This window comes from Pan paniscus, chromosome 9 (genome assembly GCF_029289425.2).
Source record: "Pan paniscus chromosome 9, NHGRI_mPanPan1-v2.0_pri, whole genome shotgun sequence".
Lineage (NCBI taxonomy): Eukaryota > Metazoa > Chordata > Mammalia > Primates > Hominidae > Pan > Pan paniscus.
The window spans coordinates 129544873-130053584 of record NC_073258.2 but is presented as its reverse complement, the minus strand read 5'-3'; the positions used below and the strand labels follow the sequence as shown (position 1 = coordinate 130053584).

At 40.2% G+C, this 508712-nt stretch overlaps 3 protein-coding genes, 2 long non-coding RNA genes and 2 other non-coding genes across 25 annotated transcripts; 5 read left to right on the top strand and 2 right to left on the bottom strand.

The window, feature by feature from the left end:
* The first annotated feature begins 86969 nt into the window (after positions 1–86969).
* On the top strand, positions 86970–404790 carry ARHGAP32 (Rho GTPase activating protein 32). 14 transcript variants are annotated; one of them, XM_063608303.1, is made up of 25 exons: positions 86970–87373; positions 99149–99273; positions 129205–129330; positions 202085–202193; positions 241583–241674; positions 242548–242589; positions 242947–243031; positions 274842–274928; positions 301624–301761; positions 303554–303646; positions 304464–304586; positions 306120–306197; positions 329055–329136; positions 371310–371459; positions 381643–381745; positions 383100–383244; positions 383683–383765; positions 387805–387912; positions 388180–388325; positions 388993–389188; positions 390826–390971; positions 393089–393160; positions 394732–395610; positions 396302–397347; positions 398717–404790. In XM_063608303.1, the coding sequence occupies exons 4-25, from the start codon at positions 202089–202091 to the stop codon at positions 400967–400969; spliced, it is 6252 nt and encodes a 2083-aa protein (XP_063464373.1). In that variant the 5' UTR covers positions 86970–87373; positions 99149–99273; positions 129205–129330; positions 202085–202088; the 3' UTR covers positions 400970–404790. The 14 variants fall into 14 exon arrangements, with proteins under 14 accessions (XP_063464373.1, XP_054951063.1, XP_054951062.1 ...); XM_055095088.2 differs by lacking the exon at positions 99149–99273; XM_055095087.2 differs by lacking the exon at positions 129205–129330.
* LOC112441228 (U6 spliceosomal RNA) lies at positions 163338–163442 on the bottom strand. Its single transcript, XR_003029175.1, has one exon. It is a non-coding gene; the product is annotated as a U6 spliceosomal RNA (small nuclear RNA).
* On the top strand, positions 376434–376537 carry LOC112441232 (U6 spliceosomal RNA). The gene has a single exon (XR_003029177.1). It is a non-coding gene; the product is annotated as a U6 spliceosomal RNA (small nuclear RNA).
* Positions 404791–426907: 22117 nt separating the features above from the next.
* On the top strand, positions 426908–435061 carry TP53AIP1 (tumor protein p53 regulated apoptosis inducing protein 1). Of its 2 annotated transcripts, XM_057299296.1 has the most exons (4): positions 426908–426985; positions 431898–432114; positions 433142–433253; positions 434747–435061. In XM_057299296.1, the coding sequence occupies exons 2-4, from the start codon at positions 431974–431976 to the stop codon at positions 434752–434754; spliced, it is 261 nt and encodes an 86-aa protein (XP_057155279.1). In that variant the 5' UTR covers positions 426908–426985; positions 431898–431973; the 3' UTR covers positions 434755–435061. The 2 variants fall into 2 exon arrangements, with proteins under 2 accessions (XP_057155279.1, XP_034789934.1); XM_034934043.3 differs by lacking the exons at positions 426908–426985; positions 434747–435061 and adding an exon at positions 434079–434451 and having other exon boundaries at positions 431196–432114.
* Positions 435062–441628: 6567 nt separating this feature from the next.
* LOC117975157 (uncharacterized) lies at positions 441629–445808 on the top strand. Its single transcript, XR_004665366.3, has 3 exons — positions 441629–441727; positions 444293–444366; positions 445264–445808. It is a non-coding gene; the product is annotated as an uncharacterized LOC117975157 (long non-coding RNA).
* Positions 445809–446407: 599 nt separating this feature from the next.
* KCNJ5 (potassium inwardly rectifying channel subfamily J member 5) lies at positions 446408–479617 on the bottom strand. 3 transcript variants are annotated; one of them, XM_055095083.2, is made up of 5 exons: positions 479334–479617; positions 478139–478296; positions 460145–460283; positions 457663–458609; positions 446408–453202 (listed from the first exon to the last, which is right to left on the bottom strand). In XM_055095083.2, the coding sequence occupies exons 4-5, from the start codon at positions 458597–458599 to the stop codon at positions 452880–452882; spliced, it is 1260 nt and encodes a 419-aa protein (XP_054951058.1). In that variant the 5' UTR covers positions 458600–458609; positions 460145–460283; positions 478139–478296; positions 479334–479617; the 3' UTR covers positions 446408–452879. The 3 variants fall into 3 exon arrangements, with proteins under 3 accessions (XP_054951058.1, XP_054951060.1, XP_034789928.1); XM_055095085.2 differs by having other exon boundaries at positions 479159–479611; XM_034934037.4 differs by lacking the exons at positions 460145–460283; positions 479334–479617 and having other exon boundaries at positions 478139–478527.
* KCNJ5-AS1 (KCNJ5 antisense RNA 1) lies at positions 463843–486107 on the top strand. Of its 3 annotated transcripts, none has more exons than XR_010113409.1 (3): positions 463843–463925; positions 465222–465402; positions 481359–486107. It is a non-coding gene; the product is annotated as a KCNJ5 antisense RNA 1 (long non-coding RNA). The 3 variants fall into 3 exon arrangements; XR_008620300.2 differs by lacking the exons at positions 463843–463925; positions 481359–486107 and adding exons at positions 466321–466465; positions 467124–473797 and having other exon boundaries at positions 464977–465402; XR_008620301.2 differs by lacking the exon at positions 463843–463925 and having other exon boundaries at positions 464977–465402.
* Positions 486108–508712: the final 22605 nt, after the last annotated feature.

Here is a 508712-nt window from a genome sequence, read left to right as displayed (position 1 = left end):
CGTGTTTTAATAGGTGAAGAAGTAAAAATTCCAATTCACCTCCTTGGATTTTCCATCTTTTCTATTTCGCGCTACAGAGGCAAGAAATCTCAGAAGGGGTCTGCGGGCACAAGTCCCCTGTGCAGTGGAGAGGGAGAGATGCCCGATCTTGGAGTCTGCAGCCTTGCGCTCTCTTTTACTCCCTAAGCTGAGCCTCAGTTTTTTCATTTGTAAATGGTGACCACAAAACCTACTTCACAAGGATGGGCTTTCATAATCCATGCCTTATACAAGTTTGGTCCCTTTCACTGGAATGCCCTTTACATCCTATCCCCTCCTTCTCTGCCCCAAAACCTAGAGACTTATCTCAAATGTCACCTCCTTTGTGAAGTGTCTCCCTACTCCCCAAGGCTGCCGATTCCTACTTCTGTGGTGGCATATCCTATACTGTATTGTCTTTTGCATGTTTATTTCACTCACTGGACAATGACCAGGTGGGCCTACGCCCTATGTTATATTATTCATTTGTATCACCAATACCCATAAAGCACACAGTGGGTTCTCAGTAAATGAGTCATGAATAAATGAATGAATGGGAAAATAATACGTTAGATGGGACATCAAATCTTAACTAGTTGTACTCAGTTTGTCTTTCTCTTTAAATGAGCCTCTCTCATTTCGGGTTTTTAGCAATGGCATCTAGCCCAATTCCCTTTTTGCCCCCCATCTCCCTTTTCTTTTTCCCACTCACTCTTTCCTGCTTTCAGACTGTAAAGGGCTTCTGTGGGAGGAAGCACACCCCAGCTGTCAATCATGAAGTGGGGCTTTGGTCAGAATAGTGAGGGGTTTTGTTTCCAACATTAATGAAGTGGCTGGAACAGCAAACATCTGCCAACGGGACTCAAACCTTTTCCAGCTGCTGGAGACCTACAGACACTTCCCAGCCTCCTGTGACTGTACCCAGGCAGTGTCTGCTCCTGCACCCTGGGGTGGAGGAGTGGGGACTTACCACACACGGAGGAACAGGCGGGTATGCCCTGAGCCACACATAGGCAGACATGGAAAGGATAAAAATTCACACCCTCCATGGAGCTTCAGGGGAAGCTCCAAACCCCCAGCCCCTCACACTCACACCCCCATTCTAGCACCTGATTCCTAGGGACACAGCCCAACCAGAGAGAAGGGGACAGGGACATCTTTGCCAAGTTAGGACTGGAAACTCTAGATTTGGTTGCTTTGCTTTCTGTCAACTGGAAACCAAAGAATTTCCTCTTTAACATTTCAACTCACGCAAGGCATCTCCACTCGGTTAGAACTCACGAAGTTTAATAAAACAAAATGGTTTTTAAAAATCCTAGGGTGACACTTAAGTAGCTTCTAGGATCTAACTGTAGATGATCTTGGCTTGACTTTTAATTTAACTCTCCTTTTGTAATTTTGGGCTATGTGTCGATAGATATAGATATTCAGAAGCAGCCAGGACATGTCTTATAAGTGCACTAATTCCCTCCCCAACCATCTTTTCTCCAAAGAGTAGAGAGGAGGTAAAATACTTCTTAAAGTCTAGTAAAGTGTACTTAACAACTTGTATTTCAGTCGCTACGTTTTGAAATAGTTTCAGACAAGTAAAAGCAAAATAGGGAAAGCCTTGTAAGTTAATATTCCCCTGGGCCCCAGGGCCATGCCAAAACTGCTGTCTGTGGAGCTCAGCACAGCAGCCTCAAATAACAACTTAAAGGAGGTGTACATGGAGGCCAGCTTGTTTTTAATGATGATATTAATTTACAAAAACTGCTTCATACACTATAAACCATCTTTTTAAGAGAAAGCACAAATGCGATTCACTTGACAAATGGGCTTGGAAAGGACTGAGTAGATCTTTCTTTCTTTCTTTTGTTTTTAGACCCAGTCTCACTCTGTCACCCAGGCTGGAGTGCAGTGGCACAATCTCGGCTCACTGCAACCTCCGTCTCCCGGGTTCAAGTGATTCTCCTCCCTCAGCCTCCTGAGTAGCTGGGATTACAGGTGGGCACCACCGTGCCTGGCTAATTTTTGTATTTTTAGTAGAGATGGGGTTTCACCATGTTGGACAGGCTGGTCTCGAACTCCTGACCTAGTGATCGGCCCACCTCGGCCTCCCAAAGTGCTGGGATTACAGACGTGAGCCACTGCGCCCGGCGAAGAAAGGAATGAATAGATCTTTCTATCCTTTCTCAAAACATCTTTCTGGAGAAAAAGTCTAAATTGAGAGAGAGAGAAAAAAAGGCAATGGCTGTTTCTACAGAGCACCAAACGTCTGCACAAAGAACAAAAATGCAATAAATCATTCAGATGTTTCCAAATTATTAGAAGCTTGGTATACAGATTAAAATTTGCTGAGTATCTCCCTTTTAAATTTGTGCTATCCTGACATCAAACAGCCATATTTCTGCTAGTACTCCATGTCTTTATACTATTCCAACAGTTATGGCCAGGAAAATAAAAGTTAATCTCTCCTAAGTTTCTCATGATATTGTGAAAATAAATATGAATGTTTGGGGCATCATTGGTTTTGACTTTTTTTTTCCACCTGATATCCTTTCACTAATGAGAAAGCTGCCACAAGAAAGAAACAGCACTTTTATAAAAACACAATGGAACAGCGTCCTGGCTGCCTGGGGTAACAGGAAAGAACTTTTGAGTCAGGCAAACCTGGGTTCTATTCCTACCACATTCCCTTGGTAACTTCCCTGACCTCTAGTCCTCAACCATGTCATGTGGATAATGACAGCCAACTCAGGGTTTGCTGGAGGATTTCACGGGAGATTGTGTACAGGACACTAACTTATGAAATGCCAGTCTCCTCACCACCTTTACTTTTTCAATAAAATAAGCAATTTGCTATCAGAAACCATGACGAAATAAAACTGCATTTTAAAAAGTACCAAAACCAGCTTCTGCTGATACATAAGTGTGTGAGGTTGGGTTTTGTTCCACGTTCAAAATGCAGGATCAACCAAGAAATAGTGAGAGGGGCAGGAGTAGGAGGGTAGGACTATGGTTAACTGAAGGAAATGGCCCTGGCCGTGAGAGTCCCTAAGTGCTATTTAACATCTGGCCCCACAGCCACAGACTCAGCACATTTGCAGGTGTCAATTAGTCTAACCAGCACTTCACAGGGGACTGGGTCATTTGTAGTTCTGATGTTTTCTGTCTGCCAAAAAATGCCGTGATCCTGCACCCACTGGGTGACAGCACATTAAATCATCTCATAAAGCATTTTCATTCTGTCCTTGGCCTCAAGCAGTCCTTGGTTAGGTTTTGTTTCTCTGTAGCCTTCCCTCACCCGGCAAGACAGGATTTCAAAGTGAACAAGTGGTCAGTCAGTCACTAGCATTGACTGTTATCAAGGACAAGAAGGCTCCCATGTCAGGCAGCACAGAGAAAGACTTGCAGAGCCAGTCTGCCTTCTGAACACATGAAGGAAAAACAACACTCAAAGAGAGCTTTGGATGATTAATGAAATCTGCTGGCATAATTGTTACTATGCTGATACAAAACAATATTTACAAAGAACACTGGGTGCAATATGCCAATCAGAGAATGTAATGGTCTCTGCACTCCAAGTCCTTAAGAAGGAGGAAGTTTGTACAAACTCCTGGACACAGGTGCTAATCATCTACTTAGGTCGAAGTGTAGACACGTGTGTATATGAGTGTGTGTGTGTCTCTCTCTGTATGCCTGCACATATACGCCCTGTGCATACTTCATAACTTTTCTTTCTTCTTCTTCTTTTTTTTTTTTTTAAAAAAAAAAGAATGAAGAGAGGGCAAAAGGAAGTGATAAAAAGGGAAAAGAGAGACACTTGAAAATTGTGTTTATTAAACAAATTCAAGAGGAATCCTCAGTCTCATAGGGGGAAAAAAAGAAAAGAGAGCTGAGGGAGCCGTCCAGCCTGAGGTTTCACATTTGTAGTATCTTTCTGTCTTGTGCTCAGCCATGGTTAGCAGGCTTTCATGTGTGCAAAGAAAAGTAGACTGTTTCCCTTTCTAAGAAATATTCCACAACTTGAAATATTTCTTACAATTGTAGGCTTTTAAGAGAAAATTGATCTCTGTGAGCTATTTATAAAGAATGTTTTTATATCAGCAGAAATTATAATAACACAGCAAATATGCTAGAAGCAAAACAGAGAAACAAAAAATGATATGGAAAATTCTGGTATTGAATATTCTTAGGCAAAACACTCAAAAACTTAAGAAAATGCAAAATGTCATCAATAAATGATAATCTGAGTCAAGTGAATATTTGCTCAAGTTTTTCCATTTGGGGATTTTTATGTAGATAAATATTTTACCTCACTTTGAGCAGACAGCCACGAGGACAGTTTTTATAGATCTCTAATGCTGTGGCATTTCCTTCATTACTTTCCGAAGTTGCTAGGATGCTTGGATCTAAAGGGGCTATAAATTACTAAAGTAAATGAATGATATGGTGCCAATTTCTCTGCGTTTCAATTACGCAAGCAGCCTACCTTTTAAAATTGAATTTGAAGTCATCACAGAAGAGAATCCCCAATTCTATTGCCAGTCCACATTCTGATACGTTTACTTAAGTCAATTATCGAGTTGCTTAGATTATGTCTACAGAAGCTGCCAAAACATCTGGTCATTTCAATCAGTTCAATAAAAGATTCTGCCAAGTCAGGGGGGAAAATTAGTCAAATTACTCATTTGTATAGGCAGAACAATGGGTTGTTTTCTCCGGGTAGACTGTACATGGATATAGCTCAAAAGGTTTTGGTTTTCTCTTCTGAAACCAGAGTACAGTTTATAGTTCCTGAAGGAGGTTGTGATATTTATCAGTGTTTGGGAGGTGTTCTGACAGATCTATAGTCCAAAATGCAATGGATATGAAAAGGACTTAATCACGTCTCTGAGACAATTCTGTACTCATTTGAATCCTATGTTCTCAAGGTTGGGACCAAGTCAGAATTAAGCCAGTGGGTTTTTGCTAAATTTTGAAAAATAAAAGTACTAGTACTAGAAATCACAGAATAGTGCCTTTTCGCCTAAAACCCACCGGCATTCCTGTGGATGTATGTCCTCACTTTAACAAAATCTGACACATGATTTGAATTACCAAATACATATAAATATATGGTGTTTCACTGGAACTTCCGCTGCATAAAATGCTGCTCTATAAAATCAAATTAATGCGGTCCTATTATTTCTTCAGTCTCTTCTATGGTGCCTTTGATGGATATTTGAAATTTCAAATGATTATCTTTACTGACCACATAGTGACAGCCCCAAAGAGAAATAAATGCTCAGAGACGGGGAGGAAGAGATTTAGGAGCCCGGCCCAGGCTCCTGTTCCTATTACCCTGTTTTTCCTTTCGCATTTACATACTCACTCAATGTTTCAGATCAGAGGATTTTTAATGAAACATTCTAAATAATGATTTAGTTCAGAAATCTGTATTAGAATACAAGCTCTCACTTGACTAACATATTGGAAGAAGAAAACAGTTTCATTATTCATTTGGAGCAACATTAAGTACAAATAACCTACCCATGTCTAATTTTATGCGACTTTGTTCTCTGTACATAGATTTGAAGTTTTTTTGAAACCTGAGATAATTAGGAACAATTATTGTCATAACTGAATAATATAAACTTTGTATTATGTCTGAGGTGACTCACCCTCCTACTAAATATTCCAGAGTACATGATCTGTTAGGCTGAGGTCTGTGTGTAACTTGTTAAATGTCTATAGCTTAATTGTTAAGAGTTGCTTGTTAATGAATTAGCAACAAAGTCTTTCTGTTTCCTTTAAGAGAGAAAATAGCTCTTTGTTTCAAGAACAAAGAAATTTTAAAAACTCAGTTTTCTAGGTAGGAGGAAGGTAATTTTTCTAAAAGAGAAAAAGGTTTATTTAGAATCTCGGTAGGAGTAGACTCTTGCTTTATGAAAAAAAAAAAGCCAGAAATTTTACTATAGCTCAACTGAACTGAAGAGTAAGATCTGGGGTCCAGTAAAGAATAATATTCAAGTAGCCAAAAGAGGATTTTAGTTTTGACACAGACAGATTAGAAGTCGGTAGGATCAAGACTTTTTGGAGAATGAGCAGAAGGACCCTGCACTAAGAATGGGATAAAACCAAGGTGGTCAAATGGGGGTTCACAGGGGTAGATCTTCGTTAACTTCTTGTGGACAGAAATAGAATTTGTTTTTCCTTTGTAAGAACTAATGATGCAGAGTTTATGCTTTTATTTATGCAGTATAATTTTGGAAAAGTAAGTTTGACTTCCATGAAGATGATGGCTTGGAGAACAGAAATGGAGCAGGGCATGAAGAGAAGAAAGGGTATGACATTGCACAAAATATGCAGATTCTGGGGTTCCAAAGAACCTCAAAATTATTAACACAAATGAAAAAAAGTGCCCAGTCTTGAATTCAGCTTTGGAATATACACACCCCACATACTTGTAGGTTAACAAGTAGTTTACTGTCCTGATGACAAACTAAGAAGTCATTTACAAGGTAATATTTTGGAGTGCAAAGACCCACATAAAAGAGACTGAATTAGTCACAAGCTGTTTGTGGGAATGTAAATTGGTATGATATTTCTGGAGGGCAGTTTGGCATTGTATCTCAAACACAAAATCGATCCAGCAGTCCCAACCTAGGAATTGAAACCAAAGCTGTGGTTCTCAAATATGATTGTACACATAATTTCCTAGGAGTGCTTGCTTAAAAACTGCCCATTCCTAGATTTCCTCCCTCCAGAAATGTGTAGGTGTGAGAGTTGACATTTTAAAACCAGCAGTCCTATTGATTTAGCTGCTGTTGAACAAACAGGTTGCCAAAGAGATAAAAATGATAAAAGTGGGACAGGCTGTAAGAAGAAAAAAATGTTAGTTGTAAGAATTCTTAAAATTTAAGGAAATTAGGAAATCTGTCATTTTACCTCTCTGAGCCTCAGTTTCCTTGTCTTTGAGATAAAAGTACATACCCAATAGTGTTATTGTAACACTAAAGATATATATAAATGGTTTAGACAATGACTGACACGTAAAGATCAATATATGTTAACTATTATTACTGCAATGCTGAGTGAAAAAGTCATTGAAATAATAGAATGTGCAATACAATTCAAGCTTCAAAACATTGTTTATATACACATGTATATAGGTGCATATAGAGATGTCTAAAAGCATGTTCAAATACTAACAGTGATAATTTATTTTAAAAATGTATTATTATTATTATTAGAGATAGGTGTCTTGCTATGTTGACCAGGCTGGTCTTGAACTCCTGGCCTCAAGCAATTCTCCTGTCTTGGCCTCTCAAAATGCTGGAATTACAGGTGTGAGCCACTGCACTCAGCCCAGTGATAATTTATTCTATGTAGTTTTGAATATTGTTTACATAGTTTTACAATTGACATTTATCTTTTTTCCTACAAATTATATTTAAGTTCAAAAATATTATAATATTTTACATTCAAAAATAAAAAGTGAACTTCAATATCTTACATTTGCATAACATTTCCCATTTACAGAAAATTTTCAAATGCAGTACTTCATGTGAACTTCATACAGCCCTATGTATGAAAAAAGACAAATCTTACTATTCCTATTTTACGAAAGAGGAAACTGAGGAAAAGTGGTTTACTTGAGGTTACCCCACACAGCCACATCTACACTTGCAGAGCCAAGTCTCAAACCCGAGTTTTTTGAGTCCAAGTTTCCCATACCCTCTATGGGACAATGTTTTTTCACTGATCTCAGTTATATTTTTCAAAAGAAATGAAATTCCAGTTTTATGAGTTTCTATTTTTCGCTTATCCACCCCCTCATAAAAAATGCTAAGCATTTGATAAAACTGAGGTAAACTGAATATTAAGAGGGCTGACATAAAAACATATTCAAGTCAGGAAATATCACAGCTAGGTCTGGTAGGAAAACTTAACCATCTCATGTGTCATGAGCTTTGGTTACTAGGTAATCCTCTAAATATAGACAGTCCCAATCACTTGTTAAAAATTAACAGCAATTTCACGAGCAGGGAAAGTGAGTTGATAATTATGTGGAACGTGGACTGTCCATTGGATTGCTCTGAGTTCTCGAAAGTTTTTCACCTCCTAGCAATCAAGCCCCGGCGTCTCACGGAGCCTTCCCAGCCAAGCCGCTTTGGCTCTGGACCACGTCTGCAATCAGAAAGGATCCTAAGGTACCCGCCACTTCTCAGGGTTGCAGCGTGGCCGCTACTGCCCTCTACCGGACAGCAGGGACGCATGGCGTGTGTGCTGTGGAATCCGGTCTCCCTCTATCGGCACGAAGCAGGTACATTATCAAAGACAGGCTCTCCAGAGGGGCTGCGTCGGCGCCAGTGACTGTCCCAGAACATTGTCTTGGGAAGGCCACCTGGGGGGGTCCCTGACCTCAGCACTGTCAGAAGTGTCACCTGTTGCTATTCTTCCCTAAAACAGATCAAGGGACTCTCTAGACTGGACAGGGAAGCCTCTTTGCCCGTCCTACACTCTAGGGTTAGTTCTGATCATTCTCACCATCAAGGACTTGAATTCTCCACCGAAAATCATTGTACATGACTTAGCTCTACTTCTGATTAATAAGGGTATTGAACAAGGAGGATTTGAAAGCAGCACATAATACCGGTAGAAACTCTGTAGCATACAACTCTAAGATCTAGGACTGTGCCCTGATGTCACCATTGAAGAGCAAAGGCAGCTCCAGTATAAACAAGCTTTGTGGACCTCAACCGTGAGTAAAAGCTCCGCTTCTCTGAGTTGGTCTCAGGAATCTAATTAGTTTATGGTGGTAGATCTTGAATATGATCAACACTATGTTCATATATTACATTTACATTAACTCCAGTATACATTTGCCTGCTCTAGATCATGCTTAAATATTTCTGGCTTTTATGGATTAGGTGCACTTACAGTTCCCTGAATTTATAGATGACACCTGGTCTCTTTTAACTTAGGATGTAAACCTTCTTGAGTAAAGGGAGTGGAGGGTCTGGCTGAAAAAGGAAAATGTAAAAGGTAAAATCTTAATAAGAGGGTGAATATAAAAGAAGAGAAATATAAATAATTCATTTTTTCCTGCCATTGATTTTTCTGTCCTGACTCTATGAATTATAAATACAAAGTCATTTGTAGTGACTTTGCTATTTTCCTATAAAAATATATTTCCTTATTTCCCCCCTGCCTGCAATAGAACACACAGAGCCAGTCAGTCTTGCCAGGTATGGAAAACAAGTTTATACATAACTAGAAACCATTCTTCCCCCTAAAAAATCAAAACAAAACTCCACTTCATGGGACAGGCTGAAACTACCACAAAACTATGGGGAATGATTAAGAAGTTGGCTGAGGTGCTTTCTAATGACTGCTTAGTCAATCAGATAGCTGAGTTTGGGAACAGGATGTTGTTATATTTCTGGATATTTAAATACCACCTTCTTGAATGGCAACATTTTGTTCTTTGTATTACATTGCATTGTTTTCCTTGTAGCAACGTGTTGTAAATCTGTAGTGGAGATAAGTGTATACAAATTGAATATAGAGATAATTCATCTAGCATGTATTTATTGAGGATCTACTTTGTCCCAGGAACTGTGTTGGTCCAAGAAATGTGGTGGTGAACAGCACACACTCCCTTTCCTCGCAGTAACAGACCTGTAGTGGAGATAGATGAGTCAACAGGTGCCTACACCCATAGTTAGGAACTGGGAGATTTAAGAGCACGAAGGAGGGGCACTTAGCCCAGTCTGAAAAGAAATAAGGGAAGGATTTCAGAAAGAAGTGTTATATAAGGTGAGATCTGAAGGAAGAATATGAGTTAGGAAGGGGTAGAGAAATTCGAGGCAGACAAGAAAAACATCCAAAGCATAGAGGCAAGTGAAAGTGTCTCATGAAGTACCTGCAGTACTTGAGTGTGGCTGAAGTGCAGGTTTGAAGAGGAAAGTGTCCTGAGAAAATGAGAAAGAAGGGCCAGATCATAAAGCATCTTTTATGCTATGTTACTGATTTATATTTTATTCTGAAAACAATAAGAAGCGCTAAATGATTTATGGTAGGAAGGTGACATAATCAGATGTGCTTCTGAAAGTCCGGGCCACAATGTTATAGAGTGTGGATTCAAGGAGAGCAAAATAGAGAGGAGGGAAACCGGTTAAGAAGTTACTGTAGGCCAGGCATGATGGCTCACACCTGTAATCCCAGCACTTTGGGAGGCCAAGGTAGGTGGATCACCTGAGGTCAGGAGTTCACGACCAGACTGGCCAACATGGTGAAACCCTGTCTTTACTAAAAATACAAAAATTAGCTGTGCATGGTGGCAGGTGCCTGTAATCCCAGCTATTTGGGAGGCTGAGGCAGGAGAATCGCATGAACCCGGGAAGCAGAGGTTGCAGTGAGCTGAGAGCATGCCGTTGCACTCCAGCCTGGGCAACAAGAGCGAAACTCCATCTCAAAAAAAAAAAAAAAAAAAAAAAGTTACTGTATTTCTATGTTAATCCAAGGGAGAGGTAATTGACTTCTGAAGCCAAAGGATGAAGAAAAAGGAGAGACTGAAATGATTTCAAGGAAATAGAATCCATGAAACCCAATAATTATTTTGAGGTAAGAAAATAAAGAAGTCTAAGTCAAGAATGACCCTATTTAATATCCAGAACATAAAAGCTCCTACAACTTAATTTAAAAAATGACTCAATTAAAAAACTGGGCAAATGACTTGAATAGAAATTTCTCCAAAGAATATATATATAAATGGCCATAAGCACATGAAGAGATGCTTAACATTATTAGTTATTAGGGGAATGCAAATCAAAGCCACGATGAGACATCACTTCACCCCTACTAGGATAGCTATAATTAAAGGAGACAGAAAATAGCAAGTGTTGGCATGGATGTGGAGAAATTGGAACCCTTGTACATTGCTAGCAGAAAAGTAAAATGGTACAGATGCTGTGGGAAACAGCTTGGCACCTCCTTAATAAGCATAGACTTAGCATATTACCCAGCAATTCAACTCCTAGGTATATGCCCCAAATAATTCAAAAACAGAAACAAACATATTTTCAGGCAAATGCTTATTGCAGCATTACTTACAATAGCTTAAAGTAGAAACAATCCAAGTGTTTACCAACAGAATATTAGATAAATAAGAGGTAGTATATACATACAATGGAATAATATTTAGCCATAAAAGCAATAAAGTTCTGATACATGCTACAACATTAATGAATCTGGTAAACACTATGCTAAGTGAAATAAGACAGACACAGAAGGACAAGTGTTATATGATTAAACTTATACATAATGCCTGGAATAGGTAAATTCATAGACACAGAAAATAGAATTGTGCTTACCAGGAGCCAGAGAGAGGGAAAAGTGGCAAGTTATTGTTTAATGGTTATAGAATTTTTGTTTAAGGTGATCAAAAGTTTTGGAAGTAGATAGTAGTGATGGTTGTACAACATTGTGAATGTAGTTAATAGCATTAAATTATACCCTTTAAAACTGCATAAATGGCACATTTTATACTGCATATATTTTACCACAATTTTAAGAATCAGTAACATAATAGACCAGAAAAATCTCACATTGAATTTTACACCTTCAATGGGTGAATAATGGTATTGTATGTAAATTATCAATAAAGTCATTAAATTATCAATGATTAACAAAGTCATTAGAAAACAAACAAATAGCAACAACAAAAAGGAATAGAGCTCACATTTCTGACTTGGCAAATAAGTCGATGGGGCTACTATTCACTAATATAAGGTGAGAAAATAAGCAGTTTGAGGAGGAAGTAGTAAGGTCATTTTGGGTGTGTTAAATTTGAGATGTCCATCAGACATACAAATGGAGATGCACAGTGTACAGCTGAGTATGTGTGTCTGAAATTTGGAAGAGAAATCTAAATTAGAGGTACAATTCAGAGGCCATCAGTATGTATATAGTAATCAAAGCCCTGAGAGTAAATGGAATTATTTGGGGAGTATGAAAATGAGAAGATACAAGAACCAAGGAGAGAATCTCAAGCTTTATTAATATTTAAGGGGTGGGCAGGCAGAGACATCCACAAAGAAGTCTGAGGGGTAATATAGGAAGCAAAGCAATTTAAAGAAAAAAACACGTTGTGGGGAAAAGGGGCATTTTTTCCATATCTTTTACCACTGTAAATAATAATTTCCTTTATATTTAATGAAAGAAAACTAACTGCAGAAAAGGCTTAAATAAGAAGAAAAATCTTTCTTACCTCTTTTTGTCCTCATACCTAAAGTCCAAGTTGTTTCAAATTAGAAAGCGTGGATTATAAACCTTCAGAAAAACTTTGCAATGTGTACCAAACAAACCTAATCAGTTTGCTTATTCAGAGAGAGACAGACAGAGAATCAGTGGGAGAAAAAAGCAGGCATGTCACTACTGGTTGCAACGTAAAGAAAAAGAAGAAAAAAGTGTCCTTTAATCTAAAAATCTTTTCCTTTTCTGCTCCTTGATGCTTGAAACTCCTAGAACAGAGAGTAAAGTATTTTAAAGTTAGAAATAAGGTCTTACAACCAAATACTCAAATCAGGAGACATATGACATGAAGAAATGCTTACCAAGAATGGATGAAAGACATGACACCACAGATTCAAGAAGTTCAGTGAACTCAAAGGAAGATAAATACAAAGAACCACAGCTAAGCATGTCGTTGTAACATCCTAAATACTAAAGATAAAGAGAAATGTTTAAAAACAGTCAAATAAAAAAGACACATTACTTTCAAAGGAACCATTATAAAAGAGAAGGCTAAAACTTGCAAATAATAAGAGACAAGCGTAACTTTTCAATAAAAACCATGAAAGGCAAAAGACAATGGAATGACAACTTTAAAATGCTGGGAGAAGATAAATATCAACCTAAGATCTATCCTACAAAAATATTCTTGAGACTTTTCAGTATCTGCTTTGGGCCGTTTCCAGCAATATGGATGACCCTGGAGGACATTATGCTAAGGGAAATAAGCCAGGCACAGAAAGACAAATCATCTCACTTACATGTGGAATTGAAAAAAAGTTGAACTTGTAAAAGTAGAAAGTAGAATGATGGTTACCTGGAGTTGGGGGAGGTGGGGAGTGGGTGGTAGAGAAGTTGGTTAAAGGGTAAAAATTTTCATTAGACGGGAGGAATAAATTTTTTAGACCTATTGCACACCGTGGTGACTATAATAATGTAACGTATATTTCTAAATTGCTAAGAGAGTAGATCTTGAAAGTTTGTGCCACACACAAAAAATATGAGAGGTGGTGGATATGTGAATTAGTTGGTTTAGTCATTCCATAATGTACACATACATCAAAATGTCACATTGTACCCCCATAAATACACACAATTATTATTGTCAATTAAAAATAAAATAAAAACTTAAAAATTAATTTTGGGCCAGGCACAGTGGCTCATGCCTGTAATCTCAGCACTTTGGGAGGCTGAGGCAGGTGGATCACGAGGTCAGGAGATCAAGACCATCCTGGCCAACATGGTGAAACCCCGTCTCTACTAAAAAATACAAAAAATTAGCTGGGAGTGGTGATGCGCACCTGTAGTCCCAGCTACTCTGGAGGCTGAGGCAGGAGACTCACTTGAACCCAGGAGGCGGAGGTTGCAGTGAGCCGAGATTGTGCCACTGCACTCCAGCCTGGGTGACAGAGTGAGACTCCATATCAAAAAATAATAATAATAATTTAAAAATGTTCTTTTAAGGAACATAAGGAAGAAAGGGGAAAATGGAATTAAAAATCATAAGATTCTAGTATTGATTGGGAAAAATATGTGACAGAAACTATCTGTGCCCTGTCAAGCACAAAATAATTACTCTGTGGTCTTTTAGAGAAAAATGTAGTCAATCCCTATTCTGTATAATAAATTAGGTCAAGATACTTAGATTTTAGTTGTGTTTTTCAAATCTTCTATATCATTACCACTTTTTCTGTCTTCTTATTCTGCCACTAAGAGAAGTCAATCAAAATATTTAAATCTAATTGTAAAACTCAATAATAGAAAGATGAATAACCCTATTTTCTAAATGGACAGATTTGAGTAAAACTTTTTTCCAAGAGAATATGCAAATGGCTAATAAGCACATAGAAACATGTTCAACATTGTTAGTCATTAAGAAAATGTAAGCTAAAATAGCAATGAGGTTACCACTTCATACCCACTATCATGGCTATAATATTAAAAGAAAAAAAGACACAGAAAATAGCAAGTGTCAGAGAGGATGTGAAGAAATTGGAACTCCATACATTGCTAGTGGGAATGTAACATGGCATAGCCACTGTGGAGAACAGCCTAGTAATTCCTCAAAAAGTTAAACCTAAGAGTTAGCAGAGTTACCATATGATCCAGCAATTCCACTGTTATGTATATACCCAGCCCCCAAAATTAAAAATCCGTGGGGATACAAGTCTTATTTATAGCAGCATCATTCTATTTTTTTTTTTTTTTTTTTTGAGATGGAGTCTCACTCTGTTGCCCATGCTGGAGTGCAGTGGCATGATCTCAGCTCATTGCAACCTCCACCTCCCGGGTTCACGCCATTCTCCTGCCTCAGCCTCCCGAGTAGCTAGGCACGCGCCACCACATCCAGCTAATTTTTGTATTTTTAGTAGAGACAGGGTTTCACCATGTTGGTCAGGATGGTCTCAATCTCTTGACCTCGTGATCCTCCTGCCTTGGCCTCCCAAAGTGCAGAGATTACAGGCGTGAGCCACCAGGCCCGGCCAGCATCATTCTTAATAGGAAAAAATTTGAAATACCCCAAATGTTTGTCAACCAAAGAATGGATATGTAAACGGCATTACGTTCATACAATGGAGCACTACACTACAAAGATAAATAATTAACAACAGTTGGGTAAAACAACATGTATGAATTCCACAGACAAAGTTCTGAGTGACAGAAGCTGAACACAATTGATTGACAAAGTATAATTCCATTTCTATTATTTTTAAGAAGAGGTGGCCGAGTGCAGTGGCTCATGCCTGTAATCCCAGCATTTTGGGAGGCCGAGGCAGGTGGATTACCTAAGGTCAGGAGTTCGAGACCAGCCTGGCCAACATGGTGAAACCCCATCTCTACTAAAATTACAAAAAATTAGCTGGGCATGGTGGTGGACGCCTGTAATCCCAGCTACTCAGGAGACTGAGGTCGGAGAATCTCTTAAACCTGGGAGGCAGAAGTTGCTGTGAGCCAAGATCGCGCCATTGCATTCCAGCCTGGGTAACAAGAGTGAAACTCTGTCTCAAAAAAAAAAAAAAAAAAGAAAGAAAGAAAAGAAAAGAAAAAGAAAGAAGAGGCTAAACCAATCTACAGTGAAATAAGGTAAAGAGTGTTTATCTTTGGCAGATGGTATTGCCCAGGCAGTGGATAAAGCAGCCTTCTGAGATGCTGGAAATGTTTAATACCCTGACTTGGATGGAAATTAAATGAATTTATACTTTTATAAAAATTCAAGGAGCTATATGCCTGAGATTTTTGCACTTTGTGTGTCTTATAATTTAGTTTTTTTTAAAAAAAGTTTTTAAATGTCCTTACAAGTTAATGATTGGCTTTTTAAAGCAAATTACAGAATGTGCAAAATATCTTAAAAAGGAGAGCCAACTTCAATTTTGTCTGCTTCTGACCTTGCTGATAATCTCTGTGTTAGGTTCTCAATTTAGAGAAGTATAAAAACAGCATGGGGAAAAATAAAAGAACCAAATGACTCATATTATATAAATTCAAGAATACTTACTAGATGACACAAAAAAAGTAAAATATTCCTTGGCAGGTGTGGTAGACAGACTTCTCAGATGTCCCCAAGCTTCCTGCACCCTGGTATACACACTCTGTAGTATACCTGGCACTGCACTTATGATGGGCTATTACTCCTGTGATTATATGGCAAATACGATTTTGCAGGTATAATTAAATTCCCAATCAGTTGACCTTAAAATAAGGAGATAACCCGGGTAGTCCTGGCCAAATCACATGAGACTTTAAATTGGGGCCTGGGGTCAGAGACAGAGATTTGAAACATGAGAAAAATTTAATGCATTTTGCTGGCTTCAAGATAGAGAGGGCCATGTGGCAAGAAATGCAGGCAGCCTCTATAGGCTGAGAGTAGCCCCTGTCTGACAATCAGTAAGCAAACTGAGACCTCAGTCCTACAGCTGCAAGGAACTCAGTTCTGGCAACTAGAATTGAGCTTGCAAGCAAATTCTTCACTAGAGCCTCCAGACAATAACTTAGTTGCCACCTTGACTGCAGCTCTGTGATACCTACAAAATGCATTTTGTAGAAACATTGTTACCTCGTTGTCTAGTATCTGCCCATTTACTTGGGGGGAGGGCGGTAATAGCTACCACCTGTTGAGCACCTTTATTGTACTTGGTGTTTTACATATATAATCTTTAAACCTACGACCATCTTGCCGCATTAGCTTTCTTTTGATGTGTAGAAAATTGATACAAACTTAACTGCCTAAAACAGCATCCGCATATTAACTTATAGTTCCATAGGAGTACCGACTTCTGACCTACAGAACTGTAAACTAATACACGGATGCTTTTTGGGGCAGTTTAGTTTGTGGCAATTTGCTACACATCAAAACAAAATGAATACGGCAAGATGGTCATAGGTTTGGAGATTATATAGGTAAAACACCAAGTACAATCAAGGTGCTCAAAGAGTGGTAGCTATTCCCACCACGTAAACTGACAGTTACAAGACAATGAGATAACAACGTTTCTACAAAATGCATTAAGTGAAGGGAATCCTATGTCCTTCTGGGGAATTCATGAAAAGTTCCCCTGAGAAAGTAGAGTTGGTGTTGAGATGGATGAACAAGTGAAGGTTTGTCAGTTACCTCAGCCTGCTTTGGCACTAAGACTCAGAGAAGGAGAAGTTCCATATGCATAGAGCATCGAATGAAAAGTGTTGCTAAGGAACAGAAAGTAGGAGATAAATATAGTCAGGTTTTCAGGGTCCAGATAGTCCCTGCTTCAATCCTTCCTGTAGAATAATATCCAGACTCCTTAGGCACTACATGATGTGGTTTGTGCTTTCATCTCCCACCTCACATTCTTCCACTGTATTTTTCAGGTACTATTGTAGGTTGCATTATTAGCTGCCGTTATTCACCACTCCTCGTATTCATGCCACATTTGTCATGTCATTTTTCAGTACTGTTCCACTCAGCAATGTAATTTGGCCAATCAAATGAAGCAGAAGTCATGCCGTGACTATTCTATGTCTGTCTGGACTCAAGAGGCCTGTCCCATTTCTACTTGTACCTTTCACCTCTGATATCGCCGTGAGAAAAATATGGCTAAGCCACTGTTCCCAGAAGGAGAAGAAGGGGCACGCAGAGAAGAACCAAGTCACTCCACCAAGTTCAGCCAAAATTGGTCAACCCTCAGCCAACCAGCCAGCCTCTATGCATAAATGATTCTTGTTTTAAGCTACTAAGTTTTGAGAAGCTAAGTGTGGAAATAGCTGATGCTAAAAGAATTGTGGAAATCCAAGCCACCTGCTCATATAATTTATTTGTGGTGGCCACAAATTCTTTGCTGTTTCTCCTATCAAGAAGTGGAATTTATTTCCTTTTTCCCACGAGTTTGTGTTGGCCTCTTAACTCACCTTGACCAGTAGAATGCTGCAGAAATGACGCTGTCACAGCTCTAGGCCAAGCACTTAAGATAACTGGCAGGTCCACTTTTTCTCTCTTGGAAGCCAGCCACCATGTAGAAGTCCAGCTGCCTTCAGAGACCACTATGTTGGGAGGAGACCCAGACCAGCGATGTGGCGAGAGAGGGGCCATGTGGTAGAGCACCAGGCATGTGAATGGAACCCTTCTGGACTACCCAGCCTAACCAAGGTAGTAACCTCGCGACATAGAGGCACAACAAGGAGCAGATGAACCTCCCGGCCGAGCCTGCCTGAATTCCAGACCCACAGAATCTTGAGGAAAAAGAAGTCATTACTATTTTAAACTACTAATTTCTGGGACAGTTTGTCACACAGCAATAGAAAATGAAAACACTTGTGCCTTCTGGACCTGTTCAGGTTTGGCCTCATAGATCCTATTTCCCTCCTACAGTGGCATGCTATTCTGCAGGTCCAGTGTTATAATTTAGTCAAGCAGTTAAGAATTAGTTCAAGGTGGGTCGTTCAGGTTGTATAATCACTTCATGTCTCGTAGTCAGACATTCAGTCTCTGCCAGGGCCCAGTAGCAAGTCAAGTGCTGGTTTCAAATGGAGGAAATATTGCCCAAAGGAGAGGGCATGGTCTTTTCCTGTGGACTCCTATTAGAACTCACCGGATGATGCTTAACATAATTTTAGGTCTGCTGGATTTTATAATGAAATTGGTGGGGCAGTTTGAAACAGTGCCTGGACCTCCACCAAGACATTTCTTGTGCTGGGTCCCAGTCAAGATTGGCAACTGTGTGGATAACCCAGGGCTCCAGTCAGAGCAGCATAGCCCAGTGTCATATGCGACACTCCAGAATCCAAAGAGGCCCACAGACTGTGTGCCTTTTTCTTGTGGTGAGTAGTGCAAGGTGCAGCAACTTATGTCTTACCTAAAAAGATATCCCAAAAAGCCCCAGACCATTAGACTCCTAGTACTTTCACTGAGGCAGTGAGGAATTTTGAGCTCTCACTCTCTGACATGCATGTGTCTTACTAAGGCACTCAGCATGCTGGCTAATTCCTTTTTCCAGATGCAACTTAAAAAATGTCATCAATGTCAAGGGTCAGCCTGATGTTGTGTGGGATAATAAGATGATCAAGTTTTTCCAGATTATTTTATGCCACAGAGCAGAAGACTTGACATGGCTCTAAGACGGTCAAAGTAATGCTGTTATTCCCACCATGAGAAGGCAAATTGCTTCTAATTATCTTTTTTGAAAAGAGAGGAAAGGGGAAATGTGTACAGTCAGTAGTTGCCTGCCAGGAGCCAAAGATTATGTTGATTTGCCCCAGCAAAGATGCCAGATCCAGAAACACAGCCATGATTGACATCACTACCTGATTAAGTTTGCCTTAACCTGTAATCATTCTCAACTACTCCTCTGACTCTTGCATGAACTAAACAGGAAAGCTTGAAATGGATATGGAAATCTGGAAAATATTACATGTAGTGACAGCATTGTTTTTTATTCTTTCTGTGTCTCTACATAAAAACAGAAAGAGGCTAGGCATGGTGGCTCACGTCTGTAATCCAAGCACTTAGGGAGGCTGAGGTGGGCAGATCATGAGGTCAAGAGATTGAGACCATCCTGATTAACATGGTGAAACCCTGTCTCTACTAAAAATACAAAAATTAGCCAGGCGTGGTGGCTAATGCCTGTAATCCCAGCTACTCAGGAGGCTGAGGCAGGAGAATCTCTTGAACCCGGGAGGCAGAGGTTGCAATGAGCCGCAATTGTGCCTCTGCACTCCAGCCTGGGCAACAGAGCGAGACTCTGTCTTAAAAAACAAAAATAAAAACAAACAAACAAAAAAACACTGAAAGAGAACTAATAGAAAAGCCAAAAACCCATAGGCAGCATTTGCAGGGAAACTAAGTGACAAGGTATCCCCATGAACTACAAAATGCAATTGACGAGGGCAACCCAACAGCACAAGGGCGCATGGTATGGGCACATGTGTGAGAGAATGCAGATGGAAGCAATATGGTATTTGACAAGTCGAGAACAGGTGAACTCCAAAATAGCAACTGGTATTCCCCAGAAAGCGTGGTGAGCTAACTTGAGCACAGCAGCTGAAACTGAGCGGTTCTTCCTAACCCGGTGGTAGGTGAGCAAGAAGCCCAAGGTAAAAACCAAAACGTCTGCAGCAACCTAGCATCTGTCACTCAAAACTGGCTCTCCAAGACCCCCTCCCAGAACTGGGCCCACACTGAGGAGAAAGTCCTAAGAGTAAAATCCACACTCCACAGGACAGGGATAATACAGACAAAGGGAGAAAAGTCCCAGATAAAGTGGAGGGAAAGAAAGAGAGAAAGAAAATGTTCAAAAGCAAGCCACCATATATTCGAACACTACTGTGAAGTTAGAACAGGCACTCTGAACTATGCCTCCTTCCAAAATTTCAGGAAAACTAATTTCACATAAAAATTAGCAACAGAGAAAGCATCAAGTTCAAATCCTTGGAAATTCCGACGAAGAAAAAAAGAATAAGGAGCAGAAGAAAACCTCCCACAGACAATAAAACATGCTACATCTTATCCACAAAAGAGGTCAAAACTTGCAAACTTCTATTTCAGAAGATGTTAAAAGACATTTTTAAGACAATACAAACTTCCCTCCTTCTTAAATAATTGAGTCTGAGAACCATTCATCAGGCCCAAGCAAAGGAGATTGAGCAGAGAGGTTATTTGGCAGGAACTGGGAACAGAGTGAGGAAGGTGGTCGAGTCACACCAGTGAGGTCCAAAGATTGGTAACAGAGGGCAATTGAGCAAATAACCTCAGTGAGAACCAGGCTTCTGATTATCAGAGAAAGAAGTTATAAATGTGCAATGAGGGAAAGCTAGAAGGAATACTCTGTTGTTGAACTGGAATTGGAGGTACTGGTGTGAACTTCTGGTTTTCCATATATAGAGAATAGGAAAACACAGGTGTGTGTGTGTGTGTGTATTGATATAATTCCTATCTCTGTCCACTAGGACTGCGTGAGAGCAGCAACACCCAAATTTGCAATGAGCGCACATAGCACACCCAGACATTGGGTTCCAAATGCCATTCTCCACTAAAAGGAGAAGGGGCTAAGTCTAGGACGGTGGCAGAAAAAGTACAGGATGAGCCTGGAACATCCTATTGCGATCAAAAGTAACAGAATTAAAAGAATAATGGGACACATCAAAAGGGCGCAGAAACCAGCACAAAGGGGCTTCCACTGGACAAATTTGAGGCAAATTGAGAATCAAAATAAATAACGATAGTAACAAATAATACATCCCATTGCATAATACAGAGATAACTGAGCCAACACAATACATTATAATGTATATAAATATATACATTAATAAATAAGGAGAAGAGAAAGCCCTTCCTGTGGTAAATGCTAAGTAGTAAATGTAGAAGGAATGACGGAATAAGAAAATCACTGTTTGGGAATCATCATGGTAATAATTAATTCAGATAAGAAGCACCAATACATCCTAAACTGATGGATTAACATTGAACGAGGAAAGGGACATTTACATAGATTCAAAATATCTCATCACAAAATAATTATTAAGTACAGAGGGGAAAAGTATAACTTTGCAGTGGAGAAACTTGGTAGATATCACTTCAATCAAGGGGTCAAAGTAACACCACCAGAGGTGGAGCAAGTCAATACCAAGTGCTACCTGATGGAATGCAGAGAGAAGAGTGCAGCATCACTATTGTGATGTTCCTAACACTTACTTCCAAGAACACAGGGAGGATCGCTCTCATGAGCCCTGCTTGAAGACCCTGCAAGAAAACAAATTTCAGGCAACGATGATGACCAGAGACATTGATAGAAGCACTGGTGGTCGACATTAAACATATGCTTACTTGCAGAGTGAAGGCTAAATGAAGATTGAATGGAAGAGGATAGTATGTAATGGTTATATGCTATATTAGTCAGAGTCTTCCAGAGAAACAGAACCCGTAAGATAGATACAGAGAGATAAATAGATCTAAATCTACATCTAGATCTAGATAAGAGGGGTTTTAATTGTGAGAGTTGACCCACTTGATTATGGAAGGTGAAAACTCCCATGATATATTTTCCACAAACTAGAGAACCAGGAAAGCCAGTGGTGTAATTTAAACTAAGTTTGAAGATGGGAGAACCAGAGTAGCCAGTGGTCTGACTCTCAGTCCGAGGCCAAAGGCCTGAGAATCTGGGGCTGTAATGTCCAAGGGCAGAGGAAGGTAGATGGTGAATGGCCCGGCTCCAGAAAAGACAGCAAATGTGTCCTTCCTCTGCCTTTTGTTCCATCCCAGACATCAAGCGGATTGGATGATAGTCACCCACATTGTTGAGGGCAGAGCTTCTCACTCAGTGCGCTAATTCAAATGAGAATCACTTCCAGCGCATCCTCACAGACACACCCAGAAATGGTGTTTTACCAGCTATCTGGGTATTCCATAATCTGGTCAAGTTGGCACCTAACACTAACCATCACATATGGGTGAAAATATAGTACAGCTATATGAGGACATTTTCAACTCGTTTTCAGTAATTAAATATGTGGTGATCATTTTAGTGTTGTTATTCCATGACTGTAAAGTATATAATGTGGACTAAAGCTTACTTAGCCCTATTAGAGAAGTCTAGAAACAGTCACCTAACCAGTAGCAATGAGCATTAGACTTCAATTTAAAACACCATGTCCCACTAAGAGAAACTAGGGCTTCTTGGAGAAATTGCTGAATTTCAGATCTAGGGAAGGAAATGTACAAGAGGAGCCTAAAACAGCTTGTCTTTCTACATAGCAAGGAAGCTATCAAGTACTGCTAGGATCCTGCAAAGAAAGAATCAGGAATCAAACTGAAGAAGCTTTTATCGGCGAAAGAAGGTACATTCAGAGCTTCAAAAAGGAAAATACATAATTGCAAGTGTCTGGAATTCCTCAACTATGTTCAAACCTATAAGTTCAAAGTGATATTTTAGAAAACTAAAAGGTTACCTTTGGAGCATGTTAAAGAACAAATTCATTATCCTGAAAACTGGTAAATAAAAGAAAAGAATCAAAAATTTGCTCTGCCTTTCATATATCAACTGTGTCACTGGGTAACAGATAGTAGACGAGGGGAACTGTCTCCTTACAAAAGAAGTCTAATAAGTAAAAAAAAAAACGATAGAGTATCACCATTGGGTGGGCACAGTGCCTCACACCTGTAATCCCAGCAATTTGGGAGGCCAAGGTGGGAGGGTTGCTTGAGCTCAGGAGTTCAATACCAGCCTGGGCAACATGGTGAAACCCCATCTCTACAAAAATTAGCCAGGCATGATGGTGCGCATCTGTAGTCCCAGCTACTGGGGAGGCTAAGGCAGGAGGAGCGCTTGAGCCCACGAGGCTGGAAGCTGCAGTGAGCCGAGATCCCACCACTTCACTCTGGCCTGAGCAATAGAGCAAGACCCCATCTCAAAAAATAAGATAGAACTTAAAAAAAGAATATCATCATTTAGCCACACCCAGTGAATTAATAGATCTGATCTTTGAGCATCAACAACTGCTAACATTATAAAATGGGATACTACCAGACCCTATGGACTTCATCATGAAGACCACAACACTTCCTGTACCCTTGCCGAAGGGATCAAACCTGAATGAGATCAAGCTCTGTATCCAGCTGTAAATGTTTAGGAAAACAGAGGAATATTTTGAACTGTGCCTGAGTATTCAGCCAACAAAATCTAGATTGAGAGAAACTCTATAGGAATCTATGGGTCAGGGAACCCATGTGAGGACTCTGCCACTTACTAAGTATGTCTGCTCCCTACGCTATACATACAATCATGCATGACTTAACTATGGGGACATGTTCTGAGAAATGTGTCATCACATAATTTCACTGTTGTGTGATCATCATTGTGTGTACTTACACCAGCTGAATGAAGTAGCCTACTACACATCTGTGCTATGTGGTAGAGCCATACAGGCTACAAACCTATACTGCATGTTACTGTACTGAACACTGTAAGAAATTGTAACACAATGGTAAGTATTTGTGTATCTAAACTTACCTAAACATAGAAAAGGTATGGTTAAAAAAAAGGGTATAAAATATTTTAATGGTACATCTGTATAGGGCAGCTTCACTATAATCTTATTGGACTATAGTCATATATATAGTCTGCTGTTGATCAGCATCATTATGCAGAAATGACTGCACTTGGACTGGGAAAATAACCACAGAACGGGACTGCAATCCCAATGGACTCACAGTGAGACAGACTAGGGCAAGACACCGTCATTTATCTGTCCTGAATAAGTTCCCCTTCAGACCAGTGGACCATAGCAGCATTTCAAATCTCAGTATTAGCATCAGTTCAGAGACAATATCTAACAGCCCCTGGATCTTCCTTCCCCCAATTCACAGTTGCTCTGGCAAATGGCTGACGATCCTACTGGAAAACACTTAAATTCATAGTATACAACTGTGGAAGGTTACATAGTGCTTTCTCAAAAATACGTGGCCAAATTCCCAGTCAAAGGGTTCTGGTGGTTGGGAAGTGGTTTAGGCCTGGAAACCAAGAAAGAAGCAATGAATGCCCACTACAGCAACTCAAGTTAGATTTATGCCCAACAGACCCAGGGTTTTTTCATTTATGCTTGCAGTACCTTAGTGGGCTGTCCATCTATTTCATTTTACATGTCTCATGATTAGTTAGCTATCACTATACATCTTTTTGAGACTGGATGCTCTGATTACTATTCTGATTGTGTAGCTTTTGGGGTAAAGGTGTCCATGTAGTCTGATGTTTATGCATTTCCACTGGCCTCTCCCACTTTGAGACCCTCATTGTTCACATTGAGATCAGGAAATCTAATTACATTGCAGCATCTCCCCACATCATCTACAGTCTACAGAGGACAACTGGTCATTACAGAGATTCTTAAGGATGGCAGTAACCCACACCATTGTATTTCTTTTTTAACAGCCTTTTTTAACAACCATACAATGCACCCAATAAAGTGTAAATTAAATGTTTCTGAACATATTAGAGTTGTGCAACCATCATCCCAATGAATTTTAGAACATTTCCCTCATCACCACAACCAACCCCTAAAAAACCCATAGCCATTAGCAATCACTCCCTGTTTCCCACTAACCCCAGACAGAGGCAAACATTAATATACTTTCTGTTTCTATAGATTTGCCTATTCTAGACATTGCATGTAAATGAAATCACCTGATGAGATTTCATAATATGATTCAAAAGATCAGTCACAGTATGATCTTTTGTGACTGGTTTATTTTACTTTGCATAATGTTTTCTAGATTCATCCATGTTGTAGAATGTATCAGCACTTCACTCCTTTTTTATGGCCAAATAATATTCCATTATGGATATACCTACCACATTTTGTTAATCCATTCATTACTTGATGGACATTAGGCTCTCTTCACTTTTTTGCAATTATTAATAATGCTTCTATGAGCATTAGTATACAAGTTTTGGTGTCGACCAAATATATGTGGACATATATTTTCATTTCTCTTGGGCATATAGGAGTGCTGAGTAATATGGTACCTCTATGTTTAACATTTTGATGATCTGCCAAACTATTTTCCCGAGAAGTTGCACCATTTTACATACCATAAGCAACATATGAGGGTTCCAATTTTTCCACTCTCTTACCAATACTTGCTATTATCGGTCTTTTTTTTTTTATCATAGTCATCCTAGTGAGTATGAAGTGGTATCTCATTGTGGTTTTGCTTTGTATTTCCCTGATGACTAATGAAGTTGGGCATCTTCTCATATGCATATTGGCCAGTTGTATATCTTTGGAGATGTGTCTATTCAAATCCTTTGCTCATTTTAAAATTTTGTTATTTTTTCATTATTGAATTATAAGAGTTTTTTGTTTGTTTGTTTTGAGACGGAGTTTCGCTCTGTCACCCAAGCTGGAGTGCAGTGGCATGATCTAGGCTCACTGCAACCTCCACCTCCCCAGTTCAAGCGATTATTCTGCCTCAGCCTCCCAAGTAGCTGGGACTACAGGTGTGCGCCACCACGCCTGGCTAATTTTTGTATTTTTAGTAAAGACGGGGTTTCACCATTTTGGTCAGGCTGGCCTGGTCTTGAACTCCTGACCTCATGATCTGCCTGTCTCAGCCTCCCAAAGTGTTGGGATTACAGTGTGAGCCACCACGCCCAGCCAAGAGTTTCAAATATATATTCTGGATACAAGTTTCTTATCAGATACATGTTTTGCAAATATTTTCTCCCATTCTTTGACTTGTCTTTTCACTTTATTGAGTGTCCTTTGAAGTATAAAAAAGTTTTAATTTTTGTGAAGTCCTAGTTTATCCACTTCTCTCTTTTGCTACATGTGCCTTTGGCATTGCAGCTAAGAAGGCATTGCCTAACCCAAGTTCACAAAGATTTAGTTACAAGTTTTATAGCTTCAGTTCTTACATTTTTTATATCGTGTAAGGAAGGAGTCTAATTTCATTCATTTTTTTTTTTTTACCAGTTATCTACATCCCGTTGCTCTAGTATCATTTGTTGAAGACTATCTTTTTTTTTCTTTGAGACAGGGTTTGCTCTATCACCCAGGCTGGAGTGCCATGGCGCAATTGTGGCTCACTGCAGCCATGACCTCCTGGGTCCAAGTGATCCTTCTTCCTCAGCCTCTGATGTAGCTGGGACCACAGGTGTGCACCACCACACCCAGCTGATTTTTTATTTTTTATTTTTATTTTTGTAGAAACAGGATCTCACTGTGTTGCCCAGACTAGTCTCAGAGTCCTGGGCTCAAGCAATCATTTTACCTCAACCTCGTAAAGTGCTGGGATTACAGCTATAAGCCACTGTGCCTGGCTTGAAGACTATTCTTTCCACATTGTATTGTCTTGCTGCCCTTTTAAATAGTCAGTTGGCCACAAATGTGAGGGTTGTTTTCAAGACTTTCAATTCTATTCCATTGACCTATATGTCTACCCTTATGAATATCCCACTGTTTTGATTTCTGTAGCTTTGTAGTAAGTTTTGAAATTAGGAAGTGTAAATTCTTCAACTTTGGTCTTATTTTTTCTGTATTTTTGGGGTGGGGGTGCTGTTTTGGTTCCTTTGCATTTTCGTATAAATTTTAAGATAGGCTTGTCAATTGCTGCCAAGATACCAGCTGGGATTTTGATAAGGATTGTACTGAACCTGTAAATCAATTTCAGGAATGTTGCCATTTTAACATTAGGACTTCCAATTTATGAACATGCAATGTCTTTCCATTCATTTAAATTTTCTTTATTTTTCTTTTCTTTCTTTCTTTTTTTTTTTTTTTTTTTTGAGACGGAGTCTGACTTCATCACCCAGACTGGAGTGCAGTGGCGTAATCTCAGCTCACTGCAGCCTCTGCCTCCTGGGTTGAAGCGATTCTAATGCATCAGCCTCCTGAGTAGTTGGAATTATAGGTGCATACCACCATACCTGGCTAATAACATTTTCTTTCCTGTATTTCAGCAATGTTTTATAGCCCTCAGAGTACATGTCTTATATTTCTTTTACTTTTTTTTTTTTTTTTCGAGACAGAGTATCACTCTGTCACCCAAGCTGTAGTGCAGTGACACAATTGGGGCTTACTGCAGCCTCCACCTCCCAAGCTCAAGGGATCCTCCTGCCTCGGCCTTCTGAGTAGGAGTCCCCATGCCTGGGACTACAGGCATGCATCACCATGCCCAGCTAATTTTTAAAATTTTTTTTGTAGAAGTGGGATCTCGCCATGTTACCCATCTGGTCTCAAACTCCTGAACTCAAGTGATCCTCCTGCCTCAGCCTCCCGAAGTGCTTACAAGCATGAACCACCACACCTAGTGTTGCAGAATTTTGCTCCTTAGTTCAGCTAAAACCGGGTTTTTGTCACACGACCAGGAAAGATTAGGAATGCAGACACATTGAAGAGTGAGGGGAGTGGAATTTATTGGGCAGAAAGGAAAAAAGGGAAAAAACCTCTCAGCAGAGTGAAAGGAGATCCTGCCAGCGGGCTCCCATCTCACAGATTGAATACCAGGCTGCCACGTAGGAACTGAAGAGGCCAGGCTCCTCCCCTCTGTGAATTTCCCACGGCTCGTCCCCGTTCTCCCAGTACACAGGCCGGTTAGAGATTCTCCAGGGATGCCCCCCTTTATCTTCCTACTACAACTATCACTAGCCTTGTATTTCTTTTGTTACCAGTGCAATTCTTAATGCTTTAGTGAAGACAGTGGCCTTTTGGATTTCCAAGGACACACGATTAGTGCATGGACAAGCAGGTTGTTCAAACATTCTATCTAAGCTTTCATATGCTTTCCTTTACAACACTCTTAGTAAAGAGTGGTTTTATCAAAATCACAACAATGGACTCATATAGGAATTGTTGGAAATACATATCTCAGGTACTGCTCAGATCTGCTGAATCAAAAACCCCAGCTCACTCGTGCATAATTAGCAGTTGAGGTACATTTCTATGCAGTCACCTAGGGAAGCTACAGCATTTGAACCTCATTGACCATAGGCTGCCTCTGCTTCAGTTAGCCAGACTAGCAAACTGCCAATGCCTCTTTCAAGTGCCTAAAACAACATATTAAATATCAAATATTGAGCAAATAAATGCATATTAACAATTTTGCCTGTTCAAACTTTATATTTCATAATCCTTGGTTTTCTTCTCTTAGTATCCACTCCTGTGCCTGCTCCCCAGATTCATGACAATGTCAAGAGCCAAGATCGCGCCATTGCACTCCAACCTGGGCAACAAGAGCAAAACTCCGTCCCAAAACAAAACAAATCCCTGAATGATAGTATTCAGAGATCTTCTGGATTAGTAAATGCATCCATGTGCTGCCGGGTGGGTGGCACACTCCAACTCCATGGGGACAGGAGCCCCTATGCTCAGGACCCTTCTGGACCTCGCTCTATGTACCTCTTTATCTGGCTGTTCATTTGTATCCTTTAAAATATCCTTTATAATAAGCCAGTTATAGTAAGTAAATGTTTTCCTGAGTTCTATGAGCCATTCTAGCAAATAATCATACCTGAGGAGGGGATTGTGGGAACTCCTGATTTATAGCCAGTTGATCAGAAATACAGTCAGTCCTTTGTATCCTCTGGTTTTGCATTCCTGGAAACAATCAACCAAGGTTTAAGAAATCAGTCTTACCCCTTAAGTTTGCAAAAAGAAAAAAAAAAGAAAAAAGAAAAGAAAACAGAAACAACAATAAAAATAACAATACAACAATTTTAAAAACACAAATAAAAATACAGTACAGCAGCTATTTACACAGCATTTCCTTGTATCAGGTATTTTAAGTAATTTATTTATTTATTTATTTATTTATTTATTTGGGATAGTCTCGCTCTGTCACCCAGGCTGGAGTGCAGTGGCATGTTCTTGGCTCACTGCAACCTCTGCCTCCCAGCTTCAAGCGATTCTCCTGACTCAGCCTCCTGAGTAGCTGGAACTACAGGCATGCACTACCATGCCTGGCTAATTTTTGTATTTTTGTGGGAACGGGGTTTCCCCATGTTGGCCAGGCTGGTCTCGAACTCCTGACCTCAAGTGATCCATCTGCCTCAGCCTCCCAAAGTGCTGAGATTACAGGCATGAGCCACCGCACTCGGCTGGTATTACAAGTAATTTAAAGATGACTTAATGTATGTGGGAGGATGTGCATAGGTTATTTGCAAATACTACATCATTTCATATAAGAGACAAACGTCCAGTGGATTTGGGTATCCATAGGAGGTCCTGGAACCAATCACCTGTGGAGAATGATTATACAGAAGGCCCAGGCTTTGATTGGTATCTGAAGTAGTATCTATAAGTACTCAGTCTTGTAGACCTGAGTACTTAACCTGTGGAGTCTGTACTAATTCCAGGAAGCTGGCTGCAGGATTGAATTGTAAGTTACCTAGTTGGTGTCAGTAGAGAACTGGAGAACCTCTTGGTGTGGAAAATCCACAGAATTGATGTCAGAAATGTTGTGCGAGAGTTGAGTGGAAACAATTTTTCCTTTTAGTAATTATGGGTTTATAAGAGAGTTTAAATGCATAGTTTTTTCTACTTTCTTCTATTAACTGATTTAAAAATTAATTGGATAAAATTATATATATATATATATATATATATAATGTATTGTTGGGCCTACAACATATAAAATCTATTGGTTGGTGCAAAAGTAATTGTGGTTTTTGCCATTGCCTTTAATAGCAAAAACCATAATTACTTCTGCACCAACCTAACCTGTGTAATATATCTGTCAACTACAGCACAAAGGTGATGGAGGAAGCAAAACTGTATGAGACTAAGAAAATGACCACAGATGGTAAAGTAATAATTATAACAATGTATTGCTACATTTATAACATTAATAGATAGAATAAGCATATCAATAATAACACAAAAAAGAGGGAATGGACAGATCTATAGCAGTCACATTTCTATATATCACTGGAATTCTATATGTCACTGCATAAGTTAAGATGTATATGCTAAACCCTAGAGCAACCACTAAAAAATATAGTAGTTCCCCCTTATCCACAGGGCATATATTTTTTGTTTTTTGTTTGTTTGTTTTGTTTTTTGAGACTAGCTCTGTTGTTCAGGCTGGAGTGCAGTGGTGCGATCTCGGCTCACTGCAACCTCTGCCTCCCAGGTTCAAGCAATTCTCCTTCCTCAGCCTCCCAAGTAGCTGGGACTACAGGCGCCCACCACCATGTCCAGCTAATTTTTTGTATTTTTAGTAGAGATGGGGTTTCACCATATTGGCCAGGCTGGTCTCGAACTCCTGACCTGTGATCTGCCCGCCTTGGCCTCCCAAAGTGCTGGGATTACAGGCGTGAGCCACCACGCCCAGCCACAGGGCATATGGTCCAAGACCCCCAGTGAATACCTGACACTACAATACTACTGAACCCTATATACACTAAGTTTTTTCCTATACACGAATGGGCTGATAGCATATACGATGTGGATACACTGGAAAAAGGGATGATTCACATTCCAGGCAGGACAGAGCAGGATGGTATGAGTTTTCACCATGCTACTCAGAACCACACACAATTTAAAACTTATGAATTGTTTATTTCTAGAATTTTCCATTTAATATTTTCAGACCATTGTTGACTGCAGGTAACTGAAACCATGGAAAGTGAAATTGCAGATAAAGGAGAACTACTATATCCTAAAATGAAGTGAAAATATTACTAAATAAATCATTAGGGAATACATTAGAAAATATTCACTTAATGTAAAAAGAGAAAGAACAAAGTAAGTAAGAATAAAGGGGAAAGAAGGCATGACATATATAGAAAACAAAAGTAAATGGCAAATATAAATCCAAATATATTAATCATAACATTAAATATGAATAGATTAAGTAATCCAATCAAAAGATAGAGATTTTCACCAACAAACATATGAAAAGAAGCTCATCATCATAGGTCATTAGAGAAATGCAAACCAAAACCAAAATGAGATACCATATCACGCCAGTTAGAATGGTGATCATTAAAATGCCAGGAAATAACAGATGCTGGAGAGGATGTGGAGAAATAGAAACGCTTTTACACTGTTGGTGGGAGTGTAAATTAGTTCAACCACTGTGGAAGACAGTGTGGTGATTTCTCAAGGATCTAGAACCAGAAATACCATTTGATCCAACAATCCCATTATACACCATGGAATACTATGCAGCCATAAAAAAGGATGAATTCATGTCCTTTGCAGGCACATGGATGAAGCTGGAAACCATCATCCTCAGCAAACTAACGCAGGAACAGAAAACCAAACACTGCATGTTCTCACTCATAAATAGGAGCTGAACAATGAGAACACATGGACACAGGGAATGGAACATCACACACCAGGGCCTGTCCAGGGGTGGGGTCAGGGGAGGGAGAGCATTAGGACAATACCTAATGCATGCAGGGCTTAAAACCTAGATGACAGGTTGATAGGTGCAGCGAACCACTGTGGCATATATATACCTATGTAAAAACCTGCATGTTCTGCACATGTACCCCAGAACGTAAAGTAAAATTAAAATAAATAAATAAATACAAATCAAGAAAAAGATAGAGATTTTCAGACTGGATAGATGAATATGATTCAACTATATGCTGTCTACAGGAGCCATGCCTTAATTCCAAAGAGATGAAGAGATTAAAAGTAAAAGAATAGAAAAAAGATATATCATGCAAACAACAACCATAAGAAAGCTGAAATGCCTATACTAGGCCCCGTCTCAAAAAAAAAAAAAAAAAAAAAAAAGCCCACCTCTCCACTGTGGCATTGGGGATTAAGTTTCCACACATGAACTTTGGGGGACACATTCAAACCATAACACCTTGGCTTTGGCAAAAGATTCTTAGCTATGAGACTATGAGCATGGGCAATAAAATAAAATGAACTTCATCAAAATTAAAAGCTTTTACCGAAAGAATGAAAGAAAATATTTGCAAATAATGTAAAGAACTTGTATCCAGAATATATAAAGAACTCTTACCACTCAATAATAAAAAGATAATTAGATTAAAAAGTAGGCGAAGGTTCTAAATAGACATTTCTTCAAAGAAGTTACAGAAATGAGAGGTAGCCACATGAAAAGATGCTCAACATCATTAGTCATTTGGGAATTAAAGCCACAGTGAGATGCCACTTTGCACCACTAAGATGACAGCCCTGCTGACAAGGCCCCCACTGTGGGAAGTGCCTCTGAGAGTTCAAAGAGGGTCTCATAAGTACTCACAAATAAGTCCACTTTAACTGAGTACTTTAAGGCTCTTCATAGAACTAGGCAGGCAATAAATTCAAGTGACAGGCATCCTGTACATTATTTGTCCCATTAGGAGGGTGAGTAGGGCTTTCTTATAGGGTGAAGCCTGTTGCTGTTTTCTTTTCTTTTCTTGTCTTTTTTTTTTTTTTTTGAGATGGGATCTCACTCTGTCACCCAGGCTGGAGTGCAGGGGCACAATCTCGGCTCACTGCAACCTCCCCCTCCTGGGTTCAAGTGATTCTGGTGCCTCAGCCTCCCGAGTAGCTGGGACTACATGAGTGTACCACCACTCCTGGCTAATTTTTGTATTTTTAGTATAGATGGGATTTAACAATATTAGTCAGGCTGGTCTCAAACTCCTGGCCTCAAGTGATCCACCCACCTTGGCCTCCCAAAATGCTGGGATTACAGGCGTGAGACACTACACCTGGCCTGTTTTCTTCTTCCTTAGGATAATTTCTCTCCCAGGAAACTCCTTCTAACTCCCTTCATGCTATCCCTGGAGGAATGAATCTCTGACAGGCTTTACAACCATTTACCAGATATTCCCAGCACCTCTGAACCCCAGGACTGGCCATAGCTCCTGTTCCCTTCCAGGAGTTTCCTAAGCTCCAACACAATTACTTTCTGTCTTTCCTGATGTGTTCAATCAAACATATTTCAACTCTACTTAGAGACAAACTAAAACTCCTCCCACTCCATGGTCCCACATTACTGTTTGTTGTTTGTTTGTTTGTTTGTTTGTTTGTTTGTTGAGATGGAGTCTTGCTCTGTTGTCCAGGCTGGAGTTCAGTGGCAGGATCGTGGCTCTCTGCAGCCTTGACCTCCTGGGCGCAAGAGATCCTCCCACCTCAACCTCCCGTGTAGCTGGGATGACAGGCCCATGCCACCATACCTGGCTAAATATATATATATATTTATATATATCTCTACAAATATAAATGGGGTTTTTGCCAAATTGCCCACACTGGCCTTGAACTTCTGGACTCAAGCGATCTGCCTGCCTCAGCCTCCCAAGTAGCTGGGACTACAGGCCCACGCCACCACACCCAGCTAAATATTCAGACATATATATATAAAATATATATTTATATTTATATATAAAATTATATATATATGGAGAGAGAGACAGGGTTTCACTAAGTTGCCCAGGCTGGTCTTGAGCTCCTGAACCCAAGCAATCTGCCTGCCTCAGCCTCCCAAACTGCTGGGATTACAGGCATGAGCCACCATGCCTGGCCAGCAGCAGCTTTTATATGCATGATTATCTAATTTTATTCCTGCCTTTCCCAAGATGGCGTTACAATTTTTGTGGGTCCTGGAGAATTTTGCCTTCATGGACTTCTTCCTCCATAAAAATATTAAATGTTATAATTTAAAAATACTAAAATTGTGTTAAAAATTTGCATTGGCATAAAGATATTCATTTTTCTTGCACCTAAAATTTCATGTTTTCTTATATTTTAAAAGAAATTAAAACATCTTCATGGGCTTCTAAAAATATTGTGGGCTTCAGGTACTGGGCCTTCTGTAATCATGAATTAAGTGGGCCCTGGTCTTTCTGTCTTCGTAACCCTAGTTCCCAGTCTGAGTACAATCAATATTCAATAAATTTTTGTTGAAGGAGGTTAATATTCTAGTCCAGCACACTCGAAAAGTTGTTTGAGAATCAAATGGGAGAGGAGTTTCAGAAGCAATGTATAAACTGTGAGGTCTATGCAAATAAAAGAAATTTGGGGCAGGGAAAGAGATGTTAATTTGTGGAACAGAATTCAAGATTTCATCCAGAAGAGGAAGCACACCAGGCTGTGAGTATCGCTGATAGGGAAAGCAGCAGAACACCGAAGCAAATGTTTGCCTCCTTCAGTATTTTGCCAAGGCCTGGGCCTGCATGGTGCTCGCCCCTGGATTTGGACAGCTGTCAGGAAAATCAGCAGGAACCGGGAACAAACATATGTTGAGACACAGGCAACATCAGACTGTGAAAGCTGATCCGCCCGCCCAGCTCCACCAGATGGCAGTATGTCAACGGGGAGTCTGACGGAGCGTCTCCAATGGCACCAATTAGATGACCTTGTGCTCATGCCAGAGCTGGAGAGCTGCTTGTTAAGATAATTGCTGATAATTTTTCTTCTCATGATCGAATGAGGATTTTTTTTTAATTAACAGCAAAGGATACAAAATTGAGTATGTTATTGTACTCCTTGTCCACAATGAGGCTACAGCCAAGATAGAGAGTTAAGACGTGCAAAAAAAAAAAAAAAAAAGAAAACCCAAAAAAACAAATAAACAAACAAAAAAGTAATGGATATTGATAATAGGTATTGATAGTCATTGTACACAAATTAATTCATCATCATCATCATCATCAATTACAAAATGCTACTGATGTTGAGTTTTCATTCAGCCGACCTTGGTGCATTTCTTCAAGTCTTGTAAATGGAAGTTAATTCATTGGGGGATGTAAATTGTGCGGACATGGTCTGTGATAATACTCATTCCAAGAGTCACCCAGGGCTGGAAAAGTGCTTCCGTGTCAGAGGCCACACCCTGCAGCCAAGCACAAGGTCCAGCCTTCCCTCAGCAGCTGAGGACTTGCAGACAATGCGTGCTTGCGTTCCAGCCACATCTTACTCACCCTGGAGGCTGCCAAGTAGCTGTGAGAGCATGGGCCTTTCCATTAGGACACCTGTATTAGTTTCCTCAGGCTGCCATAACAACCTACCACAGATGGGGTGACAAACAACAGAACTTTATTTTCTCACAATTCTGGAGGCTGGAAGCCCGAGATCAAGGTGCCAGCAAGATTGGTTTCTTCTGAGACCTCTCTGTGTAGCATAGAGAGAGCCTCCATTCTGTGTCTTCGTGTGGTCCTCCTTCTGTGCTTGTCTGTAACCAATCTCCTCTTCCTATAATGACATCAGTCAGGGAAGATTGGGGTCCACCGTAATGACCTTATTTTAACTTAATTATTTTTATAAAACCCTATTTCCAAATACAGTCACATTCTGAGATACTGGGGCTCGGGAGTTCAAACCAAATTTCCGAGGGACATAACTCAGTCCATAGGAGCACCCAAATTCTTGTCTTGGTTCCCCCACTTACTAGGTGGGTGAAATACTAACGTTAGGCAAGTCATTCACTGGGCCTCAGGCTTATTGGCTATAAAAACAAGGCTGTTGGATTATGTCATCTCTGTGGTCTAAAAATCTGTGATCATTACAATCAATACAAGGCTGAATTTTGCAAGACCAAGAGCAGGATGATTTCCAAGCCAGCCACAAAGGACAATTGTCTCCTTGCATGGATGTCAGCATGTATATGCACATACATGTTTCTATACACTCTTTAATCTGTAAAAACAGCTTTCATCGACTTACGAAGACCACCTTCCACACATGCCCATGCACTTAGTGCTTAAGGGCAATATCAGAACAAAGCATCATAAAAATGTATTTTCTCCAAGCAAGTTGGTCATTTTTCTTTTATTCCATCTTTGAAAGAAAACTGCAAGCAGAGAGTCTACTCCATTCTCTTTTTTGAGTCCTTGTCTATGTGGCTATTCTCTGCATGGATTTTCCACTTCTGCACTCACCCCTGCCCTATTTCCGCAGGACAAGCAGCTATACCAAGGCTCAACTCAAATGTCACCACCTCCATAAAACCTTCCCAACATTCCAGAAAGAGCTGTCTGCTCTTTTCACTACCTCCATAGCATATGGTATACTTTTCTATAATGATAAATAGAGCCAGACGGCAATGCTACCCAACCAGGCCTATGCAATTATTCTTCCTAAGTCTAATTTATTCACTTAGCAGGACTCCAGCAGCCACCATACTAAGCTTCACTGTTTAGGCTGACACGATGTAACCAACCCGGACCTGGCCTCAGTAAGGAAGAGCCTTCAGTGATCACTCAGGGCTGCATGCTTTCTTGTCAGAGGCTAGCAGCGTATTATTTCTGAACATGCCAAGGAGATTAAAGGTAGGACAATATTCCCAAAGGCCCCTTCTGCCGAGAACACCGATGAGTAATGGGACCAGCACTACATTCGCTACCAGTCATCCAAGGAACAAAATGAAAAACACAGGGGTCTTATTCTACCCTCTTCCTGCTCTCTCCTCTCCCGCTGTGTACAGCAGATAGAGGTACCAAGAGAATAGCCAGAGACATAAAGCACACCCAGATACAAACCAGGCTACTCAATACTCATCTTGGCTTTTTCTCTTGAGAGTCCTCCTCACCAGTCCTCCCTACCAGTGGCTCACACCTGTAATCCCAGCACTTTGGGAGGCCAAGGTGAGTGGATGACTTGAGATCAGGAGTTCAAGACCAGCCTGGCCAATATGGTGAAACCCCATCTCTACGAAAAATACAAAAATTAGCTGGGCATGGTGGCTCACCCCTGTAGCCCAGCTACTTGAGGGGCTGAGGCAGGAGAACCTGGGAGGTGGAGGTTGCAATGAGCCGAGATCACACCACTGTACTCTAGCCTGGACTACAGAGTGAGACTCTGTCTCAAAAAAAAGGAAAAGAAAAAGAAATAGGCCCTACCTCTGGGCTCCTTGTGGCCTTCACATTTCTCACAGAAGAGGCAGAGCCATGATTCAGCCAAGGTGTGTACCTCTGTGAAAATTAGAGAAGGCCACACTGGAGCTCTGGAGGAGAGATGGAGGACTGTCTTCTAGCGTGGAAGACAAATTACCTGAACTTAAACACCAGAAGTCCAAGAACTAGGAGTAGAACATTCTCTAAGGGATTAACACTTGGCTAGCAACTAACTGTGTGACTGCAAGCAAAGCAAATCAGCAGCTTCTCTGGCTCTTTCATCTGCATAAAATAAGGGTTGAACTCCATGATCTGCAAGATATCTCCTCCAGCCATGGCAGCCTGATTCTACTAATCCATCCCAGGCAGGTTTTTCTGAAGAGAAATTTTCAAGAGAAAGGAGAGGGAAAGAGTGTTAGGGAATTACAGCCCAACAGCTTTCTCTTGATGAAAAGGGACCATCTAAATTCACAGCAAATTTTCCTACCAGCTGACTTGGAAAAGAAACATAGATGTGAAAACACATATTTATTTATATTTCAGCTTTTTGCTAGTGAAAATTCTTGTCTGTTTCAATTAAATTGAAAACTGAATTTGCTTAACTAGTGAATTTGCTTAATAGGCTGACCTGAGAGAATAAAAGATTAACGGATATCTCTAGATATATCACTTTTATTCTGAATTTAATCATACATTTTGCATAAGTGCAAATGTAAAACATTTTGAGATGAAATTCATAGAACAGAAGCATATTAAAATAAAATTAAAATGGAATCATTTTTCTTTGACAGCTAAATTCAGAAACTTGAGTCTTAGATTTAGTTCAGAAGCTGCCATTTCAAATAATTTTTAAGCATTGGACTATGGAAAGTCGAGGTAAAATTGTGAGTTAGAAAGGTTAACCTCCCACCCTTCACCTTTCCTGGCACCCATGCCATTTCTCTCAGCAACCTCCCTCTAAACCCCCCTCCAAGCATTCATGCCTCATTTTGCTCTTCATCTATGAGGGTTCCGCTCTTTTTCCCCATTTGTTCACCTATTGTCATTCCCAACCTAGCTTTGCTTTCCTCAAAACATCCAGTACCCAGCGATTTCTTCATCTACTTTCATCAAAAGTAGGCTGCCCTGTCCTCCATTTCTGGATGGCTATGTTCCTGAGAATCGGTGGTCAGCTGTGGTGGCCTCCTGGGAACCTAAGTGCCCTTACAGGACACCAGGAGAGGCAGAAAGCACACAGCAAAGAGGGGATATGTCCTGGGCAGGCCATCCTGAAGCATGCAGGGCAACTCCTGGAGCTCACCTTAAAAGGCTTACGCTATGGTATGGCTCTGTGTCCCCACCCAAATCTCATCTCAAATTGTAATCCCCACATGTGGAGGCAGGGGCCTGTAATCCCCAGGTGTTGAGGGAGGGAGGTGATTGGATCATGGAGGCCGTTTCCCCCATGCTGTTTTCGTGACAGTGAGTTCTCACAAGAGCTGATGGTTTTATAGGTGTCTGGCATTTCCCCTGCTTGCACTTCTCCCTCCTGCCACCATATGAAGAAGGTCCTTGCTTCCCCTTTGCCTTCCGCCATGGTTGTAAGTTTCCTGAGGCTTCCCCAGAATGCGGAACTATAAGCCAATTAAGCCTCTTTCCTTTATAAATTATCCAGTCTCAGGCAGTTCTTTATAGCAGTGTGAAAATGGACTAATACAGCTTAGTAATAATAGGAGTCATTTCAGGAGAGTGCTCTGACATGGGCTCATTAGCACGAAGAAATGTTTAAAGAGAGCCATCAAGAAAACTTTGGGGTGGGATTGGGGAATGGGGAATGGGAAGAAGGTGACCAAAGTCTATCAGCTTCCAGTTGGATAGGAGGAATAGGTTTTCCAGATCTATTGCACAGCAAAGTGGCCAAAGTTAATAATAAATGTATTGTATTTTTCAAAATTACTAAAATAATAGATTTAAAATGTTCTCACTACAGAAAGATGAGAAGTATGTGAGGTGATGGCCATGTTAATTAGCTTGATACAAACTTTCCATAATGTACACAATATCAAACTATCACATTTTGCCCCAAAATACATAACATGATCATTTGTCAAGTACAATTTAAACTTAAATTAGAAATTATCAACTACGAGAAAAGTCAAGGAATTAGAAATGTTTAACATGGAAAATAAGAGACTTAGGAAAACAAGTATCACATGGGAAGACATAGCTGATTTTGTTGTTTTGACCCTAGAGGGTAAAGTAGGGAGAATATTTAAAAGTTACAGAAAGGCAGATTTCAACTCTCCATAACAGGGGTCACCAACCCCTGGGTCAGACTGGTACTGGTCAGTGGCCTGTTAGGACCTGGGCCACATAGCAGGAGGTGAGTGGCGAGCAAGCAAAGCTTCATCTGTATTTACAGCCACTCTCCATTGCTTGTGTTATCTCCTGAGTTCCACCTCCTGTCAGATCAGTGGTGGCATTAGATTCTCATAGGACAGCGAATCCTATCATGAACCGCACATGCAAGGGATCTAGGTTGCATGTTCCTTATGAGAATCTAACGCCTGATGATCTGTCATTGTCCCCCATCATCCCCACATGGGACCATCTAGTTGCTGGAAAACAAGTTCAGGGCTCCCACTGATTCTACACTATGGTGGGTATGTAATAGTAGTAGAAATAAAGTGCTCAATAAATGTAATGGGCTTGAATCCTCCTGAAACCATCCCCCACCACCCCCTGGTCTGTGGAAAAATTGTCTTCCATGAAACTGGTCCCTGGTGCCAAAAAGGTTAGAACCACTGCTCTATAAGAAAAGTCTCCCAAAATGTTAAAAGTGTCTATTAATGGAATCGGCTAGTCAATGGAATAGGTGGATCAAAAGCCTGCCCTTAGCTGGACACGGTGGCTCACGCCTGTAATCTCAGCACTTTGGGAGGCTGAGGCAGGCGGATCACGAGGTCAAGAGATCGAGACCATCCTGGCTAACACGGTGAAACCCCGTCTCTACTAAAAATACAAAAAATTAGCCATGCGTGGTGGCAGGCGCCTGTAGTCCCAGCTACTCAGGAGGCTGAGGCAGGAGAATGGTGTGAACCTGGGAGGCGGAGCTTGCAGTGAGCCGAGATCGCGCCACTGCAATCCAGCCTGGGCGACAGAGCGAGACTCTGTCTCAAAAAACAAAAAACAAAAAAACAAAAAACAAAAACAAAAACAAACAAACAAAAAAAAACCCCTGCCCTTTGCTAAAGATGATCAAGTAAAGGCTAACTAGTTACCTGGAGGAATTATTTTTGAAGAGGAAAATAATCCAATCATTATTGAACACTTTCTATGGTCAAACAGGGGGCTAGGCCCTGGAGACATAAAGCTGAACAGGTTGCAGTCTTAGACAGGAAAAAGATATCAACAGTTTACAAGAGTATGAATAACTTATATGTCACTGGCCTCACCAGCCTATAACAACAAAATAAAACTAAACTTACCTTTTATATACTAAAATTATTATAGCACAAACTCCTACCCGCTCTGCCCCCTCAACCCCCACCTAAATTCTAGAAATTAGCCTCCTATAAAGGATCTGCAATTATTTATCTGTCTCCTGGGGTAGAGCCTTCTTATCTGACCAACAAGGGAAAGAAGGAGCATAAGGACAGAAGGCAATGACAATCATGACAGAGCAAGCTGTAGAATTATAATCACGGCTGGGGGTAAGCCTGTTTTGGAATTTGGCGCAGGGTTGGAGGGAGGCTACTTCATGGGTGAGGTCGATCAGGAGAATTTGAGGGTGGCAAAACACGTTCAGAATTTAGGGGCTGAATGCATCGTTTTAGCCTGGAACTGGGCATGGTACCTGAATATGAACCCTAAAGGACTTGATTTCCCCTAGAGAAGCGGGCCAAGAATGTTGGCATCGTGTAGGAGAAGCGTGGAAGTGAGAAAGGCACCTGTGCCTGTTAAGCTATGTATTAGACTGTTTTCAAGTCAAGAAGAGTGATTGATCTCTCTCCATAACCCCAAGTCCCTCCCTCTTTTTTTTTTTTTTTTTTTTTTTGAGACAAAGTCTCGCTCTGTTGCCCAGGCTAGAATGCAGTGGCATGATCTTGGCTCACTGCAACCTCTGCCTCCCAGGTTCAAGTGAGTCTCCTGCCTCAGCCTCCTGAGTAGCTGGAATTACAGGCGCCTGCCACCACGCCCAGCTAATTTTGTATTTTTAGTAGACATGGGGTTTCACCACGTTAGCCAGGCTGGTCTTGAACTCCCGACCTCAGGTGATCTGCCCACCTCAGCCTCCCAAAGTGCTGGGATTACAGGCATGAGCCACTGCACCCGGCCCCTGCCTCTTTTGTCTACTTGTTAGCAGCTAAATGAGCAGAAATGCACTAGTGACTCCATTCTGCTAAGGAAGGTTATGGGAGGAGATGAAGAGAACAGGCCTCATTGGAACGTACAAGACTAGTGAGGGCCAAACGCTGACAGCAGAAGAACTTGCCAGAGACCTCATCTGAAAGGCTGCTGCCATTTGAGGTTGCTTGGGCTCAGTTACGGGGGCAAGAGAACTGATTTTCAGAGGAAGCCTCTGGAGGCTTTTCTTTATGCATGAGCCCCAGAGCGTGGGTCCAGCCTGTGCTATCCATTCCAAGTTCATGACACTCCCTGGTGAACGGCATGTCATTACCTCTGGCCCTGTCTGCAACGTTCTTGCTGGTGTTTACTCACAGTCACGACTCAAACATGATCCTAAAAGGTCAGCGTCGACAGTGCGAGTGAATTTCCCTGCCAGTCCCAGCCCTGTCCCCAGGGCCAGGATCTGATCCAGGACAGATGGGATTCCTTCAGCAGAAGTGTCCCCGAGGCTCAGCTAGTGATCCTGAGGGGGATTTTATTTTACTGTTTGCAGCACAAACAGGATGCCACATACTTCAAGCACAACCGAATAACAAACCTCACGGAAATGCCAAGAAGTCCTTGCGGGGGGAAAACAGCCTTGATTCTGGAGAAAAGGAAAAATTGTAATAATGTTATTAGCCCAAAGAAACCGCTTAGAGAAGTCAGATGATTTTCTAACCCAGAGAGATGAAAGTAAAACACCGTGAACTAGACTGAATGCCAGAAGGAGCTCCCTTGCAATAGTCAATATTGCAACACGACTCTCCAGATGGCTCTCTCTGGGGCAAGCGGACTCTGTCGGAGAAGGAAGTGGGTAGGAGGGAGAGGGAGAGAGGCCACATTCACACCAGGCAAGGAAAGGGAAATGAGCATTTAATTTTAAACTATCCTCATGGGCTCCCCACTGCTCGAGCCCACCAGAGAACAGAGAGAAGGAAAATAGTCGCATTGTGCACTGTGTATGTGTGTGTTCTTCTCTCTCCAGCTCTGTTTATACAATTCGCACATGTTACTTCAGGGCAGTGTATTCCAGAGGGGGTCCTACCGATCGCTGCTTCTTCGAGATGTTAAACTGTGTTATCAACAGTGGAGGGGGGCAGACATGTCCTGTGATCAAACTATTCCGAAACACTGCATTTATCAAATATTTACATGTTTTTCTACTGTAGCGCTTCCAGGCTCTTTTAGCCTTCTTCTGTACAGTGTGACTTTCCAAAAAGGGAAATATGTGGTATTTCCCAAATTTATTGGTTTTATTTTTTTTTTATTTAATAGAGATGAGATCTCACTATGTTGTCCAGGCTGGCCTGGAACTCCTGGGGCTCAAGCAATCCTCCTGCATAGGCTGGGGCCACAGGCCCTCACTGGGCTCAAGCAGTCCTCCTGCATAGGCTGGGACCACAGGCCCTCGCAACCACAACTGGCTTAGACGTTTCCCAAATTTAGGTGAAAGGATACTTCTCTCATGAACTGTTTTCTGGACTTAGTGTTCCAGCAAATCTACCTTTTATGGAACCTGTCATTCGGCCTTAAGATCATTCTCATATTTGTCTTTTCCTTCTAATGTCGCCCTCGCTACCCTAGTCCCAGCAGCTGCCTCCTGCCTGGCTGGCCAGCTCAGGATCTTCAACCTGAATTCTATTCTGTATGCTACTGACATATTACCCAGTCGCTCTCCTCTCTCTGCCTTTGAGATGCCACAAAATCTGCACTCATATATCTCTGCTCTTGTCCCAAAATAAGAATGACCACTTCTTGAGTACTAGCTATTTTAAGCACTTTACTTGTATTACCTCGTTCAGTGTTTTCCACAACCTCATGCAGTAAGTGCATTCCTTTAAAATTATACAAATAAGAAAACAGAGATATAGAGATAGATGTTCAGTAGCTTGCCCAAGGTTACATGGCTAATCAGCGGCACAGCCATGGTATGCACCTGGGCGTTCTGGCCGGAGAACTAAGACTCACTTGTAGCTCCCACCTGCGTGCCTCTGCAGATCAGCCCCTGCAATCCACCTGCCTCATCTCTACTTTCCAGGCCTTGCTGATGAAGCATCCCCAGCCTGGAACGCCATCTCTCTGGTGCCTCATTCTACTGCAAATGCAGGGTTAGCCCGGGCAAGGCTGGAAGGCTTAGCAAGTCCTGTTGAGGAGTTTGGACTCTGTCCTGAGGACAACTGGGAGCCTTTAGCAGATTTAGGAAGATGTGTGGCAGGATTAGATTAGAAAGAGTGCAGAATAGATTGGTTTAAATTTGACAATATCAGAGAAGGGTAAAGGATAATAATGAAGGCTAACACAAATAGACCTAAATGAATAAGTTTAATTCTCACAAAAACCTATGAGAGGCCAGGCATTGTGCTCACGCCTGTAATCCCAGTGCTTTGGGAGGCCCAGGTGGGAGGATTACTTGAGGTCAGGGGTTTGAGTTTGAGACCAGCCTGGGCAACATGGTGAGACCCCATCTCTACAAAAAAAAAAAAAAAAAAAAAAAGCTCTATAAGGTTTATACACTGCTCTTGTCATCCCCATTTTCCAAATGAGGAAACTAAGCAGCAGAGAGGTTAAGAGCTCATCCAAAGTTAACCTGTCTAGAAAGCAATCTGAGCTGAAGCCATTTGCTTCTAAGGTGATCCTCTCTTAATATTTCTAAAGTGAGCATTACTGCTTCTCCTGAGTGTTTTTTCACTATTCTCTAAACTTTCATCTGTGCTCGGAATATTCCAAAATTGTTTTAAAATGGTCTGGGAGGGGACAGATTAGATGCAGGGAAGGTGTGAGGCGGCTGTTGCAGGGGAGCCCTCATGGTGTCCTGAATGTGGGCAGAGGCCGGGAGGACACAGACAAGTGGACAGATTTGAGAAGGGTCCAGAAGGAGACCCCGCAGGGACTGGTGCTGAATAAGGTGTGAGGAGTAAGGAAGAAAGACAACCCCAAAACCAGTCCAGTGTTCAGTTTGGAAAACTGGGTGCTACTCCAGGCTTCCATTGCTTTATGTGGGATTAGCACAGCAGCCGTCTGCATGGGCCACCTGGCTCCCAGTACTTCAACCTAAACTCCATTCTGCAGACTACCAATAGCCTTCTCTTTACCAGAAGGGCAGAAACTGTCATGGGAGCTGTTTAAGGAGAAGTTACTTGCTTAAAGCAAATGAAGAGTCAACTAGGAATATTTACAAAACATCTCATTATTATTATTTTTTAAACAGAAACCTAATTACCAGGAGGCATAAGTTATATGTCAGGCACAGAGCTAGGAATCAGACATAATACATAAAGTACATCAAAATATATTGATCAAAAAAATCTCTTCCACTGATAGCCTGGAAGATCAGTGAGAGACAATGTTGCCTACTTATGATTAGAAAGGGAAAGGAGTCCTCTCTGCCCCCAAATATCCCCCTGTGGATATTTGCAATCCATCATTAGAGATTCCATAGAACCTCCAAATAAGAGATCTTGGAACTGACATATTCAAACATTCTAGTATTTCTTTCGAGAAAACTGGGCTGTGAGAGGTTAAGTGATTTGTCCAGCATTACCCAGGTTGCGGCTGGTGCCCGCTCTAGGGTCCCCGAATTCCCCCGATATTCTTTCAAATCTTCTTTGATAATTGAAATATGGGAGGGAAGGCAAGGCAATACTTTGGCATCCCTAAGGCCTTGGAGTGACAGTCCTACGACCTCCTAAGAGGCTTTCCTCTGTTACCAAAAAGAATTGCACAGGAAGCTTTGCTGAAGAGGCCACTGACATTTTACTGTAAGAATTTCTTTCTTCACTGCAGGCAGCTAGGATAGTGCTTCCTGGTTTCTCTCCAGGTTGCAAAGAGACATTGTCCTCAGGGACACTTTCGGTGCCTCTCCTCACCCATTTAAACATCCGGGGGCCAGCTACTGCCTTTGCCCAGAGCAGATGGGCCCCAAGTTACTGAGTCACAAAACTTTAGCCAGAGCAATCTCTATCTAGTCCAGCTCCCTGCCTTGAGATCAGATTTTATTATCCCAAATTTTGCACATAAGGGCCTGAATCCCAGAGAGTTTAACCGACTTGCCCAAGGTCGTAGAGCTAGTAATTAGAACAGTCACTTAAGGCTATTACCTACTTAGAATCCTAGTGGCTGAAAGTGATCTGAGAAATACAGTGACCATATTTTCAGAACCCAAAACTAGGACATTTAGCCTGACAAACCCAAGTACATTTACAGGGACAGTGAACAGATTATTTGAATTGGTCCTCTCCCAGAAAAGGGGATTTATGGCTGTGAATGTTAGCGATCATCCAGTCCAATCCCCTCATTTCATAGTTGAGGCAACTGAAGCCCAAGGAGACTGAGTGACTTGCCGGAGGTCGTAGGCAGAAATGTTTTCTGTTTTCCCAACTCTGAAGGTTGAGCCAACAGGGCGTGGGTGGGATAGGACAAAAAGGGGCCATTGATCCAGGGCGCCTTCCCTCACACGGACTGACCTAACCCCACAGTGCCTGCTTTAATCCCGTATGGGTGCGGCTGTCCCCTAAACACCAGAGAAATAACATATGAAACCAGATAAAGCTCAGGGTCTTCAGCTCTTGCAGGCCTGGGCAGCTAAGGAAAAGGAATTTGGAGACCTAAAGTACTTTTTCTTCAGAAGCATAGCACTCTGTGGTAAGTAGCTGTAGTTTTCTAAGGTTTTCTTTTTTTCCCCCAGAAATAGGATGCTAAAATGACAAGATATAAGCTAATTACCCCCCTGGCATTCTAAATTCTAGTGTAAATCAAGGCAAAATGTCAAACAGGCAGGTATTTTAAAAGGATCTGCATAAGCCCTGTAATGAGCTCGGCACCATAAATGTTTATTATTAAGCCTTCAATTTGCTTCTGACCCCTACCTTCATGCACCGTTTGACCTCATTTTATATTTAGTAAGAGGAAAGAAGGCAGCATAAAGAATCAGCTCAAGGGCTCAGGGCAAGTCCATTTCCAGCCAGTGCCTTTGGCCTTGAAGCCCCCAATCTCTGCATCAATACTCCTTCCCAATATTAAAAAGTGCTCTTCATGGTGTCCTTTTAACACTGCGGCTATCCAAATTAGGACTCGAAGGAGCAGGTGGAATCCTTCCAACTGCCAGCCTAACCTCTCCTCTATGCCAATGCAGAACTACTCTGCTGATAGAGAAATTGCTTCCCGGAAAACCAATTTCCTCCTTATTGTCCTGCAGGCTGCTGTGAGACACCCTGCTGGGTGGGGTGGGCTCCTGGCCTGTTTATTCCACCAAGAGAGTGAAATTGCAAAGAACATGTTGCTGGGGCCGAGATTTAGAAGACATGTTTGAATGGGAGTTGTGTTCCCGAGCTCCCGGTTTAGACATTTTTTTCCTGATGCATATTTTCCATTGATCTAATTGCTTTGCATCCACCGAGGGATGAGAGCTAGCGTTCTCAAAGCCTCGCTGCCCACGATACACCCACTATTATTAAGGTCCAACAATTATTTCATTCATTGCTTCGTTCATTCATTTCCTCTAAATTTGTTTCTAAAGAACTGTAACCTGCCATTCAAGCTCACTATTCCACTGGCAAAGAGTCCAGATAGGCAGTGAATGGCCAGCCTCTACAAAGTGCTCCCAACATGCTGTCCAAATTGGAGCACTTTTCTATGCCCCCCTCCACCCAACCTTCAATCCTGCCTTGGAGAAGAGCAAGTGACAGTGAACTTGAGAAGAGCTAATAGAAACCTGATCTCCCTGATAGCATCTTCTTTAATTATTTAAAGAAAGGGACAGCCTGTTTAAAAACACTTCCTGTTCCAGTTCTTTTGTTAAAACTCTCTTAGAGTCAGTGACAGGTTTTAGAGCTGAGAGTAGGAAGGGCTGGCATTGTTGAGAGAGTATGCAGAAAAGATGCTTTTAGATAGAAAAAGAAGGACGATGCAAAACACCCTTTGATTGAAGAAAGTTATGCACACGTTTTCTTTTCCAACCAAAAATATCAGAAAAGACAGCTTACATATTAAAGAGTCGATTTCAGAAGGCCAAGAGAAGGGTCAAGTTTAACTTGCTCTTACCTGTGAATACAGCAGAATGAGCACAGGATTTCAAGTCAGATCTGAGAACCACTCAGTAGTTGTGTGACCTAGGACAAGCTATTTAACTGGCCTAGCCTTCCGTTTCCTCATCTGTAAGACAGACATAATCACAGCTACCCTATCAAGGTAATTTGAGGATGAAATAGGGGTTGCGGGAGGCATGCAAGAGCTTAGCAAAGACCTAGTACTTAGTGAATACACAACACCTGTGATCTTAAAACAACTAGGGCACCGAATGAACTGAGACGAAAGAAAGGCAATAGGAGTAACTACCCGGACTGCTCCAACATGGTTTCTGGTGGATTTATTTCCCTGCTGGACTTTATTCCCTGGAATATACATTTCAATTCCTCACACACATTTAATGAATAGGTACTTAATTAGGATTAGACACTGCACTCATTGGAACCACTGGGTCTTTTTGTTTTGTTTGCTCTTTTGTTTTTTTGAGACGGGGTCTCACTCTGCTGCCTAGGCTGGAGCACAGTGGCTAATCACAGGTGTGATCATGGTGCACTGGGCTCAAGGGATCCTGCTGCCTCAGCCTCCTGAGTAGCTGGGATTACAGGTGTGTACCACCATGCCCAGCTCTCTGGGTCTTTCAATCAGAGATCACAAAAGAAAGTTTAGATGGAAGCTGGACACTAGGAGAGAGACACAAAAGGTGTAGGTAGAGCTATGGTGTCTGCTCGGACTCTTTCTTAGTAAACGTGGGGCCTTTGGGAATCAGTTTCTGTTCCTTTTTTGGAAGAGGAATTATGGAGCAGAGAGAATAGAGAGCCAATAGAAACGGATCTGTCTTAGTTCATTTATGCTACTATAACAAAATACCTGAGACTGGGTAGTTTACAAACAACAGAAACTTATTTCTCACAGTATGGAAGGCTGGGTGGTGAAAGATCAAGGTGCCAGCAGGCCCAGTGTCTTGGTCTCTGCTGGTCTTCATACGGTGGGAAGGCAGAAGGGCAAAAAGGGCTAGTTCCCTCCAGCCCTTTAATAAGGAATGAATCCAGTCCATGAGGTCAGAGCTGCCATGGCCTAATCACCTCCTCAAGGCCCCACCTCTCAATACTGTTGCATTAGGGATTGAGTTTTCACGTGAATTTTGGAGGGAACACAAACTTTCAAACCATAGCAGGGTCGGAAATGAGAAATCGGTAATAGGAAGATAAACAAGGAGAAGGGAGAAACAGAAGTATGCTACTCAGCCTAACCACCAGCTTCCTCCTGTGAGTATCCACCCTTGTCTGTTTCCCGGCCCTAGCGTATGCATTGGACTAATCTCAGCAATATTTACAAAGCACTTACCTGGGCAAGGCAACGTCTAGGTATTGTGGAAAAGAACAGGATGATTCATTTTCTTTAGTAACACTTGTACAGAGCCCACTGTGTGCTGAGCACCTTTCTAAGGACCTTATAAATATTAACCAGGTTCATATTCAAAACAACTCAGTGAGATGGGTATTTTATTACCCCTAATTTACCAACGAGGAAACTGAAGTATGTAATAGCTACTTTTTAGTAAGTATCTAAAATGTGGGCAGGGCTTCAGTGTTTTTTTTTTGTTTTTTTTTTTTTTTCTGAGACAGGGTCTCGCTCTGTCACCCAGGCTGGAGTGCAGTGGCGTGATCTCGGCTCACTGCAAGCTCCACCTCCCGGGTTCACGCCCTTCTCCTGCTTCAGCCTCCCGAGTAGCTGGGACTACAGGTGCCTGTCACACACCTGGCTAACTTTTTTTGTATTTTTAGTAGAGACGGGGTTTCGCCGTGTTAGCCAGGATGGTCTCGATCTCCTGACCTCATGATCTGCCCGTCTCAGCCTCCCAAAGTGCTGGGATTACAGGCGTGAGCCACTGTGCCCAGCCTCAATGTTTCTTCAATGTAGTCCTCAGAGCCCTATAAAATAAGGTTAGTATTGCTTGTATTTTACAGAGGAAGAAACTGAAGCTCGTTAAGCTTAGGTGACTTGTTAACAGCCATGCAGGCACTAAGCAGTGGAACTCCACTGCATCACACCAACTGCTGGATCTCCAAGTCACAGTCACTATCTTCAGGAAGCTGAGATGAGACATGGGATAACCACGCCTTATAGACAGATGCAAATGCGCAGCAAGAAGTTCCTAAGTCCTATCCTTCCTCCCCACTCCCATCGCCACAAGCGTCTGGGATTGAAGCTCCCCGTCTTGCTGTGGGTGGAACGGAATAATCAGACTTACAGAAAAACTGAAGTGAGACCCCCACCCTCCAAACATGGCCTCAGGCCTGGAGGTTTAAAGACAGACTCAGGTTTTATTCTGTTACTGCCACCTTCTTAACCCCTGCCCTCAGCTGCTCATGCCCCAGCCTTTCTCTGCCCTTACTCTTCCTTTATCTCCAAGTCTACGTGATTGAAAAATAATCATCCCTGGAAAGGGAAGGAAGGGGTCTCAATGAGACAAGAGAGGGAGGAGGTGAAGGGTGGCTGAGTAAGTGGGGAGGTGGAGGCCCCAGGGGGGAGCTCAGAGGCCTCATTCCCCCGGAAGCCCACCCTAGGCAGAGGGGCCATGGCTCAGGCTGTGCAGGGCAAACAGCAGCGTGGCTTCCAGAACCTGTGCTGGGGATTTGCACTGGCAGGTGCCTTCTCCAGGGTCAGGAAATTCTGCAGCTCCAGGGCAAAGGGGATGGAAGCTGGGAAGAGCCTCTGAGTTGAATGCTGGTCCGACCTCTCCCCACTCTCTTCCCCTCTACACAGGAGCCAGAAGCCCAGTGTTGTGGCCCAAATTGCTTTGAAGTCCTGCCCTTTGTCCTCTTCTTCCTGAACAGATCCGTCTTCCTGGGGCACGACATGCATTCCTCACACCATCCTTTTTGAAGGGGATGAGGTAAACCTGGCTGAGCCGGTTAGTGCTGGGGTGGAGCCCAGCGGCGGCCCTGATCCGGAGCCTCTGTTACCTGGGGCAGCAGAAGCAAATGAGAGGACAGCTGTAAATCATGTCTGGCCTGCTGATGACATTCTCCTCTCTCAGCTAAAGGACTGAGGATGGTCCAGCCCCTTGAGTGACTCTGGGCAGGGCTGCGAGAGGGAGCCCCCTAGCCAGTGCTTGGGGAGGAGGAATTCAGATCCTGGGAAAAACAGCAAGCAGCAGCAGGTGTGGAGTAAGCAGGGAGTGACCCGTCTGGGACAACTGCCTAGAATAAACACTATTGTCTGCCACAGGCTTTTCTCTGCCAGCCTGGGCCTGCTGAGCTGACCATGTTTGAAGGGCCAGTCGTGGGCTAAGCTAGGCAAGCTGAGATCAGTCCTGCAGGAACCTGAGGTCATCACAGGATGTGAAGACAGAGGGCAGGAGCTTGTGGGACCAGGAATGAGCGAGGAGATGGAAAGGAAGTCTCAAGGGAGTGAAGACCCAGGAGGAAGGCTGGAACAAGGCTGGGCGACATTCGTTCTTACCAAAGGCTAACTTCCTGGTGTCATCTTGGATGGTCCAGTTTAAAAGAACAAGACCTGACCAGAAACTGCAGAGCCTCTCTCCAGACATCGGGGCTGGCTTCAGTCACACCCACTGTCTTCCACTGTCTTCTTAGCCCCTGGGATGCACACGTTCATGCAGCCACCCCTGCTCCGTCTGTCCCTGTGACCCTCTGATTTTCACCCACCTCCTGGTGCTGTTCTTCTCTATCACAGGAAACTTGCATCCTTCTATTATTATCTTCACTGTTCAGAAACCCAACAAAGATTTAACCACATGAAAATCCACGTTATACCCTCATTCTACCCAAAGTGATGTAATTCACCTGGTCCTTCGGAGATGGGGGGGGACTTACAACCTCATTCTCTCGTCTACCTTTAGACACTGAGCTTTAGGAAACTGTTACCTGGAGGAAAGGCCCATTGTAGAGGGTACCGTGGTGACCCAAAAACAGACCTGGAGGAAACATGCCATCCGGAGCAGGCTAGGACCCACTGATGGGTGTCCTGGGAAAATGGCCCGGCTCCACTCCCCACCCTGGGACCTCTGTGAGGTATTTTAATTCAGGAATGATTAGCACAGATCTCTAGCGAAGCTCTTTCTTGACCACAGCCAGAGTTAGGTAAGAATGCAGCCACAGGGAAGAAGGGAGCAGCAGGCAGAGTCTCTGGCAGCCACCAAATTGAAGTTCTTACTTCTTCTCCTCCAATCACCTCTCGTGGAACCTAGGCCATCTATTTTCATTTGGGAACAAAGAAAGAAAAAGAAAGGAGGGGGAGGGAGAGGGGAAGGGGGAAAGGGGAAGGGGAAGGGAAACGAAGGGGAGAGGGTGGGGGAGGGGGAAGGGGAAGAGGAAGGGGAAAGAGGGGGAGGGGAAGGGAAGGAAGGCAGGGAGGGGAGGGGAAGGGGAGGGAAAGGACCGGAAGGAAATTGGGGAAGAATAAAAAGGCGCAAGACAGTGGTCATGGAGTGCCCCCTAATTATAACGTGTCCACATTTTCTCAAGTTGCCGCTTTCATCTGAGAGTTAGACAGTTATAGATGAATGAGGAACAGGGACTAAATACGGCCAAGAAAAAGGAAGTGGAAGGGAGAATCATGGCTGAAGCAGTGGGGGTACATTTCCTTTTACTTGTTTCCCAGGCAAAGGCCAATTGGTACAAGTCTCCCTGATTGCCTTTTGTTCATGTATTAGGAAATGTGTTATTACTTGCTCTGCTCTCCTAGTGTTTCAGGTTTTTATTTGTATTTCTTCACATAATGTGAATAACACGTAGGCAAGAGAGCCTGAATGCATGTTTGTGACTTCCTGGAAGGCAAGGGCCCACCTGCCCAGCCTAATACATTGCACACAAGAAATTAATAAACATTTCCAACTTGAAGACTTTTCATTGCTCCCTGAGCTCCTGTAATTTGGTTCCACAGTAGCCTCTGTTATGACATTCCTTGGCTGCTGCTCAAAATCGCCATTGCTGTGTGTAATTGGAAGGCCAGTGACAGAAGGAGTAATAGTTTCCTCATTAAGCCTTGTGGTGTCTCCTCACCTACCGAGGCAGGGTACTTCCAGCACAGGGGTGGCTCCTCTGTTGTTCAGGAACAAGCAACCTCAGAGTTGTTGACAGAAGTTCCAACAGCAGCAGCCTCCTAAAGGCCCCGCGTGCTCATTATTGTACTAAAGTATTGCACTAAAAGGGGAAAACTAAATATGGTGTCTGGTGCCCAAAAAGGCTCTTGGAAAAGTTTTTGCTGCCAGAAATGGGTCTTTCCTTGAGGACAGACTCAGCCAATCAGAGTTTTTTCTGATGATGTAATGCTTTGCAAACAAATTGTATTGATGGGAAAGCTCTTAGGTGTTGTGAGGTGTAGAGTTTCCACTGTAGCTCAGGAAAAATTGTCTGTGGCTTCATTTCAGTTTCGACTGAATTCCATCGTGCTTCTATTTCCAACCAAGCTGAACTTGTGTTTGGCACTTGTTAAAAAATTGGGAATCAAGAAACTTTCTTTTCCTCTGATGTCGAAAGCTGCTGATTCCTTGTCTAAGATGTGTCCATTTAAAAAACAACAAAAAACCAAAGCTAGCTGCTGATTAATCAACGTCTGCTATGTGCCGTTGTCATCATCTCACAGCTGTAGTTATCGTCAGCAGAGGCCCTAGGAAGCTGACCAGCAGAGCATCAGTATGCAACAGCGGGTAGGAAATGATGCCCCGACAGGTTAGGCTGTAGAAAAAAAGAATCTTTGGGGTGGAAAAGAAGTTAGAGCGCAGGCTACACATGCCTGTGTTTCCATCTGATGAATTCGCATGCACGCGCTTGCCATAAGTCCGCTATGCACAGCCATGCAGCACTAAATATAGCTCAGAGCTTATTTCCCTCCTTCAGAATGTGTCGTTCCCAGCTCTAGAGCTTTTCCTCCCCCAGACAGAGCCCCTGCTGTCTGCCAGTCTGGGCTGGAATTAGCACACCGCCGCTGCGTAACTGGGTGTCTCTGCTGCTGGAGGCTGATTCGGGTGCAGGCAGCTATACCTGCAGTTGTGTTCCTTGGTTACCTGCGTCCAGGAGCCTAGGCCACCCACCCTTCACCACATATGCAAAGGATGTCATCGCCTGACTCACTGTCTCTGTTATTTCAGACAGCAGGCTGTTCCTGTCCCCATCACCCCTCCGCCACACCACAGCCTTTCTCTCTGGATCATCCGCCACACCCTCTCCTCATCCCGGAAACCTCAGGCCGGCTCCACCTTGCTTCAAATCCTCCCGTCTCTCCAGTCGATTCCTTTTTCTCAGCTTTTATCTTTGCCACTCTTCCCAAATATGGGACACTTAAGTATGGCTGACTCAAACTGTGTCAGTGACTCACAAATATGTTTCTGTATTTCATTCTATGTACCACCTATATTTCTTCCACCCGCCCCCCACCGCAGCCTAGAAGAAAGAGCGCTGGGCTTGAATCCAAATGCAATGTCCTGGGAATCCAAATTGGGATAGTAAAACTTCTACTGCAGGGATTTTGTAAGATAAAATAAGATCATATATACCTGGCACATAGTAGGAGCTTCATAAAGATTGGTTGAATCTGCCCTGGCATATAAACTCTTTAGACATTCTCCTTCCCTTATGTACATACTTTTCCATTTCCCCAGCACCCAGTCCCTCTGAGAATAGGGACATGTATCAGTGCCAATTGACATACTTTAATTTTTAGTGTACCTTTTTGGATCAGGAATCCTTAGCAAATGGGTAATTTTAGGCATCAACAAATTACAATGACAATGAAATAACCTCATAGGTTGGGAGGGGAAGTGGGAGCTACTTTCAGTGAGATATTCAAGGCCGACACAGGCAAAACTGCACGGGGCACACTGCGATGCCATTACTTGTCACTATAAAGAAACTTTCTTCACCTATTTCCTCTTACTCCTCTGGTCTGTTCTTACTTTCAGCTGACATTCAGCTAATTAATTCCTACAGGGGTGTTAACGGATAAGGCAGTTCTGATAGGGTGTCAGCCGATAATGGCCCTAAGGGCCCAGCCTGACTTGTTTTGCCAGGCCTCCTATCACATCTGAAAAGCAGCCTCCAAAAGATGGAAACCCTTTGCAGGCCCACAGGAAATGTTTTCCTTGGGATCAGAAAGGATCAGAAAGGAATGGGAGTCAGGCAGTGCTGTTCACCGCTAAGGCCAGTGATGGTGTGGCTTGAAGGCAGAGAGGGGTTTCTTGGGCTGGAAAGGTAGGCAAGACCTCGGCTCCTAACCCCCCCACCTTTCCCATCCTCACCTCACTAGCATCTTTTTTTTTTTTTTTTTTTTTTTTTTTTTTGAGACAGAGTTTCACTCTTGTTGCCCAGGCTGGAGTGCAGTGGCGGGATATCGGCTCACTGCAACCTCCACCTCCTGGGTTCAAGTGATTCTCCTGTCTCAGCCTCCTGAGTAGCTGGGATTACAGGCGCCCGCCACTATGCCTGGCTACTTTTTGGTATTTTTTAGTAGAGACAGGGTTTCACCATGCTGGCCAGGCTGGTCTCAAACTCCTGACCCCAGGTGATCTGCCTGCCATGGCCTCCCAAAGTGCTGGTGTGTCCAGAATTTATTCATTCCAGTGGGTTCTTGGTCTCGCTGACTTCAAGAATGAGGCTGCGGACCCTCACGGTGAGTGTTACAGTTCTTAAAGATGGTGTGTCCAGAGTTTGTTCCTTCTGATGTTCAGATGTGTCCGGAGTTTCTTCCTTCTAGTGGGTTCGTGGTCTCGCTGAATTCAGGAGTGAAGCCACAGACTTTTGCAGTGAGTGTTACAGCTCTTAAAGGTGGCACGTCCGGAGTTGTTTGCTCCTCCTGGTGGGTTCCTGGTCTCGCCGACTTAAGGAGTGAAGCTACAGACCTTCGCAGTGCATGTTACAGCTCATAAAGGTAGTGCGGAGGAAAGAGTGAGCAGCAGCAAGATTTATTCTGAAGAGCAAAAGAACAAAGTTTCCACAGGCTTGAAGGGGACCCCAGCACATTGCCGCTGCTGGCTCGCTTATTTGGCCCCACCCACATCTTGCTGATTGGTCCATTGTACAGAGTGCTAATTGGTCCATTTTACAGAGTGCTGATTAGTCCATTTTACAGAGTGCTGATTGGTGCATTTTCAATCCTTTAGCGAGACACAGAGCGCTGATTGGTGCATTTTTACAGTGCTGATTGGTGCATTTACTATCCTTTAGCCAGACACAGAGCACTGATTGGTGTGTTTTTACGGAGTGCTGATTGGTGCATTTACAATCCTGTAGCTAGACACAGAGCGCTGATTGGTACATTTTTACAGAGTGCTGATTGGTGCATTTACAATCCTTTAGCTAGACAGAAAAGTTCTCCAAGTCCCCACCTGACCCAGAAGTCCAGCTGGCTTCACCTCTCACTGGGATTACAGGCGTGAGCCACCGCACCTGGCCGGCATATCTTAATCTGCTGCCAGGGGGCCAAACGACAGGGACACAGGTGATGGGCTATTCACAGCATCCCAACGACCTCAGTTCTCAGCAGCTTCTGGAAGGGAAACTTTTCGAACTCTGGCCCTTCCAGACAACCCCCATCTTCCACCTTCCTCCTTGAGTATTAGACAAGGGCACCTTTTGTGAAAGACACACTGGTCTTGCTGTGCACAGCTCTCATTTTGCTGGCTGGGTACTTTGCATAATCCTGAGAGTGAGCAACCCCTAAATCTTACACCCTAGACACCTCGTTTGTCTCACCCCAATCCCAGCTCTGCAAAGTTGCTAGATGGGGAGATATATACATGCAATCTCATTTTTCATTGCTTCGGGATATTTAAGGCACATTCCTAATCACTTTATTTGAGCGGCAGTGAAGCCATATTAGAATTTGGAATCTTTGACTCCTATTCTAGAGTTTTCCCTCCATACTAATGCTCCCAGAAGCACTGAAACCCAGCATCCATACACAAGCGATGCATTTAGCTACAACGGTAAAAAGTTCACACTTTTTTCTAAAAGTTCTCTGTGTTTTGAAACATATTTCAAGGAGGCAAAACATGGGGTTTTGAGTTTTTACCCAAGGGCCCCAATACCTTGGTGATATAGTTTGGATGTTTGTTCTCTCCAATATCATGTTGAAATGTGATCCCCACTGTTGGAGGCGGGGCCTGGTGGGAGGTGTTTGGATCATGGAGGCAGATCCTCATGAATGGCTTGGGGACATCCTCCTGGTAATGAGTTACTTCTTGCTCTATGAGTACACGTGAGTTCTGGTTGTTTAAAAGAGCCTGGAAGGCCGAGGTGGGCAGATCACAAGGTCAGGAGATTGAGACCATGGTGAAACCTCTACTAAAAACACAAAAAATTAGCCGGGCATGGTAGCGGATGCCTGTAGTCCCAGCTACTTGGGAGGCTGAGGCAGGAGAATGGTGTGAACCCAGGAGGCAGAGCTTGCAGTGAGCCAAGATCGCACCACTGCACTCCAGCCTGGGCAACAGAGCGAGACTCCGTCTCAAAAAAAAAAAAAAAAAAAAAAAAGAGCCTGGAACTTCCTCCCTCTCTCTCTTGGTCTCCCTTTTGCCATGTGACACACAGGCTCCCCTTCACCTTCCAACATAATTGGAAGCTTCCTGAGGCCTCACCAGAAGCAGATGGTGACATGATACTTTGTGTACAGCCTGCAGAACCATGAACCAAATAAGCCTCTTTTCTTTATAAATTACTCTCTCTCAGGTATTCAGTGGAATAGCTGATATTTATAGCAATGGAAACTGACTAACACACTTGGCTAATCTAGGTGTTTCCCCCATCCTATTTCTCTGCGTCACTAACTAACGTTACCTGTGCACCTGAACACTGCTTTTCCCAGTAGAAAAGGGCAGGTGGGCGAGCCGTGTACCTGTTTATGAGGCTGTCTTAGGAAAGCCTTTCTCAAATGATGTGCAAGTTCTGTTAGCAGTTCCGCATCCAGCCTCACCAAACCTGCTTTGCTTCAGGCACTGATGCCTTCAATCCATAGGCTCAACACTACATTCTCAAGCTAGTGCAGACCAAGTTAGGCAAGAGAAAAATTGTAGGTCTTTCTGTCCTAGTCTTGGCGTTCACTTTCTCAGAGGTGAGGCCCCAGGCAACCACATATCCCCAAGGCTACAGTCTCCTTCCCTTCTTCCTACGTGCTTAAAATGACTATTTTCCTCGTTTTCATACCAGTTCTACTTCTGGAGCGGCACCTGTTGTGAAGCCCTGTCCTTTAGTGGGGCCCCAATCACAGTATCTCTTGCTAGATCCTTCTTTTGAGGGGCTGGACTTTGCTCTCGCCACCCCCAGCCCCCTTGCTGGGATCCTGATTCATCCATTCCTATCATCTGGAATACCTGCTGCCTCCCTGATGTCAACCATCTTCAGCATGTCTCCACTGCCTGTCCCCAGTTTATGTCTGGATTTATGCCCAGTTCAGCCTGGGATTTTCCATGCAGCGCTGCTCCCTAGTTTAGACTGTGGGCTCTTTCTGTGGGCCATGGTACTGCTGGGGTGCTTTCTGTTGGCTGTCTTACCCCATGATCATTTAAATCAAACTGACTACACGTCACAGCCTGCTGTTTCTTGAGAAAAAAATTGCTCGAATCCCACTTCCATCCACACCCTACATTCTTGGCTATCTATTCTGACTGTAATTCCTGCCTTTGGCACTGCCCAAATCTGGCAGTCTTCCTTTCTCCGTCCTCTTTGGACCTTGGCTCTCCTCCCCACTTTCTGGCTGGTTCACCGTTCTTCCTGGTATTCTCACTGTCTCAGGGGAGGGGTCTGTATCATGCTTCCTGGCCCCTCAGAAATCCTCATTTCTTCTTCTGGTCAGCCCTTGTCATGTCTCAGTCCTCGGTCTTCCATCTTCTAACTCCCACTGTGGTTTGCAACCTACTTTTGTGCATTAACAGGAGCATGATGCATGGGTAGGTTGCTTAACTTAAAGAGTCAGGAGGGAGAAGAGGGCAACTTTTAGTTTTGGCCTCATCTCAGCCCAATTTCCTCCTCCTTCCTCACAGACAAGTGCATTTTTGACTATTTAAAAACCTGTAGCGGCCAGGATCAGTGGCTCATGCCTGTAATTGCAGCACTTTGGGAGACTGAGGCAGGTGGATCACCTGCGGTTAGGAGTTCAAGACCAGCCTGGCCAACATGGTGAAACCCCGTCTCTACTAAAAATACAAAATTAGCCTTGCATGGTGGTGCAATTACACCTGTAATCCCAGCTACTTGGGAGGCTGAGACAGGAGAATCACTTGAACCTGGGAGGCCAAGGTTGCAGTGAGCCGAGATCGCGCCATTGCACTCCAGCCTGGGCAAAAAGAGTGAAACGCCATCTTAGAATAAATAAATAAAAACCTGTAGCAAATATGCAACCATATATTCAGTTATATGCATATTTAAAAAAATGAACCCTAAACCCAACTATTTGCTTATCCTCCCATAAATTTAATTTTTGGTTGAGAAAACATAATCACTGAAGGTGTATGTGGCAGAGACTGCGCAGTCGAATCCTGTACACGTCCTCCAATGTCCCAGCAGGCTCCCTTGCAGTTAGGTGATGTAAACTATGACTGTAAGTATCTTCTTCATCCCTCTCTCCCGCTGCAATGACCTTGATAGCTACAAGTGGAGATGGATCTTTGAGCTATCAGATGGAAGGCTGTCTCTGCAGACCCACACTGGATTCTACATAAATAAGAAGTATAAGTGTAACTTCGTTGTGCTAAGTCACTGAGCTTTTCGGATTTGTTTGTTATTGCAGCATAGCTTAACATTGCTCTGATTAATGCCATATACAAACCTTAAACATGTGCGAGGTTTTATTTCTTCATCTGCCCGCACCCAAGAATTGCTTTCCTAAAAACTTAAAATGTATATAAATTATATGTGTTTATTATGGAAAATTATGAAATACAAATAAACAGAAAAGAAGAAAGTAAAAATCATCTATAATCCTCTTGGTCAGAGTTATCTACTGTTAACATTTTCATGTCTACACATCATGTTTTTTCTATGTATATAGAAATATAAATTTATGTATATATGCACATAAACTTATATGTGTGTTTACATATTATTGTAGAACCTACTTTTTTTGAGAGAGGAAGAGAGCGTCTCTCTCTGTCACCCAGGCTGGAGTGTAATAGAGTGAGCACAGCTCACTGCAGCTTCGACTGTCTGGTCTCAAGCAATCCTCCCGCCTCAGCCTCTTGAGTAGCTGAGATAGCTGAGACTACAGGCATGCACCACCATACCCGGCCAATTTTTGTATTTTTTGTAGAGATGGGGTCTTGCCATGTTGCCAAGGCAACTTCTGGGCTCAAGCTGTCCGCCTGCCTCGGCCTCCCAGAGTGCTGGGATTACAGGCGTGAGCCACTGCGCCTGGCCGCAACCTACTTTTTTATTTGACAAAATATTCTGTTAATTTTCTCAAAGCAATAAATACTATTCTAGAACTCAATTTTTAAAATTTTTTTTCTGAGACAGAGTCTTGCTCTGTCGGCCAGGCTAGAGTGCAGTGGTGCGATTTCACTGTAACCTCCCCTTCCCGGGTTCAAGCAATTCTCCTGCCTCAGCCTCCTGAGTAGGTAGGATTACAGGCTTATGCCACACATGCCAGGCTAATTTTTGTATTTTTAGTAGAGACAGGGTTTCACCATGTTGGCCGGGCTGGTCTAGAACTCCTGACATCATGATTCACCCGCCTCAGCCTCCCAACATGCTGGGATTACAGGTGTGAGCCACCGCGCCCAGCCTAGAACACAATTGTTAATCATTGCATAGCACCGCATTATGACAGCACCATGATTTATATACTGTTAGACAGTCTACTATTTTCTTCTACTGAAATTGCTGCAGTAACATTTCTACTTCTTTTCTACATATTTTATCACTTACTTCCTCTCCTACTCACAGACTAACTCTTAATCATCGACATTCATAGAATGCAAATGAGGTAATCCAAAAATAATAAAAATGTTCATGAAATTCACAATGTGATCATTTGGATGGGGAAGGAAGAGGCAAAGTTTTTGCAGTGCATTCATCCTCATAATCATAATGATGATTATCAAATTTTGGGTTTCATTCTGTGTAGTAATAACTGACTTGGCGGTTGCAAAGGAGATGGTACGGTAGGTAACAATAGGGAGCTGCTTTAATTAGCATTCCATGAGGCTGCAAGAAACAAAAACAACGATGAACTCAAACTTATAGTAGCTTAAACAAAGACAGAAGCTTATTTCACTCTCAGATAAAAGTCTGGAGATAGACATCCCCATATCGCACTCCCTGGGGTATCAGAGACTCAAGCTTCTCCTACTTATTCCCTGTGGATTTTTTCCATTCCCAAGGTCACTGAGCAAGACCTGAAATGATTGCTCTAACTTAAACCATCACATCTATATTCCACCCAGAGGACAGGATGTAAAGAAAGACGAAGAGAATGTCTCTTCTAAAACGCGTTTTTTTGGAGGTTGAACATACCAAGTCTAGTTAGACACTTGGCCATATGTGGGTCCAAGGGAGGCTGGGAAATGTTCTTTATTCTGAGTGTCCCTGTGCCCAGATAAAAATTGGGGATGCTGGGCCAGGCGTGGTGGCTCACGCCTGTGATGCCAGAACTTTGGGAGACCGAGGCGGGTGGATCACTTGAGATCAGGAGTTTGAGACCAGCCTGACCAAGATGGTGAAAGCCCTTCTCTACTAAAAATACAAAATGAGCTGGGCATGGTGGTACACGCTTGTAATCCCAGCTACTCGGGAGGCTGAAGCAGGAGAATTGCTTGAACCCAGGAGGTGGAGGTTGCAGTGAGCCAAGATTGCATTATTGCACTCCAGCCTGGGTGACAGAGTGAGACTCCATCTCAAAAAAAAAAAAAAAAAAAAAAAAAAAAAAAAAAAAAAAAAAAATTGGGGATGCTCTTGCAATAGGAGAAGGGAAGAACGGATATTGGGTGACAACCAGATATCGCTGACATAAGAAGCACCAGGTGATTTATAATGCCCACAAGTAAATAATTCAATCCAGCTTCTGATGGAGGAGGATCCAACAAAAGGAAAATATCTATTACATCAACAATAAAATGTAATCATATTTTCACAATGAACAGATGGACTAAAAAAAATACACATTCGGTACTTTAATTCCTGCTGGATTTCTGAAATCAGCCAGCTCCTTCTGAATGAACATGTGCTAAAGAGAAGGACAACTGGTAACCTCTTGAGCATCTTAATTAGCACTGGATTTCATCAGAATGGTGCTGTGTAATACATCAGAAGCTGAGCACAGCAGATTCCAGGCACACCTAGGTCTAACTGCCAAGTCCCTCAAATAAAGCAAGTGAGAAGAGCAGGCCATATACGTAGGGGGAGAAAGCTAGTCACCTTCACACTTCCAAGCTTTTGCTCTCATGGCTTCAGCTCCCTAGAATCCGTTGTCTCTTCTCTATGTGAAGAAGTGCTGCTCTTCCTTCTCATTATTTATTTATTTATTTATTTATTTATTTATTTATTTGAGATGGAGTCTCGCTCTGTCACACAGGCTGGAGTGCAGTGGTACCGTCTCGGCTCACTGCAACCTCCGCCTCCCGAGTTCATGCCATTCTCCTACCTCAGCCTCCCAAGTAGCTGGGACTACAGGCGCCCGCCACCACACCCGGCTAATTTTTTGTATTTTTAGTGGAGACGGGGTTTTACTGTGTTAGCCAGGATGGTCTTGATCTCCTGACCTCGTGATCGGCCCGCCTTGGCCTCCCAAAGTGCTGGGATTACAGGCGTGAGCCACTGCGCCCGGCCTCTTCCTTCTCTTTCTTGAAGAAACTAGTCAAATATTTCTTGGGATGCCTGTTCTTTGACCCTTTAGTTTTGTGTGTCATTCATTCATTCATTCATTCATCAAATACTGATAGAATCTACCATGTACCGGGCAATGTACTAGGCATTGTGGGGTGGAGTGGGGAGACTCAAGGACAAACTAGTTAAGACTGTGGCCTCAGGCTGCATATAACACTAATTCAATTAGATTTGTTTAGTCAGATAGCCCAGCACACTGGGGCAAGGGCTAGTAGCCCCGATACGCTGTGCTCTCTGACTAAACAAAGAATAGATAGCTCCAAGAGGGCAGAAACCTGGTATTTTAATTAGCACATATTTACAGAGCTCTCACTATGTGCCAAGCACCTTTCTGCTCTATGTGCTTAGAGAATATTATTCTTCTAAATCTTACGACAATCCGTGAGTGTGTACCCATCATCACCCTATTTTGCAGATGGTGAAACTGAAGCATAGACAGGTTAAGTAATTTGCCTAAGGACATGCAGCTAGTAAGCAGTGAATGTAAAACTGAATACAAGGAGACTGGCCCTAGCGTGCATGCCTAACTCATATTCTTCACTTCTTTACTATTCACACTATTCTGCATTTCCAGTATTGAATAGGATGCCTGGGATCTCGTAGTTATTCAGTAAACGTATGTTGAATGGAAGTGAGCTGGCTGCTCAACACTGGCCAAGTTATCCTCTCTGAGCCATAATTCCTACAAAGATAAAAAGAAGTTAGACTGGAAGACCTCTATGATCCCTTGAAATTCTCAACTATGGAATTGTAATTTTTTTCCTTATTCACAGCCTAAATAATCTTTTAGCTGAGGTCTGGAAGAGATCTTGTGGGATCATATGTGGAATTCTGGATTTTAGCCAGACTTCCTCCATAGTAACTAGGCGAGAATTCTTTTAGTTTATCAAATCCTTTAAGATGTCCCACCTTTTTGAAGCTAAGTAGTAGGTGATTCACAGATTTTATGAATAATGATGATAGACAAGATATCCCAAAAGTTTCTTCATAAGGTGGAAAGGTAAACTGCTTTCCTCCTGCATATGCACCAGTTTGGTAGCAAAGAGTATTTTGGTAACACCTTGTTTCAATTTTAGTAAGATTGTATCCTTAGCCACCAAGAGGTATCTAAGAGTGGACACTGTAATATTTCTCAGGCCAATATTCTTTGTAAGTGTGGCTACTAACAATGCATCACCTCCAATAAACTGCTCTAAATTACTCTTTCAGGTTATGCTATTGCATGACATTGTTTCCCAAAGACCTAAGCATGCAGTGCCAGGCGTTTGAGCAAAGGGCCAGAAAATCCCCATGATCTGACCAAATGCCAGTTTAGGTCATTATACTTTGGCCAGTTCTCTCCTCCCTACGGTGTCAGTTGGCTACTTTAGCCTTCACCACCCAGCGCATGCTGCTTGGTAATCACTGAGTTGGCTGGACTGTCTTCTCTGGTGAGTACTGTTCAGAAAGGGGCATTGAGTTGGGCTAACACTGACTGTAGGGAAGAATATTGGTGGTTATAAGCTTCTCTAAGCTGAAATCAACAGAGGTATTATTTTCTCCGTAGGGCTGAAGTCAACAGGGAGCAGGACTGTATACTCTTGCATTTGAGGATTTAACCTACTGCGTATGTTTTTGACTATTTGCTTGACTTTGAAAGTCCCTGATGTAATGATTTATCACTTTGCTGAGGCAGGGATTGAACACAAACACTGTGTGAGTGGCAGGAAGTTCACAGTGAGTCACCTCACCAGCTAGGGAGCCTAGTCAACCACCTCGCATCTGGGTATGTCTCCACTTGGGTATCTAATATATGATTTCCTTTAATTTTCTTGACAGCCTTGTAAGAGTCTTATTATTATCCCCATTTTATGCATGAGAGAATTACATGTTCTAGTGCTGCTCACACATTTAAAAATATTTGGAGATCTAAGAATGTTTTTCCCTTAAAGGTTTATTTTGTGGGAGGAGGGCTGGAGGCAAACTTAGGTAGAGAGACATGAATTCATAGCACACGCATCATAATCAATGTATGGGGGGTTCCTCTCTTGACTGACAGATTGATTTCTTCCTTCATCCCCAATCTCCACTCTCATTCTCTTCCCTTATGAATTCTTGCAAATGATCCATATAAATACAGAATTCAATATGTATGTGTTTTTAATTTACATAAATGACATTGTGTTTACATCTCATTCTCTTTCTTGCTTCTGAAACTCAAAACTATGATGTTAATGCCCATCCAGGTCACTAAATGTGTATCTAGTTCAATGCTTTGAATTGCAGAGTATTATTCCATAGTATGCATGCCTGATATTTTATTTAAATGTTTCCCTTGCTGTGGACACCAGGATAATTTCATATACATATATATGATTATTACTCTATGTAATATATGTTGTATATCTCCTATCTATATATGTGAGATTGATGTCATAGCACATATGTACATTCACTTCATTAAGTACTGCCAGATGGCTTTCCAAGTGGTTGTACCTGTTTACACTCCCACCAACAATCCATGTCACATTCTTGATATTATTCACCAAAGTTTTATTTGAGCTGATTTACTGATTTTCTTAAGTCTTTGTATAGTGGAACAATTAACTGGAAATCTTAATGAAAGAAAGGTAGGAAGGAGTTAGGTGAGCTGTGACTTTCCTGGCCCCCTGCTCAATAATTTCCCTCTCCCATTCTCCTCTCCTGTCCTGTGTTCCTTATTCCTTTCAAATTGTTCCAGAACCTGCTACAGGAAATTACTCTGAACTTTCTCCCTGAACCACTTCCTTCCTTTTCAACAGAGTTCTTTTTTCCTTCCCTCCCTCCCTCCTTCCTTCCTTCCTTCCTTTTCTTTTTTTTTTTTTTTAACAGAGCCTTGCTCTGTCACCCAGGTTGGAGTGCAGTGGCACTATCTCAGCTCACTGAGACCTCCACCTCCTGGGTTCAAGCAATTCTCCTGCCTCAACCTCCCGAGTAGCTGGGACTACAGGCATGCACCGCCATGCCCAGCTAATTTTTTTATTTTTAGTAGAGATGGGGGTTTCGCCATGTTGGCCAGGTGGGTCTCAAGCCCCTGACCTCAAGTGATCCGCCTCCCAAAGTTCTGGGGTTAGAGTCATAAGCCAATGCACCTGGCCTCATCAGAGTTTTCTACGCACCTCAATAGAATTTTCTCCAACTCCTTTCTAAGTATCCAAATTCCTCCTATTTTGTGAGGTACAACTTAAGAACCAGTTCCTCCATGAATCCCTCTTTAATTACTCTAGCCTGCACTTGTCTCTCCTATTTTTGACTACATATATCACATTTGGGGGTTTTATTTTTATTCAGTTTAACTCTATTATGTTCCATGTTGTTTCCAAAAAGAGAAATTGGGCAAATAAGATGTATAGTGTTTGGTTAGCCTCATTCTTCCAGGAGGTCACTAGTTTTGGACCACAGCCTACATCTGACTTACACTCCCCAAGTTCTTGTGGGAAAATCAGATACATGCACCAGGTAGTCTTACCTACCACCTTGAGTCAATCTTCTATAGGATTATAGAAAGATTTCACCAATAGTAGAAATATATAACAAGCATTACATCTGCAAAATACATAACCAGGCAGTCTTACAAACTCTCTCTCTCTCACTGGTTATATATATCTTTATTGACTTTGAGTTTGTGGAGGTAAAAATATGAGGTGGATCCCAGGAGCATCTGTGGCACTCTCTGCAGAGCTGTAGCCTGTTCCCAGAAGGTGCTGTCCTCATTGACCTTCCAACAACCACCTGCTCATTACCTGAACAACAAGGTTCCTAGAAGACACTGATCTTTTTTCGTCTCTTTCCCATAATTGAGCCACCAAAATTAAATGAATTCAGGGAAATACTCTTACCCACCACTGTTAAACTATACTATTTTGCATTCTCTGTTTTCCACATAAAAACCCTACATTGCAAAGGAAATGACTAATTGCTTTACCAAAATTTACTTTCTTCTTTCTTACAGTCAGAACTTTGACGTTATCCAGGATGGCATGGGTCTAGCCATAAAACCACCTTTCCCAGTCTGTTTGGCAGATGGAAGTCTATGTGACAGTTGTTGCCATTAAAATAAAAGCCACAGATATGGTGTAAGACTTTCTAGAATGCTATTTTTCTTTTGCTTTTTCTTTCTGAGACAGGATCTCACTCTGTCACCCAGGCTGGAGTGCATGATCATGGCTCACTGTAGCCTGGAATTCCTGGCCTCAAACGATCCTCCCACTCAGCCTCCCAAGTAGCTGGAATACAGGCATGTACACCATGCCTGGCTAATTTTTTTTGTTTGTTTTTTAGTAGAGATGAAGTCTCACTATGTTGTCCAGCCTGGTCAAGAATGTTCTCTAAAGGGAAACAACTCAGTTGGCACCCACCGATGCCCTTATCCTTTCTTTTTCTTTCTGCTTAGAATGTGGTCATGATGGCTGAGGATAGAGGTGGAACAGGTGCCATGCTGCTATCACAAGATGGAGACCACATACTCTAAGAATGCTGAACAGAAAAATAAAAGGAATCTGAGTCCCTGATGACATAATAGAGCTACCATAACCACCATGGATATCGTCTAGGTGCTTTGTAATATAAAGAGAGTAAACCCTCTAATTGGTTCAACCACTGTGTTTGCATGTTATTTACTGCATGCAGTCAAACTCAAATCCCGATTGTTATTTGTTTGCTTTTGACAAACCTGGACTCCCAAAGAATCTTGCAGTGGTTCAAAGGCAGCCTGATAGGGAAACCATCTGTTCATCCTTAAGGAGAGCCCAGTAGTTCTGCAGGTCAGACCTGTGGTGCTCATTTATCAAGCTTGTGATCTCTGCTTCTCTTCCATCTTACCAACTTTCTATGGCTGATATGGGATATCACCCATGGTTAGAGGTTTGTAACAGACTTTCTTTCTTACTAGTGGAGACTTCCTTTAATGAGAAAGACATCAAGTGCCACATGCTTACTTTCCTAGTTTCCTTTATGGTGAGGGTATAGACATGTGACTTAATCTGGTCCAAAGAGACCATAACGGAAGGCAACTGGGATACGTGGAAACAAATGTCCTTTCTTCTTCACTGGAAATGATGCCTAGAAATGCTGAGTCATCTATGGTCAGTGGCATGGACAGGATGGCAAGACATCAATGGGAAGCACTTGGATGCCTGGCAGACCTCCCTGTCACATCCCCAGCCCCAGATGCCAACTGCCTTTGAACATCTGCCTATTGTTTACACCACTTCTAAGGATATTCTGTTCTTGGCACTTAAAAGAACTCCAATGATACAGGGGTGTCAGAACAGGGCTGGTCACCCGCTTCAGTATTTTTTTTTTTTTTTGAGATGGAGTTCCGCTCTTGTTGACCAGGATGGAGTGCAGTGGGGAGTGCAGTGGCGCGATCTTGGCTCACTGCAACCTCCACCTCCCGGGTTCAAGCAATTCTCCTGCCTCAGCATCCCGAGTAGCTGAGATTACAGGCATGAGCCACCACACTGGGCTAATTTTTTTGTATTTTTATTAGAGACAGGGTTTCACCATGTTGGCCAGGCTGGTCTTGAACTCCTGCCCTCAGGTGATCCACCCTCCTCAGCCTCCCAAAGTGCTGGGATTACAGGCGTGACCCACCACACCTGGCCCCGCTTCAGCATTTCTAGGTCTCTTTCTTTAAAGTAAGCTCCTCAATGCCTTAGCAAGCTAGACCTCTGGGTACCTGCTTGGCTGGTCATTCAAACATACCCAGACAGGTCTGAATCTGCAAGAAGTATAGGGTAGACGTCATGCTAGGACTCCTCCTTTGCATGCTTAATGTAACCCCCATTTAGTATTGCCCATTTTCATACAATGACCACTGTGTGGCATGCTGTTATTTTTTAAAATAGTAAAACAATTTTTATGCTTGATGAAAAATATTTATAAGGAAAACTAATTGTTAAAAGAAACCAATAGTTTATTTTAAAAATCCACAAACATGAATTAAAATATGTGGAGTCAAACATAGCCCTAAACTTTTATCACCTAACTAAAATATTTGAAAATAATTTTGGGGTTTTTTAGGAACAATCCATAGCACTCAAAGAGGATACCAGAGGATACATATTTTATTTGCTACAAATAAGTATTGTATTACCATGGCCACACTATAATATTTCTTCAGATGAGATATTTACTCCTAGTCAATCTGGTGATATTAATTTGCTTTCTAAATCAGGTAGGGACTGCAGGACAGATAGGCTGAATATTTAATATTTCTGTTCAAAACTTCAAGATACATGTACCTTTCAAGTTGCTCTTCAGCCTCTTTCCTGCCACAGCAGGAGTGCTGCTTAGATGGTCAATTCTAAATGGAAGAACTCCAGCCCTCTCTAACTCACACAAAACACTTGGTTGAAAAGAGAACCTGGCCGGGCATAGTGGCTCACGCCTGTAATCCCAGCTACTCAGGAGGCTGAGGCACAAGAATCACTTGAACCCAGGAGGCGGAGGTTGCAGTGAACCGAGATCGCGCCACCGCACTCCAGCCTGGGCAGAAGAGCAAGACTGACTCACAAAAAAAAAAAAAAAAAAGTGAAAATTTCAGCCAATCATCTGAATGGTGTCAGCCTCATAGCAAAACATTGGAATAATTATTTTCTTTTACTTTTCACAGAGATTTGGGCAAGGTAGAGATACAGTTTTTGTTTTTGTTTTTTTTCCTGAAGAAGATACCAAATGACCAAGAGGAAATCTCTGATTTGAAATTACTAGAGAAAATTAGCCAATACCTCTGTGTATTATAGCTACACATTGTTATCAAGAATGTTAAGACCCCTGAATGATGAAGTGGTATACCACGAAGAAAGACTGCTAAATAGCAATGTGAGGATTCTCTTTTAGAAGAGACTAATTTGGTAAGGAAATAGTTAGACTTGGATTCTGGGTCAATCAGAAACCAACCCTGGTCCAAATAAGAATGAGGTAAATTCTTTGTGTAGCTATCACTAGAGAGCTTTGACCCCTATTCAGACTGCATTTTGATTTTTATTCTATTTGCAAGAACCCTAGGGAGGGGGAGAGTCACTGGCATCCCTAACGTAGCTCCCAACAGGGACACTGCCCATATTAAACAAGTGCAGGAGGGTTGGGAGGAAAAAGAGCTTTTGAGAACATCATGTGCCTTCCTTAGCGGTGCTCAGGGCATCGGTGGACACGTGACTGGAGAACAGTACTCACAGAACCAGGGCAGAAAGGAATCTGAAAAGGCAAATCATCCTAATTTGCACAAATGAGAGCAGGGTTTTCTCATTATTGGCAGATTCTGGGTGAAATCTCAGATCTCCTGATTCTTTCAGTTCAGTTTTCTTCCAGGATATCATCTGGTCAAAAGCTATTGAGAAAGTGAAGAGGAAAAAAAGAAAAAGATGTTGCAACTTTGTGTATCATGATGGGTATGAGTTTGCTCCTAGAAGCAAGGGAAAATAGGTATTTGCTACGGGTCTCTAAACTGAAGAAAAGACTTCACCAAAAATGCCAAAATATTCCTCAAAATAACAGTCTAATTTGGATGAGAAGGACTGCTACAAACATGATGACTGTAAGAAATGTCCCTCACTCCTCCCCACCTCCAGCGCTCTGGCCAATGATAAAGACAAAGAACTGGGTTAAACGGGAGCCAAAGCATAAGCATTATTAGGGCCTCAGTGGGCTTTCCTTGTGTCTGTGCCGCATGAGGTCAGTGGATGCCATGAAATGGACTCAGGGTCCAGTCTTACTTCTCCCAACTCCAAAGGAGAGCGTGAGGTGGGGATGCCAGCCATACTCTAGACCACTCTGCCTAGGAGCCAGTGACCTTTGAGGAAGCACTCGCATACCTCACCAGATTGAAAGGGCCAGCCAGGACCCTGTGCAGAGGGCCCTGTACAGAGAGGTGATGCTGGAGCATTATGCAGGGGTGGCTTCCCTGACTTTTTCATTCAGCTATCCTGTTCTGGTCTCCTAGCTAGAGAAAGGGGAACTCCCATGGAACCCCTATCTCTGAGAATCTCAGAGTGAAACCATAAATGAGAAGGAAGGACTAATTCCAAAGGAGCATAGGTCCAAAGAAACAGAATCCCTCCGGCTGACACTGGGAGGGCTGCCAGAGAATATTCCCCAGCACCTAGATTTTGGGAGCAGCCTAGAGCAGCCCCAAGGTCACTGGATGGTCAAGATAAAGTCAAAGAGGGGAGATTTCACAGATGGGTCCACCAGGCATCAGGAGGCCTGTGCTGATGAGAGAGGGGAAAGTGTGAGAAATTAGGAAAAAATGTTAGCGTCAGCACACAACTCTACGAATCAGACAACTCCTACCGGTAAGATAGCTTATGAATGTGGAAAATGTGACAGGTATTTCAGTCGAATGGCAGACTTCCACTGACATCAGAGAGGTCACGGTGATGAAAAGTTTTGAATGCAAAGAATGTGGATGACTTCAGATGCAGCACATTACTTGTTTGGCATCAGATAATGCACACTAGAAATAAACCATTTAAATGTAAAGAATGCGGGAAAGGTTTAAATTCAGATGCAGCCTTGATTCAGCATCAGAGAATCCACACTGGAGAATCGCCCTCTGAATGCAAGGAGGGTGGCAAGGCCTTTGGCAATAGCTCAGTCTTCCTTTAGCACCAGAGGTTCCACACTGGGGAGAAACTCTGTGAGTGTAACAAACGTTGGAAAACTTCTAGTTGTAGCTCAAGCTTCCTTGTCCATCAGCAATGCACACTTGGAAGAAACCCTATGAATGTAAAGAGTGTGGGAATCTATTAAGCACGGCCTTGACTCAGCATCAGTGAATTCACACTGGAGAGAAACCCTTTGCATGTAAGGGTTGCAAGAAGGCATTCGATCAGAAAATAACCCTGATTCAGCACGAGGGAGTTCACACTGGTGAGAAACCTTATGAGTGTAGAAGGTGTGGGAGCCCGTCAGCTGGTGTGGAAACTTCGTTATGCATCAGAAGCCACACACTCAAAAGGCACCCATTTAAGCATAGGGCTAGCCACCATCAGGCTCACTACACCCCTCTTTGTTTCTCCCTGTTGCATGATTTTTAAGTCCCCACTATCTCTCCTGGGCTGTGTTGATTCTTAACCATATGCCTCTGTCCCCACAGCTCTGCATATCTGGAATGCCCACTTCTCCACCTGTCCAGTCATATATTTAATTCAGACTCTTGGCTTCCATCATGAAATGTTCCTCAAATTCTCTGAGCCCTTGCCTCCCCAACATGAACTCTCTTCACAGTTAGAAAAGAAATAAAAAACAAACTCCAGAACTTTCAAACATAAGAGGAATGTAAGTTTCCAGATTCAAGAATACACCGAATGCCCAGCAAGATGGATTGGGGGGAACCTACATTAAAGAACACCACTGTGATTTATGAAAACACCAAGCTTAAAGAAGAAATCCTAAAAAGTTTCTAGAGAAAGGAAACAAAAGATCAGAAATGAGCATGGCTTTAGATTTCTCAACAGCAACCTTGAGAATTAGGTGACAGTGGTGTATGCCTTCAAAGTTCTAAGGAAAATGATTTCCACCCAGAATTCTATGCCTTCAAGGGTAAGTATAGAATAAAGGCATTTCAGACGCATTAGTTAGGCTCATGCATCCTTTCTCAGAGAGCAACACTAAGTAAGGGATAAACCGGGAAATAAAAAGACAGATATGTGGACACCCTATTTCAGTCTGTATATCAGAAGTCTCCTAAGTGCAAAAACAGAGGGGTTCTGTCCATGTGGAGCTGTATGCATCTTGGAGGACACCCTTAATAGGGTGAAACTTTCAGAGATCTACCCGGGGCACGGTGTCCACCCACCCTTCTTACTCTGTGCTACTCAATCGCAGTCTGTGCCTTTGTAAAATTCAGGGTGTACATATCCTTTGAATTAGAGGCAAGGCCCTATTTGTCTTAATTTTTTTTTTTTTTTTTTTTTTTGAGACACGGTGTCACTCTGTTGCCCAGGCTGGAGTGCAGTGGTGCAATCATAGCTCACTGCAGCCTCCATCTCCCAGGCTCAAGAGATCCTCTCACCTCAGCCTCTCGAGCAGCTGGGACCACAGGCACATGCCACCATGCCCCGCTAATTTTTGTATTTCTTTGTGGAGATGGGGTTTCACCATGTTGCCAAGGCTGGTCTCAAACTCCTGGATTCAAGCGACCCACCTGCTTCAGTCCCCCAAAGTGCTGCTGGGATTACAGGCATGAGCCACCAGGCCCAGCCTGTCTTAAATTTATCTCACTGCTCTTCCAAGTGACCTCAAGGCAGGAAACATTTTCTTGCAACTTCATCTAGTTATTTTTTATGAACAGGGAAGAACCTGCCATTATTTTCTGTTACCTGCGGAAATGAGGGTAGATGTGAATGTACTCTTTTGCACATCTGCCACTTTTGCAGGCAGCTTGATTTTGCCCATTGCAGGAAGCAGAGGGTAGTGGTTAGTATAATAATAATAATACACAGCAAGGATGACTTTGGTTTGAACCCAGGTGCGTGACCTTGCTTAAGTTATAGCAACTCTGTGTTCTAATTTCCTTATCTGTAAAGTGGGGATGACAATTAATCTACCTCATAGGTTTGTGTTGAGTATTTAATGTATTGATGCACGTAGAAGTGCTTTGAACAGAGGCTATATGTAATAAACCAAAGTGTTACCTATTAGGGCTTTAGTGATAGCTAGATTGGAAATGGTGGGACTGGGTGTAGAGGAAGGGGTAGAGAGGAGAGCCAGCTTTCTTGATGGCAGCAGTTCTAAGTAACAGAGAGAGAGGGAGAGAATGAGAGCGTGCCATGCACGGGCAAATATCCATTGCCCAAGTTTCAAAGCAGGGATGGCTGCTGAAAACGGATGCCAGACTTTCAATAATTTCGAGAAGGTAAGACTGTCATCCTCCTCCTTTTATTACCAGCCTTGTTTTAATAAGTAAAGCAAATTGTTCTTCCTTTGTGTTTGCTGTTGTTTTTCAAAAATTACCTAGTGACTCTCAAGTTGATTTTTTTCAATGAAATTTAGAATTTTTAGAAAAATTCAAATTCTAGAAATAAGACAAGCGCAAGCAGCACATCCTTTTAATGTCATATGGGAACAAAGGCCACCTTAGGATTGTAGGGAAATGTACTTAGTTCATTCTTTACTATTGATTAAAGGTCCCAGACTAATTACCTGCTAGGGGAAGTGCTTGCTAAATTGTAGGGAAGTTACCTGCTAAGTTGCAGATTTCTGTCCGGTAGAGATGCAGATAATTTCTGTCATTTGAAACAGATCACCTCAAAGAGTTATGGTCTATTGGGCAATAACCAGTTTGTTTGTTTTTTTAAATCAAATTTGGCAATCTTATCCTAACATTTCTTTGTTAGATTGCTTATAAGAAATGAATTGTTCAAACACTCTCAGAATCAGTCTTAATACCTTACTGGTTTCCTCATTAATTAATGAGTTGAATAAAACCTTTGACATGAGCTTAATATTTGCTGGGTAGTCAGGATGTTACCTTTCTTAAAATTATCTGTTAATAGATTATGTTTTTCCTAAAAATATCTTACTGGGATTTTGATTGGAATTCATTCCATTTATAGCTTCACTGGGGAGAACTGACATCTTTACAATACTGACATTAACTATTCAGCACCTTGTCTGTTTTTCCCTCTCCTCAGAGTTCTATAGTTTCCTTCATTTAAATGATACACATTCTTGGGTAACTTATCTTTTGGTTGTTGTTAATAGGAGTTGTTTCAGTTTTTATTTTCCAACTGGTTATTTTTTGGAATATAAGAAAGTTTTTTGGTGTGTATAACCTACCTTCTTACTGTATTGTTAGGTTATTTTTAATAGATTTTTTAAAGCATTTCCATATTTGATAATAATGTTATAATCAAATAATGATAATTTTGCTGCTCCTTCACCAATATTTGTAGCTCCTTTATCTTCTCATGAAGCACCTTCAGAACGGTGTTGAGTAATGGAATGGTGGGCGTTGTTGCTTAACATTATCAGGCTTATTGTGAGGTAAAATGTTTAAAAGGCACTGGAGGAAAAGCATATTTTTAGCAACTTAGACACAAGAGAAAGGTATCTTTACCAGCTCCATCTCTATTTTCACCTAGTTCCTTTCTCCTGCCAATATCTCCAGCCTTGAGTCCCCTATGTATTGGAGACAGGAAGGAAGTTTCATTAGTTATTATTGTATTAATCATCTCCATATGTAGCAACCGTAATGTGCTCTGAATTTACCCGGCATCTCAAAAAAAAATGCTGCTTTGATTGAGAGATAAAAGGAGGTGATTTTTAATGTTGGAAGTGAACTTAAGGGAAGTGAGTTGGAATAGGATATACAATTCCTGCAGGACAGGGCACCCTGTCCAGGTGAAGAGAAGGGGCCAAACAGCATTCCTGTTCCTGCCAAATGGCCCTGGTCACTGCTTTGGCCTTGCCAAGGGCAGGGCCCCCACTACAGACTATGTGGAGCTGCGAGCTGAATACAGAGCACTCTTCTGTGCCTCTCGCCTGTGGAGCAGGCTTGTCTGTCCCAGATCACACTTGAATAGATGAAAAGAATCCGTTTTTCCCTTGGCCCGAGGCCTGCAGTGGAGGCCACAAAGGCGCTTACAGACAAACTGGAGTGGAAGTGCAGCAAAGAAAGGCTAGAGAAGACTTAGGAAAGTTTAAGAAGACATCAACAAGAACATGTCTAGCTAATGTAGATAATGAGTTATTCAAATGGCCCCTTTGCTCTCATTTGGAGAAATGAACATTGCAAAGAAACTAATTACGGCCAGCTCCTGTAGTTTTACCGGAATCCTATCTCTCAACATCTTTAAGAAAATCTAGGTAGAAAGAAAGTTATTCGCCCTAAAGGTGGGACCCTGGGAGATGGGAAAACACATCTTGAGCAAGACCAATTTCTCTCCCTCAAGCTTGATACAGGAATTCAAGAGTTTAACCAAAGGAAGAGAAATGCCGGGTTAATGCATGATAATGACACCCAGTTGGGAAACCTAGTAGTGATTTTTATCAAAGGGCTTTGTTTGGTGGGTAATTGTGAGAACTGGTCCCTTTGTTTAAAAGTCGTTTTGGGGGATAGCTGGAAAGACAAGTCCTTCCTCTCGTTCTACTCTGGTTAGAGCCAGTGAAATGGGACTGTCACATCTGAGAAATGATCTCTCCTCATGTTCCTGTCCTGAGTGCTTTTTAAAGTACAGTCCTAAGATGTTTCGGAGACATCTGTCTGTAGTCCTAACCCAGCGTTCAACAAGGAGTAGGATCCACAGGACCTAAGCTCCCAAGGAAGCCTGATTTTTCTAGGTACCAAATGAGTTAACTTTTGGAAACACGTATTTTGAGAAAAAAAACAAGTAGACTATCAGGACTACCATAGAGTATCAGGTCTATGATTTTAATGGTGAAAGCTCTTCTACATTTTTTCCTACAATTTTATTTCTGCCCTTGTTTCCTAGCTGGCTGTTTCTGGCCTTTGGTGGAGGATGGTGTTTTGGAATGTCTGGCTTAGGGCACCTATGTCGACACCACTAGGGATGCGTGTTAAAGTGCAGACCCCTGGGCTCCACACCGGAACTACTAAATCAGAATATCTGAGAAAGAGGAGCAACGTGTGTGCCTAATTCTTTCAAGTTTGAGGAGAACTGGGGTTCTGAAGGCACAAAGACCTGAGTTTAAAACACAGTGTTACTGGTTACTGCATAATGTTAGGCAAATTATTTAGCCCTTGTCTTCAGTTCTCTGGGCTGCAAAGCAGGGATAATTCTATCTACTTGAAATTGTTGCAAATATTGTCATATTTATAATTAACATGAACCTTTAGCAGGAGCAGAAAATGTTTGATACACATTATTGATTATATTTGCTATCTTACATCAAATATTTACTCTGCTTCATCCCTAGCTGTTAACATTGATGCTATTCTCCAAGCCTAGCTGCCAGAGACTCCCGAGTGGCTGCAAATCAGCGTGGTTTACATCTTACCCATCCTTCCTTAGCGCTAGGTAATGAGTCTTCCCATACACTCTGCCTTATAAGCAAAGAAGAGCCAGTCGATGTGTCCCAGGGTTGCCCAGGACCCACAATAGGGACAGGCTTCCCCATTGCTCTTGACCCCACAGTTTCCTGCCTTGGTTTTCTTGTCTCTGCCCACTGGCTCTGTTTCTATCCGCAGCTATGCTCAATTTTTCGGTCCCTTCAGGCTCCTTTTGCTGGCCTATGGCCCTTGCTGCTTTTTAAAGTGCAGGCTGTAGTTATTTTCTTCTTACTCCCAATTCTCCCATCCAAGTACTAACCAGGCCTGACCCTGCTAGCGAGATCAGATGAGATCGGGTGCGTTCAGGGTGGTATGGCTGTAACATATTCACAATTCTCTATTAAAGACTCTCCCTTGTTCATACCCTTTCCTGTGGAACTCCCAGTGGTGCAACAAGGTCCTGCATGTCAGAGGAAGGGGATCCAGATAACCCACACTCAAATTCCCGATGAACACATTCAGAATGGCAGACATATTCAGAACGGCAGAAACATTCAGAATGGCAGAAAACAACTGGACTATTTGCTTAGAAATACTGGTCTTCTGGAGTTAGAGACTTTCGTCCTTACTCCATTTTATGAAAGTCTTCATGTTTGCTCAAGTCTACTCTTTTGTCTTTCAAGGCTGAAAAGTGCGTCTGCGACAGCCTTTTCTGGAAGGAATGTGTGTTCAGTGGGTTGTGTGGGAACAGTTCAAACAGCATTGTGAGCATGACAGCTTCCAAGTCAAGGAGTTGGTTATTAATTGCTCAAAGCTTGAAATGCCAAATATATGTGAGTGGGTGGTTATGATTTCTCATTCTCTGTCTCTCTCTTGCTCTCGTTTTTCATACGTAAGTTTCAGCAGTTGGACACTCTCCCCAAGAGAGCAGCGTAGAAAAGAAACATCCGTGGCACAGTTGTCCCTCCTTAATGGTTGAGTGCACAAAAGTTACATATAAAAAAGGTAGCATGAAGTAATAATGCTCCCACAGACTCTCAAAACACCAACTGTAAGCTACTTCATTCTTATGCCATTGTAAGGGAAGGAGTTGGGCAATATTATCATCTCCGGTATTCAGGTGTGAGATTGGAGGAATGGAAGCATTCAATCATTTCCCCAAGGTCGCTCTGTGAGTCTCTGGTGGAAACTGAACTTCAGTAACAGTGCAATTAGCACTTCATAAGCACCTGGTAGACCTTGACACTGCTGATCCTGGGTCCCTGGAGATGTACAGCTATTCTCCAGATAAATACTCTCTCTCTCTCTCTCTGTCCCTCTCTCTCTCTCTCTGTGTGTGTCTCTCTCTCGCTGTCTCTCTCTTCTTCTCTTTGTCACACACACATACACACACACACACACACGTACATACCTATGGTTGCATAGAAACAGGAACCTTCACTCTTCCTGGGCTCTGCTTTTCACAGGGTAACCAGGTATGTTATACTGTGATAACACACCTCACAGACATGTGTGTTGGGTTAAAGAAAATCCTGGATTTGTAGATAAAAAGAACTGTACCATCTCTGTGGGGATTACAGTACCAGTCCTGAATTCTGGGATATGACTGATCACAGTTATATTGCTTAGAAGTGAAATGAAAAATTGAGGTCTGAATAAGTTTAATTCAATGACCATGCAGTAATAAAGATAGGCTACAAGGTAAATAGATTTATATTTACAGAAAACCATACAAATATAAAGTATCTGGGAGTAAAAATTAATGAATATGTGGACCAGGTCCTGAGGGAATATGCTAAGAACTGAACCTATTTCCTATAATAAACTGAATTTAGGCAATAATTAGTACCAGCCAGCATTAATTGTGTTTCCAACTGCTCAAGGAGTTTAGTCAATTATAAAATTGTAACACTTCTACCAGAACATGCGTGAACTTGGGGACTTTTCTGGTTTCATCAGCCAAGGCCCAGGGCCAAGACCTCAGCATAAAACCAGTCTTTGCGACTCTCCTCGGGACTTCCCAAGGAAAAAGGGGAAATCAGTGTCAGATAGTGTTTTAAGAAACAGCTCTCCTGGGACTCACTTTTTAACTAAACAAAATCCTTAAGGCAAAGGACTGAGGCACTAGGCATGGAATTCTAAGTATCAGCCGGTGGGTGTGGGAAGAATTCTGACTCTCAGAAGTCTGTGTTGTGCACACACCTTTAGTGATAAGATTGCTCCACCAGCCATTACAAGTTAGAGAAAAAAAAAAAAAAAATCATGACACTAGAAATGTCCAACAACAGGGGACTAAAAAAATATGGCATAGACATATGATTATATACAAATAATGTAGAAATATTTATTGGCAAGAAAAGTTTAAAAAGCATTCAGGGGAAAAAAGCAGATTGCATGCATTATTTTCAGTATGATCTTGTTTCTGTTAAAATTTTTTATATATATCCATGTACATGAAGACATGTAGAAGATATGTACCAAAATATTAATAATGATTACCTCTGAATTGTAGTTATGAATTTTTCCATTTTACTGCCATTTCTAATTTTTTTAAACCAGGGGCTTGTGTTGTTTTCTCTCTTTTTAAATCTTTTTGTTTTTCTCAAATATAGAACGCTATACAGGCTACTCTGAATAAAAATGGTATTTTAATTTAACATAAACACAAAAGGCTATCCTCCCTTTTATCTCCTAAAGTAAGGAGAGATTCATGAGCTGCTTAGTAGTTCATCAATCATTCATGTGTCCTATGTTCCAGGTGTAGAGTATGGGAATCTAGGCTAAACAAAGCTGCGCTGCATCCTGTGTTCCTCCATAGAGAAGACTGAGGAAATTTCCACAGCACCAGGATACCAGGCAGAGTTTCCAATGGCAGTGGGCTACTGCCATTCATTTTATTTCTCCCACCCTGGACACATGTAGAATATCAAGGTAGTCTTTGAGGTAGGACAGTTCTTGTGATCTCTTAGGTCATCTCATTGGGTTCCTGCTGTTGCTGGCCATGGGGCCATCCCTGACACTTTAAAATTAGTTACTGACACAGATTCCTAAAAGCATAGTCTGAGATATAAAAGTTATTTCTGAGAAACAAAGTTGCTTCATTCTGAAGACTACGGTTAGAGGTTGTGCACCAGCAGACAAGAGTTTATGTAACAGTTTGTCTTTGTTCCTCGAGCCATGTGTGACCTTTCTGCTCCTTCCTGCTGACACCATCCCCGACCGAAAAAGACAATCTGCTCAGCTTAATGTCCTTCCTTCCCTCTGGAGCCTTCGTGGAGTGTAGTCACAGCAGCTGCATGACTTGCACATAATGTAAATACTTTATTTACTTTTGTATTTAATTTATGCATCTGTCCAATGTTTGCACAGCTGTTTGATGTCTGTATACTCGGAGATTAGCTTTTGTGGGTTTTGTCGATCTTAAACCCGAAGCATAGAGAAATGGAAGGGTCTCATTATTTGCTTTTCTTTGCCCAGCCTCCAGCATGGTACCATACAGATGAGAACTTAATGAAGAAGGATGCTTCTGAGTAAGATTTAGTCATCTCCTTGAAGATACTTTTCTCCTTTGGAAAAGGAAGAATCAAACTTTCCTGAACTTCTCAGGGAGAACATGGTGGTTGACTTTGTTTCTTCTGTCAAAGGACATCATTATAGTACCAAAGTGACATCGAGGAGGTTTTAACTCTCCCAAAAAGTTGCACCAGAGGATTTGGGGAGGTGTAGGATGTGACAGCCAGCCCAGAAGCAGGGCTAGTAATTATAAAATGGGTGACGATGGAAAAATTGCTCTCTTCTTCAGGGTTACTTGCCCATCAAAGAACAGCAAGGACTGGGCATGTGAAATGCCAATGGTTTGGCTAATCAACATGCCACAGCTTAGCTGGAGTCACTGTACTTGAATGTGGTTTTGTTTTTAATGCTGTGTTCTTGTGGGCATGGAAAGAGTTACAGCCAACTGCCCCAGGTATGGTAACTAGAGGCGGTGTTGGAAATGTAAATGTAAGGACCCTTTGTCTTCTCCCCTCCAGTAGTAAAGGGGACGAAAGAGAGTGGAGAAGGATTGCACTCTTCTGGTGGACTTTCTCCTGTGATGCATAGAAATGCACGGATAACGTTAAAAATATTTTAAATTGTATTTATTTATATATTTTAGAGATGGGGTCTTGCTATGTTGCCCAGGCTGGTCTCAAACTCCTGACCTCAAGTGATCCTCTTGCCTTGGCTTCTGTGGTACCTACCTGTAATCCAAGCTATGATCGCTTGAACCCAGGTGTTTGAGATGAGACTGGGCAACACAGTGAGACCCCCATCTCTAAAAAAGTATTGTCTTGTTTTGTGTGACCTGGCCATCAACACATATTTACCAAAAAGAGATATCTCTCTTTTATTATCATAAAGCATAGACTGAATTTTAGATAGGTTTTGAATCTCTCTGTGCCTGAATTTCTCTCAAAATTAATAGTGCCTCATATTTGATAAAGCACTAAGTTTTCTTTTGAAAGGTGCACAGAAAACTCTGCATTGCCTAAATTATAATTTTCTCAACTGTTTGACCCAACCTATCACTGTTGTAGTATTCTTTAACAGAGCATTCTGTTACCATGAGTAAGGGAGTTGCTGCTTTTTTTTTTTTTAAATCAATCAAGAACTACAGATAAGTACTTTTAAAATCAGACCATGACTGAGGAATGCAGGAGTCAACAAGTCAGTTTGAGTCTGTTATCAGCTCTGCCTGAGACTGGCCTTTTATATCACTCTGAGGAGTAATGCTGTTTGTTTTCAGAATGAAATGCATAAGAGAAAAAATTAAGTAGGGAACAGGAATATTTGGATAGGGTAGTTTTATTATTTTGTCTGACATATTATGTCCCCTAGCCCTCAGTATATCCAGGGATCATCTATGCTTAAAGTTAAATACAAGATAACTTCCCAAGCCAAGTACAAGTGATTTTAAAAAATAATAAAATGCCTTATAGGATTATCTACTACAGTTCTTAAGTTGCCCAGGAAACATCACATCACTGCATGCAGTGTCAGAAACATCGGTAAATCCTCCGCCAACAAGTATTTTGAATATAGCAGAAAAACACAGATGTTTTAGACCTTCTGAGATGCATTAAGTTCTGGAAACTGGAAGCCATAAAAGACAAAATCGTGGGAGGGGAATTGCTGGGAGCACCCTGGGAAAGCAGCCACCCTGGAGTTGAGTGACCTCTCTTTGATCTCTAGCTTTCCCAAGTCACTTTCCCATGCATTTCCTCAACACTGGTTTCAGTTCTTTAGATCTAATAAAAGCCTTTGGGGTTGGGAGCATCACTGAGTAGAGTGCTGATTCAGGCCAGGCTTGGAGGGAGGAGTGGAGCATTCAATGTGTTTACAGTAAAGTGTGTGTGTGTGTGTGTGTGTGTGTGTGCGCTTATGAGTAATAGCAACTTCTCACCACTGTCACAGCCACCAATGGGAGATTTAGCTTCCTCCAAGTCACCTCAATTAAACATACGCTCTAAATAAAGCAGCATGCTTGCTGGAGACAGAGCTTCAAAAAGTCCCCTAGATCTCTTTCTCCTTCCAAACATTTTGCTGCCCTGAAGCATGTCATATATAGAAATGTTATAGTTGCCTCTTTGTTCATTCATTCTTTCAAGGATCTCCACATTATATTGTTGGATAAGAAGTAGAATTAATACTTTACACAAATGCTTGCATTTCCGTGCTATTCCTTTCACTTCCTGATCATAGTGCACTCTGACTATAAAATGGATTACGTGTTGTTGCTCCTAATGCTTCAGTATATAGAGCCTCCCATGGTAGGTGATATACTTGGGTGACTCTACAGGTTGCTTCGCGACTTCCAAAAGTTTTTTCTGATAATTTTGGAAGTGCTGTGTGATTTAGAAATGCTGATTTACTTCAGTCTTTAGATACATTGAAAAAATATATTATTTCCTCCTCATTTTCAAAATACTACACAAAGAAGTTTGGAAAGTAATAATAATCACTGTTCACTTGCAAAATTCCTTTCTTCTAAAACATTTTTATAATAATTAAGTCATTCTATCTTTATGATACCCAACTAAAGAGGACAGCGGGCAAGCCCATTTTACAGATGGGAAAACAGATGTTAATTGCCTTGTCCAAGATTACATAGTGAGATAAGATAAAAAATGAAAGGGAAACTTGTCCTGCTAAAATTTATGTTCTTTCTCACCATGGTGATTATTTCAGTTTGGATTGAGAAGCCAATTCATATAATCTGGCTTTTTCTGTGCCTTTAACTTCTACTTATTAAAACCTAATTGCAAGGTTAGACTGTGATTTTGTCCTACGGGCACTAAATTCCTCATGTAATATGTACCTTTCTCTGCTGAATCTTGATATTTTCTTAGATTTTCAGTATAGTTTGTCTTGATTTGACTTGCAGTGCTCTGCAAATGATATAATTTTATTGTGGAATATATGAGGCTGGAGGGCTGGGGAGACGTCAGAGCTGAAAGTACAGGAAATTTAAATTACGTAATGTTACACTTTGCAATTGTTTCCACTTGTAATAAGTATAAAGATAGATCCATAGCAATAAACAACAGCAGGTAAGAAGTGTGTATAGAGACTTTGCACCATGATAGTACCATTTATGTATTCATTTGGCATAAACATATTCATTTGTGAATAAACAAAGTCCAGGCCCTCATGGTGCTTACATTTTAGGAACAGAGTCCAATAATAAATATTGATTACACAACATAATCATGTAGTGATAAGTGCTATGAGAAAAAAAAGAAGCAGAGTAAGGGGACAGAGAAGGCAGAACTATTTTATATAGTAGTAGGAAGGTGAATTTAAAAGCCAGGAAGGTGGAGTCTTCCTGGCAGGTCTGAGAAACCTCAGGAGGGAGGTGGGTGTGGCTGAGGCAGAGTGAATGGCAAAAGGTAAAAAACTGAACTGGTGAGTCAGGGCTGAAGGGACTTGAAAGGCTGGGAAAGGACTTTGGATTTTATTGCAGTGTGATTAGAAGCACAGGGCCCTGGAGTGTTTTGGGCAAGAACAAGGACATTATCTTACCAATGCTTTACAATAAATTCTCTGGTGGCTGTGTAGAGGCTAGACCATGGAGGTGAAAAAGTGGAAGCAGGGTGATGGTTCGTCTGTCCCAGTCACCCAGGAGAAAGATCATGGGGAGGGCAGACATAGGTGTTCGTGGTTAAGAGAGAAGGATGAGATTGGCTTCCGTATCATTTGAAGGTAGACCTGGAAGTGTTTGCTGCGAAAATGAACGTGGTGATTGAAAGGAAGAGATATTTTTTGTCCTGTGATGAGGCAGACTTGGAGGAATCAGTTTTGGGTTTTGTTTACAATATGGAAATCAAAAGTTCTGTTTGAGACACATTAAGTGGGAGATATCCAAATGGAGATGCCTGGAGGCAGCAGGATATAAGAGGGTGGAGTGCTGGGGAGGGGCCAGGGTTAAAAGTAGAGGCTACTTAAAGCCTTGCTGGAGGATGCTGCCTAGGGTGGCAGTGTAGAAAGAGAACAGGAGGGGCCCACGGTCAGAGCCCTGGGGCAGGCAGCAGATAGAATCACAGAGGAGGCCAAGGACCCCATTCAAAAGTGGACATGTCAATAGGTGGAGTTGGTGTTAAGGTTTAAAGACTGAAAAAAAAAATTTCATAGGAGAATAACACAAAGTTCTGAATTACTATGATAGAGGTTCATGATGAAAATGTGTTAGGGAAAGGAGAGAAGACGGAAAGTTTATCATTTCAATGAATGCATCAGGGATTAATAACATCTCACTGAACAGTAGTACTGGTGTTCCTTAAAATGTTGCCCATGGTAGTGGGCATGGATTCCACGTTTACAGGGGCTGTTTCACGAGCGTCAATATTAGCAAGGAGTATGCTACAGACAGACAACACATCTTTTTTTGCCATCTCTTTTTAATAGGGACACAATATGCAGCTGGCGCTTTGGCCAGGAAAGAATAAATAAGCAAGACAATGTCAATTGTCGCTTTGGGAAAATTCTCTGTTAAAATTCTCTATGAAACCTGGCCTACTTTCAGCAACTTTTCTCGATGCAGCTGTTGAGCATTCTCAATCTGGGGATGCAAATAAGCTTCTTCTCTCTCCCTTGCTCAATTCCCAGGCCGTCTTTCAAACTCAAGGTTAGGTACGTATTGCAGTCCTCTGTGTGGCTGCCCTCGTCACTGGCCCTACTTGTCTGCACCGTGATGCTGCTTCAGCGTCTAGAGGGGACTGCAATGCAACAGATCTGAGATGCCAGGAGTGAACCCAGATGCTACCTCCTGGCAGAGAGCAGTGCCAAGACTGAGAAAGGAGGCCAGCCTGAGGTCTCCAATAGCTTCGGCAAGAGGGGGAATTTGTTTTTTCCCTCCCCTCCTACCCCTCACCTTGTACATATTGAATCAAACCATACATAAGCTACACATTCAGTTATTTAACATTGGACAGACTTTTTCTTGTATAAGGAATGTTGCAATTTTTTGTGATTTATGTATTTAATCATTAAGGGTGTTATTAGGACAGAGGTAGTTGATTACAAACATCTGAAATGCCAAGGGCAGATGGCTGCAGAGTTACCCAGCAATCACAACTTCCAGTTCATATGCAGGTTTGGCAATAATAACTAGGACACAGGACATTTGGACAGTGTGGCCCAAGGAGAGGGAGTGCTGGCTCAGAATGAGGTTAAGGAGCATCACCCTTCAACTTGCTCAAACACCTCTATCTTTGGAAAACACACATGGCATCCCTTTGTTCTCTTCTATAAACTAGATATACTACATATAAGGAGAGAAAGTTACCAACATGTTTACAGGCTCTAAAGTAAAATATCTGTGTCATCCAATGTATGCATAATCCTAGCTCTTTTATATATTATGTACCTCCACCACTTAACCATAAACCATTTAACATCCATTCAGCTGCTGTGGCTGACTTTCAGGGTGCGGTGGTGAAACTGTGGGATGTGAAGGATTTCTGAAAAGAATGCATATTGTCATTGAGTAGCCAAGAGACTGGGGCCTTGGGCAAAACTTGCTTCTCATAGTGACTTGGTTTTCTGTCCCACACGACTTCCTCTTGCTATCACAGGATGTTTGTGTTTAATGCTCAACAAACCCCTAGAACAACAAAAGCTACCTAATCCATACCTGTCCCTCTCTGGCAGAGATGGCTCTCTGTGGCCCAAAGATGAACCCCAGGGAATTGCTGCAGTTTGGTGAAAGAAGAGTTTTAAACTATGGCCTTATTATGCTGAGGTCGAAGGTCTCTAGTTTTTGTTCTTTACCTTGCTGTTTCTGTAGCACTTACGAGGTATCCATGAAGACCCTTATGAATCTCAGGTGCACCTGACTATTTCCAGCAGAGGGCTGCCATGCATTTATTTCAAGTTGGCTTCTTTCAAATTTTCCCATCCTAGTTTGTGCTTCTAGGCAAATCTTCTCATTCCATCCCTTCCCTAGTACTTGTTCTTTAAAGCAACTTTGATTACACTGAAGCTGGAAGAGTGGGATTATTGTGCATGTTCACTCCCTAATTTCTCTCCAGGATGTGGTGAAATCCTGCTTCACGTATGCCCTTGACATTCTGCTAATCGCGGTCAAGGCCACGTTTTATATTCAATGACTCCCACTGAAATGACTAAATGCTGAGTGGACCCAAATTACTGCAGTGACATTAGATGATGCAGTATTTGGCATCGGTAGACTTGAGAATAAGAGTGAATTCTGTAGGTTAATCGCCCCCAACATTTATTTAGATACCAAACTGAGTCAGAAGTGAAAGGTACACGCTTGGAAGAAAAAAATGAAAATAGAACGCGGTAGAATGTCAAGATATCTTTCCTGTATTCTGTGACACAGATGGTCGTTGCAGGTGGAAGTGCTGCACCGCCTTTGGGGGCTGAACAAAAGGTACAGGGGAAGCACCAAGGGCAGTGCCATCCACAGGCAGGGGGTTCCCAGGGAGCTCCTTCCCTTGTCTCCAAAACCTCTTTTCAGTCTAGCCACGCACCTTCAGGTTGGCCACTCTTTCACCCTTTCTTGTCCTTTCTCTCCCCTGCCATGCCACTTTCAATTTTCTGGTCCATAACTCTGAATGAAGAAGCCAACTGAAGGAACTTTTAGGCCCCCGGATTCCAAATAATAACCGGGGCGCGTCCATTCTAGACCCAAATGTGCAAGGGATGGAGAGGCGAGGATCTTCCTGACTCGAGGCAACGCCCCCTCTCCTCCGCGGCGCGGTGACAGTGTTCTGGGGTCAGCTGGGAGTAGAGAGGAGCCACTGCCGTAGTCTCGGAGGATGCCTCTTCCCGGTGCTACTGCTGCTGCGGCGGCGGCGGCCGGTGTTTTATTTTTGCACCGCAGCACAATGCAGGGGCCGAGGCAACAGCCTACGTCGGGACCTCTCAGGCAGCGTCTCTACCCACTTCGCGTTCCCTGTCCCCCAGCCCGCCAGGGGCACCCGCCGAACGCCCCTCGCCGCCCCACCGCAGCGCACGTGCGCTCCCGGGACAACAGCAGGCGAGGCTTCGGCGCGCCCCCGCCCCCTCGGCCGCGCGCGCGCGCTCCGCCCGCCGCCCGCCCTCCTCGCGCGTGCTCGTGCCCGCGGCCGCGGCGGCGCGCCTCTTCTCCCCGCTGCGGGCGTCGCGGGTGCAGGAGGAGGCGGAGCGGAGGAGGCGGAGGCCGGGCGGGCGGCGGGCTCCGGCGGGGGCACGCGCCGGCCAGCTGGGCGGGGGCGCTGCGGGGGCGGCCCGAAGGCGTCAGGGTGAGGGGCTCTGGAGCCCGAGGACCCGCGTCCCCGGGGGCCGACTCCGCCGCGGGAGGGCGAGCGCGGTGCGTGCCGGAGGTGGGGACTTGGAGGCCGCGGCCCGGCGCCCCCGCCCCCGAGCCTGACGGGGCGCGAGGCGGGATGAGGCGCTGGCGCGGGGGACGCCCGGCCGAGCCCCCGCGGCTGCCCTCGGCGGCCAGGAGCTAGGCTCGGCAGCGCGGGCGGCGCTCGGCGGCGGCGGGCGGAGGGCGTCGGGCCCGGCCCGCGGAGGGCAGACACGGAGCGGCCAGCGGGGCGCAGGGACGCCACGGCGGCGCGGCGGGGCCGCGGGGCTCGGTAAGGCGGGCGCGCGGGAGGGCCGGGGGCGCCGGTGACGTGGGCAGGCCCCGCGGGGAAGGCTGCGGGGGGCCTCTCTTTCCTTCTTAAAATATTCTGTTTAGAGTGAGGGTTCCGGATCGCATGCTCCCGGAGGAGGGTCTCGGTTGTCCCCCCGCCGCCGGCCCCATCTCCCCGGCCTCCCGGGGCGGACGGCGCTGCGGGCCCACCGCCTCCCGCGCCCGCTCCCCGCGCTCCCCGCGGCCTCCGCGAGCCGGGCGTTCGGACGGCGTTCTGGCCTGCCGCAGCGCTCTCCGCCCCGGGCCCAAGGCGGGCGGCAGCCGCGACTCCCGGGAGCGGCCGAGTGGGGGCTCCAGGGACACCGGCGCTCCCGGAGGAGCCGCGGGAGCGTTTCCCTCCGCTGCCCGCGGGCGACATCGCGGGTCCCGCCCCCAGGTGTGCGTGGGCCCCGCGGGGCCAGAGGTCTCTGCTCCCTCAGGCTCCCGTGGAGTTCCCTCCTCGTCTTTCCGATTGACTGAAGTTGCCGCTGCATGTTGGACGACGGTGGTGAATTAGTGCCTTTTTTCCCCCTCACTTCCTCGCCACCCCTGTACCTTGGTTTCCCGTTTTGTTGACTTTATCAAATATTTATGTTAAAGATTTTCTTAAGCAGTACACAAGAAACGGGTAGGGAGAGAAAATCAGACTTGGTTTCTTAGCTTTAGTCTACCTTGGACCTTTTGTAGCTTCACCTTCTGTTTGTGAAACTTGAAGATGGAAGGAAGGAGGAGACCCAAGCAGAATGCTTGGGATGCAGTTTAATAGTCATCTTTTAGGAAATAGAATTTGGATAATTATAATTTTGATCTGAATGCAGAGTTACAATCTGTCTTTAAAATGCTTGGGGCACTGCGTGATGCTACATGGCTAGCTGGCAGCTGGGCCATAGCATTGTTGTCAGCATCTCTTTTATTTTCTATTCTTTCAGAGTTTTATTTGGCACAGATTTAGACCTTTTAAGTCAGTCTGAATGGGAATAACTTTTCTGATACATTGGTTGCTTTTGTAAACATTGTCTATGTTTGTATTTCTATTGGAAGAAGAAAAAGCAAATGGTGCTGGAGTGCTGTGGCTCTTAAGAGTCTCCACAGTTTGCTAGTTTGAATCAGTGACTGGATTGGTTGTAATATTTTTGAGTATTTATGGTTTTGACTCAATATATCCTTCCTTATTGGATACATTGAAGTCTAACTGAGAATCGATATTTGTTCCTTGGACTTGAGTGTGAAGGAAAGAGAAGCTTTAATTACTACTACAACATGACCTCAAAGTTTTTCAAGTACTCGTTGCTGTGTTTTCTTTTTAATGGGGCTGTTTGTGAAGATGAGGCATTAGGATGTTGTGATTTCCATTTTCAGGAATGTCTGGAGTCTGAGTCATTCTTGGAATTGGATATATGGTGATGCTTCATAGAGCAGGTGTCTCTATGGAAATGTCAGGTTGGAATTGTGTTTAAGCCAGTTATCTTCGTACCGTGGTCCCTATAGGAGTCCGTGTATAAAGCAGCACTTTGGACAGAGACTTGTCTGGACACAGCTAGGGTGGAAGCCCAGTTTACTGTATGATCGTTCACACTGAGGTGGGTGACAGGGTGAAGTAGTGGGGGAGAAAAACATAAGTGGGACAGAGAGGAAATGTTAGTTGGAAGAACCTTCTCCAGTTATGTAACTATTTTGTTTTCTAGGGAGAGACTAAGAACCAGCAAGACAGGCTCAACTGTCCTTAGAGCCTTTGATGTTGGTTTGAATTCCAGTAGTTATGTTCCTTCTGTGTTCATTTCCCAACCTCCGTATCATTTTCCAGTCACCAAAAGCTTTTCTGAAGTTGGCCTGCGACACTAATGGCAATACATTCATCTCTACTTTCTCTCTCTTTCGGTGCTATATAAACGATGTTTTTATTGTTGCTTGTTCTCTCTCGACTTATTCAAGTGTTTTCCTTCCCAAGCTGACCTGAGTATATTATCTGCACACTGTATGTTGATCGTAGACGCATGTAATAAATGTTAAGGACTAGGCATCTGTTTTCTTCATAAGGCTGTGGTAGCAGAAGAATGAAACAAAAAGGAACTTAACATAGTTGAACTTTTAAAGAGTAAGACTAATATTCTTGAGAATTTTTCGGATTTAACCCATGATTGTGAAGTCCAATGTCCATGGAAGTAGTCAGGAGGCAGCAAGGACTTGAAGTTAGGTTGTGGTTGCAGTTCTGCCCCATAGTAGCTGTGTGACAACGTACCTTCCTTGGACAAGTTATTTACATTTCTGAGCTTGTTTGCATTTTATGAAATAGAGATCAGAAGGCTTGCATTGTCTTTCTTACAGAGTTGTGAAGGATCAGATGATAGAAAGGATATGAAAATGCTCTGCAGAACTGTTTTTAAATATGTAAAGTATTGTCATTACGTATAAACTTAGTTACTAACCTATGTTACCTGGCAAATTGGCCTAGCAAACTCTTTTAAATGTTGTAACAGAAATTTAAAAAACATGCATATAAAGGCTGGGCAGGGTGGCTTACACCTCTAATCAAATGCTTTGGCAGGCAGAGGTGGGAGGATCCCTTGAGGCCAGGAGTTTGAGTCTGGGCAGCATAGAGAGGCCCAGTCTTTACAGAAAATCAAATAAAAACCATTAACTGAGTGTAGTGGCACACACCTGTAGTCCTGGCTACTCGGGAGGTTGAGATGGAAGGATCACTTGAGCCCAGGAATTAGGGGTTACAGTGAGCTATCATTGTGCCACTGCCTTCGAGCCTGGTCAACAGAGTGAGACCCTGTCTCAAAACAACAACAACAACAACAACAAAAACAGATAAGGAATGAGAACGTGTTAGATTTCTTCTAGTTCCAAAATTCTGTGCTCTGTCTTATTTAGAAAATCCACCGGTAGTACTTGCAATTTTGAACTCTCTGGAATTTTCAATTATTTGGAGACAGATCAAATTTATTGAGACTGTGAGCTACTGCTGCTGCTGCTTTTTAAAATTTAATAGAGTCAGGGTCATGCTATGTTGCACAGGCTGGCCTCCAAATTCTGGGCTGAAGCGATCTTCCTGCGTTGCCCTCCTGAGCAGCTGGGACTACTGGCCTGTGCCAAGGCTGGACAAGACTTTGAACTTCTTTAAAGTATCAGTTCACAATACCAAAGGAGGTTACAAGTTAATGATTTGTAAGAACTGTTTAGTAAAAAATATTTTATATTTGTCTGCATTATTTAGGGAAGGGATGGGCAAACTCTAGCCTGCAGGCCGTATCTGGCCCATGGCTAAGCATGATTTTTATATTTTTAAATGGTAGAAAACAATCCAAAGAAGGATAAAATTTCATGTCATGAGAATGATATAAAACGCAAATGTCAGTGTCCTTCAGTAAAGTTTTATAGGAACACAGTCGTTCATTCTTGGGTCTGTGGCTACTTTGGCAGTGCAGCAGAGTGGAGTACTTTCGTAGCTCGGCCTGCAGAGCCTCAAGTATTTATTATTGGTTCTTTAAAAGAAAAGTTTTCCAACCCCCGATTTAGGACTTAACTTTTTTTTTTTACTTTGATTAGCATATGTGCTATTTCCTATCATAGCCATTATAAGGTTAAGAATCCTGGAAAGGGACTAATTTTTGTTTTGGAGCCAGATAGACTTGAGTTCACATACCAGCTATGATATTTATAAACATTGATCCTGGACAAACTAATTAATGTCATGGGACCTCAGAGATTTCCTTTGTGACCAGGGAATATCAGTAGTATCTACCTTGGAAGGTTGTAGTGAGGATTAAATGAAATGGTACGTATTAAGGCTTAACACAATCTCTGACATACAGTAAGCACTCAGTAAGTGATAGATGATGATGATTAGAAACTCTAACCTGAAAGTATGTCTAAAATATTGTATATTACCATCACCTCCAGATTGTAGAGTTATTTTCCTGAGTGTTATGCTGTTTGCTATAGAATTTTCTCCTTTGCTGAAACTTAGTTTAGTTAACAGCTGATAAGTGGAATAACTTGAGAAATTTCCTGTATGCTGTAGTGTATTTTTATTAATCACTTGTTGACTTCAGATCATTAAGAATGGGTGGAAAGATACTTCTGTTTTTTATAGATCCTGATTCTTGATAATTTCCCGATAATGTTCTTAAGTTTATAAATTGGATTTAAATACCACTTCTATTTTGGTACTGGTACTGGCTTTTTTTTTTTTTTAGAAAGATGAATGAGAAAAGTCGGTTTTGATTAGGCCAGGGTTGGATAATTTTCCCCATATGTATATATACTCTAAAGTCTTCCTTATGATTTGCATAAACATCTTTATGGCATGCTTCTCAGAGTTGAAATAATAAAAGCTAATTTTTTTTTTCTAAGTAGATCTAGTTTACTATCCAGAGACTTTTATATTACGCTGCTTTTTGAAGTATTTGATTTAAATTATCTTACAGTTGAGAAATTTGGTGTGCCTCTCAACTTCAAATGCTGGTTTATTAACATTAATCTCAAACTAAGAGTGAGCAAATAAAAAAGGCCATTGTTCTGAGTTAAACAAAATAGAATTGGGGTCATTGTGGCTCTTGCAGTTCTACAAACTGTACAGTTTCTTGGCCTTAGCTGATGCTTCAGTGAAGTGAGATGATCCAGAGGAGACAGGGGAGGGCACTAATGTTCCCACACTGTCCTTGGTGGAACAGTGAGATGGAGGCAGAAGGGCTCTTCCACAAAACCAGGGAACAGCACCTGGAAAGCTACAGGGTTCTGATTATAGCACCTCAAAAAAAGTAGACCTAAAGAAGATGAGATGTGACAGAGTTTTCTCTTGAGGTTAAAAAACAAACCAAACCAGACGTTTCCTATCTGGAGAGATGAAGCTTGAGCAGGAATATTCCCCAAGGTAGTAAAGTGTAAGGATTTTATAAAATAGATATTTTCAGTTTTACTGGACAAGGGAGGGCTAGTCTTGTATTTAAAGGAGATTGTTTTAGGACAAGTAAGAGGAAGTGAGAAATGGGTGTTTGGTTTAATTTCTCATGAGAAAAACATGAATCTGAATGTTCAGAATAGAAGTAAAATTCTGGCTTTCAGAAACACAGTTTTTTTTTTTTTTTTGCTTCCGGCTATGTATCTATTTACTATTTTATTTTATATCCTGGATTATAATATACATAATATTGGAGGCTGTGGAGATGGAAAGCATTGAGAGGAAAAGCATGTGTGAACCATTCATTATGGAAATGTTATGTTCAATTTGTCTCTGTTTGAAAAGATAAGCATCATACTCTAGGAGAGAATCTTCTAGAAAATTCTATCAGTTTGCCCTAAAAATAGTAAAATCCTTATCTGGATTTCAACCTTGTGATGTGAGGAAAGCCATTTGACTCCACTGCTTTTATTCCCTGTGTGTAGCATGGAAACAGTAATTCCTGTTCCTCCTTTCATTGGAGAAATATAGGTGGTTGAAGGACTCTTAAGATGAGTAGCATTTTCAGTAGCTGTGCAGAATATATCATGTGAAGTTCAGTAATTACCCAGGATATCAAACACAGACCAAAAAAGTGAAGCAACTTTTAACAGGAAAATGAGTTTTGAACGTGGAGTCAAGAGGACCTGGATGTTTGTCTTGGCTCTGTTGTAAACAGCTTGTGACTTTGGACAAGTAATTTCTGTCTCCAAAGGTCCAGTTTCCATTGACCTACCTAAGGAGAATCTGACAGACCTTCCTGCTTGTTTTATATTCAGTGGCCCTCCAGATTAAGTAGGAATAGCAATCCTGACACAGTAGGATAAGGGAAACCACATCTCTTTGTATCTGTGAACTGACAAGTATCCACTGAGTACATCTGTGTATCTCCTGCCATGCTTCAGGCAGTGGAAGATAGATCGGTAAGAAGGTGTCATTGAGTCTTTGCCCTCAGGAGGTGTTCATTTCATGGGAAGACAAACTATTTTATGAAAAGGAATATTATAAGTAAGCAAGGAGATAGTGGAATGATCCGGCAGTTTGAGGACTTGTGATGTACTATTGGAGAGGATACTTTGTAGCCTTGTGACCTTGAACATGTAAAATGGGCTTTGTAGACTCCCTCCAACTCTGAAATTTGGTCATTCTGTCTTTGACGGAGAAGCAGCAGCTCTGAATCAACCTGTTGGTAGACAACCCAAGTAAGAACTGCTCAATTAAAGCCAGATTTTTACACACATTCTGCGTAATTGATTTAGTAGATGGAAGGAAAGGTTTACTTTAATTTACTAGAAATGCAATCAAGGGATAACCCTTCTTCTGAAAAATAAAGCGCGCGAGAAGTGACAAGAGACCAAAGTGAGCTTGTTCCTGAGGCAGTACATTTGTGCCTGGATCTCATTTCTTCTTGCCTACAGGTCTTCTATTCCAGCAGTTTTCTTTCCTAAGATATCATTCTCTCTTTACTGAATCCTCTTTCAGTTAGCATCCATGCCTTTTGTTACTTGCAGCAGTGATAGCTAGTTGTCTACCCAACGCCATTCTCTGTGGCTTCCTTTTAGTATATAGGATCCTCAGGGTTTATCTGGGCACATGTTGGCCCAGCTAGAAACTACATTTCCTAGCTTCTCTTTTATAGTTGGATGTGGACTAAATTCTGGCTAAATGGATGTGAACATAAGTGGTATGTGTGATTTCTGGGTTGTAGCCTTAGAAAGGAAGCTAATCGTTTTCTATTTTCTCTTTATCCCCTTTTGCAGATGAGAGTGTAGGATGTTAATGCACTGATGGGGCATATTATTCAACCTGCAAAGGTGAGGGCAATACCTTAGCGGGGGATGGATGAATAAGATGGATTTTTAGATGATCTTGTGGAGCAGAACTGCCTCCTAGCCTTGTACTTCTCATTTATCTTTGGGTGGTTAGGTGAGAGAGGAATAAAGTTTTATCTCTTGAGCTACTGATGCCTTAAATGAATAAATCACGCCTTTTAAACCACCTTTACCTTGGGATCCCCTTCATTTACATTTATTATCCTTTTTTTGTTTCCTTTTGCAGCAGAAATTTCAAGAGTTGTTTATTTTTGCTGTGCCTTCTTCTTCACCAGTGATTCTTTAGCCTGATCATTTGAGCTCATCAAATGAATTACTCTTCCTGCCAGTGACTTCTTCCTCTACCTCCCCCAAGTCTTTACCATTTCAGTAAGTGGCATCATCAGCCACCACTTGTGCAGGCCAGAACCCCTGGAGTCATCCTTATCCTTGATTTCTTTTTTTAATTGCATTCCAATGAAATTGTTTTTAATCAAGACTGCAGTGACCTGGATCTTGCCAAAGCTAGTGGTCAGTTCAATGTTTGTATCTTATTTGACCTGTCTCACCAGCATTTCACAGTGGCCAACTTTACTAGTTTTGACCTCTTAGTTGTTCATTCTCATTTTCTGTATGCTTTTGCCAGTTTATCTCTACTTTCCCACTCCTTGAAAATTTGGAATGTCCCTCAGATGATTTCATCCAATTTTTGGTTTCAAATACCATTTATATGCCGATGAGGCTCAAATTCTTATTTCTAGTACTGACTTTTTTCCCCCTTGAGCTCTAGACTCTTGTAACTCCATGCCTCTGCTTGGATGTCTAATGGATACCTCAAAGGCAGCATGAACAAAGGAGGGCTATGAATTACTCTTCCTGTCGGTGACTTCTTCCTCTACCTCCCCCAAGTCTTTACCATCTCAGTAAGTGGCATCATCAGCCACCACTTGTGCAGGCCAGAACCCCGGATTCTTCCTCCTCCTTGATTTCTTTTTTTCCTCCTCATCTCATGTTAAGTCTGGTCACCTCCACCTTTATAATATAAACCGAACCTGACTACATCTCACTTCTTTCACTGGCAAAAACCTAGGCTAGGCTAGTAGGCTTTGTCGTCTGGCAAACTGCCAGCAGACTTCCCTGCTTCTACTCCTGTCCCTGTCCTTCCCCTCATTCTTTCCATACACAGGAGCCAAAATAATGTTAAACGTTAATCAGATCGTATCATTCTGCTTACTGGCTTTCCAATACACTTAATGCTAAAACAAAAACTTAACATTTTACCGTGGAAATAAACCCTTCATTTTGGTCGCTTATGAGGCTCCATATCAGTGGTTCTTAACCAGGGAAGATTTTCCCCTCAGGTGATGTCTGGAGACATTCTTGGTTGTCACAAATTGGGGTAGGTTGCCACTGGCATCTAGTGGGTAGAGGCCAAAGTGGCTGCTAAACATCCAACATCCAGTAATGCACAGGACAACTCCCAGCAGCAAAAAATTATGTGGTCCAAAATGTTTGTAATGTGTGATATGGCTCCTGGCTGCTTCTCTGCTCTCATCTTCTGCTCTCTCTTCTTTTCTTCTTTGTTCACTGAGCTACAGTCTCAGTGATGTTCCTTTTTTTTTTTTTAAGTAGACTATTTTTACGTTCACAGCAAAACCGAGCTAAAGGTGCAGAGGTTTCCTGTATACCCCTTGTCTTTACACATATGCAGCTTCCCCCATTATCAGCATCCCACATCAGAGTCGCATATTTGTTACAGTTGATGAGCCTACATTGAAACATCATTATCACCCAAAGTCCATGGGTTACATTAGGATTCACTCATTTTTCCCACTTGTTCTGAGAGGAAAAAAAAAAAAAGACTGACTCTTGGTGTTGTACCTTCTATGGATTTGGACAAATTAATAATGACATGTATCCACATCATAGAATCTTATAGAGTAGTTTGACTCTGCTGAAAATCATCTGTGATTTGGCTATTCATCCCTCCCTCTCCCCAGCCCCTGTCAACCACCAGCCTTTTTACTGTTTCCATACTTTTGCCTTTTCCAGAATGTCATATAGTTAGAATCATAGAGTATGTAGCCTCTTCAGACTAGCTTCTTTCACTTAGGATAAACATTTAGGTTTCTTCCCTGTCTTTTTGTGGCTTGATTGTTCATTTCTTTTTTATTGCTGAGTAATATTCCATTGTCTGGATATACTACAGTTTATTCATTCACCTGCTGAAGGACATCCTAGTTGCTTCTAAGTTTTGGCAGCTGTGGATAAAGTTGCTACAAGCATCTGTGTGTGGTTTTTTTTTTAATAAGTAAGTTTTCATCTTGTATAAATACCTAAGCATGCGATTGTGGGATCATATGTTAAGAATAAGTTTAGTTTTGCAAGAAACTGCAACACTGTCTTCCCAAGTGGCTGTGCCATTTTACAACCTCACCAATAGTGAATGAGAGTTCCTGTTGTCCCACATCCTTGTCCACATTTGGTGTTGTCAGTGTTTTAAATTTTGGCGATACTTACGGGTGTGTGGTATATGACATTGTTTCTTCCCTTTGAATAAAAGCACGTTCTGTCTTAGAGATTTGTGTTTGCTGTTCCTTTTACTTAAAATGACTTACTTTTAATTTTTTTTAGAGACAGGGTTTTACTCTATCACCCAGGATGGAGTGATCATAGCTCGTTGTAACCTCGAACTCCTGGGCTCAGGTGATCCTCCTACGTCAGCCTTCCAAGGAGCTAAGACTATAGGTGCGTGCCACTGTGCCGGGCTAATTTTTGTAATTTTTGTAGAGACGAAGTCTCTCTATGTTGTCCAGGCTGGTGTCAAACTCCTGGGTTCAAAGGATCCACCTGCCTCAGCCTCTCAAAGTGTTGGGATTATAGGCGTGAGTTATGGCGCCTGGCCATGTACTTCTTTTAAGTCTTGACATGGCTGCCTTCATCCTCTCCCAGAGAGACCATGATGATTACCTGTATATGTAGCACCCCCACCTCTTTCTTTTATATCATCCCATTTTGTCTCCTTCATATTCATTAATTATTTGCTTATTTGTTTAATTAATTAATTAATTTATTTTTCGAGAGAGGGCCTCATTTTGTCACCCAGGCTGGAGTGCAGTGGTGTGATCTCAGCTCACTGAAGCCTCGACTTACTGGGCTCAAGCAGTCCTCCCACCTTAGCCCCCAAGTAGCTGGAATTACAGGTGTGCACCACCACGCCTGGCTAATTTTTGTATTTTTAAATAGAGATGGGGTTTCACCGTGTTGCCCAGGCTGGTCTCGAACTCCTGGACTCAAGTGATTCAACTGCATTGGCCTTCCAAAGCTCTGGGATTATAGGCGTGAGCCACTGTGCCCGGCCATGTGTTTAATTTATAACCCCCCTCTCTCTGAGCTACTCAAGGAGTGAGGGCTTTGTCTAGGCTCCTGCTGTATCTCTAGCATTCCTACTTAATAAACATTTGTTGATGATAGAGAGGTGCTAGAGTCACTTTTAGAAATGGAGCAGGGTTTTCAACAATAATGAGAAGTCACAGGATCCAGCTGGTAGCAGTAGAGAAAGTTGTGATTTGCTGGAGGGTGAAAAATCCATTGAGACAAGGCTGCTTTGGTCTTCTATTTAGTAACTAATTTTGAAGAATGGAGGAATTCACCTTTTTTTTTTTTTTTTGGTGAGGAGGCAAATAACGAAAGAGCAAGATGACAGGAACTTTTAAAGAAAGAAAGGTTACTTCGGGGTGTAACTTTGGTTTTGCCTGTGTCTCATACCACTAGTCTCTGCTTATAGAGCTATATCTTCATATTGCCGCTATATAGGCCCCCAGGGAATATGCCATCTGCCTTTCTCTAATATCAGAATTCCTTCTACATTATCCTTGGGAGGTACTTACCCTCTGCTTCTTTATTTTTACTGTCTGAAAACTCAGTTATTCACATGACCAATTAACTTTTTAAAAAGAGTTCTTATTGTTAGGAAATGTATCTCATTCTATGAAATTGGAAGACTACTCCATGCATTTCTGACTCCACACAGATCTGCTTTATTTTTCACATGATAGCTCTTTAGCTGTCTGTGAAAAATGGCTGGTTCTTTTATCTTCCCACCAGTCTTTTCTCTTTCTAGGCTCAATGGATTCATTTTCTTCAACTATTCCTCATAGGACAATGTTTTTAGATTATTTTTCAGGCCCATCCCTAACATTTTTGGGACTTGGGGTAAGGATACAAATTGCAGATCTGCTATGGTTTGGATATTTGGCCCCTCCACACCTAACGTTGAAATTTGATCCTCAACACTGAAGTTGGGGCCTAATAGGAGGTTTTTGGGTCATGAGAGTGGAGCTTTCCTGTCTACATTAATGCCTTCCGTGGGTGGGGGGTGAGTGAGCGAGCTGTCCCTCCGTTAGTTCCCCACAGAGAGCTGGTTGTGGAAAAGAGCCTGGTACCTCCCTCCACTTGCTTCCTCTCTCACCATGTGATCTCTGCACATGCGGGCTCCCCTTTGCCTTCTGCCATGAGTAGAAGCAGCCTGAAGCTTTCACCAGATGCCTAACCTTCCAGCCGGCAGAATTGTGCACCAAATAAACCTTCTTTATAAATTACCCAATTTCAGGTGTTCCTTTATGGCAGTAAGTACTAAACGGCCTAAGACGAGGTTCATATGTCTATGCAAGTTATGAATCAACTTAACTGATAAATAGAAAATGTTCCATTGCTGATTTTATCAAATAAAACTCCATAGTAACCTAGATCAGAGTCAAACAGAGAATTCAGATTCCTCTGAGTTTGTTTTTTTTGTTTTGTTTTTGAGACGGGGTCTTGAAACATATGTCTATACAAGTTATCAATCAAGTTAACTGATAAATAGAAAATGTTCCATTTGCTGACTTTATCAAATAAAACTTCATAATAACCTAGATCAGAGTCAAACAGAGAATTCAGATTCCTCTGAGTTTGTTTTTTTGTTTTGTTTTTGAGACAGAGTCTTGCTTTGTTGCCCAGGCTGGAGCGGAGTGCAGTGGCATGATCTTGGCTTACTGAAACCTCCGCCTCCCAGGTTCAAGTGATTTTCCTGCCTCAACCTCCTGAGTAGCTGAGGGACCACAGGTATGTGCCATCACGCCCTGTTAATTTTTACATTTTTATTAGAGAGACGGGGTTTCACCATGTTGGCCAGGCTGGTCTCGAACTCCTGATCTCAAGTCATCTATCCTCCTTGGCCTCCCAACTGAGTTTGTTTTTAGAACAAGCTGAGGTGCAGAGAGTCAGCCTCTGACCTGAGGTCTTCTTCTCTTCCCCAGGCTCCTTGAACTATGAAGTTTGTATGTGCATGTCTGTGGAACTCCAGCCTGTACACCCTTCAAAGAGCAGCTCTTTGACCATTCTTTGGCCTAGGGTTGTAAATACTATTGGTTGGGTCATCTGTCCTTAGGAGAACTGACTCAGGGAAGAGGCCTGAGCAGACCCTGGAAGAGGTGGGAAATTTTGGGGTCCCAGTCAAGATGAGGGCTGGGGCACGTAGGCTGCAGATGGGCACATCCTTTAGGCCCTTAGCACAGCTGGCCCCATGGTCAGGGGTATGGTTAGAGGAAGGCCAGTGCAAGGCCCTCTAAAGCTTGAGGCCTAGGATGGGTGCCATTGTTTAGGTCTGAGCAGTACTGTTCTATGCAAGTAAAACTCTGGTTTTGGTCCTATTGCTAGAGTTGGTTATTGTGGAAAATGGTACAATCTCTCTTATGGTGCCTCAAATTAGATGTGATGTTTTAGTTAGAGCTTCCTAACCAGTGTGCCAGCAGTTCTCTGAATGTGTTACAGATGGGCCAGAAATACTGATTCCCTTAGTTCCCAGGATTATCAGGGGTAGAGTGGCAAGAGCTTCTAGGCTGATCACTTTTCCAGCAGGATGACCTATTTACCCCAGGGTGCCTGTACCAGTGCTATTATGCTACCAGTATCAGGTGCTTTATGGGCAGGTTTAGGAGCATATATATATATATTTTAATGAACATCATCACTTGGTCCACCTGAAAGTGTAAGAGGTGTCACAGTAGGTTTTGTGCCCTTCTTATTAGTAGGGAAATAGATCCAGGTTAAGTCACTTATCTAGTGACATTTTCTTACTCAAGTAGGCCAGTTGAAACTAGAACTCCGTTTTTATGACCTATTTTGGTATTTCTCTCTACTAACCCAAATTGTGTTCCGTGTACCTTTTTTTGGGATAACTTGTCACTCTTATTCATCTAGGGCTTGTAGGAAATTACATTTTTTAGAGCTTTTCTCTCCCAAATTTTGTTACATTGTTTTCCTTTTATTGTTATTTTTTAATCTAAATATTCAATTTTATGTTTAATCCCTACTAAACAGAATTATTTTTATGAGATTCAACCAATTGATGCAGCATCTTGAAACTGGATTTTATGTGTTACTCATTTTTTATAGCTCTCTTCTTTAGATTAGTATTGTATTTAGTTACTACAGTGTTTGTGTGAAATGTGTGAAATGGTCACCTCAAACTCATTTATATAAGGTTAGATTACATAAGGCAGGAAAGTGTGCAGTACATTTTAGAAATATTCCTGTTGTAAAACAGTTAAAGTTCTGGTGCTTACATGTAAATTCACTTGTTTTTTATCTAATGCCTACTTTGTACTGATCTTAAGGAGTGTTATTTTATTGAAACCTCCCAGTAACTCTAGTAGTATTACTATCATAGAAGGGAACTGGGCCTCAGAAATTGTGGTCACTTGATCAGGTTTACTCAACTATGTAGGGGATCGATTCATACTTTAAATCCAGGTCTTTTTGCCCTTCAAGTGCCTGTGTTTTCCTCGGTACTACTTTGTAAATAATGTGAAGTGATTTCTGAATACTTAACTCGGGTTGGGAAGGGGATGTTTTCCACATTTATATTCTTAACATTTAGAGTAACAAATTCTCTGCTATTACTCCTGCACAGGACAACCTCTCTCTCTTCTCTCCCAACAGAGAATTACCATCTGGTCAAGAATGTCAGTAGCGCCAAGGTTGAGAAACCCTGCTGTAAGAGTTCTGAGTAGTCAAGGTTTTACTTTGAGTGCGTTTGTGTTTGCAGTTTCAGCTCTTTACCGTGATGATAGGTACTAGAATGCATGAGAGACGTGAACTACTTGTGCCTCCATAGTTTATATTCTTAATTTGTCCACTTCCCTCCCAGTTTGGAAACAGGTTGACAGTGAGGGTAGAGCAAGATGTTTATCCATTTGTATTCTGTGTTGTTTCTAGAGAATCAGGGATTTTATGTTAGAGACTTTCTGAATGGTGAAGGTTAGGCTTTTTAGGTTTTCATGCAGATTTTTATGATAATTTTCAATAGGAAAAGGTTGTGAGACATGGGCAGTTAAGCTGGCTTTCATGTACTGGCTTGCTAACCCACCTACTCTTATGAAGAGTTGTGTTGATTGATTAGAGCACAGATTTGAAGGAATGGTTGCTCAGTATTCTCATTCAGGTTCTTTGTGTTTTCACCTGTTTTTGAGTTCCAAGGCATGATCAGAACCTCATTATAGCAGTTTTCCCAATTTCTTTTCAGTACCTTCCCAGACCTGATTTTATGTCCCTTTGATCTAGATTACCGTGCCCACCTCCTTAAACTTGTTTCAGTGTGTCATTCTAAACTATCAAGAACCATCAAAAGTTCTCTGTCTCCTATGGTTCTATTCAACTCTCTTGCTTGAGCTTCAAGGAGAGCCTTTTTAGAATCCTTCTTAACTCAGGATTCTGTTTCACCAAATGATAAACATCTGTCCTATTAATATTACCAACAGCTACTGTTATTGCTAACTGTTTAATTGTTATGGACATGCTAACGAACTCTTCTAAGCCCCTTACATGTATTATCTGATTTAATCATCACAAGTGCCCCCATGAGGTAGTTACTTATAGTGATATTTTTATTGCAGTAAAATATACATAAAATAAAATTCGCTGTCTTAGCCATTTTTTAGGTGTACAGTTTAGTAGTGTGAATATATTCACATTATTGTGCAATAGATCTCCAGAATGTTTTCGTCTTGCAAAACTAAAACTCTATGACTGTGAAACAACTTGCCATTTTCCCCTTCTCCCAGGCGCAGTAACCACATTCTACTTTCTGTTTCCATGATTTTGGCTACTTTAGATACCCCATATACATGGGATTATACTGTACAATATTTGTCTTTATGTGACTGGCTTATTTCACTTAGCATAATGTCCTCAAGGTTCATCTATGTTGTAGCATGCGGAAGGATTTCCTTCTTTTTTAAGGGTGAATACTATTCCATTGTGTGTCCGTACCACATATTGCTTATCCATTAATTGTCAGTGGACGCTTGAGTTGCTTCCACCTCTTGACTATTTTGAATAGTGCTGCTATGAACATGAGTATGCAAATACCTCTTTGAGTTCCTGTTTTCAGTTTTTTGGAGTATACATCCAGAAGTGGAATTGCTGGATCACATGGTAATTATATTTTTAAACTTTCTGAGAAACAGCCATACCCTTTTTCCATTACAGCTGTACCATTTTATATTCTCATCAAGAGTGCTCAAAGGTTCCAGTTTCTTCACATACTTGGCCACACTTGTTTTCTTTCTCCTTTCCTCTTTCCTCTTTCTTTTTCTTTCTTTTCTTCCTCCTCCTCTTCTTCCTTCTTTCTCCTCCCCCTCCCTCTCCCCCCCCGCTCCCTGTTTTCCTCCTCCTTCTCCTCCTCTTCTTCCTTCTCCTCCTCCTCCTTTTTTTTTGCCAGTAGCCATTTTAATGGGTAAGGTGATATCTTATCATGGTTTAGTTTGCCTTTCCCTAATGATAGTGATGGTGAGCATTTTTTCATATGCTTGTTGGCCACTTGTATGTCATCATTGAAGAAATGTGTGTTCAAGGCCTTTGCTCATTTTAAAATAGTTTTTTTTGTTGTTGAGTTGTAGGAGTTCTTTACATATTTTAGATATCAATCCTTTTAACAGGTATAAAATTTCAAATATTTTCTCCCATTCTGTGGATTGCCTTTTCATTCTGTTGATAGTGTCCTTTGATATACAAACATTTTGATATTAATGTTGTCTAGTTTATTTTTCCTCTTATTGCCTGTGCTTTTGGTGTCATGTCCAAAAAATTATTGCCAAATCCAGTGTTATGACATTTCCCTCCTATGTTTTCTTCTAAGACTTCCATAGCTCTTATGTTTAGATCGTTGATCCACTTTGAGTTAATTTTTGTATATGGTATAAGGTAAGACTCTAATTTCATTTTTTGTGTGTGAATATCCAGGTTTCTCAGAACCATTTGTTGAAGACTCTCCTTTCCCAGTTAAATGGTCTTCACACTCCTGTAGAAAATCATTTGACTATATATACTAGTACTCATACTAATTTTATAGAGGAGGTGATTGACATTGAGGTGTAACTGATAGACAATATTAACATATTTTTAAAAAGAATTTGTTAACCTTGAAGTAATTTATATTTGGTACAGTAAAATAAAGTGAAGGTTTTTAGGGTTGTGAGGTTTTTTTTTGGTGTGTTGCAGTCTTCTCCCAGGATTTTTGTAGTTCTGCCAGGCCTTATAAAACAACTTTGAAATGGTTTTAAAATAGTAGTTTTGGGCTGGGCCTGGTGGCTTGTGTCTGTAATCCCAGCACTTTGGGAGGCCAAGGCAGGCAGATCACTGGAGGTCAGGAGTTTGAGACCAGCTTGGCCGACATCTGAAACCCCCTGGTGAAACCCTGTCTACTAAAAAAAATACAAAAATTAGCCGGGTATGGTGGCATATGCCTGTAATCCCAGCGACTAGGGAGGCTGAGACATAAGAATCGCTTGAACCCAGAAGGTGGAGGCTGCGGTGAGCCAAGATTGCGCCACTGCACTATAGTCTGAGCGACAGACAAGGACTCCATCTCAAAAAAAAAAAAAATAGCTTTTGCTATATTTAAAGCTGTTTATTTGTAAGGTGGGTTAAATGAATATATCAACATTAATTCAGTAGATATTTACTACCTATTAGAAGTGGTTTTGTAGGGAATAAAAATTAGGGGCTTCCTTTATGCCATTTATATTGTTAGGAATTAAAAAAACATGAGAGACAGAATGATTTGAAGATAATACAAACTTTTTTTTTGGAGCATGAGGAAAAATTAAAAGTTTGCAAGATCTATTTTAATTCTATTTTATTAGTCTGGCATGCCAGGTTTATTCTTTCATAAGTAAATATTGTTCATGAACATTTTGTCAGGTTTCCGTATTTTCTCTTAATTTGTGTGTTTTAAAAGGCAGACATTATTTCCCTGTGTATATAAAACTCCACCTTCATGTGTCATTTGGTACCATTTAGTTATGGTAATCGCTAAACATAAACATCTCTAAGTTTAGCTGTAAAAATCATCAGAACTTGAAGATTTTTTTCTTGTTACAGCAACAAAGGGATTTCTATATACTATTGCATTTTATTGCCAAATAAGATTCTAATATGTTTTGGTTGCCTTTTTTAACAGTTGCACCATTAATATGGGGATCATTTACTGAGATGTTTAAGTCAAAATTACCTTTGATTAACAGAACAAATTGCCTTTTCAGCTGTTTGCTCCCAATAAGAAGCAGTTTTCATCCATTTATTTACTTAAGAGTATTTCCTGAAAACTCTGGTGAATTTCTCAGCACCAAGTTGTTTAACATAGAAGAGAGGTGGAAACAAAAAATGCTTGGTTTTTACTGGCTTTCTTTTAGCATTTCTGTCTAGTTGAAATGGGGGCCAGGCTTGCACACATAGACAACTGAATTAATGTAACCGGACCTATTCCATCTAGGCTGACCTCTTGAAAGATAGGAGGGGAAGTCTAAAACAGGAGAAAAGTTTTAGAAATCCTTTGGATTAGGCTTACCCAGATTAGTGGTGTGTAAAATATTATGATATTCTTAGTGTTTCAGGATTATGGATTTTAGTAAAAGCAGAAAAAAATAAATTCTTGTTTAAATGAATCTATAATGGCACCAGTGGTTTGGAAACATTTCTGAGTTACTTGATTTTATGCGAAAAAATCTGGAATAACTTTTCCTTTTTTCCTTTAGACCATTTTTCTTTTATTTAACCTAATCCGAGCCACTTTATACCAATAACAATATTTCTGAATTCCTGTGATCTTTTATTTCCTTTTTGCTGCTTTCAGCTGTGTTTCTCTCCACTCTAAGCTCATTAAAGTTAAAAAAAAAAAAGATTGGACCCATTTTTTTTTCTGAGGAGTGTGGCGTTTAGCACCCTGTGGTGGCTCAGGATATTTTAAGTAGTATTTTCAGCTTTCTAGAAGTGTTTGCCTTATTTAGAAATAGTTATGGAAAGTTTTCTGTTTGGAGGAAACTGTTTCTTATCTTTGTTCTGGCAAAGTTCTTTGATCCTTTCAGCATCATGATTCAGTTGGTTTGTGTTCATGTAGGAGTTTGCAGCCTAGCTGCTAAAAAAGTTATGTCAGAGATGCTTATGTAACCCTTTTTAGATTAATTATTGGCTAATATTTTTGGGAGTAATTATTTTTTGATTGCTCAGCTGTAACATATTTTATTGTGCTAAGATTTTGGAGGTTGCTTTTAGCGCATGAAAGTAGTAGGAATTTATTTTTAAAATGGATGCTTTAAGGTAGACAGCTTAAACAGTTAAATGTTTGATTTTTATGTTTAAAGAATTATTAAAGTATATAAATAAACACAATATTATATTTTACATGATCATACTAAGGTGTTTCGCAGTTACAGAATGAGGAGCTTATTTTTTAAGACTTTTATCTATTTGAAAATAAATGTCACAACTGAGATTTCTTATTTAAATATATTTATTATCACATTTTAAGAAAGAAGTTTTAGTTTATAACTCTGTGTGAAAGCCCGTAATAAATTTATTCACTTTTTATCTTTCATGATTTAAGTAGAGACAGGGTGAGAAAAACCCTGAAGAAAGTCAACAAAAGCTTTCAAAACAATGTTATCAGAGGTATGATAATTATGATAAGAAATCATAAGACCATTGCCGCCAGTGATGTTATTTGTGTTTGACTAGAATTATCAGTTTTTTATGCCCAGGTAAACAAATTATTTTATTTCACAAAGGAGATTTAATAATTTATGGTTGAAGTGTAAATGAAATACTGTGGCTCTTCAGTTGTGTAATGCTCATGCCGGTCTCAGATGTAAAAGTTCAATCAGTGAGTTGTTGCAGCCCATTTCATTGAAGGAATGGAGACAAAAGTTTGTTTGTAACTACCATGGAACTGAGCACAAAGATGCCAGTGACCTTTGAACTTCTGTGGCTGTGCATCTGAACAAGGGATTGTTTGAGAATGGGAAAAGCTGCCAGTAGACTTGGGATATGCTTTCTCCTTGTTTTCTACAGAATTGTTGAATGACCCTACTCCAGAAAAACAAAAAAACAAAAAACAAAACAAACAAAAAGCTTAATTGGAAGAAATTCTTACTGGTCTCAGAAGAATCTCATGTCTGCATAGCAAAATCTAATTAGATATTCATATCCCAAAGTGATAGTCATTAAAAATACTGTCTCCACTTACAAAAATGGCAATGTTAATTACTGCCATTTTATGCATTGACAAGGCTGGTAGGTGCTTGTGGTTTCTTCCTCTGCAGTTCTTATTATGTTCTTATTAAAAGCTATCTTCCAGTTCTATGGTTGGAAAATCCTTCTATATCTGGGTCACACTAATTCCTTAGCTTTTTTTTTTTTTTTTTTTTTTACATTGCTTAAATGTTAGGCATTATTCTGAGAGTGAAACCTGTATTTGTCAAATGAATGAGTGAAGTAATAAATGTACAGGAAAAGTATTTTTTTGTGTGTGTGTGAGAGAGGAATAATGGCATTTGCAGTACTCTTTTTTTTTCTTCCAAAGTGCTTAACAAAAAACTAGTAACATCTCTCAGTATGAAAATACCATAAATACACTATCTCTTTTGCAGCCATTGTATATAGTTCTCTTATTTGCCCTAGCCAGTGTTCAAACTGGGCCCAAACACGACTATTTTTCAATTTTGTTGTCTTTAGAAACAGCTGAGTATTCAATACTAATCTTTCCATTTTGGAGAAAAAGCTGGTTCTAGTTTATATTGTTGCATATCCTGTCTTACACATGATTAATAAATTATGAAGATGTTTATATTTGAAGTTAATGTACCAATTTGCCATTACATAGTGCATGTGTTTTTAAGTGGTTCCTTTTTCCCATCAGTAATGCATTTGTGCATATTATTTCATATACTTTTAGGTAGTTCTCTTTATGACTAGTGGCTAGCACCATAATTTAGCTCATAGGTTATGATAGAGTGCAGAAATCTGTCATCATATTGCTTAACTGGAGTCACTGGGATTGAGTTTATGATTTCATTAGCTGTATTGTCTTGGTACCTGATAGGGGTAAGATGGGAAAAATTAGTACAGTAGTTATAATAAGAAAAGTGGTTGACTATTAACTTTCCTGAATGTGTTGAAGTATGTGTTAAAATACTGATTTATCAAAAATTTAAAATAAAATCTTAACTGGTTGATAGTTGGAGAATTTGTTCATCATAGTCCTGTGAAAAATTATTTAGGAAGTTTAGCTTTGAGTCTCGATTTATCAGCTACTCTTAAGAAATACAATAATTTACTGGCAGAAGTTCTTTAAGCTCTTTTTATGCATCTGTCTTAAATGCCTAAGACAACTAGGGCCTCCAGGAGTGGGTTATCTGGGAGGCTAGTTCCTTAGTGGAGGCAGAGATTTGGGGTGAAGGGGACTGTGACTGTGAAGGAGAAAGTTTGGCTGTAGGGAAAATGGTGGATAGAGTGGGAGCTCGGAGCTGGAAGAAGTTAAAAAGAGGGACGTGGCAGGCACATACTGCTGCAGATAGCAGGCTGCCTTTCAGATCCCAGTCTAAAGGAAACAAGAGAAGGAATCAGAACACCGGGGTCTGCAGCCATCAGATCGCCTTACCTGATGGAGGAGACAATCTTTAAATGGCTCACAGATTTAGAAAGTTAAACTCAACCACCTGGGGTTGATCAATGTATCTTTTACTCAGTTTTAGTTTTGGTTTATTTTGATTAAATTCTCTCCTCCGATGGTTGAATTTGGTTTAGATTTTAATATGATAGTTGTTTAAGAGAGAAAAAACAAACCATAGCACAGCACAGAACATATATTTGACAAAGTGCTATAAAATTGCCATATAACATTAGTGAATTGAATATTCCCTTTAAAAAAATCTTAACACGAAATGTATTACATGACTATTTTAGACAAAAATAAGACTTTTTTGAACTGTTCATTTTATTGACATGTTTTATGAAGGGAAAAGATAAAGAAGACTGAAGAATATGGAAAATATTAGGCAAATAATAGCATTTTTCACACCTATTATTCTGAGAGTAAAAGTATATATCATCAGATAAATGCCACATTACTTGATTTTATGAAATGGCCAATGTTAAGTTAATTTGGATGAATAGCAAATAATGCTTTGGGTCAGAAGGGGTAGACTGAGATTTCATTGTTCATTCTGAAAAAAATTTGTCAGGAAGTAAGTACTCTGTTTAGGATTTAAGAAGTTCTGTTTTCTTTTTTTTGGTTAATTATTAACTTACTGCTTCTAAGAACTGAGTATTTAGAAAACTTATTCAATGTTTTCTGTAATTTTAAAAATTAATGAATTATTTATTTTTAAGCAACAAAGTTTTGTTATGTTGCCCAGTCTGGACTTGAACTCCTGAGCTCAAGTGATCCTTCTGCTTTAGCCTTTTGAATAGCTGGGGTTATAGGCATGCATCATCATGCCTGGCTGTAATTGTTTTTTTAAATACTAAAATTGAGATCTGAAATGAAAACAGTCTTGACATTGCTCTATAGCTACTAACTGAAGAAATGGTGACTGTGCCCTGCCTTTTATAGTACCTGAACTTTTCTACATTTTCCTCCTGTGGTAAATAATATGAAAGATGCTTTAGAAAAATAGTTCCCAGACTTGTACCACAGAGAATTGCTTCTAGTGCCATAAGTCACAAACTTGTAAGTTGCTAGACTTAAAAAATATTTCAATATTGGTAAACATTATCAAGTGCACACCATGGTATAGCAGATTTTCCTACTTGTCTGAGGTTCATTTCTTCCCTTTTCCTTTCTAATAGAATTTAAATTTTGTTAGAAGCAAAACACAAAGCTTTTTATGCCTAGCTTAAAAACTATCGATGTCTTAGCTTCCCTTCCTACTGAGGTAGCCATGTGATCTAGTCCTGGTCAGTGAGATGTATGCAGAAATTTCTAGACGAAGCTTTTGGGAAAGCCCTTTTAGCCATTTCTCTTTCCTCCTGCCTAGAAATTAGACATGATGACAAGCTGTAGCAGTATTCTAGAGACTTTTAGGGAAAGGCTAAGAGATTCGCGGAAGTCTTAGCCCTTGTGTTCTTGAACTGCCAAACCAATGTCAGCAAGCGCTTCTCTCTGAACTTCCATTTCGTGAGGAAAATAAAGCCCTATCTTGTTTAAGCCCCTATAGTTTGGACTTCTTTTTACATGCATCTAAACATTATCCCTAACTGATATGATAATTTACATGCCCGTTATGATATTCTTTCAGGAGATTTGGATTCTTCTTACAGTTTAACAAGGGATGTTATCTGACTTCAAATCCAGAAGTCTCCGAGATTTTTGGAATTATTTATTTTAGACTTGATTGGACCAGCTGGATATCCAATTGGATGGATGTTAGTTACTTCTGGAGGGTTTCTTGCCTTTCAAAAATAGCCTGTAGCATTTCTCACTGTCATTTCATCCTCTCTCAGTTTAAGTCCCTGGCTTCATCTTGCTACATAATCTATATTGAAACCATAGAGCTCCCTCTGATTGGAGAGAATGTCCATGTAGTTATAGCACAATTAGGGTCATTTGGATTGGTCAAGGACAGGAATTTGACTGCTGACCTTATCTCCCTCCATACCAGAATTAATTGCGGTATTTTTTTTCCTTTTTAAAAATTTTAAACTTTTTCATGTATCATACACGTGTTGAGTAAGTGCATAGAACATACATATTCAACTCTATGACTTCTCACAGCTTGAACATATATGTGACTAGCATCTGATCAAGAAGTGAAGCTTGATTGTCCTTGTGGGTTGTCAGCATGCAGGCTTCTAACAGCATGGATTTGTTTTTGCCTGTCTTATTTTATATGCTGGAATTGCGCAGAACATATTCTTTTGTCTCTGGTGTCTTTTGCTCAGCATTGTCTATAAAATTTATCCATATTATTATATGTAATTATATACATTCTCATTGCTGTATAGCATTCCATTATGTGAATACATCTCAACTTATCTACTGTTGGTGGGCATTTGGATTGTTTTCAGTTTTGACTTATGAATATTACTCCTGAGAACATCCTACAACATATCTTTTGGTAAACATATGTAAGCATTCTGTTGAATGTATACTTTGGAGTAGAATCCGTGGATCATAGGGTATCAGTAACAAATGAGAGTTTAAACTCCTCTGCATTCTCATCAGCACTTGATGTCATTGTTTTTAACGTAGTCCTTCTGGTGGGTGTATCTTTTGTGAAGTGCCTGTTTATGCCTTTTGCCCATTTTTCTGTTGGGTCATTTGTCTTGTTTGTGAGAGTCTTTTTTATATTCTGGCTACTAGTTTTTTGTCAGATACTTGTATTGTGAGTATCTTTTCCTGCTGTCTGGGTTACATCTTTGTTTCTTTAAGTGTCTTTTGAGGCCTAGGTCTTAATATAGTCCAGTGTATCATGTTTTTCTTTATGGTTAGTGCTTTTTGGATACAGTTAAAAAAGATTTTTGCCTACTCTAATGTCTGAGAGATGATCTGTTTTATTTTCTTCTGTAAAAGCTTTATCGTTTTATCTTTTGTGTTTAGATCTGCATTTTTTCTGTAACGCTTTTTGTGTAGGTTGTGAGTTGGGGGTCGCAGTACCTTATTTTCACATGAGATTTAGTAGAGTCAGCACCATTTATTAAAAAGATGATCCTTTTCAATTGCATTGCAGTGTCAGCTTTGTTGTAAATCAGGTAAACCACATATGTGTGGGTCGTTACTCGACTTTGTTTATTCTCTTATGTTATTTTTCCTACCCTTCAGCAAATACTGTGCTGTTCCAATTATTATAACTTTATGACACGTTTGGTTACCTGTTAGTTTTAATGTATCCAGCTTTATTCTTCCTTAAGATGGCCTTAGCTAACACAGGATTGTCAGCTGGTTAGGTGGAGTTAATATTTATTTTGTATGCCTTCTAACTTTGACCATACACCATCCCTCAACCAGCTGACTGAAATACTGGCATTAATCCAGTTAGCCATCAAGAGAACCTAGCTAGACTTCTAGCCTCTTAATGGATTTTCAGATTTATTGAGTGAACAGAAAATAATTTATTGGTGTACACACAATACATCACATTTAAAATCATTGCTCATTTTTAGCGTAAATCACTGCAGTGTTCAGTAGTAAAATATCTAGTTCAAATGTGTGCATTTCAGTGTGCTGATACTTAATTTTCTCATTTGTAAGTAACCAGTTGTTTCCTTTATCATTATGACCAGCTCCGTAGATGCCATGTTTGGAAATTAGTTTGCTTAAAAAGGTGAAACAGGAATAGTGAAATAAAAATAAGACTGAATCTATTTGGAAGAATTAATTATCTGTGTGTGACATTTAAAGGCAATGATCTTTGTTAGTACCAACTAGATATTGACAGTTGAAAGAAGTTTGTTCTCAGTGCCCTGCCTTCTTTCCCCTTCCATTTCACATTGCTTCTGTTGGAGGAAATGCTAAGGTTTTAATGTAAAATAGTTAGTATTTATCTTCAAAAGTGACCATTTTAAAATCATGTTTACTTATTTTCTTTGTGGGGTGGAGAATGGGAAGGAGGAAGGGAAGCAGTGAGCCTTTGGGATGCAGTGACTGTATTCCAGATTCCCATATGACATGTCATCAAATATGATACATTCTTTAAAATTGAGACTATCTTAGGAAATTGAAAATATATGATCACTATACTAACTTTGGGGAACCTTTTTTCTACTTTTAAAAATAGGTTACCAATGATCACAGATCAATGTGCACATGGGCTGTATGAATATTTTCCCCCCCTTTCAATTAATAAATGGTGAGTTACAAGGGTGTAGGGGTCATGCTTGTCAAATATTTGAACTGAATGTGAGTTAGGCATCTAAAGCTATAATCACACTTATTTACTTCTAATTACAAATAAAGATGCACCATTTCATTTATAATGTAATTTTAATGGAATTAAACTTGAACAGTTAACACCACATAATTATATCCTATTTCAGTTAGAATAACTAACCAACCCAACTTTTCTATGATATCGGTCACAGTCTGTCTATATAACTGTATTATGGGCAGAAATTTTCCTCTGTTAGTGGATCAGGTACATATTGTGACCCAGTGATCTCAGTGACAGCATTTGTTGAACAGACCTTTATGGAGTGCATATTAATTTTCAAACACTTTGTAAGCACTAGAATATAAAGATAATTAAAATAGATATGATTCCTGTTACCATAGAACTTTCCAACCGGAGTTGGATACCTCAGGTTTATAAACATATTGTACTTGTACTACTTGAATTTGCATACTAATAACAATAAGTAATTTTTGATTGCCCTATGAGGATTCAGGCTTTCTATTCCAATTAAGTATAAGGTTCTTAGTACAATGTGTTAGTATCAGATTTTCACATATTGTGGGCTACTTTTCCTCAACATGTAATTTAGTTAATAGTGTATAAACTGGTTAGATTTAGCCTTTTGCACTCCATGCAAAGCGTATTCTTTCTGAAAATATTGTGGCTCTGTTTATGAGTGCTTGTGGAAACAAGAGCATCTAAAATAAACATGTGTTACATGTTCTTTATGTATTATGTTTCCTATCTATCACTCTTTTTGCTAGGATTGAAAAATAGTGAGAGTGTGTACCTACCTAGCCATACATTATGACCATATTTGGTAACACAAAATATGTCCTTATTCACAGATGTAATTTGTCTACTTAAATATCACTAAGTGCCTGTTTAAGAAGCAAAGCAACATAGTGAATAGAGTAGGGAAGAGACTCTTAATGGATCTTTATCTGGCAGTTCTTTCCCCCAAAACATATCTCAGCTTATTTTATCTGTATAGTTATACTTTTATACCTTTTAAACCACTCAAATTTGTCTGCCTCTCTCCATCTCCAGTGCTGCTACCCTAGTTGTGAAAGATATTCTCTCTCCAGTTGTTGCTGCAGCCTCCTTATTGTTCTGTTTGGCCAAAACCTAACTGATTCCAGTTCATTCTTCCTCTATTTTCAAGCCAGAATAATTACTAAGATGCATATGCAAGATTCAGGGAGCTTCTCTAGGTGGGGATTCCCTAGTGAGTTTAATGTTTAGTCCAGAAAGGAGCTAGCCCATGCTGAGTAGAGGGATTAGCGTTTACAAAGGCTTTCATGTTGTAAACCACAGCAGCAAGCTCCATTGGAACAAGGAGGTAGCCTCCCCGAGACTGTGGTTCTTTTACGGTTAATAGTCATTTACCTCTTTGCATGCTGGCATCAGTCATAGTACTTTATGGCAGTATATTCTTGCTTTAATGCAAATTCATGTAACAAAATTGTATGCAAATCCAGATACACTTGAACCTTGCTTCTCCTACTCAGTTGAATTTGGAAGACCTCTTCTGCTGCCCTTTATATCTAATCGCTTGCTTCTATTGATGCTTTACTGGACTGTTTTACTCTTTTGTGTGTGTTTAGTTAAGAAGAAGAGCTAATTCTTAATGGTGATCAATATTTTGCCCGGTTCAGTAAATATCTTTAATGAGTTGGAATCCGCTCTCAAGGACCGAAGTTGCCAGATAAACTGTTAAGTGAAAACAGTGTATTATTAGCATACCCATTGTCCTGAAAACAGTACAGTTAGCACAAGTACCATCTATTAATTAGCTAACCGTTCTTTCCTCTTACCCAGTTTTCGAGAGTAGGAGTTTGTTGTGTTCTTCTATTGCTAATCAAAATTAGACATGACTACAGTTGAGAGTAAAGCTGTAAAATTGGAAATAAACCAATTAGTGTAAGTGATGGTAAAGGTGTTAAAGATGATACAAGTATACTGTAGATGTAAAGTTAAAGTTAATTTAGAATTGGTCTAAAACTATAAATTGATATTACTACTTTTAATAATTGATATTTAAATTATATTTGAATTATTGTAATTATAATAGTTGATGTTATTATTTACTTTTTCTGTAGTGTGACAATACAAGGCTGAAGCACATAATCATACTGGCTTATTTGTGGTAATGGTACTTTTTTTTTTTTTTTTTTTTTTGAGATGAAGTCTAGCTCTGTCACCAGGCTGGAGTGCAGTGGCACAATCTCAGCTCACTGCAACCTCCGCCTCCTGGGTTCAAACAGTTCTCCTGCATCAGCCTCCCCGAGTAGCTGGGATTACAGGCACACCTCGCCACACCGAGCTGATTTTTTTTTTTTTTTTTTAATAGAGTCGGGGTTTCACCGTGTTGGCCTGGATGGTCTCAATCTCCTGATCTGGTGATCCCCCCACCTCGGCCTCCCAAAGTGCTGGGATTATAGGTGTGAGCCACCGCGCTGGGCTGGTACTTTGTTGTTTTTAACCTTCAGTATTTTCTGCTTTATTTCTTCGATAAATGTGGTTATAAATATATGTAATTCATATATTGTTGATGTGTTTCAGTATGATCATTAGACAGATTTCTGTCAAATATGTCATGTTAAAATTTAGTTGCACTTAAACATTGAGCTTGAGCAACTTAGATGTCATTTTCTGTTTTCCTAAATACATTTTCATATATTTATATAGACTGCTTATTTTTAGAAGTCTACTGTTTTCTACCATATGTTTTTTATAGTCAGAGGCACAATTTCTACTTAGTGAGGCTGTTCTAAGGTTCTGTGATGTAGGGTGATGGAAATGACTCATTTAGTTAGAATCGTATTTCATAGCCTAGGTTTTTGGAGCACGTCGTATTTCATTGAAAGAGGGACGAGATGCTTGAGAAAAAGGAGAGTCTGTAAACTAGATAAAAGTAATGGCATTTTTGCCAACTTCATTACCTCATCATCAGCACCTTTGGAGTTACTTAGTGGTGCCTCATCAAGATAGGATCTGTTTACTTTCTTGTCTCTTATTTTAGAATTCTCTTAACCAGTATCTGAGAAATTGCAACTTGCTGATTTAAATTCTTAGATATTTTCTTGATTTAAGCCAAATTTGAGGTTGGATTTTAGCATGCAGTGTAACTTTTTAGTATTTGTTACTTGGATAAATAACTATTTAAAAGGCAAAAATAGTAGAATTCATACACTGCTTATGGGTGTGCTGAATGGTGTGATTTCTATGAAGATTAAGTGAGGTATGACATATGTAAGCTAGTTAATTTTCTTCCTTCTTGCTTTTCTTTTTAATGTCATAATAGTTAAAACTCTTTCAATTGAATGAAAAATACCATGGAGCTATTAACAGAAATACAAATGTGTTAAAAAATGAGACTGTTGAAAAGCTTATGATAGTTTCAGAAATAATTCTGCTACAGGATAGAAAGTGAGAATTTTCATTAGAGCCAAACAAAGAGGTATAAGATATCACTTTGGATGGTAGGAGGAGGCTGGAATGAAGCCTCAGTGTTCTGTAGGAACCAGTTGTTAGTCAGCAATAGCATGGTTTTCAAAGTATGGTTTATTAAAAATTTCCCACAAATTCAACCTGATTAATTTTTTAAAAGTTGTGTTGTAGATAAATTGCTGTCCTTATTCATCATGGCTATCAATATTAAGAAATAATAGTATTCAGGGTTCCAGGATAATAAGTTTTGCGGTAGTAATTCAATATGTAAAATGAGTTATCATTTCACAGGTTATAGTTCAGTGGCATAAGATAATTAGGGAAAATAGACACCAACAAAATCTTCACAGCAGTTAGTGATTACATTCCTCTTAACACATGTTTATCAGAAGTATAACAGAAAATACAGAAATTTGCGTTTTCCCTGTTTTTCAGGGGGGTGTCACTGACAGAGGCTTGCTCTGTTGCCCAGGCTGGAGTGCGGTGGTGTGATCATAGCTCATTGCAGCCTCAACCTCTTGTGCTCAAGCAGTCCTCCCACTTCACCCTCCTGAGTAGCTGGGACCACAGGCATGTACTACCACACCCAGCTAATTAATTTTTTTTTTTTTTGTAGAAATGAGATCTCCCTATGTTGCCCAGGTTGGTTCTAGAACTCCTGGGCTCAAGTGATCCTCCCGCCTCAGCCTCCTAAAGTGCTGAGATTACAGGTGTGAGCCACCACGCCCTGCCTCACAGTCTTAAACGGGAACATTAATTGACATCAAACAACCAGTTAAGTGGCAAAGTTGGAGTCTAATTCTGGATTTACTGGATTTCAGAGTACCAGCATTGCTGTTTCTAGTATTGCTGCCTCTAGATGTTTTCATAAAAAAAACCCAAAACTTTTTTAAAGGACTAAATTAAGGTGTGGTGGATATCAAATGTTTCTGTTATTCCATTTGTTTCCTTATTTAGTCATTTCTTGAGTGAATAAACTTGATCTAGTTTATGGCTTTCTTCTTCTTATAGTCTCACTCTTGAATTGCAGCCCTTCAAGAATGCCACATGTTGGAAAACAGTTTGGGATAGATTTTCATGTGGTAGAAAATGAGTCTACTTTGGGAAACCGCTTTAATTGTGTAACAGTGAGTCAGCAGCAGTGTCTTAGATTGTAGTCTGCAGTTGAGACCTGGCATTAGCATCTGTCTTTGTAAGTATCTACTGGTACTAAAAAAATCTCAGTATTAATACCAGTGCAGAGTACTTTTTATAGATATGCGAAATCCTTTCGAATTGATACTTCTGAGTTGATTTGCACTCTGGTGTATGTATGTATGTATGTGTGTATATATATATATGTATATATGAGTATTACTTTTTTTAATATATACTGTATGTATATAAAGAGTATTACCGTTTTTTTAGTGAAACCCAATCCTCTTCACCTTATAGACTGCAAAGTTTTTTTTTGGTGTGTCTCAGTAGTGTCTTTATATTTTTAACTTGCCATGTAGTTGCTTTACTCATTGGTTATCTAGGATATTTTGTGCTGTTTTTAATGAATTCTAGAAAGATTCTCTTTTAAATGTATCCTCTGTCTTATGGAAACCTGTTAATTTTTTTATCTAATTCATTACCATTTGCACCATTTGTTATAAGAGCTAATTCGAGTGGCATTGTGTTATCTTTTTCTTTTGGTTTGCTAAGTGACCACGTTTAGAGGAAATGGACTCCAAGCTCCATGAGGACAGAGACCATGCCTGCTTTATTCACTATATACTATGTTTTGCACAGTACCTGGGACACAATAGGCACACAGTAAAGCTGAGTACACAAGGTTATGGCTAAATGCAAATACAGCAGAAAAAAACACATGGTCGTAGTTAACTCTAGCTTGAGTCATCAGCAGTACTGATGGGGAAGCACGTGTACAGGAAAAGGATGAGAGGAGGATTCAATCAGGTTTTTGGAAGTGTATGAGAAACTAATAATAGTGATAACATTTTTAAAGACTTATATTCCAGGCACTGTGTTATGACCTTTATGTGTACTATTTATCTGTAGACAGCACAGAAAACAATACCACAACAAAAGAATAATCAAAAGGTTGGAAAATGTCCTAGTTAGCTTAAGTAAAAGGAGGCTGGGGTGATTTAGGCACAGAGCACTACTTATAAAGATGTTTTGTTCAGGAGTTGTTGAGGTGTTGGTGAAGCATAGAATGATTTTCACTTAGATTTTGATTAAGAGTAAATTTTTAAAATTTAATTTTTAAATTTTAAATCGAAATAACGGGAGCCAAGACATAAATAAAAACACTGCATCGCATCGCAAGGAAGTCATTCTTGATGTAGAATGCTTTGAGTTGGATATTAGGGAATGTTAAGCTTAAGAACTTCTAGAAGGAAACAAATCTTTCCTAGATGGTTAGATAGGCTGGATCAGATAAGCTTTCACTTTCCTTTTTTTTTTTTTTTTTTGAGACAGCCAAGTAGCTGGGACTACAGGTGCCTGCCACCACGCCTGGCTAATTTTTGTATTTTCAGTAGAGATGGGGTTTCACCGTGTTAGCCAGGATGGTCTCCATCTCCTGACCTCGTGATCCGCCCGCCTCGGCCTCCCAAAGTGCTGGGATTACAGGCGTGAGCCACCACGCCCGGCCCTCACTTTCCTTTTAATCAGATGCTATGATTTGGTCAGATTGTATATAAATAATTCAGGGGAAAGATGTTTGGGTTTTTAAATTTTCTTTTTGTTGCATAAATTTAGAGTTTATTTAATTTGAAGGTAGAATAAATGAGTAAAAGAAAAATTTCCATTGACTGAATTTCATTTTATGACCCATAGAGGGATCAGCCCATTGCATGCCTCTCCCTGTAATACTTGGAGAATTCTAAGTTATTTGTAGTTAATGCTTTGAAAACATATATTTTATTCCTGTTTTGCTATTACAAGAGTTTTTTTTATCCTGAAAGCATTTCTACTAGAATGCAAAGGTTGTGCTTATAAATTCTGCAGTGTTTTAATGTTTTAAAAATGCGCTTCAAAAGATGGATGGAAAATTGCTGTATCATACCTTTCATATGATGTAAAAGAAAGTCTTTTTTTCCTTTAATATAAACTGGAAGATGAAATAAACATATTTTTAAGATAAATTTCTTTGAAGGCAGATTAATATAATTTGGTACATTTTTGTTTTGGAGGAAGTATTGTCAGAATAGTTGTATATTTCTCCTCCTTTGATGTATGTTGTTTGTGAGGTGTCTTTAAAATCCTTAAAAAAGTAGTTACTGGTTACTTTGAAGTCATGAAACAGGAAGTATGAATACATGAGAAGACAGACATATGAATGAACTTAATCAGTTTAAGATCTTATCACTGCTGGCAACTTGCCTCATATCCAGCTTTGAATGATGAACAAAACTGGGTCTGCACATCATTTATACTTTTAGCATGTAAACAGACTTGATCTTTAACCAAGAGTTGTTTATATGGGGGCGTAATAATTTTCTACTCCTGAGAATTGTGGAATAAGCATTTTATTGTTTTTAATCATTTAATATACATTATTAACAATTTACTAGATGCAAAGGATGGCTGGGCCTGCGGCCAGATGATGAATGAGACTTGCTACTATGTCAGTGTATTTACTATAGAGCGTGGAAGGTAGACCTAGTGAGGAAAAAAGAGGGTACTCTGTGGGAAATGCTGCCTTTAAGCTGAAATGAATGTGAAAGTGAAATCAGCTACCATCAGGTTCCAAACTGAAACACTGATATTATGATACTTCTCTTGAAAGACCTATTTTAACAGCATGGTTCATGGTAGAGACACGTTTGAGAGGAGGAAAACAGGCAGAGGATAGGCCCTTTTAAAATCCCACCCCCATGTTATAATTGGTCACCCTGCAAAATTAGTTTGAAATGCCTACAGAGATAGAGGGTCAAATAGAAATTGCTAAAATGGATCAAACCAAAGATTTAATCTCAGCATTCAATTGCCACTAGTGACCTATAGTCAAAAATAGTCTATTGCTATGGGAGAGCATGATTTCCATCTCTGATTGTCGCGTAAAGGTTAAGTATTGCCCTGGTTCTTTGACTAGTGATTTACAGCTTTGTGTCAATTTTTTCCAGAACCTTTTTGGTTCATTTTATTGGATTTCGAGGTATTGGCTTTCATAATTTTATTTCATGCTTTGGGAAATAAAATTTATCTTTTTCTTACTTATTCATTATCAAAACTTTTTACTAATTTATATTTTTGAATTTGATGACCCAAAGTCTATGGACTATTCATGCTTTTATAGATTGTGTTATCCCAGCTATTACCTTTTCTAACTGAGTCCCTTATTTGATGATACTTTGGTTGAAATTTTTGACCTTTCGTTAGTTCTGCCACATTTGGGTACGTTTCTCTGTATGAAATAGAATACTTTTTCTTGGAATCTGTGTTACAACTGACATGAGGGGGACCCCTCTTTAAATGAGTTTCTGATCTTTGAACCAATTTCCCCAAGCTCAAGATGACTCTGATGCTTAAAAAATTCTCATTCCCCTTGAAGGCAGGGATTGTATTTTATTGATTTATTCCCAGAGACTAGTATAGTTTTCTGATGCCAATGAGCTATAAATAAATGTTTAATGAATAGCTAATCTGTTGAATAATATCCATTGAATAAATGAACGAATCAAATATTACCAAAGGTTTAGTGAATATCTTTGTAGGTTAAGTGATTTCCTTTTATCTGAGAAAATACTGTGAAATAACTTCCAATAAATTATTTAGGCATAGTAGCTCTTAAGATATTGTTTATAACACTAGACACTGGTCGTAACCTTAAAGGCACTATTATTTAACATAATGAATTATGCATGTCATTCTTTGGCTACTTGAACCAGGAGAATGGGAAAATAATGGTGATATACTAAGCTGATAGGAGGCAATAAAATTGTTACCTTCATACATTATTATTATTATTATTTTTTATCTGTTGATAATTCTGTTGTGATCTTTATTTATTTATTTATTTTTATTATACTTTAAGTTTTAGGGTACATGTGCACATTGTGCAGGTTAGTTACATATGTATACATGTGCCATGCTGGTGCGCTGCACCCACTAACTCGTCATCTAGCATTAGATATATCTCCCAATGCTATCCCTCCCCCCTCCCCCCACCCCACAACAGTCCCCAGAGTGTGATAGTCCCCTTCCTGTGTCCATGTGATCTCATTGTTCAATTCCCACCTATGAGTGAGAATATGCGGTGTTTGGTTTTTTGTTCTTGAGATAGTTTACTGAGAATGATGATTTCCAATTTCATCCATGTCCCTACAAAGGACATGAACTCATCATTTTTTATGGCTGCATACTATTCCATGGTGTATATGTGCCACATTTTCTTAATCCAGTCTATCATTGTTGGACATTTGGGTTGGTTCCAAGTCTTTGCTATCATGAATAATGCCGCAATAAACATACATGTGCATGTGTCTTTATAGCAGCATGATTTATAATCCTTTGGGTATATACCCAGTAATGGGATGGCTGGGTCAAATGGTATTTCCAGTTCTAGATCCCTGAGGAATCGCCACACTGACTTCCACAATGGTTGAACTAGTTTACAGTCCCACCAACAGTGTAAAAGTGTTCCTGTTTTTCCACATCCTCTCCAGCACCTGTTGTTTCCTGACTTTTTAATGATTGCCATTCTAACTGGTGTGAGATGGTATCTCATTGTGGTTTTGATTTGCATTTCTCTGATGGCCAGTGATGGTGAGCATTTTTTCATGTGTTTTTTGGCTGCATAAATGTCTTCTTTTGAGAAGTGTCTGTTCATGTCCTTCGCCCACTTTTTGATGGGGTTGTTTGTTTTTTTCTTGTAAATTTGTTTGAGTTCATTGTAGATTCTGGATATTAGCCCTTTGTCAGATGAGTAGGTTGTGAAAATTTTCTCCCATTTTGTAGGTTGCCTGTTCACTGTGATGGTAGTTTCTTTTGCTGTGCAGAAGCTCTTTAGTTTAATTAGATCCCATTTGTCAATTTTGTCTTTTGTTGCCATTGCTTTTGGTGTTTTAGACATGAAGTTCTTGCCCATGCCTGTGTCCTGAATGGTAATGCCTAGGTTTTCTTCTACCTTCATACATTATTGATAGCTTTATAAAATGGTTAATCCTTTTAGAAAATGTTTAAAAAATAAATGTGAAAGACCATCACAACATCCATACTATTTGACTGAATGTTATAATTTTTAGAGTCTAAAGAAATAGTGCAAAATATGGAACTAACCATATATGCAGATACATTATTTGCAGAATTATTTATACAATTGAGGAATAGTGTTAAATGCTGACAAAGTTAATTATCTCTCTGACTCAGTTTTCTTTCTTTTTTCTGAGACAGGGTTCTCACTCTGACTCAGTTTTCTTATCTGCAAAATGGAAATAATAGTACCATCCTCATGGAGTTGTTATGAAGAATAAATGAAATAATGTTATAGTGCTTTGAATAGTATCTGGTATTTATAAAGAACTCAAATTTGCCACTGCAACTGCTGTTGTATTTTATTATTGATGCACAGGTCTCTTATTTCCTGTTGTGCCAGGCATTATATTAGGTATAATAGGAGATAGATAAATAAGTAAAAATTCTGTACTTGTTCACAAGGAACTTAAAATACATTTGGTAGTAAATGCAACATATTGAGAAATAATTTTAATTCCAGATCACAATATGGTGACACAAGAAAGTGTCACAATGCTACGAGAGCTCTAATACAGGAAAGTGCGGGTTACTTTGGGCTTGTGGGGGTGGAGAAGATGACATTTTCGCTGGGCTTTGAATGGTAGAATTCTGAGAGGTAAAATTCTGAGAATGGCATTTTACGGGGCACATGAGCAAAGACAGAGATGGGAAAACAAAGCAGGTATCTAGTGGATTAGAATTGTGGGATGTAACTTGGAGGAGAGAGAAAGAGTCCTCATATTGGAATGGTTGAATGCCAAGCTGAGGAATTTTTATTTTATTCATGTGACATTGGTAAATGAAGGTTCTTGTGACTTGATGAGAACTATGTTTTAGGAAGATGGAATATCTGCAAAATGGTTTGGTGGAGGTAGGAGAGATAGGAGCTGGGAAGACTATTTTTTTCCACTTATTATTCAGAAACATTTTTTGCTTACCTGTTCTTTGCCATGTTTTATGCTTTGTATTGAGGATAGTACTGTATCATATTTACTTATTTATGATTGTTAGTAATATTTCAGGACATAGATTATGAAAAGGAAACTAATGTGTTTCTGGGAATGAGAGGTAGACTAGATGTCAAATTACAGAAGTTGGATGACAGGTTTCTAAACCTTATATATGGAGTAAGGGAGAGGTGGAAGTTAAAACTAGCTCTTGGGTTTTAAACCTGAGGGACTTGGGGATTTGTTGCATTAGTCTTAATGCACATTGGAAAATAATGAGGATGAACTAGTATATGTGGACAGATGATGGTTTATTTTTGACTGACTTTGAATTGCCAGTGAAACATTCATTTGGTGCTATGTAGGGGGTAATTGGCAACGTGGAAGTGAAAGTTGAGGGAGTTGGGTGGCTAGAGAGTTGAAGAATATGGATTTGTACTTAAGTTGCATGCGTAGAGGTGGTAGATGAAGCCATTGAAGTGGATGAAGTTGTCATGGGAAAATGTGCAGGTAGGTGTGTGTGTGCAGTTAGTAGAGGTGGTTTGGGAGCTGAACGTTGTTTATTTTAAAAGAACCACTTTATTACAATTACATATGCTCGTTATTTAAAAAATCTTTTGGTACAGAGGTGTATCCAAAAAAAAAATCTTACTACCTAGAAATAACTGTCATTAATAACCAGAAAGATCATTCTGGATTTCTTTTTTCTTTATCTTTTTTTTTTTTTTTTTGAGGTGGAGTCTCACTGTGTCACCCAGGCTGGAGTGCAGTGGTGTGATCTCGGCTCACTGCAAGCTCCACCTCCCGGGTTCACGCCATTCTCCTGCCTCAGCCTCCCAAGTAGCTGGGGCTACAGGCTCCTGCCACCACGCCCGGCTAATTTTTTGTATTTTTAGTAGAGACAGGGTTTCACTGTGTTAGCCAGGATGGTCTCGATCTCCTGACCTTGTGATCTGCCTGCATTGGCCTCCCAAAGTGCTGGGATTACAGGAGTGAGCCACTGCGCCTGGCCTAGGTTTCTTTTTATGTATATTTGTAGGTAGTAATTTTAGAAATGTGTTATGTATTGAACAGTATATTTTATTGCATACCATAAGTGAGTGTAACAGCTCAAATCCCTCAGTTGTTTGAGGTTATGACATTTGTGTTGAGTTCCTAAAACACTAGCCCTCTGAACAGGGCTAGGAGGAGGTATCACTTGTGGGCTTGAGTAAGTATGTTCAAGTACTTGGCCTTGAGAGTGGTGACTCCTAAAATTTTGCCCCATAGGTGGTTTGCTTTTCTCACCCTAACCAAGGTCCTGCCTGTAAAACAATTATAATAATAAACATTCCTTTAGAATAAGTTTGTGTTATCATCAACTAAGTTGCAAACATAATTTTAAAAAGCAATACTCCCATGAGACTTTCAAAGAAAAGCAACAGTCTCCTGACCCTATCCAAGCTTGCCTCCCATTTCTACTCTATAGAAACAATGTTTTTCAGCTCTTTCAGCTTCCTCCCTACCAGGATTTACCACCCTATTTGTAAATACTATGTTTTTATTGGTCATTCTTGATTTATTATATTTACACATTGTCTAAATTTATTTGAACATTACTGAATACTTTTTAAAATTTTTGTCTTTTTCTGGAGAGGCAGCATCTTGGATTTAGTATGTCATTGGGATTTTTATTACTGAATGATCCAGTCAAAATTATTGTTTTGTGACTTCGAAGGGCTTCTCTGTGAGAACTTGTTACATAGACTTTATTTTTACTAAATCCAGTAGAGTATCTACTTATCTGTTTCTGGTTTCTTGTTTTTCTGCATGGGGTCTTGCCCTGTTGCCCAGGCTGGAGTGCAGTGGTGTCATCACGTCTCACTGCAGCCTTGACCTTCTGGGCTCAAGTGACTCTCCCACCTCAATCTCTGAGTAGCTGAGACTACAGATGTGCGCCAACACACCCGGCTAATTTTTACAAAATTATTTGTAGAGATGTGGGCTTGCTCTGTTGCCCAGGCTGGTTTTGACTTCTTGGGCTCGAGTGGTTCTCCCACCTCGGCCTCCCAAAGCGCTGGATTATAGGCATGAGCTCTTGCATCTGGACTACTTGTCTGTTTTTATAGTATCAAAATTGGCTATTATAACACTTGATGCAAATTTTATTTTTTCTTACCTTTCCAAATAAAAGGAAATTTAATGAGGTTTTAATGAAGTGTAAGTTACCATGTATCTATGTCCTTTAATTAAAATATTTTTTGTTTTAAAATTTTAACTTCATTTATTGAATGTAAGCTGTGTGTCAGGTACTGACATATACATTTTGTACATGTGAGCTCATTTATTCCTTATATCTCATAGGTACCAAGATCCCCATTTTATGAGTGAAAAAATGAAGTGTTAAAGAAATTAAATAACTTGCTCAAAGCTGCAGTGATGGTAAATAGTGGAGCAAGAACTCAAATTCAGGAATGTCTCATTCCTAAGTCCATATTCTTAACCACAGAGTTAAACTGTGCATTGTCCTCTCTTTTGGATTCCCAGATTTCTCCAGGAACCTTTCTTTCTATTTCCTCTGTTGAAATGTTACTTTTAAACTTAGTCTTTAAAATTTACATAAAATTAGCTTTTGCAGACTCAAAATTTTTTTCAAACCATATTAAAGATAGAAAAGCTTTATGCAGTGGTTTCTTATGATATAATGACAAAAAATATAAAAGAAAATATTAATCTCACTCTCAAGCATTTAGGGCTTGTGAGAAGGAAGAGGAAAAACGGATATAATCAGATTACTTACTTTTTGCTTAGTTCACAAATACTTAATACTTGTTTAAGGTCTTGTGTTGTGTATCTAAAGGAATTCAGAGACAAGACAGCTTTGGCCCGCAAGAATAATTCAACTAAAAGTAAGTATACCACAAGGCAATATAAATATCTTGTGAGAAGGGTAAACTAGGTACTGTGTGAATTTATTGAAGACCTAGGGAAAGCTTGTAGAAAAGGAAATTACTTGAGATGGGCCTACTGAAGGCTGGATAAGCACAATTAGGGAAGGGTCATTCCAGTAAGAATTTCCAGAGGCAGAAAACTACTGGGAGTGTGTTTGTGGAACAGCAAGTAGTTCAGTTTGACCAGATTTTTTTTTTTCCCCAAGGTCATATAGCTAGTAAGTGCTAGAAATGGAATTGGAATCCGAGGCAGTCTGACTCCAAAGTCTGCAGTAATAGCTATCTTGCTAAACTGCTATAACTTTACCAAGAAATTTATATGTCTAGTCACCCTTGGCTGTGGGGGTATATTGTATGATGAGGTTGGCAGGAGAATCACTTGAACCCAGGAGGCGGAGGTTGCAGTGAGCCGAGATCACGCCACTGCACTCTAGCGTGGGCAGCAGAGTGAGACTCCGTCTCAGAAAAAAAAAAATGAAAAAGTGTAGGGGAAATTATTTAATTTGTCACTGTGCATAGTAACTGTGCAGTTGCTGTGTAGGAAATGAAGATTACAAACAACAGTTCCTGCCTTAGAATTTATAGTCTGAGAGATAGGAGAAGAAATTTGGGATCTGCTGGTGCAAAAAGTCTGTTTTTTAAGTAATTGTGTGTGTGTATGTGTTGTAAGTTTTGGGAAAAAATTTAACTGAGAGTGGCATTTGAGTTGGATTTTAGAGAGTTGGCTGTTTCCACAGATTGAGGATGGAGGGGGAAGGCTTTGGATTAACGTGAGAGTAGACACAGGTGGAATAGTGTAGAGCATATTTGGAAAGTGGCCAGTAATCTATATTAGCAGTAATGTGGGAAGTGAGGGGGATTAATTAGAGATGATGCTAAACCTAATATGCTAAGGAATTTAGACTCTCTTTTATGGGTGTCGAAAGTGCTTCTAGGTATTGTATTTTAGCAGAATTGGTATCATCCAATTTATATTTTAGGAGGGTTATTCTAGGTGAACTAACTAAAAGGTGGTTAGTGTAATGCTAGTTTGGAAAATGAGCTTCTAGAGGCCTCACTTCTGGGACAGCTCCTGGCTCTGTCATTCTGGGTAATTTTGGTCATCTGACCAATCCTAAAATTACTCATCTGCAAAATGTGGGTAATGCTAGCACCCTCCTTACAGCGCTGCTGTGATGCATAAATGAGATTATGCTGCAGAATGCTTACTGCATATTCTAACAGAGTAAGTGCTCACACAAAAAAAGTTAGGTATAAAATAATGTTCTGGAAAAGGGCAAAGACTAGAAGTAGAAAGACTATATAGGAAATAGGAAAGTCTGTATTTAATAAGCTGTATAATATGCGAGGGCTTAGAAAAATTATTATTGTGGCCTGGCTTAGTGGTTCACACTTGTAATCCCAGCACTTTGGTAGGTTGAGGTGGGAGGATTGCTTGAGCCCAGGGGTTTGAGACCAGTCTGGGCAACATAGTGAAACATCATCTGTATAAATAATACTCTATAAATAATAAACAAAATTAGACGGGCATGGTGGTATGTGCCTGTAGTCCCAGCTATTGGGGAGGCTGAGGTGGGAGGATCACTTGAGCCTGGGAGGTCAAGGCTGCAGTGAGCCGAGATTGCACCACTGCACTCCAGCCTGGGCAACAGAGTGAGACCCTGTTTCATTGTGAAAATAACACTTTATTGCACATCAGAAGTCTTAATTATGTTTGGTTAGAGGTGTGTGTGTGTGTGTGTGTGTGTGTGTATGTGTATGTTTAAAATAAGTTCTATGATAATGCAATTGGTTGGTTTATTTTTTTGAGACTGCGTCTTAGCATCTTAACCAGGCTGCCCTGGAACTCCTGGGATCAAGCAGTCCTTCCACCTGAGCCTTGTAAGTAGCTGGGACTACAGGTGCGTGCCACCACACCCAATTTGCAGTTGATTATTTTAAATCCCATCAGTGTATGTATTACTCATGCATGTAAGAATAATCTTAAGTGTATGAGAGCACCTGTTACTGACATTTATAGATGTGTGGTGGTAGTGGAGGCTGAAATGACTAGTAAATCCAGTAGTGCATGAAATCCCTGATTGTAAATGGCCATTGGAAGATTTTTCACTTACATGTCCTCACTGTGCAACATTTTTCTCTGACTGGGTCATGAGAAGTGTGAAGAGAGGGGAGAAGAAAGGGCACAGAAAGGCATAAGCACCATTTATGTGGGTTAATGGTTAGGAATTATTCCTGGGAGGGTATAAGAGTTAGAAGGAAAAATCTTTTAATATGAAGGTGCTCTGTGTCCTCAAAGTTTGCAAGGACTATAAACAAATTCCATGATATTTGGTCTCTAGGATGGCAGATTCAGGATTAATTAATTTCACTCAAGCTTAGAAGAGAAATTAGGGTTAGTCAGAACTATAATTGAGAAGATTGAATTTTTCCTTGAGTCATCAAAAACCGCTGGCACTGTGGTGACTTTACTTTTTCTCTGCCCCATACCTACTACCTCACCAAACTCCCTTGTCACTACCATCAAAATGCATCTTCAGTTGGGCCACTTCTCACTACTTCTATTGCTACCACCCTAGTCTAAATCACTCTCACTTCTTTGGATCAATGCAGTAGCCTTAAACTGGTCTCTTGGTGTGATTTTTGTCCTACTTGGTCTAGTCTTTATAGAGCAGCCAGATTATCCTTCTCAGTGTAAGGAAAGTCATGTTCCTCTTTTGCAAAAAGGCTCTCAGTAGCTCCTCATTTCAGGGGTTCTTTGCATAGCTTGGAAAGCCCTGCCTGGTTTGGCCCTATTTCTGGAGCCTTTTCTCCTATCACTTTGTTGCCCTCACCGTACTGTTGCACCACACCGGACACAAGTGTGCTCTTGCCCCGAGGCCTTTGCACCTGTGCACCCATCTGCCTAGATCCATGTAATGCACTCAGTTCATTTAGGCCTCTGTTCATGTCCCCACCTCACAGAGGAAGGAGTTCTCTGAAAGCCTTATCTAAAGCAGCAGTCCTGAGCATTCTTCATTCCTTTAACATGCTAAAGCACTTATCACTACCCAATAAATAATCCTTTAAAAACATTTGTAATCCCCACTAGAATGTAAACTCCCTGGGAGCAAAGATTTTGTTTTCTGAAGTTTTCTCATCAGCTAGGATGTAACAAATGACCAGTAAATATTTGTTTAACTGATGAATGAGTTATAAACAAAGGGAGATTTGTATTTCTTTAAATGTGAGATTTACTATTCACATCAACATTTATTTTGATCTGTGTAGGCAAAATGAAAATAAGAAATATTAAGAACAAAAAAAGAAGACTACAGACAAGTATCCCCGATGAACATTGATGCCAAAATCCTCAACAAAATACTAGTGAACTGAGTCCAACAGCATATCAAAAAGGTAATCTACCATGATCAAGTGGGTTTCATACCAGGGAATGCAGGGATGGTTTAACATACTTAAGCCAATAAATGTGGTACACCACATAAGCAGAATGAAAAATGGAAATCACATGATCATCTCAATAGATGCAAGAAAAGGATTTGACAAAGTCCAGCATCCCTTTATGATGAAAACCCTCAGCAAAATTGGCATAGAAGGGACATACCTTAAGGTAATAAAAGCCATCTACCACAGATCCACAGCCAACATTATACTGAATGGGGAAATGTTGAAAGCATTCCCTCTGAGAACTGGAACAAGACAGGGATGCCTACTTTCACCACTTCTATTCAGTATAGTACTGGAAGTCCTAGCCAGAGCAATCAGAGAAAGAAAGAAAGCGCATCCAAATCGGTAAAGAGGAAGTCAGACTGTCCCTGTTTGCTGATGATATGTGATTGTATACCTAGAAAACCCTAAAGACTTATCCAAAAAGCTCCTAAAATTGGTAAATGAATTCAGCAGAGTTTCAGGATGCAAAGACATCATGACTGAGAACCCAAAAGCGAATGCAACAAAAAAGGTTTTGCACAGCAAAAGAAATAATCAGCAGAGTAAACAGACAACCTACAGAATGGGAGACTGTCTTCACAATCTGTACATCAGACAAAGGACTAATATTCAGAATCTACAAAGAAACCAAACAAATCAGCAAGAACAAACCAAACAATCCCACAAAAAAGTGGGCTAAGGACATGGATAGACAGTTCTCAAAAGAAGATATACAAATGTCTAACAAGCATATGGAAAAATGCTCATCATCACTGATTATCAGAGAAATGCAAAACAAAACCACTGTGCAATACCACCTCACTCCTGCAAGAATGGCCATAATCAAAAATAAAAAAATAATAGATGTTGACGTGGATGCAGTGAAAAGGGAACAGTTTTACACTGTTATTGGGAATGGAAACTCAACCACTATGGAAAACAGTGTGGAGATTCCTTAAAGAACTCAAAGTAGATCTACTGTTTGATCCAGCAATCCCACTACTAGATATCTACCCGGAGGAAAAGAAGTCATTATTCGAAAAAGATACTTGCACATGCATGTTTATAGCAGCACAATTCGCATTGCAAAAATATGGAACCGGCCCAAATGCCCATCAGCCAATGAGTGGATAAAGAAAATGTGTGTGAGTGTGTGTGTGTGTGTGTGTGTGTGTGTGTGTGTGTATGTATGTTTATGAATGACATAATGGCATTTGCAGCAACCTGGATGGAATTGGAGACTATTATTCTTTGTGGAGTAACTCAGGAATGGAAAACTAAATAGCCTATATTCTCACTTATGAGTGGGAACTAAGCTATGAGGATGTAAAGGCATAAGAATGATATAATGGACTTTGAGGGACTTTCAGGACTCGGGGAGTAGTGGGGAAGGGGGAGAGATAAAAGACTACACATCGGGTACAGTGTACATTGCTTGGGTGGTGGGTGCACCAGAGTCTCAGAAATCACCACTGAAGAATTTATTCATGTAACTAAGCGCCACCTGTTTTCTCTTATATGAAGACCAAGCTCAGTAATGCTGTGTTTTTATGGACCTATAATTGTGTCCATGCTGCCCTGTCATTTTACCAGTTCTTGTATTCGAGCAGATAATACCAAAAATGGTGCAAACTTACTTTTGCTACAGATGATGACAATTTTAGACTAGGTTACACATATTTACACATACAGTACCTAAGGGTAGGAGCTCAGGCAAGAGTGTAGGGAGGAGCACAGTAAATGTGAGATGAAATTCTAGAGCAGGTAAAGTCAACGTGGGGTGAAATTCTAGACCAGGTAGAGCTCGTGGCAGGTGCTGTGTTAGGTAGCTAGTTGAATTGGTAGGGAAATGTTTCAGAAGGTAAGATAACAGGTGACCACAAACTTGGTAGCTTACAGAAGTTTATTTAAGTTCCGAAGGGCTAAAGTCCGAAATCAAGATGTCAGCAGGGCCACACTCCCTTCACGTGGCCTTCTCTTTTGTATTTGTGCCTCTTCTGTCTCTTACAAGGATAATTATCATTGTTTAGAGCCCACCTGAAATGCAAGATGAGTTCATCTCAAGATCCTTAACTTAAATTTGTAAAGTTGTTTTCTAAATAGTGCAGTCTTTACAGGGTCCAGGTATTAGGATGTGGATATATATTTTTTGGGGGCCACTGGTCAAAACCTGTGAAGTCCTACTTAAAAGCCTGGTAAACTAAGGGAATGGTGAAATAGGGATTGAAATAGAAGAACAACTACCTGTGTTTTTTTGTTTGTTTTTTCTGTTGCTAGGTTTTTGTTGCTAAAAACCTAGTTGTCCTGACAGAGACGCCCCTTTAAATAAATAGTTCCTGTGCTGAGTATCCCCACCCTACTCTGGAGGGGTGGTTTTGTTTCTCTAAAAATTGCCAGATTCATTCAGGTGGCAGATTAAAAATAAGTAAATGATTTTCTTTTTGAGTAAGTAGTAGGGAGATCTTTGGGAAAAATAACCTAGAAAACAGTATTTGTATTTTTGCCATTCTTCTTGCAGATATATAGATTATATTGATATATTTTAACTTTGTCAATGTTTTCAACATACACAGAAAAGTACAAGATAATAGGTCTTAGCACTCACGTGCTTGTCACCTAAACTTAATAAAATTTTACATTTTTCATATTTCCTTAGGATATATATTTTAAGGAAAAATATATAGTAGACTATTTTACATATATATTTTTATAGTTTCAAAATATTTGGCACAATGCTTAGACTACATTTTTGAGAGTTAGTCATTTTTTATAGTATATACATTATTGGTGTTGTCAGGAGGACTTCTTTCAGATCAATATTTAACTGTGGGTATTTTGAAATGTAATAGTTTACAGTTCTGAAATAGCATGAAGTTCTTAAAAGGAAATCTTATTAAAAACTTTAATGTTAGATAGTTTGTCAGTAATCTCTTCCTTGAATTATTGCAATAGCCTTTGTTTTTTTGTTTTAAAAAAATTTTGAGATATTTAAAAACAAACAGGAAAGTACGGCAAGGAACATGAACCAACATACTTGCTCCATTAATTCCTTTTGCTTTACCATCTTGCTTCAGGTTTTTTTTAAATGAAATATTATACAATTGAACCCCTGATATTATTTTCCTTTCTTTTTACCTAGAAGTAACAGTTATCCTGAATTTGTTGAGACCTCTATTATGTCTATCCGTAAAAAATATATAGCATTATATGATAAATATTAAAACTGTATATTGCATAATATTAGACTGTATATTGTATATTATCATGTAGTATTAAAACTTTATATATAGTATATTAAAACCTTATATAAAAAGTATATCACTCTGCAGGCTTTTTTTCTCATTTATTCCATGTAATACATGGATACAGTTCATTTTAACTATTACATATATTTTCATTGTATGAATACACTGCAGTTACTTTTTCCATTATCCCCAAAACATTTAGATTGTTGCAGGTTTTTTTTTTAATATTATAGACCATGCCACATTGATCAGTCTTGTACACGTTCAGTTGTGCATGGGTGCATGACTTCTCTAAGGCATCCGAAAAGTGAGTTGCTGGGTTGAAAGGTGTGTGCCATTTCAGCATTGGTAGAGTTAGACAGAGCCCTTTCTTAAAGAGGTTTTATTATTTTGTATTCACACCAATTGTGTATTAGAATTTTTGTCATTTTGTATCTCCTGCTGTGAGTTGGTTAGGTCAAAAATCTTTTTATTATGGAAATTCTCAAACATATACAAAAGTAAATGTAGAATATAATAAACTCCTATGTACCCCCCACCTAGTTTCAGAAGTCTTTAATATGTGACCAATTTTGTTTTATCCAAAGCCACTCCCACCACCCATGATTATTTCAAAGCCAATCCCTGACATCATATCATCTGTTGCTATTTCAGTGCACATCTCTAAAAGATCAGGATTCTTTTTTTAAAGTAATGGTTACTTTTTTTTAGCATTACTTGTTTTCATTGGAGTATAATATTATACTCCAATAAAAATAGCATTATACTCCAGTAAAAATAAATACTTTATTGGAATATGATGAAATTCATGTCTTAAGTGTACAGTGTGAGAAGTTTTGACAAATATTTATGTTTAAGTAATCCATACCCCAGTCAAGTTAGAGAACAATTCCATCTGCAACTGGAAGAGATCTATGCAGGCCTGACCCTTGTGGAAGAGAGAGGGAAGTAAAAGAGAAGTTTTCTCGGGCTGGTAGCGGAAAGAGAAGTCAGAGAGATTGGAGGCATGAGAAGGACTGGTCATGCACTGCTGTCTCCAAGATAGGAAGGGGACATGTGATGCCAGTGTCCAAGCAGAGAGTGGCCCTGGTCTGACAGCCAGCAAGGGACCTCCATCCTACAACTGCAAGGAAGTGAATTTAGCCAACAACCCGCATGAACTTGGAAGCAAATTTTTCCCCCCAGCCTTCAGATGAGAGTGAATCTTGGCTGACACCTTTTTTTTTATGGCCTTGTAAGATCTCTAGTTAATATCATTAACATCATTACTGATCTCCTCAAGCTATCAAGTTCCTAGTATCAAATACAAATTCTCCAAAATCTGACTTTTACTTGAAAGTTCAAATTTTATCATTTTCAACAATAATGCCAGTTGTTTTCCTTGAAATGACTGGCTGACTTCATTTTTTAAGGAAATATCATTTGAGTAACCCTAATTTGTCTACCATTCTTTCAAATAGAAATAATATGCCATGAAAAGTGGGGCTAGATGAACTCATCTTCTAGTTCTGTCACTCAGGTGCTTTTCTTGGAGACAGCCCTCTGTTGTATTAAGTGTAAAGTGCTTTATGCCTGTTTCCTATTTCATCACCCAGAATATCTGTCTAACTGATAACGTAGATAATCTGTAGCTACACTAATGTCACCCGTGAGTGTGGTTCTCAAACTCTGTGGGACCAAGATTAATACAAAGGATGTTTATTAGGATAATACTGGTATCAACACCTGTGGGAAGGAAGAAATGGGAACAGAGAAGTGAGTAGAGGGAGAAGTTGAGTGTGATGCAGTCTCTTTGTTTTTTTGAGTCTGTCTCACTTTGTCACCCAGGCTGGAATGCAGTGGTGCAATCATGACTTCACTGCAGCCTTAACCTCCTGGGCTCAGGTGATCCTCCCACCTCAGCCTCCTTAGAAGTTGGGACTACAGGTGTGTACCATCAGGCCTGGCTAATTTTTGTATTTTTTGTGGAGATGGGGCTTCTCAATGTTGCCCAGGCTGGTCTTGAACTCCTGGGCTCAAGTGATTCGCCTGCCTCTGCCTCCCAAAGTGCTAGGATTACTGGCATGAGAGGCAGTCTTAAGAAAGGCCTTAGCTGACTCTAGGGAATTCTGAATTGGGATGACCCTTCAAAGTTGTCTTCAGTTGGGATGACTGACAAACCTTTATACAGTATCCCATTAGGTGTACTACTTTTATAGTTGGCCTCTGATTTTTTTAAGTGGTTGTGTAATGTTTTGTCCACAGTTGACAGTTTTTGTAAGATGTTGGAGAGCTAGAATCCATTGAAGAACTAGAATTTGTTGGAGAAATACAAGCTACTCCACTGTTACTGGAACCAGGACTTCCCTAGGTTTTTTAAAAATTTAAAGTTGTATATAATTTGTTTGCCGGTCACACATCATACTTACATTTGAGAATGTTGAAGATATTCCAAGCATTTTGCATTTTCTTTGGAAATACACTAACTTCCTTGTTAGTGTATTTAACAAAAAAGTGCGTCTGTACTGAGATTTCGTCTGTAATCAGAAAACAAAATTATTAGCCACATGTTTAACAGCTGTCAAAAATAGGGCAGGATGTCTCAATAGAAAACCGTAACAATAACAAACAGTAAATATTTGCACAAGAAACACAAAGTATGTGCTATGTAAAAATGAAAAATTACTTTTTAAATTTAAATTTTCTACTTTTTGAGATGGCGTCTTACTCTGTTGCCCAGGCTGGAGTGCACTGGTGTGGTCTGGGCTCACTGCAGCCTCTGCTATCCAGGTTCAAGCGATTCTCCTGCTCAGCCTCCCGAGTAGCTGGGATTACAGGCACCCACCACCATGGCCGGCTACTTTTTGTATTTTTAGTGGAGATGGGGTTTCTCCATGTTGGCCAGGCTGGTCTCGAACTCCTGACCTCAAGTGATCCGCCCACCTTGGCCTCCCAAAGTGATGAGATGACAGGTGTGAGCCACTGTGCCTGGCCAAAATGATTACTTTATGGTATTGGATAATATATTAAATTTTGGGCTCTTTATGGATTTTTATATTTCACAAGTTAACCAGTTATTGATTTGATGTATGATGTTTGATGTGATTCCTGTTGAAATAATTTAGCTCAAAGATATTTTATTTTAAAAAGTTTTACTCTCAGGCACATACTTATTGTGAAATATTACACATGAGAAATAATATTTTAAAAATATATTCTAGTTTAATTTGATGTCACTAATATAGCTTGGAGAAGACACAAATGCCTATACTAGTTTGCTTTTTCCATATTTAACAAAAATATTGTGAGATATTTTATAACCAAATTTTAAAAAAGTAAATAGAACAGTAAATATGTTACGGAATATAATTGCATCATTGTATGTTTCTGCTTGTATTCTCACTGTAAACTCAAATGAGAGAGATTAGGGAGAGGAAAGACAAATGCTTCCTGACTTTTATCCACTTCCAAAAACAACTACTTTTTTCAATAATATCTGAAACATTTCCTCAAAGACATGGATGGTGGATTTGGGAAACAAGTAATTTCTTTTAAAGTAGATTTTATTAAATAATTTGGATTGGCCAAGCAGTATAATGTTAAACTTTAGGTTTGTTTTCTCAACCTGTATGTTACAGTAATTATTTCTTTTACAAGAGTGCCACCCAATGTCCCAATTCTTCAGTAGCATATAACTTCGTTTTTCATTTAGCAGCTTAAAAATATATTAAGGCTGCGCACAATGGTTCGTGCTTGTAATCAGCACTTTGGGAGGCCGAGACAGGCAGATCGCTTGTGCCCAGGAGTTTGAGACCAGCCTGGGCAACATGGCAAAACCTTGTCTCTATAAAAATTACAAAAATTAGCTAGGTGTGGTGGCATGCCTGTGGTCCCAGCTACTAGGGAGGCTGAGGTGGGCAGATCACTTGAGTCGGAGAAGGTTGAAGCTGCAGTGAGGGGATCACGCCACTCTACTGCAGCTTGGGTGAGTGAGACCCTGCCTTCCACCCCCAAAAAAATTGTTGCTTGGAATTGGGCCATATTAATGTTATACATATATATCTCTTAATATTCAGACTGTTCTACCAAAAGTGATGCAAGTGAAAATCCTTAAGTAATTGGATTTTTAAAAACATCGATTCATTTTAAGGGATTCAGATATATCGTGGTTTTCCTGTGGCCCCTAGCCTAGTCGATAGCCTCTCCGCTACACTACCTTTTGTGTTCTTAGAGCTCTATAGACTTTTCAGCCTTAAATTTGCAGTTAAGGCAGCATTGGGATTGCATAGTAGTGGTGATAGTGGTGGTATAGACTTATCATAACATAGTGTAAAAACGATATGAATTAGCTCTTTGATAATTGGTAGCATTTGATAATTGAGCAAGTAGTAAAAAGTTTAATTAGGGGAAAAAGTTTTTTCAAAGGTTCACTAATTAATAGAAACATAACTTCCAGAAAATTATTTAAATAATATAATTTGTATATATTTTTTCAAATATTTCAAATATTTACATGTGACCTCTGCCTTAATTATAAATAAATTGCATCTGTTTATACAAATTCCCTTTGGTTTTCTGTCAGTACACACTTTATAAGTATGTGAGGTTAGTAAGTTAATGAAGACTAATGTTTTGCAATAATGCCCAAGTTAATCCAAAAGAATAGTATAATTAAAAGCCTATATTTGACAAAAGCAAGTTCAATTAAGATAATTGTATTCTTTAAAATACAGAGTTTAGATTTTTGTAAATCCAGAAACTTGTCCAGGTGGTACAGCATTCTGTAAAAAACATAAGGCTTAAATTTTGACTTTTTTCCCCTTGTTCTTCGTCCTAGGGTAAATGATGTAATAACTCACAACCTTATGTGAATTGGGCATAGCCAAATGTACCTTCGTAGGTGGTTGTGACTATTTAATAAAATTACATGTATTATTTAATGGAGTTTATTGCCAATTTTGTTATCTTTTTTTACATTTAATTTAACTTTTAAGTTCTGGGATACATGTGCAGGACATGCAGGTTTGTTATGTAGGTAAATGTATGCCATGGTGGTATCCTGCACCTGTCAACCCATCACCTAGGTATTAAGCCCTGCATGCATTAGCTACTTATCTTGATGCTCTCCCTTCCCCCACTTCCCCAACAAGCCCCAGTGTGTGATGTTTCTCTCCGTGTGTCCATGTGTTGTCATCATTCAGCTCCCACTTAATAATGAGAACATGTGGTATTTGATTTTCTGTTTCTGTGTTGGTTTGCTGAGGATAATGGCCTCCAGCTCCATCTATGTCCCTGCAAAGGACATGATCTCTTTCCTTTTTATGGCTACATAGTATTCCAATTTTGTTATCTTTTAAATGGGTTAAAAATAGTCAATTTTGTTGTCTTTTAAAAGGAAGAATCAATTTTGTTACCTTTTAAAAGGACTAACTTTTGGTTTTGTTGATTTTACTCTTATTTTTTTCTGTTCTCCATTTCTTTCTGCTCTGATACCTTTACTGTTTTTACCTGCTTGCTTTGAATTTAGTTTGTTCTTTTACCAGTTTTTAAATTTTAGGTTATTGATGTGAAATCTTTCTACTTTTTAAAATACACGCATTTACAGCTATAAATTTCCTCTAAGTATGGCTTTCATGACATCTCATTAGTTTTGGTGGTTGTGTTTTTGTTTTCATTTGTCTCAAAGTATTTTCCTATTTCCCATCTGAATTCTTTTTTGACCTATTATTTAGGAGTGAGTTTAATTTCCACTTACTTGTGTATCTCTCAGATCTCGTTATTAATTTCTAATTTTGTTCCATTGTTTTTAGAGAGCGTAGTTTGTGTGATTTCAGTCCTTTTAAATGTATCAAGATTGGTTTTATGACCTACCACATGTTCTATCCTAAAATGTTCCATGTGCACTTGAGAAGAATGTATATATTATTGTTGTTGGGTAAAATACCCTGTAGGTGTCTGTTAGGTCAGGTTGATTTACAGTGCTGTTCAGGTCTCTATTCCTTGTTGACCATTTAATTATTTTATCCAATACTGAAAGTGGGATAGACGTCTCTATTAATGTTGCATTGTCTATTTGTCCTCTGAAGTCTGTCAGTTTTGTTTCATGTATTTTGGGTGTCTGTTGATGGATGTCTGCTACAAATTTACCTCTCTCATTCTAAAATATCCCTTGTCTCTAGTAACAGTTTTTTTCTTAAAGTCTTATTTTGTTAGATGTTAGTGTAGCCATTTTCATCTCTCCTTTTGGTATTGTTTTCATGAAATACCTTTTCCATCCTTTCACTTTCAACTTATTCATGTCTTTATATTTAAAGTGTGTTTCTTGTAGAAAGCATATAGTTGGATCATGTTTAGTTCAGTTTTTTTTGTTTTTTTTTTTTGTTTTTAAAACTGTCAATGTAATGTTTAATTGGAATATTTAGTCTTTGTACATTTAGTGTGGTTACTGATAAGATAGGATTTATTTCTCCCGTTTTGCCATTTGTTTTCTATGTCTTATGTAATTTTTTCCCATTTTTCCTCCGTTATGGCATTCTTTTTTGTTAAATATTTTCCAGTGCATAATTTTAATTTCCTTATCTTGTATTTTAGTATATTTTTTGAGTTACTTTGTTAGTGGTTGCCCTGGGGATTATAATTAACAATTGAAAATTTAATTTATAACAGTCTAGTTTGAATTAATACCCACTTAATTTCAATAGTATATAAAAACTTTGTTCCCATATAGTGCCTTCCCTTCCCCGTCCTTTGTACTGTTATTTCATACAAATTATTCTTTATACATCGTGTGCCCTTTAACCAAATTTATGATTTGCTCTGTGCAACTGTCTTTTAAATTAGGTAGAAGAAGAAAATAAAAATAAAATATAAGCAAAAATACATTTATACTGTCATTCATACTTACCTATGTAGTTAGCTTTACCTGTGCTTTTTATTTCTTCATCTGCATTTGAGTTAATCTAGTGTTCTTTTATTTCAATCTGAAGGACTCCCTTTATTATTTCTTGTGGGGCAGATTTTCTAACTACAAATTCTCTTAGTCTCTGTTTATCTGAGAATGTCTTAATTTCATCATATTTGGTGGATATAGTGTGTTGTGTGTCTCTTGTAGAAACATATACTTGGATCATGTTTTTTTCTTTTTTAACCATTCTGTCAATGGAATGTTTAATTGGAATATTTATCCATGTACATTTAACATAATGACTGATAAGATAGGATTTACTTCTTCCATTTTGCTGTTAGTTTTTTATGTGTCTTGTTAATTTCTTTTTTCCCTTTTTTGTACTGGAAAATATTTAACAAAAGAATGCCATAATGGAGGGAAAAAAGGGGGGGAAATGACATTGTTTCACAAGTCTTGACTGACAGTCATTTTTCTTTCAGCACTTTGAATACGTAATTCTACTGCCTTCTGGCCTCCATGATTTCTGATCAGAAACCAGCTGTTAATCTTATGGAGGATCCCTTGTATGTGATGTGTCACTTTTTTCTTGCTGCTTTGTCTTTGGATAGTTTGATTATGATATGTAGGTGTGGATCTTTTTGAGTTTATCCTACTTGGAGTTTGTTTTGGATATACAGATTTTAATGCTTTTCATCAAAGTTGTAAAGGTTTTGGCCATGATTTCTTTAAATAGTCCTTCTGTTCCTTTCTCTCCTCCCCTCTCAGTGTATGTATGCAAGTTTGCTTGATGGTGTCCTACAGTTCTCTAGGCATTGTTCCTTTATCTTCATTTTGTTTTCTTTCTTTCTGTTTTTGGATTAGATAATCTCAATTGACCTATCTTCATATTTGAAGAATTAGATAATCTAAATTGACCTATCTTCATATTTGAAGAATTTTTCTTCTGTTTTCTCAGATTTGCTGTTGAGCCTTTCTAGTGAATTTTTCATTTCAGTAATTGTACTTTTCAATCCTGAATTTCTGTTTGGTTCTTATAGCTTTTTAAAAATATTCTCTATTTGGTGAAGCATCATTCTCATACTTTCTTTGCACAGTTTCCTTTAGTTCTTTGAATGTATTTAAGATAATTGATTTAAAATATTTGTCTAATACAGCCAACATCTGGGTTTCCTTAAGGTCAGTTTCTATTGATTGTTTTTCCCTCTATGTATAGGCCATACTATTTTATTTCTTGGCATGTCTTGTAATTTTGTTGTTGTTGAAGACTGGACATTTTATATAATATAGTGGGGTGGCAACTTTGAAAATCATATTTGGCCCCAGGATCCTTATTGTTGCTGTTTTTTGTTTTTTATTTGTTAGGTGACTTTTCTGTAATAATTCTGTAAAGTTTGTATTCTCTGTGCATGGCCACAGAAGTCTGTTCAAATGGCTTTGTGGTCAGCTAGTGATTGTACAGATTTCCTTAAACTCCTGGGACCAGTCATTTTCCCAGTTTTTGCTGAGAGGCTCTTTGTGTGTGTTGGTACACTCCTTTAACAGTCATCCAGACATTTGATAACTTTGCTTAGCCATCACTTCCTTCTTGCACAGAGCCTCATGAGTCGGTCTTCTCAGGACTTCTTTGAGCATGTACACAGTTCTGAGCATACACACAGCCCTGTACATGTGAATAGACTTTGAGATTTTCAGGAATATGTCTAAACTTTTCAAAGTCTCCATGGGCATCTTACTTCTCAGTTTTTTCTTTTAAGCTTTTTCATTAGTGTATTTATCTTTGTCCTACTGCTTTCTACCATTTCAGGCAGCCATAACATTAAATAATTGCCTCAGAATACTTTTTTTCTTTGCAAAACAGGCTCTCACCCTTCACTCAGATTGGAGTGCAGTGGCATGATCATAGCTCACTGCAGCCTTAAACTCTTTGAAGGTATCCTCCTGTGTCAGCCTCTCAAGTAGCTGGGACTACAGGTATGCACCATCATACCTGGCTAATATTTAATTTTTTATAGAGATAGAGTCTTGCTATGTTGTCCAGGCTGGTCTCAAACCCCTGACCTTAAATGATTCTCCTGGTTCATCCTCCTAGAGTGTTGGGATAACAGGCATGAGCCACCCCACCTGGCCCTCTAAATATTTTAGACAAATGCTTGTGGGGAAGAGATTTTTTTTTTTTGCTCTAGCCAAGCTGTGAGTCAGGTCAAATAAAGACAGTCCAAGTAGCGTGTTTGAGGATGTCACCCGATAGGTTGATATAATGACAGTTCTCTGGGAATGAGGCTTTGAAGGCACTTAAAATCCGTTGGTGGCTGCCAGGCTCCTGGCTTTCAGTGGTATTATGTGTTGCTGGTTTTCATGGTGACTGTGGAGCTGCAGATCAGAGGGAAGGAATAGGGTAAGTTGAAATACCACTTAATTTGCTGTTCTTACGGAGATTCAGCTGTTTTTCTTGAAAAAATGTTCCATGGATTGCTGCAAGCTTTTAGTTAATTTCCAGAATTTTGAAAAAGTTAAGGGGAGAATTTTCAGAGGTACTCACTCTACTGTTTTCACTGATGTAATTCTTATGGCTGTTACTTAAACCTCAATAAATGTAGGTTCCTTTCCTTCACTGTCATTGGTTTGAACTACCAAGATTTTAACACGTGACCATTCTGTTTTAGATATTTTACAATCTGGATTTAGATCCTACAGCCTTCTGAAATTTGAATCTCTTGCCATATATTCCAGCCCAATTCTGAGAATTCTGCAACCATGACAGAGTGGATGGTGTAGTGCATAGGACATTGGTGCTGACATCTGTTGTCTTTACTACTTTCCTGTCTGAATGCAAAACCTCAGTTAATGGACAACAGTGCACTTAGATCAGCTGTTTCTTGGTTTTTATTTCATTATTTCATCATCACCTTGGAGCCTATCAGCTCTTCACTTATACTCAAGAAGAAAGCCAACAAGTGAATTGAGTTGGTATCTTTTTATTTCTACCCTGACGTTTCTGGTACTGCTTCTTCATATGTACTTCAAGTAGTCCCAAAATGTGATTTAAGTATCTTATCTGGGCAGATGTCTAGTGGATTCTTTCTTTGGCTGAAACTTTGTTTGTGGTGAGTATCATAGACATTATTCATCTTAATTGCTTAATGTTCTTTGGGAAATCCTGGCATGTAGAAATCTCTTTGGCTCTCTCTGACAGGAGTATTGAATTTACTTTTTGTTTTGTTGTGGATCAGCTGTCTTTTACTTCTTTAGCTGTTTTTAAAAAATGAATATTTGGTATTTAAATTGATATCTAAACCAGATCTTTATTTTAGATTTTTAAAAGGTTAGTGAAAACATCTGTATTCATAAAAGTGAGCAAACATCTTTTCCACATTTTCCCCCTATACTATGCCAAGATTATATCTTGAAAATACACTAACTTTCTGTTTTCCCACTACCATTCCTGCCATCACCCAGCCTTCTGCCACCCCTCCCTAGAGTCTATTTCACTGCTTATTATATCCATCCTGTGCTGCAGCACTCAGTCATGAATTGTCAGGACAAAAGGAAAATGTAAGAAACAAATAAAAATCACTCTTCAATTCCACTGGTACCACAGCTAAGCTTTATGTAGTTGGCTAATGATAAATTTTGAACTGTTTAAACATTCCAAGCAAGCTAGAGGTACAGAGTAGCTAAAATTCAGTCTACTTATATTTGTTCAGTAAGGAAGCCACTAGCCATATGTGGTTATTGAGCCCTTGGGATGTTGCTATTCTGAATTAAAATGTGTACTGTAAGTGGAAAATTCAAGCTGTGTTCAAAGACTTAGTATGAAGAAAGAATGTAAAATCTCATTAATTTTAGGATATTGATTACACATTGAACTGATAATGATTTGGATGTATTGAGTTAGACAAAATATATTACAAAAATTAAGTTTACCTTTTAAAAAAGTTTTATTAAAGTAGCTACTAAGAAATTTAAAACAATATATACCACTTGCATTATTTCTATAGTATGACACAGCACCGCACTAGATCCTTGCTAGTCAAGGGGATACTGCAATATCCTTTTTCTACCCCCAGAATAGAGCATCTCCCGACTCCAGCCATACTCAGTCAGAATCTGCATTTTAGTAAGATCCCCATGTGATATCTTTTTACATTAAAAGTTTGCAAACAAGAAGTATTGCACTATTAGATTGCTGCAGGATGAACAGATTTACAGGAAAAATTTTGCATAGAATCAGTTACCAGAGAGGTTGCACTTAAAGAGTACTAAAAAGTAGGTTGTGAATGAGAACAGTGACAACATGTTTTCCCAGGTGTATTTCTGTTTAAACTCTTGGAAACGAGGGTAACTATCTTTCTCTTCTCCCTTTTGCTATATCAGTTTATTCCCTGGATATAACCTTTCTGGACCATGCAGAAATTTATTTTCTGTGAATTATTTTTACACTTAATTAGGGTGTAATTCTACTTAAAATTTGAGAAAACTTCCTGTGTCTTGTAGTGTAGCAGGGCATAGCTTTTGGCAATTAAAACATCAAGGTTGAAGTTCTCCGGCTTTTTTACTTAGTAGCGTTGTGTCCTTGGGAAAGTTGCTTAACCTGTCTGAACCTATTGCTTAACCTGTCTGAACTTGGACACTGAAGAAAAAACACTAATTTACCAGCTTTCATATACTTGCTGGTAAAACTGGACCAAGTAAATTATCACTTGGTCTCTTTGAGGGTTCTGTAACTCTTAGGTTCACTTGTCACGTTTCTTCTTGATGAGGGAATATGCTTTAAAGTAGCAAAAGAGACCAGTACTGCTTAAAATATTTGATCAATGCTGAAGGTAAATGAATGCTTCAGATGCTGCTGTTTCTTCCTCCTGTTGCTCAGTAAACTCCAATAGTAGCTATAGTTGTCAATATTTCAGAAGTAATTGGTCCCACAGTGCCAATCGGCAGGATTCTTTGGGTCCTCCATATTCACAATGTCCCTGAGTAAAGAGGGCCAGTGACTCAGTGAGGTCTTGGAAGGAAAGAGAAGATTCGAGTGTCCACAAGTAACATACTGTGGGTACGTCTAGAAGGAGCAGAAAGAAAGAAGAGGTTTGGAGCATAGGGTCCCATTGCCCACTATTTAAAAAAATTTTTTTTAGAGGCAAGATCTTGTTCTGTCATCCAGACTAGGGTGTAGGGGTGTGATCATAGCCCACAGCAGCCTGGACCTCCTGCCGTTGCCCACTATTGGCCTCAGCTTTAGGTTGAGGCTTTCCTCCGGGAAGCCTGTTGGTCCTCTACTGCTTGTACTCTTCCTCATTTCTTCAGTATTCACCATTGCAGGATGAGTGCAGAGAGCCCTGGAGTTTCTGGGGCGCAGCTCAGGACTGGGATTGGTTCCACTCATCTCTGCTGCCTGTGAATTTTTACCATAAACACACACACACACACACACACACACAGAGTAATGACAATTACAAAGCTTGTTTCGATTGTAATGGGGTTTTAGGAGGGAGCAAAATTAAAATGCATATTTCAGCCCACCCTTTTCCTTTAGAAGTCTAGTTCATTGTCTGATTTCTTTTAAATTTGTTCTTATTCATTAATAAATAGAAGTTTGTGATGTTTAATTGACATTAAAAATTCTATTCAATTAAAATGGATATGGTGGTTATCTTATTATTGTCTTTGCTAGAAACTTTGCCTCCTTAAAATAAGACTTCATGGCTTTGCATAGATTTTATTTTTGCGGGCAGTATCATTTTCCAGTTTTCTTTATATCATACTGGGAAAATTATGTGTCTGAAAATATCGGTGTCCTCAGCTTCCAGACATTATTTCTTTCATTTTTTTCTGTAGACTTTTTTTTTCCTAGTTAGAATATATAGCATCTTCTGAGCTGTATTTGAAACATCGCTTCACATTAGAATCACCAAGGGAGCTTTTAATAAATAATGATGCCCTCTCTTTATCCCTAGAGAATCTGATGTAGTTGGTGAGATTCAGGTTTTGGTATGTTTTAAAGGCTCCTTAGGGAATTGTAATGTGTAGTTAGACTTCAGAACTGTTGTGCCATTGAATTGAGTTTAACCTGTAAAATAGTTGTAAAAATGAATAAAATATAACTTGGAGCAAATATGTTACCATTACAGAGTCTACACAAAAACGGTTACTAGGCTTTAATGTAAGAGAATCACCTACGAGTTCTTAAACAGTGCGGCTTTCTGAGTCTTAACTAGTTTACTAGTTCTAGAGTGGAGCCTAGAAACCTGCATTTTTAATTGCTTTGCAGGTCACTGTGATGCAGATGGTTCACAATCCACTGCATCAAACCAAACTGGATTCTAATCAGAGGGTATGTGTTTATTGAGGAATCTGTATCTTCTCATGTTGAGAAAACTTGACCATGGCAAGTAAAAATTTATGTATTCTCCTGTACTTGGGGAATATGTACTCAACTTAGTTTTTGGACAGTTTTTGAGTGACCTTTTGTTTTCTGTTGTACTGATGCATTAAAGCTAAAATATATATATTTTTCCATTCCCCCTTGCTTCCAAAGTTTATTCACGGATTTTCATTGTTAGTATCAGTCACACTTAGAAAAATTCTTAGTTCTGTGCCATATACAGACCCTTCCTTTTGACTTAAAATTTAACTGTGTTGATTTATCTTTTTTTCCTCCCACATTCTCTGTGCTCCTGGACACTCCAAATGGTGAGTAAACATACTGAAGGGATTTAAGCTACATTATCTCAGTTAATGATATTCTGGTTTAAAAAAAGTTGATCCATTCTGGAGAATGTTTCAGATATAGGGAAAACATATTCATTGTTAAGTGATCTGGTCTGTCTGATCTAGTTTTCTAAAGTAATTTATGCAAGTGCTATAGTTTCAGGAACCTCATTTGCCCAAAATAGAATTTCTTCTCACTTTTTGTCCGTGAGCTTTAGGGTAGAGAAATGTGTTTGAAAACTGTATGGCCAGGTGTTATTTTTTCATGTCAAGATGGTTATGGATTATTCTGCTTGAAGCCTGGCAGACTAATTATATGGGATTGAGAATGAACATTGTTTGTGTGTGTGTATGTGTGTAGTTAATGTGAATATTAATAACCTCCAGATGTTAAGTTATTTTTGTTTGTAAGTAGGAGCATGTCTCTACTTTTTTCACTCTGGAAGACAATTGTGTGGCAGAAAAAGTGCTCTTGTGAAAGCGTCAGGCAAGAAGTCTTAAGTGCTTATCTTTATGCATAGTATGCTAATGTTACTGAAATTATAAAAAATGAGAAAAGTTTGAAAATTACTGTAGAAATATTTCTGGGCCAGAAGAATAGAGACTATGACCAGCTAGTCTGAGAGATTGCCAGACAGTGTGATTTTTGCTGGTTTGCAAGACTTTAATTCTCTACTCTTGTGTGCTGCTTATGTGAAGCATAAATTGCATGACAGATCTCAGAAACAGCCAAAACATTGGTTTAAACTTTCTTGTTTATCATTTGTGAGGATAGGAATACTAGAAAAGTTACCAAAAAGGTGTCTCAGCTTGAACTCAGTAAAACAGAACGGAAGGAAAAGATATGCTTTGTAAATTCATGACCATTTTTATCATTGATAATTACAACTATCTCAATAGCATGGATAAAGAATGAGAAAATGATTTTTGTATATATAGTCCTAGGTACTTGCAACTGAAATTTGTATTTATTTCCTGATAGGAAAAAAGCACACCTTTCAAAATAAAGGTATTTCTATTTGAAATAATGCCCCAAATGGGAGAAGAATTCTAAAAAGTCAGCGATCAGGTTCTCAAGAGCATAATCTGAGGTTGAAATCTAATTGAATGCAGCACCTCATCCCAATGTGGCCCAATGGCTGGTTGATGTAGGGTGGCTGTCTCTCTTGCCCTTTCTCAATTCTGAAGGGCCATGCTGACTTTAGTGCTCCCTGAAGGGTTGGCCGTGGCTCTCATTGGGTCTGCAGTGAAGTTCATCTGTTCAGCTTCTTTCTTTGCTCAATTCCTGTTTCTTCTCCTCCTTACAACAGATGTTCTTCTCATCCGCACTCCCTCATTAACATTCTACTTCACAAATGTGTCAGAGTCTGCTTCCTGGAGAATCTAACCTGCAGTATCCACCTTGCGTTACTATAAGGTTTTACTTTTTCATTGGCTAGGCATTGTCATCCTGAATAGTTTTGTTGTTGTTGTTGTTTTTTACATTCAGCACTGGGTGGAAGTTCTCCAGTGTGTCAGACACTTTCATTTGGAAAATATTTTACTCAGGCTCCTTTCCCCCGTTCTGTCTTCCTTTGGTATGTATTATTCTGTCCGTTTTCTGTCTCATCTCTCCTGCCTCCTTTTATAGTTCTCACATTGCCATTTATATTAATATCAATTTATATCTGAGGAGATCAGGGAAGGGTTCTTAAAGGAGATGACACTTGAGCTAATTTAGGACAAGGAGGATTTTGTGTAGGGGGCTTTGTGTGTGTGTGTGTGAGATTAGCTGCAGTGGGAGATGGAATGCATTGAAGGTGTAGGGAACCATCTCTCTAAAGAACTTGAAACAGCTTGATAAACGTGGAGAGTTATAAACAGTTCCTATGACTGACAGAAGAAACAATGTTAAGTGTAGAAGGACCAGGGCATGTTTATCATTTGAGGAAGTTTGCACTTCATTAGCAGTGGGCTACTATCGATAAGTTTGTCTTATGTTCTCAGGATCAGCTTTATAATAAATAGATATTATTTAACGTATTTAATATTTCACAGTATATTTAAAGTCATGAAATGATATTTAAAAGGTTTTGAATTTGCATAAAGCTAATGACTTAAGTGTCAACAGATTTTAAAAGTAGATATCACAGTTGGTTTTGATGTTTTACCTGAGTCTGCACAGTAACAAGAGCAGCTTACAAGCAGTTTACTGTGTAGTTGGTACTGTGTTAAGTCCATTGTGTACATTGTCACGCTTAATTCTCCCAGTGTCCTTCTCAGTTTGTTCCTATTAGTCCAATTTTGCAGGTAAGAAAATTGAGCCCTATGTTAAGTAGCCTGCCCAGGGTCCCACAGTAATCACCACGTTTGGGATTTGAACTTAGGTTTAAACTCACTACCAAGCTAGTGCTTTTAACCATTTTGCAAAGCTGACTTCAGTGATGTGTATATGTCTATTTCTTTGACTGGTGTATTTATTTCAAAAATTAGAATAATCCTTGAGTATTTCAAAACTTGTTTTCTTAGTCATTTCTTAAATAAAAATCTTCAGAAATCAGAAATGGAGAATAGACAGTACTGAGCTTTTTACTTTGAGTATATTTTTCTAGAGGAGGTATAAAGACATCTCAGGCAGTTCTGTGATTCATGATATATAAATTACAGAGTATATATATACATGGTTATAAAAGTTAGCTCTAGAAAATGCTCATAGAAGAGAGATATCTTTTATACTGAACTTTTAAAAAATAAATACTGCCTGGGATTTAACATCTTCCTATCACTTAGGCAGTGTTAGATTTTGGCAAGGCATACCCCTTGGCATGACATGGCCCCAGGGTGACCTATCTTGCACTACTGTTGTGTATCAGTTTCTTCATTAACCTTATATATGGTTTGTGTTACTGTGGTGGCAGCTTAGTTTTCAGAGCGTAGACCACAGGTTTCTGGATTACTTATAACAATAGCTAACAAGAAAGGGGGAGATACAGGTTTTGATATCAGACAGGGTGAATTTAGAGCAGAAAAGATTTAAAGAGGCAAAGAAGGAGGTTTACAATAATAAAGAGTGCACACTGATTGTTCATGCTCCAAATAACATAGCATTAACAAACATAAAGTCAAAACTATAAAAAATAAGGAAAAATAAATTATTGGACAAAGCAGTAGCCAAAAATTAAGTAAAGATTTAGAACAACCTGATTAATGTGAGGTATATTTAGTTAAAATATATTTAACTTTATGCTCAATAAACAGAGCACACCTTATTTTCAAGTTCTCTTGGAACATTACAAAAACTGATTATATATTGGGCCATTTAGAAAAAAAAACTTCAGTAAATTTCCCAAAATAGAAATAGTTGAGGTGGAATAAAAGTAGAAATTAATAATTTTAGAAAAAAACTTATAAAAACAAATCACTATCACTGGGCAATTAAAAATCTTAAATTTTTGAGTTGAAGAATTTAAAAATTGTAGAAAATGATGATAAAATGTATTAGAACCTATGGGGACTCAGCTAAAACCTGAAAGATTGTCTTTTTTTTTTTTTTTTTTTTTAAAGACAGTCTCACTCTGTCGCCCAGGCTGGAGTGCAGTGGCGCAATCTTGGCTCACTGCAGCCTCTGCCTCCTGGGTTCAAGCAATTTTCCTGCCTTACTCCCAAGTAGCTGGGATTACAGGCACCAGCCACCATGCTGGGCTAATTTTTGTATTTTTAGGAAGGTCAGGATTTCACCAGGCTGATCTCGAACTCCTAACCTCAAGTAATACACCTGCCTGGGCCTCCCAAAGTGCTGGGATTACAGGAGTGAGCCACTGCCACCGGCCTTAAATATACATATTAATAAAGAATTAGAATAAGTGAATTACCCATGTAACTCAAGGAGAGAGAAAAAGAATATCAAAGTATATTTTTCAAAGAGAACAGAGGAGGATTTGAATAAAGACTGGTAGTCTGAATAGTGGCCTGTCAAATATGTCCACATCCGAATCCCTGGAACCTGTATGTTACTCTGCATGGTGTGTTTGTTGCTGCTGCAACAAATTACCACAGACTTGGCGGCTATAAGAGTAGAAACTTACTCTTCTGGTTTTGGAGACCAGAAGTCTGAAATAAGGTGTGGGCAGGGTTGTCCTCGCTCCAGAGGCTCTAGGTGAGAATTCTTTCCTTGCCTTTTCTTGTTTCTGGTAGCTGCTGACATGCCTGTCATTCCAATTTCTGCCTCTGTTTTCACATCGCTCTTTTCTCCTCTGTGTCCAGACCCCCTCTACCTCTCTCTAACAAGCATTTAGAGACTGCCTGCATAATCCAGGATTATCTTCTCATCTCAAAATTCATTTATTCAAGTCTGCAAAGACTCTTTTTTCAAATAAGGTAGCATTTATAACTTATAGGGATTAGGACATGGAGGTATTTTTGGGAGCCATATCGGTTTGCCACACATGGCAAAAGGGACTTTGCAGATGTGATTAAGCTAATGATTTTGAGATAGGGAGATTATCCTGGATTATCTGGGTGAGCCCAAGGTAATCACAGGGATTCTCAGAGAGACAGGAGAGTCAGGCTGAGTAGTAGATGTAATAACAGAAGCAAGAAGTTGGAGTGATGTGAGGGGAGGGGTCATGAGCCAAGGAATGTAAATGGCCTTTAGAAACTGAAAAAGGCAAGGAAATAGATTCTCCCCTCTCCAGAAGGAACCAGCCCTGCTGAAACCTTGATGTTAGCCCACTGAGACTGATTTTGGACTTCTGACCTTCAGAATTGTAAGAGAATACATTTCTGTTGTTTTAAGCCATTGAATTTGGATGAGTTGTTACAACAGCAATTGGAAACTAATACCATGATCAAAGCAGAAATTAATACATATAGAATGCCCTGAGTGCTAGGATGTGTTCTAGCACATACAGGAACTCATTTAGTTCTCACAATTACCTTATGAGGAAAGGAACTGTTATTGCTAAACTGAGGCACCAAAACCCTAATCCTAACCAAATCATAAGGAAACCTTAACCCTAGGTTTAAGAAAGGGTAAAATTAAAGAGAGATGAGGGCTGGGGGTTGTGGTCACCCTGTGGTTGTAAGAATAGCAGCATGTGAGTTACTGTGAAGTGACGGAAGGAGGCTGCTCAGAAAGAGGAGAGAAAGTTGTTAACACCTGAGTAGAGGATGTGGCTCATTGTCTTGTGAGGTATATCCATTTTGAGTGTTCCTAAGCGGCTGGGGTCAGCTGCATGCAGTTTTCTTAATTCACTTGGTTTAGTGATGGACAAACTGTCCTGCTTGTTTTGGTCAATAAAGTTTTATTGAAAAACAGCCATGCCCATTCATTTGCTATTGTCTGTGGCTGCTCTCCTTCTACAAAGATGGAGTTGAGCAGCTGTGACAGAGACCATGTGGTCCACAAAGCCTAAACTATTTATTATCTGGCCCTTTACAGAAAAAGTTTGCTGACCGTACCTAGTGCTCTTGTCAGATCAAGTCACGCGTAAGCAAATGCTGAATTCATGCTGTGTTCACATTGTTCCCTCATATATCAATTTGAAACAAATTTGCATCTTCAAAGCAAATGTTGTGGCAATATTGTCTCTACATGGAACTTAAGACTGTAGTCCACCTCTGGAGAGCAGAGTGAAGGCAACAAAGGAGAGACACCTTCCTGGAAGCCCTTTGAACCCCCTCAATCTCTCTGTGCTGAAAGTGAGACCACCCCTTAGATAGTTTCCATTATATGAATCAATAAATTTATTTTCATTCAAGCCAGTTCTGGTTATGTTTTCTGTCACTTAAAATAGCAATTAAAAAAACATTTTTATTTTAGAATAATTTTAGATTTATGGAAAAGTTGCAGATATAGAACAGAGACTTCTCGTTGACCTCATATCCAATTTCCCCTACTGTTAACATCTTACATTAGTGTGGTACGTTCATCATACGTAAAGAACCAATATGGATATATTATTGTTAACTGAAGTCTATACTTCATTTGAATTTCTTTAGTTTCTTCATACTTTTTTCTTCTATTCCAGGATTTCATCTGGGATGCCATTACCTTGAATCATCATTTCTCCATAGGCTTCTTTTTGTTGTGACATTTTCTCAGACTTTCCTTGATTTTGATGAACTTTACGATTTTGACTAGTACTGGTCAGTTATTGTGTAGAATGTCCCCCAGTCTTGGTTTGTCTGATTTTTTTTTTTCTCATGGTTAGACTGGAGTTACGGGTTTTCCGGAGGGGTCTGCAATTCTCTTTTAAAAATTACTACTTGAGGTATAAGAAAACAAAACAAACATTCTTACCTGCAGGATTTTTAATAATTTGTATTAAAAATTATTTAAAACACTGACTTTTCGCCCTACAAAACTATTTATTCTCCTTTCCTGTCTCTTCCTGACCTCATTTAATGCCTCAATTTATTATCCCTGTAGTGTCTTCGTATGATTTGTCATTTTGGCTGTCACAGAGCACTGTGTCTATTTGAAGTGTTTTAAAATGGCTTATGTAGCATTATGAAAATGTTGCACTATTAAAAATGTTATCTACATCAAAATTCAAGATAAGGGAAGCTGACATTTTCAGGAGTTTTGTCTATTTATATTACATTAAATGTTACTAACATCATTTAATATTATCATATAATATTAATAATATAGCATTCATTTACTGTAATTGAGATTGGCCACACTATTTTTAACATGTCCTGCAGTACCTTATAAGGGTACTGTGATGACATCTTGGACTCATGTATCAGTGACTTTTCTCCATTACTGTTACACACCTGCTGCCAGTTGCAGGGAATCTCATTATATTATTATCGGCTGTCAGTTGCCTTTGGCAAGTAGTTCTGACAAATGGAAGATTAAAATGTAACTACTATAGGTGGCAAGCTACGTTCTTTGTGTCAGTTAAAATACCTCTTGAGTATTTTTCTGGTTTAACTCAGGAAGCAGTGATTTTGTCCATTTTCGGTGAAAGGTGAGTTTCATTGAACATTGCAGCCTGTTAGTGACTTGGGGACATCTCTTGATTACGCTGTATCTTAGTTTATATCATTTAAATTTCAGATAGCAGAACTACGAAGTGAATACAAATGTATGAGGCTAGACAAATGGAAATGCATAGGTCTTATACTATATTTTATTTGAAATATAATATTATGAAAGATAAGTTTTTGTGGTTTGGAGAATAATAAAATATATATATTCTTGGGACAACAAGGCAAAGGCCAGATACACATATAATTTGAGACTCAAATTAATCATGTTTGGTAGCCCAAATAAGGTTTGTTTATTTATATGAAAATTGAGCTTTTTTTTTTTTGCATCTACATTAAAATTTTTTGTCTTGTAAGAATTCTGGATCACAATTTAAAAAAAAACTTATTTTGGATACATAATAGTTGTACATGTTTATGGGGTACATGTGGTAGTTTGATACACACATACAATGTTTAATGATCAAATTGGATCACAAATATTTAAGTACACAAGAAGTTATGCTATGAAGTTTTGCAGACCATTTCATTTATGTAGTGTAACTTGCTCTAATTGCCATCTAAAACATTACAATTGTACTAGACTATGTACTATTGGGGCAATAACATTCTGCCAACTGTGGTAGATTCATATAAGTATTTAGGAAATATTACTGGGAAAAACATAAATTATGTTGAGGTAAATTAAGCAGTATAGTTAGTATAGTGATATTGGTACAGCTTAAATGAGAATAATTTGCTCCAGCAGACTGAAGAATTCCAGAATAAAAAAGTCAAAAGATGATTGTGACTTGCCATCTTTCAGATTGACAGAGCTGAAATAAAACTTTCTGTATGTGCATATATCACAAACACCAATATTTTTGCTTGTTTCCCACAATGAGAGCCTTATTTTCATATTAGGCAACTAGTTGGAAAATACAATTGATAGTTACATTTTTATTTCCACTCATTCAAGCCTCTTATTAATCATATATGGCTAATGAACAGACCTTCCATATTTGAATTGATCATTCTGAGATACATGATTAAAAATGGGCATTTATACGATTTCAGTACTTTTATTTTCTTTTTTCATATTTTGAGACAGGGTCTTGCTCTGTCACCCAGGCTGGAGTGCAGTGGTGTGATCATAGCTCACTGCAGCTTTGACCTTCCAGGCTCAAGCAATCCTTCCACCTCAGTCCCCCAAGTAGCTGGGACTGCAGGCATGCACCAGGCATGCCTGCCTAATTTTATATTTTTTGTGGAGACCAAGTCTCACTATGTTGCCTAGGCTGGTCTTAAACTCCTGGACTCAAGTGATCTTCCCACCTCATCCTCCCAAAGTGCTGGGATTACAGGTGTGAGCCACCACACCTGGCCAATTTTAGTACTTTACATTTAGGAATGATATTTCTTTCACTTGAATTATTTGTCATTGCAGAAAGTAAAGGCATATTTTTGGGGCTTAATTTTTATGCATTTTTCTTTCTTATGTAAATGCCTGATCATTAAACACAATCAACTGTGGAAGTTTTCAAATGTAGATTCTGGAATCAGTCTCTGGAAATCCAGGAGGTCTGTGTGAGGGCAGGGGAACCTGTATTTTCTTTAAGTTACACAAGTGGGTGGGTGATGCCTGGTCAAGTTTAGGAGCCAGTCATAGCATGTTTATGCATTTCTCTTCTAACCTTCTAAGGAACTCCTGACTTTCGGCTTGCATAGAAGGCACTGAAAAGAGTAGGGAATGAATAACTGTTCTATTGTGTTAGATGCCCAGCATTTTTGATGGAAGCAATTTTATTCTACAGAAAAACTTGAAAGATCTGACTGGCTCTAAAGGAATATATAGTAAATATTGATATTGGTTCAAAAACATTTTTATACAATTGTTTTTGCTATAATTGAGATACATTTCTGAGAAATCTTGTGGTTGTAACCATCATATACTAGAAATTAAAGGTCTGGGAAAAATGGAGTTGCACAAATCACTCAAAATCTATACAGCATTATATCCAGATCACTAATAAAAGCAATAGCAGTCTAGTAAAACAGTTAGTTAAAAACAGTTAGTTAAAAAACATGTCAGAGTCCTAATAAGTAAAGAAATATTACAGTAAATATAGGATTTTATCTTTAAAGTTGGTGGTTGCTGATGGAAAGGGATGCATTGAAGGTTTGAGGCTGATAGACTGCCGAGATTAGGACAAAGTACACAAAAAATGAGGAAGTGCTATGCAAAAAGCCCTACCAGGACATAGTAAGTGACCAAATTGAAGTAGCAACAAAGTGGCATGAATGAGCGCCATGAACAGTGCAGCAGTCCCGTGCAGTTCACTGCATTGGCTTGTGTCAGTGAACTTCGTGTTAAGCTGGACATACACGGCCAAAAAGTGTGGGAAAAATAGTTATATATAATCTGAGTTATATTGACATCATACCCCATTTACTAAGCTTATATGAACTAATTCACTTTATGCAAAGGAGTTATAGCAGAAAAGATGATACTTGGTTAGTGATCATTTCGGGAAATAGTTTAGTGGTTAATTGCATAATCTCTGGAGTCAGACTCAAAGCTCCACCAGTACGTCCTTGTGCAGATCGCTTAATGTCTCATTGTCTGTTTCTCTTGTGTTTTTGGAAGTATTTGAGAGTGGTATTTTTGAAAGTATTGTGGGAAAGCAGAAAGGAGAATGCTTTGGACTGGGTAATAATTTGAAAATTTCTCAGAGGAGGAGACATTTAAAATGTTTGTTTGAAGATAAACTAAAAGGCAACTACCACTTGTAAATTGTGTGACCTTGGGCATGCTTCAGTTTTCTCAGGTGTAATACAGGTTGTTTATTTTATCACATCACCAGGTTCTTCTGGTTATCAGAATTAAAATGAAATACAGTGTGAAAATTTCCCATACAGTTGTAAGGTAGAAGAAACAAATATGAATTTCTAGAGTTTAGTTTCCTAGCTGACTTCAGAATAGACTGTTTTCAAGGTTTCTTCTCCCTTTGGAAATAGTCAAATGTATGAAATCCCGGTAAATGCTAATGGTAGTTTAAAGTGTTTGTCTTCTGGCATGAATGCTTCTCTGGCTTCTCATTCTTTTCAGCAGTCGTAGCCATTGACTTAATTCTTCTTTATTGTCATAGACATCTGCATCAGCTCTTAGGCAAATGTTCCTAATTTCAGAGATGGTAGCCTCACAAAATTGTGAATAACAGCATAAGAATTACCCCCACATGGATTCACAACCAGAGTTCATGCACTTGAGCATTCTGTCACCTTGGTGTTATTTCAAGAATATTTTGAGGAAGCATATTGGTACCCTTACTGATATCCCCCGACATTCTGGTTATGATTTATGTCGATTTCATCTGTCAATTTTTAGAGTTACATACAAAACTTTTCAGCTTTTAAGTGGTATCCTTCGTGTTCTAAGTTTATTATATTTGATAAAACATTCATACACTCAATTGATTTTATGATCTTCAGTTTTATGCTTTTAAGAGTTAGAGAAGAAAAATCTTTACTTTCTTTGCCATCATGTATTACATTTTTCAGAAGTTTTTACAATTTTTTTTTTTTTGCTAAATTTGTAAACAAGAAATAGAACCAGTGTTTCAGTTTTGAGAAAAATGATGGCTTTGCCCAGTGGGTGTTTTCCGTTTGCAGTCTTCCAAGCCATTTCTGACATAAGAATTCAGCTCCTGTCAAGGCATGTGCAGTAAAGGTACCCTTCCAGGTGCCTAGACAAATCCTTAGTGCTGTCTATTTGTATTTAGAATCCTACTTTTTTTTATATTTACTTTTTTTTATATATCTTACTTTTTTTTGTATTTAGAATCCTACTTTTTTTCTTCTTTGTCCGTCTTCCTCTCTTATTGCCCTTAGCTGACCAGAGACTCCGTGCCATCCAGCCCCTTTCCTCTCTTGCCTCTCTTTAACTTCTTTTGTGCTGCAGATTTCAACTAAATTAAGTTCTAATTAAAATAATTTTCACCTTAAGGTTTGAATGCTCAACCAGCTTGACACTCTCAAAGATAATTTGCTTTTAAAATTGTTTATCAAAATAAATCTCTAAATAGGTTATGAGTCATTGTTACTAATGAGATTGTGTGTATCCTCGAACTGTTTTGGGGCAGAGAAAAAATGTTGAGAATCTCTCTTCTAAAGCCATACTTTTGAAGAAACAGTCTTAAGAGTTTTTCCTTGGAAAACAATGCTGTTTAAATTACCATTCTTTCTTGTGGCATACTCATTTCTTGGAATGTGTTACAACTATTTTTGTTATTAAGCTCTTGAATGTTAGACTATATAGTTATTGAAGGATTATAGTGAATTCAATTCTGAATACTTTCTGTTCTTTGGAAAGTTTAGAACTCTAAAGTTTCTATTTTAGATGGAAAATTTCCACTCTTTTTTGTCACTTGTTTTCTTTGCAGTATGTCAAATTGCTTTGAAAATAGTAAACTGCGATATTAGTTTAAGGTGGTATTTTTATTATGCTGGTATGTATTTTGTAATTTATGTTCCACTGCATTCCAGCCTGGGCAACAAGAGCAAGACTCTGTCTCAAAAAAAAAAAAAAGAAAAGAAAATGACAGAATGGATGGTCATCCACTGTCCGGTTGTTTGAAGGTGGCCAAACAAGCAATGCATGATTAATTGTCTTTTCCATTTGTTTACTTAAGAACTCCTCCTTAATTTGTGGATATATTTGATCCTTTCAGAATCTGTTACTGTCTTAACTGTTGTTTGATCTGAAGGTTCTGGTACATTGGCCAAATAGTATGTTTTCTTGTTGGGTAGTCGGTGGGAGGAGATCTAGTTCTCCTTGACAAAACTACGTTACTTGGAACTAACATGCTGGACGGCCAGGCTCAGCAAGGTTTATTAATGTCTGTTTCTCTGCATTAATATCATCTCATGAATCTGTGTTTTCTCAGGTGTGCAGCCTGTTACAGTTAAATCTTTTCTTGATCTCTAGAGTTGGAGAATGAAGTTTAATAGACTAGAATGGGATGTTCCTGCATTTTATGAAACTGATGAATTCATTCTAAGATAAGTTGTTTCCTCTTTCCTGACCAAATAGGAGTGCTTGTAATGTTTCTGTCCTCTACTTTAAGGATATTTCGAAGTTCACATAGCTTTTATATTATTCTTTTAAAACGGTAGGAATGAATCAGAGTGGCAAACATACTAGGTGGAATCTTAGTAATAGTCATAGATTGTTCAGTTGTGTGCAGGTAATGCCCTTCTTCTTAGTGGATTGTGTGGGAGGACGTAGAAATGTTGTAGATGGTGGGAGAGGACAAAAGAGCCCATTTTGGTTACAAGAGAAACATTCAAAACCTCTAAATGTGCCATGCCTTCGATAGCTGCCCCATGTATACATTCTTAATATGTTGCAAGAACAGATTATTTCTGGCCCATTGGTTGTTTTTTTCTTTGTACTTTCTATTATTTTATCATTTTTGTTGTTCTTTTGATTAATATTTATTTTAGAAGGCTTGTAGAAATGGCAGAAAACATCAGGGTAAGCCATTCAGTAAAGCTAGAGTGAAGAGGCAACCTACAGAATGGGAGAAAATTTTTGCAACCTATCCATCTGACAAAGGGCTACTAACATCCAGAATCTACAAAGAAATTAAAGAAATTTACAAAAAAAAAAAAAACCCATAAAAAAGTGGCCAAACGATATGAACAGACACTTCTCAAAAGAAGACATTTATGCAGCCAACAAACATATTTAAAAAAGCTTATCATCACTGGTCATTAGAGAAATGCAAATCAAAACCACAGTGAGATACCATCTCACGCTAGTTAGAATGGCGATCATTAAAAAGTCAGGAAACAACAGATGCTGGAGAGGATGTGGAGAAATAGGAACGTTTTTACACTGTTGGTGGGAGTGTAATTTAGTGCAACCATTGTGGAAGACAGTGTGACGATTCCTCAAGGATCTAGAACCAGAAATACCATTTGACTCAACGATCCCATTATTGGGTATATACCCAAAGGATTATAAATCACACGCACACGTATGTTTATTGCAACACTGTTCACAATAGCAAAGACTTGGAACCATCCCAAATGCCCATCAGTGATAGACTGGATAAAGAAAATGTGGCACATATACACCATGGAATACTATGCAGCCATAAAAAAGGATGAGTTCATGTCCTTTGCAGGGACATGGATGATGCTGGAAACCATCATTCTCAGCAAACTAGCACAGGAACAGAAAACCAAACACTGCATGTTCTCACTCATAAGTGGGAGTTGTGCAGTGAGAACACATGGACACAGAGAGGGGAACATCACACACCGGGGCCTGTTGTGGGGGTGAGGGGCTATGGGAGGGACAGCATTAGGAGATATACCTAATGTAGATGACGGGTTGGTGGGTGCAGCAAACCACCATGGCACATGTATACCTATGTAACAAACCTACACATTCTGCACGTGTACCCCAGAACTCAAAGTATATTCATAAAAAAAAAAGAATGGCTTACAGGAAATACAAGAGCTAGAGGAACCCATAGAACAACACTACTGGGACATAATCAGCAAGATAAAGACTGTCAGAGAATATACCGAACCTGGTTTCTTCAACCATATATGTTAATAAAAAATGGAGGAAGGGGAAACTTTAAAGAGACTTAAGAGACTTATTTACCAAAATATCATGTGTGGACTTTCTGATTCAAATGAATGAGCTATTTAAAAAAAGAAAAAATCAATGGCTGGGTGTGACAGCCCTCGTCTGTAATCCTAGCAGATTAGGAGACCCAGGCAAGGAGGATCCCTTGAGACCAGGAGTTTGAGACCAGCCTGGTCAACATAGCAAGACTTTATGTCTACAAAATATTTAAAAACTAGCCAGGCATGGTGGCACATTCCTGTAGTCCTAGCTACTCGGTAGGCTGAGGCCGAAGGATCCCTTAAGCCCACGAGGTTGATGCTGCAGTGAGTTATGACTGTGTTGCTGCACTCCAGCCTGGGTGACAGAGTGAGACCATGTTTCAGTAAATAAATTAATTAAAAAGAAGGTTCAAGGCAGTTGGAAAAGTTTACCTTGAGTGGATATTTGTGGTAATTGAGTGATTAGTGGATTCCTAAGGTAAGATAATATTTTTATTTAAAAATACTATATTTTAGAGATACATGCTGAATTATTTACGAATGAAATGATATGATATCTAGGATTTGCTTACATATAATCCAGTCAGATGGGGGTGGGGAGTAGAGATGAGATTTGCTCTTGTTAATTGTTAAAGCTGAGTAATAGATGCCTATTGGTTCATTATTCTATTATATATACTTTTGTATATGGTTGAAATTTCCCATAATAAAAAAGTTAAAATATTTAAATTAAATGATATTTGAGTACATACTAAGTGTTTAGGAGTGTGGTAATTGCTTTGAAGGATAGCATCATAGTATCTAGCATATATATTGAAAAACTAAAGTAGTAAGTTAAATAAATGAGAATTTTGTTTCCTTTTCCAGAAGAGTTAAACATTTTAGTAGATCCAAACCTAGATTCACCAAGTACTTTTCTTTTATTGTTATATTATACCTTCCATTTTTTGAACATCTATATAGGACTTTATCCTGTTTCATGTAATTACTTCAACAATATGACTGGGTATGATTATTCTGTTCAGAAGAGGAAATTGATCTTCAGAGATTTTTGGTGACTTGTGCAAGTTCACATAGGTAATAAGTGGCACAGAAGGAATTTGAATTGTCTGAGCCCAAATTTCTTAAATTTAAAAATCCAGCATTATTTCTAAATGGAAACCATGGATACTCAAGGATAATACTGTTGTTTCCAATTGCTGTGTATCTTGTAACTTGAATAGTACCTGTAATAGTGAAAAAGTAACTTAATGAATTGTATATCAGTAAGCAAAGTTAGAACAGTGATGTAACTTGAAAATTCTCAGTTGACACTTAAAAACAGCCTTATTATTTTTCAAGTAATGTTTGAGACATCAGAAAATGTACTTTGTATTCATTGTTCATTTTGAAAATATAACATAAAAAGCCCCAGAGATGATAATATTGATGTCTGGTTCTAGCAAAATCAGAAGAAGTAGACAGATATTAAATTCCTAATTTATAGATCATTCAAATTTAAACATAAATCTGTATATCTTTTAAAGAGCTGCATATATTAAACTTCTTTTTACTTCCCTGTTATATTTTATTCTTCAAATGATTAACTTTATTTTTGCAGTGGATAAAACTTAGCAGAACAAATTTCAATAAGAAAGGATAATGGGAAAAATGCTTCTCTGTTTCCAGAAATAAATGAGCAGGCAGGAACTTAAATTCTCCTTCCTAGGAAAATAAAATTGAAGAATTACTGATACCAGAATAGTAGTACACTTACTTTAAATCAAAATAAGATACCCCAAATTAAAGTTTAAAAGTACAGCATTTAGCTTCTGTCACTTGAGGATAGGATGTTTGTGATTTGAGAAAAATGCCTGTAATTTTGTAAGTAGTTGAATGGTCTCTAGTACTTTAAGTAAACTAGTCATTGTTGATTCTCATTTTTACTCTTACAACACTCTCTGAGAAATAGCAGAGGAGCAGTCAGAATAAGATAAGTAGCAAGTTGCTAAAATTACTTCAGTCTCAAACCAACTTCAAAGCAGAGTGAACTATACAGGTAAGGATATCAGTAAGTAAACGGCAGATTGAAAACATTGGATTTATTTCTATTTCTTCAACTAGTTTCGTGGGAGAAACTCTACTGAATTTGTGCAATACCTTGAGCTTTTCAAGCATGAAAACTTAGTACAACTTTTTTTTCTTTTCTTTTTGCATAGCCTTACCCCTGTTGATTTCATCCTAGTCTCTTCCTGACCTCTCCCCAGACTTTTCACTGAGGGGGAGTCTACCTAGACCATTTGCTTTCTCCCCTGATTATTCATTCAATTTATATTTAGAGTTATTATTTGCAGTATCATTAACATTAGGAGGAAGTCCAGTTACAGCGGTGAGCAGGAATATGGTTATATATAGTTTTTATATGTATATACAATTTATATGTATGATAAGACCACAATTTTCTGAGGTCCTAAAATATGTAATATAGCTGATGCCTTCTGTATCTCATGGACTATAGAATATTCAATCAAAATTTTAACTCAGAAAATATTATTTCCTTTAATTCAATCTTATATATATTTTATTTTTATAAATTATGTAATTATATATTTTATATAGTATAAATATATATTATATATACATATGTATATATGTACTTTTATATGTATAATTTATATATGTATAAAATTATATATAATTATGTATGCAATTTTATATATATGCAATTTTTTTAGATGGGGGTCTCACTCTGTTGACCGGGCTGGTGTGTAGTGGCACAATCACAGCTTACCACAGCCTAGAACTCCTGGGCTCAAACAAGCCTCTCACCTCAGCCTCCCGAGTAGCTGAGATTACAGGCGTGCACCACCATGCCCAGCTAATTTTTCTTTTTTCTTTCTTTTTTTTTTTTTGTAGAGACAGGGCTTTGTTCAACCTGGTCTTAAACTCCTGGCCTTAAGGGATCCTCCTGCCTCAGCCTCTCAAAGTGCTGGGATTGCAGGGTAAACCACCACACCTGGCTCAACATTATGTTTAAGAATTCTCAACCTTCATTATTTTTACAAGATCTTTTACTAAATCAGTCCCTAATTTTCAACACTATACTTTTACCTTAATTAAGTGTAGCCTATTTTCTTCTTTCAGTCCTATAGATTCCTTTTCAGATAGAGATACTTTTTTAATATCCAGTGTTCATTTAAAAAGATGACTGATTCTGATATGTTTTATTCATGTGTTACTTTACTGGTGTTTTTTGTTTTTGTTTACTACTTGCTCATGTTGAATAAGTTGCTAGAAAAATTATCACTTGCCTCAGATTTTATTTAACCAATATATGTAGTAGTTTTGATTTACTTTATCTGTAGATTGAAGGCAAAAACGGGTCGTCACTTAGACTGATAAGATGGTTGCTTAGCCAGTGAGAGGGATTTACTAAGATCACTAGATTCGAATGTATCTGATAAAGCAAGTGTTTTTGTTATTTGTTGAGTCTGCCAGTGGAATTCTGAAGTTGATACAACTTGCTTGTTCCGTGTGCCCATAGCTAGGTAGGTGTATGAATTGTTCTCTCTAGCCTCTGACTACTTGAATTTCATCCTTGCGCAGGGGCCGTGCTAATCTCTGTATTGTTCCAATTTTAGTATATGTACTGCTGAAGCAAGCACTGCTTTGATTTCATTCAGTAGAATCTGCTATGCTGGTAGCGTGTTTTTCTTTTCTTTTCTTTTTTTTATTTTCCCCCCCTTGCACAAGAGCACTTTGAGCTCTTTAGTGTTAGAACAAAGTATTTCTGAGTTGGCTTTTGTGACCTTTTTGAGAAAGGAAGCAATGAGACAAAGTGATGTGGCGTATGAATTCAACAGTAAATATTGGGTTGGTGCAATCCTTGTACTTGTAGATATTGTGGTTATTGTATATTTTTATTAATGTGGTTTAAATACCATTGATTTTGGTTCTTCATAGGTTAGGATGGGAAACATTTAGAAGGGAAATTGACTTAATTCCTGATATATAAATTTATTTCATGATTCTGAGATCTTGATATGAAAAGAATCTGTTTAAGTTTTCTTATTTATATCACATACATGATTTTACTTCTTGTCTTTGCTTTTTTTCATATTCTCTCTATTTTTGATTTATCTTGGTCAGTATAAGAATATTGCCTTCTTTATGCACATTGCCTTCATTTATTTTTGAACTTATATTTCCTATTCCTGGGACCTAGATTTTTCAGTCGTTCAATCCTATGTATTTATTCAGTAAACATTTTCATTGACTTCTGTGGTATACAGGGTAGAAAAACAGCATCCATCTACTCAAGAGAAGAAACTGTAGAGTGGATCTTTTAACTCATGCTGTTAACTTCTTTAAAACTAAAAAGTTAAACAGTGAATACATTTTTATGTTAGAAAGTTAAAAATATGTAAATAAGTTTAAGGAAGTAAAAATCATCTGCATTATCTTTGTTAGTTTTCCAAACTTTCTTCTTTGCATGTGTGTATTAAAAATACTATTTTTATTACCAGTATATATATGTGTGTATATGTATATGTACGTGTATATGTATATGTGTGTATATATACACACACATATATATAAATAAATAGAGAGAGACACACACAGACAGACAGACAGACAGACAGACAGACAGAGACAGGCTCTTGCTCTGTTGCCCAGGCTGGAGTGCAGTGGCGTGATTGTAGCTCACTAGCCTCGAACTCCTGTGCTCAAGCGATCCTCCCACTTCAGCTTCCTGAGTTGCTGGGTCTACAGATGTTCATCACAATGCTTGGCTAATTTTTAAAGTTTTTTTATAGAGATGGAGTCTCGCTTTGTTGCTCTGGTTGGTTTTCAACTCCTGGCCTCAAGGGATCTTCCTGCCTTGGCCTCCCAAAGTACTGGAATTACAGGTGTGAGCCACTGCACCTGGCTGTGTTTTTGTTTTTTTGTTTTCATGTAACCACTACATGTAAATGTTGTATTTTAGTGGCTGTTTACTTTTACTGGAAAAGTCATCACTGGCCTTAGATTTTATTTAACAATTATATACAGTAGTTTTGATTTATCCGTAGATATAAATAGTAGACTCACACTCTGTAGGGTTTTCTGATTATTTTTTTGGTTACTGATATCAGGCTCTAGAACAGTGGTTAAAAATTGTCTGGAGGGGATCTAGTTAGGTATACCGTTATAGTATTTTTCTACAATATTTACATGAGATGATGATTATAGAATGTATAATAAGGAAAGGTTAGTGATCCAGTGAAACCATAGGCTGAGATTATGTATTTGTTGAAAGCAGTTTTCTACATCGATAAACATTACATACTTTTCAAACTTGAATACCAGAAAGTATACTTATAATCTTTGCTTATTACAGTGAAAGATACAGGACCCAAAAACAGAAGACCATGTCAGTTGAATTTTGAGAGTTCTTATTCATACGGTTATGAAATTTCCACTTAATATCACTTATTAACACGGAAATGACATGTTGAATTGTCTTATGATCTGATTTTATATGTTCTTTATAATCCTTGAATTAAAGTGATGAAGAATATGGGTTTCTGTTGTAATTGTTAATTTGCCATACTTCACATTCATGGAAAGAATTCAGATAATTAGAAAATAACTTACTGGCTTAATAGGGACTTTTTTCTTATCTTTTAGATTAGCACTCTCTTTTAAATAATAGTAAAAATTACAGAGTGATTATATTTTTTAAAAGCCAGAGATTTACAGATTAAGATTTTTTTTTCAATTTTTCTATAATCACAGTAATGAAAACATTTTATGGTTCAGGGATGATAATGATGACAATGGCTATAATTTATTGAGGACTTTGTACTGTATACTACTATAGTTTCATTATATGCATTGTTTCTATTTTATACATTAACATCATAAGGGTATTATTTTTTCTATTTTAGAGACTACGAAACTGAGACTCAATTTAAGTTGCTTGTTGTATTAGTCCATTTTCATGCTGCTGATAAAGACATACCCGAGACTGGGTAATTTATAAAGAAAAAGAGGTTTAATGGACTCACAGTTCTGTGTGGCTCGGGAGGCCTCACAATCTTGGTGGAAGATGAAAGGCATGTCTTACGTGGCAGCAGACAAGAGAAAGAATGAGAACCAAGTGAAAGTGGTTTCCCCTTGTAAAACCATCAGATCTTTTGAGACTTACTTATTACCATGAGAAAAGTATGGGGGAACCACCCCCATGATTCAGTTATCACCCATCGGGTCCCTCCCACAATGTGTGGGAACTATGGGAGTTACAATACAAGATGAGATTTGGGTGGGGACACAGCCAAACCATATCATTCTGCCCCTGGCCCCTCCCACATCTTGTATCCTTACGTTTCAAACCGGTCATGCCTTCCCAATGTCCCCCAATGTCTTAACTCATTTCATCATTAACTCAAAAGTCCACAGTCCAGAGTCTCATTTGAGATGAGGCAAGTCCCTTCTGCCTATGAACCTGTAAAATCAAAAGAAAGTTAGTTACCTCCTAGATACAATGGGGGTACAGGCATTGGGTAAATACAGCTGTTCCAAATGGGAAAAATTGGCCAAACCAAAGGGGCTACAGGGCCCATGTAAGTCCAAAATCCAGTGGGGCAGTCAAATCTTAAAGCTCCAAAATGATCTCCCTTGACACCGTGTCTCACACCTAGGTCACACTGATGCAAGAGGTCGGTTCCCATGGTCTTGGGCAGCTCTGCCCCTTTAGCTTTGCAGGGTACAACCTCCCTCCTGGCTGCTTTCACAGGCTGGCATTGAGTGTCTGCAGCTTTTCCAGGCTCACAGTGCAAGCAGTTGGTGGATCTGCCATTCTGGGGTCTGGAGGACGGTGGTCCTCTTCTCACAGCTCCACTAGGCAGTGCCCAGTGGGGGCTCTGTGTGGGGGCTTCAACCCCATGTTTCCCTTCTGCACTGCCCTGGCAGAGGTTTTCAGGAGGGCCCCGCCCCTGCAGCAGATTTCTGCCTGGACATCTAGGTATTTTCATACATCCTCTGAAATCTAGGTAGAGGTTCCCAAACCTCAGTTCTTAACTTTTGTGCACCTGCAGGCTCAACACCTTGTGGAAACTGGCAAGGATTGGGGCTTGCACCCTCTGAAGCCATGGCCCAAGCTGTATCTTGGCCCCTTTTAGCCATAGCTGGAGCAGCTGGGGCACAGGGCACCAAGTCCCTAGGCTGCACACAGCAGGGGGCCCTGGGCCTGGCCCATGAAACCATTTTTCTTCCTAGGCCTCTGGGCCTGTGATGGGAAGGACTGCCACAAAGATCTCTGACATGACCTGGAGACATTTTCCCCATTGTCTTGGTGATTAACATTAGGCTCCTTGTTACTTATACAAATTTCTGCAGCTGGCTTGACTTTCTCCTTGGAAAATGGGTTTTTCTTTTCTGTCGCATGGTCAGGCTGCAAATTTTCTGAACTTTTATTCTCTGTTTCCCTTATAAAACTGAATGCTTTTTAACAGCAACCCAGTCACATATTGAATGCTTTGCTACTTAGACATTTCTTCTGCCAGATACCCTAAATCATCTCCCTCAAGTTCAAAGTTCCACAAATCTCTAGGGCAGGGGCAGAATGCCACCAGTCTCTTTGCTAAAACATAGCAAGGGTCACCTTTACTCTAGTTCCCAACAAGTTCCTCATCTCCATCTCAGACCACTTCAGCCTGGATTTCATTGTCCATGTCATTATCAGCATTTTGGTCAAAGCCATTCAACAAGTCTCTAGGAAGTTCCAAACTTTCCCACATTTTTCTTTCTTCTTCTAAGTCCTCCAAACTGTTTCAGCCTCTGCTTGCTAACCAGTTCCAAAGTTGCTTCCACATTTTCAGGTATCTTTGCAGCGGTGCCCCACACTGCTGGTACCAGTTTACTGTATTAATCTGTTTTCACACTGCTGATAAAGACATACATGAAACTGGGTAATCTATAAAGGAAAGAGGTTTAATTGACTCACAGTTACACGTGCATGGGGAGGCCTCAAAATCACGGCAGAAGATGAAGGAAGACCAAAGGGACACCTTACATGGCAGCCAGCAAAGAGAGAATAAGAGCCAAGCGACAGGGGTGCCCCTTATAAAACCATCAGATCTCGTGAGACTTATTCACTAGCATGAGAACAGTTTAAGAGAAACCACCCCCATGATTCAGTTGTCTCCTACCAGGTCCTTCCCACCACACATGGGAATTATGGGAGTTACAATTCAAGATGAAATTTGGGTGGGGACACAGCCAAACCTTATCACTTGTCTAAGACCACACTATTTGTAAATGACATAGTTGATATTTGAGTCTGAGCTTGTTTGACTTCAAAATACAGTACCTCCATTTCTATTTTTTCTGGTTTTATAAGAACAGCTTTTTGAAAGTGATTTTTATTCATATATCCTTGCAATGGTGATGATGTATTTTAAGATAGCCATTTTAACTTTTTTATAGAAATATCATTTAGCTTTTATGAACAGTTGAAAGTTAGATCTCCCTTTGAATACATGTGTTTAGTGAAGCAAAATCTGCTCTAACATGAAATTGTCAGTTTTCTATTCAAGTAGACCTTTTCTGTTATGTTTAAAGTTACCTGTAGAGAATCATATTAAATTAACTGGATTCTTTATTTTTGATATTTTAATGAAATAAAGTTGCCATAGTATGCATAAGAATTGTTTCCCCTTTAGATACCATTGTGAATTAAAGCAAATGTCAATGTATATATAATGATCCAGAATACATCAGTGTTCCATAATAAAGAAGGAAAGAGTTGTTTTTTCAAAGTTAATTATTTCAGTGGAGGAAACACCTAAAAAATGATTGTTATAAAAAAATCTAAATTTTGAATGAATGTATAGATAGTATAAAAATGAATAATGATGAATGACATTTTTACATTATATATATTGTGCTCCATACATTTGGAGGAAAATCTTCAGTCATTGGAAATATTTTAGAAGGATTCTTGCTTAATTTTTCTTTCTGATACAATTATATGATACATACATATATATTACACAGAGCACACATTATTCACATTTAGAATACAAAATTTTCTGAGAAATTTTATATTTATATTTATATTCATATTCATGAAGTAGTCTGTGGACAAAGCTTGGTGCCCAATTAAGGAGACATTTATTGACCCCTTGGCTATGTGCCATGCACTGTATTGAACAGTTTTGAAAAAAAAAAATTATAATATTATGATGGGAGAATGGGAACAACGAAATCAGAGCATCAAGATCTTGGTTCTACTGCTTTGCTATTGTTTTGCTGTGTGATATCCTGTCCATACCCCTCCCCTGATAGTGAACCCAAATGTATACTGCATTCAGCCATGTAGATACGGGTATTGGATATAGAATTAGATGTAGGTCAGCATTTCAGCAGTATCATGGCCTATCCCCCAAAAAAGAGAAAATAAAAAACTGTGAGATCAGAGACGTCTAGGCTAATAAGTGGAATGTGGACCAAAATGCAAACCATATAGTCTTCCCACAGAAGTAACATTTCATATGGCGTGGTTAGGTTTGGATTTTTGAAAAGTATTTTTATTTTTTTTGAGATGGAGTCTTGCTCTGTCACCCAGGCTGAAGTGCAGTGGCGCAATCTTGGCTCATTGCAACCTCTCTCTCCCAGGCTGAAGCTATTCTCCTGCCTCACCCTACCAAGTAGCTGGGATTACATGCATGCACCACCAAGCCAGGTTAATTTTTATATTTTTAGTAGAGACGGGTTTTCACCGTGTTGGACAGGCTGGTCTCGAACTCCAGACCTCAGGTGATCTCCCTGCCTTGGCCTCTCAAGTGCTAGGATTACAGGCATCAGCTACTGATCCTGGCCTGAAAAGTATTTTTAATGCAAGTTTATGAACTGGATAATCCTGGAGAAATTATGATGCTAAGTCTCAGTTTCTTCACCTGTAATATGATGGCTCCTGCCTCATGAGGTGGTTGGGAGAATTATATAATTCATTATGTTTGGGCCTTAATCCAATGCTTGGCATATAGAGTCAGTGCTCAGCATATGCAGTCATCACTTGGTATCCATGGGGAAATCGTTTCCAGGACACCCTGTGGATACCAACATCTGTAGATACTCAAGTCACTTATGTAAAATGTTGTAGTATTTACATATTACCTATGCACATCTTCTCATACTTTAAATCATCTCTAGATCACTTATAATAACTATCAATGTAAATGTTATGTAAATAGTTGCCATACAGTATTGTTTAGGGAATAATGACAAGAAGAAGCCTGTACTTGTTCAATACAGATAGGACCATCCCTCTTTTTTCCCTGAGTATTTTTGATTCAACCAAGAGGTTGAATTCATGCATGCAGAACCCATGCATACGGAACCTGTGGGCCAACTCTGTTGCTGTGATTATTACTACTTACCACTGCTACTAGGAAAGTCAGCACTTTTAACAATGTTTCTCTTCGAAAAAATTCATTCTGACTTGCAGTGTTTAAATTGTTGCTGTAAGAATGCTTCTCTCTTTTGCTGCTGTGGGATTAGCTATTTCCCTTCCCCTCAGGTTCCCTACCTCTTGGAGGTAGAAGATGAGAACCAGCTAGTTCGAAATTACTGCTGGTGACTCCTGTGGTTTAAGTCAAAGACTTCAGCTCTATAAAAGCTTGTTGGGAAAGTGAAGGCTGATCAGGATTTAAACAAATCAGGAAGAAAAGGAGTTAAAACCACCTTGTGGTCTTCAGCAGTATCTAGTCTCTCTCACACACTGGTAGCCAGAGTGATAGACTCGGCTGTGTTCCATCCCTGCCCCTGCTGTTAACCATCACCTGTTGATTCCGCTGGATTTTCATTTACTACTGGAGAAGGGAACAGAAAACAGAAACACATGTAGGTTTTGAATTTAAAAACTTTTTTTCCTTTTTTTTTGAGACAGAGGTTCGCTCTTGTCATCCAGGCTGGAGCGCAATGGCGTGATCTCGGCTCACAGCAACCTCCAGCCGAGGCGGGTGGATCACTTGAGGTCAGGAGTTTGTGACCACCCTGGCCAACATGGTGAAACCTCTTCTCTACTAAAAATAAAAAATTAGGCGGGTGTGGTGGCGGGTGCCTGTAATCCCAGCTACTCGGGAAGCTGAGGCAGGAAAAACATTTTTAAAAAACTTGTGATGGCAGAGTCAAAACAGAACAAGCCTCGGAAGATGTGCACATTAAACTGTCCTTCAGTATTCTGTGTAAAAATACCACTTACAGTTCACGTTTTCACTTTTGAAAGGCTTGAAGTGAGGGAAATCAACCATCATAATGAAAGAACAAAAGAATGATTAAAAGAAAAGGTGAATAGGATTCATGAAAACACTTTGAGGCCGGGCACAGTAGCTCAAACCTGTAAGCCCAGCACTTTGGGAGGCAGAGGCAGGCAGATCACTTGAGATCAGGAGTTCGAGACCAGCCTGGCCAACATGGTGAAACCCCATCTCTACTAAAAATACAACAACAACAAAAATTAGCAGGTGTCGTGGCACACACTTATAATCCCAGCTGCTTGGGAGGCTGAGGCAGAAGGATTGCCTGAACTGGGAGGTGGAGGTTGTAGTGAGTCGAGATCGTGCCACTGTACTCCAGCCTAGGTGACAGAACAAGACCCTGTTTCAACAAACAAACAAAACAAAACAACCCCCCCCCCCAAAAAACAACACTTTGAAGGAGTTAGAATTGTTTAGAAAAAAAAAAACTAGATTCTTAATGAAATAATATTTAAAAATCCAATTCTTTACTGAAGGTCATGAAAGATTCTATTTAAAATTAGTTAATATTTTGGTAAGGATTATATGTGCATGACATAGTGAAAAACTATCTTTCTTTCTCCTTTTTTTTTTTTGAGACGGAGTTTCACTCTCGTTGCCCAGGCTGGAGTGCAATGGCGTGATCTCGGCTCACTGCAACAATCTCCACCTCCCGGGTTCAAGCGTGTCTTTCTTTTATTCCTCTTCTCCAGCTGTCTGTTTTCCTCCGTGGAGACAACTACTGGTACTAGTACTGATCCTCTTCTTCCATAGATAGTCTGCATTTGTTTTTCCTAACTCCTCATTGAAAACACAGATGGCAGCATAGCATACTGCACATACTGCCCTATACTTTTACCCCTTTCTTCTTTGCCTTAACAGTATTCCTTAAGCTTTGTTCCATATTGTGACCTGTAGGGCTGCCTTGTTTTCTCATATACTCACTGTGTAGCATTCCATTCTATGGGTATTCTGTAATTTGCCTAGTTTTCTATTCCTCAGGAATTTAGGTTGTTTTTGCTATCCTATTTTGCTACTATAATGTCTACCAGAATGAATGTTCCTGTTTGCCTCTTACTTCTACTTGTGAAAGTGAGATAATTTCCTAAAAGAGAAATTGCTGGGCCAAAAAGATGTGCATTTTGAATTTTGGTAGATTTTGCTAAATTGCCCTGAACACAGGTTGTACCAGTTTAAACTCCCACCGACAGGCATGTTTCTTTTCCCATGTCCTCTTTCAGTTTGTTAAAACCTTTTAAAAGCTTTGCCTGTGTGATAGATTTTTAAAGTCATCTTATTATGTATTGTTTTACATTTCTGTTATCAGTGAAGTTAAATACTTTTAACATCTTTTAAGTTTCTTTTATGTTTATCTCCGAGTATTATATTTTTGTTCTTTGCCTATTTATCTTTTGAGCTCTTGGGTCTTAGAAATTTTTAAGAACTTTTTATATATTAAATAAATTAACCCTTTGTGATATGTTTCAAATATTTTTTTCTCAACTTGTTTGCATTTTGACTTTGCTTATAATGTTGTTCTGTTGTTTTTGGTTTAAAAAATTTTTTTTGAAAAGTTTTTAAAATTTATATATAATATATATTATATATAATATATAATATATATTATATATAATATATAATATATATTATATATAATATATAATATATAATATATAATATATATTATATAATATATATTATATAATATATATAATATAATATATATTATATAATATATATAATATAATATATATTATATAATATATATAATATATATTATATAATATATATAATATAATATATATTATATAATATATAATATAATATATATTATATAATATATAATATATTATATATATTATATATATTATATATATTATATATTATATATAATATATAATATATATAATATATTATATGCTCTAGGGACCTGCATATATATATATATGTGTATATATATATATTTTTGAGACAGGGTCTTGCTGTGTTGCCCAGGCTGGAGTGCAGTGGCGTGATTATGGCTCACAACAGCCTTGAACTCCCAGGCTCAGGCGATCCTCCCACCTCAGCCTGTTGAGTAGCTGGGACTACAGGGTGCACCACCACACTTGGCTGTTTCCCGCCCCCCCCCCCCCATAAAGATGAGGTCTCGCTACGTTGCCCAGGCTGGTCTTGAACTCTTGAGCTCAAGTGATGCATCCACGTCAGCCTCTCAAAGTGTTGGGATTACAGGCGTGAGCCACTGTGCTTGGCTCTTTATTTTTCAAATATGAAAATTCAAGAAGACTTCAGTAGATGTCTTCTTAATTTTTGATTAAATCAGATACAATGGAAGGTCAGGGCTTTGCAGTTTGTTGCTGCTTGGTAAAAGACAAATAGCCACGAATATCCAGCAGGTCAGTAGTTTCTGTCAACATGGCTCTTTTGTAAGTAACAGTTGTGTTGTTGACAGTCATAGATGCTATACCTTTCACTCATTTCCCAGCAAGTCATTTTATTGCCACCATGACTGTTTGCAGTTTAAATGTGTAAAACTTTGCATGCTTTTATTTGATGTGATTGTCAGCATCTTTGAACTTGGGACACTTAAACTTTTTTCTTTCAAGGACTGTGGACAAGCCCAACTTTTATGTCTCACTCTGGATACTTGAGCAGAGATGCATATGGCAGTCCTTACTGAGAGGAAGGAAAGATGGGTGTAATATTGGAAGGCATGAACCTAGGCAGGTCCCTAGAGCATACTTATCTTCTCTACTTATTGTGAGCCTCCTTAACTGTGAGATCTATAACTGTGCTTCTCATGTGCTTGGCCAGTGGATGGTGTTATTCTTTCTAGTTTTCTGTTTACCTTTCTGGAGTCCGAGATCAAAAAAGGATACAAATAAAGCCTGCATTTTGAAAATACCTATTTTTAACTTATTAAGTGGAAACTTTAGGAAGAGTCATTATTACAGAATAATTAGTAAAAAATCACCTTCATTTAGATTCTGCTTTTGGTTATGTAGGTCACGCAGCCTAAGGCAGTGGGAGGGTCTAGGTGTCACCAGTATGGCAGTCAGACGCAGTGACTGTGCTGCCTGTGATTTCCTGTCTGTACCCTGACTGTAATTAAACCAGCACCAGTACCTGTCACTAGGGCACCAGCCACACATCTGAGTATACATGAGTAGAGCTGAACAACCTGAATGTTGGTGCTTTTTATTCCATGCCTGGAGGTTTAGTTTTTTTTTGTTTTTTAAGTACAAGATGGAGACTGAAAGTGAGAGTAGCACTTTAGGGGATGACAGTGTCTTCTGGTTGGAGTCTGAAGTTATAATCCAGGTGACTGACTGTGAAGAGGAAGAAAGGGAAGAGAAGTTCAGGTGATTATGGAATTCACAGTTCCTTTGTCCTGTCCACTCCCTATCCCCACCCGCACCCCTTTTTCTTCTCTGCATTTCAGTCTTTTTTCCAATAAGACTTTCTGTTTTCTGGGGGAAGGTTTGGAGCTAAAGGGAGCAGGTTTTGAGTTGTATATAGCACTCCTCATTCCACAACTTGCCCTGAACTTGTAAAATGCATTTTAAAGGACTTGTTAGAACACCAGGAGGAGAAGGTGTTAGACAGGTTTTGTAGTAGCCTTTCAGGAATTTCAAGTAGACACTCATAATGAACTACTACCCCTTCCTGTATCTGATTTGTATCAAATAGATTTGATCTGAATTTGTATCTAATAGATTTTTCTTCCTCTTTTTCTTGGAATGTGGTGTGTGTGTGTGTGTGTGTGTGTGTGAGTGTGCGTGCGTGCCTGCCTGCCTGCTTTGTTTGCCTTATGCATGGGTATGAAAAATTTCGATTAAGTACAGATTGGTTATTTTGTGGCTTTGATCTTTACCCTTGTCTCTGATCTTGTATCTCGTGCCCCCTTTCCCCTAAATCTCTCTTGGTTTTTGAATCTCTGGTAGTATTAGTAACTTCATAATTGAAGTTTTTAGAGGATGCCTCCTGATGAAGCAGCTCTCAGTTTAGTGTCTGTGGTGAAGAAAGATGTCTTAACCAGTTTGTGAAAACAGAACCAATGTTTCATTCATTCTGTTGTACTGTTGCAAATTTTAGGGGGCTTTATTCTGGCTTTTCTTTTTCATTCAGAGTTAGCGATGTAATACCTTTGAGTATCACAAAAATCTCTTGATGAAGTTTGAAGTTTGTTGCTGCATATTATCACTGCCACTCACATGTGCAATTAAACATCTTTTATAAGTTTACCTATGAGAACTTGTATAGGTGAATATACTGTTTTCATCAGATACTGTCTTTGTGTTTAATGCTGAAAAAAAGTTTCTCCTTTTCTCGAGTCAAAGGATTTCTTTAACCACAAATTTTATTTTTTAAAGTCTAGGTTAAATGATGGAAGGGATTGAATATTGGGAACTCTTGATAACCCTCACTAAATTTTTTACTCAGGGGTTCAAATAAATGAGAAGTATATTTAAAATTTTAAAAGAATAATTTTCAGAGTATAAAAATGAATTATTAGCATATGATTATTTTTTGTCTGAACTTTTGTCTCATTTTCCCATAATTTTATCTAGCCTTTCAAATTTGAGTAAGTCCCTTCCCTTCCAAGGTATGCTAATTGTTAGTCACATGTTCTGCTTTTTAATATGGTTTGTGTCTTGCTAACAATGAGTAGGACTGAAGTATTTGTTTTGCTTGTAATAAAACTTTTTGACCTGGTATTCAAATTATAGAAGTTATTTGGGTATTTGTCAAAGGAAGAAACAACTTGGAACTTATTTCATTGTTGTTTTTATGACAGATTTGGTACTGTAATCCTAGATTTACTTGTAAGGCAGTGGGCGTCTCTCTGGGATTTTCTTTTGACAGTTAAAAGCAAATTTGTGTAAGGATGAGCTCTTCTTTTCCTTGGGAGTATGTGACAGCATTTTCACTCTGAGAAACTGAGCTAGTGATGTGTTGTTTAAGGAAACTATGATACCATAGGGCATTTGTCTTCTGTTTATGTTTCCTATCTGAATAGCACCATGGCTCTCCTAAATCAATTATATCTTTGTGATTTGATCTGATTTTATTTACAAATGTAACAAAGAGGTCTGGGCAAGGCCCAATTTCATGTAGTGTCTCTCACGCATTCAGCAGTGAGGCATGAGGAAATGTGGCAGCAGAGTGGTTTCACAACCTCGTGGTGGTGTTCCTGCCGAGATGCCCTACAGGAAAATGGAGGCATGGGTGTGGAAGGGGAAGGGTCGGATAGGAGTTGCAGCTGTAACCTTGGGAGGACCAAATAGTAGACTCAGTGTGGTATGACAGTTGTTTTTGTAAAATCAATGTAATAATTTTAAAAATGTCTTACCGTGTTTTTATAAAAATCTCTGCAAATACATGTGACATCAAGCTGTCGTATTGGTTACATTTCCATTCACATACACACACACAGCTGAGATGAGGGCAAAAGATTGTGCACTTTTCTTTTTCCCTGAATAGCTTGTAAACTACATTTTAAATGCACTCTTAAAAGCCTGCTTTTGTGTAACTTAAGGCACCATGGCTAAGAGAGTAAAGTCATACCACACCTAGAATGTAGGCTTCTGGTGCTTCCAGGTGCCATCTGCTTTAGGAGGAAGTAGTCTCAGAGACAAGTTAATGTTCGTCCAGTAGCTTTTGAAATAGCATTTATTTTTGGACTCAGTTGGAGGAAAGGATCCTTTTTATTAACACTCTTGCACTATGGGAAGTTGCCGGTCTCCTTCATGATGGTAGTTTAAATTTGTCTGCCATTGACTCACAGATCTTTCATTTTCTGATTTCTTATTTGTAGTGTGAAGCTAGTAATCGGTATTATTACCTACCTTGTCACTGTGGTAAAATAGTTATTAGACTAGAATATTTAGTCCTTAGAATAAAATAGTTCCTAGAGATGATTAGAAAAATCCATCCCTGGATAAGAAGGAGGAATATAAGGCAGAAAAGGAAAAACATAAATGTTTTAATTCTATCAAGAAAGAAAAACTTTACTTAGAAATTGTTATATGTAATGTACTAGGCCATATATATGCTTTATACAGTGTATCAGTTAACTGCTTATCACTCCTATAAAGCAGGTATCATTTTTCCTATTTCCTCGGTGAGGAATTTATGGCTCAGAGAGTCACACAGCCCACATTTGTCATGGTGGAGCAAAATTTTGCAAGTGGTAGCACAAAAATTTGAACCCAGATGTAACTGACTTTGAAAGTGAAGACTTTAATGAAAGATTTTTGGGGCTATCTTCTGCTAAATGCTATTTTCTGCTAAGTGATAACTTACAAGAGGCTACAGCTGATATCTCAAGTTTTGAAATTCCTTTTTTTTGAGGAGGTTATGAGCATCAATGATATATAGATTATGTGACCATCATAAAAATGAAGTAATGAACACAATAATGTGACTTTTAAAAAATGTGACCTCTAGGACACCTAGGAATCATGAAAGGTTCTAGTTCTTTGGCATTTGAAGGTAGAAATGTTTATCATATGATTTTGTTTAGACTTCCCTAATACCACGTTATGGGCTGATAGACAGCCTGGCAAATATGACATATAATTTGAAGCAGCTACAGAGATGATATAGTGCTTAATTGAACCATATTTTTGATCAGGATCTGTAGATGCCCACATCGCTGATCTTCACGTATATCTCCATTATTAAGGCAATTCATTTTAAGTGACGAGAAAGTTCTGACTTTAGTTAAACTGGATGATTTGGTGAACATATTTTAATTGGGGGGGACAATGCCTTTATTCATTTATAGCATTATAGAACTAATGATACTTCATGCACTTGACTCGTTGGTTGGTTGCATTATTCATCCTCTACCTCAGGGGTTCCCAACCCCTGGACCGTGGACCAGTTATCTTATTTGGAAGGATGCCACAAGTTAGAAGCTATTGTGGCAGTCTAAGTAGGTAATAAGGGTCTTGACTGTGGTATTGTACATCTTCTAGGCTCAAAACAGCTTTGAACTCCCAGGCCCAGGCGATCAGATCAGATCTAGATGATTTCTTTTAATGGCTCATTTCCCCTGGAAGCCCATAAAACAATTTCAAGATTTTCTGTTTTTATTACTCTGCCTGTTCTTTTATCTTCTGCAGAAATTCTTGATTTCAGGCTTCCCAGCCAGTTTTAATGATCCTGGAAGTACAGAGAGGTAGTATTAACAATTAACTGAGGCTGGGCATGGTGGCTCACACCTGTAATCCCAGCACTTTGGGAGGCTGAGGCAGGCAGATCACCTGAGGTCAGGAGTTTGAGATCAGCCTGGCCAACATGGTGAAACCCTGTCTCTACTAAAAATACAAAAATTAGCTGGGTGTGGTGGCGGGTTCCTGTAATCCCAGCTATTTGGGAGGCTGAGGCAGGAGAATTGCTTGAACCTGGGAGGTAGAGATTGCAGTGAGCCGAGATTATGGCACTGCATTCCAGCCTGGGTGACAAAATGAGACTCCATCTCAAAAACAAACAAACCTCAACAAACAAAAAAACCACGCAAAAAAACCAAAACAAAAAAAACCAATTAACTGTATGTCCATAAATACCAGTATCACACCCAGGCCCATTTTATACTGTGTGGCTTTTCAAAGGCACCACACCTTTAATAACCTATTACTTATGATGTCAAAAAAGATGTATATTTTGCCCAAAAAGCTACAACTTATATTGTTTTGTAACCTTGAAGAAACATCTGGGATTTAGTTTAGCCCCTAAAATATTATTTTAAAAAATTATTTTTAATTTTAGGGGGTTCATAGTGGGTGTATATTTTTATGGGGTACATGAGATGTTTTGATATAGGCACACAATGTGTAATACTCATATCATGGAAGATGGGGTAACCATCCCCTCATGATGGGATATCCATCCCCTCAAGCATTTACCCTTTGTTTTATAAACAATCCAATTATACTCTTTTAATTATTTTTCAGTGTACAATTAAATTATTATTGACTATAGTCACCCTATTGTGCTATCAAATACTAGGCCTTATTCATTTATTCTAACTACTTTTTGGACCCATTAACTATCCCCACCAACCTCCCACTATGCCCCCACCACCCTTCCCAGCCTCTGGTAACCATCCTTCTACTCTCTGTGTCCATGAGTTTAATTGTTTTGATTTTTAGATCACACAAATAAGTGAGAACATGTGATGTTTGTCTTTCCGTGCCTGGCTTATTTCACTTAACATAATGACCTCTAGCTCCAACCATGTTGTTGCAAATGACTAAATCTCATTATTTTTTATGACTGAATAGTATTCCATTGGGTATAAGTACCAGATTTTCTTTATCCATTCATCCATTGATGGACACTTAGGTTGCTTTCAGATCTTGGCTATTGTGAACAGTGCTGCAACAAATACGGGAGTGCAGATACCTCTTCAGTAGACTGATTTCCTTTCATTTGGGTATATGTCCAACAGTGGGATGGCTAGATCATATGGTAGCTCTATTTTTAGTTTTTTTGAGGAACTTCCAAACTTTTGTTCATAGTAGTTGCCTAATTTACATTCCTGCCAACAATGTGTGAGGGTTCCCATTTCTCCACATTGTTGCCGGCATTTGTTATTGCCTTTCTTTTGGATATAAGCCATTTTAACTGGGGTGAGATGATCTCTCACTGTAGTTTTGATTTGCATTTCTCTGATGATCAGTGATGTTGAGCACTTTTTCCTACGCTTGTTTGCCATTTGTTGCCGTCTTTTGAGAAATGCCTGTTCAAATCTTTTGCCCATTTTTAAATCGGATTATTACATTTTTTCCTATAGAGTTGTTTGGGCTCCTTATATATTCTGGTTATTAATCCCTTTTTGCAAATATTTTCTCCCTTGCTGTGGGTTGTCTCTTCACTTTGTTGATTGTTTTCTTTGCTGTGTAGAAGCTTCTAAAATATTCTTTTAACAGTAAGTATAACATTCACCCAACATACTCTCATCAGTGAATTTAATAGTAATCAGCAAAGTCTGATATGAACATCCCTTAATCTCAGAACATTTTAGGCAGTAATGGAGTCTAGCCATTAGGCTGTCTTCATAATCTGTGAAATGAATCTGTCTTAACCATGAGGCATGCCAGTACAAGACTTTCTTGGTATTTTAGTAATTAAGCCCTTTGGGATGGAGTCCAAGGTGGGCCTTTCTTCTATCTATCTGTATGAGTATTTTGATGTTCAAGAAAGGCCCTAGAGTACAGAAACTATATAGACCTGTATAAAAGTTCCTGATTATTAGGTTGTTTAATTGAAGTTAAAAAGTTTAAACCCAAACCTAATTTTTCTAACTCTTGCATTTCACTTTGGCACTGAACTCTCTTAAATAGTCAATGGGACTTTCAAAAATAAATTGAAATCCCTGAAACATTTAAAGCTCTATTTATAAATTAGTTAATTTTCTTTTTTTTTAAATTAAATATGTCAAGTGACTAGCTTAGCAAGATGATATTCAGAGCAGGCAAAACCTTCCCAGATACTTAATTTTGGAAGTTGCGCTATACTTTTCTTTACATTAATGATTAGTTTCCATTTCCATGTTCTCATAATCATACATGTATTTTCTCTATTTGAAAATAAAATGATTTCTTTCACCCAGGTTTTCTCTCTCTCTCTCTTTCTGTGTATGTATGTTTGTGTTTTAAATCATGGTTCTCTCTTCTCCTCTACTTCTCTTCCTTATAAAATAAGATCTTTAGGAAACTTTAACTTCCTCCTTCTGTCAGTCTCATACTTCTAGATGAGACTTTTGAAACTTTTATTCACCCATTCTGCCTCCGTCAGTTTAATGTTTTTTGCTTTTCATTCAGATTTAATTATTTGTGTCATTTTTAAATTATTATTATACTTTAAGTTTTAGGGTACATGTGCACAACGTGCAGGTTTGTTACATATGTATACATGTGCCATGTTGGTGTGCTACACCCATTAACTCGTCATTTACATTAGGTATATCTCCTAATGCTATCCCTCTCCTCTCCCCTCACCCCACAACAGTCCCCGGTGTTTGATGTTCCCCTTCCTGTGTCCAAGTGTTCTCATTGTTCAATTCCCACCTATGAGTAAGAACATGTGGTGTTTGGTTTTTTGTCCTTGTGATAGTTTGCTGAGAATGATAGTTTCCAGCTTCATCCATGTCCCTACAAAGGACATGAACTCATCATTTTTTATGGCTGCATAGTATTCCGTGGTGTATATGTGCCACATTTTCTTAATCCAGTCTATCATTGTTGGACATTTGGGTTGGTTCCAAGTCTTTGCTATTGTGAATAGTGCCACAATAAACATACGTGTGCATGTGTCTTTATAGCAGCATGATTTATAATCCTTTGGGTATCTACCCAGTAATGGGATTGCTGGGTCAAATGGTATTTCTAGTTCTAGGTCCCTGAGGAATTGCCACACCTACTTCCACAGTGGTTGAACTAGTTTACAGTCCCACCAACAGTGTGTCATTGTTTAGTGTTTATGTTGCTTCTTCTCTGTATCACATTCTATCTTAATGTATCAGTTTTGGATCATTTGTATTTGCTTGATACGTTCTTAAGTATTTTTGTTCAGTTAAGTTCTCTGGGTGATATTCTCTGATTTCTTGTATAAGCTCAAATGCCAATCTGTTTTTTTCTTTTCCTTTGTAGGTAACATGTTCTTTTTGCCAGACTACTTGTTAAGAGTTTCTTTTTTATTGTTATGTATATTTTGTTACCCGTTCTTTAGTTTGGAGCTTAGTGAGTTCTTTAGTTTGGAACTTAGTGACTTTCAGTCTACAGAGTCAAACCTTTGTGTTAGGGAAGAAATTTTTTTGTTTCCTATTATTGCCTTTGCCTCTATTAAGTCCCCTTAATCTTTTATTTTATGATATATTTCTTTTTACATTTTACTTTGTGAATTGAAGTTTTTTTGTACTTGTTCTCTTAGCTAATTTCATCTTCTTTTTTAATTGTTCAAATTCAATTTGAGTAGATAAATTATTTTTAAGGGTTCTTCACGTATAGATACATACACACAAGGTATTTTTATAATAAATTTAGGTTATTTTCTTTCTTTTTGAGCTTTGGAGCTTTATTCATTCAGTGTACATGTTCTGTTTTATTCTGACTGTTCAGAACCTATCTTTTAACTGCTAAGCAAAGTATCTGCGCTTCTTTGCCCTTTCCCCTGCTGTGTTTTCTTCAGTAGCCCCCATGATGCATATGGCTCTGCCTTGCTTGTCTTAGGTGCACACACCCACATTAGGAGCCCTAGTCCTTCTGGTCAGTTGTTAAATTACTTTACAGGGTAATTTTCCAGTTTTTGTTAGTACCCTGGGGGCAAGCATCTCTCTTGTTGTGGAAAGGGGTGGGGTATAGCCTTTGAACTTCTGTTTTTCTCTTTAGGTCAGTATGATACCACTTGCTTTTAAGTTTTTCAGTCTTTTAGTCTTTCAGAAGTGTATCAAAGTCTGATCTCTGGCCTTCTGGTGCCATCCATACCATTCTGTTAAGGATTTATTTTTTCCTATTTAACTTAATGATTTTTGAGACACTTGGAGAAGGAGAGATTTGCTTCCTCACATATATGCAGTCTAGGATTGGAAGTCCACTGGGAAGTTTTTTTCATAGGTTTTGAGAGGAAACTTTTCTGCAGGGAACATTCACTGAGGCAGAATCGTGGTGCCTTTCATGCAATTTGGTGGGTCTTAGGAGTGTGAATGGCTGCTTCAGTGTCCTCTTCAGCTGGCAGGTGGGGTCTTCCAGAAAAAAATAGTTTACCACATCAGGAATGATGAAGATATGGTCAAGCATTCCACTTTTCCTATCTGCAAAACAGGGCTTAAAATAGTATACCAAACAATAACTAGTTAGAAGATACAATGGAAGAAAAAGTGCCACTTTCAGGAGCAACAAAGATGAGATACCAGAAATAAACTTAACAACAAACTCTAAAACCTACATGATAAAAATGTAAAACATCATTGAAGAACATAAAAGAAGTTTGGAACAATTGAAGAATATGTCTTCTTCATAACTGGAAATACACAGCACCATAAAGATGTTAGTTTAAGTTAATTTGTAAATTTAATGTGATGATAAGAATCCTTTTTAAAAAACTAAATAAATTGATCTTGGCTAAATAATTTAACCAAGAAACTTTGTAGGAAAAAGAAAAAGAACAAGGGTAGTGGATATAGAGGACTTTTGCAACTAGATGTTGTATTGTGAAGTCTTAGTCTCAGTAATTAAAACCCATTGGTTGTGGGACATGAAGAGAAGTATTATGGGGTAGAATGGAAATCCTAGAAAATATACCCACGTTCATAGGAATATTTAGATATGGTAAAGATGGCTTCTCAAAAGCCAATGGAGATGATATGTACTATTCAGTAAATAGTTTTGGAGAAACTGAATATTCACCTGTGGAAGTAAAGAAAATAGGAATCCTACCTCATACCAAGGATGAATTACAAATGATCAAAGATTTAAATGTACTAAATGAAAACATAAAAAATTTTTTAAGGCCGGGTGCAGTGACTCATGTCTGTAATCCCAGCATTTTGGTAGGCTAAAGTGGCAGGATCCCTTGAGGCCAGGAGTTTGAAACCAGCCTAGTCAACATAGCAAGACCCCGTCACTACAAAAGAAAAATAAAAAACTTAGCCTGGCATGGTGGTACCTGCCTGTAGTCCCAGGTACTCAGGAGACTGAAGTGGGAGGATCTCTTGAGTCCAGGAGTTTGAGGCTATAGTAAGCTACAACTACACCACCGCACTCCAGCCCTGGTGATAGAGCGAGACCCTGTCTCCAGAAAAAAAAAAAGGTAATAGAAAACATAGAGAATTAACACAATTTTTTTTGTATAATAGGAAGGCATTTTGAACTATGATTTAAAGCAGTAAAAGAAAAAGCCATGAAGGAAAGGGTTGAGAAATGAGGCTACATAAAACAAAAAACATCTACATTACATAAAATATCTACATTACAATATATAAAACATCTGCATTACAAAAAACAAAGTAAGCAAGGACATATGACGACCTGGGAAAAATACCTGAAACTCATATTACAGATGAAGGATTAATCTCCTTGATATACAAAGAACTAAAAATGGTTAAGAAAAAGTCCAACAACCCAATAGAAAAATGGGCTAATATATAAAAATAATTTTTTTACTGTTGAAAATTTGTTTTTCAGATATACTTGTACATATATAGAATGACATAGAAATGCACAAACTTATTGTAGCATTGTTTGTAATAGCAGTAGATTGGAAAGAATTTATTCAAGTACTCATCAGTAGGGGATTAGTTAAATAAATTAAGGAATAGCTACACAGGGGAACATTATATAGTTGTAAAAACAGCAAAGAAGTTCTATGTATTGATATGGAAAGTCTCCAGGAAAAGTTAGAGGAAAACAAGGTATACAACAATGTGTAAACCTACTAAGAAGCAGCATATTTACACATTGCTTTTATACTCTGTGTGGCTGTATTTTTTCATACATATGAATAATTTATGTGTGAATATATGCAGCTATAGTAATAAAGTTTAGAAGACTATATTGGAAATTGATTACCTTGGCAGGTAGAGAATTTAATGGGTTGGAATTGGGCAGATTGGAGACAGGGATGGGAATAATTTTTCTTTATATGCCTTTTTGATTTGTGTATGGTTCAATTGTAATACATATGAAGAATTATAGTATATAAGACATTTTGAGTGGGAAGTGACCAAAACTGAATTCCAACTGGCTTCAGCAAACCTCTGTTCCATAGTCACCACCAATATAACTGTCCCCATCAGTGTTAGAGGGTTAGTTTCTTTATTTTTTAGGAATTCTGGGAATATTAGATTTATGTAAGTGATTATTAGTCCATATAGGCTAACCAGAACAGAGTTCCTGTATTTTAAGAGGCTTTACAATTTAATTTATTAATATCCTTTGAAAAGTAGGAAAATTTATTGCACCCTATGATAAACAGATAATGGCTTTTATCAGTTCCAGGCACACAGAACGCTGGTAGTCTCAGATTTATATCATCAGCCATGGGTAAAATGAATAGAGAACACCAAACTGAGCACTTAGGACATATCTCAGCTGTTCTCTCCAGTGGAATTGAGGCATATTTGTACACAGACAGACAAAAATTGACCAACAAACCAAATTCTCTGTTGCTAATAGAGAGTAGATATCAAATGGTCTGACCATAAAATGGACTTCCAGCCATTGTTGCCACCAGTGGATAGTAACTGGCGACAACTGTTGCAGAGCCAGAACCAAATTTGGCGAAGAATAAGAAATAAACAAAAACCGATCGGAAGAATAGAAAGAGAAAGATATCCTGCTTGGAATTTATTCCAGGGATGAAGAAAAGATATTCCTGGGAGTGAACAGTCACTGAGGTGCAGTTCCTGGGTAATATGCTATATTTGTCTTGAGAAGGAAATCCGCTTGGACTTCTCTGTGGAACTTCAACATTGTCAAGTGTAATTTTTCATAAGTTATGAGCAAGAATCTCATACAAATAAAGTGAATATGTGACAGATATTTACATAATTTCTTAGTGAGGGAAACAGCAAGATGATAAGGCTGGTTCCCATAATCTTTCAATTTGGGGGAAGTAGTTTTCTCTCCTATTTTTCATTTTCATTGAATGCATTCAGGTTTAAGTCTGAAGATGTTTTACAGAAAACTCTGGTAAAAAATACAGCAGTAGGTTACTTAGGTTTTATGATTGGCAGCCCTTAACTACAGCTTTTTTGTTAGATATGAAACTACAATCAAACACTTTAAGGATAAAATTTGTCCATAATTTTAAAAGCATAGAACAAGAGAGTCAAATAAATGGATACTAAATTTCTTATTGAGTTGGTTCATCATTGCATGGCCCATAATGTATATATAAATATAATTTTTATACCTCTTAAACTGTGTAACATTTACCAATAAGCTTTTACACTTTGAGGTATAACACATGTAATAAAGTCTACAAATCATGAATGTACAGCTTGATAAATTTATACAAAATATATACCCCGATAATCACAACCCAATCAAGGTATAGATTATTTCTAGCACACACAAAACCTTTGACCCTTCTAGTCAGTACTTCTCCCAAAGGTAACTTATTCTGACTTTGTCACAATAGATTAATTTAGCCTGTTCTTGAACTTAATGCCAATAGAATTATATAGCATGTACTCTAATGTCTGACTTCTGTTGCACAACATTTATGAAATTCATCTACTTTTTGCAAATTCCTTTTTATTTATGAGTAGTAGTCTATTGTATGAAAAGTATTAAAACTAGTATTGTTGATGTATTTTTTCTCTTAATAAATAATTGTATATAGTGGTATATGTAAATACACTTGATTTTTTTTACATATTGACCATGTAAACCAGTGATCTTGCTAATGTATTAATTCTAAATTGCTTATAGAGTCTTTTAGATTGTTTATTTACATGTTATGTCTTCAAATAAAAATGTTTTCTTTTCCAATTTTTTTTAATTATTATACTTTAAGTTTTAGGGTACATGTGCACAATGTGCAGGTTAGTTACATACGTATACATGTGCCATGCTGGTGCGCTGCACCCACTAACTCGTCATCTAGCATTAGGTATATCTCCCAATGCTATCCCTCCCCCCTCCCCCCACCCCACAACAGTCCCCAGAGTGTGATGTTCCCCTTCCTATGTCCATGTGTTCTCATTGTTCAGTTCCCACCTATGAGTGAGAATGTGCGGTGTTTGGTTTTTTGTTCTTGAGATAGTTTACTGAGAATGATGATTTCCAGTTTCATCCATGTCCCTACAAAGGACATGAACTCATCATTTTTTTATGGCTGCATAGTATTCCATGGTGTATATGTGCCACATTTTCTTAATCCAGTCTATCATTGTTGGACATTTGGGTTGGTTCAAAGTCTTTGCTATCATGAATAATGCCGCAATAAACATACGTGTGCATGTGTCTTTATAGCAGCATGATTTATAGTCCTTTGGGTATATACCCAGTAATGGGATGGCTGGGTCAAATGGTATTTCTAGTTCTAGATCCCTGAGGAATCGCCACACTGACTTCCACAATGGTTGAACTAGTTTACAGTCCCACCAACAGTGTAAAAGTGTTCCTATTTCTCCGCATCCTCTCCAGCACCTGTTGTTTCCTGACTTTTTAATGATTGCCATTCTAACTGGTGTGAGATGGTATCTCACTGTGGTTTTGATTTGCATTTCTCTGATGGCCAGTGATGACGAGCATTTTTTCATGTGTTTTTTTGCTGCATAAATGTCTTCTTTTGCGAAGTGTCTGTTCATGTCCTTCGCCCACTTTTTGATGGGGTTGTTTGTTTTTTTCTTGTAAATTTGTTTGAGTTCATTGTAGATTCTGGATATTAGCCCTTTGTCAGACGAGTAGGTTGCAAAAATTTTCTCCCATTTTGTAGGTTGCCTGTTCACTGTGATGGTAGTTTCTTTTGCTGTGCAGAAGCTCTTTAGTTTAATTAGATCCCATTTGTCAATTTTGGCTCCTGTTGCCATTGCTTTTGGTGTTTTAGACATGAAGTTCTTGCCCATGCCTATGTCCTGAATGGTAATGCCTAGGTTTTCTTCTAGGGTTTTTATGGTTTTAGGTCTAACGTTTAAGTCTTTAATCCATCTTGAATTGATTTTTGTATAAGGTGTAAGGAAGGGATCCAGTTTCAGCTTTCTACATATGGCTAGCCAGTTTTCCCAGCACCATTTATTAAATAGGGAATCCTTTCCTCATTGCTTGTTCTTCTCAGGTTTGTCAAAGATCAGATAGTTGTAGATATGCGGCATTATTTCTGAGGGCTCTGTTCTGTTCCATTGATCTATATCTCTGTTTTGGTACCAGTACCATGCTGTTTTGGTTACTGTAGGCTTGTAGTATAGTTTGAAGTCAGGTAGTGTGATGTCTCCGGCTTTGTTCTTTTGGCTTAGGATTGACTTGGCGTTGCGGGCTCTTTTTTGGTTCCATATGAACTTTAAAGTAGTTTTTTCCAATTCTATGAGGAAAGTCATTGGTAGCTTGATGGGGATGGCATTGAATCTGTAAATTACCTTGGGCAGTATGGCCATTTTCACGATATTGATTCTTCCTATCCATGAGCATGGAATATTCTTCCATTTGTTTGTATCCTCTTTTATTTCCTTGAGCAGTGGTTTGTAGTTCTCCTTGAAGAGGTCCTTCACATCCCTTGTAAGTTGGATTCCTAGGTATTTTATTCTCTTTGAAGCAATTGTGAATGGGAGTTCACTCATGATTTGGCTCTCTGTTTGTCTGTTATTGGTGTATAAGAATGCTTGTGATTTTTGTACATTGATTTTGTATCCTGAGACTTTGCTGAAGTTGCTTATCAGCTTAAGGAGATTTTGGGCTGAGACAATGGGGTTTTCTAGATATACAATCATGTCGTCTGCAAACAGGGACAATTTGACTTCCTCTTTTCCTAATCGAATACCCTTTATTTCCTTCTCCTGCCTAATTGCCCTGGCCGGAACTTCCAACACTATGTTGAATAGGAGTGGTGAGAGAGGGCATCCCTGTCTTGTGCCAGTTTTCAAAGGGAATGCTTCCAGTTTTTGCCCATTCAGTATGATATTGGCTGTGGGTTTGTCATAGATAGCTCTTATTATTTTGAGATACGTCCCATCAATACCTAATTTATTGAGAGTTTTTAGCATGAAGGGCTGTTGAATTTTGTCAAAGGCCTTTTCTGCATCTATTGAGATAATCATGTGGTTTTTGTCTTTGGTTCTGCTTATATGCTGGATTACATTTATTGATTTGTGTATATTGAACCAGCCTTGCATCCCAGAGATGAAGCCCACTTGATCATGGTGGATAAGCTTTTTGATGTGCTGCTGGATTTGGTTTGTCAGTATTTTATTGAGGATTTTTGCATCAATGTTCATCAAGGATATTGGTCTAAAATTCTCTTTTTTGGTTGTGTCTCTGCCCGGCTTTAGTATCAGGATGATGCTGGCCTCGTAAAATGAGTTAGGGAGGATTCCCTCTTTTTTTATTGATTGGAATAGTTTCAGAAGGAATGGTACCAGTTTCTCCTTGTACCTCTGGTAGAATTCGGCTGTGAATCCATCTGGTCCTGGACTCTTTTTGGTTGGTAAGCTATTGATTATTGCCACAATTTCAGCTCCTGTTATTGGTCTATTCAGAGATTCAACTTCTTCCTGGTTTAGTCTTGGGAGAGTGTATGTGTCAAGGAATTTATCCATTTCTTCTAGATTTTCTAGTTTATTTGCGTAGAGGTGTTTGTAGTATTCTCTGATGGTAGTTTGTATTTCTGTGGGATCAGTGGTGATATCCCCTTTATCATTTTTTATTGCGTCTATTTGATTCTTCTCTCTTTTTTTCTTTATTAGTCTTGCTAGCGGTCTATCAATTTTGTTGATCCTTTCAAAAAACCAGCTCCTGGATTCATTAATTTTTTGAAGGGTTTTTTGTATCTCTATTTCCTTCAGTTCTGCTCTGATTTTAGTTATTTCTTGCCTTCTGCCAGCTTTTGAATGTGTTTGCTCTTGCTTTTCTAGTTCTTTTAATTGTGATGTTAGGGTGTCGATGTTGGATCTTTCCTGCTTTCTCTTGTGGGCATTTAGTGCTATAAATTGCCCTCTACACACTGCTTTGAATGCTTCCCAGAGACTCTGGTATGTTGTGTCTGTGTTCTCGTTGGTTTCAAAGAATATCTTTATTTCTGCCTTCATTTCGTTATGTGCCCAGTAGTCATTCGGGAGCAGGTTGTTCAGTTTCCATGTAGTTGAGCAGTTTTGAGTGAGATTCTTAATCCTGAGTTCTAGTTTGATTGCACTGTGGTCTGAGAGATAGTTTGTTATAATTTGTGTTCTTTTACATTTGCTGAGGAGAGCTTTACTTCCAAGTATGTGGTCAATTTTGGAATGGGTGTGGTGTGGTGCTGAAAAAAATGTATGTTCTGTTGATTTGGGGTGGAGAGTTCTGTAGATGTCTATTAGGTCTGCTTGGTGCAGAGCTGAGTTCAATTCCTGGGTATCCTTGTTGACTTTCTGTCTCGTTGATCTGTCTAATGTTGACAGTGGGGTGTTAAAGTCTCCCATTATTAATGTGTGGGAGTCTAAGTCTCTATGTAGGTCACTCAGGACTTGCTTTATGAATCTTGGTGCTCCTGTATTGGGTGCATATATATTTAGGATAGTTAGCTCTTCTTGTTGAATTGATCCCTTTAGCATTATGTAATGGCCTTCTTTGTCTCTTTTGATCTTTGTTGGTTTAAAGTCTGTTTTATCAGAGACTAGGATTGCAACCCCTGCCTTTTTTTGTTTTCCATTTGCTTGATAGATCTTCCTCCATCCTTTTATTTTGAGCCTGTGTGTGTCTCTGCACGTGAGATGGGTTTCCTCAATACAGCACACTGATGGGTCTTGACTCTTTATCCAATTTGCCAGTCTGTGTCTTTTAATTGGAGCATTTAGCCCGTTTACGTTTAACGTTAATATTGTTATGTGCGAATTTGATCCTGTCATGATGATGTTAGCTGGTTATTTTGCTCGTTAGTTGATGCAGTTTCTTCCTAGTCTCGATGGTCTTTACATTTTGTCATGATTTTGCAGCGGCTGGTACCGGTTGTTCCTTTCCATGTTTAGTGCTTCCTTCAGGAGCTCTTTTAGTGCCTGCCTTTGGTGACAGAATCTCTCAGCATTTGCTTGTCTGTAAAGTATTTTATTTGTCCTTCACTGATGAAGCTTAGTTTGGCTGGATATGAAATTCTGGGTTGAAAATTCTTTTCTTTAAGAATGTTGAATATTGGCCCCCACTCTCTTCTGGCTTGTAGAGTTTCTGCCGAAAGATCCGCTGTTAGTCTGATGGGCTTCCCTTTTAGGGTAACCCGACCTTTCTCTCTGGCTGCCCTTAACATTTTTTCCTTCATTTCAACTTTGGTGAATCTGACAATTATGTGTCTTGGAGTTGCTCTTCTCGAGGAGTATCTTTGTGGCGTTCTCTATATTTCCTGAATCTGAATGTCAGCCTGCCTTGCTAGATTGGGGAAGTTCTCCTGGATAATATCCTGCAGAGTGTTTTCCAACTTGGTTCCATTCTCCCTGTCACTTTCAGGTACACCAATCAGACGTAGATTTGGTGTTTTCACATAGTCCCATATTTCTTGGAGGCTTTGCTCATTTCTTTTTATTCTTTTTTCTCTAAACTTCCCTTCTTGCTTCATTTCATTCATTTCATCTTCCATTGCTGATACCCTTTCTTCCAGTTGATCGCATCGGCTCCCGAGGCTTCTGCGTTCTTCACATAGTTCTCGAGCCTTGGTTTTCAGCTCCATCAGCTCCTTTAAGCACTTCTCTGTATTGGTTATTCTAGTTATACATTCTTCTAAATTTTTTTCAAAGTTTTCAACTTCTTTGCCTTTGGTTTGAATGTCCTCCCATAGCTTGGAGTAATTTGATCGTCTGAAGCCTTCTTCTCTGAGCTCGTCAAAGTCATTCTCCGTCCTGCTTTGTTCCGTTGCTGGTGAGGAACTGCGTTCCTTTGGAGGAGGAGAGGCGCTCTGCTTTTTAGAGTTTCCAGTTTTTCTGCTCTGTTTTTTCCCCATGTTTGTGGTTTTATCTACTTTTGGTGTTTGATGATGGTGATGTACAGATGGGTTTTTGGTGTGGATGTCCTTTCTGTTTGTTAGTTTTCCTTCTAACAGACAGGTTCCTCAGCTGCAGGTCTGTGGGAGTACCCGGCCATTTGAGGTGTCAGTCTGCCCCTGCTTGGGGGTGCCTCCCAGTTAGGCTGCTCGGGGGTCAGGGGTCAGGGACCCACTTGAGGAGGCAGTCTGCCCGTTCTCAGATCTCCAGCTGCGTGCTGGGAGAACCACTGCTCTCTTCAAAGCTGTCAGACAGGGACATTTAAGTCTGCAGAGGTTACTGCTGTCTTTTTATTTGTCTGTGCCCTGCCCCCAGAGGTGGAGCCTACAGAGGCAGGCAGGCCTCCTTGAGCTGTGGTGGGCTCCACCCAGTTCGAGCTTTCTGGCTGCTTTGTTTACTTAAGCAAGCCTGCGCAATGGTGGGCGCCCCTACCCCAGCCTTGCTGCCGCCTAGCAGTTTGATCTCAGACTGCTGTGCTAGCAAGCAGCGAGACTCCATGGGCGTAGGACCCTCCGAGCCAGGTGCGGGATATAATCTCCTGGTGCGCCATTTTTTAAGCCCGTTGGAAAAGCGCAGTATTCGGGTGGGAGTGAACCGATTTTCCAGTTGCCGTCTGTCACCCCTTTCTTTGACTAGGAAAGGGAACTCCCTGACCCCCTGCGCTTCCCAAGTGAGGCAATGCCTCACCCTGCTTTGGCTCATGCACGGTGTGCGCACCCACTGGCCTGCGCCCACTGTCTGGCACTCCCTAGTGAGATGAACCTGGTACCTCAGATGGAAATGCAGAAATCACCCGTCTTCTGCATCGCTCATGCTGGGAGCTGTAGACCGGAGCTGTTCCTATTCGGCCATCTTGGCTCCTCTTTCTTTTCCAATTTTTACATTTTTTCTTGCTTTTTTCCCCAAGTGAATAAGACCTCAAGTACAGTGTTGAATAGAAGACAACATTCTTGATTTTTTCATGATCTCAGTGGGAAATCATTTAGTATTTCAGTGTTAAGTGTGATGCTTAGCTGTATTTGTGTTTTTTAATAATTTTCATTAAAATATTTTGAAGAGTTTATGAATAGGTATTAAATTTCACCTATTGAAATCATATGTGATGGATTACATTTATTGATTTGCATATGTTGAACCAGACTTGCATCCCAGGAATGAAGCCGACTTGATCGTGGTGGATAAGCTTTTTGATATGCTGCTGGATTCGATTTCCCAGTATTTTATTGAGGATTTTTGCATCGATGTTCATCAGAGGTATTGGCCTGAAGTTTTCTTTTTTGGTTGTGTTTCTTTCTGGTTTTGGTATCAGGATGATGCTGGCTTCATAAAACGAGTTAGGGAGGAGTCCCTCCTTTTTAATTGTTTGGAGTGGTTTCAGAAGGAATGGTACCAGCTCCTCTTTGTACCTCTGGTAAAATTTGGCTGTGAATCCGTCTGGTCCTGGGCTTTTCTTTCTTTTTTTTTTTGGTTGGTCTATTAATTACTGCCTCAATTTCAGAACTTGTTATTGGTCTATTCAGGGATTCAGCTTCTTCCTAATTTAGTCTTGGTAGGGTGTATGCATCCAGGAATTTATCCATTTCTTCTAGATTTTCTAGTTTATTTGTGTAGAGGTGTTTATAGTATTCTCTGATGGTAGTTTGTATTTCTGTGGGGTCAGTGGTGTCCCTAAACATTTTTTATTGTGTCTGTTTGATTCTTCTCTCTCTTCTTTATTAGTCTAGCTAGTGGTTTTTTGTTTGTTTGTTTGTTTGTGTTTTTCAAAAAAACAGCTCCTGGATTTGTTGATTTTTTTTTTTTTTTCTTTTTGGAGGGTTTTTCATGTCTCTGTCTCCTTCATTTCTTCTCTGATCTTAGTTATTTCTTGTGCTTTGCTAGCTTTTGGATTAGTTTGCTGTTGCCTCTAGCTCTTTTAATTGTGATGTTCGGGTGTCCATTTGAGATCTTTCTAGCTTTCTGATGTGGGCATTTAGTGCTATACATTTCCCTCTTAACACTGCTTTAGCTGTGTCCCAGAGATTCTAGTATGTTGTCTCTATTTGTTCTCATTTGTTTCAAAGAACTTCCTGATTTCTGCCTTAATTTATTTATTTCCCCAGGAGTCATTCAGGAGCAGGTTGTTCAAGTTCCATGAAATTGTGTGCTTTTGAGTGAGTTTCTTAATCTTGAGTTCTAATGTGATTGCACTGTGGTCTGAGAGATTGTTTGTTGTGAAGTTAGTTCTTTTGCATTTGTTGAGGAGTGTTTTACTTCCAATTATGTGTTCGTTTTTAGAATAAGTGCCATGTGGCACTGAGAAGAATGTATATTCTGTTGATTTGGGGTAGAGAGTTCTGTAGACTTCAGAACCAAAGAGAAAACCACATGATTATCTCAACAGATGGAGAAAAGGCCTTTGATAAAATTCAACATCCCTTCACGTTAAAAACTCTCAATAAGCTAGATATTGATGGAACATATTTCAAAACAATAAGAGCTATTTATAACAAACCCACAGCCAATATCATATTGAATGGAGAAAAGATGGAAACATTCTCTTTGAAAACCAGTACAAGACAAGGGTGCCCTCTCTCACCACTCCTATTCAACATAGTATTGGAAGTTCTGGCCAGGGAAGTCAGGCAAGAGAAAGAAATAAAGGTTATTCAGATAGGAAGAGAGGAAGTCAAGTTGTCTCTGTTTGCAGATGACATGATTTTATATTTAGAAAACCCAGTCATCTCAGCCCAAAAACTCCTTGAACTGATAAGCAGCTTCAGCAGTCTCAGGATACAAAATCAATGTGTAAAAATCCCAAGCATTCCTTTATGTCAACAATAGGCAAGCAGAGAGCCAAATCATGAATGAACTCACATTCATAATTGCTACAAAGAGAATAAAATACCTAGGAATACCGTTAACAGGGGATGTGAAGGGCCTCTTCAAGGAGAACTACAAACCACTGCTCAAGGAAATAAGAGATGACACAAACAAATAGAAAAACATTCCGTCTTCATGGTTGGGAAGAATCAATATTGTGAAAATGGCCATACTGCCTGAAGTAATTTATAGATTCAGTGCTATTCCCATCAAGCTACCATTGACATTCTTACAGAATTAGAAAAAACTATTTTGAATTTCATATGAAATCAAAGAAGACCCCATATAGCCAAGACAATCCTAAGCAAAAAGAACAAAGCTGGAGGCATCACGCTACCTGACTTCAAACTATACTACAATGCTACCGTAACCAAAACAGCAGGGTACTGGTACCAAAACAGACATATAGACCAATGGAGCAGAACAGAGACCTCGGAAATAACACCACACATCTACAACCCTCTGATCTTCGACAAACCTGACAAAAACAAACAATGGGAAAGAGATCTCCTATTCAGTAAATGGTGCTGGGAAAACTGGCTAGCCATATACAGAAAACTGAACCTGGACCCCTTCCTTTCACCTTATACAAAAATTAACTCAGGATGGATTAAAGACTTAAATGTAAAACCCCAAACCATAAAAACCCTAGAAGAAAACCTAGGCAATACCATTCAGGACATAGGCATGGGCAAAGTCTTCATAACAAAAACGCCAAAAGCAATTGCAATAAAAGCCAAAATTGACAAATGGGATCTAATTAAACAAAATACCATCTCCACAGCCAAAGAAACTTATCATCAGAGTGAACAGGCAACCTATAGAATGGGAGAAAATTTTTGCCATCTACCCTTCTGACAAAGGTCTAATATCCAGCATTTACAAGGAACTTCAAACATATTTACAGGAAAAAGATAAGTAACCCCATCAAAAAGTGGGCAAAGGATACGAACAGACACCTCTCAAAGGAAGACATTTCTGTGGCCAACAAACATATGAAAAGAAGCTCAACATAACTGATCATCAGAGAAATGCAAATCAAAACCACAGTGAGACACCATCTCACGCCAGTCAGGATGGCGATTATTAAAAAGTCAGGAAACAATAGATGCTGGCGAGGCTGTGGAGAAATACAAACACTTTTACACTGTTGGTGGGAATGTAAATTAGTTCAACCCTTGTGGAAGACACTATGGCAATTCCTCAACGATCTGGAAGCAGAAATACCATTTGACCTAGCAATTCCATTACCCAAAGGAATATAAATCATTCTACTATAAAGGCACTTGCACACATATGTTTATTGCAGCACTGTTTACAACAGCAGAGACATGGAACCAACCCAAATGGCCATCAATGACAGACTGGATAAAGAAAATGTGGTACATATGCACCATGGAATACTATGAAGCCATAAAAAGGAATGAGATCATGTCCTTTTCAGGGACATGGACAGAGCTGGAAGCCATCATCCTCAGCAAGCTAACACAGGAACAGAAAACCAAACACTGCATGTTGTCATCCATAATTGGGAGTTGAACACTGAGAACAGGTGGACACAGAGAGGGGAACAACACAGATCGGGGCCAGTTGTGGGGTGGAGGGTGAGGGGAGGGGACGGAAAGTAGAGGACGAGTCAATAGATGCCGCAAACCACCATGGCACATATATACCTATGTAACAAACCTGCGCGTTCTGCATATGCATCCCGTTTTTTTTTTTTTGAGGAAATTAAAAAGAAAGAAATTATATATATATATTTCCCTTTAATAGTGTAGTGTGATCAATTATAGGGCTTGATTTTAGAACATTTAATAATTTGCATTTTGAACTAAAACTCATTCGGTCACTATCCTTTTTGTATATTACTGGGTTTTTGTATATTACTGGGTTTGATTTTATATTTTGTTTAGGAGTTTTATAACTGTGTTCATTATATCAACCTATAATTTTCTCTTCTAGTAATGTCTAGCTTTTGCTCTAAACTCTGGCTTGGCCTTATTGGATGGATTGGGAAGTGTTCCTTTTATTTTTATACTTTGGAAGAATGTTTATACAATTTTTATTATCTTTGGCTTGTATGTTTAAAAGAGTTCAATGGATTCATTTGGGCTTGGAGTTTCCTTACAGATTAATTTTGTTTAATAGCTGTAGGACTGTACAAATCTTTTTGTTTATTGTTTCAGTTTTGGTGAATTGGGTTCCTCAGAGGATTTGTTCATTTCAACTAAATTCTCAACTGCATTGCAGTGAAAATGTTCATAATGGCCTCACAATCTTTTTTTTTTTTTTTTTTTTTTGAGACAGAGTCTCACTCTGTGGCCCAGGCTGGAGTGCAGTGGTGCGATCTCAGCTCACTGCAAAGCTCCGCCTCCCGGGTTCACGCCATTCTCCTGCCTCAGCCTCCTGAGTAGCTGGGACTATAGGTGCCCGCCACCACGCCCAGCTAATTTTTTGTAGTTTTAGTAGAGACGGGGTTTCACCGTATTAGGCAGGATGGTCTTGATCTCCTGACCTCGTGATCCATCCGCCTCAGCCTCCCAAAGTGCTGGGATTACAGCCTTGAGCCACCATGCCCAGCCCAGCCTTAGAATCTTTTTAATGTTCACAGGCTTTCTGTTTATGGCTCCCTTTTTATTATCTATATTGTAGATTCTCCATTTTTTTATTGGTCAGACTTATTCTAGGGATTGTTCATTTTATTAATCTTTTAAAGAATCAACCTTTGGCTTTGTTTTCTTTTTTATGCATTTACTTTCTATTTTATTGATTTGTTATTTAAACATTTTTAAATACTTTCCTTGAATTAATTTACTATTCTTTTTCTAGCTTCTTGTGATGGAAGCTTAGAAGTACTAATTTTTCAACTTGTCTAATTTCCAGTAACATGCATTTAGAGCTATGAATTTTGCTAAATACCTCTTTAGTTGTATCCCACACATTTTCATCTATTGTATTTTCATTATCATTCACATAAAAAGACTTTCTAATTTCCATTGTGATTTTTATGTTTGATTTATGAGTTATTGAGTATTGTGTTTCTTTATTTCCAAACATTTAGAGGAATTTCTAGTTATCTTTCAGTCATTGATTTTTAGTGCAGTTCTGCGGTGGTTACAAAACGTGTTTCATGATTTAAATTTTTTTAATTTGTTGAGACTTCGTCTTCTAGCATTTAGTCTATTTGTAAATGTTTCATATATGCTTGAAAAGAATGTGAAAGGAAAAATGAGTTTTGTAGTTGTTGGGTTTAGTGTTCTGTGTTAGTTCACATTGGAAAATTGAATTGTTCAAGTCATATACTTACAGTTTTGTCTGCTTATTTTATCAGCCATTGAGAGGGATTTGCTAAAATCTACAACTGTGATAGTGGATTTATCTGTTTTTTAGTTCTTTCAACTTTATGTATTTTGAGGCTGTTATTTTTTGCATACAAATTTTGTTTACAATTTATTGCATATAAATTATGTTAACCTGTTAATTTGATGCCTTTATGAAACGTCCCCCTTTATCTCTAGTAATACCTTGTGCTTAAGGTCTACTTTGCCTGATGTAATATAGCTACGCTAGCCTTCTTTGGCTAGTGTTTACATGGTTATCAATTTTTGTAATCCTTCCATTTTCTACCTTTTGGTGTTGTTATATTTAAAGTATGTCTCTTAGGATATAGTTATTGCTTTTTATTTTGAGACAAGTTGCTTTTCTGTCACCCAGGCTGGAGTACAGTGGTGTGAACATGGCTCACTGCAGCCTCGACATCCTGGGCTCAGGTGATCTTCTCACCTCAGCCTGTGGAGAAGCTGGGACCACAGGTGTATACCATTTCACCTGGCTAATTTTTGTATTTTTTTTTACAGTTGGGGTCCAACTGTCTTGCCCAGTCTGGTCTTGAACTTCTGGGCACAAGTAATATGCCCACCTTGGCCTCTTGAAGTACTAGGATTATAGGTGTGAGCCACTGCACCCAGCAGTTGTTGGTTTTTAAATCCCTGCTTATAGTCTTTGTATTTTAATAGGGATCTTTAAGTCCATTTACTTTTTTTAACTAAAAGAATTCACATGCCATGTGATTCACTTTTAAAGTGTACAATTCAGTGGTTTTTAATATATTCACGAAGTTATACGAAAACCACCATTATCTAATTCTAGAACATTTGAGAAAGAAATCCCTCACCTGAAATCCCTCACCTATTAGTAGAACTCTCCATGTTTCCATCTCCTCAGCCTCTGGAAACAACTAATATAATTTTTGTCTCTATGGGCTTGACTATTCTGAAAATTTCATATATAGAGAATTATATGATTTGTGGTCTTTTGCCTCTGACTTATTTTATTTAGCATAATGTTTTCAATGTTTATCCCTGTGGTAGCATGAATCAGCACTTCATTCTTTTTTAATGACTGAATAATATTTTATTATGTGTACCTAGTGCATTTTGTTTATTTATCCTTCAGTTGCTGGGCATTTTGATTGTCCCTACTTTTTGGCTATTATGAATAATATTGCTATGAATATTCATGTACAAGTTCTTGGTAGACGTGTTTTTATTTCTCTTGATTAAATACCAGGAGTAGAATTGCTTGGTCATTTGGTAATTCTCTGTTTAACATTTTGAGAAACTGCCAGTCTTTTCCACAGTGGCTGTCCCATTTTACATTCCTTCTAATAATGAATGGGGGGTCTGATTTCTCCATATCTTTCCCAGCTAGTCTGTTTGCTTTCCAAATTATTAATGTGCTTGAATTTAAGTTTACCATTTTAATATTTGTTTTTATTTGCCTTGTTTTATTTCCTCTCTTATTATTTCCTGCCTTCTCTTAGATTAATATGTATGTTTTATTTTTCAAAAATCTTTTCCTCTATCAGCTTTTTAGTTATACATTTATTTCTCGTTCTTCTAGTGTTCACTATAGAGACTGCAACATATATTTGACTTATATACAGTATTCCATAAAATAGAACTTTTCTCACTTCTCAACCAATAGAGAAATCCTAAACTGTTTGACTGAATGTACATTTCTTATCCTTTGTGTTTTTAATGTGTATATATTGTTAACTTCATAAGACGTTATTTTTATGTTTATACAGTATTTACTTATATTTCCCCACTTTTGTGCTTTATTCTTTTCATGTGTTTTTGTAGTTTTGGAATCAGTTTTCTTCAATTAGGAATTCTCTTTACTATTTCTTTTATTGCAGTCTCTTGGTGGTAGTTTTTTTCAGCTTTCGTTTGTAAATAATTTGTTTTACCTGCTTTCAAAATGGTTACTTTGGTGAGGCAGAAGATTCTAGGTTGGAAATATTTTTTCCTTTTAGCACACTGAAGGTTAATTTCATTATTTTCTCTTTTCCATTGAAATGTCTTCTCCCATTGTAATTATTGCTTCTTGGAAGTCAACTTTAAAAAATTCTCTGGCTGCTTTTAAGGATTTCTCTTTGTGTTTGGTTTTTAGCAGTTTGACTGTAATTTACCTATGGTTTTAATTTTTAAAAATTCTGCTTGAGGCTTATAGAATTTCTTTGAATCTTTAGTTTGATGATTTCATCAGTTTTGAAAACTTTTTAGCATTTGTTTTCAAATATTGCTTTTGTCACATTCTCTTGTTTTAAAAAATTATCTCCCTTATCTCTGTCATCAATTTAGACATATTTGAGATCTTTTTTTTTAAACCAAGTCTCTCATCCTTTATACTATTTTGTGTATTTTCTGTTCCTTTTTTTCTCTGTGTTCTTCAATGTGGATATTTTCTACTAAACTATCTTCTAGTTCACTAACCCTCTCTTTAGCTATGTTTATTGTTCTACTAAATGTATCTGGTTAGTTCTTAATTTCAGATACTGTATTTTTCAGTTTTAAAATGAACATTTGATTTTATGGCTTCCAATTCTCTGTTGAAATTCATCATTTCTCTCTTATTTTTTACTTTCATTCAATTGAACATATAAATCATAAATGTTTTTAGCAATTTGATAAAAATTTAACTAAATTCTTCTTATGTATTCCTCTTCTCCCCATACTATGTTCAGAAAAGTAACTGCTTGTCATCCATCTAATCTCAGAGAGGCTTGTGTTTCCATAGTGTTTAAACTAGTTGGTTGCCCTGAGACCTCAGTTTTCTGTTGTGTCCTAGAAAAGTTAAGATTTTCAAATTATCTATTTTTTTTTTTATTATTACTAGGCTAGGGGTGATGCTCTTTACAGCTTTCTGCATCATAGGCAGAAAATCACAAATGCCATTTTAAAGTCTCTTTCTGATAATGCTATGATCTGAATGAAATGTGAGTCTTTCTGGTTTGACTATTTTTTTTCTCAATTTTCACTAGTTCTTGTTTTTTTAAGCATGCCTCATAATATTTACTGGATACTAGATAATGTGAACGAAAGATTTGCAGAGAGTCTGGAGAACGTTTTTTCCTCCAAAGACAGTTAATTTTTCTTCTCGTACTTCTGATTCTGTCAAGGCTTGGTTTGGGGATTTGTTAGAATTTTTCTATTGCTGTTTTGTCCATACTCTTAAGGCATGGCTTTTTTAGAGTCACACATAAGAGCCCAGGGGTTTTTCAGTGCTCCTCCATCTCGGCAGTGCTTGCTTGCCAGCCCATCTCCTCAACATTGATGGGCTGCCAAAATGTCTACTTGCCTCTTTACTTGGTTTGTTTTGGGTTTCTTGGCATCCTGTCCTACATATTTGTAAGCTTAGGACTCAGTTAATAATTTGAGGTGAATTTTGCTGTAGATTTCTGGGCTCTTTCTCTTTAGGTCTTTTTTGGGGGCATTTTACATCCTGAATTCCTCCCTACTTTGGTAATCCCAGCCTCCAACCTCTGCCTTCTCATCCCACTAAGATTACAGTTATTATCTTGGGCTCTATTTCCCATGATTGATTTGAAAAGTTATCTTATACAGAAAGAAGGATTAAATGTGGAAATTGCTTGATTGGGCTTTCCTTATCTCAAAGCTTGTAGCCCTGGATGTCCCATCTGTATTGATTGCTTTCTGTTGCCTTCAGACAAGCTGTTTTATATGTTTTGCCCAACATTCATAGTTGTTCTCATTGAAAATGTTTATTTGTTGCACTCTGCTCCATTGATTGGAACCGGAAATACCATATCTTTTCTTTATTCTGAAATGATACTAATGCTTAGCACAGTTCTGTAAATATTGATTCAGAGTAACTAATTGCTGTTGCAAATCTTTTCAAGGTTCAAATTGTGTTGAACTGATAAAAATCAGTTTTTATATAATAACCATGGACCATAAAGGTTAACTAGCTGTAAACCTTATTTTATCTTTTGGAATAAAAGCAGGTGTTTGGTACATTAGGAGAGACCTCTGAAAGCCAGAGTAGAAATAAAGGATCACTGCTATTCACTTAAGCTCTTTTAGCTAAACTTCAAATCTGACATGTAGTTTTTCTGCTCTTTCAATTGTGATCATTGGAAGGCTTTCATAGAATTGGAAATTCTTATCAGAATCTTTCGTGTTTTGATCTCTAGGAAGATGAAGTCCTCAGTACATTCTGAAGAAGATGATTTTGTTCCAGAGCTACATAGAAATGTACACCCTCGAGAGCGGCCTGATTGGGAAGAAACTCTTAGCGCAATGGTAAATCAGTTTTATACAATTGTTCATATATACATATATATGTATATATAGCACTTATATAAGGAAAAGGAACTGAGGACACATTACACAAAAAATTTTGTTGCTTTGTTCATTTATTCAGGAAATATTTATTGAGTGAATACTGTATACTTGGCACTGTCGTAGAGTCTGTGGGCAGAGTAATAGGGTTACAGAGTGGTAAAAATACAGTGTGAAAGGATAGGTGCTAATTATATAGGGTAGTCACAGATGGCCTCTGTGGGAAGATGAGGTTTGATCAAAGACCTGAAGGAGGTGAGGGAGTGAGTAGTGTGTTTATCTGGAAACACATCATTTTAGGCAATGGAAGAACAAGTTACAGGCTGTGGCATAGGATTAGAGAACAAGTCGGAAGAAACACAAATAGGATAGTGTGGCTGAAACTGGATGAGAAAGAAATGAGGTCAGAGAAGTGGTTTGGGTGGGTGGAAAGCAGATCGTGCAGTTTCTTGTACTTTATTGATGAAGACTTTTGCTTTTTATGCTTAGTGAGATGGGAAACCATTGGAGGATTTTTGGCTGAGCAGTGACACAATCTGACTTAAAATGTTAAAGAAGTCTCAGGTTACTGTGAGTAGGAGGAGGCAAAAGAAGTAAAGAGAATCTGTGTGTTATAATTAGTAGGTAAATAGTGATGGTGGCTTGAACCAGGATGATAGCACATATGGTGAGAATTGGTTAGATGTTATAGTTTTACTGATAAAGACAGCTGTTGTCAATGAATGGGTAATAAGAGTATGAGATGAAGATATATTAAGAATGGCTTCAAGTTTTTTGGCTTCTTCAACCTGAAGAATGGAATTTATAGTACTGAGATGCTGGAAAAGCAGTTTTTGTTGGGGGATAGGTGGAAAAATCAGCAGTGTAGTTTTTCACATAATACATTTGAGATACTCATTTAGTTTATTAAAACTTTTTGTAACAGGTCTATTAATAAGAATGAAGAAATTCTTCTTTTGTGGGAGAGGACATTTTACTTAACTGTGGTTAAGAGTCAGTGTTCTCTGTCAAAATAAAATGGAAACATTCATCTATCAGTGCTGATCTGTAATGATATTTTACTTACTTCATTTTTGAAAATGTCTTTCACTCAGGCACAGCAAATACTGACATAAATTCACAAACATTTTAATTGAACATATTTGTCACTAGGAAGGCATTTATAGAATTCTGTTAGGTTCTCTTCTTGATATTTGCCTTTTAGCATGTTATTATATTGTCAGTTAATCAATTCCAATTAAAGATTAGGTGGAAGTTCTCAGTTGCACAGTTAAATGGAATTTGCAGTATGGAAATTTACTTTGCATTTACATGTGATCTGAAAAACCCTACTGGACCTGTAGTTTGAGCTCAGAAAAAAATATTCACTACACATTTGTATGGGAATGGAAATCTCCCTTCTTGTTTTAATATTTGATAATTTGGGATGCATGGACAGTAGCTTGTGATTACTTGTGATTCTCAGAATACTAGTTGTCATTAAGATGACTTTATTGTCAGTGTTTCTTATATATAAGCTATGTTTTCTCTTGTAATTGTACATTAAGTTCACCAAGAAATATCATCAAGTCTGCAGTAAAAACTGATTAGCAAAGTCATTTAGCGTTCCGTAATAAATGTCAAAAATATGTATATCTAAAGCCTTTTTGTATTCCACACATATTTTTACCAAAATTGGTTATAATGTATCTTAGTAGATTCCACTTCAGGTTTTACTGAATTAATGTTTGCTCAAGTTATGTGAGAATATTCTTGCCTGTAGTTGTCCCGTGCTGACTGTTCATAGGAGCTAATTCTTCAGTCATTTCACACTCAACATTGACTCCTCAACAACAATAGCAATATTGGTTCCATTTTTTGACTTACCAAGAGTCAAGGAAAACCACTGAAATCATTTGCCTTGTTTTTAAAGTGACTATTGATTTGCTTCCAATGTCCTCAACATTTAAAAAATATTATTATGTGTAATTTATTTTAGATTTTTTTATTATTATACTTTTAAGTTCTGGAGTACATGTGCAGAACATGCAGGTTTATTACATAGGTATACATGTGCCATGGTGGTTTGCTGCACCCATCCACCTGTCATCTTCATTAGGTATTTCTCCTAATGCTATCCTTCCCCTAGCCCCCACCCCCTGACAGGCCCCGGTGTGTGATGTTCCCCTCACTGTGTCCATGTGTTCTCATTGTTCAACTCACACTTGTGAGTGAGAACATGCAGTGTTTGGTTTTCTGTTCCTGTGTTAGTTTGCTGAGAATGATGGTTTCTAGCATCATCCATGTCCCTGCAAAGGACAAGAACTCATCTTTTTTTATGGCTGCATAGTATTCCATGGTGTATATGTGCCACATTTTCTTTATCCAGTCTATCATTGATGGGCATTTGGGTTGGTTCCAAGTCTTTGCTATTGTGAACAGTGTTGAAGTAAGCATACGTGTGCATTTGTCTTTATAGTAGAATGATTTATAATACTTTGGGTATGTACCTAGTAATGGGATTGCTGGGTCAAATGGTATTTCTGGTTCTAGATCCTTGAGGAATCGCCGCACTGTCTTCCACAATGGCTGAACTAATTTACACTCCCACCAACAGTGTAAAAGTGTTCCCGTTTCTCCACATCCTCTCCAGCATCTGTTGTTTCCTGACTTTAATGATCACCATTCTAACTAGTGTGAGGTGGTATCTCGTTGTGGTTTTGATTTGCATGTCTCTGATGACTAGTATTGATGAGCTTTTTTCATGTTTGTTGGCCACATAAATGTCTTCTTTTGAGAAGTGTCTGTTCATATACTTTGCTAACTTTTTGATGGTTTTTTTTTTCTTGTAAATTTGTTTAAGTTCCTTGTAGATTCTGGATATTAGCCCTTTGTCAGATGGATAGATTGCAAAAATTTTCTCCCATTCTGTAGGTTGCCTGTTCACTCTGATGATAGTTTCTTTTGCTGTGGAGAAGGTCTTTAGTTTAATTAGATTCCATTTGTCAATTTTGGCTTTTTTTTTGCTATTGCTTTTGGTGTTTTAGTCATGAAGTCTTTGCCCATGCCTATGTCCTGAATGGTATTGCCTAGGTTTTCTTCTAGGGTTTTTATGGTTTTAGGTCTTATGTTTAAGTCTTTAATTCATTTTGAGTTAATATTTGTATAAGGTGTAAGAAGGGGTCCAGTTTCAATTTTCTGCATATGGGTAGCCAGTTTTCGTAACACTATTTATTAAATAAGGAATCCTTTCCCCATAGCTTGTTTTTGTCAGGTTTGTCAAAGATCCAGAGGGTCGTAGATGTGTGGCGTTATTTCTAAGGCTTCTGTTCTGTACCATTGGTCTATATATCTGTTTTGGCACCAGTACCATGCTGTTTTGGTTACTGTAGCCTTGTAGTATAGTTTGAAGTCAGGTAGCGTGATGCCTCCAGCTTTGTTCTTTTTGCTTAGGATTATCTTGGCTATGCAGGCTCTTTTTTGGTTCCATATAAAATTTAAAGTAGTTTTTTCTAATTCTGTGAAGAAAGTCAATGGTGGCTTGATGAGGATAGCATTGAATCTATAAATTACCTTGGGCAGTATGGCCATTTTCACAATATTGATTCTTCCTATCCATGAGCATGGAATATCTTTCTATTTGTTTGTGTCCTCTCTTATTTCATTGAGCAGTGGTTTGTAGTTCTCCTTGAAGAGGTCCTTCATATCCCTTGTAAGTATTTTATTCTCATTGTAGGTATTTTATTCTCATAGATATCATCATCCTAGGTATTTTATCATCCTAGGTATTTTATTCTCTTTTAGCCATTGTGAGTGGGAGTTCACTCATGATTTGGCTCTCTGTTTGTCTATTATTGGTGTATAGGAATGCTTGTGATTTTTGCACATTAATTTTGTATCCTGAGACTTTGCTGAAGTTGCTGATCAGCTCGAGGAGATTTTGGGTTGAGACGATGGGGGTTTTTTAAATATACAATCACGTCATCTGCAAACAGAGACAATTTGACTTCCTCTCTTCCGATTTGAATACCCTTTATTTCTTTCCCTTGCCTGATTTCCCTGGCCAGAACGTCTAGTACTATGTTGAATAGGAGTGGTGAGAGAGGGCATCCTTGTCTTGTGCAGGTTTTCAATGGGAATGCTTCCAGCTTTTGCCCTTTCAGTATGATATTGGCTGTGGGTTTGTCATAAATAGCTCTTATTATTTTGAGATACATTCCATGAATACCTAGTTTATTGAGAGTTTTTAGCATGAAGCAGTGTTGAATTTTATCAAAGGGTTTTTCTGCATCTATTGAGATAATTGTGGTTTTTGTCATTAGTTCTGTTTATGTCATTGGTTCTGTTTTGTTATTGGTTCTGTTATGATGGATTATGCTTATTGATTTTCATATGTTGAACCAGCCTTGTATCCCAGGGTTGAAGCTGACTTGATTGTGGTGGATAAGCTTTTTAATGTGCTCCTGGATTTGGTGTGCCAGTATTTTATTGAGGATTTTCACATTGATGTTCATCAGGGATATTGGCCTGAAATTTTGTTTTTTTGTTGTGTCTCTGCCAGGTTTTGGTATCAGGATGATGTTGGCCTCATAAAATGAGTTAGGGACGAGTCCCTCTTTTTCAGTTGTTTGGAGTAGTTTCAGAAGGAATGGTACCAGCTTCTCTTTGTACCTCTAGTAGAATTTGGCTGTGAATCCGTCTGATCCTGGGCTTTTTTTTTTGGTAGGTAGGCTATTAATTACTGCCTCAATTTCAGAACTTGTTATTGGTCTATTCAGGGATTCGACTTCTTCCTAGTTTAGGAAGGTGTCTTCCTAGTTTGGGAAGGTGTATGTGTGCAGGAATTTATCCATTTCTTCTAGATTTTCTAGTTTATTTGTGTAGAGGTGTTTACAGTATTCTCTGATTGTAGTTTGTATTTCTGTGGGATCAGTGCTAATATCCCCTTCATCATTTTTTATTGTGTCTATTTTATTCTTCTCTCTTCTTCATTAATCTGGCTAGCAGTCTATCCATTTTGTTAATCTTTTCAAGAAACTAGCTCCTGGATTCACTGATTTTTTTTAAGGGTTTTTCATGTCTCTATCTCCTTCAGTTCTGCTCCTTAGTTATTTCTTGTCTTCTGTTAGCTCTTGAATTTGTTTGCTCTTGCTTCTCTAGTTCTTTTAACTGTGATGATAGGGTACCAATTTTAGATCTTTCCCACTTTCTCCTGTGGTCATTAATGCAATAAATTTCCCTCTAAACACTGCTTTCACTTGTCCCAGAGATTCTGGTATGTTGTGTCTTTGTTCTCATTGATTTCAAAGAACTTATTTATTTCTGCCTTAATTGCATTATTTACCCAGTAGTCATTCAGGTGCAGATTGTTCAGTTTCCATGTAGTTGTGCGGTTTTGAGTGAGTTTCTTAATCCTGAATTTTATTTTGATTGCCTATTGTTTGAGAGACTGTTATGATTTCCATTCTTTTGCATTTGCTGAGGAGTGTTTTACTTCCAATTATGTGGTCAGTTTTAGAATACATGTGATATGGTGCTGAGAAGAATGTATAGTCTGTTGATTTGGGAGTGGAGAGTTCTGTAAATGTCTATTAGGTCTGTTTCATCCAGAGCTGGGTTCAAGTCCTGAATATCCTTGTTAATTTTCTGTCTTGTTGATCTGTCTAATATTGACAGTGGAGTGTTAAAGTCTCCCACTGTTATTGTGTGGGAGTCTAAGTCTCTTTATAGGTCTCTAAAAACTTGCTCTATGCATCTGAGTGCTCCTGTATTGGGTGCATGTATATTTAGGATAGTTAGCTCTTCTTGTTACATTGATCCCTTTAGCTCTTGTCTTCTTTGATCTCTGTGGTTTACAGTCTGTTTTATCAGAGACTAGGATTGCATTCTCTGCTTTTTTTTTTTTTTTTTTTGCCTTCCATTTGCTTGGTAAATCTTCCTCCTTCCCTTTATTTTGAGCCTATGTGCGCATGTGAGTTGAATCTCCTGAATTCAGCACCCCGATGAGTCTTGACTCTTTATCCAGTTTGCCAGTCTGTGTCTTTTAATTGGGGCATTTAGCCCATTTACATTTAAGGTTAATATTGTTATGTGTGAAATTGATCCTGTCATTATGATGCTAGCTGGTTATTTTGCCCGTTAGTTGATGCAGTTTATTCATAGTGTTGATGGTCTTTACAATTTGGTATGTTTTTGTAGTGGCTGCTACCGGTTTTTCCTTTCCATATGTAGTGCTTCCTTAAGGAGTTCTTGTAAGACAGGCCTGGTGGTGACAAAATTTCTCAGCATTTGCTTGTCTGTAAAGGATTTTATTTCTCCTTTGCTTATGAAGCTTAGTTTGGCTGGATATGAAATTCTGGGTTGAAAATTCTTTTTAGAATGTTGAATATTGGCCCCCTACTCTCTTCTGGCTTGTACGGTTTCTGCAGAGCTCTGCTGTCAGTCTGATGGGCTTCCCTTTGTGGGTAACCTGATCTTTCTCTCTGGCTGCCCTTAACATTTTTTCCTTTATTTCAACCTTGGTGTATCTGACAATTATGTGTCTTGGGGTTGTTTTTCTCGAGGAGTATCTTTGTGGTGTTCTCTGTATTTCCTGAATCTGAATGTTGGCCTGTTTTGCTAGGTCGGGGAAGTTCTCCTGGATAATATCTTGAAGAGTGTTTTTCAGCTTGATTCCATTCTCCTCGTCACTTTCAGGTACACCAGTCAAAGATACATTTGGTCTTTTCACATAGTCCCATATTTCTTGGAGGCTTTGTTTGTTCCTTTTCATTCTTTTTTCTCTAATCTTGTCTTCACGCTTTATTTCATTATGTTGATCTTCAATCTCTGGTATCTTTTCTTCTGCTTGATCAATTTGGCTATTGATACTTGAGTAAGCTTCACGATGGTCTCGTGCTGTGTTTCTCGGCTCCATCAAGTAATTTATGTTATCCTCTAAACTGGTTATTCTAGTTAGCAATTCCTTTAAGCTTTTTTCAAAGTTCTTAGCTTCCTTGCATTGGGTTACAACATGCTCCTTTAGCCCGGAGGAGTTTGTTATTACCCACCTTCTGAAGCCTGCTTCTGTCAATTCATCAGACTCATTCTCTGTCTGGTTTTCTTCCCTTGCTGGCAAGGAGTTGTGATCCCTTGGAGGAGAAGAGGTGTTCTGGTTTTGGAATTTTCAGCCTTTTTGCCCTGGTTTTTCCTCATCTTCATGGATTTATCTACCTTTGGTGTTTGATGTTGGTAACATTTGGATGGGGTTTATGTGTGTATGTCCTTTTTGTTGATGTTGATGCTATTCCTTTCTGTTTGTTAGTTTTCCTTCTAATAGTGAGGCCCCTCTGCTGCAGGTTTGCTGGAGTTTTCTGTATGTCCACTCCAGACCCTGTTTGCCTGGGTATCACTAGCAGAGACTGCAGAACAGCAAAGTTTGCTGTGTGTTCCTTTCTCTGGAAGCTTCGTCCCAGAGGGGCACCCCAGATGCCAGCTAGAGCTCTCTTGCATGAGGTGTCTGTTGACCACTGCTGGGAGATGTTTCCCAGTCAGGAGGCATGGGGTTCAGGGACCCACTTGAGGGGGCAGTCTGTCCCTTAGCAGAGCTCCAGCGCTGTGCTGGGAGATCCATTGCTCTCTTCAGAGTTGGCAGGCAGGAGCGTTTAGGTCTGATGAAGCTGCACCCACAGCCCCACCTTCTCACAGGTACTCTGTCCCAGGGAGATGGGAGTTTCATCTACAAGCCCCTGCCTGGGGCTGCTGCCTTTCTTACAGACATGTCCTGCCTAGAGAGGCAGTCTGGCTACAGTGGCTTTGTGGCTCTGTGGTTGGCTCCTCACTGTCCCAACTTCCCAGGGGCTTTGTTTACATTGTGAGGGGAAAATTGCCTGTTCAAGCCTCGGTAATGGTGGACGACTCTCCCCCTACCAAGCTCGAGCATCCCAGGTCGACTTCAGACTGCTGTGCTGGCAGCAAGAATTTCAAGGCAGTGGATCTTAGCTTGCTGGGCTCCTTGGGGGTGGGATTGGCTGAGCTAGACCACTTGGCTCCCTGGCTTTAGCCCCCTTTCCAGGGGAGTAAATGGTTCTGTCTTGTTGGCATTCCAGGCGCCACTGGGGTATGAAAAAAATACTCCTGCAGCTAGCGCGGTGTCTGCCCAAATGGCTGCCCAATTTTGTGCTTGAAACCAGGGTCCTGGTGGTGTAATCACCTGAGGGAATCTCCTGGTCTGCAGGTTGTGAAGACCATGTGAAAAGCGTAGTATTTGGATCAGAATGCACCGTTTCTCACAGCACAGTCTTCTCATGGCACAGTCCCTCACATCTTCCCTTGGCTAGGAGAGGGAGTTCCCTGACCCCTTGCCCTTCCCAGGTGAGGCAACGCCCCACTCTGCTTTGGCTCGCCTTCCATGGGCTGCACTCACTGTCTAATCAGTCCCAATGAGATGGGTCAAGTCCTGCAGTTGTAAATGCAGAGATCACCCGCCTTCTGCATTGATCTCGCTGGGAGCTGCAAACTGGAGCTGTTCCTATTTGGCCATCTTGCCAGCCACCTCCCAGTGTCCTCAATCAACTCTTTAAGCAACTATTCTCACCAGTAGATTTAAATCAATTTGTTTTTTTTTTTTTGACACATTTCTTTTACTGCTGCAATCAAATGTGATTTGATAAACTCACCATTGGTAAATGACTTTCCTTGCTTGCTGATAAATGAACTACTAGGAAATGTACTTAGGTTGCAATCTTGTTCTTTTTTGTGAAGAAATTCTGTGTGGTGATGTACTCAGTTTTAGAATTTTCTAATTTTTGAGAGTGTTAACTTTCCTGTGAGTTGAGAATATTGTAATGAGTGCATAGTTTGGTAGTGTCAATGTATATTCCATTATTTTAGCACAGCTGTGGTGTCATTGTATGATAAACACAATGTTTTGTGATCTAATTTGATAACAAAATAATAGATATTCACCTGTGCCTTAAAAGTATGACACTCAAAGTCCACCTCTTTCTTCTTTTCTTATTTTTATTCCTATGTATATGTATTGGTAATTTTAAAAAATGTGGTATGATAATACACGTGGAAATTGAAATGCTGTTCAGTTGTAATTTGATACTGTATAGTGTGCCACGTAGCAGTGGGGATTGATGGGAGAGCCACATGTGGTCTTTTTGCAGCTATTCACCTCTGCCATTCTATTGTGAAAACAGCTGGAAATAATACATAACAAATGAGTGTGACAGTGTTCCAATAAAACTTTATTTATGTATACCAATGTTTAAATTCCATGTAGTTTTCAAATGTCAGTAGTCATTCTGTTTTTTGACTTTTCTCCCCAAACATTTATAAATGTAAAAACTACTTTTAGCTCAAGGGCTATACAAAATAGGTGATGGACTGGATTGACTCTTGATTTTCAACTCCTTCTTTATCATACAATTTTTAAAAAAATGTTATTTCAGTAGTTTTTGGGGAACAGGTGGCTTTTAATTACATGGGTAAGTTCTTTAGTGGTTGTTTCTGAGATTTTGGTGCACCTGTCACCCTAGCAGTGTACATTGTACCTGATGTATAGTCTTTTGTTCCTCACTCACCTCCCACCCTTCCCCTTGAGTGCCAAAGTCCATTATATCAGTCTTATGCCTTTGTGTCCTCATAGCTTAGCTCCCACTTATAAGTAAGAACATAACGGTATTTGGTTTTCCATTCCTGAGTTACTTCACTTAAAATAATGGTCTCCAAATCCATCCAGGTTGCTATGGATGCCATTATTTCATTCCTTTTTGTGGCTGAGTAGTATTCTGTAGTGTATATATACCACATTTTCTTTATCCACTTGTTGGTCAAGGGCCAGTTAGGCTGGTTCCATATTTTTGCTGTTGCAAATTGTGCTGCAATAAACATGCGCGTGCAAGTGTCTTTTTCATATAATGACTTCTTTTCTTCTGGGTAGAGATCCAGAGGTGGAATTGCTGGATCATATGGTAGTTCTGCCAGTTCTTTAGGGAATCTCCATACCATTTTCCATAGCGGTTGTACTAGTTTACATTCCCATCAGCAATGTAAACGTGTTCCCTTTTCACCACATCCATGCCAACATCTATTATTTTTTGATTTTTAAATTATGGCTATTGCTGCAGAAGTAAGAAGTTATCTCATTGTAATTTTAATTTGTATTTCCCTGATAATTAGTAATGTGGAGCATTTTTTCATGTGTTTGTTGGCCATTTGTCTATCTTCTTTTGAGAACTGCCTATTTATGTTCTTTGCCTACTTTGTGATGGGATTTTTTTTTCTTGCTGATTTGTTGGAGTTCTTTGTGAATTCTGGATATTAGTTCTTTGTCAGATGCATAATTTGTGAATATTTTCACCCATTCTGTTAGTTGTCTATTTTCTCTGGTGATTATTTCTCTTGCTGTAGGGAAGCTTTTTAGTTTAATTAGGTCCTGCCTATTAATTTTTGTTTTTGTTGCATTTGCTTTTGGGTTCTTGGTCTTGAACTCTTTGCCTAAGCCAATGTCTAGAAGAGTTTTTCTGATATTATCTTCTAAATTTTTATGGTTTCAGGTCTTAGATTTAAGTCTGATCCATCTTGACTTGATGTTTGTATATGGTGAGAGATGAGGATCCAGTTTCATTCTTCTACATTTGGCTTGCCAATTATCCCAGCACCATTTGTTGAATAGGTATCCCTTACCCAATTTATGTTTTTGTTTGCTTTATCCAAGATCAGTTGGCCATAAGTATTTGGCTTTATTTCTGGGTTCTTTATTCTGTTCCATTGGTCTACATGCCTTTTTTTAAATACCAGTACCATACTGTTTCTGTAACTATAACCTTGTAGTATAGTTTGAAGTTGAGTAATGTGATGCCTCCATGTTTGTTCTTTTTGCTTAGTCTTTCTTTGTCTATGTGGGCTCTTTTTTGGTTCCATATAAATTTTAGAATTGTTTTTTGTAGTTTTGTGAAGAATGATGCTGGTATTTTGATGGGAATTGCATTGAATCTGTAGACTGCTTTTGGCAGTATGGTCATTTTCACAATATTGATTCTACCCATCCACGAACATGGGATGTGTTTCCATTTGTTTGTGTCATCAGTGATTTTTTTCAGCAGTGTTTTGCAGTTTTCCTTGTAGAGATAGTTCATCTCCTTGGTTAGGTATATTCCTAATTTTTTTTTTGGCAGCTGTTGTAAAAGGGATTGAGTTCTTGATTTGATTCTCAGCTTCGTTGCTGTTGTTGTACAGCAGTGCTACAGATTTATGTATATTAATTTTGTTTTCTGAAACTTTACTGAATCTATTTATCAGATCTAGGAGCTTTTTTAGATGAGTCATTAGGGTTTTCTAGGTATATGATCATATCATCATCAAACAGCGACAGTTTGACTTCCTCTTTCCTGATTCGGACACCTTTATTTCATTATCTTGTCTGATTGTTCTGGCCAAGACTTGTAGCACTATGTTGAATAGAAGTGGTGAAAGTGGGCATCCTTGTCTTGTGCCAGTTCTCAGGGGCAATGCTTTCAGCTTGTCCCTATTCAGTATAATGTTGGTTGTGGATTTATCATAGTTGGCTTTTATTACCTTGAGGTATGCCCCTTTTATTCCAGTTTTGCTGAGGGTTTTAATCATAAAGGGATACTGGATTTTGTCAAATGCTAGTTCTGTGTCTGTTGAGATGATCATATGATTTTTTCTTATAAATTTTGTGTATGTGGTGTATCACACTTATTGATTTAGATGTGTTCAACCATCTGTGCATTCCTGCTGTGAAACCCACTTGGTCATGCTGTATCATATTTTTGATATTCTTTTGGATTTGGTTAGCTAGTATTTTGTTGAGGATTTTTGTATCTGTGTTCCTCAGGGATACTGGTCTGTAGTTTTCTTTTTTTGTTATGTCCTTTCCTGGTTTTGGTATTTGGGTGATGTTGGCTTCATAGAATGACTTAGGGAGGATTTCCTCTTTCTCTGTCTTTTGGAATAGTTTCACTAAGATTGGTACCAATTCTTCTTTCAGTGTCTTATAGAATTCAGCTGTGAAAACATCTGGTCCTGTACTTCTTTTGTTGGCATTTTAAAAATTACTGTTTGAATCTCACTACTTGTTGAACTCTGAACAGACTACTTGGTGTGTTCAGAGTTTCTGATTCTTCCTGGTTTAATCTAGGAGGGTTGTATATTTCCAGGAAATTATCCATCTCCTCTAGATTTTCTAGTTTGTGCACATAAAGGTGTTAATAGTAGCCTTGGATGATCTTTAGTATTTCTGTGTTATCAGTTGTATTATCTCCGGTTTCTAATAGACCTTATTTGGATCTTGCCTCCTCTTTTCTCGGTTAATCTTGCTAATGGTCTATCAATTTTGTTTGTTCTTTCAAAGAACCAGCTTTTGGCTTCATTTATCTTTTGTGTGGTTTTGTTGTTGTTGTTTCCACTTCATTTAGTTCAGCTCTGATATGGGTTATTTCTTTTCTTCTGCTGAGTTTGGATTTGGTTTGTTCGTGTTTCTCTGTTTCCTTGAGGTGTGACCTTAGTCTGTTTTCACTCTTTTAGCCTTTTTGATATGGGCATTTAATGCTATGAACTTTTCTCTTTGCACCGTTTTTGCTGTATCCCAGAGTCTTTGACAAGTTATGTCAGTATTATCATTCAGCTCAAAGAATTTTTAAATTTCCATGTTGATTTCATTGTTGTCTCAAAGATCATTGAAGAGCAGATTATTTAATTTTCGTGTGTTTTTACAGTTTTGGGTGTTCCTTTTCGAGTTAATTTCCAGCTTTGTTTTACTGTGGTCTGAGAGGATACTTGATATAATTTAGATTTTTCTTAAATTTATAGAGACATGTGACCTATCATTGGTCTATCTTGGAGAATGTTCCATGTACTGATGAAAAGAATATATATTCTGCAGTTGTTGGGTAGACTGTCCAGTAAATATCTGTTAAATCCATTTGTTCTAGGGTTTAGTTTTAAGTCTATTGTTTCTTTGTTGACTTTCTGTACTTTGTAGTACTGTCAGTGGAATATTGAATTTCCCCACTATTACTGTGTTGCCATCTATCTCATTTCTTAGGTCTAGTAGTAATTGTTTTATAAATTTGGGAGACCTCGTGTTAAGTGCGTATATATTTAGGATTGTGATATTTTCTTGTTAGATTGATCCTTTTATCATTATATAATGTCCCTCTTTGTCTTTTTTCTACTGTTTTTGCTTTAAAGTCTGTTTTTTTCTGGTATAAAAATTGCTACTCCTCCTTGCATTTGGTTTCCATCTGTGTGGAATATCTTTTCCCACCCCTTTACCTTAAGTTTTGTTGAGTCGTCACCTTAGGTGAGTCTCTTGAAGACAGCAAATAATTGGTTGGTGGAATTTTTTTTTTTTTTTTTATTCATTCTGCCATTCTCTATCTTTTAAGTGAGCATTTAGGCCATTTACATTCACTGTTAGTATTGAGATGTGAGGTATTGTTCTATTCATCATGCTAATTGTTGCCTTAATATGTTGTTTTTCATTATGTTATTGTCTTATGGGCCCTGTGAAATTTATGCTTTAAGGAGGTTCTATTTTGGTGTCTTTCAGTGTTTTGTTTCAAGATTTAGAACTCTGTTTAGCATTTCTTGTAGTGCTGGCTTAGTAGTGGCAAATTGCTTCAGGAATTTTTTGTCTGAAAAAGACTTTATCTCTCCTTTTATGAGGCTTAGTTTTGCTGGAGATAAAATTCATGGCTGACAAATATTTTGTTTAAGGGGGCTAAAGATGGGAACCCAGTCTCTTCTGATTTACAAGGTTTCTTCTGACAAATCTGCTGGTAATCTGATAGGTTTTCTTTTGTAGCTTATTTGATGCTTTTATCTCACAGCTCTTAAGATTCTTTCTTTCGTCTTAAGTTCTGAGTGGGGCACTGCAGGAGCCAGGCCAGCCTCACCAACTATGAGGGATTTAGATAACCTGATGACTGTGTGCGCGGGTGATTTTTTTGCGGTGAATATTTCAGTTGTTCTTTGAGCTTTTTGTATTTAGATGTCTAGATCTCTAGGAAGGCCAAGGAAGTTTTCCTCAATTAACCCTACAAATAAGTTTTCTAAACTTTAGATTTCTTTTCTTCCTCAGGAACACCTATTTTTCTTAGGTTTGGCCATTTAACATAATCCCTAATTTCTTGGAGGCTCTGTTCATTTTTTTATTCTTTTTTTTTTTTTTTTTGTCTTTGTCAGATTGGGTTAATTTGAAAGCCAAAAGTTAATTTGGGTTAATTTTCTTCAAGCTCTGAACTTCTTTCTTCTCCTTGTTCTCATATATTGTTGAAACTTCTCAGGGTGTTTTGTATTTCTGTAAGTGTGTCTTTCATTTCCAGAATTTGTGATTGTTTTTTCTTTATGATACCTGTTTCTCTGGAGAATTTCCTATCTATATCCTGTATTTTCTAAAAAAATTTCTTTACATTGGTTTTCACATTTTTCTGGTGTCTTCTTGATTAGCTTTACAATCAACCTTCTGAAATTTTTTTTTCTTCTGGCAAATCAGAGAGTTCTTCTAGGTACAGATCCATTGTTAGGGAGCTGGTGTGATCTTTTGGTGGTAGTATAGAATCCTGTTGTGTCATATTCCCAGAATTACTTTTCTGGTTCCTTCTCATTTTGGTAGTCTGTTTAAGTGGAAAGGTGTGGAACTCAAGTCTTAATGTTCAGATTTCCTTGTCCTATGGGGTTATCCCTTGATGTGGTACTCTCCCCCTTTTCTTGAGGATGGGGCTTCCTAAGAGCTGGACTGCAGTGAATCTTATTTCTCTTCTGGGTCTAGCCACCCAGCAGGACTACCAGGCTCTGCGCTGGTGCTAGGGAATGTCTGCAAAGAGTCCTGTGATGTGATCTGTCTTCAGGTCTCCCAGGCATGGATACCAGCACTTGCTTGGATGGAGGTGGCAGGGGAGTGAGGTAGACCCAGTACTTGGTTGTAGATATGTTTAGTGTGCTGGCTTTCTCGAATGCTGGTTATGCTAGCAGTAAAGTTGTCAAATGGAGAGACTAAGGACCATTGGTTAGCCAGGATGTTGTGGGCAGTGGAATTAGCTATTGTCTTCTTCTTCCTGGCAGCAAGATTATTCTGTCATAAGTTGCTGTTATGGCCCAAGTAGATTGGCCTCCAGCCTGTGGGTGGCATTTTCAAAAGAGCATCAGCTGTAGTAGTAGTAGGGGGATCTGTGCTTGCCCTGCATTGGCCAGGATAAGGATTTTAGTTTGTCAGGTGATGGATGGGGCCATAAAGCCCCCAAGAGTTTCTATCTTTTGTGTTTGGCAACCATGGGAAATAGAGAAATACCATCAGGTTGGGGCTGGTTTAGGTGGGTCCAAGCTTAGACTTTCCTTGGGTGAGGCTTGCTGTGGCCACTGTAGGGGATTGAGGGGGTGGTTCTCAGGCCAGTGGGGTTATGTTCCAGAGGGGCTTTTGGTTGCCTCTGTTGTTCCATATAGTTTCTCAGGGAAATGGGTGATAGCTGTAGCAAGAGGCCTTACCCAACTCCCTCATAGTTGGTGAGGCTGGCCTGGCTCCTGCAGTGCCCCACTCAGAACTTGCCCCAGGCTGTGAGCTTTCCTGCTGAGAAAGCAAGCATGGGTTTCCCACCTTGCCCCTCCCTGTCTGTCACCAGTGGCTCCTACGTTTGTATCTGAAGCAATTCCTGTTTGCCCCCAGATTCTGCTCAAGGAAATTCACGCCCAGTCAGAATTACTACTTATTTCAGTAGGAAGCTCTCTCTGTCCTGTGATCCCTCCCTAATTCTGCTGCCTGCCTTCCCTGAAGGCCCCTGTGAAGTATAGTTGGGGATGGCTTCCCTGGGCTTGAGCTGGAGACTGGGAGTACATGCAAGTCACTTCCTCTCACTGCTGTTTCCACTTTTATGTTTTTCATGAGTCCTTAAATTTGTTTAAGCTCTAGGTAAGTTTAAATCATTTTCCTGTAATCTGGATTTATGGATTCTCCAGTGGGGTTGTGTGTTCAGAGGCAGGTTTTCTCCCTCTCATACTTTGGGAACTCAGTTTTTTGCCTGTCCTGTGCAATTTGCAGTGGCATGCTGCTTCATTCAAAGATCTTTGAATTCTTTTGATTTTCCTGATACATTTCTTTGGTGGTTCTTGGAGCAAAAGATCATGGTAAAGATCATGGTGTTCTCCACACACTGTTCTGTCTGTCCAAGTGGGAGCTACACGTTAGCCCTGTCTGCTATCCACCATCTTGTCCCTAAGTCTATTCATGTAAGTAACTTAAGATGTAAGACTTTCCTAAAAGTTTCAGATGGGAAATAGTTTTATTTCACTTCTTATAGTATGCTGTTCCTATCTGTATCATGATGCTTTCCTTATTGTATTAATCTAGTTGAATACTAATGTCTTTGTCTCCCTACTAGGTTGTGAGCTCTTTGAGGAAGGGTAGGGGTCATCTTGTTTTCATTTTATTGAAGGATAAAGTTTAAAAGAGGATATAATCATGACTCTCATAGAAATATAGAATGAGCACAAGCCAAAGATATTTAACTCATTATTAATGAAAGAACAAGTCAGTTGTTAAAAGTGGTTCAAAGGAGAATTCAAAAATTACCATACTCTTATAGAGCAACCATTCTAAAATGCATGCAAATGGATGTAAATCTGGCAAAACTGTTCTGTTTCACTGGGTACAGTTTGCATTTCTATGGATAGGAATGATTTCTATTACTCTCATTTTTCTATAAGGCAAGTTCCATCTCTGCAGAGTTGTAAAACAGCTGATTCAAAAGACAAACAAAATCCCATACGCCTATGGAATCAGGCAATCCTCAGAGGTGCCAGCATTCCAGGGAAAGAACATTCAGTAACTTTTTTTGCCTCTTTTTCAATCCCCTACTTTTCCTACAATTTTTAAATCTTCAGTAAATCTGTATTGAATTTACTGAATGGAACAAAGGTGACATTAGTATTTCATGTGATGGTCTGTTTACTCTGTATTAAAATGTCATATGCTGTATACATATGAAATTACTGATTTCACTTCTGGAATCCACAGTGAGTTGTCTAAGCACTTATGGAAAATACTATTTATATAATACATTTTAACATCTCATTATATTCTTATTTTATACTCTTATTAATTTCTTTATGTGTAAGCTCCTTGAGGGCAGGTGCCATAATCCTTCTTCTATTTAAAAAGAAAAGCATCACTCTGAATAAATAAGTGCAATGCTAGGTTGCAAAAGTGTGTAGTGAATGATGAAAACAGTATAAATGAGATTACAGCCACAATTTTACTACCATTTCTCTCAAAAATCATACTGATTTTAAGCAATAAGTAAGTTAGGGACCCTTTTTTCTCAATAATAATCTAAGTGAAATATAACTTTGAGAGTGAAATTTTTTATTTAGGGAGCCCTTTATAGAGTATTTACACTCAATTCCATTTGGTTAATTTTTTAAATTACTTCAGAGATAAAAGGGCTTAAGTATTACATTTTTATTGATTTGTGTTATGACATCAGAATATTAGTTTTTTAATAAACATATCTAAAAAGGAGCTGGAAATTTTGGAACTTAAAAATTTTAGGAGTTTTATATTTATTATAGTCATTTAAAAATCAAAACAATGGTAAAAACCTAAAATGGGGCTCTATCCTTTTGTAATTTATGGTTATGTACTCTTCATAAATCTGTAACTAGATTCAGTATTTCAAGAAATCTAATAAAATGCTATAGATTTTCTGAATTACTAAAAGTAAAATATTTACAGTTTACAGTGAGATTGTTTATCAATTAAATATTAGGCTCTTTCAGAAAATAAGATATTAAAATTATGAAGAGAAAGAAACCACGGAGAGTACTGAACCCTGTATATACTAATGTATGTGTAGCATATACAATGTGGATATGCTGGTGATGATTCATGTCCTGGCCAAGACAGAGCATAATACTGCAAGATTTCATTGCACTATTCGAAATGGCACACAGTTTAAAGCTTATGAATTATTTCTGGAATTTTTCATTTTACATTTTTGGACTGCAGTTGACTGTGGATAACTGAAATCATAGATAAGGTGAAATTTAGACTGGATCTTTTTAACCCATCAACTTGTAAAAACATTTTCAATTTGAATAAAAGAAAAAGTATTTGCAAATGTTTTTTAAATCAGTATCCTTGGCTCTTTTATTCCTGTGTGATGTTTAACTGTTTATTTTGATTAATGAGTGAATTTTAATTCAGAGGACCTAGTGATGTTTATCATCTCAGTCTTTAAAAGTGGAATGTTTTATGTTATGTTGCTTTGTGAACCATCACAAATGTAACCATTGATTAATATGCAAAGCCCAGGTTTTGAATTTTTGCCAGTTTGTTTGGAGCTCTTCAGTAAACAACTGTTAAGTCTGTCTCTATCCTATCCTCTCCTGTGGTACGTCTTCTCTGGCTAAAGATTCTAGACTTCTCTGGCTAAAGATTCTGTGACTTCTCTGGCATAAATCAAGTGGTATTAATTATTGAAGTTATTTAATACGTTACTGAGAACTCTGATAGTTGGAGTCTATGAAATTGATAATTTTATAGGTCAAAATTTTAACAATTGGCAGTTTCATAATGTAAGGCCTATAACCGTTTGAATTGTTGAACCAATGCTTAAGCATGTGACTATTGTTAATCATTAAACTGAAAACTATATTTCAAGTATGCTCTTTAAGTTGTTAGGTGATCTGGATGTTGCTTTTACTGATATAATTTGTTGTATAGCCTTTCAAAAAATTTTTAAAACTTACAAGATATTCAAGGAAAAAACTACATGAAACATGCAGGTGGAGGGACAATGGTTCTTCTAGGTCTTACTTGGAGTGTCATGGTGGTCTAGGATCTTGCTGTTTCTACCTTTATTAGAAATTTTTCAAAATAAACATCTAGTTTCTGGTCTTTCTTTTCTTCTACCCTTCTTCTATTCATACTCTTTTCCCAGAATTTATATCATTTATATTTATAATATATCTTTAAATATTGCATGCACATTTTTACTAGTAAATCTAATGTACACAGAATTCAAGTGTAGAAAGAGATCAGTATCATTTTCTAGCAGCGCTGAAGACCAACAATAACTTACCATAATAAAGTACCTGTAAAGGTAAAGTTCTTAGAGTTTCATAGGAACCTTTGTATAAAATGTCTGGTAAAATTATATACATTGTTGGAACCCTGTATTTTTAGCGAGCCTTCTGAATTTAGGAGTATCTTTAATGATAAGGGACTGAGATGAAGGAAAGGATGAATCTCAGTTATAGAAAAGTATAACATTTAAAAGCTTTGCTAATATGTAAATGTGTTAATTTTAGGTTGATTAACCAGCTGTTGCCTAGCAGAGGAGTTGTGATTATTATGCTAATGGTGCTTTCTAATAGTTTTTTCCAAATTATTTTAAATATCGCCTCCGAATAATTTTTCCCTGTGGTTAATTGGCTCTGTGAGGAGATATTTTCTAGAAGTGAAGTTTAAGGCAACACCCTTGCTGCAAAAGAGCTAGTTTTATAATCACTTTCAGAAATCATGTTTTTTCCTTCAGTCTTCTCATCCTGTTGTTCCCACTCAAAATAGAGAATTGAATAAGAATAGTGATACAATTTACCCTTGGGGCTTATTTGATAGCTATTTCTGTGTTTGTGAATTACCAGCTACTGAAATTTACCTGTCACCTTCTTTGATTCCTGTTTCTGGTGTTTAGCACTTCCACATTGGTGGTGCTAGATAACACATGGGAGGCTGTGTTCCTGAGCCTGGTCTGTGGTGCCCAGATATTAAGACATTAGGAAATATTCCCCATTTAGCACTATTTTTAGTTCAGAGCTCTTGAGTTTTCTTATATGTGAAGTGTTTTTTTGGTAAAATTGCTAGGCTGTTATCAAGTCTGATGGAGGTGCATAACGCTGAAAAGAATTTTGAGAGAAACCGCTAAACAGCATTCACAGATTCGATTTAGAAAGTGTCTGTGTATTTTAAATAATTATTGCCATATTCTGTGGAGACTCTTACCTGAACTCACAATATATAAACATATAAAAGCCTAATTATTTTTTTCCTTAGTACTGTACAGTGATGATTTTTCTAAGGACCTGCAACCATTTTGAATAAGTAAAGAAAATTGTAGTTTGTTTTTAGCATTAAGTCTATTTTGTTATATCAAAATTCTTTTGCAGATATTCACAGATGTAACTCAGTTATTTGAATTCCTTGTGACACACTTATTTTTTAAGAATCACTTTAGTAACATTGTTGTTCAAAATAATATAACACAGTTTTAATAAATCTATCTTTCTGATGGTACAATAGTTTCCTTGCATCCAAGGAGAATATGTTCCAAGACCCCCAGTGGATGCCTGAAACTGCAGATAGTAATGAACACTATATATACTGTGGTTTTTCTAGTACATATGTACTTGATAAACTTTAATTTATAAATTAGGCACAGTAAGAGATTAACAATAATATAAAACAGAACAGTTATAATGATATACTGTTCACAGTTTCATGGATAGAAGGTTCATTCTTCCTGTAGATCTCAGCAGCCTCAGTGTATGATTTCTTTTCTTTCCTTATTAAGTTGAGAACTTCACCTTTTCACTTACAGAAGCACTTTCCAGCTCCTCTTTGTCATATCCATGTTGGCAGCATCACTCCTCTTGTGCTTTGGGGCTATTATTAAGTCAAAGAAGTGTGAGTTGAATACAAGCACTGCAATACCATGACAGTTGGTCTGGTCACTGAGATGACTCCCAAGTGAGTCACCGGCGGGTAGTCCACAGTGTAGATGCACTGGACAAAGGAATGATTCATGTTCCAGGTGGGACGGAGTGGGGCAGTGCGGGACTGTGTGAGATTTCATCACATTACTCAGAACTGCATGCAGTTTAAAACTTATACATTGTTTTTTTCAGGAATTTTCCATTTAGTATTTTTTGACCAAGGTTGACCATGGGTAACTGAAACTGTGAAAAGTGAAATAACAGATAAAGGAGGACTACTTATTGGATTTCCCCTACATTGTCTCTGTTCTTTTTAAGAAAGGGGACAATACTTAGACCAATGGTAAAATCTTCTAAAACATGTCATTTCAGAAATTCATTATGTGTGTTTCTTATGGTTAAACTGCAGGAAACTGGCAGTCCTGTTTGCCTTTCTTGACAGCACAAATTTTGTATCAAAATCTCGTTTATTCAGTTGATCATATATATATATATATATATATAATTGCAGTTTTACCAGCATATAGACAGCTGCTTTTTTTTTTCTATTTAAGAGGCCCAATTTTTTCCCCCTTCATCACTATATTTTAAGCAGAAATGATATTTTTGTCACCATTTCAAGAAATATTTATAACATTAATCTAAAGCTTCTGTGACCTCTGTCAAATTCTGACTACAAATGATAAAGATAATACAATAAATAAAATTTGAATCTGTTAAAAAAAAGTGAAAAGTGGCAAAAAGTCACTTTTTCCTCAGAATTATTTTCAGATGCTTTTTGTTAGCCTTATACAGAAAGAACACTTTGATCAAGTCTTATTATACTTTCCCCATGCATATTTTAGTGGTTTTTTTTTTCCTTTAAGAAAAAGAGCAATCCTGGTCCACTTTGATAGCAGCATATACTTAACACTGATTGCATTTTGATGTCCTTTATGAATGTGTATTTGGTGATATTATTTCTGATTTTCCATGGCAATTTCAGATGTTTTTATTGTTCTTAATTATTAACTACTCATTTTGATTAGTAGTTTGCCTTTCATGACAGTACAAATTTAGTATTGAAACCTTGTTTATTCAGTTGAACTCATGTATATAAATATACATATGTATGTTATTTGACTACGGTGCCTTGTCAAAGTATGAGAGCGTTTTATGTAAATGAACCTGTACTGTATATGTAATTATGTCTGTACTGTTTAGTAATTAATGTCATAGATCTGGAGTTGGGACATCCTACCTTCTGTCTGCTCTGTTCTCTACTGTAGGAGGCCGATCCTGGCAAATAACATTTCTCAGGCTCCTTTGCCAGCAGGCTTTTGGCTCGGTTTGGCAAATGGGAAGCACACGTGGAAGACAGGAGGGCAGAAAGAGGGGAAGAGCCGGGGTATTTCTTCCTCTCTTTTTCTGCCTTGAGAGGGGTCTCCACTACTGTTCAGATAGCTTATATCAGATAACTCATAATTTGGTTCAGTGATTAACAAAAAAATCTTTTTTACTACTATAACATGGGCACATTTCTTCATAGAAGCATTTTTATTCTTGTTCTTTCCTGACCATAAATATGAATACCTAGCTTTGCACATTGTAGTTATATAGATTATCTAATCTCATTGATTTATGACAGGTTGTTTTACATTTGCAAATGGTTGCTGTAAGTAATACGCAGAGGAGGAAGAAGCTAGCTTATGACTTTCTCTTTCTCTCTTTCCTTTTTCTTTCTCTTTATCTCTTTTGCCCTTTCCCTTGTAAAAATAAAACATACAGAAAAGTGAAAAGGAAAAAAAAGAGGCTTTCCCATAATCCTATTTCCCATGGTGGTGAGATTATTTTGGTATAGGCTTTTTACAATGGAGAGTTTTTTTTTTGATTTTATATATTTTTATTTTTAATTGTAATAAAATACACATAGTATTTACCATCTTAACCACTTTTTCTTTTTTTTTTTTAATTATACTTTAAGTTCTAGGGTACATGTGCACAACGTGCAGGTTTGTTACATAGGTATACATGTGCTGTGTTGGTTTGCGGGACCCATTAACTCGTCATTTACATTAGGTATTTCTCCTAATGCTGTCCCTTCCCCATCCCCCTACCCCATGACAGGCCCTGGTGTCTGATGTTCCCTGCCTTGTGTCTATGTGTTCTCATTGTTCAATTCCCACCTATAAGTGAGAACATGCAGTGTTTGGTTTTCTGTCCCTTGCGATAGTTTGCTCAGAATCATGGTTTCCAGCTTCATCCATGTCGCTACAAAGGACATGAACTCATCCTTTTTTATGACAATGCTGAGAGTTTTTTAACAGAACATCCGTATAAGCACATTTTTCCTTATACAAATGTCTTCAAATGGTTAGTTTCAAAGAATATTGCTTTGGGATATATTCTCCTTTCCCATCATGTCTGGGAATATGATTTTTAAAATAATTATGGACAATATACAATTTTATATTTCCTTGCTTTTCCATTTAAACATAAGCATTCTACCTGATTATTAAGGTGCTGTGCAGTGCAGGTGAAACTTCATATTCCCTATTGTATATTATGGGAGTTGTCATAGGTAAAGGAATTGGCAGTTTCACTGGAAGGAAAATATCTCTGAAGAAGACTGGCTAGTGGACACAGTGGTAGACACCTTGGAAGGGGGAATTAAAAAACGTTGCCATGGAAAGGGAAAGGAATTAAATTTTCCTCCCTTTAGGGGGAAAGAGTGTTGTCTTGAGAACTGCAGAATGGGATGTGGAACAGATTGTAGACTTCACACTTAAAATGCAAGATTGCCAGGGAGATAGGAGAGCTGGTTATTGAACTGTGTCAGATCTGTGTACCTCCCTCCAGTTACCTATCTCACCTGCAGAATTTGCTCCTTCCTCTAGGATTTGCCTTCAAGTGCATAGCTTACTCCTTTGAGGAAGCCTTAAGAAGGTGGTTTGGGATGGTACTGAAGTCATTGCATTCAGTGGGATCCTGGGAGTGCTGGGAGGCAAAAGCTTCTGAGGCTTTACATCCCAAGTCCTGGGAAAGAGTTTTACTTCCATGAGAGATAAAGGAGCATATAAAATCTGAGAGCACTCAGAAATTCCTAAGGTCTTAGATGTTGTTAGTATTTGTTTTTTGTTGAATATGTATAAGAAATTATCACAAGCTTAAGGGCTTAAAAGAATACCCATTTATCATCTCACAGTTCTGCATGTTAGAAGTCTGGGCAGGCTTAACTGGGTTCTCTGCTCAGGGTCTCCTAAAGCAGAAATCAAAGTATTGGCTGGGCTGGGTTCTCATCTGCAGATTCTGTTGGCAGAATCCAGTTCCTTATGGTTGTAGATCTGAGGTCACTGTTTCCTTGCTGGCTGTCATTGTGGGAGGTGTGGTGGCATAACTTTTAGGGGCTGCATGAATTCCCTCTCATGTGACCCCCTCAGGCTTCAAAGCCAGGGGTGGTACTTGGTGCTTCAAATCTTTGACTTTCCCTTCTGCTACCAGCTGGAGAAAACTCTACATTTGAAGTGCTCATGTGATTAGATTAGGCCTATCCAGATAATTTTTATATTTTAAGATCGACTGACCTGGGATTTTAATTACATTTGCACCCTCTATTCTCAGCAGTACCTAGATTGATTGAACAACCATGGGGTGGGAATCTTGGGGGGCAAGGGAGACCCTCTTTAGAATTTTGCCTACCACAGTCTTACATGTTTTCTCTGGTATTTATACTTCATAATATATTTAACGTGATAACATTGATATATTAGTTTGTTTTCATGCTGCTGATAAAGACATACTCGAGACTGGGAAGAAAAAGAGGTTTAATGGACTTACAGTTCCACATGGCTGGGGAGGCCTCACAATCATGGCGGAAGGCAAGGAGGAGCAAGTCATGTCTTAACATGGATGGCGGCAGGCAAAGAGAGAGAGCTTGTGCGGGAGAACTCTTTATAAAACTGTCAGATCTCGTGAGACTTACTCATTATAACGAGAACAGCACAAGAAAGACCCGCCCCCTATGATTCAATTAATTACCTCCCACTGGGTCCCTCCCATGACATGTGGGAATTGTGGGAATTACAATTCAAGAGCAGATTTGGGTGAGGACACAGTCAAACGATATCAATTGACATTTGTCAATGGAAATTACACATATTTTAGAAGTTTTAATTTCACTAATATGCCATAAAATCGATTGGGCAGGGGAAGCATATATATAATCTGTTGTTGTTGATGTTAAATGAAAATGTTGATAAACATATTTAATGACTATACAGTAATAGGACATATTATTGCTGTTTAATTAATAAGACTTTGAGTTTTGTTATATATTTTTCATTTAGATTAATACCTTTATGATGAGTTTTGCTTTTTCTTTTTACTATTATTTTATAGGGAATTACTTAACTAATTAATATGGAGATTCCCAAATTACTTGCCAAAAGGGTTTTATTAATTCATATTCTAATAAGTAATGTTTAGTGACTTTTGTGCCATTGTTTTCAGTCTTAGAAAGTTTTAAAATATAGAATTTTGATAAGAGGAAAGCTATTTCTCATTGTTCTAATTTTTTATTTTTAAAACTTCATTGTTTCTGAACTTTTTATATGCCTGTTTTAGACATGGTAGGTTTTGTGATAAAAATCCAGTTCAAATTCTGTGATTAACACACTATGCAAATCTCTTCTTTCTTGGTCTCAGTTTCCTCTTTACAGTGGAATGTCTAAATGAGTTATCTTTCAACTCTGTGATTATGTTGAACATCTCTCCATACGCTATTTTGTTTTCTTAGTTAAAAATTGGTAATACTCATTGGTGTTCTGTTAATACCTGTCAGTATGGAGTTTATAGTGTTTTGAAAGGGTTAGACACATAAATAATATGGAGAGGATGGGCTTGTGGTGGGGCTGAATGTAGAAGTAGCCAGCTTTGTGGTTCTGTATCAGAACACAGTGTGTTAAACTACTTTTAAGTCAGTTTACAGTTACCCAGTCAATGTTAGCACTTTGAATATGGGACCAAGATAACAAGCTATTTGAAAGATTCTTTAAAGGGTCTGTACGGTGGAGGAATGGTAGAATTTTTTTTGGATTAGGAAACAGTGAAGTAGACAGAATAAAACATTGCTAATTCCTAGTTTTGCAAGTTTTCCATATCAAATTGTATTTTCCTGAAATGGATGAACTGTTCTTTATGTGGTTTAACTGGTTCAGATTATAGGGATACAAATATTTCCCTCATTAGAGATGCTCTACTGTTTAAGACGGCATTGTTTTTTTTTTTTTTTTTACCAGTAAGGGTATACTTGTGGCTTATATTAAGCTTGTGGTAAACTATAGATCTCAGATCTTGTTACATGAATTCTTGTCAAACAGTTTGCTCCCCATCCCCATACTTATATAATTGAATTTTGAATTTAAATTCAGGGCTTCAGTTTTTATTATTGATAAACTTCACATTCATTTGGTTTGTCTTGGCAGCTTTTAAAAATCTCTTTGAATTCTGTCACTCAGTTTGTGAATGTCCATTTCAGTTTTCTTTTATCTATGAATTTGATAAATGTATGTCATATATTTTAATGTGCTTTTATTAAAATGTTAAGAAAAGAATAAAAAAGCCCTGTGATATTCTACCTCCTTCCTGCTGCATGTTAATGTACAGTAATTGACACTGAACATTCTTTAGTATTTAATCAGCTTCAAATTTAACTGTATTAATATTGAATTCTCATTTTATAATCTTACGCACGTGTATCGTAAAACACTATATGCTGTGCCATAATCAAGATTTAATACATCATCTGCATGTGACTGTCCACTGTCAGTCTAGCTGCCTTATTTAAACACACAGACACACACCCTCAAAAAAGAAATGAATATGGGTTTCTCCTTAATTTCTTCGATTTTATATTTGTATCTCTTATGCTTAAAACCTTAGTTTTTGGTGACATTAACAACTATTTGTTTGCTTTAATCGTCTTCTTTTAATAGTTTCAGAACAATAATGTCAGTATTCCCAAACAGTTTGTTTCCTTTCATTTCTAGGACATATCCCACTAGGAATATATTATTAGTACTTTTCTTCACTGTCATTTGAGGTAATTGTTCTCTGTGTGCTTAAGGCACCAACTTATAATTAAGTTCATTTGTTTTATTTGTTTTTTGATCTTAGGGATTGCCCTTTCATCCCATTTTAATTTAATTTAATTTAATTTTACAAATACTTAAAACACTTACATGACCCCAAAATCTGAACTACAAAACTGAGACATTCAGAAAAATCTTCCATCCCTGTCCCTTTGTTCCCTCCTAGGTAAGCATCTAAATTAGTTTTTAGTTTATCTTCGCATTTTTTTAAGTGTAAGAAAACACATATATATATTTTTATATTTACAGTCTTTTAGTTAGAAGGTAACCTGTTTTTTTGTACCATGCTTTTTTTTTTCAGTTTTCAGTTCATATATACTGAAGACTACTTCATAGCAATAAATTGAAGTATTCCTCATTCCTTTTATAGCTAAGACTATTCCATTGTGTGGATGCAATATAGTGTATTAAACTGTTTTCTTATTGATAGACATCTAGGTTGTTCTCACCCTTTAGTTACTAGAAACAGTCCTGCAGAGAATAACCTTATACTTATGGATGCATATGGCATTTTGTACTTTTGTCAGTATAAGAAGAAAATGGTTTAAAAAAATCAGTGTTAGTTTGGTAAGATACAAGAAAGAGCAGAGGTAAATATGTTTTCAATCTACTACTCTGCACCAGAAGTCTTGCTAGGTAGTTCTTATCATGAATGGGTGTTGAGTTTTATCAGACAATTTTTCTGTTATCTATTGCAATAATCTAATGCTTTTTCCTCATTTTAATTTTAATTAAAGACTTAATAGATGTTCTATTAAACCATCTTTGCATTCTTGAAACAAATTTAATTCACTTATGATGTATGTTTTTAACACAATGATAGATTTGATTTATTATTCTATTTAGCTTATGTTTTTTGCATTTGTGTTTAATGAGATTAGGCTATAATTTTCCACTTCCTTGCTATTGTCTGTTTTTCCCATTTAATTTTATTTACTTTGTTATTTAGGTATATCTTACATACAGAGAAGTCACAGATCTTATCTTACAGCTTTATGACTTTTTGCTTATGTTTTCTTCTTATGTGATCACCACCGAGATTTAAACATAGAACTTTTCCTGAAATTCAGAAATCTCTCTTGAGTACCTCTCAGTCATTATCTTTCCCACCAAAGGTAATCATTGTTTTTATACATGAAATCCTGCAATATGTAGTTTTTGTGCCAGGGTTCTGTGTGTAATAGAATCTTATGTGGGCTTTATTTCTATGATGATTATTTATGTTTGGCACCATTTCATATTCTTATTGACCCTTGAGATATCCTCTTTTATAATGTGCTCATTCAAGTTTTGCCTTTTTTTTCTGTTAGGTTGTCTTTTTTTAGGTTAATGTTTAGAAGTTCTTTATCTATTATGGGCACTAGTCATTTATCTGAGACATATCTTCCAATTTCTTCTTTTAGACTCTGACTTATCTTTTTGAATGCTTAATTTTATCATTTGGTAATCAGAAATGCTTAGATTTAGTGAAGTCCACTTTATTAAATTCGGTAGGGTGTCGGAATAATTGTTTTTTCCGTGTGTGTCCTTTTAAGAAATCTTCGCCTATCCCAATGTCATGAAGGTACTTTGTAGAAGAACATGTTAACCTTTTATGTTTGGGTCTGTGAACTATTTAAAATTGATTTTTGTGCATGATGTGAGGTTTGGGTCAACATTCTTTTTTTGTTTGTTTCTTTTTGAGATGGAGTCTCGCCCTGTTGCCCAGGCTGGAGTGCAGTGGCGCGATCTCAGCTCATTGCAAGCTCCGCCTCCTGGGTTCACACCATTCTCCTGCCTCAGCCTCCTGAGTAGCTGGGACTACAGGCACCCGCCACCACGCCTGGCTAATTTTTTGTATTTTTAGTAGAGACAGGGTTTCACTGTGTTAGACAGGATGGTCTCGATCTCCTGACCTTGTGATCCGCCAGCCTTGGCCTCCCAAAGTGCTGGGATTACAGGCGTGAGCCACCACGCCCGGCCAGCGTTCATTTTTATTCATATAGAAATCAGATTGACTTAGTACAGTTATTGAAATGGCCATCTTTTTTCTGACTTAATTGTGGTGGTGCCTTTGTCATGAGTCAGATAACCATATTGTTGGCTGCTGTCTGAATTCTCTATTGTGATCTTTTGGTCCATTTTTCTAGACTTAGACCAGATACCACACTGTCTTAGTTATTATACTTTTACAGTAAAACTTGATATCTGATAAGTAGTGTCTTCCAGCTTTGCTCTTATCTTGGTACTTCTGTGTCTTTTGCATTTCTATATACATTTTTAGAATTAGTTTCCCAATTTCTGCAGATAAGTCTACAGGTAATATTGGGGAAGAATTGACGCCTTGACATTATTGTATCTTCTAATCTATGAAAATGAGGCACATGTGCATGTATAATATATCTATTTAGATTGTCTTTAATTTTTGAACAATGTTTGTAGTTTTTAGTGTAGAGTTCTGTCTCAATGTGTTCTGGCTGCTATAACAGAATACCTTAGACTTGGTAATTTATAAACAATAGAAATTTATTGCCCATAGTTTTGGAGGCTGGGAAGTCTAAGATCAATCCAGCAGATTCAGTGTCTGGTGAGGGTTTCTTTCTTAGATGTGGCACCTTTTATGTGTTCTCACATGGTGGAAGACAAAACAGGCTACCACAGCTCATGCCTCTTTTATAAGGGTACTAATTCCATTCATGAGGGCAGAGCCATCATGAAATCACTTCCCAAAGGCCTGACCTCTTACTACCCTCACCTTGGGCGTTAGGTTTTAATATACACATTTTGATGGAACACAGATGTTCAGAACATAGCAAGGTCTTTCACATTTTTTATTAGAAATGTTCCTAGGTATTTGATGTTTTCTTCAATGCTATTATAGTTGGAATTTTAAAATTGGTTTTAAAATTTTATATTCTGCATGTTTATTGCTAATATGTTTCAAATCTAGTTAATTTTTGTGTATTTACTTTATGCCTAGAGACCTTGATACATTCTTTGATTAATTCTGAGTTTGTGAATTCTTTCAAATTTCACATGTGCACAGTCTTTTATTTCTTTTACTTTCCTGATTACGCTGGTGAGGCACTCCAGAATAATGATGAATAGATGTGGTACATACATCCTTCTCTTGTTCTTGGTACCAAATTTGAAACTTTAAATATTTCATCATTAAGTACTATAGACCTTTAGTTTCTTTCTGGATACTTTTTAAAAAATCACATTAAGGATGTTCTCTCTCTCTCTTTTTTTTTTAATGAACAGGGTTTGGAATTTTTTCAGATGTTTTTACTGCCTCAGAGATGACTATATGATTATTTTCTCCCCTACAGTCTTGGGATGATCTGTTTGATCGTAGTGTTTTTATCTTTTTTACATACTCTTGGTTCCAATTTACTAAACTTTTCATATTATACTTAAAATTATTATTTTATACTTCAAGTAGAATGTAGAAATCCTACCACCATCGAGGTTCCCTTATCTACCATCCTTATGTTATAGTTTTTATATAGATCACATAAACTTTCATCAAACAGTTTTATAATTTGTGCTTTCAACTGGCACATATATTTTAAAGCATGTAAGTGGAGATTAATAATCTGTTATATTTGCCTAATTATTCACCATTTCTGTTGTTCTCTCTTCATGCCGGAAGGGCCAAATTTCAGTTAACCTAAGTTATTTTCCTTCTACCTGAAGAGCTTCTTTTAGCATTTCTTTTAGAGCCTGTCTACTGGTGACAAATTCTCTTAGTTTTCTCTTATCTTAGTATGTTCTTATTTTTACATCATTTCTGAAGGATATTGTCACTTGATGCAGATTTCTGGGTTGAGAGTTCTTTCCGAATTGTATAGACGTTGCTCCACTGTCTTCTGGTTTCTGATGAGAAATCCACAGTCATTTAAATCCTTATTACTCCATACCAATACATAGTGTATCTTTTTTGTTTCTGGATGCTCTCAGAGTACTTCCTTTATATTTGGTTTTCAACAGCTTGATTATGATGTTTTGGTTTGTAGTTTTCTTTGATGTTACTTGTTTTGTTTTCTGTGATCTTGAATCTGTAAATATATATCTTTCAATAAATTTGTATTGTTTTCAGAAATTTCACTTTTTTCCTGTACTATTGTGTTTTTTCTCATCTTCAGAGACTTCGAAGACATGAGTGTTAGAGCTTTTGATATTGTCCTTTAGCTATCTATAGGTCTGTTCATATTTTGTCAGTCTTTTAAAAAAATTAACTATCTTTTCTTCAGATTGCATGATTTTTTGTCTGTTGTCAGGTTCACTGACTCTTTTCTCTGTCACTCTTCCTCCTGCTCACTCTTCCCCCTGCTTACTCTTCCACCGGCTCTAAACATGTAAGACGTGCCTCCTTCCTCTTTGCCTTCCGCTATGATTGTAAGTTTCCTGAGGCCTCGCCAGTCATGCTTCCTACATAGCCTGTGGAATCGTGAACCAACTAAACCCCTTTTCTTTGTAAATTACCCAGTCTCAGGGTATTTTATTAAGCTAAGCCAGTATTTTTTATTTGAGATGCTACATTTCTCTGTTCTAAAATTTATATTTGGGTTTTTTATAGTTTTTATTTTCTTTTTGTAAGAGAATTTCAGTCTTTCCATTGGTTCCAATATCTAATGCAGTGTGTTTATAATACCTGTTTTAAAGTCTTTGTCTGATTAGTCCAATCTGTTTCATTTCAGATTTGACATTTCTAGGTTGTATTTTCCTTTGGAAATAGCTCATATTTGTCTGGTTTTTGATATAGCTAGTAATTTTTAATTATGTCGTGGACATTCTGAATATTATGCTGTGAGACTCTGACTCCTTATTGAAATCCTCTGGAGAGTGTTGATTTGTGCTTTATTAGACACCAGCCTGGCTGGTTTCAGATTGAAGTTTCCATCTAGATTTTTATAGGTGGTGTTTTCAACATCAGTTCAGTTTCATGGGGATCACTGTGGTCTTATCCTGCTTTTTTTTTTTTTTCTCCCCACGATCTTGCTCTGTTGCTCAGGCTAGAGTGCAGTGGCATAATCATGGCTTTCTGCAGCCTTAACCTTAGGCTCAAGCAATTCTCCCACCTCAGCCCACTGAGTAGCTGCAACTACAGGCACATGCCACCATGCCTGGCTAACATTTAAATATTTCTGTAGAGATGGGGGTCTCCCTCTGTTGCCCAGGCTGGCCTCAAACTGCTGGATTCAAGCGATCTTCCTGCCTTGGCCTCCCAAAGTCTTGGGATTACAGGCATGAGCTACTGCGCCCAGCCTGCCGTTTTTTATTGGGGACTTTGCCCACATTCTCTGGCTCTCCAAGACTGCTTTTCTTGTTTTCTTTCGTGAGAAAGATGAAATTCTTTAAGAGTTTTAAAACTCTTGCACTGAGCATTAGGAAAAATAGCTCATGCATGCTAGGCTTAACACCTAGGTGATGGGTTGATAGGTGCAGCAAACCACCATGGTAGATGTTTACCTCTAACAAACCTGCACATCCTGCACATGTACCCCAGAACTTAAAAATAAAAATTAAAAACAAAATAGTCTTGTCTTGCACTATTTTTCCTGATTTGGGCTGCTGTCAGGTCTAAGTAATGCAAGAAGAGAGAGAAAATAATACCAAGGGTTATCCCCACAGCCTTTATACAGTAGGGTCTTCCTTTATTGTTTCTCTACTCAAAAATGAGTTTTCACTCAGGCTCTTAAGTACCCATACCACCACTCACCTGGTGATGTGGTTTGGATTTGTGGGCGCATCCAAATCTCATGTCAAATTATAATTCCCAAAGTTGGAGGAGGGGCCTGGTGGGAGGTGATGGGATCATGGGGAAGGATTTCCCCCTTGCCGTTTTCGTCATAGTGAGCGAGTTCTTACGAGATCTGGTTGCTTAAAAGTGGTTTTGGGTGGTTTTTTATTGGAGACTTTGCCCACATTCTCTGGCTCTCCAAGGCTGCTTGTCCTGTTTTCTTTGGGTGGTTTTGATATCTGTGGTTAACTGGTATTATAAAATGAGTTTGAAAGACATCATTCTTTTTCAGTTCTATGGAATATTATTATTCTCTCATTTCTCATTGTTTCCGTAGTTATCATAACTATTCCAGACGAATGTAGAACCAGCTAAAGTTCTATAAAAATTCCTCTTGACCTTTTTACTGTTAATTTTTAATTGAAGTTTAACACACACACACATAAGTGAGTAAAATGCACTAATGTTTGTCCATTTGATGTCTTGTATACTTCTGTGAAACCACCACCCACACCGAGATATAAAACATTTCTTGGTAAGGTTTTTTTGTATTTCTCACCAGCCAGTTGTAACACTTATTTCTATGAATAATTTTACCTATTCTTGAACTTCATATAAATGTAATAAGACAGCAAGATTTTTTTCTTCTGTCTTCTTTCATGTACTATAACAACTGTTAGATTTATTCATGTTGTTTAATATATTAATAATTATTTTTCGATCACAGAATTCCATTGCATATATATATATGCCATAATTTATTCACTGATTCTACTCTTTGTGTATTTGTAATGTTTCTATTTTTAGTGGTTATGAATAAGCTTCTGTTAATATTTATGTACAAGTTTTTGTTGTACATGTGAAATAATTTAGGGGGATACATATTTGGGAGTGTAGTCATAGGATCATGGAGTATGCTTAGTAGGAATTACCAATTATCATACAATTTCCCAAATGGCTATGCTGTTGTATACTCTAACCACCAATGCATCTTTGCCAACACTGGTACCCTATTCTACTTTATTTTTAATTTGGGCTTTTTGGCAGGTGTGCACTGTTACTTCATTGTGATTTTATTTTGCTTTTTCTTGATGAATAATGACACTGAGTAGCTTGATTATTGGCTATTAGTATTCTGTTCTGTGAAATAACTGTTGAGGTTTTTTTTTTTGCAAGTTTAAAAATTGGATTATTAGTTATTTTGTTACAAGGATTTCTTTATATATGTTGAGTATAACTTCCTTGTCTGTAATTTTGATGTCGTTGAATGTATTAATTTTTTTCACTTATGAGTTTTTTTTGCTTCTTGCTACTTACCTCAGATTTATTATTGTGTTTATTTTTAGAATATTTATTATTTTTCATAATGAATGAATTTCCATCCTGAATTAATTTTTGTATATTATTTAAGAGAAGATTGAAGTTTTATTCTTAATTTTTGCATACTTTTAAAAACTGTACTGTTCTGATTGATTGACAATGCTGTTCTTTTGAATTGCATTGGCTCCTTTGTCATAAATAAACTTTTATTGTATACGTGTGGGCCTTTTTTGGATTGCATTATATTTCATTCATTTGTTTATCCTTAACTCCAGTGGCACTTTGTCTTACTTAGTATTGCTTTATAAGAAGTCTTGAAATTAGAAGGTCTAAGTAAGGCCTCCAATTTCGAGGTTTATAATTTTAATGGAAAGCTATTAACTATGTTGGCATATTATGTCATACAAATATGACTAGCTTTAACTTAATTTTTAAAAAATCTTGAAGATAGAGAATATAAGTTGAAAACAGTATTACACATACCAATAACTACATACCAACCAAAATGTGAAATTATGTTCAACTCTTTTTATAAAAGAAAGGTGAAGAAGTAACTATCAGAATGAAAAAAGTAAAGATTGAATAATATTTAATGTTTGTGAGGTTGTCAGAAAATAGGCATTCTTGTGCATACTTGGTAGCAGTGTGAATTAGATCAGGCCCTCTGGAAGATCATTTAGCAGTGTGCTTCAAACAGTAAGGGTAAAATATGTATATATATATATTTTTGGAGTCTCCCATGTCTACTTCTTTCTACACAGACACAATAACAATCTGATCTCTCTTTCTTTTCCCCATATTTCCCCCTTTTCTATTTGACAAAACCGCCGTCGTCATCATGGCCCGTTCTCAATGAGCTGTTGGGTACACCTCCCAGACAGGTGGCGGCCGGGCAGAGGGGCTCCTCACTTCCCAGACCAGGCGGCCGGGCAGAGGCGCCCCCCACCTCCCAGACGGGGCACTGGCTGGGCGGGGGCTGCCTCCTACCTCTCTCCCGGACGGGGCGGCTGGCCGGGCGGGGGCTGCCCCCCCACCTCCCTCCCGGACGGGGCAGCTGGCCGGGCGGGGGCTGCCCCCAACCTCCCGGACGGGGCGGCTGCCAGGCGGAGGGGCTCCTCACTTCCCAGACCGTGTGGCTGCCAGGCGGAGGGGCTCCTCACTTCTCAGACTGGGCGGCCGGGCAGAGACACTCTTCAGTTCCCAGACGGGGTTGCAGCCGGGCAGAGGCGCCCCTCACATCCCAGATGGGGTGGCGGGGCAGAGGCGCTCCCCACATCTCAGACGATGGGCGGTCGGGCAGAGACGCTCCTCACTTCCTAGACGGGATGGCAGCCGGGAAGAGGCGCTCCTCACTTCCCAGGCTGGGCGGCCGGGCAGAGGCACTCCTCACATCCCAGACGATGGGCAGCCAGGCAGAGACGTCCCTCACTTCCCAGACGGGGTGGCGGCCAGGCAGAGGCTGCAGTCTTGGCACTTTGGGAGGCCAAGGCAGGCGGCTGGGAGGTGGAGGTTGTAGTGAGCCGAGATCATGCCACTGCACTCCAGCCTGGGCAACATTGAGCACTGAGTGAGCGAGACTCCGTCTGCAATCCCAGCACCTCGGGAGGCCGAGGCAGGCAGATCACTCGCGGTCAGGAGCTGGAGACCAGCCCGGCCAACACGGCGAAACCCCATCTCCACCAAAAAATGCAAAAACCAGTCAGGTGTGGCGGCGCATGCCTGCAATCCCAGGCACTCTGCAGGCTGAGGCAGGAGAATCAGGCAGGGAGGTTGCAGTGAGCCGAGATGGCGGCAGTACAGTCCAGCCTTGGCTTTCACAACTTTGGTGGCATCAGAGGGAGACCGGGGAGAGGGAGGGGGAGGGGGAGGAGAGGGAAATATTTTTAATCATAAAATTAGAGCTATTAAAATGACTTTGTTAACTGTAGACTTTCATAGATAATAATGTCATCTAGGGGAATTAAAAATCAGAAATAAAATCTTTATGTGCTTTTCTAGGGTAGTTAACAATACTCAGTTTCTTTGACTGTTTTCCTTGAAGGCTGCTAAATTTTAGTGTTTTAATGGGGATTGTGGATGTCAAATACTAGTAAAATATGTACACATGTTATTCCATTGGCTTCATGCTCAAGGAATTTATCCTCTTGATGAATGGAAAAGTCTTTTATTAGAGAACACTACATGACAATTTGCATTAAAAGATGAATAAAAATATAATGAAATGCCCCAATATACTGTATACAGGATAAATCCTTTGAAAGATTAATGAAGGAAAGTATCAGCATTTGGCAAAATTATTGGTATAGGATTAAACAGACTAGGTGGATTTGAATTGGATTTTGGGGACAGGGTTGTATAGGCAGGGATAATGAACATGTTGAATTATATAGTGTAAACAAGTAGGGAAGAGTGAGGAAATAAAAATTGTTATTGAATCCATTAATTTCCTTAATGTTTTTGTCTAATTTTCCAGGAAGCCAGTTAATTGCTAGAGATAGACACATAGAGAGTTTAAATGTAAATGGTGCGTGCTTTTATGAACATATGTTCAGTTGCCTTTTGAGGTCTTTTGAATGTTCTGTTGATGAATGATGCTGTTACTGTGTTGATGATATTATAAACTCTTATTTTGGAAGCATAATTAAGTGATAATTATAACATGAAAAATAGGAAAACTTGTTATTTTTATGAATGAATATCAGTTAATGAACTATTTTCTAAAAAAGAACTTTCTTAATCTTTGGTTTGGAGCAACAGAATAAGTAACTCAAGCTGTGTGCTCTCAATAGAAATTTAAGATAATTTGTTTTATTTTTAAAATATGTAGGTGAAAATATTAGTTCATCAGGTGATTGAATAATAGTACAGTATTTTCCTTTCAGTTCTACTGGCTTCATCTTGAAAGAGTAAATGACAAAACCTTGTTATGTTAAAGTGTATTGTATTTGTTCATTCACAAAAATATACTGAGAGGCTAGGATATTCCTGGAACTTTTCTGTGCTATAGGAAAATATTGCTGGACAGAACATACATGGTCACAGACTAGTTGAACTATTGGTTCAAACATATTTTCTTGAATCCTCTGAAGCTTTTTGGACCATTGTTTGGTTCACTGGCCTAATTATTATCATTTTGTCTTTTTAGGCAGAGGTTTTCCCGTCAGGCCCTTTTGCATAGCCTGTGGATTTACCTTTGGGTCATGTTTCCATCTACAGTCCAGTCAGTTGTGGTTGCAGAGGTGTGTGGTACATGATCTTCCTCCCTCATATGGATTATAGGCTGGGCAGGTTTTCTCGTTTTCTCTTTAGATGTATTTAGGAACAGTGGCCTCCCTAGCTAGCACAAAGAGCTTGTTTTCAAAAGAAAGCTAACGTTTCAATTTCCAGTCTACCAAATAAAGTCATCACCATTTATTAACTCAGTCTAGTGGATTCTTTTTTATTCTTTTATATTTTTAAGTCAATTTATTAACAATACAGAATAGTGAAAAGCCACTTTATTAGAAATTTTAATAAGAATCTAAGCTTGGCGAACCTGTTAAGTAAATTTTGGTGCACAAACATCATAAAAGATGAAAGAGTATTGTCACACTTTCACTTTTTTTTAATGGCAAAACCAGGTGATCCAGGTTGTCGCAGAATATTGCATGAAAAAGTACTTTCAGTTGAATGACCAACTGGAGAATACTGTATTTCCTTTTTTGTCCTTAGAAATATATTGTTCACTCAATTCTTAATACTCCATACTATATTCATCTAGGATATTATAATTAGTCTGATATATCATGTACGTAGTTGTTTTGCCATCTTTATTAGAGTCTAGAGTGCTGTTGTCTCTTTGTACCCACCTTTTCATGTATCTGTTCATTATAAGGTATCTTTCTTTGTCAGTGTTTTTCTCTTTTCTATAAGTGAAAGAAAATGAAAACTATTGAATTAGTGAATATATTAAATGAAAGTGAAATGCAGACTAGAAAGATGGTGTCTCCAAGCTTTTTAAATACCTTCTTGAAGATGAGGCAGTTTAGGCAACACAGTGTAAAAACTGGATGATAACTTATTTCACTGTGGCATCAACTTTGTAGGACAGGGGTTTGTGAACTTTAACCTTGTTGGATGCCTGTTTTTGCATATCAAGTTTTATTGGAACATGGCTGTGTTTGGTCATTTATAAGTAGCTACTTTTACACTACAATAGCAGAATTGAATAGTGGCAAAGATAATGTGGCCCACAAACCTAAAATATTTACTGCCTGGCTCTTTAAGTAGTTTGTCAACACTTTTTCTAGGATATTATCTCATTTTCCCTTTTTAAAAATATACTTTTTATTTTAGTCTTAAAATTTTTTTTCTAGTATGATAGGGTATAATTGAATGATGATGAGTACTGATGAAATAATACCTAGGATTATGAAGTAACTTTGTTTCAAGATAGAGGAAAAATAAGACAAGATGTTATCTCATATTTATAAAAAGTTTCATTGAATCCATGTGGTAGCCGCAAGATGGAATGAGTTCTGTTTCATTACTAAAGAATATAGTAATACTCTGTTTTCTTTGGGAGACCTCTAAGAAGGAATAAAAATATATCTAAGAAGTCTTGATCATGAAATACCAACCCTTATAAATAGTTAAATTTGCTAAGAAAAAAAAACCCTCAAAAAGGAAAATTGAACCCAGCACACTGTGATGATGTAACAAGGTTTATTTCTCATAAGTTCATGCATTGTTACCTCATATCTTTGAAAAGTCCTATTTAAAAAAAAAAGTATGTAAACTGTCTGGCTTTTTTGTTTTCTCACAAGAAAACATTACAAAAGTTAAGGTTGTGATTCTCCTCCCAACTTACTTTAACGGCTTATCTCACATTATTCTCCCCTATTGAATCATGTGGCATGGGCTATCATAATTCAACTTAAGTTTTTTAAAAATTATAAGTCATAGGTATTATAGCACAAATTTATTTTTAAAATTACTTGATTGTATCACTGACGTTAAGAATTCACCACTATGAAAACTATGACAGACTAAGGAGTAATTTGGAAGTATTATATACATGTCATGTTCAGATTTTGGTGTGAGAAATACATGTTTTAATCTCCTAATTTCTTTGTTTATATTAGCATTTTAATGTTTATTAATTATTTTAACAAAGGTTATTTTATTCCAACAACTTCCAGGGGAAATTTTAATTCGTATTGAGGTATATAATAGCTGGTTTTGAAATTTGATTACAAAAGCATGAAAATTGTTATTCTCACAGAAAAATTTCCCTTATACAGTAAAGCTGAATATTTAAATCATGTGAATAATTTATATTCTTAATAATTAAAACTCAGTAATTTTAAGATTATTAAACCAAGATATATTTTGTAGGTAAAAAGTCAGCAGAACTATTAACATAAATTATAACCTGCTTTTTAAAAAACTGTAATACTAAAGTAATAGCCATAAATATTTTGTCTTTATTTTTTAAGGCAAGAGGCGCAGATGTTCCAGAGATTCCTGGAGATCTTACTCTTAAGACGTGTGGCAGTACAGCCAGTATGAAGGTTAAGCATGTGAAAAAGTGAGTATAACTTTACAGTGGATTCTAAATGAATTCCTACGAATGGAAATCAGTTCTTCAATTCTCTTAAAACTTTTATTTAGACTTTTTACAAAAATATGCTGTTACTGTGCAACTGTTAATCCTTAAGTTATGACTCAGCAGTCAGTGGAACAGGCCTACAGATTATCCACTCCTCTAAAATATACTTTATTTTTGTTCTTGAAGCAACTTATGTCATTTTCTGTTATTTTACAGTTGTTTGATAGGAACAGTCTAACCATGTCATTCTTGGTACCCTTAGTGCATGCTCTCATTCATTCAGAAATATCAGCTTTATTGTTTGAGTTATGAGATTATTAGATTTCAGGTTTGCCTTTGAGGAGCATGAAGTAGATGCCAAGAGTTGACTGTTAAGTGAAATACAGGTTGAGCATCTCTAATCTGAAGCTATGAAATCCAAAGTGCTCCAAAATGTGAAACTTTTTGAGTGCCAACATGGCAGCACAAATGGGAAATTTCACACCTGACCTTACGTGAGTGTTCACAGTTAAAATTTTGTTTCATGCACAAAATTATTTAAAATGTTGTATAACATTACCTTCAGGCTCTGTATAAAATGTATTTGAAATATAAATGAATTTTATGTTTAGACTTGGGTCCCAGCCCCAAGATATCCCATAGATATATGCAAATATTCCAAAATCTGAAAAAATCTGAAATCCAAAACTCTTCTGGTCTCTGTGTCATTTTGAACAAGGACTATTCATCGTGTACCTGAAGGTAATCAGTTTTAAAGAGGAAAACCATCTTTTCACTTAGTAGAGTTAGATAGCTATGCTTCATGTGTAAGTAGAGGAAAGACAAGGATAAAAATGTTCATTCTGCGTCCAGGTCCACCACTCCAGGACTGATGGGCTGTGACAACATTCACAGGTAAAATCTGGTTTTCTACTTTGTGTTGGGAATGCTTCTGGTTAGAAGCTGGCTGTTCACAGTTTCCATAACATTTGCCGAAAATAACAGTTTTTCTATGGACATTGATTTGGATCAAAATTAGGAGATAACGGTGATGCTTTTTTTATTTTGGGTTTTGATCTGTACACTAAATGTAATACTCATCTGACTCAGTGTATTTTTAAGAGGATTTGTGCGGATATGTGTGGCTCATGCGCATGTGCTTACAAAATATTTTTGCTTGCATGAGCTCTTAAATCCACTGCATTTTTCCCTGAAACTTAGTAATTTTTACTGTTTCATTATCTCGTTTCTTATTTATTTCATGTGTTTCAGGTTACCCTTCACTAAAGGTCACTTTCCGAAGATGGCTGAATGTGCGCATTTCCATTATGAGAATGTTGAGTTCGGCAGCATACAGGTATACTGAAATATTTCTTACATCTTGAATTAAGATTTACATATTTACCTTTATATCTAGATGCTTATCTATATATCTGTATCTAATAGATGACACTTTGAAGTATTTTTTTTTTTTAATCGATGTCTTATTGGTTGAGGTAAAATCTTTCTTCTCTTCTGTTGACAAATACTTGATGTCACGTTGACATATAAAAGTAACCATCACACTAACATGTATCAGTTAAGGAAAATCAGTCCTGTCCCCTTCCGTTTTCCTATATCATGTCCATATGTCCATGGCTTTGTGTAGTGACTTTCTATTCTGAAATTATGTAAACTTGTCTTAATTAATTGTTGTGAGCTTTGATACTTGGTAGATTAAAGTGTTCTCACTTTATTCTTCTTTTTCAGAAATGTTTTTACTGTTACTGCCTTTTCATTCACATACAAATTATTGAATCTAACTTGACATCAAGCTACATACTTTGCTCTTATTATATGATTGGCAGCTTAATGTCCTTTGTACATTATATATGTATTAATGTGAAAAAACTATTAAAAACTTAAAAAATAGCTAGATTGTGGTTATTTAAAAAATTATATTTCCCCAGGGGAACAAAAGCCACCCTTTACATTGTCTTTCAAATTAGGCTAATAGAAAAAAAAGTCTTGATTTCTACACACAACATGGAGAGATAGTCCACTTCCTGTCCTTGCCCTAACCACTGTCTCTCCAGAAGAAAACTCCTGAGACATGACTGATTTGTGTAACAGTGTGCTACTTTTTGTAATTTTATTTCATAAACAAGTGAGATGAATTTGATCTATAGGATTTATGAAAGTGAAGGACATTTCTATTTCAAATAAATTGACAGTTTAAAATAGCACTAGAGATTTATAATGCTGTGACATCAAACAAAGGATATTTTGTTCCATTAGTGTGTATATCCTTGAGATTGCAGTTAACATGATAAATTTCTTAGGTCAGGAAGAACTGATTAAGAAAACAGTAATGAGTACATTTTTCATTTTGTGACTGTTAAGCATTTGATATATCTGTTTGAGTGATTTAGTTTACTCAGCTTGCAATTTAGGTAAATTATTTTCTACTTAATTTATTTTGCTTTTTTTTTTTAATCTTTACAAGGTTGAATGAGCTCTTTTGGGGGCAGTAAACGTTGTGAGGAGTTTTAGCAAATTGAAAAGAAATAGGAGGCTAGAGATCTAAAAACAGTCCAAAGAATATTTAAATGTTAACATTATATGAAAGGTTAGGAAATCTCTAAAGCATCTGATTTAAAATAAAAACAAAACTGTTAATGGTAAACATTGTATAATGAAATAGAAAAAGCACTGGCCTTAGTTCACAAACATAGATTCTAATTTTCTTTTTGCTTCTTAGGAAATTTATGACCTTGGGCAAGTAGCTTATCCTCTTTGGTTTTATTTCCTTTATGAGGTGAATGAGGTTGTGCTAAATAGTATCATAGTTCTAAACTTTTATTATTTTATATTTAAAGAGTTTATAATGGCTGCATTGAAGATGTGGGTAGGGAATAGACAGTTGTTATTCAGCTGCGTTTGGCTCTCCTGAGATTTTGTTAAATGCTGGTTATTAGAGTCCAGTCCTCTTAATTGGAGGACTGTGTCTAATTTTTATGGGGAGAACACATTAGGTAGACTTTCTACCAATGAACAGACCTGTAATCTTCATTTTAGAGGGTCACACCATGTTTCACTTTCCCCATTGCACTTCAACCCTGTAGAATTCCATTACTCAGGCAGAAGAGGGAAGAAAAGATGTGATACTAACTCAGTTTGTGACCCTGCTTGTATGAGGTGTATGAGTGAGATGTTTCAGGATTGTATTGATTGACCAGGAGGCCTGGAGTATGGAAGATAGGGGTGGTTCAAAGGAAACCAGCCCAGCTGCACCTTGCCGGTCCATACCAGAATCTTTCTGTGTTTATGGTCCTCTATTTGGCACAGCTCTCCTGCCAAGTTTTGTCTGCTTCTGTTCTGTGTCTTTGGAGACTGGCCTCTACATACCACATCTACCAGTTTTGCTTGCCTTCTGCTTCTGGTTGAATTCAACCCATGTTAGATACCATCAGGAGGAAAACGTTAGTTTCCATTAACTAAGTTGTGTAGCAAAAGAACTATAATAGCATCCTGGCTTGACTTACATGCTTATGTTTTTTATCTTGGGTTGCTGTTCTCTCTTTGGCTAGTATAAGGTTTTACATTTTGATGGACTGATTGAATGCCATTTAAAGAAAAACAAAAACAATCATATTAACCTCTAAACAATCCTATGTTCTATCTGCTACAGGCAGTTAAAATAAAGTTCCTATGTCTCAGTTCTTATTCTTTATCATTTTATAAACATCTTGCTTTTTACATAGGTAAATATTAGCACATTTGATTCTAAACATGTTTATGGGGAATGAATCCTTTATTTTCAATATAAGGTTGGAATATGTTCTGAAGAGAAAACAAGTAAGAAAACTTAGTAAAATGTATCAATAATAGATCATCAGTTGTATGCTGGGCAGCTCTAGTATAAACCAGTAGGTTATTCATACTGTCAATTGGCCACTTGGTTGTTGCTTTTTAATATGTACCAATTCTGGGACATTCTGCAGTGACATACCTTCTCTTTTTCACTCTGATCTTAGAAATTTCTCTTAGATTTACAGATTCATTGTCTTTATGTTTATAGCTCTTTCTTCTCTTCAGATCTTGAAAGTTTATAATTGCAGTTGGCCATCATATCCTAGTATGACAGAGATGTTAACGTCTTCTACATTTTAAAAATCCAGACAAAATAATCTTTAACTTTCTGGCTTTTAGTTCTGGAATGAAATAGTTATTTTTAATCCTATATGTTAGAAATTCCAATGATCAATTTTATGTAGTCTGAAAGACACAGTTGCTTAAAAAACAATTTAGACATGTCAGTACTTTTACTGGGTCAGTACTGTCATTACCATATAATGATATGTAATGTACAAAGGACAATTTTATGATCTCTCCTTTGAATTCCAGCCTTGTATATCCAGCTGACTTCCCTGCATCTTCACTTGGATGCCTAATAACACCTCAATCATTGCAGCGTGCCCAGAACAGTCTTTCAGACCTGCTCTTTCTGCTGACTTCCCATCTTGGTAAATAGCAACTCTATCCTTTCAGTTCCTGAGGCCAGCCAAGAACCGTGGAGCATCTTGGGCATCTCTCTTTCTGTCAGTCCTCACATCCAGTCCATCAGCAGATTTTTTGGCTCCATCTTTAAAATAAATCCAGGATCTAACCATGCCCACCTGCTTCTCTGCTATCACCTTACACTAAAGCATTGTCTTTTGGGGAGGATTATTTCAATAGCCTTCTATATTTGGCACAGCAGCAAGAATGATTCTTTTCAAATGTAAGTCCAGTCATGTCACTTTTTAAAAACTCTCCAGTTAGTTTTCATCTTATTCAGAGTAAAAGCCAGATTTCTGAAACTTTTCTACAAGGATTTACAGAATGTACCCTTACCTTTCCGACCTCATCTTTCTTCTCTTCCCCTCAGACAGGGTGATCCAGCCACAGTAGCCTCTTTGTTTTCTGCCAGTATGCTCACCCCCTTCTCAGGGCCTTGGTACTTTTTGTTTCCTTTACTTAAAATGCTCCTCTAGGACAGCCACACACCTTGCTACCTCCTCTTTTAAAAGTACTGGCTCCAGTGCTATCTTCCCAGACTGCACCTTCCTTACATAAGATTGCAACTGTAGTCACCAGCATTCCTCATCTCCCTCTCTTTGTTTTATTTCCCTCCATACCACTTAACACCATTCGGCATGCTAAATATTTTATTATTTATTTTCTTCCCCTCAACATCTAGAACAGTGGTTGACACATAAAAACTACTCAATAAATATTTGTTTAATGAATAATAGATGAATGAGATGAATGGATGAATGAGTTTATATTTGAAGAAGAGATACAATTGGTTTTTAAAATGCTGTTTTACTATTTTGTTTTTATTAATCATTTTAAATTTGTTCTTATATGATAAGAATATATGTTCCTTATGAGTGTTTATTTATTATAAAACAAATTATGTAACCATCCTGTTTAAGTCTCAATTTGGTACATTCAGTTGTAGTGTGTAGTATAGGAGAGATAATATGCTGAGGAGAAAGGTGCTGGTGTGGTGTAGAATGGGTATGACCGGCTGGTGCAGTTAGCCTTGGTCTTGCTTTCCTTATCTTCACACTGAAAAGGAAGTACGGTTCCTAGATACCCTAGAATACTAGGTGACAGCTAATGTTCCTTCAAGCTAAGAAATTGTAGATGAACTATGAGTTCTGACTGAGGTTGTGATAAGGTGGAGAGGAACAGAGATATAACAGCACCGGGGAGGATAGGTTGTACCATGCCATGTTCTTATTTTAGTCTACTTCCATGGAGCTTGAATAAGCTATTAATATCTGTAAAAATTAGTACAGATAATTGCTCATGTCATAGAAGTAGCTTGTTGAAACATCTTTATATTCCTGAGACACATTATGCTGAGTTATATATATATTTAAAAATAAATTCCTTTTTTACACTCTACTAAGATTTTATAATTTCTGCATCTATGTTTGTTGGTGAAGTTAACCTGTGTGCTATACTTGTCCCACTAGCCTAAGTCTGGGGAATTTCTGCTCCCCTATCCCATTCTCCACCCCTTTTAAATAAATGCACTGGAATAGTTTGTGTAAATGGGAATTACCTGTTCTTTGAAGGGTTAGTAGAATTTTCCTGTTAAAACCTTTTGAAACTGGTTCCCAATTGGGGACTTAATCTTTACCATCTTTACTTACCATTTCAACTTATGATTTGATTATTGCTCATTAGGTTCTTTTGTATCTCCTTAGGTCAATTTTTATCATTTATATTTTCTTAAAAATTGTTCATTTAATTTAGCTTTTTAAATTCATGGGTTATAAGTTATACACAAGATATTATTAAATCTTGGTCTTATCAAGGAACCAGCTTATGGTTTTACTGATCAACCAAATTTTTTTTTTCTGTATTTTTCATACCAATAATTTCTAAGCATAACTTTCCTTTTGTTTCTTGAATTGAAAGTTTAGTTTTTCTAGAAAAGAGTTGAGAATAATGCGTATTGCCTGCTAGGATTTGCCTCTCAAAAACTAGCTTTGTCATAAACCAACTTTGTCAAATATTAATATTACACAACATATACTACTTAATCTCTGCTTTAGAGAAATAGAATGCAACAGGTATTGTTAATGATTCATTTGTTTTTAGGAATTACTTTTTAGTAAATGCATTTAAGTTTGGATATTTTCCTGTGAATAGTAGTTTGGCCAAATTCTACAGGTTTTGATTCATAAATGTCTTATGTTTAGTTTAGAGAAATTTAAATTTCACAAAAAAGATTAACAATTACTAGAAGGGGCTTTTTGTTTTAAGTAAAGCCACATGTAGTTTAAAATTCTGCAAATTTATTGTTACTGCACTTATTTTCCCTGTTGTATTATTCTGCAGTCCAAAAACAAAGATTAATTCACATTTCACAAAATATTTTTCAGTAAGAAGGGGGGAAAATCTCTTGTAACACGCAAAGAAATGATGAGTTTGAGGCAGCGCTGTTCCTGCTGTGCTTTGTGTTGTACCGCCATCTAGTGTGTAGGGGGGGAAAAGGATATGTTTGATTTGTATTTTCTTTATCATCTGGTTATCTGAAGTTATCACTTGATGTGTTTCTTTTTAGCCAATTTCATACAAAACATTAAGTTAAATTAACCTGAATGGTAGAGTTCAGGTTTTTGTATAAATAAGGAATAGGAAAAGTATGAATTTAATATCTGTGTCTCGAGCTTTCTATATGCAAGCTGCCTGCAAGGGACTTGAAAATGCTGTCGTGGCTTTCTATCATTACATGCATTTCTGCCTTGATGCTGGGAAGGCGGAAAGAAGTAGTAAAGTTTGACCTGAGTGTAGGAATATTGAGGGGTAATAATGCAAACAATTTTAAAAGCCTGAAGTTTCATTTAAAAAGTAGTAATCAGAATTATAATAAAAATACAAGCCAATATTTATTGAATGTTTTGTCTGAGCCAGGCATTATATCAAATACTGTTTCCACATTGTCTCAATTACGCTCCACAACAATTTCAGGTGCAGAAATTTAGGTAAAAAGAGTTTAAGAACTCACTCAAGTTCTTAAACCGTTTTGTGGACTGTATTTGAATCAAGGCGGCCTGACACTAGAGCCATTCTGCATGTTCTTTTGTATTGCTAGAAAAGAATAGACTGACTCAACTAATACTTTAACAAAAAGGAGTAAATGATGGTTCTAGAGTATCTCGCATCTTTAATGTAGTTGAAGGTTAAAAAGTATGATACATAATACTGCAGTGTAACCTTAAGTAATTTCCAGTGTGATCTTAAGTAAATTCTTAATGTCTCTGGTCGTCAGTTTCCTCATTTGTAAAATAGAAACAAATATATCTATTCTAACTATATCATAAAGTATTATGGGAATTAAGTGACATAATAATTGTGCAGTACATTTTAAAGGGCTTTAGAGAAAGGCAGAAGTTCTAGGGGAGCACTTAGGTAAAGTCAAATAATCATCTTTAAAATGTGGGAAGTCATACTTGTCCCGATGACCCAAGGACAGTGTTGTCAGGATTGAGGCAGTGGATACTGACTTCACCTGAGTACTTCCCATCAGTTAAGCTTTCATCATTAATAAAAATAAATTAATGAAAAGGTTATCTCTCCCCATTTTGTTAAGACACTTGCAGTTTGAAAAATTAACTTGTACATATTTTCAGTTTAAAAAAATCTTATACAGAAGTACTGTTACTACATGTGTAATCATTTGAAATAAAAGCCATGCTAATTTTATTCTCACCCTGGCCACAAACTTTAGTTTTCCTCAAAAGAAATAAAAATCTTAGCCTTACTTTTCTGCATGTTCTGCAGTATACTCCCTCTTATACAAGGAAATCATTGTCCTTTCAGGAGAGAATTTGAAATGAAATGTTCAGATAGTGAGTCATCAGTTCCACTGTCATCTAAGTACTGGATTTTCACTGTATCTCGTTTGAGATTATTCAGTCCAAGAATTAGATGTGTAAAAGTGGTTGGACTGTGAAAAAATATATCTATAGTGGAGTCAGCCATAATTTACAGGCAGTTTACTTATAGTATTGTTGAGTCTGAAACTGTGAAGAGTCTGAGATGTTTTCCTACTAGTAAGCTAACAAGTTGGCTTCCCACAATTACAGACACACTACACACATTCTCACTCTCTTTCTCTTTCTCTCTGTAGCCTCCCTTTCCCCCAGCAGAAACATCAAGTCTCTGGACCAGAAATCAAGCCCTTGTTTACTTGAAAAGTAACTTACGTTGGTTCCCTAGGCCCTGGTTCTCCATAAAGTGATATGGTGACAACCAGAGATATCCTGTGTTTACAAGTGGGATTTGGTACCACAAGAGAACTCTGCACTTATGAAACTTGAAGCTTATACAGGATAGCTGGCATTCCTGCCCATTCTCCTTTCTCAAGATGGAGAGAGAGAGACCTTTGCTCTGAAATGTAAACAAAATCTCTGGGAAAAAGAAGCAAAGATCTGTATTTCACAAACACCCTGGAATGTAAACATGGCTTGGGGGAGAGAGAAAACTTTTATCTCTAGAGGGCTCCATCTTTAGAGTTACTGGGTTAAGTTCAGTCCCTTAGCCCAGGTGCCAGTGCTCTTTGCTTAGAAAGCCCCGACCATGCTGAAATATGAAAGTATGTATGAAGCAGTTTCCTGACAAGTATATGTTCTTGAGTGAGCATCAGTAAGATGAGGGCTGTGATTCTGCTGTCGTGTTATTTGGTCTCATTTTCCATGTATTCTTCATATGGTGGGCATCACTGTGAACTGATGGTGATTTTAGTGTTTAAAGATGAGCACATCAGTTACTTTATCAGATACTCAGCTGAGAAAACAGTGCTCTATTCCCATTCTGGGAAGAAAAACTCTTAGGTCTGCTAAGATGCTTGTAGGTCTCTAGCTTTTTCCTGGTAAATCTGAAGGGTAATTTTGCCGTTTATTGATTTTCGCCTTATGTGCTGGAATTAGAACTTATTTCACTTATTAACCATGTAAGATGTAATTCTGCTGTAGAATTATTCTTCCTCTTGGCGTCCTGAACTCAGTAGTTTTAAAGTAGTATTTTCAGTGTCAAATATTAGGAGGTTGAAGGTAGGGTGGGTGGACCACATAATATTATACAACAGAAATCATTTTTTTTGTGTCTCCACGTCTGCTACACAGGCTGTGAGGTGAAAGAAAACTTGTTTACAAACCCCATAGGTATGACACATGAAATTGCAGCCATTATAGAATTACAAAAGATGAATAAAAGAAAAGAACTCTTTCCGTGTTCCATTTGCAATCCGTTGATTAGGCTTTGGTGAATGGTTTCTTCTGTGGGTGGGTGGTATATTTTTACCCTGCTCTATGCTACTGATTTCCATTCTCCATATGGAGAAAGAACTTTTCTGAACATTTGAAGACTTGCTGAATAGAGTTGTATTTTTAAAGATCCTAACAACACTAATTGTAATTGGTTTCCATGGTGATAGAAAAGTGAACTCAGTACAGGAAAAATAACTCCAAAGATAGATTTGGAAGAAATTTAGAAATGTGGGATTTGGAAATCCTGTTTGCCATTTCTAATAGATGAAGGACTGAAATATTATTAAATTGAGAAGTGAAAATTATTTAAATCACTGAGTTGCTGTCATAAATTTCTACAGGCAAATATAGTTCAGTCCTTCATAGTGTATAGTCTTTGTACATGTAGTTCAGGTACTGCATAAAATACATTAATATTCAGACGTGTATAGGGTGTATTAAAACCCACAGTTCTCTTAGGATAGTTTTATTGAATATCTTGTATGTGCTAGCCACCTATGTGAGTACCACTGATGAAGCAGATAATCTTTCCTCAGAGAAAACAAGTAATATACCAATAAGTTTAAGAGAAAAGCAATGTTATAAATGTTATAAAAGTGCTTGTAGGTATTCAGTGGTGAGAGAGATTATGTCCTGTGGCATTCAAAAGTCTTCATCTTTATTGAAGATTGAATAGAATTTGGATATGCAGAGATAGAAGTGAAGAACCCTCAGCCAAGGAAAAATAGTACAGACAAAAAGGTACTTGTGTTTTCATTGTTCAACTCCCTCTTATAAGTGAGACCATCAATTGCTTTCTTAGTAAGAACTGAGAAAGTATTGCAGGATTTTGAGAAGAGAGTACCATGATCAATGTGTGATGGAGATGGAGAGAGACCATTTAAAATACTGTTGTAATTATCCAGATGTAAGGAGGCCTAGAACCAGGGAATTAGCAGTGGGGAGTAGGAAAAAAGGGGATGACTGTAAGAAGTTTTAGGAGACATGAGAGATTAAAGAATCAAAGGTGAAAAATGAGACCTTGAGCCTGGAAATGTAAAAAGAGAGCATGTGTGGAAAGGAGGAGAAGTAGCAGAATCTAGGGCGATTAGGTTGGTCAGCTGGGTGAATAGTAGTACAGTTTGTTTTGTGAATTCAGGAGGAGGAGGAGAATATGTGAGGAAAGATGACGAATTCAGTTTTGAAACTAAGCACCATATTTCAGGGAGAAGACAATGTTTGTTTATTCATTAAATACATAGCGATCCCTACTTAAATCTCAGGTACAGCTGACCCTTGAACAACATGGGTTTGAACTGTATGGGTCCACTCATATGTGAATTTTAAAAAATAAATACATTGGAAATTTTTTTAGAGTTTTGCAGCAATTTGAAAAAACTTGCAGATGAACCATGCAGCCTAGAAATTTGGAAAAAAACTAAGAAAAAGGTATGTCATGAATGCAAAAAATATATATAAATACTAGTCTATTTTATAGCTTACTACCATAAAATACACAAATAGATTATAAAAAGTTAAAATTTATCAAGACTTACATAAACACAGACTGAACATGGTGCGATTCCTAATCAAGAGGAATGTAAACAAACATAAAGGTGCAGTATTAAATTATAATTGCATACAATTTAATGTAGTACATACTGTACTACTGTAATAATTTTGTAGCCACCTCCTGTTGCTATTGTCAATTCAAGTGTTACAAGGATCCACTTAAAACACTGTGTGATACTTAATCATCTCTGTATGTGCATTGCGTATTGCAGTAAAAAGTGATCTCTTATGGTTCTTCCATACTTTTCATTGTATTTGGTGCAATACCATAAACCTTGAATAACACCACGAGACTCATACAAAATGCTACTAGTGATGCTGGAAATGCTCCCAAGAAGCAGAGAAAAGTCATGACATTGTAATAAGAGGTAGAATTGCTTGATATGAACTATAAATGAGGCCTACAGGCACATTTGTCTGCCATTTCAATCTGTTGTAAGGACTGTTATTTTTAAAAAAAGAAAATTAATGAAGCTGTTATTGCAGCTATAGCAGTAGGTGTGAACATCTTGCACTTTTTGTGAAATACCTTTTTATCTCATATTGAAAATGCAGCTTTTATGTCGGTGCAGGATTGCTATAAGAAGGGCATACTTATAGACTATAATATGATTTGAGAAAAGCAGTCATTTGCTTTTGATTTGTATTTTGATTTATATTTTGACAATGTAAAGTAAAAGGAAGGTGAAGAGTCTAAAGCTGGAGAATTTAATGCCAGCAAAGGATGGTTTGGTAATTTTAGAAAGAGGTTGGCTTTAAAAATGTCAGGATAACAGGAGAACCTGCTTCTGTCACCCAAGAGGCAGCAGATGAGTTCCCAGATAACTTTAAGAAAATCACTGAGAAGAAAGGATATCTGCATGGAAAGTTTTTAATGTACCATGAAGCAGCCAAATATTTGAATTTTTGGTGTCCCAGAAAGTGAAGAGAAAGTGAAAGGGATAGAAAACTAATTAAAAAAAAAAACAAACTAACTAAAACTTTCTAGTTTTAGCAGGAGATTTAGATATGCAGATACAGGAAGCTCAGAAATTCCCAAATAGATACAATTCAAAAAGGCCAAGGCACATCATAGTAAAACTGACAAAAGTGAAAGACAAGAATTCTGAAAACAGGCAGAGAAAAGCATCTAGTCACTTATAAAGGAACCTCCATCAGTTCCTCAGACTAATGGTGAAATTTTTTTTTTTTTTTTTTGAGACAGTCTTGCTCTGTCACTCAGGCTGGAGTACAGTGGTGCAATCTTGGCTCACTGCAACCTCTGCCTCCTGGGTTCAAACAATTCTCCTGTCTCAGCCTCCCGAGTAGCTGGGACTACAGGTGCAAGCCACCATGTCTGGCTAAATTTTGTATTTTTAGTAGAGACGGGGTTTCACCTTATTGATCAGGCTGGTCTCGAACTCCTGACCTCAGGTGATCCGCCCACCTCGGCCTCCCAAAGTGCTGGGATTACAGGTGTGAACCACCGTGCCCAGCCAACTAATGGTGAATTTCTAAGCAAAACCCTTACAGGCTAAGAGAGAATGGGATGATACACTCAAAGTGTTGAAAGAAAGAAAACTATCAGCCAAGTATACTATACTCAGCTTATTTCTCCTTCATAAATGATATGCAAGAGATAGAGGTGAAGAACCTCCTCATAAATGAAGGAGAAATACAGTCTTTCCCAGAGAGGCAAAAGCTGAGGGAATTCACTCCTGCTAGACTGTATCTCCAAGAAATGCTTAATTTAAGGGAGTCCTACACCTGGAAGTAAAAGGATGATACCTACCGTCATGAAAACATACAGAAGTATAAAGCCCACTGGTAGAACAAACACACAAATAAGGAAAGGAAAGGACTCAAATCTTAACCACTGTGGGAAACCACAAAACCACAATGATAAACAGAAAAACAGAAAGAATAAAAGATATGCAAAACAACCAGAAATCAATTAATGACAGGAATAAGCCCTCACATATGAGTAACAACCTGGAATGTAAACAGATTAAATTCCTATAGATCTTCCAAAAGATATAGACTGGCTGAATGGATAAAAAGCAAACACACAAAAAAACCCATGGTCCAACTATATGCTGCCTACAAGAAACTCATCTCACCTGTAAGACGTATATAGGCCAGGTGCAGTGGATCACTGGAAGCCAAGTGTTTGAGACCAGCCTGAGCAACAAAGTGAGACCCTGTCTCTGTGAAATTAAAAAAAAAAATACTATCCAGGCACAGTGGTGTGCACCTGTAGTCCCAGCTACTTGGGAGGTTGAGGCAGTAGGATCACTTGAGACAAGGAGTTCGAGGCCACAGTGAGGTATGATTATGCCACTGCAGTGCAACCTGGGTGACAGAGTAAGACCCTCTTTCATAAAACAAAAACATACAGACTGCATATAAAGGGAAAAAGATACACCATGCAAACAGAAACCAAAAGTGAATAGGAGTAGCTGTACTTATATCAGATAAAACATACTTTGAGTCATAAATAGTAAAAAGAGACAAGGTCATTTAATAATGATAAAGGGATCATTTATCATTATCCTCTTGTTCAGCAAGAGGATATAACAATACTAAACATACATGCATCCAGCATGTGAGAACCCAGATAAATGAAGCAAATGTTATTGCATCTAATGGGGGAAATAGACTCCAATACAATAATAGTGGGGGATTTGAACACAGCACTATCAGCATTGGACAGACCATCTACACAGAGAATTAACAAAAACACATTGGATTTAAATTATACATCAGACCAAGTGCACCTAACAGATATTTACAAAATTTTCATCCAGTTGCTGTAGGATACACCTCATCAGCACATGGAACATTCTTCAGAATACACCATATGTTAGGACACAAAACAAGTCTCAACAAATTAAAAAGCATTGAAATCATATCCAGTATCTTCTCAGACCACAAATGGAATAAAACTATAAATCGGTAACAAGAGGAGCTTTGGAAATTGTGCAACTGCTTGGAAATTAAACAATATGCTCCTGAATGACCATTGGGTTAAGGAAGAAATTAGAGAGGAAATAAAAACATTTTTTGAAGCAAATGAAAATGGAAACAGCATTTCAAATCTTATGGGATACATCAGAGCAATGCAATGAGGAAAGTTTATAACAATAAACACCTACATCAAAAAAAGTAGAAAGACTTCAAATAAACAATCTAATGATGCACCTCACGGAAGTAGAAAAGCGAGAACAAATTGAACCCAAAATGAATAGAAGGAAAGAAATAAAGATCAGGGCAGAACTAAATAAAATGGAGACTAAGAAAAATACAAATGATCAACAAAATTAAAAGTTTTTTTTTTTTGAAAAGATAAGCAAAATTGGCAAACTGCTACTTAGGTTAACCAAGAGGAAAAAGAGAGAACACCCAAATAAACAAAATTACAAATGAAAAATACACATTGACCAGGCATGGTGGCTCAATGCCTGTAATCCCAGCTCTGTGGGAGGCTGAGGCAGGCAAGGCAGATCACTTTAGGCCAGGAGTTTTGAGACCAATCTAGCCAACCTGGTGAAACCCCATCTCTACTAAAAATACAAACATTAGCCAGGCATAACGGCGTGTGCCATAGTCCCTGCTACTTGGGAGGCTGAGATAGGAGAATCGCTTGAACCCAGGAAGTGGAAGTTGGTGGTGAGCTGAGATCACATGCTGCTGCACTCCAGCATGGGCTACAGAGTGAGACTCTGTCTCAAAAAAAGAAAGGGGGAAAAAATAAAAGAAAAATAGACATTACAATGGATGCTACAGAAATACAAAAGGTCATGAGACTGTCATGAACAACTATACAGTAAGAAGTTGGAAGACCAGGAAGAAACGGATAAATTTCTGGGCACGTGCAGCCTACTAAAATTGAATCAGGAAGACTTAGAAAACCTGAACATACCAATAAGGAGTAATGAGATTGAATTAGTAACAAAAAGTCTTCTAACAATGAAAATCTCAGGAATGGATGGCTTCACTGCTGATTTCTACCAAGCTTACAAAGAACTAACATCACTCTCCTCAAACTATTTCAAAGAATTGAAGAGGAGAGAATTCTCCCTAACTCATTCTATGAGGCCAGCATTAACATAACACCAAAATCCGAAAACTACAGATCAATATCCCTGATAAACATAGATGCAAAAATACTTAACAAAGTACTTGCAAACTGAATCCAACAGCACATCAAAAAATAAGACACCATGATCATGTGGAATTTATTCCAGGGATGCAAAGATGTTTTGACATACACAAATCAATAAACATGATACATCACATCAGCCGACTGAAAGACAAAAACCATCGTTTCCTCTCAAAGACACAGAAAAAAATTGAGAGATTCAACAATCCTTCATGATAAAAATTCTCAACAAACCAGACACAGAAGGAACATACTTCAACATAATAAAGGTCATATATGACAGACCAACACCTAACATCATACTGGATGGGGAAAAGATGAAAGCCTTTCCTCTAAGAACTGAAACAAGACAAGGATGCCAACTTTTCCACTCCTATTCAACGTAGTATTGGAATTCATAGCCAGAGCCATCAGGCAAGAGAAAAATAAAAAAGCATCTAAATTGGAAAAGAGGAAGTTAAGTTGTGCCTCTTTGCAAATATGATCTTACATTAAGGAAAACCTTAAAGACTTCATGGAAAACTTTTTGATCTGATAAATAAATTCAGTGAATTTGCAGATACAAAATTAACATACAAAAATCAGTAATATTTCTATATAGCAGTAATGAAATAGCTGAAAATGAAAAGAAGAAGGCAATCGTATTTACAATAACTAAACAAAAAACCTAGGAATAAATTTAACCAAGAAGGTGAAAGATTTCTATGAGTAAAATTGTGTAACACTGATGAATGAAATTGAAGAGGACACAAACAAATGGAGACCTCCCATGCTCATGGATTAGAAGAATTAATGTTGTTAAAATGACCATACTGTACAAAGCAATTTGTAGATTCAATACAATGTCTATGAAAATACCAATGCCATTTTTCACATAAATAGAAAAAACAATCCTAACATTTATATGGAACCAAAACAGAGCCTGAATAGCCAATGAAATCCTTAGCAAAAAGAACAATGCTGGAGACATCACACTACCTGTCTTCAAAATATGACAAGGGCATTGTAACCTGAACAGAATGGTATTGGTATAGAAACAAACATGTAGAGTAATGGAACAGAATACAAAACCCAGAAAGAAATCCATGTGTTTACAGCCAAATTTTTTTATAAAGTTGCCAAAAATATACATTGATAAAGGACACACCCTCTTCAATAAATGTTGCTGGGAAAAGTGGATGTCCACATGTAGAAGAATGAAACTAGACCCCTATCTCTCATCATATAAAACAATCAACCCAAGATGGATTCAGGACTTAAATGTAAGACCTGAATCTATAAAACTACTAGAAGAAAACAGGGGAAACACTTCTGGATATTGGTCTTGGCAAAGATTTTATGGCTGAGAACTAAGCACAGGCAACAGAAACAAAAATAGACAAATGATACCGTATTAAACTAAGAACCTTTTGCACAGCTAGGAAACAGTCGACAGAACCTCTGAAGAGACAGCTGGTGGAGTGGGAGGAAATATTTGTAAATGATATCCCACAAGGTAGTTATACAAGGAATTCAAACAAATCAACAGCAAAAACAAAAACAAAACAAACAAAAACCAAAAAATAAAAAAACACAAATCTCATTAAAAAGTGAGCAAAGGATAAGAATAGAGTTCTCAAAGAAGATATACAGATGGCCAACAGATACATGAAAAATACTCAACATCACTAATCATCAAGGAAATACAAATCAAAACCCACAATGAGTTATATTATCTTACTCCTGTTAGAATGGCTATATTTTAATACAAAAAATAATAGATGCCAGTGAGTATGCAGAGAAAAGGGACCTCTTAAACACTGTTGTCAGGAATATAAATGAGTACAAGCACTATTTAAAACAGTATGGAGATTTCTCAAAAAACTAAAAAAAGAACTACCGTATGATCCAACAATTACACTACTGCATATGTATCTAAAGGAAAGTAAATCAGTGTATCGGATTGATACCCGCATTCCCATGTTTATTGCAGCACTATTTACTTTAACAAAGATATGGAATCCAATAACAAAGATATGGAATCAACCCACATGTCTCTCCACAGATGAATGGTTAAAGTATGGTGTGTGTGTGTGTGTGTATATATATATATATATATATATATATGCAATCGAATACTATTTGGCCACAAAAGAATGAAATTTCTGTCATTTGCAGCAACATGGATGGAACTGAAGGTCATCATGTGAAGTGAAATAATCTAGCCACAGAAAGACAAATATTGCATATTCTCACTTACATGTGGGATCTAAAATACTTGATCTAATGGAGGTAGAGAGTAGAATAACAGTCTGAGAAGGGGCAACATGATGAAGAAGTTTGATTAGTGGGAAGAAACATGCAGTTAGATAGAAGGTGTAAGTTACAATGTTCAATACCAGAGTAGGATGACTATAGTTAACAACCATGTATGTGTATTTCAAAGTAGCCGAAAGAGAGATCTTGAAATGTTTCCAGTACATAAAAATGGTAAATACTTAACGTGATGGAAACCCCAAATACCCTGATTTGGTAATGACGCTTTCTGTGCTTGTAACAAAATATCACATGTAACTCACAAATATGTAAAATATTATGTATCAATTTAAAAATTGTGCATTCAAAGACACTATCAAGACAGTGAAAAGAACCCACTGAATGGGAATAATGCAAGTCATATATCTGAAGCAAATTAAATGTAGACCTATTACAACTCAACAACAAAATATCAACAACCCACTTCACAAATCAGCAAAGGGCTCGAGCAGATATTTTTCCAAAGAAGATATAGAGGTGATCAACAAACATATGAAAATATTCTAGCCTATACATTATCGAAAGGTCATATTGAACTCAACTAGTGCTTTTGTAGAACTGCCTATTTCTCCCTTCACTTCTGTCATGTTTGCTTTATATATTTTGGTGCTCTTTTGCTTGGGGCCTCCATGTTTATAATTGTTATATGTTCTTGATGAATTTTCTCATTTCATCAATATATAATGTTCATTTTTGTCCTAATGTCTATTTTGTCTGATACTAGTATAGCTACCCAGGTCTTTTTGGTTGTCATCTACACGGAATATAGTTTTTCATCTTTTCATTTTCAACATATTTGTATCTTTGGCTCTAAAGTGAGTCTCTTGTAGAAAGCAAGTAGTTGGATTGTGTCTATTTTTAATCCGTTCTCCATCTCTGCCTTGTGATTGTAGAGTTCACTCTGTTTACATTTGTAGTAATTACCCTTAAGGAAGGACTTATGCCATTTTGCTGTTTGTTTTCAATATGTCTTATATTTTTTGCCCCCATTTTTGCTGTTACTGCCTTCTTTCTTATTTAATTGAATTAGTGACGTTTTGATTCTCTTCTCATTTTTTCCTCTGTATATTTTATATGGCTGTTCTCTTTATGGTTACCACAGTGATTACATAGAACATCTTAAAATTATAACAGTTTATTTTGAATTTATGCCAACTTAACTTCAATTCCATACAAAAGCTCTACTTTTTTTTTTTTTTTTTTTTGAAACAGAGTTTTGCCCTTGTTGCCCAGGCTGGAGTGCAATGTCATGATCTTGGTTCACTGCAACCTCCGCCTCCTGGGTTCAAGCAGTTCTCCTGCCTCAGCCTCCCAAGTAGCTGGGATTACAGGCATGTGCCACCAAATCTGGCTAATTTTGTATTTTTAGTAGAGATGGGGTTTCTCCATGTTGGTCAGGCTGGTCTCGAACTCCTGACCTCAGGCGATCCGCCTGCTGTGGCCTCCCAAAGTGCTGGGATTACAGGCGTGAGCCACCACATCCGGCCCAAAATCTCTACTTTTATACAGCTCAATCGCCATCATTAAGTCATTGATGTCACAGATTACATCTTTATGTATCATGTGCCCAATAGCATACATTTATGAATGTGTCTTTTAAATAACATAGAAAGCAAAAAGTGGGGTTCTAAACCAGAGTTTCGGTATTACTGGTGTGTGTTTGCCCATGTATTAACCTTAACTGGAGATCTTTTTATTTTCATATGGCTACAAGTTACTGTCTAGTGTCCTTTTATATCAATGTTAAGAACTTTGTTTAGCCTTTCTTGTGGGGTAGGTCTAGTGTTGGTCAACTCTTTCAGTTCTATTTTTTGGGGGAAATCTGTGAATGTCTTAATTTCTCCTTTATTTTTGAAGGATAGTTTTGCTGGATATAGGATTGCTAGTTGACTAGGTTTTTCTTTCAGTATTTTAAATGTATCATCCCTCCGCCTTTTGGCCTCAACATTTCAGCTGAGAAAATAGCTTATAATGTTTTTGAGGATCACTTATATGTGACCAGTTGCTTCTTTTTTGCTGCCTTCAAGAGCTTCTCTTTGACCTTGTCTTTTGAAAAATCTGATTATAGTGTGTCTTGGTGTGGAACTCTTTGGATTTTGGATGTGCACATTTATGTCTTTCATCAAATTTGGAATGATTTCAGCCATTATTTTAAAAAATAATATTTGCCCCATTCTCTTTTTCATTCTTAGATTTCCATAATGCAAGAGTTGGTCCACTTGATGGGTCTCATAGGTTTTTTAAAGCACTGATTAATTTTTAAAATTATTTCTTCTTTCTGTTCATTACATTTTATAATTCTACTTGTCTTATCTTTAAGGTGACTGATTCTTTCTTGTTCTTGATCAAATCTGTTGTTGAGCTATCTAGTGAATATTTGTTTTCTTTTTCAACTTTTATATTAGATTCAGGGAGTACATGTACAAGTGTATTTATTACCTGGGTATATTGTGTGATGTTGAGGTTTAGGGTAGAAATAATCCCATCACCCACCTACTGAGAATAACACCCAAAAGTTAGTTTTTAAATCTTTTCCTCACTGCCACCCTCCCCTATCTAGTAGTCCCCAGTGTCTATTGTTACCATCTTTATTTCCATAAGTACCTGATGTTTAGCTCCGACTTATAAGTGAGAACATGTGGTATTTAGTTTTCTGCTCCTGTGTTAATTTGCTTAGGCTAATAACCACTGTCTGCATTTATATTGCTGCAAAGGACGTGGTTTTTTCTTTTTTATAGCTGTGTAGTATTCGATGGTATGTGTGTACCATATTTTCTTTATCTAGCTCACTTTTGATGGGCACCTAGGTTGATTCCATGTCTTTGCTATTGTGAATAGTGCTGTGATGAACATGTGAGTGCATGTGTCTTTTTGGTAGAACAATTTGTTTTCTTTTGTATGTATATCCAGTAATGGGATCGCTGGGGCAAATGGTAGTTCTGTTTTTAAAGTCCTTTTGAGATATCTCCAAACTGCTTTCCACAATGGCTGAAGTAATTTACATTCCCAACAACAGTATATAAGCAATTCCTTTTCTCTGCAGCCTCACCAACATCTGTTGTCTTTTGTCTAGTCAGATTTTAACTTTAGTGATTGTACCTTTTGGCCCCAGACTTTGTTTTTTTAATACTTTATAGCTTCTTGCTAATATTCTCATATGTTCATACATCAGTTTCTTGATTTCCCTTATTTCTTCGTCCATGGTTTCTTTGAACTTTTTGAATGTGTTGAATACAGTTTATTTAGTGTCTAGTTAAGTCCCATATATAGACTTCTCAGGTACAGTTTTTGTTTTTTCCTCTGATGAATGTGTGCTTTCCTGTTTCTTTGTATACCCTGTGACTTGTGTGGCATACTGTACATTTGAATATTATAATGTAGTAACTCTGGAAACTGGGTTTTCGTCTATCCTTAAGAGTTTGATTTTTTTCAGTTGTTCATGGCTGCGGTTTGTTTGGTGATTTTTTTCCCCAAACTGTTTTAGTGAAGACTGTATTCCTTGTCATATGTATTCAGTAAAGTCTTTCTTCTTTTAGCTTGTGTTTAGGTAGTGTTTTGTCAGGGATTTTTTTGAATGCCGGGAGTGAAAAATAAAAATCAATGAAAAAGCCACTTTCTCCGGTCTTTACATGTTGTACTGGAATACTCATTCAACACCTAGCGAAGCTGTTTACAGGTCTGCCTTCATCTTCCCTTCATGTTACACTTATCCTAGAGGTCAGCTGGAGGTGAAAACCTAGGGACTTCTTAGCTTTTTGTGAGTATGTGTCCTACCCTGTGTGTGTGCATGGCTTTCAAAATACTTCCATATACCCAGGCACTTTTGAATGCTGTCATTTCCCAGAGACCTCTCTACTCACCTTTCCCTCTTAGATTTTAGGTTGTCTACTTTATGTCTCAAATACATTTTTTTTTTGCTCCAGATAGTTGTAGAGTTTTTGTTTGCCTTACTGTATTTTTAAGCAATATTTAATGGTTTTCCTCCTTGAATGAGTTCCATATTAGGTGAAATGTAGGTAAGCACCTTGCATCAGTTCTTCAGGTAGCCTCTAGACAGGTTAGAAGGGACAAACAATAGTTTGTGAATAGGGTCTGTCTGTTCCTTTCAGGCCCAGTGAGGGTTGGCATCATCCAGACTACTGCTGAGCCAGAGAGGTTTGGGGCAAGCACAAGCAAAAATGCCACAAAGCTTTCCTATTTTGAAGTGGCTTTTTCCTTGATTCAGTGATCTCTTGGTTATTCTAAACCCTTTACTGTTTTCTGGAGTACTGAGAAAGTTGACTCTGAGAGATTGTGCTTGTTTTTTGTGATTTTTGGAGGGATTGAAGCTTGTAGCCACCTATTTTACCATTTTATTGACACCATTTGGCCATCTGCTTTCTCTTTTAGTTTTTTCTTTTCTTCTTATCTCCTTGCTTTTTTTTTTTTTCTGAAATGTTCTCTCTCCTTATGCCTTCCTCCCCATTTCTTCCTAGAGAGATTAATTTTATTTCTAGTCTTAATTTCTTTTAAGGTTATTGACATTTAAAAATTTTATCCTCTTCCTTTTGGTTTGGAAACTAGAAAATAGAAAATATGTATCATTTTTCTATTCTTTTTATGGCTACAATTAAAATCATAACTCAAATACCTAATTTAAAGGCTAAATTTTTTGGTATCTCTGATTCTGTCATAAAGTATCAGCATTTAGAATATTTTAACCGTGATCACTCTTTCCTCCATGTTAGTGTTGTTCAGGATGATAATTCTAACTTTTCATCTTTCATAATTAAATACTATTCTTATATAGCTAAATTTGTTTAGATTTATAAACTTATTTCCTGAATTTCTTGTTCAATATTTCTACCTTACTTCTCAGTTTATTCTTTTAGAATCCCTTTTCTTCTGAAGTACATATTTTAGAAATTTTTTTTGGTGAGGTTTTGTTGGTGGGAACTCTTCAGTTTTTGTTCGTCAGAAAATGCTTTTTTTTGGCTCTTATTTTTACATGATAGTTTAGGTATGAATAACGTCTTGGTAAATCTCTTTTCTCAGAACTTAAAGATATTCTTAAATCGTTCCATCTGTTACTGTTGAGATGTTAGGTGTTCTATAGTTACTTAGATATTTCCTATTTCTGGAACTGTTTATTCCTTCCTGCAGTTCTGGGTTTTTATCTAGTACCATTTCTCTTTAGCCTGAAGAACTTGTTTTAGTTTTTTTGTTGGACTAGTCTACTGGAGACAGATTCTTTCAGATTATTTTTATTTGTGAATATTTTTATGTTGCTTAATTTCTGATGGTTATTGGCATGAATTATATTAATAGTATTGACAACATTTCTTTCAGCACTTAAAAGATGTTTTCTTTTTGTCTTCTCCCCTCTCTTGTTTCTGATGAGAAGTCAGCGTTATTTATACTTTTCCACCATGAGTCATGTATGTTTTTTTCTTTATAGATTGAAAGTTTTTTTCTTTATCTTTCCTTTTCAAAATTATAATTATGATATGTTTAGTACTGATTTATTCATTTAGTTTGGGGTGCGCTGAGTTTCTTGATTTTGAAGCTGATGTTTTCACATATTTTGGAAAGTTCTCATCTGGTATCTCCTGAGATATTCTGCTTCATTCTCTCTTATCTCCTTCTGGTACTCCAATTATATCTATGGTTATGTGTTTGACATTCTCTTAGGGAGCTGAACTGTATTGTTATTTTTGTTCATTCTTTTTTTCTCTTAGTGATTCAGTGTGGATACTTTTTATTGACCTGTTTTCAAGTTCACTGCTCCTTTCATTTACTGTTGCCAGTTTGCTCTTAAAATCTGATATAAAAAATCATTTTTCGCATTTTCTATGGAACTTTTTTCATAGTTTTAATCTCTGCTGGATTTCCCATATTTTCTTTTGACTGCTGTAAGTACCACATGTATGTAGAATCAAGTATCTGTCTTTTTGTGTTTGGTATATTTAACATGAGCACAGTGTTCATCCCTGTTGTAGCATATGTCAGAATTTTTTTCTTTTTAAAGGCTGAGGCTGAATAATATTTCATTTTGCCTGTTTGTGTACATGTGTAAATGTGTGCACCACATTTTGTTTATCCAGTCATCTGTTGATGGACATTGGGTTACTTCTGCTTTTTAGTTATGATGAATAATGCTTCTGTGAACATGGGTTTACAAATGTCTCTTTGAGACTCTGTTTTGTCTTTGGGGGGTGTATACCCAGAAGTGGAATTGCTAGGTCATATGGTAATTCTTCTAGGTCATATAATAATTCTTTTACGTTTTTTGAGGACCACCATTCTCCTTTCCACAGTGGCAGTACGAATACCACCAACAATGTACAAGGGTTTTAGTCACTCTAATTTGAAACCAGCACTTGATGTTTTCTGTTTTTGGATAATAGGTGTCCTTATGTATGTGAAGTGGTATCTCATTGTAGTTTAGATTTGCATTTGCTAATGATTAGTGATTTTGAACATCTTTTTGTGTGCTTACTGGTCATTTCTATATCTTCTTAGGAGAAATGTCTATTCTCCAGTACTTTGCCCATTTTTAAATTGTTTTTGTTTTTGTTGTTGTTAGGTGATAGAAGTTCCCTCATTTTGAACCTATGGTTCTCACTGCACGTGAGATAGGTGTCTTGAAGACAGCATACCAATGGGTCTTGGTTCTTTGTCCAGTTTGCCACTGTGTGTCTTTTAATTGGGGTATTTAGCCCATTTACATTCAAGGTTAGTAGTGATATGTGTGGATTTGATCCTGTCATCATGATGTTAGCTGGTTATTTTGCAGACTTGTTTATGTGGTTGCTTTATAGTATCATCGGTCTGCTTATTTCAGTGTGTTTTTGTAGCAGCTGGTAACAGTTTTGCTTTTCCATATTTAGTGCTTCCTTCAGGAGCTCTTGTAAGGCAGGTCTGGTGGTAACTAATTCCCTCAGCATTTGTTTGTCTGAAAAGGATCTTATTTCTCCTTTGCTTATGAAGCTTAGTTTCACCAGATATGAAATTCTGTGTTGGAATTTTTTTAAGAGTGTTGAATATTGACTCTCAATATCTTCTGGTTTGTAGGGTTTCTGCTGAGAGCTCTGTGGTTAGTCTGATGGGCTTCCCTTTGTTGGTGACCTGACCTTTCTTTCTAGCTGCCTTTCACATTTTTTCTTTCATTTCGACCTTGGAGAATCTGACAATTGTGTGTCTTGTGGATGATCTTCTTGGGAAGTATCTTACTTGAATTCTCTACATTTCCTGAATTTGAATATTGGCTTCTCTAGTTAGGTTGGGGAAGTTCTCATGGATGATATCCTGAAATATGTTTTCCAATTTGGTTACATTCTCTCCATCTCTTTAAGGGCCACCAGGGAGTTGTAGATTTGGTCTCTTTACACAATCCCATATTTCTTGGAGGTTTTATTTGTTCATTTTCATTCTTTTTTCTCTATTCTTGTCTGTCTGTCTTATTTCAGAATGCCTGTCTTCAAGCTTTGAGATTCTTTCCTATGCTTGGTCTGTTCTGCTGTTAATACTTGTGATTGCATTATAAACTTCTTGTAGTGTGTTTTTCAGCTCTATCAGGTTGGTTACATTATTTTCTACACTGGCTATTTTGTCTCTCAGCTCCTGTATTGTTTTATCATGCTTTTTAGCTTCCTTGGATTGGGTTTTAGTGTACTCCTGTAGCCCAGTGATCTTCATTCCTATGCATATTCTGAATTCTATTTCCATTTCAGGCCAGTTCAGGACCCTTACTGGAGAGATGATACATTCGTTTGGAGAATAGAAGGCACTCTGGCTTTTTGAGTTTTCAGGGTTCTTGTGCTGATTCTTTCTCATCTTTGTGGGCTTATGTACAGTCTTTTAGGTTGCTGGCCTTTGGATGTTTTTTTCCCCCTTTTATCCTATTTGATGACCTTTAGGGTTTGATTGTGTTATAAAGGGGATTCAGCTGATTGGCTTCATTTCTGGAAATTTTTTGGAGGACCAGCGCTCTGCTCCCAACTGTTTTGCACCCAGACTTTGTTCTCTGTCTCCTTGAGGTTAGGAATCCACTGTGTTGGTGGGGACCAAAGTGCTCCTGGACTGCTGGTCACTACACTCCAATGGGTGGTGACAGTCAAAGCATTTCATAGTGTGGTGATAGCAGGGTCCATCCTTGTAGCAGCAGCTGCAGCAGAGTGCTAGTGGGTGCCAGGGTGCTTGGCTCCCTATGGGCATTCACCACAGTGGCAGGGGCAACGCAGCTGGGTGGTGGGTGGAGGCCCTCTGTTGGTTACTGTGCACACAGTTGTGCTGGAGGTGGTGTTGGCTTGGGAGCTGGTGGGCGCAGGTCTAGGTGCCTTCTCTGTGCCCCATAAGCAGAAGTGGTCACTCAGGGTGGGAGAGGATTCACTGTTCTCTGTGCAGTGTTAGTATAAGGGCAGGGTGCGGGCAGGGTTGGGGTTGGCTGGCTCTGCCCACCAAGGCTCCGTCTACAGTGGTGGTCAGCAGGTGGAGGTAGGGTGGATTGCACTCTTGTTCACTGGTGGAGAAAGGAAAGCGACACCTGCCCATACTGACATGTGCCAGCAAAGTGATGTGTGGAGTTGCCATGGCCTCAGGGGAAGCTGACATATGGGGAGGGAGTCTGGGCTGATGCATGGTCATAGATGCCACCCCTCTGCAGCTCTCCACAGGTCAGGCATGGTCCACCATTGCAGAAGCTGTGATACAGCTCCCAGGACATGTGAGGCTGCCCTGCAAGCATGTGTGGCCAGGCTGGGTCCTTGGGAGAGGCCAGCACACCAAGGGATGGTCAGATTGAACTGGCCCCATCTGATGGGCAAGACCATCTTGCAGAGATCAGGTCTAGCAGTTCCCCTTGAAGTAAAGCCACCTATGGTTGCAAGTTGAGCTTAGGGGCATGACCACTCCTAAATGTGCTCTGCTATAGATGCTCCTGCATCAAACCTTCTGGGCTCCACATCAACTGGATTGCTGCCCCTACCACTTCTCTAAGAAGCTCTCCCTGCCAATTCAAGTGTCCATGGTGGTCGAAGGGGGGTCTCTGCCTGCCAGGGTTTCAGAGGCCTGTGGCGAGTGCAGGTTGCTCCTTGCCAGTTCAACTCACCTGTTCCCCTGGAGCTGCTGGGATCCAGGAACGAGTCCTGGTGCAGTGCACAGTAGCCCCATGCAGGGTTCCCAGCTTTCTCCCCCTTCAGCCCAGCTTCTGTGTCTTCCCTCTGTACACTCTTGGTGCCTTCCCTCTGAAGATCTGTTAGAAGCACGCCAGTCATCTTGGTCTCTCAGTGGGAGCTGTTTCACCTGGCTGCATCTAGTCAGCCATCTTGTTCTCCCCCACTGCTTATAATTGTTGTATCTTCTTTGTGTATTGAACCTTCTATTAACATATACTATTTTTTTTTTGTTTCTAAACTTTTTGGTTTAGTGTGTGTTTTATTTATTTTTAGTATAGTCACCTCCACTCTCTTTTGGTTTCAATTTGCATGGAATATCTTTTTCCATCCTTCCAATTTCAATCTATTTGTGTATTTGGGTCTAAAGTGTATCTCCTGTACCACCATACATAGTAATGCATCACTTAACAGGGTTATTTTCAGAGGGATATATTATTAGGTGATTTTGTAGTTGTGAATATCTCTAAAACGTACTTAGAATAGGTATAGCCTACCATAGACCCAAGCTATCTGGTGTAGCCTATTGCTTCTAGGCTACAAACCGGTTCAGAATGTTAATCTTCTGAATACTATAGGCAGTTGTAACACAATGGTAAGCATTTGTGTCTCTAAACATGGAAGAGGTACAGTAAGAATGTGGTGTTATAATCTTATGGGCCCACTGTGATATATGCAGTTTGTCATCGACCAAAATGTTGTTATGGTGGCACATCACTGTAATTGAATTATGTTACTTTGTTATTCTGCCAATCCCTGTCTTTGATTGTACTGTTTATTTCATTCACATTAAAAGTAATTACTGATAAGGAGGGACTTCTCTCATTTTTCTATGTTTTCTTTATATCTTATAGCTTTTTTCCCTATATTCCTGCATTAATGCTTTTTAAATGTGTTTAGTTGATTTTTTATTGTGAAATGTTTAAATTTCTTTCTTATTTTCTTTTGTTCACATTCTATAGCTATCTTTTTGTGGTTGCCATGAGGATTACATTTAACATTCTATAGTTATAACATTCAAATTTGAAGTTATGCCAGTTTAAATTTATTAACATAGAAAAACTGCTCCTGTAATAGCTCCATGGTCTCCTCTTTTGGTTGTTGATTATCACAAAATTACATCTTTATACATTTTTCTGCTCTGAAACATAAATAATTTTTTAATTGTATTAGCCTTTGAAATGATGTAGGAAAGAATGTGGAATTAAAACCAAAGTTAAAATAATGCTAGCCACACTTTGGGAGGCCGAGGCGGGTGGATCACGGGGTCAGGAGATCAAGACCATCCTGGCTAACACAGTGAAACCCCGTCTCTACTAAAAATACAAAAAATTAGCTGGGCATGGTGGCGGGCGCCTGTAGTCCCAGCTATTCAGGAGGTTGAGGCAGGAGAATGGTGTGAACCCGGGAGGCAGAGCTTGTAGTGAGCCGAGATCGCGCCACTGCACTCCAGCCTGGGCGACAGAGCAAGACTCCGTCTCAAAAAAAAAAAAAAAAAAAAAAAAGAAAAAAGAAAAAGAAATAATGCTAGCCTTTAGACTAATAATTTCCTTTTAAGTATTAGTCTCTTAAATCATTTAGATAACAAAAAGTGGAGTTACATATCATTGTACAGTAATACAGGATTTTATAATTGCCCATATATTTACCTTTATTGAGTTCTTACTTCTTCATTAGGGTTTGAGTTAGTAGTGTTTGTGTGTATGTGTTTTAATTTATTTTACCCTGCAGGTATCCCTTGAGAATTTCTGTTTGGCAGGTCTAGTGATAACTGACTCCCTCAGCTTTTCTTTATCTGGGAACATCTGAAGTTGGGATTTTTAAAATCTAGGAACATCTCCCTTACTTTTTAAGGACAGTTTTGCTGGTTATAGAATTAGTGGTTGACAGTTCTTTTAGCACTTTGAATATATTTACCTGCTGTTTTTTGACCTTTAAAGTTTCTAATGAGAAATCTCCCAGTCTTACTGATGATCCCTTGCAGGTGTTGAGTCACTCCTATCTTGATTCTTTCAAGATTGCCTCCTTGTCTTTGTATTTTGAGCATTTGATTATTGGGTGTCCTAGTGTGGGTCTCTCTGAGTTTATCTTACTTAGAGTTCGTTGAGCTTCTTGGATGTTTATATTCATGTCTTTTATCAAATTTGGGAAGTTTGGGGCCATTATCTTTTCAAATAATCTCTTTGCCCCTTCTCTCTCTTTTTTTATTCTGGTACTCCTACATGTGTATGTTGGTTTGCTTGAGGGTGTCCCATGGGTCCCTTAGGTTCTTGTTACTTATCTTCAATTATTTTTTCTTCCTATTACTCAATCATTTGTATTGTCTTATCTTTAAGTTAACTAATTGTTTCTTCTGCCTGCTCAAATCTGCCTTTGAATCCCTCTAGTGAATTTTTCATTTCAGTTGTTATACTTCTCAGCTACAAAATTTGATTTTGGTTTCTAGGCTTTTTATCTCTTTATTGATATTTCTATTTTGTTTATATAATGTTTCCTTGACTTTTTCCACAACTTCCTTTAGGTCTTCGAACATCTTTAAGATAGTTGTTTGTCTAGTAAACCTACTATCAGATCTTTTTCAGAAACAGTTTTTTATTTCTATTTTTATTAAAAAAATTTGTAGATTTGTAGAGATGGTGTTCTATGTTGCTCAAGCTGGTCTTGAACTCCTGGCCTCAAGCTATCCTCCTATCTCAGCCTCCCAAAGCACTGGATTACAGGTGTGAGCCACCGTGATTCATTTTAATTCATTTTTTCCTTTGAAAGGTTCATGCTTTCTGTTTCTTTATATGCCTTGTGATTTTTTTTTTTTTGAAAAATGGACATTTGAATCTAATGATGTGGTAACTCTGAAAACCAGATTCTCCTCCTTCCCCAGGGACTGCTGTTTTTATTGTTTTTGTTTTTTTTTTATTGTTCTTGTCTGTCTCTGTGCCAAAGATCAGCCTGAGTTGGAACTTAATGTCTTCTTTTGTCTTTCCTAAGTCTGTACCTTTCTCTGAGAGTGTGCAGTCACTTTCTAATTTTCTCTGTAAGTCTTTTGAATAGGTCAGTTGCTTTTGAATGCCCTAGTCTATTATATGTTCCCAAAGGAGGAAAAAGAGAAAAATCAAGGGGGACAGGGAAGGAAAAGGGCGTTGGCCCTTTATGTCTGCTGGCAGTCACTTTAGCCAGAGGAGCATGGGCCTGCAAACAGTGGAGCTAGGTGTAATGGACACATAGCTATTTGTCTGCACCTCTGCAATCCAAAGCAGTGATCCGCAGCCACAGCATAGATCTCTGAAATTTGGAGGCAGTGTTCTTTTTGTCTGTCTTGACTCTTGTAAGGTATGTGTATGCTGCTCCAGGAGTATGTGCACAGCTGCCTGCTATAGGGGTGGCCGGGCGGGGCGGGGCGGGGGGGTATAGGGAGCTGTTATTTTCTTAAGTGCCGATGTTGACCAAAATGAACTACAGTTTCCCATCCAAGCCTTCCCTTGGAAGTAGCAGACCTTCAGTAGATACCAGAGTTGTCAAAATAGTTATCCACCGGACAGATTCTGCCAGTGCAGTTATTGTCTAGGTGGAAAGATCGATTCCTGGTGAGTCTGCCATTTTTCCAGAATCTTCTCTTTCTCGTGTGCTTTTGTGTGTTGTTTGCCTGTTGAACTGTATTTTAGAATCCCAATGATATTTAATTTACATTCTCTTTCTTACTATTTTTATATCTGGCCCAATTCTGTGTCTGCTTTATTTTACCCTTGCCTCTCATGACCATGTGTCACATTTGCTTGCTTATCTGTGTGTTTTGTAATTCTTTAATGTGAAATATATAAGAAACAGCTGGGACTGAAGTCAGTAAACTTACCTCCAGGAAAGGGCTTATCTCTTCTTCTTTCAGTCTGTTGAAGTGAGGTGCTGCATCAGGCTGATCTGTATTTGATATAGATCTGGTCTTTTATGACAGCTTTACTTTGATTGAGTTTATCACTACTTTAAATATTTTGAAGTTAAGGTTCTGAGATTTCTTTCACAAGGAAAATTGAAGAGTGGTGAGATGCTGAAGATATCTTTGTGCTTTGCTATGAAGCCCAAATCTTCTGAGCTGAGGGAGAACATGTTCTCTTTCTCTGCTTTGCAGCCTGGATGCTTATTCTCTTGTCTGTCCAGTTCTTTCCCCCAGTGTTTTGTGCCTCTGGAGAGCACTCTTCCCCTTGCCCTATGCAAGAGCTTTGAGGGTAGCTGTGAAGGCCTGAAGTTTCTCCCAGCTTTTCTGTGCCACCTCCATCCTTCAGTTGTTGAGTGTCCTGAGTGCCTTCAGAGGGATATCTTCCAGTTCTCCTTTCCTCTGTTTCACTGCCCTGCTCCCAGTCAAGGGAGGTTAGCTGCCTTGTGCTTGGGGAGGCTTCCCATACTTCACAGGTTCATTCTCTCAGTTCTCTTCCTCTCCTGCAGCCTTGGTTTACTCACCCGATATCCCTGGTGAGTACCTGTGGGAATCAGTTGATGGGTGAGTGTCAACTCTCTGCTACAGAGAGTTGTAATTTTAGTTTATCACTTTAGTGATTACACTACAGTGTAATTTTAGTTTATCACTTTAGTTTATATGCAGTTACTCAAGGTTTGGCTGGCTTCTTCTTACCCTGTCTAACATAGATTCTTTTTTCTCTTGTATCTCTGCCAGGCGTCCAAGCACATCTTTGAGTCACTTCTGTCTCATGAAAGTGTTGTCACTTTCTGAAAACTAGTTCATGTAGGTTTCTTTTCACCCTTAATTATTTTATTTCTTTTTTAAACTATGCTTTTGTCATTAACCTGGCTTTTTTGGGCTAATGGGAAAATGATTGTTATCTTGTGAACAACTTCTACTTAATATTTGAAGTTTAAAAAAATACTTTGTGATACCGCTTACCTCAATAGAGAATATATCTTCATCAACCTTGTACTTCATATAGTATGAATTATAATGGTACATTACATTTATTAAGTATTAGTTACCTGGGTGGACACTGTCCATGCATCATCTCATTTAATACCCACAAACTTGAGAATACATGATATTATATCATCCTCATTTTCCAGTTGAGAGCCTAAGCAGGTAGGTCAATATTACATAGCGAATTATAAACACATTTGAACTCAGGGTTGTCCATCTCTGGGACCGCGTTTGCAAATTGACGTCCAAAGATGGGGCAGGTGTGTAACATAAGTGAGTAAAGCAAGTGGGGTATAAGAAAAATAACAAAGCAAGTAGCATGATGAATGACAATTAATACTCAGCCTAGATACTGGCAAAAAACTACAGGGTAGTCAGTTCTATGACAAACTTTCTTGGGGAATATACACCACATTTAAAGGTGATGGTCATTTCTCAGCTGTAGCTAGTTGTTGCCCGTGTGAGAATGTAGGTCCAATCTTCCCAATTTTCTGATTTTTCAGTAGAAGCCAGAAATCTGCATTTTTCACATGAAACCTCTTAGCTTCTACATGTCGGTAGCTGGTTTAAATAAAACTAAAATCCAGCGTGCAGACCTACATGGTGAATTTTTTTTTGAAATTTTAAATTTCAAATCTTTGTGGATACAGAGTAGGTTTATATATTTATAAGGTATATGAGATGTTTTCATACAGGCATGCAATGTGTAATAATAGCATCATGGAAAATGGGGTGTCCATCCTTCAAGCATTTATCCTTTGTGTTACAGACAATCTAGTTATACTATTTTAGTCAGTTTAAACTGTACAATTATTATTAACTATAGTCACCTTGTTGTGCTATCAAATACTAGGTCTTTTTCATTCTTTCTATTTATTTTGTACCCATTAACCATCCCCACCTCCTCCCCACCCCACTACATGGTGATTTTGAAATTAAACATGTCCATAGGCCCAACCTGTTATCTGCAGCCAGTTTTTAATCTATGTAATAAGGTCTGAACTCTTTTAAACTATTATGTCATACTATCTCTCAGTGCTTAGTTTCATGTATGTACTAAATAGATTAAGGAAGTGAAGACCCTTATACGTAAGCTACACAGATACAGATATATATTTTATCTGAAACACCAAGTCCTTCATTCATCTGCCTTAAGCAATGAAGTTCTCATATAAGATATGTCTCACATTAAGCTGATGCTCACCCGGAGATGATGCTCCAGGTATTATGAATGCTTAGTTTATTCTCGTTTACTAATCATGACTTTCTTTCCCCCTCTTCTTTTTTTTTCTGTGATGTAGCTTTCACTTTCAGAAGAGCAGAATGAAGTAATGAAAAATGGCTGTGAATCTAAAGAGCTGGTCTACCTCGTGCAGATTGCTTGTCAGGTGATTTTGTGAATGTATTCTCCATTTCATATGAAGTTAAGAATTAGGTTGAGTGATGATTAAATTTCTTTCTATAACGTGATTTGCCTAAAGGATATAATCCACAGAAAAATACTTATATAATACTGAAATGAGATTGTGCAATAATGACTATTGTAAGAAAATAAATGGTATTATTTTCAAACAGAAATAAGTGTATTCATACAATACTGCATGGAATGTAGAGTTGAGCATTGCAACTTGCATGTCTCCTCTTTGCACTTTTAGAAAGTTCCTAAGGCTTTTGACACTTATGAGTAAATAACAATGACTGTGGTAATCAAGATTTTTTGTTTCATTCTTTAATCTATACCCTTAAGTGAAAATACTTTTATTAAGACTAAAGGAAAGATATTTATTGATCACTACATTAAATGATTCAGCTATTGATCACATATTATGGCAAAAGAGTAGATTATGTTATCTCTGCTTCAGATGCACACTTTTTCTAACTGAGACATTAAGTTTCTCTTCGGTGTAACAATAGGATATGTGCATGTTTTTGTAGCTTGTTATTTCTTGACTTTTAATATTGGAACTTTTTTGAAGGTAATGACCATGACTTGTTCTTAATGAGACTTAAAATATGTCATTTGTAGCATTGATTATTTCCCCCATCATGTAAGCACTTAGTATAGTTCTTTTATTCACTTATTCTACATTCTTTGAGCTTTTTGCCTACTGGTGAATTAGTCATTGTAAAGAAAGCATTTAGGAGGAAAGCTTTCTTCTATACAAAGTTTTCAGCTATCTTTGGGAGAGAGTAAGATATGGGCATTTATATTTTTTCTCAAAAAGTATTAATCATGTACCTGAAGCTAAATGATCCAAAAAAGTCCAATGCTTTCATCGTGTGTGATATACTGAAGTTTTTAGTTGTGGTCACCTTAAGGAAAACTTACCAGAATTAAGTGCGTTTCTTTTTAGGTGTCAGAGTATAGGATTGGAAATCAAATTTTAGCTTGTATATAAATAAGTAAGATGGCCAAATTCACGTATTGTTTATATATGTTTTATTGCATGTCACCTCGGCTTCTTTGAGAATGTAGGGAAGCTCTTAATTACTAAGTTTCATGTCATATTTCATAAAATGCTTCCATTTGGTGAGTTAATTTTTAAGTGAAAATATTGAGTGCATTTATGATAAGTGATTACTAATAGATGGATGAAAATCATATCTTTTTTATCTAGAGTACATCGTTGGTATGTCAGGAATGAATTTCTTAATCCCTCTACAACCTAAGACATTTTAGCATCTCTTTTTTCTCACTGTTAATTTCCATATGCTTCGAGAATGCAAATGTTCTTTTTCTTATGAACAAAGCATAACATGAAAAAAATTTTAAAAAATCTGTGCTGTTTTTTAAAATGACCTTCAGAAGGCAAGCATGGTATTTTGGTACCAAATATTATAACGTATAATTGTTACTTGATTGTATATTCACGTACAGTATTAGTGACCTAGATAGATAGTTCGTTTCCTGGTATAAGTATCTTGTCAAGCTTCTTAAAAAATTTCATACTACTTGGTATACCATTTGTTATATCAAAGTAGTAATTTAGTGCATTGTAATAATGCATTTGCACCTGTTCTTTGCCTCATTGTATGTAATCATTGATATATTCCCATGGCTTACTCCTGTATTCTTGCCATATTGTGTTAGCCATAACCCATATTAGCCTAGAATCATACTTTTTTATAACTAAGAGAGAAAAAGACATACAATTAGACCCTCTAATTTTGCAAGTGAGGAAACTGAGGTCCAAATTACTGAAGTTGGTGTCCTAAGCTATACTGAGTGTTAGCAGTGGGGTCTACAAGGATTTCAGTTTCTTGACTGCCACCTTTTTCTGCGTCTATTTCACTCTATAACAAATTTGAGAAACTGCTTAATCTTCAGATAAGACCACCATTATACACTGATGTAATCTGTTTCGGCGGCTACTTATTTACAAATTTTATATCTCTGTCAGTTTCTACTTTTTAATAATATCACTTGATGTTCTTTTTATTTAACCAAAATTCTTGGTCCTTCATCTTAACCCTTTCTTCTCTTGTTCTGTTAGCTTATAAAAGTGACAGATTGATTGGCTGTGATCTTTTTTCTTTCTGTAAGTTAAGTGATACTGATTTCTTTCAGTCTTATCTTGGAAACTTTGAAATGTGTCTGTGCCTGCCCTTAAAAGTTTTTATTTCTTTCTAAATTGTGAGCCCAGAAATGTAAACTGTCTTCCAGTTTGCATTTGGAACCTTCAAATCTAGAGCCCCTAAGGGAGCACCCAGGCCAACTGGGGACTGTAATCTTAGTGATAGTAAAAATATTTAAACAGCTGATACAGCATGGACCCAAAGCAATAGAACAGATACTAGTTATACCGATCTCATTTACCCGTATTGGTGTGTCTTAGCTGAATATTAGCCATGGATAAAATGCTTTTTGAGATGTCTTGAATAATAGGTCTGTGATGCTGTGGTGAGCCCACAACTCCCTCCCTTTCGTAGTAATTAATTAGAATTACATGTCGTGCTGCAGATATCCCCTCCCTTATCTTTTTATTCTGTTCTCTGAGTAAACGAACAAAGATGTCTGTTGAGAGAACAAACAGATCAGCTACTGTGGATGAGGAACCTTCTCAAGAAAGTTAATGTATTTAGTTTGAAATTAATGGAAATTAATAAAAATTCTAGTAATCTCAGGAATATGTCACAGTAGATATAAAATTTAATAATTTTAAAAGGCCAAAATTAGGTAAACCCTGACACTAATTATATTGAGCCCCACTACACAGAATAAAACGTTTTGTGAGTTTAACATCAGTGTTACCAGGTCCTAAAAGTATTCTATCTTTTAGTGCTTTATTCTTTAGCAAATAAGCATCAGCTTTTAAATGTTCATTTTAAAATGGCAAATTTAAGCCCAGCTGTGGCGGGCGTTTTTTTCTACCTGTGCTGTAATAAAAGTCTTGTTTTGATCTTTTCCTTCTGTAAATCTAGTTTTGTTGGTATAAGAATAATTGTTGCTTAGTAAAATACTTAGGATTTTAATGTTTCACTGTCAGCTTTATAGTAGTTGATATTAATGGTTCCTATTCAAGTTAAGAGTGTATTAACTACCTTTGTATTTTAAGCAGAATTCATCAATATTTAACAGTTTGATTTTTCTGAAGATCAAGTATTTTATAAATATATACAGTAATCTGAATGCTCTTGTGTCATGGTAGGTGGGGTAATCACTTGGTTTCAGGGGAATGCTTCCTTGCCTCAGAATATCTCCTGTGCTCTAATGTTCTCATGCTTGAAATTCCATCATCAAAAATGCATTCCTTGATATTAAGTAACTCCTTTTCCATTCAGGGCATTAGAAAATGCTGTTAACTACAGGAGTGGGAGTAAATATTAACATTTATAGAACATATGTGCATGAACAAAATGTATAGGCAGATTGCCAGGATTTTTATTTAACCTCATAATGCTTCTGTGAAAGGTAGGTGTCATTTATTCCCATTTCATAGATGAGTAAAGTGCTGTTCATTGATGTTGAGTAACTTGCATACATTTCTGTATTTAGGATAGGGCCAGGCTGAGATTTAAGTCTCTCCCTCTCTCTCTCTTTTCATTGAACTTCATCCATTTAAAAAGATAATTGATAGCATCCATTGTTTTTCAGATAATCCCATGACAAAGGGACTTCCAAGGACATAAGCAAAGACTGTTCTTAGAATGACAGTTATTTCTAAAATTTGTCCATTTCTTTCCATTTTTATTGTTACCAAGCTAGCTCAAGCATGATCTCTTGTTTGGGCTGATGTTTGCATCCTATAATCTATTATAACCTTATAAACTGCCAGAATGGTATAAAATGTAAATCAAATATTGTTAGTATTGTGGTTGAAACTCTTGGATAGATTCCCACTGCATGTAGAGGTAAACCCAAACTGCTTACCGAGGTCTACGAGGGTCCTACACAATCTGGGTCTCCCTGCCTCTTCTACATCATGTCAGGACCATCCCTCCTCACTCCCATGCTGTGGTCACACCAGCTTTCGGGCAGTTTGTAAAAGGGCCTGAGTTCTTTCCTGTACTTTGATCATCCCATGACTCCGTTCACACTGTGCTCTTGCTACATCTGGTAGCTTCCCAGTCTTTAGGACTTGATTTAGATAACACCTCCTTAGAAAGGCTGTTTCTGACCCTACGTGAAGTAGATCCCTCCTTATTTCTTCAGAGTATGAAACTATCATTTTATTTATGTGTTTGTTTACTTTAAAAAGTATTTGTTTTCCTCACTAGAAACAAATTCTAAGAAGTCAAAGGTTTATTGTTTATCATTTCTGTATCGCATCTCTAGTGCTTACTACAGTGCTTAGCACCATGTGAGTGGTCAGTAAATAGCTAGTGAATAAATGAGTGAAAGAAGAACAAATTCTTATCATAGAGATCTGATCCTACATATGTTGGGATATTTTTTTCTCATTCTGCATCCTCAGCCTTATCAAGAATTGTTGATTTTTGTCATGCTTGGATAGTAGTAGTTGGTAGTAATTGGTAGTAATGCTTGCTCTTTTTTTTTTTTTTTTTGACAAGGTCTCTCTCTGTCACCCAGGCTGGAGTACAGTGGCATGATCACAGTTCACTACAGCCTCGACCTCCCAGGCTCAAGTGATCCTCCTGCCTCACCTGGCTAATTTCGTACTTTTTGTAGAGACAAGGTTTTGCTGTGTTGCCCAGGCTGGCCATGAACCAGCTGAAGTGATCCACCTACCTCTGCCTCCCAGAGTGCTGGGATTATAGGCATGAGCCATTGTGCCCAGCTGGTAGCAATAATTACTAAGATGAAAAATTAGCAAATTAAAATTTTGGCAGGAGTATATAAGGAAGAGATTTTGATTTATTCCTTTACAAAGTCATTGAACTTTAAAAATACTCTGATTGTTTATTCAGTCTGTTTGGAAATTGGTTGATCAAGGCTCTATTTTATTGATTGATTGATTGAGAAGGAGTCTCGCTCTGTCACCAGTCTGGAGTGCAGTGGTGTGATCTCGGCTCACTGCAACCTCCAACTCACAGGTTCAAGTGATTCTCCTGCCTCAGCTTCCCGAGTATCTGAGATTACAGACACACGCCACAATGCCCAGCTAATTTTTGTATTTTTAGTAGAGATGGGGTTTCACCATGTTGGCCAAGATGGTCTTGAACTCCTGACCTCATGATCCACCCGCCTTGGCCTCCCAAAGTGCTGGGATTACAGGTGTAAGCCACCGTGCCCAGCCAATCAAGGCTATGTTTTTACATATGAAAGTACTTTACATTTAAAGTTCTTGTTTTATATTTGCTGAAAATACAAAGTATTTACTAGTTTTATAATTTTACTCAGTGAATTTAATGTAGTTTTAGATGATTTGCAAATTATGTGTTAGAGTTTTAATTTTATAAATGGAGATGTATATAAAAGATCAGACTTTTTGCTGGCCTAAAAATATTTTTAAGAAGTTGAAAGAAATCACTTCATGAATATATGAGGAACTACATTTTGAAATCTAATTCCCTGCCTTAACTTTTTGAAGCTCCCGAAGGCGTTTGTGTGGTTAGCAGTTGACACTTATTTTTTTGAGTAACACTACTTAGATGGAAGATGATTATTTTTCAAAAAATTAATAACTTTTTATTTTTCAGACAAGTTTTACATTCACAGCAAAATTGAACAGGAAATATAGAGTTCCCATATGCTCCATGTTTTGACACACATGCAACATCCCCCACTATTGACATCCCACACCACAGTGGTACATTTGTTATCATTGATGAACTTACATTGTTACATCATTATTGCCCAAGTTTATAGTTTACATTAGGGTTTACTCTTGGAGGTGTATATTCTATAGGTTTAGAAAAATGTGTAATGACATGTATCACCAGTATAGTATCATACAGAATAGTATTATAAAAATCCTCCGTATCCCTCCTATTCATCTTTCCCTTTTCTCTAACCCCTGACAACCACTGATCTTTTTACTGTCTCCCTAGTTTTTGCCTTTTCTAAGATATCACATAGTTGGATTCATACAGTATATAGCCATTTGGATTGGCTTCTTTCACTTAGTAATATGCATTTGAATTTCCTACATGTCTTTTTATGGCTTGAGAGTTCATTTCACTTTAGCACTGAAAAATATTCGTTGTCTGGTTATACCACATTTTATGTATTCATTCATCTACTGAAAGACATCTCAGTTGCTTCTAGGTTTTGGCAATTATGAATAAAGTTGCTATAAACATTTGCACGCAGGTTTCTATGTGGACATAAGTTTTCAGTTCATTTGGGTAAACACCAAGGAGCATGATTACAGGATTGCATGGTAAAAGTGTTTTTAGTTTTATAAGAAACTGCCAAACTGCCTTTGAAAGTGACTGTGCCATTTTGCATTCCCAGCAGCAATGAATGAGAGTTCCTGTTGCTCTACATCCTTGCCAGCATTTGTTGTCAGTGTTTTTGGATTTTGGCCATTCTAATATGTTATGTAGTAGCATTTCATTGTTTTAATTTGGAATTCCCTAATGACATATGATGTTGAGCATTTTTATATGCTATTTACCATCTGTATATCTGTCTTTGGTGAGATGTCTGTTCAAATCTTTTGCCTGTTTTTTAATTAGGTTGTTCATTTTCTTACTGTTGAGTTTTATGAATACTTTGTGTATTTTGGTTTACAGTGCTTTATCAGTGTGTCTTTTTTTTTTTTTTTTGAGATGGAGTCTCACTCTGTCGCCCAGGCTGGAGTGCAGTGGCGCAATCTCGGCTCACTGCAAGCTCTGCCTCCCGGGTTCACGCCATTCTCCTGCCTCAGCCTTCCGAGTAGCTGGGACTACAGGCGCCCGCCACCACGCCCGGCTAATTTTTTGTATTTTTAGTAGAGACAGGGTTTCACCGTGCTAGCCAGGATGGTCTTGATCTCCTGACCTTGTGATCCGCCTGCCTTGGCCTCCCAAAGTGCTGGGATTACAGGCGTGAGCCACTGCGCCCGGCCATCAGTGCGTCTTTTGCAAATATTTTCTGTCGATTTATGGCTTATGTTCTCATTCTCTTGACATTGTCTTTTGCAGAGCAGAAGTTTTAAATTTTAATGAAGTCCAGATTATTATTTATCTTTTTCATGGATCATGCCTTTTGTGTTTTTTAAAAATATCATCGCTGTAACTAAGGTCACCTAGATTTTCTCCTTTATTATCTTCTAGGAGTTTTATAGTTCTGTATTTTACATTCATTCAGTCTGTGATCCATTTTGAGTTAATTCTTGTAAAAGGTGTAAGGTCTGTGTCTAGAATCATTTTCTTGTTGCATGTGGATGTCCAGTTGTTCCAACACCCTTTAACAAGTCTGTATCATGTGTCCATTGTATTGCCTTTGTTCCCTAGTCAAATGTCAGTTGACTTTTATATGGGTCTGTTTCTGGGCTCTCTATTCTGCTCCATTGATCAATTTGTCTATTCTTTTGGCAACACCATTCTGTCTTGATTAGTATGGCTTCTTTTTTTGTTTGTTTGTTTGTTTGTTTGTTTTTTCGAGACGGAGTCTTGCGCTGTCGCCAGGCTGGAGTGCAGCGTCGTGATCTCAGCTCACTGCAAGCTCTGCCTCCCGGGTTCACGCCTTTCTGCTGCCTCAGCCTCCCGAGTAGCTGGGACTACAGGCGCCCGCCACCACGCCTGGCTAATTTTTTTGTATTTTTAGTAGCGACAGGGTTTCACCATGTTAGCCAGGATGGTGTCGAGCTCCTGCTGCCCGTCTCAGCCTCCCAAAGTGCTGAGATTACAGGTATGAGCCACCACACCCAGCCTAGTATGGTTTTATTATAAGTCTTGAAGTCTGGTAGTGTCAGCCTTCCAACTTTGTTTTTCTTTTCTTTCAGTGTTGTCTTGGTTTTTCTGGGTCTTTTGCTTCTCCATAATACTTTAGAATCAGTATCAACAAAATAACTTGCTGGGATTTTGACTGGAATTGTATTGAATCTGTAAATCAGGTTTGGAAGAACTGGCATCTTGACAATATTGCCTTCTTATTCATGAACATGCAACATTTCTCCATTTATTTAGGTCTTTGACATCTTTCACCAGAGTTTTGTAGTTTTCCTTATATAGCTGTTATGTATATTTTGTTAGATATATAGCTGTCTGTGTAGTTTGTTTTTTGGGTGCTACTATAAACATTAATATATTTTTAATTTCAAATTCCCCTTGTTTTGTGCTGGCTCATGCCTGTAATCCCAGCACTTTGGGAGGATTAGTAGGAGGAATGCTTGGCGACTGAGGCTAGGAGATTGAGATCAGGGCAACATAGTGAGATCTCATCTCTATAAAAAAATTGAAAATTAGCCATGTGTGGTGGTGTGTGCCTGTGGTCTCAGCTACTTAGGAGGCTGAGGCAAGAGGATCGCTTAAGCCTAGTACATTGAGGCTGTAATGAGGCATGATTGTACCACTGCACTCCAGCCTGGATGACAGAGTGAGACTTTGTCTCTAAAAAAAATAATAATAAAACCAAACAAAATTTCTCTTGCTCATTGCTGGTATGTAGGAAACTGATTAGGTTTTGTATATTAACCTTATATTCTGCAGCCTTGCTATAAATCATTTATTAGTGCCAGGAGTTTTTTGTCAGTTCTTTTGATTTTCTATATAGATAATCCTGTCTTCTGCAAACAAAGTTTTATTCCTTTCCAATCTGTATACCTTGGGTTTCCTTTTCTTATTGTATTAGCTAGGAATTCTGATACTACTTTGAAAAGAATTGATTACGGAACATCATTGCTTTGTTTTTGATCCAAGCGGGAGAGTTTCAAGTTTGTCACCATTAAGTATGATGTTAGCTGTACATTTTTTGTAGATGCTCTTTCTCAAGTTATGGAAGTTCCCTTTATTTCTGGTTTGCTGAGAGTTTTTTATGAATGGGTGATGGATTTTCTTAAATGCTTTTTCTGCGTTTATTGGTGAAATCATGTGATTTTTATTCTTCTTTAGCCTGTTTATGTGATGGATTACATTAGTTGATTTTCAAATGTTGAACCAGCCTTGCATTCCTGGGATAAATCTCACTTGGTAGTGGCATGTAATCGTTTTTATATATTGTTGGATTATAGTTGCTAGTACTTCATTGATGATTTTTGCATGTATGTTCATGAGAGATATTTGTCTGTAGTTTTTTTTTTCTTTTTTCTTAGAATGTCTTTGTCTGGTTTTGGTCTTAGGAAAATGTTGGCCTCCCAGAAGAAGTTAGACACTTCTCTCTGCATCTGTCTTCTGGAAGAGATATAGAGACTTGCTATAATTTCTTTCTTAAATGTTTGGTAAAATTTACCAGTGAATACATCTGGGCTTACTGGTTTCTGTTTTGCAAAGCTATTAACTGTTAATTAGATTTCTTTAAGGCCTATATCTTTTTCTTCTTGTGTGAGTTTTGGTGGATGTATCTTTTTAAAAATTGGCCAGTTTCATCTGTGTTACAAATTCACAGGCATAGAGTTGTTCCTAATATTTTTTATTGTCCTTTTAATGTCCATGTGATCTGTAGTGACGGTCCTTATTCATATGTAATGTTAGTAATTTGTGTATTTCTCTCTCTCTTTTTAAGTTAGTTTCGCTAGCAGCTTCTCAATTTTATTGACATTTTCAAGCAATTCACTTTTGGTTTTGGTAATTTTCGGTTTTCAGTTTTGTTGATTTCTGCTCCAATTTTTAGTATTTATTTTCTTTTCTTTACTTTGAATTTAATTTGCTCTTCTTTTTCTAGTTACCTAAGGTAAAACTTAGATTATTGTTATTAGATGTTTCTTCTTTTCTATTTCAATAGCTTTTTGGGGAAGCGGTGGTGTTTGATTATATGGATAAGTTCTTTAGTGGTGATTTCTGAAATTTTGGTGTACCCATCACCTGAGCAGTGTACACTGTGCACAATGTGTTGTCTTTTATCCCTTCTTCCCATCATCCCCCTGCCAAGTCCCCAAAGTCCATTGTATCATTCTTATGCCTTTGTGTCCTCATAGCTTAGCTCCCACATTGTACGAACATAGAATGTTTGGTTTTCCATTCCTGAGTTATTTCACTTAGAATAATGGTCTTCAACTCCATCCAGGTTGCTGTGAATGCCATTATTTTGTTCCATTTTATGGCTGAGTAGTATTGCACGGTATACCACATTTTCTTTATCTACTCATTGATAAATGGGCATTTGGGCTGCTTCCATTTTTTGCAGTTGCAAATTGTGCTGCTATAAACATGTGTGGGCAAGTGTCCTATAATGACTTACTTTCTTCTGAGTAGATACCCAGTAGTGGGATTGTTGGATCAAAAGGTAGATCTACTTTTAATTCTTCAAGGAATGTCCACACTGTTTTCCATAGTGGTTGTACTAGTTTACATTCTCACCAGTTTTCCCTTTTTACCACATCAATGCCAACATGTTATTTTTTTATTTTTAAATTATGGCCATTCCTGCAGAAGTAAGGAGGTATCACACTGTGGTTTTGATGTGCATTTCCCTGATAATTAGTGATGTTGAGCATTTTTTCATATGTTTGTTGGCCATTTGTATATCTTCTTTTGATAACTGTTTATACCCTTAGCACACTTTGTGGTGGAATTATTTGTTGTTGTTGTTGTTGTTGTTGTTTTGTCTTGCTGATTTATTTGGGTTCCTTGTAGATTCTGGATATCAGTCCTTTGTCTGATGCATAGTTTGTGAAGATTTTGTCTCACTCTGTGGGTTGTTTGTATACTCTGCAGAAGATTTTTAGTTTAAGTCTCATCTGTTTATCTTTGTTTTTGTTTCGTTTGCTTTTGGCTTCTCGGTCATGAAGTCTTTGCCTAAGCCAGTGTCTGGAAGAATTTTTCCAATGTTATCATCCAGAATTTTTGTGGTGTCAGGTCTTAGATTTCAGTCTTTGATTCATCTTGAGTTGATGTTTGTATAAGGTGAGAGATGAGGATCCAGTTTCATTCTTCTACATGTGACTTACCAATTATCCCACCACCATTTGTTGAATAGGGTGTCCTTTCCCCACTTTATGTTTTTGTTTGCTTTGTCAAAGATCAGTTAGCTGTATTTGGCTTTATTTCTGGGTTCTCTGTTGTTCCGTTGGTCTATGTGCCAATTTTTATACCAGTACCATGATGTTTTGGTGACTGTGGCCCTATAGTGTAGTTTGAATTTGGGTAATGTGGTACCTCCAGATTTGTTCTTTTTGCTTAGTCTTGCTTTGGTTATGTGGGCTCTTTTTTGGTTCCATATGAATTTTAGGATTGTTTTTTCTAGTTCTGTGAGAAATGATCATGGTATTTTGATGGGAATTGCATTGAATCTCTAGATTGCTTTTGGCAGTATGGTCATTTTCACCATATTGATTCTACCCATGAGCATGGGATGTGTTTCCATTAGTTTATGTCATCAATGATTTCTTTCGGCAGTGTTTTATAGTTTTTCTTGTAGAGATTTTTCACCTCCTTGGTTAGGTATATTCCTGAGTATTTTATTTATTTATTTGCAACTATTGTAAAAGGGATTAAATTCTTGATTGTATTCTCAGCTTGGTTGCTGTTGGTGTATAGCAGTGCTGTTGATTTGTGTACATTGACTTTGTATCCTGAAACTTTACTAAATTCATTTATCACATCTAAGAGCTTTCTGGATGAGTCTTTAGGGTTTTCTAGGTATACAGTCATATCATTGGTGAACAGCAACAGTTTGACTTCCTCTTTACTGTCTGAATGCCCTTTATTTCACTCTCTTGTCTGATAGTTCTAGCTAGGACTTCCAGTACTATGTTGAATAGAAATGGTGAAAGGAGGCATCCTTGTCTTGTTCCAGTTCTCGGGGGAATACTTTCAACTTTTACCTGTTCAGTATAATGTTTGCTGCGGGTTTGTCATAGATGAGTTTTATAAGGTATGTCCCTTCCATACTGATTTTGCTGAGGGTTTTAATCATAAAGCAATGCTGGATTTTGTCAAATGTTTTTGCTGTGTCTATTGAGATGATTGTGTGACTTTTGTTTTCATGTTTATGTTGTGTATTACATTTATTGACTTGGTTATGTTAAACCACCCCTGCATTCCTGGTATGAAACCCACTTGATCATGGTGTAATATCTTTTTGATATTCTCTTGGATTCAGTTAGCTAGTATTTTGTTGAGGATTTTTACATCTGTTCTTCAGGGATATTGGTCTGTAGTTTTCTTTTTTTTGTTATATCTTTTCTTAGTTTTGGTATTAGAGTGATACTGGCCTCATAGAATGATTTAGGGAAGATTCCCTCTTTCTCTATCTTTTGGAATAGTGTGAATTAGGATTGGTACCAGTTCTTCTTTGAATGTCTAATAGAATTCAGCTGTGAATCCATCTGGTCCTGGACTTTTTTTTGTTGGCAGTTTTAAAAATTACCATTTGAGTATTGCTGCTTGTTATTGGTATGTTCAGAGTTTCTGTTTATTCCTGGTTTACTCTAGGAGGGTTGTATAATATATTTCCAGGAATGTATCCATCTCCTCTAGGTTTTCTAGTTTGTGCACATTTAAAGTAGTTCATAATATCTTTGAATGATCTTTTTATTTATGTGGTTTTAGTTGTAATAGCTCCCATTTATTTCTAATTCAGCTTAGTTGGATCTTCTCATTTCTTTTCTTGGTTGATATTGCCAATGGTCTAGTGATTTTATTTATCTTTTCAAAGAACCAGCTTTTTCTTTTATTTTTCTTTTGTCTTTTTTTTTCTTGTTTCAATTTCATTTAGTTCTGCTCTGATCTTGGTTATTTCTTTTCTTCTGCTGGGTTTTGGTTTGGTTTGTTCTCGTTTCTGTAGTTCCTTGAAGTGTGACCTTAGTTATCTATTTGTGCTCTTTCAGACTTTTTTGATGTAGGCATTTAATGCCACGAGCTTTCCTCTTAGCACCACTAGTGCTGTATCCAAAAGGTTTTGATAGGTTGTGTCTCTGTTATCGTTCAGTTCAAAGAATTTTTAAATTTCCGTCTTAATTTCATTGTTGACCCAACAATCATTCAGGAACAGATTATTTAATTTCCATGTATTTGCATAGTTTTGAGGGCTCCTTTTGGAGTTGATTTCCAATTTTATTCCACTGTGGTCTGAGAGAGTACATGTTATAATTTCGATTTTCTTTAATTTGTTGAGATTTGTTTTGTGGCCTATCATATGGTCTGTCTTGGAGAATGATCCATATACTGATGAAAAGAATGTATATTCTGCAGTTGTTGGGTAGAATGTTCTGTAAATATCTGTTAAGTCCATTTGTTCTAGGGTATAGTTTAAGTCCATTATTTCTTTGTTGACTTTCTGTCTTGATGACCTATTTAGTGCTGTCAGGAGAGTATTGAAGTCCCCCACTATTACTGTGTTGCCATCTGTCATTTTTTAGGTCTAGTAGTTATTATTTTACAAATTTGAGAGCTCCAGTGTTAGGTGCATATATATTTAGGATTGTGATATTTTCCTGTTGGATTAGTCCTTTTATCATTACATAATGTCGCTCTTTATCTTTTTAAACTGTTCTTACATTAAAGTTTGTTTTGTCTCATGTAAGAATAGCTACTCCTGCTCACTTTTGGTGTCCCTTTGCATGGAATATCTTTTTCTACCCCTTTACCTTAAGTTTATGTGAGCCCTTGTACTTAGGTGAGTCTCTTGAAGACAGCAGATACTTGGTTGGTGAATTCTTACCCGTTCTGATGTTCTGTATCTTTTAGGTGGAGCATTTAGGCCATTTACAGTCAACGTTAGTATTGAGATGTGATGTACTATTCTATTCTTCATGCTAGTTGTTGCCAGAATACCTTATTTGTTAGTTTTTCATTGTGTTACTGTTTTATAGGCCCTGTGAGATTTATGCTTTAAGGAGGTTCTATTTTGGTGTATTTTGAAGTTTTGTTTCAAGATTTAGAACTCCTTTAAGCATTTCTTGTAGTGCTAGCTTGGTAGTGGTGAATTCTCTCAACATTTGTTTGTCTGAAAAAAACTTTTTTTTTCTTTCATTTACGAAGCTTAGTTTTTCTGGATACAAAATTCTTGGCTGATAATTGTTTTGTTTCAGGAGGCTAAAGAGAGGCTTCCAGTCCCTTCTAGTTTGTAAGGTTTCTGCTGAGAAATCTGCTGTTAATCTCATAGATTTTCCTTTATAGGTTACCTGATGCTTTTGCCTCACAGCTCTTATGGTTCTTTTCTTTAGAAACCCTGATGACTATGGGCCTAGGTGATGATCATTTTGCGATGAATTTCCTGGTTGTTCTTTGAGCTAATGTTTGGATGTCTGGCTCTCAAGCAAGGCCAGGGAAGTTTTCCTTGACCGTTCCCTCAAATATGTTTTCCAAACCTTTAGATTTTTCTCATTTCTTGGGAATACTAATTATTGTTACGTTTAGTCATCTAACATTATCCCAAACTTCTTGAAGGCTTTGTTCATTTTTAAATTTTTTTCCTTTGTCTTTGTTGGATTGGGTTAATTTGAAAGCCTTGTCTTTGGGTTCTGAAGTTCCTTCTTTTACTTGTTTGAATCTATTGTTGAAAATTTCCAGTCTATTTTGCATTTCTCTAAGTGTGTCTTTCACTTCCAGAAGTTGTGATTTTTTTTTTATTTATGTTATTTCTCTGGAAATTTTTTTGTCCATATCTTATATTATTTCTAAAATTTCTTTAAGTTGGTTTCACCTTTCTCTGGTGCCTCCTTAAGAAGCTTAGTAATCAACCTTCTGGCCGGGTACGGTGGCTCACGCCTTTAAACCCAGCAGTTTGGGAGGCTGAGGTGGGCAGATCACCTGAGGTTAGGAGTTTGAGACCAGCCTGGCCAACATGGTGAAACCCTGTCTCTACTAAAAATACAAAAGTTAGCCACGCGTGGTGGTGTATGCCTGTAATCCCAGCTACTCGGGAGGCTGAGGTGAGAGAATCACTTGGACCCAGGAGGCGGAGGTTGCAGTGAGCTGAGAACGTGCCACTGCACTACAACCTGGGTGACAGAGTGAGACTCTGTCTCAAAAAAATTAATTAATAAATAATTAGCCTTCTGAATTATTTTTCTTGCAATTCAAAGAGTTCGTTTTTGTTCGGATCCATTGCTGGTGAGCTGACGTGATCTTTTGGGGGTGTTAACCTTGTTTCGTCATCTTACCAGAGTTGTTTTTTCTGGTTCCTTCTCATTTGGGTGGACTATGTCAGAGGAAAGATCTTGGCTTCAAGGTCTGCTGTTCAGATTCTTTTGTCCCACAGAGTGCTCTCTTGATGTGGTGCTCACCCCCTTCCCCTAGGGATGGGGCTTCCTGAGAGCTGAACTGCAGTGATTGTTATTGCTCTCCTGGATCTAGCCACCCAGTGGAGTTACCAGGCTCCGGGCTGGTGCTGGGGAGTGTCTGATGTGATCCATCTTCAGGTCTCTCAGCCATGGATGCCAGCACCTGCCCCAGTGGAGGTAGCAGAGGAATGAAGTGGGCTCTGTGAGGGTCCTTGGTTGTTCTTTTTAGCATACTGGGTTTTTTGAATGCTTGTTATGCTAGCAGTGAAGTTGTCAGGTGGACAGACTCAGGTCCTGTGGTTAGCCAGGATGTTACAGGTTGTGGAATTAGCTGTCATTTTCTCCTTTCTTAGAGCAGTTTTTTAATGAGTTGCTGTAATGGCGTGAGTTGGTTTGCTTCCAGCCAGGCGGTGGCGCTTTCAAGAGCATCAGCTGTGGTAGTATAGAGGGGATACAAGCTTGGCTAAGGTCTCCTGGATAAGTAGTTTGGTTTCTCAGGTGAAGGGTGAGGCCATGGAGTTCCCAAGGGATTATGTCTTTTGTCTTCAGCTACCAGGGCAGGTAGAGAAAGACCATCAGGTGGGAGTAGGGTTAGGCGGATCTGAGCTTGGGTGAGGGTTGCTGCAGATGCTGTGGGGGATGGGGTGTGATTCTCAGGCCATTGGAGTTATGATCTAAGGGGGATTATGACTGCTTCTGCTGCATCATACAGGTCACTAGGGAAGTTGCGGAAAGTTGGCAGTGACGGGTTTCATCCAGCTCCCATGCAGCCAGGAAGGCCAGTCTCACTCCCACTGTCCCCCATCAACAGCACCAAGTTTATATCCTGTCAGCTGGTGAGCAGGACTGAAATCTTGCCCCAGGCTACAAGCCTCCCTGCTGAGAAAACACGCAGGGCTTTCAGGCTTCACCCCTCCCCATCTACCTTGTCTTCTGTACTCCTATCTGTGCTTCCTGTTTACCTCCCTACCCAACCTGGATTCTGCCTAGGAAAATTTGCGCTTCATCAAAGTTATTACAAAATTGAGCTGGAACTTTCCTTTTTCCTGTGGTCTATCCCCAGTTCCACTGGCATCCCTCCCAAAGAACCCCTGTGAGATAAAGTCAGAAATGGCTTCCCTGGGCCTCTCTAGGGACCAGGAAGTGCCCAGGAAAGTGTCTACAGGACTCTTCCAGCTGCTGCTTCTACTTTTATATTTCACTCAGCTCTCTAAATTCATTTCTGCTCTAGGTAAGGTTAAATCTTTCTTCCATGATCTGGATTTTCAGGTTCCCCAGTGAGTATGAGTGTTCAGAGGCAGACTTTCCCCCTTTCACACTTTGGGCACTCACAGTTTTTCGGCTGTCTCATGGAGTTTGCAGCAGCAAACTGCTTTTTTCCAACGGTTTGTGACTTCTTTTGGTTTTCCTGGTATGTTCCTGGGATGGTTTTGGGAGGAAAAGTTCATGATGTGAGCCTCCACATGCTGTTCTGTCTGTCCGAGTGGGATCTGCAAGTTAGTCTTGCCTCCTAGCCACCATTTTTCTCCTCTCTTCTTTTCTGATGCATGCGTTCAATGCTATGGATTTTTCTCTAAGCACTGCTTTCACTGCCTCCCACAAATTTGGGTAAGTTGTATTTTTGTTTTTATTTGGTTCAAAATATTTAGTAATTTCTCTTGAGATTTCTTCTTTTACCCATGTTTTATTTAGAAGTGTGTCATTTAATCTCCAAATTTTTTGGTATTTTTCAACTATTTTTTCTATTATTGACTAATAGTTTAATTCCTTGTGGAAATTTTTTCTGTTATTGACTAATAGTTTAATTCCTTGTGGTCTCATTACTGAAAAGAGGTCCTGATCCAGACCCCAAGAGAGGGTTCTTGGATATTGCACAAGAAAGAATTTGGGGAGAGCCCATAACGTGAAAGCAAGTTTATTAGGAAAATAAAGGAATAAAGAATGGCTACTCCATAGGCAGAGCAACAGCATGGGCCGCTCGTTGGCTATTTTTATGTTATTTCTTGATTGTATGCTAAGTAAGGGTTGGATTATTCATGAGTTTTCTAGGGAAAAAGGGTGGGTAGTTCCCAGAACTGAGGGTTTGTCTCATTGTTAGATCATATAGGGTAACTTCTTGACGTTGTTATCTCATTTGTAAACTGTTGTGGTGCTGGTGGGAGTGTCTTTTAGCATGCTAGTACATTATAATTAGTGTATAATGAGCAGTGAGGATGACTAAAGGTCACTTTCATCACCATCTTGGTTTTGGCGGGTTTTGGCCGGCTTCTTTACCGCCTGCTATTTTATCAGCAAGGTCTTTGTGATCTGTATTTTGTACCGACCTGTCTCATCCTGTGACTTAGAATGCCTAACCTCCTCGGAATGCAGCCCAGTAGGTCTCAGCCTCATTTCACTCAGCACCTCTTCAAGATGGAGTCCTTCTGGTTCAAACACCTCTGACACTCTGTGAGCAGACATATTATGAATTCTATTTTTTAAAAACTTGTTATGGTATGTTTTATGCCCCAGAATGTGTCCCCAAGATACAGTGACTGTTCCATATGAGCCTCAGAAGCATGTGTAATCCGTTGTTGTTAAGGTATTCTATTAATATCAATTATATCCAGTTGATTGATGGTACCGTTAAGTCAACTATTTTCTTATTGATTTTCTGCCTACTGGATCTATTCATTTCTAATAGGGGGGTGTTAAATAATTTCTTATAGAGGGTGTTAAATAATTACAACTGTAATTATTTCTCCTTGCAATTTAATCAGTATTTGCCTCACAGTACTTTCATAGTCTGTTTTTAAGCACATAAATATTAAAGATTGTTTTATGTCTTCTTGGAGTATTGATCCATTTGACATTACTGAGTGCCCCATTTATCCCTCATAACTTTCTTTCCTCTGAAGTCTGCTCTGACTGAAGTAAATATAGCTATTTTTGCTTTTTTAATTAAAAAGTTAGTATGGCATCTCTTTATCATTTTATTTTAATCTATCTTATATTTAAAGTTGATTTCTTTTAGACAGTTGGGTCCTGTATTTGATCCACTCTGACAGTTTGTCTTTTAATTGGTATGTTAGACCACTGATGTTTAAAGTGATTATTGATATAGTTGGATTAATATCTGCCTGTCATTGTTTCTGTTTATTGCCCTTGTTCTTTGTCCCTATTTTTGTTTTCCATACTTTGTCTCCTTTTTGTGTGTTTTTTTCCAACTTTATTGTGGTATATATAATTGTCAAATAAAAATTACATATATTTAAGGTGTAGAATGTGATATTTTGATATGTGTATGCGTTGTGCGATGATGACTGCAGCTAAGTTACATATCCATCACCTCACAGTTACCTTTTTTTGCATGTGTGGTGAGAACACTTATGATCAATTCTCTTTTTTTGTTTTTAATTGAGCATTTTATATGTTTCCATTTTGTCTCCTTTCTTAGAATATCAATTACATTAAAAAAATTTTTTTTAGGCCGGGTGTGGTGGCTCATGCCTGTAATCCCAGCACTTTGGGAGGCCGAGGCGAGCGGATCATGTGGTCAGGAGATCGAGGCCATCCTGGCTAACATGGTGAAACCTGTCTCTACTAAAAATACAAAAAATTAGCCAGGCATGGTGGCGGGTGCTTGTAGTCCCAGCTACTAGGGAAGCTGAGGCAGGAGAATCGCTTGAACCTGGGAGGCGGAGGTTGCAGTGAGCCGAGATCAGACCACTGCACACCAGCCTGGGTAACAGAGCGAGACTCCGTCTCAAAAAAAGAAGAAAAATTTTTTTTTTTAGTGGTTGCACTACAGGTTGTGATATACATTACAACTAATCCTAGTTCACTTTCAAATAATTATACTGCGTCATGGATTGTGCAGGTGCCTTGTAATAAAAATTATTTGTAATTCCTCTCTATCCTTTGTATTATTACTGTCATTCATTTTACATATAGAAATCATACATAAGCATATACATATACACATACCTCCATACACATATATATATGTAAAACACACATAGTCAAGTACATTGTTGTTGCTATTATTTGAACAAACTATTATCTGTTGTATCAATTAAGAATAAGGAACCAAAGTTGTATTTTACATTCACTTATTCTTCTCCATTACTTTTCCATTCTTTATGTAGCTACAGGTTTCTGATCTGTATCATTTTCTTTTTCTTTAAAGAACTTCTTTTACATTTCTTACAGAGCAGGTCTGCTGGCCACAAATTTTCTCAATTTTTGTTTGACAAGCTTTATTTCTCTTTCATTTTTGAGGGATAATTTTGCAGAGTATGGAATTCTAGGTTGCTGGGTAGGGGTTATTTTGTTAATACTTAAAACATTTACTCTACTCTCTTCTTGCTTCTGTGGTTTCTGAGAATATGTTATATAATTCCGATTTTGACCCTCTATAGGTAAGGTGTTTCCCCGGAAACTCCCAGCTTCTTTCAAGATATTTTCTTTATCTTGGATTTGCTGAAGGTTTTTTTTTTTTTTTTTTTTTTTGAGGAGGGTGATGCAGTTTATCCTGCTTTATGTTCTCTGAGCTTCCAGGACTGGTGATTTTGTGTCTCGGTCATTATTGCTGGAAATATTGGTTTTGCTCCTTTCTCCATTTCTTCTCCTTCTGGTATTTTCAGTATGTATGTATCATACCTTTTATAGTTTTCCCACAATTTCTAGATGTTCTGTTCCTTTTCTTTAGTCTTTTCTCTCTTTGCATTTCAGTTTTGGTTGTTTCTATTGTGATACCCTCAAGCTCCAATTCTTCCCTCAGCTGTGTCCAGTCAACTAATGAATCCATCAAAGACATTCATCATTTCTGTTTTTGATCTCTAGCATTTTTTATTCTTTGTTATAATTTCCAATTCTCTGCTTACATCTGTTCTTGCATATTGTCTACTTTTTCCTTAAAGCTTTTAGCAGATTAATCATGTTCTTTTAAATTATTGGTCTGATAATTCCAACATTCCTGCCATCTTTGACTCTTTTTCTGATGCGTCTTCAGTCTCTTTAAACAGTGTTTTTTTCCTTTTAGTTCACGTTGTAATTTTTTGTTGAAGGTGGACATAAGGTGGGTCAAAGAAGTATGTTAAATAGCCCGTTAGTAATGTGATGGTAAGGTGTGTGTGTGGGGGGAAGCATTCCATGATCCTGTGATTAGGTCTCAGTCTTTTTGTGAGCCTGTGCCTCTGAACTGTGAACTTCACACATGAATCTCAGTTCACAGCCCTCCATCCTGCACCTTTAGGTAGGACACGATGACTGGAGTGGGCTGGAGTTTGGTATTCCTCTTCTCCCCAGTGGAAAGCTCGAAGAAGCTGGAGCTGGATTTTCTTCTTACTCCAGAAAATGAGGCTGTGGTAAGAGTTTTTCCTGAGGGCAGACTTTGTTGAAAACATAGTGTTTGGGTGTGTTTCAGTTTATTTTCTCCTGTCCCTCTTAAGAGCACAAGGAGATTTTTTTCAGTATTTACTGTGAGGACCTAGTAGAGCTCACAAAAGTGTGTGGCTCCTGTGACGGGGTTCTCCGGGAGTTTTTATTGCTCAGTCATCCCTGAGCCTCTAGCAATTTATCAATTATAGATTAACTTTTCCTACCCTAGCACTGGTTCCCACAGAGGTTTCTGCGTGTGGATTTCTGCTGTGGGTAAGTGCAATTCTCTGTATTTACCTGTCTGCCTCTAATTTGGGAGGGGGATAGTGATTTGTTCCGTGACCCCACTTCTGTAACAGATTTAAGAAAGATCTGTTGATTTTCACTTTGTTCAGCTTTTTACTTGTTAACCAGTGACTTCTGAGCTCCTTACATAGCAGACCAGTAACCAGAAGTCCAGTGATTACTTTGTAACTAGACAGACATTGATCACTTCTGAAATGGAACTGTATCACGAATGTATTTTTGTATGGCCTGTCATTTCCATGTGGTACTTGGTAACACAAAACCAAATGAACTAGAAGTTGAGCTGGCAGAACAAATAAAAAGCGTATAACAAAAAATATTTTAATACCTCTTTTAAAAATATATTTTAAATACCTCTGTGGGAAGAATGCCTGAAGCAAATGAGACCAACACATTTCTTTTTTTAGTGATTCATATTCTGAAGTTATTTATTTTTTCTACCTTAACTACTTATTACTTATTCCTCCTAACTACAACTTTGTACCCATTGACCAACATCTCTTCACTTTCCCTATCCTCAGCTCATGTTAATCACCATTCAACTCTGCTTCTATGAATTCAGTTGATTCAGATTCTACATGTGAGACCATGTGATATTTGTCTTTTTTTGCCAGGCTTATTTTATTGCGCATAATGTCCTCCAGATTTATCAGTGTTGTTGCAAATGACAGGATTTCCTTTAAGGCTGAATAGTATTCCATTGTGTACGTATACCACATTTGTTTTTATCTACTGATCCAGTGATGGACACTTAAGTTGATTCCATAACTTGGCTATTGTAAATAAGGCTATAGTGAACCAAGGAGAGCAGATATCTTCTTGACATACTGATTTCAAGTTCTTAGGATATATATCTAGATGTGGGATTATTGAGTCATATGGTAATTCTATTTTTAGTTTTTTGAGGAACCTCCATATAGTTTTCCAATATGGCTGTACCAATTTATATTTCCAACAAAAGTGTATGGGGAGTCCCTTGTTTCCTTTTCTCTACAGCTTTGCCGACACCATCTTTTGTCTTTTTGATAATAGCCATTTTGACAGATGCAAGATGATATCTCATTGTGGTATTAATTTGCACTTCCCTAATGACTAGTGATATTGAGCATTTTTTCATAATATCTGTTGACCATTTGTATGTTATCTTTTGAGAAATGTCTGTTCAGTGCTTTTGCCCATTGGTTAATTGGGTTATTTTTTTTTCTGTAGAGTTCTTTGAATTTTTAAAATATATTTCAGATATTAACCCTTTATAAGATGTATTTTTTCCCAATCTGTGGAGGTTTTCTTTGCCCTGATAATCATTTTCTTTGCTGTGCAGAAGCTTTTTAGTTTGATATAATCCCATTCAAGACTAATTTCTCTTTGAGATCTTTTAAGCAGAAAGTTCAATATTGTGTAATAAACCATTTAATAAATAACATCAGTATACATTCAAGGAATTTTCTTGATTGTAACTCACTGAGTGTTACAGCTCTCAAAGGCCTAAGTAGGTTACAGCTCTCAAAAGGCTAATAGTTCCATCAAATAATTTGATTAAACATACAATTATACTGTAGTTTGATGATATGTTATAGTAATATACAATATACTCAGTAGAAAGGTTGGCAAAAATATGAATTTTTTATAAAAGAAGAAATAAAAGTGACTGAGAAATATGAAATTGTGTTTAGCTTCATTAAGTCAATAAAAGGCAAATGAAAGAAGATACAGTTTTTCACCTACTGGAAAATTTTTAAGTCATTATTTTTAGTATTTGTGAAGATGCATTTGAAATAGACCCAAGCAGTAAAAATTGGTACAACGTGTCAATTTTTAGGAATTTTGTATATATTTATTTTAACTTTTCATTTCACAACGATTTTAGACTCACAGAAAAGCTATAAAAATAGTACAGAAATATCCTATTTACCCTTAACCCAGTTTCTGCTAATGTCACATTTTTAGGAATTAATGCTAAGGAAGTATAAGACATTGCAACATAAACTTAAATACAAATGTGTTATTTATAATCTTGTTATCAATTATTGTACTGTCATCTTAGAACTCCCAAATCTGTCAGTTTGGAAGTTTAAACACCTTTTTCAAAATCAGTCTTTATTAGTGGAGGCATTGTTCTAGTGTCTGGCTGGGCATGTTAACAATTTAACCAAACTAATATTTGCCTGCTATACTCCATGCATGATAGATGCATGAGCAATATAGCATGCAAAAGTTATTTTTATTCCAGACAGCTTTAACAGTGAGAAAAATACCAATAGTGATAGCTAATATTTAATGAATGGTTTCCAGGGAGTCTGTTAAGCACCTTACGTGGATTATTTCACTTACTCTTCTGACAACCCCAGTTACTATTAGCCTCCCCATTTTACAGATGAGGAAACTGTGGAATAGTTATCTATGGTCAAGTGATTAGCACATAGCCTAGGGTAGTATAAATTCAGATCTTGCATTCTCAATTACTGGCTGCTGTTCTCATTCTTTCTTTTTTTCTTCTCTCTTCCCTCTGTTTCACACTTATGTAGCTCTAGAAATCTATTATGTAAGACAAGGGAAAATGATATTCCAACTAGCAAAGATTACCTTATAATACACCAGAACACTCTCTATTTCCTAAAGAGTGTTGGCTGAAAAAGGATTAGAAGCAAAGCCTATTTCTCTTCTACAAGCACCAGGCACCAAAAAATGTAGGACTACATTTCAGTGATCTTGACCACTTCTTCCAAAGGAGTAATAAATGTGAGCCTACCAAATTGCAGATCATTTCTCTCCTCACCTTTAATACCATGGAATAATTGTACACATGCTTGGAGTTGAAGCCTAATACATCTTCTCGTGAAAAGGAGCAGAAAAACAAAACATAAGTGAATGATCACCAGGGCATGCTGAATTATTCCAAAACAATAATGTTGAATTTGAGATTTTATTCTCCAAAGCTGAAGCTGATGATTCAGCCAATATGGAAAGCAACCTTTGATCTCTAAAGATATATTAACTTTTAGCTGACTGAAACCCTGATGCACTAAGAAGTAATTGTTAAGAATGTTCTTTTGTCTTTTGAGTTGTTGAACATTGGTGACTGGTTGCTTGTTCTGCTAAATATCCTGAGAATTTGTTTGGAAACCTTGTTTTCTACTTTTGGTAGGTTCAGCCCAGAGTAAGTTCTCCACATTAATAGAGTAGTAATAGCTAGCATGTATTGAGCAATTTCTATCTGCCTACTACTAAGCACTTTACATTGATTTATTTGATTTAATTCTTAAATAACCAGGATTCACAATTGGGACATTGTGGTCCTAGAGCCAAGCTATTAGCTGTGTATTTATTTCAGGAGTTGGTAAATCTAAATATATTCAGCATCTGTATAGGTAATGTTAGTTAAGGAAAATGGCTGGGTGTGGTAATGACATTGGCAAACTTGTGCTTGCTGTGCTGTACCTAAATGTTTTCAAATGCAGTTTCTAAAAACACTGTAGGCCAAACCTAAATCAGAAGATATAATGGATAAATTTGAAATACTATGGGTGATGGCTGTAAGGCTTTCTCTTTCAGATGAAAATTTAAATTATTTTATTGGATACTTATTTTCATACTTGTTCTTTCACATACCTATGTGAAAATTTCAGCAAACTACCTAATCTGTGATTATATTCATAAAGAAGGAAATAAAGTTTTATGTTCCTTCTTTTTGATGAGATACTGCAAATTGAGGGGACAGTCTCAGACTTGGATAAAGTGTTTTACAATACATGTCAATTATGAAGATTATTTTTCCAATATATTAGTAAACAAATCTTCTAGAAGTCAATACATAAAAGTCATTGTAATAGAGAAAATGAACAGGATTTTGGTAGTAATAGGCAATTCATACAAAAATAAATCTTAATAACAAATGAAAAGATGCTAAGCTTCACTCATAATCAAGGGAATGTAAATTAAAAGAAGATACCATTTCATCTCTATCTGGTTAGCAGTGCTGTAAATTCTGATGATGCCAAGAACTGCAAGGATTTTGGGGCAGTGGGAACTCATATACTACTGTTGGGTGAATAAATTGGTGTTACCACTTTGGCAAATTTGAAATAAAATGATGCTTGTACATCATAACTTGGCAGTTCCCAGGAATGCTTTGGGTAGAAGGTAGTGATAGAACTGAGAAAATAAAGGAGTTTGCTTGAGCAAAGCATCAAAGAAAGAGCTAACATGGCAGGAAGAACAAACAGCACTTACAGAATCATGAAGGCAAGGAAAGGAACATTCAGCTCATGAATCGAATACATGCAAATCGTTCAATATAACTGGAAGCCAAGAAAGGGCATGGAGTAATAGCCAGTGAGATCAGTCTGGAAATTTAGACAGGGCCCAGATGATAAAAGCTGTGAAATGTGGGGATAGTTTGGGTTTAATCCTGTAGACCAGTGGCGCTCAATTCAGGCTGATCGTCAGAACTAACTGGATCCCTTTCCAGACTTAGTGAATTAGCATCTCTTAGAATAGGGACCAGGACACTGTTCTTCAAAAGTCTCAGTCACATTGCTTCTCTGCCTTTCAGCCAAGGTCAAGTGTAGAAGTCTTGACCACATCTATTATTTCATTCTTAGAACCCTCTGAAAGAGGGAGCTGGTAATGACTTTTTGTCTATGTCGTGGAGGATTACAGTCCAAAGTGGGATTATGCAAGTTTATCATGTTAATTTTTGATACACTAGTGATTAGAAATCAGCACCCTCTCATGAGGTGATACCCTCTGTTTCTGCTCCAGTTGTCTGGGGCAGATGGAGGAACTGGTGTCTCTGAAGGCTTTTTCTTTCAGACCCTCCAGATTTTTATGAGCCAAAAGGCTCTACATAAAAATTAAATTACATTGCAAAACTATATGCTATACAGTCGGGATTTGCTCATCATTACTCACCACAGGAGCTTTTGAAGGACTTGTTGTTGTTGCGGTGTGAGCTGATAAACTCTGTATTTTGTAGTTGGGGGTGCAGGGGAGGAGTTCAAAGGCAAGGCACATTAGCAATATTTCAGGTAAGAAATGATGATGGTTCTTACTGAAGCTTGGGCTATAGGACTGAACAAGAAGTGATAGATTCAAGAGAAGATTAGAAGATAGTATCTAATAAATATCCTTTATGAGTGTAATTTTGAAAAATGAGCTTGTGAGATTGGGCAAAGAAAGGAAGGCCTGAGAGGCTGGGAGAGCTGAGGTTTCTAGATGCTGTATGAATATCAAATATTTATAGAGGAAGACTTCAGTAGTTTTGGTTTTTTAGTATATTTCCGATCTCAGTCACAGAAAATGTTGGTAGTAACAAATCAAAACCTGATTTTATTTTTCTTTAATTTCAGTTAATATTCTCCTACCCAAAGTTATTTTATGGTTTTTTACTTTTTGGTAGATTTAAAATCACATGTTATCTTAACCATTTAGCAGTTATTGTTCTGAAAGTGAGGCAGTGGATTTTGACCAGCAGTACGAAGAGGGATGGTGGAGAGTTCTATCTTATTTTCAATTATTGGCCTTTTAATGTAATATAACTTATTAGAGTGTTTCACAGTTTTAGCTATTAACTATCAAGTTAATAGAAACTTCTCATTAGAAAATATAAAATCTCATGAATAAAATAACATTATAGAATATGGCCTGATTGATAAGTATTCCCCAATAGAGGTGAATTATATGAGTTTCTTTTTTCTACCAATAGGGAAAAAGTTGGATTGTTAAAAGAAGTTATGAAGATTTTCGGGTACTTGATAAACATCTTCATCTGTGTATTTATGACCGAAGATTTTCCCAGCTCTCAGAACTTCCCCGTTCTGACACCCTGAAGGACAGTCCAGAGGTAAGCATTTAGTACATTTAGTACAGAGGTAATCACTATATATGAGTTTGCAGAAGTTTTTGTCTGTATACTAAACAAAAGCTTATACTGAACACTCAGGATGATTCCTGGGACTACTTGCCTGTTTCATAACTGAAAAGTTAGTAATGTTAAATATAATGTTTAGAATGAAAGTAGGTTCAGTGTGTAATTTTATAAGGGAAAACAACTCATAACAATATATCAACAAGCAATATATATGAGCAAAACATTCTCCAGAGAGCACATAAAAGTGGAAGCAAAAATATGGAAAAACATTGCCTTTCATGATGAAAGGGATCCATATTAACAGTGTTGAGTAGTTTATGACAGCATGCTGTGTGTATGCACCTACCTTCACCCCTACAAAAAAATAAATAGTAAAAACGTAAAAGATTTCTAAACAGAGATTCTTTATAGCATCATTAAACCAAAAGTACCATTGGGAATCAAAAATTGTAAGGAATCTTTAAAAGTAGATGGGATAAGGTTTATGGGGAAAAGTAAATATAGCCTAAACATGTGAGTGCAACAAGACTGCAAAACACAAGGAAACTAGAAAGTTTACACATAGAAACTGAATAAATAAAATAACTGAGAGGTACAAACAAGGCTTTTCAAAGGATGATTACTATCCTCTGAGAGAAAGTGAAGCTGTCACATTCATGAAATGGATTTAAATAAACTAAAATCAGAGATGTTGTAAACGAATATAGGATCATTTAAATTAATTTAGTAAGAGCAAACCTGAGTAACTGGACTCCATACAGAATGTACCCAGCTGAAGAGAAAGTCAGGGAGTTGAATGATCAAGCCAAGTCATTTATAAGAATACAACCCCTGGAAGGGACAGAAAGTTAAAAAGTTGTGAGAGAACAGTTGGGAGTCATGGAGAATAGGTCCAGAGAGGTTTCTACTGATGGGAGTTACAGGAGGAGAGAGTGGATGCAAGGAAATAATTAAAAATTGGTGTAAGCCACTCCCCCCACCAGATCTAAATAAAGTGATGTTCTGAGATTCAGTGGGTTCATTAAGTGCTAAAATATAACGGACACTGCAGCAGGGTCTCAGGAGTGTCTTAAAATACGGATCTCTTCGTACCATAGAAAATCTGAAAGTCCCTTTATCTGCATTTCCCATTTCTGCTTCATTTCATTTTTTTTGTTTCATTTTTTTCTCTCAGATTATCCTAAAACATGGCCACTACCAAGAGGTCCCAGGTTTTTATCCCCTTTTAAGAGAGCAGCCAGACTGAGCTAGAATCTGTGTCACAGTTCCTAATTCCTGGGTTAGCTCTTGATTGGTCCAACTAATACTGGGGCATATTCCTGGACCAGTCGGCTGAACCATGGTATAGGATCACGTATGAACATGGCTGCTCCTGCCACAGCCATGTGCATGGAAGATTACAGTGAGTCTTGGGGAAAAGGGTTTCCGAGTAGTAGGGGGAAATTTAGGCAGAAAAGCCAAATATGTATCTGCTATAGTTATCTTTTTGCATATTCAGTACAAAAATAGAAAGTGTCAAAATTAGAAACCATGGAATAGTATGATCGCTGATGATAAGGGGCTAGAAGTTGAAGCTCTGCATGAGACAGGGGCTGACTTGCTATGTAAGTGCCCATAGTGCTACTGGTAAGTTTCTGTGAAGAGTCCTCTGTAACTATTAAAATGCCTAAAGATCTATAGATTTTTTTCTTCCAGAAACCATCCAGTTTTCCCTGCCAGAGAGCATAGTATCTTTACTCAGTTACACTGATCTTTTTCTTTTCAGTCGGTCACTCAGATGCTTATGGCTTACCTGTCACGCCTTTCAGCTATCGCTGGCAACAAGATCAACTGTGGGCCCGCCCTTACCTGGATGGAGGTATTTCCTAATTCACTTTTCATGAAAAATGTATATTTAAATTATCTACTTAAGAAATTTGATATTAACATAATTTTGATGTCTGTTGAGCTTCAGGAATCAAAGAAATGAAGTATATTCTCAGCATCTGGGAGGATAGATACGTGATACACGAAATATTTTTTCATCTCAAATCTTTCTTTGATAATCTTGGAAACTAATCTTAATATATTTTATGAATCTCGATGATACCTGTTATTTTGGTGTTTAGTATACTAATGTATATATTCAGCAAGGTGTACATTTTTTTAGTTGACTTAGTAATTGAAAATATTTTTCAGTTATTAGCAAGGGACAACTTTTTAAAGAGTCCTTTTTAAGAGTAAGTATTGAGTGAAACATTATTCAGTAAATAGATTACATATTTATTCTTAATGTGCATATGTAGAGTTATATTGTTTTCTCCTCCCACTGGAAATTGGGAATGCAAGATGGAAAGTGGAAAGAATATAGAACTATGGGCCAACCTGCGTTGAGATCTTGGAAAAAGTATTGAATCTCTTGTAAATTACATAGCCTCTTTCATCTTTAGCATCTCACCTTTAAATGATGATAAGTATTTTTTTTTGGAGTTATGAGGATTAAATTAAACTGTATATGTTATAGGCACAGCACAATGACTAGCATATTTCTACTACCCAGTAAATGGTAGTTTTTTTTTTTTAAGACTCTTTGGGTTATTGTATCTCTAAATTAAAATGAATTTCTTTTATAGATAGTCAAAGAAGCATTTGCAAGTCCAGTGTCTTTATCTCATAGTACATTTTCTTCGTGATAGATTGATAATAAGGGAAATCACCTTTTGGTTCATGAGGAGTCATCCATCAACACTCCTGCTGTCGGTGCTGCCCATGTTATCAAGAGGTACACTGCTCGGGCCCCTGACGAACTGACCTTAGAGGTAAATAGTTAAAGAGGTTGTTTGTTATTTGGTTCTTGCTAACTTTCTGGCCTCATCTTTGACTGTTCTTAACCATTTCCTTAATTTTTAAAAAAATGAAAAGCACCAGGTTTTTCCATAGTCTTTTATATTTCAGCCTGTAATATCTTCTATTTTTGTTTAAGTGACAGTACTCATCCTTGAAAACTGAGATTAAGTGTCTCCTGTTTTGTCTGGGAAGTCATTCTTGATCTCCCTCCCCTCACTCCATGCAAATACATACCCCCCAAAACCTGAATTGAATGTCATTCTGAACTGTGCTCATGGCTTATTGCTGATATATCACTTATTATATTTAATCATGATTGTTCTCCTCTTTGTCTCATTGAGCTTCTGGAAAGCAAGGTCTGTCTTTTTGTGTTTTTGTACCTAAAAACAATACCCAATGATACATTTTTTTTCACATATTGTTGAAAGATTGAGTTAAAGAACAGATAAAAGGTGAAATGAACACATCTTGCTACCACATATAAAAGGAGGGGAATTAAATTTTTTCCTCTAAAGATATATATTGGCTAATGAGAGAAAAAAAATGCTGACAGTTATTAAATTTAAGAAATAACAGTATAACTTTTTACTGCATAGAATCTGAACTGTTTTCAAACTTTTAGGTTCTGTACAGAAAGAAATGTAGGTCTTGGAATGATGATGTTAGCATATATGGCTTTACAAAATGGCTTATACATGATATGTAAGATCAGTTGTGAATATACAAAAGAAAAATTCCTAAAGCTCTATAGTATATGTTAGTAACATTGCTCTGAAGTTCTTAACTATGTTTTATCATAGATACCAGCATTTCTTTTGATTGAAGAATATAACTTCCATTGAATATATTATTAAAAACTACTGTAATTTTTATATTTATGATTTTATATGAGTTTAAACTCAGTAGTTTTTCTTTTACAGTGAAGAAAGTTAGCTTTTTAGTGGATATAATTATATTTTACTATCTATTGAAAGAAGTGTAGTTGACATCAAATTTTATACTTACTAAGAATAACCCATCCTAGGCCCTTGACATAAGATATGTCAAGAGCTCAGTACAGTGCCTGGCACATGGTAAGCACTCACTAAATGTAATATTAAGGGAATCTGTTACTGTTTCTAAACATGAATATTTAAAATTATCTTTTATAAGTGAATCTGATCACTCTCAGTGACAGCAGTAACAGTATTTTAACAGAAGTGATGATAATGGTGTGATGCCTAGCATTAAAAATCTTATGCTATGAATCTGGCTTTCTGAAGTTACTGCACCTGTGTTAGTTGAATCACAGTCTTTGTGCTGCTTAACTTTTTGTAGACCTCTCTTTAACAAATCATAAGATAATTAAATGATTTTTAAAAAGAAATGGTACTTTTTTTGGAAATTACTGGCCAGAGCATGAATAGTACTTTACCTTTTCATACAGTTCAGATTTAAATTCTAGGTATAACAATTGGTTTAAAATTTAACTAAAACCATTTTGCTTAAAATTTTGATTCTCCTAGGTGGGAGACATTGTTTCTGTTATTGACATGCCCCCGAAAGTGTTAAGCACATGGTGGAGAGGCAAGCATGGATTCCAGGTAGGCAGCAGCAAATTAGGTGTGGGAAAATTCAAAGGAAAGTTTTCTTTATGATTCAGTAATACTTTTGTTTACATGTGCTGGTAATGGACTTTGTCATCAGAAATTTTGTCTGCAACGATAGAAAATGCAGATAGTAATGATAATAGATTTAGATTTCCTTTTCTAATTACTGTTTTGGTTGTTTCTTATCTCCTTTTTCATCTTTAAATGGTGGTGAAGCGAAAATGTGAATAGCGTCTCAGACCTCATGGCCACTTTTAGGTTACAAGGCCTGTGGAGTGACCTTGCTTTTAATACAGGTTTTTAATTGTGATTCACATATATTTCCTCTCTGGAATTAAGTCAGTTTGATTAATATTTCTCTATAAAAAGGCATTATAACTATTATGTAAACTTACTTTTAATTACAGAACAACAGAATCTAAAGCAATCTCATTTCTTTTTCTATATTCAGTAGTCCCTTATCTACGGTTTCCCTTTCCATGGTTTCAGTTACCTGAGGTTAACCAAGGTTCGAAAACATTAAATGGATAATTCCAAAAATAAATAATTCATAAATTTTAAACTGCATGCTGTTCTGAGTAGTGTGATAAAATCTCTCCCTGTCCCACCCAGGACGTGAATCATCCCTTTGTCCAGCGTATCCACGTGCTGCCTGCCCCATTAGTCATTCAGTAGCCCTCTCAGTTATCAGGTTGACTGTTGAGGTATTAAGGTGCTGTGTTCAAGTAACCCTTATTTGACTTAATTGTTTTAGTCGATTATTAGTTATTGTAATGAATCTCTTACTGTGCCTAATTGATAAATTAAACTTTATCATACGTATATGCATGTATAGGAAAAAGTATCCTAGGGTTTGGTACTATCTGTGATTTCAGGCATTCCCTGAGTGGTCTTGGAACATATTTCCTGCAGATAAGGAGGGACTACTTTATGGCTAAACAGTTTTGAGACCTGATAATAACATCTATTAGACTGACTTAGCAACTACTTTTTATGAGGAGTCTCTGAAAATGCCTTAAAGTTGTATCCTTAACATATAGCCTGTGGCTTTTTGTGGTCTACTTATACAAGTGTTACTAAATACTACATAAATAAAATGCTCCTGCTATATTGTTAGAAATTTGATAAGCATTGTATAAATACTTTGAGTTCTAACTACATATTAAATAAAAATGAATTATTAGCTTTTTATAAAATATATTTTTTATTAAAACATAATAATACAATTTAAAACATTATAAGATGGTGGATAAGAGTGGGCTCTGGCTCCAGATTGTCTAGGTTTTAATCCTGTGTTGTCTCGGGCAAATTGTTTAATTCTCTGTGTCTCAGTTTCCTCATTTGTAAAATGGGGATTATGGGACTATTGTTTACCTCACATGATTATCTTGAAGATTAAATATGTGAGAATAAAAATAGAACATACTTATTAGTTAGACCAGGTCTGATGTATATTTTTTTTTATCAATAAGTGTTGATTTTTAAATTTAAAGAATTCTGGTTTTTATTTTACAAGTTTAATTTTATCTATCCCTTTCCCTATTATGAAAGCATCTATAGTAATTTAATTTGGTTGTTAAGACCAGAAAAACCCTATCACATTACCCCAGAACTCTTCTTGTTTGTGCTATTGGGATCCCCCTCCATCTGTGCTCTGATTTCTTACCAGCTATGAATAAGTGCTTTTGATTAAATATAAAACTAAATAGAAGACTACAGTTATCTTTTTCCTATTAAGGAGTCAGTTCTTCATGTTAGTGGAAATGAACAATAGACTTAAGGGTCTCAAAGATGATCAAAAGATTAATTTGGCTTTAAAATAATAGTTATGTTGTGGTCTTGATGTTACTACTAACTTTCTTCTGTCTGTCTATCTATCTATCTATCTATCTATCTATCTATCTATCTATCTATCTATCTATCTGTAACACCTTAGGGAAGTCATCTGCTTTTTTTGGATTTGAGTTTCTTCTTAAAATCAGAGGGTTTCACTTAAAACCTCTCTATTCCTTCTCAACATTTAAATTCTATGATTGTCTTCCCTTTGTTTATGTAACAGATATTTATTCAGTACTGATTGTGTGCTAAGTGTATAGCTTTATACCCCAAAGTTTTATTGAGACTCACACAATTAGTTCATTGCCTAAACAAACTAATTCTTTTCAAAGTGAGTATAAATTAACTAGTCTAAAACTAGTTAAACATCAGTTTATTGCCAAAACAAATTATTGAAAACAAAAATGAAATTTCTAACTTCAAAGATTGATTTGTAACCGATAATGAAAAATCTTTCCTATAGGAATGCTATTTTTCATCTTGATTGGTCTTAGAAAGGCAATCGTATTTCCATGGATCATGTTGGAGTGTGCCTGTGAGAAGAGGTATTGATGTGGGGGGTGCCCGTGTAACCAGGAACAAGTCTTTAAATGTTACTGTCAAACTTTTTTTAAAAAGAAATTCAGGCTAGGGGCAGTGGCTTACACCTGTAATCCCAGCACTTTGGGAGGCCGAGGTGGGTGGATCATGAGGTCAGGAGTTCAAGACAAGCCTGGCCAACATGATGAAACCCCATCTCTACTAAAAATACAAAAATTAGCTGGGCTTGGTGGCGCATGTCTGTAATCCCAGCTGCTTGGGAGGCTGAGGCAGGAGAATCTCTTGAACCCGGGAGGTAGAGGTTACAGTGAGCTGAGATCACGCCACTGCACTCCAGCTTGGGTGACAGAGCAAGACTCCACCTCAAAAAAAAAAAAAAAAAATTGCAAATCAGTATTTTAAGGCAGGAATCCACAGTTCAGCATTCCTTGCTGTTTCTACACATTAGTCCATTTCTAAGAGCACTCATGGTTAATTGCAGGGAAAGGTGTGAAAGAGGAGACATGTTGAGCATCTGTTACCTGCAAAGTATAGTTCAGTACTTTACATGCAGTGTTTTCTTTAATTTCACAAAGCTTCTAGGTAGTTACCGTCCTCCATTTTTATGGAGAGAAAACAGTTTTTGAGAGGTTTAATAAGTAGTCAGGATGCTAAGTCAGTTAAGTGAAGGGAGTAGGGACTGAGATCTAAGTCTGCTCCATCTCATTGCCTGAAGAGCACTAAGCATGATTTTTACATTCACTCTCAGATTATTAACGTTCTTCATGTCAGTTTTCTACCATATGGAAAGGAACATCTTTCCTGCTCAACCAGCAAGAAATATAGTGTAAAGATTAGCCAACTGTGGACTGCAAAGCATACATGTTTACTGGTGGGAACATTGCTGTTACTGCGTGTTATGTTTTTGTGTGATGATTAATCAATTGTATGCTGGAGAAAAACTCTTCAGACTGTTCATGATGTCCCCTACCTTTGTTAGGTATTTTTAAATTGTAAGCGTGTGCTCCTCCTGGGAGACACTCTGTTGAGAGAGGAAGACAATCATGGTAACTGGACATCAGACATCTTTCCACATCCTGATTTTCAAGTTTAACTGAAATAATAGCTTAGTTCGGTGGTTTTTATACTTTTTCTTTTAATCCAGTGGAATTACTAATCAAACAGAATCATGCGCAGAACCTCAGTGCGAGAAAAAGTAACCATGGAGCTGCCCTGATTGGTTTAAGTGGGAAACGCTGGGCCTTATCCCCATGCAGCCCGCCTGGCTGGCCTCCTTCAGGCCTTCTGCAGCAGCCCTGAGGGGCCTCAGTAGGGGTGAAAACCATGAGTTTAGCTTACTAGTGGACCTCACTTTGTGTAGTAGATACATCAAAAGCTATTTTAAAATTTTAATTTTGAAAAGCCAGCCAACAGTCTAAAGTTAATAGGGAAACATGTTCTTTATAAGAAGATTTTTCATGACTCCTGTTAGAAGGATAATATCTAGAGTTTTAAAATTTCTCTAATGTAAATTATGTCTGAATTCCTGGTACTTCGTATATTCTGATATGGATGGGGGATATCATATATTCATATATTCTGATATGGATGGGGGCAAATAATCACATATATATGATTGTATATGATATATATATATAGAGAGAGAGAGAGAGTGTGTGTGTGTGTGTGTATATATATATACTTTTCTGTTATTGGGCATAACAGATGACCCACTGATACTTCTGCCAGTGGGAGCTGTTTCTAGGATTTATTCATCCCTTAATTGGTCTGTTAGGTACTGTGTTCATTTGCTAGGGCTACCGTAGTAAAATACCACAAACTGGGTGGCTTAAAAATTAATAGCAAATATATTTTCCTACAGTTCTGGAAGCTAGAAGTTAAGGTACCAGAAGGTTTAGTTTTTTTCAAAAGGCTTCTCTCCTTGGCTCACAGATGGTCACTTTCTTGCGTGTCCTTACATGGCCTTTCCTCTCTGTGTTTGTCTGTGTCCTAATCCCTTCTTCTTGTAAGGACATCAGTCAGATTAGGTTAGGGGCCACCTCATTTAACCTAATTACCTCTTTAAAAGTTCCCATCTCTAAATACGCAGTTAATCCATGAACAACATGTGTTTGACCTTTTCGAGTCCACTAATACACAGATTTTTTTTTTTTTATCAAACGCTATCAAAAATACAGTATTTGTGGGATGTGAAACCCTCATATATGGAGGGCAGGCTTTTGGACTATGACGTGGGATTTGAGTATGTGTGGATTTGGCTATATGAGGGGGTTCTGGAACCAATCCCCCAGCTATGTTGAGAAATGACTGTAGTCGCATCCTGAGTTCCTGGGGGTTAGGAATTCAACATTATGAATTTTGGGGGAGAGGGGCACAATTTTTAGCCCATAATAGATGTCAACCAGTCCTGAATGGAGAAGCCGGTTGAGCCACCTTTAGGGCTGGCCTGAAGGCACCTGAGGGACTCTCTTACATAGACTTGGTGGGGAACAGGTCCCTACCTGAGCCAGGCTGGTTTCAGGCTCAAGGCAGGCAGGACATGGAGGACTGGCAGACCTCAGTACTCTCCTTGGGGTCTCTCTGATGAGTAGGGAGTTCAGGGCTCACCAGGATTCCCTGGAAGGTGCAGGAGGGCTTCCTAGAGGAGGTTACACTGGAGCACAGTGTTGCATGTGTCTTCTGCCGAGAGGATGTCCGAGGACCCACTGATGCTTCTGTCAGCAGGTGCACAGGCCAGGCGGGGCACAGCATGCACCTCGGTCAGCCAGCTCGCCTGGCTCTGGTTACACGTGACCCTGTCAGCTGGGCTCTGGCTGCAGAACACGGAGGAGGCTGTGCGTCACAGAGGTGGCAGTATCTTCCCTAGCAGTGTAAAGGAAACGAGGGCCTCGTCTTGGTGTTGGCTGTCACCAGTGGTTTTCCTAGGGATTGAGATGACTTAGTGCAGGCCTCTCTCAGGAGAGACGGGAAGAGGAGCAAGGATGTGGGCTACTGCTTCCTATGATGGAGGCTGAGTGAGCTGAGGTGTCACCCTCTTGAGCGCTGCTGCAACGCTTTCTGAAGCTCGTTGTTGACACCCAGGCCCGATATGTCTGCATTTGCAGCTCTGCTCAGCTCGATGTGTTCATGGCATGTGATCTGGACTCCAGTTTTCTTTTGTCAAGGTCACACTGTGTGTGTGATCTCCTTTCTGGCCAGCTGTCAGGGCATGAGAAGGCACAAGTCTCTGTGCAGTGGTCCTTCCTTAATATTGCTGTGAACTCATGCTATATAGTGGTGGTATTGTGATTTTAATATTTTAAAAATAGAGCTGGATGTGGTTCCTCATACCTGTAATCCTAGCACTTTGGGAGGCCAAAGTGGGAAGATTGCTTGGACCCCGGAATTTGAGACCAGCCTGGCCAACATGGTGAAACCTCATCTCTACTAAAATTATAAAACTGACCCAGGCGCAGTGGTACATGTCTATAGTCTAAGCTGCTTGGGAGGCTGAGGCAGGAGGACCACGTGAGCCTGGCAGGTGGAGGTTGCAGTGAGCCAAGAGCCAGACCTTGTCAAAAATAAAAATAATAATCAATAGACTTGATTTTTGTATAGTTACAGATTTACAGAATAATTGAGCAGATAGTTCAGAGTTTCATGTAATACCCCTGCCCACTCCCCTCACCTATACCTTCCCGTCATTCACATTTGCTTTACAGTACATTGAATAGAATCAGCAAAAGGCTGATCTTTACCAACCATCAGCTGATTAGCTGAGTTTACCTACAGCACTGACTAAGCACTGTTTCTAGAAGAGTGGTCTAAGGAGCACCAGGGCCAGAATCACACAGAAAAAAATACAGTCTCAAATCATACCTTGCAACTGTTGAAACAATTTTGCGGCTTACTTTTTGTTATAATTAATGAATCAATATTGATATACTATTATTAACTAAAGTCCATTGTTTATGTTAGAGTTCCCTCTTGGTGTGCATTCTCTGGGTTTTGACAAATGCGTAATAGCATGTATCCACCATTATAGTTTTCATACTGAATAGTTTTATTGCCCTAAAAATCTCCTGTGCTTCTCCTATTTTTCCTTTCCTGCTGAACCCTTCACAACCTGTGATCTTTCACTGTCATGTCTTTTCCAAAATATCTGTATTGTTGGAATCGTATAGTATGTGGCCTTTTCAGACTGGCTTCTTTTACTTAGTAATATGCATTTAAGGTTCCTCTGTGTCTTTCTCTGGCTTGATAGCTTCTTTTTGAATCACTATCTAATATTCAGTGTCATGGATATGCCACAGTTTATATATTCAAGTATTGAAGGACCTTGTGGTTGCTTTCATGTTTTTAGCTATTGTGAATGAAACTGCTATAAACATCTATGTGCAGGTTATTGTGTGGACATAAGTTTTCAAGTCTTTTGAGTAAATACCAAGGAATATCATTGCTGGATCATATGGTAAGAGTATGTTGAATTTGGTGAGAAGCCACAACACTGTCTGCCAAAGTGCCTGTATCATTTTGCATTCTTACTAGCAGTGAAGGAGAGTTTCTGCTGTTCCACATCCTCACCAACATTTGATAATTGCCAGTTTAAAAAAAATAGCCATTCTAATAGGTCCAACACATAAAGTTAGTTTGAGGAATAGTGTTTACCAAATGTATTGAAGGGTGCTATTCTGCTCTCTTCATTTTGTTACCAGTAATTCTTTTTATTCTCCCTTTGCCACTGACTCTTAAACTTGAATGTTTAAAGGAGGCTATGTTTAAATATCAAATCCCAGGGCCTAAGCCCTACGGTTCGTTTCAGTCGTTGTGGGGTAGGATATAAGACTGTTTTTGTCCATGTGTGCTGCAGGTAAATTCTGCTACTCACCTGCATTTTGCCAAGTTCTATTCTAAGTATTGTACTAGCCCAGACCATAATTTAGCCGTGGGAACAGAAGGATAAGTTCATCCATGTGTTTAAATTATACTGTGACTCTCTTTCTTTTCTTAAACTTCTGGGAGTAGGAAGTGTGAAATTATATTAACTACAGCAATTTGAAATTTTGAAATCTGTGTTTTTTATTTGTCACCTAAGGAGTATATTGAATCTCTCATCTTTGTTGTCTGAGGTATTTCATCATATAATATACTTCAGAAAGTAAAAGTAAAAACTCTTCCCTTTTTTTTATTTTTAAACTAACTGGCATTATTAATAGATTTGTGTTCTTGTCTGTAAATGATTGTTAGAAATATGAGGTGATACCTCAGAAAACCCTTTTTTCTAGGTAAAGGCATTACACAAATACAACATGTTAATATATTTTAGGATTGTTTGTTATGTGCAGTGTCTCTCAGATTTTTAGCTAGGAGCCATTGGTATCTGAATGACTTGAGAAACGTGATAAAAGTGGGTATTGATCATCAGAATCTCAGGGGATGGGGTCAGGAGTCTGAATTTTAACAAGTTTTTCAGATGATTATTATGCACAGAACATGAGAACTGCTGATGTAGGCTCGCACTGTTTATCTTGTGTGCAGGTAAAGGGAGCAATCAGACACAGTTTAGAAATTGTGTTTTGTTTCTCCCTCCCCTCAGAAAATCTTCCGTAAAGCACATCTGGGACACAGTTAATCTAATGGCTAGAATCTCACTTAGAGAGTGACAGAATTTTATATACCCCATGTTCTCTTGGTTTTCCATGAGATGATCAAGGATCACCTATTTTGTTTTTCATAGTTATCCCCAAATGTTGTGAGTTTTCGTGCACAAGTATCAGAGAAGCAATTCTTGGACAACACAGTTTTTTTTTTACCTCAAGAGTATAATGTGGCTCCAGGTAACTTAGTTTTAGAAAAATCATCTTTATTTCAAAGGGCAGATATTCAGAAACCTTATCTTGTATAGTAGCTTAATGGATTTGCTTATTTCTCTGCTTATCTATGTAAAAACTATCATATTCATGTAATATCCTAGAATCCAAAGCTGCATCTTTTCATTATTCAAAATCAAATAGAGCAAAATGTTTACTCTCCAGTTAAGTAATGGGAAATCATTATACTGTAAGTTTTCATCTGTGACATAATTTCAAGAGAAGGGGAATTATGTGATAATGCAAATGAAATAAATTGCTAACATTTCTTGAGTACTTAGGTGTGCTTTTCGAAGTGCTTACCACTAACCTTTTAATTCCACAACTCCATGAAGGTACTATAATGATCTCATTTTAGATGAAGAAACTAAAGCATAAAGGGTTAAACAACTAGCCCTTTGTCATTACACTGTATATTGCAGAGTTTCTGTTGAAGCCTATGCATTTTAGGCATATAACAGAGCATGGTAATAATTTAATGAATAATACTGGCTCTGCTTGTTTACTTGTGTGAATCATAGATTTTTCTATAGTGGATGATGATAGTGGACCATCTGGTTCTAAACTATCATTTTAAAATGGTAGAAATCTGGAGACAAATTTAGATAAATTTTTCTGTTTCACAAAGACAGTAAGTACGTGGTATAGCCAGGACCAGAATACAAGCGTGATGACTTTTAATTTTGTATTTCTTTTCCTTTTGGGACATAGAAATAAATACATTTTCTTAATTTATGTTTTATTTGTTGCTACTTTTTCTTATTAGTGCCATTAGATATATTGATGTTGGAGATAAATTTCCTACTTGATAGCTTTTTGTTAATTTATAACATCAGAATATGTCTTACCAACTGAGGCTTAAACACTCAATTTTTTAAATCAGCATTAAAGAACACTTTATTTTTTTTTTAGTTTTTTTTCTTTTTTTATTATACTTTAAGTTCTAGGGTACATGTGCACAATGTGCAGGTTTGTTACATATGTATACATGTAAACACTCAATTTTATAGAAATTATTGACAAAATGGCTGTGGCAGTAGTTCTTAATCTTATTAAACCCTAATACCCCCTCTTTATGACAAGTATTTTCTAAAATCCTTTTTTGTCATTCTAAAATGGAATTTACAAATTATTTAACTACTTCCATTAATATACACTTTCCAAAAAGTCAGCATAAATTTTCAGATATAAAGGAGAAATAAAAGGAAAGTAATTTATGTATTTAAAATACACAGTATGTTTTTAAATATAAATACTTGGGACAACTATGTGAAGACCTCGTTATCCTAAATGTAGACCACAGACTTGCAGCATTCACTTCAGTCAGAAAATGTATAAAACCCATGTATAATAGTACTAAAAATAGGAAATACTTAGGACTGTATCTGAAAAAAAAAGATGTGAAAGAGCTATATACTGAAAACTACAGAACATTGCTAAGAGACATTAAAGAAGATCCAAATAAATGGAGAGAGATACTGTTTTTATGGGTTGGAAGACTGTATATTTTTTAAGATGACATTTCTTCCCAAATTGATCTAAGTCAAAATCCCAGGCAGGCTCTTGTGTAGAAATATACAAGCAAGTTAAACAATTCAAATGGAAATGCAAAGGACCTGGAATATAATAGCCAAAACAAATTTGAAAAAGAACAAAGTTGGAGAACTAACACTAACTGAAGATTTACTACAAAGCTACAGTTTTCAAGAGAGTGTGGTATTGGTGGAAAGATAGATAAGTAGATCAGTGGGAAAGAATAGACAGTCCTGAAATACATACATACAGTTGTACACATGGACAACTGATTTTCAGCGAAGTTCAAAAGTCAGTTCAGTGAAGAGATGTAATGGCAGTGGAACACTTGGATATCCAGACGTCTCCAAAGTAAACTTTATTTATTTTACCATCTACAAAAATTAAAATAGATAATATACCTAAATGTTTATAAAGTATAAACTATAAAACTTCAAGAAGAAAACTTAGGAGAAAACTTTTGTGGCTTTGGATTAGGTGAAGATATCTCTTTCTTTTTTTTTTTTTTTTTTTGAGACAGAATCTTGCTGTGTCACCAGGCTGGAGTGCAGTGGCCCAATCTTGGCTCACTGCAACCTCCGCCTCCTGGGTTCAAGCGATTCTCCCACTTCAGCTTCCCTAGTAGTTGGGACTACAGGCGCAGGCCACCACGCCCAGCTAATTTTTGTATTTTTATAGAGACAGGGTTTCACCATGTTGGCCAGGATGGTCTTGATCTCCTGACCTTGTGATCTGCCTGCCTCAGCCTCCCAAAGTGCTGGGATTACAGGCGTGAGCCACCACGCCCGGCCAATATACCTAAATGTTTATAAAGTATAAACTGTAAAACTTCAAGAAGAAAACATAGGAGAAAACTTTTGTGGCTTTGGATTAGGCAAAGATTTCTTTAATGTGACGTCAGAAGAACAATTCATAAAAATAATTTAATTTCATCAAAATTTAAAACTTCTGCTCTTAAACAAATTTACAAGAAAACAAACCCATCAAAAAGTGGGCAAAGGATATAAACAGACACTTCTCAAAAGAAGACATTTATGTGACCAACAAACATAAGAGAAAAAGCTCATCATCACTGGTCATTAGAGAAATGCAAATCAAAACCACAGTGAGATACCATCCCACACCAGTTAGAATGGCGATTATTAAAAAGTCAGGAAACAACAGATACTGGAGAGGATGTGGAGAAATAGGAACGCTTTTACACTGTTGGTGGGAGTGTAAATTAGTTCAACCATTATGGAAGACAGTGTGGCAGTTCCTCAAGGATCTAGAACCAGAAATACCATTTGACCCAGCAATCTCATTACTGGATATATACCCAAAGAATTATAAATTATTCTGCTATAAAGACACATGCACATGTATGTTTATTGCAGCATTGTTCACAATAGCAAAGACTTGGAACCAACCCAAATGCCCATCAATGATAGACTGAATAAAGAAAATGTGGCACATATATACCATGGAATACTATGCAGCCATAAAAAAGGATGAGTTCATGTCCTTTGCAGGGACATGGATGACGCTGGAAACCATCATTCTCAGCAAACTAACACAGGAACAGAAAACCAAGCACCACGTGTTCTCACTCATAAGCAGGAGTTGAACAGTGAGAACACATGGACACAGGGATGGGAGCATCACACATGGGCCTGTCGTGGGGTGGGGGACTAGGGAACGGATAGCATTAGGAGAAATACCTAATGTAGATGACAAGTTGATGGGTGCAGCAAACCACCATGGCACATGTATACCTATGTAACAAACCTGCCTGTTCTGCACATGTATCCCAGAACTTAAAGTATAATAAAGAAATAATTAATTTTTTTAAAAAAACTTTCGGCTCTTTGGAAGACATATTTACTAGTACAGAAAGACAAACCACAGACTTGGAGAAAATATTTGCAGTGATTATATCTGATAAAGGACTTGTATCAGAACATACAAAGAACTCTCACTGGGCAAGCTCAGTAGCATGTGCCTGTAGTCCCGGCTACTTGGGAGGCTGAGGCAGGAGGATTGCTTGAGCCCATGAATTTGAGGCCAGCCTGGGCAACATACTGAGATGCTATTTTTTAAAAAACAAAAACTCTCAAAATTAAAGAAGAAAGCAATTCAATTTAAAAAATAGGCAAAGATTGGAAGAGATATCATCAAAAGGATATATGAATGGCAAATTAATACATAGATATCCAACATCAATAGTCATTCGAGAAATGTAGGTTAAAACAACAATGAGGTATTGATTCATACTTATTAAAATTGCAAGGATGTGGAAAAATTGGAATTCTCATACAGTGCTGGTGGGAATTTAAGATGTCACAACTCATTTGAAAACAGTTTAGCAGTTTCTCAAGTTAAACACTCAGTAAGTCATCACTTAATGTTGTCAGTTGGTTCTTGGAAACTGCAACTTTAAGCAAAATGACATACTGTCTAATGAAACCAGTTTTATCATTGGCTAGTTGATATAAATAAGAATTAAGTTCCCACAGCACAGAGTAAGTCAGTTCACAGTTTCCAATGTGAATATCAATGACGTTAAGGGAGGAATTACTGTACACTTACCACACGATCTGTTTACAGAAAAAAAAAGCATGTGTCCATATAGAAACTCATACATGAATGTTCATAGCATCTTTATATGTAATAGTTTAAAACTGGAAACGACCCTAATATCTGTCAACAGCAGATTAATAGACAAATGGTGGTGTCCATACAATAGAATATTACTTAGCAATGAAAGGAATACACAGTTGATAAATACAGCAACATGAGTGATCCTCAAAGATATGCTGCATGAAAGAAGGCAGACAAAAAAGAGTATATTACATAAGACTTCATTTATGTAAAATTATAGGAAATGGAAAGTAATATATCGTGATAAAAAGTAGATGAGTAATTGCCTGAGGAGCAGTGATGGGAGGATAGGGGGAAGGAAGGATTACAAAGAGATATAAGGAAACTTTTGGGGTTGATGGATATATTATAATCTTGATTGTGGTAATAGTTTCATGGGTGTTTTATCAAAATGTACATTTTAAATATGTGCAGTTTACTTTGGGTTAACTATACCTCAGTTAAGGTGGAAGCAAAAACTGCAGGAGCATTCTTGACTTCATGTTGTTCATTCATCCAATCCAGTTGATCATATCTGTCTCTTCTACCTCTGTGTCATTTACATTCATATACTGTCCTTCCTTCTTCATGCTGTTGTCATACACTGTAGGTTTTATTCTCTTTCCTAGCCTATTTTGCAAATTCCTGAAGTGGTGTACTGCTTCTTATCTTCCTCCCTTCCTTCCAGCTTGAAAGGTATACAGGCGAATGCTTTTCCTTTTAGAACATGCCTGTTCATGTGCTGCTTCTGCTCAGAATGTGTCACTTTTATTTCCTACAGAAGGAACTTAAAACTCCTTGTGACGGTATACAAGATCATCCAGGATCTCCGACTTTATTCTCACTTACCAGTCTTACTTTGCACTGCTCTATTTTAGAAACTGGATGTTCTGCCAGATGTAACTATTATTTCCCCTCTTAGTACACAAGTTGCTTTTTTCTACTCGTGTCTTTTTTTCTGTGTCATTCCACTTACAATGCCTACTCTATCCTTCTCTTACTCCTTCCAAGGCTGAAAGGTATTACAAATTAATTAAAACTTTAAAGCAACTGTAATCTAGTTTGTCTTATTTGATATTATATTATGGCAACTGGGAAAAGAAATTTAATCCCCTCAGCTACTTGCTGTACAATACACAATTATGTTCAATATTCAGTATTATGCTTAGTATTATCATTCCACTGTTCCTCCCAGTTTTTGCCCATCAATTACTTCCTGCCTTCACTATCCTTCTTTTCCAGTGTAGATTCTAGAGCCTTGATTACATTCACCTATCACAAATATATTCTTAAACCCTTCACCCTTTGATTCTTCTCTTTTATCACTAGTGGTCTCTGTTTGGCTTAATGAAAAAAAAATAGATACTTTACTACTCCTTACTTAAACTCTCATTAGTATCTGATTTTCTTTTTCCAGAGACTTTTTTCTCTTAACTGACTTGACACAGTCTCCTTTGCCAGGACACCCTCCTCTACTAGACCTCTGATGTTTGGGGTTGGACTGCCTTCTTATTCTACACTCTTTGTCCCTTGCTATCTTACTCACTTTCTCAACTTTAAAAACCATATTTATGCTCAACTCTCAGATTTATGTCCTGATCTTTAGCTTTGTTTTTGACTCTCAAACCTGCATATCCGGCTGCAAGTGTAATTTTTTATTTAAATGGAAAGTAGGGAGTTGACATTCAAGGGGACAGTATAAATAAGGCAAAGAAACCAGAAGCAATGTTGTGCTTTTTGGGGACATACAAGGAGAGTGGGGGGTGGGGGAATTGGTAGGAATATCTCAAAGAGCCCAATGCAAGAATTACTAGGCTATAAGTAAATGGAACCAGAGCTAAAAAGTAAGGACCTGAGGAACTTATTTCCGGTTTTTGCTTCCTTTGGTGTGTAGCAACTATTGTTTCTTTGTCTCTTCTCTTCTTTGTTTGGAAAAATATTTCCTAATTCTAACAATTCAATGGAGATCATTGAAGGTTTGGAACTAGTTCCAAAATCATAGCAGACAAACTAATTGACTCATTGACTTACCGTCTGTTTGATCAACTGTGCTGGGATGGTGTTGGCAGGCCATGGGAGTCAGACTGGGCAGAGACTGTAAAGAAGATTAGGTTCTTTAAGCATGTTTCAGGAGTGGGGAGAAAATAATTGGCATTTCTGGACAATAGACTGTGAATTTGTATTGGTTCAAATCTCCTTAGTGATGTGATTTTTTTTTTTCTCCAGCAGTACACAGACATGCAAGTATGGTAGTGAATTGATTTAGTTGTGGTGGTTTGCTGGATTGGTTTGGCAGGAAGTTAATATTGCAAGGAAATTAAAGGGTACTGATTTAAAACAAATGCTCAATCACAGGGTCCATATTGGGTAGCAAACAAAACAAAAGAAAAAACCTGGAATTGTGGGGATAAGTACCTTGGGGGGAAATGTGAAGGGGATGGGATGTCTCTGTTTGTACTTTTGTTGTTGTAGAATATCAACACTAGAGACTTGAGAGGATAGGAAGTTGTAGTCAGAAAATGAAAAACTGGAGTTTTAACACTCTGAGGCCAAATAATTCCAATTGAAAAATCTGTGATATATTTTGAGGAGTGAGCAGTGCTTCTACTAAGTTTAATTTGAAAAATGTTTGGCTACGCCAACAGTGCTAAAGATTCGCTAGCCATAAATTAAATAAATAAACCAATAGAAGAGAATTTTTTTTTTTTTTTTTTTTTTGAGACGGAGTCTTTCACTCTGTCACCCAGGCTGGAGTGCAGTGGCTCGATCTCTGCTCACTGCAAGCTCCATCTCCTGGGTTCACACCATTCTCCTGCCTCAGCCTCCCAAGTAGCTGGGACTACAGGTGCCTGCCACCACACCCGGCTAATTTTTTGTATTTTTTTTTAGTAGAGACGGGGTTTCACCATTTTAGCCAGGATGTTCTCGATCTCCTGACCTCATGATCTGCCCGCCTTGGCCTCCCAAAGTGCTGGGATTACAGGAGTGAGCCACCGCGCCCGGACAAGAATTTTTTTTTTTTTTTAATTGATCATTCTTGGGTATTTCTCACAGAGGGGGATTTGGCAGGGTCATAGGACAATAGTGGAGGGAAGGTCAGCAGATAAACAAGTGAACAAAGGTCTCTGGTTTTCCTAGGCAGAGGACCCTGAGGCCTTCTGCAGTGTTTGTGTCCCTGGGTACTTGAGATTAAGGAGTGGTGATGACTCTTAACGAGCATGCTGCCTTCAAGCATCTGTTTAACAAAGCACATCTTGCACCGCCCTTAATCCATTTAACCCTGAGTGGACACAGCACATGTTTCAGAGAGCACAGGGTGGGGGTAAGGTCACCGATCAACAGGATCCCAAGGCAGAAGAATTTTTCTTAGTACAGAACAAAATGAAAAGTCTCCCATGTCTACCTCTTTCTACACAGACACGGCAACCATCCGATTTCTCAGTGTTTTCCCCACCTTTCCCCCCTTTCTATTCCACAAAACCACCATTGTCATCCCGGCCCGTTCTCAATGAGCTGTTGGGTACACCTCCCAGACGGGGTGGCGGCCGGGCAGAGGGGCTCCTCACTTCCCAGTAGGGGCGGCCGGGCAGAGGGGCTCCTCACTTCCCAGCAGGGGCGGCCGGGCAGAGGCACCCCTCACCTCTCGGACGGGGCGGCTGGCCGGGCGGGGGGCTGACCCCCCCCACCTCCCTCCCGGACGGGGCGGCTGGCCGGGCGGAGGGCTGACCCCCCCACCTCCCTCCCGGATGGGGCGGCTGGCTGGGCAGGGGGCTGAACCCCCACCTCCCTCCCAGATGGGGTGGCTGCTGGGCGGAGACGCTCCTCATTTCCCAGACAGGGTGGCTGCCGGGCGGAGGGGCTCCTCACTTCTCAGACGGGGCGGCCGGGCAGAGGCACTCCTCACCTCCCAGACGGGGTCGCGGCCGGGCAGAGGCGCTCCTCACATCCCAGACGGGGCGTCGGGGCAGAGGCGCTCCCCACATCTCAGATGATGGGCGGCCGGGCAGAGACGCTCTCCACTTCCTAGATGGGATGGCGGCCGGGAAGAGGCACTTCCCAGATGGGATGGCAGCCGGGCAGAGACGCTCCTCACTTTCCAGACTGGGCAGCCAGGCAGAGGGGCTCCCCACGTCCCAGACGATGGGCGGCCAGGCAGAGACGCTCCCCACTTCCTAGACGGGGTGGCGGCCAGGCAGAGGCTGCAATCTCGGCACTTTGGGAGGCCAAGGCAGGCGGCTGGGAGGTGGAGGTTGCAGCGAGCTGAGATCATGCCACTGCACTCCAGCCTGGGCACCATTGAGCACTGAGTGAACCAGACTCCATCTGCAATCCCGGCACCTCGGGAGGCCGAGGCTGGTGGATCACTCGCGGTTAGGAGCTGGAGACCAGCCCGGCCAACACAGCGAAACCCCGTCTCCACCAAAAAAGTATGAAAACCAGTCAGGTGTGGCGGCGCGCGCCTGTTATCGCAGGCACTCGGCAGGCTGAGGCAGGAGAATCAGGCAGGGAGGTTGCAGTGAGCCGAGATGGCAGCAGTACAGTCTAGTTTCGGCTGGGCATCAGAGGGAGACCGTGGAAAGAGAGGGAGAGGGAGAGGGAGACCGTGGAAAGAGAGGGAGAGGAAGAGGGAGAGGGAGAGGGAGAGGGGAATTTTTTTTTTAAGTCAGCGATAAGCACATGATCGTTATGCTGAATTCCTTTTTAGGTTTTTGTTGATTGCCTCAAAGAGACTATAGTTAGGATTAGGTTCTGTTGTTAACTCTACTGTTTCCAAAGCTCCAGGCTTATTTTATTGCGGTAGTTTCTTCTCTAATATTCCCTTTAAGTTACACCAAAGTATTTTTCAGCATATACACTCACTTTAGAAGCCAAACCAGGTTTTCTTTTTAGTCTGAGTATTCCCCAAGGTAGAAGAAGATCAGAAGAACCAGATTACAGTCTATTCCCTTTACATCTCTCCTGGTTCTCCTAGAGTCAGAGGGTGAGCCATATGCTTGCTAAGCTACTAGAAACTGATTATCAGAAGCTGTTAGAGGTGGATAGGCGCAGGACGAAGTGTATGAATATACATCAGTGGTCAGCTGGAGCCAACTGTGAAATTTTGTAGGACAGTTGTTAAAAACAGCCATTATTAAAAATTAAGGTATATATATTTACAGTGAAATGAATTGTATTAAAAACAAAGGTAATAATCAAATATTTTTTGTAATTATTTTACCACATTTTACCATTTATGCTCTTGAAGTTATTTCCAGCTACTCTATCTGTATGCTTTCAATACTGTATAACTGAGTGCCCTTCTGCTTCTCTTTCCAATTTTGTGTTCAGTTGTATCAAGTTGGTAGCTTGAAACCAGCCATGATGGGAGTGTTTATACGGTGAGCACTGGAAAACACTGGAAATCAAAGCCTTTCCCCCCGTGGAGAGCTAGTTGTTAAACATTTATCAGCACACCATGGTATATATTAGCATGTCTGGTGGCTTTTTACTTTATTTCAAAGACTTGAGTGAAAACAGTCAACAGGAAGGTCTCCTCTTTTCAAGACCATTCCTAACCTGTTCCAGCCCTGTCTCTACATTGTTCTTTTCCTTCTATTACTATGCTTTTATTACCTACTTCTTTACCATCATGGGCCCTAGATGCTGGCTTTTTCTCCATCTTCCATTCTCTTCCTAGAGTTGAATCTCATTTTGACCCCTGCCAATATACCCAATTCTGCTCTCCCTTTCCAGCCATGTAAATTGACGCTTTAGAAATTGCCACCGCTGCAGAAAGAATAAGATACAGAACAAGATGACATAGCTAATAGATCATATTTTCAGAGTTCCAGTCACTTTTTACCATTTGACATTTTATCAAAATGGTTACTATTTTGTGAAATCTTAGGTGAAGTATTCATCAGAAAAGTATAAATGTTCATTAACTGTACTTTTAAGGTTAGTTCCATTCTCGTGTGTAATATTTTCAAGAGAACACAATTTTTTATCATGAAAATTTTGTGATGGTAAAATGGAATCTGTTTGCCTTTCGCAAATTCGTAGAACTGACTCTTTTAAAAGACTCCTTGATGTTTAGGAGTGATTTTGGCTTCAAGAAACAAAAAACTGAGTGGAAAAGATGGTGGATTTCTAGTGCTGAGTCAGCAGCTTAATGATGCCAGGCAGGAGTCTCTAAGGTTCTCTCAACTTTTCACTTATGGTCAAGTGATGACCACGACAGATCTAGTCATGACACCTGTGCTCACGGCGCAGAGGAGGAGACAGGATAGTAGCAGAGCTGTGTTTACATGTGTTGCGGCTTTGCCTGAATATAGGGAGTCTGGGAAACTGTACAGTTTAGCTAGTAGTTAGTGATATTACACTTATGATAAAGTAAAACAAGAGGGCAGGGATTGGAGTTAGGTATTAGGTGAGCCTACTGTAGATCTACCTCTGTATAGTATGCAGTAGCATTTCCCCATATACCTAAACCTAATTCATTGTGATGAATTTAAAAGGTGAAAATGTAACTAATGTATATGATATAGTTCCCTGAGAAGTGCATTAAGCTCTCTTTGTTCAGTCTTTGTGGGAAGTGATGGAAAACTTTTTTTTTTTTGGCCAAAAGATACTCGAACTTAGAAACTAGGCAGTTACTTTCACATAAACTCTTCAGGTATAGGCAGTGTTATCCCTAACATTACAAATGAGGAAACTAAGACAGAGATGTTAAGCAGTTAGCCATAGATCACAGAACCTAGTAAATGGGTGAGCCAAGTTTAGAATCTGGACTTTTCTCTCAGGCAAGTTGCAGATTTTATATATTGAAATGAATTAGAATGTTTTAGAAAGAATGATATTTGAGAGTCAGGAAACTTAAGCAGATATATACAAAAGGTGGCATTTTGTGTAATATCCATTTGATGGAGGAGCTAGAGCCCTCTAGCAGTTCTGGTAGCCAAATATTGGGATAATAATAGCATTTACTTATGCATTAACCCATTTATGCCTAGTGTTCCACTATTGGAACGCTAAGCTTGTGGGAGTTATTTATATCCTACTGCTCAAGGTTATCGCCAAGTTCTGATTTTTCACAAAAAAATTTTGCAACCTCTGCCATAAATGGGTTAAAGCTTTAGAAATTGCCACGGCTGCAGAAAGAATAATATATGAAACAGGCTGCCGTAGTTAATAGATCATGTTGTTACTAGACCATTAGTTAACAAATTAATGCATTTTACTCTATGCATTTTATTTATACTAGCCCATTTAATTCTCATAACAACCCTTATGAGATAGGCATTATTATTACCATGTTTAGACGAAGAAACTAAAACACAAAGAGGCTAAGTTACAAACCTAATCTAGTCAGTGGCAGACTTAAGATTGAACCCAGATACTTCTTTTTTGTAGCCATGTGTTAGCTTTATATATAAAACATGATGAAAACTTGTTTAATATAAAACACTTTAATATAAAACATGATGAAAACTCAATTACAAGAGTTCGAAAGGGCAAGAAAAACCAATGAGTTTCCACTTTATTGCAAGTTTTAAAATCTGAGACTAGTTAAAAAAAACTTATATGTTATTTTCAGATGAGGGTTAATTTTTTTCACAAACTAAAAATTACTATATGGGAAGATCAGTGCAACAAACAGTACAGTTTGCAAACCCAAGCCACAAACTTATTGTTAATAATCATGGTAAGAAACAGCCAAAGAGCAACTGATGCCTCAGTTAAGTTTGAAAGAAACTCTGCCTTCTGTGAAGGCAGAGAAGAAATATGCAAGCAATTCTCCTTCAAGAAATTTGCATAGAGTCTGGATGTGGTGACTCACGCCTGTAATCCCAGCACTTTGGGAGGCCAAGGTGAGTGGATCACCTGAGGTCGGGAGTTCACGACCAGCCTGACCAACATGGAGAAACCCCATCTCTACTAAAAACACAAAAAATTAGCCGGGCATGGTGGTGCATGCGTATAATCCCAGTTACTTGGGAGGCTGAGGCAGGAGAATCGTTTGAACCTGGGAGGCGGAGGTTACAGTGAGCCGAGGTCGCGTCGTTGCACTCCAGACTGGGCAACAAGAACGAAACTCCGTCACGCAAAAAAAAAAAAAAAAAAAAAAAAAAAAGAAAGAAATTTGCATAGAAAGAGAAAATGTTAGAGCCTTTACCACAAGTGAAATTGCAAAGCCTGAACATAATTCAACTCAATCCAGAGAGCACCAAACATTAAATTGGGGCCAAGGTAGAACTTGAACATTTAATTTCCAGCTATGTGACTTGGAGAGCACTATAATTTCAGATGTGGAAACCAGCTGCAGGTAAGCTCTTTTAGAAACATGAATTGTATACTCCATAAATTCTGAAACAAGGCAGATATTTGTACATTGTTGTTTGAATTTCAGAAGGGTACCTCAAGGCATCAGGATCTTTTTCAGAGTCACTCTTGAAATAGTTGTATCTTCCCAGCCTTGGTAACCACCTTTTTACAGTTCTCTAGCCTTTGCATTGAAACACACCACTTTGTGGAATGACTTTTAACATTCTATCCGTCATGGCTTAAGTTCATGAAGCAGCTATTTCCAGGGCACCTCCCATCTCCTCGGCATGAGCAGTTTCCCAGTCACTTCTTCATCCCCCCAAGTCCTCTTCATGAGAGTCTCCAGAGCTCATAGCATCAAGGTCTCCATTGCTGGAACTCACACCGGAGACTACATCTGGAAGCTCCACTCCTCCAGCTCTCTCTGCTGGAGACCAAATTGACAGTTTATTGCAAAGACTTGTAAAAACAAAGATTATTTACAAATGCATTTTTGTATACATTTGTTTAATTTACGACCTGAGACTTTTATAATCGCTTTCCAAACCCTTTTATGGAGGGTGAAACACTTACTTCAGGCTACGCTGTTAACCATGCCCCATATCCCCTCTCATAACTGACTTGTGTAAGAAGAAAAATGAAGATTTTTTTAAGTTGACTCTTACCTGGTTCTAATCAGTCTTGGAAGCATTTCTACTTGTTCAGTAAAATAGGAAGTTGAGTAGAATATATTAAAAAATTTCACCAGTAAAACAAATACCTAAAGCATCATTTTGGAAGGCAGTGCATAGGAATCCCAAATTCACATCTTGTGAACAAAACTGATAATCTGATAATGATACCTCATCTCTACACAAAATAAACAAAATTAGCCAGGTGAGGTGGTGCATGCCCAGAGTCCCAGCTACTCAGGAGGCTGAGGTGTGAGAATTGTTTGAGCCTGGGGGATCGAGGCTGCAGTGAGCCTAGATTGTGCCACTGCACTCCAGCCTGGGTGACAGAATGAGACCCTGTCTCAAAAACAAAAAACAAAAAAAAACTGATAATCTGTTAATACCCCTTTTCAGCTCATGATAACTGGTTTATATCTTCATAATTTTAAGAACTACCATAGAATAAGGATCTAGAAATTGAAATAAGAATGTAGCAAATGAGTATGTGAAAATAATTTCACACAGATGGAAATTATACAGCTCAGAACTTGATGATGAATCATACTCTTGGAAAACTATTCCATTCTTCCCCAGAGTCTGTCAACAGAGGGATACACAAAGTGATGGAGCTTTCATATTTCAGCTTTAACATCTGCTGCATGGCAGCCCATTTATATTTTTATCTAAGGAAACATCTATAAATATTGATAAAGATTTCCTCTTTGCTTTTGTTTCCAGGCTGTTTATCTCGGTATTTATCCTTTTGGCTATACAGTATCTCTGGATGATCTGGAACTCAGCATTTTCCTAATACGGCTTGTTACAATGCCAAAAGCAATGCCTGCGGTTCTGCTACTAGGTCACTGTGGTGTGTTCCTCAAAGCCAGAGTCTGTTGACACGCTGAGATTGGCTGTTTTCTTCTCTCTTACTTTCCCTCTTATCCATGCGCTACTAGTTTTTAAAAGCAGTGAATACCAGGATTTTAAATGAGAGATTATTTTACACATTTATTTTAGTCATGTCTTTTTTTTTTTTTCATGAAACCTGGGAGAGAGTGAAGAGAAAATTCACAAAAAGTTTGAGTTGTGGCTTAGTGTTGATTTAAAAAACCCATAGAGAAGTCAATAAACATAAGTTGGCAACAGAGGTATCAACATAACTGGATTGAGATTTCAGTAAAGCACATTATTAAATTATAAAATTTTACCTACTTGCATGCATAGCTCATTGTCAGACTAAATATTTTAATTCATGTAAAAAAAGATTGGGAAATTAAAAACTAAAAGGAAAAAAGCAGACTTAGATATTTGGACGAATAAAACAGATAACTTTATGTACTCATAGCAACAGATTGTTTTATTATTTGTGTAATTGGCATCATCTGTTATTTAGAGTCTTGGAATAATAGAATCATTTGGGAGGGACTGTAGAATACATTACTGGAATTCAGTTGGCAGTGTTCACATAATTGGTCTGTTTGCTGGTTTAGAATCCTTTCTTTGTTGCTTTTCATCAGGTGGGACTCTTCCCTGGACACTGTGTTGAGTTAATTAACCAAAAAGTTCCCCAGTCAGTGACCAACTCAGTGCCAAAACCAGGTGAGTACACTTTTTTCACTAGTGTAGTTATTTTATCAACTGCTTGAAGACACAGATTTTCTGTCAGTCAAGTATTTAGCTTGTTTTGCTAGTTTTGCATTTATTGGCATAATAATTAACATTCTTAATTTTATATGGTTTTGATTTTTAAATGTATTCTTATATCTCTGTTGATCATTTTGAAAAGGTTTACATGCACTCAAATTTTTAGGCAATTGCTCCATTAAGCTTTGTCATTATTTACTTTTATAGTTGCATAATAGCATTGTAACTTAATGAATAAAATGATTTAAAAAATAGATTTAAAGAACTAACATAGAAATTGTAGGATTAACTGAAAATTAATAAATGAAAAGTAAGTATATTTTAACAGGGCATATGAACATCAAAACTATTTTAAACAGCATTTCTTATTACTTATACAGTATACTTACAGTGCTGCATAGATATCTAGAATATATTACAAATAAAGCATTGTTGAAGGGGATAAAAATCAAGAAAATGTGAATTTCGGTGTTTATTGAGGTGATTTAGTTTTGGGAAGATTCAACAGAATGCCTCATCTGAAACTTTTTGATGATGTCGATTAAAAAAAAATTCAAACAAAGTCTAAAAAGCTTTGGAGAGAAGAGGGAGTCATCCAACTTATTTTTCCTAGCTATATTACATTTCTTCTGTCCTTTCCCACCTCCCAATAAAAGGAGAAGAAAAAATTTCTGGGCCTCAGAATTAATTTGAACTGTTTACCTTATGATAGTATTTTCTAGTTTTAGGACCTGTATGTAAGAGTTAAGAAAAAAAAAAAAAACAGTTATTCTTTACTCTTTTGGTATTTTCCCACTTCTGCTCCCAAAGCTTACATCCAACAATCTTTGCTAATAGTATTTAAGTAAAGGTTAATAATACCTTTCAAAGCTTATTTCTTCACAGGAGACTAGGGAGTCATTGTTCCCATTTCTCTCATTGGAATTTGTTTATTTTAGACTAACTTTATTGTTCAGTAGAGAAAATGCTTCAAAACAGTGTTTTCTGCAGTTCTACTTGAGTCAGGATTCTCAGTTCTTTTTGAAGCAATTTTGTCCTTCTTGGGTAAACTTTTTTAAAAAGCTCCTAAGTGGGTACTTGTTCGGTAAATCTTCATTCATAACTGTAGATTTCATTCTTTTTAAAAATACGGCGTTATTTTAAACTTAACTTTTTGAAAACTCAGCTTTATTAAGATAAAATTCGCATATCGTGCAATTTACCCTTTAAATTGTGTAACAGGGTTGTGCAGCCATCACCACAGTTAATTTTAGAACACCTTCATCACTTCATGAAGAAATCCCATATCCATTAGCGGACACTGCTCCCCTCATACTGCTCCCAGCCCTAAACAACCACTTGTCTACTTTCTGTCTTTATTGATTTCCCTATTCTGGACATTTTGTATAAATGGAATCATATAATGTGTGGTCTTTTGTGATGGGCTTCTTTTACTTAGCATAGTGTTTTCAAGATTCACCTGTGCAGTAGCATGTATCAGTACTTCTGTTTTAATTCCTTCTTTTTAAATAGCTGGATAACATTTCATTGTATGCATATGCCACATTTTATTTGTTTATTCATTTGGAGTTGTTTCCATTTTTGGCTTCTCTGAATATTCATGTACAATAAATATTACATGTGGATATGTTTTAATTTCCCTTGGGTATATGTCCAGGTGTGGGATTGCTGGGTCATATGGTAACTATATTTAATCTTTGAAGAACTGCCAGCTGCACCATTGATGTAACTGTACCATTTTGCAGTTCCACCAGCAGTGTATGAGACTTCCAGTTGCTCCATATCCTTGTCAACACTTGTTTTTATTTGGATTTTTTTGATTATTGCCTTCTTAATTGTGAAGTAGTATCTCACTGTGGATTTGACTTGCATTTTGTTTTTGGCTAATCATGTTTAGTCATTTTATATGTGCTTATTGGTTATGTGTTCATCTTCTTTGGAGGGTATCTATTCATATCCTTTGCTTATTCTTTTTTCTTTTTTCTTTTTTTTTTTTTTTTTCGAGACAGGGTCTTTCTTTGTCACCACAGGCTGCAGTGCAGTGTTGTGATCATAGCTCACTGCAGCCCTCAACTCCAGGCCTCAAATGATCCTTCTGACTCAGCCTGCTGAATGACTGACATTACAGGTGCACGCCGCTGTGCCCACCTAATTTTTAAATTTTTTGTAGAGATGAGGTCTTGCTTTGTTGCCCAGATTGGTCTCAAACTCCTGGTTTCAAGTGATCCTTCCACCTCAACCTCCCACTTTTGCCCAGTTTTTAATTGGGTTATTTGTGTTTTTTTTAGTGAGTTGTAAATGTTGCTCATATATTCTAGATACAAATTCTTTACCAGATAATAATGATTTACAAATATTTTCACCTGTTTTGTGGTTTGTCTTTGACTTTCTTTGGTAGTATCCATTGATGCATACAAGTTTTTACTTTTGATGTTTCTTTTGTCATTTATGCTTTTGATTCCTTATTTAAGAAGGCTTTGGCTAATCCACAGTCATGATTTACTCCTGTGTTTTCTTCTGAGAGGTTTATAGTTTTAGATGTTACGTATTAGTCTATGACCCATTTTTTAAAGTTAATTTGTGTGTATGGTGATGAGGCAGGGGTCCAACTTCATGAGGTTATCCAATTGTTCTAGCACTGTTTGTTGAAAAGATTATTTCTTTCCTGTTGAATTACCTTGATACCCTTGGAAAAATCAATTGACCCTAGACACAGTTGACCCTAGATTTATTCCTGGATTTCCAGTTTTCTTCCATTGATTTATATGCCTTTTTTTGTTTGTTTTTTTGAGGCGGAGTCTTGCTCTGTCACCCAGGTTGGAGTGCAGTGGTGCAATCTCGGCTCACTGCAACCTCCGCCTCCTGAGTTCAAGCAATTCTCTTGCCTCAGCCTCCTGAGTAGCTGGGATTACAGGTGTGTGCCACCACACCTGGCTGATTTTTATATTTTTGATAGAGACAGGGTTTCATCATGTTGGCCAGGCTGGTCTTAAACTCCTGACATCGTGATCTGCCCACCTTGGCCTCCCAAAGTGCTGGAATTACAGGCATGAGCCACCGTGCCCAGTCTCTATATGTGTTTTCTTATGCCAATAGTACCCTGTTTTCATTACTGTTGTTTTGTAGTAAGTTTTGCAGTGGAGAAGTGTAAGTCGTCCTACTTTTTTCTTCTTTTTAAGGGTTGATTTGGCTTTTCTGGGCCCCTTGTAATTCCTTATGGCTTTAGAATCAGCTTTTCAGTTTCTACAGAGTAGGATGGGATTCTGATAGAGAATATATTGAACCTGTAGATCAACTCGGGAAATATTATTAACAGTATTAAGTCTTCTAATCCCTGAACAAGGGATGTTTTTCATTTATTTAGATACTCTTTTGTATTTTTAATGTTTTTTCTTTGGAGACAGTGTCTTGCTTTGTTGCCCAGGCCAGAGTGCGATGGTGTGATCATAGTTCACAAGTCCTCAAACTCCTGGGCTCAAGGCATCTTTCCACCTCAGCCTCCTGAGTAGCTAGTACTACAGGCATGTGCCACTGTGCCAGGATAATTTGTTAGTTTTTTGTAGCAGTGTCTCACTATGTTGCATAGGCTGGTCCTGAACTCCTGGCCTTAAGTGATCCTCCCGCATGAGCCTCCAAAAGTGCTGGGATTATAGGCGTGAGCCACTAGGCCCAGTCAGTCTAGACATTCTTTAATTTATTTCAATATTTTGTAGTTTTCAGAGTATAAGTTTTATATATCTTTTGTTGAATTTCTTTATAAATATATTCAATTCTTTTTAATGCTATTGTACCGGGAATTTTAACATTTCATTTTCTTATTGTTCATGGCAAGTCCATAGGAATATAATTTTTGTATGTTGATGTTATATCTTGAAGCCTTGCTGAACTGTTTATTAGTTCTAATAGTTTCATAGTGGATTCCTTGGGATTTTCTATATACAAGATTATGGTATCTACAGTAGCCACTTTTTACTACTTCCCTTCCAATCTGGATGTCTTTTTATTGTTCTTGCCCAGTGGTCCTTGTGAGAACCTCTAATACAATATTGAATATAAATCTCAAGTACAAGCATCCGTGTCTTGTTCCTGATTTTAGGGGAAATCATCTAGTCTTTTACCATTAAGTAGCTGTGGGGGTTTCGTAGATGTCCTTTATCAGGGTTGAGAAAGTTCCCTTCTGTTTCTTGTGTGTTAAGTGTTTAAAAGAGTGCAGGAATTTTTCCAAAGGCTTTTATTCATCTATTGAGATTATAATGGGTTTTTATGGTCATTATTTTGAAGTTACTAAAATTCAACATCAAACATTTAATTTCCTGCACATATTTTTATCCATCTTTCTGTGGTGTAAGCTTAACTTATATTAGTTATTATGTCTCATCTTTGATAGTATTGACTCAGATGTACTATAAATTGAGTTGTTAAAACTTAGCCTAATATTGGCATTAAAATAAACTGTGTTAGTATCAATCAAGTGCTTTCTCTCTTTTTTTTTTTTTTTTGAGACGGAGTTTCACTCTTGTTGCCCAGGCTGGAGTGCAATGGCGCGATCTCAGCTCACTGCAACCTCCGCCTCCTAGGTTCAAGCGATTCTCCTGCCTCAGCCTCCCGAGTAGCTGGGATTACAGGCATATGCCACCATGCCCGGCTAATTTTTTGTATTTTTCATAGAAACGGGTTTTCTCCATGTTGGTCAGGCTGGTCTCAAACTCCTGACCTCAGGTGATCCGCCCACCTCAGCCTCCCAAAGTGCTGGGATTACAGGTGTGAGCCACCGTGTCTGGCCCATTCTCATGTTTTGAATGGAGAAATGACACTTCAAGTAGGGATAACCTCCAGAACCATTTAGCATTGGGAAAGTTAATCAGTTATTGATAGTTCTGGAAAACAGGTTTGTATTTGTAGACCTGCATAGCATTGTTATTTCTAAATTAAGAATGACCAAGAAAAACCTAGCGTACCTTCAAAAGCTAGTATTTTGTCTTCTGTGAGCAGCATCGCAGAGTTCGCATAAGGACATGTGTTTTTTTTTTCTTTTTTTGATGGAGTCTTGCTCTGTCACCCAGGCTGGAGTGCGGTGGCATGATCTCGGCTCACTGCAACCTCCTCCTTCCAGGTTCAAGCAATTCTCCTGCCTCTGCCTCCTGAGTAGCTGGGATTACAGGCATATGCCGCCACGACCTGCTAATTTTTATATTTTTAGTAGAGGTGAGGTTTCATGTTGACCACCTGGTCTCGAACTCCTGACCTCAAGTGATCCGCTTGCCTTGGCTTCCCAAAGTGCTGGGATTACAGGCATGAGCCACTGTACCCAGCCAAAATGTACATTCTTAATACATTTTGAAAAGGATGATGTGAATTCTGTCAGCCTTGGGCTTGTTTCACACTTTAAAACTGTCTTTGCCTACGGTATAAACAACTTGAATGTTCTATTTATTTTTAACATTGCCATCTGTCACTGTTAGATGCCAAATCTGAGAGATACAGCTATAGTTTGAGACTGAAAATTTCAAGTTCCTATACTATTACACAACAAGGGTAACATAGGAAAAATATTCTCTTTGAATCTTTTCTTAAATGTTATTAATATGTTCAATTATTTGTGTGTACAGAAAATTAATCACCATATCCTGACCAAGATAGAAAGTATCCATGGTACCTTAGGAAAAAGAAGGTAAGAGTTTGAGAGAGAGAGAGAGGAGAGGAAACAAAAGAGGTGGAAGCTTGTCTATAAGAAATTGTCATTTTATTCAGTCACCCTAGGGCATGATATAGTGGAAGATGAGGTCTAGGTGGGAAAAGGTGGAAGGGGAAGCACATGTTTTTCTTTGTGTTTGTTTTGCTTGCAAGTCACTGAGGAGCTATTTACTGACACTTTTCTTGAAGGCTTTATGTTCATAGCTATTCTCTTTTCAGATATTTCTTTTTCCGAATTCTCTTTCTCCTCTCCTTTACATATCAGTTACATTATTTGATATTGTCTCACAGATCTCAGACTCTGTTTTTTCTTTTTTTTTTTTACTCTGTTTTCTTTTTCTTCTTTTTCTTTTTTTTGAGACAGTCTCGCTCTGTCTCCCAGGCCGGAGTGCAGTGGCACGATCTCCTGTTTTCTTTTTTTCTCTCTCTCTCTCTTTTTTTTTTTTTTTGTTTTCAGTTTGGATACTTTCTATTGTCCTATCATCAAGTTCAGTGATTCTTCACTCTGCTATGTGTAGTCAGTCTTCTCTTAAGCCCACCTAACACATTCTTCAATTCTTGTATTTTTCTTTTCTCGCATAAAGCTAAATGGTCTTTTTACAATAATTGCTATGCTGGAATTCCCCATCTTTTTGCATCATCCACCTTTTCCACCAGAAAGAAAGAAAGAGGAGGGGTGGGGGATAGAAGAGAAAAGAGGGAAAGAGTGGGAGAAATGGAGAACAGAGAAGAAAAGCAAGCAGAGCTTATTTTGAGGCATTAACTTCTGGAAATAAAAGACTAGTGATTTAGGCAACCTTCCCTCTGAGGACAGTTAAAAAATTTTGACAGAAGTATAAAAACATATCTTTGAAGCATTAGAGAGTTAATAAAACTGTAAGCAATTATTGTGATAAGATGATGAAACAGAAGGAAATCTGAAGAGTGACCCCTGCATATGGAGACATTATTCCCCTAGGATATCTGCTGATGGAGTAGAGGAGGTCATCATAGTGCTAGGGGAACAAAAATTGGAGGTCAGAACCCATCAAGACAGAGTTGCTGAAAAATGCCCCAAGCTTTGAGTTGGAATCTATGTAGAAATTGATGACTGATTCTAAAATGTATATGGAAATACAGAGCCAAGAATACCAAAGACGATTTAGAAGAACAAAAAAGTGGGAAACTTACTGTAATAGATGTCAAGATATATTGTGAAAGCTTCACTAATTACGACGTTGGTATAGATGTACAGATAGACCAATAGATCAATGGAACAGAATAGAGTCCAGAAACAAACCTGTGTCTATATAGATACTTGATTTATGACAAAGGTGGCATTGGAGGGCAGTTTCAAAAGAACAGTCATTTCAATAAAGAGTACTGAGTCAGCTGGACATCTGAATATAAAAAAAGAGAAGCCTGATCCTTATTTAACCCCATACACAAAAATCCATTCCAGGAGAATTACAAATCTGTATGTGAAAGACGAAACAATAAAACTTTTAGAAGATAATACTATAGAATATCTTTATGACCTTGGCTTTAGACATAGTATTAATTATAACTGAAAAGCTTAATAATTAAACAATTAAAAGGAAGAACTTTATCATAATATGCCCTTAAGACAGTGAAAGGGCAAATCACAGTGTGGGAAGATATTTGCAGAATGCGTATCTGACAAAGGAGTTGTAAAGAGTCTTTAGGAAAATGCAGATCGAAGCCTTATTGACTCTTTAGTACATACTTAACCAGAATAATTAAAATTTAAGGATAATGATATCTAAGGTTGGCAAGAATATACATTAATAGGAATTCTCATATGCTGATGATGGGAGTATTAATTTGGGACAATCATTGGCATTATCTATTGAAGTTGATACACAACTGTAACCCAGCAGTTCCACTTTTAGATGTATATAGAGATTCATGTACACAGACTAAGACACATGCATAGAAATGTTGATAACAGCTTTATTTCCATTTGTTAAAAACTGGCAAAACTTATGGGTGTATACATGGTGGAATGAATAAATGAAGATATATACAGTAAATTCCCCTACACCAGTAAAAATGAATGAGTTAAAACTGTTTGCAACAACATGATTGAATCTCACAAAAAATAGTATTGAATGTCCTGATATACACACTTACACTGTAAAGTTTCATGTATACATGTAGAGAGTTCAAAATCCTAAGAGTTCAAGACTGCTCTGTGGTATTAGAAATTAGGATAGCAGTTACCTTTGGAGAGGAAAGAGAAGGTCAGTGATTGGGATGGGCAGGAGAGAGGATTCTGGAGTACTGGTGATGTTCTGTTGATCCAGGTGGGAATTATACGGAAATGTCATGATATTGAGCATCTTTTTGTGTGCTTATTGCCCATTGTATATTTTCTTTGGATTAATGCCTATTTAAGTCTCTTTCTATTTTTGAATTGGTCACTTTGCATTTTTAAAAAATATTTTTCCCATCCAGATGAATATTCTTTGCAGTATTGCTTTAATACACAAATGTTGGAAATCATATTTTCAAAAAATACTTTTGGTACTTTTATACTGTAAATTACTTTGCATCCACCACAAAGTAAGTAGAAGCCTATGTACTAAACCAGGGAACTTTTTCTCTGATATATTGTTAAATGAAAAGGCAAATCACAGAACAGTAAAATCCCATTATAAATTCATAGAAAGAGGATCTAGAAGGCTATGTACGTAACTGGAAAAGGGAATGGGATTATGGAGACAGTAAGAAACATTTCATTTTTTCTCCATTTGCTTGTGTATTATTTAATTTTTTTATAATTGAAATGGGATAGTTCCCTTGGCCCCTTTGCAGGATTCAAAGCTCAGGGGGAGCATGCAGGTGAGTGGGTGCAGAGGCCAGGATGAGCACCTCTGGGCAACTGGTAGGAGCAGAACTCTGTGCAGGCCCATGGCAGCATCTAGAAGTTACCCACGACCCTTGGCGCCCCAGAGGGCATGTGTTACAGTGTGCTCTTTTACCTTTGCCATCCATGGGTGGCTTAAATGTTAACTCAGTGGAGGGTCAGTGTGACAGCCCCTTGCACCTGTATCCAAGTCCTTGTCTGGGGTCCAGGAAGAATCAGGATGCGCAAATGAATTGAAGGGTGGTGAATGTGGAGGATTTTATTGAGCGGTAGAAGTGGCTCTCAGAGGGATGGGGAGCTGGAAAGGGGATGGAGTGGAAAGGTGATCCTCCCCTGGAGTTTGGCCATGCCCAGCTGAACTCTCCTCTGAAGTCCTGCCGTCGAGCCCTCCCTCTGAAGTCAGGCTGCTTCTCTCAAACGTCCGGCTGCTTCTCTTCTCTGCTGCTCTACAGCTCTACCGCTCTGCTGGCAGGGCCTGGGGTTTTTATGGGCACAGGATAAGGAGTGGGTCAGGCCAAGGTGGTTTTGGAAAAGGCAACAATTGTAGGGGTGGGAAACAGGAATGCATGTTCTCACTTTGGGTCATAGGTCCAGGCTTGAGAGTGTGGCCCTTGCCAGGGACCACCCTCTTCTACCCAGTGTTTCCCTTTCTCCTGTCCATATCACAATGAGCATGTATTATTTTGTAGAATATGAAGAAATAGATTGTAATCTCCTGTTAACTCTACCCTGCCCAAACAGGTAATTTCTAAGATCCTTCTTAATGCATCTACCCCATAAAGTGGACACTAATGACACTAGATTTAATGCAGGTGTTAAATTTATATACCTGTGTGAAAAGCAGCAGGGTTAAAGGGACAAAAGCTCAGGCAACCTTGGGTTCAATCCCTATGCCACATTTTATTGTCTGGGTATACATCATTTGGCCTCTCTGATTTTCAATTTCCATATCTGAAAAGTGAGGCAAGATTATTATTTCAAAGATTATGGATAAGGTACTTAAGATCCCTGGATACTTAGTGAATGTCAACTGTTATTTATTGATTTGTGTTTATTTACTATGTTATTTAAATTCATGAGTATCAGAAACTATATTTAATTTATATAGATACTTATTTAAGATCCTATTTATTGATATAAATCTACATGCCAAGATATCACAGTTGTGTTAGTCTATTCTAGCGTTGCTGTAAAGAAATACCTGAGATTGGGTAATTTATAAAGAAAAGAGGTTTAATTGGCTCACAGTTCTGCAGGCTGTACAGGAAGCATGGCACTGGCATCTGCTCGGCTTCTAGAAAGGCCTCAGGGAGCTTTTACTTATGGTGGAAAGCAAAGTGGGAGCAGGCACCTCATGTGGCAGGAGTAGGAGCAAGAGAGAGTGGCAGAGAGTACCACATACTTATACAACCAGATCTCATGAGTATTCACTATGCAAGGACAGCTCCAAGCCATGAGGGATCTGCCCCTGTGACCAAAACACCTCCTGCTAGGCCCCACCTCCAGCATTGGAGATTACAATTGAACATGAGATTTGAGTGGGGACAAATATCTAAACTATATCACAGTATATGAATGAAACAAATTCATTACAGTAGTTTTCACAGAACCATGGTGGGGGAAGGAGCTTCTTTGAATGGTCCAAGAATTTGCATCACAAATTTCTGTTTTATTTGAAGATAACTTTTTTTTTGTTAACAGATATACATTAAAGCTGAGACCTTTTTTTTTCTTTAAGACTAGTTAAGTGCATGTGTGAGAAGACAGAAAAGAGTAGAACAGGGAAATAGATCTGAAACTGACATGGGTACAATCAATTGAGATAACTCAGTAACTTTGGACCAGCCAGGCTTTTATTTGTAGTGTTGTTTCAGGAAACCAGTCCTCTAGTATCTTGCTTTTTATGTTATTTTACTTTCAGTATTACCTAATTCCAGTTGTTTTGTTCTAAATTTTCACTTGCTTGCTCCTGGATTGTTTCTATTTTCTTTCTTTTTTCAGTTTCCAACACTTTTTGCTCTTTTGTAGCCATGTTTCTTTGCATGTCACTTTAGTAAGAAGTGACCACACATTTGTATGTCAACTAAAAGAGGTCCAGGTTTTTACTTACTCTGTTTGGAGTGTTGCACCGAATATGAATATGCTTCCCATTGAACAAATGCTTAAGTGTGTTAAGAATCAGATTGTTAAAATCCCTACCTTCAGAGGCACTGATGTAAGAGTCAAAGGAGTACTAAAATGCTAAAGTGCCTTGGGAAGCTTTCTCCCCAAATACATTGCAAAGGATAGATCAAGATAATATTTTCTCACTCTGTATCAGGGGAAAACAGAAAATTTATAATACCATGTATTTATAAAGTGCTTTAGGGTTTATGAATACTTACATTTCCATTGTTTAAACTGGACATGGATCTGGTCACAACCCTGTGAGCTTGCTAGGGATAGGGAATGTATTTCCATCCCCTCCCCTTCCTACCCTTTTTTTTTTTTTTTTTTTTTTTTTTTTGAGACGGAGTCTCCCTCTGTGCCCCAGGCTGGAGTGCAGTGGCGCGATCTCGGCTTACTGCAAGCTCCGCCTCCTGGGTTCATGCCATTCTCCTGCCTCAGCCTCCCGAGTAGCTGGGACTACAGGCGCCTGCCACCACACCCAGCTAATTTTTTGTATTTTTAGTAGAGACGGGGTTTCACCGTGTTAGCCAGGATGGTCTTGATCTCCTGACCTCATGATCCACCCGTCTCGGCCTCCCAAAGTGCTGGGATTACAGGCGTGAGCCACCGCGCCCGGCCCCTACCCTTTTTTAATAAATGGAGCAACTGGAAGCTTAAGACACTTGCCTGAGGCTTCACAACTAGGATTTACTGAAATCTCCTGACACCTAATAGTAATCACAGCCAGCACTTACATATCCCTGACGGTGCACCAGGCCCTGTGCCATGCACTTGACATGCGTTAAGTAACTTGTGTGCAGTTAGTTAATACAAAACCCAGAATTCTGCCCACTATAGAACCTTGAATAGACAAAAAGATTTTTGTTCTCTCTGTCAAAACAAAAATTTAATTCCTTTTGCTTTTACTACAATAGGAGTAAATAAAATGTGTTTACATTTTTATAAGGCCTATATAAACAGAACAGAAATTAGGGCAAAAGATGGGCTGAATTGAGGTTAAAGAGAATTGCTTATAGGAACCTACTTAATTTGCTAATTTTGTTTTCAGTCATCGTCCCTTCCTAATGCCACTTTAATTTTTAAAAATCTTTTAATTTTTCTTCACTATGCATAAAAAATATCCCCAAACTCTCTTATATTGTAGCATTTCCAGTCATTCTTTTCCATTTTCTTAGTATAGTATTTCTCCCTGTGTACTTGACTGGAATCTCCTTGTGTTTTCTGAACATGGCATGTGGCTTCATAGCTTTCACTTTGCTCCTGCTGTTCCTACACCCTGAAATGCCTTCCCCATTTTGGCCAGTTGAAATCCTGCTTATATTTCAAGACTCAGGCCAGAATCCACTTCTTCCATGAAAGCTTCCCTGACCCACCTCTCCCTAATCCCATCTCCTCTCCACCACTAGTCCACTAGTGCAAATTTAATAGCAGTTATTTCACATATTCACTAAATTGTACTTTCTTCATAAGTGACAAACATGTCATTCATCTTCATCTCCTCCCCAGGCTGTGTGTGTAGTGGTTACACAACGAATGCCTGTTGAATTAATCCATCCTAGTATTTACTATCAAATTAAAATTTTGGAGTACAGCTTTCATCATGTAACTCTTATCTTCAGAATATTTGGGTGAATCCTCCCTCTATGCCAGAATTAGATACAAAATTTTCAGTGTAGAATTGAAGGTGTTTCACAAATAGTGGAACTAACTTATCTTTGCAGCCATTTTTCCCCCCCATTTCTTACCTATATTCAGCTTCACTAACGTGTTTCCTTACTCTCTTCCCAAGATACTCTGGGCTTCCCCCTTCCCTCGCCTGTGACTGACTTACCATTTTTTGTGTGTGAAGGTTCCCTAGGCCACTCTTTGACAAACTTGAATTTGCATTCAGCTCACCTGAGTTCACATTCATTTCTCTCAAAAAAATTTTGAGTTTGATACTTCACTTTCTATATGTCTTTTTTCCCCACCTGCGTGGTTTTGTTTGTTGGCAGATGTTGTATTTTATAGTAATTTGCGTCTTTTATATGGATGCTCCAAAACAGTTCTTGATTGGTAATTATAAGCATGAACAGTTTTCATTATAGTTACCAAAAATGTTTCCTAAACCCATATGCCCTTTAGTCAGTGCTGGGAGTAGCCCCCTAATCAGTCTTTTTCTTGCCCTGAGTAAAGAGGCTTTTCTGCTTTTGGCCATTTCCAATATTCATTCATTAATTGATCAAGAATTTATTGAGTGCATACTAAGTGCTATGGCTAAAACAGTGAACACACCAGACAGAAATTCCACCATTTTGTTGTTTGTATTCACGTGTGACTAGAAGGAGAGCAGTAAATAAATAAATAAACAATATAGCATGATAGATAAGGGCAATGAAGAGAAATAAACCTGAGAAAGGGATGCCAAGACTAGGAAATGCTGAGAAGTGGCTTATGTGGGGTTATAATTTTCAAGGGAGGGTAGGGTGGTCCGGGAATGGCTCATTAGAAGCCTACTTTTGAACAAAGACCTGAAGGAGATGAGGAGGGGAGATCTGCATGTAATCTGGAGGAAGAGCTTTCCAAAGACGGAACAGCAGGTGTAATGATACCGAGTTGAATGTGTGTCAGACTTGGTAAACGGTCAGGAGGAAGGCCAGGTTGGCTAGAGCAGTGGGTGAAGACATGAGATGAGGTCAAGAGGGGAGAGGGATCAGATCTTCTCTGGGGCCTGGGTGTCACCATAGGGGTTTTGGCTTTTATTCAGAATTAGTTGGGTAGGCAGTGGAAGACTTTGAGCAGTTTTTGTTTGGTTCTTGTTAAGAGGATCACTTTGCTTGCTGTGTTAAGAGGAAAGGCAGAGATAGGTAGAAGAAGAGGGGCTGGCAGTGGCTGTTGAAATGAGCCAGGTGAGAGACGATGGTGACTTAGACCAGTATGGTAGCTGTGTAAGTGATGAGAAGTGATCTGCTTCTGGATATATTTTGGCCATGGAGCTGGCAGAATTTGCAGACATGCTGTGAAGGGATTGAATCATCCAGGTAATTTTTTTTTTTTTTTTTTTGAGACAGAGTCTTGCGCTGTTGCCCAGGCTGGAGTGCAGTGGCGTGATCTCGGCTCACTGCAAGCTCCGCCTCCTGGGTTCAAGAGATTCTCCTGCCTCAGCCTACCGAGTAGCTGGGACTACAGGCACCCGCCACCATGCCCGGCTAATTTTTTGTATTTTTAGTAGAGACGGGGTTTCACTGTGTTAGCCAGGATGGTCTCGATCTCCTGACTTTGTGATCTGCCCTCCTCAGCCTCCCAAAGTGCTGGTGTTACAGGTGTGAGCCACTGCACCTGGCCTTTTTTTTTTTTTTTTTTTTTTTAAGATGGAGTCTCACTGTGTTGCCCAGGCTGGAGTGCAATGGCGCTACTTGGCTCACTGCAACCTCCGCCTCCCGGGTTCAAGCAATTCTCCTGCTCTCCTGCCTCAGCCTCCTGAGTAGCTGAGATTACAGGCATGCGCCACCATGCCCGGCTAATTTTTTATTTTTAGTGGAGACAGGGTTTCACCATATTGGCCAGGCTGGTCTCAAACTCCTGACCTTGTGATCCTCCTGCCTCGGCCTCCCAAAGTGCTGGGATTACAAATGTGAGCCACTGTGCCCAGCCCCACTCAAGTAGTTTTTATGATAGAATGATTAGAATAAAGCCATTCCTTTTCCAATGAATTCTCTTTTTGCCTCTCCCACCCATGCAAAGATACATCCTAGTCCAAAATAGGGGGATAGTCACCAAACATTTTGTTAAATATGAGAGAAAAACAAGTGACCTCTCCTACACAGTCACTAGATGGCACAGCATCTTTTCAGTCAATTATATTTTTTGACTTTTTATTTTGAAATAATTGATCTCAGAGGAAGTTGCAAAAATAGTACAGAGAGATCCCCTGGATTCATCACTCAATTTCTCCCAGTTGGAACATAACTATATAGTAGTACATTATCAAAACCAGGAAACAACATGGTCACAATACGGTTAACTAGATGCAGACCTTACTCCAAATTCACCAGCTTTGGCAGCACTCTTTTTCTTACCATGTATTTTTATATGGCATTAGGGTACAGCTTTTTGGGTTTCAGATGAGAATTATCATCATTAATCTCCCACGCACAGGCCAATGATTGTGGAATATAGTTATTCCTATCAGTGTTTATATGTTAAGTAATATATAACATATATTACTTAAATATATATGTCAAGTAATAACATGTATTACTTAAATATATATGTCAAGTAATATAACATATATTACTTAAATAATATGTTATATATGATAAAATAATATATATTAACATATATATTACATAACATAAACATGGATGTTTATAAGTTAAGTAATATATGGGGCTTACAGATTGTTCTAAGTATTCCCAAATGGCTTTTCTACAGTAAAAATATGTACTTTCTTTTTTCTCACTCTCTTCCCTCATCCCTCCTTCTCTTCTTTCTCTTTTTTCTTCCTCTCTCTCTTTTGTCTTTCCCTTGCCCTCCCTTGCTGTCTTTAGTACTAAGGAAGAGGTTGGGAGGGAGGGATGTTATTCATTTAAAATTAAAGAAAAGAAGAGTGGCTTTGCCTTCTCCAATAGGAGTAAATTTTAAGAGCCTTGTTTCCTATTCAGCTAAATTCAATAATCTACAGGTGTTCCATTGGTAAAGATCAAAATGTTTTGTTCCTGCCACATACTGGAATTCTCTATGATCTTTCTTATTTTAAAATCACATAAATTTATTGTTTTTTATTGTGGACTACCATTTATCAACAATTCTATGTTCAGAGCTATGTTCAAAGAGGAAGGAAAGAATAAATTCAATCAACAGCAGAAGATTTTGGAATGGTGCATGATGAATCCTCCCTGGATATCTCATCTCTTGCCAGTTACTGTTATGGGACCTTGGCAAATTGCTTCATCTCTCTGCCTTAGTCTCCTCATCTATAAGATGAGATAATAATAGAACTGCCTTCATTAGATTAGGATAAATAATGTTTTTAAATACCTAGAATTGTGTCTGGCACATAGTAAGTGCTATAACATTATTTTGTAAATTAAAAAATACCTGAGGGTAGAATTTACATTAATATTAGTAAAAAGTCATTGGAATGGAAAATATGTAAATATTTTCCAATTCATTTGTTTCTTCAATAAATACATAATTGGATTAACACAGTTCAGTATTATTATTTAGTAGAAGTATTGAATCTCAGTATTTATATTGTATTTATGCAAATAACTAATAAGAATCTTTAAAGCTTTAAAAAGTCACGAATTGAGATTGATTGTCAGTTTGATAATAGTTGCCAAAGATTTTCACTTTTGCTAATGAATGTCTCTGGTAGAGGAAAAGAAGTACCTTGGGACTCCATGGGTGAAGGAGAGTTACATATTTAACATCTGTGTAGTGTATGAAGGAGAAGGTTATACTTGGGAAAACTTGTTTAATTCTGGATTTCCCATTCTGAAGAAACCTTTTTTATTTTTTTCCCTAATAATTGCATAAGAGATTGTCTTAGAATTTTTCACACAGAGACTGTGTAAGTTGATACTTAAAAAAATGTGTTAGTGGAATAACAATCTTAGCTCAGTATCAGCAAAGATATTAAAAGATTTGTTTTCTCAGCCTATCCTGTTGTTTTAGTGATTCAGCCTTTTACTGGCAGTACTTCCTACTTGATCAATTACTTTTCTTATTTTAAAGGAGCCTAAAGTGCTATCATTTTTATTGGATACACTGTCTCCCACCTACTTAGCAAACAACTGAAAAGCAATTAACTTTTAAAAAGAGAAAAGACATAATTTAATATCAATTTCATACTGGTGTTTTCTGAGCAGGAAGTGCTCACCTGTGTGGGGTTGATGGGTGGAGCTCTTCTGGTGAAGCCTGTTCTGCAAGTGTGAGTTTAGGCTGGGGCGTTTCTGTGGTGTTGCAAAGCAGTATGTGCTGAGAGAGGAGGATTAAGCTCCTGGAGGCAGAGCTCTCCCACACACTTGCTGGCTTGCTGGGCTCCACCGACTGGACTGAAAACAGGGCCAAGAAAACTGCTGCTGCAGGGGGTCCTGAAAACAGCTGGAACCTGGCAGTGATGTGGGACCTAACTTGAAGTTAACCTGTGGTGGTGAGGTTGGAACCAGTTGGATTATGATTTATTTTCTACACTCTTGTACGGAATGCAGAGCTGTTGTATCCTGATGAATCTACTGCTAAATATAGTCATTTGGAATAATTTTAAGTATTGATCTTAAAACTTGTACCACAACAAGAGGTAAGGAGATCTCAATCAGTCATTTAAATATTTGACTCAAGCAACATTCAGAATTTTTCACTGAAACTATGTTTAGATTATATTTGGGCACATGTTACCTTGGTTGCTCTCTTAGGTAAATGGTTAATTATTTAATTATCTAGAAATTCAGCAGTTGAACATTAGTATTTGTCATGTTTGTCAAAAAGTTTATACTTTTTGAAGTAGGTTTTGCTGATTGTACAACACAGATGTTCCCAGTCGGTTTCAAGAAATATCTTTTTTTCTCCTATTTCCAATCAGCTTATTTCTTGTTTTCTATACATTAGTTTAATATAATAAAAGTTTTTATGATTAAAAGAACCTGCCTTTATTTCTTAAGCAGCCAGCTTATATCATATTTTAATTTTTTTCCTGGTGGGTTAATAATATTTCAATTATTGATTAATGGAAATGGGCAGTGCTAATGCACTTAACATAATTTGGTAGACTGTGTAAAGAGGCTCCTCAAGTTTGCACGAAGAAGTAACCTTTCTGGCCTTTTCCCTTCAAGTATGGTTCTTCCCCCCCTCTTTGGTATTGGCATTGGTAAGGATAACCATCTCCATCCATAAAATATTTTGTATTAAATCTCAGAGATTTTACCACTAAGGTGGTATTCCATATGTATATGGTGTTTCTTTAGGCCTCGGTAATAAATGCCTTTCATTAAAATAACATGGAGACCAGAATTTTCTCTGAATCACAAATCAGCCAATAGGGCTGATTAGTATGTTCAACTTCTTAACAGAGGTTGAACATTTTTCTTTCCAGGATTGTTGCACTAGTGCTTAAATGACAGCAATATTTTAATTTTTAAAACCATAAATGGGGGAATTTCAGAATTTAGAGCTCATTTTCATAGTCAGCTTTTTAAAAAAGCATCTACTGCTCATATAATAATGGTTTGAACTATGATTTCTTTTTTTAAAAAAGAATGCTATATGGCATTTAGTGGAAGATAGAAATCTAAAATGTCTTAGGTTAAGTTTATATTTAAGAAAATTAGAGGAGGAAGGACTAGAAAGTGATGCCATGTTCTCAGTCCTGATTCCAGGATAGATAGCCAGATTCCAGGTTCTGGAAAGCTGAGTCAGTTTTCTGGTTAGCCCTGTACCTCAGGGATTCTCAAAGTTTTCAGATGAAATGTAACAAGAAATTGTAGTAGTAATAATAGCTCCTATTGATTGACACAGAATTTAATGTTTGGCACATACACTTCATGTAAGCATCATAGTAACCTTAGTGAGAGGTGTTGTTAGGGTCATTTCCATTGTGAGTGAAAGAATTGAGACTTAAATAGGTAATTTGCTCAAGATCTTGCAACTGGAAAGTGATTAGGGACTGAATTATAACCCTTTGGTCTGATTCCAAAGCCTATTTCTTTAACAAGAACTCATTGTCAGTTCCATACTCACCAAATATAGAAACTTTCCCCTCTACTTCCTGCAAAACAAAACAAAACCCACAAAATCAAAAACCACCTCTGATAGTATCAAAGTTCCACACCAAACTTCATAGCTTAATAAAGTGCAGAGGACTGTGACATTAAAGTACATGTGATTACAATTTAATCTGACAAAAATTTATCTCAAAAGAGAGTTTTTACACCATTAAAATTAAGGTTCTAAGTTTTCCAATTTCTAGAACTAATGTATATTTTGGTAGTCCTGTTACCTTTGATGTACCTGAATTCCTAAGAATTTGTGTGTGTTATATTTAATTTTTGTAAGAATATACAAGCATGTCTTCCTGAGATAGTACTAGCTTTTAAGCTTCTTATCAAGTAGTACTAGTTCATCCTGGAAAAATAAGGGCCCAGACAATTTAAAATTTCTTAGCAGGTTTTAAAATCTATATTCTGTATATAATATCCCATTCCAATTTTAAAATACTTTAAGTGTCAGGAATTTATATCTACTTCATGTTTTTTCCTCCTGCTTCTGGTAAAATGCAAATCTTCCTTTTGTTCTGTTTTTAGAAATGAAGTTAGTCATAGTCTCTTATATAATAACCGAGGTGGTAAAGTCAGCAAGTTAAAAATACTTCTTACTTTGATTTTTTACCAAGTCAAGAAACAGAACCAATCGTATTTATTATTTTAAATTTGTAATTTAAATTTCGAAATAAAAATTAGTATCACTTTTAGCAGGAAAAAGGTGTAACTTATTTATATCAACCTAAAATAACATAATCTAAATTTGAACCTTCTTTGATATTTATAACTGAAATCTGTAGCTTCTAGAAAAGTCAGTGTGTAATGTAGATAATAATAGTCTTATCTTAACCATATGACCATTTTCCCAAGGGAACTATGATTTTTAAAGGTCTAGCATGAGCAGGTTCTGTGTTGTAACAGTTTGTGTACTCCTCTAGGAAGGGCAGCAGCATAGTGATGTTGCTTTGGTTTCATCTTTAACCCTGGAGAAGAGATACAGTTTTATTCAAATATCCCAATATTTTAGTTAACCATTGGTATGCCATTCAACATGAGTTGTGCTGGATATTCTGAAGAAGCAGTTTGTGGCCCATTTTCTGCTCTCTTTCTCTCAGTGAATTGTTGTTACCTCTTCTGTGTCTAAAAGATTCTTTTCTAAAATCTACTACAGATTTATTTTCTAGATCCCTTAATGTTATTCATTTGCATTCCAGTCAGTAATGCCTTTTGAAATGTCTACTCTTCTCTCATAATTAGATGGAACCCTGTTTGAATTATATAACTGTTAGTAGCTTTCCCATTTTTCAGTCAAGAGCCATTACTAGTGGTGCTATTTTAAATGTAGCCTTGCATGTATATGAATTTCTGAGATACTTGGTTTTATTCCTTTGAGGTTGGAATGTTCAGATAGCAAACTGTTTCATTTAATTCCTGATCCGGTCCCAGACAGCTTTTCTGAGACAGCCCTTGCAGCTGTTATATACATCAGTTAAAGAACTGTGTTTTTTCCTCTTACTTCCAAAGTTGTTTGTGATATATTGATCAAAAGTGATTCTGTACTTTCTTACTCTACAATAGCTTTGTAGTACATTAAAATTCAAGACTCAATTTATCTAAAAATTTTTTTTGACATATACTTGGGATAGGAGTGGGGAATGAAGCCCAAGGCTGAAAAACTGTTATATTCCTGATTTTAAAAAGTGGTTCCTAGAGAGACACTGAGAATTTTGCTTTGTGAGCGTCAACCTGATAGATTATAGGTTTTCAGAAGTTCAGAACCTACAGATGAATTTACCTTATTTTTCTTTTACTGCAGTAAACTCTTGAAACCTATGTCAAAAAATAATTTTTATAAAGTATGTGGCATTTTCTAATACAAAGAATATTATAAGTGACCATTGTACTGTTGACCAAGGACTTGCAAGCAAATAAAGAAGTAAACAACAGTATACCATATGGCATGACCAGCAACTGTGAATGTCCTTAACAATTAAAGGTAGTACAAGCATCAAGTCCAAGAAACAATTATAAGCATGTTATGTAAATTAGTTATGTAAGGACTCCTTATTACTACTAAGCATTCATGGAACTAAATAATTAAAATTAATTTAAAAAGTGTTAAACCTAATGTGCTTAATAACCTTTAAAAGTGATTTTTTTATCTTAAATTTTTATACCAGCCTTTTTCCAAGATGATTTAGAGAACCTAATTTTTTTGACAAAGTTCTCCAATGATGTTTTAAATGATGTCTTTTTTTCTCCTGATAAATTTCCCTAAACTAAAGGTATGTTTCTTAGATTTTAGAGCTTTGTATGCTATTGACACTTCATACATTCTCAGAGTACTTTATGATTTCTCAGGTATTTTCATTAAAATCTAGAATCGTATTGTCTGGTTAAACTTCTCATTTTTCATATTACTAATCTGAGGTCTAAACTGCTTAATTTCCTGTTCTAAAATCTTACAGTGAGTTATTGGCAGAATCGGGATTAAAACTGTATCTCCACTTTCTTGGTCTGGTACTTTTTCACTAGCACATACCTTAGCCAATGATGTCATGATTGGATGGATGACCTTAATTAGACTATATGTCTTATTATTGGAAAACAATAAAAGCTTTCAATGACTAGGTCATTGGTTCAAGGATGTATTTTTAAATCTTCAAATAGGATTGCTAACATTTTATGCTTACTACATGTTTTTACCACACACAAAACTGTGTATTTAGATATTATAGGATATTACCGAATAAACTAAAGAAAATGAATTGAAATATGAATAATAAATTATCTTGATAATTAGAAATAGATATATAGAAGAGAGGAAAGGAATAAAGTTTTGTAATTCTGATAACTTATTACATTTATTACACAGAATGTGATGGGAGATAATTAGAATTTATTTAACATACCTGTTCTTTTGATATCAACTTTTAAGGAGGTAATTCGGATGATTAGAGACTTGTTTATATTTTGAATGTGAATTATTTTGAATGTGATGTTAATACAAACAGATTAAATTAGTTAATACATGTAAAGCCCTGGCACACAGTAAAATAGTAAGCACTCAATAATCATTATGTATACAATAATTATCGTTATGGTATTACTGTAGCATCTAGATTTTCCTTCAATTTTTGTTGACTATCTGGGTTAGGATTTACCTTTTCCTTCATACTGCCTTTGTAGGACTGGGAGCAGGTCAGTGGGTGGTGCCAGAGAGAGGGCAGAGCTATCACAAAACAGACCAGAAGATTCACAGAGGTAGGAATAGTCAGTGACAGAATTTCTTCAGCATGTCCTTATTCCATCAAACAAAACTTGGCTGGGTTTACTTTGCAAGAAACCCCTTTACTCTGATTTGAGTGATATTTTTTGTAAAACTGGAAAAACACATCGTCAGAGTTATTCATGTGTATTTTTAGTCATTGGCTTAAAGAACTTTTATATCATTAGTCGTAATGATATGAAAGCCTTATTTATGTTAAAGTCTTTTTGTGTTATAAAAAGGAAAAGTTTCAAAAGGGTATATTTTTCTATAGAATACTTGTAATATTTCTGTATTATTGGAAAAAGTATTTGTTCAGTTCCTTTAATATTTACATTGCATATTGAAATCTTTCCCAACTACCTACAAATTTTTATTTAAAAGATTTGTAGAGTTATTACTCTAGTGAATCACAGATTAATTTGAGTCCAGTTATTTGTAAATAAAAGCTTTGTTGGTTAAGCTTACACTAATTTAACTGATATAATCAAGGCTATAGACTGAGTCAGATTCATATCACATATTTCCCAAGATGAATGCGAACTAAAGTTTTTCAGAAACTTTCTCAGTTGCCTAAAGATCCTTTTGGGTCATATAACAATGCTTGCTAAAGATAAGTTTAGTTTTACAACTCTTGGCAATATTCCTTTTAATAAATTTGAAAATACTAAGTACACAGTTCACTTCAACTACTTACTTAAGACTCTAAATGTAAATCGATGTCATTTTTCTTTGCTGCTATTTAAGGTATTTGCTGATGCCTATTGTTGTTTTGCCATTCTTTCTCGGTGCTTTCACCCAATACAGTTCTTCTGTGTTTGTCTTCCTTTACTAGAAGTTCACATCTAATATGTTTACAGTATTCTTACATTTATTACAGTTGCTAAGATGGAACTTTGCCCTGGCTTAAGGCTGTTATTTTTTTTAAATTGCCACTTGCCTTTTCAAGTCTATTGCACTCATTTATGTCACTGCAAAGGATACAAGTAGGAGTATAAAAGTATTTAAAAATATAAAAGCATAAAAGCAAGCCTTCTGCACGTTCTGCACATGTATCCCAGAACTTCAAGTATAGTAATACATAAATAAATAAGTAAAAATAATAATAAAAAACAAAGTCAGAAGCAAGAAAAGAAAGTAGTTACAAATTTAGTGTACCTCATTCAAAACTTAAACAAGACAAACTGAAATATCAGCTTAATAGATGGAGAGAAATCATTTGATAAAGGTCAACACTTGTTCCTTTTATATATCTTAGCAATTGGGGATAGGTAATTTCTGTATATTTAAGGTTTCTACCCAACAAACCCAAGTGAATTTTATTCTTAATGGTGAAACATAAGAAATAATCTATTTAAAGTCAGGAACAAGAGAGGCATTTATTGGAGGTCCAGTGAAGTTAGACAAAAAGAATTAAAAGGATTGGAAGGGAAGAATCAAATGTGTATTATTTGCAGATTTATAAATCCAGATGATTCTACAGTCAAATTTTAAGAAATAACAACAGAGTTCAGCAAGGTTGCTGAATAAAAGATAAATAATACAAAAATAACAATAGCACATTTATTAAGTTTTTCTGTCTAGCACTAAGTGCTTTATAATTTTAACTCATTTAATTCTCACAATAATGCTGTTCAGTAGTTATTATTTTAAACTTTTTTTTTCTTTTTCTTTTTCTTTATTTTTTTTGAGACTGGGTCTTGCTCTTGTCACCTAGGCTGGAGTGCAATGGCACAATCCCAGCTCACTGCAGCCTCCGCCTCCAGGTTCAAATGATTCTCCTGCCTGCTGAGTAGCTGCGATTACAGGCGCCCGCCACCACGCCCGGCTAATTTTTGTATTTTTAGTAGAGACAGGGTTTCGCCATGTTGGCCAGGCTGGTCTCGAACTCCTGACCTTGTGATCTGCCCGCCTTGGCCTCCCAAAGTGCTGGGATTACAGGCATGAGCCACCACGCCTGGCCTAAACTTTTTCATAGATGAGGAAAATGAAATACTGAGAATTTAAATATTTCTCCATTATCATACCGTTAGGAGCTGCAGAGGCAAGATTGGAACCCCAGAGGTCTGACTCCTGAGTCTACCCTTTGCAACCATGCTAATTGCATTTCTGTACACCAATAATAAATGATTAGAAAATGTAATTTAGAAAACACCATTTTATAACATCAAGAAAGTCATAAAGTTCCTAAGACTATCTACAACAAAAGTTCGTAAGACTTTTATGAAAGGAAATTCGAAAAATTTATTGAAGGACATAAGCAAATTGTAAATAAGTGGAGAGATCTATTATGTTCATGGAAAAGAAAGCTCAGTATCATAAAGAAGTCTGTCCTCCAAAATAATCTGTAATTCAGTGCAGCTTCAATGAGATTCCAAAAAGTTTTTTTCTCCTTCTAATTTGACAAGTTGATTCTAAAATTTATGTGAAATGGGAAACGGCTAAAAATAAGGCAGTTTTAGAAAATAATAGTGAATGAAGGGACTCATCTTTCCAGTTAAGACTTACAAATTGAGAAAGTGAGGTATTGATAGAGAGAAATGAGAGAACTCAGAAACAGACGTCTTACATGCTATATGCATTTTTCACGTAAGATAGAATCAATCTTACAATTCAGTGATAAAAAGGTTATTCAATTAAAGATGGCAGAATAGTTGATTATACATATGGAAAAAAGTATATATCTCTCCCTAAAAAACATGAAAAAGCAAAAGTTTTTAGAAGAAATAGGGCAATATGTTTATGACTTATAAGGAAAATCTCTTGAAGTACAGAATGATTTCTGTACCTAAAGACATTTAAAAATTTGTGCAATAAAAGATAAACCATAGACTTGGAGTCAGTCTTTATAATACGTAAAGGATTCATTTCTGTATTATGTGAAGAATTCATATTCATCAGTAAGAAAAAGACAACAAAATAGAAAAATGGGCAAGGATATGATCAGTTATTTCATTGAAGAAGAAAACTGAATGGCCATATGAAACATATGAAAACAATGCCTATTCTGATTAGCAGTCACAGAAATGCGTATTAAAGTGAAATATAATTTCAGAAATTTGACAGAGCTAAGTAGAGCAAAGATTTGAAGAATGAGGACTGAAAAATACATCTAATTAGAGTGTATATTGATAAATCATTTTAGATAATATTTTAGCAAAGTTGAAATATGGTTGAAAAGTAGCATATTCTATAACCCAACAATTTTCCTCCTAAACGTGAGTGCCAGAGAAGTCCTGTCACTTGTGCCCAGGGAGACACTTACCAGATTATACAGTGTAGTCAGGATTGTAAGAACAAACACTTGTAAACTCTGACAGCAGGAGAATGGAAATATAAGTTGTGGTATATACTTAAAAGAGAATATTGTAATGTAGTTTAAGTGATATACTGAACCACAAGTGCCGTGGATAAATCTCAGAATACACAGTTTTGCAGAAAGTTTGATATCGGATGATTCCATTTCTGAATTTGAAAAACATGCAAAATGTTAGTATTGTTTATGGCTACATACACATGTCGTTACAGTATGTCGTTACATGGATGGAAATGATAAATGCTAAATTCAGGATACAGGTTCTCTCTGTAGGAGAATAGGATTGCGGAAACAGTGGCTTCAGCTCTATCTTTTATACTTAAGGGAAAATAATCTGAGGAAATAATGTGGCACAATGTCAAGATTTGAAAAACCTGCATGATGACGACATGGATATTTATCATATTATTCTCTTAAATATTTCTGTATAATCAAAGTATTGAGCAATTTTTAAAAATAAGTACATTGACATTGGGCTCTAATACTTTCTATCAGTACGTTAGCTCCTGATTTTCCAGGGCAGTCATACCCCAGGCCTGTGTCTTCTGGTCGTGTTTTCCAGTTAGTGTATCCTAAAACTGGTCTCTAGAGACTTATGTGAATACAAAGCTGATTAAGCATTAAGCCAGTAGGCTTTTAAATAGTAGTCAGGTTAAAACTAGGTATAATACAATAGGAGTTTTGTTTCAGCACTTTTTTCCAATTCTTAACATTTGTTATATTTTCTTTTGAAGAGCAGAATTTTCAGAACATTTTTAGTTCATTAAATGGATTTGATAGTTGTCTAGAGAAAAATTCTTTCTTCATATTCATTAGCGTGAATAGATATATTGTCGTGCTTTAAATAAAAGCAATTTATGGAATTTTAAATTAAAATTCAAATCTTTTAATATTTGTTTAACATAAAGTACTTTAAGGTATGCAACAGAGACTGAGAATGATAGAATTTGTGAGATTATAAGAGAACCTTAAACATTATGTAATCCAGTTGCCTGTATTTGTATTCTCCTCACTTAAATTTCTACCCAGTGGTTATCTAATCTGTTTGGGAACTTTGAATAAAAGACAGGATATTATATACAATCTGTAAAAATCCACTGGACATGTTAAACATTACAGTCATACCTTATTATACCTTTGGTTTAATCAGAACAATCTGCACAGGTATTAATATATTCCCACTACTACATTCTAATTTTGTCTCCTTGACGTTGTGAATTTTTTACCTTTCCTAAAACTTGATGTATATAATCAAATAAACTTAATGCTGAGGCCATTATCTTGGGACAGACCATTTTCCTATACACCCTCAGAAATTAATCCAAGCCCAGATTTATCTTAAGTCAGTCTAGAACATTTCTGGGAACCAATTCCTAGAACTTTAGAGAAAGTATTATGAGCAAGCAAGAATTCGTTGGGATTGCTGGGGAAGTATTACGCTGGTGTAATTAAACAGCACTGCCCTGCCTTTCCATGCCAAGGTTCACTATGGCTTAACGAACTGCATGTTTTTTAGTATCTCTCTATAAACTGGTTATTGGTATCATAAAGATTTACCTTGGAGATACTAGGTTGTGTGTCATACTGCAAAGGCTTTTAACTACTGGAAAGACTGGCCTGGTAGGGTTTGTCTTTGGTTTAAAAAAAGATTGCAAATATAAAGTGTGTCATGTCTAAATAACATTGTGGCACATGTTGTATTTTAGCTCTCAAGTAGGAAATTTGAATACAAAGTAGTATGGTTTGCTTTTGTCTAAGTATTGTTTGCATTTTATTTTTTATATATTTTATCTGTGGAAATACCATTGGTATCATTTTAGTGTCTCTAATCCAGGATGTTTGGTGGACCTTAATCCTCACAGCCTTGCTTGCCAGTGTTCTGTAGAAATGGGTTTGTAAGCACTTAATCATCTAACCCCACATCCTGCCTTCGTCAGTAGAAATCTTCTGATAGAATTGACAGTATTAGATACTTTCCTCCTCAAAAGGTAGTAACTAGTAATATTGAACAGGAAAGCAACAGGTGGGGATCAGTGCTTGTGTCCCAAATAAGCTCTTTTTGGTTACTTTAATGTCTAAGAAATGGGAAGAAAGTTTAAAATGAAGAAAACTAATTTAAGAGATTTATATTTGGAAGTGTTATTAGATCCTCAAATTTGAGTATAATTAAATTGAATAGTTTTATTTAAATCTCCAAGGCAGGGAAATTAATCTATCTTGATAAATAATTGATTATTTAATTATGTATGCCAGAACTTCTTACTGTCTACCACAATGAAGAGGAGTCCAATTAAAATAACATCACCAGCAGCGCAGAAACAATGCAGAACATAGTTTAATCTTCCTTTGAAGGCTTTTGGAATCACGTAAGACTTTATGACTAGTCACCATTATGAATATCCATTATTTCAGTGTCTCAGATTGGGATGTAGATGGGCAAGAAGAGACCATATCCACCCCTCCCACTCACACACCCAGTTTAGATGTGAAGTTCTAATCTACGTAGCAATGTTTTGTGGAAAGGTGACAATGCAAAGTGGCCATTCAGAGTAGAAGCCAGAGCTGCACGTATGTCAGCACAGTTTCCCAGAGCCCTGGAGTGCCAAATGGGGGCACAGAGTTGCCAGTGACACCCTCCATTATCTTAATTTTATGCTCTGTTGCAACTCTTACTTAATTGGGCCTTGTGTCACTATTTAGGAAAAATAAACATGAATACTCTTTACCCTAACAGGAAAAGATAGCCACGTTTCCTTGTTCCTGATCTAAACTTGCCAAACCAAGAAGCAGAGTCAGTTACCTAATGTCCTGGGAAGTCCAGTTGTACACAGACTGCTTTTGACTAGTGAGGTGTTATTGTGTAGGAGAGTTTGTTTGGAGGATCATAACTATAAATATGTTTCCGTTGACTTACCACTGAATTGTGAAGATGTATGTTTATTGGTCAGTATATAATTCCAGTTATAAAATTGCTAATCGATGTGAAGGAAATGAATGTGTTCTTTTCTCTACTGTTGAGAAGCCTAGTTCAATATGGCAGACTACTGCTGCAGTTTAAAAAATGTTCTCCCTTCATTTGTGTTGAAAATGGTCACTTTTTCCCTTTCTTTCTTTTGGATACTATTACTACTGACTCAGGATTTTTATTTATTTGATCTTTTATGATCAGTTATAACCATTCTTTATGATGTGTGGATCGTCCCAGATGTGTCCACAAGAGTCTGACTCAGGGATCCCTCAGCTGTGGGCATGCCCTTGCTTTCTGTGACAAGCTTTCCATTCTCATCTTGTGCTTTGCCTGCTTCTGACTTGCATTCTGGGTTTGTTTTGATAAGGAATTTTATTTAGCACCCAAGATCTGAGACCAGAGGTCTTCATTGCAACCAATATACCATTATTTCTAAGCCTTTTAAAGTGGATAGAGCTTCAGGAAAGTGTGTGAGTGTTTTAATCATGAGTTCATGTTGATGTTTCCAAGTCAAAGTTGACATTACAGGTTTTTCTTCTTAACCTTTTAGATCTTATAATTGTATCTCATTTTCTCTCACATGGAAAATCTTTGTTTTGTCCCACAATATGTATAAAGTTGTTACCAATATTATTACCAATAGTAAAGGAGTTGGATGAAGTTAAATATTACTTTGCAGGAGTTTTTTGGTCCTTAGAATATATCCCACTAAGCACGTGGTCCTTTTTTAAATATTTTAAATTTAGTTTTGAACATGTAGAAAGAACATTAACATGATTCAGAAGTCAAGCTATATAAAAAAGATACACTCAGGGAAGTTTCACATCCTATTCTTACCCTTTACCCTTTCCCCACCTGTTGTTTTTAACCCATTTTTATTAGTTTCTAGTTTATCCTTCTAGTATTTCTTTTTGCAAAAATAAGCTCACATGTACATGCATATTTGTGTGGCTGAATTTGTGTGTGATGTGTGTATTCCTCATCCTTTCTTATGCTAAATATGCTGTTCTCTGCTTTGCTTTTTTGACTTAATGTATCCTGAAGATTACTCCCTATCAGTAGGTAGAGATCCTCCTTAAAAATAAAAAAAAAAAACAACCAATAATCCTCTGTGCGGATGTACCATAATTTATTCAACCAATTCCCTATTAATGCTCTTTTGGGTTTCTGATAAACATATTTGGTTATTTTTAAAGGAACCCAGTGTTTACAATGTTTTGAAGTGTTTAAAATTGTTTATTTGTAAACTCTCTATTCTGGCCTATGCTCCCAGCCTTTACATACCCCTTGAGCCTCATTTCATACCACTGTCCCATGGCTCCCTACCCCTCTCATGGCTTCCAGCTCAGATATGACTTCCTCAGAGAAACTGTTCCTTAACTCTCTGTTTAATGCAGTTTCTTTCAAGTCACTAATACGTCACCCTGTTTATTTTTTTATTAGCCACTATAAATAATCTGATATTACTTTGTTGCCTTCATTTAGGCAGTATCATTTAGTGGATAAGAGTTTGGACTCTGTGCTAAATGCCCTGATTCGGAATCCTGGTTATGTGACAGTGGGCACATTAACTTAGCATTCTCTGCCTCAGTTTATTCCTCTAAAAATGGGTATAAATATTTTCCTAATAGTGGGCTGTGAGAAATGAATGATTAATAAATATAAACACTTAGGTAGTTACTTGCACATACTAAGTGTAAAGTAAATGCTGGCTATATCCGTATTACTATTTAATCATTCATTGTCTGCCATCAGTAAGCTCTGTGACAGCAAGGACCTTGTCTCTCCTGTTCCCCATCGTAATCTCATGACTTAGAGCAGTTCCTAGGTTATGGCAGACACTTACTCATTTGTTGCTAAATGATTAATAGTTAATATTCACTTTCCATTCCTTTGAAACATTCTTAGAAATATGTTACTTAAAGAATGCTTTCTTATATACATCATATGCAGTTACCAAATTTGACAATTATTTTCATCAGATTCAGCATCAAAATATAAATGCCTACCGTTAACATGTATTTTGGAAGTTTTGGACAAAATCTGAAACAGAAATCAGAAGCTTTTACTATCAGACAAAAGCTAGAATGGCCATATTTACTTTGACACAGTTACATATCCATGAAATTCAAAAGAATCAACTAATATCCTTCTAAAATTATTGAGAGTTTAGTAAATGATCGGATGTGAGCTATGCATTAAGAAATTGTTTTCCCAGAATAGAGAACTCAGAAATAAGATTGCACACCTACAACCATCTGATCTTCAACAAACCTGACAAAAACAAGCAACAGGGAAGGTATTCCGTATTTAATAAGTGGATTGGGAGAACTGGCTAGCCATACGCAGAAAATTGAAACTAGACCCCTTCCTTACACCTTATACAAAAATCAATTCAAGATGGATTAAAAACTTAAATGTAAAACCCGAAACTATACAAACCCTAGAAGAAAACCTGGGCAATACCATTCAGGACATAGGTATGGGCAAAGATTTCATGACGAAAACACCAAAAACAATTGCAACAAAAGCAAAAATTGACCAATGGGATCTAATTAAACTAAAGAGATTCAGCACAGCAAAAGAAACTATCATCACACTGAAGAGACAGCCTACATAATGGAAGAAAATGTTTGCAGTCTATCCATATGACAAAGGTCTAATATCCACAGTCTACAGGGAACTTAAGTTTACAAGAAAAAAACAACCCCATTAAAAAGTGGGCAAAGGACATGAACAGACACTTCTCAAAAGAAGACACTCATCCTGCCAACAAACAACACTGGTCATTAGAGAAATAGAAATCAAAACCACAATGAGATACCATCTCACGCCAGTCAGAATGGCGATTATTAAAAAGTCAAGAAACAACAGATGCTGACAAGGTTGCAGAGAAAAAGGAGCACTTTTACAATGTTGGTGGGAATGTAAATTAGTTCAACCATTGCAGAAGACAGTGTGGCAGTTCCTCAAAGATCTGGAAGCAGAAATACCATTTGACCCAGCAATCCCATTACTGGGTGTATACCCAAACAAATGTAAATCATTCTGTTTTAAAGATACACGCACCCATACGTTCATTGCAGCACTGTTCACAACAGCAAAGACATGGAATCAACCCAAATGCTCATCAGTGATAGACTAGATTAAAAAAAAGGGATACATATACATCATGGAATACTGTGCAGCCATAAAAGGAACAAGATTATGTCCTTTGCAGGGACATGTTTGGGGCTAGAAGCCATTATCCTCAGCAAACAAAGGCAGGAACAGAAAACCAAACACTGCATGTTCTCACTTATAAGTGGGAGCTGAACAATGAGAACACATGGATGCATGGGGGGAACAACACACAGTGGAGCTTGTCGAGATAGTTAGGGGGAGGGAGAGCATCAGGAAGAATAGTTAATGGATGCTGGGCTTAATACCTGGGTGATTGGATGATCTGTGCAGCAAACCATCATGGCACGTTTATATAACAGACTTGCACATCCTGCACATATACTCCAGAACATAAAATAAAAGTTGAAGAAAAAAAATTGTTTTCCAGCATACTAGTAATTACCAGTTAAGGGCATAATTGAAGCAAGGTGTTATTCTACTAAAGCAGAAAAAAAAATTAAGTTACCTAGCAATATTCCTAATAAGAAATATGTGGAATGTGTCCTTTATGAGGAAAATTAGAAAAATCTTTTGAGAGATAATAACAGATTTAGAAAAATTATGACATACTCTTTCCATGTAGAAATATTGAATATTATAGAAATTAAAATTCTTCCAAATTATTGTATAATGTTAAATTGTTGCAAACCAAACTTATTAGTTTTCTGCGGATCTTGTCAAAATTATTTTAAAGTTCATATGGAAGATGTTTAAAAATGAACATAAATGGTTTGATGGCCACTCTATAACAAAGATTCATAATACACAATCTGCTAGCAACTAGAGGAGAATAATTACACCAGCCTGTAACTTTTAATATAGTAATATTATATGTGACAAACTTCTGAAGTTAACCAACTATACTATAAATGTCTCATTAGTAGAAAAGTGAGCATGTAATTTAATTTTACTGTGAGGAATCTCAGATACAACAGAGGTTGTAATTTACCCAGAGTTTCAGAGCATACATGTCAGAGATAGCATCAACATTATATTGAGATTGCAAGTAAGTTTTAACAGGTGGTATAGAAAATAATAATTTTTTTTCATTTAATCTGTGTTACGGTCTAGAATAACTGCTTTGTTTTACTTTGTCCAAGACTTTTACTGGTTTTAGCCTGGAAAGTTCCATGTCTCAGGAAACTTGTCAGTCATGGACTAACCAGGATGGTTGGTCACTTTGTGTAGTCTATAAAAAAGACACTAATGTCTGTAAATAATGTTTTCCATAGAATGAAAAGAAATGGATGGCAGATGTCTAATCTTGTGTAGAATAGCCCATCTAGTGTTCTATCTAGGCCATAAGTTACTCTAGGCACACAAGGTTCCCTCAGGAGTCTTCATCTGTTCAGGAATGTTAAGGTTTGGATTCACTCACTACTGTATAGTAGGGGAGGGGCAAAGGAAGATGGCCAAATAAAAGGCTCCACTGATTGTTTCCCCTTGAGGAGCACCAAATTTCACAACTATACGCATAAAAAAACACCCTCAAAGAAACCAAAAATCAGGTGAGCACTCATAGTACCTGATTTTACCTTCCTGTTGCTGAAAGAAGCACAAGAGAGGGTAAGAAAAACAGTCTTAAATCACCTTTGCCACCCCCTCCCCCATCCCCTGGTAGTGGCCCTGTGGCACAGAGAGAGAATCTGTGCTCTCTCTTGAGGGAGAACTTAGGAATTTTGGGACTTTGCCTTGAACCCAGTGCTGCCCTGTCACAGTGGAAAGCAAAACCAGCTTGAACTTAGGTGATGCCCACCCATGGAGGGGGCATTTAGACAGCCCTAGACAGAGGGGAAATCTGTCCCAGCCGTCAGAACTTAGCTGCAACAAGCCTCACCACTGCAAGCTAAAGTGCTCTGGGGCCTTGAATAAATTTGAAAAGCAGTCTAGGCCGCAAGGACTGCAACTCCTAGGCAAGTCTTAATGCTGAACTGGGCCCAGAGCCAATGGACTTGAGGGGCACATGACCTACTGAGACACCAGCCAGGGTGGCTAAGGGAGTGCTTGTGCCACCTCTCCCCTTACCCTAGGCAGGACAGTTTGTGACTCCAAAACAGATCCCTTCTTTCTGCTTGGGAAGAGAAGAAGGAAAATTAAAGAGGACTTTGTCTTGCATCTTGGATACCAGCTCAGCCATGGTAGGAAAGGGCACTGGTGAGAGTTGTGAGGCCCCCATTCTAGCCTAGCTCCTGGACCACATTTCTAGATACACCTGGGGCCAGAAGGGAACCCACTGCCTTCAAGGGAAGGACTCAGTCTTAGCAGGCCCCATCACCTGCAGACTAACAAGCCCTCGGACCCTGAATAACCAGCAGTGATACCTGGGTAGTATGCCATGGGCCATGGGTGAGACTCTGAGATATGCTGGCTTCAAGTGAAACCCAGCTTATTCCTAGCTGTGGTGGCTATGGTGAAAGACTCCTTCTGCTTGGGAAAAGTAAAGGGGACTTTGTCTTGTACCTTAGGTACCAGCTTGGCCACAGTGGGATAGGGCACCATGCAGACTCTTGGGGACTCTGATTCTAGGCCTTGGCTCTTGGTCAGTATTTCTAGACCCGCCCTGGGCCAGAGGGGAGCCCACTGCCGTGAAGGATAAGTTCCAGGCCTGGCAGCATTCGCCACAAGCTGACAAGAGCCTTTGGGCCTTAAGTGGACATCAATGGTAACCTGGCAGTACTCCCTGTGGCCCTGTGGTGGTGGTGGCCATGGGGTGGGGCTCCTCTGCCTGTGGAAAGGGGAGAGAAGAGTAGGAAAGACTGTGTCTCATGGTTTGAGTGCCAGCTCAGCTGCAATATAGTAGAACAACAGGTAGATTTCTGAAGCTTTTGACTGCAGTCCCTGGCTCCTGGACAACATCTCTGGACCTGCCTAGGGCCTGGGGGAACTCACTGCCTTGAAAGGAACAACACAGCTTGGCTGGCTTTACCACCTGCTGATTATACAGTCCTAGGTCCTTGAACAAACACAGGCAGTAGCCAGGTAGCAGTTACAGTGGGCTTTGGGCAAGACCCAGTGCTGTGCTGGCTTTGGGTTTGACCCAGTGCCGTCCCAGTGGTGGTGGCCACAGGGGTGCTTGTTTCACCCCAGCTCCAGGTAGCTTATCACAGAGACAGAGAGAGACTTTGTTTATTTGGGAGAAAGTAAGAGAAGAAAACAAAAGTCTCTGACTGGTAATCCAGAGAATGCTTCTGGATCTTATCGAAGACCACCAAGGCAGTACCTCTACAAATCTGCAGGAACTATAGCATTATTGAATTGGGGTGTCCACTAATGCAGATACAGCTTGCATTGTGATGCAGATCACAACACCCAACTTCTTTTGAATACCTGGAAAACTTTCCTAAGAAGGACAGGTACAAACAAGCCCAGACTGAAGACTACAATAAATACCTGACTCTTCAATGCTCAGACACTGACAAACATCCACAAGCATCAAGACCATCCAGGAAAACGTGACCTCACCAAATGAAGTAAATAAGGCACCAGGGACCAACCCTAGAGGTGTGTGACCTTTCAGACAGAGACTTCGAAATAGCCATTTTGAGGAAACTCAAAGAAATTCAAGGTAACACAGAAAAGGAAGTCAGAATTCTATCAGATATGTTTAAGAGATTGAAATAATTAAGAAGACTCTAGCAAAAGTTCTGGAGTTCAGAAATGCAATCGAAATACTGAAGAATATATCAGAATCTATTAATAGCAGAATTGATCAAGCAGAAGAAAGATTAGTAAGCTTGAAGACAGGCTGAAAATACACAAAGGAGACAAAAGGAAAACGAATTAAGCATGCCTATAAGATCTAGAAAATAGTCTCAATTGGGCATATCTAAGTTACTGGCCTTAAAGAGGAGACAGAGAAAGAGATAGGGGTAGAAAGTTTATTCAAAGAGATAGTAACAGAGAATTCCCAAAATGAAAGATATCGCTATCCAAACACAAGAAGTTTACAAAACACTAAACTGATTTAACCCAGAAAAGACTACCTCAAGACATTTTAATAATAAGACTGCCAAAGGTCAAGGATAAAGAAAGGATACTAATAGCAGCAAGAAAAAAGAACATACAATGGAGCTCCAGTATATCTGGCAGCAGACTTTTCAGTGGATACCTTACAGATTGAGAGAGAATGAGTGGCATGACATATTTAAAGTGCTAAAGGAAAAAAACTTTGCCCTAGAGTAGTATATCTGGTGAAAATATCCTTCAAACATGAAGAAGTAGTAAAGACTTTCCCAGACAAATAAAAGCTGAGGAATTTCAGCTTGTAGACCTGTCCTATAAGAAATGCTAAAGGGAATACTTCAGTCAGAAAGAAAACGACATTAATGAACAATAAGAAATTATATGAAGATACAAAACTCACTGGTAATAGTAAGTACACAGACATGGAATATTATAACACTAACTGTGGTGTGTAAACTGCTCTTAAGTAGAAGACTAAATGATGAACCAATAAAAAATAATAACTAGAACTTTTCAAGATGTAGACAGTATAATAAGATATAAATAGAAACAACAAAAAGTTAAAAACAAAGGATGAAGTTAAAGCATACAGTCTGTTAGTTTTCTTTTTGCTTGTTTATCTATGCAAACAGTGTTGTTACCAGCTTAAAAATGAGTATAAGGTAGTATTTGCGAGCCTCATGATAAACTCAAATCCAAAAATATACAATGCATACACAAAAAGTAGAAAGTAAGAAATTGTATCATACCACCAGAGAAAATCACCTTTACTAAAAGGAAGACAGGAAGGAAGGAAAGAAGGAAAAGAAGACCACAAAACTACCAGTAAACAGATAACAAAATGGTTGGAGGAAGTCTGAACTTACCGATAATAACATCGAATGTAAATGGACTAAACTCTTCAATAAAAGACATAGAGTGGCTGAATGGATGAAAAAACAAGACCCAGTGGCCTGTTGCCTATAGGAAACACACTTCATCTATAAAGATACACAGAGACTGAAAAGAAAGGGATGGAAAAAGATATTCCATGTCAATGGAAACCAAAAAAGAGCAGGAGTAGCTATACTTACATAAGACAAAATAGATTTCAAGACAAAAACTATAAGAAGAGACAAAGAATGTCACTATATGATAATAAAGGGTTCAATTTAGCCAAAAGATATAACAACTGTAAATATATATGCACCCAACACTAGAGCACCCAGAAATATCAAGCAAATATTGTTAGAGCTAAAGAGAGAGATAGATCCCAATACAATAATAGCTGGAGACTTCAGCATCCCACTTTCAGCATTGTACAGATCTTCCAGACAGAAAATCAACATAGGACCTAATCTGCACTATAGACTAAATAGACCTAATAAATATTTACAGGACACTTCATCCAACAGCTGCAGAATACATATTCTTCTCCTCAGCATGTGGATTATTCTCAAGGATAGACCACATGTTAGGTCACACAAATCTGAAAGTATTCAAAAAAAAAAAAAAAAAAAAAAGGAAAGCATTGAAGTGATATCAAGCATCTCTGGCCACAACAGACTAAAATTAGAAATCAGTAACAAGGAATTTTGGAAACTATACAAACACATGGAAATTAAATAATATACTCCTGAAAGACAGTGAGTCAATGAAGAGATTAAGAAGGAAATTGAAAAAATTTCTGGAAACAAATGATTACAGAAACAACATACCAAAACCTGTGGGATACAATAAAAGCTGTACTAAGAGGGAAATTTATAGCTATAAGTACCTACATGAGAAACAAGAAAAACACCCTAGCAATGTATTTTAAAGAATTAGAAAAGCAAGAATAAACCAAACCCAAATTAGTAGAAGAAAAAGCAATAATGAAAGATCAGGGCAGATACAAGTTAAACTGAAAAGAAAACACCAAAGATCAACAAAAGAAAAAGTTGATTTTTTGAAAAGTTAAACAAAATTGACAAACCTTTAGCCAGACTAAGGAAAAAAAAAGAAGACCCAAATAAAGAAAATCAGATATGAAAAAGGAGACATTGCAACTGACACTGCAGAAATTCAAGGGATCATTAGTGGCTATTATGAGCAACTATATGCCAGTAAATTGGAAACTCTAGAATAAGTGGATAAACTCCTAGACATGTTCAGCCTACCAAGATCAAACCATGAAGAAATCCGAAACCTGAACAGACCAATAACAAATAATGAGATCAAAATTATAATAAAAAGTCTCCCAGCAAAGAAAAGCCCAGGACTCAATGGCTTAACTGCTGAATTTTACCAAACATTTAATCAAAGAAGAACAAGTACCAATTGTACTCTAACTATTCAGAAAATAGAGGAGAGAGTACTTCCAAACCAATTCTACAAAGCCAGTATTACACTGATACCAAAACAAATGACACATCAAAAAAAGAGAACTACAGGCCAATATCACTGATGAATATTGATGCAAAAAATTCTCAAAATACTAGCAAACTGAATTCAATAACACATTAACAAGGTCATTCATCATGGCCAAGTGGGATTTATCCCAGGGATGCAAGGATAGTTCAACATACATAAATCAATACATGCGATACATCATATCAACAGAATGAAGGACAATACCATATGAACATTTCAATTAATGCTGAAAAAGCATTTGATAAAAATTCAACATCCCTTCATGATAAAACCCCTCAAAAAATATATATAGAAGGAACATGTGTCAGCATAATAAAAGCCATATACTACAGACCCATAGCTAGCATCCTACTGAATGGAGAAAATTTGGAAGTCTTTTAACATCAGGAACATGACAAGGATGCCCACTTTTACCACTCTTCTTTAACATAGTATTGGAAGTTCTGGCTAGAGCAATCAGAAAAGAGAAAGAAATAAAGGGCACTCAAATTGAAGAACAAGAAGCCAAATTATCCTTGTTTGCAGATAATATGATCTTATATTTGGAGATCCTAAATACTCCACCAAAAAACTATTTGAACTGATAAAACAAATTCAGTAAAGTGGTAAATACAAAATTAACATGAAAAAATCAGTAGCATTTCTGTATCCCAACAGTGAACAATCTGAAAAAGAAATCAAGAAAGCAATCCCATTTATAGTAGCTACAAATAAAATAAAATACCTAGGAATTAACCAAAGAAATGCAAGATCTTTATGATGAAAACTATAAAACACTGATGCAAGAAATGGAAGAGAACACAAATAAATGGAAAGGTATTCCACGTTCATGGATTGGGAGAGTCCATATTGTTAAAAATGTCCATATTACCCAGACCAAACTACAGATTTAGTGCAATTCCTATCAAAATACCAATGACATACTTCACAGGAATAGAAAAAAATATACTAAAATTTATATGGAACTAAATAATAGCCATAGCAATCCTAAGCTAAAAGAACAAAACTGGAGGAATCACATTACCTGACTTCAGATTATATTACAGAGTTACAATAACCAAAACAGCATGACATAAAAACAGACACATGGACTAACGGAACAGAATAGAGAACCCAGAAACAAATCCACACACCTACAGTGAACTCATTTTTATCAAAGGTGCCAAGAGCATACATTGAGGAAATAACAGTCTCTTCAATAAATAATGCTGGGAAAACTGGATATCCATGTGCAGAAGAATGAAACTAGACCCCTCTTTCTCACCTTATATAAAAATTAAGTCCAAATGGATTGAAGACTTAAATCTAAGACCTCAAACTATAAAACTACTAAAAAAAAAAAATGGGAAAAATCTCCAGGACAATTAGAGGGGGCAAAGATTTGTTGAGTAACACCAGACGAGCATGGGCAACCAAGGCAAAAATGGACAGTGGGATCACATCAAGTTTAAAAGCTTCTGCACAGCAAAAGAAACAATCAGTAAAGTGAAAAGACAACCCACAGAATGGGAGAAAATATTTGCAAACTACCCATCTGACAAAGGATGAATAACTGGAATATATAAGTAGCTCATACAACTGAAAGGAAAATAATTTGATTAACAAATTGGCAAAGATCCAAATAGCCATTTCTTAAAAGAAGGCATACAAATGGCAAGTAGGTGTATAAAAGATACTGAACATCATTGATCATCAGAGAAATGCAAATTAAAACTACAATGAGATGTTATCTCACTCTAGTTAAAATGGCTTTTATCCAAAAGACAGGCAGTAACAAATGTGGAGAAAAGGGAACCCTTTTACACTGTTGGTGGGAATGTAAATTAGTACAGCCACTATAGAGAATAGTTTGAGGGTCCTCAAAAAACTAAAAATAGAGCTACTATACAATACAGCAGTCCTACTGCTGGGTATATACCCAAAAGAAAGGAAATTCGTATATAGAAGAGATATCTGCACTCCCATGTTTGTTGTATCCCTGCTCACAATAGCCAAGATTTGTAAGCAGCCTAAGTGTTCATCAGCAGATGAATGGATAAAGAAAATGTGGTACATATACACAATGGGGTAGTATTCAGCCATAAAAAAATAATGAGATTCAGTCATTTGCAACAACATGGATGGAACTGGACACCATTATATTAAGTGAAATAAGCCAAGCATAGAAAGATAAACTTTGTACATTCTCACTTATTTGTGGGATCTGAAAATCCAAACAGTTGAAATCATGGAGACAGAGAGTAGAAGGATGGTTACCAGAGGCCAGAAAGGGTAATAAGCCAATGGTGGGGGCAGGGGGGGGGCGGGAATAGGGATGGTTAATGGGTACAAAAAATAGAAAGAATGAGTAAGACCTAGCATTTGATAGCACAACAGGCTGACTACAGTCAAAAATAATTTAAACGTACATTAAAAAATAACTAAAATACTATAATTGGACTTTTTGCAACACAAAGGATAAATGCTTGATGGGATGGATACCCCATTTACCCTGGTGTGATTATTACACATTGCATGCTTGTATCAAAATACATACCCATAAATATATATACCTACTGTGTACCCATGAAATTTTTTAAAAATGTATAGTAGGCTTCAGTAAGACTCTCAGTAATCATCTGCAAACTTAGTAGGGGGATTGAGGCCATCTGGCTTAGTCTTCTATCTAACAGCTAATCTTTGAGCTCATGAAATTGTTGTATGTTGACTTTTAGCGTAATTATCCCTATAAGCTGCACTTCTCAGCAAAAGTCATTTTTAAGGGATTTACTTTCAGTTTTTTTCAGTTGTCTTTCTAATGTATCAGTCAGTGGAATTATTTTTTCAAATATTAATTTACTCACCTTTTCCTTGATCTATAAAGGATTTAAGATGATGTACTTAGTATATTATAGACGAATGTTAATGGACTATCTGATGCTTGTGTGGCTGTGTGTTTTGTATTTATATAGCCATTAGGTTGACAAGTGTGTTCTGTGTCATTATGGGATTGTCCTCTTTGCAAAATGAGAAAGAGTTTTCTTTTTTCAGTTATATTCAACAGATCACAAGTGCTATGAAAATTTCTAACCATCAAGTAAAATAATTTAAAAATTGACAACTGCAAACCGCTTTTACACCATTTTAAGTCTTACTTATTATAAAGATCTCCAAAGTAATATATTACAGTAAAACTCAGGTTCCTCTTGTAATCCTGTAACATCCATAAGTATGCATTGGGAAGATGACTGGTTTACCAAGCTTGATTCAAACGTCATGGGTTACAACATTTAAATTTGCTGACAGTCTCATAAGGTAAGGTGGTGAGAAGATACCGGGGGAACCAGCCCCCAGTATTTTAATGTAGGTTCTTTTCTATTTTCCCAAAGTGTCGGCTGGTCTAAGAAATAAAGGGAAAGAGTACAAAAGAGACAAATTTTAAAGCTGGGTGTCCGGGGGAGACATCACATGTCGGCAGGTTCCGTGATGCTCCCTGAGCTGCAAAACCAGCAAGTTTTTTTAGCAATTTTCAAAGGGGAGGGTGTTTACGAATAGGGTGTGGGTCACAGAGATCACATGCTTCACAAGGCAATAAAACATCACAAGGCAAATGGGGGCAGAGCGAGATCACAGGACCAGGGCAAAATTAGAATTGCTGATAAAGTTTCATGTCCCGCTGTGCATGCATTGTCATTGATAAACATTTTAACAGGAAACAGGGTTCAAGAGCAGGGAACCGGTCTGACTAAAATTTACTAGGCAGGAATTTCCTAATCCTAGTAAGCCTGGGGGCACTGCAGGAGACCAGGGCGTATTTCATCCCTTATCTACAACTGCATAAGACAGACACTCCCAGAGCGGCCATGTTAGAGACCTCCCCCTGGGAATGCATTCTCTTTCCCAGTGCTGTTCCTTGCTGAGAAAAAGAATTCAGCGATATTTCTCCTATTCGCTTTTGCAAGAAGAGAAATATGACTCTGTTCTGCCCGGCCCCACAGGCAGTCAGGCCTTATGGTTATCTCCCTTGTTCCCTGAAAATTGCAGTTATCCTGTTTTTTTTGGATGCCCAGATTTCATATTGTTCATACACACATGTTTTACAAACAATTTGTGCAGTTAATGCAATCATCACAGGGTCCTGAGGTGACATACATCCTCAGCTTACAAAGATGATGGGATTAAGAGATTAAAGACAGGCATAGGAAACCACAAGAGTATTGATTGGGGAAGTGATAAATGTCCACGAAATCTTCACAATTTATGTTCAGAGATTGCAGTAAAGACAGGCATAAGAAATTATAAAAGTATTAATTTGGGGAACTAATAAATGCCCATGAAATCTTCACAATTTATGTTCTTCTGCCATGGCTTCAGCCAGTCCCTCCATTCAAGATCCCTGACTTCCTGCAACAAAAAGAAAGTACAAAATTATGATGTTATTTATAACACAACTCTTAGCTTAAACTTCTACTGACATTTTCCTAAAGATTATAAAGTATATTCATAATAGATCATTTTGCTGTCAGCCTCTTGAGATATGTTTCTTTTTATGCTAAGTAAAATGTAACCTCTTGCCACAACTAAGATCTTTTCTCTTTATTGATTTTTAGTGTCTAAAAAGCACGGCAAGCTCATTACGTTCTTACGAACATTCATGAAGTCTCGTCCAACAAAACAGAAGCTGAAGCAGCGGGGAATCTTGAAAGAGAGGGTGTTTGGTTGTGACCTGGGGGAGCACCTTCTAAATTCTGGTTTTGAAGGTAAAAATAAAATGTGCAAGCTTATACTTTGAGTTTCTGACCTCTCCATATTGGTTCACTATAACCAATTATGGAGTAGATTTAGTCAAATGATATCTGTTTCATTTCAGTTCAATGCATGTATTAAGCTTTCTCAGGTACTCAGTTCTGGGTGGAGCTGAGAATGAAAAGTCTAAGAATGCACTTTGGCATTAGAGATGTTCGTGTTCTATTCAGGAAGAGTAGGACATTCACACAAAATATATTACAACCACCCTGTTATTTTGCCTGAGTTTCTATTTCTCCCTAGATAGCTTCTTCAGCCAGTTTTGCCACCCACATTTTATCCTAAAATATTTATCTAATTCTTCTTATGGAAAAAAAACTGTCAGAGTTTTGAGACATAAAATGCCAAAATCAATCTTCCAATTTTTTTTGTTTTTAAAGAGACAGGGCCTTGATTTGTTGCCCACGCTGGAGTGCAGTGGCGTGATCATAGCCGACTGCAGCCTTGAATTCCTGGGCTCAGGCAGTCCTCCCAGAGTACTGGGACTACAGGCATGTGCCACCACATCTGGCTAATTTTTATTTTTCATTTTACTTTTGTAGAGAATCTGTACTTTATTTTTTATAGGAATCTATATTCCTTTCTTTATAAATTAAATTATGAATCAAGAATTTAGTTGTTGGATGGGGGGATGGATAGGAGGGAAAGAAAAAAAGGAGTTTTCCTTTTATATTTAAAAATAGCACTTTCCTCTAGCATCTCTTTCAGAAATGCCAGAAGATGAAGGCAGGATCTACCTGTGATGTTGCTAAGTACCAGAAATAGGTGATTGTGAAATTCCAAATTAGTATGGGAAATACCCATTGTGCCTTTTGAGAAGACCATTAGTGAAAAACAATGGTAAAGTAATAATAATAATACTGAGTTGATAGTATCAAGTTCAAATTAAGGTCTTGCTCATTGTTTAAAGAATATCAGTGGACTTAGGAATTTAATGCAAACTGTACCATGTTTCTTGAGAGAGTAGACAAAATGTTATTTCAAACAGATGTTATTCCCAAATTAATACCAACTTAATGCAGATCCCTAAAAAAACAAAAACAAAAACAAAACCCTGAGGATTACTTTTGCAACTAAATGCACATGGAAAACTCAACCAGTGAGAATGTCAAAGAAAAAAATCAGTAATAGGATGGGAGACATCTAGTTTTACTATATATTAAAACAATATTCAAAACTAGAAAAGCAGAGTTTTCACTGGGTGCAGTAGCTCACGTCTGCAATCCCAGCACTTTGGGAGTCTGAGGCAGGCAGATAGCTTGCGCCTAGGAGTTCGAGATCAGCCTACACAACATGGCAAGACCTGGTCTCTACCAAAAATACAGAAATTAGCTAGCGTAGTAGTACGCACCTGTAATCCCAGTTACTTGAGAGGCCGAGGTGGGAGAATCACCTGAGCTTGGGAGGCGGGGGTTGCGGTAAGCTGATTTCACGCCACTGCACTCCAGCCTGGGCGACGGAGCAAGACCTTGTCTCAAAAAAAAAAAAAATTTTTTTTTTAAAGGCAGAGTTTTGTGCTGAGAATGAAATGTGAGTGAAACAGCTTAGAGCGTTCAGAAATAGTTCTTACTGTACATAAGAATCCATTGTGAGAAAAAAGTATGGTTTTAGAACCATGTCACATGGAAGAGCTATTTATAATACATACTGAGATAATTAAATAGCAGTTTTGAAAAAAATTCACACTTCATCATACTGAATATAAACTTCAAATGTATAAGTTAACCATTTTAAACTTACAGAATTGCCAATGTGAATTGATTTTGTTTTGAGATAAAATAAATAATAGCTTTCTCAGATTTAAACAAAAAACAAAGAGATGACTTAAATGTATATATACTTTTCATATAATGAAAAATAACAATGTAGAGGGAGAGGTACCATAGACAAGGAAATATAATCATTTTTTGGATATGATGAAATGCTGCTATTATAGTGTATGAGAATATCATTTCAGATTTTTTAGAAAATTAAAGTAATTTTAATTACTGAGTAAAAGAATGGAGAAGAGATACAAACATTAAACTGTCACAGGGCTATAAATAATAAACAAAATACAGAAAAATGTTTATCCTTATTTGTAATCATGGAAATGTATCTTTAGGCGATTTTGAAATACCGTTTTACTTTGGTAAATATTAAAATAACAAAGCTATTTTTCTAAATTATGATATCCAGTGCCATAAATATCGTAGTGATTTTTACCAATAGGTTCAGAATCGTTGGTTTCAGAAGGTTCTGAGTTAGCACTACCTTTTTGGAAAACATTTGACATTTCATAGCAAGACACTTTATAGTGTTCCTTTCATCTAATGAATCCATCCTTAGGGACTTATCTTAATGTTATAATTAAATAGAAATAAAAGTGTTCATCATAGCATAATGTATGAGAACAAAGAAAACGAAATACCCAACTTTGGGAGAATGTTCTTTTTTGAGATGGGGTTTCACTCTGTCATCCAGGCTGGAGTGCAGTGGCCCAATCGCAGCTCACTGCAACCTCTGCCTCCTGGGCTCAAGCTGTCCTCCTGCCTCAGCTTCCTGAATAGCTGGGACTATAGGCATGCACCACCACACCCAGCTAATTTTTGTATTTTTTGTAGAGGTGGGATTTTGCCATGTTGGCCAGGCTGATCTCGAACTCCTGGACTCAAGCAATCCACCCACCTTGGCCTCCCAAAGTGCTGGGATTACAGGCGTGAGCCACCACACCCATGCAGGGGAATGTTCTATAAATGTTGAAGCTGTTAAAAATTTTAAGTTTGAGCTGGGTGAGATGGCTTATGCCTGTAATCCTAGTATTTTCGGAGGCCAAGGTAGGATCGCTGGAGGCCGGGAGTTTACACCAGCCTGGGCAGCATATAGCAAAACCCCATTTATACAGAAAAAAATACAAAACGAGCTGGGCATGGTGGCACACACCCATACTTCTAGCTAGTTTGGAGGCTGAGGTCGGGGGATTGCTGACCCCAGGAGTTGGAGACTACAGTAAGCTATCATCTTGCCACTGCATTCCAGCCTGGGCAACAAGGCAAAACCCTGTCTCTAAATAAATAAATAAAATAAGTTTGAATACAGTGTAGGAACCTGAAAAATATTATCTATAAATAGTAGATACAACTTTTGAAAGTCTGGATACTTAGGTGATATGAGAAATGAATATAATTAAAGTATTAGAGAATATTGTTGAGATTTTTTTTTCTTAGTTGTCTTGCTTTTTCAATTAAAAAAATTAGAGGAATATTAGAAATGAATTTAATAATCCTGGAAGATTAATCCCTCTTTGCCAAGTTAAACTCAAATGACTAGAAAAAAAATTAACTTGTGACCTTAAAGTGTAATTGAAATTCAGTAAACTTTAGGAGCTAGAAACCTCAAAGACCAAGGCCAGATATATTATACTTGGCATATTAAAATAATTTCCTGTTTCATCAGGGTTGGTAAGAAATGAATAAATATTCATAAGAAGGATATTCATTTGAACATTCAGATGAAGCCTAAATTAGCAGGAGAAGGGAAACCTTTGAAGTTTATTAACTAAAAATTAGGAAATAGAATGGTTTTTTAATAGCTGAGTGATTTAGTATTTTGTCTTTGATTTAATGAATATGTGAGGAATTTCAGTTTTTTCAGATTTTAAGACTTCATAGGGGGCTGGGTGTGGTGGCTCATGCCTGTAATCATAGCTCTTTGGGAAGCCTAGAAGGGAAGAGCACCTGAGCCTAGGGGTTTGAGACCAGCCTGGGCAACATGGCACGTTTAACACCATGTACCATGTTAAACCTTGCTTAGATGTGATCATTAATATGAAAGAGAGGCCCAGCAGGGTGGCTCACGCCTGTAATCCCAGCACTTTGGGAGGCCGAGACAGGTGGATCACCTGAGGTCAGGAGTTCAAGACCAGCCTGCCCAATATGGTGAAACCCTGTCTCTACTAAAAATACAAAAAGTGGCCAGGTGTGGTGGTGCATGCCTGTAATCCTAGCTACTCAGGAGGCTGAGGCAGGAGAATTGCTTGAACCTGGGAGGTGGAGGTTGCAGTGAGCCAAGATCATGCTATTGCACTCCAGTCTGGGCAACAAGAGCGAGACTCCATCTCAAAAAAAAAAAGAAAAAAAAATGAAAGAGAGTTTTCCAATTTGTCCTGCCATGCTCATTAGCTTTCAAATATCAATTCAATTTTAGTTGTGCTTAGAAGTTTCAGTTATGTTTCCATTCTTCATAAGGATGATAGGGGAGGACAGAGGCTGTTATATCACTTCTTTCTGAAAAATAGCAGGTTAAACTACAGTGTTCATCTGTTCCCTAATTATGATAAAATCTATTTGAGTGGAACAGAGTTTTTTGGTATCATTGATTTTTTATCATTGATTTTTTTGTAGGGACAGTGTCTCTACAAAAAATTTTTAAAAATTAGCTGGGCATGGTGGCACGTGCATGTGGTTCCAGCTCCTTGAGAGGTTGAGGTGGGAGGATCTCATGAGCCCAGGAGGTCCAGGATACAGTGAGCCATGATCACACCATAGCACTCCAGCCTAGGCAACAGAATGAGACCCTATCTCAAAAAAAAAAAAAAAAAACTTCATATGTATTGTCCATGACCTATAACCACAGTTATATCATATGTGTGTATATATTTACACATACAAATATATATAGAGACTATTTTAAAGTCTAAATTAAAACAATGAGAATTGATTATATATTTTAAACTCTAAAATAATTAGAATAAAATGAAGAAAAAATGATTATATATTATATACATAATTGTGAGGAGAGGCGAGACACATACAGTATATATAATATTGATATATATCATATATAATTGTTCTTTCTCAAAGTTTAGACTTTAATATAGTCTTTACCCTAAATAAAATTAACCTTGCACTAGATTTTTCTGAGAAGCTCGTATCAAAATTACGTTTTATGTGCTTGCTTCGACAGCACATATACTAAAATTTGAACAATACAGAGATAAGTGTGACCCCTGCACAAAAATGACACACAAATTCGTGAAGCATTCCATATAAAATAAAATTTTTTTTTAAATTATGTTTTGCTAAATGGTTAATTCTCTGAATATTTCCTAGTGAAAAATCAGCTTTATAGGGAGATTATCTTATTATACTTTCTAAACTTCTGAGTACCTCTCTGTTGGAGCAAGTGACAAACTTGACCTGTGTCTTCTGTACAAAGTGTTGTAAGAAATCACATAGGAGCCTGACAAGGCAGTTGTCTTTTTATTCTTTTATGTGTGGTCCCTGCTGTTCAATCAGGATTATCATAGAGTTTTAGCTATCACAAACCAGTGTTTATAATTGAGTGTATTAAACATTATATCACAGTTATTTGTAGAACTGATTGTTTAAAAATCTGCCCACAAAAGAAGTAAATAAAAATCTGCCCACATAGTACTTTTTTTGAGCATAGATTATACTGATTTGTCATTTACTTTGGCATCCTTTTGTTTTGTTTTGTTTTGTTTTGATACGGAGTTTTGCTCTTGTTGCCCAGGCTGGAGTGTAATGGCACAATCTCGGCTCACTGCAACCTCCACCTCCCAGGTTCAAGCAATTCTCCTGCCTCAGCCTCCTGAGTAGCTGGGATTACAGGCGCCCACCACCATGCCTGGCTAATTTTTTTTTTTCCTGTATTTTTTGGTAGAGACAGGGTTTCACCATATTGGCCAGGCTGGTCTTGAACTCCTGACCTCAGGTGATCTACCTGTCTCAGCCTCCCAAAGTGCTGGGATTGCAGGCATGAGCCACTGCCCCCAGCCTACTTTGGCATCCTTATCTATAGCTTTAAAATGTTGTGTTGGTGGTGGTGGTGGTGGTGGTTGTGTGACGTTAATTTCTTTTTCTGGTATCGATTTTTTTCATAAGACTTAGTATTTTTTTTTTTTTTGGTGTACATATTTAAAACTGAATTTCATTAAAAGTTTGAATTGAGATCACTAAAACAAAATAGAGTTTTATAGAAAACTAGGTAAAATTATGTTTGGTACAAAATATTACAAATATTTTGAAACCCTCGGAGAGGACTCTCTGTTGCCTGAACATATTTCTGTGTTGTATGATATGCACAAAACTTTAAATGAGAGCACAGTAGGAAAAAGCAAGGCCCAAATAACACCAGAAATTAATCCTTTTGGTAGTCATATTAGGTAGAATCATGATGCACATTCTAATAGGTCACACTGTACTCATGTCCCTTTAGCCTGGAAACCATCTCCCTGAAACTGGAACTCAGCTTTTTCATCTGTATCTGTAATGCTTTCATGATGCCTGGAAAATAGAAGAGACTTAATAAATACATGATTGATGAGTGAGTGAGCAAGTGAATGAATGAAGAGAAAAGAGCAGAAACGAAACCAAAACTGTCAAGAAAAAAAAATCAAAGATCAATTCTTGTCATACTTACTACCTACTTCTTTTAGCCATATTCTAATTTTAAGGATCATCGATTTTAATTTAAATATGTACTTCTTATTCTGTTGTCATATGATGATATTTTAAAAACTAAGAATGTAATATCAAAGTAAATCAGAAGTGTATTATGTGGAGAATGTGGGAATGATTCTGAAAGTCATACCGTCTTTTGGAGGAAGCATTTTGGAGGTTTCTAATGTTATATTTTGACTGGGTCATGATTCGCTGTGCATTTGGCTGGTTTGTTAGATGGTTTGGGGGTAGCTAGTAAATAGCCTTTTTTTAAAACTAGGATTTTTTTTACAAAATATATTGGATTTCTTATATTGCTTTCCTACTCTTTCGTGAAAAAATAAAACAGATCTTTTCTTCTTTTTTCTTCTGACATTGTTTTTCAGTTTTTGCTCCTTTTCTTCAAGATTCAAGTTTATGCTTTTCTTTCATTTTGCCACCTATTTGTATTAAATGACTCATTTGTTTCCCTTAAACTTATAAGTAATAGTTATGTAATTTTATTTATTAAGCTCATTATGTGATTGTTGTATAGACATTCAGTCCTTCTACTCAGGGAACACAAAATATAAGAAAACGATTCAGATGCTTGCCATGAAGTATTACGTGTGTAGAGACTTGGACATATTATCAGGAAAAGACCTCTAATTCTCCGTATTTTCAATGTTTTCCTACTTATTTGGAAGAATAAACAGATATGAATCTAATAACACACAGATATACACATCCAATGAAAATTACCGATACTTTTTTTTATAAATGGTAGCTTATTTTTATGAAAAATTTATGTGTGCTCGGAGAGCCTGATAATATGGAAATAAAATACTGTGCTCTGAAGGGTTTTTCTTGAAGACAAACCTTTTGTGTACCTGGGTGAATCAGCATGCTCATTTGGAGCATATATAATGAGAAGCATCTTCTCAGTGCTTTACAGGAAAGAATTTTGACTATTTTCCTAAGTAATGATGTTAATTATCCCAGTAATCTCTAAATACATTCCCTTTGAAGCAGATGACTGAAATTTTGTAGCCCCAAATTTTATTATTCCACTTCCAGTTTTTAGAATTGAAACCTAAGACACCAAGTTTATCATTGGTGGGACAATGTGAGAAATAGAACCCAAGCTTTTATAAAGATGCTATGTATTTTGCATATCATTTCGACACAGAGGTTGCTTCTAATATCAATTAAATCCACAAGAAGTACCCAGCAATTCTACCTGCCCTTCATCTTTCCTACATAACCATAACCTTTTCTTGTTACTGAAAGTCTTGAATATTTTTAGAGGCAGAAAGCATGTAGTTGAAAATGTATTCATATGAAAACTAAGGTTCCTTCCCTGCTAACTTGACCAGATAATGACCATTTCAGGCTCTCAGGGCACTGGTAAATTAATTCACTTGCTAATTTTATACATTGTGTCAGGACGGTGTTCCTGAGTTTTAAATATACAAAGATGGACGATGCATGGTTTTGCTCTTGAAGAGCCCACAGTCAGAAAAGGGTAATAGTTGTATGAACAAATAAATGATAATTTTGAAATATTTTTCTATGAGCACATAGAACACAGTGCTCAGCCACCTCTACTTGTGGGTATTCAATGAAGGCTCGCTAAAGAGTGATAGTTTAGCTGGATTTTGAACAATAGCCAAGAATTTTTTCTATACGAAGAGCGTTATGGGAGAGAGTCCAGCTAGAGGAAATTGTTTTGTGAAGAAGTCATAGCATGGTTGGTTTGTATGGCAAAAGGTAACACTTCACTTGGCCTAGGGTTGTGGAATATGGAAATACAATAATAATTAAATGTAAATTGTGAAAGGCCTTCTCTGCCAGGCAGTATATTGCAGTAGTTAAAAGCATTGGCTCTGACTGGATAAAGAAAAATGTGGCACATATATACCATGGAATACTATGCAGCCATAAAAAGGATGAGTTCATGTCCTTTGCAGGGACATGGATGAAGTTGGAAGCCATCATTCTCAGCAAACTATCACAAGAACAGAAAACCAAACACCACATGTTCTCACTCATAAGTGGGAGTTGAACAATGAGAACACATGGAATAGGGAGGGGAACATCACACACCAGGGCCTCTCGGGGGGTTGGGGGGCTAGGGGAGGGATAACATTAGGAGAAATACTCAATGTAGATGATGGGTTGATGGGTGCAGCAAACCACCATGGCATGTGTATACTTACGTAACAAAACTGCACATTCTGCACATGTACCCCAGAACTTAAAGTATAATAAAAAAAGATATATGTATGTGTGTGTGTGCGTGTGTGTGTGTGTGTGTGTGTGTGTGAGAAATAAAAAACAAAAGCATTGGCTCTGTACTTGGACTGCCTGAGTTGGAATCTCTCACTTCTGCCAGTGTTTCCTGCCTGCCCTTGGGTAAAACTTACTCTGTCTAAGATATAATTTCTTCTCTGTAAAAATTGGGAATATATAGTACTTTCCTTGTAGGATATCTCTGAAAATCAGAGAGTATGCATTGTAAAGTACTTAGCCTGGCATATATTTAGTACTTAATACTATCAGCTGCTGGTTTTTGTTTTTTGATTTTTTTAATCAAAGATGAGGTTAAGTTTTAAATGTTGTTATAGGATCTGACAGAATTTAAAGATGGATTGCATGAAGGACAATAAAAGTCAGGAAAACCAAGGAAAAGTTGGTTATAATAATAAAGGAATGACAATATACTGTTAATGAAATACATTCACTAAAATTATCTTATTAAAATGTCTTATTTGTTTCATTTGCCACTCTGAATGTTTCATCTCTAGTATAGTAGCTCTTTGCAGACCAAATTTTCCAAGCATTTCTTTTCAAGGATTTTAATTAACCCTATCAAATGATCATACTAAAGTCTGTAAACTCATCAATCTGCATTGCAAAACAACTATTGTTAAATTCTCAGCTGCTGTAAATGTTTGAATGGTTATAAAATGTTTTATCATATATTTTGAAAATTCTGTTTTATACTGCATGCCCCAGCATAGCTGTCCAGTGTATATTCATAGAGCTAACCAGAGAGAGTGCCCTGTATTACGAGCTGATAATATAAAGTCAAAATGTCAATAAAGTTAATGTAAATATGGCCAGGAAGTTACAAGATTCCATCTATTTGAAATTGCCTTGGGCTTTGCATTATATTGGTGTTTTGTTGATTGAATAAAGTCAGAATTTGCATTAACTATGAAAATATAGAAGATCCTTTTCTAGAAGCAAAACTTTGTAGCACTTACAAGTAATTATGTTGTTGGGACAAGCATTTAACTTTATATATTCATTTGCTATATATGAAAGTCAGCTGAACAGCCGTATTTCTTAAAAATCTGGCATGGTGTTAGGACTAAACAGTTCACTTTACTGTAATGTGTAACTGTAACATGATCTAAATGAGTCTACTGCAGAAGAGAGACTGTCCTAATAATGTATGAACTCTCTTACTCACTTAAATATCATGACATAGAACCAGTCTTGATTATTCAGGAATTAGTTATCTAATTTAGGTGGGCAATTAAATAAATATACCCTCATCATTTTTTGTAGTGGATTAATTTTTGCCCCTTTTAACTTTAATTTACAAATTTTATTTTACTTTTGTAAACTAAGACAATCTTATTTTTTGGCGACTTTGGTTCCAGTGAATACTACCAATTTCATCTGTTTCTTTACAAATTCTCTTTAGTGCCGCAGGTTCTTCAAAGCTGCACAGCATTCATTGAGAGATATGGCATCGTGGATGGAATCTATCGCCTTTCTGGTGTGGCCTCCAATATCCAGAGACTACGGTAAAATCTTATATGGCACTTTTTCACTCCTTCTTAACTAATTAAAATGCAAATATTTTAAAACAGATTCACTTACTTTGATAACCTATTTTCATTAAAGATAATTTAGATAAAATAGGAAATAATATACATGTTATTGTCTCTGTATACTTTTCTAAATGGCATTTTTTTCATCTGTAGTATCAGAGAACCATGCACCTTAATCTCTTCAGTACTTGTATTTTGTCTCTTTATAGTGTTTGAAGACTTTAGCAAATTGAGTTTGAACCAATGACAGCCATGAGAGAGGAAATTTGCATTGTAATAAAATTATTCTTTAGGTGTTAATTAAAATGGATGGGAATGGAACATTTTCTAATCTCCTTTGACCCTGATTCTGTGTTTATGTTCAAGTATGCATCTCTACATATTTCACATCCTCCCCAAATCTTCTCTGAGACAAAAACAGTGACAAACACTGTGCCTGCAATATTTTATTTTTGCTTAATCTCTTGGATTCTAGACTATTCTTGACATGCCATTACCCTTTCTTTTTTACTGTAGTACATGATAACTGCCATTATTCTGTAGAGATTTTAATACTTTAACAGATCATAGAGCCCATCTCAGTTTTGGGAAATACATGCTTGAAAAATACATAAATTAGTTCTTGTACTAAAGACAGTTTCAGTCTTCAGTTTAAGAGAAAGTAAATCTCATATTGTACACACACATTAATCCTCTAGGTAGATGATAAGTGGTCTCATGCCCGTGGATGAATATTAATTAACCTCCTGGAGAGTGAGCTTACTCTGCCTTACTATTCTGTGTACAACTTTTATTTTACTCATTCTAATGATACAGATTTTCCTGCCTATTAAAATTTGTTGTTAGCTAGGAATTGCTTTATGTTGTTTCTGACTTTTTTATCCTGCGCTGGGAAAGCATTTCTGTGTTGTACAATCTGTATCTGAGGAATTTCTGCTCATAATTGTTCATAGATCAATTGCCATTCAACACTAGTCTCTGGAATTGCCAAAATATTGGATATTCAAGTCATTAGCAATTAGGAGTCCTGTTTTCAGACTGTTGTACTATAAGAGCTGTTCATTCATATGTATCTCAGAGGCTATTGTCCATTTTAATATTAAAGCTGTGCCCTTAATTTCCACATAGAAAGACATCTATCTTGTACTAAGACATCCAGTTGTTGCTGAAGTCCAAACACAACTTAAATGAAATATAATTAATGGAAGATAATAGCAACTCACTGAGATAGAGCTGAACACTTTTGGAGCTTATGCTTTCTGTTTTTAAGACACATATTTGCTCTCCTCAATCAAATGATTTGCTTGTCCTCTTCTGTCTACGTCAGCCATGAATTTGACTCTGAGCACGTCCCCGACCTGACGAAAGAACCGTATGTTCAGGACATCCATTCTGTGGGCTCCCTATGTAAGCTGTACTTCCGGGAACTCCCAAACCCTCTGCTTACCTACCAGCTGTATGAGAAATTTTCTGTGAGTACAGGCTACTTTTGAATCTAATTCTTTGTGGAACTTTGCTGTGCTTTTGTTCAAAACACATGAACTTTGGTTTGGTCACATGTAAGAAATAGTTCTGTGACTGAAATGACTCCTTAAAAAAACAAATATTGCCAGCTAGTCGGTGGTCTTTGCTGTTTTCACATTGTCATTCTTGTGCTTTCTGACTTTGAGCTGCTAGTCTTGTCACACTTAATACTGATGACCATCAAGCCTTTTTAAAATTAGTTTCGTAGATCTCAGTGTTCACACTGTGTGGAAACAGTTTACTTCCTGAATACAATGTTGTGTTTCCTCGCCATTTCGCATCCAAGAGCAAAGCAAGTTGATCTCAGAGTGAAAACTGAATTGTAAGTGAACTTTCATTTTTACTAACAGAGCTCACTAGTTTACTTTGTACTGTGACTCTTCTAGGATGCAGTTTCAGCAGCAACAGATGAAGAAAGGCTGATAAAAATCCACGATGTCATCCAGCAGCTCCCCCCACCACACTACAGGTCAGCCACAGTGGGTAAATACCAGGCAGAGGTAGAAGTCGGTTGACCTGTAAACGTTTTTTTTTCCTTTGGATTTCTATTTAAACTTCCTTGGAGTTCTAATTAAACTTCCATTTCATATATATATATATATACACACACACACGCACACACACACACTATATGTATGTGTACCTATATGTATATGTATATGTTTATGTATAGATATTCATTTGTCCTTAGATCCCCAGGGCCTGGCACACTGTTTAGCATTCCATAGGTACTTAAAGGTTGAATGAATGAATGGATGGACAAAGGGATGGCTGACTAAACTTGGGGGTTTTTTGTTTGTTTGTTTTAGTTTCTTCTTTGGTTTTATTGTTGTTGCTACATTTTAAAACCTAATTTGATTTGTGTGTTAGTTTGGAGTGTTGGAAATATTTATGGTTATGTCTGAGAAAGCCAGAATAAAATTGAAAGTTACTTTGCCGGTTAGAAAAAGACAACAGTAGAAACTAGATTCCAGTATGCAAAGGAACAAAAGATACATTTTAAAATTCCAATTACTGACAAGAAATTAAAGTCAGCAGATGTTCTAGTAATATGCAAATTAAGTAATTTAATTTTTTTTTTCAAAATGACATTGCTTATGTATATATTTCAAAAATCAGCACTATAGGCCAGGCGCCATGGCTTACACCTGTAATCCCAGCACTTTGGGAGGCCGAGGTGGGTGGATCACCTGAGGTGAGGAGTTTGAGACCAGCCTGGCCAACATGGCGAAACCCCGTCTCTATTAAAAATACAAAATTAGCCGGGCATGGTAGCACGCGCCTATAATCCCAGCTACTTGGGGGCTGAGGCAGGAGAATCACTTGAACCTGGGAGATGGAGGTTGCAGTGAGCCGAGATCATGCCACTGCACCCCAGCTGGACAACAAAGCAAGACTCCATTTAAAAAAAAATTCTAATTGTGGTTTCTGTTTAATGTTTATCACCTTTGCACCATCATAAACGTCAAAAAAATCATAAATTGAACCATTGTAAGTTGGAGACTATCTGTATACAATCTTTCTAAAACATAAGGTACTTGAGGTCATGAATTCTGTCTTGTTTATCACTGTATTTCCAGAATAGAGTCTTGCAGATAGATGTCCAATAATATACACTGCATATATGTTTTATATCTTCTGCACACTATTTTATAGCTTGACTATAGATACTTATATGTATATATATCCTAATATTATCCTCTTTGCCTGTCTTCTAATATATATTATATTACTTACCATGTATGCCCTACCTGGATTTCATACCTTGCCTGCTATTAATATGTACATGTATATCTCCTGCTTTATAATGTATACAATATCTTGTGTAACTCTTTTCTTCACTATAACTTATATGTGTGTGTATCTCCTACTTTATATATCTTTTGATATAGACTTTTTATCCAAAATTTTAACATTAACATTTCTGAATTCCTTAGATGTTCTTGAAAAGCGTAATTTTCCATCATGTTCTCTCATTTGGATATGCCATGTTATTTAACCTTTCATAATTTGCATATTTAATCTACATATATGGTGGTATGGGGTGTTTTCTATTTCCTTTTTTTTTCTGAGGCAGGGTCTCACTCTGTTACCCTGGCTGGAGTGCAGTGGCACAATCTTGGCTCCCTGCAGCCTCCACCTCCCAGGCTCAAGTGATTCTCCCACCTCAGCCCCCCAAGTAGCTGAGACCACTGGCACACACCACCATGCCCAGCTAATTTTTTGTATTTTTGGTAGAGTTGGGGTTTTGCCATGTTGCCTAGGCTGGTCTCAAACTCCTGAGCTCAGGTGATCCACCCACCTCAGCATCCCAAAGTGCTGGGATTACAGGTGTCAGCCACTGTGCCCAGCCTTCCTTTTCCAATTTTGAATATTACTATGAGGGCCATCCTTTTACATGGAATCTAGATTATGTTTTTTATTACAGGATAATGACCTGGCAGTGAAATTCTGGAAATCTAAATTATTATTCTCAATATTAGACAATAATATCCAAATTACGTTCCAGGTTGCGAAGTTTTATACAATTCACACTCTCATCTGCTGAATATAAAAGTGCTCATTTTGTGGAATCCTGACTAAAATTCTACATTAACTTTTAAAAACATCCTTATAATTAGATAGGCAAACCAAATAGATGTCTTTGGTTTTTTAAATTTGCAATTCTTACAAAATACATTTCTGAAGCCCTTTAATCATTCCCTTCATTCACCTTCCTCAAGTAATAAAATTTTACATGGTTTTCTTTTTTTTTTTGGCTGAGGAGCCTGGCTTTATTCTATTTTATTTATTTATTTATTTTATTATACTTTAAGTTTTAGGGTACATGTGCACAATATGCAGGTTTGTTACATATGTATCCATGTGCCATGTTGGTGTGCTGCACCCATTAACTCGTCATTTACATTAGGTATATCTCCTAATGCTATCCCTCCCCCCAACCCCCACCCCACAACAGGCCCCGGTGTGTGATGTTCCCCTTCCTGTGTCCATGTGATCTCATTGTTCAATTCCCACCTATGAGTGAGAACATGCGGTGTTTGGTTTTTTGTCCTTGCGATCTAAATACGTTTCTCAAGCTTCTCACCTCTATGTCATACCCAGGCCAGCCTCACTTCGGTTTGTCTTCTCTTAATTATATACAGCAGAGACAGAGAATTACCATTTTAACTGTAAAGCAACTACAATGCCCTTGAATGCGCAGGCACTTTGGAGCCACTCTGACCTTGATTTGAAATGCAGCACTGCCACTGCTAGTCTGTAGAACCCCAGCAACCTTGACTTTGTCCTCGGTACAAGGGGAATGGTAATTCTGTGCTTGTTAGAGCTATTATGAGAATTAAATGAGACTGCTGGTAAAAGCCTCTTGAACAATGCCTAATGCCGAGTCTAACTATTATATTCCTTTTCCTCTCAAATTCATGTTAGGCCCATCTGAATCTTTGTGGCTCGGATGTAGGTAGACCACATTTTATCTTTCATTACTGTTTCATATAATACAGCCTTATATTTCTGTCTCCAATTCATTGTCCTTTTTTTTTTTTTTTTTTAAGACAAGGTCTCACTCTGTCACCCAGGCTGGAGTGCAGTGGCATGATCACAGCTCACTGCAGCCTCAACCTTCCTGGGCTGAAGCAATCCTCCTGCCTCAGCCTCCCGAGTAGCTGGCACTACAGGCATGCACCACCACACCCAGCTAATTGTTTTTACACTTTTTGTAGAGATGGGGTTTCACTGTGTTGCCCAGGCTAGTCTTGAACTCTCGAGTTCAAGTGATCTGCCTGCCTCAGCCTCCCAGACTGCTGAGATTACAGGCATGAGCCATCACACCCAGCCCATTGTCTTTAGTAGTTTTACTCTGGGCACTATTAGGTAGGACGCTTTGAGACATGCTAGGTGATAGATAATACCTCTGTGTGTGCATGCGCACAGACACACACACACACACACACACACACACACACACACTTGGCACTTACCTGGTTTAACTTACATTTAAGGTGATCATGTCTTGTTTTCAAAAGTACTCTTCCCTATTGTTTAATCACAATATATATGGAATTGTTTAAGTAAAGCAAATTTTAAGTAGTCAAGATAAACCAGAATATGAGGATTTGAATTAGGCTCTTCATTTCAAAAGCATATCCTTTGCTCAAATATTCTCCCCTTGATGCCTATTGGAATTTTTCTTGTAACTGTTTTAAGGCTTTTGAGACATTACTGTTTTCTTTCATAGAAGTGTTGAAATCCTTTCCTGTTAGTATGTCTGCTGCAAGTAGAATGGCATAACTTCAAAATATTATTTGTTCCAGAAACTAGCTTTGGTGGAAGATTCACTTCTAATAGTAATATTTCAACCTGTTAAGCAGAAAAAAAAGTTCTCTTGGGTTTGTATGGTCCCTTTCTTCATTTTGCTATTGCAAACTTAGGAATTAATTAGCAGGCTTTTATGTTCTATACTGCTGCATCATGTTTCTTTCTGTTAATATGTTGTATTTTATTTCCAGAACACTGGAGTTCCTGATGAGACACTTGTCTCTTCTAGCTGACTATTGTTCCATCACAAATATGCATGCAAAAAATCTAGCAATTGTTTGGGCTCCAAACCTGTTAAGGTAATTTGCATTTCACTTATTAATTTTAGTAGAACTAATCCTAAATAAAAGGCTGATTCATCAGTGTTCTTTAAGGAAACTTTTAAAAGATTAAACAAATCTGTTCTTTTTATTTGCGTCTCCCTAAAACAGGCAACTGGGCCTTAGCTAAGGGACAGTAAAAGTATGATTTCTTCCTCTGTTTGTCTGAGATTTACACGTTTAAAAAAAGAGGCCCTTGACGACTGCTATCTTTACAACTCTGTGATGAAAATGTTTACCTCACAGATCAAAACAGATAGAATCTGCCTGCTTCAGTGGAACAGCAGCTTTCATGGAAGTGAGGATTCAGTCTGTGGTTGTTGAGTTCATCCTGAATCACGTTGATGTGCTGTTCAGCGGCAGAATCAGCATGGCCATGCAAGAGGGGGCAGGTACGGCTCCGATGGCCCTTCCTACCAGGAGGGTGTGTCTCAGCTTCCAGAGGAGTAGCAAACCATGCATTTCTTATTGCAACAACAAAAACGTGTCACTGGTATAAGGCAGCTAATAATGTATGGCTGCTTACCAAAATGCACAATTTGACAGTTATTTTGTGTGTATATAGTGAATACTACATATGAGACCTATTGTGATCTAAGTTCATGACACATTAAAAAACTTGTCGTTCATTATTGATGTATATTAAAGTATAAAATGGAACAGAAGAAGAAAAATTGCTTCCAAAACTAAAAATATCTGAGTGATTGATCACCTTTCCTCATATCTTTTAAGAAAGGAAAACAGTTATTAAAGAGTTTTGTATGTGTGTATGTGTGCCACTGGTGTGTCCCCTTCAGTTTTTTATTTAATATAAAGCTTTTCTCATATCTTTTAAGAAAGGAAAACAGTTATTAAAGGGTTTTATATGTATGTATGTGTGCCACTGGTATGTCCCCTTCAGTTTTTCATTTAATATAAAGCACTATGGTTTTTGCTATTTAACATACTTGAAGAAAATTTGAAACAACAGATAGGTAGATAGATGGAGAGATAGATACTAACAAATTGAATACACTCACGTAGTTGACTCTCTTCATCAGCTTCCTTTTCTTTTTGAAGCTTCTCTATCAAGGCCCAAGTCCCTCCTGGTATCCTCTCCATCCACCAAACTGCTGACATTGGAAGAGGCCCAGGCACGAACACAAGCTCAGGTCAATTCTCCAATTGTGACAGAAAATAAATATATCGAAGTAGGAGAAGGACCTGCTGCACTTCAGGGGAAATTTCATACCATAATTGAGTTCCCACTTGAAAGGTAAAATTTGTTAAATCCTATTTTGGGATATGATTTTCATAGCTATGTCCTATTATTTTCTTTTAGTTTGCTTTTAATTTTGTATTTTAGTATTACTCTATTGAATTCTAGGCTAGTCCCAGAGAAACCTGTTTATTCGAATATGGATGATACTTACCGCTTCATGGGGAATGATGCAAATGATTCTTGCTTTACAATGTCATGTAATTTTATAAAAGAAGAACATCAGTGGTATAGGGAAAATTGTTTGGAAAAATAAGGATATACTGTCACTATATGGGTTGATTTTTCTCTCTGAACTATGTTGTTTATAAAGTTGTTTAGAAATAAGCTGTGTTGGAAGAGTTTGTTCAGAAAGTCAGGAGTGGACAGTGACTTGTTTGACGTTGGTTTCACATTAAGGTTAGAAGAGATTAATAGTGTGGTCTCCCAGCCAACAGCATCAGCATCACCTGGTGATAATTGCTAGAAGTGCACATTGTGCAGTCGTCCAGTCACACCCCAGACCCGCTGAATCAGAAACCCTGGGCGTGGGACCCAGCAACTGGTCATTCATCTAACTTTCCAGGTGATTCTGATGTCTGCTAGGACTTGAGAACCACTGCAGCAGTTCACTCTTTCAATGTCCCTTCCAGCTCTGAAATTCTGTTACTCTAAAGAAATGATAATAACATGGTTTCTGTATCTTCTTTACTAGGTTATAGTAGGAAGACTAATGTATGTAAAAGTTATTTTTGATGTCTCTGCTACTCCTTTGGCTATTACACATGAATGTAAGGATTTTGATTCTCTGGATTGGGTAGTACTAATATAACTTTAGAATTTGTTCTTCCCATATTTTAGTATACTCCTCTAACTTCCTTTCACTTCCTGTGACTAAAAACATTCTATCAGCAAAAAGTTGGAACATACTCTTACTTTGTCATCCTGAGTTTGTCTTTAGCATCTTGATTTTATATTCTAGTTCCATAATTTACTCAAAAATTTATTTATGGAGTAGTAGTTAAGAGAGTAGATACTGGGATGTAGATTGGCCTGAGTTCCAATTCTGACTCCATCATTTAATAGTTTTATAATGTTAAAGAAGTTATTTGAACTTCTTAGTGTCATAATTTCCTTGGCTGCAAAATGAGAATAATAGTACTTACCTCATGTGGTTGTATCTGATTTAAAGGAGATATTACATATAAGGCAGGTAGCACAGTGCCTGGCATTCAGTATATGTTTGTTATTATTCTTAATCCTTGTCTTCTTTGTTTGCCTTTATTCTCTACTCACGCCTAAAATCATTTTCTTTAACTCTGTGTTATTTTTGGACACTTAATATTTCCTATTCCCAGATACGTCTTATTTTCACTTATTTTGCAGTTTGTGAGGTTGGATCCAAATATGAAGATATGTATAAAAATGATCTTTGTGAAAATATTTACTAGTACTAAAAGCTGCATGTTTACTATCCATTTTCTGCTTTGGCTGCACTGTGTAGAGTGTGCTGTCTGGAAGGTGGATGTTTGCTTACTGTTTCACTTATGCCTCTCCAGCCTGTTTGGTTCTTTCTGTCATGTGTTCATTTCTTTTCTGTAAGAAAAGACAGACCCATGGCTATCTTAATGTTGATTATTTTTTCTCTTTCATAGAAAGAGGCCTCAAAATAAGATGAAAAAGTCTCCTGTGGGTAGCTGGCGTTCCTTTTTCAACTTGGGGAAATCATCATCTGTTTCTAAACGAAAGCTGCAGCGGAATGAGAGTGAGCCTTCAGAGATGAAAGCCATGGCTCTGAAAGGTGAGTGCCTGGGAGATTCTCACTTCTGCTGCTGTCATGATGGTCTTCGGTTGTTCTGGGCACATTCTTCATGTATTGTTATGATCTGCTTCCATAACGTGTTCACAGTTGTGTCACACATACAGAGTGTCTTCTCTCACCGATTCTTTATTCCTAAATTGAAGAGTAACATAAATTATATATAAATATGTAGAAGTATGCAATTTCTTTTCTTAAGGAAACTATATAGATTATATATAGTGTAAATGTGATTAAATTCACATATACCTTGTATATTGTTGTAAATAAATACTGCTATGGTATCTAAATTTATTGATCCGTATTTTTACAGATCTAAAAAATTTCAAAACTGTTTCAACATAACTTTCAAGTTTATAACTCTTTCAACTAAAGAAGGTATTTTTTATTAGATATCTCATTAATAGAGTATCTTATTAGATCAAATAAATCTATTACTGTCGAAAAACTACTCTTTTAAAAATAGTTTAAAAGCCATATTCTATTGATATTAACAACTTCTGAATCTAGGAAGGATAGTAGTACTTCTTAGATAATGTTAGAAGTATAATGTTCAATTCATTTAATTCGTCATTCAGTTTGCAATCATGTAGAGCATGTGCTAGCTATTTTGATAGCAGGCTCTGCAGATAGAAAATTAGGGTAGTACCTCTGCCTTCCAAGTAAAATTGGGAAGTCATACGTGTGAGAAAGTAAATTTTAGTGCAGAATCATAGTTATTGAAATAGTGGTTTAGGCTAGGTACAGTGGCTTACACCTGTAATCCCAACACTTTGGGAGGCCAAGTCAGGAAGATCGCTTGAAGCCAGGAGTTCAAGACCAGCCTGGGCAACAAAGTGAGGCCCTGCATCTACAAAATAATAATAATAATAATAATAATAAATTGCAAATAAGCAAGGCTTGGTGGCACATACCTCTAGGCTCAGCTATTCCGGAGGCTGAAGCAGGAGGATTACTTGAGCCCAGGAGGTTGAGGCTGCAGTGAGCTATGGTTGTGCCACTGCACTCCAGCCTCGATGACAAAGCAAGACATAGTCTCTTAAAAAATAAAAGAAATAGTTACATGAGACAGTTGTGGTAGGAATTGTCAACTCTTGTAGAGGAGGGACTAGTGGTTAGGAAATAACAACCTTTGATATGGGTTTTCAAGGAGAAGTAGGGATTCACCTAACTGACAGGAGACTAAGAATGGTATTTCAGGAGATGGGAGCAGAGTGAAAAGAAGCCAGCTGAGGGCTGAATGCTGGAGAGAAGCAATGTTTAAAGGTGGGAAAGGAAGAACTGTCATGAGAGGAGAGTAAGAAGAAATGATTACAAAGGTAGGCAGAGAAAAAAAGAGATGCATGCTATCCTCAGCAGGGGAGGAGGGGGTTAAAAAGAAAGTGTTCGTAGTGCTGCCAAGGGGTTAAAGAGGATGAAGATATTTAGCGAATAAGATTCACATATGTACGTAAAGTTACCTGTGTTAGTATCCCAGAGTTCCCGTAACAAAATTACCGCAAGTCAAGTGGTAAAAAACACAGAATTTTTTTCCCTCATGGTTCTAGAAGCGCAAAGTCTGAAGTCAAGGTACCAGCAGGGCTGTGCTTGCTCCAGAGGCTCCAGGGAAAAATCCTTCCTTGCCTTTCCAAGCTCCTGGTGGCTCCTGGCATTCCTTGATGTGTGGCAGCATCCCTCCAATCTTTGCCTCCATCTCCACATGGCCATCTCTGTGTTTCCTTACAAGGACACCAGTCATTGGGTGTAGGGCCCACTCTAAATCCAGTATGATGTCATTCAAGATATCATATTGGTCTTTAGGAAATGTAAAAGAAAGAAGCATCTTAGTTAATCTCTCTGCTCAAATTCATAATCCTTTAGAAAAGAGATTTTTCACACGGGAAACCATTTGAGAACAGTGTAACACATTATATAATAGAGTACTAAATTGCTGTCAAAATGTGCAGTATAACACATTATGTAATAGAGTACTAAATTGCTGTCAAAATGTACAGCTAATCACTCTCAAAAGTTTAAATGTATCAAGAAAAACACCGATCCCATTAACCACATATGTAACAAATAAGAAATCTTCACACTATTTGTTTTTTATTCTTCAGGTGGCAGGGCAGAAGGAACCCTCCGTTCAGCTAAAAGTGAGGAGTCTCTTACATCTCTCCATGCAGTTGATGGTAAGACTAAAAGCATCAGTCATTTTATTCTATAATATATTGCATAAAGGAATACTGCAATTGAGTATATTTTTATATATCTGTGCTTAATAAATAGGCTATTAACTCATTTCCTAGGAATACTAGTATCTATTTAGTATTATTCAGATTAAAATTCATTGATGCTTTCACATGGAAGCAGTCTTTAATCTTTTCATTTTTGGCATGACTGCTATTCAGTTTACATAAAAGTAGCCAAAATATTTCAAGTTAACTATTTATATTTATTAATATCTAGTGAAAACTTGTGTTATTACTGTTTCCTTTAGATTTTACAATGGGAGCATATGAGTTTTCCAAGATTTTCAATTAAACTAGTCAAGATAACCTACAAAACAATGCAGCAAGCTAGGTGGATACTAGTGTTAAGCAGAAGATATTTGTAAGGAATTAATTTTATGAGTGATCAATACATTTGTGAATATATATATATATATATATATATATATATATATATATTAGACAGAGTCTCGCTTTGTTGCCCAGTTTGGAGTACAGTGGCGCAATCTTGGATCACTGCAACCTCTAACTCCCGGTTTAAGTGATTATCTTGCCTCAGCCTCCCAAATAGCTGGGACTACAGGCATGCGCCACCATGCCCGGGAGCATAATTTTATAAAGTGTATAATTAAGCAGTTTTTATATTTTTAGTAGATACGGGGTTTTGCCACTTAGGCCAGGCTAGTCTCGAACTCCTGACCTCAGGTGATCTGCCCACCTCAGCTTCCCAAAGTGCTGGGATCACAGGCATGAACCGCTGTGACCGGCCAATATATTTATATTTATTAAGATAGTTTCTGCCTCTTTAAATTACTTTTTAACTATGGCAATTAAAATAATCCTAATAGAATAGAGAGTTTCTTTTTTACCAGTTGGATATTTAGCAACATCGTAAAATTATGTAATACTCTCTGCCACTCTTGAAGACTGCTTGGGAAACTTAAAATCTATTCTTAAAGAAAAAAATGAAGTTCTTGTTTAGTATCTGAAAGGAATTTTTTACTAAATATACATAAATACTTTATGGGATTATGAAGATTTTTTAATTGAGAAGTTCAATTTATTTAGAAATTTGAATATTGTAAGGATGTTTCCCCACAAAAAAAAATCCATTTTGCTATTATAGATTCAAAATGCCACTCAAAGTGATTAATTCCACCTCATAAGTCATATGAGGCCAGTGATAAAATAAGACACAAAGAAATGAAAAACTTGCCCAAAGTCACACCAAGAATCAGTGTTGGATTAGTAATAGAATCCAAGCATTCTGAGTTCTTTTCCTCTCCAGAGCATGAAATACTGCATTCGCCCTCTGATTCTATCACGTGTTTGCTATTTAGCATTTGGTTTTGGAGTTCTGTTATCTCAAGTGTAAATGATCTGTGTGCACTGAAAGAATTTTCAGAAAGAAAATGAGAAGTAACACTTCCTTCACCTAGATAGTAAGTTACTGCTGTGCTGAGTAGGTGACTTACCACAGCATTCTGTATCTACGATGTTCTTACTTTGACATTGTTATTCATTTTTTCCAGGTGATTCTAAGCTCTTCCGACCCAGAAGACCCAGATCTTCCAGTGATGCACTGTCTGCCTCTTTTAATGGAGAAATGCTGGGGAACCGCTGTAACTCCTATGATAATCTGCCTCATGACAATGAGAGTGAGGAGGAAGGAGGGCTGCTTCATATCCCAGCCCTTATGTCTCCTCATTCAGCTGAGGATGTTGACTTGAGCCCACCAGACATAGGAGTAGCCAGCCTGGATTTTGATCCAATGTCATTTCAATGTAGTCCTCCTAAGGCCGAATCAGAATGTCTGGAGAGTGGTGCTTCCTTTTTAGATTCACCGGGATACTCCAAGGATAAACCAAGTGCCAATAAAAAGGATGCAGAAACAGGTGGTAGCCAATGTCAGACTCCAGGAAGCACAGCAAGCTCTGAACCTGTCTCTCCTCTTCAGGAGAAACTGAGTCCATTCTTTACCCTGGACTTGAGCCCAACTGAAGAGAAATCATCTAAGCCATCCTCCTTTACTGAAAAGGTCGTCTATGCTTTCTCTCCGAAGATAGGACGGAAATTAAGCAAATCACCTTCTATGAGCATATCTGAGCCAATTTCAGTGACCCTACCACCACGGGTGTCAGAAGTCATTGGTACAGTCTCAAATACCACAGCTCAGAATGCATCATCTTCAACCTGGGACAAATGCGTTGAAGAAAGGGATGCCACAAATAGATCCCCCACCCAGATAGTAAAGATGAAAACAAATGAGACAGTTGCCCAAGAAGCATATGAATCTGAAGTCCAGCCCCTGGACCAGGTGGCTGCTGAAGAAGTAGAATTGCCAGGGAAAGAGGATCAGTCTGTCTCAAGCAGTCAGAGTAAGGCTGTAGCTTCTGGACAGACTCAGACAGGTACCGTTTGTTTTCCTCCATTCTTTCTTTAAGTTAAGAGGGATCTTCAATCCTGTGTGCCATCTGTGCCTTTTAAGAGAGAAATTTGTCCACAGCTAGCCTTTAATCAAAGAGAATGCTTTTCTGGGTGGTGCTGATGGCTCAGAGCCCTAAATTAAAAGCAGTCAAACAAAACTCCCCAAAAGGGCCAATGGTCCTGCTTCAAATCTTCACAAAAGTCCCCTTATCTCTTTGGACGGTGAGAATTCGTGGATAATTTTTGCACAACTGCGTAGCTCTTGATTGTGTTTTTCTCTTCTAATAAAATATCTTTATTGTAGCCTTCCAAGTTAACAAGCCAGCTACACCATCAAATGTAAAAACTGTTCATAATAACAGTCTACAAGCACTTGAAGCTTGTTTTCTAAGCAATCTTTTCTGAGCCAGGTGAGGGACATGCTTTTTTTTCCCCCCATCTCTGTAACAATTCAAGAAGAGATTGCAGTCTTTATACACTGTTTGTTTTAGTTTTCCTTCTGAACCAGATGTGTTTTCAACAGCATTTGCATGTGGGATAGAAGATCATGGATTGCCATTTTGAAATATGGAAGGCACCTATTTTTTAATGATCACATGGGGAGTGTTTGGCTTTCCATTTAGGATAACGTAAGCTACCTTTTCACTCTCATTTTTTTTCCCAATTTCCCACTAGGAGCAGTTACCCATGACCCCCCTCAGGATTCCGTTCCTGTCAGTTCAGTCTCTCTTATCCCACCACCACCGCCTCCGAAAAATGTTGCCCGAATGTTGGCGCTAGCATTAGCTGAGTCCGCACAGCAAGCCTCAACTCAGTCATTGAAGAGACCAGGGACCTCTCAGGCTGGGTATACAAATTATGGAGACATAGCGGTGGCTACAACTGAAGATAATCTGTCCAGTTCTTACTCTGCAGTTGCTCTAGATAATGCCTATTTCCAAACCGATCGACCAGCAGAGCAGTTCCACCTCCAGAATAATGCACCAGGAAACTGTGACCATCCTCTACCAGAGACAACAGCTACTGGAGATCCTACCCATTCCAACACAACTGAATCTGGGGAGCAACATCACCAAGTAGACTTAACAGGGAATCAGCCACATCAAGCATATTTATCTGGGGACCCAGAAAAGGCCAGAATTACTTCAGTTCCCTTAGACTCGGAGAAGTCTGATGATCATGTAAGTTTCCCTGAAGACCAGTCTGGGAAGAACAGTATGCCAACTGTCTCCTTCTTGGGTCAGGACCAGTCTCCACCCCGTTTCTACAGTGGAGATCAGCCTCCTTCTTATCTTGGTGCAAGTGTGGATAAACTCCATCACCCTTTAGAATTTGCAGACAAATCTCCCACACCTCCTAATTTACCTAGGGATAAAATCTTCCTTCCTTCTGGGTCCCTTGCAGACAAATCACCCACACCTCCTAATTTACCTAGCGATAAAATCTACCCTCCTTCTGGGTCCCCCGAAGAGAATACCAGCACAGCCACCATGACTTACATGACAACTACTCCAGCAACAGCCCAAATGAGCACCAAGGAAGCCAGCTGGGATGTGGCTGAACAACCCACCACTGCTGATTTTGCTGCTGCCACACTTCAGCGCACGCACAGAACTAATCGTCCCCTTCCCCCTCCGCCTTCCCAGAGATCTGCAGAGCAGCCACCAGTTGTGGGGCAGGTACAAGCAGCAACCAATATAGGATTAAATAATTCCCACAAGGTAAGAAGGGGAAGATATCAGTGAGATGAAATATACTATTACCAAAGGTATGTCACTTTTCAGCAGGGTGTGTTGTTATCTTTGAGTCAGACACAACAATTACTTTTAAGCCCTGTGGCTGGTTTCCATGAGATAGTTCCCGTTTGAGGTTGGAGTCTGCCATTACCTTGATGCTGGCTTTTCCCTAGGAAAGGAGTAGCTCCTAGATGACTATAGCTTAACTGTACCTGCTCCCTTTTCTTCCTAAAGTGTCTCGGTAGTTTATTCCAGTAACACAAAGAGATCAGGATCAAATGAGACAAAGTGGGCTTTACGGTTGTGGGTTGCTTTTTCTTATTTTTTTCCAACTCCATCACTGACTCATTGTGACTTTGGGCAAGTCATTTACCTACCCTCTGCCAATTATTCACAGTTACACAATGAAAATACTTCATTCTCAAAACATTCGTAAGACTGTCTGCCTTGCAGACTTTTTGGAAGTATAAGAGATGATAGTGCCTTGGGATTTTTTGTTACTTTCCTAGCATTCACCAGCAGTTTGTCCCATAGTCAGGTGCCTGTTTCAGTGAGAGAATGTAGTATGCAGAATGCTAAGGTTTCTTCCTGAATTTCCTCATATTTTAAGAAAGTGCCACAGGTTGTTTTTCTTCTATATGGTCACCTTGAACTATTAATAGGACTTAAGATTTTAGACCTTAGTGGAGGATGCTGTGTTTACTGCTTCTCAAGGATAGCATGTTTTCAGTATGAGGATGATCTTTGGCCAGACTAAGGTGGAATCAAAGGTAGGAGAGAGGCAGTAGCTTCTGATTTGAATATTGCCTTTCCCTATGTTTGAAGCCCTAAAACTGCTAACTGTGTACAACTGTGAATTTCAAAAGTCTCCCCAGATGATAGAATTAACTCCTAATTTAACAAGATGTCCTTTGTGTTGAGACTGAGCTAGACTAATAGACTGGGTATGTATTTTTAAGCTCTACAGTATTACTTGACTAAACCTCTCTTTTGGTTTGTATATTAAAATTATGCCATAGGCAACCTCATCTCGCATTTAAAACCTCTCATAAATTAGAACACTTTGAATGGTTCTCCAAAGTTAATACTGGGTGTTGTACAAAATAGCAGCACAAGCCTTCTTTTCCTAGAAATGGGTACAGATTCATTGCAACCACATGGCTTGGGAAAGTTCAAGCTGCTACCCAACCAGCCTTCTTTTCCTAGAAATGGGTACAGATTCATTGCAACCACATGGCTTGGGAAAGTTCAAGCTGCTACACAACCAGCCTTAATTTGTGAGTTACAAATTTAATAGTACTTGATTCATAGAGGGAACAAAAAATAGACCCATAGTATTATCATCTTTCAATAGGTTCACGGAGTAGTTCCAGTTCCAGAGAGGCCACCTGAACCTCGAGCCATGGATGACCCTGCGTCTGCCTTCATCAGTGACGGTGGTGCTGCTGCTGCTCAGTGTCCCATGGCTACAGCTGTCCAGCCAGGCCTGCCTGAGAAAGTGCGGGACGGTGCCCGGGTCCCGCTGCTGCACCTGCGCGCCGAGTCTGTCCCTGCGCATCCCTGTGGCTTTCCTGCACCACTGCCCCCCACCAGGATGATGGAGAGTAAGATGGTTGCTGCCATACACTCCAGCAGTGCAGATGCCACTAGCAGTTCAAATTATCATTCCTTTGTCACTGCTTCATCCGCCTCTGTGGACGATGCATTGCCTTTACCACTTCCTGTCCCACAACCTAAGCATGCTTCTCAGAAAACAGTTTACTCCTCCTTTGCTAGGCCCGATGTCACCACTGAACCCTTTGGTCCAGAAAACTGTTTGCATTTCAATATGACTCCAAACTGCCAGTACCGTCCCCAGAGTGTACCTCCCCATCACAATAAATTGGAGCAGCACCAAGTGTATGGTGCCAGGTCAGAGCCACCAGCCTCCATGGGTCTTCGTTATAACACATATGTGGCCCCAGGAAGAAACGCATCTGGACACCACTCCAAGCCATGCAGCCGGGTCGAGTATGTGTCTTCTTTGAGCTCCTCTGTCAGGAATACCTGTTACCCCGAAGACATTCCACCGTACCCTACCATCCGGAGAGTGCAGTCTCTCCATGCTCCGCCATCTTCCATGATTCGCTCTGTTCCCATTTCACGGACAGAAGTTCCCCCAGATGATGAGCCAGCCTACTGCCCAAGACCCCTGTACCAATATAAGCCATATCAGTCCTCCCAGGCCCGCTCAGATTATCATGTCACTCAGCTTCAGCCTTACTTTGAGAATGGCCGGGTCCACTACAGGTATAGCCCATATTCCAGTTCTTCTAGTTCCTATTACAGTCCAGATGGGGCCCTGTGTGATGTGGATGCCTATGGCACAGTTCAGTTGAGACCCCTTCACCGCCTTCCCAATCGAGACTTTGCTTTCTACAATCCTAGGCTGCAAGGAAAGAGCTTGTACAGTTATGCTGGTTTGGCTCCACGTCCCCGGGCCAACGTGACTGGCTATTTCTCTCCCAACGACCATAATGTAGTCAGCATGCCTCCGGCTGCTGATGTAAAGCACACCTACACCTCATGGGATCTTGAGGACATGGAAAAATACCGCATGCAGTCCATCCGGAGAGAGAGCCGTGCTCGGCAGAAGGTGAAAGGGCCTGTCATGTCCCAGTATGATAACATGACCCCGGCGGTGCAGGACGACTTGGGTGGGATCTATGTCATCCATCTGCGTAGTAAATCAGATCCTGGGAAAACTGGACTTCTCTCAGTGGCAGAAGGAAAGGAGAGCCGCCATGCAGCCAAGGCCATCAGTCCCGAGGGAGAGGACCGCTTCTATAGGAGGCATCCCGAGGCAGAGATGGACAGAGCCCACCATCACGGAGGCCATGGTAGCACGCAGCCGGAGAAACCATCCCTGCCTCAGAAGCAGAGCAGCCTGAGGAGCAGGAAGCTTCCTGACATGGGCTGCAGTCTCCCTGAGCACAGGGCACACCAAGAAGCAAGCCATAGGCAGTTCTGTGAGTCAAAGAATGGGCCCCCTTATCCCCAGGGAGCTGGCCAGTTAGATTATGGGTCCAAAGGGATTCCAGACACTTCTGAGCCAGTCAGCTACCACAACTCTGGAGTAAAATATGCTGCATCCGGGCAAGAATCTTTAAGACTGAACCACAAAGAGGTAAGGCTCTCCAAAGAGATGGAGCGACCCTGGGTTAGGCAGCCTTCTGCCCCAGAGAAACACTCCAGAGACTGCTACAAGGAGGAAGAACACCTCACTCAGTCAATCGTCCCACCCCCTAAACCAGAGAGGAGTCATAGCCTCAAACTCCATCATACCCAGAACGTGGAGAGGGACCCCAGTGTGCTGTACCAGTACCAACCACACGGCAAGCGCCAGAACAGTGTGACTGTTGTGTCCCAGTATGATAACCTGGAAGATTACCACTCCCTGCCTCAGCACCAGCGAGGAGTCTTTGGAGGGGGCGGCATGGGGACGTACGTGCCCCCTGGCTTTCCCCATCCACAGAGCAGGACCTATGCGACAGCGTTGGGTCAAGGGGCCTTCCTGCCTGCAGAGTTGTCCTTGCAGCATCCTGAAACACAGATCCATGCAGAATGAGCCCTGCGAGCAATAGAGTTGAAGCAGCCTCTGCTGGACAGTGGACTGTTCTATTTTTTTCAATAACCAAAAAGATTAAACAAAAAATACTATAAAACCCCTGACCACATTTAAAAAAAGATAATAAAAGTAAACAAATCAGCATCGTTTCCCCCTTCCCTGCTTCATTACCCCCTCTTCCATCTATAGACTTTGTCATTTTTGTCTTTAGAAAAGATCTGAAGGATGGTAAAGCCCCGTGCTGAAACCCAGTAGAGAAACCTGTCTCAGGACACACTTGCCATCTAGGGCTAGCTTGAAAGAGCCTGAGGACTGCCTTTAACTGAATTTGAATTCAGCATTGTCCTTTCTTCTTAGTATTTGCTGCATAATTGAGAGCAGTTCACATCGATTTCCTGGTAGGCGTCTGCATTCCCTGTTGTGTTCCTGCTTCTCCTTCAGTAGCTGCACAACTTGCGCAGATCGACACACTGTTGTCACTTCATTCTCCCCGTCTGAGAAGGATCTTGTGTTCAGTTAGAGTCGTGGAAAAATCCCTGATCCTTCAAGGTCAGTCAGACAGTTGGCAACATTATAATTAAAAATAAGAAATTAAGACTTTAAATTAAACATTTGGTAGAGTCATCATAAAACACCAGACCACTTAGACTCAGGCTGAACCATACTCTTTCTATTCTTATTTTTCATCCTTGTTCCTCACGGTTCAGTGAACAGGCTCATATCATGACAGAATGGACTTTTAAAAGTTAGTACTTAAGGAAACTTCTTTAGGTGGAAGAAAGTAAAGTTCTTATTGTCAGTGAACTTTATTAGCACCAGAAATCTCTATTGATGCTTTTAATGCATTGCCTGCCTTCAGGTTTTCTTCTTACCCCACCCCTCAATAAGATTTGGTGAATTGTAATTCTAGTAAAACATGTCATACCATTGGTTTTCCTAAATTATCAACTTTCTTTCATTAAAAAAAAAAAAAAAAGCCCAGCATGGTTTGACTGGATAGACACACATAATTTATTATGAATATAAATTTCCATGTTTGTTTCTGTTCCTAAACCAGAGTACGGGGTCCCTGGGAATTTAAGTAGCTACGCATTATCTATTATTAGACTGCAAGTTCCTGCAATAACTGCTTAGTTCACAGCCCCGTTTCACCAGTGGAGTTCTGGGCAGTTATTGCTGTCCTAAGGCATTACTGTCGTTTGCTTACTCTATACTTGTGTGGTCACAGTCTTCTTGTAATTGCCATCTACACCAGCATTTCAGGTATAGCTCTTTATAACTCTGGAGACATGTAAAACATGTTTAACACCCACGACTTTTGAAAGTTGCATTCCTTATTAGAGTAGGAACTCTCTAGCCCAACTCCATTCTATGTTCTCAGCTCCCTCCACCCCCCAAAATACATCAGACTAGCAAGGCAGTCCTATGTTTACAAAACGAGTTTAGATTGTCATTTCATTCCATAACTCTTAATAATACTCAAGTTTTATACATTCACGTATTTTAAATGCTCGGTCTGTAGAAGACACTAGGAGAATTGCATTCCAATTACTGGATGGTTGCTGCTCTGGCTATTTAGAACTTGAAATTAATTTTTATTTAGAGCAAAGGAGGAAATCTTTTAAGAGGCTAAAATCATGCTGCTATTATTGCTGTGAAATTGTATAAAGATTAGGATTCATGCCAGTTTTTATTTTAAAAAATAATGTGCATTTTAAGGGTTTATATTTAGAAAAAAAATGTTTCAAGAACAACACATTGATATGTGGAAATATTCTATAAGGTTTTCTTTTGTTCCCTTAGAATTCATTGGAGGGATGCAGTAAAAACTGTAGTAGAAACCTTGAAACACCCATATGTGAAAAGGTCTGTGGAAATTGAGGCCTCTACATTAAAAGTGCAGAACCAACTGTTTTACAGTCAAAGTGCTAGGAAACCTGATAGGATACTTCCCTTTGGCACAAAAACACCCTGGGTGCTACATACAGGAGTTTGACCTTTGGTGAATATGTGGCACTAATTTTTTTTACCTTAATCATATTTTTGTCAAGTAGGCAACCCATTGCCCCTTGGAGACCACACCAGCCCTGTAAGTTCTCACCAGCAGCATGGAGATTAGGAAGAGGGGCTGCTGTGACCAGGAGATACACACGGCTTTAAGTAACTGAGAGCCTAAAGAAAGTAACCCAGGGAGTCCGGTCCAGTTTTAATATTTGTGGATTTGTTGTCACACACATTGTTTAGTCCTGAAACTAAAACCTATTTTATAAATAGTAGGGTTAATTCCTCGAAACAATTTCTTTATTAATAAATGTCCTGTGGGTTTAGAAATATCAGGTAAATATTTGAATACAGAATGATGATTGCAATTACTGTTACAAGCGTGAAACACAAACTTTAGATCAAATCTAGAGTTGCTTCATTTAATGCATGCTAGCAACAGCCTTAACTTTGGATTCAGTTATTTGAAACACTTTTCCGGCATCTTTCCCTTTCTGATGTTGTGGGGTGGAAACCGGATGGCAAATCACTGTGAGCCGGATACCTCAGCACAGTCCACCTTGTGTGTGACTTCACAAATGGGGTAACTGAATGTTATTACTTTCAAATTTTGACATGGAGCATTATGATCAAGGAAATGGAGCTGCCTTATACATTAAACCCGTGATTTAATCCTATTGACATTTTCATAGCCATGCCTCCAGATTTTATCTTTTTGGCAAAATTCTGATTCCACAGTTTGGTCTGATTGAAATAAATATTCCCTGGACGTCTGGCTAAAAATTTTGCTAACAATCCCAGAGGTGCCATTTTCTTATTAATAAATTTCATTGGAGCCTTATTTCTTACTATATTCAATTTCCTTTCAAACATGCAAGTCCCTGGGATGGTCCCACGACTAGGGCCTGCACATTTCTTACAATGGCAAAGCATTTTTTAAAATTTAGGGTCAGGTTGAAAAATTCTAGGACTAATTCTGTAGAGAGGAGGGACTGTTAACTAACGTGAGTGGGGACAGAGGAGTAGGTTACCACATTTGGAGCAGTAATAGATGCAAACGATGTAAATTTGAAATTTGCCCCTTTAGTTAAAGAAGGAGCCTGCAAAGTCCATTTCTCTGTTTTCAGCCCTGTCAGTCACCCATTTAGGATGTTGGCAAAGTACTGCTTGAGCAGAATGTGTAAGAAAGTAATAATGAAAGCAAAAGTATGTCAGAGAGTTACTTCTTCCACATGGTTAGAGGCATGTGATTTTCAGCACTGTGTGTTACAGAAATGTCAGGAATGGTGTATTATAACGTGTGCAAGATAATGTCAGTGTGCACAGAGGGTCTTTTTTCCTTATCTGATTAGTACTGTTAATGTTCAAAGAATAAAAATGGTTTTACAGTTTAGATTCTGAGATAGCAAAACCTGATTTTTCAACCATGACCTGCATGAGAGAAGCATCCTAGGAAGTCTTAGATCATACTTTTGAGTTTTTAATTTTAATTTATATAGTGTTTTTTTATGTCTTAATATTTTTGTGAACTGGTGTAAATTGTTAATGCATATAAGCTTGTGTATTTTTGTAAATAGTTTTGTGATTTATTTCTTGCCCCATATGTAAATATTTAGAGTCTCATTTCTTGCAAACTTATTTGAAGCTGAGTTGTGGGTTTGGGTTTTGTTTGTTTCTTTGGTTGCAGGGTGGGGTGGGGGGTGGCAGGGGAGGGAGGAAGGGATTTTTGTACCTGGAGATGGAGATATCTTGTGGTTTAAAGCAAATGTCCCACTGAAAGTGATTCAAATATCAACAGAATTATTTCAGGTTGAAACAGACTGCTTTGTGTATGTGTTTCCTTTTTGACCTAATATGAATTATAATGAGATAGTGGGGGTGATTGATTTGGGGAATTAGGACCAAAGGACACATGTTTTCATGACACATCCTGTTATGCCCAGGGGTACGCTATTTGAGGAAAGGGGTTAAGTGTCTCCTGTCGTTATCTATTTACCACCTTTTGCTGCCTGGCCAAATTTCCCCCAAGTCAAACACTGTTCCCTGTAGAGCGGTGGAGGCCTCTTGATCCATCCTGGAGAGTCTGGGCTGACTTGCTGCTTCCTGCTCCTGAAGGAGTCCACACTCCGCTCTTGGAGCCTGGTTCCCGAGTGTGCACTTCTCAGGAAACTGAATCAGCTTATCTCAGGATCCTTCAAAGGGGATTCTGAATAAAACCATATCTTCACAGATTCCCAGGAAACATCTTGGACATCCTGTTTTCTCTCTCTTAAGGGTGAAATGACCATAAAAGAATCATGCCCCAGATGAGGCCACCTGTGGTGAGCTAGCTCGCAGCAAGCCCAGATCAAGTGTCAGTGAGACAGCGACTCTAGGTGTGAAGCAAGTACTGCAAGTGGCCCAGCTGCCCAGCAGGGCTCCAGAGTTTCTTCTGCTGCCACAGTTCTCAAAATAAATACTTCAGTATCAACCAGGACTTAAAGGTGAGGCGGGGAGGACCCTCAATATTCAGCTGTTGAATATTGGTTTTCCTATTGAGAGTCAAGTTGCAAATCATTCTTCATTTTGAGGTGTTAGGGCCCTATTTTTTTTTCTTGCCAGCAATAGGAAAAGTTGCCTGTTTATTCCAGATGGCCCTAGTAAGCCAACCGTCTTTTCTGTGCCTGCATACCACACTCCAGACCTCAGCAAAGATACAGCATCTGCTTTAGTAAGCGTCCTCAGACCTGAATAAGTGTTCCCATGGAAACTGCTCAGATGGGATGAAAGAAAAGATACAGCCGCAGCTCCACTGGGTCTTCTCAGTTTTCAGGACTCTGCTTTCCATGCCAACTATTTCATCACCAAACTTATGTTATACTGACAAAAATATGGTACCTACCTCTTAAAATGTGTATCACTGAGGAATCAGTAACACATACATTCTTGGTGGTTGAGATTTTAGTCATTTGTGGTTGTACAGGAAGAGGCACATTTTAAAGTAACACTGACTCCCCATCCAGTAAAACCTTGGGCATCTGGAAACACCAGAAATAAGACATTTTAGTTGGTCATGTTTTTCATACAGTTGACAGTGTACCTCTGAAAAAGTATAAGGTGTAATTTTATTTTAGACCCTTGAATCAAAATACTTCCAGAATGTGTTTCCAACCACAAATTTTGTGGCCAGTGTAGTTTCATCGCTTGTATCAATAGATTACTGCACCATGCATAACTTAGGGATATCCTCGGGGGCACACTGAGATAAAAGATTTGCGTTTATACCAAGTGGTTTAACACCAGTTCTTTTTATGTTTTTGTACCCCTTTTTTTCAGTTTCGTATGTCTTTGCTGCTGTCACTTTGTGTTACTGTCTAGGAACTACCTATAAACCCTCGTCTTCCTTTTTCTCTTTGTAATTCTAATCTGGGGAGCAAAAGTAGTTCTGAACTGGAGTCCTGAAAGGTTATCCTGAATCGTGTGGACTTTGTATTGTCTATTTTTTGTTACTCTGGGGCTCTTGTTTTCTCCTAGCAAAGGGCTTGGATAGCTGAGTCTCAGGAAGGAGATGTTAGTGTATAAGATGCTCAGAAGGGAGAATGAAACCAAAGCTGTAAGAGTTCACTCTTCATTTGACAGTCTGTGAGAAAGCGATGTGATTAGACGCAGTGGCATTTCTCCTGTTAATAACTGCAGAGTGTTTCTCCCCATAGGAGAATGCTAGGCTAGAAGACAGTTTGAGCATCCACAATTAAGAAACCAGAATATCATGTAGACAGCTTCAGCTGTCACTGAGTCATTTGCAATTTGTGTTCTTAATTCTCTAAAAAATTTTTGAAAAGCATCCTAGATTTCTCAGCCACTAGTTATGTTTTAAACTCGGCAAGTATTTCTCAAACTTCAGAATCCATTTAGAACACCTGGAGAGCTAGTTAAGATTCTTGAGCAACCACCAGATGGTCTGATCCAGTGCGACTGGGATTGGACTTAGAATCTAGTTTTGGTGTCCACTCCATGTAATCCTGGTGCAGATGGCTGAGAAATACAGATCTAGGCAGCACATTTAATATGCTTGCAGAGGGAGCCGTCTCTTGTTCATTGAGGTTACCACCTTTTCCCATTCACACTTTGGTTCCCCTTCACTTTGGTGATACGGTAACAGAAATGTATCCTTAATTTCTCTCTCCCCTTGGTATAAATATTAAGCCCCAGACTCAATAACAATGGCATGCAAAAATTAGAACTAATTGAACTGAACAAACTATAGAAAATGCAGCATTCTTTCAAAAGGAGATAAAATACTGCTGGCTGAATACTCTAATGCCTCCTATTATATGCTTATATAATATTAAGACGACCTGAGACATTTGGTCTGGTTAGGGAAGTGTAGCTAATTCACATTTGCTTTTTGACAGCTAACTTTTTCAAATACTGCACTCTGGCTGGGTGTGATGGCTCATGCCTGTAATCCCAGCACTTTGGGAGGCCAAGGTGGGCGGATCACCTGAGGTCAGGAGTTCGAGACCACCCTGGCCAACATGGTGAAACCCTGTCTCTGCTAAAAATACAAAAACTAGCTGGGTGTGGTGGCACACCTGTACTCCCAGCTACTTGGGAGGCTGAGGCAGGAGAGTTGCTTGAACCCGGGAGGCAGAGGCTGCAGTGAGCTGAGTTCGTGCCACTGCACTTCAGCCTGGGCAACAGAGGGAAACTGTCTCAAAAACAACAACAACAAACAAAAAAATCAAATACTGCACTCATGGAAAACAAATAGCTAGGACCAAGTGATGTTCCTTCTTTTCCCATCAAAACGTTTACAAGAACTATCGTCACATAATTAACTTAAGTTTTTTCATATTTTATCAATTCTGGGCAAGGGTATAGCAATGTTTTTAACAGCAGTAACAAACTATGCTTACTATAGTGCCAGTTGTTGTGAGCCTTTTGCATCTGTTAACTCATTTATTTCTCATAACCCATCAGTTTGTAGATGAAACCAAGGCTCAACCAAAGGTTCAACGCTCTGCCCATTGGCATACAGTGAGTAATCCATGTGGAGCTGAAAGTCAAACCTGCACACACTGATTCAAAGCAGACTTGAGAGTTGGCTGGTTGAATCTGGACTGCTACTAACTCTAAAACCTCTGCTGACCCACTAAACCCTCTAAAATTATTTCTAAAACTCTGATGAAGCCATGACTTCCTGATCTCTAAAGTGGGAATAATAGTATCTATGAAGGGTTGCCGTGAGGATTCAATTAGATAGTAGGTGTTTGTACGGGGCTCAGCAGGAGAGCAAGTGCCAAATAAAAGTTACCCAGAACTTTTACTTGGAAATAGTACAAGACCATGCAGCAATAGAAGGGAAGAGGGCTATATTGTGCTTGTATCATTAAGTATTTAACCACTTTCTCTTGTATCATTAAGAATTTATTAAGGGTCAACCCTTCTGAAAAAATAAATGGAAAGTTCTCCCATGGTTGGATCTCGCAGGAAGAGAGCCCTGGCAGTTAAAATGGGACTTCACAGGGAATCCTACAGTGTGATGTAGTAGTGGAGAAGGTCCTTGCTTACCATGAAGTCCGAATAACAACCAAAAAATCTTGTGTAATTATTCAGTGGAAACCATTATCCAGATAGCACTGATTATGACGACTGAACTGTGTCTACATTTCAGAACAATGTCTAGTGCTAGGTTATCTATTGCATCTGTCAACTTTCCAGTTCAGGGAAGTGGTCCAGGAGCCTCTGTGAGCTTCACCTTCTCTTCTAGTGGGTGGTGCCTTCTGCAGGTATCGCTTTCTTGTATTGCCCTAGTTACTCACAGGCTCATTCAATACACGAGATGGCAGGAGTAGAAGCAACATGGTGAATTTCTGCAAAAGAAGTAATGGGGGAAAGCAGGCCTGGTATTCTACAAAACAGTTGCTAAAGAGAGAGGGATTTGACTGGCTCTCCATTTCTGGATAGTAAAACTTGGTAAATAATGAAGTTTTGTTTTGTTTTTTTTGAGACAAAGTCTTGCTCTGTCACCCAGGGTGGAGTGCAGTGGCACTATCTTGTCTCATTGCAACCTCTGCCTTCCAGGTTCAAGTGATTCTCCTGCCTCAGCATCCTAAGTAGCTGGGACTACATAGATGTGCACCACCACGCCCGGCTAACTTCTGTATTTTTAGTAGAGATGGGGTTTTGCCATGTTGGCCAGGCTGTTCTTGAACTCCTGACTTCAAGTGATCTGCCTGCCTCGGCCTCCCAAAGTGCTGGAATTACAGGTATGAGCCACTGGCTCTGGCCTCATTATTCTTAAACACATATATATTTTCCTGGTTCAAGATCAGTTAAAACAAAATGCATTTCCAGAGAAAAGAGCATAGCAATTGCACTGATAGTAGCTAATATCATTAAAAATTTATTGATCAATTATCATGTACCAGGCTATCCTAAGTATTTTGCATATGTTAATATTAACTCATTCTTCCTAACAATTACGTGAGGTAACATTTTTTCTTTTATTGCCACTTTACAGGTAAATCAAAGCCTAGAAAGTTTTAAGTAATGTGCCTGAGTTTATATCTCTGAGGCTAAGTGGTGCAGGCCCAAGCTCTATGACCCCAGAGCCTGCAGTTCTTACCACTGTTAGACTGCATGCCCACTGTGTATCCTCAAAGATCATGAATCCCTAACATAGTTGTGTCTGCGAGGCTAGGGCACCGTGTTGTTGATTTGCAGGGAACACAACTCCTCACATTAGTCAGGTTAGGCTAGGGTTATGCTGTAGTAACACAACCAAAATCTCAATGCCTTAGACATGAAAAGAGGTGTTTTTCCTGCTCAAGGCAAGCCTGCTGCAGGTCCAGGCAACTGTCCTGGGTAACAGTCCTCTGAGCAGCCATTGGCATCCCTTACCCCCATCACCTAAGACTGAATTCCTAGGATGGTGAGGCAAGGGAGGAGAACACTGGAGGAGCTTGCATGGATAGTTAAAATGTGGTCCAGAAGTCACACATGTCGTTCCTGCTCACAACTCATCAGATAGAATGAGTCTGAAGGCCATGCCAGTACAAGCAAGGTGCGAGTTAAAGGCAGTAGACCCCCTGTCTGGAAGGAAAGCAGAGCTGGGAGCACTGCACAGCATGGACATCTACCTCCCACTCCACTCTCGACTCAGGTTCTCCCATGACATCTGTCACTGACAAGGGCAGCAGCATGCGGAAGAAGAGTGCTCTAGCTTCCTGAAGCAGAGAGCGACAATTATAGCCCCCAAGACAAGCTCAAGGACTGGCAGTTTATAGGGCAAAAGAAATTGAGGGGCAGCATAGGTTGCCAGATGAGGTGTCACTCTTGAGACCTCATAATGGTAGCAGAAGGTTGGTCCTGCATCCACAAGCTTCTAACCATATATTGGAGAAGAAGAAGCTTCTGGAAATAAAGAGAGGGTGTGTCTTGTTCCAGCTGCAGAGTTATGGAAGATATGCAAAGGGGCAGGGGGGCTCCATGAATGCTGCTGAAAGTCAAGTACAGCCACCCTCCCTCTGCCTTGTCACTGCCGCCTCATCAGCCTCCTTGTCCTCCCATAAACATGCCAAGTCCACTTCCACCTCAGCCTTCGTGCTGACTGACACTCCTCCCCCTGGGGTGCACAGGCCCCAGGTATCTATGTGGTTCACTCCCGCACTTCAAGTCTTTGCTCAAACACCACCCCCTTAGAGAAGACTTTCCTTGACCATCCTATCTCATGTAGCATGTCACTACTCTTATCCCATTACTTGCTTTATGTTATTTATTTTTTATCTATAGTTTCTCTGGAATGTGAACTCCAAGAGGACAAGAGCTTTGTCTTGCTCATTTAAATCCTAGTGCCTGAAATAACACTATAGCATAATATGTGCACCAACCTTTCCTGAAGGAGTGAGCTGATGGGTCCCTAGTATCCATGTGCAGGTGTGACTTTCAGCTCCACATGGATTACTCACTGTATGCCACTGGGCAGAGCGTTTAACCTTTGTATGCCTTGGTTTCATCTACAAACTGATGGGTCGTGAGAAATAAATGAGTTAACAGATGCAAAAACTCACAACAACTGGCACTATAGTAAGCATAGTTCATTACTGCTGTTAAAAACATTGCTATACCGTTGCCCAGAATAAGACACGAAAAAACTTAAGCTATTTATATGATAGTTCTTGTAAAAGGCAGGGGCTGGGAACCCCTTTGTACTGGGTGTTGAAATATAACAGGACATCTTACTTCAGTAGCAAGGATGAATCCCATTCATGTTACAAGCACCGGGACTACTGGTGTTGGTTGCTGGTCACAGAAGCAAAGACAAGTAGGCTTACATGATCTAAAATTCAACTGCCAGATGACTAAACACTGGTAGAAGTAGTCATAAAAGGAGAGCAGTTTTGAGCAGTGCTTGGAAAGTAGGGAAGGGGGTTACTTGCAGGAGAGGAAGGGTGATGTTCTAGGTGTCTGGGAAAGACTTTCTTCCCGTACTCACATCTACCCTACAAAGCATCTTAGGGTGTGGAACTGAGAAGGTGTAATGGGAACTCTCTTCCAGGCCGTAGCAACTTCGGAAGAGAAGGAACAATGAAGGTTTGGATCGTTTTCAACAAGCATGTAGAATCTATGTACTAAGAGATAGTAAAATCTAGGAAAACTTGAGTTCCCGAATGATCTGCTTCTCTAAGTTACGTGAGTTTTAGAGAAGACAACAGTGATGTTACCTACGCCCTATAAAGTTACTGGACTCCCAATACCCCATATGCCCTTGAATCCCAGGAGCCACAATAACCCTTTGAAAGGAGTGGCCATGACGGAATTTCACAGTTGCCTGGTCCTGCAATAGAGACGCCCCCTTCCTGGGTGTTCCTCTCGGTACCACTTTGCAAGTATTTTACTTTGATTATGGTGGGAGATGGTTCTGTTCCTGCCAGTGTTTTGTAATTATTAGGTTCCTAAAGGCTATACTGGCTCTCTTATTTTTACGACCCTTCTCCTAAAAAGCTAAAACATGCAGGAGTAGCTTCCTTGAGGCTAGGAAAAAGTATCCAACATTGGACTCAAAAAATACTTTGCTACACTAATCACAGATGTAGGTTCCAGAACAATGTCCTCTCCCACTCTTGGGTCATCTCCTTGGCTTTCTGGTATGATTGCCTCTTGCAACGAGTGGCACCTTTGGTTCCCTACCTTAGAGAATGTGACTGACTGCTAGTCCAAAGCCATCCATATTGTCCAATGAGGCACCTGATGAGCTCCTTTGGCACCTCTCGAGCTCCTCAGCAGCACATGCAGCTAACCTATAACTCACGTGGCAGTGAAAGAGAGGAGGCTTCGGAGGGAAAGGAAAAGCATGAGAGCCAGCCCAAGTATATGCAGGGCTCGCAGAAGAAAAGGACTTAGGCTTGTTCTGATGGACCTTAAGCGGTGGAAGCGATCAGAGATGGGTGACCATCAAGCAAGGGTGGTGTTGGGGGATGGAGACACGGAATGGGTAATTGGAGCAAACCTGGAAGTTCCTCCCAACCCTGAGGTTGTGTGATGTTTGTGGAGCCGTAAGGAGATGTCCTGTGCCACCTGGAGGGGAGCTCCCTGCCCAGCTGCCCAGTGCATGCAACTCCTCCCCTCTGGGGCACCGTTCTCCCCTCTCGCTCCTCTTGGCACCTGCCCCTCCGAAGACTTCCAGGAGCCTTAAATTAAATCCAAATGGTTCAGTTTGGCCTGTGAGATCTGCCTCTCTGATTTCATCTCCTCTTCCAGGTTCCTGTGCAAGCCGTGCCCTCTGCCTTGAGCGCTTTTCCTAGCCAGGCAAGGCTGCTCCTCCTCCCTGTCTTGCGTCAGAGGCCTGCCTTGATGACCCAGTTTGGTGTAGTCACTTGATCACATCACCCTCTTCATTTTCCAAACAGAACTTCTCATTCAGAAGTATTTTTACTTATTGGTTTATCTATTAATTGTCTCTATCCCTTCGCTAGCTCATAAGCTCCATGAGAGCTTGACACATGGCATGCACTCACCTATGTTTGCTTGTTAAATACATACACACATACATAAAGCTAAGAAAGGAAGGGGTTGCTGGAAACAGTCACTTTAACAAACTTTATTATTTTGCCTAAACTCAGCCTTTGGAAAGGAAAGGAATGTCCTTTGTAACCACAAGGAGTCCCTTCATGTGTGGAGACTCAACATGCCTACCGCATAGAAATTGGTATTTTTAAGAAGCCACCAGATGGTGCTAGTGACACGCTTTTTACTCACCAGTGTTCCTGTTGATTGGAAAGATTCACTGAGCTTCCTGGTAAGGTAGGATACGGGATGGAATAGGTGACTCGGTGTGATTCTTCCTCATCTCTTCATCCCACTTTTACAAAGGTAGTCTTAAGGGCAGTGACCAGGCAGCAAATGCTGGACGCTGATCAGGATAGCTGATACGCTGCTTTTTTTTTTTTTTTTTTTTTTTGGAAGTTGCCCTGAAAAAAAGAAGGGTAAGATGAACAGGTTGGATAAAAATCAGAAGAACTCAAGCGGTGGTTTGCTTTCATTATGGGACTCCATGATTTCTAAGGATGATTTCATGCTTTTAAATTCTCAAGTATTGTTTATTGCCATTTTTAGAAAACGGTAGGAAGCGTCTAGACCCTGGCTTTTCAGTTTCAGATGCTAAGTCCAGGCAGGGCTTCAGAGCCCCAGCAGAGTTTCCAAACCTGGAGGCTTCCGTGTCCCACACAGAGCTTTTCAAAAATACAGACTCCCAGGCTTGCGCCACCAAACCGTCGTCTCTTCGTGGGCCCTGGAGCCTGTATTGCCAGCAGAATTTCCCAGGTGATTCCATTTCATCTGCACATTAGGAGCCACTGTTCCTGGGGAAGATTGATCCCTCCAGTCTCCCTTCTAGGACCTGCCACTTCTGCTCACTGGTTCTGGGCTTGAACATGGCCCCAGTCAGAATCATCCAAGTTTCGCTTCATGGAACTTCATTGTTAATGGGAATCTCTCCAACCCCACCCCTCCCCGAGAAGGAGGCATGATCTCATAGGTTTACAAAATAAGGGATTAAACTGGTTTGCTTTGAACTGCATCATTTCTTAGATATCCACACTACACCATAGTACTTTCTCAGAGGAAGTATACAGCAGGGATCAAGGAACACTTTATTCACAGAGCAACTCTTCAGAACAATTTCAGGGGGCAGGCACAGTGGCTCACACCTATAATCCCAGCACATTGAGAGGCCGAGGTGGGTGGATCACCTGAGGTCTGGAGTTCGAGACCAGCCTGACCAACATGGGAAACCCTGTCTCTACTAAAAATATAAAAATTAGCCATGCATGATGGAGGGTGCCTGTAATCCCAGCTACTCAGGAGGCAGAGGCAGGAGAATTGCTTGAACCTGGGAGGAGGAGGTTGCAGTGAGCCAAGATAGTGCCATTGCACTCCAGCCTGTGTGACAAGAGCGAAACTCCATCTAAAAAACAAAACAAACAAAAAACAAAACATTTCAGGATACATCATTTAGTTAAAAATAACCTGGACTAAGTGTCAGAAATTTTTGGTTTTAGTCATAGCTTCTTTATTAAGAACTATGTGACTCTTCTATTTATACCTGCTGGATTCCACATGGAATTGAGGAAGCTGACCATGTGACTTTGGTAAGTTACTTCTTTTCGAAGCCTCTACTGCTCTATCTGTAAAATGGGGATAGAAACTGTGTCATGACTCCCACAGGGCTGTTGAGGGACGCATCAAGTAACCTACGAGAAAATGCTCTGAGAAGAGTGAAATACCGCCCAGTGGAAGGTAAGGCCATAGCCAAAGGGATGTGAGAATTAGTCCAAAGCGCCATAGAATTGAAGATTTTCACACCATCACAGCCGCCATCTGTAGCACAGCTTTTCTGTAATGAAAATAATGCAAGTAATTAGTTTTAAAAATCAAATCGAATCACAAGGCTTATGATAAAACAGCAGTTCCCATTTCTCACTTTCTATTGCTCAGAGACAAACTTTTCAAACTCTTTTGGGTGTTTCTTCTGGTATTTACCACCCTATGTCTAGACAATGTGCTAGTTCTAGATTTTTCCATGTTAGACGATCTGTACCGACTTCCTAATAAGGAGGAAGAGGATAACACTCTTCACTAATGCAGGCCACTGCCCTCCGCAGCCCGCCAACACACACAGGCTTCCCCATCCCCATTTTCCTATGCTAGTTAGTCCAGAACCCTTTAATCAATAGTATTTGTTGTATGCCAATTCCTCCATCCTCAGCCTCTGCTGTGGAAGTGTACATTTCCGCCCAATATCGGGGATCTGTTTCTTCGTGTTCTTTTTCTTAGAGGCAGGTAAGAGAGCTCTCTCCTGGAGTGCTTGCTGATGCTTCACCCTCCTGCCAAATCTAGAGTAGCTCTTCTCTGGGCCTGAGTCACAGCTGGGATAACTGTGGGGTTCCCTTTTCCTCTCTGGAGAGGAATCCCTGGTTTCCTGGATCCCATTTTCCTCTGTCTTATGCCATTCCCTCTTTATAGTGAGAAAAGGTGCAAGGGAAGTAATTTTTGTAACCTTTCATGTCTGAACGTACCTTTTTACCCCGCTGGTCTTATATTCTTTGATGGTTTGGCTTAATACAGAATCCTAGTCTGAAAATCATTTTCCCGCATAATTTTGATGATACTCCTTTTTGTCTTCTGCAGCAAATCTAGCTGTGGAGAAGTCTGATGCCATTCTGTTTCTTGATCCTCACATGTGAACTATTTTCCCTTTGGAAACTCTTAAATCTCTTTTTTCCTGGTGTTTCTGTGTTTTAATGATGATGTTTCTTTGCGTGGGTCTTTTTGCACTAATAGTGCTGGGCAGTGGCCCCTTCAATCGGTCTCTAGTTTGGGGATTTACAGAATTCTTTCCTTGGTATTTTCTTCTCAGTGAGCCTTCTGAACATCAGCTTAATTGGGTGCTGGAACCTCGTGCGCCACTGAACCTATATTGATCCTCAATTTCTCTTATCTTTTCTTTCCTATTGTCCATGTCTGACATTTTGTTTTACTTTCTGGGATATTTACTCATTTATGAAACAACCCTGATGTGGAATTTGTTTACATCTTCTATATTTTTAATTTCCGAGAACTCTTTCTTGATCTTGGGATGCTCTTTTCTATATTCTTGCTTTGTTTAATGGATCCGGGCAGTACCTTCCTCTCTGAGATATGAGAGGGAATTATTACTATTATTTTGTCCCCTGCATTTTTCCCCTTAATTTCCTTTGCATCTGTTTTTGTTCCTCTTCCGTATGTCAGAAACTTTCCTCTTGTCTGACAATCAGTGGCTACCAATTCAAATCTGAATGATATGCCCATGTGCATGCACACGCGCACACACACACGCACACACACGCACACACATGCACACACATGCGCACACGCCCGCACACACACGCACACACGCACATGCACACACATACACTCACACCCACGCATGCACCACACATGCACATGCATGCACAGATGCACACATACACCGCACACACACTGTCGCACCCATGCATGCACCACTCACGCACATGCATGCACAAATGCACACCCCCTCACACACAAACACGCACACATGCTCACACACACACGCACACACAAACACAGCTGACTGGAAGGTGTGTTGAGCAGGCAAGCCTGGTTAGCTAGTGAAGCGCCGTGGTAGGGAGAATAATGGCCCCCAAAGATGTCTATGTTCTAATGCTCAGAACCTATGAATAGGTTATGTGGCAGAGAGAGGAATCAACGCTGCAAATCAGTTCATTTTAAAATAGGGAGATTATTCATGGGCCCAGTGTAATCACAAGGGTTCCTAAAAGTGGAAGAGGGAGGCAGAAAAAGACAGAGAAGGAGATGTGAACTGGAATCCAGGTTAAAGTGTTGAAGGACTCCACTTGCTGTTGCTGGCTTTGAAGATGTGGAAAGACTGCCATGAGCCCAGGAATCTGGGCAGCCTCTAGAAAGTGGGAAAGGCAAGAAAATAAATTCTCCCCTAGACAGTACAGAAAGGAACACAGCCAGCAGACAACCTGATTTTAGCCCAGTGAGACTCATGTTATACTTACGAAGTTTAGAATCGCAAAACAATAAACATGTGTTTTTAAAACCACTAGGTTTGTTACAGCAGCTACGAAAAACTAATACATTTGCAGGTTAGGGACCCACAAGTATTACAGCTAAGGAGGGAGGGAAGGTCAAAGCAGCCAGGAAAAGGTGCTTGAGACCTCAGCTAGGGAGAAGAGCAAGAACTCCCTGGACTTCAGCAGATTTCATGGCTGGGTCCACCGTGTCTGCTGTGTCTGTCTGCAGAGTTCCGCTGCCTTCTCAACAGCCCAAAGGGCATTCCCTTGGAGAAGAATTTGGGGGTTCAGATTCTAATCCTGAACGTACTTCTTTCTCCAGTAATTTTTTCAGGGCTTACCTCAGGCCTCAGGCTCTGCAGAAAAATTACAAGAAACCTTTAGAATCCACATGCATTCTGTCTCCTGGTCTGTTTCTATGAGTTTGGGTGGAGATTGATCCACCTGATTGAGGCCTCAGCAGAACATCATCCAATTTCCCTGTGCTTCTTAAGGGTTTGGATTAGGGAACAGAGTTTGCCGGCTTTTTCATCTTGAATCACTTATGGGTGGATATAAATGACTCTATGTATTTGTAACATTTTGTCTTTTTAAAATTAATTTTTAAATTAAAAAACCAAATAACTAGAAGCAATTTGCATAGTTGTTACACTATAAAGCATAAGTAACTGAATACTATGAAGTTATGACTCAATTTAAAACAAGCACATTAGCTAAAACAATTGAAGTTCTTTGTGTGTTTTTCCAACAGCTCATCTTTCTAGCCCCTCCCACAACCCAGTATTTATCCTTTTTTTTCCAGTTTCACTCTTTTTTATAAAAACTTTTGTATTGTAGAATATAATATGTTGAGAAAGTGCCAAGTAAGGCTTATTCCAAAGTGAGTACGCATGTGGCCATCATCCAGATCAACAGAAACATTCTCGCACCCAGAAAACCCTTTGCATTGCCCTTTCCATTTCCTTCGCTAGTTTAATTTAATTTAACATACTCTCTTCTGTATTTTACATTGTTTTATCTTTCCATGTTTTCTTCTGGGTATTTTTCATCAGTCTGTAAATTCAGTGAGTTGCCTGTTACTCATTTTTTCAGTGTTTGTCTTGTCTCTTAATTTCAAGGAGTGCTTTGCCTAAGAATATGTAAGGAAAAATAGGCATCTTTTGTTCATTTCATGTGTTGTGTAAGTATCTTCTCCCAGTCTGTGGCTGATCTTTTCACTCTCTTAGTGATATCTTTCAAGGAATAAAGTCTTAACTTTAAAGTATTTAGATTTATCCAGTTTTTCCTTTATAGCTGGTCTATCTTTGAACTTCCACTTTGGATCATTTCCTTCTGCATGGATAACATCTTTTAGAATGTCCTTTAGTATGGGTCTGCTATTAATGAATTCTTTTAGTTTCTGTTTATTTGAAAATGTTTCTATTTTATTTTTATTTTATTTTATTTTATTTTTTGGAGACAGGGTCTCACTCTGTGGCCCAGGCTGGAGTGCAGTGGCACAATCTCGGCTCACTGCAACTTCCTCCACCTGGGTTCAAGCGATTCTCCTGCCTCAACCTAGCTAGTACTACAGATGTGCACCACCATGTCCGGCCAACCTTTGTATGTTTAGTAGAGATGGGGTTTCACCATGTTGGTCAGGCTGGTCTTGAATTCCTGACCTCAGGTGATCTGCCTCCCTCGGCTTCCCAAAGTGCTGGGATTACAGGTGCGAACCACTGTGCCTGGCCAAAAGTGTTTCTATTTTGAATTCATTCTCAAAGGTCATTTTCATCAGGTACAGGCTGGCTCTTATTTTCTTTCCATTGTCTTCTAACTTCTGTTGTTTCTGTTGAGAAGTCAGATTTAAGTCTAATTGTTACTCTTTGGAAGGTAATTGTTTTTTGTTTGTTTTTTTACTCCCTCAAGCTGCATTTAAGGTTTTCTCTTTGTCTCTGGTTTTCGTTATTTAGCATTTTTACTATAATGTGTATAGATATGGAGGTGATACATATATGTATGAATTTAAATATATATATATTTTAAATGTTTTTGGCTTAGAGTTGTAGAACTTCTTAAATACGTGGCTTAATATTTTTCAGCATTTTTGTAAAGTTCTCAGCCATTCTCTTTAGATTTTGTCTCTGCTTCATTTTCATTCTCCTTTCCTGGAATTCCAAGTATATGTATGTTGGATTCTCTTACTATATCCTCTCTATCTCTTACTCTTGTTAAAAGGAAAAACTTTTGATATATTTCACAGAGTTTAACTGAGCAAAGAATGATTTGCTTAGTTGTGAATTGGGCAGCCCTCAGAACGTGAGGAGGTTCAGGGAGCTCACTCTGCAATGTCAGCAGGGAATCTTTATAGACAGAAAATCCCAAGTGAGTTACAGTAACAGTTTGATTGCTGATGGCTTGGCACTTGCTTTATTTGAACGCGGCCTGATCACTTGGCTGCCTGTGACTGGCTGAAGGTTGGCTGCTGTTATTGGCTGACACCCAGCTGTTTGTTATGAAATATTCCTAAGTTAGTTGCAAGTTTGTTTACATACTAAGTTAGGTTGCAATTTTTTAATGTAGGGACTTAAGAAAGGAGTCAGCCTCAGCCCAAATTTAATTTAATTTAACATTCTGTCTCCTGTATTTTGTCTCTCCATGCTTCATTCTGGGTGTTTTTCATCACTCTATAAGTTCTATAACTATTTTTAGATTTATTGATTTATTGATTTATTTTAGACGGAGTCTTGCTCTGTTGCCAGGCGGGAGTGCAATGGCACAATCTCTGCTCACTGTAACCTCCGCCTCCCGGGTTCAAGCGATTCTCCTGCCTCAGCCTCCTGAGTAGATGGGCGTGTGCCACCACGCCCAGCTAACTTTTGTATCTTTAGTAGAGACGGGGTTTCACCATGTTGGCCAGGATGGTCTCGATCTCTTGACCTCGTGATCCACCCACCTCAGCTTCCCAAAGTGCTGGGATTACAGGCGTGAGCCACTGCACCCAGCCACATCCATTGAGTTTTAAAAGTAGAATCAGTTTTTCAGTTCTGAAATATTCTTTTTTTACATATATAGTTCCAGTTCTCTGCCAAAATTCTCAATACTGTCTTTTGTCATCTTAAACATGTATACGTGGATGTTTATTTTTATTTTTGTTTTTTTGAGACAGAGTTTTGTTCTTGTTGCCCACACTGGAGTGCAATGGCATGGTCTCAGCTCTCTGTAACCTCTGCCTCTCAGGTTCAAGCGATTCTCCTGTCTCAGCTTCCTGAGTAGCTGGGATTACAGGTGCCTGCCACCACGGCCAGCTACTTTTTTTGCATTTTTAGTAGAGATGGGGTTTCTCCATGTTGGCCAGGCTGGTCTGGAACTCCTGAACTCAGGTGATCCGCCCGCCTTGGCCTCCCAAAGTGCTGAGATTACAGGCGTGAGCCACCGCGCCCAGCCACATAGATGTTTTAAAGTCCATGTCCAACAGCTCCTATTTTTTGAGTCCTTGTAAGCCTGTTCCTATTGCCTGTTTTCTCTTAGCTCATTTCCTTTTCTTATTGTGTGCCTGTTATTCCTCATTGTGTGCTGAATATTATTTTTGAAACATTGTTTATTAAAGCAATTTGAGGGCTAGGGTAATATCACCTTCCTCCAGAGAGGATTTCAGCTTGCTTCTGCCATGCATCTCAGGATGCATAACACTGGGAGTTACGCATAGGATGACTCCAAGTTATCCTTGGAGTTACCCTCCTCCAATTTCAGAGGTACAGGATAACTCTTGGAGTTACCCTCCTCCAATTTCAGAGATTGAGATAGCTTAAGGCTGAACTGCAGTTGCCTTGAAAGCTGTCTGCTTCTGTTCAGTTTGCTCCTAGGGTGCAGCTTTTCCATGATCCCAACCCAAAAGGAAGAGGGTTCATCAGGCCACCAGCCACACACAGGCTCACCCTACACCAGGGGGCTCTGCACTCCAAGGCAGGTGCACTCAGCCCCGCAGGCAACCACCCGCCTTTCATCCAGCTCCTCTAGAACCCACACAGGCCTCAGGTGGAAAAGTGGTCCTGGCTGCTGGCTCTTCTCCCTGGGCCTCTGGTCTCACTCCCAGATCTTTCCCTACTAATTCATCACTATCTTGTTACCACACTAATGAGCTAATAATGCCTTCAAGAGCAATTTTTAGAAGATCTTATCTACCTCTTTAATTTCTTCTCAGCTGGAAGGTTGTTCTAAATTGCTGAATTCTGCACGATCAGGAGCAGAAGTTCTCTTGGGACTTTCAGCAAAGGGGCTCTGACCACTAGCATTTATTCTTTAACACTTAATACCAGGTCGTTGTCCAGGAGGCAGGCGTTGCAGCTGAGAATACCCTTGATGGGGGTGGGGGTATTCAGTGTGCTGCGAAGAGATTCTGAAGAAACTTTGGGTCATAGTCAAACTTCAGTTACAGCCCTTTTGTTCAGAGATCGGCTCAGGAAAAAATCTTGTTGTTTTCTTTATACATTTTTAAAAGGCTCTTAATACTATGGATTCTATAGGGTTCTTTCAACCGGAATTGTGTCTATGTGGATACATTTCTCTTCAAGTTATAAAAATGTAGTTAAATATCTTCTAAAAGAGAAATAAATGCCCCAAAACATATTTTAGATTTAGATTTCCCAACTTGGAAAATAGCTAAAAATATTTTTGTGAACTGAAAGCTGCTCTCCTGAGCTCCCCTGCATAACGTGACTCAGCCATGAAAATGCATCACTGGGCTTTCTCTGGCTTTCTGTGCCAGGGCTCCAAATATTGGGAGTGTGCACTTCTTAACCTCAGAGAATGTATAATCTAGCTAAAAGCAGACAGGTGAAACCATCTAAGGTGATAAATATGCATAAGATGGTGTAGTGAAATGTACATATTTTATAGCATCCAAGTCTTCTAATAGCAAGAAAGAACACTTATGAATTATTCTGCTTCACTGATTGCTTATTTATCATAAACGCTATAGTCAGTGCATTATTGGAGTTGTTGACTACCTTTGGCTTCCTCTGAGAAATTTTAATGTACATGTACAATCCAAAGAGTTGTATTTATTAATAACCACTAGGACCTATAAATGTGGTATAAAATAACAGGCAAGAGAGTAGGCCCAGGAGCCAGACTGGCTGGGTGTGAATCCAGGGCTGGCTACTTACTAGTGTGGTGAGCTTGGTTAAGTCATTTGACCTCACTAGCCCTCTGTTTGCTGTTCTGTAAAGTAAGGATAACAACACCTATCCCAAGACATGTTTTGCAGAACAACTGGGTTCCTATACATAATGCATTGAGAATAAGGTCTGGCATATGGCGAAGCACTCCATATAAATTCTTATTCTTCTTAGGCAGGCATCCCCAACCCCTGGGCCACAGACCGGTATGGGTCTGTGGGCTGTTAGGAACTGGGCTGCAGGAAGTGAGTGGTGGGTGAGCCAGTGAAGCTTCATCTGTATTTACAGCCACTCCCTATTGCTCACTTTACTGCCTGAGCACCACCTCCTGTCAGATCAGGGGCGGCATTCGATTCTTATAAGAGCGCGCATGAATTCTATCGTGAACTCCACATGCGAGGGATCTAGGCTGCATGCTTTTTATGAGAATCTAATGCCTGATGATCTGTCACTGTCTCCCATCACCCCCAGATGGAACTGTCTAGTTGCAGGAAAACAAGCTCAGGGCTCCCACTGATTCTACATTAGTGAGTTGTGTAATTATTTCATGATATATTAGAATGTAACAATAATAGAAATAAAGTGCACAATAAACGTAATGCACTTGAGTCATCCTGAAACCATCCCCCTCCTCAGTCCATGGAAAAATTGTCTTCCATGAAACCGGTCCCTGCTGCCAAAAAGGTTGAGGACCGCTGTTCTTAAGGTGCAATTATGGTTAAACATTTACCAGGGGGAATTGAAGCATAAACAGAAGTATACTTTGTGAATTATTACCAACAACATCCACATAAAGTGGGAAAGGGGAAAATCCATTTTATTCCCAGCCAAGAGACATTTAAAGCACATACCCTCCCTGCCCCTACTCAAATGGGAGGTGTAGAAAGCACCCTCCTCTTTGTCCTTCCAGAATATCTTTTTGATGTGTCTTATACTCACATCTGAAAAGGTCAGCTGGTGACATTTCTTTCTGGAGGCAATTTTACTGAAAGCATTTTCACTTTCTCAGTGTGCAGGGACTGGAGGCTCAATGAAGAGGATACAGCTATGTCCACATCATGTCAACTCTCACTGATTGTAGAGCTGTTCTCCCACCCAGCTCAGTCCTCTCTCCCTCTACCCCTAACAGGAAAATTTAACTCTGGTTATTGACTACATCTCATTGTGATTACTGAGCAAATTTATTAAATAGCCTGGGATAATACTTTTTTTTTAGACGGATTATCGCTCTGTTGCCCAGGCTGGAGTGCAGTGGCACAATCTCGGCTCACTGCAACCTTCACCTCCTGGGTTCAAGTGTTTCTCCTGACTCAGCCTTCTGAGTAACTGGGAATAAAGGCGTGCACCACCATACCTGGCTATTTTTTTTTGTATTTTTAGTAGACACACAGTTTCGCCAGGTTGGCCAGGCTGATCTTGAACTCCTGACCTCAAGTGATCCACCTGCCTTGGCCTCCCAAAGTGCTGGGATTACAGGTGTGAGCCACCGTGCCCGGCCCTGGGACAATACTTGAATGGGGCTCCAGGGACTGATTACTACCCACCAAAACATTCTGTCCTATTGAAATATAAATTTATCTGAAGCAGACACATGAAAACGTGCTTTCCCATATAAGCCCCCATGCACTGGGCAACTTCCCTTCTGCCTAGCCCTTTAATGTTGGTGTTCTTGAAGCTTTGGCCTCAGTGCCTTTTCTTTGCTCTCACATTCTTCCTGAGAAATTGCATCTACTTTAAAGATTTCCTTTCCCACCTATTTGGATCTTTTGCTTGGAACTTTCTCCTAAGCTCCAGGTCCGTGGATCCTACTTCCTGCTGGACTGCTCCCATCTGGAGATCCCACAGTCCCCTCAACTCAGCCCCTGTTTCTGAATCCCCTAATTATCCTCTATTTACTTGGTCACTCAAGCCAGAGACTTGCCCTGGCCTCCTTGTCTCGCTGTACCCCGCCTGATGATTGAGCTCAGCTCATCAAGGTCTGTCACCTGCAGCACTACAGCAATCGCTTGTCTGGCCTCCAGTTTTTAAAATCCGTCCCACAAAACATGACCAAAGTGGCCAATCTGATGATGCCATCCCTTGGCTTAGATTCTTCAGTTAACATCCTGATCAGTGACATAGGCACAAGAACCTCCTAGAATGGAAGTTCCTGGGCCCCACCCACAAAGATTCTGATCCAGCAGACCCGGAATGCGGTTCAAGAACCAACACATTTAACACTCAGACTGCTCTGGGGCAGGTGGGCTGTGGGCATGTTCTAAGATGCACAGCACTGCAGGATGTTCCAGCCCCTCGATGTGGCCCGGACACTCACCGTCTTCTGGCATGCATACACCTCTCTAACCTCATCCATGTCTAACCCCTTCATGTCCTAAAGTCCAGCAGGCAGGGTCAAGGACTAGGGTGACATTAGGCCAGGCCTGGGAATGCCTGGATCTTGGCCTGCTGTTCACTCATTGTTGCTTTGAGGGTCTAATTGGAGGAGCTCTGCCCCCAAGCTCTAACAGGCAAAAGTAAGAAAAGTAACCCATTGTTAGTAGCTCAGACTAAGCCCAATACCCTTGAATTCATGGTTCTCTTATAAAAACTGAAATGCTGAATATGGCTTAGCAGAGGATAATTGGCAGGAAGCAAGACTTTCCCGCTGTGTCAAGAGATGGGAATAGGCCAAGTGTACAAAGCTGACCTGAATCCATTTGTCCAATTGGTGAGCCTGTCTGGCCTATCCCCAGAGGCCAGACCCTGCCCTCGCCCCCAAGCAGTAGATGCGAGAGCAGAGAAGGACGGTCAAGTCTATCTAAGGAGACAGACCCTATAGAAGTGTTCTGATTGCGTGGGAGCAAATTTTAAGAGAAGTACCATGCATGGATAACAATGTTCAAGCCACAGTAACCGCACACTGGTAAACTGTGGTTAAACTTGGTGCAAAAGTAATTGTGGTTTTTGTCATTATTTTCAAATGGGTCTTAAAAAGGAGTGTTGGGGGCCAGGTGCGGTAGCTCATGCCTGTAATCCCAGCTCTTTGGGATGCTGAGGTGGGCAGATCACTTGAGGTCAGGAGTTCGAGACCGGCCTGGCCAACATGGTAAAACCCCATCTCTACTAAAAAATACAAAAGTTAGCTGGGTGTAGTGGTGGGTGCCTATAATCCCAGCGACTCCGGAGGCTGAGGCAGGAGAATTGTTTGAACCCAGGAGGTGGAGGTTGTGGTGTGCTGGAGGTTGCGGTGTGCTGAGATGGCACCACTGAACTCCAGCCGGGGTGACAGAGTGAGACTCTGTCTCAAAAAAAAAAAAAAAAAAAAAAAAAAAAAAAGATTGCTAGGGGAAGCCTGGAAGCCCAGGGAGGAAGCAGGGGTTCCCTACCCAGCAGTGATTGCTCCCTGGTTGCTGGAGGAATGATGGAATCAGAGTCACCCAAGGACCAAAGCTCCATACCTCTTGCTATCCCAGACTCTCTGGAACACCAGGAAGAAAACATATTTGGCCAAAAATTATTATTTGCAACATTAGAACTTTTGATTTTGGAATGAGACAAGGAAATATGTATGTATCTCAGAGACAATGAATTTTTAAAAGGAAATTGGGACCGTTTCTCAGGGTGAGACGTCTTATCCGGTTAACTGCGAGCCCCCCGGGATTTCTACTCAGAGTGTTCATCACATCAGGTTTCCATTCTCTACAATAAAAACATGGCCAGGGAGAAATTACCCAGCACTGGGAAGAAAGAGCTCCAAAATAGAAGCAGCTTTCGAGGAATTTGGAGGGATAAAAAGGAATAGTGTGTCTGAAAGTTGGCAACATCTAAAAAGGCTAAAAATGACAATTCTGCCTGTGATACTATGTCTAGTGTGCAACGCTTCATTCAAAAGGCAGGCACGTCTCCCCTTCAGGCGGGAGTGGGAATCTCACTGGGGAACCGGGAACTGCGTTTGAGCTGATGCAGACTCAGGGTCAACTCGGCAAGGGAGCCCGGCGCCCAGACACAGCGGCGTTCACCTCACCTTGCACCGTCTTTGTCGGTCTTACAGGCATCAGCTTTCCCAGCCTCATTTGAGCCGGGATCTGAGTTGCATTTCTTTCTGGGTCAGGCCTTGCCATTAGGGAGAGATGAAGTCAACTGATGAGCGTGCCAGCCTTGAGGAAGGACAGAGTGTGGGAAGCAGAGTGTGGGAAGTTGGAAAAAACAATCTGCAAGGTAAACACCTTCAAGTCAATTTCAAGAGCTGGCTAGAAACCGCCAGGACTTCAGGGGGCCCTGCCTCGCGGGTCTCCCTGCGCCCTCAGCACTTTGGCTTGGTATAATGCCACCTTGCCCCTGAAGAGAGGCCTATTTTAAGCTGAGCAAGAAAAGGTGGAAAGACTAAAATCAGCTTTGTGCAGAGACGCCAATTTCTGCTGCACACATGGAAACGACGTGCACATACAGCGAGCTGGCCCAGCTCCCGGCCACGTGGCTCACACTGTCCGTGCTCACCCACCTGTTGCCTTCACCCCCAGCAGCACTGGTTGTGAAAAGGGTACCTGCCTGAGCCACCCCACCACTGCGGGCCTGCCAAGGACAGGCAGGGACTCAGCCATGCCCCGCAAGGAGCCCAGGGGCATCCCCAGGGACGGCTCCCCAGCCTATGGGCTCGCTTCCTGAGAGGCCGTGCTCGGGCTCGCCTGCTCAGCTCACTCCGAAAGCCTCTGCTCAGACCTGCACCCAGTCAGAGCAGCACAGATGTGCAGGAGGAGACCATTTCCACGGGCCCTCCGACTCCTAGGAGGCAGGTGAGGAGAGGGGGAGGGAGGGGACCAGCGCTGGTGCTTCAGGTATGCTCCGGCCACTGCGATGCACTCTGCTTTGTGCTTGGGGTTTCACACGTATCTCGGCGACTGTGTGCGGAAGGTACAGTCGTGACCACGCGCAGGTGAGGCCTGGAGGAGGTCAGCTAAACTGCTCTCTCTCGATGGTTCTGAACCCTGAGAATACATCAGAGGCACCTGGAGGACTTATGAAAACACACACTGCAGAATTTCTGGCTTGGTCGATGCAGGTTGGGGCCAAAAATGTGTATCTCTAACAGGTTCCTGGGCGATGCTGACGCCGATGCTGTGCGTCCTGAGCCACACTTGGGGAGCTACTGCGCAAGCTCGCACAGCTAGCCGACCGCTGAGCTGGGGCTCAGACCTGGGTCAGTCCTGGTCCACAGCCCAGCCCCTTTCTCACGTCCCCTGGTGAACGGCGGCATGGTGGCCTCATGGACACTGACCAGGGCCCCTAGGGAAGCCTGTATGGAGGCCACTTCACTTTGAATGGATCTGGGATAGAGGAAGGACGCGAGCCATGGGAGCCTGGGTCCTGGGCACAGCGAGCATGTCATGGCAGGGTTCATCAGCCGCCTTTCAGCAGTTCCCTGGTTCTGCCCCAGCTACCTGTGGTTGGTGGTGGGAGGTTTATTTGTTAGTTCCTTCAGCAGTGACTCACCACACTTACTGAGAGCTTACCGTGTGCCAGGACTGCCACAGGTATGGGGATGCAGAGTGTCCACAGCCCCCCAGAAGATTGATGATAGCACCCTCCATGTGGGAAGGGCTGTGACTGCAGACAGGGCATGGGGCGGGGCACCTGTGTTTGCCACAACCTCTAGAGGATCCCTTCATATTCACGTCTGTGCGTGGGGCCCTCCTCCACCCAGATCTGCTTCCGCAGCACAGCCACGCAAGTCTACAGCTGGTGACTGTGGCTGGCAAGCAGGGGAAGGTGGGTGGGGGCGGCAGCCGTGGGCTTTCCACTGGGTCCCAGCAGACCAAGTCCTGGTACAGGGAAGCATGGGCTGGCACTGGCAAACCCTCCTCAGGGAGCAGCAGGCCAGGAACCTGGGCTGGGACTGATTATTGCTGAAGAGAAAACAGGGCCGAGTGTCCCTCATGTCCCCCCAGCAGCCGGGGGCAAGCAGAGAAAGAAATGTCGGAACCGGGGAGAGGCCCCTGCCTCTGCACAGGGCTAAACATCATGCCAGCTGGCAAGGGAGAAATGGGTACAGGGCCCAGGGGCATTATCACAGAAGAAGGCAATGAAGGGTGCGTTGGGGGCTGAGGCAACCCATTATAACTGCACACATCACACACCAGGGATCCACTAATTTAGACTACAATGTGAATGGTCTTTTGAAACTGAGATGTGTGGGGGCCCAGAGGGAGGGATCCACCCAGCTGGGAGGAGGTTAGGGAGGCCTTCCTTAAGATACTTCCTGTTCCGTCTCAGAGAACCCATGGATACTGGCCCGGGGAGGGAGAGGAAACACGTCGCCGGTGGAGAGAATCGCTTGTGTGAGGGCACAGAGCGGGGCAAGAAGACAGTGGTGGGCTTTCCCCGGGAGCTGTTCGGCAGAGGGAAAGTGGATGCTGAGCTCTTCCTCTTCCCTGGAGCAAGTCCCATTTCCTCAGAGAACACGGCCCCCTTGGGCCAAAAGGACATGAAGAAGCTCTTGCTAATGCCAGCCTGGCTCTCCTCATCCCGCCCCCTGCACCCCTGCCCTTCTGGCTGCCCTCCCTTCTCCTAGCTCTGTCCCCTCTCACTTCAGGAGTCTCAAGTCCTTCAGACTACTCCAAAGTCGGGGGATCTCTGGATGGGTAGGAGGTGATCTCACCGCCTCCTTTCTTGCCCGGGCTTGTCGAGATGAACTTCCTGATGCTGGCGGCGCTGAAGCTGACACTAGCGGGGGCACCTCCCTGACATGAACGCCCCTCGAGACTGGGCCAGTGCTCCTGATGCCTGGGCACCTGCGGAAAGGCACCCAGCGTGGCCGCCGTGGCATGCCTTGAGTGTGTGGGTGGGGACTGATGCAAACTGACATTCCAGCTGTCCCAGTCCATTTTGTGCTGCTCTCACACAACCCCGGAGACTGGGCGATTCACAAAGGACAGAAATGTATCTTCCCACAGCTCTGGAGCCAGGTGCCAGCAGGTTCCGTGCCTGGTGATGGCTCCAGTCTCTGCTTTCATGATGGTGCCTTGCTGCTGTGTCCTCCAGAAGGGACAAAGGCTGCCGTCCTCACATGGCTGAAGGTGGAAGGGCAATGAGTGAATGTACTCCCTGCACACGGCACCTACATCAGGACCCCTGATTCCATTCGTGGCCTAATCCCCTCTTAAAGGCCCCACCTCTTAATGCTAGCGCATTGGCAACACCTGGATTTTGCAGGGGAAGCACGTTCAAACCATAACACCATCTAAGGCTGCTTCTGCCTGAGACAAGTGTGCTCATGTCTGCCTCAGAGACGGGGCCAAAAGCAGCTTGCTCTGCCCTGCCCTGGAAGCAGGACAGAGGATAGCTGTCATCTCTCCCTTCCAATGCCAGCTCATTGTCTCAAACAAAACTTGGCCCCTTGTGCCCTCTAAGGAGTGGGTTCCTGTGCAGAGGCTCCAAGGTTCCTTGTGATAATAGACCAGGGAGGGCAAGTTGGTTCCCTCTCATGCTTGGCATCCAGGTGTTTGAGGGTAGCTGCCCAGGGCCCTGTGTTGAGGTCACTATGGTCAGGGCTGGAGCAAGGGGGTGCTGGGTGCATGATGAGTTTGCATGGCAGCTGGAAGTGCCCCCTCTGAGTGGCTCCCTGGATATCCCGGGACCACTGGCCGTGTGCAACCTGAGTCCCGGCATGAACTCCGCTGGGACCCTCCTTCGTGTTAACGCTTCACTTTTCAAACAGGAAATAGAGGGAAAACAAAGCTGCTTTCTAACAAACGCTTTGATTTTAAAGCCAGAGTATGAGTCAGAAACATCATCCATTGCAGCCAGCTTTACATGGGAATAGCCCAGTTCTTCAAAAGAAGCAGCTGTCATTTCATGGCACCGAGGCATCGTGTTTCCAGAAGAGCCACAGTCCCTCTTGCATTAAGATGGATTGTGACGGACCTCTTAGAGAATCCGACAGTTTCGGGTTGGAAAGGGGATCCCTTTTGTTCTGTCTGGACACTAAGGCAGTGCATCATCTACAGGTGCATCTGCTGCATGGCTGCTGGCTTGTTGCCCGACAAAATGCCCAGCATTGAACCAGATGCATAGGCGTGAACCCTGGAGAATCCTGTTTTCAGTGGCTGGAAGAGGGAGGTGTAGGCACCAGCTCAAACTCTTCACCTCCCGCCTTCTATCCTGCAGACCCCGGCAGGCCACATGGTGACCTTCTATGTCCATCTGGGACAGCAGTCAGCTGCCCCTGCCTCTGCGGGGAGTGAGCAATGGGCCGCAGGATCACTTGTCCTGGGCAGCTCTTCTGGGGGTGGCTTTGCATTGCTGCTGGGTTTTGGGAGTCCAGGGCCTGTGGTCTCCTGGGGGCTGTGTGCAGAGAGTCTTCCCCAGAACCAGATGGGGAAGGGAGCCGCAGGGAAAGAACGTGACCTTTGGGCTCAATCCTGGTATTGAAGCCGTGTTCGTTCTTTTACATTTTCGTAACATGCAGCATTGGGTAAATGCCTTCTGAGTTTGGTTAGTGCTTGTTAAATTGGGCGAGAACTTCATAAGTTTGCAGGAAGTATTCCCAGAAATGGTACACACACAGTACTTAGCGTGGTCACCGCACATGGCCAGCATGTACCAAACTGGTCCGAATTGACTAGAATGGGGAGGGTGGGAAGCGACAATCTCTACGTTCTCTTTAACCTGAGGTGTCTGATGCTACTTGCTGGGCTTCTGGCCTGTGACGAGTACTCCCACTCCCTGCTGCCCTGAGACCTGGGTGGCTTTCAGGGTATTCTTTTTTCTCAGTGCCTTTGTGTGGAGAGCCGCTGTCTCCCTCCACTCTGTGGGTGATGCAGGTGGCGCTGCTGTGAGCTGCCCCTGGAGGTCATGGACAGGCTGTCAAGGATGGGGCCTGCCATACCAGAGCTCCCGCCGCCCTGGGGAAGCGATGTGGGCAGTAGCTCAGAATGCAGCTCCTCCCCAGAGCCTGGGCCACCGGGCACTTGCGGGAGAAAGAACAGGGACGGGGAAGACTGGATGGTCCTGAAAGCTGAGAGGGGCCACAGAAGCCCAGATGACACAGGACTATGGGAGACAAGTGAGGGCACCAGCTTCCCTGGGTTGAGGGACCGTGATACCCAGGAGGGCAGAGAGGGAGACAGGGCCCGGCTGGCAACCTCTGAGCAGGTGAGCGGGAGAGAGAGCAGGACAGAGAAGGCAGCTCTGTGTTCTGCTCTGATCCGTCTGACTCCACACGGATGTGGAGTTCTCTGAGACACCTTTCCCTGAATCTGAGAGCTTACTAACAGAAGGCCGGGCCTCTGAGATAGAGATCAGGCATGTAATGAATGAATGTGAATCATGAATACAGCTGGAGCACCCCTCATCAGGGTAGCCCACACCTTACAACCGTGGACACAGAGGCCTTGTTGCTTCCCCGAAAGTCTAGTTAATGACTAGTTAATGGCTAGTTAATATCTAATTAGTGACCAGTTAACGACAACGCTCCTAACTCCATCATCCCACCCCCTTTCCCCAAATTCAGCACAAATGGCTTCAGTTTGAGTTTCCCAAAGCATCTCCTCAGGTGTGTGGTTACAGCCCAGCCCTAGGGTCTCTGGGTGCATCGGCCTCCCCCTCCCAGATCCAAGTACAACTGAAACCCTAACAATAGAAATCATCATTGCTGGCCCAGCGCTGCCACCCCTGCTTCTGTTCATAGCCTGCTTTGTTTGTTTTTAGTCCCTTAGGCACTGGCCCTAACAACAAATGAGGAGAAGCCAAGTTCTCTGCTTTCTGCAGACAGGGCCTCCCCTGGATGGGATCTTCCTCTGAGGCGAGCTTCAGATCTGCTCAAGCTTCCTGCAGTGGGGCCAGGAGGCAGGGCCCGGGCAGGGGAGACCAGAGCCTCTCGGTGATGCCTCCGAATGGCAGGGCTCAGACACACACACCGGGCTGGGTAAGTCCCTGCAGTGAAAACCGAGACGGTCTTTTGCCTGCCACAGCCCCGGGCAGACTCTGCTCTCACCGTGGTGCCGACATCCCAAGTTTTCAGACTCACCAGGACCCAGTGACAACATCTGGGTCCTCAGAGCTGCATGCAGACTGTCCCCAGTTCAGAGCATTGGACAGAGCTGGGAACTGACAGCCCTGATCAATAGTCCCAAGAGAAAGGCCAGCCCTCCTCCTCCTCGGAATCCTGGGTTTCTAGGAGGCAGAAAGGTTTTCTGAGAAACAAGGCTTTTGGAAGGAAGGTGGTGCCTGGCTGCATCCAGAAAGGGAGAGCTAAATGGAGAGGCTGAACAAAGGACGCATGTGGAACGCATGGGGAGGGGAGGCTGGGGCGCAGGGCTCCGGGTCTGCTCTTCTGCGTCCACCCCGGATCCTGCTTTTGTCCAGATGGGCCTCGGAGCACCAGTCACTTACTCCAAGAAGTCATTTCCTGTGGCCAATAATGAAGATGACGCACTCGGAAGCTTGTGGGCTCTGAGGAGGGGGTGAGGACGCAGGGGTCATGCATTCATCCCAGCACAGGCAGCGCATGGCTCCGGAAGCAGACACAGGCCAGGCCTGGGCCAGGAGTCTGCCAGGAGCCAGGAGCGCCTGCACCTCCCTGGAGGCCCACACTTCTCTCCCCAGAAGCTCACACGCAGCGTCTGAGGTGCAGGGCCCAGGTGTGCTGGGGTGACAAAGCCCCGAGCTGTGGTGATGGGAGGGAGGAAGCGCCGGTTTATGTCTGTTCTTTGGGCTGATTTGCTGTCTCTGTCTTTGTCTCTAATGTCCTTTGCACCACTGACCTTGAGGAGCCTTTTGTTCCTCCTGTCCCAGTTTGGTTTCCATGGGAACCTGAGTGGCAGCGTCATCACTTTGCTGAGGTGAAATGCCCCTGGATGCCATGAATACCTAGGGGAAAACCTGCCAGAGAAGAATAAACCATCCAAGAGACGGCGCTGCAGGCCTCACAGTCTGCTTCCATTTCCTCTCAGGTTTCAGATCTCTTAGTTTTGGGTGCCCAAGTTCACGGAGGGTGCCGGGGAATAGAAGCTCTGTCAGTCTCATCTGGATCTTGGTCCTCAGCAACTGTCTGGATCCTGACAGGTGTGTGATAATTACTTAGTGAATTCATGGGTGTGGGCCGTGATAGAATTAAGTGATTTGATGTCCTCTCGATAAATCCAGGTAACGACATAGGGTTTTTTGAGTTTGACCCTCTCCCGAAATTTGCCATCTGACAAAATGACATCATGGCAGAGTTGTAAACTGCTGTGGATGTATTTTATTTAATTTCTCAAATTAAAATAAAAGGTAATGGTACACTTAAGAGTGGTCACTACAGCCAAGCTGATTGACACCCACTGAACTTTCTGGAATGGGCCATAGGATGCTGGACAATAGGACAGATTTGGAATGAGCAGTCTTCCATTCCAACTTTAGTTTCTGCAAAGCTGTTGAGAGCATGGAGCCAGGCTGCGGGGTCTGGGTTCAAATCCTGACTCTACCACTTAGGAGCTGTGTGTACATGGGCAGGACAACTGGCCTGCCTGAGTCTCAGTGTAGGTGTCTGTAAAATGGAATGATAATAGCTTCTATCTCACAGATTCACTGTGTGGGTAAAATGATAGATGTGAAATGCTAAGAACAGCACCTGTACGTAGTATGTCCTGGATATCTTACTGTTATCATTAGCATATTTTGTTTATTCCAAGATACATTTTTTTTGGCCCATTTGATATCTATGAAATCTAAAGATTTTTTTTCCTGTCTTGGGAGATAGAATAATGGTGTGCCTTACAATGGATTGTGTTTTAGATTCACTGAAATTCATTATTGTTGTTTTTATCCCTGGTCTGTAACATGGTATTTGGTAAATAACAAGGACTCCATACGTTTTGCAAAGAGTAAATTCTCTCCCTCCCTACTGAGGCCTTGGTCTAGGTCTCTCCAGGCCTTTCCTTCCTGGAGCCACAGTGCTTAGAGACAGGCCACTGGGGTCAGCATTTGAGCTCAGCTATGATCAGAAAAAAGCACCGTTGAGGTTGCAGTGAGCCAAGATCACGCCACTGCACTCCAGCCTGGGCGACAGAGAGAGACTCCATCTCAAAACAAAAACAAACAAACAAACAAAAAGCACCGTCGAGAAATGGCTCCAGCGCTGACTAGCGGCCACCTCATTTCCCCCCTTGACCACTGGGCCAGTTGGGTGGCTAGGTTGCCTCATTTTGCATCCTTCTGTATCCCCAAATCTGAAATAAAAGCTGGAAAAAAATTCTTGTGAAGTTTGCATTCCAATCTATAATATCCACTTGCTAAAAACTAAAAATGATGCATCTCCACAAAACTCTGCAAGGAAAAGTATGCTCCAAGCATTGTCTCACAGCTATGGCGGGCCCGAGGGCACTCCCAGTATGCACTTCCAAGGACGGTTTGAGAAGTGCGGGTTTGATCATCTATAGCAGATGCTGCTGATGCCAACCAGCAAGTCCCGGGCCCCCGCTGGGTGTCCCCCAGCTGCAGTGGACAGTCATTCCTGCTGACACGTTCCTACCACAAGCCCCGGCATTGATAGCTTGGTTTTGTTTTGTGTTTTTCAGTGCAGTAAGAGCTTGCCTGGCCTGTGTGCAGAGCTGCCTCATCCTGAAATTCTGGGAGTTGAAAGCCCCCAGGGCAACCCTTAACCAATGGGGGAAAAGCATTGGTGTGTAAATCCCCCAGCTTCCCTGGGTGGGCTGCAGCTCAGCCATATTCTACATGACACTTCCGAGAATCCCCAGTGGGCATGACCTCAATCGCCCACATTGGATGCCACAACCTGCACTGGCTTTTCTCCCTTCCCTGTGGGTCTCTCTCTGCACTTCCTCCCTTGTGCATTCTAGGTTCACCTTCCAAATAAATGATGTGCACTCAGGGCCTTGTCTCAGTCTCTGACCTCGGGGAAACCTAAACTAAGAAAGTCGATACCAGAAGCAGCCCTGCGGAGTAGCCCCTAAAATGAAATTCTGAGCGGGGATCGCTTGCTGGACACCCTTTGGCTGGTGGTGTGCAGGGTGGTGAGATCTTACTAAGCCTGTGGTGGCTTGAGATGAGGTCCAGGTATAAAAGGACACACTGGCTCATGCAGCAGCCCTGGCAACAAAAAGGCATGGAGGCAGCGGGGATGGTCATGGCCGTGAAGTGGGCTGGTTTGGCTCATTGCAGTAGGAACCCCATGGAGACAGAAGAATGGGCTTAAGCCCACAACTATCAACTCAGGGCTCGCTTTGAGGCCACAGGTCTCCATAGCAGTATTTAAAATGACTCTCATCTGCTACTGACAGAGGACAGGCTGTACTGAAAATGAGGTCTGGAGTTGATCACATGTGTAGTGGAGCTACCAGACGCTGAATGCAGAGCCCCAGCTAACTCCCCACGCTAACAGCAGGGCCCTCATAGGGGAGGATGGGGCCCTGAGATGGGATGATTCATCAGCTGAGTCCTCGGGAAGAATATGCCAAGATGTCGTTAGACGTGCCAGAGATTTACAGAGGTAATGCCTGTGAACAAAATGGGGAACTAAGCAGAAGTAGGCAGAGGGAGCCTCAGGTCATGATGCAGGTCTGACACCTACGAAAGGAGAGGGAGGAGGAAGGAGGGTCAGGCAGGAAGATCCTCAGACTGCAGGCTGCTCAGAAAACTTTTGGTGAGTGGCACAGGGGCTCCAGCCCAAGACTGCCCGTAGAGGAGCCCACCATGGCAGTCATCATCAGCTGGGCTCTGCCTGGGAAGCACATGGCCTTGATGTGCAGGCCCCTGTCACTGGAGGCTGTCAGCTCATTGCATTCCTTGGGGCTGGGTCTGTCATGAAGGGAGACCATTATCTGTATTTTGCAAAGGAGGTTAAGTAAAGGACATGAGGTCACTGAGCAAGCTGTAGATCCAAGGCTTGCTTCTGGGTTAGCCGGCTCCAAGACACATGTGCTGAATCTCTGACCCTTGTGGCTTTGGAGAGTGGGCCTGCAGTGGGCAAGACCAGGTTCTTGATAACAGTAGAAGTTAAAGTGCACTTGGAGTCTTGGCTGCAGGTGGGACAGTGCCAAAACCTGGAGATGCCGGCTTGACTCCAGAGGGCAGTGAGAAGTGCAGGACACATCTGCAAGGGCAGCCTGAGGCCATCTGTGTGGGGGGCACATTGCAGAGCTCTGTGAGCTCAGACTGGTCTCCCTCAGTTCCCTCTGCTCACATCAGTATCCATGATCATTTCCAAGAATCCAGGCCCCCAGTGCAGCTGCAGCCCACACCCCACCTCCCTACCTCAAAGATGGCTCCCTACCCAGGGCCAGGCTGCCGTGTTGTGCCTACCTGTCTGTTTGGGGACAGACCTGAGTTTTCACTTCTGCAGCTGCATTCTGTGCAGATGCTGGTTGGGCTGCCCCGTCCATGGGGTAGGGCAGGGACCCCCCCACCCAGGTCCACAGATGGTGACAGGTGAGTGAACAAGGAAATCGGAGGGACCTGGGGAAGCTCCGAGCATGGGTGACCTCACAACAATTCCTGACAACCTTTCACTAGGGTTAGGTTGCACTTTCACCCTGGGGGCCTGTTTTAAAAATGAAGCAGCCCCTATGGACCCACACACATGCACACCCTGCAGAGGAGGATAAACGCAAGACCAGGGTATCCCAAACTGTCCTTTTCAGATCATCAACATCTAAATGGCAGAGGATGCACTTTTTTTTTTTTTTTTGAGATGGAGCCTGGCTCTGTCACCCAGGCTGCAGTGCAATGGCGCCATCTCAGTTCACTGCAACCTCCGCCTCCCGGGTTCAAGCCATTCTCCTGCCTCAGCCTCTCGAGTAGCTGGGACTACAGGCATGCACCACCACACCCAGCTAATTTTTGTACTTTTTTAGTAGAGACGATGTTTCACCATGTGGGCCAGGCTGTTCTCAAACTCCAAAGTGCTGGGATTACAGGTGTGAGCCACCATGCCCGGTCAGGATGCATGTTTAAATGCAGACTCCGGGGCCCACATCAGACATACTGGATCTTCACGTCTGCACTCAGCGTTCTCTCGGTCACACTCACACTTTCCAAACTCTGACAACAGCTCCACAAGGAGGCTCCGGATGTCAGCAGTGAAGGGTGTTAAGGGGTCATCTGGTTAAATGCCTGCATTGCAGGGGTGAGGAAACCGAGTGTGAGATAGACAGTCACCCCTCTGGGTTCAGGCTCTGTGACTGCTGCTCTGCCTCACAAGCGAGAACCTTTTGAGTTCTAACACTCTAATGTGCTGATCAATTTATCATATCATTTCCCCCTCGTAGGGACAGCCTAAGGGCATAAACTGTCAAACTGCTCCCTCCTAGTGATCAGATGGGCTGAAGTGGGCATAGGTCCCAGATTCAGCAAATAAAGATACAGTACACCTAATTCAACTGAATTTCAAGTAACCAACAGAAAACTTTTCAGTATAAGTAGGTCCCCGGAACTGCATGGGACACACTTATGTTCTAACATTAGTCATTGATCAGCTGAAATTTCAATGGAGCTGGGAAGCCTGTATTTTTATTTGTTAAATCTGGCAACTCTACTCCCAGGAGTTAGCACCCCTATTAAGGCCATGAAATGGATGCAGTGTGGTGGCCTCTACTGAGCTGTGGTTATGCACAGGGGATCTTCTGTGGATACTGCAGGGGTAGGAGGAGGAGCAGCTGTCAACCCCGCAGGCTATATATAACTCGACAGGTGGAGACACGGAGGAAGATCATGTGTGTCTGGAGAACACTGGGATTGGCCATAAGCCCCCAGGAATGCTCTACTGCCTGTCCTTGGAAGTTGCCTTAGTCAGCTTGGGCTGTATCATAGAACACCATAGATGGAGTGGCTTCAACAATAAACATTTATTTCTCGCAGCTCTGGAGGCTGAGAAGTCCATGACGAAGGTGCCAGCAGATCTGATATCTCGTGAAGTTTCACGTCCTGGTTTGCAGAAGCCCACCGACTCCTTGTATCCTCACAAGAAGCAAAGAGAGAAGAGTCTTCTGTCTCCTCTTGGTTCTTTTATTTTTGAGACAGAGTCTCACTCTGTCACCCAGACTGGGGTGCCAGGACCTCCCAGACTCAAGCGATTCTCCTGCCTCAGCCTCCTGAATAGCTGGGACTACAGGTGTGTGCCAGCACACCAGACTAATTTTTGTATTTTTTGTAGAGATGGGGTCTTGCTATGTTGCCCAGGCTGGCCTTGAACCTCTGAGCTCCAGTATATGCCCACCTCAGCCTCCCAAAGTGCTGGGATGACAGGCATGAGCCACCATGACCTGCCTCTTCCTCTTGCCACTAAGGCACTAATGCCACTCCCAGGGCCCCAACCTCCTGACCTCATCTAAGGCTAATCCCTTCCCAAAAGCCCCACCTCCAAATCCCATCACATTGGGGTTAGGGTTTCAATGTGGGAATTTGGGGTTGGGGGACACAAAGATTCAGTCCAGAGCAAAGGCAAAAACCGATGTCCAACACATACATAGAGGTTGAGGGAGGGGAGAGAAAATCCACTCCATATGACAGGGAGAGTGGAACAGGAAGGAGACAGGCAGAGATGAGAACGCCTGGCTGGGATGGGGAGTAGGGAGTGCCAGGTTAACAACCCCTGCCCTCCTGAACCCTTGCCCTCCCTAATCCCTGCCTCCCTAATCCCTGCCTCCCTAACCCCTGGCCTCCCTAACCCCAGCCTCCCTAACCCTGGCCTCCCTAACCCCTGGCCTCCCTAACCCTTGGTCTCCCTAACCCTTGGTCTCCCTAACACCCTGCCTCCCTAATCCCTGGCTTCCCTAACCCTGGCCTCCCTAACCCCTGGCCTCCCTGACCCTTGGTCTCCCTAACACCCTGGCCTCCCTAACCCCAGCCTTCCTAACCCCCAGCCTCCCTACCCCGGCCTCCCTAATCCCTGGCCTTCCTAACCCTTGGTCTCCCTAACCCCCTGCCTCCTTAACCCTAGGCCTCCCTAACCTCCGGCCTCCTTCTCAGTGGCAGTTTTCTCCTTGTACCTCCAGGGAGGGTGGGGAGAAGAAGGGAAGGGAGCGGGGAGCGGGGGAGGGAATTATCTAGACAGCCAATTCCAAATTTGACCTCCAAATGCACTCTCTAGTTCCTCGCTCTCCTCAGGAAGTGCTTCAGGTGCCAGGGCAGCTGGCCCTCCGAGAGCCTGCTCAGCTCTCAGGACAGATGCCCGGCTGCTTGCAGGCTGCAGCGCCCTGGGGGCTGAGGTCACTGTTTTGCTGTATGACCTGACAAATGATTTCTCTGGGGGCGCTTCTGCTCTGGATGAATGTGCTATAGCCTTCCACCGTGACTAATTCCACGTCTCCCTCAGATCTGAAGTGTATTCGTCACCGCAAAGCAGCCGTCTGCTTCATGAGCAGTGGCTCCACTGGGTGCCCGTGCAAGTAGGCAGAGAATCCCATTTCTAAAGGTTCTGATGGGTCCCTCCCCCATGTGAACGCGGGATCCCTCCCCCACCAACAAACCTCACAAGCCAAGGGGGTAGGGGGAGCTTGCTTTTCTAGAAAGGGCGCTCATCTGATCTCTCATGTACAGAGTCAGAGGGGAGCTGAGCCTTGTTAGCCAGGATGGGCCCTTGGCCCAGCATCCTGCATGGAGCATGTGGGCTGCATGGCTGGCTCTGACTTGGGTGCCTACCAGAAGCCCCTGAGCCAGGACCTGGTGTGGTGGTGCTGGGCACAGGGTGGCCAGGTGCTTAGTATGCGCTCAGCAAATCAATGCAGGATCAGGCTGGGTGAGTTGTAAAGGAGGAGGAGGGAGTGTCCTGGGAGAGTGTCGGGGGGGGGCTCCCCTAGGGGGAAAGTCCCTCTCAGAGCAGCACTAACAAGAGCACAGCTGAGTGGTGCTGGAGAAGATGCCTGGCCAGCTTGGCCCAACAGGTTCTTGGAAAGCCAAGGATGATGGGGAAAACACCAGGACAGTGACACAAAGGAGGACAAGAGTGGAAGAGCTGTGGCCTCTCTCTACACATGGCCCCGATTTAAAGGGGGAGAGGTGGTAATGTTTACAGGGATGCCACTTTGAGTAAAGCCGAGCCCAAGAAATCTTATTTAATTCTGTAATAGTCCACGAGGTAGTTACCACTGTGCTGCAGACAAAGAGACTCAGAGGCTGAATCTGGGTCTGTCGGATTGAAAAGGCTTTTTTGGCCGGGCACGGTGGCTCACGCCTGTAATCCCAGCACTTTGGGAGGCTGAGGCAGGGGGATCACTTGAGGTCAGGAGCTCAAGAGACCAGCCTGGCCAACATAGGGAAACCCCGTCTCTACTAAAAATACAAAAACTAGCTGGGTGTGGTGGCGCATGCCTGTAATCCCAGCTACTCAGGAGGCTGAGGCAGGAGAATCGCTTGAAACCCGGGAGTCGGAGGTTGCAGTGAGCTGAGATCTCACCACTGCACTCCAGCCTGGGTGACAGAGTGAGACTCTGTCTCAAAAAAAAAAAAAAAAAAAGTTTTTTTCTTCCAAGATAACATGGACACTTGAAGTGCAGCTGAAAATGCTTGCGGCTCTCCATCTGGGTGGTGTTTGAAGAAGATGGCAATATGCTTATGCAAGGGTAGAATATTAATATGATGTGTAGGTTTTCCATGTATTACTCTAATTGTAAACTAGTGAATAAGGCAAAGGTGATTGTAGTCCACTCGAAGGTCAGTAAGAAAGAAGTGAGCTATAGAATTAGGAATGTATTGCTATGAAGCTTGGAGGGGGTGTGTCTTGGTGTGCGTGTTGTAGATGTATGAGTGAAAATGTCACAGTCTGCCAGACATGTCTGTGAAACCTGGCTGAAGGGTTTTGCTAAAGAAACTGAAAGCTTTCTTGAGAAAGGTGGGGTAAGGAGGGAGGGTCACCCGGAAGTGATGGGCACTGACTCCTCAGATGCACAGACCGTCCTGTAGCAAATAAGATGAAATGGAACCACATGGGACATACCACTGAAACTACAGCCAAAGCTGCTTATGAATTATCTTCCAGAATCAGCTATCCTAGGCAGAGGCAAACACAAATTAAGGGCTATGGGGTGCATTGGGTGGCAGCGATGTAGGAATGTAGGAATCAAAGTTTATATTAACTACGAAGTTCTTCCCCCACAGCTGGCGTCTGAGATTTTCCCCCCTGAGATCTCATATTGCAAAAGGAGCCAGTTGTTTCCTTCCACACACCTTTCTGCCCACCAGCTATTTCACTGATTCAACTGTCTTTTCTCCAGTTGATGGGAAAATGCAAATCTGTAAGGAGAATATGGAAATTCACTCTTTTAAGCTAGCTACCTGTCAGACATCACAATAGAAACCAACGCAGTGACAGGAAGTTTAAAGGAATGCTTCAAAAATGAAAATAAGGCATTTAAATGGGCAGTGGAAATCAAGGGAAATTGCAAAGCTACAACATGAAAAGAGCTAATTAAGAGGAAGTCAGAGCAGCCCAGATCCTGTGACGAGCAAGCCAGCAGGCGACATGGCCGCACTCAGAGGGGAAGAAAGCGGGGTCAGTGAAGCCCAGGGCTGCAGGAGAGGTCCTTCGGCCGTCCTCGGCGATGGTGGGTCTGCGGGGAGCAGACGGGTTGCGGTGGGGATGGTGAGGGCTGCTCTGCTCAGGAGGTGCATAAACCAGCGCAGCCTTGGGCTTGGCCCTGGCATGTTCCCCACTGATGACCCTTCCGTGGGATCCTTGCTCAGCATCCCCCAGAATCACAGGGACCATGGAAGCAGCAGTTGTGCTGGTTTCTGGGAGGGTCTTGCCTGTTAACACCTGGAGAGTGCTTGAAGGCCGGGGCTATGGGGATTTGAGAGTTTAAAATCAATAATTCGCAGAATGATTGGATCAAGGCAGAGGGGAGTGTGAGGGAGGAACCCGGGCCTCTGGCTTGCAGAAGCAAATGGACAGAACATTTGAATGGACAGAGGCATCCTCCTCTCCAGCCTCTGTCCATTCAGTGAGTGAGCCCTTGAAGCGTCAGTCCCAGCCTGCCTCTCTGTCCATGCTCTGCTTCCTTCGAGGACAGTCTTAGCTAGGAACTCAGCTTCAGGTCCCGCTTACAGCCTGATGACTCCCAAACTTAGGACTTTCACTGTTCTGTCTTCAGAGGTCTAGGTATATGCAAATGCTGGCTTTTGAGGGTCCTCAGATGCAAACGTGCAAATGCAGGGGCTTGGCTCAAAGCCAAACTCACGCAATTCTCCTTCCAACTCCTTTAAATTAGATTCTACTCCAGTGCAGCTGGGCTCAGGGATTGTGCAGCCTCCGTCCATTTGCTTCTGCAAGCCAGAGGCCCGGGCTCCTCCCGAACGCTCCCCTTTGCCTCCATCTGATCGTTCTGTGAATTATTGCCCTTAAACTGTCAAATCCATCTACATATCTGTAGCTCCACTGCCTCCTCAGTCCAAGTGGCCATCACTTCTCACCCAGCTGGCCCCCGCATGCCTTCTCTTGCCCCTTTGGAGCCACTGTCCCGCATGGCCAGTTGGCAAGTGCAGTCCCCTGCTGGCCTCTGGCAGGAATGTGGCTAAGAGGGCGCAGGGGGCCAGCAGGGTGGGGCAGAGGGCACAGAAGCGGGATGGCAGGTGCCTCTCAGGTCCGCAGGGGTTTCTCTCAGGTTCACAGGGGCCTCTCTCAGGTTGGAGGATGAAGGGCAGCGATTCCTTTTCATTTCTGTTTCTTTTTTTAAAACTTGGAGCATGAAAGACATCTTGGGAACTGTGTTCACTGTAACCTAAGAAAGAGGGATGCCTGTGCTGTAGCCTGGAGGAGCCCAGTGGAAACCCTCAGGAGATCCAGAATAGCTCTCCGCAGACAGGCCTCTGCGCACAGAGGCGGCGAGGAAGGCCCCCGGCAGGGTGCTGGGCACGGCTGGTTCCCGAGATTCAGGGGAAGTCTCCTACAGAGCGCGCTCTGCAAGCCCTAGCTGCGGAGAGGATGAAGGTTTTGCCTGGAATTGGCACTGTCTTTTGATGGCAGATTTTAAACGTGTAAATCATAAAGGCTGACCTGATGGCAAATCATTGCTTTTGTTGACAACACCTGCGTGTTTAGTCTCTTCTTTCACTATTTTTTTTTTTTAATGAATGTGTCCATGTGTTTTTACCCAGTTCTTGCCTCTTGTCCAAGAACCTGGTTCTTGGTTCTTGTCCAACAATGTGGACATTTGTCTTTATAAAACAGAATGATGTCTCTAAACAAACAAAAATTATTCTATGCAATGAATCAGAGCAATCAGCGCAGAACCCTCCTTCCAGCTCGGCTGCAGGCTCCCAAAGGGCAGGGACTGAGTCAGCTTTGTTTCCCCAGGTCCTGGCGGGGTGCTTGGGACACAGAAGGGGCTTGGCAAATGCTTGCTGAGTGTACATCTAGCCTAAAAAGATGGCCTGGAAAGGCATCTAGGAACACCCTCATTCTACGTGAAAAGAATCAGCTCCCAAATCCCTCCACCCTGAAAGGGTTTTGTCTGTTTGCCGGTTTTTGTTTTTTTAACAGAACAATCTGATTTCCTTTCTTTCTTTCTTTTTTTTTTTTCTTGAGATGGAGTCTTGTTCTGTCATCCAGGAGTGCAGTGGCGCGATCTCAGCTCACTGCAACCTCTGCCTTCCACGTTCAAGTCATTCCCCTGCCTCAGCCTTCCGAGTAGCTGGGACTACAGGCGTGTGCCACCATGCCTGGCTAATTTTTTGTATTTTAGTAGAGACGGGGTTTCACCATGTTGGTCAGGATGGTCTTGATCTCCTGACCTCATGATCTGCCTGCCTTGGCCTCCCAAAGTGCTGAGATGACATGCATGAGACACTGCACCCGGCCACAATCTGATTTTCATACACGGAGGAGGATGGTTAACATGGCTGGGAAATGGGGCATTATGCATAGAAGGTAGGAGGGCTGCAGGCAGAGGCCAGGGCCCAGGGAGTCCAGGATTGGAGCTGGGAAGAGGATCATGAAAGGGAGAGGGTGGGAGGCAGAGGGGGAGCTGGATTTCACTGGGCGCCACATAAAGCAATCCCAGTTTTCCAGATGTACAAATGTCAGATGCATGAGCAGTGCTTTGCAAAATGCAATTTCCCTTTCAAGATGAACACTTTAAGGGCCTTGAAAAGAGACTGGTTTTCTCTTTCAGATGCTGCCTATTGAAATGGATGTGGAAGCAGCTCTCCAGGTCAGGGCTGTGAGCTGGAAGCCTTCTCCACGTTGGTAAGGAGTCTGCATGCCGCCTGGCACCCCACGTAGGCGGGTGGCTGAGCTCATTCCCCAGGTGCAGGCAGGCGAGAAATGGAGCAAGTGATATCGGCCATGGACCCTGACCCTGGGAAGGGTCCTGGAACAGTCTGACCAGCTTCTGACACAGAGGGCATGTGCAATAATACTTAGGAGGGATTTGTCCAGGATGGCTCAGAAATACTCCTGGGTTTACAACTTGGAAATATTTATGAAAAGAACTTAGATTGACCTGTGGCTTTTAGACCTTAAAGGACAGGGTTGAGGACAGCCAGACAGAGCTGTCAGACCATGCCCCAATGTGGCTGATGACTCGTGACCTACAGGAGAAAGGAAGGGTCACACCATCTCAGGTTGGACTCACAGCGGGTCGCCCCGGATAAGCCCCCTGGTGTGCTTTCCCCTGAACTTGGCATGAGATCTGAATTCAGCCCTAGCTCCCAGCCAGGCGTGGGCTGACTCCCTGCTCCCCTTCCCCAAGGCTGCTGCTTCCCTGGGCTTTTTTTCAGTTCTTTGGATACAGCTGCGCCTTCCACCCCAAGACCTTTACACACGGCTGATCCCCCAGAGCCCTTGCCGGAGGAGCTCATTCCTGCTCCTGTTTCAAGTCCAGCTTCCAGGCCCCCTAGAGCCTCAGTCCCTGTGGCCTCCCCAGGGGCGGCCCTGCTGTTCCTGACCTCAGCCCCCTGTTAGTTTCCCTCATAGCCCTTATTGCGAACTGTAATTCTTTGATTTGTGTATTTTTTCTGTCTGTGTCTCTCCCCGTCCCCACCAGACAGAAAATTTCATGAGGGCAAGAGATCATATTGTCTCTGCTATGGTCTAAATATTTATGTCCCCTTAAAATTCCTTTGTTGAAACCTAACTCCTTAGGTAACGACATTAGGAGGCGGGGCCTTTGGGCAGTGATGAGGTCGTGGGAAGAGGATCCTCGTGATGGATGAGTGCCCTTATGGAAGAGGCTTCAGGGAGCCTGTTGGCCCCTTCCGCCAAGTGAGGACACATGTAGGGCACCATCTGTGAGGAACAGACCCTCACCAGACACCCAATCTGCTGGCGGCCTGATCTTGATCTTGGACTTCCCAGCCTTCAGAACTGTGAGCAGGAAGTCTCTGTTCTTTATAAATTACCCACTCTAAGGTATTTTTGTAATGCAGCCCCAGTGGACTAAGACAGTCTTATCACCGCTGAGTGTGCAGTGCCTCTTCCTGCTCTGGGCACACAGTAGGTGCTCACTAAATGTTTGCTGAATAATGGATGTGTGGGAAAATTGAAGTAATGAAAAGTCAGAGACCCTTTGGACATTGTGTGGAGTTGGCTCTGTGTCTTCTGAGATGTCATTTTAACCCTTTATCACAGTGAGATGGTTGTTGGAATGCCCTGCAAAGCTCCACCGATTCCAAAGGGAATGATCAGGATGGTCAGCTCCTGGACTAATGTCCGGGTACTGCTGCTGCCGTTGTGGGGTTCTGGGAGACCTAAACAGGAGCAGCTTCCCTGCAAGATTTTATCTAATATTTGAAGACAGGGTGTGTCCATGGGGTGCTTCATCTGAAGAGGAGGAGTGTGAAGCCTCTCCCAGTGCACTTACTGAATGGGAAAGACACCAGGAGATTAAACAGCCACATTCTCATCCATCAGGGCACAGTCTGGGTTCAGTAAATGCTTTCCCCCCTTTCTTAGCTGTTTCCATGAACCAGAACCAGCGGGCTCTCCTCTGTAAGGAGAGAGAAGGTTGGTGCATTCCTGAGTGGTCATGCCTTCCCACTTCCCCAGGTAACTACATGGTGAGGCAAGGAAACGGTTACTCCCTGGATGCTTCAGATCACACAGGGCTGGTTGCAGTCTCTTCCATGAGCATGCTTACTTAACAGGTGATTTGGGAGCTGGGCGTGGTGGCTCATGCCTGTAATCCTAGCACTTTGGGAGGCCAAGGTGGGTGGATCACCTGAGGTCAGGAGCTCAAGACCAGCCTGGCCAACATGAGGAAACCCTACCTCTACTAAAAATACAAAAAATTAGCTGGGCATGGTGGCGGGCACCTATAATCCCAGCTACTCGGGAGGCTGAGACAGGAGAATCGCTTGAACTTAGGAGGCAGGGGTTGCAGTGAGCCAAGATTGTGCCATTGCACTCCAGCCTGGGCAACAGAGCAAGACTCTGTCTCAAAAATAAATAAATAAATAAAAGAGGTGATTTGGAATGTGGCATCCAGTGGGCGCACACACACGAGTCCTCAGTGAACCTACACGTCACCTTGTCCTCGCTCACTGCTGCAGCCTCACCCAGCACAGCCGAGGATCTCTCTACTTACACTTTTGCTTACTTGGTAGAAAAATGAAGCTCAAAGTATATGTTAATGTGCCCGATTCTCAGTAATTTCTCCTCTGGGATGTAGGATTTTTGCCTCCACCAAGTGAGCCAAGGTTATTTGAATAACAGCTTCTGAGTCAACGTAAATACTCACTTAGAGAAAAAGTCAGCAATGTTTCTGTTTTCAAAACTCCTTCCTAGACATTTATTTACCATAAGAAAGTCAGCACGCTTTATTGCTGGGATCTAACAAGGCCTAAGGAGACATCTGCTCTGCATGCGTTGGCGTTGGTCCGCTTCTGACTGGAACCGGCAGAGCGCATCTTCTGGGCCTGGGTGGGTTTTCTCTTCATTTTTTCTTTGTTTTCTTTTTTTTTTTGAGACAGAGTCTCGCTCAGTCATCCACGCTGGAGTGCAGTGACGTGATCTCGGCTCACTGCAAGCTCCGCCTCCTGGGTTCATGCCATTCTCCTGCCTCAGCCTCCTGAGTAGCTGGGACTACAGGCGCCCGCCACCACGCCCGGCTGATTTTTTTTTGTATTTTTAGTAGCAGCGGGGTTTCACCGTGTTAGCCAGGATGGTCTCGATCTCCTGACCTTGTGATCCGCCCACCTCGGCCTCCCAAAATGCTGGGATTACGGGCATGAGCCACCGTGCCCGGCCGGCCCCGAGTGGGTTTTCTAAGGGTAACATTCAGATTGTTGCTTTTATTAGATTATGTGTCTAGTTCTCCTTCCTCAAATTGCAATCCAAGCTTGACTGACAAATGTGCAAATTCACAGATTCATCGTTTCTCCTGACCTCATGTCTCCATTCTGACAATGAGCAGTAATTGTAGTGCAATCCCCAGGCAAGGGCCATCCCCAGAGCTCCTGGCCTTTGCATGGGTCTTTCCCACCCTGAGGGCAATTCACCCTCAGAGTCATCAGGTAGTTTTGCTCATGGCTGAATTTGAGGCTCAGCACGTGCTTTTGGCCCAAGTCCCACGCACAGATTTGCTGATGCCTGGTTACTGTGGGTGGGCCATGGGGCCAGATGTGGGAAATGCCCCCACACACATCAGAGCTGTGCTGCCTTTCCCAACTGGAAATACTGCTTCTCATTTTGAATCAGAGCCCTGGTGAGCCACTTTATCCTTTCAGTATGGTGTACCTGAGGGATTTTCAGTAAATATTGGCTCTTCGATATTGCCATGGGGTGACCAGAGCAGAAGAGAATCCAATCTTACATCCTCTACTGCTAAGGACATTTTCAACAGAAACTTTGGGACTTCTCTCGAAAGATCCTGAGATCCTTTGCCAACATTAGATATCACAGACTCCTCTGCCCCTTTCCCACTGTTCAGCAAGAACGATCCTTTTGCAAATGTATGCCCTGGCAGCAGAATGCTAGTCCAAGGGCCCTCTGAAGTAGATATTTTTAAAGTTACTCATTACATAGGTAATGTGGGTTCTGAATATTTGACATTAAAGAATGTACAGAAGTTATTTGGGGGTGGCATGAATGACTTAGTGTGAGAACCCATGCTGCTCATAGGTTCCGCATCTGCCGCCTGCTCTGCCTGCCAACACCTGGTTGCAGCTGCCCCTATCTGGCTCTCTCCTCCCCACCTTTGCCCATTCTCCCACCTCGAAACCAGTCTAGATGTTGATACTACATTTTTAGGCTAACAAAACCAAGAAGGAGAAGGTTTCTACAACTGGCAATGAGTTTAAACGGGCAACTAGTGGCCGTCCGTTTAAAATGAGAAAGAGCTCTGCAAGTTAAAGTCCATTTTATTGTGTGAATTTTTAGCAGTGCAGTGCAGTGGTGTTCTTTTGCATATGAAGATTGATGAATCCTACACAGGGAGAAAAAGATTTGACAGCAGTTTAAGGAGACGTTGTTAGCAAAAACCAAGGTGAGCTGAGTAAGTGGCTTCTCCCCGAAAGCAATTCTTCCCTGTCTAATCTCTTTTTGCAGCTCATTAGTTCTCTGGGAATCAGAAAAAGGTTGTTTCCCAATTATCCCGCCACAGGGGCACATCACGGATGGAAGCCAGGGCTCCGCGGCACAGCACGTGAATCGGCGCGACCCCATCCCAAGAGCCAGGGCTCTCCTTATCTCTGTTGCCTGGGCCCGGCGTGGTGCCATGGATGCGAGAGTCTAGGCAGGATCACGGCCCTGGCTGTTTGTCTGGGAGGCGCTTGGCACCAAGGCCATGCCTCTTATTACTACCCGTGGCCTTGAGCAAGCTCATGAACCTCTCTCAGCCTCAACTGTCACGTTGGTAAGAGCTTCTCGACAGTGTTTTGAGAATCAAGTGCCTGACCCACGGCAGGCGCCTAACAGATGCTCCATGGCGCATGGGCAGAAGTGTGTTCAGGGCACAGTCTTAAAAATGACAATGGGCAACTTTTGGTTTTTGGCAACTTCAGTACAAGCAATTTAAGTTTCTCTGGGGCTCACCTCACATGAGGCACAGGATTGATGGGGGCTGGAAGCAAGCCGTGAGATAAGGGGTGTGAAAAAGCACCCCAGTGTTACAGATCACTAGCAGGGACAGTGCTCCCCAGATGGCAGGGGCTCCTCTTCTCCAGCAAGGTAACTGCTCAAGCCAGGACCTCAACCTAAAAGCAGCAGCAGGAGGCGATGGGCAGTGGGTTCTCTGACTACACAGGAGGCCGGTGGGAGGGGAGTCTGAAGGGGAGAGTCAAAGGCAATGCCCATTCTGCCCTGGCCTGGGGACAGGATCCTTCAGGCAGTGGTGACATCTGTCAGGCGTCAGATTGATGGAGCAAGGAAAACCAGTGGGAACGAGTTCTCTTCTGAGTTCCTGGAGGCTTCTCCCTACAGGGGACATTCTCAGAGAGCTTAAATTAAGGCAAGAAACCAGCTCTCCAAACTTTCAGGGTCTGAAAGTGAAATATCACTTTGGGATTTTGGAGATACTCAAGACTGTGGGAATGACCAGCGCATGACCCCATCTTAAACCACGGCTCAGCTCTCTGGGGTCCATCAGATGTGATGGCATGGGCTCAGAGCCATCACAGAACCAAGGACAGTGGCCTCTGAGTGGTTTGTATGCAGGAGCAGTGTTTTGAAAATGGCCGGGCGTGGTGGCTTATGCCTGTAATCCCAGCTACTCAGGAGGTTGAAGCATGAGAATTGCTTGAACCTGGGAGGTGGCAGAGGTTGCAGTGAGCTGAGGTTGTACCACTGCACTCCAGCCTGGGCGACAGAACGAGACCCTGTCTCTACATAAATAAATTAATTAAATGTTTTGAAAGTGACCCCTTGAAACTCTGTCCATCATCAGACTCTGCATTTAGTAAGTCCATGTTTATTCAAGAACTTCTAGAAAATGAAGAACTTTTCAAACTTTCATTGCATCAGTTGGTCACCAGGAAGGGGATTTCCTCAGGATGTGAAGGGGGAGTCTTCTTGCTTTGGCATGGTAGAAGGCAGAGGAGGCACACTGGGGCGGTGTTGCACTAATCCCAGCATGCCCGGGCTCAGGCCAGGCAGGGAGCTTTGGCAGAGGAACCTCTGCACGCTTCCTCTCCTCTACCCAGAGCTTCTAGACTTGGCCGAGAGATGTGACCCGGTCCTGGCTCATGGAGGGCCCTGGTGGAGTGAGAGAACTGGAGAGTGGCTCCCTTGGTCAGGTGGGGGATGTTTCAGAGTCATGAATGAAGGCAGGTGTGGGGAGGAGCCAGGCCGCTGTCCAGGTGCAAGGCCAGCTTTGCCTTCGCCTTCCCTCCCTCGCTTAGTTGACCCCCATGAGCTCTAACCTGGGGGCACTGACTGGTCCTAAGACAGGCTTAGATCCGGCAAGGGGGTGTGGAATGGTTTTGCTGTTAGTAACCCTGGGGTCCAGGGAGTCCCAGGCGAGTGCTGGCCTCAGCCGGAGGGCTCCAGCTGTAGCTCTGCCGAAAGGCACCCAGCCTTAGTGATGGGCTGCCTCTCTGAGACTCCTGGGGGCATGCAGCTCCCCTGCTGGGGCACTGTCTGCTTCTGCTTTCCCTGAGCCAGGTGCCAGCCCATTCCCCATTCCCTCCAAGGCTTGGGACCACAACTGCACACCCTGCCACTGGTGGGAAGACCCTGCCCACCTCTCAAGATCCAGTCCGGGAGCAAAGCTTACGGAGCCCCTCCCTGGGAGTGGGCAGCCCACAGAGGCAGTTCCCGTCCCAGGCTGCCCCACTCCTCTTCCTTTCAGCCCCAGGCCTAGAAAACACATCTGAGATGAACCGGGCCTAAGCTCTGAAGCCTTCCCTTTGCTCTGCCTCAACTTCCTACCTCTCTGTGGCTCTGCTCCTCTCCCAGGAAGAAGCGCCATATCCAGGGCAGGAAAAGGCTTCCATTCTCAAAGGCCAGTTGAGAGCTGTGAAAACTGTGGGTGAGGCCTCCATAATTCTGTGGCCTGGGAACATTGGCACTCTATCTCCATGTCAGGCCAGCTAACCCGAAGCCCGTGTGTGTCAACACACATTTCGGGACCTGACAATCTGCCCCCCTCCACCCTTGCTCTTGGGCCTCCAGATCAGAAAAGCCCTGGAAGTTGCTGATTTTCAGGCTCTTCTCTACTCTTTTTCTCTTAACACTCACCCTGCCCCCGAATTCTCCTGCTGACCCCGCTTGCCCTCTTGTTTCCAGCCTGGGAGGGGCAGCCATTCCCTTTGCCTTCCCCAGGCATCCTCCCTGCCCTCCCTGCCCAGCCCTCCCGGTTGTAACTCTGCCTGTGGAGGGAGGCCCAGGGGCTTTTCAGCAGTGGGCTGGGAGCTTGGCTCAGGCTGAACTTGATGGTGAAGGTGCTGAGCCCTGAGGTCAGAGTGTCTTGGCCACAACTGGGGCAGATGCTGATTTTTTTTTTTTTTTTTGAGACGGAGTCTCGCTCTGTCGCCCAGGCTGGAGTGCAGTGGCATGATCTTGGCTCACTGCAACCTCCGCCTCCCAGGTTCATGCCATTCTTCTGCCTCAGCTTCCCGAGTAGCTGGGACTACAGGCACCTGCCACCATGCCTGGCTAATTTTTTGTATTTTCAGTAGAGACGGGGTTTCACCGTGTTAGCCAGGATGGTCTCGATCTCCTGACCTCATGATCCACCCGCCTCGGCCTCCCAAAATGCTGGGATCACAGGCGTGAGCCACCTTGCCTGGCCCAGATGCTGATTTTTAAATGCTCCTGGCTCTCCTTTCTCTTTGCCCCATTCCTGTTTCAGGGCCAACTGGCTCATCATGTCCCCTGACACTCAACTTTCTCCCCAGGTCACACCACAGGCTGGCTGAGATTGTGAAAAAAACAAAACAAAACAAAACAAAACAAAACAAAACACAAAAACTACTGTGATGATTAGAAGCACTCTGAGATTCTTGGGCCAAAAAGCACTAGCAAAGCCCCAGCTGCTGGGGTTCCCCCTTGGTGGGAGGTGCAGGGCACAGTGTGATTGGGAGTAGGCCAGGAAGCTGCTGATGCCACTATGCATGTGCTCAGAGGGGCTGTCTAGTCCCAGGCCACCTTCTAAGAGTCACTCTAATGAGACCGATTCTCCAATAGGCTACACTGGACACACAGAACACAGCAGAGGAAAAACACACACATTTGGCAGATAACAGCAGAGAACACCAAGGGCTGTACGCTCTGTACCTCTCAGTAATGGGTCGTTGGTATCTGATTTAAAAGGAATTGCCTATGTGATATGGATGGATCTTAACTCATAAGGGCTCTGTGAGCTCATCCCAGACTAGAGGTTTGAGCTCTCATCAGGTAAGTCTCCTCTCTGAATCCACAGCAAGCCTCAGGGTGGAAGGAATGAGGGGACAAGGTGATGGTTCTCTCTAGGTGTCAGCCCCTGGAGGGGTCTTTGAGACCCAAAAAAGGAAGTGACCCAGGGCATGGAGAGAACAGATGCCACCCGGTAACATTCACCATGGGGAAACTCATCCTGGCCTGGCCCTTAGCCAGCACCTACAAGAGGCAGCACTGCCATGGGGGGCCCAGGCAGGATGCCACTGGCTCAGGGAGGCCCTGTGCTGGGAGCTGTGAGGGCTGGGTTTATGGTTCCTCCCCACAGCCTTGATGGCTTCTGAGCCCCCAAACAGCACACTCAACTATTCCCCTCCCCTGCTCCCAGGCTCTGCAGTGTCTGTGTTCACTGAAGCCAGTGACAGGAGGTCTTAGGGAGGCTGCACCCCTCACACGGAGCCCCTGGCCTCCCTGGACCCACCCAGCCCCTTGGGCTCATCTTCTTCATTCTGCTCAGCCTCTGCATCCAGCCCTGCCTCAGCACAGCCCCCCAGCAGTGGGGGGCTGGGGAGGTACTGGAGGAGCCGGCCTTCCCTCTTCATTTCTGCCAGCTCCTTGGCACAGCAGCTGGGTGTGTTGGTCTCATAGGTATCATGGAAGGTGTTGTAGTCCACCTCATAGAAGCCCTTTTCCAAGGTGAGGACTGGTGTGAATCGGTGGCCCCAGAGCACCTCTGTATCCATGTAGGAGCTCCGGGCTTGGCAGGTCATGCCTGGGGAAACGGAAGTTACATGCATTATGATGCAATCATCCATCCATCTATCCATCCATTCATCCATTCATCCATCAATCCATCCATCCATCCATCTATCCATCCATCCATCCATCCAGTCATCTGTTCATCCATCCATCCATCCATCCATCCATCCATCCATCCATCTAATCATCTATCCATCCAACCATCCATCCATCCATCCATCCATCCAACCATCCATCCATCCAGATATGGAAAAAAAGGCAGGAAAGGGCAAAGATATATCCATCCATCCATCCATCCATCCATCCATCCATCCATCCATCCAATTATCTATCCATCCAGATATGGAAAAAAAGGCAGGAAAGGGCAAAGATATAGCCATCCATCCATCCATCCATTCATCCATCCATCCGATCATCCATCCATCCATCCATCCATCCAGTCATCTGTTCGTCCATCCATCCATCCATCCATCCATCCATCCATCCATCCAACCATCCATCCATCCAGATATGGAAAAAAAGGCAGGAAAGGGCAAAGATATATCCATCCATACATCCATCCATCCATCCATCCATCCATCCATCCATCCATCCATCCAATTATCTATCCATCCAGATATGGAAAAAAAGGCAGGAAAGGGCAAAGATATAGCCATCCATCCATCCATCCATTCATCCATCCATCCAATCATCCATCCATCCATCCATCCATCCATCCATCCAATCATCCATCCATCCATCCATCCAATCATTCATCATCTATCCACCCAATTATTTATTCATCTATCCTTCCAATTATCTATCCATCTATCCTATCACCCATCCATCCATCCATCCACTCATCTACCTAATCGTCCATCCATCCAATCATCCATCCATCCATCCATCCATCCATCCATCCAATTATCCATACATTCATGCATTCCTTCATCCATCCAATCACTCATCAAGCATTTCATGAACATCTACTTTGTGCTAAGCATAGTGGAAATGTAAAGCTGAATAAGACACAGTCCTTGCCCTGGAGGAGTTCAAGGCGTAGTGGTGGCAGAAAATTAGAAATCGACATGCATGATTCTGAAAGTCATTTCCTAGAGATTGGAGTGAATAGATGTTGGAATAGTTGAAGGTAGGGACTCCGTTCCTGAAAACAGCATTCATGTCTAGAAGATTAAGATGGGAAAAAAGGCAGGAAAGGGCAAAGATAAATTCAGCATGAATGAACACGGAGAATCTGACAGGCATTTGGAACATATGGGGATTGTTTTGGGCGGACACATATGGAGAGAGGGCTCCACACTCACATACACACACACACATACACACAGGAAGAGGAGCAGACGCAAACACAGAGCTTGGCTTCTTGATTTGAGGCTGCTCCAATGCCTCGTTTCCCTGTCTACTCAGCCCGTGCCATGCCTATGCTATTTTTAGGTGTTGCTTTCTCTCCAGAGAGGAGGGCAGCTTTGTTTATGGATGAGGAGGCCTCTGTGCTTAGGGTCACAGGAAAGCAGCTTTCTGATATTTAATCTTCTGGCCAAGGAAGGCATTAACTGTGTTGGTTGGGTGCTGAAGGCAACCGTCTCCAGCTCCCACTTTGGGCTTTCTCTGGGAGGGGCTCATACAAAGCAGACCCAGGTCCAAGGCTGCTTCTCAGCCCCAGCGCACCCACACAGGTGGGCCCACAGCCTGCTCTCTGCTCTCAGTGATGCCTGCCTGGGCCGGGCCTCTCCCTTCAGTCGTTACCCTTGTTGTCCCCACAGCCTTGGCAGAGAGGCCCAAACCGGGCCCTGAGCAGCCTAGACCATGCCAGACGTCTGCAGGCTCCCAGGGCCTTGGAAAAGGTATGGGCAGGACCTTTCCCCTTTGGGATCCTCCTGCTCCTCATGGGGTGTGGCAGCGGCTGCCCTATAGCTAGAGATCCTGCTGTGTCCCTGTCATTGCTCAATACGTTTGGAAAGGATTCCCCAGGTGTCAGGTATAGTGATCAGCACAGCTCCTTTTCATCTTGAATCCTCCCAACAGCCCTAAGAGATTGATTTTCCTCACTTTGCTGACAAGGTAAGCAGCTTGCTCAAACCCGCTCAGGCAGGATACGGCAGAGTTGTGCTACTCAAGCTGAGGCATGGATTCCCAGCCCACACCTGGCTGCATGTGCTTGACAACCAAACCACCCACATCCAGGACAGATGTGGGCCAGGGTCTCCTGCCCTATCTCCCTGGATCTCCCCTACAGTTTGTGGGACAGAGCAAGCATAGCCCGGGTTGTGGGAGGGGAAGGAGGCCAAACCGTGAGGACAAGTGAAAGGCGGGCCCCTGACTTTGAGGGAGGCGTGGTTGGGGGTGCAGCGGAGCAGATAGCACTGGCTCCCTCCACTACGAGCCTGTGGGCGCTCTCCCTGCTGCATGGCTGGGGAGTGAGGATGGCCTTGGAGAGTGGTCAGGTGTGCTATGATTTGACCCCATGTCTCTCACCCAATCCCTTTTTTGTGGCTTCAGAGTGGAGTTCTTCCCCTGAAATGCAGCCTGTGTCCTGATTCTGACCCTGGAGGCAAGGGCAGGGTGACCTGCAAGCCCCTAGCTCTGTGGGGGAAAGCTTCCTGAGTCCTGACCGTCCTCGGCCCCGGGGCTGCCCACCTGCCACCATATGCTGCCTGCCAGACTCCAGCCCCCAGCAGATGGCCGAGCAGCCACCTCTGGCACCAGTCCCTGGAGCTTGTCATTGCCCTCTCCTGGTTCCACCAACTTCAAAATGGGAAGGCTTGTGCAGTCTGGGTCTGAGTCCCCTGCCCGGCAGCCAGCTTCCTGGGGGCTGGAATGTGTGCTTAACCATCTTTCTGACAGGCCCCTAGTATTTTAGTGGGGTAGAGTGGTGAGAGAAGCTCCAGATTTGTAAGTGGAAGAGCTGAATATGAACACTCACTGTCTACATAATGCTTTTTAGGTTCAGCCTCGACATCTGTAAAATGAGACTGAAGCCAGCCCTACACTGTCATTTGCAAGAATTAGAAAAATAGACATGCATCATTCTGAGCGTGACTGAGTTTCTAGAACCCATCCTTAGGGCCTGACCAGCTGCTCATTGTACCTGGTTGAAAAAAAAGAGAGAGAGAGAAAGGAAGGCACGAGGAAGAAATGAAATATGCAGGATGTGGGGTTTTGCTGCGAGTGGGGTGGGGACTAGGGTTCTCTGCCAGAGTTCAGGCGGTCCCAGGCCTTGGACTCCCTGGAGCCACCTCACAGAGGTCTGCCATGGCTGAGTGGCTGAGGAACTGGGGGGTCCTTGGCTACCAGCTGCTGGTGAGTCAGTAGCTGAGCAGGGAGGTGCCATGCTGGCCACACAAAGGGCATTTTCTTGGGCATACATGGATGTTGATGCCTCAGCATGGATGCACTGTTTTTTTGTGAGAAAGGAGCCTCACCTGCCCTGGGTTCACTAAACCAACCTTCTGCAAGAATGCTGAGGGCTGGCTGCTCCAGAGGGAGCCCAGCCACAAAAGCCCTTCCCCTGCAGCAAAGGTCTCTCCAAGTAAAGGGTTGGTGAGAACCTTTTGAGTTTAGGAAATTCTGCATCCCCTCCTCTCCCAGTGATGAGACTCAGTGGGTAAGGAGAGCGAGAAGTCCACTGTAAAGAAACCAGTTCGCTTTTGTTTCGCCCTGTGATTACCAGAGCTATCTGACCAGGGAACTCTTCTGGGTAGAACACTTGTCCCAAGAAGGGGCAGTTTGTCCTGTTGGAAACAAGTGCTGGCTCTGGGGTCCCTGGTCTCAATTTCCATCCTAGCTCTATCATTCGAAAGTGCTTGCTCTTGGGCAAATAATTTAGCCTGTCTGTGTCCCTGTGTCTTTATCTGTACCTTAATAAAAACTATCTTGGCTGGGCACTGTGGCTCACGCGTGTAATCCCAGCACTTTGGGAGGCCGAGGCAGGTGGATCACAAGGTCAGGAGTTCGACACCAACCTGGCCAACATGGTGAAACCCTGTCTCTACTAAAAATACAAAAATTAGCCAGGTGCAGTGGCGGGCACCTGTAATCCCAGCTACTCCAGAGGCTGAGGCAGGAGAATCGCTTGAATCCGGGAGGTGGAGGTTGCAGTGAGCCGAGATCGGGCCACTGCACTCTAGCCTGGGTGACAGAGCAAGACCCTGCCTCAAAAATAAACAAACAAACAAAATAACAACAACAATAACCCACTATATCTCATAGGGCGTGGGAGGACATTTGGCCAGATGATAGATGTTTATTGTTTAGGACGGTGCCTGAAAGTTGGGAAGTTCCTGTCAGTGTTAGCTATTGCTATTACTCAATCTTGAGTACCAGTACCCCTCAAACCACAATTTAGGGATTGAATGTGTTGCCTGCGCCACCCCAGGACTCTCAGGCACAGACCTGCATTTTCTGGAGTCACAGTTGCCTAAGTCTGAAGTGTAGGTAGGGCCACCTGTGGCTGAGGAGGACAAAGCGCCTTACCTGTGGCTTCCACCATCCCTTCTAGAATGACCACAACTTCAAACTCTTCCTGATGCAGCTGAGCCTGAGACATCTCCCAGAAAGGGCTCTTCTCGTTGATCTCGTGGGAGATGATCAGAGGAGATACCAGGAAGAGGCGGTCGTCGCCCGTGTCAAAGCCCACGTTGATGTCTGTCTGGTTCAGGGGGATGAACTCCCCCTCTTTGGTCTGCCGGGACTTGATGAGCTTGGCCCGGATGGAGGCCTCCACGATGTGGGAGTTGCGGAGGTCGCCCACCCGGAACATGAGGCACAGCTTCTCGTCCCGCATGGAGATGACTGCGTTGTTGGAAAACATGAGGGTCTCCGCTCTCTTCTTGGGCTGGCTGATCTTGACAAACATGCACCCCACCATGAAGGCATTGACGATGGAGCCCAGGATGGCCTGGACCAAGAGGAGTATAATCCCCTCTGGACACTTCTCTGTGATGACTCGGAAGCCATACCCAATGGTTGTTTCTGTCTCAATGGAGAACAGGAAAGCGGACACGAAGCCACTGAGGTTTTCAACACAAGGAATCCACTCTTGGTCGCCAACATGGTCCAGGTCACCCCGGATATAAGCAATGAGCCACCAAATGAAGCCGAAGAACAGCCAGGTGACAGTGTAAACCATGGTGAAGACGAGCAAGTTGAAGCGCCACTTGAGGTCCACCAGGGTGGTGAAGAGGTCACTCAGGTACCGGTAGGTCTCCTGGACGTTGCCGTGGTGCACGTTGCACTTGCCGCTCTTCTCCATGTAGCGCTGGCGTGGCTTCTTGCCCTCGGCCAGCAGGCGCGTACGGTCTGTGGCAATGGGGACATAATCGCGGGCCTGTTTTGGAATCTTCTTGGGGTCCCAGGGAGTAACTCCAATCTCCATGTCCTGGTTCATGGCATTCCTAGAATCGCCAGCCATAGGTGGGATGCTTTGAGTTAAAAAGACACCATCAGTGAAGTGGGCTGTTCTGATTCACTAGAACACAAGATGGAAGGCCACCCCCACCCCGGGGCTCTCCCAGGCTTCTCTTCTGTTATCCAGGGGTCAGGGCGTGAAATCCTCAAGGGCAGGGGCCTCACTCTCTTATAGGGTTCTTTTGTATCCCTGGTGCCTAGTACAGAGTCTAGCACAAAATAGATGCTTGCTAGCTGTTTGTTGAATGAATAAATGAACAATATCTAGGTGCAAACTACACATTAAGTGTTGAAAGGGTTTGAGAAACCTGGGAGCAATTTAAAAAGAATAATCACAATAGTTTATTAAATACCTACTGTGTCCCACGCATTACATGTGGATTGTGGCTTCTTATCGCCACAGCAATTCACTGGCATTAGATATTGGAATCCCCACTATATAAATACTATGTTGTTTGCTTATGAATCAGGCTTAATTCAAACAGTCTCTCTCCCACCATCAGAATGTAAGCTCCACAGGGGCATAAGTTTGTGTTCGTTTTGTTCTCTGGTATTCCAAGCACTTAGAACACAGTCCGGCACATGGATGTATTCAAAAAGTACTTACTGAGTAATTGGATGGATAAATAAAAAAACGGGCTTCCAAAGAGGTTAAGTGACACCCAGGCCACCAAATATCAGGCAGAGCTGATTTTTGGATTCCTGCTCATCTGGCCCAAGCCTGTGCTGTTTCTTTCATTCCTTGCTGTCTCCATTTATCTTGAGGTCTTTTAGCAGCAGACAGAAAGGAAAAGGCAGCATGTATCTGATTTGTCAATTGGTCACCCCTACCGTCTGAGTATGAAGTCTGCAGCCATCTGAGCGCTTATTAAAATGACAAATTGCTCTGTAGGCCCGCCATTAGAAAATTTGATTCCCTGTCCTCTAAGAAATGGAACTGGACAGGATGTTAATGGCCCCAAAGCTCTTCAAAGGGCGTAATGTTTTTGTGGGGGTACCTACCACACTTCCAAGAGATACCCACACACCTGCAATACAGGTGTCTGATAGTCCCCTCAAAACCCATTTAACAAGCTTTAAGACTCTCATTCAGTTGGGAAAGACCTCTTTAATTAACAATAACAGACAACATTTCTGAGCACTCAGAAGCCAGGAACTGCACTAGGAAATTTTTATCCATTGGCTGATTTAATCCTCACAACATGGTTAGATAAATACCATTATTATCCCCCCATTTTTCAGAAGAGAAGAATGAAGCTCACTTAGCATGTGGCCAAGTGAGGTTTTGGGTCTAGGTTTATCTGGCTGCAGCCCAAAGGCTGACCCACAGCACTCACCACACAACGGCCAGCAGACACTGATGCTCCGTGGCTCATGCTAAGGCTGATGACCTGCTCCCTTCAGAAAGTTCTATGAGCTTCTGGCCCTGGGAAACATCACCTTAGGGATACTATCTTTCAACCCTTCTTCCTCTTTATAAGTAAGTCTTCCTTGAATTCGCAGTTACCCTCCCTCCCAGGTATAGGGTCCCCCAGGAACCCCCACTTACTTATCTGTCCTGATCGAGAAACACAGAATGCCTAGACTGCTCTGTCACTTGGCCAGCTGCATGTCTTTTCCTGCAGGCCTGAGCCCTGGAAACATTCCCTGGCACTGAAACCCTGTTTAGGTTGTTACCTGAAATAAGACTGAAAGATTAAACATGTTGCTAAACATGTAGGAATTAGCCCAACCTTGGGCCAAATAACTCCATAACCCAGAGCCCTTGCCGCAGACATACTTAAGCGGAGCACCTCTTTTCTTGCTGTCTGTCATGAGGACCAGTGCAGCGCTCTACATGTAAGTTCCCCTAATAAGTGCTTTGGAACTTGGTGATTTCTTCTTTGGAATCTCAACTGACCCCATTTGGGGATGGTTTGGGCAGTCCCTTGCAGGAATTCCCCTGCCACCATTCTGAGGGTGACTCCAGCTGCAGGTTCCACCAGGCAGAACACCGGGAAGCTGTGTCCCCAGCAGAACAACCTGGAAAAAGGTCTGTCAACCACTGAGCTGACTGCCTAATGGCAAACCAAGGTAGATTCCAGCTGTCCTGGGGAGTCAGATGACCCTGGCAGGCCTTTTCCTGTGCTGCCTGGGTGATTATAGCAATTTCAAGATAACCTTTAAAACATCATATCAAAAGCTCATCTGAAGGGCTTTGTCCCAGATGCCCATTGGCCACTTCCCATTCTGCATAGGGCCACCTGCTTCCTGCTCCTTCATGTGGCAGTTAACAAAGATAAATGAGACAAGGAGGAAAATGCTTGGGGCTATCTTTGCAGAATCCCAAGCAGGAATTTGCTCTGCCTTAAGTGGGAGACTTCATCCTGAAAACTCAATCACAGATGCTCAGAGATGATGGAAAATGCTGCTGTCCCGAGGCCCCGTGTATTCTGGACACCCCGGCTGTTGGAACCAAGATAGGCTTCCAATGGGGGTGCCGCTGCGGACTCCCTGAGCCACTGAGGTTGGGCAGGGCAGGCACAGTGCCACAAGAATGAGTCATTGGCCGGGGCACATGGGAGCTCACATCCTCCTGTACTCAGCTCTTTGGGGAAACAGCTTGCTGCTGATTTTCTGCACTGTTTCCTTCTTTATTTTTAAACATACTTGCATACATTCTTGTAGGCGAAGGCTTTGTGCTGTACTAGAAACGGGAAAATGTTTTCTAGGAGACTTCAGCCCAGATAGGAAAACTTTTTGCGTCTGGCAGATAGGAAAGGGCGGTTTACTTTTGATTTGATATTGGGACGCATTCCTGTGCGCTGGAATCATCCGCAGAAGTCATTCCTTGCTCAACCCAGGGTAACATCTGGATTCTAACTCAGTGTCCAACAAACCAGCTTTGTGGTCCAAATACAAACAAACTTAACTTTCTTTGCCTCAGTTTACTCTGCTATAAATCCCAGATAATATCCTCTGCTCCTCCAGCCCTGGGAGCCAATTGTAGGGATTCATGGAAAGAATACATGATACAAACATAAGTATAAATAAAATAAACATACGTATTCATATCTCTCCTCAAATTGAAATTTAATGCAATATCCCATTAACCCCATTTTAAAGATGAAGAAAGAGAGGTAGAGATTATCTAAGACAAATAGCTAAAGGCCCAGTGGGCAATTTGCAGGGCAAGCATTGAGCTGACCGGCATGCAGCCTCTACTGTTTAGATTTCTTTTAAAGGTAAGTAAAATCCCCATCCTTGAAAGGCTTCCAGTGTTGTGTGCCTATCAAGTCAAAAGGATTTTCAGGGACAATGGAGATGAAATTCTTTAATCAGGTTTTCGAGATCCGTTCTATTAATTATGCACTCATTAAGCACACATTAATTGAGGAACTACTATAGCCAAACCCCTGTGCTAGGAGCTGGACATAAAGCAGTGAAGAAGATAAACGCAGAGCCAGCCCTCCCATAGTTGATATTCTAGCATTTCCTCTTTGAAGCTAGGGTTTTTGTAGAACTGTCTGTAGAGGACAGACAGGGAGGAATGCTGTGGCTGGCCTAGGTAAGCTGAGCATCCTAGCTACTCTCTGCAGGGCGCAGGGAAAGGCACTGACTTGAGCAAATCCTATTAAGCCTCATCAAGCCTGTTACTTCTCTTCTTCCATCCTCTCCTGTGTCTGTGAATGGGAAGCTGTGTTGAGACATGATGAAAGCTTTTGGAAAAGACAGAGCTTCAAGTCCAGCAAAGTGGTTTAATCCCTTTGATAGGAAAACGCAAGTGGAGAAAGACTCAAAAGAGGCAAAATCAAAGGAAGTTGTATTTCAGATGATGCATTAGTGAATGTGACATCCATTTAGATGGACCTCTGAATTAAGAATGTCAAACATCACGCACCCACAGGGAGGAAAACTTGGTGTCATGGCGTGGTCTAGAATGTCAGGAGTCAGGGCCACAGCAACTTGATAAGAGCCTTGCTTGGGGGTCAGCAGGGCTTCCTGGAGAGACCACTGGGTTGGGAGTCTTTTCACAGACTCAGTCTCCCTATCTGTGATCACAAACATCTTTATCAATTTCCTACTTTCTAAGATATGCTGGATCAAAATGTACCACTCTTTGAGCTTTGAAACACGGGATGAAGTTGGAGGAAGAGGAATGGAGGAGGGCGTGCTTATATCTCATATGGAGATATTTGTATACTCTTCTATGGGAATATATATGACTGTACTCATAGGAAAATGCTCCAAACTGGTTGGTGAACAGGCTGCCCCAGTCCCCTCAAGGCCCTTTAGGGTTAGCAGGAAGCATTCAAGGTGTTAAACTTGAATGTAACACCAGAATACATGCTGGGGACAGAGAAGGCACTTGTAAGTAGGCAGAATTCCAACACACCCTCGTGATTCCTGCCCCCTGGTATACACCCCCTGAGGAACCCCAGGAAATCCTCACTCCCATGACTGGGGCATGTCATATGGCAGAGCTGAACTGAAGAAAGAAAGTTCATCTGGGGTGAGCTTGACCCAATCATAAGCCCTTTGAAGGGATTGGGCTTTTCCCGAAGTAAGAGATTCAAATTATTAGAGGAATTAGACAGAGGGGGCTTCTCCTTTGCTGGTTTTAAAGATGGAGGGGGCCACACGGCAAGGAATGTGGGTGACCTCTGGGAGCTGAGAGCAGCCCCCAGATGATAGCCAGCAAAAAAGTGAAGACCTCAGTCCTACAACCACAAAGACCTGAATTCTGCCAGAACCACAGGAGCTTGAAGGGGGCCCTGAGTTCCACATGAGAATGCTGGCCTCGCTGACACCCTGGTTTTGGCCTTGTGGGAACAGAGCAGAGGACACAGTCGCATCAAGCCTGGACTTCTGACCTACAGAACTGTGAGCTGATGAATGGGTGCTGTTTCCAGCCACTATGTCTGTGGTCATCTGTTATGGCAGAAATAGAAAATCCAGTACAGAAAGGGAAGTCGGATCATAAACAGTTAGGAAGGCTGACTCTGGCATCAGATGACCTAGGTTCCTATTTTGCCTGGAGCTGAGGCACATTTGGAAAAGTTACTTCTCTAAGCTTCCGTTGCTTTATTTGCAAAATGGGGATAACAGTACTCACCAAAAAGAGCTGCTGCGAAGATGAAATGAAAGGTGTGTGTACAGAGCCTGGTTTACAGGAGCCCTCCTGAGAGGTAGCTCTTAGGATTTTCCACCAGGGGGCAGGGCTGGGAAAGGGGCTGGAGGGGTGGGGGTGAGGGGCAGGAGTGCTTCAAACACCTTGAGGAGAAGGAAGGAGAATCAGCAAGTCCCGAGTGAGAGAGGCATTATCTTCAGTTTACAAAAGGGGAAAACAGGTGAGAGTTTAAAAACCTCGCCCGGAATCGCACAGCTAGTGCTGCAGGCTCTCCGGATTCCGCAGCAGCTGCTCTCGATGAGGGCATGCCTGGAGGCCCTGCTCCGCCGCCCCGTCTACGCGATAGGGAACCCGGGCCCCTTTCCTCCCCCCGCCCCGCCCCCCCGGAAGCCACGCCTGAGGAATTTTCTAAGACCTTTCCCTTTCGTCCCTCCCACGCCTAAGGTCCAGGTCCCAGGGCTTTCCCTTGCACCTTCATCCCTGGCCCTGCAGAGGCCTGCTTCTCGCTTCCAGGGTCGCCAGAGCGCCCCTCCCGCCTCCCCGCCATCTCTTGGCCGGATCGTGCGAGAGAAGGGGAGGAGGTTGGGACGGGGGAGGGGGGCTGCGACAGGGGAGGGGAGCCTGGGAGAGATGGGGAGGGAGGCTGGGACGGGGGAGCCCGAGCGCGGCAGGAACCGGGAGCCCTGAGCGCCACAACGTCTAGCGTGGCCTCGGAGGGTGACACAGGGGAGACCCCTCACCCCGCAGGGGACGAAGCCCCCAGCGCGGCTGGATAAGGCGGTGCTCGCCGCCTGGGTGTGGCCCCCTGGTCAGCGGCAGCTCTGCGGCTGCGGAGGAGGCGGGGCTGGGGGATGCGGGGTGGGAGGGTGAGAGCCAGGAAGGGCCTGCGGAGGGGAGACAGGCCCTGTCCCCAGGGAACGGGCGTGGGGAGGCCGTTGGCAGTGCCGGGGACTCCCCGCCAGCGGGTCTGTCTTCCTGGAGGAAGGGCGGGCCAGCGGCCCCAGCCACCCAGAGACTGTGCCCAAGCCACACCGGTGGACAGGATCCTCCCAGGGGCCAGTCCTGGTTTCCCAGCTTTTCACAATTACCAACCTTAAAACAAAACAAAATTATCCTCTAGTGTACTAGGAGGTTTAATGGCACAGAGCCCGGTGGTAATAAATCTTTAAAAACCCGTCAGGTATTTCATTTAAAAACCGCACCATTTTGCAGCTATTTGTTCTATCAACTTAGGTCTGTGTCTATTTTTGAATTCCTGAACGTTTTACGGGTTTGCTTTTTGAGCCTGTTTGTTTCATAGCACATGAGGGAGTAGGTGTGAAATCCCAGTGGAAGCTGACAGAGGGCTTCACTCACTCAGTCAATTAGTCAGCGAACCCCCACTCAACACCCACTGGGTGTTTGAATTATGTTGAGCTCTGGGGGTAGAAGGAAGTCGACTCACACTTCACTGGCATTCGTTCCTGTGCTTTCCCTTCCTGGGGATCTGGCTAAAATGCGGGTTCTGATTCTGTAGGTCTGGGGTTTCCAGAGTCCGCGGTTTTGCTAAGAAGCCGCAGTGATGTTGACGCGGCTGGTCCTCAGTGCACACCTGAGTAGCACGACCTCTCCGCCCTGGACGCACGCTGCCATCAGCTGGGAGCTGGACAACGTGCTGATGCCTAGTCCCAGAATCTGGCCCCAGGTGACTCCAACAGGTAATGAGATTGAGGACCCTTGATGCGTTCTCTGTCCGCAAGGAGTTCCTGGTCTGGTGGGGAGTACACAGGCAAAAAAATCAGTGCAGTAGAGAGTGAGAGAGAGGCCAGAGTGCAGTCCTGAATTTGGCTTGTCTGGGGCGGGCGAGGAAGAGTCAGGAAGGCCCTGGTGAGGAAGGCGTCCAGTGAGCAGGGTGAGGTGGCAGAGCCTTGTGGGACTGAGAACAGGGGAGCAAACAGTAATAATAGCTCCGGCATGGAATCCCTGTTCTGTGCCATCTTTGTGCTGAGTGTTTTTCATGCATTGTATCATTTAATCCTGAAACAGATCTATTAAGTCCGTTTTAGTCGCCTCATTTTACAGGTCACAAAAGCAGAGTGATGTGGTAGCTTGCTTCAGGCCACACAGTTACTAAGCAGCGGGCTAGGTTTTGTCTGATTCCAAAGGCTCTAAGTGCAGCCACTGCTGCCTGGGAGGTTGGTTCCTCCTGAGCCCTCTGGGTGTGATGGGGTTGTTCTGAGCCCCCGGGGGAGCACCAGGGAAGGAACTCATGATTTCCTGCCGTGTGGCCCGCTGTGCACAAGCTGCCCAGCAGCTCGGGTCACTTCCCGCCAGCCAGGGCTGTGTTCTCCCTCTCCCTCCTGCTCCCCTCCAGCATGCTCCCTACTCATCTAACAGCTGCTCCTCGGTGTTTCTAACCACAATACTTGCCCCCAGAGGTCCCTGATTGCTCCCAGGAAATAAGATGTCCATGCATCCCAGGTAACACCTGTCATTCTGGCATCGTCACCAAGAGTGCCCCGTCACTCTCTGAAGGTCTGCTTGGACAACGGCCCCCACAGTAGAAACAAGACCACTAACTAGCAGCCACTGATTTCATTCTTAACACCCCTTCACTGGATTCTCCTTCATCTAAGGCAGGTCTGCCTCTGCCAGGAGTGAGGGTAGCACCTCCTCACTCTGGAATTTCTCAGCTGGGCAGGATGTGCATGCCATAGTAACCAGAACCTGTGAGTCTGTGCTGAGCTCTGCCGTCTACACCCACGGCTGTGGCTGTGTGAGGTCAGTGAGTGCAGCTGCCGGATCGCGTTCTTCCAACACAGACACACTCTACATCCTTCTTGGTCACGTGCAATTAGTAGGCTTTCTCCTATTTTTATTTAAATGGGATGTCTTAGAGCTTCATTTTCATATTTTGATGTAGAGAAACATTTAAAATATTGCATTCTCTTTATTTTAGGAAAAGCACATATACAAACCCATGATAAATGCAACCAAAACTTGCCCTGGGTTTGGGGGACATGGTAGGGGGTGGTGGGGACTGTGGTGAGCTGTACACACACGCAGTTCTAAAGCGGCAGCTGCTACTCGGCTCTAGTTCATTATTGCCTTGCCATGCCATGGAGCCAGTACTGCAAGATCCTCCCTTTGCTTTTTCCAGAAAAGCCAGAAATTAAACTTTTGAAGATGAAATTTTTTTTCCATGTTGACCACTAATTCAACAATTTTTGAAAAAATTGAGCAAGCCATAGAGAATCTATGTGTGAGTCAGATTCAGTCTGTCAGCTGCCGGTTCGTATTTCTGGGCTAGGGAGTCGGAGAGAGGCCTTTTCCGCCCATGGACATGTTGGGCTGCGTTGTGAGTTAGGCTGAGAGTGCTGTTAAGAGTTGTGGTAGTGCCACTGAATTTCTCTCACAGCCTCCCTGTTTGCACTAACAGGTCTGCCACAAACATTACCTGTCAGTCCTCAGGACAACAAAGGCAGGCGGCCCGGCAGGAAGAGGAGAACTCAATCTGCAAGGCCCATGATAGTAGAGAGGGCCGCCTGGGCTACCCCCTCAGTGCCCATCAGCCTGGTTCCGGTGGTCCTAACTAGCCCTGTCTCCTTGCCAATAGCCCTGTGCTCCCCAGCCCCCTCCCCCATGCAGACGGCTGCTATGACATCCCTGTTCCTTAAAGTGTGGGGTTCCTCGCTGCCTTCTCCTCCCTAACTGGCACCCTGTGCAAACCTGCTGCAGAGAACAGCGTCTCGGGCAGTGCGATAGTCCTCCAGTTCACCAACAGTAAAAGTGGTCTCAATGGGGAGAGCTGTCTGACTGCAAGCGCTGAGTCCTTCCAGGGGAGGGCTGGAGGGACAGGAGGGTGGACCAGGTGGCCTCCTGAGCTGGTTCCTGGCGCCGATGTAATGGATGCTGATTACCAGCGGTGAGGGCATCGTGGAAGGGACTGCAGAGCTGTGCGAGATGAGTGGAATGAGGCCCCAGGTGCTGATTTTTGTGCCCAGGATGCTCCTGGCTGTCATGGGCTCCCAGGGGCTCCAGGCATGCACCGCTCTTCCACCTCTTCTCGAAGCAGAATGCCCCAGAAAGGGCACCTTTACTATCCAGGGTGGCTAGAGTCGCCGGTGGCTGTGCATGGGGGCTGAGGGCTAGAATCAGGGCAAGGGGCTTTCAGTGAGACACAGAGCCAGGCAGGGACAGCGCGGATCTCAGAACAGTCTTTGTCAGATGGGACACTTCATCCCCGCGGAGCTGTCCGTGCACACAGCATTCTCTGATTGCCGAGCTGTTAAGCGCTCTGCGGAAGGGAGCTGCTGGGAAGGCGGACGAGGCATCTCAGGTGGGTGAGGGGCTCCGCTGCATCGGCCTTGCTCAGACCCACCATCCCTGGGGAGCTGTCACTGACGCCCAGGTCTCCCCTTCTCAGTACATCCTGTGCCTCCTTTCTGGGCTGCCTCTGTCCCTCAAAGGGGAGCTCCCCACATGGGTGGGATTATTGTTGAGAACAGTCAGGGTGTTGACGAGGATGCAGGACTGAGGTTGCTCCCAGAGTCACTCAGTGTCCCTCGTTTTGCTCGGAGACATCCTGACCTGGGCAAGCTCTTTAGGGAGCATCTTTCCTGTCTGTGCCGCATTCTCCATGGCCTTTGCACTCTTTTTGCTTTTGTTTTAAACACGTCATCAATTCATTGCCTGCAGCAGCTTGTACTGCCTTTTGGTTTTTCTTTGCAGAACAGCTCTGGAAGTGAAGTGTGTGTGTGTGTGTGCGCGTGCACTACTCTGGACTGGGTGCCTTACACGCGTTAACACACTTGATCAGCTCAGCAACACTGTGGAATAAGTGTAATGTGTCCATTATTCAGATCAGGAGACTGAGATTCAGAGCAGGGAGGGAGCTTGCCGGAGACCACATGGCTCGCAAGCAGCAGAACCTGGGTTTGAACTGACAGCGGCCTGACTTCAGAACCCACGCTTTCCCACCCTCCTACTTCACACCCATTTGAGTCCAGCCATCTTGGTTCTGAATCATAACCCTGACTCTCCTGGCCACATCCTATGCTCCACATTACATGTTACTCTACAGGTTACCACCCTGGGTCTCTTTCCTATATAAGAAATAGAAATATTTGTGGAAATCCTAATGTTCATGACATCTCTGCCATTTTATCAGGAAAAATTCTATCCTACCAAATACTGGTGTAATATACTTGGCCCCCCTGGATTGGATTGGTATAGGTTAAGAGCAGATATAAGGTCTGAAATAATCCCGGTATTCCTAGTATGTGGAATTATTATCATGGAATCATAATGGCAGTTTGCACCTCTGTTGGGCTCTTTCAACTCCTGTGTTGGCTCAGGAGAATCCTATCACATTAGTCCCCTTTTGTAGTTGGATAGTTGGGCTTGCCAGAAGGCACACAAATTTGGGTTAACTCATTTCCAGGATTCTGGCATTGTAGACACAGAAACACCGACTGTGAAATTTTATGTAATACAAACACTGGAAGATTTAGCAATAGGCCTGCCAGGCGGCCCTGACTTCTGGCTGCACAACAAAGGGGGGTGGTTGGTGCCAAATGGGGCAACAGAAGGTGAGTTTGGGGCCTGCAGAGCCTCGGGTAGCCCAGAGGAGCGAGAGAGTATTGGCCGTTCATTTTAACTCCATCCTCGGAGGATTCCCCACCACAAGCCTAAGGAAGTAATAAAACCTCATGCATTATTTTTTGATATCTGGAGAGAAACACGTACCCTAGAAATGCTATGGACTAATTCCATGGTTACTTTGTCATTAAAGAAACCAAAATACTGAGAGGTCACCATAAACATAAAAAGGCAGAGAGAGAAGGATTAAATGGTGTTTCATGTAAGGATCTTTAAAGGGAGACAGAATTCTAGTCTGAAAGGAGCACAGGCAGATCTGGCATTTTGCTTGGGGAGTTCAATTCTTTGGAGAAAATACAGAGACAAAAAGACCATTTTGATGGTATTTAAAATATCCCTCTGTCCAGTGTATCTAAGTGAGTCTAAATATATTCAGCAGTTTTCTAAAGGGCAGATATTAGGCCCGATTCAAGGTATGGAATATAGATTCGAAAGGGTTAGTGATAGGTGAGTGCCTTTCAGGTAACTTTGCATCACAGACCAAGCCCGTTATTGAGGACTGTACCTATGGAGCAGGCCCGTGAGCTTGTGACTGAGTTTCCCAACCTGCCAGGCTCCCATTTGCTTAGGATGAGTATTTTTCTGCCCTCCCTGGTGAGCCACTGTGGGCCACTCGCCACTCCTTACACCCCTTCCCTTTAATACCTCGCTTGGCTTACTTGCAAAATCCACATGCACCCTTCTGGATCTCACAGAAGATGTATGAAAAGTCATGGCCATGAAAAGGGCACAGAAATCAAATTAATTAATTTTGCTTTTTCCCCATGTTTGTTTCTGTCTGTCTGGTACTTTTCCTTTTTAAGCCTGCCATCTCTTTGAAAGTGAGCCGCACAGTGATAATCCATTTTCTTCATTGTAACCCCACAGTGTATGTATTCCACATTAAATAATAAAAGGGATTAATAATTAAATCAAAATGAAAAACCACTTGTTTCCTGTCTATAACCCAAGGGACAGATTTCCTGGGCTGGTGCCAATTTATCAGTGATGATTAGGGAGTATGAGGTAGAAGTGCACAGAGACGACAGCCTGAAAGCAGGATAATGTGAGTCTGAATATATTCATATACAAGTGAAAAGGATGAGATGGTGAGGGAAGGTAAATGTGAGAAAGAGCCACAGAAACTGGACATAACAGGTAAAATCCCAGTAATTATCGTCACCTACTGGGGCTGTACCATATACCCAATTTTATTCCAAATGCTTTACATGTATAAACTCATTTAATCATTTCAGAAAAGGTACCAGGTAGATACTGTTCTCCCCATTTTATAGATGAGAAAACTGAGGTGCAGGAGGGTGAGTCAACTGCCCCAGATCTAGTAAGTGGTTGATCTGGAGTTGAACCCAGGCTGAGTGGCCCTTGACTCACACTCAATGTCTGAGCAACTCCACAAAAATGGAATGCTTAAATGATCCAAGAAAGAAGAGATAGACAAATATCATGGGATAAGAAATGAAACAGAAAAATCCATTGAGAATAAGAGAAAAACAAAGTGAAAGAAATAGGAAAGGCCAGGCACGGCGGCTCACGCCTGTAATCCCAGAACTGTGGGAGGCCAAGGCAGGCGGATTACCTGGGGTCAGGAGTTCGAGAACAGCCTAGCGAACATGGTGAAACTCCATCTCTACTAAAAATACAAAAAAAGTGAGCTGGGCGTGGTGGTGAGTTCCTGTAGTCCCAGCTATTCGGGAGGCTAAGGTATGAGAATCGCAGACAGCAGAGAGGTTGGCAGTGAGCCGAGATTGCGCCACTGAACTCCAGCCTGGGTGACAGAGTGAGACTCTATCTAAAAAAAAGAAAGAAAGAAAGAAATAGAAAAATTAGAGTAAGGAGTTGAGAACGAAAGAAGGATTTAAAAAAGCAAAGGACAAAAAGGAAAGACAAAGTGAAGTGTAAGTGGATGTGGGCATTAGAACGAAAGCTGAGGAGTAGGAAAGAAAGAACAGATGAGAGACCCAGCTGAAGGGAACTGCATCTTGGCACTTGCCATGGGGCACTGCTCATGTGCTAACTTATTTGACTTTCCCATGGCATTTCAAGGTAGATGTTATTAGACACATTTTACAGAAAGAGAACTGAAGGTCTGAAAGACTAATGTCCAAGGCGACACAATTAGTTCATGGCAGAGCAAAAAGAACTGCTGACAATTACAAAATGCCAAAGAAAGAAACTGAAGAATAGCAAATAAATGGAGAAACATACTGTATTCATGGATTGGAAGACTCAATATAGTAAAAACGTTGATTCTCTCTGAATCCATATACAGATTCAATGCAATTTCTATCAAAATCTCACAAGATTTTTTATAGATATAGATAAAATTATTCTAAAACTTATGTGAAAAGGGAAAGCAACTAGAATAGATAAAACAATTTTGGAAAAGAATAAAGTGGAAGGAATCAGTCTACACAAGTTCAAGACTCATTACATAACTGCAGTTATGAGGAAACTCCAGACTATGTGGTATTGGCAGAAGGATAGACACATAGATTGATGGAACAGAACAGAGAACCCAAAAATAGACCTTTGCAAATATGCCCAACTTATTTTTGACAAAAGTGCAAAAGGAATTCAGTGGAGGAAAGACAGCCTTTACAACAAATGGTGCCGGAGCAATTGCACATTTTTAGGCAAAAAAAAGAACCTTGACCTAAGTCTCAGACTTTATACCGAAGTTAATTCAAAATGGATCACATGAACTTAAATATAAAACAATAAAACTTTCTAGAGAAAAACATGGGAGACACTCTTCAAGATCTAGGGCAGGCAAAGAGTTCTTAGACTTCACAAGAAAAGCACAATCCATAAGAAGACAAACTGATCAATTAAACTTCCATCAAATTAAAAACACTTGCTCTGAAAAAGACTCTGTTAAGATGAAAAGGCAAAATTACAAAGTAGGACAAAATATTTGTAAATTACATATCTGACTGACAAAGGACTGGTATCTAAAATATATACTTAAAAATTCTCAAAACTCAAGAGAAACAACAACAAAAGCCAATCAAATTAGAAAATGGGCAAAAGACATGAGAAGACATTTTGCTAAGGAGGATATGTGGAGGGCAAATAAGCACATAAAAAGATGGTCAACAGGCCAGGCGTGGTGGCTCATGCTTGTAATCCCAGCATTTTGGGAGGCCGAGGTGGGCAGATCACCTGAAGTCAGGAGTTCGAGACCAGCCTGGCAAACATGGTGAAACTTTGTCTCTACTAAAAATACAAAAATTAGCCAGGCATGGTGGCACGCACCTGTAGTCCCAGTTACTTGGGAGGCTGAGGCCGGAGAATCGCTTGAACTCAGGAGGCGGAGGTTGCAGTGAGCCGAGATTGCACCACTGCACTCCAGCCTGAGTGACAGAGTAAGACTCTGTCTCAAAAAAAAAAAAAAAAAAAAAAAAAATGTGGTAAACGGCATTAGTAATCAGGGAAATGCAAAATAAAACCCAATAAGATAGATAGCACTAGAATGGCTAAAATAAGAAATAGTGACAATAATAAATGTTGGCAAAGATGCAGAGAAACTGGATCACTGATACAGTGTTGGTGGGAGTGTAAAGTGGCACAGTCACAATGGAAAACAGCTGGACAGTTCTTTGAAAAAAAATTTAAAAAACTAAACATACAACTACCAGATGACCCATCAATTACACTTCTGGGCATTTATCCCAGAGACATGAAAACCTATATACCTATGTTCACACAAGAACCAGTACACAAATGCTTATAGCAACTTTATTCATAATAGCCCCAAAGTGAAAACATCCCAGATGTCATTCAGTAAGTGAATGGCTAAACAAGCAATGGTACCTTCCCACTGTGGACGATTCCCACTGTGGTACATTCCTGCTACTCAGCAATAAAAAAACCACACACACACACACACACACACACACACACACCCACACCCAACAAGCACACATGCACACCCCTAAATGAATCCCTAGAGAATTTTGTTGAGTGAAAAAAGCCAATCCCAAAAGATTACATACTGTATAATTCTACTTACATAACATTCTTGAGATGACAAACACAGACCAGTGGTTGCCAGAGGTTAAGGAGAGGGTGGGGTGGGATGGAAGTGGGCGTGGCTATAATAGGGCCACATAAGAGGTCCTCCTGGTGATGGAAATGTTGTTTTCTTATTGGCTATGTATTCGTTTTGAAAGTGTACTACAGTTTTGCAAAATATTACCACTGAGAGAAACTGGATGAAGGGAATGGCAGATCTCTGTTCATTATTTCTGAAACTGCATGTGAATCTATAATGATCTCAAAATCAGAGCGTTTAGTGGAAAAATAAAGAATGACTGCAGTAGACAAAGAGATTGAGTTAAAGAAGCATAAATGCACTAAACGGCATTTATGATCAAGAGAATGAGTGAAAAAAGACAAAAATGGAGGGGAAAAAAAGAACCAAACTGAGAAAGAGAGAGAGGGGGAGGAAGAGAAAGGAAATAAAATGTGACCAAGCGTGAATGTTTAGGAGGAGTCGGGGAGATTGAAAGAGATGCAGGAGAGGTGGTGGGGGCTGGGGGCAGGTGCCCTGGGACAGCCGCAGGCCCAGGCGTCCCTCCTACCGCCCTTGGCTGGCCTTGGCTCCCTCCTTTCCAAACCCCTCCCTGGGCTCCTTCTACCCCTTCACCAGCAAACCTGTTTCTCAAGCCCCCTTAGAAGGCTTCCCTGCTCCATAACAGCAGCCTGCCTTCGCCCCTGCGATGGCTGTGCCTCTCCCTAAGGGCGCGCAGCACGCAGCACGGATGCTGGAGTCTCTCCCGGCAGCTCTGCCGCCCCCAGGCAGTGGTCTGAGAGCTCAGAGGGCAGGCAGGCCTGGTGTGGAAGATCCCCCTGTCTAGCTCAGGTGCCTACACAAGGTCTGGCCTGTGGTAGGAGCTCCCTACTCATTTTTGAGGGAGTTCTTCTGGAGAAGGACACTTCACAAAGCAACCTGACTTGGCCGGGGAAGCCTTCATACTGTGATGTCCAGTGGGCTGGTTCCTGGGGCCTGACACCCATGGCTTCTGCTGGCACTGCTGGACAGCCCCCTTGCTGAAGCAGAAGCAGCACCTCCCACTGCCCGGGGTTCCAGGCACCAAGTGCTCAGCAGTGCAGTCATCCCTGGGGTTGGGGGGGTGGGGGGCACACTCTAAGGGGGAGACACAGGTTTGGTCCCAGGAAGCATCTGAGGTCCTCTTGGTTCTTGCACCGCACCCCACTCCCGTTTTCCTTTCTGAGCAGCAGGAAATAACATAGGATGATGGCATTGGACCTTCCTGATTGTAAAGTCGGGTGCCTGAAATCTGGGAGAAGGTGTAGGGTGAGCAGCACACGCAGCCCCGGACCACCAAGTCACAGGGGATGAGAATGAGACTCCAAGTTTGCTCTCTCCTTCCCTCCCCAACCCCTCCATGTCTCCCCACCCTCACCCTTTCCTGTCCCCCATACTATCTGGCCACCCTATTGATTGATCCCTGGTGACCAGGAAGTGCCGTTGCCACCTGCCAACTGTTCAGATGATCCATGACCTTTGCCCTCAGCTTGCTCTGGCCTGGAACGATAATGGAAGTTAACATTTTAAGCACTAGCCAGGATCTCCAGGGTCACATGTTAAAGCTTTGGCTCTACCATTTAACTTAGCACGGCTCTTGGCAAGGGTTCCCGCCATCCTGGGCCCTGTTGACTAGAATAGCTCCCTTATCAGAATGTCAAGGTAGGAGGAACTAGATAAGCTGCTGCTGCACAGGCAGGGCCTTCAGAGGCAGCCGCTCATGCCAGCCCTGGCTGGCAGAATGTCAGAAGTGGAAGCTGTCCACTCTGTTTTAAAACAATTCCAGAGAAAGCCACTTCACAAGTCTTTTTGAGAAATACACTCAGGTATTCTTACTCAAATACCTCGCTACAATCTTTTGAACTGGAACTCCCATTCTTCTTGTTTTTTTCTTTAGAAAATAAAAACAAAACACAGAAAGATTCCTTCGTGGCTGACGACTATCTTAACAGTTATCTGATGACAGATCCGCACTTGGAAACACTGCCAGCCCTCAATGACCTGTCTATAGCTCATACACAGTGAACATTTTCATCCAAAAATGGCCCCTTTGAACTACCTATGGATTCCCTGACCCCTGCCTTCTCTCCACCATCCTTCCACCTCCAGCCTAAATAGTCAATCAGTATTGGCTCAGAAAATGCGAGTGTTTGCTAACATTCTCCTAAACAAAAAGCATAACCCTGCCCCAACGATCACATTCCAAGGTTTTCAAAAATTAATGATTGCTGGCACATGATAGGTGATCAAATGAATGGTTGTTGAACAAGAAAAAAAAAAACAATGCAGAAGTGGATGCAGTTTTCAAGTACATGAAAGCACAGGACACCTGTTTGTGGCTTCGCCCACCGCAGGCAGGAAGAATCAGGTCATTTGAAGGGGAAATGGAAACCAGAGAATGGGCATTCTAGTCGTTTCTTCCCTCCTTGGGGGTTTACTTCATCACGGATGACTAGAGCAGCCTTCAGAGTCTCCCAAATTCCTGGACAAGAAACCCAGTCAGGTGCTTGCAGAAAGCCCCAAAGGGATCTTGCTTGGCACCAGGGACAGCGAGGCTGAGGACTGCTGTGACAGGGCCACACACGTGTCTCTGCTGGACCCACAGACAAAGAGCTCTGCACTGCTCAGGACTTGCCAGCAGACTCCGGGGAAGCCATGGTGGGGAACCCCACTAAGATCTGACTTCATCCCAGAGAAGACAGCTAAGCTTTGGGGACAGCCCTGGGCAGAGTGAATGTGGCCCAGGTTCGCTTTGACCCCCCCTCACCCTTGGCTCCTCCTTTAGCTGAACTGCTCACTGGATAGAGCACAGGCAGGCTACTTAAATAAAAAATGCTGCCTGTGAGTAATGCCGGCAGTTTATAGCAGCTTTTGGAGAGGCCAGAAAACAGCCATGCCTGAGTGGCTGGTTCCCTTTCTGTTGGAGAGCTAGGTAGTAGGTCTAGAACGTTGTTCTGGGGACAATCCTTGTGCTTTGTGGAATGTATAGGCAAATTTTCCATCCTTTCTTTTTCTTTTTTTTTCTTTTTTTTTTTGAGATGGGGTCTTGCTATGTTGCCCCAGTTGGTCTTGAACTCCTGGGCTCAAGTAATCCCCTTACCTCAGCCTCCTGAGCCGGCAATTTCTCTATGTGTTGTTTCCTGTCTTTCAATGGTGGCCCTGCTGCTGCTCTTCCAAGAAGCACATACGCTGTGCCCCGGGCCTCCCACTGAAGGCCTTAGGCCTCTAGGCAGAATGGTGCCATCTCAGGTGGGGTCCATAGATAGTTTAAAATACCAGCCAAGCCGACCAAACTCTTTATGCCAGAGTCCAACCATGGGCCTCTAACTCCCACATCATTTGCTCTGCCCTGTTCGTTCCTCAGATTCCAGGAAGCCTGAGCGCCTCATTCAGCCAGATGATGCAATTTACACCTGGCTTTGAGGAAAAACAGGGATGTGGAAAGACAAGAGCAGCTTTCAGAATTAGCTTTTGTTAGTGGAAAGACCCTGGATTTAAAGCCAGAGGACAAGAGTTTTGGAGATAGCAGTGCTGCTGCCACTTAGTGCCTGGAATTCTGTTACCCTTACTCTCATCTATAAAACAGAAGAAATAAGCTCTGCCCCACAGGACTGGTGTCAAGATGAACTCATGTAAGCGTATATAGCTCGGCACCTTGGTTTCATAAATATTAGCCTTTTCCTCACATGGAAAAGTGCTTTGAGAACCAGAAAGCCCGATAAAGCATATGGCTTTTGATGAAAACGAGGCACATTTTGGAGTCAGATATAGGAGAGAATCTCCCTTTATGAGCTGTGCACCTGAGGCAAATTGCACAGCCTCTCTGGGCTTCAATTTTTCACCTATAGAATGAGGATGATAATCTCAGCTTATTAAAAAGATTGAAACAGAGTAAAATACTTGGCGTGTTCCTGTTGATCTTCTTCTGGTGTTTGAAAAGGCTCCTGGAACAGGTTTTGGGCTGGCGTTGCTCACCCTGATGTTCAGGGTAGGCCCTAGAACTTTGGGGGCCGGACCTGAGGCCCTCCACAGCCCCTGGGGTTGGAGAGCCCTGTTTGAGGGAAGGCACAGATAAAACCAGGGGGCCAACAGCTCTGCAGGGAGAAGCACTGACTTGAAGAGAAGGGGAGCAATGACAAGGCCGGCCTTCTCTGTTCCCTATCCTCTGTCCTCACAGCCTTGACCCCTGGCCTTTCTGAACCATTTGAAAGCTGTTTAAAAGGAGATAGGGAGGTACGCAGGAAATGACTTGGGCAGCGAGGGGGGCAGAAATCACAAGGCCGTGTTTCCAGTTTGGCCACACTTAAAAGAGAAAGCAAGATTAGGCTGGGGATCTAAGGCTGAGGGGGGCACCGCCCCCCATCCTGGCCCTCCCTGCTCCCATTTGAAGGAAGAGTCCTACCAGGTGAAAAATGTTCTCCACACCCCACCCACTCCTGGCCACTGTTGCCTCTCAAACCACTGCTGGATCTGGGGCACCCCCAGGTAGCCCCGGTCTAGTGCCAGAAGTGAAGGTGTTTATGGCTGGGCTCCCAACGCCCAGGGCAGCCTGCAGCCACGGAGATCTCCAATTTCCTAAACTTGGACCTGCCCTAAGCTTTTCCTTATCCCCCCTGGCTCCCAGTCTAGCAGGTTCCCTGTGAAAGCCTGCTGCCCAGGTGATGGACACCTGAGGGTGTCGTCCTGCCCTCCAGAACCCGCGAGCTGGGGGAGAAATGGAGGAGGAAAAGAAGACAACTTACTTGTTGAGATCGGAGCTTCCGAGTCCCACTGATGCTAACTTCTGGGGTGTCCCTTAGCGGCGGTGCAGGGGGCGCTCAGGGCTTTTGAGGGGACTCCCCAGCCCCTGCCATGACCCCACGGAGGAGCTGTAGCTGGAACCTCTCCCTGTCGTGGGGTCCTGTGGGCAGAGGTACCTAAGCCATCCTGTCCCTTCACTCGCGGCCCCTTGGGTCACTCCCTTTCTCTAGCGAGAGCAGCTGGAACAATCTCTCTCTCTCTCTCCTCTCTCTCTCTCTCTCAGTGTGTGTGTGTGTGTGTGTGTGTGTGTGTGTGTGTGTGTGTCCCCTCCTCCCTCTCCTCTCTCCCTCCGTCCCTGGTACAAATGAATCTCTGGGTAGTAACGCGACTGGAAGGGCCACCGGCATTGGCGGCGGGGGGCGGGCTGGGGTGGGGCGGGGGCTCCATGTGATCGGGGACGCCGTCAGCTCGGCAGGACTGGGAGGGAAGAGGAAGGCGGAGAGAGAGCCCGGCAGGCATCCAGCCCTCCGCTCGCGTCCCCGCGGCCCCCTGCGCCCTCCCCCGGCTCCCCCTGCCCCCGGCTGCACCCCTGCGGCGGGGTGCCAGGGACGGAGACCTGCGCGCGCGCGTGTGAGCGTCCCATGCCTGTGTGTGAGCGCCGCGTGTCACGCGTGTCCGTGTGTGAGCGCCGCGTATTTAGTGGGTGCGGTGGAGCAGACAGAAAGAAGGGAGAAACTATTAGGGCAGAAATCTTGGCTCGGAGCCTCGGCGGGGCTGCTCAGTCGCTCCGCGGTGCGCTAAGCGGACGGTTGGCAGCATTTCGCCGTTTCCCGAGAGGGATGGAGCAGATGGGGGGATTCCTTTGGGAAGGCGGGGGAGCCACAGTCTGGGCGCTGCATCCCCCGCCCGACGGCTCTGATTCCCGCCGTGGAGTGAGGGTCCGGGGGCCTGATCCGCCAGCTGCAGGTGGAGTGGGTCCAGGGACAGGACCCAGGCTAGCTGTCCCCGGGCTCGCTGCTCACCCCGGACGATCTCTCCCCGGCGTGCGGCGGCGGCTGGGCGGCGATGGCTGGAAACGCGCCCTGCACGGACAGGAGGCCGGAGCAGCCCGGAGGGAACGGAGCTCAACCTTGCCCAGGCGTGGGTAGAGCCGGCGTCCTCCGCGCCACCTCCCGGCTCTCCCTTTTGGATTCCTACCTGCCTTGAGGACAGATGATGACCAGAGTGTGTTCTTTAATTCGTGGAAGCCGTAGGAAAGGCAGCTGCCAGGGCAGGCTGAAAGGGAGGGCTGCTGTCTGGGGAGGGCCGGCAGGTGCCTCTGAGGACCGGTCTGTTCGGGGTGGCCCTTCTCACCCGGTGGTGTTCCTTCTGGCCCCTCTCCGTTACCCAGCCTTTTGGGGTCAACACCCCCCCTGCCAGCCCCCTCTCTCAGGGCAGACACAGCTGGTCAAACGTGGGGTACCCTAGCACCTAGCACAAGTGCTAGGTGAATGATGTCTACGACCAGAAAACTGGTTTATTACGTTGCAATGAGAAAAATGCTTGTCACTAATACTGGAGGGCACCAAGTCCATCCTCTCCTTTAAGGACAGTGACAGGGAAACTTAGTCTCTAATAGTGGCCTGGGGGTCCTCTTGCCTCGGAGACCAGCGTACACACAGCCCATTGCCCAGGCACCCTCCCCTGGGACACAGCACAGAGCGGTCCAGCCAGAGTGGGCCTCCTGATTGCCCCTCTTCTCTCTGTAGAGGGGGTGATTGTTAAATGTGGTTGCAACAGGCCCTAACAGGAAAGCTCTGTGTCCCCTTAGGGGACTCAGCTTGCCTAGGTGCTCATGCACTGCACCATATGTTGTTTGACCTCAGGGCTTAACACTATTGCGGAGAAAGTTCTTAATTCCCTAACTGCCTAGTTCTTGGGAGAGGCTTTGGCTGTGCAGTTCTCAGGTCCAGATAACACACGCTATAATCATCTGCTGAACCCTGAGGAGGGGCTCTGTCCTGGGGCAGCAGTTGCTTTTGGATTAGGTATAAAGACCATGATATTCCTTTTGCCATTACGGGGTGGGGGTCGGGGGACCCGGACTAACTTTAAAGCAAAATATAGGGTGCTCTGGGAAATACTGTTTTGCAAAGATTCTCTCAGTGATGGGACCTTGGATCAGGAGACAGAAAAATTTGTGTTCAGGTCTCACCTGAGAACTGAAAAATGAGAAATTTGGGGATTCTAGTCCTGAGCAATTGTTGCAAACTTGGAGGAGCTTTGAGAGGCCCAAGCCTCTCAAAGAGCACAGACAACATCTGAGGATAGCAATGCAATAAAAGAACTACTCAGGGAGTGGTACAAGGTGCTAAGTGTGTCTTTCATTGTCTGAAAATTGCTGAGGCAGTGCTTGAAAGCGACAGAAAATGTGTATGTATTATCACTGCTAATTAGAGTACAGCCTCACCTCTTCTGTTCTCTTTATCTGCTTCTCTTACCTTCTTTCATCGAGCGGGAGATGGGTTCACAATTAAAGATGTTCTCTTTAGAATATAAGACTTGCAGAAAATTATTTTTTTCTCCTATTTATAGAAGTTATATTTGCATTTAGGAGCCTGGTAATGTCTCATAAATATTTCCTTTTAGATAAAATATTAATTAAAGGAGTTTGTTGAGTTATACTCTGAAATCCTAACTAAATAGCTTCTAAAACAAATATTTTAAGCATTTTTTCTCATGTCAGGAGAATTCTTCATACATCCATAAACAGCAGATATCTGTCGAGTAAGGACATATTATTTTGCAATATTTAACATAATACTGTAGCTGCTACCCAGTTTAAAAAAACAAAACCAGGCATTGCCAACACTGCCAAATCCATGTGGGATTACCTCCTCTTCCCTCAGGAGAGAACCAGCCACCTGAGTTTGGTGTTTCTCTTTCCCATGGCTTTTAAAATGCTAAACAGACACACACACAAACACACACACACACCCCTACACCTACACCTACTCAGTTAGTGAATGTTTACTGTATGTAAGTATTTTTATGTCCACACACTCTCTTGGTTGATAAAGGCCTACTATGTTTGAGACATTTTGATAGGTGCTATGAGAGAGACCAAAAGGTATAATGGTGGGCTTTGATCTCAAATGTCTCACATCTAACAGGGAAGGTGGCATATCTGCGGGTGGGGGGAAGTCAGCAGACAAATTAACAGCATAGGATTTTAATTCCTAGGTGTTAATTGGGAGCTGGTGTGGAATTGACAGGAATGCTAACACAGCCGGAGAAGAGGAGCTGGGACTGACTTCTGACGGCAAGGCTACGCAGAGAAGGAAGGTCTGAAGGACTTAGGGAAGGAAGACTCAGGTTTGAATGTGATGAGAGGGAGAGGAGTCAAGGAGCCGGGCTGGAAATCAAGGCTTGGGCAGGCAAGGCTCAGGGTGCTCAGGGACCACAAGAAAGGGAAGGGTTGCTGCTGGGGGATCTGGGCGGTAAAGTGGTGATGCCAGTGGCTGTAATTAACGCAGTGCCTACTATGTGCTGAGCTCTGCTTGATGCTTCATGTAAGTAATTGCTTGTAATTTTCTCGACAGCCTCGGGAGGGCGGTAGCTTTAACACCTTTCTCCGGAGAGAAAACAGGCTCAGACAAGTCAAGTCCCCTTACACTGGCAGGAATTTCAGACCTGCTATCAGAACCCAGTTTTGTTAGTTTCCAAGATCATATTTCTAGTTGTTATGAGATGAACGGTGTCTCTCCCAAATTCAGATGTTGAAGCCCTGATTCCCAGTGCTTCCGAATGTGACTGTATTTGGACATAGGGCCTTTAAAGGGGTGATTAAATTAAACTAAGGGGCCGGGTGTGGTGGCTCATGCCCATAATCTCATACTTTGGGAGGCTGAGGTGGGTGGATCACCTGAGGTCAGGAGTTTGAGATCAGACTGGCCAATGTGGGGAAACTCTGTCTCTACTAAAAATACAAAATTAGCTAGGCACGCCTGTAGACCCAGCTACTCGGGAGTCTGAGGAAGGAGAATCGCTTGAACCTGGGAGGCGGAGGTTGCAGTGAGCCAAGATCATGCCACTGCACTCCAGCCTGTGCAACAGAGTGAGTCCATCTCAAAAAAAAAAAAAAAAAGAATTAATTAAACTAAGACCATTAGGGTGAGTCCTAATCCAATCTGACTGGTATCCTTATAAGAAGAGGAACTACTTTGAGGACACTAGGAGAAGGCAGCTGTCTCCCAGCCGAGCAGAGGCCTCAGGAGAAACCAACTTTGTTGACAACCTTGGTCTTGGACTCCTAACTTCCAGGGCTGTGGGAAATCAATTTCTATTTGAGCCACCCAGTCAGTGATGTTTTGTTATGGCAGCCCTAACAAACGAAGACATTAACCACGCATCTCTGCCTCTCAGAAGGGCCTCATATCCCAGGCTGTGGCATCTGGATTTTCTTCTGCAGATTGAAAGCAAGTATTAAGAATTTCTGAGTTGGGGAGAATTATGAAAATCATTGGGAAGATTTCCCTGGGGGTTGTCTGTGTATGATTCATTCATTTATTCATTTCAGTGAAGACTTATGGAGCACGTGCTTTGTGACCTCTGCAATGACAGGGACCATGTTTGTCTTGTTCACCTCTGGGTGCCACTTGCTCCCAGTGCTAAGCATAGCATCTGCTACATAGGAGATGATCAATAAATATTTGTCAAATGAAAGAAAGGATATGGGGTAGGTTCTGCAGTTAGAGAAAAATGACAAGACAAATACAGAACTTGCCTTCAAGGAGCTGAGAGTGTGGTGAGGCTGGTAGTCAGTTTGTGGTTAGTTTAGGTGGAGCTGAGATGACTGTGCAGTGCCACCCAACAGAATGAAGAAAATGCTTGATATCTTGTCTGTATAATGTGGCATTGTGGCTACTGCCTAGGTGAAATGTGGCTACTGTGAATAGGAAAGGGAATTTTAAATTTTAATTAATTTGCATTTAAGTAGGCACTATGGCTGGCGGCTACTGTATTGCACAGTCTAGGATTGGCGGCAGGGAGAGCGTTCGTGGGCTGGGCCCTGGTGCTAGCCTGAGGTGATAAGGCTGCAACAAGGCAAAGGAAGAAAGAGCCGTGGGACGGGTAGTGGGTTGCACAGTCTGGCGGCAACAGTGCCACCCGCTGGGATCATGTATGAAATGCGGAATCTCAGGCTCCACCCTCCACCTGCTCAAAGAGAATTTGCCTTTTAACAAGATCTCCAGGTGACTCCTATGCACACTGGGGCTTGGAAGAGCATGATGTAGAAGATGTGGCTGAGAAAGGGTCAACAGGAGCCCAAAGGAGAAGAGGAATGAAACTGGATGGCTTGGAGCTGAGCTGGGCTAAGCTCCCCTGAATCTCCAGGGGCACTGAGATCCCCTCCTCTGTGGACACTTTGACCCCTCCGCTTCCCTCTGATAGAGCTCCGATCACATGTGTTGGGGGTTCTGTGACCTGTCTCTCTCCTCTACCTGCAATCTACAAGTTCCTTAAGGGTGTAAACCTTGTTTTTTAAAACCCAAGTAAATGTTTATTGAATGCGTGCATGCCTGATGTCAGGAACGAGAAAATTAGCAGGAGTAGGTGACTGGGACGGGAGAGCTGCTGAGTTTGATTCTAGACATGCTGCATGCATGTCTAACTGAAGGTTGGTGAGAACTCCACTAATTGCAACTCCACAAAAAGTGGCAACTCCACTAATTGCCTAAGTGGAGTTGTCTGAGAAGAGGCAGGAATGGATGTCTGGTGATGACGGGGGAGTTGAGGATGGGGTGGAGATTTTGGAATGTCATCCGTAGAGGGGAGAAGACTGAAACTCTGAGAAATAATTTAGGTATCTGGAGGAGGGTGGAGAGAGAAGGAGAAGAGGCAAGAGCTGGGAACTATGCTCAGATCTGGGACAGAGGGAGGAGGATACAGAACAGGAGATAGAGGAGTGACCAGGATGGCTGGAGGTCAGCAAGGCTGGGGTGGCAGAATGACCTGGAAAGGAAGAGTGGCAAGAAAATTGAGTGGCCAGTGTGCCGGCGTCCCTCGTTAATAGAATATTTCTTTCATAGTATTTATCCCATGAAGCCCGTGTGGAACACAGCAGAGGTCCGAAATAGGTAAGTACAGATCCAGAAAAGTCACGGAAAATAGGGCCAATGGGAAAAAAAAAAAAACCCTAATCATTGACCAGGCCATCAAGCTGTCATTAGCGACTTTGCAGGACGTGTTAAAGAGGCCTCCTATTCATCTCACAACTCAAAACAGACATGCTCTCTGGGAAAGTGGCCTGATATTCTTGTTGATGCCTTGACTCCTCCCAGTGCATAAGCTTCCCACTTGTCATTGGATGATCCCAAATTCACTGTTCCTTTAATGCCATTGAATTCTGACCATAGGGAGCACCAATGGTAGCTTCAGCTTCCCTGAAACAAGCTTCCCGTTCCTGAATTTCCTCTCACTCTTGAGTCCAGGCCCAGGTGCCTGAGAGAGGCATTTGCCACAGCTGGCCACACAGTTGACTTTATCGAGTCAACATCTGTTTCTAGAGGGCACAGCACTTAGCCCCAGGACTCAGGTTGGTGCCCAGCGCTGAGCTTCCAGTTATTGCACCGCTAGGGGCAAATGATGTTTTTCTTCCTATCCAGTGAAGTGGGCTCCTATTTGGCAAGGAAAGAAAATGAACAACTTTAATTCCTTCCTAACTTTTTTCATAACAACTCTCTTAATTCTGTTTTGTGGAAAACTCCATAGACATGCTGACCAGCAAGCACCTGCCCTGCCCGGGTGTGGTTTCCACAAGGGGGGCAACAGCACCATCTAGTGTTTGAAAGAGATTTCACACTAGGTAGAATACATGTATTTACTTATCTTGATCTTTAGTTTTTGTTTTATTAAGGTAATATATTGGCCGGGTGCGGTGGCTCACTCCTGTAATCCCAGCACTTTGGGAGGTCGAGGCGGGCGGATCACGAGGTCAAGAGATTGAGACCATCCTGGCCAACCAACCCCGTCTCTACTAAAAATACACAAAATAGCTGGGCGTAGTGGCGCATGCCTGTAGTCCCAGCTACTCGGGAGGCTGAGGCAGGAGAATCGCTTGAACCCGGGAGGTGGAGGTTGCAGTGAGCCGAGATCGTGACACTGCACTCCAGCCTGGGTGACAGAGCGAGACTCCGTGTCAAAAAAAAAAAAAGTAATATATGAAAGTAATATATTTGAAGCATCACATTCTTCTAAATAATTCGAAACAAAAGCAGTTGGGTTTCCTCTTTGACCATCTTCCAATCTGCAGAGGTCATCATTTTCATTTCTTTTGGCTATTTTTTCCCTTTGGTTTTTGTCTCTAAATGACACCCTTCTAGTAATACTTCTAGATGCTTCCCTCTTCAGAGACGACCTATGAACTTTCTACCACTGAAGATGGAAACGTGGCTCCCTTTCCTCCCCTGAACCCACAACGTGCTCACATACTTCCCATTTCTCGTCCAGCAAGGGAGCTGTGTCACAATTTTGGTTGGATGAATACTCAGTTTTAATATTTTTATGTCTATAAAGTTCTGTTTGTATGTAGCTGATCCATGCAGCAAACCAGATTGCTTTGTCTTTCCTGCACAACTTTTTTTCTTCTCTGGAGGGACTAATTAATTGTCTTGGTTTGGTTTGTGTAGTTGTGTTTGCTGTCATCGCCAATTTCTTTTTTCTTTTTTGGGGGGATGGAGTCTCGCTCTGTCACCCAGGCTGGATTGCGATGGTGCGATCTTGGCTCACTGCAACCTCTGCCTCTTGGATTTAAGCAATTCTCCTGTCTCAGCTTCCTGAATAGCTGAGATTACAGGTGTGCATTACACGCCACCACGCCCGGTTAATTTTTGTATTTTGGATAGAGACAGGGTTTCCTCATGTTGGCCAGGCTGGTCTCAAACTCCTGACCTCAAGTGATTTGCCTCCTTCAGCTTCCCAAAGTGCTGAGATTACAGGCATGAGCCACCATGCCTGGCCTCATCACCAATTTCAATGCAAAAATTTCCACCTACCATTTCAATCTCCTCTCAAGATGTCCCGATGCACCAGAAGTCCTACTGATTCCATCTGGAGAAATCTCCCTGGTGCCTTCTGCTCCCTTTGGTCTGGCCTGGTTGCCCTCTCTGCCTAGCGCACAGCTGGCTTCCTGGCATCTGTTTCCTTTGCCTCACTCCCATATTGCATCCCCTGTTTCCTGAATCCCATGTGTGTTTCTTTCTTGGTTCACTCTCTTACTTTTTATGAAGAACACGTCCTACCATTGCTTCCTAGGAAAGAGAGTGGGCAAGGTACAATTTTGAGATTCTGCATATCTGAGAATATCTCTATTCTATTCAATTGACAACTTGGGCAGGTGTAGAATTCTAAATGGGAAATTATTTTTCTTCAGTATGTTAGAGGGATTTCTTCTTCTTCCACATTTCAATTATATTGTTAGAAGCACGAAGCAAGTTTCATTCCTGATCCGTTTGCGGGTCCTCTTTTTCCTTTCTGGAAACTAGCCAGACCTTCTCTTAGTGAGTAGTGGTGTGAAATTTCACAGCGATGCGCCTTGGTGTGGGACTGTTTTCATCCACTGTGCGGAACACTGGGTAGCCCTTTTAATCATCGCCTTTCCTTCTGGGTGAGTTTCTTGCGATGCCTCTGTGAGGATTTCCTCCTTCCTGTTTTCTCTGTTCTCTCCTGGAATTCCTCTCACTGAGGTGTCAGATCTCAGAAGCCTCTCATTTCCTCATCTTTTTTCTCTACTTTCGTCTCTTTGTATTTTTGCAGTATGTCCTAGTAGATCTCCTCAACTTTTTTCTTTCAACCCTTCCATTGAGATTTTTATTTTTCTATCATATTTTAATTTCCGAGGGCTCCCCTTTTTTCTATTCCCTGAAGGATTTTTGGAGCATCCTCTTTATTTGAAGCGTTCTTCTCCCTGCACAGACCCTGTTTCCTCCAAGATGCCTTTTCATGCTTGTGTTTTTGCTCTGTCTTTCCTCAGATGCCTGGTAACCTGGCAAGAGGAGGCTCTGGGCCTGTGAACTTGACATCTGTCGGGTTCCCTGGAGGGTGTTCTGGCAGGCCATTTTGTTACAGGAACACTGGGTATCAGATTTTGCTTGCGGGAAAGTCAGATTTCTCAGGAAGAGCTCTTTCAATCTCCTGCTTGGAGGACTGAGTCCTGACCACCAGCTGTCTGAAACCAAGTTGAAGGAGAGAGCTGGGAGTCTTGACATCTAATATGGGTATGTTTACTTAGTCATCCTTTGAGGGGGTCTGATAAGCCCATCCTTAATGGTTCTGTGTGTTTTTCAGTCAAGAGACCCTTTGTTTTCCACTTTCGAGAGAACAAATCTCCAGGCTTCTGCCAGGAAGGGCTGGGAGAAGTCTCTTGTTTGGGCAGAGTCCGGGAGGGGAACAGGAGGTCTAACTAGGGTGCTTCCTGAATGGACTCTCAACCCATCCCCCCCTTCTTTTGGATGCTTCCTTCACCCCCCACTTCCAGGGGTAGACAGGGTCATAGACATCTAAACCTTTTGGGAGTCTGAAGTGTCAATTGCGCTGGTTCTTGGTTTGTTTTTTTTCTTGCACAAGTGTAGAATGCATCTGCTTTCTGGGTTTCAAGAAAGTTGCTATTGTTTCCTCTCCAGTTCTTCTCACCCTTCAGGGTTTATGCTTTTTTAAAAAAGCTGTTGTTTTATTGGGATTTTGGATGGGAGCAAAAGTAGAAGCATTTCTTTAACTTGCCATCTTTATGCTGAAGTCATTCATTCATTTTTAATCACCCATTCTGTAAACATTCTTGACCTTCTCCTATGCAGTAAGCTCTCCGGTAGATTCTGATGTGCACTGATGAAAAAGGCTGTGTTTACTGCCCCCATAGGCATATGTATTTTATGTGGTATCAGATAAATAAATAGCTATACAAGCTTAAATCTCAAGGGGACACTGCTAATGGTGATGGTTGGGTGTCTCCATGAGGGTCATCTGTCTTCCAAGAGACCCCAGAAGGTGATGTAGCTTAGACCATTTGCCAAGGTGCTCTTGCAAATTTAGACACCTAATTTCCAGCACAGCCATCTCCCGAGAACACCCATCTCCACCGACCGAAGTTCAGCCTCCTGATATCTAGATGAAAATGTGAATTTGTTAATTAGCTGTGTGACTGTGCTGGGAGCCAAAATACACAAGATGGCACGATCAGCACATCTCTCCCTACAGGGGGGCTGGACAGGAAGCCAAATCTTGATTGAAGCATGGCTGGGTGAGTCTGGAATCCAACAAGGGCGTGAATTGTAGATGCCTTATGGCCGTTTTTCATGGCTGCTGAACAAGAAGTAAGGGCATGTTCGCTGGACTGTGGGAGCCTGCTGAATGAGGCTTACCCTTCCTGGAAAGTGCCTGATTCATAGCCCTGCTGAGGCCTTTTTTTCCTTCAGGTACATCGGGTCACATTGGGGGAAGACACAAAGGAATTGGACTTTTTCTAGATGGGGTCAGACTCCCCCACCTGCCTCCAGCTGATCAAGCCGTCCCCCTGACACTCTGGCAAAGACAGATCTTACTGGGTCAGGGGACACTGTCCCTCACTAGATGCAGGCTCCAAGTGGATCACCCCACATCTGTCTGTTGGTGGACACACCTGCTGGGGGAATTGAAGAATTGCATGAGGGGCCTGATGAGCTCTAGAGGGTCACAGAAAAAGACCACCCTGCCTCACTTCACAGTAGCATCAGGGAACATGTATTGGACAGTTGTTCCCAGAGAATCCCTTTCCCCAGAGAACCTGGCAGTCCTTAGCCCCTGTGCCCTTTTGAAAAAAAGAAGCCAAGCCAACCCCCAGAGCTGTGGGGGTGGGGAGTAGCCAGGATGGGATCTTCCTCCTCTGTTAGGGTTTGCAGGGCATGGCTTCTGCTTACTGAGCCAGGAAGGACAAGGCAGGACTGGGGTGTGGGTGGCACAGGTGGGCATGGGTGGCACAGTTGGGCATGGGGAATAGGAATTGGGCATGAAAGTGCCCCATGTCACTTCTGCTCCAAGGCACCAGGGCAGGCCAAGAGCTTGGGCACTGGACTTTCCCGCTGCGTCCAGGGAAGAGGCAGCCTGGCCAGAGGTGGGCCACTCTGGGGGCCAGGGTACGTGACCTCCCAATTGAGCAGAGGCTTTGGTGGGGGAGCTGCTGTCCCCAATCCCCCTACCTGCCCCCACCCTCCCACTCCATACCACCCTCCCCTTTCTGGTGTCCCCAGGCCCCTGACCCCGCCTGATCCTCGTGGCTGTGGACATCACCAGAAGGGCCTCAGCTCTTTTACCCAGCAGCACCACCTCCCGCAGGCTGGAGCCCTTCCCTGTGTGAGACTGTAGTTCCGAGGAGGCTGCAGTCCCCCCATGAAAGCCAGGGAGAGCAGCACAACAAACACTTAGGTTTTTTTGTAGGATTAAACACAGTTTTGTATTTTTTTTAAGGGGTTTACAGGAGAAGATTATTAACTTGACCAAGAGCCAGGAGGCCAGGGCCAGTCTCCGCCCTCCTCTTCAGCTGCCTTCTCATGCTAACGTGATCTCATAAGATACCGTTCACCAGAGCGCTGTGGGAAAGGCCACACAATGAAGGTCGCTATGGTGACTGTCCCCTAAGCAAGACCAACAGCACTTAACAGAGCAGAGTCCCTGTTGGGATTCTCTTGCCTGCGGGCAGGTACAGCCCTGCATCCTAGTACCCAAGCCTAGGCCAGGCCTTCTGTGCTGTCTGATCTCCAAAGAGCATCCCAGCCACCCAGCACCTCTATTTCCACAGCCCCTGCGGCCCCCAGGGTCCCTGGAGACAGCTGTCTCTACCCGCAGGTTACAGCCGGGGAAGGCTCGGCGTGGCCTCCGCTGTGCATTGGTAGAGGACTCAGAACTGACACTGGAACTTCCTCGTTCCTGGCTATATTTGACTTTAGTATTACACATAATAATAATAGCAAGCAATGATATTTTATATAGTATTTAGAAGCTGCGGAGCACATTCACACAACGTTGTATATGGCAAATAGAATTTGTCCCTTTTTCCATTGAGAAAGCGAATACGCAGAGAGATTATATAACCATTCAAGGTCAGGCTGCTGTGGCATAGCAAAGGCGGACCTCAAGCCCAGATTTGCCGATCCAAGTTCAGTGTTTTTCCTACTACCCAAGCTCCCTGAGGCTGTCACCCTGAAGTGTGGGGCCCTTATTCTAAAGCACGTTTCCTTCCCCTGAATGGAATCCTCATGACATAGCCCCCAAGGCACCGCAGGCTCAGAAAGAGTGCAGGGACCCTGGCCAGAAGACCAGTGAGACCCGCTCTTTGGAAGTTCTAGGACATTCTGGAGAGGCCTGGGGTTTGCAGTTGGTCCTGTAGGCCCTGGGCGTGCGAAAAAGACTGTCCCACGGCATCAGCTGTGGGTGGATCTTTGAGCAGCATGGTAAGGAGTGGGGCAGATCACATCATCTAATGTGGCTGAAGGGCGTTGACTTCAAGGTCTCTGCACTGCTTTGTCTTTGCAGAAGCTGACGACTTCCAGAGCCTGGGCGAAGGTGCATGCCGAGTGTCTATCTGTGCAAGGGGAATTTGCTACCTACCCACCCCTGCCCACTTCCCCCCAGCATTCAGTGAGCACAGGGGCTGACCAGCTGGGAATGTGTGAACCTGCTTGTTTTGACTTCAGATGTTACAAGGACACGTGTGAGGCAACTGGGGATCTGGAACAAAGTGAGATGCTGAAGTATGGAACCGTAGAAAGACACAGGCCAGTGTGGACCACAATGTAAAGCTCGGGATCTCCCTTGAGCCCCTGGCTTTAGCTTGCCAAAGGGCCCCGGCGTGGTTCTCTGGCCTCACTCCCTGCCAACTCCCCAGACCAGATTTCCTTTCTCCACAGAGGAATGTGAGAAGCAGGGCCATCACCATCTGTTGCTACTCTGGTCAGAGGTTCCAGCTTGAACTGCCTGCTCTGTGGGAATCTGACAGGTCTGGGCATGACTGAGGGGGTGGTGGGTGGTCCTCCGAGGGTCTACTGGCTGCCAGAGGAATTGTAGCCTCCAGTGAAGATCATCAGCCAGACCATCATAACCTGGTAACACCGTGGGTCTTCAGAGAGGAGGCGGAGAGGGTGGGTTATACACACAGTATAGGGGCCACTCAGCTTTGTCCTCAGCCCAACCCCCTGCAGATGTGGGTCTTGGTGTCTCTCCAGAAACAGAATGAAAAGTACCTTCCCTGCTCACTCTGCCAGAGACGGCACAGTACAGGCCTCCTGTGTGTCCTGGCAGCCCTGTGGAAGGCGTAGTGGGCTCTGTGGATCTGACACCTTGAGCACCTCATGCCTTGATCTTGAGTACGTGTGAGACCCCAGAGGGCACCTCTTGGGTCAGGGTGGTGACACTTTGCAGGGGAACAGGCATCCTGGACTAGCAGGTTGGGTGAGGCAAAGAAAAGGGAAGACACAATTTTACTCATCCTTCATTCTTTCTTTGGACAGGCATCACTCTTGGGAGCTCTGGAGTGTGAGGATCTTTGGGAGATACAATGATGACTTGGAGGAGGTCCCTACTCTCCTCCTAGGACTTCAAGCCAGTAAAGGAGAAAGCCATGATCACAGATAAAAGCAACCTGAGAAGTAGCAACAAAGTCCTGCAAGAGTGTGAGAGTTAGGGGAGGAGGGCGTGACCGCTGACTCGGGGGTTGGAAGCCTTCATGGAGAAGGCTTTGGGAGGCTGCTGTCTCCCCTCTGCTTGCTGGGGACAGAGGTCAGGAAAGCAGTGAGGCTACATCTTCAGAATGAAAAGTAGAATTTCTGTGGTGAAGCCACCGTGGGGCTCTTGGCCTTTCTTCCTGCCCTATTTGTATTCATCACTCCAGCCTACCAGACAGCCACCTCTGCCACAGTGCTCAGACGACCTATATACACGCCAGCCTTTCCCAGAGATTTATTTTTATATATTTACTCTTTAAACTTCTAGTAAGTTGCCCACATTTTTTTTGGTAGACCTTATCAGGTTTTTTTTTTTTTTTCCAAATGTGTCAAAAAGGAGAGAAATGTAAAAGGAAAAAAAAAAAAAAAAAAAAAGAGGAGGCACTCTCCAACCTGCCCTTGTGATTTCACCACCAAGCCCAGGCACTGGGGTGGAGACATTTTAGGTCTTCCCTGAGGTTTGCCAAGTTCCTCACCCCAATTCCTGAATGTTTGAAGACTGAGAGAGAGTATTTTGTCTTTATGATCTGCTTAGTATTTATGCTTCCATTGCACAGTGGAGGTGGAGTCTGGGATCTGAGCCCTGGTTCTCTATCTATCATCCGTGTTCTCTTGTGCAAGTCAACTGCCAACAAGCCATGAAGGCGCAGGCTGGGAGACACATGGGTTCTTTTTTTTTTTTTTAGATGGAGTTTCACTTTTGTTGCCTTGTTGCCCAAGCTGGAGGGCAATGGCACCATCTCGATCACTGCAACCTCCGCCTCCCGGTTCAAGTGATTCTCCTGCCTCAGCCTCCTGATGTACGGGTTCTTTAGCACTTGTAAATGAAACAAGTCACTTCTAGCTCAATACAAATCACCGTATGAATTCTAAGGGGCATTAATAGGAGCATGATGTCTAGAATGAAGGAGGTGATGGTCCTTTTCACTGGAGCAGGTGGGAGCGCACCTCCAGAGGGCTGGGCCCCGAGGGCTAGGTGTGAAGAAGGTTCTTGCAGGCTGGAGTGTTTGGGCAGATGTTGTTGAGGCAGAAAGCACAGGAAATATGGGCAGGCCAGAGGTGACTTCTAAATTCCCTTCCAATGCAGGGAGTTTGTGAATCTATGAACCTTTCTTTTTCATTCCAGGAAGCAGCTGCTTGGGGAGTGGAGGTCCAAGGCTTTTCAGATTGCTGGTGTGGTACCTAGCTATGGAAACTACTGAGCAGTCAGGTTCACAGAGTTAGTGCCTGAGTGCAGCCTTGACCCCTAGTCTCACCACCGACAACACCAGGACCCCTTTAGGATGGCTGTTCAAGGCCCTCCAGGACCACCTCTTGCTAAACCTCTGCTGCCTCATGCCTAAATACCTCTCTGCATCCCTCACAGGCAAAAGAGATCCAGACGATAGAGTAACATCAAAGGTTCTGTGAACTGCAGGTGAACAGACGATCATCTTCACCTACGGGGCTCATCGCCTTTTCATTCCCGTGCTTCTCGGGAGGAAAGCTACCGTGGAGCAGCCCTTCAGCAGAGGAATCCGTGGTGGAAACCCAAGCGTCCTGGCTGCAGTCTCCTGGGAACTGGAGTGTGAATGCTCTCCTTCTGACGGCAGACAGCTGAGAACCTGCAGGGTTAAAAGTGCACAGTCCGGGAAGGTTCTGTTCCCAGGACAGCGCTATCGAGTCCACTTGCGGGCGCTCCACGCGGTCTACCTAAAGGGAACAGCCTGCGGCGTCGGCACCCTATTCATCTGTAAGGATGGGGAGATGGAAAAATACGGTGCTGCTTAGCATTGATGAAGCGCTTGCTTCAGGGAAACTGACTAGAATCTATTTAGTCTCCAGAGCATTTCTGAGAGGCAAGCAGGCCTCAGGGCTCTGCAGAGGGACCACATCTTTTTCTAGAAAGCCTGGGAGAGAGCAGAATGAGGCCAAGCCTGAGGGCTTCTGGCTCCTTCTCTTCCTTGTGTAATGCCCTTTCTGACTGGTGTGAGTGTCAGGGCTCTGTGAATAACCTACTATGTGTCTCTGGGTGTGAAGTTTGGACTATGGGATGTGTCTGCACAATATCCTAGAGAAGGAAACATTTTGTATCTGTCAAAAACCTACCAGGGATGTCAAAATATGAAACAATATTTGTAAATATGAAATTCTGGGGAAAACATGGCAAAACTCCTCAAGATTGACAATAAGAAACAAAGAGAAGTGGTGAGCTTCCTCCTACAGAAAGACCCCTGGCTCCTGCATTCCAAGAGCTGGTCCCTGCCCCAGAAGGAGGCCACAGGGCCTGTGTGGAGGGGTCTCCACAGTTAGGGAAGGATGAAAGGTCACCTTCCCCAGCACAGCAGATCCTGCCACCTTGTTCCCACCTGCCCTTCTGCCTTGTCTGCCAGCACGTCTTCTTTTAAGCCCGGCTTTCTCCCCTTTACTCTCTGGCCTCCATGCTGCTTCTCCTTCCTTCTACTCCCCACCTTCCATGACCACCTGCTGTAATTTTAATCTTTCTATAGTGTCCAGTCCAACAGCACCTTCTCTGTGAAGCTTCTCCAATTTTCCCAGCTGGACAGAACTTCTGTATATTCATAACCCTTCCTATGCATTTGTGCCTTATTATGTTTGTGACTGTCTTCTCTTCTATAAGAGATTCAACTCTTAAAGGGCAAGAGCCATGTTTTATTTATCATTGCAACTCCTAAAGTGCCTAGCATGCTGCCTTTTATTTAGTAAGGCCCTCAAAAAGCTTTGGATGAATTAAATGGAATCATCCAAATTTTCCCTGCATTCAATTCGATTTCTTTTTCAAAAAAAGGTCTTCAACCTGGAATTTCTCACTGAGTGAGATGCTTTCATCTGCAGTGGCAGGCAAGGTTTCAGAGGGAAAGCATTTTTATCTCTTGCATGTGGCTTTCTCAAAACCTTTCCCTTGTGAGAATATATAGCAATGTTCTTTCCTTCTTGTCATCTCAGTGGATTATCCAGTTCTCCTCTGTCACAAACACATTTGGATTTTTACCATCACTCTTTCACCAGACAGGAGCTTTCAAGAAAATGAGGCCTCAAAGGTAGAAGAGCCTCTTCCAGCAGAGTCCCTCTGTCCTGTTCCATTTAGGAGCTGGAGGGCCTGTTAGGTGATGTGTCTTGCTGCCAGTGGTGTCATCTGCATGGCTGCCCTTCCTCAATCAAAGAAGGGCATTCACAGGTCAGAATCTGTAGAGAGCAGTGGCCTGGGATGCCTTATGTATGGATGGGAAACAGCTTGTGGATTTGTGGCTACATGAAGCAAAGATGCAACTCAGTCTCATTGTGTTTGAATACATGTCAGTGAGCTAGTTTTGCAAAACGCATGAGGCTGTGGTGATGAAGTCATGTATCAATGAGACTCGCCAGTGGACACTGCTTGGCTCTTCCTGTCTGACTCTCGCAGCTGCCAAGCATGTTTTCCACATCACTAAACAAGACCACCCCTCCCTTGGAGCTGGAGTCAAGGAGAGGAAATACTATCCACCAGCAAAAAATCACAACCACACCGTCCAAATAGGAGCATTAGTCTTGGAGTTGCATTTCTGAAAAAAGTTCTCTGCCCTCAGCCAAATCTTTAGAGGGGCTTGTGGGAGAAAATGGGGGGAGATGCCAAAATGCAGATGATGGTGACAGTTGTACGCAGAGGATTCATCCCTTTCCCCCTACCCAAAAGTGGATGCTGGGAGAAGATACCCCCGAGTCACTCAGCGTTAGTTACTGTGCCATTCTTACTTGGGGTGTGTTGGGGTGTGGGGGGATGGCTACCACTCCCAGGGCTCCAGGAGCTGTGGTTCAGGTGAGCGACTGTGGTTCAGGGCAAATCAGATGCTCCTTCTGAATGGCATGGAGACCCAAGGTCAGGGCAAGGCATAGAGATCCACCATCAGGGCGTTTGCTTCGTCTTGCTCCATTTCATTGTAAATTATTCAAAGATAAAAGGGACTGTGCCTTTAAAATTTATTTTTGTTAAAGTAATCTACATATAATGTTTAAAAAGGCTCTTGTTCACATTATCCCCTCTATATTCCTCTCCACACTCCCATGTAGCTAGATCAGAAATTTTATTAGATCAGTACTCAATGTTGCATTCTGATAACTCTAATATTGTTCACAGCTCAACCAAGTTAGGGTATTATAAGTACATTTTCTCTCCTTTATAGTTGCTTGCATTTAGTGGAGTTAACAATGTTCTCCTTTTCTTATTTACATAGTTTTCTATATGTCTATCACTGATTCATCCTGAAAATCCCCTTCGGAACCATAAACACCCTCTTAACACATGTGGGCAACTCAGTCTGTCCCATTTTCCTGAGAGGTGGCCACCCCTCGGTGCTGGCTATTCTCAGGGCCAGCTGGGCAGATGTCCTGCAGGGTGGTCCTTCACCATCACCCAGGCAAGACTCTTTGCTTCTTGCCCGTGCAGGAGCCCCTGTGTCTGGGATTTCCTGTGTCCCATTATCTGGGATTCTTTCCTTTCTTTGGTGGCTGCATCTTCTAGTCATGTCCTAGGAAATGGTCTGGAAGAGGTAATTTGAACCTTGTGTATCTGAAGTGGTCTTTATTCCACCTGCACATTTAATTGAGGGTTAGGCTAGGGATAGAATTATTTTCCCTCAACATTTCAATTTGAAAATGCTCCACTGTTTTTCGTAGCATCCTGTGTGGCTTTGGGGATTCAAGTGCCCTTTTGGTGAACAATTGTTCATAATCACTGATGTGCAGCATATTTCTCTTGCTTTATCTCCAATGTTTTGAAGTTTCATGAGATTGCCTTGATGTGGTTTACATTTTTTGTTTGGGGTTCTTAGCTCTTTGAATTTGGAATCTTGTGGCCTTTCATTCTGAGAAACTAAAAAAATATATATGTATCATTCTTCCATAATTTATCCCCTCTATTTTTTCAGTTCTTTCTTTCTGGAACTTGTAGTATTAGTCTGGGTCCTCCAGGAAGGAGATGCCATGACAGGATGAAACATGAGAGGATTTTGTTAAGGGAGATGGTGGTGAGAGAGCGTGGGGAGGAATCTAAGGGAGGCTGGGGGCTGGGGCAGCACGTCTGACCCCTGCGAAAGAGAGAGGGAGGGAGGGTTGGAGGGTGCACCTCGTAGGGCACAGCTGTCACGGAGCTGAAGCCCCATCAGAGAGCCTACCTCTTCCAAGAACTGGCCTGCCTTGGTGCTCTGCCTCCCTCAGTGACTAGGAGCAGCCCACAGACTGTGTGCTTGGAGCAGAGGCTGTGGAGGGCCTCAGCAGCTGCAGCTGCAGGTTGGCCAGGTACATTCTCATGGCTGCCACCTCCTATCATCCTGTGATTGCTGACTCTCCTGCATGGATTCTATCCTTTCCTTATCTTTTCTCTCCTATTATTGTTCCTTAACAAAAACTATTGGGAGATTTTCTTAGCTTTGTTTTCAGATCATTTTATCTGCTCTCATATTTAAATTTCCAAGTGCTCTTTCTTGTTCTTGGAGTCTTTTTTTCTAGCGTCTTGTTTGACATCTATAATATCATCTTTTCTCTCTGAAGGTAGGTAAGGGTTTTAGACATTTATTTTGCCCCCTGCTAGGCCTCTACTTACTCCAGGTTTCCTTTCTCTGTTTGTCTTGACCTTTCTTTTTCATGTTAAAGCCTTTCCTCAAATGTCTGATGACCCTTGGCTGCCCGTCATTTAAGAAAGTGCCACTAGTCAGCTCATCGGAAGCTGTGAGGGAGAGGGCTGCATTTGGTCCTGCCAGGTGGAGGAACACTCAGGCATCAGTACTAGGAGGTCTTTCCTCTCAGCCCATTGGATTTCCCTAAAGAGTCCTACATGGCTGGGATGAGGCACCTGGGTGCTGAGTAGAGGAAGGGAGTCATGGGTCAGTCACCCTGTATGCAGATTTTCACACAACCCCCTCTCTCCAGGACACGCCTCGCCCCCCACCCTAAGTAATGCAGAACCCAAATCCACACCCTTCCTGGGTTTCTCCAGAGTCAACCTCAAACCCTAGGCTGGGGAGTCTGTTTCCTATAGGCACTTTCAACCAGCGATCCTGTTTTCAGCCCCACACATCAGCTCTTCTTTCAGAGGCACCTGGCCCCTCTTGTGTGAATGGGAATGTGCTGCCTTCCTCTAAATCAGACAAGCACCTGGAAAGGCTTTTTGTTTATCTGAATGACTCCTGTTGGAATATTAGTCATGAATAGGATAATATGTTTCAAATGTTCCAAACTTTTTTAAGAGAAAGAGAAAACCGTCTGTTGACTCTGGTCTTCACTCAGGTCCAGCGGCGGGAGGCTCCAGGTCCAGTCTGAGGAGTAAATGCTGGGCGTGTAACCTCATCAGTGTTGGGAACCTGGTGAGGCTACACAGCACAGAGGGGCCGGACTGAATCAGGGAAAGAGGAGTTGGGCTGTCTTCTCATTGTCACACACCATCCCACCATGGAGGACTCAGGCTGTCTCATGGCTACAGAGGTAGTGAAGCAGTTGCCAGGCGCCAGAGCAGGAGCGGAATTTCTCCTTGAAGACAGTGGTAAGGAGGAAGGACTGAGAGTGCATCCCACTGGGGTACTGGAAGGTGTAGGATTCCATCAGGGCAAACGCTATCATTTGTGCTTTAAGACTAGGATTTGTGGAACAGGGAGAATGCATCCCCTGCCCTCCCTGTTGCTTAGCAACAGCCCTCTTTCTCATTCCCAGCAGGTCCAAAAGGGCCCAGTTTTGAAGATTGGGGGCAAGGAGTGGAGGATGAAGGTAAGATAACTCCCTAGTCTGCATAATAATGAGACATTCTGGCTCCATTGTGCAAAAGGTACCTGCCTTGCAAATGAATGAGGTAGTTAAAAAACACTTCTCCCTGTTTGGGGTTTATTCTGTGAGGATGAATGCTTACCTGGGGGAGGCACATGTTTCTCTGTATGTGTTTGTATTTCCACAGCTGTCTGCTGGATCACAAGAGTCAAAGACATGCCTTCAGCCCACACAGGTGAGGAGGCTCAGAGTGCCTGCCCCCTAGGGCTTCCACGCTGGACATTGGGTCAGGGAAGCCCCCTTTCCTGAGTTGTTCTGTGGGACTCCAAAGGGCCTCCTGCCAAGCTCTCTGACAGTTCACATCCCATCTGAAGAGCCTCATGCACCAGTCCAGGGCCTCTGAGAAGCAGATGCCAAGAGGGGATTAAAAATGCCAAGATTTTGTTGGAGGAGATGCCCAGGTGAGGAAAGTCAGAGGGAGCCTGTCTGAGGAGTTTTCAGACCGGGACTCAGGGCAGACCCTGAGGGGAGGAGGGAGAACAGGTTGGGAGGCTGCATCCTAGACTGCCATGGAGTCTAAGGAAGATTCCACGGCCATGCAAGAGTGCTCCAGCCAAAGGCACCCTTGGAGGAGCCCACCTCTCCCGGGGACTGCCTCCCTTCATGTCCTCCTGTGCTCAGTCCCTTCAGAGTGCAGCCCCTTTGGCCTTGGACACTTCCTCTCCCTGCATTTCATGGGCTGCAGGGCGTGTTCTCCCGGCCTCCACACCCAGGCCTGCTCAGAGGTAGGGTTGGGTGAACCTGGGGCTTGGGAATATCCCACTGGGGGGATTGGGAGGCCTGCAAAGGTAGGTAGAGGGCCACACAGTGAGGGGTGCAGAAGGGAGGGCCTGTGGACAGAGGGGGTGAACCCAAGGACGGCAAGCAGCAGCAGGGACAGGCGTGACCACAGGAGGCCACCTGTGAAGGGGGAAGGCCAGATTTAGCAGGAGCGTGGACTCCCTGCCTGTTGCTCTTTCCCCCACCGTGTTGTAGCTCCTTAGTGTGGGTCTCCTCCCACCTCACTTCGCATGGGAACCCTTCCGCAAGTGGCTTCACTTACACCTGTGTCTTGTTCTGTCTGGGCTGCTGTAACAAAATATCTGAGGCTGGGTAATTTATAAACCACAGAGAGTTATGGAGGCTGGAAGTCCAAGACCAAGGCACAGGCAGGTTTGATGTCTGCTGAGGCCTTGACCACCGCATCACATGGTGGAAGGCAGACGGGCAGAAAGAGGACAAACACTGTGTCCTCACAGCAGAAGAGAATGAACCTCCTCCCTCCAGCCCTTTGATAAGGGCCCTAACCCCATCTGGAAGGGCTCTACCTGATGACTTAATCAACTCCTAAAGGCCCTGCCTCTTAAAACTATCTCATGGGGATTATGTTTCAATATATAAATTTTGTGAGACACATTCAGACCATAGCAACCTACTATGTTCTTTTTCCTTATCTGTAATGACTGGTTATGCTTATAAATGTTTGAAAGCAAAAGTGCCTTTTCCGTGAAATTTTGCATCTGTTTCCATTTTATCCCTTCTCTGAGCATCATGGAGACTCAGCTGTCCCGCCCCGGAGACTGGTGTCAGGAACCTGTTGTATGGTCTCCAAGCTACGCTGCTGCTCTGATGCTTCTCATCTCTTTGACTCTTGAGCTGAGGTTGATCCCTCCTACTATCTTGTGTGGTGTTGAGTGGAGGAGGGGACAGGCAGGGAAGGGGCGTGTGGCCAGCCCACAGTCACCCACTCTTGCTTCTTGCAAACCCAATCAATGGTTCGAGTGATTACCAGCTGTGAAGTGTGAGGAACAGTGGGAAGAGAGCAACTCAGGAGGGGTGTGGGGTAAGGCCCCCTCTCCCTCAGTCTCCTAGTGGGAGATGGCCCTAGGGGGTGGGCTGAGGAGGAAGACAGAAGGCTGACACTCGGAGTAGGTTGGATTTCAACCCTGTTCATTCAATGACAAGTGTATTACATATGCTATCTCTTGAGCTTCCCACTGTAGACTTCTGAGGTGAGAAGCTAGGTAACTTGCAGTTGGTAGAGCAGGGTCTCGACCCCACCACTGAAGTGCAAAGTCTGTGTTGTAAAGTTCTGCATTGCCCCAGGACCAGAGTGGCTGGTGAATGGCCAAGAGAAAGTCAGGCCAGCCTGACCTTCTAGGGCAGGAGTCCCCACACCTGGTCTGTGGCCTGCTAGGAACCAGGCTGCACAGAAGGAGGTGAGTGGTAGGTGAGCAAAGCTTCATTTGTATTTTGACCACTCCCTATGGCTCACATTACTGCCTGAGCTCCGCTTCCTGTCAGATCAGCAGGGGTATTACATTCTCACAGGATCCTGAACGCTTTTGTGAACTGCGCATTCCAGGGATCTAGGTTGTGCGCTCCTTATGACAATCTAACGCCTGATGATTTGTCACTGTCTCCCATCACCCCCAGATGGGACTGTCTAGTTGCAAGAAAACAAGCTCAGGGCTCCCACTGATTCGACATTATGGTGATGTTGTATAATTATTTCATTATATATTAGAATATAATACATAATGTATATTATATAATATATTAGAATATAATACATAATATATATTATATAATATTTAGAATATAATACGTAATATATATTATATAATATATTAGAATATAATACGTAATATATATTATATAATATATTAGAATATAATATGTAATATATGTTATATAATCTATTAGAATATAATACAGAATATATGTTATATAATATATTAGAATATCATACATAATATATATTATATATTAGAATATAATACAGAATATATGTTATATAATATATTAGAATATAATACAGAATATATGTTATGTAATATGTTAGAATATAATACAGAATATATGTTATATAATATATTAGAATATAATACATAATATATGTTATATGATATATTAGAATATAATACATAATATATGTTATATGATATATTAGAATATAATACATAATATATATTGTATAATATATTAGAATATAATACATAATATATAATTCTATTATATTCCTTATTTCATTACGTATTATATTCTAATATATAATATAATATATATTATGTTACATAATATAATATATTATTATATAATATATTATGTTACATAATATAATATATTATTATATAATATATTATGTTACATAATATAATATATTATTATATAATATATTATGTTACATAATATAATATATTATTATATAATATATTATGTAACATAATATAATATATTATATAATATGTAATATAATATATATTATATATTATTATATAATATATAATATATATTATATTATATATTACAATATAAAATATATAAGATATAATATATACTATATTATATATAATATATTATAATATAATGTATCATATAATATATTATATAATTATTATACAATGTTATACTATATATTATATATTATATATATTATATATTATATATAATATATTATACAATGTAATATATAATATAACATATTATATATAATATATCATACAATGTAATATATATAATATAATAAAATATATTATATATTATATAATATAATAAATATATTATATCATATAATATACAATATATTTTAATGATAATATACAATAATGATATTATATAAAATATATAATTATATTATATATTATATATTATATAATAATTATATATAATATATAATAATATATAAAATATATAATATATTATAATATGTAATATATAGTATATGTATATTATGTAATATATTATATATGTAATATATATAATATATATAATAATTATATAATATATTATATATTGTATAATAATTATATAATATATAATATATATTATATATATAATATAATATATATATTATATTGTATAATTATTATATAATATTATATATATTATATTGTATAATTATTATATAATATAATATAATATATTGTATAATTATTATATAATATAATATAATATATTGTATAATTATTATATAATATAATATAATATATTGTATAATTATTATATACTATAATATATTGTATAATTATTATATACTATAATATATTGTATAATTATTATATAATATAATATATTGTATAATTATTATATAATATAATATATTGTATAATTATTATATAATATAATATATCGTATATTATATAATGTTATATATTTTATTATATAATATAATATAATTATATACTATCATATAATATATAATTATATTATATTATTATATTATATATAATATATATAATTATATATTATATGATAGTATATAATTATATATTATATTATATTATAATATATTATATTATATTATAATATATTATATTATATTATATAATAATATATTATATTATAATATATTATATTATGTTACATAATAATATATGATATATTAGAATATAATACATAATGAAATAAGGAATATAATAGAATATTATTTCATAGAATAGAATATTATTTCCTTCTATAATAGAATAGAATATTTCATTATTTCATCCCATATTCATTACTTCATTCTATAATATTATAGAATAGAATAGAATATTATATAATGTAATAGAATATTATTTCATTATATATTAGAATAAATGAAATAGGAATATAATAGAATATAATAGAAGTAAAGTAATTATTATAAATAAACACAGTAGAAATAAAGTTCACAATAAATGTCATGTGTTTGAATCATCTCGAAACCATCCTCCCCCACCACCTCCCTGGTCCATGGAAAAAATGTCTCCCATGAAACTGGTCCCTGGTGCCAAAAAGGTTGAGGACTGCTGTTCTAGGGCCACTGAGTGATTCACAGGACAGGAGACATTTGTGAGGGGCTCCTTGGGGACCCCTACTTCCCTGCCCTGTAACATCCAGCCTCATGTGCGCACGTGTTCAACTTCATGCCTTTGACTTAGACACATCGACATGAGCATACCGGCCTTCTGGTTCCAAGCCAGGGTTCCATAAACAAATACTTCTTAGTTAGCCTTGGTAGCTCAACACCTTTGGTATCTCACCCACTTAACTGCCACGCCTACTCTTGTTGGATCCGGTTATAAAGTAAACTATGTTCTTTGAGAGCTGTTGCATACAGATGAGTTGGCAGCCGGTCTGAGCTGGCCCACAGACTCATAAAATCAACAGGGCCTCGGGTACCCTCACCCAGCATATCCAAACTCTTGCATCAAAGGTGCAGGGACTTGCTCACATCGAGAATCTGGTTGCTTTCTTGGAGACCAAGAAAATGAGTTTTTGTTTCTACATTTACTCCAGCAATCCATGAGGTAAGAGGAGAAACACCTCATTGTCTCTTTGTAGGAAAAAGAAGTTAATTCTTGTGAAAATTTAGACCTCTTTTCCCGCCTCAAATCTAGGCAGACTTGTCTGTCCACTCCTGGGGGATAGATAGAAGCATGGTTTTAACTCACTCACTGGATGCTTTTGGTGTGCTGGTTACATGTGGATTATTAGCTGTGTGCTACATCTTGCCTTCCCTGGGCCACTCCGCAGCCCTGGGGCTGGAGGGCAGTAAGAATCTTTGGTTGCATCATGCCTGATTCCAAAGTCTTCTTTTGGTGGCAGAGATGTATGTAGGGTTTTCATCTCTGGTGGCATCCTTTCAATTGTAGCAAGACCTTGCCTAGTAACACAACCTCTGCCAAGCCGTTTCCATCTTTAAGGTAGAGGATCAAGGTGCTAGTGGGGTCTATATGGTATCAGGAAAAGGCAAGAGTTAGCCAGACATTTTGATTACCTTCACCCAAATGTCTTTCTTTCATTTTCTGATGTAGGACTTTATAGGAATTTTGCACCATTCTGAATGAATACATTTGGATTTCTCAACATTTGTTCATCTTCCTAATGACTGTTGTGACAATTGCTCTATACCAGTGAATGCCAACTGTTTATCTCTGCTTTGAACAGGTATGGAGCCCCTTCTCCCAGTATCTGTATCTTACAGATTTGGTGCATAGACGCTTAAAAGGAGTTGGTCTTTCGCAACCAGCAACCTTTAGGAAAAATGATTGAATTTTTCTCCTTTTAGCTGGGCTTACAAAATGGAGCAAAACATAGTGATTGTGCTATGGACCTTTTATGGACAGGGACTTGGCAGAGCCACTCACTGGATGCTTTTGATCTGCTGGTTGTACCTGGATTATTAGTTGCGAGCTGCACGCTGCCTTCCCTGGGCCATTCCGTAGCCCTGGGGCTGGAGGGCAGTTAGAATCTTTGGTTGAATCTTCGGTTACATTGGAGGAGCTGCCCAGTCTTTGTGGGCTCCCTTCAGTCATGGGCTTGGCTTGTGTTGTCTTACTCTACCCTGTTTAGTGTAAATGGATTCTCACTAAGTCAGCTTCAGCTTTTAAGAGCATGATGGGGTGGAGATATCTGGGAACGTATGGGCCATCAGAAAAGCATTTTTTTATATTCAAGTCATGAAGGTGGATTTCTTCTGTGTAAGGAGGTGCACCAAGTCAGTGTAGGTGCAAGACTGCCCTTGCAAAGAAGCAGAGTATGTGAATTCCTTGAGTGGGTCTTAATCTTTAATGCTTTAATGACTTTTGGTTTGCCTGATTTTTTTTAATATAAGAAGTTTGTAATTGCCAAGCATGCTTTTCTGTGAAGAGCTAAGTCTCAAAATTCCCCATTCACGTTCCTTTCCTTTCCTCAGTAATGTGTTTTTCTGTGCTAGGTTACGAGTCTACCCTGCACCTTGTCACAGCTCAGTGATTGTCCAGGGATTCAGCTGTGACTCACATGCTTTGCCTTTTACTTGCTCCAGGGTTTCCATGCATTGAAGCCTTCCTGGTGCCCTCTCAGTGGAATTGCTTCTGGCCTGGCAGTTTGATCCTAAGGGTGACCCAAATGTTCCTCCCCTTGGCTCCATAATTTAAGATGCCAGTGATGACTATTGTCTTTCTTCTCTTCATTCTTGTCTTTCTCATGACTATTATTATTATACATACAGGTTTTTTTCTTCATTTGCCTTTCAACAAGCTTGTAATTAGAACTCATTGTGTTTTGGATGCTAGGTCCTGGGGAACCACTGAATGGCTTGGGAAATGCTTTGCTCTAGAGGGCAGGTACTTGGGCTAGGGGCTATGTGCATGGAAACAGGCTCTCACACGCTAGTGGGAGAGATACCTGATGAGTGGGGACTGTGACACAGAAATGTAGCTCATAGTATCATCGCTGCCTGCACAGGAAAGTACATCATACTTTTCCTACAGAAGACCTCATGGAAGCATGATCCTAAACGCGCTGGGTGGGCAGGAAGGGGCCTACTGGAGGCAGGGGGAGAACATTCTAGAACAAGGAAATGGCATTTACAAAAATACGCAAGCATGAGAGAGAGCATGGCTTACACAGGGAATACCAGGCTGGTGTGGCTGAGGGTGGGTGGCCAGGGGAGGGGTGAGGGAAGCTGCAGGGTGCCACGATGAAGGACCTAGTATGTGATGCTGAGGAACTTGGGCAGTGTCTGGAAGGTGGTGAGAACCGGGGTAAGATCTTATTTACATTGTGGAAGAGTTGCTCTGCCTGCAAAGTGCAAGGTGGACTAGAGTAGGGTAAGACCACGGCCGGGTAATCAGGGAGGAGGTTACCAAGAGGGAGAAGACACAAAGTCTGGTGGCCGATCAGCTGCAGAGAGTGATGGGGACAGGCGAGGATGAAGTGGAGCTCTGAAACAGGAGCCAGAGACTCCCAAAGTCCGCAAAAAAAGCACACTTTGAATGGCACAGACCCTTTTCCTTCCACTCACCCCCCCACATTCAAGACTGTGATGACCTAGGCTCAAGCCAAAAGTATACAGAAAAGGGCCTAGGCTTTCCCAATCTGCTCTTTCTCCTGAAATATATATGGTTCAGGAATAGTATTAGTACTGCTGTGAAATAGCAAAAAGTGGCTGGCTTGATTATGTGGTTCAGAAATCATCATGAACAAGCAGGGTGTGCAGAAATTGGAAAAAGAAAACAACAAAAACAAACATCTTCAAAAAATGCTGAAGAAAAAAATTAGTGTAGAGACATATAAAAGATAGACCCCTAGAAAAGTCAACAATAGGCCTGGTGCAGTGGCTTACACCTGTAATCCCAGCACTTTTGGCGGCTGAGGCTCATCTGAGGTCAAGATTTCAAGACCAGCCTGGCCAACATGGAAAAACCTCATCTGTCTAAAAATTTGAAAATTAGCCAGGCATGGTGGCACACACCTGTAGTCCCAGCTATTCAGGGGGCTGAGGCATGAGAATCGCTTGAACCCGGGAGGCGGAGGTTGCAGTGAGCTGAGATCGTGCCACTGCACTCCTCAAGCCTGGGTGATAGGGTGAGACTTTGTCTCAAAAAAAAAAAAAAAAAAAAAAAAAGAGAGAAAAAGAAAAAAGAAAAAGAAAAGTCAGTAATAAACCTTAAGGTCAAACCTTAAGTTACCTTAAGGTCAAAGGTTGTTCCTTCCTCCACGCAGGATGATTCTAAGCCATCCTTGCAGAAGATTGTGAAGGATGTGCAAAGTGTCAGCCTTTCTTGCCATTGCCTCGTCAGAATCTGTGAGCAAACAGAAAAAAGAACGATGCCCTTACACATGAAACTCCTGAATTCTTTTTAGAAAAATAGCAGAAAGAAACCAAAAATAGTGCAGAGAACAGGTCGCTTCAAAACTATTGAGGATCCAAAGATGTTCTGCCCTAAGGAGTTGCTTCTCAAAAACTGTTATTAAGGTCCTTAGCTGTCAAATATAAAACCCAACCCAAAAGCATTCCATTTAAAACCAGAGCATTGAAACACTAATTTTGAACAATCATTGTAAAGCCTCATCAAATCCAGCTCACTCATTGCAGGAATATGCAACTCAAAGGCCCTAGGAAAAATGTAAATCTGAATTTTCCCAGCACTGTTTTGGATGAATAATTTCCTCTCTCAGAAGAAGCCTGTTGTTACTTTTCAAAATCGGTTCCCCAGTATGCAACAGAGTCCATCTCTGCATGTGTGTATCTGCCCTGTGCTGTGTTCTGCCATTACCATGCTTTGTAAACTTTGCATTCTGGTTAGATGCATGTGACTCACTGATGCTTCTAAGGGAAGATTCTTTCTGAATAATCCTTGAAATACAAGCCAGATTTTTCCATTTATTTAGAATTTCCCAATGTCCCTGCCCCTCCCTCTGCTCCAGTTGCACACACACCAGTGTTTCTTGGCTGGGATTCAGGAATTGTATTTATTGGGGTCTATCCGTGTGTCACCATATCCCCAGGGAGCAGATTTAAATATGCAACCCAACACAATTGAAAGCAACAGGTTAATACTGTCTTTGCAGAGTTAAAACAGCCCAAGTTCTCTCAGGTGACTACCCGTAGGGGAAGTCTCATGGTTCGTTGCCCTTGATTAAATTCTCAGGAGCTTTCTGGCTTTATCCAGATCTACCATTTGTCCTTGAAGAGCTCAGCAGAACTCAGCAACTGTGAATAACTGCTGTGGGTCTTTTCACAGGAGAAGACTCTGTGAAGTGTGTGGCCCCTTGGAGTCTGAGTCCAGTGATGAGATATTCAGAGAGATAAGGGTAATCCCGGTCTCATGCTGGAAAGTGCATGTGACCATTTTGGGGATCAGGGTATTTGGATGCTGTTAAGGGAAGTGTTGGACTGCTGATGAATTATGCACAGAGTATGGGGAGCTTGAATCGGGTTCAGAGATAAGCCACAGGCACGGGCTAAGGTCACCTTAGACCTCTGGGAAGCCCCCGCTGTGCTGGCCTTAGTGAAGTGTGATGACACAGTCCCTATGCTGCAGAAGCTCTGGTCCCCGTAAGGGGATGAGTAGGGATGGCAGGTACAAGAGTGGCTGCATGACACATCAGCGAACTGGCAGAGCATGAGCACGTTCTAACCTACCAACCAGGCTCCCCGACCCAGTCTGCTTCTAGGGCAGCCCCGGGGGGGATGGAGGGGGCGGTAGGACACAGGGCTGTTTCCTCTCCCAATACTCCATCCCCTCAGAGGGAGTGGAGAAGGGGAGTCAGGAGACCCCCAGAGCGCTCCCCAGGACCAGGTCTGAGAGTCCTTTCCAGCATGGGTCTCTTCACTCCTAGT

Excerpts from the sequence above, each read along its gene's own strand:
- ARHGAP32 (XM_034934052.3), top strand. The coding sequence starts at position 174,222 with ATGAGTAGAGCTGAACAACCTGAATGTTGGTGCTTTTTATTCCATGCC. Across the intron at positions 301,762-303,553 it reads CCCTGAAGGACAGTCCAGAG|TCGGTCACTCAGATGCTTAT; the intron begins GTAAGCATTTAG and ends TTTTCTTTTCAG. Across the intron at positions 393,161-394,731 it reads ATCTCTCCATGCAGTTGATG|GTGATTCTAAGCTCTTCCGA; the intron begins GTAAGACTAAAA and ends CATTTTTTCCAG.
- TP53AIP1 (XM_034934043.3), top strand. The coding sequence starts at position 431,974 with ATGGGATCTTCCTCTGAGGCGAGCTTCAGATCTGCTCAAGCTTCCTGC. Across the intron at positions 432,115-433,141 it reads AGACACACACACCGGGCTGG|GTTTCAGATCTCTTAGTTTT; the intron begins GTAAGTCCCTGC and ends ATTTCCTCTCAG. Across the intron at positions 433,254-434,078 it reads AACTGTCTGGATCCTGACAG|GCCTTGGTCTAGGTCTCTCC; the intron begins GTGTGTGATAAT and ends CTCCCTACTGAG.
- KCNJ5 (XM_055095083.2), bottom strand. The coding sequence starts at position 458,599 with ATGGCTGGCGATTCTAGGAATGCCATGAACCAGGACATGGAGATTGGA. Across the intron at positions 453,203-457,662 it reads AGGGATGGTGGAAGCCACAG|GCATGACCTGCCAAGCCCGG; the intron begins GTAAGGCGCTTT and ends CCGTTTCCCCAG.